The sequence below is a fragment of the Thunnus albacares genome, chromosome 14 (assembly GCF_914725855.1).
Source record: "Thunnus albacares chromosome 14, fThuAlb1.1, whole genome shotgun sequence".
Taxonomy (NCBI): Eukaryota; Metazoa; Chordata; class Actinopteri; order Scombriformes; family Scombridae; genus Thunnus; species Thunnus albacares.
The window spans coordinates 18,193,814-18,764,670 of record NC_058119.1 but is presented as its reverse complement, the minus strand read 5'-3'; the positions used below and the strand labels follow the sequence as shown (position 1 = coordinate 18,764,670).

Here is a 570,857-nt window from a genome sequence, read left to right as displayed (position 1 = left end):
TGATGATTTGAGTGAATTTTATTCTGATTAAATGCAAAAACCATTGGACTTGAATTAAGTTTTGAAAGTCAACATTTGTGAGAGTGGAGCTGGACTTGTGATTCTGATGCTCCAAATTACATGCTGAGTTTCATTTTACTTTGTTTTATAATGTCTCCAAATGACTTAATTTTATTTAGATGAGGTCCCATTGCTAGCAGCATGTACCACTTTGTAACTGATGAAATTGTTTTCTTTCATATCTAAGTACTAGTGGATTTAGAACTGGCCCTGACAGGTCAGACGAACCTTTGATTGCTGAAGAGGAGTTGGAGTCGGTAGTTAAGAAGAGAGAGCGAGAGAGCTGCAAACAGCTGTTTCTACATGCCTCCCCCTGCTGATTTTGAGTGATTTTTGTGAGTGCTCTGATTAATAAATGTATTCTTTGATTTTCAAACAGTCGCCTTATGTTGTTGTTATTTAGCCTTCCTGAGGCTATTGCATGGTTAAATCAGCCCCCCTTCATCCTGGTGCCAGACCTGAGTAGTAGTAGAAGTAGTAGAAGTAGCAGTCAGGGGTGGACTTACTTAGGCAAGATGGCTCTTTCATTATTACATTGTTGGTATCTGCAGTGGGAAGTGGTACTTGTGAAATATGGATTGTTGCGTAGTGGTCTGAAAAGTTTGGGAACTTCTGCTATAGATTAATTTCAGCCAAGGAACCAGCAGTTTGCAGCAATATCACAATGACAATATTTTTTATTTAAACCAAGACTGGTTCACATATTTGTTACTATTGCTTGACATATAATACAGAGCTCATTGTGTTGCCAAAAGTCAGATAGTCCAGCAGCAGAGCTTTTAAAAATGGCTCCTGTTAATAACACATGTAACAGTATGCAGCAAGTGAGTAACATGCATATCTATCTTCATCATGGTTTGGATTGTTTTATTGTTGAGGAGGAGACAAGGTGACAAGGAGGGGAGGTTGTGTGTGTGTTTATGCATGTCAGTATGTTATGTTGCTTTTGTATGTATTGTTTGTGTTTGTGAGATAAAGGTAGTTTTGAATTGTGAATGAAACCTGAAGGAGAGAGAGAAGGATCTTAACAGAGTGATTGTGTTCAATCAGCCTCAAACAGCAGACTGGGAATGCTTGTATGTGTCTGCGTGTGTGTCACCTTCAACTCTATCGAGTGCTGCCCTCAATAGGAATCAAACTCACAACCTTGGGATTTAAAAGAGACCAAGGTTGTCAAGGCATCATCTTAAACCACACATGGGTGTACTACTATCTGAAGGCGAAAGATGGCTGTTTTTTCAGGAAAAATTGTTTCACCTCTTTACGATGGCTTCTATGACTCATATGTCTAACAGGGTACAGCAAAGACTGTAACGTATTCAAATAAATTAAGACTGTTTCTAAACAACTTTATTTGAAGAGAGAAGGTGACAAGGAGGGGTGTGTGCATGTTTGTGCATGCCACTATGTAAGTATGTCTTTGTATTTACTGTACTGTATATTTTTGGTGGGTGTGAGACTGAAGCCATTGAAGGTTTGAATGTACTCACAGTTAAGTCAGTTAAGACTCACTCTAACTGTCTTAACTGTGAGTACATTCAAACCGTCAACGGCTTCAGGTTTCATGCTTCAGTCTCACACACACCAAGCAGATATAACTCAATCAGCTGACTGGAACCAGCTGTGTGTCTCTGTGTGTGTACGTTTCCTTAAAATGAGCAGTGTTGCCAGGAGCGGGGATCAAACCCACAAGCTTGTAATCTTGTAGAAATGATGACCATGAGAGCAATGCTTAATCCACCGGGCCAGCGGACTAGCCACAGCATGTGAAGAAAAAGTTTCCATTTTGTTGAAGAGAGGCTGATTTGCTTAAAACTAAGGCTTTTAGATCAGAGATTTGTACATCATTAGTAGGCACGAAGTTGTTCTAGGTGTTCCTGGAGTTTTGACCTCTTTATATCATTAGTGGCGGCAGGATTAGCGGAGCATATAAATGAATAATATGTGTACACAGTAGTTGAAGGAAGAGAGAATATGTAAATTTAAGAAACAGTAGGGCCCACCTGCAGTTTGTGTTGCAGTCAATGAGAGCTTGGCAGCGCTCTCCTTATCAAATAAGGTTTAGATCTCAAAAACTATAACTCCTATGGAAAATATATATTACATTTTGAGAGAGTGAGTTTAAACTGCAGGAGTGTCATGTCCCACCTACAAAGTGCCGTACAGAAGTAAAACTAAATTCTTTCTATCCTATTGTGATATATTTAATGCCTCTACCAAAATGGCCTGTGTCGAACATGAACAAATATTATAAATATGCACACTTACTTATTTCTTTATTAAATTTATGAAAGAGTCAAGGCAAATATTTGTAAAACATTCATTCAGAATTTAATTTATTCAGCAACAAAAACTTTCCAATCATAGGTTCAGATATACAAATTCTGAGTGTTCCAAATAGAAAGACATAACATAACATAACTTTAAAAAAAAACCTTTTTGCTGCACTTCCCAGAGGAGCAAAAAGTGAGCAATGGACATAAATGGAAACTAAATCCAGCTCTCTTTGGATTTTGAGAAACCAAGCAATCTCACTTTTTGATCAAAGATCTCCGAAATAGATGCACAATAGACCACAGACCGGTGTTTGAGAGGATTTTGTTTAAAAGAATCCCCTCTAAGAAGATATATTCCCTGGAATTTGGTGTAATAAAAGTGAAATTAATCTTTGTCCTTTTGCTGGGAACGCCCTGCAGCCCTCTCAAGGACCCTTGCAGTTTCCAGATCCCAGTTTGGGAACCGTTCTTCTAAACAACTCGATAAAAACATTACAAAATGGATAAAATTAGAGATGTCACCAGATACCATAGATAACAAATCAATACCAGCATTTAGAACATGATACTAATACCAGCATTTTTAGTTATCAGCAGTATCAACACCTCACTCAATATGTCAGTGTTTTTATTCAAATAGGGCCAGACTGCGTTTATTTAAATGCTGAAACTCTTAAAGTTTCAGTCATACCTACAAGATTGCAAACCGAAGTGAGAGCACATACAGCACACAGCTGTATTTGTTGTTACAGCAGGACATTTCATACAGTCCCTCTACTTTGAAATGACCACTTTTTGGGCTGCTTTGCTTTCTACTTCAATATTTAATTCATTCTAATGCAGCCTGTGTGTTTAAATAATGAAACACACAAAGTTTCTTTTCAATTTTTAATGTTTATAAAAAGTTTTTTAAGTAAAGGAGCATGTCCAGAATGGGAATTTTAGTTTTGTCCATGTTATCAATTTACTGATGACTTAGTTTGAGAAATTTTCTATTGCACTTCTGATTTGGCTGTGAGATTTGCTGATTTTGGGTGTGTAAGATGTGATGAATTTGAGTGAATGACATGGCGTTTTCAGTCCGCACTCCTGTCAGCTGTAACTTAACATGACTCTGATACGTGCTGCCTCTCAGCAGGCTTCTGGAAAGCTGACCAATCAAAACAGAGTGGGCTCATCGGGAGTGGGGCCAAAGAGACAGGAGCTAAAACGGACTGTTATAGACGGACAGAGACAGATGCTTAACTGATTTACAGTGTTTCTTCGGTGTGGAACAGTAAATATGACCTGTCATTGTTTTAATCTTTGAGGATGTACCTTCTCTTTTCCCTCCAACTTCGATTATGCCTCCTTAAGTAAATCTGAGGCTGCGTTTCATTAGTCATTCAACACGCCCTCGTTGACTTCCCCTCGGCACTTGCCCTCGGGGAATCCCTGCTGCCAAGATAAGTGTCATTCCATTTCTCTGGAAAATTCAAGTGAACTTCGTGAGATTGACCCTTTGGGGGTTGGGGGAGCCAGTCATCAACGATAGTCACTCAGCACTGCAGATCATACACTGTGCATTTCAGTTTCTCATCATTTCCGCTATGATGTCAACGCTTCTGATTTACAGTATTTAAAACAGATGTTTGTGATTATAACAAACAGAAAGAACATCTGAGCAAACAATCTACAAGTGTAAGTATCAATATCCAGATAATCAGAGGACCCATGTTACTGAATTATGCTGTTTAGCACACCATTTCACATTATAGTAATGTTAGTAGGCCACCCCATAGTGATTGTTTATCTTATCATGGTACAGTACTGTATTTAAGGGCTGACTACAAGGGCAAGTGGATTACATTTAAATCCCCTGCTCCTCCCTTGCCCACTTTCCCTCTGCTCTCGAAGTGGCCTCCATGTTACGTAACACAAAGGACAACTACTACTACAAATGAAACACAGCGTAAGCTCCTGCTCTAGGTCTATGCTGATTCTTGGCTGGACCACAGCAGGCCAGCACTTTAAATGCGAAACTTTGTCCCTGACTGACTGACCGACTGAGTGACTGAATGATGAAGTTACACCATTGGTCAGAAGGCCGACCAACTTCATCAACCTTGGGTGAGTGTCGTTACTTTCTATATTGGTCATTTCAATTTTTTTTGACCTAGTCTTGTTCTTATTCATTGTGTTTAACAGGTATCAACAGGCAACAGGTATCAATTAGTCAACAGGCATCAACACGTTCTAGAGCTGGTTACCGTTTGCCACAGGCCTTTTTCACAGCAGATATTTTGACTTGTCACAGCAGAAAAAACACAGGTGTTACTGATAACATTAACGATGACTCAGTTCAATTCAAGTGTCCCAGTAAGTCATAACCGTGTGACTGTGAGCCACCATCATTTGATTATTTATACCTGTATTTTTCCTGCTGTGACATGTCAGAAATATCCATAAAACACATGTATCTTGTAGCATATTTTAAGATTGAATGATGTAACATTTACAGCTTTTCCAACTAGATTACACTGATGAAAACAATCATTAATTCAGTACTCTGAATTTGTTGATTTTCAGCTGTGAGCATGCATTTGAAGCTAATATGAGGCTTCAGCAGCCAAAATTAGTCAAATCAAGTAGATATCTCAAAGTTAGTCTGTTAAGAGCCTGTGAAGATATCCATTGTTTAACTAACTCAGATGACTGAAGCCTCACATTATCTTCAGATAAACTTTAAAATACTTGTTTTGCTCAAAATAAGGACTGTGGATTTTGTCCCTCATCACTTACATTGTGAGCACATTTGAAAGGGATCTTCTTATCAGTCAGTATGAACAGGAGGAATGATTACAGTGAGCAAAAACTGTTTCAGTGTTCTTATGGGCATCTGGCTATTGTTTTTAGGGAAGAAAAATTGTGGGCCTGTCCTTTAATGTGCCCTTGAGCAAGGCACTGGACATCAGACTGCTGGCAGTGAAGCTGCTCAGTGGACAGTAGATAATGATTTTTTCTCCTCTGCACCCAGGTGTGAACATGATGAAACTGTGAAACTGGGTGTGAAGTGGGATGATGCAAGAAAAAAGCACAGGCACTCAGTGGACTCTCACATAATCCTAACTCCTAAAATACACTCGCTCACACCTATGTGCACAATCAAATGTCTTACATGTACACAATCCAATGTCTTACGTCCTTCATAAAATGAAGGAATGTCAAAAGACGTCTTATCGGTTTCTTCCACCTTTGAAAATCCTGTAGAGGATTTCCATCAATATCACATGAAGAGGCTAATCAGCCATACCTGACTACCTTTCTCTCACCAGAGCATCAGTGCTTCAGCCCTGAGGATCCTGAGACTCTGTCGTCATCTGAGAGAACAATCACATTGTAAATGCACATAATCAAAGAGCTAAACATGGTGATTCTCCTCCACCGCTGCTCTTCAATCTCCGTTCTTTGATTTCCTTTCCTCAGTAAGTGCATGTTGACAGTGACAGAGGGAAAATGTCACCTGTAATCTTAATGGTGTTAAATGTAATGGGTTGTCTGCCCATCAAGTGAGACACAGTTAAAGTAATAACCTTGAAAATTTTCATTTAAATAAAACATCTGTTAAGTCACTATCTGTCACCGAATGATGTCACACAATGGCGATTGAGCCTATCGCCCACTGATGAAAGCTCTTGCATTTGCAGTATTACGAGTATTACCAACTGGGTGTCGGTGGCGACATTCCCAGGAAAAATAATAAGCGGCTCACAGTTAGTGACGTGTTTTCCATCACCCAGCAGTGGTTGGTCCGCCAGAGAGGGTATACAGAGCTAACGCAACACACTTGATCTTCAAATCACTTGTGTGTAAAGCAGCATATTGAAGTCACACAGGTAACACTGTTTGGATCCCTGGAAAGTAAGATCAAAAACACACCTGTAATTACTGCTTATCGCCATAGGTGCTGCCAAAGAGAGCAAAACGGAGATGTTCGAGATTGTTACTTTAAGGGATGTAATTTTCTCAAATGACAGTGAGTAGGTCTAATGACACAACTGCAGAAAAAGTGTTTACATGAGTAACTCTGACAACATAATGAGACAGTAATTCTATTTAAACTGAAACTGAATTTGTCCCCAAGACAAGGGATGTGGAGACAGTTCATTACATCACATACAGTTTTGAGGATGAAGCTAAATGAGTTTTATTTCACAGTATCACAGTGCTGCTTTGCATTGCATTTCTGCAGAAGTAAAATCAAAGTAATTCTGAATATTTCTCACATTCTGTGTTGCTCTTGACGTGCAAGGACAATGCTTGAATAAAAGCACATATGACATCATATAATAGCACTCAAAATAAGAAGTCATGAAATGCATATGAGCTTCTGGGGCCAAAAAATTAATTTAATCTGTTTTGTGAAAATGACTTGTGAATTATTCAGAGATGAACATTTCTTGCTTGAGGTGTCAGTTCAAAGTAAGGATGCACAATCTTTATTCAGCACATGTGCAACATTGCAACATTTTATCCATATCAGACATAGGCTGATGTTTTGTGTGTATACACATGTGGATATATTTGGTATACTGTGGCATACAAGAAGGGCATTTTCGCATTGCGCTCTTTTGATTTATATTTTCTATCTATGCAATTTTCTATGTAAATATTTGGGAATGATTGTAAATATATATAATTATTATAATCACCTGCAGGGATTTGATTGTGGGGTTCAGTCTGGAGCTGGGAGGGCTGAGTCAGATCATCAGGGAAATTCATCTCACCTGGTCAGTCTGCCTCTTACAATCCTTCTCTCTCCTGGATCCCATCCCTTGGGTTCAATTGTATTTGGTTTCTGTAAATCCACCATACAGCCTTTTTATGTTTCATTATTGTGATAAAAGCAGCCTGAAGATACAGCTAATGTGCCCTCATGAACCCCAAGTGACAAAGGAAAAACATTATTTATAATTTTGTAGACATGAATTGATGCTATATTAATGCTATATTTTAATCTGTATTGTATAAACACAACCCAATGAAATACCTCAGTGACAGCATGTCTGCATGGAGCAATCAGAGGTTTGGATGTTGACCTGTTATAGTTATGATCTGTGTTTTAGTGCCCTCTTGTGATTTCATCCCAGAACATCAACATACAAACACCACTCTGTACAAAATCAACTTCAAATCATTTTATTGCCATTTTTGTTTTGTTTTTTTAACACTTCAACTGCTGTTAGTTCACTTTCCCAGATCCATTTACTGCACAATAGTCATTGTAGTAATATGTAACCCTCTCATTTGAAGCCTTCTCTTAGATTATATGAAATCTAATGTTACAACTTTCTGTGCTTCTTTCTGGCTAAAAATGTGGGGAAATAGACAAGAAAAATGGGACAGTAGATGTTTCATCATATGAGAACAAATCTCAAATCACAATATCATGACTACATTATATTCAAGCCTGCCTGTTGATCCATAAATGAAGTGAAAACTTTATCAGAGGTGTACAGTTATGAATCTGTAGATTGTAACAGTGCATTTTGAGTAAAATGGCTTTCCAACACTGCTGAAGTATTTTAGAAACACAACATTAGTTTATTATCATCACTCTGACTAATTCACTTGATTCGTCACACATTCTTTCAAAAGCAAATAAATATCACAAACAAAACCCACACACTCACTCATATAATGCCACAGACAAATAATTCACCTGTGTAAGAGTTCTCCCACTGTAGATATTTTTTTGTCGGTAATCCCTGCTTTAGTTCTTTCTCTGGTTTCTTCTGTGCTTGTGCTACTTCAGGTGTCACTCCAGAGGAAGGCCTTGTTTTCCAGCACACTGGCCAGTTTATGGTTGAAGGGCTGATGAAATTCCCTGAGGAGATCTCTGGTGGCAGGAAGCATAGGACCAAGGTTCCTGTCTGCTGCACGCCGGGTGTTAGACATTGGCCGTTTGGTCAGTGCTGCCTCCACCTGCTCCGACAAAGGACCTGCAAAGATTATCGGACACATCTGAAACCTTGCAAACAATACCAGAGTGAAAGTTTAAGGAAGAAATAAACAAATAAATACATAACCAAGAAGATATAAGCTCATTTTTTTAAAATTCTGATGTTAAAATTTATTAGCTTAACTTAAATGTGCAGCATGTCACTGTACAGCTTTTTTGTTACATACCTACACTCAGATAATCAAAAACTTTTTTGATTGTCACTTTCAGGTTGGCTGCGTAGTCCTCCAGTCGAAGAACTAGAATCTGCTCCCTGTGGAAAACTGTCAGCCAGTCCAGTAAGAAGACGATGTACATCCCCAGATTTAGCCGCACCTGTGGGGACGCATCCAGATAAGTCAACATCATACATGTGGTGAGATTGTTTTTTTTGTCAAAATTCTGTTTTCAAGGTCAAGAGTGAACTTTCAATCTCAAATTTTTAGCAAATGTGGACAAGAAATCCTTAAAGTGTTCAGAAAAACTGAAATGTGAACATTTACAATATCACCAAATTATTATTTTATTGTTGACATGTGCATTGAAAAGACAAAAACCAAAAATGAACTGATCCTACTAACTAGTATTGTCTGTTTATCTGAACCCTGATAGAATTTATTCATCTGTATCATAGACCTCCATTGTTGTCCAGCAACAAAAAGCTCATCAATGATCGATCACACAGCTGCACCGGATGATATGTTCCTTCCATCAAATTTGAGTATGAAAGTAGTTGCCAGTAAATGCACCATTTACTACTTGAGTAAAGTTTGCTGAAAAATACGGTGCACAGTTTTAAGAAAAAACTGAGCATTTTTAAAAATGAAAGTATATTTTCCTGATCTGTTTTTAAATATTTACATCTTGAGTCGAAGCTTAGCTATAGAATATAGCAAGCCTTATCCTTTAAACTATCCTTTTCCATTTCCAGTTAAAGACAACAAATATTGCTACCTGGTTATATTAAAATTATTCAACAGCAGTTAGCAGCAAGTGTAAGCTATAAGAGAGCTCTGGAAATCAATACTTTGATATCTTTCAAAATGACACAAGACAACTAACAGCTTCAAACACACCAAATTATTTGAGTCCAAATTGCTGAAGCATCAGTTAATGAAAATATATGAAGAAATTACACTCAACTCTTTTTTCTTTTTTTCAGTGAAGTGTTCTGGTGTTAGAGCTTCATACATACAAAACTAAAACTAATAAATACAGACAAGTAAAATGTTTGCACACCATGGCTTGTAAAGAAAATATGAATTAATGATGTTGTGGGCTAAGACCTCAGTGCACAGATCAAAAAAACTGTTAAAATGGTAAAGGAAATATGTTTCAAAAATCATGACAACATGCTGTTTTGTCATAAATTGAAGCTAAGAAACAGGGGATATGATGAACATAGTAAATGGAGTGAACAGATACTTCTGTCATGCAACCTAAACTTTAAAGTCTTCTTCACGGGGTAAATGTCTCCCCCATTTGGTGAACAGTGAAATTACAGTAAGAGTGAGACAGTTCAGTGTTTAATCCAGCTGCACTGACACTGATAGTCCTCAAGAGAGCGCCACAGTGCAACTCTACCCACTGAAACCATTCACAAGCAGCATGAAACAACATTTTACATATTTTAACAACCCATCCAAACTCATCCATAACACAAGAATCATGTAAACAAAATCTAAGGGTAGTTTTTTCTGAATGTTTTTGTTCCAACAGTTTCAAGCCGAGCTGATTGCTGCTTTTACTGAAGTAAATCTCCCAGGATAACAGTGCTGTCACCTACATGTTGTGATTAGGGGCGACCAACCGACAGAGCTCATAAATCAACGTATTCCTGCAGGAGCGCTGTCTGATAGGATATATGCTGAAGGGTCTGAAGTGAGTTTCAGCAGCTAGTTGATAATATTTTGGACTTCAGTGTAGTAACATCCATTTAAAGATGAATCTGAGGACAGGTGGAAATCCTCAAAGCATAAAGTGAGTGTTTATTGATAGGTATAAATATATATACTTATAAAAGCTGTAATTAGTCTCATGTAAAATGATATTCAAACAGTTAAAAGTGAGAACATCATTTCAGCTGACCGGCATTGCGTTGGAGAGGTTGGTGTTGTAGACGCAGGAACGAAGAGATCTCTCCGAAAGGCAGGACTGAAACAACTGTATGGACTCTATGACCTTTTGATGGAAGTCCTCTGCTGACTTGTTGGCCATTTTGAAGTACAGGTAGTCAGAGTAAAGCCTGGGAACAGAGTGAAACAGAGTTGTAAGCCAGTTGGAACTGCAAAATGACATTCTGCTGGATATACAAGAAGGTTTAAAACAATTATGTTCTGCAACAATGATAAATTACAGGAAAACTGTTTAGGAGCAATTCAAACATGGAAATTATTTTTAATGAGCACCACAGAAAAGTGTCCATCATCTATACAGGCAGCTGTGTGGTTGGATTTCTCTACATTACCTCTCTACTGGATCTCTAAGCATGATGATGATTTTGGCACTTGGCTGGACTGTGTGGATAAAGTCCTGGGTCAGGAACGGGGGTTCTGTCTCTTCCAGGTCTCCATTGATATAGCTCCAGGCTTGATTGTCCCACATAGTGGATGCACTGGCTTCACCTGTCAAGACAGTCTTAGCATCACCTTGGGCATCAACAGTTCATTTTAAAATGGAGCGAGTGGAGCAGAAACACAGACATCATGTGGCAAAGTTGAGCTGAATTTCAGGCCAAAATAAGCATGAAATGTTAACAGTTTTCTTATCTGGGAACATTATGTCTCCCTAATCTACTCTCGAACAGATTCGTGATAGTCCAGCTGCAACTCTTTAGATTTTGAAAATTAACTGTATAATTTATTATGAACGCTCATGCAAAATCCAAATAAGGATCAGCAACCAAAGCCAAGCGAGCAGAACATTCTTATCAGCACATTTTCATGAGAAGATGAAACCACTTTACAAAACCATGTTAATAAGGATTGTGCTTTAAAAGATTAATACTTGTTCACTCCAAAAATGTAATTTATTTAATTCCATGTTTTGATAAGTAGCGATTATATTCTTCTGTCTCTCAGAGCCAGGTGAACAAGGTTTGAGTCATCTGATTTATAATCACAGATGCATAGAGAGCAATTAAAGGTGATTGTGACAGCACCCTGCAGTGTATGAGATACTGTGAACACTATCAAATACACTGGGTTTTCCCTGTCAGACTACAGAATACCTAGAATAATGTGAGCGGTATTTCCCTTTGGCTCTCCATATGATCACTGTTGTGCTACTGAGGTCAGAGCCATTTGTGGGGAATCCACTGAAACTGAGCCAGGACTGACAATAAAGGCAAGGCAGACGAACGAAACCTGTAATTTGAATCATGGTCAGGATCCAATTGTTTGGCTGCTCAAAGGTCCTCAGAAAACACCGCATGAAAACTCTAAAGGCAGCAAATTCTTCCATTTGATGCACAATGGCCGCTAACAATACCAAATCATACCCAAACACTTTCGCATGTGTTCACCTGTTATGAACTGGAGTGTGCTGTGGTCTCCAGATGAATTTCCACTGATTCTTCCTTGGATGTTGTGTGCTGCCAAGTCAAACAGATCCAGGTAGTCTTCCACAGGAAAACTTTCCTGGAAGCCATCTTTGAAACGGATATAACCTGCACCACACAGTATGCCAAAATAACACTCATTATATGCTCATTTATAGACTACTTCACCATAAAATTCATTTAACAGATTGTATAACCTTTGAACCTGGTTGAAAAAATTGAGAATTTGTAAAAACCTCTGTTTCTGGAGTATGATCAAAAGATAATTGCCGAATGAATTTATAATGTATTATTAACTAAGACATATATGTGAGTATATATACTGTTACTACGCAGCACTGTCTGCAGGCAGCTCACAGTAAAAACCTTCCAGGGAAGGGAATTAATGAAGCCTTTTATTAATGAAGCAGCTGCAGAAGGCCTTCACTAACAGTGGTGGTAGTGTACTGTAGCTTTAGTTTGTTTTTTAGCTTGCAGACCAGCAGTATTTCTATATTTGGGCATTTATGTACTGCTGAATTAGAATTTATTATCATAAAATAGTCTCTATATGGATGAGTAAGGATCCAGCAAACCCTGCAACCCTGAGAAGGATAAGCCGGATAGCTAATTAGCTAATGGATGGGTGGATTTTTGTAGAATTGTAAATTCTGAATTATAATTTTATGTTTCAAATGTGTGTGTGTGTGTGTGTGTGTGTGTGTGTGTGTGTGTGTGTGTGTGTGTGTGTGTGTAAAAACAAATACTTTAAGGAAAAAAAGAATATCCTGTGAAGACAATAAAATCAGAACCATAAGAGAAGAAATATGGACACAACTATAAAATCAGTGGACAGCTGACATGAAAAGGTTTAAATGATAAGTTATGTTTGCTGATCTCACATTTACAAACCCTAGAAGAAAAATTTCAATGAGACATAATAACAAATACTTGACCTTGAAACCTTTGCAGCACTGTAGTGAGTCATTTCATTGCAAAAGAAATATGATGAGAACAGGCTGCTTGAGTCTGTTTTTTTATGTTATTAGATGCTGAAATAAAATAGGACCTGATTTTAATCAGTTGTGAAGTCTGTGTAGAAGTAACGGGTTAATCAAGTCAGAACTCCACTACTGTGTATTGTTAATTATACACAATACTACTACGGCTGAAGCCTACATTGTCTAATAATCTATTATTATCCATCACCTGGCCTCCACAAACTTTATCCAAAATCGTCAAAACACTTTTTAGAATAACCATCCATCCTCTGATGATTTACCAAAGCGTTTCCTGGTCCACCAATGGGGCTCCTTCATGGTGTTGAACTTGACCTCTGGGTGCAGCAGCAGTCTGTGAAATAAGTCCGTTGTGCCACACTTTGGTTGACCGATGATGTAGAAGTACGGCAGGCAGCGCAGACGAAACCATTTGCCGTCTCTGTGGATTAAATACTGGTGGAAGTTGGTCCTCAGGTGGTCGCACACAGTCTTGAAGCTCTTTGAGCGCACAGTGAAGAGGTTCCTCTTGTACAGATCAGTGCTGAGTTTACTGGTGAACTCTTCATACCAGCAGGGGCTCTTGATGCCAGGCAGGAACTGGCGAGGAATTGCAGTGAACAGCTGTGGTGAGAGACACAAGAAAAAATTAGCCAAAAAACTGAAATACCTTACAATAATTAAAGCCGTTTAGTAGCCTAAACCCTGAGTTTTGAAGGTCATTATTTTTATATCCCAAAATGTATCTTTTGATGACCTGTGGCTTGACAGACAGGTGGCCAATTTTATATTCATATAAGCCAATTATTATAACTTCTTATTACATAAAAAGTGTCAAAACACTACTTAAAACCCACATTACATGATTTTGCAGCTTCAGAATTGATACATCATCACCTGTTTGTCCTCTTTGTACAGCTGTTAGTTGCATTATGTTAGAAAAAGATATTCATATATCCAACACTGACACTGACTCACTTGTGTCGCCACCTCCGTAATTGTGTTTTACAGCGTAACCGCCAGATTTGATGAGGCTTTGGCCATCAACACTGTAAAATTATGCAGTGTAACGTGGGAAAATATGACGAGGACATAAACCAAACACAGGAGAGCTACTTTAGCGCATAGAAACAGAAGCAGCAGGCCCTTAGCAACACTTATCAAGACGTGTAACCTGATATTTACTTAAAAAAACAACAAACTTTGGCTCTAGAAATGTTAAGTTAAATCAAGACGTCTGACAGTCTCAACAAACACCGGTGATTATGAGCTTCACCAAACAGTCATTATAGTAACTGAGGGCATATGGTGAGGTGTTTGTTATTTGTCAGTCTCCTACAATTCACTTGTGTCTACAAAAAAATAAAGTGATTATAAAGTGTAGCCTGAAATATCATTTGTCAACATATTTTTCATTCATTGTCATTACTGGGTGAAAACACTGTGTCATCGTCGCACCCTGGAAATAATAATAATAAGAAGAAAAGCAGTCTTTATGTTAGTTGGTCTAATATGTAGTTGTGAGTTTGACTAATAGGTTTGATAAAAGAGTGGGTGAAATTTAACAACTCAAAAAGGAGCATGAGATCATTTCAGTTAAGTAAAAACATGAAAATCACCATTCTGATTTGCAAGGGTTTCAGTTAACAAGATGTGCAACAAACCACAGACTTACATGGGAGTCGGTTCCAATGATGTCCTTTTCATCAGGGACCTTCCTGGATGTATATTCTAGCTTGGAGCCGATTATCTTCACCAGCAGTTTCATGTGTATTAAATTCTTTTCAGAAGAAACATCAGCTGCCGCTGTGCTGGTCGGGATGACCACAGGTCTGAGCTGATAGGGCGGGGGGGTGAACAGAAGTCCTTTCATGTCCCATGTCAGGATATAAGAAGCCACGATGAGGAATGTCAACGTCAAGCCCAGAAGGAAGCTCACCACTTTGACTTTTGAGAAGCTTCGCAGGTTAGTCAGTGACAACAGAGGAGCCCACTTGACATCCGGATTTTCAGGCAGGTTTGTCTGCCTGAAGTCAAAAAACGTCCTGACGGGCCTTTTCCCATAGATTTCAGCCATGGGCAAGCTGTGGAGGCTGTAGGTGGGGTCTGTTTGGGTGTTGCTCCCATATTTGCAGTCTGATAGTGGCATACTGTCATGGAGGCAGAGTCAGCATGTAGAAAAAGAAGCTGATAAGTGATTCTCTTAAAAAAGTTCAAGCTTCACCTGCAGGAGGCTGTGTCCACTCATCATGGTTTTTAATCTGCAGGTCATCATTCGTCTTCATTTCTTACACGCTCCCGAGTCTTTCAGCAAGGCCTCCTGTAAAATCGGAAACAGTTGTTAAAACAAAGCGCATGGCTATTTTATGAGTTCCGTTTTCTTTTTGCCAAAAGTGCAGCAGTGTATTTCCTTTGAAGTATTTTAGTCATCTCCCATGATTCCAAGAAAGATGGACTGAACATGTTTAATATTAGGGTATTTGAGGGAGCTTTATTCGTCCTCTGAGGCATCAGTGTGTGAATTTCAAACTATACTTCTTTCTTTAGCAGAGAGTCACCTCTAAATTGTTTGAGGTCAGCTGCAGAGTGTGTGTGGTCTGCTGGATGGAGATCCTTTGCTTTAGGTTGAAGGCTATATAGCACATGCAAAGACAAGCCCTACGGAGAGACCTTCAAGGTCAGAATAATAGTTACTCTGTAATTCAAAACTAAAAACACACGATTATTCTCTGTGAGCTAAGAGCCTGCTAAGAGCTCTATTTTGTTAACCTGAAAACATTATTCTCCAAGATCAAGGTTTTACACAGAGACCAATGTTAGGTATTGATACAGGTGGACAAGCAGTGTGCACACATTTTGTTTTCTTTTTCCTGCCACCTGACTAAAAATAAAGCAGGCATTATTATTTCTGGGGTCGTTTGCTAATAAATTACAGACATCGAAGTGTCAAATGTTTTTAAAACACTTCCCTGACACTTCATAAACTAGTAGCATATTTCTTTTTCTTTTGTTGCAGTTTGTAATACTTGATCCCACTGGACCAGGAAATGAAATCCACCAGTTGGAGTTTCACTGATTTTACAATGTTTTTTCTTACTGAGCAACAAGGGCCTGTTAAAGTGCAGCCACAAAAACATTATGTGACTCAATATATTCACAGTTACATCATTAAAGGTGCAAAACCAGAGTATATTGAAATGCCACCCCAGTCCTCTCATGATACGTTACTTAATTTTGAAATAGAGTTCCATGAAACTAATTAAACTAATGGCAGTAATGCTATTTGATCAATGTAAGAAAATGAGAGAAACTCACATCAGCTCACCACCATTTACTTATTGCAAAGACAGAGCAGCCACCCACAGAAGTGATTAGTATGCTCCCATCACAACTGTAGGATTAGCTACTTGCTGTAGCTTGTACTGAAAGCAAATTTACAAATTCTCTGTCATTGCTGTGAACGAAAAACGAGCCTTAAAGGAAATGTCTTAAAACAATAGGCAGGTGCCCAAATGAACATTGAAGCAGGCTTTTCTTGCTGTAATCATTTCTCCTGTTTATACTGACCAATAGAAGATCCCCTCCAATGTAAGTTACGGGGGACAAAATCCACAGTTTTGACAGACAATGTATTTAAAAGTTTATCCGAAGATAATATGAGGCTTCAGCCATCTGAGTTAGACAAATAAAGTTGATATCTTCCACAGTCACAGTCTTTTTAGACGGACATTGTTTTCCTGTTCAGTTGCAGTGGAGGTATAGTAACAAAAAGAGGTAAATTGGCAATAAAGACAGTAACCTTGAAAAATATCTACTTGACTAATGCGGATGCCTGAAGCATCATATTATCTTCAAATAAACTTTTAAATACATTTTTCCACAGAAGAAGGACTGTGGATTTTGTCGCCCATCACTTATATTGAAAGTGCCTTACGACAGGATCTCTTAATGGCCAGTTTTCCTGAGGGTTTCCTGAACTAATAAAGCTTAAAGATCCCCTCCAGACATCTTGTAAGATATACAAAAAATACTCTGCTTGAATGATAATGTGTGTCTAATATGGTTTTTCCACATGATGTCTCCTACTTCACAGAAAAGTCCATTCTCAGTGTTTGCACACTGGAGGTTTCAAGTTACATACTGGACCACAACTGGCTCCAAACCAGTTGTGTGATGTCACAAACCGTGCTCGTAGGTAAATGATTTGAATTCAAATTTAAGGTTAGCACAGAGAAACTTTCCGCCTTGAGCAGATGAATGTCAAAAGAGCTTTCAAGTGTCAAACTCTGCACACAAATCATTCTGCACAGTGAAGCTCAAATATCCAAATGAAGGAACAAGAAGAAAAACAAATTTGAAAGACATATCTCCATTTTATGGAAGGGGGACTTTAACCAAGTCTTCTGTATCTCTGGAGGAGAAAAAATTAACCCGATGATGTCATCAGGCAGCATTAGGCAGGGAGAGTCTAGTACAATACACTGTGAAAGACAAAATTGCATTATGGGAAGCGTAGGATCCAGTGTTTTTGGAGCTTGACCCACACTGGGGACTAAAAGTCAGGATATTTTGGCCTCTGCTGCTTCGATTCTCATTTTAATGTGTCTGTTGTGAGGCCCCTGACTTTATGGAGGTGTACTTGTAAATCACTGGAGTATCCCCTTTAAGACATTTTTTAGGATAAACAACTAACAGCTGCACTCAGTGCTTGCTTGTAACTTCTGTACAACATGTTATTTTTTATACTCACAGCCTTACCGTCATCCGTTTCAATGTTGCAACAATGCTATAAATTGGGACATACCCTCATGCAAAGTCTGCATGAGTGCCAACATGCTGAAGGTGTGAACAAAGGACTTGAAAAGTCCACAAAGAAGCCCTCACACACTTGCAGATTTCATAATGGGACCGCTCTGAACCCTCACAGACTTATTAGGAATGCTTGCCGATGTCTGCGAGGCCACGTAGGCAGACACTGGGATTGAGCAAAGAACTTATTTTTGATCCCTCTGGAAGTGTTGCGTGCCTCATTTAATGAAATATCAGTAGGTAAAGGTGGGTTCTTTAAAACGCCACTGACACCCCTCCCTAAATGCAACTCGAGTTATTAGTGAATGGTGCTGCTTCTGATACAAATCCTTCATATCAAATTCATATTTTTCCATATTTTGGTGTTGTTTTGATGACTTTTAATGATGTGTAAAGCCCTTTCTAGTCCTTCCTTTGTATATCTTTTTGTTGCATATTCTGTTATTAATCCAGGTAGTTGTTATCCTCTGTGTTCTCTGTAACTATTAAACGCACAATATGTAATTTCAGCCGCTAGGGGTCTCTCAATCAAAACAATAACAAAAGACGGAGTGTGATGAAAGTGTGAAGTAGAAAGGGATCATGGGAGTTGTTGTCTTAGTTGTTAAATAACCAGCTTCACCGGGATAGGATTACTCCAGTGTTAATCATTCGGGATGTTTTTACTGGGAGCCGAATTACCCGCAGAGGTCTCCTCCTCTCCAAAACAAACGGACTCGGAGATTACAGGTAAACACACTGAATGAAGCTGTTTTACCTAAAAAAAAATCAGTGTTTCTCCGTCAATGTACAGTGACAACCGGACGTCCGGTATGGGCTGTTAGCTGAGCTGCTGCTAACACTTGTTCGGTTTATTTCTCTTATAACTTTAGATCCAGACGTTCGGCCGGTTTCTCCCGGGAGCAGAATTATCCGCAGAGATCTCCTCTCCAAAAACAAACATACATGCAGATTAAAATTGTTAAAAGTACTAATTAAAGCTGTTTCACCTAAAAAAAATCAATATTTCTCCGATGATGTTTGGTGACCACCGGACTTCCTGGAGGGGCTGTTAGCCGAGCTGCTGCTAACGTTTGCCCAGTTTATTTCTCTGATAACTTAAGATCCAGACGTCCAATGACTAAAATCCTTCTTCCAGTTAAAAGATATAGTTAAAAGTGACCTAAATTTATCATGAAAATGTGTCTTAAAACTGAATTAAAGTCAATTTATAACAGTTTGTGGAACAACCACAACGCCGATGTATTATCTTGTATATGTGTAAGCTACTCTTTGGTAGACGCCATTGTAGTGGACAAACACAGCGCCGCTGTATGCATCTTGTGCGTGTTTACTCTTTGGTAGAGGAGGTATGACGCCATTGACATGCGACCAAATGAAACGGTCCGTGACTTTGATTAAATTACAGATTTCTCTGGGTTTGAAAATTGTTGGAAACATTTGGGATAATGTGAGTACACAACTCAACAAAATATATAACATAGGTCTAGTTGTTTTTAGACATTTTAATTCAGAATAATTACATATTATACCTTTAATCTGTTATTACCATAAAATATTAATGCCTGGGTAGAGCAAAAATTCAGAAGTGTGAGAGAAGAGAGAGATTTTAAAATGTGATAGAGAATAAAAAGGGTAGTGAGAGTTGAGGGTAAAGCACTGTGTAGAGAAGTGAAGCAGCAAAGATGAGAAAAACGGTGTCAGAAAGAGCAGAAAAGACAGCCTTTAGACCTCTGTGGTCTAAAAATCGATCTGTGGCAGGAAGCGAGCAGCAGGTGGGATTGACTGAGGTGAAATCACACCATCAAAATCCGGCTGACTCAAAATAAAAACCTGCATTCATCATTGCATCAGAGGCCTCTGCTGTTCTGAGTGCACAAAATGTCAAGTGAGAATGGGATGTTTCTCATGTTATTGGGAGAAGTGTGTTGGGTTGTTTACAGTGTGAATATGCCAGATATCTGAAATCTTGCAGGATTGGAAAGCCATGATGTAATTTCATCCAGCAGCTCACACAGTACAGTTGCTATAAGCTAAATACATCTAAAATATACACACTGCATATTATCATCTAACTTGGTGTGCTGAGTTTATTTCTTCTCCTATGGAGCCACTGTATTGGCAATATCTTTCTCCCCTGTATCATCCATATTCTGTATTATTACATATTGTCCAGGATTACAATACTAGTAGTTGAGACAATTGAAAGAAATTGTTCAGTCACAGATGTCTGGAATTTGCAGAAATGTGTAAGTAGGATTCAGCACTCAATAATGTGAGATGATCAATAAAAGAGAGTTTGTCTGTAAATGTAAGAAGGATACCTGTGAAAGAGCAGTGTGCAACCTGTGGAATATTTAATTTATTTGGGTTCATTCACAACATGTAGCAGTTTATACTCCATAGCATACAAAATCCACATCCCTGCTATCATGCAAAAATGTATTTTAAAGTTTTTCTGTAACTAATATGAAGCCTCAGCTGTCCAAATTAGTCAAATCAAGTGGACATCTTTCAACTTTCAAGTCTTTTTAGTGCCAAGTTCCCACTTTTTTTTATTATCCTTCAACCACAGCTCAAAACCAAAACACTGTCTGTTGAGACACAAATAGGGAATTTTAAACTAATAAGATTACCAGCTCAGACAGCTGAAGCCTCATATTAGCTTCAGATAAACGTTTAAATTAATTTTTGCACAAAAAAAAAAGACTAGATTTTGCCCCCCATCACTTGACAGCACATTCGGGGATCTTTTAATGGTCAGAACAGGAGGAAAACCTGAGCAAAAACAAAACCTGTTTCAATGTTCATATAGGCCCCCAACTGTTGTGTTTAGACTGACTTGAAATCCAGACTTGGATCCCCAGAGAATTCATGCTATTAATGCTAATGTTTTGGTGGCCCTTGACTTTTCTGTTAATATCACTGTAAGACCTCACATTTGTATACTAGAAATGTCGAAATTAAACGAGCAGCTGGTGATGGAATTTAAACAGCACAACTATGCTCCCACAGGACACTTTTAAGTGTTCCTCTTGCTCCATCCCCGGTTTAAAATGTCAACTTTGCAGAAAATATCCTATGAAGTAATGTGTGGATTACCATGACATGTGCTGAATCCACTCAGGCTGAGTGGATAAAACCATTTGATGTATTGACCCATGGCGTTTCTTCTAATGCGACTCATTAGGTAAAGGATGCAAGAGCTAATTTCTTACATTTCATTGAGATTAATATAAACTCAAGTTTCTGTTCCAGATAATTAATAGGCTAGTAAACCTCACTCCTCTCCTGTTCCTATCAAATGATAACTGTGATTACTTTATTAAATGTTTTCATTGTATCTCTCACATATATATAATTAAGCCCACTTGACAAAGGCCTGGGTGATAGAGTTTAACACTAGCAGACAAAACCTCTTCTTTACATTTCTGCATGGATAACACAATTTAAATAACTGAGAGTTTGCTATAAGTTCATTCATTCAAATTCATTAAAGACACTATGAATAGATTATTTTTATTTTTGTGTCATATCACTACAACGGTTCATCCTACAAGAGAAATGCAATTATACCACATATAAAGAGTCATAGGCCACTATGTGTTGAATGTGTGTGTTTATCAGTATATCCTGATATATTTTTGAAACCAGGGAAGACAAAGCTGAACATTTTCCTATTCTACACATAGTGGCTTTAATCATGTCTTAAGTATACAGAAATGCAATATATATAAGGCCACTGTCAAGAACTGTATATGAGAAAATTAATTGGGTTTTTTTTTAAGATGATGTGTCTTTACACTCAGTTTACTGTCCAGGTGCAGTGCACTCAGGTAATTGTGATTTGATTTGTCTCAAGCTTACTGAATCACCAAAAAAGTTTCAGTTAATTGAAAATTCTGCTGAACAATATGAATTACAACATGTCCAGCTGTGATACAGGTTCATATCAGTACTTTGTGGCTGTTACATGGCCAAACCATGAAGCTCATTATTTTTAATTAGCCCCAGCTGCACCAATTCCACAGCTGTGTGTCACACTTGCAATTCAACCTTTTACACTGCTGATAAACATTAACAATTACTACTGTCAAGCGACAGTCTATGTCCTTCTGTCTCCCTCTAGTCCTACCACCTTCAGATAGAAGTGACAGTATATTTCACCTTGATTACATTTACTATGACATTTCTGATGGGCTTTTATGGATGCATCGGCTTGATTTGTTCACTGAAATTCTGTTTTGGGTGCATAAATTGGGTGCAGGTTATGCCATTACATGCAAGCATAAACTCCCCTTACACACACACACATTCATGCACACTTGATGCACTCAAACACATGCTCATTACAAACAGCCCCCCTGTCTTGCACCCTCTCATTTATCCCCCTTCATCTAGCCTTCATGACAAAATTATGCCAATCAGCCTCAACCCATTCTGTGCTACGAAGATACAAACTGAACAGCAAATGAAAATCGTCAACCCCACGGAGCTCTTCCAGGGACAAAATACTGCATGCTGCACGCAGATGCACAGCTCTGTTTAGCATCAACATTATGAAACAGAGCTTTTACAAATGTGAAAATCCGCTGTGACCATAAAATCAGTTATAAAGAGGGGAGACAATCAGTTCCAAGAGGCAGCACTCCGTGCACACAGATTCTCGCCTCTCCTGAAACATGTTTTAATCATGTCTTCATGTTTATAACTGTGTAAACACATTCTGACCTTGTACAGTACACACTGTGACTGGGACTTGGCTGAATCCCAGCGTTGGGAGATGGGAGGCACTAGAGAAATCAATGCCACAAAAGGAAATAAGACAGCGTCCCTGCTGATGGGGAAGTCAAACAATGACAGATGGGATACCAAACTGCAGTAATATCAAAACTTTGTGGATGAAAATGAAATCAAGTCAATTTCAAGGACAGAAAACAACAATTACTTCTAGATGAGTATTTTTTTTTTTTTAATTTCTTAGTCAGATTATGGACGAAATCTTGGCAGGAAATCTAAAAGCTCCCTCAGAGCACAAATTTCTCAGGAAGCAGGCTTCATCCGTCTCATTATGCCGGACTAGTCCTCCCTTTCCTTTAGACTTTCCACTAAGACAGAAGACGAGCGAGTTGATTTTCTATTGCTGAAGAATGATGTTTGCCTTCACAGGAATCTGACTCCTTAATCTCTTCAATAAACAATAGTACAGTCTAAACAAACCTGACATGTACTAAGAAAAGAACTAGAAATATTAAACCTCTTGTTTAACAATGGTGTCTGTCTTGATCAGGCAAGTCACCGCAGTCCACCTTGACATCTGGGGAACAGATGTGTCCCCCAACATGCATGTAAGTGTATATATTTGCATGTGTATGTTTTTCTAATAGCAACAGGTTGTTTTCTTTAGCAGCGCTTTAAAACCGATGTGACATTTATAACAAGCAGAGAACATCTGAAACATTTCTCCTACTGTTAAATTAGTGTAAGGGTGAAGGAGTGTGCAAGCCCTGAAGACAAAGAGGATGAGCTGGGTTCAGCCTGGGTGGTAATAACCAGATAAAAGGGTAATTCCAGTTTATTACAAGTTACAAATTTTGGACATTGCTTTGACTAGTTATACTACATTTTCTTCACCAAAATGAACTTAAAACCTTTAGGAACACAAACATGGTGACATCGCTAGACAATGAAGTCTGATAGGGTGAGAAACAAGTGCTCTGACAATTATACAGGTTGTAAACAAGCCAGCAGTTTAGCCAGATCATGTTAACCACTTTACTTAGAGGTAAAGTGAGTGCACACTAAACATATGAAATGTAGTAAAGGGGACATAACTGCTTCAACCTGCTCTGAACGCTCCGCTTCCCATCGACTAGATGTCAGTTCATTCATGTATGCCCACAAACGGCCATCTGTTCCATACCCTTTGTTGCTAAGGTTGTTCCATGAGTTATTTGCGTTGTCCACTCGCATATTTTGGATCAGATTCAGGCTCGAACATATACGAATGTGTTTGAGAAGTTTATATTTCAAGTAAAGAACAGGAAAAAGAAGCAGGATCTGATTTCTATTGTTTGTTGACGTAGCCTCAGGAGCTGGCAGAAGCCTGCTGAAGGGCAGCTTGTTGAAGCTAACCAATCAGAAGAAAGTGGGCTAAAACAGCCTGTTTCAGACAGAGGCTGAACTGAGGAGCTGCATAAGGAGCCAGTATAGATGAATAAGGAGTTTTTTGAACTGTGAATCATGCAAAGATATTCCAGTATAGCCCCAGAATAAAAATACAGACCTGGACAGACCTAAAGTACTTCTGCTGACTTCCCACACATATGAATAGCATAAAAATACTGCACTTCTATGGCTGTTTGGGACATTTTTATTGGATCAAATTGTAATAGGCCTTTTATGGCAAGTGTTAGTGTTACTTATCAAAAAGCATGCCTTGTTTTACAGTTATTTACAGAGGGCGTCAGGTGACTGGCAATTCCAGTTCAATTCCTACAATTCCAGTTGCATAGCACTGCCTCTGAGGATGTGATTAACTATGATGGATGTTTACAACAGACCGTTTGGGTCATAATTTATCCATCTGCCTACATTCTCTCTTCCAAGTAAGTTTTGTAAGATCATCTGACCACTTGTGTCTCTTGCCTCATCTGATGGATCTATTGAGTCAAATGTTTGCTCTCAGCTCTCAATAAATAACCTTGGTGAACGCAATGTTATATTAAGTGATAGAAATAAAACTATAAATTAAAGAGACACATTTTAATAAACATGCATTATAATTTATTGTGCCCTGGGCCCTTCAAATTACAATATGTTATACAAATATGATTAATAATATTTCATTAAATTCTTCTTTTTGTTATGACTAAAACATGATGAAACTCCCTGAGCAAACAGCAGGGCTGCTGTGAGCTTTCAACTGCCAGAACCAAATGCTGATAACAAAAGATGTTTTGAACAAAAGTGTTTTGAATATAGATTATTCAAAGTGTGATTTAACTTATTGGGTTTTTTTATAACACACAGATTCCAGTCTAAAGTGACAACAAAACAGTACAAATTCTTTATTTTTACTAAAAGACAATGAATAATGGGAAAACCCAGCCAGTTGAAGCTGGGCAGAGTAATTCTCCTGCTTGAGCACGTTATTCCTATTGATTAATCTAATCAATAGGCAGAAAGTGGCAAAAGCTCAGCTGGGGATTTGGTTAGCAACTAACGCTTGCTGTTGTCCTTGAACCTGACGCATGTATCTTGTTGAGTTGCAACCGGGAGAACATTTGGCTGACAATTATGTTGATGAAAAACGCTTGAAGAAAGAACCTGTCAGCGCCGTTCAACTGCCACTGCTTTTGCTTTTGCTTGTGTGTGTGTGTGTGTGTGTGTGAGACGACCTACTACTGTTGATCCTGTTTGCATGCGCAGCCATATGACATGTAGCGGCTTGATCATACTTTGGATTTCTTCATTACTCTGGTGAGCCAAAAGCTGCTCACACACTCCATACATATTTATAAAGAGTAAGAGGTAAAGCTAATAGGTTCACCTGTGAAAAAAGTCACTTAAATTTTTAAGCCTTTATAATTAGACTGTAATCTTTATGCGTCATGAACATTATTTTATTTTATGAATCACTCCTGTGCCTACATTTTACTTGGAGCACTGCCTGATCCCACATTATAATGTTTTTATACATTAGGGAAAATATTTACCTTGGCTGGTGAATCAGACAAGATCTCATTCAGAGTTACAGCATGTATGCAGCTAAGTGTTGTTTGCACTTGTAGCATTTTATGAATGTTCGCTGTTGATTTTAAGCAATTTGGAAGTAAATTCTTTTAGTTTTCAGCAACATTAAATTAAATAAAAACTTTCAGTGTTTGAATATGAAAGTTAGTGGGGTAGTGTTTTGGGTAAAGTATTATAAGCTGTTATCTCTATAGAATAACTTTACTCTCTAATGTATTATGACTCATACTGACCTGAGCACATGTGCTACAGTGTAATTTAACATAATATTTACCATATATTTATGACTATGTTCATTACGTGTGTCAGGGTTGACAATACCAGACGTGACACATGTAGTCTCAGGAAGTGAACAGTTCCCTTTTCTCTTATGATGATTTAGGCTACGTCAATCAAACGACTCAACTTTAAAAGGAGAAGTTATGCCAGAATCCTCCTTTAAATCAACTGCGACGAGGGAGAAAGCGAAACAAAATCCCAGAGAAAAACACCATCCATCAGACAAATTGCTCAACAGAAAAGAAGGTGTGTGCAGAACAACAGAAGAGTGACAGATGCGGATAAAAATTTGACTGTGCATCATCAGTTTTCATGTTAGAAATAATGCAGAGCTGATCTTGCATTACTGAGGCTTGTTGTCATTTCAGGTTAAAAACTACCGACTCTTGAAATAGAAACTCTGAGCTGTTGCCAAAACACTTTAGTATCACGCTATCCTCCCACATTCTTAATGCTCTATGTTACAGAATCCTTTTCTTCCATTTGTGGTGGACCCCCAGAGTCCAGTCTAAACAATCTGATATGGTACAACTCTCTCGCTCTCCTTCTCCCCTCTCCCTCTCTCATACTTTTAGCATTACCTAACCCTTCCAACGGCGGCCCTTGCCAAAAGAAGCATGGCTTTGACATCTCAGCAGCTCCAGACATTTGTTCCGCTAACTCGGGGGGAGCAACCTAAAGCCTTCTTGCCTGGCAGACCAGACAGACTGCAGGGCAGGGTGCAGCAGCCGGAGCGAGGTTTGGCCTGGGTGTGTGCGAAGTTATAGGGTGTGGAGAGGTGCTATAACTTACAAAGTGACACTGTATCTATCTCATCCTTCTCTCACTCTCAGGTCTTTCTCCCTCCAATTAACAATAAAATACAACTGCAGTGATTCGGAAGCTGCACTGTGAGATCCACAGAGGCGGGTTTGTCCAAAGGTCATCTGCCTACCTGTCAGGACCTCCGCACTGCACTCTGAGCAGTGCTGTAGCCCCTTAGTCTAGAATTGGGAAAGCAGGGGAGGGAAGTGAACTAAAATGTCAAACAGAGACAGTGGATGCACAAACATCTCACACATCAGCGCATCTCACCCCAGACTTCCAGCCAAACAAGCTGGAAAAAGAATACACAAGTGACTTCATGGTTTGTTTGCAGTGATACATGAGAAAAACCATTTAGGTGTAATGGAAGGAATTAGCCTAAAAGTAAAATCTAAACAGACAATGTTCCAATTTGTTATGTTACAATAAACAGAATAATAATCAGTAGATCAGTGCATGATGTTGGCGAGCACGTTTACAAATGTTTACAGCAGTTTATCTTTGCCTCATAACACAGCCCTGCTTGTGGTTAAGCCTCTGGTCAACCAAGAGTCTTTTACCCCCCAGAGGAATGAAATATTCTGCAGCTGAAATTTTAACCTAGAGGAGGTCAATTTCCAGCATTAGTACAAAGTCTTAAACACACTGTATCACTTTTGGGGACTTTCAGGCTCATTTCTGACCACTTATCAAAGAATTTGCATGCAGTTTTTTGATAATATCTTTGTTTTTTCCTACTATTTCAGTCAAGCTCAGGCTGTTATTCAGTGTGCTGTCTATTCATTGCTGATTTTTAATGAGGTGATTTTATTACAAGAAATACTTAAAATCAGGATTAAGAGCTTTTAAATAAAGAAAAACATAATTTAGCTAAGGAATAATCTCTAATCACACCGGAAATGTAACAAAAATCCTTTCTCAATCTTCTTTGCAATCAATAACCTTGTTGAACAAAGATACTCACAGTGGCGTCTCTCGTGTAGCCGCTCACGACCCATGTTGACCACCAATCAAGGCAATCCAAACGACTTGACAGGTGTCTGTATGAAACGCAAATGAAATAAATGATGAGAGCTTGTATCCCGAGCACGGACGACAATGTTCATGTTGACAAACGCCGGCTGGGTATTTGACACGGAAATGCGAGACTTTCCGGAGTCTCCATCGGACTGAGCTCCCCTGAGCGCACCAGAGAGTGGAGAGGAGAGAGGGGAGGTGCGCATGTGGAGCGGCGCAGCAGAACCAATCATATCTACATTTCAACCTCCAAACGCGTTTATTGATTAGGTTTGACGTGCCGTTATGATGAATGGCACGTCACAAAGCAATAGTTTCAGGGTACACATCCCAAGGGATTCTCCTCACCGTGTGGAGGATTAGAAATAGAAAATGCTTCAACGTCAGTTCATTAAAAGTTGTCCTAATTAGGGAAATGCTGGAACACATTTGATGGAAGAATTAATAAAACCAACAGTCCGTACATACAGTAGTCCCTGAATCACAATCTGTGGTATGAGATGCATTTACTGTATGTACCAGGGTGGGTCATGCAGTCAAGGGGGAGGGGGCACAATTTCACAATGAATATGTTAATGTTCACACCACACCAAGTTGTTAGAAGTAATTATGCTGAATGACATTTATTACCACCATATTGCGTTTAATAGCAATATTCAACAAAAAAAATTTAGTGAAAAGGGTAACATTAGCTGGTTAACAAGCCAGAACTGTTGATTATTTAAAGTTAAAGATCCCCTCCAGACATGTATTAAGACTCTGCTTGGAACAAGGTTGTGTTTCTCATATGGTTTTTCCACAGTAAAAGTTATAACTACCAAATATTTTTCATTTCAGAAGTTTAACTGCTGGACACAAGATGTCTCCTACTTTACTGTCAAGTCCGTTTTCAGTGTATTAGCACATAGAGGCTTCAAGTTTCAACATCACACTTGTGTAAGATAAATATCAGACCAGGACGTGGCCTTCAAACTAGTTGTGATGTCACAAATGCTTGTAGGCCTACCTTTAAAATCAGATTTTTAATGTGAAACTTTCCACTTTCAGCAGATGGATGTAAAAAAAAAAAAAAAACAGCCTTCAAGTGTCAAACTCTGCACAGTGAAGCTCAAACATCCAACTGTAGAAACAAGAAGAAAAACAGTTTTTGAATGGAGAGGGGACTTTAAGTAAAGAAAGCTCACAAGACACTGTTTTTACTTACACTATTTAACTCTTGTCACTCACTTTTTCTGTATGTCCATCCCCTGTTTTGTAAGATGAATTTCAGCACTGCAAATTTGTTTTGAGAAAAACAATAACTGAGCTTCTAATAAAACAAAATGACAACAAGCAAACACTCATGTTAATTACTTGTGAAACCACTGATGCTCAAATCATACTGTTTCATGGTGTGGGCACAGATTTGTTATTCATAACTCACACTGCAGTTGATACAACCACAATTTACAACAATTCAACACCATAGAGATCAATTCAATTCAACACTTAAGAGATCCAGAGAACCCCTCTGTTATATATACTGTAGGTATTATGGCACATATTGATTTTTATTGTTGGACAAGCCCTGATGATTAAAGCTACTTTTCATCTCTGAAGTTATAAAACCAAATTTCAATGCACAAAGGCCCAGTGTCCTCATGCAGCCCCACAGAAATCAGTAACATACCATAACATGCACACCATTTGCTCTAAATGGCCCGTTTTATTTAATTTGGCTGCATCACAGTGGATTCATTTTCACAGACAGACCGGACTTTTTGTATACATATAGTAGCACACCAGCCTTGAAATAATCCACCGTATTATTGTTTAATATGTTTGGGTGCTCACCACTTCTAAACTTTGAAACAAAGATCAAACGGTATTGAAGCCAAACACTGCCGTGAGAGATTTGAAAAGTAGAGGCTTTGTAGCTTAGATGTATCATTACACCTGCTTTTTTGTGTTATCTAATTCTTGAGGACAATCTGTTCTCATAGTTTACTGATAAAATGGTGATATTTTTGTACGCAATATTGTGAAACAGGGACATGTCTTGGTTGTGCAATACTTATACCATATTTATTGTTTTCCGGAGCAGCTGTCATGTGGTCATGACAGGGGATTACCCCCAATCTTAGAGTGAGATCATAATGTTCTTCTTGACAAATAGACTTTTTTTTCCTCTTCATTAGTTTACTCAATCGGTATGAGTGGGAGTCTGTGTGGATGTTTCACAATTGCACATTAGGCCTAATGATGAAACTATGCACTCTGTTGAAATTAAACAAAACTGCAGGTTCACACATTTATCACTTCGTGCATAAAATAGTCACCACATTTATTCATTTTTTTTAAAAAAGCTGTGGGAATGTTTTGCTGTTTATACTTTGTCATGTCAAAATTCGGAGGGAAAAATATGGAAAGATTCCCTTAAATTCATCAGAAATGTTCCAGATATAGGCTATCTCAGGAGTTAGAGCTTTTGCAATGAATTATTTTGGTGCTGTAATTATCCCTCAACCTGCCTCATCTATTTTTACCTGTTGGTGATGTCAAAGTGTGACATCACACTGTCAGCATTTGTCATTAAATTAAAAAAAACAAAAACAAAACACTACCAAGCAACAAAACATGTCCAAAAATTCAAAGAGCATTGCCAGTTGCAGTTTTTAACCAGCATTGAAGAGTCTGACAATGTGACAGATGCCTTGAAAACTGTAAGAACAGTGTGGTGATGAATGAAATCATTTCACTGTACACAAGATAGAGTATTCTCAAAGAGCTGACACTGATGTGTTTCCTCCTCTTTACAGGAAGGAAATTAATTCTGTTGTCGAGAGCCAACTCCCTCGCCATTTGTCATGACATCTGTTTCTTGCAGGGAATAAACAAAAAAACAAAAAAAACTGAGAGGAATGTTGAAATGAAATGAAATGTTGAGGGCTGCCATGATGTTCATCTCTGGAGCTCCCACCGGTTGCAACTTTAAAGAGGTGAGATGGTTCATTTCTGACAAGTGAAAGAGCCTGCCCTGGGAAACTGACGCTGCTCTCTGAAGATAAAGTCTAATTTGAATAAATTGCCTCCCCTTCAGAGCATATCCATATGCATGAGACTGCAAGTCTAATTGCTGTTAATTCCTGTTAAATTGATTGTGATTTATTCCCATTTCACAGAGATGCACAAGCTGTGTGTGTATGAATGGAGTCTAACAGATAGATTTCCCCACAGAGAAATTAGTTTTGATCAATTTAAATGTATCAGATGTGGTTTACCTATGTTCATGTTTATTCATATTCATACACGCCATTTAATTATGTTATTGCTTTTTCACATATCGACAATATTGGGGGTTTTTTCAGCTACACAAGGAATGACAATGGTCCACCACTTTGGTCCAGATTCAAATATTTCAACAACTATTGGGCTGATTGTCATGAAATGACATGGTGCCCAGAGGATGAATCCTAATGACTTCTCTTAACTTTTCATATATTGGCACCATCAGGTCAAATTTTTAATTTGTCCTGTATTTTTGTTGATGACCAAATACCTGCAAAATTAACTATTATTATTAATTATCTTGCATCAGCCTCAATTGTACTTTGTGTTTAGTGCTAATAAGCAAATGTTAGCATGCTGCCACACTAAATTAAGATGGTGACCATGTTAAACATTACACCTGCTAAACATCCAACAAAACCCCATAATTAAATAACCACATTCAGTCAGTCGAACCATGCACTCCATAACGACCCATAGGAACGTTTTCTAGTATGCAATTAATCGATGCTTTCCAAAACTGTTACGAATCACTGTTAAATAATTTAATTTTGTTAATAATTATGTGTTATGGTGTGACAATGCTTTGATTAAGATCTGATTAGGTTTAGGCACAAAAACCACTTGGTTAGGGTTAAGGAAAGATCATGGTTTGGGCTAAAAAGGTTATTTGAAACATGGTGTGTGTTAAAGTTACCTCTTCCTTAAAGTTAGGCAACCTTTTTCGTCATGGAAACAGTAAACACCACGACAATTGTAGTTAGAGTTTTTAAAAGACTGTCCTGACTTACAGTTGGAAACATGACACTCACAGTTGGAAACAGGAGGCAAACAGTCTCCTGCAGCTAAGTCCACTTTTTGCCATCTATCTATCTATCTAGCCCACCCAACCCGCCACAACTGAGTATGGGTCATAATTACTACGGCCAGTAGATGGCGTTTGTCACTCAAACGTAACCATAGGTTGTTTTTGCTGGCTGAATTTTCAACCTATACTGTCGTTTTTCTTTTGAGGACGAGCTGAAACATCACTATGTTAGCAATGTCATTATGAGCATGGTAGCATGCTGACGTTCGCATTTAGCGCTATAGCACCACCATAGACAACTATTATAAAAGACACATCTATATACAGTTGACAGGAAACCTCCAACTGCTAATAAGATCAATGATCACACTTTGTATAATTAATTTTTAATCCATGAAGGTTTTTATTTGTAAAATTTCCCTAATGCCTAAAAAAGCAAAAAAGCAAACCAGGAAGCTAGAAACACGTTTGCTCGATGTGTTTTCCTATAATACATCCATGCACTTAACATTAGAAAATCATCCATGAAACTCACCTTTTAAAATGAATCCTGACTCTTATGCTTTTAGTGTTTACCCTTGGATGTTCATTTAAACTATTCTGTGTTTTTTATGCATGTAGTATTGGGTTAATATTGATGTTTTACCCTTTTGTAAGCACCATTTTATGCAGTTGTTTTTCTGTTTTAGTATCATTAATAGAGGCATCTGAGAATTTCTTTTCTAAAAGGAACTTATAATTAATTTTTCTTGCTTACTTTACCCCAGGCTCTGTGGCTCCCTCATCGAAAACTATGCCTGTGTGAGGTATATTTGAAGACATGCATTCTCATACATTATGGATTCTATGAGATCACCCCCCAAACACACAACACGGGACCGCAAGCTTCTGTCTGTCGTCTCTGGAAAGTTGACACTTTCTTCAAAGGCCTGAAAGTCATAGAAGTATTCCACAAGGTAAAAAGTCTTCTTTATACTGTTATTGGAGATCCTTGAAGCAAAGCAATGCTCATTAAGAAAAAAGCTGAAATTCCCTTCACTGTACGCTGCTACTGCCTCCACCTCTGCCTTTCTCACCATCAAGTTTCTGGGTGAAAATATAAATCAGCTCACCTTGGAGTGCATCCAGTGTAGAAATGTCAGGATTTCATCAGTAAATTGATAGGTCTCCTAACTTTTGATTGAGAAACTGTGCTTTTCTCAATCTGTACACGAGACCTCGGAGACAGACAGTCTGTCGCATCTCTTTTCCAAATCTAACATCAGCAACAGAGTTCATTAGCCCATTACCCTGCCATTAGTTCACTCTGCAACCGTTGCGAGATAATGTACTCTAATGACTGTGTTGGAGCAGTATGTGTGTGTGTGTGTGTGCGAGGAAGGACGAACTCTTTTCCAGTACTGTGGTCTTTGACTTTGAGACAGACTGTAATTAACAGCGCTCTCTCCTCTTCCATGTTATTAGCACAGCTGACCTTTGAATGCATCAGATCAGTGAAACAACACATCTGGTAAAGCTGCAGTGTTTTGTGAGAGGAGAGATAAAGAGACTATTAAACGGAGGCAGGACTCTTGACTAGTGGTGCACCGTTTTCAGCTTAGAGAAGGTACATCAATACACAGATACAGCTTGAGCATTCATTTTTAGGATTCTCAACATTTTTCCTCACTGATTATATAAGACATCATACAAAATGTATCACAGAAGTACAGCTTGTTTTTCTTTTTTTACAGTGGATTCACCGGAGGATTTAACTAATGATGTCTCTGTCAGTGGCCCAAGATGATCAAACGGTTTTAAGCTAAAGGGCTTCGTGTTATCAGAATCAAGAATAGTCTCCTCCAAGAGTGATGGGAAACACACTCATTCTCACCCCTCATTTTACTCATGATTAAATCACATTACACTCATTTCCTTTCCCTAAAGCCTTTTCTTTGGAAAATCTGTTTTCATCCACTGCTTCACTCCTGTGCCAGTGGTCTTGTAATCACATCAGCGTGTCTATGTTGGCTCGTGAGCAAAAATTAGAACACATGAAGTCAAAAGATTTAAGAGGGAGGAGAGTTTTCAACATGGAAAGATGGACTAGACGAGCTTAATCGGTAGAGATTTATCCAAGACATCGCTCATACACTGGCATGCCATTTCCGGACTTCTTGAGTAAAAACCCTTCCTGGGAAGTTACCCAAATACTTCCCTAAGAGTCAGATTAGGTCTGCTAAATCATACTTGCTCTTACTGTAGCTCAGCTGGGCAACTTTAATTGTTTTGCCACTTTAAATTTTCCACTTTTTCACAAGGATTTTTTTTCACCGTTGCAGGACACGTCTATATAGAAACAGCTTTATCAAAACCACATTGTTCATCATAGAAGGAAGGAATCAATGACGGAGGGCAAAGCCAGACTGAACGAGAGAAATATTGACTTTCTCTGAAAATCTGAACACACTGTATTCCCTCAGGCAAATGCAAAGACAAAACCCATTCAAAATAGAATCATTCACACCAAATGGAAACTCTGATTTAATTATGAATATGGAAAAGAGGATACTTACTTACATTTAACACCCTTGGATTACATTTTTTCCTAATGGCTGGTAACAGCTGGAGAAGACAGCTAAAATGATGACAGACGGTAGGCAAACAGAAGGGAACATTTGGATTGTCAAGCTCTTGGCATTCTCCTCCTTCTCAGGCACAGTAGCTGTCTGACGTCTGGGTAATTTTGTGTTTTAGCTCAGAGGATTTAGACAGAGGTTTGCAGAGGGAAACAGCTGGTGTTAGTCATAATGTAAATATTCTGCATGTAGCACAAAACAATGATGCAAAGATGTTCAACAAGTCTTGTTCTCGGTAATGGCGCTGTTGAAGTTTTTATGACTTCCACTTCCTGTCATTGAGCTGACCCAGAGATGAGGTGGTACAGTACAGATCACGTATGAATTCCCAAACAGGGAAGCCTTGAACCTCTGAGGACTCGCTGCCCTTAACCTGACTTTCACTTTCTACAGCTGATTAAAAGACCATTACAAGTTGGCCCCTTCTGCCGGCTGACTGCCGCCTGGTACTGAAGAAATCAGTTTTATCTCCTCTTGCCTTGGCTGGAGTTCCTGCTGCGCTGGAGGATGCAGTAAAACAAAGCATCTAAGAGAGACGTCAAGTAAAACTCTAATGATTCAAGCAAACGCAGGATGTCTGATAAGTCTCCAGGACCTGCTTTTGCTTTCATTTTACCCTCTTTCTATTTTTTTTTTCTACTCACTGCAAGGCAATAATGTTCCCAACAGATTAACAGATTCACACATACAAAAACACATATGCTTCAAAAAGTACTTAATTTCACCATATAACCCTGTCATTTATAAAGCTGGTGAAGTTGGCAAGACATGTAATAAAATTTACAAGAGCTAGAGCTCATAGAGAATTGGCTCCAGTTAAAAATTAATAGGAGCGGTCTTCTGAAGGGCACTTGCATGGTTATTTCTCCATTCAAACACACAGTTCAGATATTAAAGATAAAGTGTTCAGAGAGATATTTTAATATTTTAAACTACACCAGATTTTTTTTTGTTGAATTGGTTTACCCACTGTTTTCTAACATACATAGAACAATGAAAGCATTGCTGTAGTTACATCTAAAAAGGATGACAATACTGAACTATACAGCCCACATACTTTACTTAGAACACTCAACTTTAATGCAACGTTCAGAGAAAAAAAGCAGAGGTTTGAATATGCAGCAGTAGCGTGTTGTGTGTAGGTGCAAATATCAGGCCTGTTGCCACTTTGGTTTATAAATAAACTGACTTGGTAAATTCCCACCACTGCTTCAGTAGCTGCTCAGGATATAGACAGATACATATCAATATTTAACGATAAAATGTGGTTTTGCTTCATTATTCAGAATGCACTGTTTTTATATAGTTTGTGTGTGTGTGTGTGTTGTTTATTGGACATTAGAAACCTTAAGTGAGAGGGATATAAATATATTTTGACACAAAAAAAAGTCCTACTATTAACGTGGCTCTGTCAGTGAGGGCAAACATTGAAGATGATACCTCAGCCATGGCTGAAGGATTGATTGGTCATAACATTATATGTGTATTTTTTCACATCATATGCACTGGGTGAAGAACTGCTGAAAAGGAAGGTTACCATGTTGGGGACAGTGAGAAAAAACAAGCCAGAGCTTCCCTCTGCACAGCAAGGTCACATCCTCAATGTTTGCCTTCACTAACACAACCGCTGTGGTTTCCTATTGCCCCAAGAAAGGGAAAAATATCCTGCTGATGAGAACCATGCACAAAGATGCTGTCCTGAGCACCAGAGAAGACAGAAAACCCCAAATGGTCTTAGACTACGAGACAAAGGGAGGGGTTGATAACCTGGACAAGGTCACAGCCACATACAGCTGCTCATGCATGACTGCCCGTTGGCCCCTTGTCATTTTCTTCTTCTTTGTGAAATAAACAAGGACTGGAACGATGGAAAACTGAGTGGAAGGAGGATTTTCCTGGAGCATCTGGGTTATGGGCTGATGAAGCCTCATATCGAGACAAGACGGTGCCTTCCAAGAGCATCAACAGCTGCTGCAACTGTTGTGAAGGACATCCAAACGGAGACACACACCCCAACTCCCCCCGTGGTTCAAACTACAGACAGGAAACGTGGCAGGTCCCAGGTCTATCCCAACAGAAATGACTCCGAGACCAGCAACACCTGTGTGAAATGCAGGAAATATGTCTGCATGGAGCACACACACACTCTCTGCACATCATGTGCACAGTAGAGGCTAGACTGTACCTTCTGGTATTTCTGTGGCCTGTGGGAAAAATAATATGCTGCTCATATTCTGTCTATGCTGTTTGTATTCTGTCAAACTCATTTTGGTGACTACATAACTTTGTTTTTTACTCACACATACATATTTGCTTATATAGCACTTACAGTAGCATAGAACCCCTGACACAATGCTCAAATTTACTTTTTATAGGTGTTTTTTTTGTAAATAAAGAACTGTTATGTGATGATCTGATGATGACGATGTTCTATTTTACAAATAAAATCCCTCTAAATGTTTGAAATTGTGTTTGTTTTTCCTGGGGCATAAAATTGGAAAGATCTTTCTTTCCAATTTGAGGTCAGTCAGTGAGATTTTATAGTGAGTCACATATTTTTCCATAGTCCCATGGAGTCCCGACCCCAAGGATAGAAGAATTTAGTAAATTTAAGATAACAGGAGGATAAATCAGGAAAAAAGCCTTTATTAATGTAGCTCAGTCAAGGACTGAGTCCTAAATCATGTATAGTATGAGTGTATAATCATAAATTAAATACAGTTGTGCTCATAAGTTTACATACCCTGGTAGAATTTGTGAAATATTGGCCATTTTTTGGAAAATATGACTGATCATGCTTTTGTTTTATTCAGGGATAGTGGTCAGGTGAAGCCATTTATTTTCACATCATTATGTTTGCGCTTTTTAAATCATAAGATAACTGAAATCACCAAAATGGCCCTGATCAAAAGTTTACATATTCGTGAATGTTTGGCCTGATAATAAACACACAAGTTGACGCACACAGGTTTAAATGCTATGAAGGGTATGTTTCAACACCTTTGACTTGTTTGATTGTAATAAGTGTCTGTGTATAAATAGTCGATGAGTTTCTTAGCTCTTGAGAGACCCTGCACATTTCATCCAGGGCTGCTCTGACTGTACTGGATACTGAGCCATGGCGAAAGCAAAAGAACTGTCAAGGACCTGCGAGAAAAGGGAGTTGAACTTTATAAATCAGGAAAAGGATATAAAAAGAGATCCTAAGATTTGAAAATGTCAATCAGTAGTGTTAAAGCTCAGATAAAGAAGTGGAAAATTAAGGGTTCTGTTGATACCAAGCCACGGTCAGGTAGAACAACAAAGATTTCAGCCACAAGTGCCAGGAAAATTGCATTCAGATTGCAAAGAAAAACCCACATGCAACTTCAGCTGAAAGTTGCATTTGGCTGTTTCAAGATGCACAATAAGGAGGAACTTGAACAAAAATGGGCTGTGTGGTCAAGTTGCCAGAAAAAAGCCGTTACTGTGCCAATGCCACAAAACAGCCCGCTTACAATATGCCAAACAGCACCTAGACAAGCCTCAAAACTTCTGGAACAAAGTTATTTGGAGTAATGAGACCAAAATTTAGTTTTATGGTCACAACTATAGACACTATGAATGGTACACATCTTGCAGATTCTGCCAAGGTATGTAAACTTATGAGCAGAACTGTATTAGGATTGATAAAAATGTCATGTGTGTTAATTCACTAAATTACAAGAGACTGACCATTGTTAGATATCACTGTATCAGTATGAAACTCTATCTGGAAACCTCTTTCTGTCTCTCTTCCCATATCTCTTTACACCCCACACCCTCCCCTCCCATCTGACCTGTGAACCTTGGTGGAAATAACGCCGGTCCCTGTGGACCACCACAGCTGAAGATAGCACACACACACATATACCAGGAAATCCTCAGTTCCATTTTATTTATTCAAGCCTCCTACTCGTTTCACTGCGAAAAAGATAAGTACAGCGAACAGGGACTGTAGATGGAATTTTCTTCCCCATACCAATGCCCACACACACACAGGCATGAAAGCGCTGTTACTATTAACATCTGACCTTGTCCCAGAGCATTCTCCAACATGAATTTTAAACACAAGCCCTCTTCGCCCAGACCTAAATAACCCCCCTCAGATACCTTGCAAAATTATTCATCATATTGTCATATAACAGTTGCCTCAAGCCAAAATATGGGATGGGTTTCTCATGCCAGATTACCCGGAGTATTGATCAAAACCGTCAAATTCTTGGGCTGCATGCCAAGCCTTGTTGGAATGAAAAATTTCACTGAACCAAAGCTAAATGGAGGGATATCACATTTTCATTATTGTGTGTGACTCGTGCAAAAGTATGCATATGTGAAAGAGGAAGTGAGAAAAGTATGAGACAGAAAAAGCAAATAAAAAATTGCAGCTACATTAACACCGGCACACCTCAGCGACAGGTTGACATTGACCAGGTTTTGACAGCAATGAGAAAATTCCATTTAATTGAAGGATGCTTGTCAGCCCTCTAACCGTCAAACTGATGTCAGGAGAAAATTGCCTACCAGCCATTCTCAGTCTGCTCTCCTGTCTCTTCCCCCAGCACATTCACTCTCTGCAGATACAGACAGAGGCCTCTTATTCAACCAGTGTACTGTGGATCAAAGTAGCGAAAGCACAACACACCCTTGAAAGATGTCAACTAATGACACTGGTTTGACAGTGGGTTTGAAGCTCCTTTATCCCGGTTCTCTGCTGCAGGACTGTGCTGATCATCCCGGCTAACCTATAGCTGTTATACCAAATCTTTCTTTATTTTCTCCTGTTCTGCTGGCTGCCATCTCTCAGCTCAGTGGGTGATACGTCACATCAGTCATGCACACCTGCTACACACAAAACTGATATAAATGAAGTGTAACAGAAGATTGTATCCACCAGATCTATACACCAATACTGTGCTAAATTAGAAGGAGGTCTGCAATTAAACCCCGGCTGCGTTGTCATATATTTTTCTAATTTCTCTCTCTCTGTGAATAATATACACTCACAGAGCAATTTATTAGGAACACCTGTGCAATCAAATGCCAATTTTGTCTATTCCATTTCCATATATGAGGGGGCCAAAATATTAGGAACACTTTTCAATATAATGCACTCTAGTACACCACCCACTACGACCTCAGTAATAAACATAACGTAGATTTATCACCTTTCTGACAATGTTGACAAAAACTGAAAATATATAATTTTTGTAAAAGTAGAATTTATGGCAGAGCCGTTGTATTGGATTGCATTAGATTGCAAAGGAATTCCTGATAAAGTGCTCGGTGAGTGTATGTGCATATCTGAAAATGTTCATGGCACCCAGGAAGACATCCACTTCTTCTGGTCCTCTACAAATGTGACATTTCTACATCATATACCGTGTTTCATTCTCTTACTGTTACCAAGGAACACGTGAACACCCCATAAATTTATTGGTGTCTGCATCTCATTTAAGATTATGCAGGCAGACAGCCAAGAAATAGCGACACGGTGTGGTCGTAGTATATAAGTGAAGGATTGGATCAGTGACAGTGTATAATTAGAGGTGAGAGAAGTAACATTACAGATTTGTCATTAACAAAAGTTGGATTATTACTGATACTGATTACTGATAAAATATTAATCTGCGAAGGGGACTATAGCTGCAGCAGATAAATGTAAAATATTTCCCTCTGAGATGGATGGAGTATAAGTATATAGTAGCATGTATTTTATGTATAATATATTTTTGGAAAAAGTTCAGCCCTGTTGCTCAGGAGATGGCAGCATACGGGTAATTTTCACCGGGCCCTTTAACAAGTACACAATCTAACACTATTACAAGCCTATTACTGCCGTCACTTTTACGCCAAATTAATGTTAAGAGGGATACAAAACGTCCCTCAATCCATCCTCGTTCGGAATGCTTTACTTTGTATTACAAGAGCCACACACAGATGTTTTATGTTTTTTTAATTAACTTACACTGATAATGTTGTACAAATGGCAACAGACGTGAGCTGTGCAAGCCTTTTGAGAGGTAAGAACACAGCTGGGTATTGGATGGTTGCAATATGCCACAGTTTGTGTTACAGAGATGTAAGGGAGCACACTGATGCAGAAAATGATACGTATGGGCTGTCAAATACACATTGTGAGAGCAGGTGTTGCAGCAAACACAACGACAGACAATCAGTGCATAGTGGTGAATTATTCTGACAAAGTTATGAGTACTTTTTGAAATAATTGTTGGGCTTGATCACAGATCACTAAGTTGGCCTTTTGTTATGATGTTCAAGTCTTGGTAAAGGCCCATGGTGAAAGATTAAAGACCTTCCTCCTTTCAAAGAAGCCAGTTTGGCAAAGTGGTGATGGGACATGAAAGAGATAACTTGTACAAACAGATGCCTTTCTCTGCTCAGTTTGTAGAACATGATACCTTATCAATGCAACAGTTACAAGCTCTCTGGCCAGTAAAAGTTCAGCTGAGGATAGTTATTTCTTCCCTGCAAAGATTCGCCTTAAATGTTTCACCAGCTGCAACATTTCAGTCCTGGCTTCTTTTATAGGTGTGGATTAAAATAAGTCGGCTGGACGAATCCACTGGACATGAAGGGATGCAGGAGCCCTCCAGTGGATGAAAGCGGAACAGCACCGGCCGTGTGGAAGATCACATTCCCAGAGCTGAAGTTGGGGAAAGTTTGGTGGAAGCTGGCGGGGTTCGACCCACATGTGGCCGGATTGGGACTGACGTTGACCAGGGAATTGGAGCCGGGCTGCAAGGTGCTGTCCGCCCCGGGGTTCTGCTTTTTCCACTTGGTCCTCCTATTCTGGAACCAAATTTTCACCTGGGTTTCGGTCAGACTCAAGGACAGGGCCAGGTTCAGTCTCTCGCACACAGACAAGTACCGAGTTGCGCGGAACTTGTTCTCCAGAGCAACCAGTTGCTCGTAGGTGAACGCTGTTCTGGCGCGTCGTGGCTTGGCGCAGGCCTGGTCCGGGCGCCGCCGCTTGTGCGGTGACGGGTCCTGCAGGGTGACCGCTGACTCCTCTGCTGTGTCGTCCTGATCCCCGGTGAGACACCGCTCTGGTTCAGCCGCTGGGGAGAGCAGGAGGGGGTCAGCGACAACTGCGTGATGTTTGGCGCCTGTGGAGTTTTCATCTCCTGCGTCCTCTCCTATAAATAAAACAGAGAAGAGTGAGTTCACATCCTGAACTCTGCAGCAAATCCAACAACTAACGGATAGTGCGAAGAATTACCAGATTCCAGTCATATTAATATTTCACTTTCAGTCAAAAATTAAGTCGTTAGGGTACGTGTCAACTATTTAAGGGTGAAACTGTAGGCCCCATCCGTCCTCGATTCATGTTGAAGTGGAAACAGCTTTTTGAGGATTGAAATATATTCAGTGCTTTGATTTAAAAGATGACAGCAACATTGGGCATCAAGGCCTCCCTGGTCGTGCATAAAAAAAGTGATTTTCAAGGTTATTTACAGCATCAAACCATGGTTTTCAATAAGTACTACTGGTTTTGTAACCATTTTCAAGAATGTTTACAATAAAAGACATGTGCCTTGTTGGTGTCTCTGTGATCTGAGTAACGGGCCTAAAAAAGGGGGGCTGGCTAAGGGGGTTAAATTGGCCGTGGTGCTGAATGGACAGCTCCGGACAAGACAGAAAAGTCACGTGTCAAATCCCAGAGCTGAAAGCCCTCACCTGCTTAAGAAATTTATCTTCACTGTGCAATGATGTTCCTCTTTGTCCTGTTTGAATTGCGTTTTAAATACCAAACACAGAAGGCCCAAAGTTGACATCTGTTAAGTGTATGATTTGGATCCGGAGGTCGTTGGAGCGGAACGAAGCTTAGATTCAGAGAAGGGGGAGCCTTGGTCACTAATCCTTAAATAATTTATAAACCACATAGCGCCTCAAATGTCATGTTGCGGAAAGAAATCCCGTCTAAATCCAGCTCCGCCACCTCAGCCATGACGTGCTAATGGAGTTTCATATTTGCGGGCGGATCGATAAATGTCATCTATTTAAAGGGAAGTTTTAATCGAACGATATTTAGGATCAGACATGGATGGGGTGTGAAGTTTGTACCTGCAAGGTGCTGGAGGGAGATATGCAGGATGCAGTAATGGGATATCGATCAAAGCGCGCAGAGGCATCCTCAATGGGACGATTTAAACAATTATCTAGCCTGCCTGTCCCAATGCCAATCACACGCTGGGGCTCTGGGAGCAAGCCTTTGTGGCTTCCTTGAAAGGAAACGCAGCCTTGGAAATTAAGGGAAGGTCATACAGAGATGACAATAAATCTGATAGAAAATATCTCACTATCTCACATGCTATTTAGTCTAAACCCAGAGCCTTAAGTGTTTATCGTAAGATTTCACATTAAATTTAATATTCACTTCATTGAGGCACTTTTTTAAAAAATGCCTACAAATGGTGCAATGGATTTGCATTTGTCTAAAATTCTGCATATTGGAAGATAATCTGCATATGCAAAAAAAAAAAAACAAACTCAAAAAACAAACGCAAAACAGCATCAAAGATTCGGTCTATACGTTGAATAATATTATAAAAATGTCTGTTTTCTCTACCTGCTTCCGTGCGCTCAACTCTGAAGTCTCCGCCTGCAGTGGTGTCCGACTGCAAACTTGTTCCCTCTGCATTTGGCACAAGAAACTTCTCCTCGGCGATGGAAAGTTCGTTTACCCTTTTGCTGTTGAATTTGTTCGGATCCAAAATGTCGATTATAGAAAAGGAAATCTTGTGACTAGACGTCATTGTCACTCCACAGTCCTTGGGGTCCAGCATCCTTTATACTAAAAAAAACATTAAAGATGGAAAAGCGATGATGTGCGTAATTACGCGCGTGGAAAGGAACTTTTCATAGTTTAGCCCACTTCTTGTCTTCAAGCTTCATCAAACCGGATTAGTGCTGATGATCCCTCGGAGTGTGGACTTCGCTCCTCTGCTTCTGTCTGTCAGTCTTGCAGCGTGAATGAGATGACCGGAGCGCGGTCTTTAAAGCGTCTGTCCCCCAGTCCCTCAACTAGACACGTGACACAAACACTATTAGTGTTTCACACGACCTCCTAATGGGCTCAAAGCATTCGTCGATAATCACCCATATCATTAAATTCAATAATCCGCGACGTGAAAGTAAATTGGGCACAGATGGCACTTGAGCCATATCAGAGATCGCCCTGTCTCCCAAAATTGGACTCAGTTAGAGGCGATACTGTCAGGACGGTGGATTCTGAGGAAGAGAAAAACTTTCTATTAGTCGAAACCAAATGGTTTCTGCTTCTAAACTACCGGCTATAGGAATATTGTAGCATCACAATCCCTATAAATTCAAATGATAACTTTCAAATAAAAATGTAAAAATATAAACGCATTGAAAATGTAGTTTGTAACAGTATCAACACTGGAGGTGTTAAGCACAGATGGTAGCAGTGGTGAGTTGCAATTACTGAAAGAGAAACTCAAACGCCTTGATATGTACTGTTGATATAATATTTACTACACAGATGCTTATTATTTCCAGATGTTATTGTGGTATTTTGTGCCACTTTAAACGCAGCTGTAGTGAAAATTAATAATTGCATTACACACTTCTGAGGTCAACTAATGGTTAGTCTCCCTTCATCCTTCTTGTTTTGCTTATTTGTATTTGCAGGTGACTTCTCTTGTTTATTTTGCTGTTTTTCATAAAACATTCTTGTTAATAATATCTCCAGTATAATTTGCATTGTATTGCAGTACCTACAGCTCATTGTATACTGTAAGCATATATATTTTGGACAAACTAAAATGATCCATTCATTCAAAGCTATATTGCAGGTACACAATGAATACAGCTGATTGTTTTCTCACCTAAGGTGATAGATTTATATTCACAATCAGTTGGCTCACTAGTCTTCGGTATTAGTATTCAATATAAAGTGACATGGGGTTGTTTAAAGCTTGATGCCTGGTGATGGCTAAGATGGTGAAACCAGCACAGGATCAATATTCTCAGCAGGTGTCCAATACAGATAAAACCTGATGGCTACAGACAGTCATTTTGGATACTGGAAGGCCAAACCAGTAACTACAACAGCACAGGAAGGCTCATTCAAAGCTTTCATTAACTCTTCAGCTCTTGAATGACCCAAATTATTTGAGCATTTAGTTGATGCTTTTCCTATAATGTCTTCCACATTTGTAATTAGTATTTTTGCAGAATTAGATGTGGTTCAAAAAATTGTGTCAGAAAACCTTTTTTTCTTTTGCCAGGTGTAGTTTGGTATTAAAGTTTTGCTCCATATGTTTATGCATTAACATATTTTACTATCTAAGCCCTGTGAGGTCTACATTGTCAGTACATGAGACAGACAGGAGGCAGAAGGGCCATTTCTGTGTCTGCAGCTCTGTCCGGTGTTAGCGACATCTGATCAAGTTTACACACTGTTTAAGATCTCTCCAATTCCTCCCTACACAATTTCCTGTGTTATACGGTTCAGGGTGATTACTCTGCTACATGGAGGTTTCATTACTACCCAGTCATAGTCTGGTGGACTGGCATGCTCTGTAGCAGTTACATAGTCAAACATTTGTTAAAGTGACCCCTACAGGGTGTCTGCTTGTCGACATTTGCATGTGTATGGCACTTGCACGGCCATTACTGTAGTCCCTCCATATGAATAGAGCCCACTGCACACTGGAGGTTTACAACTTCCTACGAGAAAGCCCGATGGCTGGACATCTGTTTGTGTGGGTCAGCGGGACAAAGGGGACGAGCCCCGAGGACAAAGAGGCCCTCAGGTAGACTTCAGAGAGCGGGAACGGCAGCTGGCTCAGCTCTGAGTCTGTACGGGCCAGAGCAAGACTTCAGAGAGGAGGAGCGGTCCCTGTCAAACACGGCAGGGAGCCCAAGAGACACACTTCCATACAAGACCCCCCTCCAGGGTCAATAAAGTCATCACTTCACAGGGAGGCTGCCCCCAGTCTGCTAAACGTCAGATAATTTGTCTAATGGCAGGAGTGGCATTATGAGCTGCAGTTCTACTCACAGACTGCAGTGTCTATTGTTTTCTCTAAAGTCCTCCACTGTCTCCCCAACTCTCTTGTAAAATGGGACTCAAACAAAGGATCAGCAAGTGTCTGGTGAAACATTAAGGGAGGCTGTTAGATCCTCTGTACCAGATTCCTAAACTTTCTAACTTCTGTGGTTTCTAAGATACAGTAACATTACTGAAGAACATATTTAGCATTTTTGCATGTTTTGGTCTATATGTTGTATACTTTTCATTACATTTTGCCTCTTTTAAAAAAGCATACCAAGCTAGATTGATTTTGTGACTTTTTTTTTTAACTCATCTAGTGAAATATCACAACATCTACGTGATGGATTGGCACAAACTTTTTTTCAACATTCATGGTTGCCTGCATGGTTCCTAATGACTTTGGTGACCCTTTGACTTTTCCTCTAGCGGCACCATGAGGTTCACATTTGTAGTGTTTAGTGAAATGTCTCAACAACTATTGAATGGATTGCCATGGAATTTGATACAGACATTCATGCCCCTCTCAGGATGACTTGTAATAACTTTGGTAACCCCTTAAATTTTATCGTCATCATTAGGTCATAATTTTAATTTGTCCAATACTTTGATTTATGACCAAATACCTGCTAAGCTAATGATGTTCACAGCAGTTGCTCTGTACTTTTTGTTAGGAGCTAATAAGTAAATATTAGCATGCTAAGATGCTAAAGTAAGATGATGAACATGGTAAACATTATACTTTCTAAACATCAACATGTTAGCATTGTCATTGTGAGCATGTACTCTACAACTAGCTGGGCTGTGTTGTCTTGTTTTCATTAATCTCACATCATCATTTTGTGGTAATGTGTTTGAAAGCAGGCATTATTTTGAACTCTTCCATGTGCATTCAAGTGCTCTTGTTTTTTACGCATTAAACCACCAAATTCACATCTTGTTTGCTTATTATTCATAATCTGGGTTTAATTTTCTGACCCTATAGCTTATTTCTGGCAGCTGATTAGCAGAGCTTGGATGTCAGCAGTAATACACACACAACTTGGTCTACAAATGGCAAAACCTCCAGTTTGGTCATCTGAGTGCTGCAACTTTAAGTGTCTGACATACTCAGATGTAACACCACTTCTGTATTTGTGGTTTAATCGGACCATTTAGTGTCTGTTGCCCTAGAGTACTGAGTTCTGCTACTACCTACAATTCCACTTTATCTGCACTTAGAGGCAGTTGGCATTGATGTGTGCCGGTGCTGATCAATACAGTACAATCTTCCTTAACGGGCATAAAGCTTCATTCATTTTGCCAAATCTCCTGCCTGCACTGCATGCCTACGGATTTTGCTGCCAGGCCTCCTTTTCAGTTAGACCTCTATGTTTGTTTGACTCTCTCTGACAACAAGGTCAGTGGCATTGCCCAGTAATTGTCCTAACGGTCTGTATACCTGTTGGGTGGAGGCGAGTAATGAGAGTTTTTCATTACGGGCGGGACGGGTGAGTGCGCCTGGCAGATGCTGACAGGCAGCAGATGTGTAAAGTTGGGGGTGATTTGTAAAGGGGTCAACTGCATCACAGAGGAGATGGAGGGCGATGTGGGGTGGGGGTAAATTATGCTGAGGGACACTGTCAGTCATACCGCGCCCCTGTCACAGCAAGGTAAAGGTCAGTTCAAACACTGATGTTGTCAAATGACAACCAGCATAGTGTGGTCGTGTTGGCAAAGTGAGCAAACTTTCTACCTCATACTGACTGGAGATGTTTAGTTCAAAGGTTAGAGTATTTCCCTAAGCTTTCAATCTGTTTTCATGTGAAAATGTTATTTGTATGTGATTGTTTTGATATTTGATAATGTTTGGAGTTTAGACAAACGTAAATGTACCTCTTAAAAATTTTAAATAGAGTCTTGTGTTATTGCAAACAAAGATCTGAGGAGAAGTGGAGGGTAAAGTCGTTTTCTGTTTCCATGCTGTGTTGAGTCTGTGCAAAAGGAAAACAGTGATTTGTACTGGACCCTGTCTCATTAATGACATTTCCTCAGGCATTCACGCAATTGCAACATGGAATAAAAAATCCATGATAGTTGTGGGTGACAGACCAGCGACCAGAGCATTTAAACTTCTTCAGCTCAGGCTGACTGTTAACTGTGTAACAGCAGAGAGAAATGATGTGATACAAATAAAATACATATAGATAGTTAAATACTAACATTGAGGATTACAAAACAATCAGCTAACATTTTATCTTCTCTGGGCACAAGTTCTGGGTACAAAGCTAAGTTTCTTTGGCCTAATGCCCTGACTAGACCTTCATATTGTTTAGTCTGTAAATTAGGCTACACAGGTATTTTGGCCGACCTGTTCTCTCCACACAAAAACTGCAATTGCAGCCACAGGGAGGTGAGTGTTGTGGGAACTAGAGTAGAGTGAACATAATGTGAGGGACCAAGAGAAAACAAACAGCAAGAGCTGCAGCTGCCTGTTTTTGCACAGGGCTGAGGCCTGCTAGTAATGGCTATGTGGTCTCTGGCATCTGCGCAGAGCGCACTGTCACTCAACGTGAGCATTGATTAGCCATTGTTCTGAGAAGGTCACATCATAATTCATTAACAATAATTAGTCCCGCAGTGCCACCTGCACTCCTTCTCTCGATTGCCCTGTTAAATTACGAGCAACCATCACGGTTCACGCGTGGAACAATGAAGATGTATCCGCAACGTAAAGGCAAGAGCTATTAGTTACATTATTTAAATGGACCCGTTTAAACCTGGGGAGCTGTCTTTATGAAGGGCAATTAGGCACTAACTGTAATTGATAATTTGTGCTAATTACAATTATATAAATAGTGGGTGTAGGATTAATCATCATTGCGGATGAGCGGGGAGCAGCCATGGTGCAGGCTGGGAAGGTGTGATGGAAGGCAAAGGATTACACCCCATTCATCTCCATCTAGTGTAGAAACAGATTGTGTTTGTCCCTTTATATTTCTCCATTGACCGTTATCTCTTTTTTGTTTCTATGCCCTTGCCAAATAGTCCATGGTGTTCTGAAACTGTGATGCTGTAGTTAGAATGAGAGCGCAGTGGCTCAGTAATGGTCGATGTTACTGGGAGGACTGGTGGCTTTTCAAGCTTCACCAGCCTAAAATGATGACATTGGACTTCAGCAAAGGCGCTTCTTCTGAGCAACATTTAATATAGCGTTGAATTTTTCATTTCATTTTTTATCATCGTCAGTTTCTTCCTTTTAAGTTCAGTTTTTGGTTCATTTTCAGAGTAGGTTTGGTACTTTTAGTTTCTAAACATGTTCATTTCTTGGTATTTTCTAAAGATGATTTTCATAATGAATAGGTGTTTTTATACAGCTGTAATATTTCCTTTACTGATGCTATGGTATGTTATACTGCACACATGAAATTTACCTCATGATGATCCCAAACAGGGATTTAGTCAAGTATTTTAAAAATGGTGTGGCTTTTACATTTGATAAGAGGAAGAGATGATCTTAGGATTATCTAACACATTTTTCAGTGATTGCAGTTTTGTTAGTGTTAAGTCAACATATCCACAAATACCCAATCCAAAAATATTTTAAAACTGCATTTAAATAACTTACAACTACTGAACATATAATTACAATTTTACACTTCTGCAGTTCTCTTTGTTTTTGGGCTCAGTCAGTAAGATGCATTCAGTTTATCATGCTGTTCACAGAGCACCAGGTCCCATTGTAGATTAAATTTTAGCCGCTCACCTCTAATTAGATAAAGGTCACCTCATCTGACCTTTGAACTTGGTGTCTTGCCACGGGGATGAAGATGTGCATTCTAGTCCAACACATAGGTTTGCTTGCTTTATGCTGCATGATGACAACATTATTTGACACAATAAGATCTAACGTATTCTCGAAAGGCATTCAGGGATAAAGACAGTCAGGCTGCATCCTGTCTTATTAGTATGCAAAGGTTACATTTAACCAACATACAATTGATCGCAATCACCACATTAAGAGAGGATACCGTTTCATGCCACCCATGCATGCAAGTGTCTGCAATCTGCACTAACAAGTCAACGTACACATCAGTTGCAGCGTCTTTGGTCTTTGAAGAGACAACAGTCTGATTTAAATACAAATAAAGCGCTGTTTTAGCTTAGCAAACAAATGAATGGAAATGATCAGACCGGCCTCTCTGGTAGGTATGCACTGTAGGCATGTTGACTCAGATGTGCCCTTATTAGGCTTTATTGCTTTATTCACCAGGGATTTGAATTAATCATTGGTGTCTGTGTGTGTGTGTGTGTGTGTGAGAGAAGGACAAAAACAGGAAGTCGCTGCTTTATTCGACCCTCTCTTACGCATATTCCAGCCTGCTCTGCTGCATGTGTGATTAATATACAAGGCCATGGTTTTGGTAAATGTGGAGAAACTAAGTGACGGGGAAAAAAATATTTTTTATGATAATGAAGAACAGCAAAAACACTATTCACCATCCATCAGGCCAGGAATCAACCCAAAACTCCTTTCTGCTAAGCCCAGAAGTGCTTACATTACCATGTTCTCTCTCTTATTTATCTCTCCTCTACTCTTAGTATTATGTAGTTGTTTGGTATTATAAGTAAATGGCATTAAATAGCAGAATTTCCAACCATTATGCAAAGTGCAATAAAATATCAGTTTAACTTATGATTGTCTGGGAAAGTTAATGACATTCTTCTTTCTCAGGTCAATATAAAATTTAGCACAGGCTAATGTTCTTGCTCGTAGTTCTGTCAAATGTAATACAAACATGATTCCCCAGTTCCTGTCTTTCACGTCGCGGTCTTTAAATGGGGGCCCTGCACTGTGAGGCCCCCACACTGGTGGCAGGCGGTTGGTGGTAATTGCTACAGTGAGAGCTGGATCAGTGGAGCTGCTCTAATCAATAAAGTCTTCATCAGCCATTTCCCCTGATGATTCTCCCTCATTTCTCCCTTAATTGTTCTTTTTCATCAAACAAGGTCTGTGCCGTGAGCGTGTGTGTGTGTGTGTGTGTCTTTGTGTGTTTTTTGTGCTCCCAGGAGTTTGTGCTCCGGTCCTCCCTCTCAATGGACTGCAGCTAACAGATTGCTAATGGAAGTTGGCCTGAAAACAGCGGAGGGAACCTTTGCCTCTTAACTAGACTGTGACCTCCATGGGAGGAGGATTACTGTTGATCCAGGCTCACGCTTCCCCAGAGCAGCTTCACTTCTGACACCGAGCTTGACCACTGACTCAAATAAAGACCTAAATATGTCGAGATGACAGCACAGCTGTGTTAACCCAGTGCAGGAAACAGGAATGTGGAATCAGCCACGAACAGAGGATTCAATTGATTGAGATCTGACATGCTCTTTATATAATATGTTTTAATAAATATACAGTTGTTAAACACTGGTAATCAGCCCCTTTTTAAAATAAGCAACACTTGATTCTGTTTAACCTCTTAAAATGCATTTTTTTAAAGAGTGGATTTGCCCAAATTACAAAGAAACACATTTTCTTGGTTACCCCAAGTGGAATCTTGCAATGCAGATACTTTTGGTTTTATTTGCCCAGTTTATGAGATATTAACATCTGACATTTCTAATACCACCCTAAAATAATTGAGATATGTGGAATTTTGTTTGCCTCTCTCCAAAACCAGGGTCTGTTACTCACTCTCAACAGATTTTATTGAGATTGTTTCTTTGGTATAAAGTAGTTGCACTGAAAATTTTCGACAGTGAGGTAGGTGCATTCTTCAGAGTAATGGGGACATGTTCTGGGGAGGCATGTTGCTGCTGAATTATTGGTGGCAGAAAAACAGAAAACATTTTATAATTTGGATGAACTAACCCTTTAAGGAAGCAGTTAACCCAGGTGAGATATAAGTCAAACCTGCTGACGCCTAAACTAGAGACGGATAGACACATTTCATATGAATATATTCTTAAAGCAGAATCAAATCATTTGGGTTTTATTATTTTTTTTGAGACATTTTTGTTTCCTTTGTTTTTGATTCTAATAGATGATGTTTTTTTCTTGCCTTAGTATTGCCAAGTAGGACTTACTTTATTTGCAAATTCAAATCTTAAGCATCTGAACATGTTAGCCAGCGTTTATAGTCGTCCTCTACTGCCCCGTAACCTTCATCCTCAGACCGTTTTGGCCCATGACTACCAAAGAATCGGAAATGATTGGGTTATAATTGTTTTCCTTTAGCACTTATTGCCCTTCTGTGCTAGTAAAACGGTGTGGGTCCTCTTCGTTCCCCAGGGGGAGGGGTCGCTAGCTTTCATAGGGCTCCCTCCTGGCTGTCTGGCTCTGCAGGCATCACCGCTCATGTGGAGCATCCAGCAGTCAAGGGACTGACTCTGGTAAATACAGTTCATAGCAGTGACAAAGGATCCAGTGACAATCACCAAACTACATATTTTTACAGCTATGACTCTCATTTTCATTTTTTTCTGCCTGATTTTTGTCTCCTCTTCTAAATATTTTTTAACACTGACTATCCACATCTGTATTTTTTACTATGTAAAGACTGTAGTAATAGTAGCTGTCAAGCTATCAAAGGAGGTTAAAGAGATAACAGGTTTTCAGAAGTAGATGCACATTAAGAATTCTTCACTAAATACTCAAAATTACCTCTTGTGAATCACCAACAATTCTGAGGAACTATTGATCAGCTGCCGTAGGGGCTGTGGGTCATTAACTGCTCTTAATAAGATATGACTAGACGTTCCCTGAAATTAAAACAGACTGCCATCACTTTAACCTTATTGATTTCACACTTGCAGCACAGAATAGGCAATAAGGAACTGCCTAAATACCTTTTGAGCTCACTGCACTGTATATGTCTTCCTGTGAAAGTGATTTGAGTGTCATGACACAGATTGTTTGACATCAGCATCACATTTTTGTCATCAGCATCACATTTTTGTCATCAGCATCACATTTGTTCCCCCACAAATGCACAAAAGCCATCAACCACAGAGAGAGAAGAGTCCTTTGTATAATGAAGTTGATCAAGATCCGTTGCCTACAGAATCTCAAGTTAAAGATACACCTACAATACAAGTGGATATTACTATCTAAATGTTTAATTGTTTTCGTGTGGGATATTTTCTTATTGTATATTATTATATACTGTGTGTAAAAAATAATTACCATATAAACTACACTGGCCTTATTTGAGTTTCTCTTTTAATTATTGTTTAAAAAGTAATTTGCAGCAGGAAAACATCTAATTTTGCCATTAGAGCCACACATAGTGAGAGGATTAATGCTGAGGTGGCACTCTGCCATAACAATAAATACCAGCTTGATGAATCTGTCCCTTCCTCAGTGGCTCTTTGTATTATATATTATGATTTACAGAACCTTTAGGGTTGTTGACTTACAGGGCTTTATTGAGAAAATTAGATTTGAGTTGTCTAACAGCCGGGCCACTCATCTCCTCAGTAAACTGCCGTAGATTGTGCCGCCGTGGGTTTTATCGACATATCCCATTACTGAAGTCTTCACGTTTTACGACCATTTTCATAAATTCTGTCTGGGACAATCTCTGCTCTCTGTGGGGCTGATGGAAAGATCATCTCGGTGCTGTCGTTTGACGCTTCAGCACTCTCTCGCATACACGTTTATACACACACACACACACACCAACATATAGATATATATATATATTTATATACCATGAGCTGTGTGGCTCACTCTCTCTCCTCTATCTCATGATCAGAGATGCCCCTCTGCTCAGTGATGGAAATGATTCAGACTCTCCCAGACGTCAAAGGGAGAGGACGTAGAGTGTTGAATGAGTTTACAGATGATGAGAGTCTTAGTTCAGGTCAATCTGTATTTACAGCTCAATCACTTAACAGAGCGAGACTCTCTATTAGACCTCTATCTATCTGGCTGGGTGACAGTTAGCAGCAAATAGAGCAGTATGAGGGACAAGGAGGGTAACTGATAAGACCTCTGGGATGCAGAGAGCAATCTCAAGGGGGAGTTGCTCCATTTTCCTCCCATCCCCGCTCCACTATTAGTCCATTTATGGCAAACATTACGTTATTGATCAATTAAAGGGCCACATCCCTAATTAAAAAGAATGGGTGGTGCAGCTGAAGTAGCTGTTACATCACGCTTTCACCAGTAGTTCCCAGTTCAGTGTCTGGGGTGAATGATTTTATTTTGGTTTGCATGAATAAAAACAACTATTTGTCTCATAACAAAACATAACAGAACGCTGAATCATACTTCTGGGCATGTTATGAAGTGTTGATTTCATCCAAGCCCTATTAAACTCAGTGCAGCATGAAAAGGACAACTTAACACATTTATGAATATACACATGAGAATCACAAATAACACATTAGATCCAATTTTGTCATCCGAATTACAAAAACACATATTTTTTCATTTGCCTTGAGTGGTATCCATGCAGATGGTTTCGATTTTATTGGGTCAGGTTTTAAGATATCTATCTCTGAGATTTCTGCCCCCACCTCAGTAAAATAGGGTTGAATGTTGAATTTCATTCCTAGTGCTCACAACAGTGAAAAATTGCATTTTTAAAAATTCAACATATTGGAGTGGAGACACAGTAGAGGCCGTCTAACCAGATGACCTCTACTGGTGGGGCTCTAAAGCTACTATCAACCACTAGGCCATCTTTTTTTAGATGATCAATGATTTGCAGCCTGAAGGACTTTTGAGATTCATATTGTGTAAACTAAAAAATAATTTTGCAGAGTCCCTGAGCATTGAGTCAAAAATGACAGCATATACAGACATTACAGATTGTAATGGTTAAAGTGACTGCTGCACAATCTGAAATGTACTATGGCATTTTTATATATGTGGTGTCATATCATCATATCATTTGGTTAGACGTTGAATTCATTCTTGAGTGCTTGATTTGGCCCAGGGGAGAGTAACATCATCACCTCCTGTGAGTTCTTTAATGTTAAATAATTTGTTTTTGACTTTAACTTATCATTGCATTTCTCATGACCATCGGCAGCAGTGTTCTGGGGATTAAAAAACTGTGTAAGATAGCTTGCAGGTGGAGAATAATGTTGGAAAATCACAAGTTCTGACTTTATATCCTTCAGATTTTAGTGTCAGTCTTTTAATTCCATGATTTTATCCACTGTGATTTTGATGTTCTTCGTATTCCAAACACTTCTCTCAAAATCTGTTTATCTCATTGCCTTAAAAAACTCATCTACCTCCTGTTATTTAACTCTCACACGTTAGAGTGGGTTACAGTTCATGAGCTTTTCTGTGTCAGAAGAGGGAGCTGTGATCTCACTCTGGACGTTACTCAAAGGAGTTTCTCTGCAGATCTGCATGAGTTCTGTGATAATAAAATAACAGAGAGAATTGACTGGTAAATAATAAATTATCTAAATTATAATAAATAAATTATATATTTTATATATCTATCAAATCTGCAGCATCAATAAAACATACCAAACAAAAAAAACACCCCCATTAAGACTTACACCAAAACTCTCTCACTCTAAAACTACTGAAAAGTGAGAAAATTCAGACATATAACAACTCAGATCAAGCTGTGCGGAGTATTTATATAATGTAAGTCTGCTGGACTGAACATTGAACTGATCACTTCTGCACATATAAAAGTAAAATGGTGCCATCTGCTGGCTCTGCACTGTAATGAGGTGTAGAGTGTATTGGCCTGAGTGTTTTCCCACAAATTACATGATTTTTATGATGGACTTTATTATTTTGGTCAGTGGAGTTTGCCTTTACATGTTCAGTGTTACTCATGCTCATAAAACTGTCCGAGCCTAAATATTGCTTAAACATGTGGTGACCTGTATACATGTGTGTGTGTGTGTGTGTGTGTGTGACTGCATGTTTGTGTGTGTGTGTGTGCGCGCGCGCGTGTGTGTGTATGTGTGCGTGTGTATGTAGGTGTATGTGTGGCACAGGGAGGCTTCTCTGAATGCCTTTAAGTATGAGTGTCATTGGCAGCACAGTTTGTTCCTTGGAGTCAACGAAAGGTGTTGTGCAACAGTCTGTGAAATGATTAGTGGCCCTGACAAGGACTATTAGAAGATGAGCCTCTGATAGAAAGGTCAGGACGGGGTTATCAAAGGATATAAACACACACACACACACACACACACACATATACAGTATACCCTGTCATCTGTGTTTGTTAAACATTAGCAGTGTTATTCTGGGTCATTTCAGTTAGTAGCTGAAGGAAGGTTAACTGCCATATTGTTGTCTAAGCTGTGTGCACACAAACACACACACACACACACACACACACAGCTGCCATGCTGAAGTCAGAGCTGTGCAGCTCTCCACCCTGCTTCATCTATCTACTCCCCCAAAGGCACTGCTCAGGTTCAAAGCCATGGGGAGTGTTTGACTGCGTATCTCTGACAGCTGCCTTTCGGCCAGGGTGTTGAATAATCATCTCTGGGCTTATTGGTTTGGTTATGGCTCCTCAAATTTCCTGTCCTTCTGCCAGATAGGCATCGCCCGTAGATGCCTTTTTTTTACTGGAGCACAGTGCAATAGAGACATTTCGGGAAGTGTTACTACATTAGCTGTAAATGTATTGTGTTTCCGTGTGTGCATTAACATTGCACTTGAATGCAATTTATAAAGTGTTTTTCCTTTGTTCAGGGCCAGATGTAAAAGCATTGGTTCAGTGCACAAATAGTTACCCAAACCTGTTTATGCCTTTCTGTATTTTCCCAACACTTCTCTGCTCCCTCAATTACCGTCAGTGTGAGTACAAACCCTGCAGGGGCAGCCCGGCTGATTAGCTGACATTATTTTAACAAGTCAGGAATTCAAAAGCAACCTACTTATTCAGTATTAGTTTTCCCGACATGCAGAAACTATTAGCCAGTATTAGTACCATTTCATAGCCTTTCAAGTGAATGCTGTAACCACTTTACTTCTCCAGGATTTGAAAGTAAATCTTGGAGAATTAATAGGGAATTCTTAACATAGAAATCTGCTTTTCCATATCCGTGTTGGCTTGAACTCTGTCTTTTTGAGGCTTCAGTTGTCCAAATGCACCAAATTAAGTCAATATCTTTTAAAGTTACTGTCTTTTTAGTGCCAAATTCCTTCTTTTTGTTACAATCCTTCCACTGAAACAGAAAAATACCGTCCATCGAGATTCAAAGAGGGAATTCTTTTACTAAAAAGACTGTAACTTTGCAAACTTTTAAATACATTTTTGCTCGAAATGAGAACTGTGGATTTTGTCTCAATCACTCCATCAGTTATTTGGAGGGAATCTTCTAATGGTCACTATGAACAGGAGGAATGATTACAGCAAGTAAAACCGGTTTCAATATTCATATGGGTACCTGACTGTTGTCTTAAGACAGACTTGAAAAATTGTGAACGTATCTTTTAAATCCAAAAATTGGAGGAGAACGTAACACTCACAAAACTCCCATGTGGATCTTACATGTGGCTTACTGGGAAAACTGTTTTCACCCATTAACTTTTATATTACATTTCATTGTTTAGAGTGGCACCAAGAGAGTCCATCTGTCTGCGGATGTTTCCCAGACTCATTTACAAGAAGTTGCACAAGACAAAGCAACTCAGCAGGTTTTCTTATCTCAGAGGAGCTCACATGGAGTTCAGCTTTATCAAGCGTTTGGGAGAAGGGAATGCTCATCAAGATGGCCACCCTGACATGTTTTGGGTCATCTCAGTGGTAAAGGAAAAACTGCAGCATTGATATGACACTCACAGCATACCTGTTGGTGGAAAAATACAATAACTTTTAAAACAGAAATACATGCAGCCTTAGTGAGATGCATGACAACTCATTCCTGCAATTAAACATTATATAAGAGTGAATTATAGCCTGATTAATCATTTCCAGTAATGATTGATTAATCATCTTTCACCATAACCTGGAGTTGACCTTGTGGTATATAAATATTAACAAACCGGCAGAGTTAATTTAATACTTTTACAGTGTTGAACTTTTGCCTCAGAGCCACATCAGCTCTGTGAGAGTGCAAACACTCAACACATCTGAACACCAAATAAAATGTCACTGAAACTCATTAAACATACTCAGTCATCCCTGGGAATATTTGTAAGTGTTGATTTAACTTTACGCCCATGTATATAGTGTAAACTTAGACCAGGAGAGTTCAGTTAAATACAGAAGATTCTTCTGTGATGCATGTGTGTAATTTTTGAGTGTTTTTGCTGCTGGAAAAAGAGGAATAGAAGTATAAAAATACTACTGAGAATATAGTCTTGTGTTTATATTCTGCTGTTCTCTGGATGATACACATCAGCAAAGCACCACACATGTCATTACTAGGAAAACACACAAATCAGCAAACTCACGGTAAACTCTAAACATTCACGGGACTCTACACCCTCACCCTGCTACCTCGCTCTCACATGCACAAAGATTTATTTTTTTTCCATTCCTTTGATTTAGAAGATGAGCATAATTAAAATAGATTTTTTATGAGAAACCCTAGCTCTAGAAGAGTATGCTGTGTCCTCCTCCTTATCCCATCCCCAGATAAGTGCCGGCTTCCTGTATTGTTGTGCCAGCCTTCCAGGCGAGCAGCCACAGGGTCCCAGACAGCTCTGCCAATTAGACTGCACACACGCAACCACATGGACAGAGTGAGGAATGTTAAAAAGAGACAGAAAGTAAAAACATTAATGTTTTGTTTCTGTTTTCTGCCACTGCCATCATCATCTTCTTGTTCCTTTTCATCACAAGACTTTTTCCACATTCGCTTGCCATGATATCTGGGAATACATGTAATCGCTGAATAAAATGCACAAAATCAGTAAACAGAAGAGACTCAAAAGGTAGGTTTGTCTCACTTCCCTGAGTGAATAAGTTTGGATTTGGGTGGTATGTTTTCTGTGCCTTTCTAAAATTTTTATTCTGCCTGAATTGTTTTGTGTTTTGTTTGGCGGCTGCCCAGCTCTTTCTGCAGTAATCAGATCAGAATCTCTTTGTCAATAAAAAGGAAAAAGTTGCCCGTCTTCATGTCCTGTCATCAGCTGCCTATTATGAAAGGGCTTGTCTTGGTGATAAAGACAGCCCTGTGGCTGTAGTGAACGCAGACAGACACAAAAACAGTGGCAGAACTAGATTCTGTCAGTTATGGGAGCCTGCCAGAAGGGGAGTATGTACAAACACACAACTGCTAGGAAAACACTCACAGTGTGATGCAGTCACACTTATACTGTAACAGGATCTAAGTAACAATACTGTCACAACACACAAATTAACACAGTAAACATTCACAGAGGCAAAGACATAATCTCTCACGCACATTTGTACACAAACTTATCCACTGTACACAAGTACAATGCATGTCATGTGTCGTCTCTGTCGTCAGCGTTTGTTTTGTTGTACTAGCGGAGGCCGAGATGTCTCCACAGGGAATTTGTCAGGGCTTGAGTTCAGTGTCACTGTCTACTGCTGTCAAAGCATGAAAAGGAGACTTTAACAAACTCCACTTCCCTCGACGTTATGCATCACTTTTCAACATTACGTCAGTGCCAAGCTTGATTTTCTTCATCCCTTAAAGCACTCTTATCTTTGACAGGGTTACACCGAGGTGGCACCCTTTGTATCGTTCTGTTCTCATAACATAACTCATCCCTCTGACCCCTCAAGCTCTGGCCCATAAAGCTCTGGCCCCTCCCTTCACCCCTCCTCCCACAGCAGACCTTGACTCATGCACCCCAGGGGCCACCCAATGTGAAAAGGCAGACACCCCATCCCCACATCTACTCGCCCATGACCCCCTAAGACCACAACAGGAACCACATTCTTTCCTTTGTGGCTGGTCTTTCATCCTTCTCCACCGCTGAGGCACTAGAAATAACCTGCAAGGAGTATTGTGTGGCAAAAATGGACCCTTTTGTTTGTGCCGTGCCACGACGTGCTGATAAAGTAAACACACCAAGCTCCATCTTTCTCACTGTCTTTCGTCTCCAAATGCCTCTGTCTATGTGTATTAATGCCCTTTTTGTGTATGTGTGGAAGTGAAAGGTGAAGCAGACATAATGCACTGTGTCATCAAGGAAATGAAGTTTAACAAATCATGATATAGCTAATGTGTCCATAGGTATGAGTATGTTTAAGGAGTGTAAGTCAGTGCGTCTTTCTCTTGTGAGCACAAGACACTCAGATAATTGTGTGCATTGAACTAGAGCTGGGCCATATGGACAAAATCAAATATCACAATATTTTTAACTAATTACCTTGATATCTATATTGCAGCACTATTGTAGGGATGACTGTTGGTGCTTTCAAAAAATATTCACACAATGAGATTTTTGATAAATAATCATCAGTAAAGTGGATATAATGACTAAGTGGGTAAAAGCAAATAATAGAACAGCTACAACAGTCTGGTAAGTTCAGAAAATTACATCACTTTACTGTGATGCAGCCTTTAAAACCAGGAAAAGACAACATTTATGCCTTCTCACAATATTACGATACCCAAAAAGACTATATCCAGTCTAACATCACAATAACGATATCAATATATCGCCCAGCTTTACACCGAACACACCTAGTTTCATGTATGGATATGCATGGATATACACCCTGTTGACCCAGAGGCAGCAAAGCAGGAGCAACAGCAACAAACAGACAGAGAGAGACAGGATCTGACAGGACAAGACAGTATGAGGTGTGGTGTGTTTATCTTTTAGTTAGGCTTCCTTCATTACACACGCACTTCCTGCATTACAGATAACCCCTTGGAATTGTGGTAAACATCGGCCTATTTTTGCAGTTTGTATTCATGCTCATGTGTGAGAATGTGCCCCTTGTGCTCGTTCATGAAAGTTTTGAGTGCAAATACTGAACGGGTGAGTAAGAGAAGAGGGATGGTGACCTTCCCTATTGAAAGAGCAGATTAGCTTCGCTGTCATTTGTACTCAACCCAGTAAACGAGGCCAAAAGTGATCCAGGGTCACATGACTTACAAACAAAGTCACTCAGATATATAAACTAACCAAAATATTCCCAGACAGAACAGTCCATCGGCAAAAAAAAGTTGGAAAAAGACTAATACAGTAAGAAAGTGATGATCCAAATATTTTTACTGGCCATTACATTTTCTCAGTAACTTATTTAACCATCAGAGAAAGCCAGACATCTTAATTTTGTCTCTCATGATCAAATATAAGCGTAACTGGGTTATACTAACAGAGTTATGATGCTTGCATGTGTTTAACCGGGTTAGAGTGTATGAGTTAGAAAGATGTCTCTGTATGCTCTTACTGAACTAAACCATTAATGGAAAAAATAAAGACAGGAGGGCGGGGGAGGCCTGCAGCCGGACAGATGGAAGACAGAAACCTTACACCAATCTGTGGGTGAGGAGGGAAGCACTTGTGTAAAAGTTTAAAGTAGAAGGACTGGTCTGATCAATAGTGGTTCAACATGTTTACTTTCAACTCCCACTCATCAGTGCTGTATTTATGAGAAAAACAAATTTAGGATGGCTTTGATATGATCTTTGGCTGGCTACTGACAGTTAAAGTTAGCATTATGCAAGGAAACCTCCCTTCATGATTTCACAAAAGAAGAAAAAATGATGTTTGCTTTGCATCTCAGATCACTCCCTCACTCATAAACCCACAATTTCCATGTCAGCGCTGCATGCTTATCCCTGTCTGACACTCTCCGTTGGACAAACACCTTCAGTAATCCAAAGGGCTTCGCGCCAGTAAACTCGGTGGTGTTCAGGTAATTCCAAGCAAAACATACAGTGCAGTGTTAGCGGCAGGCCTGCGAGGAAACTTACAGTCATCTACAAAAACAAGCTGTGTCACAAGCCTGGAGTCAATCCAATCGTGAAATGTAAGATAGAAACTAACAAACATAAACACAGAAATTCCAGGGTTTTTTTTTTTTATTTCAAAATCTGTTAATGTGTCATCAAGGTCACTTTTTTTCATGTATTTGCTTCAATTCTTAATCATCTGTGCAATTTGCCATGTTAACTTTACAGCTGAACTAATCAATTTTCACAATGAGTCAAAACTGTCGAAAATTATCACCCAATTCTGAGGCTCCCCACAGCTCTATGGAGCGTTTTAGCATCTTTCAGCTTATTGTTTTGGTTTACTTAGTTCACTCTTACTGCTTACAGCAACCTTGTTTCCAGCTGCAGCAGGCAGCTGTTCATTGTGAAAGCTCTGATAAATCCACTACATGCTACCTGCCCAGAACTAAACGGCAAACAGACCAAATTAGCGACTAACTGGTGAAAAAAGTGTAGTATTTAGCAGCTAAAGAGACAGATATTTCACCCAAGAGTGGATGGAAACCAAAACAGTTAGTGTTGTACTCATATTTACCGGGTGGCCAGAAACACGACTCAACATGAATGCTAACGCTGTTCTATGTCTGCTGGATGTGTTAATTAGTCTGCTAACACATTAGTCATATCAACTTCATATGATGATAGTATGTTAATGTCAACGCTGTCTCTTAGAAATTACATTGATACAAACAAATTGCAAAAGCAAATACATGTTGCAGGAAATATAATGTCGCCTGAATTACATTTTACATCAATATAATGAGAAAATATTTTAACTTATTTGACAGGTCACAAAAATGTTTATACATTCAACTACAATGTTCGGTGACAATGTATTTCATTTTTTCCGGCCAAAATGTCTGATCTTGCAGTGCAACATCCACTGGGAGTAACTAAAGCATTATTAAACTTGTTTATTGTTATGTTTAGGCACTAGCAGCACTTGCTTAAGATTAGAGAAAGATGGTCTTGGTTTAATACAGAAAAAATGTCCACAATAACTTGAAGCACAACATGTTTGATAGCGTTTAAATGAAACCACAATCTTTCACAAACCAAAGTTCTTTTTGTGTTGCCTGAACTTGACCACACACTCAAAAAAACATTGCTTGTGAACATAATCCAGGCAAAGATTACATTTGCCAACACAATGGGAAACCAATTTTGTAATAGATTAACGTAATTTCTGGGACACAGTGTTGCAGCGTTGGTTAATATTGCGTTTACAGCTCTTTGTACTGCCCCTATCTGACCAAAAAGTCTATTCATGTAGGTTTAAAATTGTTTGCATTCCTTCATTAAAGTAAATACACTCAAAGAATTGAGACACATCACATCACCGCCCATGGTAGTTATTTTTACCATCTGTATCTGTACATCAACCTATGAAGCTATGACAGTTCACATCCTTACAGGATCACCTGCCACAACAACAGTTTCAATGATTGGCCGCCCTCCAAATTGTGACGCATGTGAGGGATCTGTGCCTCACGTCCTGAACATGAAACCTTCTGAATAGGAGGAAGCTTTTCGTAAATATTTAGATACAGCTAAATTACAGATAGGCCTATGTAAAGATCAGAAAGCAGATCAGCCATGTTTATAGGGTAATCTCTCTAAACAGAAAGTGTGCATGCTGTTGTTGAACCTCCAGTGCGTTATGCCTTTATGTCACTGCGGCTGCAGTTTTTTAAGTGGTGAGACCATGGGGAGAGCAAAGCAGAGACGGGCCATATGACAAAGATTTGAAAGCACTCTGTGGTCAGGTTTGGCAGCTGGAAACACCACTATAGCTTCCATGGTATGCACCAGGGGGAGATAAAATGGAGTGAAGAAAATGAAAGAAAAGAAGGAAATTGCTTTAAATGAAACCTCCCTTTTTTCTGCAGGGAGGCTTTCCGAGCCGCTGCGTCTACCCAGAGCTAGATAGCTCTATATGGGCTTAGATTGGTGAATATATGTTTGCCATTCTTCCCCAGTGGAGGATATTAGAGAACAGGAAGGCAAAATCTGATAATGTCACTCCACAGAGGTCAAGCAGGGCATCTGGGATTGCAAAGAAAAATGGGGAAACTCAATTATGGCACATTTTATGTGAAAAGTGAACCTATCCTCCAAACAAACACAAGTCCCCCTTTGATGCTGAAAAAGATTGCATTTGTCTGGGTATCACCGCTCAACAGATACTTTACACATGAGGTTTTACTTAATGAACACTCAGAACTTCCTTATTTTGATGAGAGAAAGAAGTTAGTGGGAACCAGAGAGAGAGAGAGAGAGGGAGGTAATACTGACTAATGCCGAAAACAGAAACTGGAGCTCAAAGCTCATAAAGCTCCTTCCTCCTACTCTCCTGACACCCAATCAATCCTTCCCTGACGTCCTGCTCTCTGCACAGGTCCACCCATAAACGTAGGCCTTTTCACATGATACCATTTTGTTCTGCTCTTGTTACATAACAGTTCGTTATAACACTGGGCCTGAATGTCATAAGCTGTCATTAGCTGACAAGAACATTCATTGTTAACAGTGCACACATGTGCTTACGTCAGTGTGATTTAATTTTAGTGTGATTTATTGGTATAGAAGTATTCATCAGACATTCATGTACAGCTACTATAATTTAGCTGTCACCTCATGAATATTCGTAGAGATTTATTTGACCTTAACATTAACAAGCCTGCGAGCTGCAATTACAGTTTATAACATCTGAAAGCACAAAGCCAGAGATTTAATATGGTCATGCATTTGTCCATGAAATATGTACATACTTCACATTGTCACTGACAATTATCCACAACATACCACAAATTTATGGATTTATTTTCTACCTTCCGGGCTGGGATTATTATTCATTTCATGCCAGCACTGTATGAAAATCACCTAGATTTACCCTCCCTTAAGGTACGTAAACCATCATAAAAAATCTGTCTCCTTTATTTTTTTTGTCATAAATTATTGTCACCTGGCAAGGAAGATGCAAGCAGGGACCATTTTAAAATCTTTCTATCATTAGTGCATTGATGGGAAACCGTAGTGGTTGACAAGAGTCGACAGCTCAAAGTTCTTATTACATGAAACTATTAATGATCTATTAACCTTTAAATGGTGCCAATGTTTGTCCTCTCATGTCTCTTGAATCTGATGTTCCAACGACACACACCAAATAAAATGCTGTATGTCAGACTTTAAAGGAGACATATCATACTCATTTTCAGGTCCATATTTTTAATCTGGGGCTCTATTGGAGGTTAAAAAACTCCTTATTTATCTCATACAAGTCTGTTATCCATCCTCTATCTGAAGCCGTTTTAGCTCTCCTCTCTTTTTAAGGCCCACCTCCCCATGAGCCCACTCTGTTCCAATTGGCCAGCGACTCAGGAGGCTACTTTAACAAATAGTAGTAGTATGATTTTACTTCTTGTCCTCTTTCTTTCCTCAAATTGGAAACTTCTCAAAACCATCCGTACATGTTCAAGCCTGAATCCAATCCAAAATATGCATAGGACAACCTTAGCAACAACCATAGCAATAACCACAGCAATAACCATAGCAACAAAGTCTACAGAACGTCCGTTTGCGTGTATATGCAAACAAAACTGACATCATCATGAGGAGGAAGTAGAGGTAACTTTGCAAACAAAGCGCTTAGAGTAGGCTGAAGCCTGGGCTTTTAACTTGCAAGCAGCATTTTTACACACACTCACCTCATGTTTCGGAACTTTCACCATGTTTAACATAGATGTCTGATATCATAACAGTATGAAAATAGCAGAAAGTAAAAACATGTTATGTCCCCTTTAAATACATCACCACCGAGGAAGGCTTTTAAAAATAGTCCACTGATGCAGTAACTTAAAAAAAAAAATAAGGCAGGCTAAAATATAAGTTTCAAGTCCCAGTTTCATACATGTTTCATATAACTGAAAATGTTAGCTACCTAGACAGTATGAAATTAATGTAAAGTTTTATTTGTAAACTGGTCATCAGTAATGTAAAGTGAGTGATTATCATCATGGGTTTTACTTTTTTAAATTATGAAGAGTGTAGTGTATCCTCCTGCAGCATAAAACAGAACATTTTGAGGTATGGAAGCAAAATCCAGGTAAAAATCCAATCTAGTAATGAGCATTATATAAAGTGATATATAAAGTATAAAGTCATATAAAGTATGAGTATAACAAGTATGAACATGAAAAAAGGATCCATTACATAATCAAATCAGAAGTCTTTGTCCTGCAGCTTAACACAAAGTTTAAATTGATGCGTGTCACAGCTTTGCCATGAGCTTCATAGAAAGTCCTCTCAGTGCCAGTGTGTCTGGGAGCCAGCTTTCGTTGCCTGCATGTGTTTTTTGTCTCCGTGTCTGGCAGTGGTACCAATAAATGAGCTGGTGACTTGTATCTCACGCCTCGTGCCAAGATATGTTTGCCTGCTGACTGTTTCTTCTCTACTCCTCCATTTCGCCCTTGTTTTCTTCTTTCATGTCTTTGTTTGTTTACATTCACAGTGGATGGAAATCACAGAGTCAGGAAGATGCAGCCAGGAACAACTCTGTTCTCTCCTTTTCTTCGTCCTTTCCTTCCCCTTTTCTCTGTTCTGAAATGCAGGCAGTCAGGCATGCTTGGGGTTTCCAAACTAGCGTCTGTGCTGGGGGTCCCTGGAGAGTAACTCCGCCATAATAGCCGGGTGGAGTGGGCTGGCGAGCGCAGGGGAGGGAAAATGAATAGCATGCTATGGGGCTTTCCAAACCCTAACTCCTTACAAGGCCTTTGTAGACAACATTGTGCTGCATTTACCCGTATTTACCCCAGATGACAAACCATCCAGCATGTGATGAAGGACAAAGGTTAAAAGATATGGCTTTCTCACACTGATGATGAATACAGCTTTGTAACACTGTAAATTTGCAGAAGAGAAGTTGTTTTTTAAATCTTGGCTGTTCGTGTTACATTGCTGCATTCTTGGTTCAATCTTTGACTCAACTCTCCCCTGTATTTCACAACTCGACCTCTTCTCTTCCTAATTCCTCTTTTCTCAGAGAGAGAAGTGTGCTGAGAGCGTGCACACATACATTCGTACACGCAGAAATGATGGAGTACATGTGGTATGTGTGCATGTCCACTGCCTGTGCATGTTTGCATGGGTGTGTGCTGCACACCATAGTACTCTGCGGTTTCTCATGTGAGTAGACCACGATACGGCCGTAAATCTTAAAAGGAAGCTGATAAATTGGAGCACCGGTGACAGTTCGGCTTCCTCCCCTCGCAGCGGATTTTGCTCCCTAACCTTGGGAAAGAACTTGCCACATGCTCCGAAGAAGAGGGATCACACAACTCAGTGATGGAGCGCAGAGAAAGAGAAGAAAAAGAAGAGGAGACCCCCCGTTTCCCCTCCCTCCTCCGACCCTCCTCCCATCCCTTCATCTCCCTGATTATGAGTGTATGTCAAAGGAAGGGAGGAGTGATAAAAAAAAGAGCCAGAACAGGAGGAAACGTTCAAATCTCAGACAGGCGTGAAGTGCATAAACTCAACTCACTCAGTACGATACACAAACACTGAATGACTCCTACACGGCAACCGCATTGTTTGATCACTGGAAGGCATACACAGACTGTACACAAACAGTACAGAAGCAGAGCCACACTTGGAAAGCACACACTGTGCAAACATGGGAAGAGGCCTTTCTCTTTTGTCACAGACATGCAAACCTACAGGGACGCAGAAATAACAGACACTAGCCCTGTCTTTGCTTACCCATACAGGTCTATTGTCCTCTCTCTATCCCATTTACTCATATCTCTATGATGGCACATTGTACATTATAAAGGCACCCACTGTTTGCACTTGATCACCCTGTAGAACTTTAACACAATGGTCAACTTAGCTTTGCTTTTCTGTGTTCGACATTGAGACTGAGGATGTAAAGGGAAGTGAAAACATGAGAAGCCAGACACAACAGTTGAGTCTTTACAAAAAAACGTAAGGCCTTCCACAAAAAAAAAAAAAAAAAAAACCCACTGCAGATAGATGAATGTATACAGTAAGCCTCTATCTGTCTCTCTCTTTGTCAGTTACAGGTGTAACCTTACCCGTTTTTCTAAAGAAGAGATTTAGAAAAAAAACCTGTTAAACCTTGAATGCTTTGCTTGGCTGGGAAAAGTATTCACATGTAAAGCAAGATGAGCGCAACGCACGATGTACTACTTCTACAGAGATAATGGCAAGCTGCTGATGCTTTACCAAGGATTTTCTAAGCACTCTAATTTTCTCTCTTCCCAGCTAGATCAAACAAGACTATCTGTGCCTATCCTTGACACAGACCCACACCAAAGCAGCAACACTGGCTCACACAGATTAGTAATCTGTCAGTACTCGGTGGGAACCTGAAACACTGAAACCAGCCGCATCAAGAATATCTTCTCCCACAGGATTTGATGGCATTCCAAGATCCTGTTTGTTCCACCTCCCTGCAGATTCTGGGTGGAAAAAAGAAAACATTTATCAAACTGAATCCACTTGTTATGTAGTTGCAGTTCCTTAACGAGCACTTCTCCGAATAAAATGAGGGAGTTGTTATGATTGTGTAACAGGAAAAAATGAGTTTTAGGTGGTTCGAATCAAAAAATAATTCCAAATATTTAATTAACTGCAGGATGTGGTGGAGAGAAATTGCTTATGGTAGTTTCCACCTGCTTGTTCAAAATGCAGAGCCAAGAATTTCATCCTCAGGTAATAAACATGATTATAATTTCATAATTACTCTGTGGCTGCCAGTTTATCTTAGATCTAATTTTAAAAAATGTTCAAGTACATTTTGTTTTAATCCCATTTGAGCAAGTGTAAAGTATTCAAGTGCAAAACTGCCATAGTGTGTGTCTGCTTCTTTAGATGTTAGACTTTTGAGGAACAAGCTACAGCATCTCTTTATTCAAGCATATGCAGTTGTTTCTACAGTTGCATAAACTGCCCACACAGTCGAGTGTCCTCAAGCTGTGTTTGTTGGTCAGCCAGAAACCTACCAACCGCTTTATCCGGGGACTTAATTTGAACATAATTAGCATTTTCATGTTCATTTGTTATCTGCCCAGCAGCTAATGTCTGTGGTGATAACATCTGTGACTGCTGCCTACTCGTCTGCCCGTGTTTACACATGTGTGACCATGGCAGGCGCCTTTCCTGTGTGCACCCACAGGACCCAACTTGAGGGTGGTGGGAGAAGATCTGATGGACGTCAGACTTATTATTCTCAATCTGATTGTAATCTGATGTAATCTAAACACACTTCTATAGCTGCTGTCTATAGGTTACCTGCTGCAAGTTTATTTCAAGTCATTTACACAAAAACTGAGGCAGCCTTTGTGTCCTGTGTGTGTGTTGCACTGCATGTGTGCAGTTTAATGAACCCACTTTGTACAGAGCTGATGTTGTGTTTGTGTGTTTTCTCATTCATTTATTAATATACTGTACATGCAAACAGTGTTAAGAGTCATTTTTTATGTACTGTTTTGAGGAACAAGAAAATAGATGATATAGATACAGATGCGTGAATGCTACTCTGAGCTGTAGAAACAGTGTTAAATTATGCAAATCATTGATGCTGGTTAGTCATGCTGCAGGAAGGGCTATTGATTTACACATTTTATATTAAACTTATACATGCCTAGAACACCCTCTTTATATCAAAGGGAAATTCCTGTATTCATCATTTTATTCTGTATCCTGTATTCATTAATATGAGATTGTGAGCCAACCTGACTCATACTCTCATATTTGGGTCATGATAACATCTTACTCAGCATTTACATTGTAGAGATCTAGAGCAAAGATGAAGTGAGTTGGGACAAGGACTGTGAGCCTGCTAGCCTGGTTGCAGACTTCTGAATCATCACCTACATCTCAGCGATTTCCTATATTTTTCTTTATTGTCAATAAATCTCATGTGCATATCCAAACCAACAATGAATTACTCTACTTACAAGTACTGTGTGCACAGGGTTGCAAACTTTCTCACTATCAGATAAGGGTGACATGAAAGGTGACATGCCATGGCAGTGTGGGTATGGTGTGTGTGGAAAAAAAATAATTTAGTCTATAGCTTTACCAAAACTGTATTATTATATAAGCGTATGTGAATAAACCTCAAAATAAATGATCAAAGAAATCACAATTTGGACCTTTACAGTAAAAAAAAATGCAAAAGCAGAAAAGAAGGGCATGACTCACCAAGTCTACTTTTTCCATGGATATTTTTTGTTGCTCTTGACCGATTCAAGGAGTTCTTTGTCCTTTTGCACAACCAGAGAGAACATGACATGACAAGTCACAGTTCATGGATATTAGAAGTCCATTTCTGATCAGCTCTGAGCTGCATCTGTTTCTTGAGTCAGACCATTTAATGGTCATCAGAGAGAAAATCCTCTCTACAAAGGCATTTGAGCCTCGCACATTGAGGACAAATGAGACAATCCTGGACATGCTGATCAAGTTGGCTTCCCTTATGTTTTGGAAAACTGCCACCCACTTCTCACTTAATGGATTTTGTAGTATCATATCCAGCTTTCTGTATTTCCTCCCAGCTAGCACAAAACTCTTCATAGAGTTGGTCCATATTGACTGTCTCTGTCATTTTGAGGGTAGCCACAACCTGCTCCAAGTCAGTGAAGGAAAGCTCCTCATAGAGGCCAATCGGTTTCAAATTCTTCTGGTGAGAAATCAAACCACTTGTCAATGTATGCAATGACCGAATCAACTTTACAAAGTCCTGTTGTTGCTTGGACCTTTGTGCTGACACTTGTTTGTCCATCAGCTGCTTGGTCTGGTATCAAAAAAAGCTGTCCTGTTTCCGCTGAAGCATCGTCATTATGAACTTTCGAACTTCCTTGTAAACATCTGCGATGCAGAGCTTTGTTTCCTCCAGCTTTTTTATGAGTTGGTCAAAAACACACCCCACATTGTGGAAAAAACACAGATGAATCTCAACAGCTCCAGTTTTTTCTTCATCCTCAAAAATCCTCTGCCACAGGACAGGTCTCTCCAAGGGACAAAGTATGAAGTAAGAACTAGCCAGCTTTGCAGGAGATGATCAACAGCTGGATGAAGAGAGAGCCATCGTGTGCAAACATGATGCAGAATTTCACGCCACTCAGTGTCAAAAAAGACAAAAAATGCATCCAGTTCCTCTCCTCAGGAGGCAGATACTGAGAAGTGGCTGTAGATCTTTAAAACAATTGACTCAATATCCACCGACTGCTGATCGCAGTCGTGCTTGCACATGTTTTGAGCTATGTGAGCCGGGCAATTAGCATTCAGAGTGCGATTGTTGGCACTGCTCAATAACTGGTAAACGGAGTGGTGTTTTCCAAATTTGACATTGGGATAATCTGCTGGATAGGCTGTGATGTGTCTAATATCCAGTTTATACTTTTCAGCGCTTGATGTTTCCCATTTGCAGTTTCATCACTGACTTCATAAAAGTCAAGTAACTTGCACTGTACTCCATCAGTAACAGAGAAATAGAAACACACTGGAAACATTTTTCTTTTTCCCTTGTTTGCGGTATCAGTGGCAACTGAGAAATACACCTTCAGTCGTGGACAGATCATCCAAAATATCCCACACAGTCTTTGGTCCTAAAACATTCATTGTAATCATCTCAGCTTTCATTCTTCCCTAGTGCATCTTCTTCACAACATTTAAGTGTTTATGAAACAAAGCACTGTTAGTAGTGTGGCTTCCTTGTGCATTTCTGTGGAAGCATGCTGAGTGAGGTCATTCTCACCTCCATGGCCAATTGAGAATTCCTGACAGCATAAACCCACGTCTTTTTCCCATTGTTTGTTGTAGCTGCGGTTTCTTTTTTGCAGGTTTAACCATATTTGCACATGCCAAACCAACCGAACAACACCAGACAGTATGAAAGTTTTTTTTGTTTTTTTTTGCAGGAATTGACGAATTTAAGCTATTCGTACAATTGATGTGCATGAGGGGGCCTGTGATTGGATTTTTTTTATTCTGTTGTCTGTCTACTGTTGTTTTATCAGATTTAGGATTTGTAGGAGTGCCTTCTACTGGTGATTACAGCAATATCATCGACCTGGAGAGCTGGAGAGACCCCACAGAGCCCCCGTAGTTTGACACTGCAGTTCCAGACCACTGTTTTAGACGTACACATGCGCAGAGAACCTGTCTTGTGAAGGTGTTGATGGTGCACAGTATTTTTGTCTGATGTTTTTATTTGCAGCCATATCGCTAATGAGACCACCAATTCTGTTTGGCTTCTTCATTGCTGTGATTGTAATGTATTAGAAGCTCTTTACAAGAATTATGTACAGCCCCGGGAGAATCGCAAACTCCTGTAATTTTTTCAAAGGCAATTGTGTAATCCGACTTTAATAGCAATTAGTTTCTTTTATTACACAAGTTGAACATTTTTCCACACAAACATCAATACTTTTTGTAGGTGTTTAAGGTCGACATTTCAGGCAATGCGTTCCACCTCTTTTTGCTCCCCACATGGACTGTTTACCTTCATACAACCAAAGCATGTTCCTGTAGAAATCCCTGTCTACATTTCAAGTGCCATCCCTGCTCACACGTGATTGGTCAATAATACTTGGACTACAAACGGAAACCAGAACGCCTCCTTGCCTACAGATTCTGCATTCATATAGATATCTGTCTATAGAGATTAATAAATGCCAAATGCCTGATAACTGTAGTCACTGACAAATAGTAGCTGTAATGTTAAAATATAATTTTAGAGTGCTGCATTTCAAAATATCTTATTAATTTGTCACTATTTTACACAGATTTTACTGTTTGCTGTACCACCATTTTCATCTGTCTCCATTTTTCATCAATTGGTTAAACTCATGCATGCATACATCTTAAACTGTGGGTCTGGAACTGCAGCATCTAGAAGTGCAGGGGTGGGGGCTCTGTGGCTCTGCAGATCAATGTTTCTCGATTACAGAGTAGCAGTCAATATATAGGACAAACCAATTTAGCCAAATATATGGGACATCCCAGATAATACGGGACAGTTGACAACCCTATGTGTGCTTATCTGATATCATAAATGATTTACACTGTTGCACTGAAGATTACAGTCATGTTAGTTTGTTTAGAAATGGTTTGAAAGACTATTGGCAGCGTTTATGTTTTCATTCTCCAGAAAGTAGTTCCATGTAAGCAGCTAACTTGTTTTGCTACATGTCACACCCTCCTGACTTTGTGCTACATTGTAAATTTCTTGTTGAACTTAGTACAAAGTCAAGAGGTTGTGATACGTATCACAACAAGCTAGATTTTTCAGAGATTTTTAAGCGGGATTAAAAGTGGGGACATCATCTTCCTACATAGCTAGCTAGCTACATATATGAAAAGTTGTGAAAGAAAAACAGCAAAGAGCATGGATGAAGTAATCACCACTACATAGTGTGTTAAGTGAACTTACAGAAATACCAACTTTTGAATCAACATATTTCTTTGATCTACATGGAAAAAGTTAATTGCATCCAAGCAACCACTACCACAGCCTCCATGTCAACTGAAAATGGCATCAGTGTGATGGAGATATCACTCGCTTATGATTGGTTAGGGCAAAACAACACTTAACAACCCCACCTCCTGAAAAGAAATCAACTAACATGAACACAATGTTGAAAAAAGCTGAATGAAGCGAAACAAAATGACAATTTAGTCTAATGATCAGGCTCCGACTGCCTCCTACAGCTTTCCAAAACATGTCCATTAAACAAAAATCATCCCTAAAACTTGTCTTTGAGTGTTGTCTTTGTGTGTAATCTAAACTAAACACAGAAAGTAGACTCCTGGAAATCCATGTAGTTGCTGTAGCTAACTGCATAGCGAAGTAAATCCTCTTCCAGGTCCACCTACCAGCTAATAACTACCTGACATAATGGACGTGAGAGAGTAAGAGGTCAACAAATACCTGTTACAGATGGCTGGATAAATGGGTCATGAGCAAAGACACCATAATAGTACGAATTCAATTGTGCTCAACTCCTATGTTGTCCATAAATATCATAAAAGCAAGAACTAAATTTAAGATCATGGACTTGGTCTGAATATAACATAAAATGCATATGTGAAAGCTTAGAGAGTGTGCATACTGTAAAATACTGGCAATCTGGGAAATCCATTTTGACGTGGATCTGTGTCACCATAAAAAGATTTCATGAGCCTCCACTGGGATCCAACACGACTCTAATGGTCACTAAAAACTGTTGCTCAATCTTCTCTCTTGCTTTACTGTTTCCTAAGTATATCCCGAGTGTTACACTGTGCTTAGTGAGAGACGTCTGCAGAGGAGGTCATCTGCTCTGTTTGAAGTCTCTCTGAGGAAGATAGATTGTGAAATGGTATCTGGGAATAAGAGCGGAGACTCCAAGTACAAGTTCATACTAGGTTTCAGAGACATGTGGCAACACAAATTGAAGGGTAAGGCATTGGGCAACCTATCTATAAAGACAATGCAACTGTTGAAAGCGCATATGCAAGTCTAAAACATACAAAATTATACTTTGCACCATTAGATCTTCATTACCACCATCTTTCTTTTCTTTGACGCTGCCATAGGCAACTATTTGTGATTTATTGTATTTTTGTCATTCGACTCAACTTCAGAGTTCCTAATGGAGCAGCTGCAAGTTGTAAAGGTCAAAGATTTTCTGTGACTTATTGTCTTTGAGGCAGGATTTAAAATGTGATAACAGTGAGGTGTCTATCCTGTCTGCAGCCTTTTATGACAAGCATTTTCTTAGAAAATTGTTCTGTCTGTTTGTCCACTAAAAATGGTTGCAGACAACTAAAACTCTGGTGTTTGTATTGACACACCAGAGGCTCAAGCTTAAACTTTTGAAATAAATCAAGGTATTATCTTACAAATACATGTAAAAAAAAAAAAAGTAAAATCAAACTAAATGATGTTGTCAAACCAGGGGTCATTTCACATCCATTATCGCAGGTGGTAGTCACACCAATTCAGCCTCGATTAGCCATGACCAGGCAAGACTCTTGAAATGACAACCCCCCACCCCCCTCCCACTACTTTTATTCCCAAGGTCAAAGGTAAGCAGGCAGCTGTGCTGGCTGTGTTCTCACTCCTGAAGTTGTTTCTAATAGCTGCCCCTGAGCAATCGCTGATTTCAGTTTGATTACATCTCAAGAGTCCTGACTCAACCGTGTCTCCTTTAGTCACACGCATCGCAAGCTGTAGCACTAAAGCAAATATTTGCAATTGAAAGTGACAAGGCAGCAGCCTCAGAGGACCTGAAGCCAGATTATAAATCAAGCCTTTTCTACATCAGTGCACTGTGGCTCTGCATATCAGTCTTGATGAAATGATACATATCCCTTTTGCATAATCCAGGGATTTAGCTCTGTGCACTGTGTATTGCAGTTTTATGGATAGGGTTCTGTGATGGATGTGTAAGAGCAATTAGGTAATTATCTTCTGATGACAGTCACACCAGCACCATATTTATCACAGAACAGCTTTTCATTTGTTTTATATTTTTCTTTCATTTCATTTTATTTTTGTTCATTATTTTCTGCAGACATTCACTGACCTGTATTTCAAGTGCATGTCTGATGTTTTGCTATGATTCATGAGAAGCAGCCAGTCTGGATTCAGACCAGGAGGAAGGTGCTCAAGGCAGCACTAGTCGACCCAGATGTGATGGATGGATGTGGACCAGCCACTGCAACAACACGTCTATTTCAGTCTCCCATTGTTTGGCACTCAGTCATCGCTGTGTATGTAGCAAGTCAACAGCCAGTCTCCTGTGTGTACTACCCTTTAGCTCACAAAAGAAAAAGGAATCATAGAAAAAAAGGGCATGTGTTTCCTCTCTCTCAGCACGTGTCCTTCCACTGAGTAAAACTGCCCTGCTCCCACTTTCCTCTCTTTCATATTCTTTAATACACACTGTTGCAGCACGCACATCCACACACACACACACACACACACACACACACACACACACACACACACACACACACACACACACACACACACACACACACACACACACAGATAGAATGGGACATGTTTGGGTGGCATGGCAACACATTTCCAAAATGGAATAAATGCTTGGTCCTGTGGCACTCCTTTTCCTGGTAATAAGAGAGCACTTAATAGGGCTGGCAGCATCAGTCCTTTGAGAAACACTCGATTTGAATGAGTTGCTGTGAATACCACAAAGCACATCAACACCAAACAATGTTGCCATCTGCTCCTCATAAACTGAGCGGGATTTACGAGCAGTGGTGCAACGTGAAGTCTGGGTTTCCAGGGTTTATCTCGGTCAAGTAAACAACACGTACTGTTCAGGTGATGCCAGTCAGTTGCTCATCACTGCTAACAGTCACTATTTGAACTGACAGCTGCGAGGAAAAGACTGCTCTCTCTCTTTTACGTCATAAGTACAGTAGTTAATGATGTTGGTGTACAATATCATCCAAATAAAACCCCCCTCAAATGTTTATGGCAGTTAGAGGAGACAAAATAGATGATTATAACTTATCCTTACTCACTCCATTATACAAACATATTAAGTCTAACTGTGTATTGTTTTTGAGCCTCATAGAATTGCAACTCATTATGGGATTTCATGTCTAATTACTGGAAGAATAGGTCTATCACACATTGAGAGTAGTGGCTTTAACATATGTGACTTGTTTATGTGAAGTCAAAATTATCTTTAAAAAAAAAGCCAGGCCAGGGATTTCCAGATACTCTTGGGTGGCTGGCATATAACAAAATCAGTAATTACAGCGTATTTTAAAGATGTAAATCACACGGAGATGCAGAGGTGGAGGGGAGGGCAGAGCATTCATGGAAACCATGGTGACAAAGTGTTGGGTTGCACTCTGTCACCTTTGAGTGGAGAACTAGTCAATCAGTGACATGTGACACTGTCGGCCACCTGTCTGACTACGATAGGTGTCTGCTAACACACGTAAGCACTTACAAGCATACATGTAGACCCACATAAACCCAGCTGTCCTGGACAGGAAGATTAATTTGACCAACCTAAAGCACAAGATGTACCCTCCATGAACAACGAGAGCGCTTCTGAGCATTTTTGTCTCGTTACTCCTGATAAAAGAAGCAACGCCTGCTTGAGAGCAACCTTCATATGTTTATCACTTTCCTTTCTGTTGTTTTATTTAATTGCTTTATTTTATTGTTGATTTATTCATAACTTTCTGTGCTAATTTCTCTCTCTATCACAGCTTACATGCTTTATGTTCTCATACACATGTACTTATATTGAAATAGTTGTAATTTCTTATACTTTATAAAACTTAAACATAAACTCCCTGATAGGGATGGGTGATACCACAAGGATCACTGATATTGATACAGATACCAATATTTTTTATTATCAAAAGCAGCTAATGTACTATGATGTAGCTGAGAGTGTCAGGATTTCTGAGGTGAATGCATCATTCATAACATACTCTTTTGAACATATTTTCATCACCACTGAATGTTGTCCTAGACATGAATTTCCATGTAATGTTACCCACATGTTAAAACACAAAAAATGTGTGAATTCTTTGAGCTAACTAGGTGATCATTGTGCAGTAGTGCATGCACAAAGAAGAGTGTAGATCAAAGTGATCTGAGTTTTTGGTATCTTAACAACAGTGGTATCATTACTTAAATATAACCTCTGTATTGCTAGTAATGATACTGAAGGTATTGATCCACCCACACCCACTTCCTGACCTGTGCAGCATGATATCCGTCTTACTCATATAAGAAGCATATTATAGTTACTACATTACACTAGTGTAGTTATCTTGTTTTATGTTGTTTATGTTGTACTTTGGCCCCTTTCCTTGCTGTTTTTAAGCTCACTTACATTCCATACGATGTCTTGTCTTCCCTGTCGTAATCCATATTTCACAAGCTCAAAAAGAAACAAAATTCCTCTGAAGCTCACATGAGAGCATAAGTCACACTCAGCTGCACATAAACACTAGATAACGCCTTAAAAAGTGGACAAAATAAGTGACGTCACTATTCCGACCTCTGAAGTCCTCAAAGAATAGTTCAAGTGATTTCGCTGACATTGTGAAACACAGCTTTCTTTGAAAATGCAGCCAATGTTTTCTCACAAGTAATCGAGGCCTTGCAGTCCAGGGCGCTGTAAATTTGTGTAACATGGCCTTTCCTGTCTGCCTCTCTCCAGTGTCTACATTTGCCAGCCGCAACTACAATGCTCCCTATTTATAGCAGTTTTACCTCAGATATTAACTCTCTCCCCCGCTTAGCCTGCCACTTCCTGCCAAAGAGGAAATATGTGTGTGTGTTTGTGTATGTGTGTGGTTTACTGACCTTTGGGAGCAGCTAGTAACTACACTACTGTACTGTTGATGGCAACAGGACTTTATTTCCAGCCTTTTGTGTCAAGTTAAAGAAGTGAAATGAGAGCAGACAGTCTCTCACCAGCTTAAGACCACATTTTACTATCCTGTTCCTGTCCTTACTTCTTTTCATTGACTCGTCAGTATTCTTGCAGCGTCTAGAAAGAAGTAACAAAGTGGCTAAAAATACAGTTTTCCAGGTGACAGGTCTTCTGCTTACATGAGCGTGGCACACTCAGTATCTATTTCAGGGCCTTTGAATGAGAGTGTGTTTGTATGTGTCTGGGTGTGTGTTTGTGTAAGCCAACACCTCAGGGTTGAGATGTCGCAGTACACCCTCCTTCAAGGCCATGCTCGAAGGAAAAGCTGCAACTGGCTGGAACATCCTGTTTTGGATGTAAACAGTGTGTTGCAGGCTTTCCTCCCCGTGTTGGAAAAACAATCTGTCCTGACGTTTTATTTCGGCGATCAGCCTTCCCGGAGGCCGATGATAATGAGGACACAAGCCTTTCAATGCTAAAGAGAGAGAGAGCGCTATAGAAATAGGTCTTATAAAAAAAAAAAAAAAGGTGGCAGGTGCTTTGAGTTCGTTTCAGCTGCTTGGACAGACATAAGAGAGACATGATAGGAAATCCCAGGGAGGAACAAACTTGCCCGGTCGACGTGTCTGTCTGTCTGCCTCACAGGTCCTGGGACAATTTCTCCTGACATCACCTCCTTTGGTCACTGCTAGGGTTACTGACCAGGGATATTCCATGTCTAGACTTCCTGCCATTTTGTTTGGGGGTGTTGGGCAACATAAGGGCATTACACAGATGTTTACCTAACTCCCTGTATTCATCAAGGAATAGAGCATATTAAAATGCTCCATAAACAAAGGACATCAAAATGAACATTTAAACAATGAAGTGTGGATGAGTAAGCTTTAGCGAAACTGCTCTGAAATGTGATGCAGGAAGTGAGTGTGGGAGAGCGAGTGCAACTTCTGAAGAAATTCTGGAAACTTTGCAGCTTACTCAGACTTTTGATCTGTCAAAGCATAACCTGCCTTTCACAATCACCTTGTTTAAAGTACAAAGCATCTGCTGATAAATTGAAATTCAAACAAGACATACGAGTGCCAGTTGTAAATTTATTTCATGTCCATTCTGTTAGAAGAAAGGCCTTGTATTCTTGCTCCTTCACAAACAGCTCATAAAAAACAGTTACTTAGAAAAATATACATTGATATTAGAACTGAAAACTTGAGAGATTCAGTGTTTAATTCAAATATACAATTTGCATATTAAAGAAACTACAAAAAACAGCTCAGAAAAGGTGGCTTCGATTGAGGCTACTTTCTTGAAGAGAACTGAGGAGAGCAAGCAGCCAAAAGAAGGCACTGTCTTTTTTTCCCCCCCGAACTCCTCTTAAAGCTTATTGAGCCTACATTCAGCAAATTCAGAGTTTCGTGTGTGTGCACAAAAGATGAAGAGAAACGTCAAGGGTAAGTATGTGCTTCTTCCTGTTGTTTACCTCTCCCTGTTTCACCCCACTTTCTCTGAAAAACAAACTTGGGCTAAATACAGGACAGCCCAGCTACTGCTACAGTACTACAAAGCTAAGGTTAGCTGACTTTGGAAAGGTCATCAGGTTGACAGACAGTGGGGGGGCTGGGAGGTTTTCTTAAGACTAACCCTCACTTTCCCACTCCTGAGTTAAGCTGAATACCCAATGAAAAACAACTAAGGTTACTGCTTTTTGATTCAAACAGTAAGAATATTCAAGGCAAATGTGTCACTAAGAAACCAGCAATTAACAACATACTTAATCCTTTATCTTCTTTATCACTTTCTTTGTCTTTCTAACATCTTTCCCTTTCAAAGTTGATGAAACACTCCTCCACTCTTTTTCCTCAAAGCCCTTCTTAATAACCATCTTTTGATACATCACCGATATCCTTTAACTTTCGACAACAGTCAAGACACAGTCTTTTAAAATCTCCTATAAAATGTTCAGTTTCTTTCAATCTGGTCAAGATCCAGCTCACCTCCCAGCTGGAAAATGTCCCTCTGTGTCCCACAATCACCCTTCCAGAGGGTGCGTTTACCGCACACATCACCTATAGGGGACCCGGGCCGCGAGTCCACGCTACAAGTCGAGTTGCTATCCAGTTCCTCGTAGGAGGAATCCTCTTCCTCTTCATTGCCTATCACTTCCTGCCGTGACTCCAGTCGCAGATCGGACACAGCGGTGAAGTCTGAATCTGGTTGGTCGGTAGTCTCAGAGGAGGGAGGGGGCAGGCTTGATTGGCAGCCGTCGGTGGATGAGAATCCAGGGCAGCTCAAGCTCTGAAAAGTCGGAAGTTTCTATAGAGGAGACACAGGAAACAGGGGAAAAAAAGAGTTAGAGTTACATAAATTAAGTTTTGTACACCTCAGGTTCACATTCTAGGTTCACTCTAATGAGGCTGTAAAAAAGTTGGGAGGGTTTATCAGGGGGAATTCAAGCTAAGGGTTTTCCAGAATGTCAATTTGGGTTTGGGTTTCAGTTTGGGCAGCCAAAAGCTGGTCTTCCCTTTCATTGACGGCATATGAACATGTAAACACGCAAAGCACACACACAAGCCATCGAAGAATGTACATGGAATCTTAAACCTTCTGAGTTGCAAACCACAAAAAGGCATTTTGTTTCTCTCTTTGCTCGCGGCGTATTTATCACTGTGAAACACGCGTCATGACAGAGAACCCAACACTATGTAGTGGAGAACATTTCTTGTTAAGCCATTGTTATTCACAGTTGTTGCAATGTTTTGTGGTTCTGTGCTCTTGGAGGTGTCAGTGTATGTGTGATGTGCATGTGCTCGGGGTTTTTGCTCTCAACTCTTGACCTTAAAGACATTTCATTTACCAAGAAGTTGTATCCTGATTCGCTTTTAAATTCTCTTTCCAACCTGAATTCCTCTCTGCAACAAAGAAAGGCAGCCGTGCGGCGCATTGAAGGGGTTAATGATCTCTGGAGTGCCCCAGCAGCAGATGTTGGAGGCATGGAGGTGAATAGAGATGAGGTTTTCTCTATAGAGCCTCAGCTTACATGACGGACACCTCTAATGTTCCCTAGCATGTGTTAGAACATTGCTTTTCCTGTTACAATGAACTGGGAGTCTCCCTTTCTTAAGTCTCACTTTAGTAGGCTCGCTTTTTTTTTTCCTGCCCTGATTTATCATGGTCCAAAAGAAACTACAACACAAGATTTTGGCTGTCTGAGTTAATGGTTTGCTAACATTTGCTGGATTAACTTTACGTGTATTTTGCACAAACACAGGATCCTGCAACCGCTTGAGGTGATCGAGAGGTGGGAGGCCTTTGCTGTAGTTACCCCACTGGAGTGGAAAAGGGGATTCCTGAGACCTTGCTCTCTCCGTTCAACCCCCAGTATTACCCCACTACTAATTATCACAGCAGAGGAGGAGACGAAAGGAAGAGAGGAAGGAGGGGCAGAGGCAGCTTCACTGCAATATGCTTTCTATAAAATCTACTGAGGCTGAGTGGGATTAGGGTGGGCGTGGTGGAAGGTCAGGGGGGAGCGGTGTTAGATTTCTGCCCATGTACCCAGCTTTGCCTGTGGGTTTTTTTTTTTTTTTTTTTTTTTTTTTTTTACTTGAGCATACCCCCACCCAGATGGAATACATCTATACACACACAGACACACAATCCATATACTCAGCACTCATGCTGTCATGTCTCACATGACCCACTGCCATAACCAGGAGTTGGGTAGGTTACTTTCTTTAGTAATTTACAGACTAAACTAATGAACTTAAATTTAAAGTTGTAATCCTTAAAGAGGTACTCCAGCGATTCAGTATTGCACTTCCATAAAGTCAGGGGACTCTCAATAAACAGATTTTTGAAAGAATGTTCAAAATCGAAGCAAAACAGGCTAAGCTATCCTTACTTTTAATCATTAGTATGAGTCAAGTGGATCCTACATTTCCCATAATGCAACTGGATAGCATTTTAAACCCTCCTTGTTCAAAGTGGGACTCCTGCCTGTTGTTTTGCCTGCTTCCAGACTGAGATTTGGTGTCGTTATTTTCCTTATTTGTTGTAAGTTTCACTCCTGACAGTTGGATTTGGGGGTTTCTTAGTCGGAGTGTGTTTGGCTCGTTTGAGGAACTTGGCGTCATCGTGGAGGGATTTTCCTCACTTGGAGCGGTGACAGCGAGGCTTTAACTGGCAGAATAATCAATAAAAGAAACAGTCCTGTGTGAGGAGTGTATGTGGCTCATACAGAAGTAGCCCAAACCAGACCCCACAATGTCCGTCAGAAAGAAAGCCACTTTCACCTCACATATTATTTATTTTTCACAACTAAGCACACGCTTCTTAACCTTTTTCAGTCTAAACTAAATATAAATGAAATTCATGATGAAATGATATGAAACATTTTATTATTGATGACCATTATCAAAGTCAAACTCTATGTAGAAAGATAGAGCTGGCAGTAGCAGCGTGTGTATGGACACCGCACGTGTGAGACACAGTAGTTCAGTCACGCACCCACGCTGCTCAGGTAGAGGTAGGCTGTGTGGCACAGCCTGCCTTCTTACTGCCCACTCCTTTCAAATCCCACATCGCCTGTCTGAAACAAAGGCTTTCTGTAAAAGATTGATGACATCATCAGGGTTACTTTGAGAAAACTCCTCCGGAGCCACAGAGGACAATCTATAGCTGTTTTCACAGATACTCCTCATGGCAACTGAACTTCATGTGCAGAATTGGTGGAGTGCTCCTTTTAGTTTTAAGTTCTGGTTGATTTGGTTAGTACGCTTCAATAATAGAGATCAAAGATATCTGTTCAAAAAGACACATGTAAAGACACTGGAGGAAGCAAACACGCCCTGAATGGCTACTACGCCAGAAATGCAACAGAAAAAAAGACAACTTTATGTTTACTATACAGCCAATTAACCCGAGGACTGACAGGATTCATGTTGTCACATTGTTTTAAAAAAAAGAAGACGATCAACAATGTCGTCTGACACGATGATATTTAACTCATGATTGAATGTTGTTTTGTCAACATTAACATTTTTTGTTTACACATCACATCCAGTACGTGAGATTTTATGGGAAAGGCAGACTGCTACTAACAATGAAACAAAGAGGCAATGACAGAATGCAAATTCATAGAAGGGCTGTTGCTGAAAAAATGCTGGCAATAATATGATAAATGGGGTATGATAGAATCAAAAGTTGTAACATGAGATCCATCACTGCTTTTTCTTTTTTTAATTTTTGTTCACACACTAAAAGCCATAAAATAAAACACCATTTTATACACATTACCAATAAGCTGCTACACATTATGAATTGTTCCCAACCATGATCAACACAATCAGAACTTCCACTGTAAAAGCCTTATCTACATTACAGTATCGAGAGGCAGCTTCTGTGGGAGAAGCACAAGCACAAACCAAGAGGTTAGGCAAATATCCGCCTGATAATTAAGGCAAACAACTAACAACACCCGGCTAACTACTATGGCAGAGGTCCTGCTGTGCACTTGACTAGAAACACACAAAAAGCACAGAGAGAGAGGTGAACACAATCAAAAAAAAACAACAACACACAAGCAGTTACTTAACTATACAGTCTATTTACAGATACAAAAAATAAGTATATTTCTTTGGATTAGCTTCAAGCTGAAATGAGGTCAGTTAAACAACATCCAGAGACACACTGCTCTGAGGAAGACAGGCAAACAGACTTCCAACAGTAAAACAAAGGAGAGGGCAGAGGTGCAAGCAAAGAAAAGAACATTTAACTCATTCCTGACAACCAGACTGCATACTTGCACACCTCTGCATCAATTATCTTTGTTGCTGTCTGTCTGTGTGTCAACCAACACCTCTGCTTTGGTTTTTTTGTATTTGTCTGGTAGTCGCTGTACCGCAGAAAGAAAGCATGGCAGATTTCGCAAATGGCTGGAAATAAGATTAAAAAAAGATAGATATGTTAAACTAGAGCGAAGGCTTAACATGCAGAGGTAAAATGGGTGACTGCACAAAGTTGTTTGGTGATGTCTTAACGCAAAGAACCTCTTGGACAAGTCACAGCATGTCATTATACACAGCGAGCATGGCACTCAAGACGCCCACCTAGCTAGGTGTTCCTACAAGCCTGTGGGGCTTGCCGCTCAGCTATGATCACCATGCCTGCCATCCCAGGAATGGAGTGAGATGGAGAGAGGAGGGGAAGAGCAGAGCAGCTCGAACATAAGCCAGCAAGAAGATATTAATAGAGGAGAGTTTGTCTGCCAGCTTCCCTACAGAAATAATACCCCCTTTCTTCCCCCTGCTATTTCTCCCCTGAATGCACAGGCACCCGCGCACATACACACATTCAAACTTTCGCTCAACACGCCTCCTTTTACCACTTCTGTTGCTAACACAGCTAAGCTAAAAATAGCCATAGTCGTTTTTCTTTAAGCCCAATCTGAAGTTGTCAAGTGGGGCAATAAAAGCAACACAGACATAAAACAATCTAAATGCCACTGACTGGGCAGTTTCCTCAAAAGTGTGAGCTGCGTCAACAATCATTCATTAAGTGACCTAGAATAAAGAGATAACATTCCCCGACTGACAGCTCTCCACACCCACTATTTCTTGGAAAAAACAATGAAGGGCCAAGGTGGGAGGGCAACCAGGGATAAAAACAAGGCAACAGACAGAGGAGTGAACTGACATACACAGCCGACAGGGAGGATATCCAAAGAATTTTGGGGGTGGTCGAACGTAAATCCCTACGGTAGTCGAGCTATAACCGATTAGCATGACATGCATCCCCAGAATTCACACCCGCCTTCATTGACATGGCTGAAGAATCTAAAGGCCAAATTACACCATGTTCCACTGACAACACACACCGGGGACTTGTTACATGTTGAACCTCCACAACCCCCGAAACTCCTTCAGATTGTACAACAGTCTGTTGCATGAGGATAGTCATCAAATTAAAAGATTGAACATCTACATACTCTGATGACAGACGCTCCTCCGGGTACAGATGATTGGCATTGGGCAATCTGCAAATCTGCTGTGACGAAAAACATACTTTTGTTTTTCATTACTTGGACTTTAGACCGTATTACTCATCCACACGCCTATAAAATGGAGACAGTGTGTTGATTAGTGTGTGTAGGTGTGAAAAGAAGTAATAACTGTTGATTTACACTTAAGGCAGGGCTGAGTGAGAATCCTTTTCAGTGTTGAGATCCACCCACCTCCTGGGAGGCAGTGTGTATGTGTGTGTGTGTGAGTGTGTGTGTAGCCAGAGAAAAAGAGAAAGAGGGTCATTTAAATCACACAGACTCTCAGTGGTCAGTACACCCATGAAGCTTCTGCACAAGAACAAGCTGAAGTAAAACCCAAGTCAAGTACCAGAAATGTGATGTGATTCTGACATCTTTAACTGCGGGTACAATCCCTCCCACAAATCACAGAAAGTAACAAATTCCCAAAAGAGGCAGTAAAATCTCACGTGTTCCTAACCCTGACGATAATTTTCATGTTCTTTCTTCACTAGAACAGGCACAGGTTGTAACCAGCCCAATGATTCTACATTATCACTTCCTTTTCCAGACAGCTTGCCAGCTACTAGTTTTCCCAAGGCTCTCGACAAGACAAACCACATCATTAAACTATAAGACAGCTATGTGAATCTTCACTAGGTGCTTCTGGGCATTTCGGGTTATTTAATTTAGCGTAAAATAGTACAACTCTGCTTGTTTAGTTTCCTGGGAACCTGAACTGGTTAAATGACAAAAAGACATACATCAAGCTAAGTCTGAGGAACATTAACAGTGATGACACAGGAGATTAGGAAAAAGAGAAGTGAGAGAGTTCATGTGTTCTAAATAATACTGTATGTATTATGTTGCTGCTTTCTTTCCACACTCCGGGCACAAAAGAGAGAGAGAAAAATCAACATGGTTACAGTTGATCTGAAATGACCCATCTAACCTGCACGACCTGACTCCTTTCAACACTGCTAAGCACATGAAATCATGCACGTCGGTTCAAAAACAAAAAAAAAAAAAAAAAAAAAAATGTTGAACTGAAAAAAAAAAAAAAGATGAGAAACGATGGCTCTGCTTTTTAATCCCTGAGAAATCTAAGAAAGAATGGCCTCCAATCTGCTGCCGAGGTGCATTCCTGCACCCAGAGGTAACGTAAGACTGACTGTGTGTGTCTGTGTATGTGTTTGTGTATCTGTGAGAATATATGCGATCCAACGTGCTTGATTTTCCCTTCTTAGCAGCTGGCATGACTAGAGGAAACATGCTCACTAGGCTCCATTACCAAAGCCTTGTTGATCCAACTCTGGCTAGGTCCTGAGGGTGACTTGCTGGGAACACAAACCTTTGGGAAAAGGAAGGGAGGGTACAGGGATAAATTGATGGTACTTTCTATTAAGAGAACAGGAAATGGACAATGTTTCCGTGAAGATTTTAGCGTATTGTAAGAGGATACAGGACGTGGTCTATTATCCGAATTCTGACTCATGACATCGTGTTTGAGCACAAGTTCAGCTTTGGTATCAGTGGCTGCAATTAGTGGTGAGACCGATGGCAGCTTCTATGCAGAATTTCAAGATCATTCAAACATATAAAAGGCAGCAGGACGTGATGAGTGAATCAAATCAAGATCTCTCTGGTCTCCGTTAAAACATCAGAGCACTGCCAAGCATCAAAACAGTAAGTCATTGAAATACTTCTTCAGTTCTATTTTGGGTTTGTCCAGGGGTCATTTATAAGCTCCAGCTGATCCACTGCTTCCCTTGACCTTACATAAGACAGGCTCTTATCGTGGAGCAAGCGATCCAAATATGCATCCAAATATCCCCACTATTAATCACCTTTGGTTGCTCTAACTGTCTGGTAGTAGATAGAGGGAACAAGAAAGGGATGAAGCATCACAGCGAATGAAAAAAGAGTCGAAGAGAGGAAGCAAATGAACGATGAGGGGGTCCAACCTTTGGATGGGCTGTTTACCCAACATAGTGAATGAAATGATAACCGGAGCCGGGCTTGCTAGAGCGTGGTGCTAGGCAGCGTGACCGAACATGAGGAATGCTCCTTTAGCAAGCACCACTCCCTGAGCTGCAGGGAGGGAGGCCTGAGATCACTTAGCCCTGTAGCCTCGGACCGATGACCCAGAAAACTTAATTCAGCTTGATTTAATCCAGTCCCTGATCAGACTCAGAGACAGACAGGCCAAGTTATGTTTGGAGATCTCTTGAACTTCCCCTTGGTCCAAGAACAAAAAGGCATTTGTCTGTGTGGTAAGTGTGTTTGGTCCAGGATTTAACTAAATGCAATCAAGGGCATTTTGCAGCATTAAAGCAAGATTAGGAATAAGATGATGCTGATTTATGCTTAATCAGCAGACAAAAGTGATACTAAACTCTGAAATTTGCCAAATTATAGCAACGCGTATTGAAATGAATATATGTGTGTGTGTGTGTGTGTGTGTGTGTGTGTATGCTTATCTGTCTCAACATGTGTTCTACATTTTCAACTAACCTGAGTCATCTTTGCCAGGTCCAGGGAGGGCCGCGGTTCCTGGGCATCCTCTGGTCTCCTGCGCTTCATACCGATCTTTTTGTCGTTTAGAACACAGGGCTGGGACCTGCTCCGAGACAGACACCTCATGCCCCCGGCTTTCTGGCCAGCTCGTCTCCCCAATTCCGGGGTGGAGTCTGGAGAGCTGGCCTCTGAGGCCTCCTCCCTCTGGAGCTCAGGCAGACTGATCTGCTCATGGGAGAGGGAGAGAGGTCTGAGGAAGTGGTGATGGCGGGAGTGGTGATGTTGCACAGAAGGAGAGGTAGGGGAGACTGGAGAGGCAGTGAATTGAGGGTGGAGAGGCAGTCGCTGGTTGAAGAACGGCAGGTCCAGGGCTCCATCTGTGGGGATGCTGGAGCGTGAGGGCAAACTGAAGCTGGAGCTACGCTGCATGGTGGGGAAATGGCCGCCAGAAAAACCCCCTCCCCCTCGGAGGCTCCCTCCGCTGTGGCACCGTCGTTTCTCCACTGTTGTCCACACTCGGGAGCCTTGGGGCCTCCAAGATGAGCGGAAACCACTGAATTCATCAGAGAGCGACAGGGAGCGACACTGGCGTTTGCTGGGGGGCGCCGTGGGAGCTTGGCTGGTGGCTGTAGTGGTGAAATGTGCAGTGGTGGACATGGTGTGCAAGTGGGAGTTAGTCATGCTGCCGTCACAGAGGCTGAGATCTCTTATCAGACTGGTGATTGCTGTGGCGCTGCCGGGCTCCTTGGCCCAGAGCCGGCTCCCCGGCTCAGGCATCACATCCCACAAGCTCTCTAGACTGGCACCACCAGACTGGCAGGGAGCTCTCTGCTGAATGGCACAGCTTCGCCCCAGGTCCAGCCACCTATCTGCCTCTGCAAGATTCAAAACACATACCCACTCTCATTGACTTCTATATCAGATGTCTTTATATGTCTCTATCTGTGCAACAAGTAATAATAAGCAAAACATGCATTATGTTAACAGGATTATAATTAACATAATGCCTTCTCTAAAGAACAACAATCATGTGGATGGAAGCTGTATTTAACCATACAGACACAAAGACACAAACAAACAGAAACAAGCCTCAGGCAAGAGGTAATGACTGCTATAAGGACAAGATGTTTGGAGGAGAAAAGGAAGATTATTGTCTGCTAACTGCAGCAGGGAGGTATTTAACTAAGACGAAACTGTACACTTTTGGGTCATTTAGGGAAGTTACACGCAGTTAAGCAAAAAAACAAACAGGAAATCATTTGCTTTTTTGCATCTTTTAAAAAAATAATCAGTCGTCTGGCTTGAAATGACAAGATTAAGCCTGAGAGGAGATAACACTGAAGCTGCTCATGTGTAACTGTACTGAAAGCTGAAAAACAAAAAACACAGCTGACATGGCAATGAAAAGAAATCACCTTGTGCAGGCATAGTGGAATTTAAAAACTGGCATTCAATTCTCAATGACTTTTAAGACGTCAATGTTTTGTACAACTGAAGAACTTGGAAGCGATCATTATGATATACTATGGTTCAGTGGCAGATAGCATGACTCCACAAGATCACTATGTCTGATAACATTTTTTTTCTACAACAGAACAGCTAGAAGACATGCAGAGCTCAATCAATTCAAAGCTTATTAACATACCCTTAGCATTTGAAATCGAGTATCTGTCTCATGACAGACAAAAAGCTAAAATTGAAATTCAGCATGACTGACAAAATCCAATTGTTCTTCAGTCCAACACCTGTGATCTACAGTTTTTTTTAAAAAAAGGTATCCAACAGGCAAACAAGCAAACATGGGTATATTTCCATCCACATTCCTAACCATTTGAAACCTGAACCTGCAAGAATGCTGATTCCAAAAAACATGAGCTATTACAGTATGATAAGAATCAGCCAGTGAAACAGTTGGAAAAATCACTCCCATTAGTCAAGTGTTTAGCAGGATATGCTTTGGAAAGCAGTATGCCGTGCCAGCCATCTCACCATCTGCACAAAGGAGTCTATCACACAGTTGTGGGTGATAATACACCTACTGTAAAAGTGCCATAGTGGCTCGAGCTGCTAAGCCAAGTGGTGAAGTTGAGAATCTATTGACGCTTTTGGCAAAAAAGACCCCACTAGCGATCCAAATCCTGTCCTTTTGGATTCTTGTCTGTAATTTTGGCATGCTCTCTTACAGACTGGTGGATGGAAATCATTGTTTTGGGTGGATAAACAATGTGCGGGGGCTACAGTGACGACCTGACAGGAATGTTACGAAAACAACTTGACAAAGGGAGAAAGAGATGAACTTCAAAAGGCCATCCTTTGAAAGCAAGAGACAAAGTGCTGATTGAACTAACAAGGCATCCTAGACAATGTTAACATCAACATTAACAGTGGAAACAGTAAAGCCACACTCCTCCCTGTGACGTCACAACATCCCCCCCCCCAAAAAAGAAAAAAAAGAGGACAGTGAGTAATAGCAGGGGCTTGTATTTACAGAAGCATGTCTTTTAACACAAGGGGTAATTACTGCGACACTAACAGAGCCAAAGGGAAATTGTTGACATGCGCAACAGCATATTCAATTACAGTTACCTCCCATGAGAGTGCTGTGCAACGTTGTGTGGAGGCAGGTGCACCCTGATCATGAGAGGGGGATGAGTGACAGGCAGAGAAAGGGAGAAGTGAGATACCGACATGTGACAGATGGGTTGACAATGAGACAGTTATAGTAGTGGGGGGTCGCTGACCTTGATAGTTCAACTTATCAAAGGATTAAACACATTTTGCTATTGTATTTGTGAAATTATGTTTTAACCTCAACCACCTCACTGTCCAGATGTTGAATGTATGCAGAGGACCGATCAAACATACATAAAAAAAAGATAACTCACCCACAGTTCCACAGGAGAGGAGGGTAGTTCCTCTACTCATGGTGTGGAGCTCACGCTGTAGTGAGGCAAACAAAGGAGCCGACAGTTAGGACACGCAAAATAAAACAAAAAATGAGGAACAAAAGTCCAACATGTTTGTTGTCAAGTCCACAATTTCAATCTCAATTTCATCATGTGCATGTTTAGTATCCCTGTAGGACCGCAACGTACACAGCCAGTGGTGGAAAATAACCACATTTACTACATGTACTGTGCTTAAGTACAGTTCTAAGTACTTGCATTTGAGTTGAGTATTTCCACTTTATAAATCCACCACGCTATAGTTACCAGTTACTTTGTAGATTTAAATTTTAAAACCAATAATGAACGTATAAAATAGATAGATACAGATACAACTTTGAAATGTTTAATTAAAGCTGCTGTAATTAATATTTTGTATATTAACATTGGACCAGGTGTCACTCGTAGACATACCCATAGAAAATGATCACCCAAGTCCTTCAGCTATAAGGAGCTTTACAGCGTCTTTCAGCTCATTGTTTTGGTTTTATGTCACACGACTTTACTGTTCTGGTTCACTCTCACCGCTCTCATCAATGATGTTTTCAGGCACTCCAACCGGCCATTTTCAGTGGAAAAAAGTTCTAAACCCACTGTAGGCTATGCCAAAACCGCAACCAGACAAAGTTAGTTACTAGATGGTGAACATAGCAAAGCATTTAGCAGCTTAAGAGCCAGGAGTTGGTGGAGAGCAAAACAGAGCTCAAAGGAGAGTGAATATTGGACACAGCTAGTAAGTGTCATCAGGTGGACAAAAAACACGACTTCGAATGAATGTTAATGTTGCTCCGTATCTGCTGGATGTATAAATAGACAACTGTGCTATAGGTATTACAGTTTTACTTAAACTTAACTACTTCTTTTATCACCACACCTGTTTTACATTCTACCTTTTATTAAGAACAAAGGTTCTTTAGGGAATATAAAACACTTTCTACAACACACGCCTATCTTCTAATCAAACACCTACCCTCTCTCACAGTTCATTTCTTACAACAGGGTGGTGACTGTCTGCACAAAGGACAAAAGGAAAACGTCATGATACGTTGCTCTGACTCACATTGAGGTTATTGCTACAACAAAAAAAAATGTTTGCTGAGATACAAGATATCCATTGCAAAATAAAGGCTATTATGTTGCAAGATGATGAAATGAAACCAATTAGTACAACCTCATTTACACATGGTTGACTAAGGGGTGAAATGATAATATTGAACTAGGTAAAGGTAAGACCAAAGCTGTCCAAAACCTTTAAACACTGACTGACACAGATTCCAGGCAAACTCTACAATGGTGTACAAGTGATGACAAGACATGGACCTAATTTTATGCCTTCAAGGTCAATAAAAAGAGAAAAAGTTAGGAGCATAAAGGGAAAAACATTTGCAAGGTTTGTTGGCCTGCATGATAAAAAAGCTTGATGGTTCCTGGACTTGTGAGGTTGAGGGAGTGTTTGGATTTTATAGAGACAAAATGTAGAGGTAGGGTGATAACAGTGGGAAGAGTGAAAGCTTTGATGAGATTAAAGATTTTACGCAATCCTTCTGCTCTGTTGTGCTGTGTGAGATTTTAGTGCTGAGATAAACATTAAAATGGACTCAGAAATGATTGGTGAGATAAGTAACACCAAGGTGTATTTGAACAAGAAAAGGAGTGACAGGAGTGACCTCCCAGATATGCAGCATACTACCACGTTGCATGTCATTAAAAATTGCTTGCTGCTACAAGTAGGAGCTGGGGGTGAAATTAAGTGTTAAAGAAACACTAACATTTTTGGAAACAAAGTCAAATAAGAGGGTGTATCAATTTCATCCGGGTCCAGCACAGAGATACAGATGGGTGACAAACTAAAGGAAAATCCAACATAAAGTGTCTTATAGTAAGGTGATGGACCACAAGCTGCATGAGCTGCTTTAGTGCTTTTTTGGCATAGATTGAACAAGTCTCTCCAACTCTAATGGAGAGGTGAAAACCATTCTTCCAAAAGATATCCCCACTTTTGTGTTTTGATGATTGTAGTGGAAAGCACTGTATAACATGTTGATTCAAGACCTCCACAGGTGTTCAAGGCCATGTCATCATTTTCATCCTCAAACCATTTCGTAACCCCTTGCACCCTCTATGTAAGCGTCTGCATTTGTTCCATTTCTCCACTCAATTTGTCTGTAGGTCCTTAGTATGTTCAGCTTATCTTGGTACAAAGACTAGAAGCAGGAGAAAACATCTTATGCCTACCATACACTAGAAGTCTTTGAAAAGACTTTGAAAAGACTTAAATCTGACACTCCCTCACATCTAAAGTCGATGTGTCATAATTTCGCAAAGACTGGGGATCTTGCAGGGTCAATATTTGCAAGACTACAGCTAGATTCCTTTTGGGATTATTTCCCATCCTGCTCCTGGTGGAAATTTACAAGAAGAAAAATTGTTTGAACAACGGAGCAGAAACAGAAGCAGCTTTTGGCCACAGCTGCCCTTGTGTGTGCAATAGTTTGTTTCGAAAAATCAGCCTAAAAGAAAAAGAGAAGACACTACAGAATGTGGACACGACCCTGGTTGAGAGAATGGGGACAGCAAGGATGCGCCTCCCTGGAGTCCCCGCCATGTTCACTATCTACCAGGTTTGCTGCTAGCCGTTTGATGCTGGAGAGAACGCACCTATTGGTTGTTGACAATGTTCACCTCATTGAACTTCACTATTTGCATGAGCTGAGACTAAAAACTTTGAATAATATTAAACATGTTTGATTTTATCAGAATGTCAATATAAAAAAAAGACTGACTTAAGACAGCTTGGACTGAGTTTTATGACCACCTTACACCAAATGATCAAGATGACGGGAGCGTGCCACAACTCTAGCACAACTCATGATTTTATTCCATGATTTTCTGCCAAAAGAAATATCTTCCAAGTAGGCTACTCCAAAACTGTTAAATTTAACATTTTTACATTACCAAATAACCACACAGGACAACACTTCTGAGGTGCTAATGTTATGCGCAGTGGGTCCAGTGGTTAGCGAAATGCAATGTGTAAGCTAACTCCCTCTTAAACTACAATATTTTTTTCTGTAAAAATGTTAAATACACAAAATACAAGCTGTAAAGCATGATTAAGGGTTGGTACAATGTGTCATTTTTAGGATTTTGCCTGAGCTAAGTTAGGCTAGCCGTATCCCTTTGCTTTCAACCTTTCTGCTAAGCTAGGCTAAACACATCCGGGAACTATTGGCACTGAACCCACAAAGATTAAGCTGATATGAATCTTTTTATCTGACTGTGGGTAAAACAGCTATTAAAATGAACAAATTAATTTCCCTGTAATATTACTGACAACTTCAGACAGCTAAAGATAATAGTAAGATAAAATAGTAATAATACTATCGTGTCAGGCTACTAGACTGTGGTCTGGTGTGCTTACTCTCATTGTGCAAGTGAGTATACGTAACAGGTGGCATCTGTGGCACGTGGTCAAGCACTAATTTAATATAATCACTGATCTATTTATTTCGGTGACTAACATGTGAAACACTGCACATCCTTAACTGGAACAATACAACCTTGCTTTGTGTGAAACTCAAAAAGGGTGACTATATCTCACCAGCCGTCTCTCGATGTTATTGGACCTTACATCATTGACACCCTTCTTCTTTTCCAGTGTTTTCGAGAAGATGATCACCATGGTAACACGCAGCTCTGCTCCAGTCTGTTCAGGTGCAAGAGAAGGCCACGGGCAGCCATCTTAGATAAGGGTGGAGGGCAGATAGTGCATTTGGGCGAAACAGATGACCGGTTGGTGACCTCCCATCTGCGGAGCAGTCCTCAAGTGCTGATGATGGTGGTGGTGGATTTGGGAGAGAGTCTCTCACACTTCAGCTGATCCCTGTGTTGGCAGAAAGAGAGGGGAAAAATACATAAATACTCATTTGAATACTGACACTCAATATTCTTCTGAAGTTTATATTTAGAGCACCATGGTATCTCATCACAACAGAACACCACTATACAGATATTTTCCACACTGCATCCACACATACAAAAGTTGGAGGAGAAAAGATTCCAGCTTGTGGGTGTGTCTGGCTCTCAGACAAGATGGGCAAAGAGATGGGCCTAAACGCAGCCCAGGTTTGAGTATAGCCTAAAGGAGCAGCAGGCAAATAGCTGCCAGTGGGCCAAGTCCAACCCTCAAACAAAAACATTTGTTTGCACAAGTTTTCACTTTGAGAGTTTACATTAAAGTTTTTAACATTATTTTCAAGGAATCTACTGAAGACAACAATCTAAATAAAAAGTCTAGTTAAAATCCCAGTTCATATGACTTTTTAATCATATAAAAAAAGTCTATGCGAGTCATGCAAAATGCAGCCACTGTGCCTTGTTCTGCACCAGGCTGTCTCAACAGCATACGGTGCTGGAATGAAGTGCAATTAAGTTTTCAGATGAATAACACAGATAAATAATGTAAACCACTTCATTTGAATGAAACAAATACACGCTTCAAATTCCATGGCTTCAGCATATTTGACCAAAAAAGCTCACAAACAGGTGGCAGTCAAACGGTTTGCTGACATTTTTTTCTAAAGCTAAAACAGGAATACTTTCATTCAATCACATATGAAGCAGGCCGCTGTTTATAGTGTGTTGATAACCAACCTATTGCATATCTAGTCTTGTAGTTAAATACTTGACCCACATACTGTATATGACTCATTTTTTTGCCAGATGAGTATTTTGTTAAGCAGCTGCTGTTAGTCCCCACAAATGATGGCTTGAATTGAAAGAAATAAAACATATTGAAAACCATACAGGCTTGCACTTATTGGCCCCTATAAACAATTCTGAAAAAAACAGCCTATGGTTGAATCTAATTTGCTGCTCCCTGGCCTAAAGCAATGGTTCACACTTGAGGTCGAGCAGCCCCAGGGATAATTTATTTTACTGGAAAAAGATTTCACTGCTGATATAGTTGAAAAAAAAAAAAAAAAGAGTACTGACTTGCATTTTTCTCTTCAGCGTTTAAACACCCTGACACAGTAACTTAACCACACAGTTCTCCATATAGCTGCACGCCTATAAAGCTACTGTCTTTGCAAACAAAACACACTGCCATATGCTAAACTGCTTCCTTGTTAACATAATCCACATAGGACATATGGGAATCTAAACACGGTGGAACAGACAGACACATTTTGCTAATCCTGGAAAAGACATCATTCATACATCACATGACTACAGATGTGGTTAACAAACATGAATAGAAAAGGAACATATATGAACCCGCGGTTGCTTCATCGACTGCCTGCACCCGCAGATGGTAAAAAAACAGACAGTAGCTTCTACAGTAAATACAAACTCTTAAAACGCTTGGAGGGAGTTATATTTAAGGCAGCTGGTGCATATGCTTTGTTTTGTGACAAACATGCCCCGTCGTGTCTGCTCTACCCAGCCTTTTCAGCACACGGGAAAGAGCTAGGTGAATCGTGGGCAGGTTCGGTTATGCTTTCTTTATCCTTCATCTGGGGAAAGCAAAGCAGGAATAGCTGCAGTGACCTTGGGGTTGAGCTTCTCTCCTTCATTAGCCAACCACCAAACACACTGACAGCATCCAATTAGAGAGTAGCAGCATGGTTCAGATCCCCCAATCAACTGTTGGCTAATGACAGCTTTCTGCTGTGGAGCAACACATGAGGCTAATGGATCTTCCAGGCCTATTATGTTATCCTGCCTGTGTAACATGTGGTTCTATGTTAAGTAAGGGTTGTTGCACTTATATAACATGCTTTATAGAGGAGGGTGCAAGTGTGCACTGGGTATTAATGGAGTTTTGTGGGACAATAACTTGTGCATGTGGGTCAAGACAGAAAAGGGGCACATCATAAAAGAAAAATATGGGCAGCAATTTGACAAAGCAATTTTATACCGGCCTGGTCATGTCTTGTTAACTCTCTATGTCATCTCTATCCTTTCCCTTTTCTCCAGCCCCATGACTACATGACAACTATAAATGTTTCGTGTAGGCCAGCCCCAAACCAACTGCTAGCATATGACTCCCATTATCTCCATTTATGCCGGAGAGTCAGTGGAGCACAACTGGGCCTCCACAGGCAAGAGGCGCTGGTACTGGTGTTGGAGTCAGAGGAGAAGGGAATGTTCTTCTTGATCAGTTTTGCAGATGACTTTACTGATTAGGACTGACACTGAGTAATGGGCGAGGCAAGTAACAGGGTGTGTGTGTGTGTGTTAGACAGAGTAGGAGTTGAGGAGCATGACGGTCATGTGTAAAAGTGTGCTGTTTGACTGATGTAGTTAGGAAGTGTGACGTGTTCAGCGAGGGCCAGAACAGCAACTCGACAGTGTGAATTAGAGTGTGCATGTGTACTTGTGTCTGTACATGTGTGTCTGTATATGCTAACCTGCACTGGGTGTGTGTGTGTGTATGTGTGCGGTGACTGGCAAGTGGGGTCATGGGAGAGGGCAAACCGAGTGCGAATTCAACCCCCGAGCCTTGCTTACTTAATGAACCGACTCCACATGATGGGGAAACCAGAGCTTAATGGAGAGAACTGTAGAGCACTTGTGTGGAACGTCTACTGATCGGATCAGATATTTATTGCTCGGAGTGAGTCTCCTTGATCACTACATCTCACTGTTTGCACTTTTATTGTTTGACTTGCCGTCAGAAAATCCAGAAATTGATCAGTTAGCAGAACAAATGTCTCACCTACAAGACTGAGTACCCAGACTATGATCATGGATAGTAAAGTCAAATTGTGTGACTGATTCCAATTGTGCTTTACATTTCTAATGTTATTTAATTATTTGGTGTTTGGGGAACTCCACTGATTCTGCATATGTGAAAAAAGTTGTACAAGGTCTTTTATGGCTCCACAGGGAGCTGCAAGAAGTCTGATAAATTGCTTAAAGTGATGTCACTTGTGGCAATGTTGCTTTGAAACACAAGCTTGAAAATGAAAAATAAGTCTGGGGGTGTGGAGTTAGGAAGAAGTGAGGTTACCAGATCTCTGTAGCCTGATCCTCCTCTCTGCTTGAGGCTAGCGGCTCGAGGCTACATTAGCCGCTAATAGTATAACACGTCTGGATCTCAAACCAAACTGTCAGCGGCTGATGTGCATTGTGGGTAATGAAGCACAAAGTTTTGACCGAGAAGATAAATGTGTTTAATAAAAACGGTGATATTTCAGGTTCTACTGCATCGATTTTAACACGACACGACAAGGAGTGTCTTAAATGATGCTTTGATGCACCTGCCTGCCAATACTTAATGTGATACACAAACATTTAAACAAGGCTTTTTAGATATTCAAGAAAGCAGCGCCTACAACTGGATGTGCTACTTCTGCCCTCATGTTAAATTACAAGATATGACATTTTCAGGACATGTTTTTCCAGTTTGAAAATACGTGTACCGCTCAGCGAGAAGTGATCACGTGCGACTTATGTATTTTTTTTTTATACATCCTACATGTAATAACGCCTGTCCCAAGCAAATGTCTACGAGCCCTGCGAAACAAGACAGAGTGACGCAAAATTTATTGTCTGGCTTCGCAGGACTATGTCAACACTGGTCTCTGTAATTCCATTGCTGTTGTATCACATTTGATCAAGACTAAACTGAAAGGAAGCTTCATCACTAAATTGGAACAATGATATTGTTTGGGGCCTTTAAAACATTCTAGGTTCATGCAGCTAAATTTGACCTCCATAGTGGACCCAAATCTAATGGTAATTCTAGTAAGATTTGTGTATGCCGGGGTGCAGACAGCAGCTCTTGGCTCACAATAGCCAATGACTCAGGAGGGCACTAGAAAGGGCAGCTAAGATAATATGGCTCTTTGCCCAGGCTGTGATTTGTACAGGCAGATGAATAGAAGCCTATTTGGGGCCCCCTGAAGTTCTGTGACGGGGTGTTTGGTGTCCATCACCAATTGGCTCTGCTTACTGCATACTTGTGCGGAGCGCGTCTGGTGTCAAGACTTTGATCGGTGGCTGCAGCTGAGAAAAACCATCTCGTTTCATACTGATAAAAACAAAACAAAACACTGCAAGAGGGAAGAAAATGAAAATCTTTGTGCATAACAGATTCTTATTTTTAAAAAGGTTACATGTAAATGATTTTCTGAGAACTAGAACAGTTTTTTACTCTGACAGGCATTGCTAAAACATATTTTATGATGCAAGAAACTGGATGTTGACATCAGTTTTACATAGTGGATATGGCCACAGGAAACAGAATTAAAAAATGAATTAATTAAAAAAGTTTTGCACAATAACGGTTTTTGTAAGCTGGGTGAATAAAAGTAAGACCCCATTATTTTGTGAAAGTCTGCGGTGTGGATTGTTAATTCAGGGTGAACACACAGCCACCCTACTCTCCTATACTGAGGCCGAGGTCGTAAAAATGGTCTTAGGGAGGTCAAGACATACCATTGAATCCTCTGGCCATCACCCTAGTACCCAGTAGCAGGGGAACACTGGCCAAAAACAACACACCATCACACCACTAGATCTTCAGAAGTGCATAAACAATGAAGTGCTCATTCAGTCAAACTTTATGCGATGTCAGTAGTCAGGTTCTGGCCTTCTTTCGCGGATTCCCCCAAACGTTTCTCTAACGACAGTGACCATGTACCTCTTAAAGTCCCTTCTTAATGAGCGATTTTAAAAAGATCATTCGATCCATTTTTACTTTTAAAATAGGAGCGGCTACCTATAACAACAACACTGCAATGAAAACAGCAACAGGAACCACAGCTTTAAGAGCTTCAATTGCCGTTTCTCAAGAATCAACCTGAAAGTCCAGTTAATACTGCCATTCTTCACACTGTTTAGTTGGCACGGAGACGCGCTAGCATAACATGCATATGCAAGCACACTTCCCTTTGCAGTACACGGGTTCTGCTTCCCTTGTGGTCACATGCTGCTGCTGAATTGGGTGTGGAGCACACTGACTTCATTACCAAATACATGAAGAGAGAAAACCCCCTGTGACATCCACAAAGAACTGTGACACCAAGTTAACTTCACATATAAAGCCTTATTGGCAATGCCTGCTTTAAAAAAAGAAATAGCTCAGTAAAGCAGTGCAACAAATCCCACCATGATTTCATGCTAACATTTATACTAGCCCCCACCGTTTCCTTATATGTAATGGGTTTAAGATAACCTTAAATATCTTTCATTGTTACATTTACCGTCCAAGAGCAGAAAACTGCTGTGCAATAAGTAGAGTCAAATTATCCAGTCATACCACCAAGTACTGAAGTGAAATCAGTTTAGTAAGTTTTGTCACAGGTCCATTTTCTCTCTGACTTACTTCATAAAACAGTTGCTAAGTAGTACTAGGAATTTGATGGGTAGCCATAGCAACCAAACACAAAACAGAGGATAACAGTGACAACTGGTTATGTGAATAAGGCAGACATCACCCAGCCAGTAAAGAATAACTGGACAACTCATCATTTCTTTATCAGTGAATGTGCTTGTTATAAAAAGCGGGACTATTGAAAACAAGGTCAGTTTACTAAGTTGCTGCACGGTGACATGCATGCAACCTGCAAACACAATACGGCTCCTCTACGCAGTCTGAAACTTATTTGGGGTCGACCCCCGTGTCTCAGACCAGGACTTAGTTAACTGAAATCTTAAGAAGCTTGACAGGCGTAGGATCAGGTGTTTCAGTTTGAGTAAAGGAAGGTATGGGGCCTCTTGCCCCCAAGAGTGACCCTCACATGCCATGACTCTCCATACATCAGGTACCCCACTAATTACACTACCCCCTCCTATCAATCCTTGCCTTTCCGTCTGTGGTTTCTTCCATTATCCATGAGTGCCTGTTCTGTTCTGTGCACACTAACCACAGCCCTAATCCATCAGGGATACATTACATGGGAGCCTCCAGCACTGGCCAGCAATCCCCTGCAATTGCTCAGCTCTATAAGGGGGGACCACTCCTATGTTGTGTAAGCAAGTGATGTTGTACAGATTGTCACTGGCAATCAACAAGCAATAAAGAGATATCGTGGCAGTTATGTAACACCACGTTCACGTTGTGGAGGTGTACTATGGGTGAGAGAGAGTTAAGAGTGTGTATGGGTGGGAGAATGTCAGAAAGAAAACTGAGCAGCATTCCATCGCTCCATTCATTCATTCATGAGGGGGCTCAGCTCACCATATGGACCCTTTGACTGCTCAGCATCGTGTGTAATAGGGGTATAAAAAAAAAGATGCATGGTGATGCATTGATTTGAGAAAGTAAACTGAATCAGGAAAAGTGTACCATCAGTGTTAACTTGTGCTTAAGTGTAAGGTTTGAATAGGTTTTATTATTTAAGACTGATCAGATTAGTTGTTTTTTTTATGTTTTACATTTATACTCAGAATAATGTAATTTAATCAAATTCTATCAAATTGAATTGTGAGCAGCGTGTGTGATTTGATCAACTCTGCTGAAAGACTAAAGCACATTTTATCAGTGTGTGGTAATAAGGTCCATATTCTGGAGAACAAGAAAGTAGAAACAGCAGGACTGTTTTTTGTATCCATCTTGCTGCAAGTTGAAATATTGTCTATTATGTCACTTATTAAACATTGGCTTCAGCTTCAATATTCCAATACTTCTTAGATGTCGATGTGTTCGCTGCCTGATCTTTGGCAATAAATTGGCTGATCTACTGCCAGTAAGCTAATCTATTGCAAATCTTGTTGCCTGCTGGTTTTCAGTCTTGCGCTGTTGTTTGGGATGACCTGCAGGTGTATGTAAAACATGCTGACAAACTCAAACCCAGCTACAGCAAATTGGAATATACCACAGAGGCCTACAGTCGGGACTTATGACACATGATGTCACCATGATAATTGGCCTACTTTGTGCAAGCAGGATTGTCCGGATACACTGGCTCTGTCCTCAAGCCTAGGCTTGCACAGAAAAAGCCACCTTTGGAGGATGTAACACATTAAGTGTCAGGTTTGTATGAGGAAAATCCATTGTGGTTAACTGTAAGAAGTGCTATACCTTGCAGGCAAAGCAGAATGCCCAAGATTTGTCACAATTGTTGACAACAGGTTCTAAAAATACATCAAATTAGGCCATCTGTTACAAACACTAACAGGAGCTTTCATTTCTCTTTTTTCTATGGCTGCATTTGGGGGGTTGCTTAAAAAGCCTTGATCTACAGAGAAGTTGTCTGCACAACGCATGATTCAGACAGGAGCTATGTAATGGCTGACATTTAAAGAGAGGAAGCCAATCCAGAGCAACTGAGGAAAATAAACGGAAGAATGCAAACCACTGTCATTCATAACAGAAGACAAAACATTAGCTCATCTTGACTATAGGTTTTCCAGATGAGTAGAGGGCATGCACACGCACAACCCTTTTGCATGCGACACTTTAATACCATCAGACACTGGATATTATATAAAAAAAATTAAACTAACTCTGACTAACAAATCTATGCAAATGAGGTGCTTTCTCTTTTTTCAGATGGAGATAAGACTAAGACCCCCAGGGTAGGAGTCGCTCATTTGAGAGTCAAAAAGCAACACCAGGGACAACTTCTTTTTTGAAGTCCTCACTATCACTACATAGAAACACCACAGTGAGACATGTTGATGGGAGCATTCCTATTGCATCCCAGAATGCTTTTCATCTCTAAGTAGAGTCTGGTGCCTGTCTTGGGGGGTTGGGGGAGTGCTTCTCTGGTGTATGTGAGAATGCCTCTTTTCTTTTCTTTTCAGCTGCAGGTCTTTGGCTCTGTGGGCGTCGAGACGCCAGACTTACAAATCTATCATGTTAATGAGGAAGGAATATACACAATGAGAAATAAAAGCACTGAAACAAATATACTAACAAAGTGAAATACCCATGGTATTTGTTTTCCACTCCCTGAAGCCAAGTGGTATGAGTTTCAGTGTTTCTGTAGCAGCAGTAGTTATGACTGCAGGTCACAGAGAAGAAAGGGAAGCTTCTGAAATGAATAGAGAGTAGCATGGAGGCACAGACAGGCATGGCTAACAATCCTTTTCTGGTAGTTTTTGCATAATGCCTCGGGCCAGAGAACGAGTGAAAGAAAGAGAGCCACAGTATTAGAGGAATAGAAAGACAAATGACACAATAACAGCAAAAAAAACAGGAAAAAGGTTAGACTGAAATACACAGAAAAACAAAAAAAAATGAGAGAAACTGACAGGGGGGGGGGGGGGAAGTGGCAGCATGTGCGTCAGTGTGTGGACTGAGCGAGAGTTGTACACACAGACAGAGAATGGACCAGTGGCTTGCTCAGCACACAGGCACACAGCTGCCCTCTGACAGAATGGAGCTCTAATAGGGCCTTTTGCCTGGAACACAAAGACGTTGCAAATGCGTGCGTCTTAAGCACACACTGGAGCACAGAGCGAAACCCACCAGCCTTAATTACTTCCATAAATTATGGCTATACTATGTCCAAAACAAGTTTACAGGCTAACAATGCCAACTACAACTTCAGTGCATCAAGTTGTGCCTCACTAAAACGTTTAAAACCATAAAGTGATTACCAGCAACTGAGGTAAAGCAGAAAGTGATGAGAATATGTGGTTTTCTTCTTCCTCTTTTGTCAGATATAGAGCTGATTATCAAACCTCTTTTAGTAGTGCAGATCAAATATATCAAAAAAAATCTGAGTGCTTGTTTATTTGTTCAGTAATCAGATATTTCCCGACATAAATCATCATTTAGATCATTTTTGAGTGTATTTCCTCAAAGTTTTTGTCTGGCTAGTTCGTCCCAAGACAGCATTTAACACAGATGCATTTAAACTTTGGCTCATTTTGCAGAATAAAGTAATCAACATGTTTGTATTCTTCAAGGAAAGATATCAAAGAAGTACTTTTGTACTTGTAAAACTGAACTGAAACTTGGGTACCATATTGGCACCACTATAGAAACATTTCAACCTCGTCCTTGTCAGATAAAATGAAAAGGTACGATAAAAGCAATAGTGGTTTATTTTAGAAATCAAAGCAAGGTTTAGTCATCATAATCTTCCCATATGAAAAATGCTCAGAACAAGTTTCCTCTGAAGCTAACCAGTATTTGTGAAGCACCCTTATCAACATCCCCTTTGTAATTAGACACTAGAGCTGACACGCGATTAAATCTTTGCCTTGACTCTCCGCTTCATTTCAAACCTGAACTTCAACTGCACCTTACATTTATGAGAGCGTTTATATTCTGAGCAGGATTCTTGAGAAAGCTACTGACATTTCCTGTTTTAGGCCATCTCAGTGAGTCAAGGACAGCAAAGTGTTACGGTGCCAATGAGAAACATTTCCAGGTATTTTCCAATTAGGGTACCCTGATACCAAACCAGTTCTTCATGGTATTCTGTTTATGGTGTCCACAAAGATAACCCGGCTGTCGTGCAATATTAGAAAAGGACAAAACGTTAGTGCCAACTGTGACTTCCTAACCCACAATAGGAAAGGAAACAACAATGACAAATAACCAGTTTTAGTGCACTGCTGTCACTGAGTTTTTTGGCTTTCATTCTGAACTAACAGGGCAATAAAGTAGTTGCAAAATGAGCTCGACCTCTGACCTGTAATTAAGACACATAGCCACCAATGCATCCACAAGTTAATAGATATTTTAAGAAGAGAATTGACTTTATTTACTTAATAATAAAATTGTTTTTCGTATTTAAGCTCTTATATGTTATTTCTTATTGGTGTGCTCACTTTCATAAGTGTGTAACAACATATAAATTTACTATAAGTGGTCACATACACAGTCATAACAACAGACTATAACAAAGCGTATATTTTGATTTGACTCAAAGGATGCTGTCTTATATCTTTGCACTGAAAACAGAGGAAGAACAAAGTGATTCATAGTTTCAACCTCTTCAGCAAAAAAGACAAAAAACAAAAAAAACACACCCACTGATAAACTACTCTCAGAAAAACAGATAATTTAGTAATTACAGATCACTATCTTAAGAGGAAACAAAAACCTAAATGTGTGGTAGAGATTGGTGAGAGATATGCACCCAGGCGTTATTACTCAGAGCATTCAGACCTATCTCATTCTCTTCTCATAGGTTGTGGTGAGAAACTGTGTCAATGCGAGCTGCAAATTAACCAAGCTGCCTCTCCAGCTATAGGTATTATATTTGACAGCAGCTTGATTATTACCACACGGCTGATAGATGGAGGGGAGTTTTTTGTGTCTGTGTGAGTGTGTGTGCAACCCTCTAGTCTTTTAGTGGAGCAACAGGTTGGCCTGGCAGATTCAGATACTGGTGCTCACTTGTAAATCCCACAGCAGCTGATTTAGTCCTGCAAACTAATCTGAAGTTACTAACGTGACATCCACAAAAGCTGCAGCTCTTTATGGCAATTCTGTTTTTTTTTTTTCTTATGGGAGCAGGGCATGAATGAAAAAGCAAATGCAATTTTTCAACAAAAAAATAGACAACTTCTATTTTCTGATTTGTGGCCCCCAAAGTAACTAACTAACAATGTTGTCATGTAATGTTTCAATATCAGACGAAACCCCAGCATGAGCAGACAGAAAGTCAACTTCGGAGCGGTGTTAAGAAGAAGCAGATGATGATGCATGCCCTAACGCAGTAAGAAATATCAACTACCTGGCCAGCAGAGGCTCTTTCGAAGTTAGGTCATCTTCAACAAAGAGGAGAGAGGAGAAATCACAGAAGTTTCTCGCAGTTGCAGCCGCCAGTTCAGCGTCGCCAGCGCCAGACTGAGCAGGACTGCGAGCAGCTGAGAGCTCGCTGCTGCTTTCAGCCTTCAGCGTTTGATTGTAACAATATCCGCTCGCAGATAAACCACGTCGACGGGGGGAGGAGAGGAGAAAGGTGAGCGACTGGCAAACTTGTTGATCGACAGGAATGCAAGGTTAATATAGAACACGATACAAATGCTGTGATTAATAGTTTAAAAACTACAAAACTCCGAAATGTGTGACTACACAACGGTTGAAGATTTATTTACAGCGAACACCCCCACCCCCGCCGAGTTGGTACGTCCCTCTACGATCGTCCACCCTCAGGCATTTACAATACTCATGTGCTACTTTGTATTACGATGCTTTTCATTGACGTTAATGAAGCAAATAGGTGTTGACTTCACGGCAGTGTTGAAAGAAGTACTTTTAAAAGATCCTTTTAACTTAAGTAAAAGTACCAATACAGCAATGTAAAAATGAATACATTACAATTTTACAATGTAAAAAATACAAGTAAAAGTCCTGCATGAAAAATCCTACATAACAGCAAAAAGTATTTAAAGCATTAAAGTTAAAGCAGTGATTTAGTAGTTTGGTCCCTATGACTGATATATTATATATGACTTCATTAGATTATTAACACTGACGCATCAGTGTGTAGGCAGCATGTTACTGTTGTAGCTGCTGGAGGTGGAGCTAGTTTGAACTACTTTATATACAGTTTAGTCCATTTGTTCCCAAGCTAGGGGTTGGGCCCCTTCAAAGGGTCACCGGATAAATCTGAGGGGTCTTGAGATGATTAATGGAAGGAAAGAAGAAAAAACAAAGTTCTGATACACAAAACTGTTTTCAGTTTTTGACTTTCTCTCTAACTTTCTTTTCTCTTCTCATGAAATGTGACTACACGCTGCTTCTTGTTAGACATCAAATAGCTTGGGAACCACTGGTTTAATCTGGTTTAAACAATATGTTGTATTTTAAAAGCTTGTTATATTATCCGTCAAATAAATGTAGTGGAGTAGAAAGTACAATATTTCCCTCTGAAATGTAATGGAGTGGAAGTATGAAGTAGCATCAAATGGAAATACTCAAGTACAAGAACCTCAAAATTGTACTTAAGTACAGTACTTAAGTAAATGTACTTAGTTACTTTCTACCACTGCTCCATAGTACTACAATGAAAGCAGAATTTACACTTATTAATCAACAAAGTTGCTTTTATGCTTCTTTGTCATTCACGTCAATGTTGTATTTGTAATTAGGCTAAAACAATACCCCACATATCTACAGGAAACAACTGGTTTAAAAAAAAAACTGTGATTACCATTCACATTTATATATTTCCCTGTAATGTAGCTGTGGTAACCATTACTCAAAAGGCGGAGTGTGAAAAGGTCTGAAATGCCTTGAAAGAGGAATCTTCCCCACTTCCACATTGGCTCTCCTGCCATGGAAAACTTCACTTCTACATGGTGCAGTAATTCAATCAATCCACGAAAATCCTATTAAGAGACTTTCAAACATGTTTCCAGGGAGATGGAGTGAAAAAACATAAATATTTGCAGTATCACACTTGAGAGGTTAAAATGAAAGCATGGTATTCATGCTGGTAGGGCAGCCAGTGGGCTATGGCATCAAGTCTAAAACCTTATAGGTTAACATTATGAGTGGAATAAAAGTGTAGCTTCGAACAAGTGCCAACCCAGAAGCCGTGAAAGTGCTGACTGTGGTAAACATACTGTACAGCTCAGTTGAAACCAGCAAGAGCCAAAGTTTTATGATTTATTTTACTTTATGGTGGACGATAATGAAATACTTTCAAAGATGACAGAAAGAAAGTCTTCCAACTTCCCGTTTTTGAAATAACGGAGTGTCAGGAGGATATTGCCGTAACCATAATTACTTTATTCTTGTAAATTATTCATGGTGTTTTAAGAAACTTCACTTAATAGTATTTTTTCCTGAATAATAATTTCATTCATGAATCCACTGTTGGGAATGATGTTGCATGGAAAAACTGACCACACAACTCATGACTTAACTTAGGCATTCAGAAATGTACCAAAGTCTGTCTCTTAGCAATAGTACCTACGCGTGGGAAATGAGTAGGCTACACTAAATTCATGAAGTTAATAAATCAAAATCTAACGACACTGTTCCACTGTCAAATACTCAACAAGCTACCTAAAAGATGTCTCAAACACAATAGGAAAAGTGTTGACACAGGTAAAGGAGACAACAATTAATTGAGCTTGAGATGAATGGAGGCTTTCTCACTTCATGGGAAAGTCTCTGTGAGAGTTGTGCCTACGTTTGTAGGCATAATACGCACATCCAGGCAGGATATCCAGAGCCTTGTAAAATTCCAGGCAGTAATTCTTGTAAAGCTTTCATGTGTTTACTCAACAGCATGCCTCAACATCGATGGCTCCCATTGGGCCACTGGCCCAGCTTCCAATTAGGATCCAGAGTTTGGCAGATTAATGAAGCCATTGCAAGAGGAAATGGCAGACAAGCTTCTCTCCTCACAGAAGCCGTGGCCTCTTGTTTATTCATTATGTCCGAAGTTCTTAATCATGGTTTTCAGGACCCCAAGCGCTGCTGGTTTCCAGTTTAGCCAATTAGGTAGAGGCTATTTTTCATGTGACATGAAAGATAGATGGAATTAACTACTTAATAAGACAGCACAGTGGTTCTAAAACCTGTGGGTCAGGACTTTGAACACGGTCCTTGCAAAGTAATTTGGAGGGGACATTATATGATTTATGGAACAGGGAAAAACATATTCAGAGATAAAGAACACATTTTGGCTTCCGGGCATGATAATTAGTTAAATCAAACATCCCTGTCTTGTTAAATTATTGGCACAAATAGCCTCAGCTGAGTAATATTATGGTCAAAAAGTGCCAGCGGGTGCATGAAGGTGAAGAGTTCACAAATGAAAGGATGCCACAAGACATGGGAACCTTCTTTTACGTCAAAACAGCATTTCTTCAAGGGCCAGAGAGCTAATGTTAATCAGAGCTAAGAGGTTTCATGTGAAAACATTTCATATGATCAAATATCAATTAATCTGACATTTCTCTATTACTAGTTTACATCATGCAATTTTAAAACACAGGCTGTGACATCAATAATATTCTGTGAATAGGACAGATGATGGCTTTGTTTTATAATCCACTTAAAAGACAGGAGTTATCAGATATTCCTGTGTATGCATCGAAGCTGTTTAGGAAAAAAGAAAAAAAGTAATTTGATAAAAAAATTCCTTTTTTTGGAATAGTAATAATAATCATGAGATATTGGCAATACACTCCACCATGAAAGCACCATTTGAACATATGTAAACAACCTTGAAGCTGAAATTGAATTAAATAATTTTGTTAATTGTCTGCATAAATGTATTACATTACAAAAAAGAGGAGCCTATAACACTGTAGATCATTGTAAAGATAATACAACAGCAACGATACAAAAACAGATTAATTTATTTCAAAAGAACTGTCCCACTCAATTGCACTGTATGTCTGCTTTGTCATACACTGTTTTTTTAAAAAGGAATAGTAAATAATCAGTTCCTGTATGATCATGTCATGATGTACTGGTACAGGTTCTGTGATTTCCTGTGATAAACACAAGGCTGCAGAGTTGATGGGACAAAAAACAACAAATTTCCTCCTACGCTGCTGCTTTGAAAATCAGTGTACTCTCTTGAAGATGAGCGCTGTCACACTGTTGCCAATCTTGCCTCCGAATTGGAAACTGGGTGTAGGCAACTCCTGTACAAATTCAAATCCTGTGAGGCAACGCAGAGAAAAAACGTACAGGTTAAGAAATGTGCATTATGCAAACTTACCAAGCAATTTACATTCTGTTGACAAACTTATAAAACATCAACACACTGTCTTAAACACAAACACGCCTGAGAGTCTTTTCTTGCTGACTATGGCTACAGAGGGGTTAGGAAGAGAACTGTGAGTCAAGAACTATCCGTCCACCATCTGTGGTGCATCCTGGGGCCTAGTAAAGACAGGCTGTCAGTGTGACAGATGAGATATCATGGCCCTTTGGCCCCCTGCAGGCTCTCCAGAGTGACTACACTGAGAAGAGTGACAGCCAATGGAAGCTTGCCGAAATTCTGACTTTACAAGGCTGTTGTTGCCTGCAGCTTAACAACCTGCCAGGAGACTGCTGTAGTCGTGGAACTGTGTCTGTGTTTTGACTGAGTGTCAGTCAACAAACCTCCCAAATAAAAAGATGTTACGTGTCAGAGAGGCACGACTATAAATTACACTGGTGTACACCTAAAGGATTATATTTTTACCCCAGCTTTTTAAGCCATTTAAAACACAGCAAAAATGCACTTAACATTACAAACCATGCCATGTATTTTTAGATTTTGAATGTTTTCCCCTCCAGGTAGCCATTTAATCACGTTGGTCCTATAGAAAATCAACACGCTAATCAACCACAGAAAACATTTGTGAATATTACTTAAAGGACCAGTGTGCAGGATTTAGTGCCATCTAGTGGTGAGGTTACAGATTGCAACCAACTGATAACACCTCCCTATCCAAACGTGTAGGAAAACCTACGGTGGCTGTGAAACTGGCGAAAAATGCAAAAGACCCTCTCTAGAGCCAGTGTTTGGTTTGTCCATTCTGGGCTACTGTAAAAACACAGGAGCCTCTGTGGAAGAGGACCTGCTCTCTATGTCGATATAAGGGACTCATTCTAAGGTAACGAAAACACAACGATTCTTATTTTCAGGTGATTAAACACTACTTAAAACGTACTTATGAATATTAAATTCCATTTCTGCCAAGTCTGTTCCATTAGATGCCACTAAATTCTACACACTGCACCTTTAATTGTGAAAGGTAATTTTGTCTAATGCATACATTTATCTAAAAAGTTTACATGTTTTCTTTTGAGTTTATATGAACATGAGAAAACCTCTACAACTGCATTAATACAGAACTAATTGCCACTGTGAGTGACTGTTCCATACAATACGAATGGACGCATCAAAACACTCAACGCATTTATTTAAAAACATATTGCTGCTTTAAAAAGCAATTAACAAAATTATTTCTTATATCAGAAATTACCGGAGTGTGTTTCTTTTAACATTTCATAAAAAAATAAAATATAGACTAGAAATGATTTAATCAAGGCACAATCAAAACAAAGAAAGGAATGAATTGACATAATTGGAGTGACCAATCAAGATATGTTGAAAATAATGTGCTTTGGAGTTGTTTGGGAGAACTGTGCACTCCAAGAAGCAAGCCCTACACAGCTCTCTCATAAAAGCATTTAACAGGATTTAACAAAAATTGATCAAAATAAATGATCAGACCTACAATCATTAATTTCAGCATTTCCCCTCACCTTCACTGAATCGATCTAGCAGCTGCTCTTTTGTCCAGTTACAGGAAGTAATAGCAAAGAGTCCTTGGTCCTTAAGAGCATCTTTAAGAGCTTGTACGTAGAGTTTTTTGACCTCTGTGGTGTTGTCTGGGTTTAGGCTTATTGCATCAAAAGTTCCTTTGTCGATGCAGACATCAAAACCCTTTATTTCCCCTTGACAGTTTAAGAAATCCACCTCCTGAAATGAAGAAAAGTTGACAAATTAAGATTAACAACACCCCTACAGCAAATGTACATTATGGAAACTACTATTTAGTCTGACTTTTTAGATGTGGGGTATGCGATATCATTACCGGCAGAAGAAATCTTTCAGCATCAACCAAGATTAAATGTGTAATACCTCACTGGATCACTTAAAACTAAATTAAAACTGCTGACATGACCGCGCTTAATTCTCCAGAGGTTGCTGACCTACCATACGACCAGTGAAAAGAGCCCTTTATCTGGACGAGGGGCATAACACCAGATCTCTGGGGTGAGCTGAAGAGCCACATACTCACAAACCATGGGTCACAAAATTTGAGATTTATGAGTGATTCACTGGAGACAGAAATGTCCATATATTGTTGTAACTGACAGAGTTCAATTTGAGTGTGAGCCTATAAAAACAGGGAAAAAAAACTTGGAGGATGTTAAAGGAAGAATGTATGAAGGTGAAGTGTCAAAGCAGCAGTAGACAGTGACTAATGTAAACGGAGACGAGGCTTGACAGATTTGAGAGTAAGAATGACCTTTGAGGCAACACGCTTTTTTAATCACGTGGCTGAAACTCTGCACACTCCTTCAGACTCCATGCAGGGCTGCACATGCACAAACACAAGCACATTCACACAAGTTATTTTGGCATTCTGCAGTATTAGCAATATGGACAAGATGCCAACATACCATTTCTCTCTCTCTCTCACACACGCAGCCATATAACCACTGTGCTACCCCAGTCCAGCTAAGGTCAATATTGACTTCAATGGCAGGCTCTCTACCCAAGCAAAGCACACACCGTCATAGCTGTGTGATGCACAGAAACTATATGCAACTGTATTATGCACACAGGAGAGGAAAACTCACTCATCATGACAGCCCTTATAGACCAGCCAGCATTTAAACCCTGTTTTTCTTGCATGTACTTGTTAGCAGATGTGTTAAATCCTGTCAATTCATTTGGGGTTTGAGGTGGTTTAAATCTGAATGGTGGGCAGACTTCCACCACTCTCAGGGACTTCTTCTTATCCAACCCTCCCACACGGTAAACACAGGAGAGTTTCCTCTAACCTTCCCAGGCCCAGGCATGGGCATAGGCCCACTGTATGCTGAAAGCTATATTGTATCATTGGCATTTAGGAATGAAGGTTATTAATTTTGCATCAATGGATGATTTGTACATAACCTGAGAACCACCAGATCCACTGAAATAATATGTTGCAGCATTTAAGTTATTTCATTTTTGCACAAAATGTTGATTCATGAATGATAAGCTAGCCCTAGAAATATTCACACAGTGTAGCAGTGTATCAGTTAAAAGTGTCAATGCCACTTTAACACCTGTGTGTACACATAAACGCTTTCATATCGCAGTTAGAAAGTATGTCTGGTGTCAATTCACATCTCACAACTGTAAGTCACTTTTTCACAATAATTATAATAACCATGCAAAGAATATAGACCATTTGGCTGGTAAATGTGTTTTGATATTTTGTGAAATAAAGGTTATAAATGTGAACGTTACCTGTAATACTTTTGTTATAATGACAAACAGGACTCACCTTTACAGTCACATCCGTCAAGTCCTCCGCCTGCAGGACGTTTTTGGACAATTCTACAGATGCTGGAGAATAATCTATCCCCGTCAGATTCCTGTAACCGTGTTTCGCCTAAACACAAAAAACACAGCAGAATAAAGCTTATCAACTGTTGTGGAGATGTGTTTTAAAAGTTTGTTAACAGGGTCGTTACAGTGAACCTAGCTTTAATCTACAAACGATCCATTAAAGGTTTAGATTACCTAAATCACAATTTTCTCTACCCTATTACTACCATAGTCATATCTAGTCATGCAGATAGAATTTGGCAAGGTCTTGAGATAGCTGAGGATTCTGCCGCGATCCCAATACAACAGAGATAAAAGGCATTCAGATTGTGGCTTTCCAAACTCTGACAAAAAAAATTTGCCAACGACAATATTCCAGTTACCCTTGGTAATCCACAGCTGTTACTATATTTTTGTTGTAATTTGGGTGAGCATTCACATGCAGTACCCTTGAAATAAAAATCATAATAGTGTCAAATGTATTTTTACTCTGTTCACACCAGTTCAACTAAAAAAGCTCCATTTCCAGTGCCAATGTCAAGAATGGCAGCATTTTCTGGGATGTTAGCTCTGTCCATCCATCGCAGAATGCGGCTCATGCTTTCCTCGCCAAACCTTACAAGAAGATGGAAATACACAGAGTTTAGTGACAAGACCAGCTATTACAGGAAACCAAAAATACTGTATTAAGCAAGTCTATGGTTAGGAACCATAACATTTTGGTATGGGAAATAACCTTGCCAGGGACACTAAGGTTATAACAACTGGTAGAAATATTGATTTAAAGGGCAGGTTCACAATTTTTCAAGTCTGTCTAAAAACAACAGTCAGGTGCCCAAATGAACATTGAAATAGGTTTTTCTTGCTGTAATCGTTCCTCCTGTTCATACTGGCCATTAGAAGATCCCTTTGTAATGCATTTACAATGTAAGTGAGGGGGGCAAAATCCACAAGGTTGCTTCTGTGCAAAAATTTATTTTTTAAGTTTATCTGATGCTAATTTGAAGCTTCAGCCATCCAAATTAGTCAAATTAAGAGGATGTCTTTCAATGTTACAGTCTTTGTGGTGCAAAAGTTCCTCTTTTTGTTACTATACTTCCACTGCAGCTCAACAAGGAAACACAAAGAGGGAATTTTATGATAAAAAAAAAGTAAATGTGGCAGATATCCACCTGATATGACTGATTCAGACTGCTGGAGCCCCATATAAGCTTCAGATAAACTTTTAAATTTTTGCACAAATTGACTGTGTGGACACACTGTGGATTTTGTCCCCCATCAATTACATTGAAAACACATTTGAAGGGGATCTTTTAATAGCCAGTATGAACAGCAGGAATGATTACAACGAGGAAAACCTCTTTCAGTGTTCATATGAGCACCTGACTGTTGTTTTAAGAAACACTTGAAAAATTGTGAACCTTTCCTTTAATTTCAACATTAACCATGCTTCTAAAGAATGTGTGTCAATACTCTGTATGATTACCAAATCTCACCAACGTCCCCGATGTCTTTGAATGTCTCAAGTTCTTTTTGGTATGCATCTTCCCAACTGCACAAAAGGATGGACATTGACAATTTGTTACAAAAATACTATGGGCACAGATGACAAACTGCTGACAAAACATGACAAAGCTTTTTTTTTTTAATTAAACATATAGTCCAATAAGTAGTCTTAATTGAGTTTATTTAAATTGTTAAAGAGGGCCTATTATGGTTTTTCTTATTTTCGTTCATATATATAATGTCACAATGTCGGATGTTCATGTTAAAAGTGACCAAAGTGTCAAATAATAAGGCAAACATATGTGAGCAAAAAGCACCGGCTTCAGACTGCTCTGAACGCTCGGCCTCCAATGTATTTTTCTATTTTCAGCCGACGCCGACGTCGGCTTGTGACAGATTTCTTCACAGTAAGCGAGTTCACTGCTCCGCTTCACTAACATTATGACTTTTTTCCATTGTTTTGGGGGTAGTCACGCCAAGCCAGGACTTGAGTCGTGCTGGCACGCTATGAGTGTTTTTCCATTACACAGCACAGCAAAGTAAAATAAGTTGATTACTTGTTGGAGGTATGCTGGTTGTCTGCAGCTCTTCATCAAACATCATTGTCACTATGGCTGTTTCTGCTTGTACTATTCCTCCCTGCATTATTTTTAACTGATCCGCTGAACAAAGAGCTCCAAATATCTACAGATGTTGTTGTGTCACCACTAACTCTGTGAGGAACACATTTAATTTCCTGTAAATTCTGCACAATAAAGTCTCCTGTTATTTTGTCATTTAAAAACTTTTAATATGAAGCAGTAAAGCAAGAAATGTTGGATTTGCATCAGTGGTAAGTTAACACAACTCTGATACGGTTGCCCCTTGGCAGTTTTCCAGAAAGCTGGCCAATCAGAACAGAGTGGGCTCATCAGGAGGGGGCCTTAAAGAGACAGGAGCTTATAAAACTGCCTGTTAGAGACAGAGGCTGAACTGAGGGGCTGCATAAAGGGCCTACATAAGATAAATAATAAATAAAGTTATTTTTAACAGTGAATCATGCAAAGCTTCTCTAGTGGAGTCCAAAAATAAAAATATAGAGCTGTAAATGAACATAATAGGTCCCCTTTAATATAAAATCAAACGTATGTTTTTCCTGCATGTTCCCATGACAACAGCAAATATCACCAGTTTAGTTTAATGGTTAACAGCTAATGTACACAGATAACAAATTACAACTCTATATTTTTTTCTAAACAGACAACGGACACACATTTATCCTCTTATTTGTCCAACAACACTTCTAGTTAACATCTCAACTTTATTCATCCTCTAAACACCACATACTGCCTGGACGTGTTATTTCTGTCGAAATTGAACATTTATTACGGTACCGTTTGGTGGATAAAATGCCCAAATGAGTGGTGGCTCCTATCGATTTGGAAAAGGTCCTAAAAACTTATTGTTAAAGTGCTGAAACGTGATATCAGTTAGCTTTGTTGTTGTCTGCTGTAGCTGCGGAAACTGAGGAGAATAGCCAACCGCCATACATTTACGTAACTAAGCAACAGATCACAACACCTACTATTCTTTTGTTCCGAGTTTTGAAGGTCCAAAATCACTATCTGAGCATCTGTCTTCTTCTGGATCCGAGGTGTTCCCACAACCATGTGTGCTTTCTGTGGCTTCTTCCATGCTGGAGAGGACGCTGTCAGGGCTTCTTCTTCTTCTTCTGGTTAAGCAGACTAGACGCTGCACTGGCGTATTGCTGCCCTCTACTGTTTGTTGTTGGCCCAGGTCTTTATATTTTGTTGTATATTGTATTGTATTTATTGGGACAATGTACAGTTTTAAACATAAATGTTAACATTTGATGCACTGCACCAGAGTTAGCTTTAAAGCTAATTTTCATCTGCAGTCCCTTACAATTAAAACATATATCAGCACGATAACAAACAGTATAAAGCAAAAAACACACAGGACACATTATACAAAATACAAAGCTACACACAATAGCACATCACATACACCCACAAATCACATACACCCACAAATTCACATACACCCACAACATTGTACAGAAATTCCAGCTGTTCCTCCATTTTACTCCAGTTATCCAGGTTGAGTAAGGTGCACAGAGTAAAAACAGCTCCCAGGTCTTTGAACAGCTTCCTCTTTTGATGGGAGTAATTCTTACTCTGGATAAGGATGTGCATTACCGTATCCAAGCCTCCACACCATGGATGTATTATAATATATAATATTCATACTATGCATCCATGCCCCACACTCACATTTGCCATCCAGGTGTTTTCCAGTCAGAGCCAGCCCATTCCTAAACCCACAATGCCCAAGCCTTAGTCTGGATTACAACCCTTTCTTTTGCAGGCAAAATTGTTTTTTGCTCTTTCCACAGTTTTCTGGATTGCAAAGTAAGACCTCCCCTTCTTTTCTCCTTCACATTTATTTTTTTAATACAAATATATTATATCTATAATGGTTGATTTACAGTGGAAAATGAAAGAAGTATCCTTCAAGATTTTACATTGAATTCACCCTATAAAAGAAGTGCTGGAAAGATATAGACCATGCCTGTGATTTTTGCAATTCCGAAAATTATTTCATTTGCTTTTTCACTGTGATTATTCAAAACTATTTTAGGTAAATATGCAAAACCTTATAAATAGAAAAATGACACTCTTTGTAATGTAATTTGTAATTTGTAATCCACTCTATCATCGTGAGCAGCATTCTTTGCCATGTTATCTGCAGCTTCCTCATTGCCTTCTACATCCATGTGAGCTGGTACCCAAACAAAACCCACCTCACATCCTGCTTTGTGAATTCTGTACAATGTTTGATAAATCTCTGTCAGTATATCAGGTCTGGACTTGAATTTTGTTTCCTTTATTGTAGTTAAAGCTGCTGGTGAATCACTGCTGGTTTATTATCCTCGACCCACCAAAGTGCCCATAATATTGCCAGCTTCTCTGCTGTGAATACCGACACCTGATCTGAAATTCTATGTCCCTTTTCAATTCTTAACCCAGAAAATATGATCTCCATTCATGTTGCAGATGGGTCATATACATATACAGACAGGTATATCTAAATAATAACAGGGCTTAAAGATGTAAAGATAATTAACTGTTTTAGGGCTGTATATTGACACCTATCTTCCTTAATTCAAGTCCTTCCTTGACTACATCCCCTGATTTCTTTCTCTTGTTATTATTCATTATGCATAGATTAACTTCAGGTCCTGGGATTAGCCATTATGGTACAACCGACCAACAGACTGCAGGGCACACATTAATATTAATAAGAACATATTCCTCCGCCTTAGATTTTAGTTTATAGGGCTGTCAGGTCGGTGCCTACATTTCCCATAAGACATTGCGTCTGAGGAGCGTGTTTTGCAACCGCGGGGGGCATCGGGATTGATGATAGGGATGTTTCCATCATGGCGGCATCTATTTCAGGTTACACTTTTAGTTCTGTGTGTTATCACAGCGCCAACAGCAACTCAGATCATGTAAGTATCCAAAATATTGTTGACAAGCTACGATGCAGTGGCTGCTAAAATGCGCGTAGCTCGTTGGCGTGTCCGACCGTTGACTAAACGCCTTTAGTTTGTGTTGTTTTCCAGTGTCATCATAGCTAGTATTGGTCCCGTCTATTTACCGGCGGGTGTGATTTCTTTTTTTAAATGGCTTATGCAGTTATATGAACGACAAGACTTACGTAGTAGGCAATCTCGTGTGTTATAGCTGCACAAGAATGAAATAGTAAGTCTTAATAGTAGCTAATAAGAGCCATATATATGAATTAATACCATATTATAATGGGAAAGGCTGTTGGGGAAAGTTTGAGGTCCAGGAAATACTCAGCAGTCAGCCACTTAGCATGTTAGCTAAGCTACCGAGTCAAGTGACTTCCGTGTGTTTTGTGCTGCTAATATCTTCAGTCACCTCGACCTGCTATTTAATAGTCGTTATGAATGTAATCAGGAATAAGAAGTTAACACATTTAATTTCTTAATCAGGCAACGTAAATGTTAACCCCCTTTTGTTTTTTTTGTGGGTTTCCGCACAGCTAATGTTAGCAGCGTTTAGCGTCAAGTCAGAACTGTCTTAGCAAAGTGACTGCAAAAATGTTTTTTTTCTTTTATTTAGATATTTGCTAGCTCTTTGTAGAAGCAAAGTTAACGTCAGCGCTGTTTTCTTCTTGTCAGTCAGAGACTTGAGACTTCAAGCAGGTGTAGAGTCGCTACTTTCAAGTTTGCCTGCATTCCTGTCATACGCGGAATGAGCAAGTCAGCCCATGTTGTTTTACAAAAGATTTACCAGCTGCTGTCAGTTAAATAATGTTTTGTAAGATAAGATAAGACTTTATTGTCTCAGAGGGAAGTGTGCCGTGGCTTTGACACACGATGATGCTGCTGCTGTATACATCTCATAAATACCGTGATAGAAGGTACAATAATCACATGAAACTACTCAGGATGAAAACCAAAAAATATCAATAAATACTCCAAATTCTGAGATCCTCAATAAAAGATAAAACACTGAAGGATCTCATTTACTGCACTAGCCTCTGACGTTGTGATTTATTGCACATTCACTATACAGAAGAGTACACAAAAAACAACGATCAACCGTTTCTACTGATGGCCACTGGGGTGTTTGTTTAGGGCTTTAGTGGACTGAGGGATGAAAGAGTGTTTGTGTCTGTTTAGCCTGCACTGAAGAATTCTGTAACGCCTGCCTGAGAGGAGGAGCTGGTATTCACATCGAAGGATTTGAGTGGGGTCAGAAATAATGTTTCTGGCCTGAGAGATGACGTTTTCCTCATATATAAAATAAACAACATTATTTACTACCAGAGCTGAAAGCTGATTTATTATTTTTATGTTACTTGAATGAACATGCAGACATTCAGTCAAATTCTGATACTCCTATTGTTGTTGTATGTGCACTGGTTCAAGGTCCAAGGTTGTTACTGTCATATACACAGAATAACATGGCAGTCAATTGCGCAATGAAATTCTTGAGATGAGACAACACCAGCATCTACAATCAAACAGTAGTAAACATAAAGTAGAAAGCAAAGTGCAATAGTGTGAAGAAAAAGAAAAGAGTACAGATATTACAATAGAGTTATACATAAAATATAAATGGCAATGAATACAGACTATAATCCTGGGTATGTACAGTAGCCTGCAGGTTGTATTGCACTTGAAGTGATTGCACAGAGATGAAACAGCAGCTTGAAGATGATCAAGGTGGCAAGGGTAATCTGAATCATATTCAGAACATTTATATGAAAAGATTATCTATCTGTGTAGCCATAATTCTGTATTGCATCCGGGCTCCAACAAATGATCATTTTCAGTATTGGCTAATCTGTATGTTTATTCTTGATTGTTTAGTCTTTCAAATATCCAAAACTAGTGAAAAATGTCCATCATGGTTTCCCAGAGCCCAAGATGATGTCTTCAATTGCTTATTCACATGATCCAACTGTTCAAAACGTAAACATATTCACTTTATAATGGTATCATTCTTAAAAAGAAAAACAGTAAATCCTCTCAGTTGAGAAGCTGGAACCTGAAGACGTTTAGCATTTTTGCTTGAGAAATGCAATAAATTGAGTATTGAAACAGTTGTTGGTTAATTTTACATCAGTCAGCTATCTAATGGATCATTACTTTGTTTCAGCTCTGCATTAGTGTTCTAACTACAGCCTTAAAATGTGTTTGCACAGGAGGGCTTCCTATTAGGAGACGTAAGGCAAGAAGAGACCGTCAGCATCAGTGACACACAGATTAGCAGTGCAGAACTGCTCCAGGTAGTAGGTAAGGCCTGACTTCGATAACACAAAACACCTATGGTATTCTGTAAAGTAATAAGTAGCTACAGATTAATGTCTGTCTTATGATGGCAGCCTTAAGAGACAGTTAGAGACTTAAGAAGATGGCATGATCACTTCTTTATAGGCCTTTTGTCACAGAAGACATTTTGATATATCACAGTAGAAAAAGCATGGGTGTGAATAATTAAATTAATTAGGCTGAATTTAATTTAGCTACTTCAGTTTTAGGGTCCTGTCATCATTAATTAAATTCGTAGCTCATTGTTAATGAAATTCATAACACCTGTGCTTTTCCTGCTATGACAAGATAAAAATTCTGCTGTGAAAAATTCCAATGTTTAGTCCTTCTGCTCCTTTTGTAAAAAAAGACACGGTTTGTTTGTACAACACATGATTCTGTTAAAGCCCCTCTACACCCATGGGCTGTCCACACAGGTGTTTTCACTTGTTTTGCTTGTTTAGCGCTCTTCTCAAGACTGTGTAGGTGTGTACAAACTGAGCTTGATTGACATCTCCCTAAGGCTCCTATTAGTTTTGTTGCATCTATTTGGGACAGCCTTTAGCATTCTTGTAAGTACATACATTTTGATGACATCATTGCACTGCCCCGCCTTAACTTGAGAAGTTTAATCAGCCACAAAGTTAAAACACCTGTGTAGGTGTGCAGGGGCTTTAATGTCTGCTTTATAGACTGTAAACTCACTATTCACAATGAGTAGATTAACATTTCTTGTTGAAGATGTTCTGTCAAATAAACAGCACAATGACATTGTCATAATTACATATTAGTTACAGTTGTTGCAAAGCACACACCTTACAGTATGTCACATTTTTGCTTTGAGTTCTGACCCTATACAATCAAACACTGTCAACATAACAAACTGTAGAAAGCAGACTGATGACAACTGGGGATATTAAAAGTGTAACTAGAGTGGAGCCCCTGAATCTGCATCAAATTTTAACCTGCCAATGTTACTTGCAAATATATTTAAAACATTTACAAGTTAATTGTAACTTATTTTTCGATTGCTTGATATTATTGAGTCCTGAATTACTTTTCTATCCCTTCAGTCCTGTAAAGAGAAGCTTATGTTGATGCATATGATTGTGAAATGTAACTGTGAATGAAAACAGGCAACAAGCAGCTTTTTTTTCTGAGCACTTAGTGTGTGCAGATTAGTTAATGGTTGGAGTTAAAGTCTACTCTCTGTGGGATTTTGTGTTGTAAACTAAGACAACTGAAACTAAAAGTCAGTGTAATAGTGTTGAAGGCCAAATCAATATTTTTAGCCATATACAGCAAGTCTCAGGTATGAAATAGGCATTTTTGTGTTTGTGTAACCGCTTTGTGTACAGACATTACTAATGTAAACAACTTTAACAGCATCGAAAAGCAATATTATCTCAGATTTATTGGTTGTGCAGTGTTAGTCTGTAGGTTGCATTTCTGTGTTCAGAATTTAGGTAGTGGGGCTCCACTGTGGTTTACTAAAGCAATAAGCCACAAGAGGCTGTGGTTTAACAACGCCCCTTAGCTGTTCTAAAATCACTGTAAACCACAAGGCTTATTGCTTTTATAAAACTGTTACTACATATACCTGGCAAGGTTTCATAAAATAAACACACAGCAACAAAAAATGCAATAATTCATTGATAACAAATAATCATTCTTCTGCCAAGCAATGTGGTTGTTCAGCAACATTAAGCAGAATAGTTGCCAATCAACACACAGACACAGTGGAAAGCATTCCTGTCCAGCAAACGGACCACAACGTCTGTTTAATGGTCCTGGCTTCGTTTCTTGACTTTTCCAGTTTTTCAGTTTCACTCTCATTCATTTCAGCGTGTCTCTTTTCTTTATCTTCCTCTTCTGTCCTGTCCATCTCTTTACACCACTCATCTTCGCTTGGCCTACCCAATAAATTACAATTCACAACAAAATCTGACATTTTGAAACAATTTGTAGCCTAATTGGCACAGTAATATGTAATACAGTCACAGGTGTGTGTTTATAGAGTGTTTTACAGTGGCTTACAATGCGGCTCAGCCAATTTATAATCAAGGACCGGAGCTATTGTTTTATTAACTTGAATCATGCTTTGAAAGAGCTGATTTTATATATTTTTATATATATAATGCTATGTAACTGAAACCATTGTCATTTGTCTCCAACAGAAATCCATAACCATGATCCTTGTGCACAGTTGTTTAGGTAAGATATGAGCTTTTTATTCTCAGATAATCAGTTATCATTATCATCACTGTTATTATTGTGGAGATAAAAAAAGGGTCAGTAGACCAACAGTTTTTGCCATGATTGTTTCATTTGGGAAAATCTGATATTAACTTTTGTTGTAACACAATAAAGTTGAAGTGGGTTGCTATTTTACAAGAGCTATCGTTGCTGTTAATATTGAGCTGTGAAGAAAGTAATTGTAGATTCTTGTGGCAACTATATGAGCATTTATTATGATATTAGTGTTTGATGGCAAAATACTCCCATCAAATTGAAATTATGTTATTTCAGATGAGTCCATAATACATTTGTACTAACAGTACTTCCATATGTTGTTGTGCTTTATCCCAGTAAATAAAAATGTACTGAGTGGTATCTGTTACTCAAAAATTCACTTTTAATGTCAGTTTTAAATGGATACATCAATTAACTTGCATCCATTGTAGCACAGGCTGAACCAGTTTGACAGTGGACAGTAGATGGCCCCATCTGACAAGATTGGGTAACAGGAGCAAACTAAAAGCAGAGGAGGAGCAGCAAGATGGATCAGTTTAACTGCCTCTTTTTTTTCCCCTCTCACCAGCTTTTATGACTACGCAGGCAAAGTCAATGAAGAAAATCTCAACAGCATTCTTAAAGATAGGCGGAAAGTGAGTAATTTTTAATTTTTTTTTCTTTTGGTTATTTCAACACACTTTGTGGCTGATGTCCTGTAAAAATGTTTTATATTTTTATTTTAGATTTTATTGTCAACTAATAAGTGATTTGCAAAATAAATGTGTGATTGACCAGTTTATCTTAAAATATAAATGTTTAACCTTGTGGATTTCAACAGTTTGGGCTTCAAATATAACAGTATACAACAAAATGTATCATTGTATTGAAATGAATCCTGTTATACTGTATAGATACTGTGTATAGTGTTCTGTTCGCTCATGTCCTTGTTTGATTGGTGATTTCTGGTCCTAAGTGGGGTTGGATTAGTAAGACTTTCTTGGATTAAACACATTATAAATGACTTGTTTCTTCCGTCATGTAGAATGTCATTGGTTGGTACCGGTTCCGGAGGAACACGCAGCAGCAGATGTCGTTCAGGGAACAGATCATCCACAAACAGCTGACTCAGCTGCTCGGTGTGCCCGACCTCGTCTTCCTTCTTTTCAGCTTCATCTCCACAGCCAACAGCTCCACACACGCACTGGAGTACGTGCTCTTCAGACCGAACCGCAGGTATTGATGGCACGCACAGGCAGATGCACATTGAACAGCATGAGCAAACACATACACAAACAGACACACGCAGTTAATTTATCCAATAAGTAAAGAAGCTCTGTGCTGCTCTGCTTCTCATGAACAGGATTGTCATGCTGGTGGACTGTTTGACCCTCCAGACTTTAACTGTGTTCCTGCAGCAGCAGTTACTTTGAAAGCCAAATGTATAAACATAATGAATGCATGATGCATTTTAATAATGCAGTAAGCTTCTTTTTAAAGCGCATAAGTGATGTGATTCTTTTATTTTTCATGGCCTTATGCATCCTGTCAAACTACTGTCTGATCAGTAACTGTGTACTGATGTTTGGACTTTTGAATTACATTAAGACTACCTTGTCAATATCTGTCTATATCTAGATTCCTTTATGAATCTGTTATAAATATGGATGGACTTATGTGAAGAGAGTTAAAACAGATGAAGATAATGCATATTTGTGTTACTGAGTTTAAAGAAATGGTGTGAAAGATACATTATCAACACATCACAAAGTCAGCAAATGTTGAAATAATAACTACAGGTAGATAATTTTCTTTCTTTGGTCATTTCAGTTTCATAACTCACCAGAATCTCATTAAATAAAAAGTACATAACAAAGGGGATTTGTAAAAGCAAAAATAGTTTGTATTAGTGTTAGCATTATGGTTTAGTATTCATTGTGCTAACTGGTCATCTCCACTCAGTAGGTACAACCAGAGAATCACCCTCACAATCCCAAACCTTGGCAACACAAGCCAGCAGGAATACAAAGTCTCCTCAGTGCCCAACACCTCACTCAATTACGCCAAGGTCATCAAAGAGCATGGGTAAGGTTTGGACTCTCAGCTTTTCTTTGCTATGTCACCGCTAACTCCCATTTTTGGGAGACAGACACGTGTCTCCTCTGATATGTGTACAATTGCAGCAGCCACCTGTTTTCACCTGACCGCATACTAGAGCTTCACCTTGAGGGCATAACATGTGCAACTGTGCTACCATGGCACCCAGGACCCCCAGCATATGTGTGTGTGTGTGTGTGTGTGTGTGTGTATGTCCTAGTTGTAGTTTACACTTGACATTGTGTATAAGTAGTATCAACATACATATATTTGTGGGTGACTGACTGCAGTGGAAAGCTGGTGTGTGACAGCTTGCACATACTTCTCGTATTTCTGTGTTTTTGTTTCTAAACTTAGACCCAGTGTGTCTTAGATGAGCTAAATGCTGTCTGATAGTGTTGTCTGAACTGCAGGGATTTAGCCTGGCCTTTTTATTACCTCCTGATATGATCACTCTATTTTCACCTCAGCTTATTTAGCTGCTATCTTTCTGTGACTGACGGTGGAATTTGGAAGTATAGTTTCAAGATAGCAGACAGCTCTAGTGCGTTTGTAATGTATGATCCTGATGAGAAACAGGGTGAGTTTCTACTGTGATGTTATTTATTATGTCTTGAATGATGTAATGGAGGTATATTTTGCTAAATATCTCTCCAGGGCTGAATTCTTTGACAAAGATGGTGTGATGAAGGATATCCGAACAATATTTCAAGTCTACAGCGCACTACAAGATAAAGTCCAGGTGAGTCGGATCACAATTTTGTAATGGATTTCACAAAGAAATTGTTCGCACACTCAGTAAATCAAAGATAATTTGTTTCAACTTATTTTAAACCTTTTGTTTGTCACGTCTTTGTCTCGGTTGCAGGCCGTGTGTGGGGAGGTAGAACAAAGTGAACGTGTGAAGGAGAAAATTCAAGAGGATGTGAACAAACTCAAACAACAAATTGCTCTCAGGAAAAGCAAGACAGCAGAAGAGGAGAGAAGTACGTATCTGTTTGGGGTTCAATAAAGTGGAATTCTCACTTTAAAATTAAAATGTGTGCTGGTTAAAAATATTTTAATGTATACTGGCTCAAGATCAAAAGCAAACAGCAAAAACAAGAAATATTAAGCTAAGCATGCATAGCATTTCATTTCTCCTGAGTTTGTGAGTTGCTCCCTTTCCCCCAGGCCTTTCTTAAATATTTCATCAGTCTACCAGTTAAACTTGATTTGCTCTGATTTTATGTGCTAACATTTTGCAAAAAAAAAAAAAAAAATCACATTCTTAACCCCGCAACAGTAACCTTTAACCTTGTTACTAGTTGCGTCCTTCTCTCTTTTTTTCCACAGGGCTCCGTGAAGCCCAGAATCCAGACTCTCACTCCAATCCAGAGGAGAACACAGAGCCTTCTGAGACTTCCCTTCTGTCCAGGATAGCTTTCCACACACCCTCTGCACCGGAGCGGCCCAGTACCTCACCTAACCCACCTTCTTATGCTGACCTCTTGTCCCAGGATGACTCTCTGCTCTCCTCCTCCTCGCCCCCTACCAGTGCTGCTCTACTGCCCCGGCCCCAAGCCGTGGGCTCACCAGGACACCCCACCCCGGGCCTGCTGGGGATGGGACTGGGTCTCGGGATGGGTCTGGGCCCCGGTGCCAGCTCTAAACCGGTCACCACTCCCAGCACCCCATACCTTGGCAACGGTGACGGATCAAGCTCTGACTCATTAGACAGACAAGCTGCAGGGCAGGAGGATGACGAAGATGATGAGGACGAGGATGAGGATGAGGACAGTAGCGAATATGAGAATTTAGTGAGCGAAGCCACTCATCTACCGATGGTCTCTGGCAGCGTTTTAGCTCATGGCCGGCCAGCTGCTCTCAGTCCTGACGGGGACGCTCGTGGCTCACAGACCACATAGAAACATGCCACAGGGTGTGAACGGGACACATATAAGTGACGCACCTTGAGAGGTGGGCATCTCAAGCAATCAAAGATAGACAAATATAGACTAAAGAAGTGCCAGTCCTGAAAGTGAAAGGCATGCGCAGGTGGTGTCCCGCTGTGTGTATTTCTTCTTGTCTTAGTCTGATCTCCATTTTAAGGGGAAACCTTGTCGGGCTTTGCAGGCTTAACAGGTGTGTCTCACTGGGGGGAAAAGTTGTCTGTTTTCATTCTTTATTTTTTGGAATGGGGGCTGTCTGGGTACTTCAGTATGGAACGTGTCCGGTTTCAGGGTCAGAAGTGGATATTACAATGCAATTTCTGCCAACTGGTTGGCCAGCCCACTCCCTAAAAGACAGGCCCAGCTCCGCTCATTCTTTATCATTTTGCTTCACATTTGCATCACCAACTCTGAGCACCCACTCTTGCATTACCTCTTGCACTATTGTTTTTTTTTTTTGCCTTCTTTTTAACAAACCATCTAAAATTTGAAAAAAAAAAGCAAAGGCAGAATATTCTTCAGCCTTCAAACATTTTTTAAAAAGAAGTAGGCAAATGGTTGTTAACTTTATTTTTTAATTTGAAGAAAGAGAGATATATATGTAACTAGAATTTCTTTAAAATGCACAATTGTCATATTTGATTTTGGATTTGTCCATTATTACATGTTCATTTCCATGTTAGCAACCCAGTCTTTAATGAATCATGCAGTTGCCTATTTAAATGATGAGGAATAGATCAAGCTAAATTTACTCAGCCACTTCTATTATGGGTGCTTTATATATACATATATATATATATTATTTTTTTTGTCAGATTAACAGTTAATCTAATTTGATTGACATGAATGTCAATGTCTCGTTCTTCTTGGATAACACTGAAATTGTATGCGCTTTGCTGCACTTAACAAAATTTAAGATTTCTTTATTATTGTGCTATACCAATGCTGTCATGTTGTGCCACTTGAGTAGTCCTCTTTGACCACCCTGAGCTGAACTCGGCTCAGCTTTTGTGCGTTGTACGAGGTTCACAGGGCAAACACAATGTACTGTAGCTTTACTAACCAGATGCTTAAGGTTCCCTTCTGCTGCTGCAACACAGAGAGCTACCACTAAAAAAAAAAACTGCATCTGTCTGTTCTTCATATAAAAACCTGGCTGCTACTTCCACTTCACTCTGCTGGTTGTCTCCAATACTACTGACCGTGATCATATAACCACTTCAAGCTCACTTCTCACTGACTTGTTCTCTATTAAAGTCATCATGGAAGGCTGATACCCCCCTGTAGTGTGTGAATTGTAACCTTGGGAACAGAGAGCGTGAGATCACCTTCCTGTGTTGGCGTAGTTGACGGCAGACCTCATGTATTCTGACCTGGTTGGGTTAACGTTACATGTATGGACCTGGATAATGTGATGAAAACATTATGACCTTGCTTCAGTATACAGTGCCTTCCACTCAGGGCAGTTTCTATCTGCACACAGAACACATTCACAGATCTATCGTGAGAGGTAACATGATAACAAACTGTATTGTGTTTGCAATAATCAACTTTTTTTTTTTTTTTTTTCCCTCCCCGACCTGCAGTTATTTGCCTCCTTTTTCCATTATGTGGTGTTTTGTCTACCTGAAACGATCTTAACTGCTTCCTGAAGCTGTTTTCCCTTTTTACTTTAACTGGCGGCTTCTAAGTGGACCTGTATCTCATGATTGCAACTGTGACTTTGCTTGTTTTATTATTTGAAACTGGAATTATAACTGTTAAGACAGAGGGAATCTGCTCGGTGATTGATATGCCCATCAAGGCAAAGTTAGTATGCTGAGTGTGACTAATGGGCCATTTGAAGACAACTGAGTAACAAGGTGTGGATGGATTGGGCGCTGTATGTGGAACCGGTCAATCGTAGACACTGTTATATTTAGCATGGGCAGACATTTGTACTGCACATGGCAGGTGTTTTAATGTGGTGATCAGCAGGTCATTTGCAAATGAAGACATTTTATGGCGGTGAAATGTTGGGAGAAGCATTGCCTCGTGAACAAGCTCCACTTTATTTACACAGCCTGTTTGTATGTCATGTTTTTTGCCTTAGGGTCATTTCATTTGCCCTGATGTGTAATGCCAATGCATCACTTTGTCGGGAACTGGCACTCAAAATGTTACTTTATAATCACCCAGAGTAACTCAATCACACAATGTTAAGAAGTGACAAAATCAGTTTGTTAGGAGTGTGGTTTCCTTTGAGTACTGGAATATAATGAGGAAATAAATAATGAATGTATAGTAGATAAGGGAGGGGGGGGTAGCATTTAAACAGCACTTACTGTATAAGCTTGTCTCAGTTTTGTGGTGGTATAGAGCAGCAGTTCTCAGTGTAAGTCCTCTTTCGTAATCCTGGTCCTCAGGCTCTTAGATGATTGCTGTTTCTGTCTCTTTTTTTGGTCATATCAGGTAGTTTACACTTCATCCCCAGGTGAAACCCTGATTCGATGACCAAATTGAAAACCAACAGGGCTCTGGAGGACCGCTGGTATAAAGCATGAGAGGACTAACATTGTTAGGATCCTATACCTTTCAAGTTCTGACATAATACAAATAATACAGTCATGTACTCTTACTATATGGGGTGACCCTTCCCTTCCTTCCCCGAGTGGGCCATTGCAACATCAACACCTCCCTGAAGCACAAAGTCCAGTGCACAGCTTACATCTTCTCTGCTTTCATCTGGATTTGTGTACTTGACGAAAGTAGACGAAGGACTTGTTAGGACGAGCACAGAAAATATGGTTCTCAAACTGGGGGGGGATAATAAATGAGACATGCATATGTGATATAATGTTCCTTGTTGTTTTCTTATTGTGGTAAATTGAGTACCGCTTTGAAATATGCCAATAATTTTTGCATGCTTTCATACAGGGTGCATTCTTGTTCGACTTTTTTTTTTTTTAAGGAGAGGAAAATGTGTTTTTATGGGTTAATTACACGGCATAAAACCTGTAAAATGACTACAATTACTACAAATCCTTGCACGGACTTGTACAAAAACCAATAACCATACATTTATTTTGTATGTTTTATTTTTTATGCGCAAAACCTACTGGCGCTTGTGTAAATGACATCACTTTGGAGTGGGACGGCAGTTGCACCCATGCATACATTTTCACCGATAAACAAACGAGGATAAAATATAATTATGGTGCAAATTAAATTTCAACTTCAGCTTTTGGAGTGCATAGATGCCCGTGAATAATAATAATAATAATAATAACAATAATAATAATAATTTACCGTTGAGAACTGTTGCTTAAGGCTGTCATGCATTACTGCAGACTGCTTGCTGCAGTATTTTTACGATGACATCACCCTCTTATCCCTTTTGAGGAGATACCACGTGGTTGATTGCCAGTGATGCACACAAATAAGGGATGCACGAATTAAAAACAAACATGTTTTTACTTTAACTAGCTGGGCATCCTCGACCAAAAGATAATAAATCATTTTAGACGGAGCTGCCGTTACTATTAATGTGTCATTTAGAGTCTGTTTTGCTTTGACGGAGCCTTTTAACAGTTGGAATGAGAGACGTAGAATCTGATTGGTCGATGTGAGGGGATACACAAAAATCAACCAATCACATTGGTTGGCAGACTCAGGTGGTAAATCCTGCTCCTGCCTCTGACTGTAACACGGCCCAGAGCTCTCTGCGCTCCCTCGTAGTGTATTTTATAGCCCTGCCTCGGTTGCTTCCCTTCCCCTGTGCCGCCATTAAAGCCGCTCAGCTCGGCGTTTGGAAATCGGGAAGAGGATAAAAATGATTTAAAGCGGCACCGCGGACAGCCGAGGGACGGGACTAGGGGGAGGGGGGGTTCTCGCTTTCTGGTAGTACATATGGACCTTCAACTTCCAACTAAAAGGCGCCCCAAAGAAGTAAATATGCGGCTAGTGTCGGCAAAGTAGGAGCTCCGTTTGTTTTGGTTGCAGTGGGGGAAACTGAGGAGTGTAAACACGGCAGAGCAAAGGTAAGAGGTTTTAACGGCTACCAACCGTCATTTAGAGTTTGGTAAAGGACCTCTCCAACGGTTACAAACAGTAAGAGGAGCAAAACATAATCCTATAATGTTAGCGAGCAGCCAGCTAGCTTGGCTGTAAATTTCTGGCTGGCAACCGATTATACGTATAGCCTAGTTGTCATGTAAGATAACAAACAGCTAGTTCGCTCCGTGTGTCTGTTAAGACGCGTTATAGATAGTAGTTTGTTTTATAAAGAAGAAGTGATGTGAGCTGTAAATGCATGACATGACACTTGTCGAGCTCTCATTTGATCTAAACTCAGCTTGTTTGCTTCTTTTCGTTTATTTTAAATGATTTTCTTGTCACAAGTTAAATTGGTTGACTTTAAAAAGCGGGCGAGTTTTTTTTTTTTTTGTTAGTTTTACATGCATCTCTGCAGGGCATCGTGTCAAATGTGTTGAATTTCTCACGGTGTGTTGGTAAACTTGGAGGCGTGGTGTAAACACAGCACAATCAATTTCGTCTCTGAGCTGCCACCGTGAGATAAGCTGATGTTAACTTGTATGTTAGCTGCTGTTAATCATGTTCAGACTGACATATCACGGACACATGTGGTTTGGATAATTTAGTTTCATATGTAGGTAATAGGCTTTGGGGCGAATTCAATTTCAGGGCATCAGTAAAGTGTCTTAACCAGTCACGCGCCTCCCTGCTGGGTGTCTGGTTTCATCTGTCCTTGTCTCTTGTTACCCTGCTCGGTTGTAGGGCACATTTGCCCGGTGTATATAACTTACTGTAGCCTATGTGTTTATAGCCAGTGCCGGGTTTTAATAGAAGCGCGGAGGTTTAGTGTTGCACTCAAAGGCTGCACTTTGCTTTGTGGGACTGTAAACATAACAGCCTTTGATTTTTTTTGCTACAAATTGCTGCCAGATCAAGAGCAAACAGCACTGTGGCAAGAACTGGCAAGTGTTTGAGAGTAAATGACCCAAAGGCTGAGTGGCACAGGTGGCTGTATTGAAACGTACTTTGTTTGGGTTGACTGTAACGGTGCATTATTGGAGAGATTTACCTCTAAAAATCTGGTGCATTAAGTGCAATATCTGTTGTTTGTTAGAATGCAGAAACATTTCATGAAGTGTACACTTTGCATTATCTTTTGACCTTTCACAAGTGAGTGTTAGTTTGTCTCTTTTCATCGTAGAGTAGTCAAGTTCAATATGTTTACTTGGCATGACATCAAGGTGTTTTAGTAAATGCCCTGTCTTTTTTTTCTTTGTACCCCAGTGTACTGCTTGCTGTGTGATCTCCTTGAGAGTGGATCTGCCGAGCTGAGAGCCTCTCTGAACGGCAGGAAGCCTCCCTCAGTGGCGGTGCGACGATGACCGAGCTGGTTGCCAAGTGGGCCTGTGAATACTGCACATACGAGAACTGGCCGTCAGCCATCAAGTGCACCATGTGCCGCGCTCAGAGGCCCAGTGGGGGTGCCATCATTACTGAGGAGCCCTTCAAGAGCAGCCCTGCTCTGGATGCCAGTCTTCACCAGTGGGACCCTGCAGGCCTAAGCAACAGCCCATCCCAGGGGGGCTCCAGCTTACTTATTTGTCCAGACTCCAGTGCCCGACCCCGTGTCCGCATTGCTGATGTACCTGAGACAAGTAGCAAGTGGTCCTGCCACATGTGCACCTACCTGAACTGGCCTCGCGCCATCCGTTGCACGCAGTGCCTGTGCCAGAGGCAACAGGCTCAACAACAGCAGCATGTGCAACATGCAACCCATCAAGGACATCATACCCAGCAGCCACGCAGCCCTACAGAGTCACCCCAAACCTCAGGCTCTGGATGCCGCCCTGCTCCGTCAACCACCACTACAGACCCCTGTGAGGAATATAATGACCGTAACAGGCTCAACACTCATTCACAGCACTGGACCTGCACTGCCTGCACTTACGAGAACTGGTCCAAGGCACTCAAATGTGTCGTGTGCGACCACCCCAGGCCGAACAGCTTGCTAGCTGAACCCATCGAACTAGCATCAGAGCCTGAGAGCCAACAACCTTCTTCAAAACTTAACGAACAGGACAGGGACAACAGGAGGGGCGTTGTTGGGCATGTGGTTGGGCAAGGGGTAGTGGGTGTTGTAGGTGGGATGGGGGGTTGTAGCAGCAGCCAGAGGAGGTCTCCCCCGACCTTGAAACGGGAGTCAGAGGTGAACATGGACTTTCAGAGGATCGAAGTGGCATCAGGGGCTGGGATTGGGGGCAAAGAGGAGCTGGAGGTGGATTTCAAAAAACTGAAGCAGATTAAGAACAGGATGAGAAGGACTGATTGGCTGTTCCTCAATGCCTGTGTTGGTGAGTTTCCAGAATATATGATCTTATTGAAGTATGTTCAACCATCCCCTAATGTATTTTCTTGTTAGGAGATCGGCAATGAGTCAACTAAATGATGTAAGACAGGGGAACACTGTGAAATGGGTGACTGTGAAATGGGATTTCCCAGAATTTGTGTGAATGACTTATCTGCTTTTACGATCTGCAAGGTAATTATTTGCTATCCTGTTCACAAAGCCCAGTCCAGATGATTCTGATTTGCGTCCTACTGATGCTGATGTACTGTAAATGCTTAGAAATCCTCTGCAGTCAGCTTGTGTAAAACTTCCCTACACAAGCAGCAAGTGTCCTGCCACCCACACTGTAGACCGGTGAATGTGGAGTGGGAGGGAGGATGAACATTTTAAGAACTAGCGATTGGTTTTTTTCCCCCTCTCTCACACCGCTATCTCACTCTTTCTCCTGCCTTCGCCATGGCTACGTAGAGTTTGTTCTGCATGCCCACTCAGCCTCCCGTTCTTCTTCCATATCTGTCTCTTGGAGAAACAACTCGCTTGTGTTACTCTGGCAGCACACATTTGACATCCACTCATGTGTTTGATATCACAGAGTTGTGCAGTTTTTTCAAGATGTTACATTCCTCAAAGAAAAGGAATCATCAGGTCTGAAGGTCGGAAAATAGACCCCTTTAGTTAGTGTGCTTCTGGTCTTATACTGGGTCTCTTACTGCATGTAAGATGGTGAATTCCCTCATGTCTGAGTGGCTTGTCCCCTTGGGGCCAAGTATTATCTGGTCAGAATGTCTGATGTGAGTGTGTGTGATTCCTTTTAACATATCCAAATATTAGATCTCTTTATCTGTCGGGAAATGTCCGTTTTTTTCCACCCTGTCCCTTGAAGTAAAATTAAATCCAAGCCCAAAATCAGTCTCTATTGGATACCCAGTTGATTACATGTACTTTAGAAATTTGTGCCCCAAATTCTGTTATAAAGTGCTCTCAAATAATCCCGCAATTGAGCAAAACTACTCTTGTTCCTGAGATGACAGACATAAACATACATGACTTATTCACACATGCGTGTTTGTAAACAGTGGCCCCCAGTTTTCTGGAAGATGGCCTTGCTTCCTAAGGGACCAGCTGCAGTAAAAATAGCGTGACAAATACAGCCGAAGTCAAAAATAAATGTCTTGGGCAACAGAAATGACCTTCGCCCCGGTAGTGTAGATGACCCAACACTAACTCAACTGATGTTGCTTACATGTATGATGTTTGTGTGGACATTTGCATGTTGAACCAAGCATCTCTCCTCAAACTAGTGACAATACATTACATTCTTATCTTGATTATTAGCCAAAAACAGATTTGTGATTGTTCAGTTGTTTTCAGAGAAGTGGATTTTAAGATTTTGCTTTTGAAGGCCAACACTGACATAACATGTGCAAATTATCCTCCCTGTTGTGGAAAGGTTTCTTTCACAAACGTTGGAATTAGGAGAGAGTGGTTTAATGTTATGGCGTCATCATTCCTGAAACCCGATGCTTGGGACTTGTAAGTTTGATGAGCCACAAGAAGCCCTTTTGCCTGGTCACTGAGGGGACTTTTTCTCTTTGTGTCCACTTGTTTGTGTTGGTCCAGGTTTATTGGTCTATTGTCTCCTAGTTAAAAAGACTTTTCATGACCAGGCTAAGGTGTGCTGAAAATGGCCTTTCCAGAGAGATACAGCAACCTGTAAAGAAAGACTGTGGCACTACTGAATGAATGTAATCAGCAAATAACAATGTTGCACGAATTAGCACGAATAATTAATTTTACCCAGGTTGATTACCTCATGTTAGCATCTCCGGAAAAAAAGAGAAAATATCCTATTATGGAGAACATATTAATTGTTGTCAACACATCCAAAAATAGTGGTTTTATTATGCCTCCAGGCTGGGGACAGCCATGGCTGGAGGCGTTATGTTTTCGGGTTGTACATTTGTCAGTATATGCGTAGGTATGTCCCATTCTCTCGTGAACACGATATCTCAGAAACGCCTTGAAAGAATTTCTTCAAATTTGGCACAAACGTCCACTTGGACTCAAGGATGAACTGATTGGATTTTGGTGGTCAAAAGTCAAGGTCACTGTGACCTCACGTCCATCCCATTCTCGTGAATGCGATATCTCAGGAACTCCTGAAGGGAATTTCATTACATCTTGCACAAATGTCCACTTGGACTCAAGGATGAATTGATTTTAGTGGTCAAAGGTCATGGTCACAGTGACATCACAAAACACATTTTTGGCTATAGCTCAAGAATTCATTTGCTAATTATGAATAAGTTTCACACAAATGTCTAATAAGATGAAATGATGAAGTGGTGACATTTTATATCCAAAAGGTCAAAGTTCATCTTCACTGTGACATCATAATGTTCTGCAAAAACACTTTCCTGGCCGTTATTCAACGCCATAACTCAGGAACAGAAGGGAAGATTGTGATCTTATTTCACATTGGTCGGATACTGAATAGATGACACTAATGTTGGGTGCCCACCGTTAAACTGTGGAGATTTTAAAGATCTTCTGTGCTGCTGGGTTGAAGATGTATCTGACGCATCCACGTTATAGAATTTGTAGCTTCTTTGCAGCAACATCCATATCTGAAGCATCATCTGCTGTCATGGCTACAACCTTGTGTTCTATGAGAATCATTTTTATTGGCCAAGTATGTGAACACATACAAGGACAATACACTTAATGCCTTCTATTAAAATCCCTCAAAGTCTTCACTACTAATATTATATGAGTCTGGACAGACATGGATATAAACTGTAAATTGACTGATTGGCAGAGGCATACAACCACAAGGCGGTATTTCTAGTTAAGATATCAATAGACTGGATCAAGTCATATTTCCAGTCCAAATTTCAGTGGTGTATGTGTCCTTTCATTCTCCTAACTAACTCATATACTTATCATATGTGGTTGATAGATTGGGAAATGGCTAGGATAACATAGATAGCCAGATTGTCACTTGCACACTGAATACCTACATGCAGTTCAAAGCCTCCAGTCCTGACATAAGAATGTGAGAGGAAACAGGAGCATGGTCAAAGGAAACCCGTGTGAACACAAGGGGAATGTGCAAACTCCTAACAAACCTGTGTCCTACTTTCTGTGAGGTGACAGTACTAACTGGGGGTAGCCGATAAGGGGAAAGAATATCTTAATCATTTTAATGTTTACAATATATAGCTCTATATATAAATACATTCTAATACAGTCACTTAAATTGGACCTTTCTCAGTCAGAAGAGTCATTATTTAAACTCAACAGCCTTTAACAGGAATCATATTTCAAGTAAGGACAGTTTTCTCAAAGAGGTCTGTTTAAACTGGATCACTACAATTGAAAGTATACAGTTAACAAAAATTATTCTCACACAGTAGATAAAAAATATAAAATGCAAGTATACACCACAAGTATGTATAAAATATTTAGTGCAAGAACTAAAAAAAAATCAGTATTCACTAAGGTCTGTTTGCCCAAAATACTGTAAGCATGAGGCATTGTGTTAGAATATGATCACATATGTAGCAATACAGCAAACCTGGTCTCAATAAATTGTCTCATGATATTGGAAAAAAAAACTATAAAATGTTGTATATACATGTATGGCTCCCTTAACTTCTCAGAAGTTTTTCTCTTTTATGACTTAGTGGTCTGTCTTGGTTGATAAAATCTGAGATGGTGTTGAGAAATGCAAGATGGAAAATTGTCAAAACAGTTTGGGAGCTCCAGCGGCAACGTGAACACATCTCCTTGAAGGAAAAGTCGGTAATGTAGTCTCTTAGTCTGTGTTGGGCCTGGTTGCTGTTCCCTCTCTTTACTGCAGCTGACAGCCTTGTTGAAGCAGATCTCCCTCTGCCTGCGGAGTAAAGTCAGATTTATATATTAATACCAGCAGGATGTCTGGCGTAATCTCAGGCTACTATAGACCTCTTCTATGGCAGACATGCTGATATAATATTGCAGGAAAAGCACAGGTGTAACTAAAGCCCCTTTTAGACATGCACCCCTTTACATTAATCTGATGGAAATTTAACATGTCGGTCTCATGTCTAATGGCATTAACCGTGGATCAGGAAGAAATCTCAGTAAGACAGCACACATAACACCAAAGCCCTACACTGCGTTTAAATGCAACCATTATAAACGTTATGGGTGACTCCTGTTCTTTTCTTCCTATTATATTTTAAAATATCGGCAGGGGAAAATACCATAGTCTTCTTTTTTTTTATTCATTCGTGTTCCTGTAAATGGGGAAATCAGTAAAGATCATTTGGCATAAGAGAGCTCCTAAAAAAAGCTGTCTGTCAAACGGGGATTTGGACTGGGTTCACTGAATGTACATCCATCTTACAAGTAATGAGGTGTCAGATTCAGCGCTCAGGCTTATTTTTCTTGAATCTGTAATCAGTTCAGCCAATAAGGTAAAATAATTCCACTCTTTTACAAGTTTCCTTGTCAGTATCTTGACAATCACTTCAAATATTTAAAAAAGAAATGGCTCCAAAGACTAACAGCGAACACATTTTCAGTCTCAGGAGAGCAGCTCCTTGTAAGACGAGCTTCGCTAACTTGTAGTGCTATATATCACAATATTATTAGTCTTTGGAGCTGTTTCTAAACAAACTACTGTTCCTATACTCTTTGGGGAGAAGGAACATGTCACCCAGTGCAGCGGTGTGGCTCACTGACATGTTTTTAATAGTTTTTGGACAACAGAGGTCTACAGCACGGAGGAAAAAGATATATCAGGCTTTGGATACACACACAATACTTTTAAGAAAGATCAGTTCATGGTTGGTTTGGCTCTACACATGAGATTTGTTGACAATAAGAACAAGACAAGGTCAAAACCTAGTATATGGCTGCACTGTGTATGGTTAATGTGCGAAATTGTGACTAGTTTGTTGCAGGGATAGTCAGTGGTAGTGTCTGTTGTGTGAATTCCTGGATATTAGATGTTCATCTGCAATTTTCTGTAGTGGTCCCAGTTATATCTGTTAAAGCGTACTGAAGTAGTATATCACATGACATATATATGAAAATGCAGTTGCAAAAACAATACTTTCCACTCATATCTTGGGATGTGTGATTTGAAAGAGATCTTAATTTAATTTTGATTATAACTTTTCTAATTATCTGCTATCTCCCTGCTTTCATCTGTTTCTATCTGTGGATGTCTGTAAACATATGGTCTCATCTATATGTTTACGTAGGATTAGCATGCTAGGCTAACAGTCTGTCAGCAGTGTGACATTACATCTGCGCCATGATGTCTTTCAGAGCACACAGACAATGTAAACACACATGTCACCTTTCCAGCACAGTGCTGTTAAACCGGAAACATTGCAATTACACCTTATTTTTAGACAGTCAATGGGCTACACACAGCATGGCACAGCTATGCTAATGATGCTAGCCATGCAAACTAGCTGCTAACCACTGTGCAGGCTGGTAAAATGGATCCATCATGTCTCTTTGTATCAGCGGGTTGGTGCTGCTGTCAGCATTGGAGCCTCCGTGTGAGACGCTTTGGTCGGTAAATGTGTGTTTTTTAAAACTTATTTCGGGACTGTAAACGCACCCTGAGGATGTAATAGAAACTGTTTGCGCCAATTCATTTTGAAAGAGCAACGGCCAATAAGGAAACTCCAACACTGGTCCAGCTGCACCAATGGTGTAACTTCATCACTCAGTCAGTCAGTCAGTGATGGACAGACATTCAGGTTTATAGGGCTGGTCCGTGGCCGTTCCAGTTAAAAAAATAGAAAATTGCCAACCTATCCTTTAAGAGAGGAGAAGATGGGGATGTAGTTGGGAGCAAGAGGTAGTAAGCACTTGTTTCTGTAAGACAGTTTTAAATAATAACTGGAGTGACCATGCTAAATTTGAAAGTTTTGGGCTACTGCTGAAAATTAGTTCTAGTCAATCACAGGTGGTTGTTCTTTTTCCTGTGATAGAAATCTATCAGATAACCCACGTTATTGAAAGAAAACAGCATGCACTCTGGAGGAAATAGACCAGCATCACTTAGCCTAATCTATCCTCCCTCATCAGTCTGTCTGTCTTTTACGTGTACACCTGTTTGTGTATTTGCACCTTTTGTGTTCTCTAAAGGATCTGTGAGTACAGTACTGACTGCAGGGCTACAGGCACACCCACACTAATGGAGTGTTCTGTGGAAAGTAGTTGTGATCCCTCTCTATCACACTGCGCTGCCATTGTGTAGTTTCTCTCTTCATCTCTCTCACAGCGCTAGCCAGCTCCACATGGCACAGCGAGTCCTTCCACCCACTCCATGTCTCTCTCGCTCTCTGTCTCACTCACACACAGATTATGCAGCTGAGCATTGTGTGTGGTCCTTTGACGTGAGAACAAAAGCTCAACAGTGTTTTAATACTGTCAAATGTGCGAGAGAATGCTACACAGGCTTTTAGTGTATATGCTAGAAATGGAAAGAGAGATTTTGTGAAGCCGTGTAGCATTGAAATCAAGTTACACTTTGTTCATTTGGTTTTATTTTATTCTGTCATAACAACACACATGTCTAAATAATTTATTGTCCTACAACAGCTGATAACTTTTCTTTTATCTCGCTAGTTTGATCCTCATGTTGAGCTGAGCACACAGCCATCCACATTTCATTGTTAGTCGACCTTTATCAGTGTGTGCTATTGCTTTGGTTTAGGGGCTGGACTAAAAATATCCACATCCTCTAACCTCCCAGGACAGTTCACACACACACACACACATATCACCTCACCTTTTTTAACTCCTTCTGATATTTACAACACAAAACGGACCCAAAATAATGTTGAACACTGAATGTGAATGAGTTCATAGACAGGTAGTGTGTCTAAAAGGAAGGTTTAGTGATAGATTGTCTTTCTACTTGTGCCTGTGAAACATAATAACTTCAAAGCAAAATAGGCTGTACTGTGTTTTTCTTGTTTCTCCTAATGTTTGACTACCTTAGTAAGTTGGTCAGCAGTTGTTTGCCAGCTGGTGGTTGACATAAATGGCTTTGGTCATTTAGTAATGTTTGCACTTTGTGCCCCCAAAAAAGTCGAGTAAACACCTGCATCTGTTTGATCCAACACATTCTTCAGCCCTCATGCTAACATCTAAACCCAAAGATTAGAAGGCGGAAAAACTGACAGATTACTTTGTGGCCCCCTATTGTTTTTTTTCCCCTTGACTTCAAAGTCAGTGAAGTCTTGAAGCTGTTACAGCTGCCACAGAGATAAAGCACATTCTCATCTCTAATATTTTATAGTTTTTTTGTTCTGAGCACAGAATGTCCTCTGCACAAGGTTGTACTCCGGATAAGTAATTTTTGTATCTGTTGTGCTCAGTCATGACATGGTTTTTAACCACAGTGATCAGCATGTCAGCAGTGTATTGTATTATCATTTAAGCTACATCATAACAAAAAGTAAGTTTTGATTTCAAGTGCTGGTTTAAGAGCTTATGATGTATGACGAACTTGTGTTGACTTCAAATTGAACACAAAATGTTAATTGGTTCTACTATGCTGAATGTCTGTTATCTTGTGAATGAAAATTTAATTTGTTAAAGTTGTTTATTAATGTGACTTTTCCCTCTCTTTCTCTGAAAGGTGTGGTGGAAGGCGACCTGGCAGCTGTGGAGGCCTACAAGTCATCAGGAGGTGACATCGCGAGGCAGTTAACATCAGACGAGGTGCACCTATTGAATCGTCCCTCTGCGTTTGATGACGGCTTCACGCTTGTTCACCTCGCCATCCGCTTCCAGAGACAGGACATGCTGGCTGTGTTGCTCACTGAGGTCAGTGGAGACGACCGATAGATTGTTATATTTTCTCTCAGCATATAATGGACAGGAATCACCTGTCTGAGGTATGAGTCCTTCTGAAGTCTGATCCAGTTTACACTCACATGGATCTGCCATGTCGCTCAGAAAAAACATGTAGGTAAATCACAACTAACACTTAAAGGTTAAAAAGTTATGTTTACATTCACTGCTAGTCACCAAAATTCATTGCGTGTATCTTTGTGATCTAAATGTGTTGAATCCATTTCCCTCCTCATGAAATATTTGGAAAACAGTTTTTTTTAATTATTTTAATTCCTGCATTGTTTACATCCATGTTTACTGGCTTGCAGTCTTCTTGTTCTCTGCCTCTGTTGGTGCATTGCTGTGTTTTTCGGCACATTGCAGCCACCTGTAGATCAGTGGTATAGCGTGAAACGATTGTTAAGACTGTGTATCGTGTCACCCGCAAAACCACAAAATGAGGACCCACTCATAAAAAACTCAACAAAAACTGCCCCATAGTGCTACTAGAGGTCAAAAACTCCACAGGGAACCTTAAACACAACATCACATCTAGCTGTTCCTGTTCCCGTTTCACCTGCTGTTATTCCACAATAATAACAGTAATAATAATTTACTGGAAGACATAAATTATCTGAGACTTAACATGCAACTTCAAACAAAGCATACAATGAAAAAGGCTGTAGCTTGAAAATCCCAACATCAAGAATAAAAGCAAAATCAGTGGCTCTAAGCTCCTGACAACAGAATTAAATCATAGTAATTTTATTTAAGAATATGAGCGTGTCTACATGGACCGGTGTGAGTCATATGTGAACTCTGGATAAAAATTAGGAAACCAAAAACTGGATAATAGCAACCAGAGGATCTCTTGTGGATATTACACTTTGATTTACTGTATAATTGCAGCTGTACTTGGTTTTGTGAATAGAGAGGCCGGGTGCACAGAGCATATAATAATATTACATCCTGGTCTATAATGCACCTTTCCTGTATTAGTAATTATTTTGTAATGTTAGTGATTTTTATATCCAGTATTGTGTTCCCTCCCTGACGTGTCTGCGAAACAAGAAGGCTCACTATTATCGTATGCGTGTCAGCAGTGTGCTCGTGCCTGAGGTTGTTTGCAGCTCCCTTCCCGTCAGCGCTGTGATCCCAGATTATCTGTATACACACCTCTCCTCCCACACTCAGTCACTGTCCCAGTTTCTTTTCGGAGCGGGTCAGTGAGACACTGGCTCATGCCCCGAAAATGGTTCAAAGCTGACAACTGCTTTAACATCTCACACACGTTTTTCTTTCCTCCTCTTGTCCCGAAGGAAACTTAGACTGGATTAGTGGAAGTAAATTTGGCTCGAATCACAGAGTCACTTACGTAGAAACACAAAAAAGCAATAGCTTTTGTAAGTATTAATCTATGCCACATTGTTCTCAAAACTCAAAACCTTTCCCTCAGATGTCAGTCATGGTTGTGAGGGATTACTTTTCTGATGGCTTCTCAAAAAGTGTTGTTAACTTGCAACACATACCTCATCTGTGTGTTCTGATTTTGAGTCTTCCTCTCCCAATTTCTCTCTCTGTTGAAATCTGTGCCTTTTTTTAGCAATTTTACAGCCTCAGTTTCACTTCCAGGAAACATCCCTCAGGCTAAATAAATCCCCATGATGCCCAATCTGCATTATCCCCATGAATTTCTATAGGTGCTCTTCATACAGTTGCCCCACTTTCTTACATGCAGTGATCCATCCTTTACCTCTGCTTCCACTGTCTTTTTTATGTAATGTTTTAGACATAGTGATTTCTTCACAGCTGAGTTCTTGAGCTTTATTTTTTGTGAATAAAACTTCAAATAATTTCTTAGACAGTGTTGCCAGATTGGGTGGTTTTCCACCTAATTGGGCTACTTTTTATTTAGTTGGGCGGGTAAAAATTTATCTTCGGCTGGTTGTGATAATCTTGACAGTTTCCACAGACAAAAAGATCCCTCCTCTCTGATCCGAATGGATTGAGAGTGACAGTGCACCAAGTTCAGAAGGCTCATGCTGCATTCATGTAAAATTGGAGTCGTCATAATAATTAATTATTAAGTTCACAATATGTAAAAAGCATTCCCGAGTTGCAGTTACAACTGGGAAAATCAGATTTTTCTGAAAGCACAATATATTTGACTTGGCACTTAATAATACAAAAGTGCCTGAAAACCAAAAATATGGACTCCTCACATCAGCCAAAAAGTCAATATAATCAAACCCAAATTGAATTGATATGGTGATATATTGTCAATGCACAGCGTGTTAATCCTCACACGACCAACTTTGTGATCATACAACCGTAACTCACAAGTTGTCAACATGGGAATCCATCCAATCGCTACCATCCATCCCAACTGACAGCATCAGCTCGACACACAATGACTGAGAACTATACCAACATATAAACCTTTCCTAAAAGAAACTTAATAACCGGGCCACTTTTTATTTTTTTTGTGTGTGTGTGGTTACCTGTGTAATACAACCCTCTGCAATTGTTAGAAATGTCCTTGCTCAATCCTAAGCCTCTGTCTCGCCTCTGCCTCTGCTTCCTTCCCTTTGTCCTCCTCCTCTCTGCAGGTGTCCCAACAGGCAGCCAAGTGTATTCCGGCCATGGTGTGTCCTGAGCTAACAGAGCAGATCCGTCGTGAGGTTGCGGCCTCTCTTCACCAGCGCAAGGGAGACTTCACCTGTTATTTCCTCACCGACTTGGTGACCTTCACTCTGCCTGCAGGTCAGCACCTCCTCACCAAACAAACAAGACAAAAAAATAACCTCTTTGGTTGAGATAAAGGGTTTAAAACAACAGGCTGTGCATTTATGAAATCATAACTATCATACAGTGAATTCCAAATGCTGAGTGTACTGTCTGTATTTTGTATTTAAGGGGAACTTGAACTCTGTAGCTGAAAAATTGTGTCTAGCAATCCCGTTCGACTTGCCAAGTGTGTGATAGAATGCTTGTTTTGTTTACTTGTGGTGTATGAAATTGCTTGTTGTTGGGATGCTAAGGGAACATAATGCTACAGTTGTCTGTTTCCAACTGCCAGAAGACGGAGGCCACCTCTGGCTCACTGTTTGAGTATTGTTCTTGTATACTGAGTATGCCAGCCCGCCAACTACACGTCTCTTGTTCATAATAAAGCTATATTTGGCATTTTTTTGCCAACAGCAAAGTTGCATGTATTTCAATGTTGTTTCTGTTGAATTTCACTGTATGGAATAGCTACTATGAATTAGTCTGTTGCTGGTAGCTAAGCTAAGGATTTTTGACCTTGGCTTCTGGCCACTATGGAAAGCCATTCTGTTCAGTTCCACAAAGTCAATGCATTCATTTATTTTAGCTAAAGAATAAGCTACTGTGTTGACAAGAGCTCTGAGCATGCAGAGAAAGCCAGTGGCTATTGTGGAAAGAACAAAACATGGTGGCTTGAGTTGAAATGAGCCACGGCAGAAACATTTTCTAGTTGGCCTTTTCAGTCATTCCAGTGTTCTAGTTAGTTTAAGTAGAGATTAATGCGCTCATTAAATAAAATGAGATTCCTAGTAAGCTCTTTTGATTTCTGTCATTAATTATTTTTGGTTCTTTTGTTTCAGACATCGAGGACTTGCCCCCAGCCGTTCAGGAAAAACTGTTTGATGAGGTGCTGGACCGAGATGTACAAAAAGGTGAAGCGTTTACTTTCTCAATTTCATGACTTAGTATTGCACTGACAGATTGCATGCTTTGCTTACATATAAATGCAATTGCTTTGAGAGAAAGAGAAACCAGATCCAAGATGACTTTGATGGTCTGGCGCCTTGGCAAACAGAGGGAGCCCCCTCACATACTCTGTACTATAATGGGAAGGATGCCGAATACTGGCAGTGTTATATTACTTATTTTCCTTCTTGCCAACACGGTGTTGTGCCTGCCTGATTGTCACCCTGCCAGGCAGTCTGTCTTTATCGTGTGCACCAGTTGCGTCTGCCCTAATCAGCCTAATTGAGTTTTAGGGATTTCTCTGATCCCTACTGAATGATCGTACTTCCCCTCAGCCCACACAAACATAAACACACTTGTGAAAGGCATCGCTCTTCTGCAACACTTCATTATCTGCTCTAGGCATATGTTTGGTCGTGTGTCCGATCAGCCTAATATTTTTTGTACACATTTATGACTGTATGCTTAAGGACCTCTTGTACTTGCAGTGTACTTGAAAAACCTATCTGCAATGCATTTTATACTGCCATTGACTGCTGACTGCTCACTTCTCTTAACTGGCCTTTGGCCTTTGTCGTTGCTCAAAAACTGAACCATAGAAAAGTTTGGTCTCATCTTGAACTGGAGCATCTGCAGATAAATTCCATACCTGATATGTTATGATCCACTAAATTTACGCACGACACGAGATGAGTAAATTGCTGTTTTTGTTAGCTTTGCTGCCATGTTGACTCTAAGGGAGCCAGGAGGGACAATTGAGAGAGATTTAACTCTTCTTTGTTTGGGAGGGGAGAGGGAGGTAGGGAGGGGTTTTATTTTGTATGGTGTGTTACCACAAAAATGTTCTAAGAAAATAACAATGTTTAAATTGAGAAGTTTGGACTTATCGTTCTGTTTATTGTTTCCTTATTACGTTTATACAGTTAGGTGAACCCAGGAGGATGCTCGGTTAAAATACCATTACACTAGTCTACTGTATGCATCTTAAAGGAAACTGAGACTATACATGCCCCCAGACACACCTGGTGGAGATCTGCACTTTACTGAGTGCACTCTTCTAGTTTTTTATGTGTCCTGCTAAGTTGTATACCCTATAATCAGACCAATATGTCCAAGATTAGGCAAAGAAGTGTAAAGAGGAGCCCTTAGGTTACCTTCAGGATCCTCTCTGGGTGTGCTTGCTTGCATTTTAGTGATCACTTTTGGCAAAATAAATAATTTTTGGAATGTCCATGTGAACAGAAAACAGTCTTCTTTTTCAGGTTGAGGGATTAAGAGAAGACCAATTAAGACAGGTTTAAACCTGATTATCTGGCTTGTAAACCCCTCACTGAATTTCTTATGGGTGCATGGTGTGTGTATGCATTTGTAGGACAAAACCCAGGACAGAATGGGGTGGGGGTTTTGTGTATAGGGTGGGGGTTGTTTTTTTTTGTTTGTTTTTTCTTATTATTATGTGTCTTGACTGTCTTTTTGTTGTTTGTTCTGTCATGAGCACACTGAGGCAAATTCATAACAACTAAGTTGTGCCAATCAAGTATTGAATCTTGAATATTGAGTCAGAACAAGTATCAGTGTAGCAATGTAGTGTAATAAAAGGAAAGATCATTGCCAGAAGCTGTGTGTAGTCGTGTCCAGAATAATCCTACTCTGATTTAAACTGAACAAAACCATATTGGTCGTGTCATGTTGTTGTTGGCGTCATAAACTAAAAAGCACAACTACTAAATAAATTTAGTTTCCACAGCTAAACAAAAGGCCATTTGTAAAGTTAAAACACATGTGCACACTCAGAAAAGACTGTGCTTTCCCTCTATAGCGCTTGTTGTCACACCGCAGTGCCAGTCCACATGCTCCACTCACCCCCTCACATCCCCCTACTGATTATGGTCCATAATCAGAAGAAATCTTATTACGGACCACGTACACAGGTGTCATCAGTAACAGTGCAAGCAGTCATTTTCTGCTGAACGGCACTGAAAACTGCAAGGTCAAAGCATTCAGTCATCACAGACTGTCACTAAAATTCAAAAACATGTCTTGTTTGGTGTCTGGCTGTGAGTGGCTGGATGCATAATGCAATAAAAATGTTAAAACTGTTTTGTCTTTCCAACTGTAAACACCAACGTAGCTTGAAGACACTAGACATCACAAGGCAAAGTAGTGAGCTAAGCATGATATTTTTGTAATTCACCAAAAAAGCAACAACTATTGAAGCCTTCACATTCTGTTATAAATATTTTGATTTCACAGCACTTGAATAGTTCTGTTTATTTCGCTTGAGAGGTTTCAGTATTCTTTGTTTTTCTCTGCGCCCTTCTCACTGGTTAGAAGTGGGTGGAGCTTATTTGGAAATCTGTGATGTCACATATCTCCATGCACCAATCAAGATTTAACAACATCTGACGCCAGTTGTGGCTGTTTGCTTACATTATCAGTCCTGATTAAGCAGAGATTTTAGTGTTAAACTATTAATAACTACAGATGTTTTTTTCCAAATTTTAAATGTGATTTTTGCTCATTTTGTCACAACTTTTTAATGTTACAGAAAAATACATAGATTTGCCTTATCTGATTTTCATAGCCTTACTTCTCACTGTTTGTGGTGTACATGCAGTCCCATGGAGACACTGTTATGCCACATCTATTTTGACAGGTGTGAGTAGCCATTACCACCCTCCTAAACACTCCTTTCAAATGCCTTTCAAATGCCATCACCTGTCTTGCAACTTGGAGAAAAAAAAACAGTATAGTCTTCTCACAACCCTCACTGTTGCATTTCTTAGGACAACATGTTCTCTTTGACATCAAGTAGTTAGTGCCACTGAAACACGAAGGTTACGCAGAGAGACACAGGACTCAAATTTCCCTCCTCTCTTGTTCAGAACTTGAGGAGGAGTCTCCCATCATTAACTGGTCCCTGGAGCTCGGGACGAGGTTGGACAGCCGGCTGTATGCCCTGTGGAACCGGACGGCCGGGGACTGTCTGCTGGACTCTGTGCTGCAGGCTACATGGGGCATTTACGACAAGGACTCGGTGCTGCGCAAGACCCTCCACGACAGCCTGCACGACTGCTCTCACTGGTGAGGCCTGCGGACTCGGGACTAGGATTACAAGATTACAGTTTTATACCGATATAAAACACAGCCCCTTGACATTAAAACAAGCTGATTGGTATCTAGCTTCAGGCGTATTTAAAGGTGTTTAGCTGAATGACATTAGATCAACGGTACACAAATATTGTGTAATTTCAGCATGTGTTGTTGAGTCTAGCGGGCCTGCATGCTGCTGTTAAGGAGGATGATTTTAATGTATTTAATTTGAGCAAATAGGGTGAATATACTCAATGTATATTTGCACATAGAGCAGATTAAATGACTTGAACAGGTGTGTTTTTACAATAAATATATGACTATTGCTGCATTAGGCTCCTATAATAAAACATCCATGTCTCATCCGTGTTTATCCATACACTTTAGGCATTTAGCTGACACTGTCTTACACGGAAATGTTTTCTAAAAGTGAGCTGGTGAAGTTTAATGTCAAGCTCAAGGACACATAAACAGCTGAAAATTGACTTTCAACAGTCCCACATCGTGTTTGCTCAACATTGCATGACTATGTTAGAATTTGGGACATGTGGTTTAGAGGTTGGGATATGGTGCCAGATGCCAAAGTTGGATTTGCAGACTCATACATAGATCTGACTCTTTGATTTGGAAATGAGAGGTTTTGACTAGAGCTTTAGGCTAGTTTGAGAAGGCAAAAATTTTTTAGAGGAGCTTAACAAACTCTTCCTGTAGTTTAAAATTGGGAACACTGAAACAAATGAAGGCCAGAGGCTGATTCTACTAGTACATAACAGTCTGGTTTGATATCTATTCCCAAGAAACTGTGGCTTTTTCAGTGAGAAAATGACAAAATAAATTTACCCTTCCTGCTTTTCTTTGACAGTCATTAGTAAAGAGGCAGACATGAAACAAGATCAGAGAGGTATGACATGCAAAAAAAAAGGTCCCTGGTTAGAATTGAACCAGGGATGTTGCAATTATGTGGCATGCGTAGTAACCTTTCGGCTACTGAGGTGCCCCAGAAAATTACTATTTAGATGCAATGAGTAATTGCCATTCAACCGAAAACCGCATCAGAGATGGAGGAAAGCAGAGAATAGCAGCCACACGTCTTCCTGCACAGCAAGGTCAAATAATGTCATAAACAAATCTCTTTGTGTGTGTGTGTGTGTGTGTATGGTCTGCAGGTTTTACACACGCTGGAAGGAGTGGGAGTCGTGGTATTCCCAAAGTTTCGGCCTGCACTTTTCACTGCGGGAGGAACAGTGGCAGGAAGACTGGGCTTTCATTCTCTCGCTGGCAAGTCAGGTATGTGCACATGCACACATAAACACACACACACACACACATTAATATGGAGGGCAGGAGCTTGTTGTCAACACTGTAATGTGCTTAAAATGTGACACACTAATGATGTCTGAATTATGCAAGAAGCTTTACTCCTCTTATCACAGTATGCTTAATCTGTAATGCTCTTTGAAAGTGCATCCTGTCTGTCATCAGCATTTCTCTGCTTCTCTCTGCTCGGTGTGACCTCACAGACTAAGTATTTGGGCGGGTTGTTATTATATCTGTCATTGTATCTGGGCGTGAAAGCACAGTAATTGTGTGTGTTTTTAATGGTTTGAGACTTGAAGTATGCTGGGTTTACTTGGCAGAGGAAGTGTATTTACAGTACTCAAAAATTCTTGCTTTGTAGTTTCACTGGCCGCAGATTTCTAACTGCTTTTCCCCCTTTGTGTTGTGTTTTCTTTTACAGCCGGGATCCAGCTTGGAACAGACCCACATTTTCGTTCTTGCACACATACTTCGTAGGCCAATCATCGTCTACGGAGTGAAGTATTACAAAAGTTTCCGTGGGGAGACACTCGGGTACACCCGTTTTCAAGGTGAGCAGTTTTTGTCCGGTGTTGTTCTGGTCAAATATCATTAAAAGTCAAGTTTAGCTCCGTTCTAGTGGGCGTAGAAGGACTAGACTTCCTTTGTGAAATAGCTGCAGCCTACATGTGTCTGCATAGCTCACATAGCTGACATAACTGCCCCTCTGATCTGTCAGTAAATTAATATTAACGACATGTATCAGTCTAGCGTCTGTCATTTGACTCAAAATAACATAAACAACATAACCAAACTGCTGAAGGAGCTCATTCAGGAGTGTATTGTGGTGCAGGGAAACGTTCAACACACATCCAGATACATTTGAACACATGTAACCCATCAGAACCCCCCCCCCCCCCCCGAGTCAAACAATCCCGTGAGCGTGGAGAGTGGGGTCCACCTTGGCGAGCAGTAAAAACAGTCTGGCTTTAATTTGCCTGTTGACTAATGCTGTACAGGGGATGATGAAAGTGCTCTGTAAGGGCCGGCTGCTTGTGGTAAAGCCTTCCTGATGGAACAGTGATTTACTGTTGCCAGGAGCCAGTGTAAAACACAGAGAGAGAGACATGCATATGGGCGCCTATAGGGAGGGGAGGGGAGCTCAGTTAAAGCGGTGACCAAGTGAACCCAGTAAAAACACGGTGGTTACTGGGACAAAGAGTAGCTAAACAGAGGCGGCTCAGAAGTGGTGTCAGTTACAGTGGTGTTCATAAAGTGTGAGAGCTGCTTTGTGTATTACAGAACAGAAGAAACACGAGACACTAAACCAGTATCTCACTCTGTAGGTATCGTTGACAACGTGTTACGACATTTCCAGCGCAGGAATGTAACTAAGTACATTTACCGTACTGCACTGAAGATTTCTCCATGACATTTGAGAGGAAAATGTTGTATATTTTACTCCACTTATTTGACAGCTATAGTTCTTATTTATTTTTCACATGCTTCTTTCATGTTTACACATCAGTAATAATAATAATCCTACAATATGATTTATATTCTGCCACATAAAAAGTACTTTTCCTTTTGATAGTATAAGTAGATTTTGTCTAATACTTCTATACTTTTACCTATGTAAGATTTTGAATGCAGGACTTTTACCTGTGTTTTTACATTATGGTGTTGCTATGTTTACTAAAGTAAACGATACAAATACTTCCTCCATCACCGGACATTTCTTCTATTCTTTTATTCCAAATATTTTTATTGAGCCAAAGAAGCTTGCACATACAGTATATTGTTGTATCAGTGCTCATTTTCATTTATATGAAAGAATTATAAAATGATATTTACATATTTTCACAGATATGAAACAGATGACATGAAGGGTATAAGATTGTATTTTGAGATTTGGAACAGTATCAAAAATAAAGAAATTAAAAAGAGAAAGGATAAAAATAAAAGAAATGAATAAGTTGAAAAAAAATAGACAAAGATAAAATAAATGTGTATGTACTAAACGAAAGAGACATAAAACAAATCTAAATCTAAGAATAGGAATATAACTCACATAAGGCAGTCTAGGTCTTTCCCACCTGTATCTTCCCCCTTAGTCTTCTTAATATTCCCAAACTGCTCCTGTTTCCCTGTCCTCTACCCTTCTCTCACTCATTTACTCATTAAATCAAATATGAAACAGTGTATTATATTATGGGAGTCTGCCCTTTTATGACATATCTTATCCTTTTCCAGTGTAATGTTCTGATTAGATCACATAGCCACATTTTGGAGGAAGGAACCATTGTTTCTTTCCATGACATAAGTAGTCCAAGTAGTATTTGATTTTGCTGTGATGAAGCAAAGAGAAGAATTGTTGTTCGGTTGTGGTGAGTCTCCTTAATGCCTCAGATACGCCCAGAATAATCAATTCAGCTCTGGTTCTAATGGAATATTGATGATTTCTGAGATGTTGTTGAAGAAACATCAAAAAGATGTAACTTTGAGGCAGAATACAAAGCTATTAAAAGGGTTGCTTCTGAGGAATGACATTTATCATACATGGGTGGATATATGCTGTGTATTTTACCTCGGAGTAATGGAGTTTATGTAATATTTTAAATTGTATAAGAGGGTGTCTGGCGTTATTTGAACATTTATGTATGTGTTTGAGACTTTCTTCCCACATGTCATCCGGTATTTGAAAACCTATTTCTGATTTCCCAACTGGTTTTAAAACTTTCAGGAGATGGAGATGTTATTGATATCAGGGTGTCATATAGGTAGGAGATGAAATTGTCTTGATATGATGACGTTTTAAGACGATTGTCTATTTTTGATTGTCTTTCAATTTCAAACCCTGTTAAATCTTTTCATATGTAATCTCTAATTTGTAAATATCTGAAAAAGTTGCTGTTTGTGAGATTAAATTTCCTTTGTAGTTGTGTGAATTTGGCAAATGTATCCTCAATATATAATGTAGATATTTCTCACTATGGATTCCTGAGTCACTGCATGTGCAGAAGATTTGATCTAAATTGGACGGGATGAATGTGGGATTTTTTGTGATGGGTAGAGCAAATAGGTTTAAGACTGAAATTACAGGTTTAAGACAGAAATGGGATTTAATTTGTTTGGTTATGTATGATAGGATTATAATAGTAGATTTATTCATCAATCAGAGTGGGAGCTAGGAGTATAGCACCTACGGAATAGGGATAACAATCTTCTTCTATTTTTAACCAGTCAGGTGGAGAGATGGAAGTATTTCACCAGAAAGCAAAGGACTTAATGGCAGAAACTCAGTAGTATAGCAGGAAATAAGATGAAATGTTTTCTACTTATCCTATGAGTTCACTTATTTTAGGAAGATCACATTTAGTAAGAAATTCATTCATAACTGAAGATTCTGTGGTGCTCTTCGATATGTATAAGCTAGAATAAACCCCATCATTTACGTCTCTGGTCTTTGTCAATGTGGTTCCATCGTTACTCTTAATCTTATGTATCATTCAGTAATTCTCTATTTTCCTAAATTGTCGTACTAGTAGGTGTGTACTTCTCTCTGAATTCCAAGTATTATTATTTTCCTCTCTTGCAGCTTTGAATGATATCACACAGTGCCTCAAAAAGGCTTTAAAGGCCTCCCATAAAGTGAAAGGAGTGGTCTCTGGTGTATCATCTGTTTCAAAATAGGTTAATTTGGGCCTTGAAATATTCCCAGAACTCATTTTCAACTAACAATTGTGGGTTTAACCTCCAGGTCCCACATGGTGTAGTTAATATCTTCTAAGGGGGCTGTGGTCTCAAACCTCAACCCTTCGCAACAAATTTTACATTTAACATTTGTTGTGAAGGGTATCAATTTTGCATCCACTAAGAAATAATCAATTCCACTATATGAATTATGTACTGAGGAGTAGAATGAACAATCTCTGCTGGAAGGTTTCATAGTCCACCATACATCTGAAATATTTGTATTTTTTAAGTTAAATTCAGTTATTTCTTGGGATTCTTTTGGTAGAGGATCTGTCGAGATATGGATCTAGTGTAGTGATAAAATCCCCTTTTATCAAGTTTGTTTGAGATATATCTGGTTTTAATGCAAAGGTGTTTTTGTTTTTTTAATTAAGGGTTTCTATATTTGGGGTATATAAATTTACTAGGGTCATAGTAGTATTATGTATTTCTCCTACTACAACAAGGTATCGTCCCTCCTTGTCAACAATTGTTTCTTTTTGTGGGTGAAAGATATTCATTCTCCTATTAGACTGCTATAGCTCTTGTTTATGTGGAAAAAGTTGAGTGATATATTTCCTTTATCCATCTTGTTCTGAGCCTGTTGTGGGAGTCATTTTTCAAGTGTGTTTCCTGTAGAAACATCATGACTTTAATGATTTCAAATGGGCCAGAACTTTGCCTCTTTTGACTGGACTATTAATTCCACTTGTATTCCAACTCATGAATGTTAAACCTCTCTTTCCATCTCGAGATCGATCACTTGCACTGTTTTGCATCTGTATTGTTTGCCGTATAGAATATTTTCACTGTTCTGAACCAAATCAGTTTCTGAGTGAGTGAACCTGCCAACCCAACCTCCCCCTCCCCCGACAGACCTCCCAGTTCCTGCGTTTAAAAATAATAACAATAAAATTAACAGCAATAACAAAAGTAATATCTCTCAGTACTATAATATGTCCTGTGTGAGCTCACTATGGGAAGAAACAAAATAAAACTGACTTTAAGTAGCTTTTTTATTATATTCTTTCATTTTTCCCTCAGACCTATCCAATCAAATCAAATTCATAAGAAGGTTCTTCTTGTTTGTTTTTTTTTCTCTTGACAATTTTGGCCCAAATTTTCCTTTCTATCTTTCATTCACTTCATGTGACGATGAAAGAACATGTGCATAAGAAACAAAATCTAAATGAAGGGAAAAAACAAAAAGATTAATATTAAGTTATTATGTAAATAAGTTTTGTCCAAAAGGGAGCTAACAACAGTATCACCTTTTTCCCTTCAAAAGCTTCAAAAACACCCGCAGTTATAAATAGTGTCAGTAATGTATCATATAGTATTACAGCCTGTTCTCTCTGTGAGTTTGTTTTATTACACGTAACTGGAAAGAGTAAAAATTTTTGAAAACAGGAGAGAACGCTGAATCTATTCAGAGAAAAGTGCTAATTAATAAATGAATGAGATATTTTTTTGTGTGTATTATTCATGCAGTACTTATAACTGTTGAAATCATTTTCATTGAGTTGGACATGCAACTGTGAGGCCAAATATCTGTGAAGAATATTTACATTTTACATTTTTTTAGATGTAAACTATGGTTAAAAAAGTGGTCAGTCACACTTTATATGACTAGTTTCCTATTTGTTAAATAGATATATACCTCTACTTCTACACAATACATGAAAACTGGTTTTAAACAGCAGTAACGCTCAAACAGTATGTTGTACAGCAAAGATGATACATATTCTTACATGGCTGAACATCTACAAAGGGCGTTTCTGCTCTGCTTTGTTTATATTTTCTATATAAAGACGTTCTGTAATCTTCTGGTGTCTCTCTGCAGGTGTGTACTTGCCCCTTCTGTGGGAGCAGAGTTTCTGCTGGAAGAGTCCCATCGCTCTCGGCTACACGCGGGGCCACTTCTCAGCGCTGGTGGCCATGGAGAACGACGGCTTCGACAATCGCGGCGCAGGCGCCAACCTCAACACAGACGATGACGTCACAGTCACGTTCCTGCCGCTGGTCGACAGCGAGAGGAAGCTGCTTCACATTCACTTCCTCTCAGCACAGGAAGTAAGAACCTCCCGCCCTCCGCCCCACTATGTCAATAGATTTGTCTTTTTTAAATTTTGCTGTTCATTGATGTGTTTATTGTTATAATAATGAAACAGACGCCAGTTTTAAAAATACTGTCCTGACTTTAGACTGGTTACGTGGCTCCCTCTGATGGTCGTTTATTTCCCCCCCCCTCTGTCCTTCAGATGGGTAATGAAGAGCAACAAGAGAAGCTGCTGCGGGAGTGGTTGGACTGCTGTGTGACGGAGGGCGGGGTCCTGGTGGCTCTTCAGAAGAGCTCCCGCCGCCGCAACCACCCGCTTGTCACCCAGATGGTGGAGAAGTGGCTGGACGGCTACCGGCAGATCCGCCCCTGCGCCTCTTTGTCTGACGGCGAAGAGGAGGAAGACGACGACGACGAGTGACAAAACTGAAGCGGGGGGCGGAAGGCGGTCTTACAGGTGGCCTCCACACACCCCCCCCTTTCTCTCTCTCTCTCTCCTACAGTTTTCCTTTGTTTTTGTTTTTGTTTTTCCTTTCCTGACACGGACAAACTGTGAAAGCCTTCAGGAGAGGACGGGGAACCACGAGCCCCCACCCACCTTCCACCTCTGGACAGAAAGACATTTTGCAACCCTCCGAGCACACGCAGGCACTCTTACATACACTTAAAAACCACATTCAACACTTAACTCAGACGAAACCTGAGACTGACGTACTCCACTGCTGCAAAACAACAGATCTGGGGAGACAATAAAGGTTTACGAATGCAAACTACCTTTTGACTTGTTTTGATTTTCAAATGTAAAGGAAAAAAGGAATCTTTATCCATAGATGTAAATGCATGTGGTTGTTTAAAAAAAATAAGAGTATAAGGAAATACAGTATACCAGCATTGATTCAAATCAACACTTTATATCTGTTCAGTATGGGCACTGACAAAAAGCACATTTCCAAATTGATCTTTTTGATGTTTTTTCCAGTTGTAAAGGAGTTAGCATTTTGTTTTTGAATGGGCAGGGACAAAGCCAATATCATTATCTTTAGAAAGCCAGAGATTGTGTAATAACAAATGACTTTAATCCTTATTACTAAGCACTGCACATTTATTAAAACATTTCTATATAAATATCATTGCTTGAATTAAAGGTCATATATGAAGCTCTTGAAAAGGGAGATGTTCCCTTTTACAAGTTAAATCTACACTCACTACGGTTTAGCACACAAACATTTATGTTGGATCTTTGGTTTACCTTTTTTCAGACTGATTGAACTGAGAACTTGTGTGTGTGTGTGTGTGTGTGTGTGTGTTTTTCTCTGAACTTACTCTACATATTTATTGTTTGGAAACTTATTTGAGCTAATAAGAGCTTTCTGTATATTTTTTCTCTCCTTTTTTTGTGGTTTTTGTTAATTATTCTCTCAATCTTGATGAAGACATGTTGCACAGAAACACTGTTGCTGTGAGGAAAGAACCAACCATGACCATCAGTGGAAAAGTTTACTTATGTTGTTGCGTGCGATTTAGTACCTCATCTGGATGCCTAAAACCTGGTGCTTTTTTTGGGCAGTGAGACACATTCAAAGTCATGACATGAACCGCGAGCTACACTTGTCTCATTGTTATTTCCCGCTTCCTTTTGTCCCTTTTATTCCTTATAGCATACGTTGTTAAGGTCACCCTCACGGTACACGTCAATTCACCTCCTCTGTAACGCCTCTTTGTTGTCATTCTGTGAAACCCATCTTTAATTTTTTTGATTAAGGTCGTTGTGAGAGACTGCAACATTATAAAACCAAAGCTGACTGAAAAAAAAAAGAAGAAAAAAACACAAGTTGTTGTTACTTTTTTTTTTTTTTGCCGTGAATGTTTGCATTTTTGTTTTTTTTTTCCTTGCCATTGCGTACTGTAACCCCTTTCGTGTTTCATTCAAGTCATACACGTTTTGAGCATCACCCTGTATGTTGCTTTGTATTTATGCAATAGTTGCAGTTGTGACTATGATGGTTTGTGGATTTAGGCCTGACTTCACTATACAGAGTGTAACGCAAAGAACAGGCAAAATAAGGAAAAAAAAATAAAGGAAAACCTTTTTGAATGTCCAACTAAACTGTTTCCTGTCTGATATTCCTCAGCTGCCAACAATGCTTCATGTACCAAAGATAATTCTGCGATTTTACAAGTTTTGCACTACACTTGTGTCTTTTAATATGACTGTTACCTTCACAGGAAGAGACTTTATACAGTATATAAAGTTCCTGAAGCAGAAGTTTCTAACTTCACAATGTGCTCCTCGATTTCTAGCACCCTCTGGTGGATATAAATATACTTAATATACACTTGTTATAGAAGCAGGTCAATTGAAGGTCATAAATCATTAACAAACAAATCTGGGCAAAACTTCATTGTAACCCCATTATTTAGTATTTACAAGCAGTATGTAAATAATAATTTATATATTGTAGTTGCAAGCAGACAGGACATTTTTAAATGTCTAATAATGTATTTGTTCATTGTAACTTCTATAAAGTGTCCGTAACTGGTGTATAAATGATATCAGTATATAGCTACCGTCATATTTATTGATATTTTATTCACATGAGTAAATCTTTGATGTGTTATAAAGCATTGATCAACTGTTTAAACCCACGAACAGATCATCTCACAGGCGGATTTTAAAACGGTTTTTAAATGTTTTCAGAACTCATGAGGACGTTGCGTATTGAAGTAGTTTGAAGGGCTGCAACCAGAAATTATTTTCAATATTGATTTTCCTAAATGATTTTTTTTCCCCAGTAATCATTTAATTGTTTGGAATGAAGAAGAATGTCAGGAAATAGTGAAAATCACAGTTTCCCGGAATCCAGACTGATGTGTTCAACTTACTTTTTTGTTCAACCAACTGACAGAAGCCAAATATTCAGTTATCATAAAGAAAACCAGCAAATATTCATGTTAGAATATGCAGTGAGGTGACGTTTTGGCATTTTTTGCTTAAAAAAATGGCTAATCGGTTGTCAAAATAGTTTCAATAAAGATTAAATTTCTGTTGATTGACAAATTGGTTATCTCACTGATCATCATATTGAGCTTAAAAAGTCATGTTGTAAAGTTTAAGGCTGAGACATAAAAATAGTCAGTAACATTGTTAGTATAAAAATATTGGTCACAGGCACTTTATACCATCAATATATAAACTGTATCTACAGCTTTATACTACTTATAAATGCTAAATAGTGGGGTTTAAGTGTTACCCATATGGACATATACAAATCACACAATAGAGATGTCTTTACTATTAATAACAGAGGTCGTTCAGAGGACTTTATAATAGGGAAACAAATAATATTCCTGTTGCTCACCATAAACAAATGATCAAGTCACAATGACTATATGTGATTAGTTTAAACTTAATAGTCAATTACAGTTACTTCATACATTAATTAGCAGTTTTTATGAGATCATATAAGATTAAAGCATGATACAATACATCCGTCTAGTGTTGATAGCTTGTAAACGTGGCATAAAGATCGTCGGGTCACGGAGCATCATGTAGATGTTTGCATCTGACAACTGGTTTGATAAAAGAAAAACGCAACTTCACTTCTTATAAATGCTAAATATTAGCATAGAGCATGTACTTAACATTAATGACCAGGGTCTCTTGGAGGATTTTTAACCCCTTTAAATGACTGAAGTGTCCAGGAAAGAAAAAAAAAACGCCACAAACTTTCCACAGAGCCTATCATCAATCAGAACAGTATGTTTTATTTATTGTTTCCAGCTGCACTGTATGCTATATGTTCACCTTGTACAAGAAACAAATACAAACACTCACACTAAAAACCAAACAGCCTTCTCTTGCTAACGTCACAGGGCTAAAGGGATGGACGATGCCTCAGAGAGCCGCAGCTGGCTTTCATTTAGAGCAGAAAAACAAAGAAGAAACTAAAAGGAGGAGAGGGCGGGTCCGTCACATAAGACTATGATTATAAGAACATTTAACAAGGCAATACAAATCTAACAGGACTGAAAACCTTGAACATCAAAAAACGAACATTTGATATATAAAAAAAAAAAAAAAAAAAAAAAAAAAAATACCACAATGGAGAAATAGGTGGAGACGTGAAAAGCAATAATCCAGACTTGTTGTTTTTTTTTCTCTTTTCTGTTCAGATTTGGACAAATATGATGGTTAATCAATTTTTTTTTTTTTTTTTCCTGAGTCAGTGACAGATTTCCTGTTTTTGTTTTTCCAAACACTCTCTGTCCTCGCTAGCTGGTGCTGCAATGTACTGTAGGTCCTTTGGATGCAAACAGATAATATTTGGGACACTGTTTATCACAATAACCAAATATTTCAGGTACCTCAGTTCAGTAGAGTTGGAAAAACAGCAATATTTAATTGAGGTGACAAACACTCAACTTACAATATCTAACTATGAATGGCAGTCTTTTTTTCCATTTTTCTTTTCTTTTTTTTTCTCTTTTTTTTGGTTTAAAAGGGTCTTTTTTTTTTTTTTTTTTTTTTTTTCTTTTACCTCATAAGCCGAAATATTCTTCCAGGAGCTGGCATTTACCGCCTGACATCTTTCCTCTACATTCAGGGGCCACCGGCCTCGACGATTGAGAGCTGAGCAAAGATGGAGTCCAGATTTCCGAACAAGACGGCGGATGTTGCTGTTGTCATCAGCTGACTTTTTCCCGTCTGCTAAACATACGTGTTAACTGTAAATCCATTCACTTTCACACACTGAAGAACAGAAAAAAAAAAACAGATATCATTCACTTGCAACAGAAACACAGAATATAAGATAAACAGAAGAAGTAAAAAAAGAAAAAAACAAAACAAAACAAAACAAAAAAAAAACACGAGACATGTTTGTGCTGAAATGGGTGAAGTTGAGGAGGGAAAAGGAGGCTTGATTGGTCATTAATGACGTCATTGTCCTATCAAGCGCTTCCTTTAAATCAGGGAGGGTGGATCATATTTCCATCCTGCACGTGGTAATGTCAACGTGTCCCAGAAGCCAGGAGGAATCTCCCTAAAATATACTCAAAAATAAAACATAAAAGTATCACTTAAATCAACGAGAAACAAAAACAGATATGGAGGGAGGATCAGATGTTCTGCGCCTAAGTTTGACAGTCAGTCCCATCTCTGCGTGGCAGCTCGTGTGTGTGTTTAACATCCACTGTCCTCGCTCGGGCTTTAGTGGTTTCACACAAAAAGAAAAGAGTGTGAAACGTTACCCGGCAGGTAGTCTGCTGGTAGGTTCAGACGGCTGAAGTCAAGCGTAGAGTCGGATGGTTGAGTTGCTGGGTTTTTATAGTTTTAACGTCGGTTTTTAGCCCCCTGCTCGGCTACAGCAGCAGTCCTATGGCTCGGTCATGTGCTCTCTCATGGGGTCGCCATGTTTGGAGGGTTGGTTGGGGGAGGTGGCCTGTGACGGATGGGTACCAGGGGGCAGGGTGTGGGCGATGGGCACTCCCCCGGGCACCAACCCCTCCATAGGCCCGGGAATCCCGCCGGGGGCAACGCCCACCACACCAGGAGGGAACCTGCAGATCGGACAAGAGGTGATCAGCATGCGTGATGAAGAGCAAAAGATAAAACTATTTATTATTTACCTGAAAGTAACAACTACTGGAAAAACTCTGCTGCTGCCCAGTAGTACCATCACTCACCAACAACACATCTTTTTCTACTACAAAGCTGAAACGAATATGTGTTGCTCCTGATTATAATCTCTAAGCTAAGATTTTATTTAGAAAAACAGAATCAGCACATAAAATCTGAAAAGTTGTTGTTAACTTCAAATGAATTACATCCAGTAGATATAATAAAGTACTTTTGGGAATAAACATTAAAGAAATACTGAGCAGAATCACCTCTGCAAAACAAAACATTTTAAAATTGCGAAAGGATAATAAACACGACAAGGAGCACTGCAGGGGGGCAATACATGAGATACTACGGGGTTCTAGTCTGGTGTAGGAGAGGATTTTAAAGGGTTAGTTCACCCAAACACATATTTCCTCACTTTTGGTCCTATTTGTTCAGGTTTTAAGATGTATATCTCTTCAATTTCTGCTGCCAATACAATGGAAGTGAATGGAAATGCATTTTAAAAATTTAACAGAAACACGTCTTTACAGAAATGTGTTTTATATCACTAGACTCAGGTACTGTTAGGGCGACGTAAGTGATGTTTTTTTAAGAATGTGGGTGAACTAGGGCCCCTTTAATATTGGGAAGCTGAAAGGGTAAAAGTGTGGAAGGAAACTCGTAACGCAAATAAAACATCTTCTTTAGAAAGGTTAAGACTCCTCTTGACAAACCACGATGTGAGACGCCACCAAATACATATCTGACTCTCTTTCTTTCCCGCAGTGACATATTTCATGTCCTCTCCCTGACTTTCACTGACGAAGCTCCACATCTTAAACCTTTAAGCTTTCTGTCTTCACCTGTCACTCTAGGAGTACAGTTGGTGCAAAAATACAACTGTTGCACTATTTAGATCTTTGCATCATTTGTTGTTTGTAAATCTGATGAAAGAAGAACAGCGTTATATAAATACTCTACTCTTGAATTCCAGTGTGTCACACGTGACTGTAAATGTACAAACATTTCAGTTTCTGTCTCAGGGTGGAGGTGCTTGAGGGGTTGTTGTGGGAATCGATGGGATGCTGGGTTGGTACAGTACAGATGAGTTAGAGTGTGAAGCAGAGAGAGGCTATACAGTGGATTTCAATGGGTTTTGTTTTTTTATTAATGGTGTTATTCATTTGCTCTGACCTGTGGGCCAGCAGTAGTAGTATTCATTCATTTACCTGGTTGAGAATTAGGTATATAATTTGTCCTGCATTCCCCCCGTTGCTATGGCCTGTACCATCGTTTGGTTCACTCGGCTGTGTGAGAGAAGCAGTTCAGTCTGGTTGAGACAATATAGAGACTGAGAGATGAAGAGCCTAAGCTAAAGGGATACATTCATCTGGGCTATGTATAAGTACACCACTAAAACTAGAACCCAGCCAAATATTTAGGGAAAAAATAGTCAGAATATCAGATAAACATACACATGAACATGTAGACAAACTACCCTTTCCCCCGTGTGTTAAGCCTCATCTACTGCAGGTGTTGAGATGGCACAGGCGATCTCTGTGTGATGTCAGTAGCCTGCTGGTTTTTCCCATAAATCCACCTCCCTACCTGTAGGCGGCACCATTGATCTCAGGGTGAACTTGAGGCTGCTGCTGCTCCATCATTCCCCAGGGCGCCGTGGTGACGAAGAACTCTTTGTTGACACAGTTTCGGAGGCTGTCGGGAATACGACCTGCGTAGGGGGAAAGATTGAACACCGGTGAGCTGAGTAACCGAACCGTGCGAGCGCGTGGGGTTCGCATGCACTCACGGATGTGTGCGTACCGGTGATGGCTCTGCGTATTTCTGTGGCGGCGGCCTCTCGCATTTCCAGCGACGCCTGCTCGCTGTACCAGGCGGTGTGGGGTGTGCAGATCAAATTGGGGGCGTCTTTCAGAGGACCTTGGGAAAAACTGCAAGCAGAAAAATGAAAGAAGGAAAAGACATGAAGAGATGAATGAGGAAGGAAACACCATCTGTCTTCTTCAGTTATCTGATGGCGTGAAGGTGAGATCATAGCCAACCTGAAAGGCTCAGACTCGTGCACGTCCAAAGCGGCTCCACGTATCCTTCCTTCTTTCAGGGCCTGAGCCAAAGCTTTCTCATCCACAAGTCCTCCCCGCGCTGAGTTGACCAGGAAAGCACCTTGACGCATCTACAAACACACACACATCAGTTTTTTAAATAAAATTCTTAAGTGTTCAACATATCAGCATGTGTGGCTTTTATACAGATTATACACCAAAGAGGTGCTGTCAACGGCTCCAAGCTGCGTAGGAAGACTTTTTTTTTTTTTTTTTAACCCATATCCATCTAAACAAATGCTTTACAGATAAAGACAGACAGGATAACAAAAGGCTTTGCAAAGGAAGATGACATTTTATTGACACTAATCCCTTCATGTTCACAGCAGCTTTTATTCAGGGTATAAGAGAAACTAGCATATAAGCGATGATGCAGATGAACATGTCAGGATTTTCTTTGAGAAGCTAACAAAGCATATAGTGGAAACATATTCACTTGTGGAGCACTTGTACATGGTTCAAATCATTATGAGACCACTGAATTTACTGTAGCACAACCTGCAGTTCAATAAATGCCCTCCAGGTGGCAGCAGGGATTAGCAAAAGACTCAGTGCAAGGATGTACAAGTGTTTGAAAAACCTTAACAGTGCTTGTTCTTGTATTAATCATGTTAGGGGACAAAAATCTGTTCACACAACCACATTAGAAAGCTAAAAAAAATTTAAAGTTAAGATTTGGGGGTTAAGGGAAGTCTCCAGGGAATGGATGTAAGTCATGCAAATTGCTCTTAAATGACAAAAACTTCCTCTCAAGTTGGACACTCACTTTCTTAGTAAGCAGTCCCATGAACTCGACATGGTGCTGTTTAGTCTCGGGAGCATGATGTGACTAGCTTAGCTACTGATTCACCCGGGCTGGTTAACTCACATGCCTGGCCTGGCAGCCCACTCAGCTGGCAAATGTGACTTGGCCGGTCAGTAGCATTCCTTGGCTCGTCATAGCTGCTTTGTAGGCAACTCACAATAGTAGCGGTGTGCTGCTCAGAATGAGCAAGTGCACAAATATATCATGAGTGTTGAAAATAGTATGTTGGATTATAGCCTAGTAGACCTTACATTTGAAGAGAAATACATATTTTTATAGCACCTAAGTGCTGTGAAAAGAAGTTTACTGGTTTATATAAAACATTACTGTGCTCTATTTGGTTCAAATTTATTTATTTTTCTATTTTACTGAAAGAAAAAGTACACAATTAACGTTTTTTCCAACCTCAAAATCACTATGTTAGGCTTATTTTCTGTCAAGAACATGCACAAGAACACAATTTGCACACACTGTAATACAAAAAGACCACCATTCACCCCCCTCCTGCCCCCGTTATTCTGGAGCCATAAGGATTATTTCTTTGGGTGTGCATGTTCCGAGCACCTTTACACTTATTAAAAGGTTGTTTAAACAGCCTGTAATTGCGAGTTGCCTACAAAGGAGCGCTGGCAGCTGAGGAATGCCACTGGCCGGCCAAGTCAGCTGCCAGTCTGCCGGGTGAAAGCTGTGCTACCAACCTTGGGGAATCTTAGTGAGGAGAATGTGCAACCTGCTTTGGAGGGTAATGAGAAAAAAGCTCCTGCCAACTCTGGTTTATGAGTTCTTTATGAGTTGTAGGTTTTGTGTCAGACTCTCAAACCATAAATTGTGTTTAATAGTGACAGTAAAATCTGGCTTATATAAAAGGGATATATTCTACCTGTTTGATGGTGAAGTCGTTGATGAGGTGGTGGTTGTGTTCGTTCAGGTTGCAGTGCAGGGAGACGCAGTCGCTCTGGTAGAGCAAGTCCTGGAGCGTGTAGACTCGCTGGACGCCCAACGAGCGCTCCAAGCCGTCCTGGAGGTAGGGGTCGTAGAAGATCGTGTTGAAGCCGAACGCCTTGGCCCGCATCGCCACCGCCTGGCCTGAGCGACCTGATGGAGGCAGGAGATGGAAGGACAGCTCAGATTCTAGTAGCTAAGCTTCAATACTCTTCAGCAAATGCAGCATCCCTTAACAGTGCTTGAGCACCAAATGCATGTGCACGAGTACTAGAGCTTAAAGGATTAATTAATCCTATTAGTAGTGTGACAGAAAATAAATCACTTTTTTGTATTGGCAAGATTCTTATTATTGATTATTTAATGAGCAAAACTACCCAAATTTGCTGGTTCTAGACATTCATGATTCCCAGAGGATGAATCCTAGTGACTTTGTAGATCCTGATTTTTTCTTCTAGTGCCACCAGTTTTCACTTATCCAGTGAAATATCTCAACATCTACTTGATGGACTGGCTCTAAATTCGCTCTAATGATTTTGGTGATCCTCTAACTTTCCCTCTAGCGCCACCATGAGGTTGACATTTATGGTTCAGAGTGAAATGTCTCAACAACTATTGGATGGATGGCCATGAAACCTGGTCCACACATTGAGTCTGACTCCATAGCATTTGTCTGAATCTCTGCTGAGCGACAGAACAGCCAATCGTGATTGTTGATCCTGCCCCAAGAGGTTGATTGACAAGTCAGTGTCACCCTGAAATAAATGAAATTAAAGAGGGCTTCGCAGGAGAAAAAAGCACAGTGCAATAAATTAAAATCAAGCCTGAAAATAGACCTCAGAGTCAATTAAAACATATATAACAGTTTTGAAATAGAGTTTTTAAATAAACAGATATTTATTTATTTCAGCGGTATTTGATTTATTTGAATATTTATTTCATCGCCTCAATTTAATTTAGGGAGAGATATTTAGATTATTTAATTTGATACTTATTTATGTATTTATTAATTTATCAATTAATTAATTCATTAATTTAAATTGTCTATTTTATTAATATAGCTATGACCTATCTAGTCTTTGATATTATTTTTGTAGAAACAAAACAATAAAGAGGTCAAGTTTGGACATTAATTCAAAACTTCTGCCTCAAGCACAAACACTCCCACATATGTTGGCGTATGCTCTCATGAACTCAGTGCAGATGTTGAAGTTTCAAATGACTGAAAACGTGGCATGACTTCCATTGATAAAACGCCCTCCCAAACAAGGAACTCACCAAATCCGATGAGGCCGAGCGTCTCTCCTCGGATCCTGGCCGCCCCTGACGCCACTTCCCGGATCTGCTCCACGCTCTGGACCCGCGTGCCCTCCCGGAGAGCCTGGTAGAGCCAGGTGTTTCGCCGGTACAGGTTGAGAATATGACAAAGTGTTGAGTCCGCCGTTTCCTCTACAGCCGCTGAGGGGATATTACACACCGCGATGCCTGGGAAAGGTAAGACGGGAGAGAAAAACGGAGAACCGAAACTCAAAAAATTACTATGAGATATTTTCCTGTCAAAAACATTTGAATGACTAGAAACATAACTGCATCCCAGACTTAATAGTTGGTTATGATTACTGTAGCTGTTTTGACAATAAATTCATCCGTAGTTTTTTAATCTCACAAAATAATTGACTTTCTACAAAAACATAAATACACTGTAGCTAAAACATAACTGTGAAGCATAAGAGGATAATTACAGCGGCTACTTTTGCCCATTATGAGAATAACATAACACACATAAAAAATCCATGTCTGAGTACTGAAATGTATTACAACAAATGACAATAATTAGGATATCACACTGAATCCTGCTCTCATACCAAACATATGCCAAAGGGTCCAAATGGGAATCTGAGAGAGAGTTTCATATCAGTTGGAGCATCTGCTCTGCATACACAATCAGTCACATGACATATTTTGTTTACTCTACAGTATGTGATAATTCCTGTTACATGTGTTATTTATGTTCAGTCAATATAGCGAGCAGAGTTTGGTTTGGCCTCCATCCAAGTGTGCACTATACTTATCCATAATGCATTATTTCTGGTTTTGTTGATTTATTTTTCGTTTTTTTCTCATGTGATAGTGAATAAATGAGCCATATGGGCAAGATACAACCCTCCATGTTCATTATTCTCAGCATATGTCTGCTATTTCTGCCTCTGAAAGCTTTATATATACATATATATAATCTTCCTCTATTGTCAGCATCTGTCCCCTTGGTCTTACCGAGCTCCCCGGCAGCCTTTATGTCGATGTTGTCGTAGCCGCTGCCGATGCGGATGATGATGCGCAGCGCCTTGAACTTCTCCAGGTCCTCTCTGGTCAGGGTGATGGTGTGGTACATCATGGCTCCTACCGCCTCATTCAGAACCTGAGGGACGTTAGAGAAGAGGAGGCATCATCATTGCTGTCATATTACATCAGAATTCCCTCAACAATCGTTATAAAGCCTGGAAGAAATCATTTGCATTCGTGCTGTGATTACAATGTCATTATTGTTCTTAATCAATATCATCCCTGCATTTATATTCAGATTGATTTACCACAACATTCTGTATGAGCAACTTGTTGTGGCCACATACGACTGCTCTCACCACCTCCCTCTTTTTTTCTGGAGCTAAGTTAATGTACGCTATCCTTCATCTAAATGCAAATGGATTGTTTATGTGTGCTCTAAAATACGAGTGCTTGTCTGCGTGTTTATAACGAGCGTTTGCCAAAGCTGGTATTTGTCACAACCCATTCATTCAGACTGAATGCAAACAGGGTTAGAGTAGACGCAGGCAGGATCATAAAGTAGACTGACAGCTGCTAAGATACCCAGAAAGCATAGCAAGTAGCTGCTGCAAGCCACGACTGTTAAATAACAGGTTTAAATTCACAACCTCCTAACTGAATTAACCTAACCGAGCCGACAGATTAGCATAGTCATGAATTTCCATACAATTTTTTTTTTTTTTTTTTTTTTTTTTTTTTGGAGGTAGCTGTAGTGGGAGCTGGATGCTAAATTCAAGGTTAAAGCTCTTCTCGTGCATTAATCTCATTACTTGTAGACCGGCAGCAGGTTGGCTGGAGACGACGCAGAAAAAAAATGACACAGAATCAAAAAAATAAGCTGAGTAGGTTAATATGAAGTGGAAAAAGTGAGCAACTGGCTTTTGTATCAATGTTAATTAGTTAAAGCACATTTCTGCAGTTTGAGTTGGCATGCCACTGTGCATGTGCACCTTCGCACTGTTATTGCACAGAGCTGTAACTACAGCAAGAAAAGCATGAATCTTGCAGAGCGAAAGAACACTAAACACTGGAAATAGTCATTCTGCACTCGGGTAATGGCACCTTTACAAAGCGTTAAAGAAATACCTGAGCTTAGATATTTCTTTGCGGCTTTTCTTTTAAGGAGTTACATTAATTATTTTGCCGAGAAACAGTTGCAGAGCCTAATGTAAAAACCTATTGTTTCTGTTTGTGTATCGATTAAACATATGAGACACAGTGTGTTCATTAATGCGCTTTAGAGGTGCTGCTATGTGTGTTTCTAAGCTCTAGACAGACCCAGGCTAGCTGTTTCCCTCTACTTTCAGTCTTTATGCTAAGCTAAGCCAATTGCCTGCTGGCTCTAGCTTCACACTCAGTCTACAGATAAATCTTTTCATCCAACTCTTGGTGAAAAAGCAAATTTCCCAAAGATTATGCATAAATGCAATTCAATAAATTATTTAATCAACTTTAATAAAACACAACCACGATGTTTGTCACACTCCTGTTTCTTCCCGTTCCTCTGTGTATTTTGCACCTCTCATTATATGATCACAGGCTACTCGGCTTCAGGGGACTTTTTTTTTTTTTTTTGAAGTTGGGAGCTCCAGTGTGCCGTGAATTTCTGTGTCTCTAAGTGCAACGAAAATAAGACTTGAGTATATTGATCAATATCAGAGTTCTCAAAGGTTTTGGTGATAACAGTTATTTTAGCGAATATGTTACAGATGGAGAGACATGTGAGCAAATCAATGTGGACATGAAACCTCAGATACAGTAACTCCAGGACCATCAATTTATATATTTTATTACTTGTAAATGTCAGATTATTCAAAGATTTACATCGTATTGTATGACAGAGTATTCGAAGTTTGCTGAATTTCTCTTGAGACTTTCTTTTGTCCTGACTGATGTAGTATAAAGTTCATTTGCATATTGTGTAAAATGAAAATATATACTTTTCTTTAATACAAATTGCATCTTTTATCCCAAGTACAATCTTTCCACAAAGCCTTCAGAATGACTGACAGAGTGCCCCTACCCTCGCTGATATTGTGTGATACTTAAAATTAGGATCAATTTTTAAACAGAAAACATTAAAACAGAAACAGAAAACAATAACATGACGTCATTAGGAACAAACTGATTGAAAAAGTCATGAAAACTGGACTCATAGAATAAAGCACCTGTGAGACATGACAAACATACCTCTGGGGTCTGCAGGGACCCCAGTCGCTAGGATTAAAGTTAATCATTTAAGTCATTTTTAATGTAAAAATGCTAAACATCCCTCAGTTCCAATGTGTCATTTGTGAGGGTTTCCTGTTTCTCTTAGTCTTATTATTTTATATTTTTGGACCGTTTTCTCAAACAAAACAGCAAATTTGATGACGTAACATTTCACCATTTTCCACTGTTTTCTGGCATTTAACAAACCAAACAATTAATTGATGAATAGAGAAAACAATCGGCAGAGTGATCGCGAATAATCTCTAGCTGCAGCCCTAATAAAAAACAGTGATCACTGATACAGTGGTGTAAAAGACACCTGAAAGTCACACTGACACCACTTCAAAACATCTTCAGCATCTTTCCAAGGACACTACTGTATCAGTTAATAGACCGTGAGTGCTTGCTAATGCGTTTCTTTTCATGTGCACTCAACAGGGGCCACACTAAATTTGCTCAGGCCACCACTGGCTCACAGTTGCACTTTAAGAACACAAGTACTGCAGTTTACACTGATTCCTTAAGTGACAGGTTCCTTAATCGCTGCATCTGCTCACTTACAGGCAATGCACGCACAAAGACAACAGTTTGTTGTGTGTGTGTGTTTGTTTATGTACTTGTGAGTGTGTGTGTGTGTGTGTAGAGTACTTTACTACTGAAACTTTTAGTGCGGTTGTCCGTGAGTGTGTGTATTGAGTGCCCCATCTGTACCCGCTGCTGTGCAGTTATAGCTGTGGGAACGCTGCCAACATCTATACTCCCAGATGGGTCCTATGTGTGTGTGTGTGTGTGTGTGTGTGTGTGTACAGATATCACATGGTGTTTGTGTGTATATAAACCAGTGGAGCAAGGAAAAGACTGGAGTAATGTAAAGAAAAAAAAACAAAATTAAATATTTATTCTGTTTTTCCTCCATTGAACGTCTAAACTCATATCATTAGGTTGACACATTTAGTATAAAGTGGCGTTTTCACTGACACTGATATAACATGAACGACTAACATGAACCCCTCCTGTTCTCCGAGTATAAAGACATTCAACCTTCCAGTTTGGATTGTAAAACTGCTGCCGACTCGCTCCAGTGTATAGACAGTAAAACAAGACAAATGTTTCACCCACTCTGGCTCAGAACAATTATATTGCATTTCTATTACCAGCCTCCTCCTCCTCCTCCTCCTCCTCCTCCTCCTCCTTCTTATTTAACAAAGCAGCACTTCAGCACCCAGTGGGATTAGAGTCGGTGATGAAACCATTATAGTTGAACTGGGAGAGTGGAGCAAGCCAGTGGGCTGAAATATTATTAAAACGTTACAGAGGAGTAGACACAGAAGGAGGAACGAGATGATTGTTCTGCTCCGAATTCAAGAATCACAAAGTTTAGATTATATCAGTGTCACGCAGTGAGGCTGCAGATGCTACCACTACTACTACTACTACTACTACTACTACTACTACTACTACTACTACTACTACTACTACTACTGCTACTACTACTACTACTACAACTAATACGACTGCTACTAGAGTTAGAACAAGCTGCACAGTCTGATGATGTTGCTACAAAGCAAAACATCATGTGGTCTGACCTGTTCTGACACTTTTTCCAAACATATGTGACATTTACTTGTTCCGGCTTTAAACTTCCTGTTTCCACATATAACAATGAAAAACGGACATATATTAAGAATACAGGTCTTTGTCTGACTTTCGAAAAACCAGCGTTTTTGATCAGTGTAAGCTAATATTGATGAGAATACGCGATTTTTCCACCATGGAAGCAGATATGTGTTTTTCTTGTGAGAAGCTACAGAAACTGTTTTTACACCAGAAAGATTGAAAACAGGAGAAATATGAAGAAAATAGGTTTTTGTTTGACTTTTCTGAAACACTTCCCGAAACCCGTTTTTGATCACTGTGAGCTGTATTGATGAGAAAACGCTATTTTTCCAAAATGGAAATGGAAAGGTGTTTTTCTTGGGAGAAAGTCCCAGAACACAGTTTTTACAGCAGAGAGACTGAAAACGAGGGAAATATGTAAAAAAAAAAAAAAAAAAAAAAACCCAGGTTTTTTCTATCTTTCCTGAAATATGTTCAAAAATGACAGTTTTTCATCATTTTGAGCTGGATTTGATGAGAAAACTCTATTTTACCACCATAGAAAGGTTATATTTTCTGGTGATAAGCTTGCAGAAAACCGTTTTTACGGTAGAAAAACACCTGAAAACCAACATATGTTAAGAATACAGGTTTTTGTCTGACTGTTTTTGATCATTGTGAGCTGCTATTAATGATAATACGCAATTTTTCCACCATGGATAAGAAAACACTATTTAAAGACGTCAGAGGTTTAAAACGGTCAACATGTAACGGACCACATAACCTAGATACAGTATAAACTATGTGGAGGAAGGGTCATCTCTGAGAAAAACAGGAAAGTATTGCATAAAATGGGCATAAAACATTATTTTAGTAAATTGTTAATATTTTTTACTCTCTCTGTACTTTTACTGTATTTATACTTTAAAGTGCACTTGATAACATTTTAGTATTTATTTTATTTCACTCCAACATATGCATTTACTTAGTTTTAGGTCTTTTGAGAAATCACACAAAAGTGCTGCATGAATAACAATTAGGGCTGTGGGATATGACTAAAAGCTCTGGAAACAAGCTGGTAAGTGAACCTTGAGTTTAATATTTTGCAGATATGTGTTCTCATGGCCAAGAATTAATCTTCATGTTGAATAATATTCACAGTATTATAACCATATATGACTGTAGCAGCAATCTTAGGAAAGATGATATGATTCAATGTGAATGCTTGTTATTCCTCCAACACATCATTGTTTTGATTCTTCTTCTTTCTTTTTATTCCAGCTGAGTGGTTCAGCAAATTTGAAAGTTTTCCATAAAGACTCCACAAGCAGCAAATCAAAAACAACTGACAAAAGTAATTTACATTAACAAAAGTCAATAAGAACTAGTTTATAAATAAGGAGACTTCATGGAACAGCACAGTCCCTCGACTATGGGTTTAAAAGATCAGTGCTACAGGTTGGTCCCATCATAAGATCTAAAATAAAATGTGGGTACCAGTAAGAATTGTAGCTGCTGTGTTTTCTAAGAATTACGGATGAAAAAGGAGCATGTGAAGAGTTATTTTTCTACCTTCTCGTGTATCTCCTGCGTGGACTGGGCATCACAGAAAGCCACGGTAGCCAGATCTTTGAGGATGGGCATCTCCACGGTGCAGTCGCGCCCATCCAGCAGCGCCACCAGGGGGCGCGGGTGCATAGGCCCATTCATAATCTGGGGCCGAATACCTGCAGAGAGACAGAGGGAGGAGAGAGAGAGAGAGAGAGGGAGTTAATTATTTATGTCTGTCACACACAGTCAAGAGAGCTGCAGAAAAAAAGCAGTAAAATGTAGGAAATACATCCAACAGCAGACCCGGGGTTGTGTGTGAATGAGTGGCACACGCACGCACACACACCTGAGAGGGATCAATACTCTTAAACTGGACTGAGCTACTCTTCACTTTAAACCACTATCATCCTCCCTTACCTGGCAACACTGGTCGATATCACACACAAACACACACACACATGCGCACACACACACACACACACACACGTACACAATGCTGGTGATACGACTACCCCCCTCTCTCGCTGTTATCCACACTGTTACCAGGCAACAGGTCCTTTCACCCCATGAGGTCATCACCTCCATTATCCTATCACCGCACAGAAACCGGCCGGTCTTCAATGTGTGTGCTCCCATGTGTGCATGTGTGTGTGTGTGTGTGTGTGTGTGCATCTTCAGTACGCCCTTTACACACTTTAATAGGACCTGCCTCATTCCCACACTAAGGTAAAATCAGCTGATCAATAATTAGATTTAAACTTTTGATCATCTCTGGTTTTCTGAGTTTTGTGATACGGTTACTCTTCAGGGACAAAAGTGACAAAAACTGCTGGAAACTAAAAAATGAGCCGGTATTGATTAATGTATCGACTAAACGACTGATTCAGTTCTGCCAATTAACTCTCCTCCCCTCACATCAAGGTAATGTACTCTTTAGGTGATAAGAAAATTGTGTAATACTGACAGTGTCAGACCCAAATTCCTCTAAAAAGAGGAGGAAAAAAAAAAAAAGAGGGAAAAGAAAAAGGAGAAAGGGGGGGGGGGGCGTCCACACACCACCACTCTCCGGCTCCCTGCTGCCTGTTGTCATGGTGATTAGAGGATTTGGGCAGGATTCTGAAATATTTTATTTAGTGGCATCTGCGCTGCTGGAGAGGACATCCAAGCCTGCTCGCTCCATGTCTGTCTCTCTCAACTCCTCCAGTTTTGGGAAGCAAGGACAGTGATGTGACCTATACGACGACAACACGCTAGCATATGTACTTTAAACACATCAGATGCATATTATGGGGACAAAAAAAAAAAAAACAAGAAGTGCATGTAAAATGTTGGAAAATTCTGTATCAGTAAGCTCTGTTCTGCAGAGTTAATTAAAAAGGTTTCACTGATTACTGATCCAAATTTTAATACGATGGCCTCATGAAATTGTGTTTTGTCTGTGTGTGTGTGTGTGTGTGTGTGTGTGTGTGTGTGTGAGCTGTTCTACAATTTGAAACCTATTTTCTCAATTAGCTTCTTAGTAGAAGTGACGGGTTTCTACATGAGCTCAAACATTCAGCACACTGTTGGTTTCACATGAGAGATTTCTGTATTTTTGACTTTTTACTGGTTTGAAATGGCCTGGCTTAGTTGGTGATGTCACTGATGACAATTGTTGGGTTAACCACACCCTCACTTGGGGGTCAATTGTTGATAAATAAGTTATGAATTTATACAAATACTTCATAAAATAGAAAAATACTTAAAGTTTTCAAGGGCTTTAAGTTCCATGACAGAGAAAGTATCTTTAAGATTTACATCCAATTTTGTCTGAAAAACAAATTCACTATAACAAACTGTTTCCACCTTTTTATCAGTTATATAATAAAATTATTTTTCTAAGTCGATAAATAGGCCGAAGATGAACTTAAACTGGTGCTCTGTGTAAACTCAAAGGCTACTTTTAGCAAGACAAACTTCTAGAAAAGACTCTGCAGAGATTCACCTCTGTTGTACATATTCGGAAGGTATAGTGCTTAAGAGTGATCCTGAAAAAGCAAAGACTGTAAATAATGCAGAGTTTGACTCCTTTATGCACATGCCAAAAACACACAAATCTGCACACTCGCTCACGACATAAGGAATGACAGATCTCCCTTACCTGCGTTAGACCCATCAGAGAGAAATGGAAAGGGGGGGGATTAATTAAAAAGAGAATTATAATATCAAGAACAGCTTAGCGGTGTGTCATTAACATCATAGCTTTGACAAACTGACACACAACCTGTATTATTCCAGCCTTAATTCATCATCATCTCTCTGTCTCTGTTTCTATCAAACCACAGAAGAAGCTGAACCACATTCAGACGTCTCAGAGGACGCCAGCGAGAACTGAAGCGTGTTACACAAAATCTCTACGAGTGGAGGTGATGGAGAAGAGTTCATCACACAGGGGATTAAAGATGAAGGTGCAGGGAAGTCTGGGACTGAAAAAAAACCTGAGATGGAACAACCTGTTTGTATCATCACTATTTCCTAGATTTAACATTTGAAACAGGCAGCTTGTAGATCAACTGTAAGACATTATTGATCTCTTTTAAATCTGTGGATGAGCCTTTAAAGGTGCACTCCAGTGTTTTTACAGGTGAAGTTTACTCATCACTCAGCCTAAGAAAACAGTTATATCAAGTCCTCTGTGGCTCCGGGGGAGCTTTCTAAAGTTAGAAAACAAATAGAAGAGGTGATTTAGGAGGCAAGGAGGGCCTGATGAAAGAAGCTACTGAGTTGGATTATGGGAAATGTAGGATTCAGTGCTTTGGAGGCCTATACTAGAGACTAAAAGTCAGGATATCTCGCTCTCTACTGCTTTGATTTTGACCGTTCTTTTTTTAATCTGTACCCCATCTTTGCGAAAGTGTGATACTAAATTGCGTGCGGATCATTCTTGTTTGATCCACATTCAAGCTAAAAAAAACCAACAAATGACAGGACTTTGGTTTTGTTCTTTGGCTCTTAGATTTTGAAAGATAAAAAAAAGAAAACACCGCCTTTGAGGACTTTAAGCCAGCAGATTGATTATATCTGTTACATTAACACTTGAAACTCATTTTTACAGACGTGTTTTGAAGCGATGAGATGTTCTGTTAGTTATTACTGACCTTAATTTCCTGTTGATTTCATACTGTTGCTTTGCTTTCATGTTTTACTCACATCGCTCTTCACTCTTTTGTGTTGATTTTATGAAGGTTTTGAGGTTTTTACGACTGCTTTGTGAGCCACTTTATAAAATGGTTTGAAGATAAAGAGATGATTTTTTTTATTACCTTTTTATTATATTACGGTCATTAACAATATTATTATTGTGCGGCGCTCCTCATAAAAGCAGTACTTCATAAAAACCTGAATGGCATATCAAATAGAGAACGATGAGAAAAGAAGAAAGGTGCAGAAGAAGAAAAGGTTAAAAAGGAATAATGTGGAAGAAGTGACCTCGATCTTACTGTTCCTTTTCTCAGAGTATAAGCTGAGAGCATGCATTATTCTCACTGTAGGGACTCATTGTGTGTGTGTGTGTGTGTGTGTGTGTGGCATCTCCGGCGCCAAACACACCTGTGGCCCCGCAGCTCTCCCTTCGCCTCCTCATGCAGAGTTCATTATCGTAGACGAAGACGAAAATACTTTTATCATCTAAAACAGACACACACGAGGAAACGCACACTCGCTCTAACATACGCCGCCTCGTGTGAGCGCAGACAAACACAGACACACACTGAATCTGTTTCCTGTACTGTATACACACATAAACAAGAAGCAGCTGGTGGAAAAAAAAAAAAAAAAAAGCAGTGTCACTAGTGGAAGTAGGTCAAAAAATACTGTTGATTAATTATTTCCTGGTGGCTAATAGGCTTTCTCCAGCCTAATAAGGCAGAACATGGCACCACACTAAATACATGATGAATCTGCGGATAATTAACTCCTAACGAGGCTGTTAATGCGGGTCTTAATGACTTGGATACCTGGTCAGTGATTTTAAGAAGCTCATTGATTTTCAGACAGAAAGAACACTTTAAAGAAAGAAAATGAATCACCTGAAACTGAAAGTGTGTTTATCTGTTTTGTGTACTTGATTGTAATTAAGTGAATGATCAGGAATTAAAAAAAAAAAATCCACACTCGTACCGTGCATTCACAGTATAGTAGAGTTGTTGACTCTGTTATGCCCTCTTGCCGTCTGTCACGTCAGACGTAATGAGTTTTCGAGGCTCTAGTCTCTGGTCTCGCGCTGTCAGACATACACTACATTACATTTCCTCCAGCTAGCACCGGAAAAAAAGAGTCGAGCAGAACCCGTCATCATTTAAGTTCTTAATCAAATCCAATCAAAATCGCTGTTGACGAGCTTTAACAGCTCTGAGCTCAGCAGTGCTTCTGATAAACAGCGTCTGGAGGGAAACGTTATTTAGAAATAGGGCTGAGTTGACGGCAAATGGGGATCTCGAGCAGCTGCACTCGTCTTCTGTTTGTGCTCCTTGATTCAATTTAAAAACAGTCCGCAGAGCTCGCAATTCAAAAGTGAAATGATCGAAAATGTAGCCAGAAATCAGTCCCAGTTGTGGCAAATATAAGGCTGCTAATGCCTCATTGATCTGGGATCTTGGGAATCGGAGGGACTTTCTCAGATTTTAGGCTCTGTAATTGAACCCAAACTCCCAGCGGCCCTCTGTGGAGCCCTATGAGTGCTATTACTCAGATGGAAGATGGAAGGAAGCTGCCCCACTTATACACTCTTAATGGCATTTACAATGATATACTATCAGACCTCCCATGTGGTATGAATATGTAAGGTTGCCATCTCTTATATTTACATTTTTTTTTTGTCGTGTTTTTTATATTAGTTTTTTTCTCGTTATTGTCATATTTACTGCAATCACATTTTGTCATCAACCTCTCCTTTGACCTCCTATGACCTGCCATCATGAGAACATTATTGTACATTGTATTGGTTTCTGACAAAGATGCAAAGACTTTTACAAAAAGAGATAAAAAATAAATGAGTTATATGGTTGCAATTAATATCACGGTAATAACAAGATGTTTCTTTACTGATAGATATACGGTATATGGCAAATCTATAAAGAATCACATGGCTGCAACTATTATTTTCATTGTTGATTAATCTGTCGATTATTCTCTCAATTAATCGATTAGTTGTTTGGTCCATAAAATGTCAGAAAATGGTGAAAAATGTCAGTCAGTGTTTCCCAAAGTCCGAGGTGACGTCCTCAAACATCTCGTTTTACCTGCAACCCAAAGATATTCAGTTTACTGTCACAGAGGACTAAAGAAACCAGAAAATATTCACATTTGAGAAGCTGTCCTCAGGGAATCTGGACATTGTTTTCTTCAAAAATGACTCAAAACAATGAATCAATTATCAAAATAGTTGTTGATTAATTTAACAGTTGGCAACTAATCAATGAATCCATTAATCGTCGCAGCTCTCATGCAATTAACAATGTTCTACTGTTTGTTTCATTTTTGTGTGTATGTGTGTGTCAGATTTCAAACTCATTTTATTATTTTGTAATTATGATTTGTTTGGAAACACTAAGCAGAATTTTGTGAAATGGTTTCATTCTGATATCACTGAAAGTACGGAGATAACACACCAGCAAATATAACAAAACGCCTCTCCTACGCAGAAAAATCCTGGAGGATCATGGAATATTTTTTGACTTGATCATTTAATAAACGGTATGAAAAAATGATGTGGTAATGATCTCAATCTCTGCCATTTACCACATTTTGTTTAAGGTCACTAAGTACAGCCACATAATAACCTTCAGAAGTGATATTTAAGAATATTACATTGTCTTACTTGGCCACTACAGGCTACTGTAAACTAAACGCTGGTCACCACAAGGGCATTATTGGTGCTTGTGGAATATTATAGGGATATTACAGGGACTCTGAATTAGGCTGCAGCTGCAGAAGGCTGTAATAACAGTCATCTGTTGATGTTAAATATAGGCAGTAACATAACCAGAAATGGTTACCTTATGTCTGATGATTTTAGATGATTCACTGTATACAAGACAATCAAGCACATTTTTACAATATCTAATGATTACAAGAAGACGGTTTGGGTCGTTAAGATCATAAATTGGTTATTTCATGATCATTATATCGAGATAATGAAATAATTATTCCCTCATCACAAGAAAACAAACCATTACTGCCTTCATTGCATTCAGATGGCAAGTTATGGATTTTTAAACAGGCGAAGGAGCCCAAAGGGGGGAATGTATGAGAACAGAAAGTAATATTCAGCCAATCAGAGGCTTATCCCAATCATTGTCGAGTTCACCCTAGGATGACTCCTTCCATCCCCCGCTGATCGCACAGCAACTCGTCTCAAACATTTTGTCGGCCAGAGGTCCAGCTACTAAAGAATGAAAGATAGCATCTGGTTCTTTTTCCTTAACTTAACTCATGTCATGCCACTCTCTCTCTCTCTGTTTATATCCACCTCTCTCTCTCTCTCTCTCTCTCTTTCTCTCTGTGCCTCTCTCTCTCCCTCCTCAGCTGGGTCGGCATCAGTCTGGGGAGTTTGGGACAGCAGCTTGCCAGCCGCCCCACCCAGCTGCCAGACCCAGAACCTGGACTACAGGAAGCAAAATCAAAGCCAGAACTCTCCAGATCCAAACACAGCGTCCCACCCCAAAGCCAACAAAACACCAGACTCCCTGTTAAGAGCGACAAAAATACACCACAGGGCCGTTTTTCAAGTGCTTATTTGCTGTTAAGTAAACTTATGTGAGCAGCAGAAACAGCATGACTAAAGATGGTTTACATTAGGCGGTAGGTTATTTTGGCTGGTAGTCTTTCGGACAGAAATGCAAATTGCTTGTGCCAACTTCCTGTTATTGTACCCCAAGTATTTATCGTAGCACAACAGCCAGCATTGTCTGTAAGCCAGCGAGTAATAAAGAAACAAAGCCAACAGCTTGACAAACTAAATCTAAACCGTGTTCAGTGTGACAGCAGATAGTCTTATCCAGTGGAGGTCTGCAGGGGTCATGTATTGTTACATCCCTCAAGGGGAGCTTGAATGGACTAAGGTTGATATCATCCTTTAGCCAACGCTAATCACAAACTGGATGATTCTCCAGGAAGTATGAAAACTTTTGGCAGAGCTGGCAAGAGCGTTCTCACAACCACAAATGGATTACAGATGTTCCAAACTAAAAAGCCTTTTTGGAGTCTGACAACAGAAATAGAAGTGATCTTTTTAAAATGTTAGAAAAAACAAGCAGCGCTCATAGAAATATGTCTCTCCTTAGTGAATACGATCTGGTGTCTAATTCTCTCATTTGGAAGGGCTGATCTTGGAAAAGCAGCTCAGAAAGCTGTCGCTGCCAGACGCTGGTGAGTCAGAGTTTTCGGAGGGAGAAGGATCATTTCCTAAATAGAGCGCAAACAATCAATGAAAGAAAATAAACCTGCGTTTCTCCCCCTGGGGTTTTGGAATCCAATCTTCAAATTGGTATTTAATAACATTGCACTACATCAGTTATCTTTATTTCTCAAACTCTGTTTTTCTGACAGATCATGTGCTCTGGTTTTGTGGTTTCATGGATTTCCAACTTGCCTCGGTTGGTTTACAAAGACGATTTCATTTGGAGGTTAATGTACTCCCTGCAGATTTACTTGTGGCTTGTTTGTGAGGCCGTCACACACTTTGAAAGGTAACCGGTCCCGCTTTGGGGCTACGGAGTCGTATTAACTTACCTGCACTATTGTGATTTCCTGAAAAATTACTCTGTGTACTCTGCCATCTCAAATCTCTGATAACAGCTTTCTGAGACCATTCAGCGTCCTCGCCTACAGAAGAGTGACACACTTAAGAGAGTCTCTTTTATTTCCTGATGTCATTTTCAAAATTACAGGTGACTCCTTCTAGCAAACCCTCACCGCCCACAAGCTCGTTTCTTTTTCACCCTCCTGTTGCCCTTCCTCGTTCTACTTCCCGTTTCCTCCCCCCCTTCACTCGTGTGTGAAAGGTGATGAAATGCTCCTAAATTACCCAGACTGGTGTGATAGATGCCATGGACGCTCCCACATCGGTCGCACCATCAGTGGAACAATAAAACTGCAAAAACAAAAGGAAGTGAGGAAGATTTTCCATGGCACAATGATGTCAAGGCCACCTCGGCGGTCGCTGAGTTCACAGCGAGCTTTCAGTGAAAACTACTCTGCAGTTGACGCGGAGCCAGAGCGGGCTCAACGGGCTTAGGACCAACAGCTGGTTCTGGTTACCTAGCAACTCCCAAGCTGGGGGCCTCAGTGACGGGATAGTCCTAGAGTGAGAGGAGGGGGGGGGGGGCGAGCCAATAGCCCGTTCTTTGTGGCAAGTGCAGCAAAGCTTGATATTTCGGGGATATCGGATCTTGCCCCCGAATGGCCGCTCGCCACAGGCCACCCAAACACGGACAGAGAAATCTGAAGAGCAGCATCCGAGCATAAGCCGCACTGTCCGTGTTTCTCTTCTGCATTTTCCAGGGACACAAACATGCTAACTGTGGGCCAACACGGCTTAGTATTGCGCGCACACACACACACACACACACACACACACAGAGTTTGGCTGCACTTAGCTTCACACACACCCACAGACGATAACCATTAATGAGCGATTATCAGGGATGTTGCAGATTTTTGTGAAATAAAATGTTCAAGGGCATCCACGGCTCTCTATGCCAACGCTCCTTTTTACTCTACTTCTGTTTTTCTCAATGCCGCTCGTAAAGAATCATCATAAGATAGCACGTCCACCTGCACGCTACCAACAACACAAGAGTCTCCTTCAGTTCTGTAACTGTGTGTACATGTTAACAAGAATACGGCGCCTGTGTTCTTGGGAGTGTCTGCTTTCTTGAGTGTGTTTACGATCCTCTGGCATCTGTAGAAAAAAGAAGGGAGGTGTAATCTTTTCTTTGGCAGACTCGCCTCCTTCCAGGCCCCCACTGGACCCTATCAGAGCCCGGCTACACCACCACCACCCTGGGCCTGTCTCTTGTTCCACTATGTGGACACACAAAGACCTTGTTTGTCCTCCCCTCTGCCTCCCACCTCCAAACTTATCACCACCCAAACGCCCAGCCAAGAGGGGTGAGGGAGGGGAGGAGATAGAAGGGTTGAGAGAGAGAGACCAAATTACATGTAAAAGTGCAAGAAGAGAGAGAGAGAGAGAGAGAGGGGAAAAGAAAGAAAGAAGAGGAAAACAGATGCTGACAAAAAGGATATCGCAGGTGGGTGTTAGCCGCAAATACACAAGACAAAGTAAGAGAGAAAATGAGCATCCATCCATCACTCTCCTCTTTAAATGTTTGTCTTTTATGCTTCACTAGTGAGGCCTCAAAACAATCGGGCTCCTGAGACAAAAGCAGCTGTCAGTGTAGATGAACAGCGGTCAGTGCACTCCACACGCACACACACACACACACATACACACACATCGCTGGAGAGGGAGATAAGATATCAAAGCTCTGTTACTTCCACACAGGCAAGCAGTGACAAAAACCACACACCGTGGATGCAAAAAAAAAAAAAAAATCAAGAAGTATGGAACACATCAATGTTCACAGAAAAAAAAAAAAAGATGTTGAATTTTTAAATGAAGCGGATCAGCTTAAACCGATTTTCGGCAGGATTTCACATCCGCACGCAGCTAAAAGTTGTGTTTCCTGCTGCAAGAAGACGCAACACTGACTACAGTGAGTTGATGTCAAATGCGGTATTTTTGCAGTTTTGACAGCTCTGCTTATAAGTGAAGAGAAAAATGAAGTGAAGATGTAAATTAACATCTGATTATGATCGTGAGTCAGAGCCCCGCTACGACTGAGTGTTATTTGCGCTAAAATTATACCTTAAATTCAATTCTCACTCAGATGTTACTGATTGTCTTGATTATTTTCATGTTTTCAAGCATCAAATTGAGTAAAGATGAAGCCACGAAATAATGAGCGCCGAATATATCTTCCAAACCACAGTACATGTCCGAACACACGCGCCGACACAGGCCGCATTCACACACACAGGAACACACCATTAACGCCCTCACGTCGAGCTACTCGTGCGCCCGTTCTTCTGTGACCTTTGACCTTACGAGTGACCGCTAATGACAACCCTTCTAATCTCTAACCTCTTCTTACTGTTGTGCAGAGTTTTCTGCGGTTTCAAACCAAAGGAAACACTGACACACTCGCATGGGTGCTTGCCCTCCTGTGCGCACACACACACACACATGCACACACATACACATTAGAGCGCACACACACACTGTTTTCATGACACACTTCATTGCAAAAACATAAGAGGCTCATTAGCCTTAAAGCCAAATCCACCTCCCTCCCCCCCTCCTCCTCCTCCCCCCCCCCCCCATCGCCTCTCGCCATCACATACACAGCTTTTTATTATTACCCTGGATGACTACATGCACACATAAGTAAAGAAGGGACAACATGAAACATGCTCCTTGCCTGGGAAATGCTGTCTCCACATCCTTCAAATCAGGAGCTGCACATGGCAGAGGAAATGTGGTGGAGAGGCACAGAAAAAAAAAAAAAAAAGAAAAAAAAAAAAAAAAAAAGAAAAAGTGGGCGTTGGGGGGATTCTCACACAGTATGCCCTGGGGTTATCCTCTCCTCTCCTCTCTATCTCCTCCAGCCTCCCTCCCCCCCTCTCTCTCTGTCTTCCTTCGCTGTCTTCTCTCGCTCTCCCACAGCTTGTTTCCAAATTTGTCCTCCTTCGTCACCTCACTCCCAGAAGCTCCATTTCTTTTTCTCAGACGACTGGTACTCTTGAAGAGAAGGGGGGGTGAAAAAAAAAAAAATGGAGGGTGGCACGGGGGGGTGGGGGGGTGGGTGGGGGGGGGGCGGCAGTGGGTGAAGGAGGGGAGGATGGGTGAGCGAGAACTACGACCGTCACCCCCCCCTGGCCCGCCGTACGGTAAAAGCGGTGCCTGAAACTCCTTTAATCTCCAAAAGAGTGTGTGGTGGTGGGGGGGTGAGGGGTGATGGGGGGGGGGGGAGAGAGAGGGAGAAAAAAAAAAGCTGGATCTCTATTCGTCTTCAGCCAGCAATCAGCACTTCTCTGCGCTCTCTCCTCTCTCTTTCCGCCTCTTCAGCCAGATCACTTGTATCTTTTCTCCTCAGCCTCCTCTTCCCTGCTCCGTCTCCCTCTTCTCTCCCTTCACGGCAGGTTTGGGCTTTTCATTCAGACGTCAGGCTCACTCCGTCAGCCTTTTGTTGCGATCCATAGAAAGACACAGAGAGAGAGAGAGAGAGAGAGAGGGAGAGAGAGAGAGAGAGAGAGAGAGAGAAAAGGGGTGGGGGGAAGAAAAATGGAAAAGACCAAAAAATGACAGAGGAAACAAATCGGTGCCACAGCTAAGCGGGAGGAATGAAAGAGGGAGGTAAATAAAAGAGAAATGAGGAGAAAAAAAATCCTTGAAGAGCACCACAGAGAGAGGTGCAGCGCTCCTGGCACACGTATGACTCTCTCTCCCATTCTCTCCGACCTTCCCCTTCGCTCAACATATTTTCCTCCACTCTTTTTTTTTTTTTTTTTTTTCCTCCACTCCCTCCTTCCTTCCCTCCCTCCCTCCCTGCCTTTCTGTTTTATTATTTGTGATCTGGCCTTCACGGTCCTTTAAGAGTGCCAGCCCCTCCCCCCTCCCCCCCAACCCACCAACCCCCCACACTCTCTCAGTCCCACTCCCTCTTGCTCACAAACTCTCCTTCACAATCTCACTCTGCGATTTTTTTTTTTTTTTTTTTTATCCAGCTCTCTCTTCGCTCTTTAACATGAGCGCAAACAGACCGACTTTGTCGCTCAACAAGCCGTTAAGTGCCTCATTTCTCGGCTACGGTGCGATAATGTTGTCAGCTCGGCGGTTACATCGGTGATTGTCATGCTTGCACAAAAGGACCAAGACGTGCATACATGCAAACACAGCAGACACAGGTGATGACTGTTGACACTAGGGAGAAGCTGAGGTGAGCGATCACATGGAAATGCGACCACAAAATCTGTCGGTTGTAGCACAAACATCTGTGAACACTCTTTTTTTTTTGATAGAAAATCTGGCAGTGTGAAATTCCCATATGTAAAAATATCTGAGCGACCACACACACACACACACACACACCTGCCACCGGTGGCGTAGGCAGAAATTGTATTTTGGGTGGGCCGATACAAAAGTGGGTGGGCCGTTTTTTTTCCCCCCAAGAAAAATGGACTTATGAAAAGTTAGAAGAAGAAACAAGAAAAACAAACTGAGAAATGAGTGACCAGTTTACTTTACGACGTTCTGCATCACAAAGGCAATAACAGCAAAACACTGCTGATCCAACATGCTCAACCACCACAGCATCAGACTATAAAGCCTTTCCACAACAGTATGGTTTCTTTTAAAGCCTACGCAGCCTAAAATACAGTATATTTGCCAGTAAGACTGAAGAACCCATAGCCACTGACTATTAAACACCCGCTCCCCAAAAAAAATGTTTGAGTTTATTAAATACTTGCAGCGATCCCAGTGAAGCAGTAACGATAAGTGCGTCTCCCCGTTGACAGAGTCCTGACCAGAGCTGTCTAAAAATTTAGTTCAGAAGCTAAAAGTTTCATTCTGTTTTCTCTGGAGAGTTGCAAAAACACAAATGGACCTATAGGTTGGCAGCCACCTGGAGGCTGCAGCTCCCTGAGTACCCCTACTTCCCGTCGCTATGGGTGACCCCCGCATCAGGCTGACTGGGAGGAGGCGCCACTCCACCAGGGACCTTGTTTTGGGCTGATGAGTCTGGTGGACTCAGTCGATGGGAGGCGGTGGAGTTTCTTCTTCCTCAACTTTTTTTCAAATAACACTTTAAAAACTTTGTTTAGCCTTTGTTGAAGCGTTTACGTTACATCACCTGAAAAGCAGCTGGTTGGCTGAAGGCAGCTTGTGAAGGTCATTCAGAAGACTTCCTACAACTTATATCAGCAATTCTGTTTTAATCAAATTCACACACGCATCAAGTCAAGTTTATATTAATTTATTTCCTTATATATATTTTTTATTGTTACAAAATGTATTTTGATCAGACTTGGGTGGGCCGGTGAGTACTGTGGCTCGGTCAGCGCCGCCCAGGCCCATTACTGGCTACACGCCTGCCTGCAACTGAGCTCTCAGGGGGAAGTGTGTTTCTCTTTCATCAGAGTGACGTTTGTGTGTGTTTGGATGTAGACAAACAGTAAAGTCCTTCGAGTGAACTTACGGTAACGCTTAGGTAAATCCTCTAATTGATCCTGAGACGTAAACACAAGCGCAGGAGTAACAGATTAACATGTTTACTACTAGATCGGTCCGAGAGGGCGGCTCAACGCCGAGCTACTTTGTCTCTGACAGATGCCTTAAAAGGATTTTGATGATGAAGGTTAAGAAGTCCAGACGTCCGGGTCATACGTGGCCATAACAACAACATACATGTATTCTGAAAATGTTCCAACCAGTTTCTTTAATTTTTAGCATTAGAGTGTGACAGATATATAAATAACATAACTGTTTTATGCTGTATGTTGACACCTATCTTTCCTGATTCAAGTTTAAAAGACTCCTCCAGACATGTTTAAGACATAAAAATACTCTGCTTGGAAAACTAATTTGTCTTCAAGGGATGCTTTAATATATTGTATTTAATCAAATATGTTAATTTGTTCTGTTGTAACACATCCTGCCTCAACATATCTGTCTCAACTTTGAGGGATCTTTGCTAAAAATATATTTGTGTTATATATTAACTCATGCTCTCTCTTACTTATCAATATTGGTATCAGCGTTAAAAATTGAATATCAGTTGAGTTTTAATTAGTATTAAACAAGGACACGCTGCATCCTGCAAAGCTCAGCAGAGCAGAGAGGAGGCGAGTGAATGATCCCGGCTCGGTGCGTGAACATAAATGAACGAGCGAGTGAATAAATTAGTGAATTAGTGGCAAAGTGTTAAGCAGATTAATTGATTAGTTGATCAACAGGAATGAGTCGAGAACGCTTTTAAATAATCCGTTAATCATTCAGAGTCAGATCCGAAGCACATATGACAAACATTTACTGGTTCTAGCTTCTCAAATCAAAGGAATTGCTCCTTTTTTTTCTGTTTTGTATTCTTGTAAATTGTATATTTTTTTGGTTTTGGTGAGACAAAACAAGACTGAATGTGTCATACTGAGCTCTGGGATCTCATGACTGACATTTTTTCACTATTTTCTGACATTTTACAGACTGTACAGATGTATTAAATGAATTGAATGAAGTTCTACTCGTTCTACTTTTGATGTTTTTAACAAAAAGAGAATAAAAACAACACGTTTTATAGTATGAAGTCGTATTGTTCCGACTGTGCATGTTACAGTGTGCTGCGTGTATTTACTGGGAACTCGACAGGAGTGTAGAGAGTTTAAAGGGCTCCATTGAGGAGGTTTGATTACAACATGTAACCAGAGCCCACAAACCAGGCCTGGAGTAAAACAGCCTCATTCATGAAAAGAGAGCGCTGGAGGGAGAAGGGCCTACTGTATAATTTGACCTCTAAAAATCCACCATCCCATCTGCCTCCTGTGATCTACATGGCGTGCCAGTTGCCAAATGATTGAAGCACAAATGAGATTCTAGGGAAAAGGATGAGAAGAGAAGAGGGGCAGTGAAAAAAAAAAAAAAAAGAAAGAGAGATGGCACAGCTGCAGGTGGACAACAGATGTTGAGGTTTTTTTTTGTTTTGTGTGTGTGTGTGTGTGTGTGTGTTTTTTTTTTATTTTCCAGAGAGGCGATCTCAGCACATAAATTCTTGTTCTCCCATTCATACCCCGTCTGTGCATCCCTCCACCTCTCCAACGCCATCGCTCTCCTCCTCCACCTTTTTTTTTTTTTTTTTCTTTCTCTGTGACTTGAGCCAACTGGCCTGATTAGAGAGAGACAGAAATGTAAAGAGGATGTGAGAGAGAATAGGGTCTTAATGGTGGGGGGGGCGTTGCTTATTACACCCCTCATGTATGCTGCAGACTTAAGACAAATAGAGTGTGAACAGACATCCATGAGAAATAAAACAGTGAATAAATACATGGACAGATACGCACACAATACACTTGCATGACTGATTTAACCATAAGACACTGATTTAACCACCAAATAACTGCACTGACTCTACAGTCGCTTGCTCATAAATGTGTTTTTCAAGATGAAATTAGTATAAAATATTGTTTCAGATAAATAAATAAAAAAATCCAGTGGTATCTGCTCAAACACACACAAATCCTCCTCCCTGTGTGAGCCCTAAAAAACACTGTGAAACACAATCCCATTTACAGCCCCGTGTGATCCTGAACACGGCCGACATGCCTACTGAGAAACGAATAATATTTTTCCTCGGGTGCAAATGAGATTCATCTGCACCTCTAAACATATCTCCCCCCTCGCTTTTGTTAAAACACAGCCAAGCAAAGTGTCAAGTTCTGCAACGCCTCGTCTCACACACACACACACGTTGTATACAGAGAACATGGTCAGCCCCTGCCTCGTCTTCACTCCGGTTTAACACCCATGAAGATTTCATTTTCTCAAAATGAATAATTCAGGGTGACTCCCCTGACTGGCACCTCGACAAGAGGGGAGGAGAGGAGAGAAGGAGTCAGGGTTTTCATTTCACAGTTTTTTTTTTTTTGTTTTCTTCTTTTTATGAATGTTTGACCTCTTCTATCTGTCCTTCCTTCGCTTCTGCTCCCACAACCAGCAGTTAATCACTTCAAGTCTCCCTCAAAAGGATGCGGCAAACTGGCCAGAAAGAGCTTTCTGCCTTCATGGTCAGACTTTGCCTTTCAAGTACAAGTTTTCTATTGAAGACGTCTGTACGGTATATTATCTGTATCCTGGAGACGGTGTTACATCTGCGAACAAATGGACTCGCGGCAAAATAGATACGGTTTGCCAGACAGGTCTCGTTCACTCTCAGAGGCAATGTGATATTAATGTTGTGTTTTTTAGTCTCTAATGATATGTCAGGAGAAAGTGTCAGGCTGGGGGTTATACTGTTAAACATACACTAAACTACACTTGATCTGCAACTAAAGTCAGTTCATTAATTTATTAAGTTAGTTGATGAGCAGAAAATGAGCGGACCGTCTTTTAAGTAATTTAGCCAAAAACATTTTGTGGTTTCAGTTTCTAAGATGTGATGTTTTGCTGCTTTTATCTCTTGAATATCACTGAAATCTTTGGATTTGTTGGTCACAGCCAATTTCAAATATTTTGATAATCATTTTGAGTAATTTTTTAAAGAAAAATTATCCAAATTCTCTGATTCCAGCTTCTGATTCTTTTAATTTTGTCTTCTGTGATAGTAAATTCAATATCTTTCGTTGTGGACTGTTGGTCAGGACAGAAGAAGACATTTGAGGATTGTTACCTTGGGATTTGGGAAACAGTGATCAACATTTTTCACCGTTTTATTTTTTTTAAACAGTTACCTGCTTACATCCGGCCCTAAATGACACACAGAAAAAAAAAACACTGTCACAGCGATGGTTCAGGCAAAAATCTTCCTCGTGTCCTTTGCTTCCTAATAGATGGCACGACAGAGTTTCCATTTATATAATGTCCAATTTCTCCTCCACCCATTTCTAAGACTCTATCGCTGCCTCTAAAGCGGGCAATCTTTCCCCAATCTAATCTAAAGCAGCCCTCTGTGCATTTAACTCCATTCTTTGGTCTTTCTCACTCAATCGTCTCCTCTGTTCTGCTGTCTTTGGTTCGGTTCAATCACTTCCCATCTTCACTTTCCTCGTTTCCCTCATTTTCCTGCAGACGGGCTCTATAACCCACAACCCACAGTCATGAATGAATGTGCTGAGCTGGGTATGACGTTTGTTTAGAAACATATTTCTCTCATTACCTCTAACTTCTTTTCCCCCTCGGTCTCTTAAGTTAGGAGAGTGTCATAGCTGAATCATTTCCTACAAAGATTAATTTTCTATGAAAGGGAGACGGGGTGGGGGCAGAGAAAGACAAAGGCAGACTGGTATCAATTTAAACACAGAGAACAAGCAGGGGAGAAGGAGGTGAGGGGAAAATGAGAACTCTATGTTTGTATCGATGTAATCCTGGCAGAGGGAGAGAAACTCTGAGACCACAGACTTTACTCATTCATTAGGTGAAAAGGAAATCACTGCCTGATATTAAGAGGAACATCTGGTGGAAAGAGGAACTCTGCTCTGTGCCTTAACAGACGCCACTGTCAGTGCCACCTGCCAACAGCAGTTCACATACACACACACACACACACACACACACACACACACACACACCCTCCTACATACAGGCTGCATAGAGCTGCGGAGTGGGAGGAGATGCTGGTAATAATATCCTCAATGTTCCTCAACATAGAAACATGAGAGTCTTCAGGATAATTAAACAATACTACATGTTTTATTATGGCCATCAACTTTAATTATATCAGTTTTTGCTTTTGAGAAATCATATTCTAACTACCAATTGGGTATCGCGGATGGCTCTGAATACTACAGTACCCATGAGACACCATCGCTGTGGAGTAGGAGCCAGACAGAGGCGTGAATCAGTGCTGTAGCAAATAAAAAATGCTTCCTCATTACAATTGTGAACAAAAACTCTGAATTAAACTTGCTGAATTAATTCAGAATTGACCCAGAAAGTGAAAAAGTTGTTGATTTAAACTACTGGTGTTGCATGTTTCTAAAAAGCATAATTCTTTGGCTTAGTTATTGGATGTTTCTTACCAAAATGCACCTCGGGAGACCATTTTATGTGCAGAAGCTTGTATCTATAGAGTTCTTTTTTTAATTAAAGAACCACATGTTCTAGCACAGTTGCAAATCTTTTGTGCTAATGTTTCAACCATAAGAGTCCATCCAATCCATGGAAGTACTCCCGCTGCCATTCACCTGCAATTGCCTATGCAGAAAACTAACTTTTACTTCCAGGAAGGTTGAAAAAATGGCATTTCACAGATTGAAACAGCAGAGGCTTTAGGTGTTCAAAGGCACAATTAAAATAATGTGTATGACTATCCCTCTTTGAGCTGAAAACATCCCAATTTAATCCAATGGTTGATGTTACTTAAGGTCACGGAACTGGTGAGCCACAAAAAAATATATATTTATAATATAGATATATATATACACACACATATATATATGACCAGCAGCATAATGAAAACAACCTTTGACTGTCAGCCCAGATTAAGGGCAAAGTTTGACCCTCACAGTCTCGATGCAACATTTGACAGCTAGCCTCATCTCCCTGGTGAGTCCAAGGTTGACGGACAGCTGTCACCGCCCTGTTTCCCCTCCCCCACCCTGCAACCAGCAATCATCATCTAACCGTAGTAGGACCGTGTCTCCTACCCACCCTCTCTCTCTCTCCTCCTTAATCCCTCACTCAGTGTAACAACTGCCTGTAGCTTTGACCTGGACCCCGTTAATACATAATCTGCCATCTCTAGAACTAATATGCCATAACCTTCCCCCATCATCACGCTAGGCCCGAGCAAGAGTGGAAAATTGCGGCTAGTGTGTCACGCAGCGCAGAACTGACCTGTGCTGGCATCAGGTCGCCTGGCCAGAGTCCACGGACGGGAGCAAACACACTCCGTGAGGTGGAAGTGAAGAAGTGGAAATCCCACTCTGCCATAGACAGTGATTATGCCAGTGTGGGGGATGGAGAGTGAGCCCTCGTTAGTCATATATAGGCGGGGTCTTGCTGAAGGGTATTCCACAAAGCATCATATATTGAAGTAGGCGGGGGCATGCCATCTGTATTTACACATGGGCTATTAATTCAGAGAGGAACTCTTTCTGGTTGTGAGTGCAACTCACTGGTGTAACTAATCAATTGTGTGAGGTTGTCAGAATATCAGGAGTCATAAGCTGATAACTAATTGGATTTTAAGGAATGCAAAATGTGTTATTGCTGTACAATATAATTTGTCTACCTGACAAAAATATTAAATTTTAGCTTAGAGGCTGAATCATATTATGTTGGGTCTAAAATGCATATGTTTCCTTTTAAAAAATAGGAAAGAAAAACCTCCTAATTATTACTTATCCCGCATGAAAAGAAGTGATTGAATATGATTAATGATACTTTCTTCTAGATGCATTAGCTCAGCCAGCCATTTTGTTCAAAAAAAAAGAAAAAAAGTAAGGGGTAAATTTGCAGTGTTTTCTGACTATGGACCGACCCTTTAACCAGAAGCAAATCTGCCAACGAATATCACCAAAAACCCCACGTTGCCTAGCAACATACAATTTAGGAATATGCTTTCAGAGCAGCTTTGCGGCTGTGTCCATTAACAGATGAAATTACTAAAGCAACAAATGTCAGCCACATGCAAATGAGGTCCACTCTGCTCACTCTGTGTGTACTAACAATGCGATGTACTGTATGTATGTGGCAGACTTGAAGAAATCCTTTCCAAAGCATGTGTCCGTCTGGGCTAAGAGCAGCAGGAAAAGCCATGGGGTTCATTAAATATATGTTCTTATAGACCTGAAAATCCCACGGACAACAAGAAAACCTGCCCAGTTAAATCATTTGTTCTCAGTTTGCCTTGGCCCCAATTAAAGTCAATTTCAACCTACTGGCTATGTACAGTAGCTCTCACAGAAAAGCCAGGAGGCTGAACTGTACAGAATGAGAGTATCTGTGGATTAGTGCAGCAGTGGAAATGGAGGATCTGAAGGATTAAACATCCCCTCTCTCTTCTCATTACAACCTGCACAGAGAAAATGACACAATCACACATCGGCCATCAGCACTGTAATTCGATTTTATCTGTGCAGTGATGCCGCTAGTCAGCCTCTAATGAGCGGGTGTTGATGGAGAAATCAGCTTTTTGTCCGGAATGTCTGAAATATACTTTTATCTGGCCGTGGATGTGAAAAGAAGATTAATTCAGCATAAAAACTGCTACATGAAATAAAGCCTTAATCTGATATGGTTGTTTAAATAAACTTGATTACACAATAAGGATGTAAAATATCAAGGAGGTTTGGTCATTGATTGAACATATAAATATATAACTGTCACTGAAATATATTTTCTTGACATTTCACATAATTCCACTCCTCCATAGACCAGTTCAAATATAAAGTCTGATCCCTGTGAGCAAATCTGTTCAAGAGGAACTACACATAGCTAATTGCTATTCCACGCAGGTCAGTAGTGCACCTTGACAGAAGCAGTACTGAAGGAAGGCTGTGCAGCCCTAGTGGCTGTAAAGCCTTTCCTACTCTGATGCACCCTTATTATCATAATGCAATAAGACATCCACAACAACAGGGGCTTGGGGGCTGCAGGGAGATGGTGCGTGGCAGAGCAGAGAGGGACTTCATCAAAAACAGCTGCAGTTACAAAATACCACATCTACAAGAGCTACATATGGCTGATGCTGCAATCACCATTACACAACTTTCTGCTGTATAATTGTGGAAGATTATATGATTTTAAAAAGCGGCATGTGCTGTTGCTTTTGGTCCAATTACTTACCAAGGGCATCGCATACAGCTGTTAAGAGCTAAATGAGAAAAAAAAAATTTTTGCAAAGAGACTGTAGCAAACGTAATAACACATATTGTACAGAGATGCACGCCAAAGCAGAAGCAAATTAGCACATAGGCATCCTTGGACACCTAATGTTCCCAGACAGTTAAAACTACTGCACATAATACAGTATCTGAGTTTCCTGGTCAGAAAAGTCTTAATGTGAACTGTTCACACATGAATGCAGCGACTGACAGACTGTAACATGAAGACAGTGCACACTTGTTAAAATTTAAAAAGGTATCAGAAAGGGTGCTGACAGCTGTTCCACCCAAATCCTCTATATTGCGCCTCGTCAATGCCATTTTCTGTTGTATTTAATGGAGCGATATGTCATTCTGACAAAAGAACTGCATGAGATTACTGAAATAATAAAGGAGTTCACATAAAGTAGGAATCCTGACAAATCTGGCTCTCGCAGAGATAAGCAGACAAGAAAGCAGGGAATGTAAGTATCATTTTAGGATCACGGCAAATGCAGAAACCAAAAGTAGGACAGCGGATAGATTGCCAGAATGTCTATGCAAAAGTTATCTTTTTACAGCATTAATTCATAATCCTGACAACAGTTCTGAGATAGAGATAGGCAGCAACATTTAGATTTCATGCCACTGGCTTAGATAAGAAGAAAATAGATATCATTTATCTGTTGTTGATGTAATGAGACCAAACACAGGACAGCAAACAAATGAAAACACTGACCAGAAAGATAAAATGATTCAAAAAATGTTCTATTAACATTCTCATTGTGTTTGGATTTTCTTAAGGTCAAGCATCACACACCAGTAATCGCACTCTGCTAAATTGATATCACACAGCCCTCAGTTGAATAATGGCTGCACAAACCAGAATACACAGCACTCCACTTATTTGACAGAGATGGTATTCACATACCGATGATTCATCACGATGGGAGAATGAAAATAGATTTATAGTACTTACTTTTTAAGAGAAATGACTGCAACCTAATACTCAAGTTGCTGCTATCACCGTACTGAATGGCTCTCAGAAATGCCAAACAAATACTGAAAACATGATTCTTAACAATGCGGCAATCATGCTTTGTGGAGCTTTTCAAAGCAGTGAGAGCAATGAGAAATGGTGTTGAACATAAACTATGCAAAAAATGCAGGACTCTTACAAAGATAAGACATTTCCTTATCTTTCAAAAACATGTGAAACAGCCAGGGGAAAGCAAGACCTAACTGCATCAAGAAATCAGACAAATAGCAGACGATACGGATGGAAGGAGAAAAAAAAAAGGATTTACTTGTATCTGGAGAAGCCATAGTGGACACGATGACTGGTGGACCTGTGCGTCGACTTAGCTTCTGGTTAGCAACTAGGGCACCTTGGCCTTGAACAGGTGCTCCAACAGGAACAAGGGAATTGTCTGGTGCAGGTCCCCCACCCTTACGCATCAGCTGAGGACTGGGATGAGGGCTGTGCATGGGTGATAATGGCAGTAAGTTCCTGTCCCTCTTCATCAGCTCCATGGGCACTGTGTAATTGGTAGAGTATGCTTTCGGTACCTGCTGTGGTGGCTGCGGTAAAGCTGGCATGGACACAGGCATCTGCTGTGGCATACCTGGCATGGAGTGAATAGACCCGGGTATGACAGGCATTGACCCGGTCATCTGATGTGGCATCATCTGCATACCCTGCATGGGTATCCCCGGCATTGTCATCCCAGAGGAGTAAGCAGACATGGGTCTTGATTGAACAGGCATCATGGCTCCTGCATATGGCCCTGGAGAGCGAGGTGGTTGGCCTGGGTAGCCTCCAGAGGCTTCCAGGAGGTGCTGAGAGGGGGCACTGCTTGGCCTCCTACCCATTACATCTCCTATCCTTGGTGAAATGGTCTGCATGGCCCCAGGGGTCTGTGGGGGCATCAGTTGGGGGTCCACAGTCAAAGCCTGTGGAGGGTGCGGTTGATGGTGGTGCTGCTGGTGGTGGTAGATGTCCGAGCGATGGCTAAAGCTATTAGACCGGCCTCGCATGGGTGTCTGAGGCTGGGAAGGGGGTGGCAGAGAATCAACCGGCCGCTTGCAGTTGTGGACCAAGCGAGACAGTACACGAGCCTGGCCAAGGTTTGGGGCAACCGTGCGAACATCATTCTCCTCCATGACAGCCAACATGCTAGTGGAGTCAAACCCCTGCTGGATAAGTGAGGAGATAGTGCTCTCTGAGAGGCCATCATTTCGCAGCAGGGCAAGGAACTCTGGATCAACTGTCTTCTTGGGGTCCACGGGTAAAGGCGTCTGTGGGGCAGTAGGAGGGGCAGCAGGAAGAGGGGCAGGAAGTGGAGTGACTGGGGGAGGAGGGGCCGGAGATGGGGCTGCCTGTACAGGGGCAGGTGCAATAGGGGCAACTGCTGAGGTCTGCGCTGGGACAGGTGGAGGAGGAAGTTGACCCGCAATAGCAAGAGTTGGGTCAGGGACGGGCATTGTGGATGGAGGCGGCAGGGATTGCTGCTGTTGCAGATGCTGCTGCAACTGTTCCTGTTGAAGTTGCTGCTGCTGTTGGAGTTGTTGTTGTTGTTGTAACTGTTGCTGCTGTATTTGTTGTTGCTGAAGTTGCTGTTGCTGTAATTGTTGCTGTTGGAGTTGTTGCTGTTGTATTTGTTGCTGTTGTATTTGTTGCTGTTGTAATTGTTGTTGCTGTATTTGTTGCTGTTGTTGTAATTGCTGCTGTTGTTGGATGGTGTAGGGTGAGGCTGTCTCTTGCCTCATAATCATACCCTGACTGGCAGGATCTACCACTAGACAGGTAGCAGCCTGTTGCTGCGGATCCAATGGGCGACCATTAACATCAGAATAGACCGTTTGACCTGTCAGAGGTGGAGGCTCGCTGGCATACCGAGGAGACGCATGCTCCATGCCATAGTGAGCAGGAGATGGGTCTCGGGACGGTATGCGCTGTTGGCCATCTGGCATCATCTTGGCAGCAGTTACAACACCAGGTTCCCTATAAGCCCGATTCAACTCATGAGCAGTTGGAGGCGGGGGAGGAGGAGGTAGAGGCGATGAAGGGGCTTGAGGTCCTGCTCTCCCTCCTTGACCTTGCTCCCACGCAGCCCGAGCCCCAGGTGCCATCCCAAAATGAGAGCTTGACCTACTGAGTGGATGAGGGTGAGGCGGCGCAGGCTGGTGGTCTGGCCGGTAAAAGCCCTCAGGTGGTCGAGGAGTCATGGCCGGGTCATGGGAATAATAATCCTGATGTGGAATGGAACCTCTGTGAGCCATGGATGCTCGTTCGTAGTGGTTAAGATCTGGCACAGAACCCTTCCTGAGCCCCCGTGGGTCGTGTCGCTCTGCGTAAACCTGTCCGTACAGAGAGTCTTGGTAAGAATACGGGTCCCGTTTCAAATCCAGGTCAGGGGGGCGCACCCCTGGTGGAGGCTCGTACCACCCTCCTCCCTCTCCGTATGACAGAGAGCTCCGCCGGCCCGCTACTCTTGCCTGCTGCTCGTAAACACTCTCAGTCTTGTCCCACTGACCCTCATTCCCCCCTAATGTGTCCCAACTGTGGGAGCGTCCGAGACTCAACTGTTTGTTAGTGACAAGCATTGGCAAAAAAGAAAAAAAAAAAACAGACGGCGTTAACAGAGGAAAACAAACACAAAACAGGAAAAATATTCCACTTGTAGCAGTGTTTGTGAATGTTCTCTTTCAAGTCCTCGTGTACAGCATCAAAAAACGGAACAGAGAGAGTGGAGAGCAAGCAGAAAAGAAGATGAAGCAGGGTCTACCGTTTCACCTGATATCAGGTTGTAATATTGTAAGTCCGTACTATCAGGTGACTCCCCCTTTGGCTGGCAGTCCTTGAATAATTAATCTCTGGTCATGCTGGCTTGTTGTGCGCGAGGAAAGAGAACACCACACACAAACACATCACCCCAAACCACACAAACACTGTACACAGCAGAGGTAGCAAAACTACTCCATGGAAGACAAGGTAACAGGGTGCATGCTTGAGATGGCCACCAAACATTAAAAAAAAAAAAAAAAGAAAGAAAAAAAAAGAAAGGACGAGATAGGTTGGGTTAGAGGTTGGGATGGGCAGGGGCTTGTACTAATCCAATAGGGTTTATCTCTCCCTTCTCTGGGACATTTTACTCACTCTGCCGATTGCTATGAGGGATTATATCTAAATAAAGCCTGTTTAATTCCACTTCCCACTGTGACGTCATGTGAACCAGATAAAAGCATATCTGGTGATGCTGCTGCTGATGATGATAATGATGGTGATGATGATGCCAATGATTAAGAGTCCAGCCCCGAAACCCTCACCCTCCGCCTGAAGAGTCACCTACCTGAGGCTGCTGATGTGGTGTCGTCAACAGGTTTCAGTGTTTGCCAGATTCACCGCGCGGGGAGGGGAGGCCAAGCAAGGCGTGCAGCTTCATTGAATACAACTGAAATACAGTTCTCTCAGCTAAGTCCCATGTGCTGTCAGTAAACATCAAATCCACTCTGATTGGACACTAATCCTCCAGGCCCCATGCTAGCGGCAGAGCCACCACGCAACTGCTGCCCAACTTGCTCTAAAATGTCCTTGATGCCTTGATGCAGCGCTCGCTATCATTGCCCGAGTCTCCTTGATTTGAGATCAGTCAGACCTGCTGTCTATATATTAACTGGATGACATTGAAATTAAGAGGGACAGGCTGCAAGGAGACTGAAGAAAGCATGACTAAAGAAACCTGCAATGTTTGTCCTATTTGCCACATTATAGTATAGATTTACTTTATCACCATTACTGTCTGACTTACACAGTAAAAAGATAACTTTGTAAATGTATTTGGTCATTTACATTCCTACGTGTTTTCTAACCATATGCATCTTTGTGTTAGCAAATTACAGCACCTTCCCCCTCATTCCCAAAGCTCCTCTGATCTCCTTCACTTAGAGAGGCTCTGTAATCTGGATTTGGCCCTTCACATAGAAAAGTAAAACACTGGGGGAGTGCGGTGTGTGTGTGTGTGTGCGTGTGTGGACGGGGGGGGGGAGGGTTCTTTTTGTAACCACAGTTAATCCAAAGCACCTACAACCTTTGCCTTGCAAAAACACCATGCTTATCGAGCTGAAACACAACAGGAGCTCATTCCACTTCATTCAAATATGCCATTGTGTGAAAAGCCATTAGCCATCCTGCTGCAGCATTTTCTACATTACACCTTGGCCATGAGCCATGAGCCATGTATGAAGACATAATTAATGGTATATTTTTATCATTTCAATTAACCATGCCAATGTTCAATATATGACTGAGGGGTGTACCTGCCTACCTACCTAGCTGCCTGCGTGACTCATGTCACTGTAGCTGAAACCTGATCTCTTCTGCAGAGGATCCCTGTTTATTAATGCATGAAAACAGATGTAAGGTGAGGAAGTGTCCATTTCCATCCAGATCTAATCTCAGGACTAACCATAACGAGGAGTAGCGATACATATTTTAGACTGTGACGAAAGTTTCTGTTAACATCAGCGTATTGGGAAAAGTTCCCACATATCTTGTGCAAGCATGTCAGTTGTGGCACTAATATCTTGTTTAATCACAGTTGTTTAATTAGAGTAGGAAGAGATCAGAGAGGAAGCGGGAGTACTCTACTGTTTGCATAAAATGACAGGAAAAAGCTGACGACAGTGGCTCCAAAACCAATTGTGGAGATGACTGAGAACTTTTTTTTTTTTTTGGTAAGGTCAGAGGAACATTATTCAGCCTGATGTAAAAGGAAATTAAAATGGGAAGGAGAGGAGGACAAGCTGTCACAGAGATTTAAACCCAATTGTAAAGATGAATTATTAAATCAAAGCTGTAAGTTGGGGGGAAAAAATTACATTTGAAACCCATTTTGATTTTATTAAAACAGTCGGGGTTTTGCTTTTTATAAAGTCAATCAAGTTTTATAGTCATTTCAAGTATGAGTGTCATTCATCACCTAAAGGCACACTCTTCCAGTCTTATTTTGAACTTATGCGACATAGAAACTAACAATTAATGATATTATCATTCATTTTAAGTCAGACTTCATGTATATCATTCTCTATCTAAAAGCTTCTCTACATATATTGTTGCAAGGTCTCTTTTTGAGGCTTGACAGAAGCTGCTTAGATTTAGGAGGAAATGTTCAGAGCTTTTTGCCAATGCACACACAAACTACATATGCACATCCATGTCAAGGGCGACAGCCTATAGAGTATATGTGATCCCCTGGTTTCCTTCCCCAACTTCATCCACTCCTCTCATTGCTTCTTCTAGCCCAGCTCTCGAGAGGCTCTGGCTCTCAGTACAGCAGATCACACATCCCCATAAAGTCAACCTCAAACAGAGAGACGGGGGCAGAGGTGTGTACTCAGGGTTTGCAGATCTAATCCTGACAGGAAAGTAAATCACAGAGTTCTGTTTGTCTCAAACTGAACAATGTTTGACTTTCAAATTCTAATGTCCCTCCATTTGCCATACTTGCAAGACTGTGCACACAAATGCCAGATTCACTGTAACAGAGGGATTTAGGAATTAAGCTGGGGATTTTAGAACAAATATAATACCACCCCAGCAGAAGCTTATAAAGACCTTACATTGAAAAAGACTTGACTTGTGAAAAATTAAACGACTAAAACATATAGAACGTCTAGTAAATGAACCTTTAGAAAGGATGTGCAATAATGTACTGCTTTTAACTTCTAATAGATTTCAGAAAATGCTACTGATTACTACAGCCTCGTATAGTGTACTTCAATCTCTAAGTGCAAGAAAAAAATTGCATTAAGCAGCAAGTAACAAGATGTAAAAGTGTCGCTAATCTGTCACACAGGATGCTTGCCATTGTTTAATAAAAACTTCACATCTACCTGTCAGCCCTCTTAGTCCATACATCCACATTAATAATGCAGCTAAACCAGCAGGAGAACCAAGGAGAACCAGAGGTGCTTCACTTTATGCGTATGTGAGCGAGCATGCATGTGTGCACTCATTGGTGCATGTCCTAACTGTGTGCATGCTTATATTTACCAAATGTTGGAACAGAAAAGTTCACATGCGACGAGCCCATCTGGAAATTTACTGTCACTCACATTCAATCCTCCCATCTATCCACCCACTCGCACACACACACACACATATACGTTTCGCTTGCACGATCCTGGATCCCCACTCAGCCTTTTGACCCTGTTCTGCTCGTCTTCTGACGTGTAGCAGAAACAGCGGCGGCCGCGGTGCTTCGTTAATGTCCCTTTTCATCCATGCACGCAAACCGCCGCTAAAGCCTTAGCCTTGGCCTGACATGCATACATGAATAAAAATGACACACTAACTCAAAGTGAATATTGCACTGCAGGAGAAATAAAAACAACTGTCTCCTATACTGTGACACGTCACGTACCAAAGGCATGATTTGAATGTTAAACACAAATTGACTTATGCATGAGCGTGGGGCAGGAGGCACTAACTGGAAATGGGATTACAATGCCAGTACGACTGCAAAGAATAATGCTGTCAGATGAATTGTAATGCACACTTAACAGACATTATGTACGCGGCTGCCTTGTATGTGATTCCAGTGGGATTATTTGTCTCTGAAAGCATCTCCATAGGGAATAAATGGACTGTAAAATGGAGGTCGATGGCAATGAAGCTGGTACTTATCTAAATGACAATCATATACTTGGTTTGTGTAACATTATGAATTGACACGCTTTTTTTTTTTTCAGTTGCCGGGCATACATCCAGCAGCGAAATCCCACAAACTCTCCAGAATGTCGGCTATGAGACCCGTCTACCCATAACCCATCTCCTTTGGGTGCATCCCTTCACCCTACCTCCCCATAACCATCCTTCATTCGGTCTCCAGCCAGATCCAGAGAAGCCACAGGTCATTATAATACTTAGTGTTGTAGCTGAGGAGGTCATTTTGAAATGAGATTTTTCCAGAAACTCATCTCTGAGTTTCAACAACTGCTAAGATGCCAGCTCAAACAAAAGGCAAAAGACACTACTGTAGGCACAAGAAGAAGAAAAACATACCATAAAAAAAAGGCTGTCTCGTGATGATAGCACAATCGTACATGTCACTTTGCGACAAATGATAATAAAAATTTCCCTCCAAAGACAATATTGTGTACCCTTTTCTATCTGCTCCCCCCCCCCCCCCCCCCCCCCCTCAGTTCTCCATGCCCCTCCCTGTCGCTCCACAAAGCCCATAAAGGGGTCGTGGGTTTTGGTGAGGAGCCTGGAACAAGCCCGAGGGGGGGGGTCAGACCCAGAGGCCGCTCCGATGACTTCATACCAGAGTTGGATGCCAGAGAGTGTGGGGAGGGCTGGGGGGGCGGGGGGTGGGGGGATGAAAGTAGAGAGGTGGATGCAGCAGAGCCCTCAGTCTGTACTGAAAAGCTCAGGATACGAAGCCCCCCCCCCCCGCACCCCTTCAGGGGAGGATGACATCAGGACACCCCCCCCTCTCCCTTTTCCTCCACAGCCTCCTGGTTGTCCTCCCTGTTTAATATGAAGCGTTTTGTTACAGAGAAGCTTGCAGGTCTGTTAAATGTGAGAATATGAATAATTCACAGGCTAAATTTTATGGTATTTTAGCTTGACTGGCTGCATTATTTACTGTTCACTTTTTAAACATCCCCGTCTGTTGTACACATGACAAAACAAGATGCATTATCAAGCATTAACATATTTATTCAACTGCCAACTAAAACACTTGGAGTCGCAATGACAAATTCCACTACCCCACCTTGTGGTGTTTGTGTCCAAGCACAGATTTACAACTTGTAAATCAACGTTCAGGAACATGCTGTCACCGCGACCTAGTTCAGGTCGCAGCGATGCTCACGTCCTATCCCTGCCCGGATCAGTCAGTTAGCTCTGGCTAAACGGCAATGGCAACGACTTGCGCTGCTGCCCAAGCCAATGCATGCTGGGTACACAGATGGAGCGGACAGAAGGAGACACAGAGAGAGAGGGAGAGTGAAAGAGAAAGGGGGAATGAGAGAGTAGGGGAACTGATGCTCACAACAGATGTTTGCCACAGTTCCCTTATTGCAGTTACACTCTTCTTGGCACTTTATCAAACCCACAACAGAAGGAACAGTTGTATCACATACATTTTGAAAGCTGATATCTACACTAAACAATGTTGTTAGGCTTGATAGAGAAATAAGTGTAGTGATTTGTACAAATCAATTAAAGCTGATGATGTGTTTTCCATTCAAACAACATCTTTGTGTTTTTTTGGCAAGAGCTGAAACAATTAGTTGATTAATTAAATCAATTGACATAAAATAATTTTTAGGTTTTATAGTAGAGCAAATCCAATTAGCCTGAAAGAAACCTTATTATCATAAAAACATGAATAAACTTTTAAGGCTGCAATTACATTCTGAGAAGCTGAAACCAGTAGATGTTTTGTTTAAAAAATGACTAAAATGATTATACCATTATCAAAATAGTTGAATTAATTGACTAATGGTTGCTGCTCTATACACTTTTATAAGGTAAAACATTAACCTTTAGGGAAAAAGAGCAAAGGTGCCGTTTCACAAATACCACATATTTAGTAAGAGTGGCTGTCATCTACTATCTAAATTCAGACTTGACATGTCACGATGTGACTCATCGCCTCGGCTAAACAATTTTCTGGGAAATATTATATTATTATATTATCAATCAACTATCAAAAATAATTTATAAAGCAAATAAGACAAACATTCTTTGTTTCCAGCTTTTCAAATGTGAAGATTGGCTGCTATATCTGTCTTATGCAAACAAAACATGAAACTGTGATGAGTATTTTTCCCCTTTTTCTGACATTTTGTAGACAAAACAATTAATAGATTAAAAAAAAATAACTGACACACACACAAGAGTCGTAGCCCTGGTTTTGACCTTGGCATGCCTGACTTGAAAACCCACAAAAATTCAACATGAAAGCAAAAAGGAAAGTGAATCACATCAGAGCATCAGACATCCTCAGTGGTAAAACATTCACCGTTCCGGTAAAATCTACATTCCTGCACTGTGACTACTTTTGATGAGAGTAAACAGCCACACTTGTTCAGCCATTTCAAATTCGATTTAGGCCACAGGCGCGGCTCAGTTAGCCACTCATCACAATGAGTAAAGATCTAATCAATGCACTCCGCTGTGAAACAAGTATTGGATTGACACAATTATCCTCTGAAGATAAATTGAGATCAGGGAGGCTTCTCTCTCTCTCTCGCCGTCTCTTTTCGGTACAACCCACGACAGCGACACAATCACAATTACTCCATAACATTCTTGTTTTTGTCAATACACATTATATGAACTTTGATTTCTATTTCACGCCTCAGTCCCAGCACTCTGTTTATAGATAATAGTGGGTGGCTTTGACATTATGGTGCAGAACACCCCATGCCTCTGGTTTTGAAATACCCTTTTTATATGGTTGAGCAGATTTAACGCTACCGTGAAAACTGAGTGATTCACCACCCTCTGATCTTTTAACTTCCTCGATGTGAATCACTGTCTTCTACACATCTTTTTTTAAGAGCAGTGGTGGTAACTAACTATACCAGAAAAAAAAAAAAAAAAATCCCCCTTCGTCTTTGGTAGAATTATTTCATTGTCGACGAGCGGAGGAGATACGGACACTGCTCAAGCTGTCTGTGGGACGACGGGGGCAGATCAGAAAATGTTATTGTATGACATTTAGCATATTGCCTCCTTAGTCAACACTCAGTCATTCTTCTTGTGTGAAAAGAGGGGAAAAAGTGTTTCCAAGCGAGCGGGGTTGGTGGTTTGGAGAGGTTTGTGATGCCACATGTGGCTCTCATTCTGAGGGTGGAAACAGACAGCATCGTTGCTTCATTTAGTAATCTGTTATATTGTGTTTCTAAATCTTGATTGGATTTTCCTTAGAAATGAAGAAAGTATGTTGATACTCGATACTCTTTTGAGTTTTAGTATGGAATAATTGCATGTTACTAAGGAAACCCTATGGTTTCTCTTATTGAAACTGGAACTTTGAGGTCCAGAAGTAAAACAACCTAATTCAAATTCACATTGACGTTTGTGAAAACGCAAAACCTTCATCAGCGGTATGCCGTGCTCACTCTTTTTAACTGGACAGGAATGATAAAAAGCTATGTAAAATCATTGTTAATTCAATATTTCTGTTTCCAGCTGTCCTTAACAAACACCATTCCCCATGAGCCCCAGACCGTCTGAGGTTAAACATCACTAGTTTGCCAGACTGAGACCAATCGAGTGACGGGTTTTGAGAATGGAGAGAGGGACAAACAGCGTTGGCCGATGTCTGACGGCAGTCCAAAGTGTTTCTAGCTGTTCTGAACGGTCAGGCGGGTTGAAAAGCCTGCAAGTCATAGAGAAGGGAGACAATTATGTACACCCTTTTTGGACAGTCTCTCCTTAAACTTATTCACGGTGTTGCACTTGTTTGCACAGACAAAAACTGACAACTGTAGTTATATGAAGAATTTAAAAAAAGAGAAGTTAAAATCCTACATCCTTTCTTTGTCTGTGAAGTGGGTGTTGCTTGTCAGATTGTCGAAAAGATAGAAAACCTGTCGGACAAAGCCACTCCAATTCCAACGTCGGAAAGGTGTGGCGGAGGCGTATCGGATGCTGCCATCCAACAAGCACTTTGTTTGAAGCATGACCCCTTTATAATTATGTATATTTTAGGTCAAACTTCATGGGAGCTGGGAGATGAAGAGCAGGAAGCAAGTAGCGGCTATACACATTACAAAAACAGGAACACGAATGACTAATTTTTCACTATACAGCATAGTAGATGTATTACTGGTATATGAGCGAAGGGTGAGTAAGACTCTGGACATGCATACACTCACAAAATAAACATTCTGACATTCATTGGCTCCCGTTAGCGGTTAAGTTGAGGAATAAGTGAGGAGAAAAAAAACCGAAAGGAAAATCTCTTGCTTTGTCTTTCTCTCGTTCTTAAACACACACATAAATGCACATATGCACACAAATCAATCCCACTGCCCACTATAATCAATCCCAGGCCTCTGAGGAGTGCTTCACTTTATTACAAATTCCCTACTTCATCTCTCCAGCAAATCTGGAAACATCGAACTCGAGCCTCATTCAGCCATCAACCCAACCTCCACTTCACCACACACACACACACACACACACTTTCCTCAACCCCCCCACCCCTCAACTCTCTCTCTCTCTCCTCGACAGCCTTCAAAGTAGAAGTTTCGAGCCTCGGCTGGTCCCAAGGCTCCGTTTTGACACACACACTTATACAAATGATCCCACCGGCTTTTCACTGAATTTGTAGCAGCCGCCTGAAAAGCTTAAATACCGGTGGAAACTTCATTTCCATATAACAGTGGAGTGAATCTTTTTTTTTTTTTTTTTTTTTGTGATTACAACATAAACCTGCGGAACTAATACGCACACACTCGAAACTTGCAGTCACGCATACACAAAGACACAAGCATCCCTTAAAATAAATAATCAGTTTCCTGTGACATGCAAATGTGGAGCCAGCATCTCAAATCCACACAGTGCTGTGCATAAAACTACAGAAGATGAGAAAGAAACGAGAGGATACAGAGAAGAAGAGTAAAGGAGTCTGTCTCACCCTCGCAGATCCTGTCCAGTCGCTGGCGTTTCACTTTGTGTTTGTCGGCCAGAGCCATCCTGTCTCAGTTTGAAATGCTCTCTCTCCTCTCTTGACTTTCTATCCACCTCTCCACCTTAAAATCTCAAATTCTCCAATCCTCTGGGTGTTAGCTGGCTGATGTTTTACACCTGGAATGAAAAAAAAGCAGAGACACAGAGGCAAAAAAAAACATTTTTAGCAAGTTGATTTGGTTTTATTTCATTTTATTTGTGAGGGACTATGTGCAATTTTAAACACAGAGGCTGCATAAATTTGCAAGTTTTTGTGCCGCAGTCCCTTGGCAGATCATCATTAAAACACACAATTTAGTACATGACACGTAATACTAAATTATGCACAGCTGGACATCACTTACAACATGAAAACAAGAACAGTATGTTATGCCAATTAAAAACAAGTCGGTGTGCAAAATGAAAAAAAAAAAAACAATAAAATGAACAGTTAGTGGTTACAGTGTTGGGTAACTTTTAGCTAAATTTTGTGTTTTGCTTTAAATCTACTAAGAAGTCGACTGACTTGTGGCTTTAACAGAAAATATCTCAACTCCATGCTCATGTAGAGGCTGAATACGTTTGCGGTTCTTCAGTCTTAACTATTATTAACTCTTGTTGCACGAGTTAACACATATTCGTCGTGACTTCCTGACTTCTTGAGAAGTGCATCACAAGACACACAGGAATTGTTATCTGACAGCAATCTTGCACAGTTGTCTCTGTCCCAAAACCTTGGCAGAGTCATAGAAACTGCCTTGCAAAATTAGAAATTTGCCTTGCAGAGAGTCGACTCTCCACAAGAGGGACCCTCATCTCAGAGAGCACCATTTATTATTTGATTAAATGGAGAAATGTCACTTCTGGAACCAAAGTCCCCAAACTGAGTGGAGCGCAGAGAAAAAAAAAAAAAAAAAAAAGAAGCAGACAAACACAGACTGAGTGAGTAAATGAGGCGTTTTACCAATCATTTTGTTCAGTGACTGATGCTCCTCTAAAGAGCAATCTTCTAATTGGTTCCTGCTGAAGCCTGAGGGACGCGGCACAGTTTTTGGGGGAAAGGCAGGCAGACAGAGATAGACAGTGGAAGGCACAATGCGCACACACATTAAAAAAAAAAAGACACGGCAGATGACACACAGAAATGTAGGCTTGCGCGTACATGCGCACAAACACACACACACACACACACACTGCAAGGGCAGCAAGTCACACAGAGGAATGTGGGTCAGTTAGTCAGCAGACAGGAGGAGGTTGTATCAGCAGAATAAAGACATAAAATGGGTGTTGGTGGGAGGGAGAGGAAAGTACTAGAAAAACATCATGTAACAGGATGAGTACAGTGTGATACCATCCTCCTCCTACATTTAACTGTATCTCTCTCTCTCAGCACTTTCACATTCATAACCCTACTGCTGTTTCTTTCCACATTCGCCTCTGGGCCCAATCCTAGAGTGCTGCACTTTGAGAATGGCTCTCACTTGACTATTAATATCATGATCTATTGATATTTACTCTGTAACAGCAATTATAACTGTTATGTTTAGTGGGGCAGGCTGAGTATAATGGCTGAATGATGAATTTTTATTTGGCCAGCTGTTGGGGCATTTTCCCAGCTGTAAGGGGCAGAAGGGGGAGGTGTTGCACCGCTTCTAAGTGAATTTAAAAGCGACAACTACTGCAGGTGCTGAATTTCTCCTGCGAGTCAACACGAGCTTTTGAGCCCCTGTCTTTCTCTGACACTGACAAATACACTACATGTCTTTCTTTAACCAAACACATTCGCTTCGCCAGTCAGCTGTGCTTCAGCTTTCCTCCTCCACAAGGTAAGCTTCCTGCCAAAGAGCTGAGGACCCACATGTGGGAGTCAGAGGAGAAGTAATTGAGCAAGAGGGAAAGCAGGAAACAGTCAGTCAGAGGCGGGGGAGTCACACCGCCTTGGCTATGAATAGACGCGAGAAGACACGCATGGGCATCTCCGACTCGGTGCTGCAGAGCGGCAACACTATAGGTCATGGTGCATCTGGCCATTTAGTTACTATGAACTCTCCTGATATAGACCTCACTTCACTCACAACTGACTCAATGAACAGATGAAGGCTGATCTGGTGCACAGCTGCCTGCAAACACAAATAATTCTAATAAAAAGTGTATAATAATGTGATATACAGTGTAAATGCAATAAATAATGGAACGAAGGGAATAAAATGATCAACATTTGTTTGAAAATTGAATCTAAGATGGGTTCATTTAGCTCTGTAGTCATTTTAAAGTGGTTTTATTGTAATGTAATATCTTGAATTACATTATAAATTAGGCCTAGGCAATAATTCAATATCAAAATGTATCTTTTTAACACTTAGTGGAACTGTAATGTGTTATACATGTTGTCTGTTGTGCATAACAGTGGAATCATTTGATGATTTATATTTGATTTTACATATTATATATAAAAACTGTGCTCTTATATATATTAGGATGATGATTTCAACCCCATCACTGAGCCCTATAGTGAAGTGTTAATATTATTTTGTCCACCTATTATAATTTTGGTCTACATGTTTTGTGTGGATTGATTCACTGAATATATTGATAGATTTTCCCTCAGTGCACGAGATATTAAAAAAATACATTATGTTTTTTGATAAACAGAACCTTAACTATGCATTAATTGTGCTATTTGGGTTTAAAACTTACTGTAGGTGTAATGTTAATAAGTTCATGTACCCATCAAACCTACAAATTCACTCAGAATTCAGCGCTATCGTCCACTGGACACCTGGAAATGTTTCAAACTCATAACTTTTCTTCTGTCTTCAGTGGTGGTCTCAACTGAGAATGGTCTGCTCAGCAGTTTGAGGGCTACATTATACCAAGGACCCAAAGCTGTGGTATACATGACCTCATTTCCATAAATTAATTCCAGAGACTTGACTCATGTAAGAAGGAGATCCACTTCACTTCCAGAGAAAAAAAAAAAAAAGTCTACTCCACTAAGTGGGTTGAAAAGTCAACAACAACTTTAAGCAGAGCTCTCAGCCAGAGGAGTGCCAGAGAGGAAGTACAGTTATCCTGCAGGCCTTACCACCATCGCTGCTGGATTGTTTCTTGGCTAAGTGCTGTTATGTAACTTAACAATAAGGGGGATTGACCCGAGAGAAAATACGTGCTCAGAGCTTCAGTGGAGGAAGAGAAACAGAGAGGAGAAAGTCACACACTCAAAATACAAATGCAAACTACAGGAATACACAACTCCAGGGATTGTCTGGCTCGACGTCCAGAGGGCAGGCGCTCTGTTCGACGCACACTGTGCTGCAGTGTTACTTAAGGCTGTGTAGTTGTGTTCGCAGGTTTTCCCGACAAGACAATGTTACCAAGTCTGATCGTGACCAATCTAACTGTTGTCTGATCTGACGAGTGATGCAAACCTCACAATACTCTCGGCAAGAAAAGTCCTTGCAGTAGCAGGATTTTGACCTTGTGGACTGAGAGGAACATTTAATGTAACATTATATTAAAGCCTCACTGTATGGGGGCATTAGTGTGATTTATCGCAAAGACATTCTAACATTCAGTACACTCCATTTCTGCAATACAGCAGTCCGCAAATGTTATTTTGCGATTACATCTTGCCTTTCTACTTGGGTGCATTTCATGCACTGTTCAACTTGATGTGACCGCAACCTGCAGCATGCCACAATGCGTGTCAATGTGTAAATACTACCTGTACTGCATGTTCAACTGTTTGTCCTACATTATTCTTTTCAGTAAATGCAACACCTTGATGTTCCTCCACTCAGACAGCACTTGAGATCTTAGTGTTTGTATTCTCAACGTTATTATCTGCGTTAGTGTCACCAAATCTAATTCCTGTGCATTTTCTTTAAAGTATAAAGTGACAATAAATCAGCATCAATTGTGACTGTAACAAAAAGATTATGTCATCACCTAAAACACACTCTATTTGCTCAAATTAACATCTGCTATCAGACTTCGCCTTTATTGGCAAAAGTAAACCACAACACTGTCTCTTTACCGGCAGTGAGAGAGAAAGCTCAACTTCACAGTGACTGACTGAGCACTTGAAGCTACAGCCAAAACACCAACATCTCCATGCATTACTAACCACTAAAGAGACATAATTTATGTCCGAGGAGTGTGACAGTTATTTCTATAATATAAGCATGATTTCTGTGTAATGAAGCCCTTTAAAACTCCTAGTAATTCACACTTTTGTCACACAGTTGCCCTGTTTGGGCTGCAGAAGCATGAAGTTGCCCAGTTAAGCTTTGACTTAGGTGTTAATTTCAACAAATAATTCAAATGCCACTCACATGATGGACCTCAAGAATAAAGCTCCTTTTGTTCTTGCTAACAGTGGGTACATTAGCAGCACAGAGTTGAGGGGTGTTCAAAGTTAAGAGTTTTGTAACACTTGTGAAATGTGACGGATGTACACCCGAGCAGCAGTTCAGACCTCGTGTAGTAGATAGACTGTGTCTCACTTTACAGCTCTGGAGACACAAACAGAAGTAAAATTTGCATCAAAATACCACAATAAAGTCAAAGTGCTGCACCAGACGTTACTTTGCATTGTTGCAGCTGTTGCATCACTCTGAGTGGTTATGAATTTATACAGTGCTTCTCCACCCTCTGCATCAAGACCTTTCACAAGCAAAAAAGAGACATTTTTAAACATTCCTTTCTTTCAGCTCTTTATGTTACATCCCTATCACTTGCGCTCATTCTTCTCTACTGCTTTTGTGAAGAAAAGAAGATGAAAGCCAGGCAGCCCAAGATATCTTGTTTAGGTTGGTAGACACAAAGGGGAGGTGAAGGAAAGTGAAAGAGAGTGAGGTTTTGTTTTGTTTCTTTTTTGACACAGGCCATCTCTGAGAGGGGCTCTCTTACCACATTGAGAAACCTGTGGGTTTGGCTAAAGGTGAAAAAGCACAGAGTGAAGTAAAGTTACAGCTTTGACTTTATCATAACACGTGTTCTACTGAAATATCTGGGGAGGCGTTTACTACTAGGAGGAGTTTTCATCTTCAAAGAAAAAAAACTCTTGCTCTTTCTTCTTTTTTTTTTTTTTTTTTTAGATCATCAACCAAGCTCTCAGCCCTTGACCTCAGTGAACTAGTTTAACTATGTGAACTTAATGACCACCAGCTCACACACACAAAGGGGACTGAGCCACAAAAGTATGGGTTTGTAGTCAAACAATTAAGCCAGAGGGAAACTTGGTGTCCTTTAGATAAACTGGAAATAACCTTTTTACACTTGTGAAGTTTGCAAATCTTTAGCATTTCTGATATACACTTCAGATATTACACATATTTTTCTTCAAAACATAGGATGAGAAAGATCTATGCTCCTCAGCAAGTTGCTCCCATCATCCGGCACTTTTTGAACCAAATTTCCTGCATTTCTACACCACCTAACTTCTTGGATTAAGTCAAGAAACAGCCACCTACACTAGTCTATATTAGTTAGATTGAGGGTGCTATGAAAACCAAGACTGCATCAAGAACAGTATATAATTGGGTGAATCAGGACAGGAAATGATTATTAGAGGAGTGGCTTTTTTTATAATTAAAATGTTTTTCATCCCATCCAAACCCGCTCCACCTGAGAAACAGCCTTAGCTAACCTGGTGTTCTGAGCTCAGAGTTGCACTGATTTGAGCCAGTTGTGGTGAAGCAGGGTCTCTTATTTGGCGTGAGATTTGTCGGCAACCCTGTAAAATGTAAAATTCTGTTATATTACTAGATTTCAGCATTGTGGTACTTAGATTCATGATTTTGCATAGGCATACTAATCTAAAAACCTATTATTGGGAATCACGAGAAAGTTTCAGAGTGACAGAGACACAGAGCGTCCCTGTAACCATAGTAACTTACTCTCACTCCTGTCTGCGTGCGCACAGCGCTAGAGGAGAGAGATGCTGTGCTGCTCCCAGAAGAGCCTCTGATTGAAATTACTCTGAGCAGCATGGATGGGAATAAATTACAATATAATAGATTTTTATGTATTTCTTTCCCCCGATGGTCTGAATAATTTGCTGCTGCACGGTGCTGCTGTTGCGCTGTGCTGCTCTGTCTTATCTGTCTGTGTCCTCTTTTCACGCCACAATGTTATCGGTTATGAATTAGTTTTTCACCGCGTGAGAAAATGGACGTGTGGCATGAGAGCGTGTGAAATTGCGTGAGTCTCACATTCAATGCGTGAGAGTTGGCAGCCCTGCCGTTAAATATGAAACTGCAGCCAGTAGCCAGCTGGCTTAGCACAATGACTAGAAACAGGGGAAAACAGCTAGCCTTGCTCTGTCCAAAAGTAACAAAATTTGCCAACCAGCACCAACCAAAGCTCATTTGTTAACATGTCATATCTCGAAATAGTCCAGCATATAATCCTGATAAAACCATAACTTGTCGTTTTTACACTTCAGTATGGAACAAACAAGCTAAGCTAACCAGCTGCTAACCGTAGCTCAATATTTAGAGGATAGGCATAAGAGTGGTATTGATATTCTCGTCTAAATCTCGGCAAAACAGCTGGAATGAATATGCTTTAGGAAACCAGGCCTATTTGTGAGAAATGCCATCTGAATGGACGTGAACTGCAGTCAAATCTCATTAATGCATCATCGGCCAGGGATACCAGTCAACATTTTGAGGAAGAATTGTGCAGCAGCTACATAAAGTGACTGCTTAAGAGTCTATGATTTATGTCCCTGAAAGTGCAAGATAGCAGAAAAGAAGAGGCAGAGAGGGGAAGGTGGTTAAGGTTTCTCTTCTCTCATTAATCGGATACTTGGGGCTCCGAGGGGCACGTAAAGCTGTCACTCAGACCACTGATTTACACCTTCCTCCTCCCTGCCAGCCTCTTTCTTCCTCCAAACCTCACTGTCTAAATACACCAGTTACTGACAATTCCAGCTCTCATCTTTCTACCTCTCCATCATCCTCACAATCCCCCAAGTCTGTCAGTCCATCTGTGTCTCTCCATGTATCCTTTTCGCTCCTTTTGTATGTCCTGTCAGCCTCTGGCAGATAGCGTCCTTTTCATTCCCCATTTCTCCTTTGCACTGCCTTCTCTCTGAACCATTTTCCCATCCTCCCCCTTCCCTCTCTCTCTCCATCTTTCTCTCCTCTCAACTCTAAATGAAATGAGGCTGCAGCAGTACTAACTGCTGACTTGGGCTATTGCACAATTTTGTAATAATGCCTATTCGTTTAAGTCACCCAGGAAACGCATAATGGTGACATTATTGTGCACGGCAGCATGTTAGCCTAACCCATTGAAGCTTTCGGCGTGGCCTGCATTCCTTCTCTCTCCAGCTCCTTACATCTAATGAACTAAAATAAAGTCTGGCATAAAATCTCCACTGGGATAATTGGCAATTTATTTTTTCAACAACACCGCTACACAACACAGACCGCTGAAGACTTGGAGCAACAGAGTCCATATTTGAATTAAATAAAAAACACTGTAAACATGTATCTAAATATTATGCTGGTATTTTTCTCCTTTACCTGATAGACTAGATAATAAAAACCTATTTACTCACAGAGTACACATGCATGTAATAGGACATGTGTACACAGACACACACACACATGCAATTGCACCAAAAACCTATAGGGCTTTAGTTGACAGGCTGTCTTTTTCACTTTCCTGTTGACGTTCAACATGATGCGAATTGAAGAATTTGATTTCTTAAGAGATAAAAAAAAAAACCCCATTAAGACTAACATAGCATTACAATATTCTAGAAACTCAGGGTGCTTCACACCTAACCTGTTTTATTTAAACAACTCTGGTGAATTTGTATAATAGGTTAAACCTGCATTAACTGACTTTTTGGCCGCTTGGTGTGTTGAGGGTGGAAACAAGTTGTAAACACAACATGATATATAACCTTTTAGGCTAATGTGTTAAACTAGTTAGCAAACAGTTGCTTAATTACACATCCAGCAGTTACACAGCAACATCGTCATTCATTTAGAGTCGTGTTTCTGTTCACCTGATGAATGTAAGTCCAATATTCACTCGCTTTTGGCTCTGTTTTTCTACCAACTCCTGTGGGGATATATGTGGCTCTTTGGCTGCCAGAGGCTTCACTACCTAGTCGCTAACTGTGTTTGTTGCTGTTTGGTGCTAAGCAGGTAGTATACAGTGGGTTTTTAGAGCTTTTTCTCTGAAAACAGCTGCCTGCAATGGCCAAAAACTACACTATGAGGGTGCTGAGAGTGAACCAAAACGGTAAAGTTACGGACTGGATAGCTGAAATTTGCAATAAAGCTCCGTAAAGTCAAGAAGAGCTGCAGAGTTGGGTTATAATTCTCTGTAAGTTTATCACTACTAGCAATGTGCCTTTGACATTAAACATTGTTATTTGATACATTGTTATTATGAAGAATATTGATTATAGCTGCTTTAATTCATGGCAAGTTAATTCATGTTGGTCAAATTTCATGCCAGTAATAGTTCAGACCACAAATTTGAACTTCATGGTGGCGCCAGAGGAAAAGTCAGCAGATCAGCAAAGTCAATAAGATACATCGTCTGGCAACCATGAATGTCTGTACAAAATTTTGGGCCACTTCATCTAATAAATGTTAAGACATTTCACTGGATGAAAACGCTTGTCATTATTCATACAATGACGTTAAATCGATTAATAATGCTCACAATCTGTTATTTCTTTGTGAGCTCTGTGACATGTTGCAGCTCTGGGTGGAACACATATCAGACCAGTAATAAAAAAAGGCAACAATGCATCTTTTTTTTCTCCTTTGGTTCAGTTCAAATGAAGGGAACTGCAGGTGTAAAAATGACTACATATGACATGGACTCCCCCCCCCCTCCCCCGCCTTTCTACACCTAAAATGACCTGAAATACCCCGGTACGAGTGGACTTTTTTTAATTTAATGAACAACACCAGAGATAACAGAGGCCCTGAGGTTAACGCCACCATTTCCTTCACAGGAAAAACAATTTCTCAACCTGCACAAACCAATTTCATGTGTGTACCAACTTTTGTTCATGAATTAAAAAACAAGTCTTGCCAGTGGTACATTGTAATGCACAGTCTGTGTGAAACTAATCAGCCGGTGTCTTCACCATCTCACCTTGTCTTTCGCAGCTCTTTAGCACCTTTCCACTCCTCAGCTAAGAGCTTATTAACACAAGGCCACAGCTTAAAAAAACAACCTCAAAATCATTTAGCACAAGTCTAAACACTCAAAATATTTAACCATATCTTACACCTCAGCTAAAATGGTTTTAAGTGAAATGCTTAAAATCATTCAGCTTTGACACGATAGAAATCCCGAGGAAAGCGCAAAGACTAGTGACAAAAATACAAATATATTTTAAGGCTGTGGAATAATTATGCATCAGTGAGATGGCCCTTTAAATCCTTCCTTTAAAAAAAATGAAATGAAAAAATTAATGTTTTGGAACAGGGCTAATCTCTTAAAAACTCCTTCAACCAACAGCTGATTGAAGACTGAAGATGCTACAGTCCCATTTCAGGAGTAAATTAAGGATTCTCAGAGAAACACTGAGCATGACTAACGAGGAGAGATTATAAAAAAAATGACTGCCTCTGGGTGTAAAGAGCAAAGTGAGGGTTCACGAAAGTAAACACATGAGGAAAAGGAAAATAGATAACGACAAATACCTTCTTTTCCAAGTCATCACCGTCACCAGTTTGCTTCTACAGCAAAATCTATTTGAATATTGCATATCAGGAACAGGATTACTGAGAAAATTTAGTCTCCACATAATACATAATTGTAAATCATTTTCATGAAATCCCCCTTAGAATATTTCTAGTCTAATTAGATACACTTAGTACATTTTTGTGTGTTGAGGTTGGCAAGTGCCAGTAATAATTGTTGAACTCGATGATCTGTCTTTTCCTACCAATTAACCGCTGAGCACCTGATGCATATGCAACAACTGTAAAAGCAATTAAACTGCAAATTAACTGTAGAGATGTGTTCACGGTGTGAGTGCTAACGTTCGTATTTTGAATGAGTATTGGTTGACAATATTTCATTTCTAGAGGAGGTAAAACATGATAGGGAAATGTAATCATCATAATAAGAGAGCTTCACAAACCCTTTTTCATATAAAGTGGCCATTCAGTTCACCATAAAAGTCTGTTTTAGATTCATTTTCACAGCACAGCAATAGATTTTTTTTTTTTTTTATCTGCTAATCATGTATGCTCAGTTCAGAGAGAGAATGTACAGTATATTTGTGTTGCACTTGTAATGAAAATATGGATAAAGATTATCTTAAACCAGGCTGGCATTCAATACTTACTGGAGAATTTCACATAAAAAGTATGAACATACAGGACTATAAAAGACAACATATAGACTGTCTAAGAGATGTATAACTGCAACAAACAAAACCATTCACAGTAAATTAATCAGCAACAATTTTGATATTCGATTAAGTCATTTTCTAAGAAAAAAATGGAACTTTTCAGTCCAGTTGTATTGGAAGTACATTGCATTTTTGATATTTGGGCAGATAGGACCTTCTTCAGAACCTCCTGTGTTTACATTTTTGCTCCCACCGCAGACACATCTGACCAATGAGAGGAGTGAATGTTTTAACATGGCTTGTAGCGATGCATTTTGGTTTGCTTGGATTTTTCCCTGTGTGAAAAGAAACAGAACTAAGTTTACCAACTCATCAACTGACCATTGGACCAGAGCAAACCAACTATAGGTTTGAAAATGCCCTTAGTCTTCTGTCATGGTAAACTGAATATGTTTGGATTATGGACTGTTAGTCCTTTGAAGATGTCATCTTCATCTGTCATCAAATGACGGATCAATTAATCAATAATTGACAGATTAATTGATAAGGAAAATAATTGTTAGCTGCAACCCTGAAAGACTTTCCTCTTGGATTATGAGATGTTTGCAGATGCTCTATTCTGTACCTTATACAAATGTATGCAAATTGCATTCTGGGGTGTAACAGCACATGTATTAGTTCAGGATCCGTTTATTACACTGTTTCTTTTGGTTTGCTTCATCCTACTAACCAAAAACTTGACAGTATTTTTTAATTTAAAACACTTTTTGTCTTGGCGGGTGTGGAATAAATTCAGAAGTGTGAGGTCCAACTGGAGAGCTGTAACAATTAGGGCTGGGTACAATTTTAATTTTTTCAATACTGGTGCCAAAACTACAATTGAGTTTCAGTACTGATACCAAGATGGCAATTTTTTTGCAATACTTCAGTTTGAGGAATATAAATGCGTTTTAATCCTTTTTTCTTTCATTTGACAAAACATGCCAAACTTCTCAATGCATCGGTGCTCAACGTTGGCTTAACACAAGCGACCAAACACAAACTTTCCCTCAATGAAAAACAGCCTGAAGTCAACATATTATGGTTTTGATCAGTAAATATTTGATCAAAGAATAAGTAAACTCCACCAAGAACTGTTTAAAGCATTTCATGAAAACTTTTGATTACTTGACATCCTGCAACACTGGAGAGTTTGAGGTTCAGCCCTTTTGGCAGTATATCTGTGATTGACTGAACTAAACTGTGCAAGACATATTAGCTAGCTTAACCTCAAATTCAGCTGTCCACTGGGAGACATTTCTTAGACATGAGAATGACATGAAACCCTCTCACTTACAAGGCTGTGAGCTGAACATCATGGAGTATTTTATCAAGGTCCAGGGACTTCAATCTGTGGGGATCTTTGTTCTGAATGAAAAAATCCAGCTGAACCAGGCACAGTAGCAATCTGCCCGACACCACACAGCGTAAACATCTCGTCAGGTCCTTAACAGCAAACTACATAGGTAAGTAGACTGTAAGTTAGTTGAGTAAATGGGGTTAAGGAAAGGCCAAGCTTGCCCCAGAGGCTGACTCGCCAGGAGCTGAACGCCTCTGACCTAGATTAATACCAACCACAGGAGCGCCAGGACTATTAAACACACCCCAGTTTCCTGTATCCTGCCTTTCTGTCTGTGTGTGAAATGATTCCATCTGTCAGTCTCAGCTGGGCTGTGAGAACACCACTGAATGCTCCGGCCCACACACACACACACACACACACACACACACACACACACACACACACACAGAAGGACACCAAACAACACAGACGTGTCGGCCGAGGACTGAGGCCAAGGTGGGTGTCTGACTGCCTCCTGCCTCCAGAGAGGGAGGTCTGAGAAACTCTGCCCAGCATGAAAGGCTCGAGGATGGGGAGCAAGACGCGAGATAGCGGCTGTGGTCGTGTCGGTACAGGCGCACAGCAAACCGTCACACAGAGCAGTGTTTGCAAGGATTTATAATTTTAGCCATGAAAACTAACTACACAGTACATTGTGTTAACCTCTATTCGATGATGTTCAAGTTTTGTCTCTCTACTTCAAACTATGATGAGTACCGTGCTTGTGGCCGTCTCATTTCAGCCAGAATTAATAGCTTGCTTTAAGGCCAATTTATCATTGCATGCATATATGTGTGTGTGTGTCTCTGTCTATGCCTGTGTGCAGGTATGAGTGTGTTTGCTTGTATCAGGCAGGCTTATTACACTGGCATGCCCTGACCAAGGACAGTGGTTGGTATTCAATAGATATCAAACAGCCAGCTAAGAAGAGCCATAACACCTCTCAGAAAACCCTCAAAAACTATGTTCTGTGTTTTATTTGAAATATTTCAGTCATTCAAACTTCCCCTAGAGTTGACGATACCCTGAAAACATCAGTTCATGTTTATCATTATTTCACCTTGCTGTGCACTGAGAAATGAAAACACTTTTCTTATGGCACTTCTGGAAATTTAAAAAAAACAAAAAACAAAAAAAACATATGCACAGGAAAAATGGTGAGAAAGCACATGAGGTGGTGGAAAATTAACAATACCAGCATAAAGTGACTGGTGCATGGTGCATGAATTTCACAACAAAAAATGGATCTTTCCAGCAGGTCTGCATTGACTGCATGTCTGAACGGGATAATGGGACTTCTAACTTTCTTCGTGTTCAAATTTGGCTATGCTGCTATTTAAACAGCGAGTTGGCTGCAGATAAAACATGGTCCTCATGCATCAGCAAAATCCCTCACAAGCCAATACCAATGTACTGCTTTGTTATCATCCTAATGCACTGCCCTGTATCCTGATGGCACAAGAACTGGAAAAATGTTCACCTTAAGTCAAAAGATGTTAGAAGCTAGATAAATAAAAAGCAATGTGCACTTTTATTCTGGCAATAAAATCCTGTTCAGTAAATGTTAGAATTAATTATAGAGATATATTTCTGCTTAGATGTGTCGTATGGAGAATAAAAGATGTTGAAAAATTGCAGTGTACATGTGTATAATGCCTTAAAACAGCATTTGCTAGAGCTGTTTGAAAACCTCAGGGACACCTATTTCTAACCTCACACCAACTCCCGAGGGGAGTATTCACAGAGGACTGAGTAGGAGGGACTGAGAGTCTGTGGCTTCTCTCTGGCTCAGTGAAACATTAACCCACAGTAAATCCTTTTTGTTCAGGATCAGGAATCAAACATCTCCGTATGGGTGAAAATCAAACATGTCTTTGTGTGAACAAGCTGACAAGTTGAAAAGCTAACCATCCCACTGAGCCTCTCAGCAGCCGAGAATCAAAGAATCAGCCCCAGGCTCACCAAACATCGGTAATATCCATATTCATAATGGAGATAGCTAAGGTGATAAGACTCCATTGCTCAGCTCCGCCACTCACTTAGATAGATAATATGCCATTTTTCACTACAGATGAGTGATGAGAAGCAGGGTGACAGCTCACCCTATTTAGCTCTCTGTAAAGCAACAAGTCGATGGTGTGTATGTGCATGTGTATAAGTAACCATGCTGATGTCCCCTCCTCATTTAAATCAATGTGAGGTGCAGCCTCTCACAACCTCGCTTGGTATCTCACTATGGGAAGCATTTTCTAGCATGATCAATCATGGATGCTCCAATACCACCATGTCTGTTGGGAGACAGACCAATCATCTTTAGTTGCACATGCCAACCCGTCCACCCTTTACAAACACCTGTGGTGCACACACACGGCATTCTCGCTTTCTTCCCTGTGAAGATCATTTGAGCTCATCAGCTGTCCTGACGTCCGGATTTTGACTTAACTGTTCTCCAACGCTGCTGTCAAGGTAGTCACTGAGCATGAATATCTGTTGTCAGGATATGGATTTCATTTCATTAAGAAATGTTAATTTATTGTTAGTTGAGGTGGGTGTTGGCGGACTTCTACCTGATTCTAAGTGCTTACGGAACAAGCAAGCACATCGGGGTGATGTGTCCGTTACTGCTGCAAGTCGTCAAGGTTTTAGCTAGCTATAGCAATCACTGTATCCTCTAAGGGGAACGCTGGCGGCAGTTAGGTTAAAGACGTTGAGTCCAGCCCATGCCCAGTCACATGTGGGTTAACCATCTTGGGGAGGGAGCAATATAAATTATATTATCATCAGCAAATGAAACAAATTTTACACTTTACAAATATCATTTATGTGCAATATAGACAGTTTTCGGCCTAGCATTGAATCTTGTGGAACCCCAGAAGTAACCTTCAACAAATCTGATTTGACAATATTTATTCATATACATTGATATCTATCATCACGGTAACTTCTTAGCCATGAGTATGCTATTCCTCTAATACCATATCTCTCCAGTGTGATTAATAAGCCATGATCTCCTACCAGTTCCATCACTGCCATTGAGATGGACCTATCTGCTCTAAAGCCACACTGATGGTCACTTAATAAATTGTATTTTTCTATGAAATTATCACGTCTTTACAAAAATAGTTTTTCTAAAATTTTTGAGAAGTGGGAAAGCAGAAAAATTGGTCTATAATTGGAGAATAGATGTCTATCTCCACCTTTCTAAAGAAGAATGACTTGCTGATTTCATTTTGCAGGGAAATATATGTGTTTGGAAGGATTGACTGCAGATAGGTTTCAATGGTTTCACTATACATTCTATTATATTTTTTTAACTAACGACATATCAGTGGACTTTTAATTCTTAAATTTTTTTAACAATGTCAAGTATTTCCTTTTCATTGACACCCCTAATAAATATGGAATAAGAGTTTTTCTGAACAATATCTTCATCTACACCATCCTTCTTTCTCGGCTCCACAATCTAATTTGCTAAACTGTATCCAACATTTACAAAATAATCATTAAATTCATTGGCACTTTCTTTTGTTTTATTTATAACTGTTGTTATCTTTTACAAAGTAATTTGATTGCCAGTTTTTCCAGCACCCTTTTTAATTATGTTGTTGAGCACACTCCATGTTGCTTTAGTGTTACTCCAACTCCAATAATTTGTGATAATGCTCCTTATTAGATCTCATAATACTTAATTCATTTTTACATATCTTGTTTTATGCTTTTTCTGTTCTATGTTTAAAAAAATCTCCTATATAATACATTTTTCTTTTTACATGCATTCTCTATACTCTTGGTAATCCATGGCTTGTTCACATATTTGTGCTTCCTCATGAGTTTTCTTAATGGACAGTTTTTTTCATAAAGCACAATTAATGTGGACAGAAAATCCTCATCGACTTTGTTAGGATCATCATTAGCATAAACCTTGTTTCAGTTTTGTTTCCTTAGGTCCACCTTGAGGGCAGTGATGGCTTCTGGTGTTGTGTGTCGAATGAGTTTACAAGTATTAGACCTATTTTCATTTTTTTTTATCTTATAAAATTCTGAAAAATTGCTAAATCAAGAAGGTGGTCACTTATGTCATTTATGGGTAGTCCACCTACTATTTTGCTTTCAATTGTATTTGTGAATATGTTGTCTGTCGATGTAGAAGTATCTGTTGTTATCCCACTTGGTTTTATAACCACAGGAAGTACACTGTTGATGTACATTGTATTAATAAAGTCTGTTGTCCTTTTGTGTCCATTTGGGTTTAACAAGTCAATATTAAAATCACCAAATACAATTTGCACCTTTTTGTCATTCAATTTGTCCAACGTACCAGCTAATATATCCTTGAATGTATCAAGGCAGGCTCCTGGTGTTCTACATACACAGCTAATGATTATATTTTTAGATTTTTCTACATCAATCTCTATAGTCAAACATTCCAAAATATTTTCTATAGTGTCTGACATACATTTAGCCATGCTGCACCTTAAAGCAGTATCAATATACAGGGCAACTCCTCCTTCTTTTATATTGATCATATTAATCGTAAACAATTCATATCCTTCCAGTTCCACATGATAAACTTTCTCATTATTAAGCCAAGTCTCAGATACAGGGATTACACTAAACTTATTGAATTGACACAAATAATGCTTGACTTTAGAGGCGTTTCTATAGAGGCTTCTACTGTTGAAGTGTATTATTGATAAAGCAACAAACCTTCCATTTTCACATCACTGTTGAATTGTTCATCCGTGGAGTACTCACAATTGTTGTTGATGTTATTGTACAACTGTACAAGTGGTTTTCTGGGTCAATATCATTTTCAATCTCATACAATTGGTGCTCTGTGTAGTCAAAAGTTTTAAAGATCAAACTGGGAACGACCAGTCCTCATCAAGATCTGTTATTTATTTTTATAATAGTCCATGCAAATACTCCCCCACACAATCCAAACCATTGACCTCAAAATTTGCAGTCATCAATATCTCAAAACAGAAATATTCCATGGTGTCAGCACAAACAGCCAAGAGTTTATAGTTCCTTATCTGTATTTGTCTAAATCTTTGAGTTCTCTTATCGAAACTATTTTGGATTCTTCAGGTACTCCATTTATCATCACTTTGCAGTTTCTTGTCCACGTTGCTTGTATCTTATTTTGTTTCCTTTGAATGCATGCATGTCTAGCAATGTTGGCATTCTTTTTTTCTAAGATGTTCATTCAAGTACACCCCTGTCCCCTTCAGCTTCTTTGCTTGCCTCAGTAGCTCAGTCTTGTGCTTTCAATTCACAAACCAAGCTATTACGGCAGGCTTTGTTTTGATATCCTTTCGGGGAAGGGTATGGCAAGCCACAACGTTGTTACTCAGTTGTTTGACTTCATCCATCAGATCAAGTAGCATAGCTTGTTTAGCCACTTTCCTAAACTCATCAGACATGAAGTTCAGAGATTTTCTGATCTCCTCCAACTCTTCTTCAATTGCATTACCGGCCTTCTTTGGTGGCATTTTCATCTTTGTTTGTTAGATTAGCTGCACTCCACAGGTCGCCACCATTTTGCTCCGTCACACATCTCCTGAACCTCCCAAGTGTGTAAAGGCAGCTCTGAATCCTATACGAGCCACAGGTCTCAGAGTATTGGCATTTTTGGATGATTTTCTCCTCTGCACTCCCAGCAGAGAGAAAGCGGCGAGAGACACTCATGCGCTGTTGAGCAGCCTCTCCGGCTTGGGCTTCAGTGTCAATCACGCAAAGAGCGTCTTGTTTCCCACTCAGAATACAGAGTATTTGTGCCTCAAAATAAATTGTTTCTTTTCAAGCTTTTCTGTCACAAGATGGAGTGGAGAAATTTCGCCAGCACCTCGCTCTGTTTCACTGATGGTACTCAGTCTCGTAAGGAGCCTGCCTCTGCCTGATGGGGCTGATGGACTCAGTAATTTCTGTCGTTCCTCAGGGGTTGTTAAGGATGCAGGGTTTCCAATGCTGGATACCCTCTCTACGTCTGGACATATGACATCATCTCAGTTGAACAGTGAGTGTTTCCCCAGAATGTCTCCTGGCTCTCCATCATTGGATAGACCCGATGGTGTTCACCACCAGCATCCCCTTGGGAATGGTAGCGATGAGGAAAACAGTTACAACCGATGCTTCATTGACAGGGTGGGGAGCTGTGTTTGAGGGGAGGTCTATGAACGGGACCTGGCCCTGAGGCTCCTTCATGCTCATATAAATTACCTGGAGTTATTGGCAGTTATCCTGGCTCTCAAACATTTTTTGTTACTCCTCAGGAATGTTTTGGTCAGGACAGACAATATGACAGCGGTGGCTTATATAAACCAGCAGGGGGGCACTCCGTAACATTACATAGACTTGCACAGAGTCTCATAATGTGAAGCAGTGAGCACCTGCTGTCATTACGTGTGAGGTACACCCCTTATGTATTGATCAGTGGGGTGGATTTGCTCTCTAGAGGAAATCCTATAGCAAGTGGAGGCTCTACCGCAAAGTGCTTCGCCTGGTGTGGGAGAGATTTGGCCGAGCATCCATAGATCTCTTCACATCGCACAAAAACGCAGAGTGTCCTCTGTTCTTTTCGTTAAGAAACAGAGACGCACCGCTAGGAACAGCTCATCCATGGCAAAACATGCTGTGAATGCATTCCCCCCGATCAGCCTCATTGCTCCAATAGAGTGAGCAAGAAGCTATCTTTGATTGTGATAGCCCCATATTGGCCCAGCAGAATGTGGATGGCGGAGCTAGTGCGACTCCTTCATAGCCAGCCATGGCTGCATTGTATGATGGTAAATGGCGCGTATTTGAGAGATGGTGTAAGGCTCATCATCATCATTTCGTTTCAGAGTTTTGTCCTGGATGTATTATGCTTCCTGCAGAATTTACTGGACAATTGTAAAGCTTTTTCCACCATTTAAGTTTATTTGGCCACGATTTCAGCCTGCCATGCGGGTTTTGAGAATGAGCTGAATGAGCAGCATTCTCTGATAAGGAGGTTTATGAGGAGAGCGACTGCAGCCTGCGTTTAGTTCCTTCATGGGATTTGCTAACTGTTTTGGAGGCACTCTCAGGGTTGCCTTTCAAGCCCTTGGAGTGTGCTGACTTAAAGTTGTTCTTTCTCAAAACTATGCTGTTGCTGGCACTGACGTCAGCCAAATGTTGTGCCCTAACCCTGCTTTTGTGCCTAAGGTTAGCGAGTCTTCTTAAAGCTGCCCCACACTGGAGCTGCTTGCCTTTCACCCACCACCTTTTGCAGAGGAGAGTGAGAGGTGCCTTAATTCACTCTTCCCCGTAAGAGCCTTATGTATCTATTTCGACAGGACTAAGGGATTTAGGAAGAGTAACCAACTTTTTGTATCTTGGGCCCCTTCTAACATAGGGAAGGCTCTGACTGGCCAGTGCCTGTCACACTGTGTGGTGGAGGCTATAATTCTGGCTTATGAGAGTCATGGACTGCAGCCCCTAAGAGCCAGCAGGCTCATTCCACCAGGGCTATGGCCACTTCATGGGCCCTGTTCAGGGGCATTTCTCTAGGTAACATCTGTGCCGCTGCTAGTGGGGCATCCACACACACATTTATTCGGTTTTACCGCCTCGAGATGATTGGTCTGTCTCCCTACAGACGTGGTGGTATTGGAGCTTCCATGATTAGTCACGCCAGAAGGCGCTTCCCATAGTGAGATACCTCGCTCGGTTTTCAGAGGAGCGGGGTTACCCTGGTAACCAAAAGTTTCATGGACATCTGCCAGATTTCCCTGTTTGGACTTGTGCCAGTACTTATGCAAGTAAAGAGCCTGTTAGATGCATGGGAAGTATGGTATGTAGACAGTTTTAACTGGGACTAGGGACAAGGATGAACTTACAACATTTAAAAATAAAGTTTGGGTTCTCTTATCATCCTGACTGTCTAAGATTTAGGACCCTTAACACATGTCACCTTACCTCTCCAAACCCATATTTCTTCCATCAAATATTGATGATTGTTTTTAGCAGCATAAAAGGCTCACAAACAACACAAATTACTATCTAATGATACCATCAAATATCCTGTTTCATATGATGTAAATGCTATGCAGTCCAAGCAGGACTATGAGGCCAAATACTCCACAAGCAGGTCAAAGTCCACACGGGATCCATGGCACTTGTGGTTGACTACTGCTAACAAAACAGCTCCTAATAAACCAAGGACCTGACGCTCCACTACAGGGCTGCCCAGCCAGAACCCCAGGGGCCCTGTCTAAGACTAGCGGCTCCACTCTGCCACACAGCATCTGCAAGCTTGTAAAACAAGCTGTTAAACTTTATCTGCATCATAACCATTGTGATAATACAGCACAGATGCCAGAATTTCAAAAATAGATTTCCCTGAGGGCTTTTTTTTTTGGAGGGGTATATAAGCCAACTCTTTGTTCTTATGTGTTGAGATAATCTCCATGCTGCCATGAAGAAAGAATGTGATAATTTATAAAAAAAGAAACCCTCAGACTCAACATAATCAGTTAATAAAATGAGCTGATGCACCTTTCACAGCTATTAGAAGTAGCACTCAGACAATGTGCCCGCATACTGAAAGTGTACATACTGCACTCCAGATTGAAACATCCTATTAGCCCGCACATTCACAGAGCCATTAGCATTTAAATATGCAGGAGCTGTGCTCCTTTCAAAATGCCATTTTTACTCTGCTGCAAGGAGAGTTCTCCAGTTGTCATAAACAACTTTTTTTTTTTTTTTTTTTTTATTCAAGGACCTTTTCAAATGTCAGGGCCAATCAAACACAACACGACAGGTCTCTGGGTGAAAAAAAAAAACAGCTCAGAGGGCAGAGAAGAAAAGCGGACTTATCATGCATATTCATGTGGTTGGAAGGTTCAGTGTCTGCTGTCTCTGAGAATTGTGAGCAGTGGCAAAACAGTTTGTGTGCTAAGAGACAGCTGAAAAAAAAGTAAGCCTTTAACTCTTTTCTCCCTCTCACCATGTCCAAATGTCAATGTCACAGACCCACAATGGCCAAAGCTCTGTGTGCCCACGAGTGATTCCCAAAACACCAACTCCAACTCTTTTTCCCTCTTTTTCTCCTCGTCAGCAGAATCAGGCAGAAAAGTTTTCTCTGTGAAGTGGTGCTCAGCAGAATGGCAAACAACAGAGCCATCCCTCCACTGGCCAGGGCCCACTTCAGCATTTTAGACATCTCTTTCAGTTTACAGCTTCCCTAACATCAGCAGGATGGATCCTCCTGACACAAGTCTATGTCAGCTGGACTGGAATAGGGGCTCTGCCGAGACACAATGGGAACCTTCCTCCTCCTCCTCGTGCCACCTCCCTCCTGAGACGCTGAGACAGGAGAGAGCGGGTAGGAAGGAAGGAAAAAAAAAAAGAAAAAAAAAAAAGAGGAAATAAAACACAATACATGTGCCTGCACTTTCAGCCTGTGGGCATGTATGTGTATAATCCTCTTCAGGAAACTTTGCCAGCTTGGACAGAGAAAGCTGCACGGCCACACTGGTATCTTTCTCTCTATCTGTTTCTGTCTGTCTTTCTCCCTTCACTTCCTGCCTCTCTTCATTAGTCTCTGTCTCTTCTCTCTGGTTGCAGCAAGGCACACTCATCCAGGAGGACATTATTAGCTGTCAGCATTAACAACCAGCGTAGCAGCAAAAGCAGCAGCAGCAGCGGCGGCGGCGGCGGCAGACCTGGTTTCATAACAATGCTCACAGAAAGCCTCTTCTCTGCCCCAGCGAGAGGAGCAGGCAGTCAGGACGGCCTGCTGCGTGCAGATGGTGCTTTGTCTCTGCTAGTTCCTGCAAAAGTGACACGCAGACACGGATGCAAGCACACATGTACATGCACACATAGTTGGAAGACGGTGCCACTATTCATTCCTAATCCTCTGTGGTTTGCATGAAAGTTAATGGCAGGTGTCTAAAGCCCTGGCTATGCCAAGCGAAGGAGGGGAGGTGGGAGGGAAAAAAGTGTGTGTGTTTGCCAGCAGGAAACACACACACACACACACACACACACACTTCTCCACGTGGAAAAGACAGTGCATTACATTCCTATTATATCTTCATCTCTTAACTATGCCCTTACATCCATCCTCATCCTCCCCCTCCCTACTCCATCCGTCCCTGGCATAATGTCGATGCATGCAGTTGAGAGCAATTAGGACTTCTTTAGAGGAAAATGGCCGGTCATTAAGGAGGAGCAGGGACTCCACAGTGTGATGGTTTACGCCAGGTGGGAGGCTATTAGACAGCCAAGTGGTGTGAGCAAACTCCCATCGTCATAAATACAAGGAACAGTAAACATCCTCCACTGTCGCCCCCACTGCCGCCAAGAGCATTCCTCCAATCATAATGAGGTAATAATTTAAAGAAAATCTCATTTATGAATCCACAACATACTAAACTCACACTCAGTATGCTGTAGGCTACAGTCATTAACATTACTAGTCTTTTTCACATGAGACATTTTGACTTATAGTAAGAAAAGCACAGGTGTTACTAATAACATTAACCATGGCTCCGTTTCATTCAAGTGTCCCAGTAAGACAGTGGCAGTGAGCCAACATGCACAAAACCTGAAACTGAAGAAATAAATTGTATTATTTACACCTGTGCTTTTCCTACTGTGACATGTCAAAATGTCTTCTGTGTAAAAGGCCAATTCTAATTAAGTATGTACAAATAGCACAGTTTTTTTGGTACGTTTTCAGCTAAGAGAATTAGTCCTTTGATAAATTAGTCGATCAACAGAATTTTGGTAATCAACTGAACATTTGAAACATTTGCTGGTTTCAGCTTCTCAAATGTTTGCCACTTTTTACTTTTCACTCTTACTCTTTTGTATCATTTTAAATCAAATTCTTTTTGGTTTTGGACTGTCAGACGGACAAAACAAGCAATTTGACGGCACCAACTTGTGCTCTTGAAACTTCTGATTGTCATTTTTAACTATTTTCTGTCATCTTTTCGCTTAAAAGAGCGATTAAATAGAAAAAATACTGTATGAATGATATAATCAATAACAAAAATAATTAGTATTCGCATCCTTTAAATGACATGTCACAAAAAAAAAATGTAAGTTTTAACTCAAAGAGAAAAATCTTTCAAGAAATTTAGATCAAAGCTTGATCTTAATTTTCTCCTCAAGCGGCAAGACACTTACATTGAAACACTCAAGCAGGACAACGTTGCTGCAATCGTGAATGAAATGATGTTAATGAAAATACCTGCAACAGTTGATCAGTTTTTCACTTTGAGATTTGATTTTTTTCAAATTTGGCAACAAGATGTGGGTTTAATTCTGCAGTGTTATGTTTGATTGTCTCAATCAAAAAAAACCTTTAAAAACAGCTTTCAAACACAGCGGCGTACTATAATTCACATGTTTACTAGCCACTATAAAATGATAATTAAATGCATTATTTTGGATCAGCAAACTTTACACAAAAAAAACAAACTTGGATGCCAATGTGGCAGGAGCAAGCTACAGCTGTGAGAGTATGAAAAATGACTTAAGCTGCACTTAAGAGCAAACCACTGAGGATGAACCTATTTCTCCATACTGTTTATATCATATCCACGGTTGACAAGAGTGCATGCACCCACACACACACACACACACACACACACACACACACACACACACACGCGAAGAGAATAAGATCATCCAGTATGTTTTAAGCACACATGCCTTGTCAGTGAAGAGAATCAAACACCTGCTGCTGTCTGCTGCAGTCCACTTCCACCCCCCCTCCAAAACTATCCCTCACAATCACAAACAAAAATGAGCGACTCAGAAGCAACTGAGACACATCAGAGCACGTTATAACGAGCCAGAAACAGGTGCTGAAAATTTGTAGAGTGTGCCAATTACACTAAACACACAGTGCATTTTAAAATGTATGTTCTTTTGAGACCCAACCGGTACCAGGCAGCATGAGAAACAACACAACAGTTGCTCAAAGAATGATAGATGTACAACTGTTGCCTAATCGTTGTAATGCGTCTGAAGCACACAAGTTCTCAATTTGCAAAGTGCACTACTTCACAGCGAAATCTTCAACATCAAAGCCTTAATCCAATCTGAGAATCAAGTTTTAAGATCTGTGTAACTTGAAACAAAGAACAATGTTTTCAAGGAAAAAAAAAAAACCTTCATGAAACTATGAAACTTTTAAAAGCTAAACTGGCTAATTGGCTATAGTTGAATAAATGATTTTTTTCTTCAGAAAACCCTCAAATGAAAGACAAACAAAGAAATCCTCCATAAAATATTAATTGCAGCCACATCAATATACCTGTGGTACGAATCCTCTTTGCTCTGTGATTTTGCAAACCAGTATGACTGAGTGACATTAAGCTGTACGTTTTCGGCCCCTTGCAGATGGCACAGTGTAATTTCACACCCATTACCTCTTCTCCACAATGCATAGCACAATCACATGACAGTAAAATCCTCTCAAACCAACTCCTATGGGAACTTTTAAGAGCCGTTAGTGGCCTAGCCATTATGGGAATTCTCAGTAGAGTTCACAAGAGCAGCGTCCAAATTGCTGTGTTAAATGGAGTATTAGGCTCTGAGAATATGATTAACCAATTGTAATTGCTTTGCTTCGGTGACTTCAAAACAGGCAGTCATTGCGTGATTCAGATTTTTTTTCTGTTGCTGTGTGCCTCCAGCTATTCCTCTTTATGAAGCAATCGTCATCAACGACAACAACAACAACAAAAAAAAAAAGATGGACACGTCAAGAATGCAAGAAAGTATTTTAGATCAATTCTTAGAGAGAGCACAGATTGTGTGTTCAAAGACAACCAAGTGCCAAATGAGCGGGTGGTGAGCGGAGTGAGAGACAGCACCTGTGCTTTCAAAACACCATCATCTCTTCTTGCATCGGTGCACTTGCTTCCCCAGCTTGCCTCTCTGCTATCCAGCGTGTTATAACACAGCAGAAACACACAAACGCGCCCCTGCACAAGCATGTTGTACAGAAGATCAGCCATGTACAACAGAGCTCTCTACAAGCACAAATCATGTTCGTAATCACAGCGCACTGACTCCACTGTTCACCAGGGAATATCTGTTGAGGCAAATAAGACTCCTGATTTCCAATACAAACACACGCGCGGGCACACACACGCGCGTGCGTGCGCGCATCAACACTGATAGCTACCATCAAGCACAAGACGTGCGCAGGATATCATAAATATTAAAGCGTTGGTTTTGCATTTTCTTGGCATTTTCCCTTTTCCAGTGATAAATCAAAAGGCCTGATAGGAGCTGCCATGTACATTGTGAAGCTGCTTGTGATGTGTTTGCCTTGGGAGGCCAGCTTTCATATCTGAACACATACGGGCCACAAAGATGTGAGAAGAAGTTCAACCTCCAGCGGAGTTGAAGACGGCAGATGAGGAGGGGAGGGATAGGGAGAGGAGAGCAGGAAGGTTGATGTCACATGTGGGACTGAGGGAGACTGTTGAAGGAGGGGGGGCGGGGGGGGGGTAGTGGTGGTGGTGAGAAATCGCTAACCCAACCGTGACAAACTAAGAACATTGACTAATATCTTTTAGGGGTAAAGCAGCCCTCATGAGATGATCAGATGTTCTAATAGACGTTTCAAATGCAAACATTAGCCTCTTGAAGGGTGCGGGCCACAGCCTGCATATCATTAACAAAGGCCTTTACTCTGCGGGCAAGCTCCACACTAAGTTCCCCTGCCTGTTGTGACAATGCCCACGGGGGAGAGCAGATGTCCGTTGCCAGCAGCACATCTGCATATAGCCTCAATCCCCACCCCTTCACTGGCCAGACAATGGAGCCGCCCTCCTCCTCCTCCTCCTTCTCCACTTGAATCTTTCTTCCACTGGAGCCTCCAAATGCAGTAAAAAAAAAAAAAAAAAAAAAAGAAGAAGAAGAAGAGGGAGAGTGGAGAGAGTTGCCTTTTGAAAAGCAGTGCCCACTCTGCCTGTAAAAACTGTGAAATGGAAGGATTAATCTCTTTTTTTTTAATGTTTAGGTCCTCATATGGATGCCTGATTGGCTCACTAATTAAGCACTCATTAATTAGTTGGCTACTGACAAGTGAAGTTCCAGCTAGATTTGTTTAGTTACATACACGCCTGCAAGAAATGTGGCACAAAAACACACTTGTACCAAACTTTTGATCAAACTCTTCTGGTGCATGTTGGCATTCTTCTTCTTCTATGATTTAAAATGTTAAAAGAAGCCAATAAATATTTAAGAAAATAACACTCAGTATTAATTGAGCTTAATTGGATCTTCAGTATGTTCACTATTACACATTACAGCCTAATTGCCCAACTAATTAGGGTCTTAATAAAGCCTATCCCCACATCATATTATGTAGTGGAGTATCGGCTAATGTCTTCCTCACACTACACTACTCCCACCCTCCCTTGTCCCTCCTTGCTGATGGCGCAGGGACACATGGACAGCGATGCGAGTATAGCTTTCAAAACTACACCCCGGTGGAGCACACACTGAAATATTTTACACCACCTTTGCAATAATCTTGAATCCTACCTCGACTGGATGTTTACTGAGAGTTCAAGCGTCGGCTTTGGGGGCTCCAGAAATAGCATCGCAGGCTACGCATTTCAAATTCGCTTGTTATCTCGGATTTAGATAATGATCCACCTTTAGATGACACAAAAACTTAATCCTGAACGCAACGGGACAATCTCCGGCGCTGTGAAACGGTGCCCGGTGTCGGTTTTTAACGGGGGAAGTAGCCTCGGCTCTCGGTGTGCCTCGGTTTTCCTGCTGTTTACTTATACGCTTCATAAACACTCCTATTCTTTTCCTCCTGCCAGAACTGAGAGGTGTGTATCAGTTTGCTTTTCCTTTTTTTTTTCTCTCTCGCTTTTTGAGTGAGGCGGAGCCTTTGCCCACTTCTCCCTCGCACGCACACACACACACAGACACACACACACACACACACACACACACACACACACAGCACATAGAAAATGAGAGACACTTCTAGCCGTTGATGGGGTTGGGACAGTTGTTATGGCGATCTGTGTTTAGATTTGACCGTTTTTTTTACCCTGTATTTGAAGTCTTGGTCAATCCGGCGTAATTATATGTTTTAAAAAATACTTATGCTGTCGAAAAAAAAGGATGGGTTTTAAAAAAAACATCTTAATACAATACTCCCATGTGTAAACTGAAAGTTAATTAGTATTATAAGCTATGTGTAAATCCATATAAGTTTGTGTAAACCTCTTCCTTAGTTCTTATCTAGTTTCAAACTAGTGATTTACTGAATGAAGTTTCACCTTTACAACTTGTGGACTGTTTTAGGGGCCAAATACTAGCCATACTCGGTTTAACTGCCTGCTTTGATGTATTAATTTTGTTTTTATTTATATATTGTATGCATACATGAAGAAATATGTGCTCCAGTATCAATAGTATTCAAGCATGAAAATGTCTGATTAGCTAACATTATGCTAGGTGGTCATTTGGCTAACGTAATTAGCGTAATGTTTTGTAATTTGAGGTGTATTGTGTTATTTTTCTGGACTGTTCATTTAAAAACAAAATGTATAACAGCATTTTGAAGTATCATGTCAAATGTTTCCACCTTATTTCTTCTTTTTTTCTCTTCAATCTAAAGGGGTCATATTAGCAAGCTAGCGTTAGTTTTATCAGTTGATTTGGATAGACAGTTACACTTGGCAGTTACTAGGAATAAATATTAAGCAACAACTAATCTCTGTGTAAGAGATATTTTGTATCATGCAAACCATTTTAATTTAGAAATGCGTAAATCTCCACATAGTAAAAACATACATTACAGCAAACATGAACTTACAAACAGCTGACCTGCGACCATCTCAAGTGGGAATTTGCCTTCTACATTTGAAACTTACCCATTATGGGTAATTTAAAAACTGATTTCAGTAATTTTAGACTGAATATATTTAAATTTTACTACCTTTACCCAGGGTCCAAAATTAACACCTGCCAAGCGCCAAATGCGGGTAGATTTTCCGTTTGGCAAGTAAATCTCGGAAGGCTATCCGCCACACTGGCGGGTAAATGTTTGTACCAAAATAGTCATGTAATAATACAGTGTAGACACACGCACCATACGTGTGAGTCAAATTCTCGGCCTGAATTATTGTTTCAGTCCACCCCTGATAGCTATTATGTGGAGACATTTACAAGGAGTAAGCCAACCTTTAAAAGGAAAGTGCACCAACGAAAAGGAAGACGAAGCATATTTTGGCCGGTAAAAATATGCTGGGGTGGTTGATTTTTTCACCTACCAGTCCCCTTGGCAGGTGAGTCAAAAAGTTAATTTCGGCACTCCCTTTACAAATAAATAAATAAATGGTTACAGGAATGATTTATATTTCCCATTCCCAACCAGATTTTCTGGCAGTGCGGGGAGGACTTTGTAACAGTACTTAGAACTTCATGTAGGGAAATAAGACTGAAAATATAATTGAATAATTAATTGAATAAATATGATGGGGAACAGACTTTCTTTTTGCTGCCTCCATACTTTGCTGTGGGGGATAGGGAGGGCTAAAGTTCTGGCTGCGGCCCTGGCTGTAATTATTACTAATGTTATCCCTTCCTAATACTTCTAAACTACAACTACGGCTACAAAATCCACAGACTCCGAGAAAAAAAAAGTGTAATAAAATTTAGATGGCCGTGCTTTGGGATAGAGATAGATATTTCATAGTTCAGCTGCATGTTCACTTAAATCTTCCTCTGCATGCCACTGGTGCAGATAGCAGCCACTGCAGCTGTGCCTTGATGTCATGCTTAAAACATGCAATCTAGTGTATATTATCCATTTTTTTTCGGTTCCAGTCTCAGCAGTAGAGTGGTTGCGGTCCCTCCATTCATTCACACAGTGGCGCCGGCCATATAACAGCACAGATGGCGGAGAGCATCTTTGGATTTCCTGGTCACTTCAGTCTCTACATACTTTTTTCAGCACTTCCAGCAAATCTGAGTCTTTGAATGGAGCTTCCCAGAAAGACCAGAATTAGGAATTAATAGAAAATCACTGCAAGAAATAGATGAATCATTTACATAACATCTTTTCTGTGTCTTGCTGTAGCCTCAGTATCCTGTGTGTGTGTGGTCCCAGGCCTGGGGGGCTCTTGGCCCTGTCCTGAGAGCATCTTTCCCTGTGGTCATTTTGTCTCCAGCAAAATGTAACTACTGGGCATGAACCCAAACACTCCAAAGACCAACACCAGCCAACAGGGGACACCAACAGAAGCATATGTTTGCAATGGCAGGAGAGAAGATGGATGACTGGAAGAGGAAGAGACAGAGGAGACTATTTGAATCACGGCTGTGAGCTTGTGTTTGTCTAAAATTGATTTAGATGAAGGCATCACTTTTTCGCAAATAAATTACAAAGGCCCTTTAAATATTACCAAACCAATATGTCAGAATCTAACGATGAATGACCAAGTTAATGATGTAGTACAGTAAGTGCATTATTTAATGATATAAAGTGACATGTATAATGAAGTATGTAATGTACATATGCTGAAATTCATTAGCCGTATGTGGCAGAATTATCTATTATTCCTCTCTTGTTGTCGTTTTGAATATGAAAGTTGTTTCAAAATCTGCTTTATTGTTGTAGATTTAATCTTACAAAAGGCTGTGTTTGCTAATTATACGCTTACCTTCTGGGTCGCTTAGTAAAGCACCTTACTGTGGAAACAAATATGCACAGGCTTTATTTGTCTCCGCTGTTTGTCATTGGTATCTTTTTTTGCTTTGAAATGTGCAATCATGTAATATGTTCCATGTTTTTATTATACTCTAAAGCCATTTGCATAAGAATCTGGTTCTGCTAAATCAATACAGCCCTGTAGATTATTAAAACATTCACCACATTATGGTCTGATATTATGATTTGCTTTTGTTTATACAGTAGTTGTTAGAGGATGACAGTCGACACACACACACACACCTCTAATCTGTTCACTGTACAGTGGGTATTTGAGAGGATCAGTAGTGTGCTACTGCATATTTCTGCAGAGACATTATTTCTTCCCTCAATTCCTCCTGGCAGAGATCTGAGTGTTTGACCTTTTTAAAATGCAAAGCGATTCTTCTACTCCAGAGAGTGAACAGGAGGCTCATGATTGTGCTACTAAATTTGAGGGACTTAATGCAGTAACTCACAGAGAGAGAGAGCTGTTCTGCACCTGCTGAAGTCTTGACTTGGTTACGGGGATACAATAACACCTCCAAGGGTTATGTTAATCTTTAAAGACGGGTTATTCTTATGCTGCACCACTCTTTACCTCATTTGAATGAATATTTCACAGCAACCTTGAATCAGTCTCTCATGCTTAAATCATCTTATTGCATAGTGTTTCCTTTTTGCTTGTTCCTGCATGTGTACTATTATATGTACTGTAACACTTAGGTCTATTTCTTTACATCAAAATAAACTGCCATTCACACATCAATCCATCCATCTTTAATGCCATTATATAATCTGTCACATTCAAAATAATCTAGTATAAATAACAACCAAGCTACCTCTGCAAGGACCTCATTTATGATTTTAAATTAACATTTCACATAATTTCACATCTTTCCTCCTTCTTGAGAAAGGAAAGTGCAGCTAATTTAACTCCAACGTCACCATGGAGCACTTATGATTAGCAGCAGCTAAGAGGTGGATATCATGTTAAATTGAGAATTTAACAACTTATGACACACTCTACATATGGGATATTGTAATGAGCAGCTCATGGGGGTGTAATTTACATTTGATAATAATGTCAGATTCTCAAAGAATGTGCCATTGTTCTGTTTGTACCTCCTCCACTGTAAGTGCACCTACAGCAGCGCCAGTCTTTGCCTTTGTGAAAGCCTGCACTCACATCTAATTATGTTCCACCACATTAAGACCTCTGACACATTGGTAGCAGCCTTAAAAAGACACTGGGATACCTTCATTTCCTTGTATTCATGCCTCCAATATAATGCAAATGAGGCAGATTTACCCCCTTTGCTGGAGAATAAGTGAGAAAACAGTTAATTAGACTTGTTGTGAGGTCTCTGGATGTTTTTGCTTCCTCCTACAGCAGTAAATGGAAAACTGAATGTTTAAGTGAGGTGTTCAAGCAGTTTCCAATGCTGATAACATAAACTGTTGATATCATATGTAACTGATCACTTAACAACAGCAGCTATTCTGTGAGTAGATGAAATACCAATCGAAGGAAACAAATTGATTAATCTAAACAATCTGAGGTGTCACTTCTAATTTGAAAACCGTGTCAAATGAGTAGCTTCGCTCTATTGACATAGTTTTCATCAGATTCCTGAGAGACAATGTAAAGATGATGACACGGAGGATGTGTGGTCCAGCTCCTCATCTGTAAATTGGAATAGATTTATCGATTTTACCTATTGAAACTAAAATGCTGTGATGCTGAGGTTATGAAGGAGCAGACTGGATGAAACTAAGAGGTGGCGCTTCTTACTGTAAGTAGTGATGAAATAGTTGGTAACATCATACAAATGTGGCAAACCAAAATGGAGCTGCACTGTTTGAGCTAAGAAGTGTGTTTCTCATTGTTTCTCTGAATTTTTTACCTTTACTTTAAATATATAATCAAACATAAGATCAGGAAACCAAGCAACTGATTCTGCTTGAAAATTACAGTTTTTAGCAGGAATTTCACAGACTAGACACAGGATATACATGAAACTAATCATCTTTTTTACTCTTGTTTAGCACAGTTTGCTACTTGACAGCTTCAACAACTACTGTTACAAACCGACAGTCTGGGATAACACTTTCTTTACACAAACTGTGCATGATAAATTCATCCTCCCTTGTATAAACTCTCGGGTGGGATACTTGAACAGACTGCAGCTTGTAGGTCTTTGTTTACAACAAGCCTAATGTAATTATACTCACCACCTACACACAAATTAGCATGCAAACTGTGTCGGAGGTTTGAAAAATACATGGAGCGATGTGATTTAGTGCAAGGATAGGTCTGATCTTCTGAGGCAGTGTTTCTGCAGAGCTGCTCAATGCCACAATGCCAGGCTGGCGGACCTCACAGCTGCAACATGGGGAAGCAGGCCTGGGCAAGATTGCAGCTAACAAGCTCCAAATTACTCCATACGTACAGTGCAATGACACACAAATACACACCCACAGAGCTTGGAAGCTGAGGTTTAGCAGGGGAGCTCTTATCTCCACTGAACAAACTCCTCGAGTGATGGGAATGTTCTCAGGATGTTATCTTGTCCTCTGTGGAAACAAGATAGCCAGCCACCTTTATCACCACCCTCAGACTCTGGAGGGCCCCAGACCATTACTGGAACAAGGACCACTAGCCTGCCGCAGGGGACACTAACCAACTGCCTGAATAAAGAGACTGTCAGGGAATTGGAAGTGCTGTAACTGGACTGTCAGTAGATGGGAAGTAGCCTTGCAGTCAGGTAGTTCAGCCTAGCCTAAAGGGAGTCCACTCTGTGTCTTGAACACTGTTTTGGACTTGCAGTGATGTTGTTATTTGGGAAGGATGCTGAATATTTGAACAAGATGAAATGTTAGACATAAGGAGAAGTCATACTGTGAGCCGGGAGAAGAGAGGGGGGAAAAAAAATCAAAAGAAATCGGGGCAGCTAGACATTAGTTATGCTATAATTGGCAAAAGAATAAACAGAAATAAAAATCTTTGAGATATGTGACTTAACTGCAGTATCGCCATGGCAACTCTCTTTTCAAGTCACATCTTTAATGAATAGGTAATGGACAAAATGCAAAATGCACAACTTCATAACGTCAGGACAGATGCCAAAACTGACATGAGAGGAGAAAAAAAAGGTAGATTTTGTTTGACAAAAAGTGATTTTGCTGTTCACTCAATAGAAAATGTCAAAACAGCACAGCAGCCTTTTTGAAAAGAAAACACACACACAGGCGCGCGCGATGTACCATAGCAACACAAATCTTCCTTCTCGCTGTTATTTTGACTGTCTGGCAAATCCACCTCTTGTTTTCAAAGCTTTTTTTTTCCTCTAACAGGTGCAAAACCTCTCAGCTCGACACATCAAAGAGACACATGCACCTGCGAATAAATCACAGCAAATGGTAAAAATCCAGACTAGGGCCTCCTAACACCAAAGAGGTAGGATTCAAAGTGTCTGATTTAATATTCATGAAGTGCACAGCTTTGGCGGTTGAATGCTTGTTTACTGAGATGTGTCTTTTGTCCTTGGGAGAAGGTTTGATATTCCAGCAAGCAACTGTATTATATACCTCTACATGATATAAATAACACACATACAGTACACACACACACACACACACACACACAAATACAAACTACTGTAATGATTGACACTCTATTTCAGTGCATTCTCCTAAGAGCTCTCACTCCCATGTGAAGCATTAAAAGCCTCACCAGCATTCTGAAACAGCTAATGAGAGTTTCTGATTATTAAGTTTTGGTGGCTTCTGTGCGGAGGAGTTGTTCAAGTTGTGGCAAGTCCAACGGAAAGTCTGCAAACTGCACCCACGGGGACAGAAGTGGCAGACAACCAGTCGAGACCAGACAGAACCAACTGTCACACATAAGCACAGGTGTTTTTCCATTAATAAACAACTACAACACCACTGCACCTCTTTAAAAGGTGTTTTTAGATTAATTAAGGCATGATCTGACCACCATATGTTTCTGTCTCAGCGACAGGGCGAAGATAGGGTTAAAATAGACCTTATTTTTTTCAGCTGTGCACCAGTTTTCTATTATTATTTTATCAAAGGTATAGGGATATCAAATCCCTTGCCCTGCAGCTTGGTGTCAGTCGTGCACCTGCATCCAAGGATCAGTTTTTTGGCAGCAATGTGTGAGATAATCTCAAAGTGAAATCACAAAGGGCAGCGGTTCCAGATGGATGTCTCGCAGCTTTCTTTCTTGCTATATAAGAACTGCGAGATCGCTACTTCACCTTTTAAAAGTGAAACAAACTCCTGCAAGGTCGGCACTGTATGGGGATCAGCTAATTACTATAGCTGAAAGAAAGCTTGTGAGAAAAACCCATTTCCCCGGTGGGTACTTAGAAGAAAGAAAGCAGCTGGTCACTCTGGAGAAAACATCAGCTATTGGAGAGAGTGGTTGGGGATACTCTTCACTTAAGTGCTTTTCCTCTGAGCAGTGTTCCCCGTCATTCGCTCCCACGCCTCCTCCTCTCTTGTATGGGCGGCACACACATATCCATCCCTTTCATCCCCGGGGGTGAAACAAACCCATGCATTATGACTCAAATCAAGCTTAATTTATTTCACATGCTCAAATTTAATGTCTTCCTGTTGATATGCCTTGAATAAAAATAGCTGAATTCTTTTTCTAATTATTTTCACCCAGATTTTCTTTCACAGAGCATGCACATTACACAGGGGTTTTGGTTATTACATTTCTCACACAACTTTGCTGATGAACAACTCAGTGGATCTTCAGGTCAACTGATAACGCATGTAGAGCTGCTGCTCTCTGCTGGCAAAACTGTGAACTACCAGCAGGCTCCATAGTGATTCTATAGTGGCTCCTGGTGTAAATAAAAAGTATATTTCATGACTATCCATAATTGTGTTATATTTCTTATATCTTATCATACCACAGAAAAGTTCCATGTAGGAAAAACCTGTGTACTCATGATTAACTACGGAAGCTGAGAATGGCCGTGCTTGCAGTTATTTTTTTAATGATATCTCAAGATCATGAGTTAGTTATTTTGTTATCTCAAGACAACAAACTGTGTTATCTCGATATTGAGATAATCAACCCGTTATCATGAGAAAACAAAAGGTCTGACCTTGACCTTTCTACTGTTTCGTACGGAAGCCAAGAATGGCCGTGCTTACAATTACTTTTTTAATGTCGTTATCCTGAGATCACGAGTTAATTTATTTCATTATCTTGAGAAAACAAAAAGCAGATTTCTTGAGATAATGAGATCAATTTATCACAAGATTTATCATGACTTTATTCTCATTTGTTCATTCCTGTCTCCTCTCCATGTCTCACTCAACTATTTAGATTGAGCACAAGAAGGCCTCAAGTGGCTCTTAAAGACATGGGTTCAAATCTGTCATATGTTGGTTTTTACTCCCTCTCTCCACCCCACTTCCCCTTCTCTCAGTCTAATAGAGTCTAATAAAATGAAAATGCTTGGTATTATTTAGTATTTCTCCTATATGAAACATCCCATCATATTATGACCAGCAGTTTATCAACCTGACATTCGGCCATGACACAGATGCCATTAATAAAGCTGCTGTTCATTTGTGATGAATTAACTATAGCTGTGTTTAGCATCAAATCAAAGTTAACAAACAAATTATAAAGGAGTATTTTTCCTTCCAAAGGTTCCTTCAGGAAAAGGGTTCTTTAAATAACCATTTGCCTTCATAAGAAACAATAAGAGGAAATAAATAAATAAGAGGAAATTACCTTTTGTTTTCTCGTGATAATGGGTTGATTATCTTGTTATCTTGAGATAACAAAGCTTGTTTTCTCGAGATAACAAAACAATTAACTTGTGATCTTGAAATAACTGCATTAAAAAAAATAATTGCAAGCATGGCCGTTCTCAGCTTCTGTAGTTTGGACTCCCAGGCTGAGAGGTCATATTTTCTTGGATGTCCAAAACTGTGCATTCTATATTTTCAAGCCATATACATACATGGATATGCTGTGTCTACTTGACAACAGAGGTGATAATGCCTGAATGAGTCGTCCATTTCATGTGAACAATAATTCAAAACCTCAGGATATTAAATAAATGAACATAACCTTAACCTTTCACTGCATAGTATACTCCATGGTTCAGTTTACACCACTAATAATTTAGATGATTTTGTCATATTAGCAATAATAAACATAATGAAAATATAACAATGCATATTATTTTGTCATGGAGACACACATTAGTCTAAGTTTTTGTTAGTATCAGAGATTCTGCTGTGTAGTGCCACCGCAGAGTGCATCTCTTCAAACTTCTTCCATGAGTGCTTTTTTGTGACAGCAGTTTTGCAATAACTATTACGAGTGCACAATTATAGATGTAGCATTGGTTCAACATAATGGACAATGCGTGGAGGTTTAACATGCATTGATTATCTCATTATCTCGAGATAACAAAGCTTGTTTTCTTGAGATAATAGAATATTTAACTTGTGATCTTGAGATAATGCATTTAAAAAAATAATTGCGAGCACTGCCATTCTCAGCTTCCATAATTAACTTACTAAATGTGCTATCTTCATACCAACACTGTGCTTAATGTACTAATGATGTAGAATAAGTACAACTGACTACACTGAGTGCCTTTGACCATGCTGTTTTGAGAGACCTACTTAACATACAGTTTTGTGCAAAAGTTATAGGTCCTTTAGATGTTTAGATTCTTATCCATTATACAATACCATCAGGGAGGCGTCTGATCAGTCTCAGAATTATTCTGCAGCATGAAAATGATCCCAAACTTACAGCCAGAGTCATAAAGAAGTATTTTCAATGACAAGAAGAACAAGGAGTCCTGCAACAGATTATATGGCCCCCGCAGAGCCCTGATCTCAACATCATGGAGTCAGTCTGGGGTTACATAAACAGACAGAAGCAACTGATACGCCTAAATCCACAGAAGAACTGTGGCGACTTCTCCAAGATGCAGGAATAACTGACCTGCCGAGTAACTTGAAAAACTGTGTATAGCTGTACTGAGGAGAACTGGTGCTATTTTAAAGGCAAAGTGTGGTCACACCAAATATTAATTTGATTTAAGTTTCTTCTGTTTACTGAACTTTGGATGAAGTTAATTTATAAATAAAAACTATTCATGGCATTATTTTTGAAAGCATCCTCACTTTACTTTCAGTGCCTAAAACATTAGCACAGTAATGTATATTTTAATAACATACCTGAAAGAGTATTTGAGTAAAGTTAAATTTAAAGGATGTGCAGATTAATGACAGAAAGGTATGATAAAAACAATCAAATACAACTTAATGTTATCTCAAAATAGCATGTAGCACATAATCGTACACATAGTGCACTTAAACGTAGTCAAGTATATCTTACATTACATTAAGTGGACTGTTGATAGTCATAAGGTTCCCTAATTTCTTTGTCCAGAATACAATGTTTAAAATACTCCACAGAGTTCCCAAAACAAGAGAAAATGCTTTGGATTTTTCTAATTAAATTCTTTATTTGACAGCTGGACCTTCACAAAAGTTCATCTGACCCTCTCTTTAAGCTATGTTCTCTCAATGACGCCACCTAATGCTTTAACGTAGGAGTATTGGAAGATGCTGGGCAGTTGGTAGCTGCCAGCACTTCCAGGGTCTCCGAGAGGTGAGAGTCGTGTCGTCCGAACCACATGAACTGCTCCCCTGCCTGTGCCAAAGCTGCCTCTTCAGACTTTCTCTTGTGGTTGCGTGGGAACCGTCTGGTGTTGGTTGGAACATTAACAGCCTGCTCCACCATGAAGTCAGTCCGGTAGGCCGCGAGGTCCGTCCTGGTGTCTTCAGCACTGCCGTCAGCTCCATCATGGCAGAGGCAGAAGTGGGAGTTGTGCTGTCTGTAGTCATCAAGACACTTTCTGCGTCCCACACCCTAAGAAGTACCAACATGAGAAGATACTGTTACAAGGAGTAATGTGGAAGATGTGAACTTTTCAATGTGCTGTCAGACTTGTCTTCATACTCACTTGAGTGAAAACTGTGATATTGTCTTTAAAGGCACGCTTGTTGTCATGGTCTGAGAATGGATACTCTCTGGACTTCTGTAAAGAAACCCATGGTAGAATTGTATAAAATGAGCAGGTTGTTTCTTTCTTGTGCTTTGATAGGATGCAATTAAATATTTTAAAAGCTTTCAAAGTCATTTGTGACGACTATAATGTGAAAAACAGAAAATGGAAAACTAACAGACATCCCAAGCTTTACATTATCTACACACACACACACACCTGCTGAGTTTTCCATTTAGGATAGCGCTCAAAGTTTAAAGCCTGAGGCAGTGATGATTTAACCTGAGTCAGCATGAGCCCAGTGCTTGTACAAGTCTCTCGATTCCTTGTCTCATTTCTTGGTAAATCTGGATGAGCAAACTGAAAAGAAAATTTAAGGAAAACTACATTACATGGTCAGATTTAAATGTAAAGATTTTTATTTGTATGTGATCAAATAAAGAATTTCTTACCCATTTGCAATCATTGCTCATTGAAAAATAACGCTTTCCTCCTTTAACCATTTTAAGAAAGTTTGAAATTTTGGTCCAGTGAGTTCTCTGAGTAGTTTCACCAATACACCACACACAGAGAGAGACAGGCTAACTTAACAACTAATGCAAACACTGGTGACTATGGTAACATGCTGCAAACAAACAACCTGAAATGTGATCTCAATTTGCCATGGAGACTTGGAACTGGAATTCTGACAGTAAAAGAAAAAAAAAAAAAACTTTAAATATTTGTGAATTATGCAAACCATACAAATAAATCACAAAAAACAAAGTAATCGTTTAATATTAATTTACAACCAATAAATTATCTAAATGTACAATTGTCCTTTTTTTGTTGTTCATGTTAAGACTTGTTAACTAAAAAAATAAATAAATAAGACAGTTTTTGTTCAGATCTGAAGCCAAAGTGGCGTTAAATTGATGAGGCTCCCCAGTGTTGTCATGTGTTTGAAAATTACAATGAGCACAGATTTGTTTGCAGTCAGTAAAGGTGATATCTGATGGATGACACAGTGACAGAGAGGCTACTCAATTAAAAATAAACCACAACAGAATAAATCCCTCAGAGAGCACAAAATTAGCATATAAGTGACTTTATTTTCCACAACACTTGATATAGAAAAAAAACAACACAATTACATATCTTCATCTGGGACAGAGTACATGCAGGTTTTTCCATTTTAATAAGAAATGTTCATGATTCAAAAGTTTATTTTAAAACATGTTAAAAAAGTAATCTTTAAAAGGTCCCAGATTAATACATTTTCAGTTTCCTTTACAAAAGACTACAGCATAGGAATTAAAAATGCTTCATGTTATTTTTTTTGCAAAGAAACACAGTTAAAAGGTGGAATTAACACATAATCATAACTAATACTGAGCCCTGACTGTTTATATGAAATGTACCGACTTTAAAATTCTTTAGTGAGAGGTGTCAGTCAGGACAATGTCCAGATGTGATAAGTTAACTGCAGCGTAATTTGACATTTCTTGTGTAAAGGATGACTTTAATTAAAGCAGTAAACGTAAATTAGGCACTGTAACAAAATCTAAATTAAACAATATATTTGAAGAATATAGTGAATCTTTAAATTTTTTAAATTATAAAAAAAAAACCCAGAGACAAATATGAATAAAAAACAATTTGTCCTAAGAGTCATTCCTTGGTCATTGTTCTGGTGTCACAGGTGGGCAATTAAGTTTTTAAACTTCAAGCGAGGGGAAATGGACTGAGAGGTAATCGTACTGTGAATTGTCGTCTCTGGGATCCCATAAAGTTATTAGACTTTTTCCACAGCTGGGACATGATTGTGTTCTGCGTGTCCCTAGTGGATATCTGTTGTACTATTGATCCCTTTGAAAAAGTAGAACATGACAACAAAGATGAACTAAATGTTTTAAGTTACATACAACATATGTACATCTTCAGTGGGTACCATCTATTCCTTCTATGAAATATTAATTTGAGGTACTTGACAATCAGGTTGAAGCAGCAATAAATGGCTGCCTCCTCATGTGATTAAATGTGAGTTCATAGTCCAGTACCAGTTCCAGTGTATATGGTTTTAGTCTTAAATATTATGTTATAATGACCAGACTGAGGGGGTCGAACCTGAAGGCTGAACCTTGGTATACGGTGCAGTTGATGATCACTTATGCGATTGGCTTCAAGATGTCTTCTGGTATTATTTTCTGCATGCTGAGTTCTTTTATGAAGGCTAAACAGGCTTTGTTGATCATATTATTTCATTATCACATTAAGAAGATGTTTTTGTCTTGATCTCATCAACTACACCTTCTTAATGAAGAAGGCCATGAGGACCGTCTTGATGAAGACTCTTGGTGTCTTGTTGACCTTACTGTCAAGCCTATGAGGATCCATGTTTGCAGCATTGAAGTTCAATAATGGTATCAAATGAAGATGCAGCCATTTGTTTGCACCCACAGTACTCCATTATGCTTTAATATTTAGAAGACTGGTGACGTTTTTGTTGCACCACTCAAAGAGCTGGTCTCTATGGGATCATAACCTTGTGCCATCTCCTTGTGGAGGTGCTTCTTCAACTGTTTGGCTAAACGTTGCCACCTGAAAAAAAGGAGTCATCACTGACAGTTTACAATCTCCAAAATGTGGTGCTTGTGGGTGATTAAAGCAAGTGCATTTTTGAGCTCAATAGGTGATTCAGAGATCACACGTTCACGTCTCTTACCTTTCCTGAGTGTCATTGTACTTGTTCAGTCTGTCTGCCTCCTCCCTCTTCTCCTCCATCCATCGTTGCAAGAGTTCTTCTTTCTCTTTCCAAGCTTGTGCTGCTGCTTCTTTTAGTTCTTTCTGCTCCACATGCAGAGCTGCCAGCTCTTTGCATTGACACTCTATGGTGAACTCATATTCGGAAAGGGTCGCCTTCAGGGTTTTACTCCCTTTAGCCAGAGTAAGTGCCTCTTGGTGGTGACGGGAAACACTGAAACAGACGAGAAATTTAATGATTTATCGTAATTTTGATCACCTTCTGGTGTTACTTCAAACTACTTCATACATTCATCCACCACACACCTTATAGAGTTTGGATTTTAGGTCACAAGGCACTGCTATCTAATAGGTAGATACTGTAAACTGTGACCCAACAACACATAGGCCTACAAGCTAATATTTATTTGTGATTCAGGATTATACTCAGTTTTGTTATGAGAGTGTACTCTGATGGTTTTAGCTCAAAACTAGAGATTACCGTGACTGCCAGTATTGCAGTTCAGCCTCTTTCAAATACAGGACAGTGGTCAAGTCGGAGACAGTCTGAGACAGCTGTGGAGACAAACAGTAGAGGATGGATTGATTGAGGATTGCACTAGATCAAAGGTCACTCTTGCACACATACACACCACTATGTCCTAATTAACACAGCAAGAATATTTTGACAAGAGATACAGTGTTGTTTGAGGTTAAATATTTGTGGTACTGTGTAAACTCTTGTATTGTTTTTTATAACCTGCAATCTCTCCTACAATATGGTGGGAGGCTGATACAAGTTATTTTGTGTCTATTAGTGGATTTCTCACCTTTTCTGCCAGATGTTCACTTTCTCTTAGCTGGAGTTGAAGGAGGCTTGTGTTTTTCCCAGCTTCAACTCCACCTCGCTCTAAACTGAAGTAAAAGGCAGTGTATAGTTTTATGATGCAAAAACCAAGCATTGAACACAGCTTTAAATGTGAAGTGAAATTCTGCTTTTCTGACCTCTTAGTCTGGACATCTTCTAAAATTTGTTTGCGAATTTCAAAACGCTCTTCCAACTGAGACACTGAAAGAAAACAGATTTGTCAGATGCCCTTGGGGTTAGTCAGAGGAGATGCATCATCGTTGCAAAACAGAAAACATTAATCTTACAGCTTGTGAAGACGCCAGCGTATGGGACTTTCTCTCTTTGGTCTCTGTGTTGCAGTTGACCGCGCACGTGATTCTTCCAGCTTCCCATTTTAATACGCACAAATTGTCCCAGCTTCACGGTCCCCAAAAAGTTGATCCTATGTTTTCCAAACACTGTCTTGTTTTTTTTTTGTTTGTTTGTTTTCCTTTGGCGTGGTCGAAGACGGGAGTTGATTGTTAAGGCGTATCAGCAGGAATTAACTGACCGCAGCAAAGTTTCACAGCTCCTCCCTGTTCAGTCAGTCAGCTGCCTGGCATTCCCCTGCAGGAACCCTCCCCTCATATATAATATAATATCATTTAATATAATACAATATACACGGTAGAGAGTAATTTAGTTGCCTATATTTAGTCAAGTAATTAGGTACTTTTAGTATTCTTTTATTTCTTTAGTATTCACTTTTTTGACGAAGTTGATTTGACAGATTAAAATTTCACATGCTGGACATATGGTCACTCATAAACTATTATGATTGTTATATCCAAACAATATCCCGTATAGTAGTTATGCCTAGTTAAAATTAATTTCACTTTAACTTCATTAACTTAACTTTAACTGAGCTGCTACAATCTGCTGCAAAAGGCTGCTTACAAAGTATGAGTATGTATGAGTAATCCTCTCCAATAATCCAACAATGCATCCAGTAATATATGACACTCTCACAATGAATTTTACTATCTTATGAGTAATTTTATTTAGGATAATTTAAGCACTTTTTACTGCTAATTCTTATAAATAAAATTAGTATTAATGCAGTCTTTTTACTTGGAGGTATTACTAGTTTGATTTTTAAAAAATATCTGAATATAATATAATATAATATAATATAATATAATATAATATAATATAATATAATATAATATAATATAATATAATATAATATAATATATGTGGTGGGGAGTAGTTAAGTACATGCTCATGTACTGTACTAAAGTACAATTAGGTACTTTTACTTTATTTGAGTATTCACTTTTCCACAAAATTGATTTGTCACATAGAAATTTCTTATACAAGACATTTGGTCATCTCATGAAGTATTATCAGTTGTTAGATTAAACAACTCAAACAATAGCCCATATATAGTAGCTAAAATTAAGTTAAGTTAAGTTAAATTAAATTTAACTTGAACTATTTTAACTTAACTGAACTGCTACAGTATTAATATGCTGCTTACAAAGTTATGAGTAATCCACTGCAATAAAACATCCAGTACTATATAACACTATTTTATGAGTACTTTTACTTTGGATACTCTGAATTCTTACACATCTGTTCTTTAGTTTTAGTTTACTTGCAACAGAGTATTCTTTTTTCACTCATTGTCGTTCATCATATCATATCATATAATACCACATAAAATAATATCCTATAATCCAAATGAAATAGCTGAGTTTAACTAAGCACAAACAACACATATATCAATAGGTATTAGTCACTGAAGGAAAAAGTTTTACCAAGCCCCAGAACAAAATATAAATGGCACAAAACATTGATATTTTGATGCCATTAGGCTTCAAAATACATTAATAGGTAACATATTAAACTGAACAATTTAAACTATAGTGGACACAAAACAGTTGATACAAACATCTCAGAAAAAACTACACACACAGAACAGCAGAATGTGCTCAACTTTTCTAGAAAAAAGGACGTGTCTAGATGGTAACCCTAGATTCGCTGAGATCTCGCGAGATATACACGTGTTGTGCCATCGTTGTACGCGTTATACAAAACAATTATGTTTTATGATGTGACAACGCCGTGGTGAAGGTCTAGTTAGGTTTAGACACAAAAAACACTTGGTGAGGGTTAGGGAAAGACCATAATTTGGGTTACAATGATCACTCTCGCGAGATCTTTCGCTAATCTAGGGTTACCATCAAGACACAACCTAGAAAAAAGGACCTGTCAGCTCTGAAAGTACTTCCGGTTCATAATTTTTTTTTCTCAGTAAATCGCTTTAGCTGAAATATTTTGTTGTAACTTTTGCTAATATTCTATGATATAATGATATATGTGTGTTTGTAAAGGCTGTCGTATACATTTTTCTAAAATGTGTAGTTATTTCGAGCGCCTAAATAAGAAAGAAGACGAGCTTTGGACGTTGTTTTACCCTGACAACAGGAAGTTGTTGTTGGCTCACTGCTCGCACTAACGTGTGCCCTGACAACAACAGACAGGCTGACTGCTGATCAGGCTTATTTAATTAAACATGTAAGGACTACATGTTATTAAGACTGACAAAGTAACGGCAGCCGCTCATGTGAGTGTCGTTCAACTTTAACCGATAACCATGTTGTGTAACTACACTTTTTTGTGTGAAGGAGCTAGCGTGCTAAGCTAGCCAACTAGAGACACTTCTAACTTTATCGGCATAAATTGACGTATCTCGCTTGCTAACTTGGTGTATATATTGCCAGGTTGTCTAGTCGTTAAGAGGTCACCCATGTCTGCTGGATTGTAACAGTCGTGTGTCCAGTATGAGCGCATCAGCTGCGGACAGAGAGCCTGGGATCCCCTTGGATAATGCAAAGGAGGAAATCAGTGAGCCCATCTGCACAGGAGAGAGCAGCAAGCATGTAAGTAGACAGAAGATGGATTGATAGATGGACTTAATTGATCCCAAATTGGGAAATTCTTGTGTTACAGCAGCAGGTTATCCAGACGTTGCACGGGAACTTTCAATATACATATCAACACTAGAAGAGAGAAATGTATATCTATAGGAAAAGAAACACAACATACACTATAAATATAAACATAGGACAACATACTACATACATTAGACAAGTGTGCAAAGTTGTGGAAGTTTTAGACATGCAATGAGGTAGAGTAGGAGTATGAAGATGTGCAAATTAACCATGAGCAAAGTTATTGAAAGAGCAAAACAGTGTAGTTTGGTTGAGACAGAAACTATAAAGCTGTTAAACAGAGGTGAGGTGTTGTGGAGAGTAATTGCTTTGGGCAGGAAAGATTTCCTGTATCTGTCCTTGTGACAGTGAAGCTGAACTAGGCTGTTACAGAAAGTGCTCCACTGTCTGTCCAGTAGGCGGTGGAGAGGGTGGTCAATATTATCCATAATAGATAACAGTTTGTTCAGCGTCCTCCTGTCCACCACAACTTCAGAGGTGTCTGGTTTGCAGCCAATTATGGAGCCGGCCTTCTTACTCAGTTTGTCTGTTGGTGTCACCGTCTCCAATACTGCTCCCCCAGCAGACTACAGTGAATTACAGTGCATTGGCAACAACAGACTGGTGGAAGATTTCCAACATCTTGTTGCACGCATTAAAGGATCTCAGCTTCCTCAGGAAATGGAGTCTGCTCATCCCCTTCCTATATACGGCCTCGATGTTGGTCTTCCAGTTCAGTCTGCTCTCAATGTGGACACCCAGGTACTTGTAGTCCTCCACCTGGTCACCATCCTCTCCCAGAGTACACAGGGGTTGTATAGACGTCCTCTTCCTTCTGAAGTCGATCACCATCTCCCTGGTCTTGGTCATGTTCAGGAGCAGAGGGTTTCATCCAGACCATTCCACAAAATCGTCTACCGGTGCTCTGTACTCCTCCTCCCGCCCGTCACTTATACACCCAACCATTACAGAGTTGTCAGAGAAGTTCTGCAAGTGGCATGACCTGGAGTTGTATTGAAAGTCTGAGGTCTACAAAGTGAAAAGGAAGGGAGACAGTGCAGTCCCCTATGGAGCATCTGTACAGAGACAGAGCACTGCCCGGTCAGACAAACCCCAAACTGCAGTCTGCCTGTCAGGTTGTCGGTGATCCAGGAGATGGTGGACATGTCTACCTTCATCTCTTGCAGCTTCTCTCTCAGTAGCAGTGGCTGGATGGTGTTGAATGCACTGGAGAAATCAAAGAATGTGATTCTCACAGTGCAACCAGTTCCATCCAGGTGCAAGTGAGCTTGCTGCAGCAGGCAGATGATGGCATCATCCACTCTCATATGAGGTTGGTAGGCAAACTGCAGAGGGTTCAGTGATGATTTCATCTGTGGTCTAAGGTGGGCCAAGACCAGCCTCTCACCTTCACCCGCCTTCATCACATGAGATGTGAGGGCAACTGGTCGATAGTCGCTGAAGCCAGATGGTGTTGTCTTCTTGGAAACAGGAACCAGGCAGGATGTCCTCCACAGCACTGGTATCTTCTCCTGGTAAAGGCTCAGGTTGAAGAGGTGTCGCAGAATAGCAGATAGCTAGCTGGCGCAGGTCCTCAGAACCCTGGGGCTGATACCGTCAGGGCCCGCAGCTTTGCCTCTCTGGAGTCTCTCCAGCTGTCTCCTAACCTGGCCAGGTTTGGGACCAAGGAGCTCATCAAGGAAGATTAAGGGGGGAAGGGTTAAAGCATTGTGGGCATTGTGGAGGTCTGGGTGTGCGGTGGTTTCGTGGAGGAGACAGCTGAGGGCTGTGAACTTAAGTCTTTTTAATGTCAAAGTCCCTCTTTTTGTAACTATGTTTCCACCACAGCTCAACAGGGAAACACTGTCAGAGGAAACACAGGGGGAATTTTATGCTAAAAAAATTGTAAATGTGGCAGATATCCACTTGATATGACTCAGACTGCTCAATGCTGAAGCCTCATATAAGCTCCAGATAAACTTTTAAAGAGGACATTGTAGAAAGGGAGCTTTCCATTTCTTTTTTGATTATGAAGCAGGTCTAGGTGCTATATAAATAGCCTACTGTACTGCGAAAGTATCAAAATGCTCAGTCCACTGAGAAATGTACACAGCCCATATTCAGAAACTGTGCCTTTAAACAAGCTGTTTGGACTTCTGTAACGTTGTGATGTTTCAACTATACTCTCAGTGTTTCCCCCACCATTGCTTATGGGACTCCCCGCCCCTCCTGAAAGAAACAAAATATGTTAATTTATGGTATTTACCTCATTTATGTGCCCTCGTTTCTTTTCAGCTCAGTGTGAGAGTCTACTGCGTTTTGCTGTTATTTATGGTCTCACTAGTTTCTCTACTCTGCTCTCTGTGTTTCACCGACCGTTACCTGTGGCTGGCTTGGGCGTGCGTCACATCAAATAGACCATGAAAATGAAAATATTAAACTGGGAAAGGGGCATAATATGACCTCTTTAAATGCATTTTTGTGGATTTTGGCCTCCATCACTTACATTGAAAACACATTTCAAGCGGATCTTTTAATAGCCAGTATGAACAGGAGGAATAATAACAGTAGAAAAACCTCTTTCAGTGTCCACATGGGTACCTGACTGTTGTTTTAAGACAGACTTGAAAAATTGGAAACCTATACTTTAAATATGACCCTCAATCAATACTTCCTGGTTATACTCACTAATTTGGCACTTTGTTTTGTTATTTTGTAGGACTCGGCCTTATGTTCAGGCAACAGTGAAATAAAGAGCCGTGCTGTGGTCAAATACTCTGCCGCCCCACCTCCGACCAGCTATGCTTTGCTGCAGGAGAAGACAGACCTGAAGCTGCCTCCTGCCAACTGGCTGAGAGAAAACCCCCAGCTGGGCAGTGCTGGCACCACAGTGTTAGGGTCCAGCAGCAAAAGCAAGCCTTTTTCCAGGTACAACAAAGTTTGTAAATTACTGTTACAGCTACTGGTTCATATAGCTCTCGTGAAACTGTCAGCAAAATATGTTGATCTCTGTAGGGAAGTTCAGTTTTTTAGTTCTTTAGCCACCCTTCCTGACCCATGGTGGTGGGCCCAAATTCAAAACATAATGGTCTAAAAGTATCCTTCACATATTGTATAAATTTGATGACATCTAGTATGATATGTATTACCAAAATATAATCTGCAAAACCATATTTACCGATAATACCAACCAGTGATTGTAATTGAAAGACTGTTGGTCGGGATAAAAAAAGACATATGAAAACGTCACCTTGGGCTAACTGTTGATATGAACCTGTGGAGTAGTGTTTAAAATTATTTAAACCTGAAGGCATTGTGCTCTCGGCTCTGCTTAATTGCTGGAAACCTGTCGGGCAGATGGCCTCTGTTGTTGGTTGGAAGAGAATTAATAAAGACTGATTAGTACTTAACTGGTGTTAGGAACAGTGTGTAATGTCAAACCACAGGCATCCTGCCCTGTTTCATTGATATTACAGAACTACATGTGTCACAGAATTATGTATAATACAGTAGCATATGTACATATAAGATGCATTTATATTGGAGTTTTCAGCAGGTACATCACAGATACTGATTCATCAGCAGAAATCATTTCTTTGCCAGTGAATATTAATAAACCAGTTTGACCCTAATCCATGTCATAAAATCAAATACTCTTCAATGATTAAGTGCCTTTTCTTCTTTTTTAGTTTTGGGATGGCCTATGACTTCATTGATTGCATTGGGGATGATGTTGACGTGGTATCAGACTCAGAGGTTTGTGCATCTGTTGCAAGGCAAACATTTCAACAATCTTTGTTTCTGAAACATGCACAACATTACCACTGTATTCTGTCCCATTCAGAACATCAAGAAGCTTTTGAAAATTCCTTACAGCAAGTCCCATGTCAGTATGGCTGTTCACCGCGTGGGTCGGACACTGCTTTTGGATGAGCTGGACATTCAGGAGCTCTTCATGAGATCCTCTCAGGTACAACAGGATTTTTTTGAGACTTTTTCAAACCAAGGACAGTTCTAGATATTCCTTTATGAGGGAACTGTGCTATGATTCAAGTATGAGGTATAATTGGGTGTATGCTTTCCGCTGTGTGTGTGTGTTATAGACGGGAGATTGGACGTGGCTAAAAGAGTTTTACCAGCGGCTCATAGATCAGAAGTGGCAGAGGAAAAAGAAGAGTAAAGAGCACTGGTATCAGAAAGCAATTCTGTCAAAGTTCCTCTACTACAGGTGAGTTCTTGGTAGCACTCAAATGATCAAAAACACATTTACTTCATTTTAAGGTGCATCTTTTTCAGTCTTATTCCATTACAACTTCTGTGTTTCCCGCAGTATAAATGGTGATGGGGCTGCAGAGCCTGTACCAGACGACCTGAACGAAGGAGAGAAGGAGAATGAGGCAGAAGAGTTCAGCTCTTCATGGCCCACCGCCTTCACCAGCACACCCTCTGACACAGAAGAGTCAGCTGCTACTAAACAGGTAGCTTAGCTATCAGACAGGACAGGCACACCTGAGAAGGAATTAAGAGGGAATTGTTGCTTTTGTCTCGGCTAGGAATGAATCATTTTTGTCATATTCTCAGCTTTTTTTAAAATTAAAACACTGATCTTTGTGCAGGATGTGCAGGAAAGTGTTTCTGTGGACAGTCAGTTTGCTTTGGGCCAGGTGACATCTGTACCCAAAGAACAAAACCTCCCAACACTCTTCAACGAAGGGGAGAACAGTCAGGTAACATAAACTTTTACCCTGCCAAAATGGACTACAGTTGGTAGCTTATGTCTAATGTTATATTTAAATACACTGATATACTTTGATGTCACTTTTGTTGACAGGGTTTAAGAAACGACTTTGTGCGAAACATCATGTGGACATTTGAGGATATCCACATGTTGGTTGGGTCCAACATGCCTATTTTCGGAGGTGGTCGCTATCCTGCCGTCAGTCTTAGACTCAGGTTGGAGTTTTAAACCATTTTCTCCCATCCAGGGTCTGACATTAACACCCACTAAGTGGAAAATGATGCTATTGCAATGGCTTGGGCAATGGTAGGGGAACATACAGTATTTGTATAGAATGTTCACAGTGTTTATAAGTGGTAAAAAAAAGTAGCAGGTAAGTTTTTATTTTAGTTTATCTGACCTCAGGAGGTGGACGGGAAAGTTCATTCCGAATTCCACATTGGTTCCACTACATTATTCTTGTTTAATCTAACGTAGAGTTCCCTGATTTTCTTTCTTTCTTTGTGTGTTTTTCAGGGACAACAATAAACCAATCAACATCCTGACAGGTATCGACTACTGGCTCGACAATCTGATGTGCAATGTTCCAGAACTTGTCATGTGCTTTCACGTCAATGGCATTGTTCAGGTAAATTACTGTTTGCTTTTGGCCAGTATTGCATTAAGAATCATGCTCTATTAAATGTTTGCCTATAAATCATTTTCATAAACTCATTTTCATCCTTAGTGTGTTCAACATGTAGTGATTTCCTTCATTGCAGAAATACGAGATGATAAAAACAGAGGACATTCCTCATCTGGAGAACTCCACTTTCTCCACAAGGGTGGTGAAAGATATCGCACAAAACATCCTTTCCTTCCTCAAGTCCAACTGCACCAAAGAGGGTCACACCTACTGGCTTTTTAAAGGTGGGAGATGAGTGAGCATGAATTCTTAAAAGTCTCAGACTTGTTAACTTACATGAGCGCCATGTTCGTCATCAAGTCTTCTCATGTTTGTTTGTTTGTTTTTTATTGAATCCTCAGCTAGCGGAAGTGACTTTGTGAAGCTTTATGATCTCACCACTCTGTGTGAGGAGGCTGAAGAAGAGAAATGTCAGAATCCTTTCACACTTCCTGTGGCTGTGCTACTTTATAAGTAGGTATCTGGGAGACAGATGCAGAGGACAGCAGTTAAAGGATTTCTGTAGTTGGGAAAACTGTGGGAAAGGCATTAAATTTGATTCCAAGGCTGAAATAAATTTAGAAAAATGTCTTCATATCCAAAAAAGCTTGGGACATGTCATTGAAATTTTATTTAATATTTTACAATATGTATTTTTTTATTTGCTAACAATATTTGTTGTCAGTTTAAGTAAAAATAGTAGAAGGCCTTAAGAGTCAAATTAACTATTTAAACATAATTATGTTTTTGAATTAAATAATTATGAAAATAATGAAATGTTAAGAGATTCAGTTGGCCTTTTTCAGCTCTGCCTTTTTTGTATAAAATATAGTTTGTAAATGATTTATGGTCAAATCGGACATAATTAGCAATAAAAATGGTGAAAAACTGTAATAACTTCCCGTCCGTTTTCTGTTTTGTGATGCAGAGTGGCCAGCAACTTGATGCTGAAGGCGAGGCAAAACAGAAAGCACTATGGCACGATCAGAACTCTGCTCTTAAACTGTGTCAAACTTCTGGATCAGGAGAGGCATCCTCAGGTAAGCAGAAACTGCAAATTTCAGCCACATTTCAATGTCACACAGTTAGATAGAGGTGGGAAAGACTTGGAAAGAGAGGAAGACATGTGCCTTTCAGAGATGTGGACTAGATTCAAACCCACACACACCCTGAAATTTAAAGGACGACCTACCAGAATTCTTCATTGGTAGTGATTCAGTGCATCAAGGACCCAATTAGTCATCATAGGTCCTGTTAGTTCAGTCTTTGATGTTCACATTGTGCTCAGGCTAAATGTTTGCAAATGTTTCCATATAGGAGTAGTATTTATATCCTATATTCAGACAGCGGGGGGATCTGAGAATGCCATAGTTTAGATTTGATTGAATCTGACTCCGGTCCTGATCTCCTCCGTCTCCTGTCTGTTCAGATCATCGCCTCGGCCGCTTACATGCTGTCAGAGCTGTTCCAGCTCGATGAACCTCTGGAAGAAGATGGAGGGGAGTCGCTCCGGGCCGGTGGCTCAGAGGACAGCTACAGCGACGAAGACAGGGAGGAAGAGGAGGAGGAGGAGGAGCTGACAGAGGACAGCGATGATAACGGTTCCTACAGTAACTGCTCCACCCCACAGGATGACAGTAAAGCTGTGGCTGTGATCCGCTCCGTAGGGGAGCTGTCTGTCCCTGAGAAGTACAAATCCACTCACCTGATCAGAGTGAGTGACTCTGTAAATGTTTTTCCTGCCTTCTCGTCTAGACAGACGGAAGGGGAAAGAGTGGAGTATACAGATAAATATGTTGCGTGTAAACATAAAAAGAAAATCTTCCCTTTTTTCGTCCCTGCAGCCAAGTTGTGCTTTCCCCATTTCTCAAGACAAGGAGGAAAGATGCAGACACGTACTGAGCTACGTACTAAAGGCGAGTGTCTGCATGATATTTATGTTTTGTGTACATATAATGCTAATAATGCGATGTCTTCCGATAAATTTGTCATATAAAGTATTAATAAATGGCTGTAATAAACTGCACAGGGGCTGAAGGCGGTGGATGGCAGCATTAAGAAGGAGAGTGATCTCCCAGCTGCAGATCCTAACACACCCATTCCTCTTAAATATGAGGACAGAAATGAAGTCGGCGGCTGCGCTGCTGAGAAAGGCATCTCTCTTCTCCTTGAACGAGGTCAGTCCTCCTTTTATACTGTAGGATGTTTGATATATTGTAATATTGCGCAGTAAAACATGATGTTTTTCATATCAAATACACAAATTGGTGCCCAGATGACTTCGCTATCAGGTCATTCCTCATCTTATTTACAAACTCTCATTTGTCTCTCTCAGTTGGGCCTTTGCAGGCAGATCAGAAGCACCCGACACGGTCAGGGATGATACCCGGCTCGTGGCAGCACCGTATGAAGCTGCAGCTCTTTCTCAAGGCCTCCAAGGCCTACTTCGTCCTGTCTGATGCAGCCACGAACTTGCTGAAGTACGGCCGAGCCTTACGCTACATCAAGTTATCTCTGCAGTGCTACGGTAAGGTTATTTACTTCTTCAATACACCAGAAACATTTGGAAATGTAGCTATAGTTGTTGTTTTTCAGTATTTTCATGATTCATTTGTGTAACTGTGGTTGACATTTGGCTTTATTGTTGTGGGAATTTTTAGTTGTTCCACAAGCCTAAATTTTCATAGTGTTTTATCAGAGTCAGAATCTGTTTACTAGCCAAGCATGTAAACATACAAAGAACATCTTGGCATTTGCGCCGACAAACGCAATGTAGAAGAATAAATGGCTGTGAATAAACTGTTATTTATTCATGAATCAAATCAGAATTTATCAGAATGGAACAAACTGTGATTTTATAAAAACATCAAATTGCACCTGAAACTGTTTCAAAACTTCTATTAAACACCAACCTTTGGCCACTTAAATATTCATTTGAAATGAATGCATAATCAAAAAATCCTAATTCATCCTGCTACTAAACCGTTACATCAACATTTTTGTGGTACAATATAATACCTGAACATTTTGTTTCTTCCTTTGTTTTCTCAGATGCCTATTGTTCAGTCAGCGGCACACTGCACCCGCAGGTGCTGCTGTTTCATAGCCAGTGCCTGTCTTTGTGTGGGGACATCCAGCTGATGTTGGCCCAGAATGCCAACAACAGAGCAGCTTACCTAGAGGAATACAGCTACCAAACCAAAGAGGACCAAGAGATCCTGCATAGCCTGCACAGAGAGAGCAGCTGCCAGGGTCAGTCACTGAGGAGAGACAAAGCAGTCATACAAATCTTGAATATATGCCGGTATATATGAATATATACCGGCTGACTCTCTTGCCTAATGTATTGAAATTAAGGGTTTTGGTAAACACTTAAAGGCCTGATCCATACTTGGTGTACAGTGCTGTTTTATCCATTTAAGTTTCTCCTATAATTTCTTGTATAATTTGAGGTTGTTATGTTCAATTGTTGATCACTTCTGTCCTTTTAATCTCTCTAGCCTTCAACATGGCTACAGACCTGGCTATGGACCCGGAGTACCAGCTGTTTGTTAGCTGTAAGTGCTATGAGGCGGTGTATGAACTGCTAGTCTCTGAAGCTTTGAAAGATGATTCCTCAGATCAGCTGGCTCAGGTGCTCAAAAGGCTGGGAAACATCCGCAACGAGATGGGAGTCTTTTATATGAACCAAGCTGCAGCCATGCAGACTGAGAAAGAAGGTATGTTGAATAAATGGACAGTAGTTTGAACAGTGTGGTTGTACGGAATATAGTTCAATATAGTTATTTTCTTTAACTTATAGATGCACCCTTCTGAATATGTGCAATCTAACAGATTTATGCACTTTATATAATTCGATTTCTGTGCACCTGGATCAGACAAAATAATAAAAAGAGACTTAATAAAATTGTATTACTCCATTTTGCTTATATAATTGTTTTACCTGCCTTTCTGTCTTTGTTACTGCTTCCAACTGGCGTTCTCCCTCTACCCCTCTAGTGAAGAAATCAGTGTCCATAGCAGAGCAGGAGATGTGGAAAAAGAGTTTTGCTTTCTTTGAGAAAGGCATGAAGGACTTTGAAGCCATCAGGGACAACACAAACACAGCGTTGCTGCTGTGTAACACTGGCAGGCTGATGAGAATCTGTGCTCAGGCTCACTGCGCCGTCTCTGCCGACCAGAGCAGAGGGGAGTTTTCGCCTGAAGAAGCGCTCTACTATAATAAGGTGCCGCTTCACACTGGATCAATGCCAAATTATTTGTTTCCTTTGCAGTCTTAATGATCTCTACCTTTTTTATCCTAAATCAAGACCCTTCCCTACCATGCTCTTATTTAATACATCGTTTTACCCCAGGCCATAGACTACTACCTGCGGGCGATGAAGTCACTGGCAAGCAGAGAGAACCACCCAGCAGTGTGGGACAGTGTAAACTGGGAGTTGTCCACTACCTATTTCACCCTGGCTACACTTCTGCAGGACTACGCCCCGCTGTCCAGGAAGGCCCAGGAGCAGGTTGGATTGAACACTTTTGTTTCACATAAAACTGAACAAATATTCTAAAATTAAGTTTTTACCCATTTTGATAACCTTTGGATTTATTTCCCAGTGACTGGCATATTTTCATGCCGTGTAGCAACCTTCATATCCTGAAAAAGTCCACATATTGAGAAAATCTGAAGATCACCGATGATATGCATACTTCATCCAAAATGCAATCATAGTGAATACATATGGGTGCACTATCAGCCATCTCCCTGTGTGTTTTTCCCCAGATTGAACGGGAGGTGACTGAGGCTATGATGAAATCCCTGAAGTACTGTGATCTGCAGACGGAATCAGCTCGCCAGCCCCTCTACCAGTACAGAGCCGCCACCATCCACCACCGCCTGGCCTCTATGTACCACAGCTGCTTTCGCAACCAGGTGGGGAAACATGTAAAACTACACAATGATTAAAAGAAAATCAATATCTTTATTCTGGATATCTGTTTGTTTTTGATGTTAATAAATCAGAAATGTCTTAGCTCATCCTTTAGTCATTGACTTTTTCATTTGTGTCAAAAGACAAATGTGTTTACTTTCTGTGAGGGAAAAAGAACAAGGAACAGTGGTGATTGGATGTCTGTATTTCATGCTTCAGTGATACAATATACACTGAAGGATGTCTGTGTTTCTGGCTCTAATTGTGTGACAGGTGGGGGATGAACACTTGAGGAAGCAGCATCGGAGCCTGGCAGAGCTTCACTACAGCAAGGCTGTTTGTTTATTCCTCAGCCTCAAAGATGCACCCTGCGAGCTGCTCCGCACGCTGCTGGAGAGGGTGGCCTTTGCTGAGTTTACCATGGCTGGTGAGTAGCCATTCAATGTGACGAATGATGTCAGTTGGTTTTGTCAGAACAGAGGGATTGAATTGGAGAACATTTCCATCCACAGCCTCTAGTAATGTTTCATTCTGTGTTTCCACAGGTCAGAGCAGCAACGCCGCTAAGCTGAAGAGCCTGACTGGAGCTCTAGAGGTCATGACGGAGACTCGCTTTGCTTTCCAACTCATTCATAAAGAGCTGCTGGAGGAGCAGATGGAGGTACATTTTAGAGTAGCAGTCAGGACATGTTCTCCCATGCTTACTCAGCTTTACAAAGCTTTGTTTTGTTACCTTTTCTTGATCACACACCATAACCTCCACCATCTCTTCCTTTCACCTAATGATCTGTAGCTGAGTGAAGCGGACCCCGCTGAATCTGAAGGGTCTCCTGATGTGGCCACTTGTCCCAACTCAGGACTGAACCTCCAGGAGGTGATGAAGTTAATTGGCGTGTTTGAGCCAAGTTTCTCCTTCCTGCTGCTGCAGCTGATCAAGCTGATGACGACCATGAAACGTAAACCAAGGTGAGCAAGATTCTAAATCCCTTACGGTGCATATGCATCTAAAATCCTTTAAACTCTCACAACTCAGCAACTCATCTGTTTTCATTATAGCAATAAGGACGAGGAGCTGCTGAAAACCTATAAGAACGTGTACTCCAAGCTGCTGCGTGCCGAGAAAAACGCACTACTCCTCAGCCGCGTCGAGCTCTACGTGGAGCTTCTGCAGCAGCTGACGCCACAAGCTGGGGGTGACAACACCGGTACGCCATCATGACATAAACATAAACAAGGAAGACCCTCAAGACTTTGACTCTGCTTTCTTCACCTCCAAACCCATCCTGAGGAAGACTTGGAATACTTGACCTAACCGTCTTCTCAAAAAAAATACTCCAAAAGAAAACAAATATTTATAGACACCATTATTAACATGCTCAGGCAACACTGTCCAACTCTGAATGACAGCTTCAAAGCTAATTTCACCTCCTGCGCCTTTAAAACGAATTCATCTTTTTTCTAACATTTGCATCACAGGTTTTGAATTGTACATTTTTGTGAAAAGAGTTGTAAATTCAGAAGATATTCTTTAATTTTCTTATCGCTTAAGCAGTGTTTGGTCATGTTTAGAGCTCCTACATGTAGGATTTGTTGACGACTATACCAAACATCACCTGGATTGTCTCATGTCTTACGAACAAAAACCTATGCCATGAGAAAAACTTCAGACGCTATAATAACATATAACTTCTACAAACAGGAGTTTAAAAGGAGATAAATCATTTAGTCTGTCTAGATGATTTAATTTTAATATAATTGGTGTTTTTGATATTCAGTAATACCAATAATGCTGTGAATAAAATGGATTGAAGTGCGATTGAAGGCTGACAAGTTGACATAAGCTCAAACACGTCATTTGCTTTTCAAAAACAACTGTGTGCAATAGTTTGGCAACATTCAATGCAAACTCTGAGGCTAGTTTGTGCACATTTCTGTGTGTAAATGTGAGTTTGTATCAGCATGGTTTGCTGTGACATGAAAATAAAGTTTTTCTAAATTTTACGCACTAAATTTATTTCTACAGCAGTTTTTTTTAAATGTAGTGTGACCTTCTTTTCTTTTCTAAGGTGATTTTGGATTAGGATGGCTTGATAGATACTTGGCAAAAAGATGCAAAAGCAGCAGAAGAGCTCAGTTCGAGAACAGTAACCAGACATTTTTACAGTCATGTTGGGCATTTTACTGCTGTTAAGGTGGACATTTTTAACGTCACATCAGCCATTTTACTGCTGTTAAACCGGACATTTTTACCGTCACTTCAGGCATTTTACTGCTGTTAAAGTGGACGGTTTTACCATCATGTCGGGACATTTTAACCGGACATTTTAATGGCGTTAAACTGGACATTTTTACCGTCACGTCTGGACATTTTTCCTCCATTTTACTGATCACTTTAACCCAAACCATGATCTTTTCCTAACCCTAACCAAGTGTTTTTCTTTTGCCTGAGCTGACCCATTTTAACCAAAACCGTGATCTAAACCTAACCAAATGCGTTAAATGACACACAAAAAGCTTAAAATGCGTAGACATGACATACGAAATGTCCTTAAAGTGGTATGCGATATATACGCCATCCCATAAGATCATGTCGATCTCCAAGATGTGGAAAGGAACTAAGTACATTTACTCAGGTACTCTGTTTAAGTACAATTTTGAAGTACTACTGGAATATTTGCATTTTATGCTACTTTAGAGTTCTCCACTACTGTACATTTATTTTACCTCTATAGTTAGATTTTAAATTAAAAAAAAGACATGATAAGCTTTTAAAATTCAATGTATTGTAGATTAAAACAGTGACTCCCATCCGATTTTGCTTGTGACCCTCCTCATCTCAGTTTTCAAATGTCTGAGTTGTTACAGTAGCAGAGCCACCAGATGGTTTCATTCAAATAACTGTTCAATGCCCCAAAGAGTAAAATTATCCAATATTTCACAAAAAAGCAAAGACTAGTAAAAAAAAAAATCCCCAAAATTAATACAAATTTCTGTAGTAGAAATTGTTTTTTTTCTTAACTCTCCCATTAATCATCTCCCAACCCCTTCAGATTTATCTTGTGATCCACTGGAGGGGGCCCAAACCCTAGGTTGGGAACCACTGGACTACACTGTGTATAAAGCAGTTAAAACTAGCTGCATCTCAACCAGCTACAGTAGTAAAATGCTACTCATGGATTGGTACTTTTACAGTATTAACAACCTAATAATGTAACACATAGTAATATATCAGTCACAGGGACCAAGTACTGACACTTAAAGTGCATTTTGCTTAAAATACTCCTGTACTTTTACTTAAGGAAACTTTTGAATACACAGCTGTTTACTTGTGATTGGGTACTTTTACATTGTGTTGGTACCTATGTAAAGGATCTGAGTACTTCCACCACAGGTTTCTCTTTAAGCATCACAAAAGGAGGTAAAAAGACAGATCTAATTACCAATACTGTTACTGTTCCACTCAATAAGAACGAAACATGATCACTGTGATGTTTTGCTAACTGATCCCTTTTTAGTTTGAGAGGAGATATTTTAATCAGAGCTTGCACCAGCACCCTGCATGGTAGCTTGTCATCACCGTTGGTGTGTGAGTGTGTATAAATGGGTGAGTGAGCAGCAGAAACATTATAAAGTGCTTTGGATAAAAGCGCTATTTAAGCAGCCATTTACCATTTAAAAGACAGTTCAGGGGGAAGAAAAATATTTTAAGTGGGTTTTGCAACACTCTACCCTGTGGGTTCTGGCAGTGGTGCTCCATTCAGTCTGGGTCGCTGAAAAGGGGACACAGTGTTTGGTAATGCAGCATCAGTGAACTGGGTCACCCCACTGTTCCTGAACTGTACACACACACCAGATGGAGCTGCAGGCGGGCCCAAACCGTCTCTGTACCTCATTAATCAGGCTGGACCCTCGGTGCTGCGGGTGACTGACTGCTGGACAGTGACTGAGGGTAAGACGTGAAAAGGAGGAGCCACAGAGTTATTAAAAACTTAAGCAGAGGATATATATCTGATTGCAAACCTCACAGGGGTGGGAAACTAAATGAATCTTGGCTATTTCAGATTTGTTGAAAAGGATGATTGGGTACAAATATAACAATGAGACACAGACACAGCAACTGTAGTTTTTCATTCATATATTAGTTTACTTTGTATAACTATTCAAAGACATACAAAACACGATATAGTGACAAAAACAAGATGAAGGGCACAGATGAAAGGAAATAACTACTGAAAAAACACTTTCAGTTAAGTGATAAATTATACAACTATCCAGACAATGTGTTTCTGTACAATGTAGTGCAATAACTCCTAATTTCATCACCACCACTGGGAACTGTGGAACAGTCACTGTATGACGCAGCGGTCATAAGTCTGATCTTCTTGGGGTTCCTCTTTGGAGGTCGGAGGTTTCTTCTCTTGGCAGTGAGGCGCTGAGCTGTTCAATATGTTCTGGAGGATGTCTTTGCTCTCACTAGGCGGTAGATTGTAGAAGAAATACTGTGGTGCCATCTGAATGAACCTAACAGAAGAAGGGAACAATGTTGTTGGTAAAATAATGTGTTACACAGGCTCAACTTGTTCCAAATTTAGGCACTTTTGTTGGAGACAAGACTGACAGTACATCTGCTCCTCACATTATTTGAAGTGCAATCACTCAGATTCATATATTTCAGGATGTGAAACCTAAGAGAGCATGACAAAGGCTGCAGAGCTTTCTTTTCCTCCTTTTTAAGCTGCAGCTCCACATTCCCAGGCATCTGTGCAATCCATAATCCCCTCTCTAACCAGCTGATACTAGAGAAAAGGATTATGATAGCACCCTCCACAACCAACATGACTAGTCTCTGCTGAACTGGGGCTTTACATCTGGTCCACACGGGAAAGGGAATGTGTCTGTCTGATTACTTTTAAGCCTCTTCAAATGTAAAGATACAAGGGTGGTGCTATAAAAGTCACAAGAGACTGCAGTCTGGTTAACAAAGACTGTATATGGTCAGTTATGTGAATCGTACAACTGTAAGATATACAAAGAACGAAATGTTAAGACTGAGACTCACTCCTCTGGCGTTATGTGGGTGATGGTGCGGAGGCAGTTGTCCTCAGAGAAGGAGTGCTCATGGAACAGCACCCACTCTGGCAGGCGCAGTTTGGGGCTCTTGGCACCGTAACCAGACAGAGGATGGATCTGTGCCACATGCTTGTGGGTCAAAATGAAGTAGTTCCCTGATCCGTCCACATCCCGCGCCACCTGAGGGAAACCATAGCCAGACACAGTCAGACAGATTTTCTCAAAGGAATTTGAGTCACTGCCTAAGAATACTTTTTAAACAGGACTTCCAAATGCGAAACGCATCTGTATAATTATACTTTTTATTTTGGCTTGAATGTGTACAATTTTAAAAAAGCCAAAACATAAGAAGTTGTACTTAAAGTGGCAAAAAATATAAATACTGAAAGGAGTTGAAGCAGTTGAAATGAAAGATGAAATGCTACTAGAAGTGTAAGTGATGAATTGACCTAGAGGTCCTTATAGCACTGAAGGGTCGGAGTAAATTGTGTATGAACAGTGTTCATATATTACACCCTTATATATGCACGATATATATGTACATATATTGTTTTTCTGTATGGGAAAAATAAAAGATAAAAGCAGTTGAACTGTCAAGTTTGAGATAAAAGTCATTGAAATTTGAAAGTGGAGAGCGGAAAACAGTTCAAGTGTGAGTACTGTAAACAGTTTAAATGTGGAAGCACTGATAGTTAAAAGGTGGACGAAAATGAAGTGTAAGATCTGAACATAGTCGAACTGTCGGTTGATGTATAAAAATCAGTTAATTTCAGTGTTTTGCATCGTCGGTGGTACGGCACAGCTACACAATTATGGCAAAATAATAATTCTGGTTATTTTGCTGAGTGTGGCTGTGCTGGATTATTAGTCATGAAAAAGCAAAATGATTGTTTCTGCATACATCTAATCACCTACATGAATGAACAGAATTACATTAATATTTCATTAAGCCCATATTCTATGATCATTAATTGTGGAAACTAAAATCACAGTATAATTACAAAAGATTAGAGCGCACTCAACCTTGCTGCATTAGTTCCAGTCGGTGTTTTAATGGCCTTTAGGAGTCTTTTGGAGGAGTGTTGGAGTTTCAAGCTTACTTCTTGTTCGTTGTTGATGTTGTGAATTATATTGTTTTTGATGAGTGGTATAATAAAGTTTTGTTTTCTGACCTGCATGAAGAAACCTGCCAGCAGGGCTCTCTTAATGTTGATGGTGTTGGTTCGGGAACCGAAGGCGGGCACCGACACGGGCAGCTCGATCCTCTTCAGAGTGTCACTCAACTCAGTACGAAGAGCGTCAGCCATCAGCAGAGCAGTGTGGTTTAGGTAGAAATCCTGACACCACTTCTCCACATTACAGTCTAAAGAGGGAGGAAGAGCGAGTCAAAGAGAGGATTACAGAAAGGTAGAATCACTGATGAAGACACAGAGCTGTATGTGCCAAAATACAAATGCTATAATATTGCTTTAGTTTTTTTTTTTACTGTCCTTATTCAGTGTTCAACACAGGCACATCATTGTTGTCCAGGTGCTAAACTAAACTCAAAAAACCTCTAACTGTTAATTAGATTGAGGAATCGATTTCTCCCTTTGATTGCTCTGTACCTGACGAAGGGCGGCTCAAAACATTGCACTTTTCTACTGTGATTAATCACAAAATTTCAAGGGAGAAGTTAATAGTCAGTCAGTCCTTGAGAGGCAGTAATCATGATTACTATCGTTATTGAAATAACTAATAAGATCCTCACATCATCATGTCATCCTGTCACTCTATTGTCTGCTATATTATAAAGACAAACAATCACTACAAACAATTAAAAACATTGTTGAGTTTTTTAGTCATTAAATTATATTTTTTCTTTTTTTTTAGATTGTATTATTATTATTATAAATATTATAATTACTATTCTCATTATGATTTGTTGTGGCGTTGTTTAAGGCTAGTTCATTTTGCCAACAGTTTGGATGATATTTCTCCATTCACTGATCTCCATAGTATCTGTGTGTGTGTATGGATGTGTGTGTGTGCTCTCTAAACTCACATGGGTCCTGCTGGCACTGTTTAAACGCCTTGTAAATATTGATAAGGGTGAAGTGGTCTCCCTCTGGGTGCTGGAACTTCATGTGGCACTGAGCCGCCTCTGGCTTCAAGTCCACTGAGGGAATCATGAGGCAAGTTGGAGCTGTGAGAAAAAAAATCCACAAAAAGAATGTGGATGTTGAGAACTTTGTTTGTATCTTAAATTGTATATTACATTTTCAGTGATCTTCTAGCTTCACAAAGGCAGACCTTAATAGTTCATTATATAGTACTATGTAACAGTCATTACAGTAAAAGAGGCCGATGTTAATCTGCATTAAGAGACCAGGTCTCTGCTGTCGCTACAATTAGATGTGCAACATTATGTTTTAGTAACAGTGTGGGTGAATTATTAGATAAATAACTATAGACATTAATCTACCTACTGTACCTGTTAGCATGGCAGCAATGATGACCACCTCGCTGACACAGTCGAACTCACAGGACGCTAGCAATGTTTTGGCCATTTGGGGCTCCAAGGGGAACTCAGACATGATGATGCCCATCTCAGACAGGTTGCCATCATTATCCAGAGCCGCCAGGTAGTCCAGTTCCTCTAGAGCCTGCATCAGGCCTTCAGGATCTGGATTGGAAAGGTTTTTAGGTTATATACTTTGTTTTTTTCTAAAATTAAACCTTGGTGAAAAAACTGTGAAAACTGGAAACCAAATCAACAGTGAAACGTATTTCTAGTGGCTGCTTTTTGACTGTCTAGTGCTTAAACTGTCAATGTACATGATTCATTACATATAAATACACTTTGACTTAAACTGTTAGGGATTACTTTTCTGTTTTGTATGCTGTCTAAACTCTAATCCGAAATGCTGACCCACTGAGACAATCCCCTACAATATACTGGCACCCTGCTGGGCACGCTCCGAGTAAAAAGGCAGCAGCAGATTAGGATTTTATAATCCTCACCAACATCTGCCATGCATCACTATGCAAAATGAAAAGTCTTTCATGGTACAAATGAGATTTTCTATTCTGTCTCTGTCACAAACATGTTTTCGATGAACATCACAGTGAGACAAAGAGATGCGGACACAAAATCCACCTTAGAGGCTCTCTATTATCATCCACACTCCCACACACCAACACCAGTATTCTCTAATCAACTAATGGGAGACTCAGTGTGTGTGTGTGCGTGTGTGTGTGTGTTTGTGTTAGTGGGGGTGAATAAATCCGGGGGGAACAAAAGCACACGGAAGCAGGTCAGCTCTAAAAAGGATGCTCGCAGAACAGGAGCTGTCAGTTCAGCTGAGGCACGGCTCGCTGCCCTCCAATAAAACAAGTTCCTGTCTGTTGGAACAAAACAAGAGCGGACTGACTGAACCCAAAATTCATGCCATTATCACCACGGACATGTGAATTTTAGAGAGCAGCGGGGGCTCAGCCAACACACACCATGCCATGAAAATGTTCTCTTTTTTGTCACTTTATGTAAATCTCACCTGGCCTGTCGATGAAGTCACAGTGACCCAGTCCTGCAATCTCCATCCTCTTCAAAAAGAGCACGGTGGAAGTGGTGTCAGACTCTGCAATGTGCGGGCGTATCTCGACAGGAAGCTGTCTGTCCTCAGGATACAGACAGAAACACTTGCCTACAGGAAAGAAAGGTAATTTTAGACAGGACAGCAGCGAGGAATAGTCAAAAGTTGTTTTTTTTGTCAGTTGTTTAACTTCTCACCTGTTGGACCTGCCAGCTGTTTGCGACTCTTGGCTTGGCCTGCACTGATTGGCTGAATGATGACTGAATTTGTCCTGATCCTGGGGTTGTAAACCTGCAACATCACAGTGCGTTGATCTGGATTATGTATAATGACATTTAATAAAATATTCACTCAGATCTAAAATAGTGGTGTCCAGATTCAAGATTCATTTTCAAAACCACTAAAATTTTAATTTTTAATTACACTGTAACATTAAATTTTATAAAAGTATTATATACGAGACTGCACAATTAAACACACTGCAGTTTTCTGTCTTCTTCTGTGCAAAAATGTGTTTAAAAGTTTATTTGAAGCTAATATGAAGCTTCAGACAAATCAAGTCAATAACTTTCAAAGTTACTGTGTTTTACTGCCATATTCCCTCTTTTTGTTACGATCCTTCTGCTGCAACAGTACAGGAAAACACTCCATTGAGACACAAAGACTGTAACTGTGGAAGATATCAACTTCATTTGTCTAACTCAGACAGCTGAAACCCCATATTTTCTTCAGATAAACTTTGAAATACAGTTTTTCTCAAAACGAGGACTGTCAATTTTGTCCCCCATCACTTACATTGCAAATGCATTATGAAGGGATCTTCTAATGGTCAGTATGAACAGGAGAAATGATTATGGCAAGAAAAGCCTATTTCAATGTTTATTTGGACACCTGACTATTGTTTTAAGACTTATTATGAAACTATACTCTAAACACATTTTTATTGCAAATATGAAAGATGAACTTACATATCTTTTCTCCAGTCCTGCATCGATGACAAAGCTTATTGAGCTGACAGCCCAGAAGAAGTCTTCATTTGGGCTGGATGTGAGGAATACTCTCCTGGTGCGGCCCGTCTCCTCCTCCCCCATGATTGGTAGAGTCCCAGGCTGGCCGGGGTGTACAGCGACAGGCAGGAGCTCTCCCAGATCAGGGGGTAAGCTGTGGCCCTCATGACGCAGGATGTCAATGGCCAGATCTATCTCCTGGTAGAGGTAAACAGAGAGTCAGAGGAAGACATATTCTCAGACTGCTGAATCCATCCTGTTCTGCTTTTCTTTTTTTTTTTACCTGTGTCGTCACCAGAAACACCACCACGTCCCCTCCCTCTTCAGAGCGGTGGATCTCCAGCACCAGACGGAGCGCGGCACAGAAATAGCTGTCACCTGTGCTGCTGTGCACCACCTCCCCTGCGGCCGGGCTCTCCAGGTGTATGAGAGGCACCGTGGACCCGGTAAAGTGGACCAGCTGCTTGGGGCCGGGATCAACTGCGGTGAGGAGGACCACACGGAGCTCCGGCCTCTGTAGGGCAATGTCCTTCAGCAGACCTTGGAGTACATCAGTAGCCACGGTCCTCTGGTGGGCCTGGTCCACCACCACCACACCGTAGCGCTCCAGCAAAGGGTCTGACATCATCTCCCTCAAGAGCATGTCATCCGTACAGTACCTGTCGTGGGTGATAAAATGCCATTAACAGAGAGCAAATACATGCACAGGGGCACTTGAAACACACTGTATCTTACCAAACTCATAATAAGCTGACATAAATCCTCAGGTTTCATTGATTGTAAGCCTCTAGGCTCAAAGACTGGAACAGGAAATCCATTCAGCATACTTCAGAATGGCATTTTAATGAAAGGCACTTTGTCTACGCTTCTGTTTTGCCCCTATTAGTGTAATTTACTCTGATAATTAGTCTGGGGAGTAGATCCTTTCGTACTCGCCGGCTGCCTGTTTATCTTATCTCCCTCTCCTCAATGTGCTGAGTTCCTTTGTTGCCGAGCTGACTTATGAGGGACTCACATGAGGGAGTGTGACATATGGGCAGACGGGGAGCCGGGCAGCTGTGGCGGTGAAAAGAGGCCCCTCAAGCCTTTTGTTCACCTCTCTCTTCAGTATAACAGAAGGCGGGGTGATTTAGCTGTGTGAGTGTTCTGACCATGTTTTATTGTTTCTCGGATACACTTGAGATAGACTCGATATGTTTTTGTTGGTATAAAATGCAGTTTTTCCAGACCTGAGAACTGTGTCATGAGCGCAGCATGTTTCCAGAGGGATGCTGTATCCGACTTCGTGGCCAATGTTGACATCCATCTCATCAGCCACTCTCAAGGCGAGATCTACAGCCTGCTGCGCATGAATCTGGGTACAAACCACCGTACCATGCTGGAACCGGACTGACAGGCAGAATTCGGCACACCACTCGGGAATCTGTTTCAAAAAGAAGTGTGAGAGAAGTTGTTTACATCACACATGCTTCCCCAGTATTGTTAATTTTAAGATGGTTTGATTATGTCCCTGTAACAAAGCTGAATCTGCTGTTGCAATATTTTCCATGGCAATGCAATCACAAGTGTCAAATACCCGCCAGTACTCACTTGAGAGCTCCTTCCAGTTTTGGCAGAGCCACTGACAATAACAAACTGTCCTTTGGCCAAAGTGTCCATGAATTCAGACTTTGCTTTCCACACTGGCAGATCTTTCCTTTCTTTCAACAGTTTGTAAAATCTGGAGGAATAAGGCAGCCCGTCAAACTGATTAAGCTCCAAAATGTCATCGTATTCTTTGTCTCCTTGACTCAACGCGTCTGTGTCTGAACAACAGGGTGATTTCCCATCAAAGAAGTCCTCTCCAGATAAACTGGTAATGTCCTGCGCCATCACAAGCGAGCTCCCAGTCTGTCCGGCATAAACTTCATTTACAGATCCACAGGAATGAAGTTTGGAAATCTCCAGCTCCCAGTAAACTGTTGGACAGCACACAGACCGCCTCTGCAAGTGAAGCCAAATGAAAGGCTCACCAGGCGGTCAGCCCAGTGTTGTCATGTGGCCACTAATCCCATAGAAGTGCAGTCATCAACAGATGACACGCACACACACACACACACGCGCGCACACACACACTGGTGTGAGAACAGAGATAGATGGGCAGAGACACAGAGGGGTCTGGTGTTTATGATGAGAACTGGCTCGCATGCAAAGGCCACAAGCTGTACACAGTGTAAAATGCATTTATTTATCAACTTTTGTTTAATCTTGTGATTTAGAAACTAATTATCTCAGTGGTTGACAAACTGAGATAATTTATTTCTACATCTAAGAACCAACAGTTGTTCCAGAAAATAGACCTGCTGTTCTCACACTGCAGCCTCACAGTGTTACTCTAGGTACAACAACCTACAGTTTCCAGTTGTACAATCATATCTAACAAAACAAAACAAAGGAAAAACATTTCCGTTTGTAACAATACTTAAAAACAGGGCCCTGTGAATAAAGGAACATGCAACTTTTACTTTTAATCTTCTTCTTCCACTTGCATACCTGAAAACCTGTTTACTAATAAACTGGGACCTTTGTGTTTCATATAAAAAAACAGTAAATATAAAATGAGAAGAGGAACCTAAAAGCACTTAACATTTGTAACTTGCTCATTTGGGCCCTCTGTTGACAGTGGGCCCCTCAGCAGTTGATTAGTTCACCTCCATGCCACTGACTGATCTGTTGACATGCTAAGGTAGACTAATGCTAACTTTATTGTGTCTTGTGATTGCTTGCAATTGATTCTTTTAATCCCATATCACTTCACTACCAGTGGCTCATAACTTTTACAAATTTTACAGTTTCTGTTTTATTCACTTTTACATGAAGTACATTTATTCACTAAGTACAGCAATTGTTAATAGGACGGCACAATTAACTGCTTCACCTCCCATTCTCAACTTTGTATAAAAGAAATCACTCACTTCAGTTTTATTTATGTTGCCTTTAAACCACCTACAGCACCTACAACTACCTGCATCACTACAGTATTGAGCTTGCTTGGGGAGATGAAAGCATGGAAGTCCAATTAGAGCAGGCTGGAGGTCATTCACAGCAAACTAGCAGTTTTTAGATTATTATACACATTGATATGGATTGTATTATTTTCTTTTAGTTCGTGCTCTTGACTTCACTCTTTTTTGCTTTGTTTCCCATCAGTGGTGTAAGGAAAGGAGATTGATCACTGATCAGGACTCAAGGGCAACTTCACCCTGATGTCTGAAGGAGCACATTAAGGCAAGATAAAGATAAAACTGGAGAGTGGGTAGCACTTCAGTGTTTGTAATAACCAGTGTTGTCCAACAGGTGGCAGTGCTGAACAACTGTGATAAACTGAGCAGCTGAGCACACATGTCCCAGTAAGAATGAGATATTATGATTGGTGTGGCAACGTCATACTTGAAAAAATGAAACATATTTCTGCTGAGCTGCTTGTTTGACTTATTGCAGTATGAGTCTAGAGCAATTAAAATGGTTAACACATCTGGAGCTGTCATTTTCACACTGAATCAGCGTTCACTAGGTGTCACTTGAAATAAACAACAAAGATTGTGCAACTAATTTGCCCTCATGAGTGTTGCACATTGTGAACATTTGATATTAACATGTACCAACCAGAGTTGACATAATTCCCGTAGAGACTAATTTGATAGTTGTTCATCGGATTATCATTCAGGTTTGCAGTTTTAAATAAGAATATTTCCAATTCCTTGTCCTTGTTTGTCATAGTGACTTTTTGGTTGCACTGTTATGGAGTGGGGTGTGTTTACCAGGCTGAGGATGGAAGCTTTCATCCTTACTAACCAAATTTTTGGTGGAGTTTGACTTTAACATTTACTTGTGGTTTTCAAAAGTGGTTTTAAAATATGTTTTTAATTAATTCAAAGTGTGAATGAAATCAAAACCACTTGTTGTAAACAGTCGTAAAGGAACTTTTATTTGGCTTTGCGATTATATCAATAAAATCTCTTAACCTCAAACATTTGTCTCTGGCCTACAAGTTATAGGTTGAAATTTCAAAATGATTTTGTAATCCCCCGATGTAAATGGGGCCTCAAAGCAGTTCTTATATCACTGTGCTCGTAAAAAAAGAACAAAAAGAGAAGCGATATGATAACTGACATACAATATTTACACTTTACAATGGCTTTTGAACATGTTACAGTTATGCAAATAAACACAGTACATTTAGGATTTACAAATGGCATAAACATTTAACGACTAATCGACACAGCACTAACAAATATTTTCCAGCGGAGAGCAGTTACTCTGACTGTCGAACACATCTGAACACTTCCAAATCAAGAAAAAGTGTGACTTTCACACTTATGTACACATATGCGACACAGAAATGCCTGGCATTACTGATTTCAATCATTCTGCAGATGTGAGAAAACATGCGCTGTGTTTGGATATACTGCAAAAACAAAATGCATCATCCAAAGCTTGATTGTGAACACTGACACAGTCAACGACAGGAAAAAAACAAACAAACAAACAAACAAAAAAAACGGCGCTGTAAAATTTGAACAGTTGAATCCCTCCTTGTATAACAAGTCAACAACAAATAACATCAAGGAAAGTGCCTAACTCAAAGTGCAACGCCAAGCTCCGAATCTCATGAATGATGCAATGAATGCATGAATAATCTCAGAGTTCAAGAATAACAGCCATACAAAATCCAAAAGGAATGTTATGAAGGCAAAAAAAAAAAAAAAAGGACGGTACAGATCCGGTAAAACATCTTGTTGGACACGGTTGAGGAGGAGCTTGGAAAGCTCACGACGCTGAAGTCATCCTGCTTGGCTCACAAACTCGAGGACCAAGCGAGCGTTAATGTAAAACATACAAACATCAGAGTTAATGTTGAATTATTTGGTGTTGGTGTAATTCTCTGGAACACAATCAGTCTGTCAAATCTGTTCAGTTTCTGCAGCGTCTGCCAGAATCAAGAGAAACATGATGAGCATCCAACAAATGCCCCGAGCAGTGTTCAATGTGTGAAAAGTATTAATCGTGTTTGCTCTGTACTGCGAAGGTGAACTTATAAGGGAATGAAGGAGCGTGACTGTAAGACTGAAGAATGAGCCGATCGGATTGATCCCGCATTAAAAAAATGTAGTCCGAGGCTTTAATATGAGTTCAACTATTTCAGTTTTTAAAATGATGAAACAGTTGTAGCTCCACAACGTGTTTTCTGACTTTCAGAGAAGAAAAGATTTTTATTGATTTTTACTGTATAGCACCGTGGAGGTGTGAATAGAGAAGATATATCTGGAGTTTAATACATCATAAAAATGTGGGAAATAGGGACTGAGGTGGCCTTGCAGTCAGTTTTCTGCCAGCATAGTGAAAAGGGGATGAAGGTCAGGGGTAGCGTACATGTGCCTACTGCCCCCACGGGATGTAAGGAATATTGTAATATATGTTCACTTTGGGTCATTTTGGGTGGGTGGGGGCGGGATTTGGAGGGTTATGTGTGCATGTTTTCTTACTTGTCTTTGTCTTTTGCCTTTTCTTTCCCTTTCTTTCTCTTTTACTACATGTTCATTGCACTTGGGATGATATTAAAACGATATAATGCACAGGCCTGAAAGATTATAAAAAATCTCCCTATGGCAAAGATACTGAAAGTGGTTACATGGAATATAAATGGTTCTCATAACCCGGTAAAACATAGGAGATGTCTGGCATATTTAAAAGGGAAAAATGTGGATGTAGCCTTTCTACAAGAAACCCATTTCACAGAATTAGAAACAATGTGGAAAAGAGACTGGGTAGGAAACATAGTGCATAGTTCTTATTCAAGAAAAAGAAATGGTGTGGTTATTTTATTTAAGAAGCATTTGAATATTGATCTTTTGAAACTATGCAAGGATCACCAGGGATGAGTTATTTGTGTCAAAACCATATTATACGGAGTTAGAATGAATCTTTGTAATATCTGTTCTTCTAATGTTGAGGATCCTGTTTTTGTACATAAATTAAATTTTCAAATATTCAAGCATAGAGGTTAGAAAGACCATCTTCAAATTAAATGACAGTAAATCCTCGGGGTTAGATGGTTTGCTCATAGAATATTATGAATCTTTCAATGACATACTAGCCCAAAGATTAACAGATGTGGTTATAGAAGCATTTCAAATAAAAAAGACTACATGAGTCCTTCAGGGAGGCCCTGATAACTCTTATCCCCAAAAAGGATAGAGACTTAATGGATCCTTTTAATTATCATATTATCGTATTTCATTGAGTAATGCTGATGGAAAGGTGCTATCAAAGACCCCAGCTGCCAGATTACAGAGAGTTCTTCCAAGTATTAGTCATCATGCCCAAGTGGGCTTTATGAAGAATAGGAGCTCAACCGACAGAATTTGGCTCCTTCTGTATGTTATTTGGCTTAACAGGTCAACATCCTGCCCTGTCGCTGCGCTTTCTCTGGACGCAGAGAAGGCAGCCAAGCAGGGATGTCCGATGTCATCCCTCTTATTTCTTTTAGCTTTAGAACCATTAGTTATATCTATAAAAATGCAGAGAGAGGGAGCCAGGAGCATGAGCTTTTTTTATATGCCGATGATATTTTGTTGCTGCTAAGGGACCCTATTTCCTCAATTTCTCCTCTCATGGAAAGAGTACAGAAGTTCTCTAAGATATCAAGATACAGGGTCAACTGGCATAAATCAGAAGCAATGCCTATATCTGCAAACATTCAGGTGTGCAGGACATCAGTCTTATTTTTGACCACTCCAGGAAGGTATGGCATATGACACACATAATGATGAAGGGATCTCTCTATATGTAGGGACATGTTTCTGTACGGAATAATCCTGAGAGCTGTTTGGGAAAAAAGTCTATTTATTGGGAAAAAACGGTAAAAGAGGGAGTGCGTACTTTTGGAGATCTTCACATGGATGAATAATATCTTTCATTTGATGAGATGTGTGCTCTGTATACTTTGAATTGTAAGGATGTTTGGAGATAAATGCAAATCAAAAGCTGTGTAACCAAAGTGTATACTGTTGAGATGCACAAAGGAACAATTGTGATTGAGGAGCTTTTTTCCAGCTTCAGTATTTTATAAAATGTTATGAAAAGTGAATAGTGTTATTTGTGACAGTTTGGGAATTGTATGGCAAAATGTCTCGAAATGTGAAATAGATAGGGAGACATGGTCGCATATTGTATCAAATAGTGGGGGGAATATAAAGCTAAGGGTAGAGGTAACCTATTTTAAGGTTTTGAACAGAGTTTACAACACACCCATCAAATTACACTGGATGAGGCTGAGCCAGGATAAGATGTGCTGGAGGTGTAGAGGAGGCTTGCTTCTTTACACACTGTGGGACTATCCCGTCATACAGCCAGTGAGGGGCAGGGAGATTTAAAATTGTATGCATGAGAATTGTTTCAATGCTCAGATTAGTCCTCAAATACTGGACGAGCTCTGAAAGACCTTCTTTAATAAAGAAGACAGTTTTATTAAACAACTCAAGATACAAGAATAATGAATTGATATTTGTATTTGTTCCTTTGTGCATTTTAAATTTGTGCATCCTTGTGTTATATTGGCCATTATGTATATTTCTTACAATGTACACTGTACGTATAGAGTATACAAGCATAACGTACTGTATGTATGAGTGCATGTGCCGTATGTACAGTGTGTATAAGTGTATGTATGTGTCAGTATATGGTTATGCATATGATATGTACATATACTTTCTCTTCTTTCCCCGGTGCTATTTTTCGGAAGGTAACACAAATATCGCATGTTATATCATCCAAGTGTATATTTATTTTTGTTATTGTCAAGGTTGTTAAGTATCATGTTACTTTTTCTTGTCACTTTAGCGTTGTATGAAATTATTATTTTTTTCCCCTTATGTGCGTTATTATGTTTTGTTTGTTACTGTGTATTATATTGTTGGTTGTTTAAAAATATATATATATATATATATATATATATTAAAAAAAAGTGAATAAGTGAATGTCACTGCTCTGTGGGCCACAAACTAATGCTGTCGACTTGCTGAGTTGTGCTCCGTTTCCCTTTATCGTCAAAACAAACTTTTTTGCGCGTCAATTATTCAAGCAACTTCACAGGTTATAAAAAACATCATATATTTCAGCATTTTGTTTGAGAAAAAAGTATAAAAGTCACCAAAGAAAAAATGCAAAAGAAATATCCTAAACAACACCATGTTCCTTTTAGTTTCTCCAAACTCTTCCTCAGGGAAAATCACTCTTTCTTGGAGTGCTCTGTGCACAATCCCGAAGTTAAATATCGTAGTTAAATAGATAAATAGTTTATTGGTACCTGAGCAAGGACAACAAAGCACCTTTTAGAGGCGTAGCACTGAGATGTGATGTTAGCCCCCTTTCGCTAGAAACGCTGCGACACTTCCAATTGTCCGAAAGGTCTTACAGGGTCTCAGTAATTAGTGCAAATCAAGAAAGTCTCCGCTTAGTGGTAGGAGATCTACTCGTCCATGACGTCGAGAGCTCAGCAATCCTTGTGAGTCTTTGGTGGTCTGTAGGGCAACACCGGCACAGGTCTGAAATGTAAAAAGAGGCACGAATACATGATGTCATTAAGACAGCAACGATTAAATTTTGATCTTCTACTTGTCTTAAATACAAATTCACATTATAAGATGCTGTCACATTAACATAAAAGATGCAGCAGTGCAACATTAAATGCACACACAGAGATTAATTCCACATCTTATTAAGAGAAGTGTAATATATGAGATATATGAGAGATATGAATGAAAAGTGCCGTTGAAGTTGAGCTTTTTCTCACGTCTGATCCCTCGCAGTGTGAGGCGAAGACAGTATATATAGTAATAGTACTCTACACTCTACATATAGCATTTGAGCAAATAGGAATTTGCTGTGCATGCCTCTCACACACACGATGATTATTAATTAATAACTGTAAGAGAACAGAAACCACTCCTTTTCCTTGCTATCATTACCTTCCCGCAGTGCCACTACTCGCTCTCGTGCACTGGGTGCCAATTATCGTGCAAGTGTTAAAGCTTTTTCTGTAAGGTTCTTGTCACATCTAATTAAAGTTGTAACTAACATTTATATAACAGACACCTACTGTATGTCTGAATGACTTTAGATAGATGGAGCATATGATTCCTGTCACGTTGTACTGACCTGCTGGGTAATGGGATGGTGGGTGGAGTGGGGATAGGTATGGGCAGGGGTCCATTTACAGGGATGTGGATCCCTGCTGGTGTTGCACTGTGACCCAGCCGAGTGCTCCTCCCTAGCGGGTCGGCAGGAAGAGGTTTCTGGGGTGGACTGGGTTTCTCGAAATCCTGAAGAAGAGAAGAGATGCATGAGAATAGTATTAAGTTCATCAGATCTGTGTGTATATGTGTACGTATATGTACTAATAAAAAAAAGATTTAGTTCAAGGTTTAGTATCTTGAGGAATTACAGCATTTTTTTTTCAAATTAATCAATTTTCAAATGCAGATTAGCTTCACTGAAAGCTTTAAAACTGTACTTAGTCTTGAAGCGATGTCGAAATATCCCATTCCTTAGCTGGCATTAATTTGAAAAACACCACAAAGCACATTATCCTTATCTTGAGACACAGTGTGTAGAAACCAAATCCATGAAACCTGAATAATATGTGGCATGCGACCTTCTATCTCCCTTTAAATATGGATTATCTGTAGAGCAGCTATCTGCAGACAAAAGCAGACACGTTTCACTAGAGGGCACTGTGTTATCAGCAGCTTCTCTGAATTCCCACAGTTAACATGAGATGAATCCCAAACCTCCTCCTCGTCCACCACCACCTCTGTGGCGGTGCTGTGTGAGTGTGGAAGGTTATCGGAATGAGGTGCCATCATGTGTTACTAATCTACAGCGAGGAGGCGAGGCAGTGATAAACATCTGCTACCAGCAGCCAGGCTACCGTCACGCACACACACATATATATATATATATATATATATATATGTGCACAGTACAACCCCCCATCCGCCCACGCCATGCCACAACACACACACACACACACCCACCCCGCCCCACACACACACACACACACACACTCAGAGGAATACACAGTGATGGGACAAACTTAAAGTAATATGCACACAGCAAAAAAAAAAAGAATTCTACATCATGCATGAGAAGGTTTAGAAAATTCATGAATACAGCCAAGATGTGACTGAGTTTGTCTCATCAACATACAGAGTTATAAACCAGTGAGTGTTCATTGCTGTGTGACCCAGAGGACTCCAGTGCAGCCGAGTTCACGTCAGGAAGACTTTGCATGAATGTGATTTTTACCTGAGTGACCTAACTAAGAGTGATTATTATGATTATTACTATATTACAGTATGTATGTGCTGTTCCCATGCATGTAGATGCAGAGAAGGGGTTTCTGGCACAACTTCACCTACTTCCAAGGTGCACTGAGAAGGGAAAGTCTAAAGTCTAAGTCTAAAGAGGTCAAAACTCTAGCAACACTTGTACTATATAGAACGACTTTATTGTTTGACCAACGCGTTTTGGCTTGTGGCCTTCATCAGGGTCGTCATAAAACACATTACAAACAACATTTCTGTTCCCATGCATGCACTATATGAAAGCACCCCTGTCCACATACTTTTGTGTACTTTTGGTCTGGGGGTGTTTTTCATGTTTTGGGTGTTAGGCACCTTAATTCGAATTTCCAAGTGGTAACTACCACAGCTACCACAGACGTTTTCTTCGGCCCAAGGTAGTGGGGCGTGTTTCCACAGCGTGAAAGGAAACACCTCGCACTCCTTATTTGGAATACCCTGCCTCAAAATGTAAAAAATGACACTGACCATAAGCAGCAAGTCTGGGCTTCAAACAAGCGTCAATGCAAACCAATAGGTGATGTCACACGTCAATACGTCTATCTTTATATAGTCTATGTTTCAATTAAATGTTAATGCTGCAGCATAGATGATATTTTAGACACGCTTCCAACTTTGCGGCAACAGTTAAGGGAATGCCCTTTCCTGTTTCAACATGATAATGCCCCCCTGCACAAAGCCAGGTCCACAGAGAAATGTTTTTCCCAGCTTGGTGCAGAAGAACATGACTGCCCTGCACAGAGGCTCTGACCTCAACCCCAACTAATACCTTCGAGATGACTTGGAACAATGACCGTGAGCCAGGCATTATCCAACCTCATTGATGCTCTTGTGGCACAATGGGAGCAAATCCCTGCAGCTAGATACAAGGAGCACCTGCACACTGAATCAGAGCTCCCTTTACTTTTATTTGCGATGTTTTGATCAACTATAGGTCTTCCTCAGGCAAAAACTCTGCAGCTAGGCTCCAAAGTTTTGTGAAAAAAGAGAAAATGAAACGTTCAAGAATCACATATGGGTGGAATGTTTGGATGTCCAAATACTTTTGGCCATGTAGTGTATGGGAGCAATGTCTTAGAGATCCCATGAAATCAGTGACATCAAAAATGAGCAATTATTTGAGCTATAATAACATATGTTGACCATATTTGAAGAACACATGATTTCCAATGTATCACAAGTCACACTTGTATATTGTACCACCTATACTCCACAGTGAATTACAGATAATCAGTAAGAAGTAACTGAAACAACATCAATTCAAACAATTCATACAAGCAAAAAGATGCCATATAATATTCATTAGCTGAGGAGCACTGTAGTAGCTTCTTAACTGAGAACAAAATGTTTTTAAAAACTTAAAATTTGCCAAATTCTCCGCCTGCAACAGCCCAGAGCTACTCAGATGAAGTTAAAAACAAGAGATGCCCCACAGAGGTTGAAACGTTATGATGCTTTAATCAGATTGAGCTCCGTTAGCAGCACAGCAGGTTGGATTCTACATCACAATCCCATGTGGATATTGTTCTTACTTGTTGAGAGTTTTGGGGTAATAAAACATACACAGTGGGGGATTCCTGTGATCCCATTAGAGGAATCTGTGTGAAAATTAACTGAAACTAACTGTATTTCACTGACTTCCACACACAGCGCACCACCCACTGTGATCTTAACTTCTGACAAACTCCTACATGTGTAAGTTATGGCAAGTTTAGTTTAAAAGAAGAGTAATAACTCTTCCTCCAGAAACACAGAAAATCAGGCTCATTTTCCAGGGAGTGTACAAGAGAAAACAAAGATGTAAACGCATAGATGCATCCACTCAAACGCAAGAATAATCCAGGACCCATGTGCATTCTAATGCCGCTCTTGGCAGAAAACCTCACACTGTAACTGGAGTCTTGCTGGTGTTCACATGTCTTAATTCAAAATGAAGGATTGCACTGTCCTCTGTGGCTTGAGAAAGATCTATGAGCCTTGGGCTTACAAGCACCTTTCAAAACTCACCAGAGGAACTGAAAAATGCGTGGTCGTCTGGCCAAAAACAAAGCTATTTTTCTAAGTTCCTGAAAAGATGACATTTTGGGAGAGGCATGGTTTTCCCTCAACAGTGTGATGAGACTGCAGTCTGCTTTTGCTGAGAACCTGCACTGGGTTAGAGCTTATTTGCTTCACATTTATTTGACTCTACAGGTATCTGATATGTATTTTTCCCTTCAGCCGGCCAAGATAATAACAAGCAGCTTTGTTTGTGAGAATTCTCAGCTCGCACGCTGTTTTCTCTTCACGTATTGCTTCATTGTAATAAATGCAGAATTGGCTTTATTCCCCTGGAAACACCTCGGCGTTAATAGTGTGCAGTCCACACAAAGGCACAGATAGCCTGCGAAAAAGTCATAAAAGAAGACATATTGGTATAGACAGCAGGAGAGCCTGTGTCAAGTATTACAATACCCTTGTAATACACTTTCAATTTAAGGATTGATGCCCTGTACGTCCTTGTTGGCCTGTTATTAAATCTCAACAGAACCTTCTATCCTGTCTCTAACCTACATGTGCCATCTATACTTGCTCCATCTGTTTCATTACAGCGAAATGAGCTAGTAGATATTAGCAGGTAGCAGGGTTTCATTGTTTTGGCAGGCTTGTGAGCAGCCTATTTATAAAGCAAACACTGGCCTTTCAAGCTAAAGTGCATCTTTAGTTGGCGCACATTCATAGCTGTATTGGTGATATGCTGCACTGCTTGATGTGGACACTACAAAACCATCTACAGCTGCTTGTGTTGCTAGTTGTTCCTGCTGCTCACCTGAGTGATTAACCTTGGGAGATAGAAAAATTTGATCTGCACACGCTTCTCCCTTAAGTCCTTCACGCTCTGGTTTCACATCTGGGATTATGTTATGCTCTTTATCCAGCAAAGACAAAGCGTCATATCACAAAGCTAATGTCTTCCCCCCCTTTTTTTTTTTTAAAGCGGCACACATCTGCCAATTTCCTCATGCACCCCGCTGCGGCTCACACAGACAACAATCCTCACTACGCTGGTACACAATCGAATCAGGATTTGGATCAACTGCCAGAGCAGACAGATGGATTTACTATCTCCACTGCATCCAATACTGCTGGTGCAGCAGAATCCGGCGCCTTAATCAGGAGTTGGGTCACAGGGAAGGAGACGGATTGAAATTTGCAGTCGATATGTGGGCAAGCAGGCTGACCGCAGTGCAGAAATGCAGCGAATTCCTGTATCCAACACTTTGCTATAACCTTTAAAAAGATGATACAGGTGGCTGTACAAGTTTTAGACCATTAGCTACAGTTTGCATAAATTGTACACTTCCATAAACCATTTTTAAACAGTACCTGAGTTTTTTAGATTGATTTCCTACCTTTCATTCCATGCCATTGGTTTTAGCTTATTACAGTATGAAATTCATAAGACTTTTGCTAGACATAGGTAATCCATCACAGTGAGCACTTCTCCTGCTTTATTATCGTTGAAGTTACATTACTACCAAGAGGTAATGCAGAGTGAGCAGGAAATTATTTGAAAACTATTCTTCATTGCTGTTTTCAAGAATAGTAGGATGTTTGAGAAATGAATAAAATCACATTATTTTACAATGTTTGTGCTTGTTGTATGTCTCATACTTTGGGTTGGATTTCTTGACAACATACAGTAGTTCATGATTGCAGTGTTTTTAGCGGCTCACTCAAATCTCAAAGGTCCTGAAATGCACCACCAAGAAAGTGTTTTCCAAAGAGTTACTCACAGCGTCATTAACATGCAATGAGAATGTAACTTGACAAGAACAGTTTCAAGTTTCAAGTCTCTGCAGGTTTATTTTCCTACTTTTTTCAAATAAAATGAAACGAATGGTTGCATTGGATATAGAAGATCAATGTAGAAACCTAAGGTATGGTTTAGAAAACGGTCAGGAGTAATGTACAGTAAAGTGTGCACAACGTGAATTTACAACATGCAAAACTGTAAGAATGGTCCATTAAAGCTGTGATCTACAATTTATGACACAGTAAAAGCTACAAATTTGAGTGAAAACAGAATGTGTGGTAAAAATAAAAGCATTCATTGACATTTATGGAAACAAACCTGGTCTATTCTGTATGACGACTGCTGGCGTGGCAGACTGAGGAAAGGTGGCACTCTGGGTGGCGAGACGGCGGTGTGGGCAGGCAGGACTCTGTGGTGGACTGGAAGAGGGGGCAGGGTGGGCTGGCCCACACTCAGGGACACCGGCATGGGCTGGCTGATGTGCAGGGGCTGGTAGAGGGGTAGTCTGCGCAGGCTGTGAGAGTGGAAGTTGTGGGGGGGAAGAAGAGGCTCCGCGCTCAGGAGAGACGGCTGGAAAGAGGAGAGAAAATTATTTTCAGCAGTTCCATCAGTTATGCGTTACAGTACGCCACCGCTACTCTTTTTAAAAGCATGGGTGTTACTAATAACATTAACAATGGCTCAAGTCAATCCAGTTGACCCAGTGAGCTATGTCAGTGTGACAGTGAGCCAGTATGAACAATACCAGTCCCCTGAAACTGAAACACCAAAATGGAACTTAGCAATCATTAATTTTAATCATTTACATCTTTTCCTACTTACTTTTCCTACTGTGACTTGTAAAAATGTGTTAGTTATTTTAACAATTCGGTTAGTTTATTGACAAAAATACAAGACGGCCAGCTATTTTGATGATGTTTAAGACATTTATGAAGCAAAAGTGCCAAATACTCTGGTTCCAGCTTCTCAAGTCTGAGGAATTTCTGCTTTTCCCTGTTTTGTATGATTGTAAATAGAATAGTTTTTGGTTGTAGACTTCAGATAGTCATATAAAACAAGTTGAACTGGAGGTTTTCATAGATCCACTTGTTTTCTAGTAGAGACCTGAGCCAGGACCCCATCAGAATGAACATCGTTTTTCTGTTGTGGGTCTCGGGTTTGTGTGTCAATACGTGTAACGCCTGCGTGGACTCCCTATTCGCTCTGATCATGTACTGCTTCATAATCATCACAGGCAGGAGAACATTTTGTTTTCTGAGGGTGAACTGTGAAGTACAGAAAAAAAATACATGTATTGCTTTTCGATTGATGAGTGCTGCTCATTAATTCAGTGCTAGTCTTCTCTGTTTTAGTGTCTTTGGACTGATTTTGATCATGATTTCCTCTGGTCTATTTGAAGCGGGTTTTACTTCGTCTTACTTACTGGATCAAGATGGGTTCAGGTAAGTTTTTCACTGGTTCAAAATTTTGGATCTGTAAACACCTCTAATTTGAAGATGTCATATATATACCACATTATGACAACTTATAGACTAAACAATGAATAGATTAACTGAAAAAATAATCACCAGATTGATCAATAATGAAAATAATCAAAGTAATAAGTAGCAGCCATAGTCTTGTGAGATGATTATTGAAAAGCTATAACCATAGTCATATAGTCATAAGGCATAAAAAGTAAAACTCCACTTCAGTCATGAAGCTCTCATTAGTGTGAAATATTTGATGTCAGAGTAAGTCGTAAAACCGGAAAACAACATTATTAGATATGATAATAGAGTAATAGAATATATAAGCTATTTTCTTCCCGAACTCAAATCAATCTACTCAAAAATCTTTTTTTATCACAAACAAATAAAAGGGGCTCAAATAACATCATCCTGAGACTCATTTAAATGGTGCAATCTCTCAATTAAAGTTTCTTTCTCAACAATAGCAACTTAATTAATATTTCTCCGAGGGAGATATAGTGAGGCTGAATCAATTACTCGGCTTGCCGTCATCTTGTTTTGTTAACAAGACTGGAAGCATGACGAATCTAAACCGAGGCTTAGTTGCAGGTTAGTGAGGGGATCTAACAGAGTATGATTACAAAAGAAATCCAATCAAATGGGCCATGACAGAAATGAGCACACAAACACATGTATACAGTAAACATATAGGTGTATATGAACAAACGGGAACAGTATACAATAGTACAGCAAGCTGTTTGATAGATGAAGTAACAGCTAGTGACTCACCTTATAAATGTTGGCTCCGGAGGGTTTGGGTGGAGGCTTGCGCTGTGGTGTGGGTCTGTACATGGACTGAGTCCTGATGGGGCTGATTGGCCTGTTGGCCTCCACAGATCTATAAACACAACAACAGTATTTTAAAGCCCACTCCTTAATAAACATTTCAGTTATATTTAGACTAAAAGTTTTGAGTTTTACTGTAGATGAAAAGTATTTTTTATGTTTCTCAGATGATCATGTATTTCCACTCATTGTTTTCCCATTTGGTTCAAAAATATTACTTATATAAACAAGAACAGAAAAAACTGTATAGGTTGCTACATAATGAAAGTTCTTGAACTTTGAAATAGCAGTTTGACAAAATAGTCTTAACTTAATGGCCACTAATGTCCACTTTACAGCACTACAAGACAGAGAAAATGCCATCTCAAAAATTAGTATCTTTAAGTGTTGTCAACTGTGAGTCATTTAATTTGAGTGAGTAAGGAGTTTTTTTTTTCTGCAGGCCCATAGTTTCCAAATAATTTAATTTTGTTTATTATTGGAAACGTAATTTTCCATGTTGAATTGTATGCTTGCCTGTATTCTTACTTTTTTATTCATAGAGCATAGTACAGAAGACAAAGTTCTGTCTTTGCAATGTAATGTAAGAAGACTTGGTCTTTTTATTTCACCACTGCAACTGTATTCTGGTGTCTTGTGCATCCATGTGGGACGGGCACTTGTATGTGCATGACTGACTAACTAACTAACCTGCTGTGCACTGATTAAAAGGCTCTGATTACGCTAGAAATTCATCTGAATTAATTAACTTAAACATTAATTTCAACACAACCTATATTTTCCCTATGATTACTACCAAATTACATTCTCCTTTCCAGGAATTTCTTGGACATCGGTGCTTGGGTAACTTTTTTTATTCACATGTGGATCATGAATTCTACCTATAAGATAAGCAGCACATTTGGCTGTTAAGAAATCGTTGCGCTCTGGTTATTTCTGAACATATCAAACTCATTAACAGGGAAAGAAAAAACAGTTTTCTACACAAGAACAAGGATTTATTTTATTTGCCAAACGTTATGTAGAGCCATACCCAAGAGCACCCAAGCTAAAAAATTGATTAAATGTATTAAAAAATTAATGAAGGATGTTAGAGCCAAATTGTAAGGTATTACTTGAAAATGTTTCAAATGGTTTATAGCATTAAAATAACATAACAATGTTACTTTATCTGATGTTATTTTAGCAAAATTCCCCAAGTCTAAGCAGCCTCACAACATGTCGCTGTGCCACAATCAAACCCCACTGCTTCTCTGTTTTTATTTTGTAGCAAGACACGTCACCTGAGTTTCTCCAAGGTGCTCTTCTTATTGGTGAAGAAGAGGCGCAGCAGAGTCTTCCTCTTCAGAAAGATGATTACAGTGGCTACCAGAAGGCTGACCAGGGTAAGCAGGATTGCCACAGTAATGACCACGCTGTCGGCTGATGCCACATATGACAACACGCACATTAATACACAAACACGCACATCTACAGCACAGAACAATGACAGGACATAATGCAAAGACCGTTACAGCTAGGCCACGGTCAGCAACACAGTTTGAGATTCACATTTCACTGCTCATTTCTGCTTTTCACACTGAGGACTAAAATTCATTTTCTTCCTCTTTCGAAACTATAGACTGTGCAGTATAATGTATTGCCAGGTGGTAGGGGAGTTTTGCTGTTCTAGGAAAGTTTTACTTGAGTCCAAACCACACATCAATCCGGTACTGGCTCTGCAAGAAAGAGATGTACAAGGTGCAGCTGGTGCAGCTTTGTGTTGCTGGTTATTTCTGAGTTACTGCTGTTGTCTGTCTGTCTAGATGAGTGAGGAGGGAAATTAAACCGTCCACACTACCTGCCAGTCTCATTGGCCCGCTGTCAATGCTTCCTCCAAAGCCTGCTTTCTCACAGAACGGAGGCGCCCAGTGTGCTTCACAGTGGCAGTTCTTCTTGTTGTTGCACACCTGCAAATAAGGAAGTTTTGCTATAAATTACATCAAACACTAATAATGCTACACTCGCTCTTTTCCTTTCTCCTGCATCAAATAATATCAAAAGACATTTGTATTCTTCCCAGACATAAATGACATATTGTCCAAACATGATGAACCGAATTGGTTTACTTTTATAAATAAACCACTCTCATTCGGTTAGTCTTAAGTGCTTTCAATATAAGAGGACACTGGCTGTTCATGTGTGTTGTGTGTGCACTAACAGTCATAATAGATAAAACATGTGCATGAGAGAGTCCATCCCATAAAGCCTCAGGTTTCCAGTGCAAGAGTTTGATCCAGGAGGATTCCCTGGCGAGGTAACGCAGTCCAGCTGTCAGTCGGAGGGAGGGTGGAGAGAGGTGCAGAGGAGTCGTGCAGCTGTGGGGGATTTACATTTAGCACAGACGTACAGTCGAGTGCCTTCCCTGCCTCCAGGCTACGGACACTCCTTCGTGTCGGGTGACGGGGTTAAGAGGCACTTGGGGGCTCAGAGGGAGGTATGATTTGGGGGGGCTTTATGTATTTGTGACACAATATGAGCAATACAATCATAATTTTGTCACAAGTAAAGAGTACTATCATCTATCTCTTATGTCGAATTAACGCAAAAAAAAGGACACACAACATAATAATGTCAAATGTGAGTAGGTACCTAGTATTTTAAAATCATGCTGAGCTGAAGATACAAACTAAAAACAATTATGCTCATTTGCAAAAGCAATGTCTAATGACATCTAATATTAAACACACACTGACCAGTGACAAGATATAAGAAAAAGTTGAAAGAATCTATAGTTTCAGGATCAAAGCTTTGTTTTCTCACTGTATATAATCTCTATAATTGACAATGAAGATCAGAGACCACTGTAAGCTAATCTATCCCCTGGTGAGTGTTTGATTCACGGAACAGAACAACAAAGTAAATAAAACATAAAAGCACCCCGTTTCACCCACCCCTCACGTTTCTTGGCAGTAAGTATTGCTTTTAGACTGCAACCGAACTACCGTTGTGGTCTCCCCCTGGTGCACTGTATCTTCTCTCGCTGTATAGTCAAAAGATGATGGACAACATATTAAGTGGACCATAAATGATGCTGTTAAATGGGATTGATTTAACCTCAGAGGAACAATGAAGATTGATTGTACAGAAAAGGAGCAGCTGCCATAACTCATAGGCTGCACTGTAAATACGCTGTTGCTCTGCTATTGTGTCCAATTATAGGGCAGTGAGACCGTATCCAATTTGTTCAGCTGGTCAAAAAGTGACTAAATAGATTAATACAGAGTCCTCACAGGGCTGTTACACTGCTACACAGGTTATAGTCCATAATTTAACACAAAATATTGAGCTAATAGGAACTTTGCACTCACCCCACGTCCATTGCACTTTCCAGAACACTCATGCACACCGAAAACACTGACGTTCTGGCACTGCCGATTCAGGCACACCTATGAAGAGAAAATCATCATTGAGCACTTTTAAGAGGCAAAAAATGGAGAGCCAATGAAGATGAACATAAGAACTACGACTAAAAGAAAAAGATGTGAATGGATTGCAGTTCTACAGCACATTTGGATCGAATCTTGTCTTGACTCCCATAAAGTAGCAGGTGCATGACTGATGCCTGCTGCATGTTCTCATAATCTTTTAGTGGAGTGTAGTTCTGTTTACATGTCTGTTACCACACACTAGCTATTTTAATTATGAATTTAATAAAAATACAAATAGTAAAAGAAGTACAGTTTTATTAAGAACTGAACTGGCGAAAAAATTGAACAGTTTCTACACTCCAGTAGCTGCACCACACATATTATACACACCCATTATTGCAGTTCAGGAGGTGTCCTCCAGAACAAACAAAAAACGTCAGCTTGGAAAAAGCCAGGTGCTGCTTTTATGTAGAAAATAATGCCTGCTTTAGACAAAAGCAGTTCTGAGCTCTCATCTTCCTCAAATTGCCAGTGTGGTGAGTCATGTGCTGCCAACTTAATTACCTGATTGGCATGGAAAATAAAAACCCCTTTTTTTCTTGTGACAAAGACTCACCCTCAGGCCAACAAAATTTCCAGATAATGTGTGGAGCTCACATATGCTTTCAGACTGAAACCACTGTGCACATAGAGTTCAAAGGGGTACAAAGGCCTTGTAGCACCAAGGTCAAGTCCCTTGAAGCCAAAAGGGCTTATGAGAACTTCTACGAGTATGAGAGTCTACTGTTTGGTTCCCCATTCTATATGAGACATATTGAGGCAAATTTTCAAGTTAAATCCACAGCTGCAGGCGTTTTTTTTTTTAAATGCAACCTTCTAGTTGTCAAAACTAATGAGGATCTGCGATCTGATTTGTCAAATCTTGTCTAATATCATCACTATTTCCAGAACTGGTAGGAAAGCATAGATGAGGCAGGTTGACCATGGATTGTCTGGTGTGTCCTGCTCAAGTGTATTTTTTCTTTTTCTCCAACAAGAGGTAGTGTGTGAAAAACATCTTGCTTGGTGGCATAAAAAGACTAGAGAGGCCCAAGGGCACAGCAAAGAAAAGCAACGCTTGACAGTTTGCATTACCAAGACTCTTTGCATCGAAGTTGACACCCAAGGTTGTACTGGTGCAACAGAGCTGCTTTAAAAAATAATGTTTATCTGTTTACTTATTGATATGAAGTAGCAGAGGAAGTTGGTGACACTTCCCATATGAGATCCATATCATATTCCTTTGCAACCAGGTTTCCATTAATGTAGGCTGTGAACAGACTTTGAAATTTCATCTGAAGAGACTTGTAAGGAGACACGTGCTCCAGCCTGTACTGTAGCAAGTGGTGTCTTGCTTGGCAGGAAAAAGGCCCAGATGTCACTGGTGTGGTTGAAGTTTTGAAGGCGGTACAAAGTGGTAGAAAAGTTGAGACGCACACGTAATAAAATTACTGGTTGCCACAGGGACACTAAGCAGATGTGCGTATATGGATCACTGGATCGGCCTCGGAGCTAACCCTTGAACCATGCATAATGCTATGGGAGTTGGTCCAAGAAGTGGGAACGGGAGGCAACCATTGCTGCCTCTCCTTCTGAGCTTTACTCACAGACTAGCTGCTCTCATTGGTTAGAGTATCCTTATCCACACTGAGCAAGCCAGTGTCAGCCAGTGCTGTTAAGATTTTCTCCTACAGGCTAAAGATCAAATCTGAAATCTGACAAAACACAGAAGCAACAATGTCAACTACGGCACTCAAGATTTAACCTTTTCTTTAGGAAGGATAACCTCAGTCTCTGCCTCAGCTATGAATACTTCATATTGAACTACAGTATCTGCTCAAGGCCCACCAGCTCTACTATTACAGTGCCAGAACAACATACTGTCACTCTTGTCAGCCTTTTGGGGCCCAAGGCTGCATCCTGTGGATAAATGGCTATAAACAACTAGCCAACAGCTACGTCAAAAAAGGTACAGAAAGAAAATATTCATGAATATTGACCCCAGGCTTGTACGGTGGCGTATTGCTGCCACCATGCCAAAAAAATATTTGTTCATCTTTTTGTTATAATTAAAAACTTCTTTCATTCGTCTGGTAGAGAACACTGCACAAACTGGTACTGAGCCCAAGACACCAAATCCACTCATAATTACACATAGGTGCATGGAAGAATAGGAAAGCGGCTACGTTTAAACATCCTGCCACATAGATCAGTCATGTTCTAGGCCAGTGGTTCTCAAAGTGGGGTCCAGGGACCCCCAGGGATCCTTGAAAGGGTTCCAGGGGGTCCTCAGCAAAAAGGGGAATGATTTATTTTCAAAATAATTCTATCCATAAGTAACACAATGAAATATTGTATGACTATTTTGGTCATGGGTTTCAAACACTTTCTGTAACAAAAAATCTAAAAGCAAAAATCGTATCAGATGGGGGTCCGTGGTCTAATTTGTGTCAGTTTAGGGGACCTTGATGTGAAAAAGTCTGAGAATCACTGCTCTAGGCTACAGCGTGAAATAAGCATGAAATGACAGTTAATCAAACCACATAAACCAGTAATTTTCCTACTTGATGCAGGCTACAATATCATCTTTTTAGGCAATGACTGGATCTTTTTCCTGTTTTAACAACATTTTGTGAAATAACGAAAAGGTTTTGCGATATAACAAAATAAAGTGGTAGGTTGTTATTACAAGCAAAATCAAAAAATAATTAAATATCTAGTAATAAAGAGAAAAGTATGGCATTAAAACATGAAACCATCTTATTACAACATGAAAAGGATCATCTTAAAACAAGAAAAGTTTCTCATTATAACAAGAAACTGAGCAAATGTGTTTTCGTCGTGGTGGCAGCAATATGCTGCCGTAGGCTTGTACATTTCTGATATACTGTACATAATTTTTGTCACATGTGATTGTTGGTTTATGAACAGCAGGCCTACTGTTGAATCATAAGATTAGGTTTTAGGAGGAACTAAATAAAACCTTGCATTCTGTGTTTTTACAATTAAATGATTGACGCACCATGCCGTCTCCACACTTTGTACCAGCCAGAACCAGTCCAGGGTCAGGCATGTCATCACCCAGGTAAACATGTGTTCCCCGACACAGAATACGCCCTCCTTCTTGAAGCGGGATGTTGGTCTCAATGGAGACCGCGTTTGTTCCGATCACTGGCCGGTTGGCTCCTCCCTGGCACTGAATTTTACCACACTTTGCATCCCTGCACACAACACACACACGTAAGGAAACAAAGATATAGAAATGCATGCACACAAATATGAAAACATACAGTAAAACATTTAATTAACAAAGTCTTAAACATAAAGGCCTGTCAATCACAGGCAAGACTGAAAAAGATAAGTAACCGTAAAGACAGATGAAAGACTGCCGAGAGAAAGCTGCAGTGCTTCAGTCCTCCGGTCATTAAAGCAATTACATCAATTAACAAAGAGCTTGATTACCGAATTCACCCAAAGGGAGAAGATCTTTAGAACAATTAGCCGACAAGAATAGCATGAAATGATCCATGAATACTTTCGTAGACCATAATTAGCTGCTATCTTTCTCAAATTACATTCTTCACCCATGTAAACTTTTGTTTGAGGATCACATGTCTGATTGTCATGACGTAATGATGATTGCTAATGACACCACTTAAGCTAATCAGTTCTGTTTTGCACAGTAATTTCTCCGAACCTCTACCGTACCAGTGCAGCTGCAGAGTCTTACCTCGAATCACATTTGGCAAAGGAGCCTTTGGAATCCTTCCCACAATTCCCGTACGGATCCCCTGCAGAGTTGACTCGCTGAAAGCAGATACCAGGGGCAGGCTTGGCTCCTACGCACAAAGACAAACAAGGAAAATACAAAATTCAAACATTATTGAAATGAAGAGCGTGATTCCCTTCCTGGTTCACAGTTCAATTTACTAGCAGCCACTAAAATTACCTGGTCCCCACAGGGTGATGCATTGCTGCTCATGATTCTGACAGATGCCATTGTAGCAGTAGCCCTCCACGTTGTGGCAGGCATGTCCATCATGCAGATAGACGTTGGCCGGGCAGTGAGGGTTGGCACCAGTACAGAACTCCGGCAGGTCGCAGGAGTTACTGGACTCTCGACACAGGGTACCAGCTGGTTTGAGCTGTAAAAGAAAACATGTGAGACCTTTTTAAACATGGAATCTTCAACATTTTTTAATGGCTTTTGGGCTTTGTTAACGCTCCGTTATAACTCTATTCAAACATGATAGGACTGTTACAAACAGAGCTGCAAAGCTTGCATGATGTTTGCCACCTGGTGTGAAAGAGGCAATGAAGGCCAGTGTTAGAGAAACAGGCTATGGGCTACATCAGTAATGGATTTTAAAATTGATTTTTCAGGTGAAGGCTCAATTAATGACCCCCGCTTCCCACTAATGGGTCCTGTAATAATTTTTTTCATCATTCTGCTGCACCCAGGTAGTTAAAATAGATTTTGGAGACTTCAGAGAAGTTTTTAGGTTCATTCTAATATAATTTCTATTTGCTCATGATGTGTGTAAAGAAGGGTTTTGCTGAACATTCATATTGGGGGCACTGGGCATGGATGAAAGTTGAAAATTTTAATTATTGTGATGATTATTGTGGTTTTCTGATAGTTTTATTTTACTTTTTTTGCCCTGCACTGTGATGGTAAAACAAGAAGAAAAATATGTGAGAACACATTTTTATATACTGATGTGATGTGAGAAGAATCTCTTTGACAACTTAAAATTGCCTCTTTCATACCATTTTGTGGCTATTTTCTTCTCTCTATGCATAAAATTCAAATTAAATGACAAAGTGATCACAGGTCTCTTAAGAAGATGATGCACATTTAATACAGTATTTCTTGAATATTTAACCTCGTGCTGCTGTGGCCTTTACATTAATGTGAAACCAATCATTTTAGATGTGAGCTGTGTTAGAAGTGCAACACTACAAGGTGAGACTTAAAAGTAAAAGAGGCTATACAACACATGTAAAGGTAGTGAAATATTGTAGAATACTGATGTGTCATGCCATGCTTTGTGTAAAGCAAAGGAAATGACTCATTTGACTTAAATTGGAGTTCTGTGCAGATACATGTTTAAGGACACAATGAGCAGACTCAGAGCTTTTAATCATCTTCAACAATCGTTCCTTTTCAAAAAAAGGGACACACATCTGAGATAGGAAAAACATTTACTTGTCAAAGCAAAAACCACTAATAACTCAGTGGAAGCGAACTTTATACAATCCAACTTATCTAAGAACTTTCCCTCAATTGAAACCTGCCTGCCTATTATTGAAATATACAAAGTCTGACTGTACTGACCTGAGATATTAAATGATATATGAGGACACACTATTGTGAGCCTCTTAATAACCTTCCACATAGAATTAACAGGGTGTCAAAAAGTTTTGGGCTTTGCACTTCAAGTTTGGAAATAAAAAGCTTCCATCTCTTCAGAGTAAAGCTTTGTAATGTTCATCCAAGTAGCAGAGAAAAATACAATTTCCAAACTTTTTCAGCTATGAGAATGGAAGAAGGGCTTTTAAATTGGGGAATGATGGCCAAGAGTGTGTGAAGAGAGAAGTCAGACTTAGGTCTACATCTTAAAGTCTTACCCTGCAGTCTTCACAGCACTGTCCGTGGGCGCACACAGCGTCTCCCTTGAGCGTGCACGTGGTGGCGTTGCAGCATGGGTTCATACATTCCTAGGAGAAGTGAAAGGAAAACAAGATAGTTAACAACATGTGGACCTGATCTCCGCTCTTGAGACCCTTTCTCAAGCTGTCCCTGTCAGATCAAGACCTCCAGGTCAGGAGAGCACACTTCCTGTCCGGGGATTCCCGCCCTACTCAATCTGACCTAAAGACCCTTGGAGCTGCATTAACAGAGGCTCATATGTTCTGGATTTGGGGAATTCTTGTGTACAGAGCAGTGTGTTTAACATGGAGGTCAACAAAGTGAGGCAGAAGAGCAAAAGATATGAATCGGGCACAGCAGCTGGGAGGGTGTGTGTTCAGATCTTCAACTCTGATTAGATGTGGACAGTAGAAAGATGTGGCTGAGCTGTTGGGGTGTTGCGGGCAGGAGCAGGAGTGGGACTTGAAAGCCCTTAAGAGGCAAAGATCGCAGCACTTCACCACAATGACACGATCAGCTGGCTGCTGGCAGCTGAGGAGAAGTTGGAAGGGAAGTAATGCTAAAAGTCTTCAGGGAGGTGTTGTGATGTTGATCTTTTATTGGATGCCAAAACACATCAGCTTTGTTTTCCATGTAGTGTCACGCATTGCACTATTGCGCAGAAAACAACTGCCTATATCATTTTTCTTTCTCTCTTCGTGGGCGTTTCGCTGGTGGGGCTGTAAGGTAATGACAAGACGTGTTGAAGGCTGAGAACTGAAGGCAGCCGGATTGTTGGACGTCTAATTTTCAGTTGATGTGTGGTTTTATGAGTCTGGCTGTTTACCTCTTGGCCCTGACATAAGCCTATTGTTTAGAGGGGAGAGAAAAGGTTGCTTTCATCTCTCTGTCTAAGTGGGCTGGCAGATCAAACGAACAGGCACTCTGTGGTGACATCATGGAGGTTATGGAAGGGCAAGCTGGCAGAGATGGAGTTGGCAAATGTAAACTATGCAGACGGTTCGTTGGTGGTCATACACAATGGCTCCACAAAAATACTATCTACAGTTGCCTCTAAATGATTGACTACATAGTTATAACACCACTTCACGAAATAATCAAACACATTAGTGAGTCAGTCGGGTTTAAACAGTTAGTGCACCCAATCCTGTTTCAATGGATAATCCACAGAAATGTCCTCAAGGCATCTAAATTCAGATAAAGAAATGAGGAAAGATGAGTTATGTGTCAAATGAAGAACTGAAACAATCAGTGGAAAATAAGTGGAAAAATGGAAATTTGAACATTTCCAATGGCATGACAACTGGCTAAACTACATCTGCTGATGACGACCATCATCAAAAGCTCCAGAACAACTACTAAAGGGACCTCAATGTCATTTCAGACATTTTTTTAATCTTGTTGGTTGGATTAAATAATTAATTTTGAGGACCTTGATCACCATGGGGAAACTATGAAAGGCATTTTTCACTATTTTCTGACATTCTATACATGTAACGATTCATTGAAAAAAACCCCAACAAAAACAATGACAGATTAATCAGCTAAGATTAAACATGAAGAAAATAAAAACTCAATGACATCATTTGAGTTTGTTCTCCAGGAAACCCATCGACCTTTAAGTGATATATTTCATCATCATTTGGTTTTACACTCTGTGAGACACACAGCTGCCTTGGCTGACACTGAGTGATTCTCACTTCACATGTGATTCTCACTTCACTTCCCAAGGTGCCCTGCAGTGTGTGTGAAGCGAGGACCAAAGTGTACAGTTTGTGGGTGGACACATGCATCAGAGCGTGCCCGGTCGTTTGGGTGGCACAGCCTAAGAAAGCATGTTTTTACCTCGGCTCGGTCATACTTTTGTTTGTTTCCTTTGTCACATCATTGGACAGTGGTTTGATTAATGGGCCTTCAACAAGGAAATGACATCACTGTGGCAGCCTGTCAGAGCACTGTTTAGCACATGCAGGAGACTGAGGGAAGGTGTGATGTAAATAAAACACTTATATCAGAGGCCTCGGGTGGTTTGCTGCGCTTTTAGGCTCTTTTTTCACAGCGGATTTCAGTGCTTTTAAGCTACAATAACAACGTCAATGTCAAGAGAAAGTTTAACTTGAAGTTTGTTGTGGTTTGTTAGGGGAGTCTGAGCGAGCTGTTGAGTCTCTCAGTGGTTCTGGATGATTGCTTACAGGACAGTTACCATTGTTTTCTTTGGGCAATGGGCTTTGTGAGGGGAATATCAAGTTACAAAAGTGCATGATACACAAAAAATATTTTGGCTGTTTGGCCTTTTTTTCATGATTCATGTTCCAGTCATGTAGCTTAGCCCAGTCCGTATCTGTGGGAATTTAACATATTGAAAGAAGGGAGGCAGTTTACTGTCAGTGAAAATTAGATAAACTTGTTGAACTTAGGAGAAAGGACCACCCATGGAGTTTGTGTGAATCACATTAACTACGAGTTCCAAATTAATTTCCTGAACAGCTTTTGTGTTTTAACGTTTGTTTATCCAGCATCCAACATCTTTTTTTTTCTCATTGTTTCACATCCACATGGTTCCACATGGAAGCACCTTTCTCTTGGCCTTACCTCTGGCTCCCCGCAGTCACACTCTTCTCCTTCCTCCACGTAGCCATTGCCACACTTCTGTCCACCGTAGAGCACCTTGACCTCCGGCATGTTGTAGAGACACATGCCCACGCCTTTCTCCAGACTGGCGGCAAGGTCCTTCTTACTGCATGTACTGAACACTGTTGGGAATGGATACCTACAAGAAGAATGAAAGTTGCCTGTTAGGAAGGAATGAAGAGACTTGATATTAAAAAGTTCCACAAATTTGCACAAGGAAGAAAAAAAAAAATCCTGCTTCATGTATACTTTTACTGTTCAGAAACCAAAATGATTTCAAGTGGAATCATTCTGCCGAGCTGCCTAAGCTCTGAGTCAGGACACAGACAGAGCTCTGACTGGCTGCCTTTGTTAAATCTGCTCATTCAAGAGGCCTTTTCACACAAATTTAATGGTCTACTGATATTGTATGAGCTCCAATTCAATACTGAAGATTTTCAATCCAACTCAATATATAAGCGGGCCATCACATGTCCAGAGAACCATTTTCTCGGGCAGCTACATTTTCATGGGGCATATCCTGGCAAGTGTGGGCCAATTGAAGTAACTGACTGAACGTAGGAGTGTGGGGACGGGTATGTTGGATGTGAACGATGTGTCTGTGAGTGTGAGCATGTGTGTGTATGTGAAATTAGATAAAATAGCAAGCCCGAAACCACATAATTTCAACCGCATTAATTTCACTCCCTGGTATTGCTTACCTGAAGTGCTGACTAATGTCTAATTTAGTAAGGAAAGAAATTGGATTTCGTATTGAAAATGAGAAAATGTTATGACTTTAAAGATGAAACTGTGTGATATGCCAATAACAGCTGTGAAGCCCGGGGGAATGGTCCTCCTGCTAGAGTGAGCTTTTGTGAGTCGACAAACCAAGACCAGAAATAAATAGGAAAAGAGAGAGACGAATCGTGGAAAACTAAAATAATATGTGAACAAGCAGGGGGGAGAATACAGCGCTGTTATTCTGATGGGGTCACAAATGGCTCAAAAGTAAGGCTTGGAAGAAGAGTTGGAAAATCTTCTAAGGAAGGAGATGAAATGCTGGAACAGACAGAAAAATGGCAGAAATCTTGCCGCTTAACCTCTCAGGCTTGTGTCCGACTATGCCACAGGACATACAGTGTTACAACACTGTGTATGACCAAGCCTGGGTCTCACGGCATGTGCCAGCAAGCAAACAAGAGCAGCATCACAAAAGGACTGACACAGAAAAGCAGGCTTTGGTGTATCAAATAAGCATCTCAGAGCTCACACAGTCACAGCAGAGAATCGGAAAGAGGACGTGGACGATGTGAGGTGGCAGTGAGCGACGGATAGCAGAGGGGATTGGCAGACATGACACTGCTGGCAGTAGATACTTGAAAAGCCTGACTTCAGATAGAAACATGTCATACACGCACTTATGCAGCGATAGACTGACTGGGGTCTTCAAAAGCAACAGGGCGTGGAGACTGTCTGCAAAGCTTGCGGCTTGACAGGACAGATTTGTGAAAATTCAACATTACACATAATATGTTTGTGGAGGCTGGCGTTGGACAGATGTGGTAGGGTGGAAGGGGTGGGGGTGTGTGATGCTTTGCCTCTGCCTGAGGGGGATTTGGCTACTACTACATGGATATTTCACTGCTGTTAGCTGACTATAGTGAAGCTCCTCCTGAGGGGAGCGGAGATAACAGTGGAAGCATTCAATGGGAAATAAATCTGTTTTTTCTTGATTTACCGAGAACATAGAACACAGACAAACATCCTCTTCTAAAAGCCACCCTCGGGTGCAATCGCTGCATCCACATAACTCAGACTGTCCACCTTTGAGTGTTGGCCGCTTTCATCTCTCACTGACCAAAAGACAATCCACTTGTCTCCGTTTGCTCTATCTGCTCCCACAATCCCTCTTGTTAGAATCTTTTTACCACGCACACACAGTCAGAAAAGGAGCTTGGCTTCCTGAGCAAGGGGACCCATGCACCAATTCAAGCATAGACAGACATGTTCCAGGATCTGTATGAGGGGGTTTGGAATGTGCATGAGGGGTAAAGGGGGCTAAACACAGTCTGTTTTTAATAAACTAGCATTAATGGTGAAAGTTGGGATGGTTGTCAGTTGCAGATTTTTTCACTGAGGAAAATCAGGTTTCTTTGGACCAAATTAGACCCACATGGAAAGTATTAACAAGATCCAGTGGATACATGTTTGTTAAAAACAACATGAATTCAGGTCTGAGCACCATCATCATGTATACAGCCGTGCTTTGTTTGAGGCAAAGGCAGAAGAGACTGTATATCTTCAGGGGTTACTCCCTTTTGCAGACTATTGACTGATTTATCTTCTATCTTCAGTCTTTGAGCATGAACCAAAAACACACTTCATCGTCTCTGGCCAGTTTACAAAGTTAAGATTATGCTGACCAAACACATGTCCACTATCACCACCAGTATGTTGTACAGCTCTCTCACTAGTTTGATTTTAAGTAAGAAAGATATACACTAAAAATGTCAGCCAAAGTTGACAGAGACTACTGATTGGACTTTGAATCACTGAAATGACATTTAAAAGCCAATTAAACACAACTCTCTTCAAGTGAGAAATTAAGATGTGATCTGTCATTTATGCTTGACTATTTAAAGATGAGTGCACACTGAGTAGGAATGGTGGGAGCCAAGAAACCATGTCAAACGATGTACATTTAACTGATGTTCAATGTGGCCAATGATTGCATATGAACACGGCTTTGATAATTGAGCTGACATCCCTCCAAGTAACAGGTGCCCTCTTCCATGCTGGTAACAGATGTGGTGTCAACTTGATGGGGTGCCCAAGGATGCAGCAAGAATATCTTATTTCTCTGTCACCCACTGCCTGGTGCAGCTTTTAATGACAGCAAGCAGATACAGGAAAGAGTGTACTGTCCAGACACAAATTAGCACAAACACTATATCAGGGACAAAATCTGAGGAGGTTCTTTCCAAGAGTTGTTGTGCCATTAGCTGAATGTCTGTGACTGTTAGCGGGAGGAAGAAAATTAATCTATATGAACAGGAAAAACGCTGAATTACTATTCACTTTGTATGTGATGCAGACGTTGACTGTAGAGGTCTGCAGAAAGTTTCAGTGCAATGAGCAAAGCAATCGTGGCTTTTTTCTGAACTCACACTGTATACATTGTCATACTGTAAATCAAATGTAATGCTTTGTGTACTATTCTAACCATGGCTAGATTTAAAGAAATGCAGTATTTAAAGGCAATACCTCTGAGGAAACAAAAAAGCTGACACCATGAGGTAAAGAGGTCAATGTTTTCAATAAACCCATAGAAAGACACACCCTAAATAAGCATTAATAATGTACGAGCAGCTCAAATGTACAGATTTCAATTTGGAATAGACCCACGTCGAAGGTGCTTATTATCACAGCTGAGACCACACTGCTGCTCTGCTGTCCAGGAAATTAGCCGTGCAGAAAGTGTAGGTTTCCCTGGATATTATTAGCTTAAAGCCCTGCACCCTCTCCAGGTGTAGTTTGCTGGGGCGGAACAAATTTGGCTGCACACAACAGTTACAGAAAATCTAATTAGCCAGCCGCTTTTCTGGCTGTTGGTAATATTTGAAAGACAAATATGTCATTCACGTTGAGAATAACACACTGTTAAAGATTATAATCTCATTAATTTCAGACAGTCTCATACAGAGATACTGAAAATATGTGGCGCTAACTCACTAATAGTAGACTCAGTTCCTGTAAAAGCCATAATCACAGAGAACTATGAAAATATTAATGTTTTCTGTTCTGCTCTTTTATTTCGGATTCATTCAGTAATGTTTAAAGTGGCAACAAAAACAGGTATTTACCCCCTCCTATTTTGTCAAGTGATGTGATCTTGATTTGATTCTGTTGATTTTCAGAGAGGACGGATTTGTTTCCACCAAATTTTCACCAATACACGCTTCACTAGGTTTAACCATCTCTCATCTATGCTGCCTGTACATTCAAGATGACCGTAATGCCAGCATCTCATAAAGAACAGGAGATATAATTTGGCACTGGAAAACTTTAAAGGGGATGTCAAAGACGCCAGAAATGTGTGGAGCAGTTGATTAAAAAAGACACAAAAACAAAACCTGGGAAATTCAAGAAATAATGTAAAATTGAAGACGGAAAAAAAATCAACACATAAAATACACAGCCTCACAGCAAGCTGCCACCAACACTCCCACTACACTACTGTAGAACAGAGACTGGCCTTTTACCTTCTCTGTCAGAACATACCATCTGCTAAGGTAAGCACAGGGTGAGCTAGACCAATGCAAAGCTTTCAAAGAATACACAGTATCAAGCATAGCAATGAACTTCAGTAACTGCTGACAGTAACAATTTATCTACAGGCCACATTTGTGCACATACAAGTGCATCAACATCTACTGCAGATGAGTTTTATCCTTCCTTCCTCCAATTGACTGTGCTCAGAGGACTTTTTAGAGGACCTAATGATGCAAACCTGTTTTCACTATCACTGAAAGGCCTTCTCTGAATACATTGGGACATGTCACAGTAGGAAAAGCATAAGTGCAATTAACAAATCAATAATGGCTGAATTAGCTGCTTCAGTTTCGTTATTGTGCATGTTTGCTCACTGTCACAATGTCAAGGGACAGCTTAACATTAAGAAACATTATAAGTAAAGCCTGTGCTTTTCCTACTATCTATCAAAATGTCTGCTGTGACAAAGGTCAATTGTGCAGATGATCCACACCGACATCAAAAACAGAACAGCAATAACAAAGAAAACAAGATATATCTCCACAGTAGGAATGACCCATTTTAACAGAACACAAACAAAACTACAAATACAACTGAAACACATGACTGAAATGAATGTTTTAAGAATAGAAAAAGGTGGTGATGTGGGGTGATGTGATAGGGTCAAGTGAAATAGAAAGGAAGCAACCTTTTCATAATGATTCAAAATGATCTTGTAGCATTCAGATAAGCCCTTACTGCGATGTGGATACAGGCTTTAGTGCACCAAGCAGCTTTTCCTGAATATACAATCATACTGTATGTGCACTACAGATGATTCCTGTCAGTTTGATTAACTCAACACATGAGGCGAAGCCGGTGGGTTCAGAGGAGGAGGAAACGTCAGTCTGGATGGAGAGTGAAATTGGTCCGTAGACAGTAGAGGCATTGGTCACATGAGGGCTATTCTATTTGTAGGCTCTCTGACTGACATCAAGCTGCCTCTATTGCACTCTCAGCTGCACCACAGACTGACAGGCATTTAGTCCTAGTTAAGCAGGAGAGACATGTCTGACCTTTCAGCAAATGTTAGGCTGCAACACTGGCAGGGGCCTGTGGTGATTAAATATCAGGGAAAAAGGCAAAACACAAGCTAAATTTACTGCAAACATTTACTCACACTAGATTTTTCCCATCTCTACACACCAGAATATCTTCATATAATGACCTTTTTTTTACCTTCTCAACTCACTTGCACTCTGTCATTCTGACAAGAAAATAACACAAATCACGAGCTCCCTCATATTGTTTTGACAAAGACTTCACCTCTTGGCCTTAAAGTCCAGGCATAGCTCCTTGCTGTGTTTCTCCTTTCTGCCCAGTTACAGGTACAGACAAAGGAAAGTACTTTTTAAGTAGCTTTCTCCACACGTTCATATGATGCAATACTTAGCTCAACTTCTAAAAGACTTTCCCCAGAAGTCTTTTAGAAGTTGTGAGGAGGAGGGGGGGGGGGTGTCCATGTAAAGTCTGTTTCTCTCATCTGTCCCTCATCTTCCACTTGTTGTGACACAAATCTTTCATGGCAAGACTTTATGCCTCATACGCCTTTCAAAATCATCCATGTGTCCTCTTGGATTTTACTGTAGCTTTTGATGTCATTGACCACAGTATTCTTATTGCAAAGCTCAAATAATAATAATAAGCTTTATTTATATAGCACTTTTCTTAACAATGTTACAAAGTGCTTCACATGAAGATAAAATACAATGAATGTTTTAAGAAGATATTTAAAAGCAGTGATAGATTTAGCAAACCTAATCTCAGCAGGTAAGTCGTTCCAGAGTTTAGGGGCCTGGACTGAAAAATCTTGATAGCTGTTAGTCACCGGTTGGGCTCTGAGAACAACCAGAAAGCCACTATCAGCCGATCTAAGAGGGCGCCCAGGCACATAAGGGGTTAGTAGATCTTTGATGCGAAAATGAACGGGAAGCCAATGCAGGGAGGCCATAATTGGAGTTATATGATCTTGTTTTCTTGAACTAGTGATAATCCTAGCACCAGAATTTTGAACCAACTGAAGACGATAGAGGGAAGCCTGTAGACAAGAAAAAATAAAGGTATGGACCACCCTGTGTAAATCCTCAAAGGATAAGAAGGATTTAATCTTTGAAATTAACGTAAATTGAAAGAAACATGACTGAACAACCTTCTTTACTTGGTCATCAAAACAAAGGCCAGAATCAAACAAAACACCCAAATTTCATGCACTTGGCTTAATGTTATGTTGACAGGGCTCCAAGATTGCAGGCTACCCGATTGAAAGAAATGAGTGTGGCAAACAAGATAATTTCCATTTTGTCGTCATTAAGTTTGAGGAAATTTTGAGAAGTGCAGCAACTGATAACAGAAAGGTAGGCGTTAAGTTGGGTTAGGCTGCTATGATTTGTGGATTGTAACAGGACGTATAACTGGGTGTTGTCAGCATAACAATGGTTCTGTACATTATTCTTATTAATGACCTGACCCAAGGGCAGAATATAAATGGAGAACAGCAATGGCCCCAAGATTGACCCTTGAGGAACACCGTGAGTGAACTAGGAAACAAAAGATGGGACATTTCCAACAACAACAGAAAACGTTCTATTGGACATATAGGATCGTAATAGATGAGAGCTGACCCCTTTTAGACCAACCAAAGTTTCAAGACACTGCAGAAGGATAGAGTGGTCTACTGTATCAAATGCCACATTCAGGTCTAACAGGACCAGAATGGAGCTTTCACCTTTATCTGCAGCAAGGAGTAAGTCATTTGTCACCATAACTAAGGCCGTCTCAGTACTGTGTAGACCTCTAAAACCAGATTGATAGTTATTGAGAAAGCTGTTAACACTCATTTAAGCAATCAATTGAGAGGCAATCTTTCTTTCTCCAACACCTTAGATAAGAAAGATACTTATGAAATAGGTCACATACATAAATAGGTTAACATGGGCTGCACAATTGCATGTTTAAAACAAGAAGGAAAAATACCAGTGGCTAAAGAGCAATTTATAATTGATAAGATGCAGGGGCTGACAGCGGGCAATAAGTCTTTTAAAAGTTTAGAGGGAATAATATCAAGCTGGGAAGAGGATTAAATATGAGAGACAGTGGTTTCTAGGACTGAGAGGGAAATTGGCTGAAATTGAGTCAGCAATGCACAGTTTGAGAGGAGGACAGATAGGACACGCATGTCTGAAATGATTTGAGTCCTAATATTCTGCACCTTTTTAACAAAATAAGTCTGAAATTCCTCTGCTAATTCAGTTCAGTATTAGAGGTGGAGGAACTGCTCACAACAATAAGACTTTGGAGTTATGGGAATTATTGGAAATCAAACTGGAAATTTAGGCTGATTTTGCCTCTTTAACAGCAGTCTGATAGCTGACCATGTGACTTCTTTGGATGTCAAGGGGGACTTGTAACCTATTAGCCTTCCTTATGACTTCAGCTTTTCTGCATTTTCTCTTGAGGGCTTGAGTGTGCTCATTGAGGCATGGAGAAGGATTATGCTTTTTCTTTCTGATTTTGAGAGGAGCAGTATGATTAAGGATAGAGAGGGAGATATTATTGAAAGAATTATTCAGGGCATCAGGGCACTGTTGCTGCATAAAAGAGCTTGAGGTTAAGGTATTTGAGAAAGTTTCAAAGATTTAATGGCATGTGACAGGACAGTGGCACGAGGCTTACCAGTGGAAGGAGATAATGGAACAGTAAAAATAATGGCTTTATGATCTGAGACATAAAAGTCAACAAGGTTCACATTTATGGGGCGAAAACCAGTAGTGAGGACCAGATCTAAGGTATGGCCTTTAGAATGTGTGGCACCTAATAATTTGGTTTAAACTAAAAGACTCAATAAGATACAGTAAATCACGGGAATAGTTAGAAGGGCAACATACATGGATATTGGAGTCACCAGGGATGAGTACTCTTCAGAGGTCTGTATAAAAGTATACAAAGCAGAGGAACTGGACCAGAAATATTTTTAAAAAAACTTAAGACTTCAAAAGAGTTTAAAAAACCAAAAGACAGAAAAGAGCACTTACAACTATTTCTATGGATGACAACAGTGCAACCACCCCGACCCAAATGCCAGGTGGAGATGAAAATGGGAAAAGCAGGGATAGCCTCAATTAAGGGGACAGCATCATTAGGAGTGAGCCAGGTCTCAGCAGCCACACAAAAGCCCAGGCAATTAGCAGTTATAAAATGATTGCAGATAAAGGACTTATTGGAAAGGGATCAGACATTCTACAGGCCACATTTTAGAGGGGCAGATGACAGAACAGGGAATTGGGGAGCTGGCAAACAGTTAATACAGTACAGTTATCTCTTATTCAGACCACCCCTAGACTGGCGAGTTGAAGCAGAAAAACTGGATCTGGAGTTCCAAATAACAGGGATATGAGAAACTGGAGGCCAACAGGGGGAGCTATCATACAAGACGGTGGGTGGAACAGCCTGGTTTCTAGCCTCAGAATGATTCTTATTTATTACGATATTGGACCAGTAGGGAGTTTGTGACAGGTTTACTGGTGTATGATGACATTCACACAGCTGGGCTAATCAGAGTGTTGTGAAGAATATTGGCAGACAGCATGCGAGAATCCAGTTGGTTTGGATGTAAACCCTCCCTTTTAAAAAGTGTAGCGTGCTCCCAGAACAGATTAAAATTGTCAATAAAACCGATGCTCGGCACCCTGCAGTGAAGTTGGAGCAGGAATGGAGCTGAAGGAGTCTGGTGAAGCGTCCCACTCCGCAGCCCAGAGTGGGAATAGGGTAAAGATGAACATGTGTTTCACATTGAGTTCAGGGAGCTTAGAAAGTCTGATGAAATCTTCTTTGAGCATTTCAGATTGTTGCTGGGGAGTATCATTAGTGCCGACGTGTATGACAATCTTTTTAATATGTGAGTATTGTGAGAGCAGGTGGGGGATTTGGATCATTAAATCTGATACTGTAGCACCTAGGAGGGAAAAAGTCTTTGCCTGCTTGAGTTTTATTTTCTGATAATGGAGACACCGATTATCAGCATCTTGAATGGGGAGTGCTGTGCTCCCCGATTCTGTGAAGGAGCTGCACCCCCGGAGATGGACAGTGGGCCATGCTTTGGGTGCGATAGAGAATGTGCTGCACCAGCTTGTGGCTCAGGGCAGCAAAGAGCAGGCTAAGGAGCTGCACCCCACCCCCAGTGGATGGCCCGAGAGTAGCCTGGTGTCAGGTGTAGAGGCGACGGGGAGAAGCCCATTGCCGGCCCGGGGCACCGATGCACAGTTGGCATGGGCTGCCTGGGTGCAAGGGACTGAAGACCAGGCATGAGGGTTGCCGGTAAACGGGACGAACAGGCCAATGGGGGGAAATCTTTTAAATCCAGGAGTTTTTAATATTTTTTTGAGTGGAATCTCCTGAGATGGATGAGAGTGATAAGACCGCTTGCCACTGTGTTTACCCTCGCCAACGACAGACCAACTCCCTGCAAGCCCATGACAGGGAGTAGAACTGGCCGAGGCTTTGGGTTTAGCTCCCAGGAGGATCCAGGGATCTTCAGGCTGGCTAGGTGCAGCCTCCGGAGCTCCAGTGGTGATGGAGCAGGACCATGGAATAGTGGTGTCTTTATCTGGTACTGGAACTGAGCAGTTGGGGGAACAGGTCCCGCTGGTCCTGTCCCGGATATCGCAGCCAGAGGAGCCCAGGACAGCAAGAAATTTAGCTTGAGCAGTAATGACAGCTGAGAATTCAAGGATGAGCTTGTCCTTCTGACTGAGTTCAGCCTCCAGATGAGTGATGTTGTCCTTCAACTTGGAGAAGGTAAGATGGCAAGAATCACACACAGCCATCATGTTAGCAGTTAGTGTTCCACTTACTCTCAGTCACTTGAGTGGAGAGAAAGGCCAGTCTAGAGTGTTATAAGTAGTTAAAAGTTAGCCACCAGGAATAAAAAACAGCCTAGCCAAACAAGCGTTAAAAGGCTGATCAGTTGCCAAAGTCAGAGCGGCCAGTCAACATACACTCCAATAGTTAAATTCTCCATCCAGTGAAATATGTGTATTAAAAATGACTAAACAGACTGAATAAAAGTAAGTGCAAATAATAATAAAATAAATTAGTTTTAAACTTAGACACAGTAAAATCTTATGGTTTTTCACTCTTAGCTCTTGCTTGGATGAAGAATTACTTTGGGCAAAACACAGTGAGTATTTTTCAATGGCAGTTTTTCTGACAGCAAAAAAAATATCTTGTGGTGATCCACAAGGGATTAATTAATTACCATCATTTATTAATTACCATCATTTACCATATGTTGTTAAAAACGCCAATGTAGTTGTGTTTGCTGATGACTCAACTTTGTTCTCTGTGTCACCAACTTAAGTGGAGCTGAGAGAAAATCTACACATTGAGTTGCATAGTATTACCGAATGGGTGAGAATGAACAAATTAGTACTAAACATTGCCAAAATTAAATGCATTGTATTTGTTTATTAAATGTATTGTATTTGCTGCTGAGAAACATTAAAAAAAAAACTTTTCACAGAACAGAGCAACCAGATTAACTCTTCATTGTTTATTCTGTGCTGATGTGTGTGAGATGCATGAATGATTATTGTGGCTAACTGTGGAGGCTAAATTAAAATCTTGTCTTTTGTTATTCATGCAAAATGATATTTGGAATAATACAACACACTTCTTTTGTAAAAAAAAAAAAAATCATATGCTGGTTTTTGTCATGGGTATAATCCACATCAAGTGAGCACTGGTCATCTGGTGGTGCCAAGTCAACAAACAAACTGTATGATGAAGACTGTTCTTCATAGAGCTTCTGTTTGGAATATGTTCCCTATCAACATCAGACAGACCAAAAGGAGATTTTTGTTTAAAAAGTTACTAAAACAAAAATTGGTGGATCTCATACAATGTCATTGCGGTTTTTGCCGTTTCGGAACCTTTGATTGTTTTTATTTTCTTTTTGTTGTCATGTATTTGTGACAATTTTGTTTTTGTTTTCATTATAGGTTACTATTGTTTATTGTTTCTTATGTAGAGTCATTTCACTTATTTTCTAATATTTATATTTGGCTTGTTTTGCCTTTTTTATTTTATTGATACAGTGTGATTTTAATTATTGTTTGTTTTTATTGTTGTTTTTGTATGAACCCCAGGAAGACTAGCGACCACTTTGTGGCAGCTAATGGGGATCCAAATAAAGAATAAAGAGTAAAGAATGTGTACCGAAATATTTCCTTCATTGTCATCTTTCTCCTGTGTTTCTCCCGCTCTCACCTCTCTCCCTCTTTGTGTTTCTCTTCCTACTTTACCACTGAGGGAGATAAAAGACAAATAAAACCACTGCTTCCTCGCTCTGCCTGTCTATCCAGGCATAAAGCACCTCTCTGCGGATCTCTCCCTGTGTGCCCTGGCCCTGATTGCAGCTGGCAGCGTCACTGATAATCACGTCATTTAGATGCAGCCTGTCCTCTCCTCCATTAGCATGTCTAAGCCGAGAGTATCCAAAACACACAGTCAAACGAGCTACACTGCTTTACAACGTTGTGTTTAACATTCTGGAGGCATGTGGGCTGAGGGTCAAAGCAGGTTGCTAATATACAAAAAAGGAAGCAGATCTGTGATGGGGGAAATGAGTTCTATATTGGTTGCTGAAATTGTTGGTTTTGTCAACAGGAAACTGAATTCCAGCTGATAGTTCAGGAAATTCAATTTGGGAGATAACCAGCTAAGTCAAGCTTGAATTTGGGTAAGTTCATAATTTTAATCTTTCAAGCTGGCTGAGAAACTGGCAAAATGTTTTCCATGACAAATTTGCTCCATGGCCCGTAGTCTGACGCAGCAAAACAGATATTATCTAGACAATAACATTGTCCAGACAATATAGATGATCTCTCACCCTTAACATCAAACATTAAAACAAAAAAAGTCCAGAGCTGTATTAACTGTTTGTTTTTTTACCATTTGGTATCAGGTGATGTCAGATTGTGAACACAAAAGTGAGTTTGATGGGTTGATATAGTGAACATGTCAGCACACAAAGGTCTTTTTTAGGGGCAAAATTGAAAACTGTGGAACTGGGATGACGGGGGTTTTCAAATGCCCTTGTAAAATAAACAGTTGAACAAAGACTTAATACGTTTTATCTCTTGTTTATATGCGTTTTTTGGTCTTACAGCATTTTGAATGGCCTTGTTGTTAAAAGGTGCTTTACAAATAAACTTACTTTTGTGGGTTTCACCTTTATGAGCGACTGCTCATAGTCATTTGACCCACTGTTTAAGGAATAACTTCACATTCTGGAAAATATACTTATTTGCTTTAAGCATTTGCTTCCATATCTGTATTCTAAATATGAAGCTAGAGCCAGCAGATGGTTAGCTCAGCTTAGCATAAAGACTGTAAATATACGCAGTATATCAACTATTCCTCTGGTATAAAAATATTGGTAAGGGCAGCTTTATGAACCGACAGAGTATATAAGGTAAATAAAAACTGAATCTGATTAGCAGAGCATATTGAAGGGCTGTTATATTGGACTGCACTAGATTGTACATTACAGGTGTATCCAATAAACTGGTTACACAGTGTAGGACTTGTCGACTTATTGTATTATCTCTCATCTTCTAGTTTTTTATATTCAGCTCACCACACCATCATAGAAATCAATGAACTCCAATAAATTCTATATTCACTGAGCACCAACATCCAGACTGGAGCACAGTAATTAATGGTCAATGCACAATGAAAAATATTAATAATTAAATAGGAAAATACTGATACTTAGAGTCGATGTATCAAACAAAATTGTCAGGCAAAATGTCACCAGGATGTACAGATTTAACCTGCACCCTTTACAAAGCAAACAGAGGAGCGAGTTTCAGAATAAAAGGTCACTGATCACCTTTCTCAACTATTAATATGTCTAATCTCATAATTATGTAGCAGAGAGTGAAGAAAAGGAGCAACTGTGCTTTATTAACCTATTCTGTTATAAAAAATGTAATAACGCCGTGACTCATTCTAACCCATTTAGATCAGAGAGTCTTTTTCTTAAACTCGCTGCATGACATCATTTGATATCTTTGGCCGATGACGAGCTAAAGCAAAGTCATGTCAGTACACTGAGTGCATATTTCAAATCTTTACTGCATAAAGCCAGCGGTGCATTATGCATTTTTTTCTCTGAAACAAATGTTATCGTATGAGAGCAGCAGGATGAGCTCACTGTTGCCAGTGTCTGCACAAACAAGCACAGTTTTTGACAACTCTTCCTCCCTCCCTTTTCTACTTGTACAGTGGAAGGTAATTCAAGTTTTTTTTTGTGACAATTCTTGTAGTGCAGTGCCCGTTAAAAACATGTCTGTTTGGCCATTTCTTCCCCTCTGGTATTTTTGCTTCAACACAAAGAAAAATGAATACTGTTAATGTGAGGTGTGAATGAGTATACACGCCAACAACATGAAAGAAACTAAAATTCTATTGTACAATCTTTTCTCATTTCAAGTATAATGAGATGATGATTTAAGAAAATGTGAATCCTAAAATAAGGTGGATCGATCATATTGGGCTCTTAGATGGTTTATTTTCTGTGGCTTCAGTTCAGATCATTTGAGTGGGTATATATGCCCAAAAAGATCTGTGCTTACATGAGACATACTGGTTTTGAACTGCTGTTAGAAAGTAGACTAAGAGTCAGTTCATTCTTGATTAAAAGCTGTTTTCTGTTTTCGCTGTCTCATGTTCTCTTTTTAGAGCATGCCATGTGAAAAACCTTTTCTCTGACTCTGATCGCCAACTGTGCTCATGCTTATAGTTTTATTATTATTGAGTGCAAAAAAATCAGAAACATAAATATTTTTGGTGAAAAAACCTCAGGGACTTGAAGGTTTAATGAACATTCAAACTCAATATTTTCAGTAGTCTTTTTGTTATTTAATTAATACGCACATCATCATCAAATTTTATCCTAAGAATATCCACTCACGCTAACCCAAATTCATTTCAGATTCAGAGAAATGCTCCACTTCAGCAGCAGAGGATAGTCACCACTTCATCACCCCGCTCTTTCCTTACTCCTGGACATAACTGAATTAAATGTTTGCATAATTGAAAAAAAGCTTTAGAGCTGCAACAATTAGTTGATTAATCAATTAGTCAATCATCAGAAAACTATTCTGATAATTAACGTTTCAGTTTTTCAAGCAATTTTTCAAGCAAAAATGCCAAACACATGATGGTTTCAGCCTCTTAAATGTGAAGATTTGCCTTTTTTCTTCATATTCATATATTACAGTTAATTGAATATCTCAACATTTTAGACTGTTAGTCAGACAAAACAATCAAATTGAGGACATCACCGTGGCCTCTCACAAATTGTCACTATTTTTTATATTTTAAACATTTACTAAACAATCAAAAAAATCTTTAGTTGCAACCCTAACTAGCCTTTTACCTATCTTAAATGTCAATGTTAAATGACAATAGCCCCAACAAGGGCCAGCAAACATTCACAGAGACTCCTCAAAGACTCGAATGTAGCACTGCTTTAAACACAAATGCTCAGTTTCTCATATCTTAGTTAATGTCATTCTGAATAGATCACAGTATCACAAGCAACTGTATTTACTTGTTTTTACATTTAGATGCAGTCCACTTTTCTGTTTGTCCACCTAATTAACAGTTTCCTCTCTTTGGTCACTGTGACTTTTATCCATGCAGCTACATTTCCTTCCTTAGAACACACTAAGCTGCAATGAAGGAGTTGGGCTTACAAATATTAGAAATGTCTTGGCAGTCAGTCTGGTTCATTATTCATCGATGGGCATCAGGCATGGACAACTATAGTTTAAAGTACTTCACACGATCCATCTGACCAGCAGAAAATTGGCAAAACTCTTGTCAGGAGGAGATGAGAATTGTTTAAGATGCGGACATGAACTGTGCACCCACAGCCAAATGTTATGGTCTTGTCTGCAGCTGGAGGATTTTTAGACAGGGATTAAATGTGTGTGGCACAGTTATTGATCCCAAACCTTTTGACAGACATATTCAGGGCAGTTCAGGAGGACTTAAAGATCACAGCTAACAAAGCTATAGTTGTAGCTTCCTCTACACTGCTCGCCTGACGACTGCAACACCATCTCATCAAAGCTGGCTGGAGGATGTAACGGCACCGCTCAAACTCGAACAGCTTAAACATACCACTCCAGGCTCAACCGGAACATTTTATAAGACCTGGCGATCTTTCCTGCTGTAATTTCAAAACTGGACAAAGCCCCATTTACTGTGTATGATATAACCCCCCCTTAATATCATGTATGTGTAGGCCAGGGTTGATGTTAGTGTGTATGGGTAGGTCTGTGTATGCAGTTGAAAACTCAATAAAAATAATAATAGTAACTGTGTCTTTCAGCCTTTTGTCTCTCTCTTCCTCCCAGTGCTGTGGAATCTGTCCCGAGCACATTCACCCGTGGCTTAGGAAACTCTCCATCAGACAAACCAGACGGGCATCGGACTGAGGGTGAAATCTGGTATTATGCTCTGGGTTTGCCTTATCTGCTCGCTGTTTACTAACAGTCACAGAGTCCATCACTTGCAGCTGCACTGTTATCTCAGCGACCCAGGCAACACGAGTAGAATGCTAGAGCAGCTGCTTTAGTCTCAGGCCAACGTGTGTGTGTGCGTGCATGTGGGACCCTCCCTCATACAACAACAATTAACAATGGAGCATCATGTACAGCTGTAAATGGTCCAACCTGTGCAACTAGTGTAGTTTAATTAATCTTTTTTGACTGTTCAGGTGCAAAAGAAGTCGCTAATTTATTCAGAAAAGTTAAGCTGATAAACATTTTAATCCCATAGCTGTGAGAAATAAGGATTTAAAGCGTAAAAACTCTGAAGCTCTAAACCAATGCACCCAAACCGGAGAGGAACAGCCTCGAGTCCCCATTATAAACTCTTTTCTTAGGTGAAGATTTTAAATCTAAAGCCAGTTTTGCCAGTTCTATCCTTGGCAAAAAATGCTGTAAATAAATAATGAATGGAGCACATATTGAAAAGTGAATGTATGCAAAAAACAAGCATCAAACCAGTCTAAAAGTACAATACATACAGCTTAATAAATCACTACCAACAAGTGACAGTGTGGTGCAGTAGACATTAAGTTTCCTACAGTTGTTTGTGTTCTTAAATTTTCATCATAAAATCATTATGATCTCTTCATTAATACTTTTTTTTGTATGAAAAGATCATGGGAGTCTCACCCTGTGGATGGAGTCATGATACAGCCTCCACGATCAACGGTCATCCTGCAGCCACAACCTCGCTCTGGGGTGTCGTGGTTCATGCCAAAATTATGTCCCAGCTCATGGGCCAAAGTCACAGCTGCACCCAGTGGGTTCTCAGAATGATCCTATGATGGGAAAACGACATGGTAATATTATAAAAACAGAACATGAAAGAGCATTCATTATGTATAATCTGTCAAATTACTTGAGCAAGCTTTGAGTAAAAACCAAGCCAAACTGGAGTGCACAGTCACTCACGAAAGAGGAGAAGAAAGAGAAGAAAGGAAATGGAAAGTTCACAGAAGACCGTTTTTAAGCTGCAGACTCCCAAAACAGTTGCAGTAACTGTCCGATCTGCCCCCCTCATCCTTCCTTTATTACTCATTCTCCTCATGGAGGCCTGAATTCATCTGCCATCCCATTACCCCTGCGGAACCAATCATAGCTCCATAAACCTGCCGCTGTATGACTTGCTACTGCATTGATAAGCACAACAACTGCCCTTCACAAGGAAGACAGAGACGGAGAATGAGGAGAGAAAGATGTAAAGGTTTGTTTTGTTGATAGACAGGGCTCAGAGGGAGACAGAAGGAGACTGGGAAGGAGAGACACAGAGATAGGGGAAGGTTGGAGGATGACTGGTCAATGTAGTGTATACTTTATGTAAGCCAAAGTGAGACTGGTAAAGGGACAAACACGCCCATGCACCAAATCTTACATATATAGACACAGATAGAAACAGCGAGCCGTGCACACTTGGGCTAACGTTAGCTACTATAAGTCTAACTTCACCCCAAGGTCTGAGCCTAAGTCTACCCACTGAATAATTTTGGAAAATTCTAAAAAGGGAGCAAAGGACTGAGAGGAGGAAGAGGAGGGAGGGGGGTGGGGATGTGTGAGGGCAGGAGTTGCTCAGTGACATCCTCTGGTCAGAGAAAAATTATGATACTACTACTACTACTACTACTACTACTACTACTAATAATAATAATAATAATAATAATAATAACATTTAAACAAGCCAGAAGTCATTTTAAAATAAACCTGTCTGTGTTTAACTTGGTTTTAGCTTCGGCAGCAAACAGCAACTAACAACAGCATGGACCTGCTGGAGGAACTCTCTCCGTCTATGACTGTTGAACAGGTTCAGTAATGGTGGATCTCTGCTTACACCGCAATTTAATGTTTTAAAACAAGGTTTTACCAGCTGATAACTGCAGAAACAGACAGCCGGAGAGTTAAAGAGGTTCAGGACGAAAGAGGATTTTGGCTGTTTTTGTGGCTGCCAGCAGCTTCTCCTCCCGCGGACAGTCACAAATGGAGAGATTTCCTCCAGCAGGTCAGTGCTGCTGTTCACTGCTGAAGCTAAAACTGTCTTGATCAGCATACATTTGAAAATGAGCAGTTTCACAGACTCACAGTCAAGGTTGGGGGAGGTGGGCGTTAATATTCTACTATTTATATAAATTTTGTGATGTAGAGAACTCCCAAAAGAGCCTGCCCACTTCTCCTCTGTATATGTTACTGTGGTCTTTGGATGTTCTTTGCCATGTATATAAGAAAATCACATACTTCCTTTGAAAGGCAAGGTCATATGTCAAAGTTGAGGGCAAGCTGAGCTATTTTCTGCTCTGATTACAGAGCAGCATCGCAGGGAGCTGCACCCCCAATTAGAAAGAAGGATGGGAAAACTTTTCCCTGCTTCTGTCATGTTTACCAGTGTCGTGTGTGTTTGTACATGTATGCGTGTGTGTTTGTGTGTGTGTAATTCATAGCTGCACAAAAAGTGTTATATCAGAGTCAGCAGAAATGGATGAAACTCTTGGAAGCCACAATCATTACTTTGAGGTATCTATCAGCCATTGTTGTGTTGCTGAGAATTTGATAGTGTTGGTTGCAACCAACAAATAGTCTGATGGTTTTTGTGATATCATTTCCAGCCATGTGAGAAAATAACCCATCTCCCAGACAAGAGTGCCATATAAAAAGTGGATATTGTTAGCTAACCATCTCCACATAAAGACCCTGTGAAGTTACTTGAAAAAGTAACATCGTAATGTGCAAACTGAAAGAATATGGGGACCAAATAAAGGATTAGAGACTGATTAACATACAGCAGTGTACGGTTTGAGAAATGGTTCATCTCATGTGGCCGCCCTCTAACTGGTTACATGGCCCTTTAATCACGATCCAAGCCATCTGCCATCTGTAAGTAACGGGGAAGACAAACATCTGGAGTAGCCTCACCGCAGCCATGGCCAGCAGAAAACATATCTATTAATGGGGATACACATCTGGGCGGGGGCCTAATGGCATTGGGCTGATAACCACTTTGTGATTTGGCATGGGTGTCAAGTGCGAGAGCGGGGCAGGGGAAAACCAACAGGCAGCTAATTTATGATGTGTAATAATTTTGTGTACCAGGGGTGATGTGCAGTTGTGTGTAAAAAAAATGCATTCGGATTCAAATGTGTGCTCTGTAAGAGCCGGCATAAACTATTTATCACATCTCATAAAAATGTAAATGTGGTTTTGTTTAAACGCTGTGGCCTGTGATTTACCCCTCTGCCCCACCAGGCCTTTTAGAGATGTCATAAGAAAGCCTGATTGAATGACTGCAAGGCTTACAAGGTCCTTACAAGGGTGTGCGTATCTGCAGTGCAAGGCCTTTGAGAGTATATTATTACTTATTCCTTTGTGTACGTGGGTGTTTGCGGTAATGGCGAGGGCAGGAAGGTTGTGGGAGCGCCAGCACAAATATCATTATATTTAAAAGCATGACTTCCCTGCCAGACCTGTCTATAAAGGCTCTTCCAGCAAACAACACCTTTTTGTGTAAATCAAGTCTGGATACTGTTAACAGACGCAATCTGAACAATGTCCACACTGATACAATCGGGCTACACAGAGGAAGAGGAATGAGGAGGGAGAAGGTTTTCTACTCACCATGACAATGCCTCCAGACTGTTCAACTGTACACATGCTCATAATGGGCGCCATGCCAATGGTGGTGCCCTGGAAGTAAACCCCGCTACAAAGGACAGAAGTAGACAGAAGCAGTGTGAAGAGGAGATAAAAATATTAAAGAAAGAAGGAAAGGAATTTAAACACTCATTAGATTTTGGATTCATTTCCTACCAGGTTAAGATGAAGTCTATTCTTGTTGTTTAGAAGTGCAATACAAAATACAGAACATATAAAAAAATAGTATTTTCTACAAGTACCTATAGTTATCAAATAAGGCAGGTGAGGAGAGGTCACGTTGTGCAAACTCAACAAAAGACCAATGCAATGAAAAATACAGTTATGTATAGAGCCATAACTTGATGGAATAGTTTGTTATACTTCATTTTTCAAAAATGTAGTAAAAAAGGTTTAAATAAACAACTACAGTGGTTATTTTTAAAGACAGTCCTATAACATAAAAAAACAAAATTAGTTTCTTTGCAGTGTGGATGTGCAAATGAATTGAGATGTATTATTATTTCATGTTTTACCGTCAATATCATATGTTTGGTTTGATGTGATTGTATTAGGTTGGGTGTCATGGTGATATGGCAACTGTTTTATTTACTGTATGTGGTGTTAAGTGTAAACATTTGTTCATTATACTGTATGGTAATGGGGATGAAAGTACATTTTTTTGTTCATTTCAACATGTTTCAACTTACACATGTAAAATGACTTGTACAGTCCTTAAAGATTCAGTCTAATGTACCAATATGTGCATTTGTTTATTCATTTCTGTGGTCAGTTTCTTCTGTTACATAAGTTAAATTCCCACCTTATGAGCTGAGCGTTGTCGTGAGGTTTCTGGGGCAGCAGTTTGACTTTCCTCCAGTCAAGGAACTCATGCAGGGTGGTGAAGGGATCCTGAGTGATGGGACATTTATCTGAGTCACTCCACACCTCCAGACCCACCAACGCCACCCGGATGTTCAGGGCCCTGTAGAACTGGAGGAGAGGCCAGATGCATGTTGACAAGCTGAGAGAATCAGTGTGAATATAAAGGCCAAGAGGCTTATGGAGGTTAGATAACATGACTGATCAACTGACCTTGAAACAGATGTGTGAGACACCACTGCAGCCTTCTACCTTTGGTTACTCAATTCACTGAATTATGTCATATTTTGTTATGGTGGCCCTGAATCCTCTCTTTTTGTGTTTTCCACATGATCAGAGCACCTGTTTACCATATCTCTATTCACGCTTCCTTCAGTAAATCCATCTGCCTACGGTATCTGTAAGTGATAGAGCTGCAGCTCCGGCATAGGTTTTGGACAGCCTAATAGCAGCTGTTTTAGTAGGACATTAATATATCACACAGTCCATCCCATTAATCTCTGCTGCCAGCAATATTTCTATTTTAAAAAAGTGATTTATCCCTCCTGTGCAAAGGGGAGAGGATGCTTTACCTTGTCTACGTAATTGGCTATCTCTGCCAGTCTCTGTTTCACCTTCTCCACGTCCTTCCCCTGTTTCTGAAACTGAAAACAAAATTACACATTATCAGTGGTAGAAATTGGAACATTTACACCCGCAAGTAGTTATGCTGCGCGAAGACATAAATGATACTGCACTTGCCATCATTTTCAGAACTAAAAAGCATGAAGCAACACAGACAGCCTGCAAAGTTGTTATTTTGTGTGAATGAGAAACCTAAAATATTCAATGCCAATACGTTTTCCTGTGTGTTGGGCAGGTTGTCAAGCTGTGACCATCTGGATCTAGAAAAATCTCCTAGTGTTAGGGAGACGAATGGCACGGCCGCAGGGAGCAGGTATATTGGCAGATCTGACAGCCTGCAAACCTTTGGATCCAAATTGCAGCAAAGTCAGATCCTCTATTTCCACCCTACTGTGTATCCACCTGCGTTGGAGCTGCACTTCTCTGGCTGCACTTCGAATCTAAGCCTGACAACATTATCTTTTTTCTTTTTTTTTTTTTTCATTTCCTTTCTTTCCATTCAGGTCGCAGAGGGCTGCCAGTAGGAAACCCCACAATGAGCTTGTCAGTGCTCACGAAGACTCCTCTGTATCCACGCGGCTTTTTCCTGTTTCCTGTCTGCTCTCTCCGCCGGGGAATCGTACAGCACTTCCTGTCAAAACGGAGCCGCTGCCACCAGACCACACTGCTTGTTGCACACTGACCTAATTCTGCAGCTCCAGAGGGACCTGCTCTACTGTTACTACAGCTTATCCTGCGTTTTTCCCCCTTTTATATCATGAGGGGTTGTTGTGTTTTCAGTGTGTTGTTTCTCTTGTTCAGACACTGTGCTTGTGAACAGAAGCAAGGCAGGTGCATTACCTCTCTGTTATCTGCAACGATGATCAGCTCGACGTATTTGGTTGTCTTCTGTGTGTGCCTTTTATGCTAAGGAAAAAACAGAGGGGCCGCATGTTAGAAATGCTTTGAGATTTACTAAAATAAATGATTTTCCATTTGTCTTCCTAAACATCTAGCTGCTTTGTCTTTAAAACACTGGCAAATATCATGGAAACAGAACTGATGTACTATTGCTTCCTGTGGGGCATTAAAAGCCTTAAGATGAACCTTTTCAAGGCTGCAATACCTAAAAAACCTTGAGAGACATAGTTTGGAATATACACTTGATTGTTTCTAGATGAGACAACAGCAAGCAGCTTGTTAGCTTTCCAAAGATAACTAAATCTGCCTCCATATATCTCATTTGTTTAATCAGTACAAAAATAGAAGTTATGTACAGAACTATTTCTTGGCTGGAAGCAGTGACTTCCTAGAGTCACATAATCCCCCGTAAAAACCACAACTTGTCGTTTTTATACATAGGCTTTTGTATGGATTAAGCAAACGAGAATAAATGTGTTAATTAGGGAGCTTCAGAGGTGCTGGTACACAGATTTTCCAGTCTTTACGCTAAGCTAAGTTAACAGCTGCTGCTGTAGCTACATAATTACTGTACAGATATGAGATCAGTATTGATCTTTTCACCTAACTTTTGGCAAGAAAGCAAATGAATGAGTTTTCAAAAATGTGAAAGCTGTGCAATGTCTTCTCATTTCACTATAAACATTGTAAAACTTGGAAAAGCAGGAGATGACCATCAAGGTAGATTTGATGCTCTAGTGAAAACTCCAAAGTCCAAATATTACTCAGGGGTCATTAAGTGCTGTATGTTGGTAAGTTTCTCTTCCTGATTCAAATGGAGTTTTTTAATACTTGGGAAAAGGGGCAGATGGATGCCGCACCTGCTCTGTACAAATTATCAGCCAAACCTTCTGCATGGGCCCTCGAATTTGGGCTCTGAGCACAGATAAAATGAGTGTCAAGCCCAAGGCAACACCCTCAGGGAACTTATCCAAACTGGCATGCTTGCCAGTTTGCTGATCTTTGGTCAAATGCCCATTTATCATCCATCAAATGAATGTTAGTCTTACCCTTCAGAAACTGTTTGACAATTAAATACTACAAAAAATAGCTCATACAGATGACAGTTTAGCTTTGAACTATGATGTCTATTGGCTCTGATGGAACCTTTGTGATAAAAACAACGTAATACCAATCTTACCCTCGTGTGGAAGGACTGGAAGGGGCTTTTTATGTGGTTTTCAGGGGCAATGGAGGACATGTTGAAACCATGGCCGCAGGCTCCGGGGGTCATTCTGAGTTCTTCCACTCGGTAGATGAAGTGGGCCCCGGTGTCATGGCCAGACATGGGCTCAATGATGAATGTTTTGTTTTCAAGTGCGATGAAGCCTCTGTAGAGACAGCAGAGCAAGTCTGAAAACAAACCTTCAAAGCATAACCAATCTCTCAAATGCAGAATTTGATTGAATGTGGCTCTCTCTAATGGAATATGTGACAACTGAGGTGGCCCTTTTTCCCAAACAAACGCACCTTTACTAAGTTAAATGGAGCTATAAAACATTTTTTTTATCTTGGCATCACAGAGAGTTTCTAAACACCAGCCATGGGTTGAAATACTTCATGGTTTTATGCACAAAAGCCCTTTCCCATTCACAAATGAGTTCAATATTATCTTATTATCACCCCTCTTTATGTGTACTTTTTTTTTTTATTAAAATGGCCACATCTTAATATGTACTCCTATTTCAGATCAAGAATATTTACCACACATGACTAACAACTTTAATTCTCTTTATCATTAGCTTTTATTGCATTGTTAAAAGGTCGTCATGGCAAACTAAACATTTTCTGTTTCCAGAAATTGTTTCCTTACTGTTTAATTAAACAGGAGATGACATTGTGTATCTACAGGCTTTTTGCAATCTCACATCTTCCAATCTTCCAATTGTGGTCGGTCATTAGCAACAGCTAGCTGCTATTACTGCCAAAATGAGTGCAGATATTAACTGGAAGCCTCTGTGGACAAAGACAATCAGGTGTGACATTTTCTCCTGTTCCTGCGAGTCACACACCAGCTTACTGACAGCACGCTTAAGGGGCTTAAGAGCGATGGGTTGCTGTGCAGAATGACTTAAGTAAATATAAACATTGCAGTGGCAAATAGCACTTAAAGGGCAGCGTTGAGATGCTGCTTGAATATAAAACGTTGGTTATGTTTCTTACCGCAGGCCTGAGCAGACGCTGAGGGTGACATCAGAGTTTGGATGGGCCTGCACTTCCCCATGGTAGTAGCAGTTATTCTAAAAGAGATAAATTGTTCATATAAAAAGCCTTTACATACTGTAGATGAAAACATTTTATGCAAACAAGGCTACTCCCACTGGATAATGTAATTAAAAATGTATTACATTTTTAAAGAAGGAAAGCTGCTTGTCATATTTCCTGCGGCAAGGGCGTTTACCTGACATCAAAAGAGCAAAAGAGGACAATATACAGTGGAACTGTTTGATTCTGTCCTATGTTATGTCCATTTAAATATACATGCTATGTACTGTAAAGTCTTTTTCCATACAAACAGCCCATTTAAAATAAATGTAACCTTCAGAGTTCAAGAGAGGCAGGAAAACTGACACGTTTGGGAGGTGACAGTAATTTGGTAATCCGTTTTTAGTTCATTATTCCACCAGAATGGTCTAGTAGAAGGGAAAGAAGACAGTTGGGGCTCCTCAGACACACTGGGTACATCCAAGTCTCTTAACTGCATCCACGTTTCCCTCACTTGTGTCTTTTCCTTGTGTCTTAGTCCCTCCCACTGTAGATGCATGGAGAAACCAAAGGAGGAGAAAGGAAACGAGGAAATATGTTTTTAGAGAGATGAGACGTCCTTTCCTCTGAAGCGTCACGTGAAGCAACGTGTTTCTGATGACAATGGCAGCTGAACACAGCTGGAACAGCTGTCAGTCGGCTTTAACAGCTGTAGTGACTTTTGATGGAGTTTGTGTCTGCACACATGTGCACTGTGCAAATACTAATAAAAGTGCACAGTTATCACTGCCAGAGCAGCAGTGTTTTCTCTCTGTACCCTGTTACCTATTTAATAAACACCTGCACATAAATAAAAACCTGCATTATGTATTTATACTGCGTCCCGTGCCCTGCTCTGTATTTATACTGTGTACTCTGTCCTGCTCTGTATTTATACTGTGTACTGTGTCCTGCTCTGTATTTATACTGTGTACTATGTCCTGCTTAGAGGCACATCAACCATTTCTACTGGCAGAATGCTTTTATATTATTTATTAATTATTTGTGTCTGTATTTATTGATATTCTGATTGTGAATTCATTATTTAATAACTTAGAATATGATTAGAGTGTCTTTTGAACCCTGGAAATTATTTATTTGGCTAAAGGTTTCAGGGAAAATTGAAATTATGCTACTCATATCAAACCCGACACTCAGGGATTTTCAGCCTCACATGTGACCGAAAAGATATGACGACAAATTATGTAAAATATAAATGTGTTTAAAATTTTTGCTGACAGACAAGACTCTCCATGAGTTTAATTTTATCCAAATAACAGTTAATGTGGGAAATAACAGATCATGAAGAGAAAAATCTGACAATTAACACAGATGTTTAACTAGATGGTGAATCAGAAAACAAATAAAATATAAAACTTGGGAGTGATACACTTGAGTTTGATCTGTTATCTGTCTCCACTTCAGCATGAAACTGCAGCGATGTGTCCGTGATCAGTCCGATTGGCTGCAGCATCCAATCATTAACTGATGTCCAATAAGGGGGCGTGTGGGCCGGTAAAAGACTTCTGTGAAGGCTACCCTCGTGTATCCTCGCTCATGGCTTCTCAGAGAAGCCATGAGCTTCTCCTTGCTCCTCGGAGCAGAAATAAGAGATTTGGGACAGCCTTCAAAATGGCGGACCGGAACAGCGTCCGGTTCAAGCGAGGATTGAGGAGTGAGGAAATATCAAATAAGAGACTTGGGATGTACCCAGTGAAAACACTGTTGAGCACAAGAACAGAGGAGGAAGTGCCTCTTGTTAAGAGGGAATACAGACCTCCATTTACTGTCTAGCAGCCCTCCAGTCCTCTTAAATCAACTGTCATTAGTCACACTATGCTGACCATTTCTCATTTCCAATATTGGATAGCAGGAGGAAATACATGGGGTGATACTTTACCAACCACTTCAGTTTGCCTCGTGCAAGACAAGTTACTGAGCCAGGTGATAATGGAATCGAGATTCATTACATTAAGTATAAAAATAGAGCAGCAACAAAGGCTCTGTACTTAGGCTATGCTTGACCTAGATTAGTTCACCTTTCACAAAAGAAAACATCAGGCAGCAAAAGTGATTGTCTTCCTCGGTTATCCTCATCCTGTCTGACTTTAACAGTACTTAAATGGTTTCAGAATGAAATGTTTTGTCATAAGCTCAATTTTGGGAGATTTCTTGAGGCTACAGAAAGCAAGCAGAACAGAGATGGGATACATCTTGGTTACCCCTTAACATCTGGTATTAAACCTTTTATTTCCCCATGAGTAGCTTTAAGGTTGGAAAAATCTTATTTCACTCCACTGTCTGAAAATGTCATGTAGTATACTGTATCTACTCTGTATAGGCTTCTTCCAACTCTTGCTAAAGCTATAAGATTTTTACACTGAGAGGAATGTTTTTATCTCCCTCAAATTCAACCTGACACTAGCATCTTTAGAAACTTTGGGGTCTCCAGCAGAATTTAAAAGAAACTTCTGGGAAGTTTAAACAATGTCTGGCTGCACAGCACGAGTTGTCTAATGACTGACCCACTGCAAAACTGCTGCTTGTTAAGAAGTAAAATTATCTCTTGATTTATCTTAGGCGGCAGATTTGTGCAGTGGAGGAGAAACAGCAACAAAATCTAAAAACCTAATCTTTTTCACAGATTATTTTGTCTTATCAGATAATTAATAGAACGGCAAAGTTTATTTACAGAACACGTCTTTCCACAGATTATTGCTTAATGTCTGGTTCAGTGGCATCAGGTACTCAAAGTCAGCAGCTGAGTGAGGCTTATCTAAGACAATACAGCTTGTCTATTTGACAACCTGATGCAATGCTTGTAACATCCTCACACTCAAAATTAAAGGTGAGCGAGAGAGAGTGGAGAACACTGTTTGCATAACTTTGCGGGAAATAGACTTGTCAATCACTGCCGCATTACCAAACATTTCTTCTCCAAGTGGTAAGCGACCTGTCAAACTGTCCTCACCACCGTTCAATTAAACAGTGATTTCAATCCAACTTAACTGCAAAAGGGCAAGAGACTATGTTAAAAAGAGAGTGAAAGCGTTTCAAAGTCACAGATGACAGGTTTCTGCAACACCACAGAAATGTTATCCCTCGTCTAGAACGGCTACCTGTTGTCATGCAATGAAACCTTCTTTCCACCTAACCTGAAGTAAAAAATACCTTCATCGCAGGATGAAGATTCAACTCTGCCTCGAGTTTCTTTTGTGCGTCACATTAATTGATTTCAACCATTCAAGTGCCGCAGCGAGTGGCCTTGATAAGCACTCGAATTTTAAAATGAACAGTCAATTTTTCTTCATTTTCTAAAGAGTACTTTAGCAGGCACTTTGCTTTACCAAGCTAGTGCACGCATGGAATAAAACAAGTAGTTAAGAATAGATCAGCTGTTAAAAGGGGATTCTATAATGAAATCCTGATGGCAATGTTGGCTGGAAATCAGCCTGCATAAAACACAGCTTATCAACAAGTAGGCCACAGGATAAATGTCCTGTTCAGCAACAGCCAGAGGCTTTCAAATACACTCTGGGTCATAATGTAGTGATGAAATAAATAATAAAAACAACAATTAAACGCTGTCTATTTTCAGTTTTTAACTAGTTCATAAGATACAGTGTAGTTCATCATCTATTGAACTGAAGATTTAAAAAAAGAAGCATCTGTCTTTTGAACAATTTTAAAGGGTCAGTTTTTACAGCTTGACTGTGGAGCAGCACTGCAAGTCAACTCGACCATAAATGTCAAAAGCACTCAAGTGCTACCATACCGTAAAGTTGTGAGCACCGGTGACTGCACTTCCATCCTCCCGGTAATGTGTCTCAGTGTAATGGCTTGCAAAAAGACCCCTAAAAAGGAACAGAAAAGGAAACAGACACATCAAACACCCAGGTGTTTTTTCCAATACTGTGAATCTAAATTGATAAAAAAGCTGTGTTTTAAGAGTACCGAGATAAGTCAACCCTTTGTTGACTCTTTATGTAGATTGGATGTTACTTGTAAGGATTTGGGGGATAATGTGGTTGAAATGCTTAGCATTCTGGAGCTACGTTTTCTGTGAATTTATTAGGTGGTTCGTAAGTGTCCTTGAATCCCCTGGCATTCAGCACGACTGAGTAGAATCCCTGCTGAGGTAATTACTTTGTGCATGTGTGTTTTTCTGCGTATGTGTGTGTGCACGTGTCAGTAGACATATTCTAAACTGTGTGTCTGTGTGTGTGTTTTTCTCCTAAGGCCATGAGCAGATGGACACAGTGAGCCCCACCTCAAGCACTGGCAAAGGAGCAGTAGGAACACCCATCTTTTGCAGCTGCATAATCACACTGACACCAGGCAGGATGATCTCAGGATGTGTGTGAGTGTGCGTGCGTGCGTGTGCGTGTGTGTGAAAGAGACAGTGAGGAACAGGGTACTAACAAGTGAAGCAGTAGTAGTGGCAAGTGAAAAATGCAGAAAAGTGACAATTATTGTTACAGCTCATGCAACATGGTTTAAAATTCATAACGAAAAATACAAAATCTCACTGCACTGTGGACTTGGCATTCATGTTTCCAGAGGTGAATATAAAGCAAAATAGTCACTTTATCTCTGTATGCTACGCACACAACTGCCATATCAAAACAAAAAGTTCCAGAAAACTATCAAAAAATTGGCTTGACTTGACTTTTTTTTTTCTGCACAGAATATGGGATTCTTAAAGACAGAAGAGGAGATGGAGAGGATTTAGAAACTGGAACGCCACATTTGTCCAAATCTCAGTGGGAATCATTCATATCATACACTGCTGTGCCAGCCCACACAGCTTGCATGTGCTCTACCCAAAAACCAGAATAAGATTGGAGCGGATTAAGCCAATAATGTTCTACTTTTTTCAATCTTCAGGGAGCATTCTGTGTTTTATTTGGGCATTTTTTTTTCCGCTTTAATTTTATTGATGATTACAACATTTATAATCATATAAAACCAACAGATAAAAATGCAAACAAACAAACAAACCTAAAAACAAAACAATACAAACAGGTTTTTTGTTTAGGAGTTACATTTTTAGTAGTCCATCCATTCTCATGGTTTCATCAACTAAATCAGTTGCCTTTCCGTAGTCTTCGTTGCTGTTTCGGGTCCTGAATAATGTTCATATTTTCCACTTTTCTTCCAGCTGTGCTTCTCGTAATCTCAAACGATGTTTCAGTTTTCACATTATGTAAATTTCCTCCACTATCTCCATCCATTGTTCCTGAGTAGGGGGATCCACTTTACCCCATTTCCTTGTGAGCTTTTTTACTAGCTTTTAACAATATTTTGATCAGATACCTATCCCTCAATTGTACATTTTCTTCAGGAAAATTACACAGGTAGAGTACAATGTCGATCATAGGGATATCATATCCTAGTATCCTAAAATCTTGTATAGCATTTTCCACAACATTAATATTTTGTGGCATTTCCAAAATGTATGTGAGTGATCTGCATGTAATACTCCACATTCTCTCCAGCATGGTAGATTTATGTTTAAATGTTCACTTTTGACCTTGGGTGTAATAAAAAAATGGATAAAGTTTTTCTCTCCATATCCATGAATTGGTGGATGTTTGATGTATTGTCCACATGTTTTGCCAATCATCATCTGAAATTTTATGTTGAACTCTGATTCCCATTTTTCTTTTATATATCTAGTTGAAAACTTATTTGTCATCAACTTTTGATATACTGCAGATATAATTCTAATTTTTGTTTCTTTGTATTAACTGATTATAATTTGGATCACAGCATTCACTTCCACAGAGGGGTCTATTTTGATTTCCTTCTTATAGTCGTCCCTTAGTTGTAGGTACCTATAGAATTCATACTTAACCAAATTATATTTATCCGTCATATTCAGGAAACTCTTCCGCTCCTCATCCTTCTCTAAAGTGCACCATGCTGTGATTCCCTATTTGAATCCTTTATCATACTGTTTAAAATTACTTTAAAATGCTACCCATTTTAGCAAATGCGTATTTTTCTTTATCCAGTATTTTTTGTTATTATCAACCATAATTCCAGAGTAAACAATGTCATTGAATCCATACGATTTTTTCATTTTCTTGTATGCTTCTTTATCTCCAATAATATTCTGTATTGGATATTCTCCAAACTCTTTTTCCATTTCTTTCCACTTTGCTGTGTAATCTGGTTTGCACCAACATACAATATATCTTCACTGGGCAGCATAAAAGTATTCTTTCATTTTTGGGAGACCCATACCACCTCTATCTTTTGGTAGCTGGAGAGTTTCATACCTAACTCTAGGTTTTTGCCTCCCCAGATAAAACTTGATATTATCCTGTCCCAGGTCACAAATTCAGTTTGAGGGACCTCTACAGGTAAGGACTAGAATAAATAAAGAATCCTAGCTAGCGCATTCATTTTGATGGTCTCAATTCTCAAGTTAAAATCAAGTGGTAGAGTAGACCATCTCTCAATGTCATTTATCTTGTTAGAGTTTACTTTGTACAGTTTAGATAGTCCTTTAGTGATGGTAATCCCCAGATATTTCATTTTCTTTAGATTCCAATTAAAATTAGATGATTCCTGAATCAATTTTGATGGATTATAGTTAAATGTTAGTATCTGTGTTTTGGATTTGATATCACGAGAGGTGTCCATATGTTTCTTGGAGCTTCATCAGTACAGGAAATGATTTATTCGGTTGTTCAAGGAACGCTATGGCATCATCAGCAAAGAGCCCTATTTTATGTTACATGTCATTTATCATAACTCCCTTAAGTTCTTCGTTTTGACAAACTGCTTGTCTGTCAGGTTTCCATTTATTTTAATTCTAGCAGTGGGCTGTTGATATAGTGTCTTTATGCTTTGTATTTGAATCGTTCTAACCCTTTATATAACAATTTCCAGTTTACACAATTGAATGCTTTTTCTGCATCAATGCTTATTAATACACTACTTGGTTTTTTTCTTATGTGTTTGATCTACAACATGTAAAGTTCTCCTGATATCCTGTGTTTGATGTCCTCTAACAAATCCTTGTTGTATATATTATATAGTCTAAATTTAGTATTGAAATTGGTCTATAATTCCCACAGTATTCCTTATCCCTTCCTTGTTTTGGGATGACTGACATTATTGCTTCAGTCCATGATGGTGGTATTTTATTATTTTGAAGTGTCTGATTAAAAGAGGCCAGGAGTAGTGGTGCCAGCTCATCTTTGAACATCTTATACCACTCTGCGGGGTATCCATCACTACCTGGAGATTTATTATTTTTTAGTGTATGCATCTTGCTCATTATTCCAGTGTTCATTATTCAATATTCCCACACTGAGTCTCTATACTGTATGTTGTTTTCTGTTTTTAGGCATATTTTTAAATAGAGTGGATTATGGTCCGACACATCTGCCCCTCCAATCTTACATTCCTTCACTCTGTGAATCACCTACATTCATAAAAAGATAGTCTAGACTTGAATGGACTTTATGAGCAGCTGAATAATGTGTAAAATCTTTTTCCAAAGGATGTAGGTTTCTCGAAATATCTATCATCTCCGTCTCTTCAAGTGACATATTTATGAATCTTGTTAACTGCACTGTAGTTACTTTGAAACTCGTATCAATACTGTGATTCAAAACAACATTTAAAACTCCCAAAAAATGAAGGTTCCCTCTGATTCTACAGCTATGACGTCAAACAGGGACTTCAAAAAATATGTATAGCTTTCTGGGGGTGCATATACATTTGTCAGTGTTACTGGTTCATTTTGTATTCTTCCTTTTAGTATAATATACCTTCCTTCTTTATGTTTGAATTCCTTTTCATAATCAAATTGAGTTGTGTTTGACATTAATGTTACAACTCCTCTTCTGCGTCCCTCTTTATGTGAACTGTAGTATAAATTCCTGTAGCTATACCTTTTTAATTTTCCATGTTCTAACTGGGATAAATGGGTCTCTTGGAGGAACATGATCTTTGCCTTTTCCTTTTTCAATTTTGTCATAACTCTTTCTCTTGTCATTGGTGTGTTTAGACCATTCACATTCAGCGACATTACCTCGCTATTGTTAACCATCACTATGTTTTGCTACCTCTTGAAAATGTGCTCCAGAACAGTTCTTGACCTCTCTCAGTCGGTTCTTAATATATTATATAAACTAAAGAAGTCTGAAAGATTTCTAATATTCCCACTGTGGATCCATTTTTCTGTATCATTATTTTAATCTGATATGTGGACCAAGTTCCATTCAATGCTTAACAAATATTCTTTGTTGAAAAGTCTGCCTGGTTAAATCTTTTCATCATCATCCCTTCTCCTCTACCTAATCATGTTGTTTTGGTCTTTAATCATACCTGTATTTTTCCTGATCCACAGTGTTACCTCTTTCCTTAAGCAAAACATTTTTAAGATCTCAACTGATAGTCTTATAGATTTTCTCTTGCTCGGTACACTGTATGCCTTCTACATTCTTTCCCCTTCATATTAATATATTAATATATTAATATATTCTGTGTATAATTAATATTTTATTGTATAACACATATTTTGCTTACGTTTATGTACTGTTTGAGACACAATAGTTCTATAATTCGAATCCAAAATGGTGCAAACTCAAACACACAGATGAATTAAAGATTATTATCATGAATTATATCATTATGATGATTAATTGATATTTTAATAAATGGCAGAGTGTGTTGCTGTAAAATGATTGCTAGTCCATTCTAAATGTTAACATTTTATCTGGTTTTATTGGCAAGTATTCCAGCACCTGTACTCACACCTCTAATACGTTTATCTCATCTTTTGCAGTTTGATCAGTGTTACAAAGCTACTTGCAGCCTCCTAGTGATGGTGAGCAATAGGCTACTTGCTCAATGCTGGCACAAGCTGATCTGTATCATTGTCATTTATTCAATGTGATATGTGGTAATTCTCTTTATTCTCCTTTTTAGGATATTGAATGTGGCAGTGCATAGAATACAGTTCAATTTTAGGCAGACTGATGGGCATTGGGTAGATGGGTTGTTATTACTATCCATGTCCAAGCACAGGCTACCTGTGTATATTTAATACATGGAGTAAGCTACTAAATCACACAAATACAAAAGTCATGCTAAACAGCTAAATCCAAGGCCAGTGTCATGTGTGCTCATGCAGAGAACTAGCAACAGAAAGAGATTTTTTTTAACACATAAATGGACATCCCTTAGCTGTATTTGATATAAAATGAGTTGGACTAACTCAATTAAATTATATTGCATGGATGTACTTAGTTTGAGTTGTAGCTACACATATTCATTGGATGGAAATCCTGCCCACAATTTAATTGAGTTCATCCAATGACTTATTTTTTGAGTGTACATGTATTTTGTGGGTTTATTTTACTGACTTGAGGGTGTTAGTTAACTATGCTCCTGCTCCTACTCTCTCTGCCATCTTTCCGGAAGTCCCCCTTATCTGGACATTTAAAGTTAATTTTTTTATGACCTGTTTAAAAAAGGATCTATCCTCCGTGGCCCAGGCCTGACCACATTTAACTTCATTAAATGCTTATTATCGCTTTAATGTGCCTTATCATGCCATTAGTGAGCTCTAAACCAAATCTGATAAGCCAGCAGCCAGTAATCACTTTAAAGAGCGAGATATGTCTCATTAAAGATGGATGACACATCAGAGGGTGGTATAATGAAAAACCACAAAATATGCATCTTCATACTTACCTTGCAAAAGCAGCATTTAGAAAGTGACATTGATAAACAGCCACTTTCCAATAAAACCGACTCAACATATGATGTTGTTACTGACAAGGAGGCAAATTGAAACTGCTGCAATAGAGGATGCAGTTGAGACGGGATTTGTGTCATGTGAGTGGTAATTCCCAGCAAATGCTCCTGTTCTGTATTTTGGAGGCATGTTTGGGAAAGCCAGCTTAGGGCAGAGTGGCCCCTGGTACTAAGACACATTCTGTATTAAAGCCGCGGGTTTTACATGATGGAATCTGCCTGTAATCAAGTCCTTGGCAAGAGTACACAGAGTTTATAGGCCATGAATGTTTACTGTGAGCTTGAAGAGCGTTTCCTCTGCCCTCGCCGGTTACCCTTTGGCTCTGTGGTGTGGGACTGAGTATCTTATGCGTCTGAAAATGATCCTGCTGATGACCAGATGACCCATTTCCCATTTCTCTTCTTCTTTAATGTTCCCCTTTCTGCCTTTTTACTGCCCCAATACAGAGAAATAAATCTAGGCTGTTAGATTGACTACACCCAATTAAAAACAGGATTTTATTTCTACTGTGGGAATTGTGATTTCAAAAAGACAGAGAATGTCATTATCTCTGCACCTATGACATTACAGTTGTGTAAGGGAGCACTTTGTCTCTGAATACAAGAATACTTACATGTGCTTGTACCTCCTCTCTTGGCAACAACAGCCTACATCAATCCCTATTTTTGTACAAAAAGGAACATGCAGCCAATCAAATGCGATCTATATGGAGAGTAGCAGATGATAATTGGTCTGCAAATGGCCACAGTTCTCACCAGAAGCCCAGTGTGAATTCCTCGAATGCTGCTTTGAATTGAATTCCAGTATGTTGGCCTGAAAGACGGGTGTGGAATTTATGAATGGAACAGAAATGCAGAGCCTCTGATTGAAGTTGCAAAATGACTTTCTTTTTTAATAAACATCTGCCATCACCCCGCATGAGGAGGATGAAGGTCTCAGCCTCAAATTGTCAATTTATTCCACAACTTCTATTGTAGATTATATGGTAGAATGCTTTATGAGGTGTCCTGTGAACTGATTATTAACAATTTATACTTTACTGACTGAAAAATGTAGTGTTTTTCTCTTTCAAAGATGTTATGTATAGCTCCTGCAATTGCTAGAGTCAATCACCATTGATTCAACGCTCCTAAGTGTGTGCTGCGATTCATTAGACGCACTCTAACATCTAATTAACGATGCACTAACAATCACCCAGGTTAATTGTGATGAATGAGGGGCTCCTTAATAGCACTTTGGGGAGGCAGAAAATACTGTTATTTGTCTTAAAAAATAATCTTCCATCTCTTTTATTAAGGATCTTACAAACTGCTCTTCAGAATTAATCAAATTTCTCATAAAATTAATTTACTGCATGAATTACTTATGAAAGCCAGATGAATAGCTTTCAAGACTTTACTTTTGAGGCTTCTACGTTGTCTACACTTGCATTGTTTTATTAAAATAATTAGGAGTGCTTGGAAAAGGTGTGTAAGTAGCTCTAAATGAAAAGACACCCACGCAAAGATCATCTGTTGCAAGAACAGAATAAGTGTTTTTGCAGTACATGGTCTTTGTGATTTGTCCTCAGCCTTTCAACCTTTGATCCCCAATGTTTCATGTGCTCCTGTTCCCTTCCCATGTCTTGACATATATAAGTGGATTGCAGACATATAACCTACACATCAATCTATGAATGAATGGCTGAAGAGAGATATGGCGACCACAATGCAGAGACCATACAGACAAGGACACAGCTGAAAAACTCATTACAGAGGACCATACAAAATCTGTCTTCCATTTTCTGCCGCATGAAAAAAACCGACAGATATGACTTTCTGTCATATCTGAAATTATAGCAGATAGAGCTGTTGTTGTTGCTGCACCAAACATGTGTTTTTATGAGTTTTATTTGAGGAGAACAAATCACCTCTAGCAGACACAGACTCGCTACTACAGTGTAATTGATGAAACTGAAACTGGATGTGTCACAAGTTGTTTACATGAATCAGTGTTTTTAATATTATCCTTTTCTCGGGCACAGAGAGTACAATGTTCTGTGCAAATTTAAAGCACTGAACCTCATTTACATATATGTGACTCCATGCCTCATGTAATAATTCACCATTACACTAAGCCCCTTGAGCATGAAACCATTTGAGAGAAATGTGGCTGCTCTTGCAGTCTCTGTACTTCCTTTGAAGACTGCTAACTTCAGTGATTTCTTTTAATCCCCTCTCCCCCACGAGCCTAACCCTAAGCCTTCCTATAGCTGCTACTTATGGTACTGTATGCCTAACTTGAAAAAGAGCAGACAACTACAGAGGGAGAGAGATGAAGAAGAGAGGATGGACTAAAGAGGTGTGGTTGACAACTCTAATTCTATTTCCACATACGGCTGTGTTCCAAATTGATTTACATACAGCTCAGTGTCCCTTCAGCTTAGGCTTGGCTGTGGCAGTGCACTGGAGTGTACAAAGCCAGAAAAGCCAGAAAAAAACTAGGGAGAGACAGAGATGAGGGTGGGAGGAGCAGAGGGAGCAAAACAGTAAAATCCCCTGAACTGCAGAATTAAAAGAGTGCCTTCCTTCACTCCCCTTCTCTCGTTTTGTTAAAGATTACTCGTCTACACTTGTTCCTCTCTTGGTAGCAACCACACATAACTGTATGTTGTGATAGTCGATTTGTTCATTCATGCCTTTCAAGGTTAGAAAGTCAACTTTAAAGCTGTTATCATTTTGGCAGTAGCCTTTCCTGAATGTTTTTTGTCCTTAAATTCTTCAATTACATCTCGAAAATGATTTAGTGGAAACTTGTCAATTAAAGACGCATCAAGATTAATAAGTAGCATGCACAAAATCATCCAGCACGCAAAAGTAAAAAAGTCTCTGAGGCTGTTATTGGAAAAAGCAGTGCTTTGAGCTAGTGTTAACATGCAAACATTTGCAAATTGGCATTACAAAGTACAGATTGGTGTAGCTGATGGAAAGTATTGGATAAATTCAAAGTTTGACCCGATGATAGCCTTATAGAAAAAGTTAAGTTATAACCAAAAATCAACCTCATGGTGGCGCTAGATACAAGATCAGGAGACAACCAAAGTCCATATGAAACATTTGTCTTGGAACCACAAATGGTTCCACCAAATTGTGTGCTAATCCATTAAGTGGATGTGGATATATTTCACTTGACAAATAAACATTTTGACAGGAAAAGTCAGGGGATCACCAAAGTCATTATGATGATGAATGGCTGTACAAAATTTCATGGCAATCCATCCAATATTTGTGATGATATTTCAGTCTAGACTAAAGTGGCAGACGGACTGACCATCTGACCAACTGACTGACTGATTGACCGGCTTCGCCATTGCTGGAGCCATGCTGCTAGCGAGGCTAAAAGGGCACATTAATCAGAGAGCAGACTAAAATCTTCCAGTATGAACACTCTAGCAGGCAGCAGACCAATATCAAACAAGCACGCTGATGGGCCAAGCCTATTTCAATATTGACTGACCAAAGCAAAGATAGCTCCTTAATGAGTCGGCATCCGTCTTTGCTTAGTAAGAATTCCCAAAGAGAGTCGGCCGTTCACTTTAAGTCATTCTGCAGTGAGTTCACAAAGGCCCAGATGACGCCACTTTTCCTGAAATAACGTTCTGATCACAGGGGAAAGAAAGATAGAAAACCAAATCCTGAGACAATAAATAGTCATTTCTACCAAGTTGTTTTCAGAGGTTAAAGATCCAGAATGGCCTCGCAGATACAAAATGTACCAATGACTCAGATAGAGTGGTTGGACCTGCAACATACAAGCTTCAGTGATGAGGGAGAGTTCTGTAACTTGCTTCCACTTTATTGTTGACATTCATTTCAGATCCAAATGAAAACCTGCATTTAGGCCATTCAATCACCAAGAGGGTAAACTCAATTCAAACCGCATTCTCTGTCTGTCTCTCTCACCTCAGGCCTCACAGCTCTGTGTGTGATGTGGTGCCCAAGGCTAGTGAAGTCATCACATCAGTAAAGCAAACCGCAGAGGGAGAAACAAGGCTCTCTGCATTAAAAAGCAGAGGTGAATGATGATTCATTGTATAGTGGTACAGCTAGTGAAGGTTTTCTGTATCTCTCTCTACGCACCATCTAAAAATAACAAAATCGCAGGCATTCGTGAGAAAACGCAAACGCCTGTATGAACCTCGCAGATAATATATTCAAATGACATTTTCCTGTTTGAGCTACATCACTGACCATATGATCTTTCTCATAACTGCTTGACTTGTTACCAATGACTGTAGGCCCCTTTAAAAGATAATATACGGGGGTTGACAGAGAGTTATAAAAGGAAATGATAGTAAGTGACAGTGAGGTCACGTGATTTTTCTCCTTGGGGGATAGGAGGCTGCTGATGGTCAGTGACAGAGGAGATAGAAAGCATCCTTCTAAAAGGAGACATTTTGATAACGTTGATGTACTGCAGGTACCTATATTGGATTGTACCACTCTCCTGATCACTTTATAGCACTTGAAAAAGCGCACAGTGAAAGACAGACTGTATAAAACAAATGCCTGAAGATAAATTTGGGTTTTCCATAGCGTGGGATTGTGCATAAATTGTCGGACGTTTTTCTAGCATGTAGAAGAATACATAGATTACTGGAGTCAATTTCTTTCCACTGGATATGCCTTCTCCCTCTGGCGTATCTTCTTTACATCTCCAAAGTGTTTTATATTCTTTATTGCACACCAATGGTAACCTTATCTTTTATGTTTCCAGATTTTTCTTTTTTTACCACCCAGGGGTTTTTACTGGTGCCGCTTTTTACTAGCATAGAGTCTTAAAAAGTCTTCAAGAATTGATAGCAGAATGTGAGTAAAAATGCAAGGCTGCAGGTGCAAAACGCGCATTAAAAGTACTATAATGTCAAGCCCCAAACGGTCTTTTATACTTTTAATAAAAGTACACGTCAGGTTGGGTGTAAAACATTGCAATTTGTACTGAAGCTCTACCACAACATGGCAAGCAGCTGTGAGGTTAAGCAGAGCTGTTAAAGAATGAACCGTTGCATAGCTGCTGGCCTAAACGTCAGGAATATTTAACACAATAAAATGAATCCCACACTAAACATATTTTTCCTCGTAACTGTATAAAGAGCATGATGTCATATTCCCCCTGCACCCTTTAAAGGGAATGGTTTGTCGAATCAGTGGAAGGGAAAATGCGCTCATCTACTGTAAGAGCTAACCCTGTATATGAATCCAGGCCAATTGTCTAAATTCTCTCTGGGTCAGCTGCTATAACTCAGGCCCCAACATGTCCATTTTGTGCAAAAATGGCCGCTGGCATTTGTATCCTCTGCACATATTGCACCACTGATGCTGTTTGTTGTAATTAATGCTCCAAGCTTTCAGAGCTAAACATTAGACTGTTGTGAATGTGAAATGTTTGGCTGAAGGAGTAAAGGTATGAATACTTTATTACCCTAACAAAGGAGCACTGAGTATTTCTGGGTGCTGGATGATGATGGTACTAACTCGAAATGCCTGGAGGCAACATCACCACCCCTGACGAGCAGTGAACCATAAACTCTTTATATGGTGAGCTGTTAGAAAAACATGCTCTTGATAGCAGAGCACTGAATATATTCTTGATAAATCTGCTGTGGTAACTGATCCAAACAGTTACAAGTTGAAGAAGAGATATTAAAAACATCTCTTTAATATATGGACTAATTAAACTCCCATGAAAAAGACATGAAAAGTTTTTTACAGCTCTGGCAAAATTCTCTTGTACTGACAAATTACTAATTTAATTTTTAAATAATAATCATTTAAGCACAAGCTGCCTGCTCCCACATTATTTTCCTTGAGGGAAAAAAGGTGTGTAGTTTTAGTCCTTAATATTACATCATCACTTCTCTATTGCAATAGCTTCTTGTTGAAACATTATCTGCAGTTAATCTGGGTCATTTTCTGAAAGAAGTGATAGCAAGGAGGTATTACTTTTTCAGAAAGAAATCAAGGTTTACAGCTCATTGACCTCAATCAATAGCCATCAATACACATCTCACAGAGCTTCCTGTAAACATTGTACTTCAAGTACTGGAGAGATAGCACCTGTAACCATCAGTGTTTTTCCCTCTTTCCTTTAAAAATGCTAATGCCAATAGAAAACCTGGCACATCGCGCCTCAATAATCATCCAATGATAAATCTTCTAAGATTAATCACTACAAACAAAATACTGAAAAAAATATCATATGGTAAATTGCTTCTTTTGCGCCTTTTGCCCCCAGGTTGATTATTTGCATGCATGCCAAACAAAATACAAAAGGCCCGTTAACCTCCTCAAGATCACAAACTAATATCCTTCTACTGTAGCTGATATATGGATAACAAGTGTGTGCAGTGGCATCAAATCTTCATTAAAAGTTTGTGAGAAAGAAGTATTCTAAACAACCTCTGGAAATAGTTTTTGTATGCCTGCCCGGTATTGGGGTGAACTGTTTTTTTCATTTTTGCTGCTTCAGTATTCCCATCCATAACAAGCTACACACTGGAACTAATGAGTGACTAGGGATCTTCAAGGGAGGTGGCCTATTATTATTCATTGAAAAAGAGTAAACAAATGCATAAATGTTAATGTCAGAGGGTTCCTATCTGTCCAATTAATCTATGGTGGCTCCCCTGGGCAGCCTCATTGTTCAGCCATACTTTTTTGTCTTCAGGGGAAATATGCAATTAAGAGCTGAGCAGATGTTTTTGTCTTTCATTTTTCTTCTCTTTCCTTTTATTTTTATCTTCCTCTGTCACTGCTTTCCTCCTGCAAAAAACATGAAATAACCGGTGCATATCAATAAAATCTCCTGTACTCCCACAGTCCTTCCATCCATATGTTTGTTAATTTTAGAAATCCTAAAATCTGACAACTTTAAATTTGCAGTGTGAGGAGCACTTGTGCTGTTAAATATAACACGCCGTCGCTCCACTGACTGCACACATCCCAGACCATCAGCTAATCAGTCTCAGAGCCCATGAAGCATTCTTCCCCTCCTCTTAAAAAACTTCTCACGTCATTAAACCCACACTTTACACTTTCATGGATGCTGCGCTGATTCTCCAATAAGATAATAGCATACAATCTGTCATTCTCCACCCCATTACCTTGCAAACATGGTGGAGATGGAAACTTTCACTTGGCGATGATGTATCATTTTAACATAAGGATCAGGGTGAGCAATCTGTCACTGATGCTGATGCAGTGTAACGTGAGTCATCATGGCTGCTGGGTATTGAGCGGGAGATGTCAATTATTGGACGAGCTACGGGTGGTAAAACAACAAAGTGCTTTTAAGTTAATCAGTGCCCTGAGTTTGGGATCCAGCTGTAAGACACTTGACATTTTTCTGATAGCAATGGCCAGTGTGAGCAGCCTAGAGTGTATATGTGTACACAATACATTTATTCACCCATTGACCACTGGATACAACAGCTGAAAAACCAGTGCTCTCTCAATAAGGTCCATAAAGGGATTACAAAAAATGGCACTGATCTTCAAAGAGTTTGCGCTTCAACAATGTGTGCCACACAGATACATGATATCTTGGAGATGTGAGGTAATAATAACCTGAAAGGACAGTTCATGTTTACTACAACTTGGGTATTATTTTTATAAGTTTGTCCCAAACAGCAACTACCATGGCTTGAGGCTGAAGCCACCGACAGCCGCTAGATGCTGGCTCCAAAAAAACAAGAATCATTATGGTCTCTATCGCTAAATGTGGGCCCTCTAATAAGCATGCTGATGGCAATTTTGGAAATTATGGGTCCATTAATAAGATGTGAAGATTTTATAAAAGGCTTTAATTTAAACAGTCTGTTTTAGGCACCCATCACAGTTTATAGACTGATTCCTGATTCAACTTTGAGCTATTGTATTTGTCATAGTTTTCCTGTGTAATGAGGAATTATTACAACATTTTGGATTTTGGGTTTTACCTTCAAATACAGTAGTTTAGATAATCTGGCTAAACTGTTGGCTTGTTCACAACCTGTCTGATCATCTGACTGCTCATATTTTTTTGTCCCGTCCCAGATCTCAGCATTTACTTTGGTGAGCACAGCTGATACAAATGGTGACTAAAACTATAAAAAAGACCCCAGTTATAATCATCCTGAATTATCCATTAAACACTACATTTACCAGTTGAACCATATGACACACTTCCCATAATTATAAATATAACCCATAAATGTTTACAATTTTCTTGTAGATTTCCTGTTTCTGTTACAAAAGAACATATTTATCACTTACAGTATACATCTATCTGCTTCTCACCAGATTTATTTCTACAACAAATCTGCCCGCAACTGTATGTTTCTGTATTATTTTCCATAGACAAAAGTTCCCACAGGCTCCTGTGTTTATACACACAGCCCATGGATTTATTGTGCTGCTGTCCCGGTGTTGTCAAGTTCAACGTGGAGGCTGCAAAGCAAAAACTTCCCCTCTATCAGTGATGTCATGTGATGCACTTCCTCTCTACCTTGTTTTCCAAGGCACATCTGGATTTATTGTGAACACACACTTCCTCTTGTGTGCCTGTGCCTGTACAGAACTATATCATGTGTGTGTATGCAAACGCTCCTGACCTTTCGAACTGTTCACTGACAAAGCTATTTGTCATATTTTGCTGAAACCAGCAAAACAGTATGTGACCTGCCCGAGACCTGAGAGGCTGCAATGTATGTTATAGATGCAGGGTGATGTGTGTTTATGATGTTAGTTGGAACATATATGTAATGTTAGAGGAACAGACTGTCATTTGAACGGATCTGGAACATACAAGATAATGCCAATCTAAAGTGTTGCAGGAGCAGCAGCATCAGCAGCTCAATAATCTCTAATAATAATCTGTATTTTATATCGCTTGTATGTCCTGATGGCATAGCTGTGTTTCTGTTATATACATTTTGCAGGAGCGGCCGACTGCTGCAAAATTATTGCCGCTGCTGCTTCATTGTTTTATGAAATGTTATGAGGTCCTGATTACACGACTCTGTGGAGCTGTCTTCTTCATTGAACTCAAACGAACAGTCGTCTGCTCTCTCTCCACTTTGAGGATAAGCAACTGGAACACGTCAACGACGTCAATAACTTGTGAACTCATGACAACCAAATAAACAACAGCACGAGTACAGCATTTTCTTCTCAGGCAGAGTTACAAACAAGGCAGAGGATAAATTGTCGGAGAACAAAAAAAAAGGTAGATTTAACCAGCTAACATTAAGTTAGATAGATTTTAAAGTTTAAACAAACATTCAAAATGCATTCTCTATTGATGTTCATGGCTAACTAATTATTATTAATATTGATAATATATCATGAAATAATGTTCCAAGTTTGCAAACTCAGTGAATCATAATACCTGTATTGTTACTTCAATAAACGTTGATAAAATAACTGCCAACAATGTTTATATAAGCTATGTATTAAAATATTCCTGATTGCAGTTTGTTAAACAATTTCTCCAAGAAGTGAAAGATGCTTGATGTTGATGAGGAAGATAGTCAGATAATGTTACCTTAGCTGGGGAGGGGCGCAAGGTTCTTAGCTATGCCCCAAAATCTGGAAGGGAAAGAAATGCCTTCTAGTTCTAAAATATGTAAAGTTAGTGGTGGCTATAATAATATTTTATTGTTCTTACTGGTTGCGTGATCAAATATTTGTGATGTGAGAGAATTATCTAATGTTACTCATTCTCAAATATAACCTTATTGACAAGTAGACAGGCAGGAGTAGAGGAGGTGAGTGGAGCAGGAGAGCAGAGTGAAGCAGGAGAGCAGAGTGGAGTAGGAGAGCAGAGTGGAACAAGAGAGCAGAGTGGAGTAGGAGAGCAGAGTTAAGTAAGAGAGCAGAGTGGAGTAGGGGAGCAGAGTGAAGCAGGAGAGCAGAGTGGAGCAGGAGAGCAGAGTGGAGTAGGAGAGCAGAGTGGAACAAGAGAGCAGAGTGGAGTAGGAGAGCAGAGTTAAGTAAGAGAGCAGATTGAAGCAAGAGAGCAGAGTGGAGTAGGAGAGCAGAGTTAAGTAAGAGAGCAGATTGAAGCAGGAGAGCAGAGTTAAGTAAGAGAGCAGAGTGAAGCAGGAGAGCAGAGTGGAGTAGGAGAGCAGAGTGAAGCAGGAGAGCAGAGTGAAGCAGGAGAGCAGAGTGGAGCAGGAGAGCAGAGTGAAGCAAGGGAGCAGAGTGAAGCAGGAGAGCAGACTGAAGCAAGAGAGCAGAGTTAAGTAAGAGAGCAGATTGAAGCATAAGAGTAGTGGAGCAGGAGAGCAGAGTGAAGGAGGAGAGCAGAGTGGAGCAGGAGAGCAGAGTGAAGCAAGGGAGCAGATTGAAGCAAGAGAGCAGATTGAAGCAAGAGAGCAGAGTGAAGCAGGAGAGCAGATTGAAGCAAGAGAGCTGATTGAAGCAAGAGAGCAGATTGAAGCAAGAGAGCAGAGTGAAGCAGGAGAGCAGATTGAAGCAAGAGAGCAGAGTTAAGTAAGAGAGCAGATTGAAGCAAGAGAGCAGAGTGAAGCAGGAGAGCAGAGTGAAGCAAGGGAGCAGAGTTAAGTAAGAGAGCAAAGCGAAGCAGGAGAGCAGAGTGAAGCATAAGAGTAGTGGAGCAGGAGAGTAGGCTGGAGCAGGAGAGCAGACTGGAGCAGGAGAGAGGGCAGAAAGAGATGAGAGTGGAGGAGGAGAGGAGAGAGGAGAGAGGAGAGAAAACGAAGACTCAGGTACAACGAAAGGAAACATTGCATAGTGAGCAATATTGCTGGCATTAACCACATCAGATAAACACCAGTGAGAGTGTGAAACAGATGCTGAGCTGTGCTGTCTAACACAGAATAGTCCTTATTTCTCATGGGTCCACTACAAAGGACCCATTCTCTGTGCCTTGCTGAAATATAAAGGAGGAGGTGAATCACACGCAAAGCAATTTCTACTTTGAAAAAGATTTCTCATTAAAGCTTTTATATCAAGCTTTTATGGCAATAGGGTTCTGGGAGGGTACGTATGAAACACGATTATGAAACAGTCTACTGCAGGCTGATTCCCTGGTGCAGGAAATATAATCTGATGACAAATTGTACACTAATGGCTACATCCTGTCATAGACAAATGCATGTAAGTGCATTATAATGTACAGTTCACAGATGCATTTTATTATCTTGAGAAATCTATCTGTGTGCAGCAAGGTAATGTAATCACTCATGTACCATGCTCTCCAGGATGTGTTTCATGCTGATGCAGATAAATGATGCCCGGGATAAATACGGATATTATGTACCATCAACATCTGCAGCCCCACTCCAACATATCAAAAACTCCAACACAGATAATAGATTTTCTGTTCACCAACACCAACGCAATAGTTCATTCCACTAATACCATACAGAGTATATGTCTAATTTAAAATAAAAAAGAGCTTCTGCCTTTTTAAGGAGTTGGAGAACAAGGCTGCATATGCATCACCTCTGAGCTCTCATTTGGAGGCTCTCATTCTCTGTAAAGTGCTCAAAAACAAAACAGAAAACACTTGGCTCACAGAATCCTAATTGTTCTGCTAGCTGGCACCCTTGACAGGTGACCCCACCCTCTGTACAGTATACGTAAGGTTAAAAGCAGTTAAAATTGGGCAATGTTCCACTCAATGTTCCCTTGCATGAATGAGAAATGAAAATACACACACACACACACACAGATACACATACACCATACACAACCATATTTGCTAAGTGCTCATCCTCTCTACTGCTGCAGGCCCCTAAAAATAAGTCTGTAGCAGTGAACAAATAGATGATGCCATATGCTGACATACTGCATTAGTGTAAAACACAAAAGAGTCTTATTTGACTGTTTCATCGAGAGCACAATTCCAGTAACAACTGGAACACATACAATTCTTGACATTATCTGTTGTACTCCAACTACACAGTTTGAGGGAGTGGTATAGTAATTAACCTTAAACAAGGTTAAACAAGTCAGTTTAAGTTACATAATCACATGAGTATGTGAATAACGTCATCCAGACACTTTACTACAGGCCAGAAGTATCTGATTTGCTTTATGGTTAAAATAACTTACTCTATTGCTCAGTCAAAAAAAACAGTCTAAATACTGATCCTCCCCTGAGATCTCTGGGTCTGGAAAATCAATCACACTTTTAGGTACGAGGGAGGCAAAGAGAGAAAGTGAACCTAAGATAGGGAAAGACTTACAGTGAAAAAAATACAGAGACTATGAGAGAGACTTTGAGCTAGCTTGGCTCCAATGCTTGGCTTTGATCCCACCGGTCAAAAGACTACCACTCTAATCTTTTCCCTGAGCAACACCTAAGACTTTTCTCTCTCTCTCTTTATTTTTTTTTCTCTTATTGTCCTTCAAGACTGGGCAACTTTCCCCAAGGGCGCTCTGCTTTATCCACAAACTCTTTAGCCAACTAATTAAAGATGGCAGGAGGCAAAATGCGATTACTATGTGCTCTAAGCTTTACAAAAACTACAACTGCAATGTCATCAGGGAAAAAGAGGCGAAAGTCACAATCAGATCAATACTAAAACGGACAAGCTGTGTGTTTTGGGATACTTGTCATTGCATACATGCACACAGTGTGAAAGAGGAGCTGACTGCCAAAGTATTTTGTTGCTCAGCGTGACACTGACAAAATGCCAGCGGCAGGTAAAGGACTTCTAGCCACTGTACTCAACCATAGTTTTGCCACTGTGTGAAACTCTTGCATTATTGGTGGGGGTGTGTTGTTTCAGGTGCCAGCGATGATTTGAAACACTAAAACACTGCACCATGGTTTTCAATACTATGAGGGAGGATTTTATAACTGTGGAAAGTAATCACAGCAGCATTTCATCCTCTTTTGCGACAATTGCTGTGTAAAATGAAGAAATTAGCTGTTCTCTACCAGGAATGGGCACTTAGCTTCCACGAATTTGATTGGCCAATGCAGTGTCCTCCCAAATGTATGTTTTTCTTGCATTGCATTCAGTCAGCAAAAATATAACATACAGTAGAAATCGATTTTCTCTGATTTCACAATGTGAAATCAGAGTATAATTGGCATACACAATGATGCAAAGTGCAGCGAAACAGCTGATAGGAACCCCTTGGTTGTAGGTGATGGTGTTTAACCTTGTAATGGTGTATGAATTGATTGCGACAGGCAGAACAAAATGCCTTGGCATCCAAAGTAAAGTCACACAGAGACTTGGCACTGAAGTCTAAGTACACATGTGTTGGCACCAAACAGCAGCCTGAGGTCCAACATTCCCCACTGGTGGCTTTGACAGGGTCTCAGGTTGCATGGTGACAGAGGAGCTGCTCGGTGAAAACACAAGCATGCATGTGGAGAGCGTGGGAGGAAGGGATAGAAAGATACAGCAAATAGAAAAGGGGAGGGTGCGGGGGGGTAGAAAACCTGAATGTAGACAGAGAAACAGTGGGACATGGAACAGGAAGAAAGCATCACTAAAACTTGATCACAGACATGCGGGAACACAGTAAGTGGGAGTGATGGAGGAGAGGCAGAAGAGGAAGAAGTGAACTGCCAAAGTGTACAAAGGGAAGTTTGCTTCTGCTGAACATCAACCATCCATCGAGTTCCTGACCTTAATCAGGTTATTAGGTCAGCACAGGTTTATTTAGACTGAATGGAAACCAATCATTACTGAGTAGTTACACATACATCAAAGTTGACAGCCAACCAAGCTAGTCACCAATTCTTTTCCACATAAATAGCACAGCAGAAAGACAGAGCCATGTACAGTTCAACTTATCTCATACTCTTGACAGATCCAATTAAAGTGCAAAGGAAACCTGGGATCTGTCTTTATCTGGCCTGAGCCTCTCCTCATTGAACGGACTGTGTAATAATATACCTCCTCTGCGGTACCACACATTGAGAGATCTTGGCATTGTCAGCTGTTATTGAAATGGAGTGCATCTTTTTTTCCCATAGAAAACACACGGAGGATGTTGCTATGGGGATTTTTTGTCAAAAATATAATGATGTTGTTTAGATGTGGCCATGTGTTTCAAAAGGGCTCTTTCCTCTTTTCTTTCCTGCCACAGAAGAATGAAAGGAAATGTTCTCATTGGGAAACGCGTGGTCTTCTGCAGAGAGCTGCTTAGAGTATGAACAAATCCAGCATATTGTGCTTCAAGGAGAAAAAAGGGTATTTTAATAAAAACAGCTGAATAAGACTGAAGTGACTGACAATGACAATATATCTTGTGCGCTCTAAAGTAAACGACATTCAGAAAAGTGCTTCACAAACAGTTCAGTTGTTCACATTATGTAGCACTTTAATGTAGTGTATGTATTCTCTAATGAAAATGATGGGTGTCAATTCCCATTACTTTTTGGTACTGACCAAAATGTTCACACACTGAACCTTTTTTTAAAAAAAAAAAAATTAAATAGTTCCTGATTTAAATCAAAACCATTATCAGTTTTAGACAATTTTTTTTAATGTTTTGATGTTTTTAGACGTAGATGTAACATTGAGTTTGAGGACTCTTTTGTTAAAGCAGGATGAAGGACACAGAACCTTGGAAAGAAGAAATAACATATTCTTCCTTTTATAAATGAAAAACTGAACTAATAATACACTCTTTTTTGCTGTTACAGCTTTACTTGGTCTGGTATGACCAATAGCTTGTGGTGGCTAATGTTAGCTACTGTTATCAAACTTAAAGTAAATATTGCCGTAAAACTGAAATTACTGAGTTTTTGAAAAACTGTTCACTTCTCTGAGATTTACCGTAATCCCATAATTGTCACTTGTGACCACAGTGGCTGATGTTTATCAAAAGTGACACAGTATCTCTATAAATGAAAAAAAGTGTTTTATTGAAAAAAAATGTTCTCAAAGTAAGGTATCAAAAAAATTTTTGGAATCAATACTGAAACCCAAGTATCTTATCGGCACAAATATTAAAAAATCCTAAACAATACCACACCTTAGAAACCAGAAATTATGACACTAACTGTAGAAAACTTTACTAAGTGGGCCCTGCTGTATTTCACTACCTCTCTCTCTCTCTCTCTCTCTCTCTCTCTCTCTCACACACACACACACACACACACACACACACACACACACACAAGCACCTTGGTCCCCCAGACAGAGCTATTGAAGTCTTTAATCAAGACTAATGTGGAATGTCCCATACGACCACCATTAATCATTTGAAGCTGGCCAACTGTGCCATTGATCAATGCTATACATCAAAGCACCCGCTGCTGGCACAAGTCTGCATGTCTGTCCAGCACTGTTTGCACTGTACAACACGTCAAGCCTTAAATATTGTATATGACATAGCCGTTCCCATTGCTCTGAAGGAAAAAAAAAAACATGACAAGGTAAGCTACTTCCCAATGTGGAGCCAAAATTGAGACAGAATGAAAAAGGACAAACATTTACCGTGAACTGACTTTTTTGGCACAGACATCTGCAAACATCCTGAATTGAGCTTTGCTCTTCTTTTGACAACTTTGATAATGACACCCCTGGTGATACCTGCTAAAAGTGAGCCCAAGTCTGTGAAATACATGAACAACTCATTTGCCTGTAGTATTTTTTTCATTCACACAGTTTGATCCTAGCTGAGGCATCTGTGCAATGAACACTACATTTACAAGATGTACAAAAACACAGAGACTCTGACTTTCTGGAAATACATTCAGTTTTGCTGCATGCTACCTATGGAGCAAGTCCCCTCACACACACACTCACACACACACACACACACTCGCACAAGACCCCCACTGATTTCTCTCCTCAGTAGATCCATACTTGTCTCGCTGTAGCCAAGTTTTCCTGGGACAGGGCCAAGCGGCTAACAAACAGCAGTTTATTAATTGGATCTGGTAGCGTGTTTATATTGGTGAGGACCAAGATCATTTCACACTGGCCTTGGAACAGGTGTGCTCTGTAGCGGTGCCAAATGAGTAAACTGCACAGGCTCAGCAGATTCAAGCAAAAATGGATGAGCCTTCCCAGAAAACCTGCCATAACTCAGCACAAAGAGGCACCACTTACCAATCCTATGAGTTCTCCGCATTCAGATCTATTCACTTCCAGTACACCAACTTTAATGGCTGTTTGTACTTTTTCCCGTTATTCCTCAACTTTTTACCTCTAAGCCTTCAGTGTTAGGAATGCTTATATCACATCGTCTTTAAAGTTAAATAACTTCCACACACTATATGTCCCCTGTATGTTCCTCACCTGCTTGTTTCAATGATTATTAAAAGCAATATCATGCTTATTTAGATGTTATTTTGGGCCATTACATCAGACAGATAATGTATTACACATAATTACATATGTGTTCCCTCTAAATTCATGTTCATATTTGAAGGTCTGAACATTCACTGGCTGCTCAAAATACCTTTGTAATAATGATTTGCCAGTAGGATGGGTTCTGTTTAAAATATTCTAACCCCATAAGATTTTGCTGTTGCTAAAAAGGAGCTATGCATTATTGCAAGAACATTGCATGTTCAAGCCCAGTATGAGAGCCAATCAAGGCATTTTTTGATCATCAAGGCATCATTTGAGCTCTGTTAAAACTCATTCCTAACGAGCAGCCCTGCAGCATTAAACATAAACGACAGATTGGCAAGAAAAAATAAATAGCAGCCTTGAGGAATATCTAATGAAGGTATCCACCCTGACTGCGTGCGTCAGCGAGTGAAGTCAGGAGGGCAGCTTTGGGTAAAAAAAGACATTTATGTACCACACCTCTCAAGTGCTGCCATTATAGAAACTTTTAAACTGGCAAACTTTAAACTCCCACATTTTGTTATGCAGCTACACTGGATTGGTTAAAATAACCTTTAAGTGTGCAATGTGCGGATGTTTTATGTAGGAAGACAGACATGCATATTGGAGCAAGACAAATGCCGGATATAAAATATTACTGTAAATTATTAAGAAAAACTTCCAGGTGTCCGCACACCCTTAACATTCTCCTTTCATGTGTCCGCATCTCTCTGTCCGCTCCAGACAAAGCAGACACATGTAGAGGTCAGAGACCACCTGCTCTGAGTTGGCTGAACTGATGAGGCAATATCAGAGGACACATCTGGCCTGACAGGGAACAGGCCGGATGGGAATGGCAGCATGCTCCCGGGCCTCAGGCTGGTGACGGATGACTCACAGCTGATGCTGGGATCACTAGAGGTCACATTTAGAACGGGGATTGGGAAGGGTCAGTCAGGACAGTGTGTTTTTTACATTTTTTTTTTTTTTTAGGTTACTTGAATTTTGTTGGCAGAGTACCTTATTATGTTGTGGGTGAGGTGATATGAGACAAGAGGAGGGGGGTTTAATAAGTTAAATGTTCATCGGCTCACATAATAGTCTGTTTAAATCTTTCTAAATGTAGTTTTACAGGTGTTGACTATTATATGACAGATGGAAAAGAGAATGAATATGTGAATAAATCTTAGCAGTGGTTGTACATTTTCCAAACTTCCACTTTTTCCGCAGTTTGAAAATCTCAGCGGTCCGATCTGTGTTTGTAGTAGAGTTACCAGTGATGGGGTCTGAACAGTTGTAGACCAAGTCAATCAATCTAGTGTCAATATCTGTATTCCAAAGCAGCGGTATAAAATATTATGTCTCCACTGAATGAGAAACATTGGCAGAAACAAGACCTGAGTCAGCGATGCCATCATTCTTGCGAGATTGTAAATTTCCCCGGACATGTAACCTGGCCTGTACGCACTCTTTCTTTTCTGGCTGTACAGCAATCTTTCCTCTCTATATGGAACAGTTTGTGCGTGAGTATGTGTGTGTATCTACATATTTATGAACTCCACATGATCCCCACCCCTTGTTTCACAGTGCACGGTGTTATTTTCCGCAGTCTGGAAGGGAGTGGATTGATGAGAGGAGTGGAGAGGGAAAGCAAAGGAGGGGAAGACAAGCATATCCTCAGAACTCTCTTCTGCCTTATTCTTTATCAGCTTTCATCTCTCGGCCCTTCAGAGAAACTGAACCATAAAAGAATCCAATCACTAGGGGACATAATATTTTCTCCCTCCTTGAATACACTATATCACAGCCCAGACCCATACAACTTCTCCTCCTCTTGCATATATACAGTAACTCTAGTATGCCATAGCTGGGAGCGTGGGTTTATCTTTCGGCTCTCTGTGTGTGATTAACATAATAAATATCTAGTTTTTTTCCTAGTGCCCACAGTGAGTATGAAATTCAAATGAATCAGATGAAAACTCACTCGTTTTTCTCCAGCACCAGGATCAGCTGTTCACCTTCAGCACGTACCAGCAACTGGAGTGACGCAGGATAACTCTGAAACACAAAAAGATGACAGGAGTGTTCAGGTGGTGCCTGGATCTCACCCATCCTGCCTGTGGGTCAGCATTTGTGTGAAGCTTCGCCTTACTTTGACACACAGGCTCGATACAAAGCAGGATGTGGCAAGGCACAATAGTAGTAGAGGAACAGGAAGAGAGCTGCCACATCCTACACTTCCCAAGTCTGTGTATGACACAAAAGTAGGTAAACTGGACTCTAGCTTTTACTGATGCACAACTTAAAAGTTCTCTATCCACATCTCCATACTGCTGGTTTCTGTTAAAAATAAATTGGTACAGAAGAACATACGTTTAATATTTGTCAGCCAGGGTTAGGGTTAATATAGTAAGACTTGACCTTGGTTCAAAGACTTAAACGCACAGTATGTAATATCTGCCGCTATGGGTCTTTCAATCAAAACAACAAAATAATCTATAATAACAAAAGACGAAGTTTGATGACGTCTTGAAGTCGTGTGGGATCATGGGAGTTGTTGTTTTCATTGGTAAACAACCACCATTGAAAACAGATCTGACGTGACTCAGACAGAAGAAGAAGAAGAAAGGCGAAATCATGTTCACGGACGAGGTAATGTACTAAAGCTATATTCACATCATATCATTTCATTCTAATGAAATAGCTGCAAGTGATGTTAGCTAACGTTAAGTTAACTTACCATTATATACACATATGTTACTGTACACATTAGCTTGATGGCTGGCATGAGCCACTTGTAATAGTAGCACATCGTAGTAAGCTAGATCTATATTGAAATTCCTCACTCTCTGATGTATCATCTGGTCTTTTCCGTGCTTCCCCGGAAGTTGTAGCAAGTAGAGGGAGTGGAAGGAATATGACGCCAGGGTTTCCACCAGTGTATTGCAAGCCTGTTGGCACGGGTTGACCCCCCGTTGGGTTTAAGCATTGGGGATTTAAAAAATATATATATTTAAGATGTAGCGTAGCTCCTTTAAGGAATAGCTCAGTGTGTAGCGGGTGAGAGAGAGAGAGAGAGAGAGAGAGCGAGCGTGTGTGTGATGGTGAGGCTGCAGCTATCGGAGCAACCCGTCTACCATCCAAGAGCAGGCTGAACAGGCAGAGAGCGGGAGAGTTTCTGCCGAAAAGAAGCACCGAGACCAAGGGAGACATGAGAGCAGCTGCTCGCTTCCAGCTATGTGTGTTGACAGCAGAGAGCAGGAGAGAGGACAGACATCTCATTCTGCTACTCTGTGCCCCAGCCCTCCCCACCAGGCCTAACCATTTTTCTGGTGGAAAAATAGTTGACACCATTGACAAGCGACCAAATGAAACGGACCATGACCTTAATTAAAATTACAGCTTTGTCTGGGTTTGAACATTGTTGGAAACATTTGGGATAATTTAATTACTCAACAAAATATATGACATGGGTCTAGTTGTTTTTAGACATTTTAATGCGGAGAAGTTACACATTATGTCCTTAATATTACAGTGTAGGAACGACTGTGATGACTCTGATGTGAGTGTTTCAGTATGACTGATTTATGGCAGAATGAACCAAGGAAATGAAGATGATGGAGATTTTTCTCACAATGTCAAATGTCATTTTTGAGATTTACTCCTTAATAGAATCTCAAAATGGCAATTTCCCGACAAATAGCTCTAAGATGACTTGATGCTTTTCAGGGAATTGTTTGTTATCAGACTGAAACAAAGTGTATTAACACCCTAAAGCCCATGGTGTCATTAGACCATTCTTACAACATGAGCACAAAAAAAGAAAAAGTTAAGAAAGTTAAGAAAAATGATTGATATGTCCGTACTAGCACAGAGGAATATAAAATATTAGATGTGCACAGTGAGGAATAGACATTTATCATCAGTTTATATTTCAGACCAGGCCTCTTTCACTGTGACATTTCTTAGGTCTGCTGACCAATGCCTTCAGGCCAATACAGTTTCTTTTCCAGGCGATCCTCAGCTCTCTGAGAGTCAGTGTGTGTGTGTGTGTGTGTGTGTGATGTCACGTCACCCATCCAGCAAAGACTGTAAGTAATGACTCTGCAATACTTTACGACTGCTTGATAACCTTCCACTGGCACGAGGACCAGTTAAATAAATCTGTTATCCTGAGAGGTTTAATTCTTAGTGCAGTCTCTGATAAAACAATCACTAGCTGCCCTGGCGGTCAGTTTAATTTGAGAAAGGGTCAGTTTGTAGATGGCTTACTGTAAAACCACTATATCTTCTTAACAAAAAAGCTTTATGTCAGGTGAAAAAAGGGTACATAATTAATTCTTTAACTTAATTATGCTTTAAAGCTTTAAGATGTATTTTCCCTCCTGTCTGTCATTTGACATGTTTGCTGATAGACAATTAAAGTAATTAACATCACTGCCCTTCTTTTTTGACTGACTTTGAGCAAGGAGCATATAACTGGCTGGAAAAAACAAGTCTTTCAGATGGTAACTTCCCTGCACCAGGAAAAATGTTTGATTGCTCAGGGAGTTCTCAACACCTACGCATTTCCCTCCTCTGGAAAAGTTTCCTGAAGTTGTGGTGGGGGATGCCGAATCTCAAACAGCTTCTTTTCCAGCTGTAGTAAGTGGGACACGCTGGTTTTCCCCGAGAACACAAGCGTGAGACCAGAGTGCACTAATTTAACTGTGCACATGCGCTGTATTGTATGTACATCTAGTTTATGGTGCAGAAAAGACATGCTCACTCGCTCGCTACTGTGAATCTTTCTCACAGCGTCAGGTTTGAGCACCGCTGACTTGTAGAATTGCCGAAAGGCTGACGAGTTGCTGGAATAATTTCACAATATGTATCGCCTACAGGGCAAACTTGCATAGAACAAACAAAAGAGGACATATTCAAAACAAAGGAGAGAAACCACAACAGGGAACCGACACAGGATAAACAGAGCTAAGGAGGGGACTTTCTACTGAAGAAAATCAAGCAACAGGGGAGTGAAGTATATACTGTGGTTATGTCAAACAAAAAGCCAGACATCTGTACTTGGCTGAGCTCTTAGAAGCACACTGGCATCAGCTAGGCTGCAGTCTGAGCCAGGTTATAAGCATTGAGCTAGTTCTGCTAAATGGCCTTGTGAGTATTTACCCCAGACGTGAGCTGGCTGAGAGGTCTGCGCTCCATGCCCTTCAGCAGCAGAGGTACAGTTGTCCCATATCGCTCTGGTTTAGCCGCATCCTCTCGCTGTTCAGTCTTGTCTGGACTACTTCCTGTAAAAAAAGATCATCAGAACAAATTACCTTGACTCGAATAAAGAAATTTTTACATCACATTACAAACATCACAGTGGATTTTGTTTTACAGGCAGGCAGGCAGCGGGGTCAGCAACATGGGTCAAAACTGCTTTGTAATATCCTCAATAATTCAAGCACAGCAATAATGTTTCAATTCTGCAACAAAGGCAAGAGAGCCTCGGACACACTGTGCTGCACTATTAAAGATTGTGGACTGCGCTGCCGAGAAAGAGGAAAAACTCATTCTTGTTCCTACGGGGAGATGCACTGTCCCCAAAAGGGCCTCTGCAATAGGACCACAGCCACGAACCAAGCATCAATAATACATGCTCTCACAGTTTATGAGGAACTCAGCCTTTACTATATCTCCAGACAGGAATTGAGTTAAAAAAAAAAACACTGGCAGGATGAAACTGTCCTTCCCACTACTTATTTTCTTTTCCTCTTTCACTTAATATACTATAGTAGGTCAGAAACTGGCATTGCAGTGTGCTGCTTTTCCTCCTCCTCTCCACTTTCTCTCTTAAACATAGCATCTTACTCCTTTTAACTTTTACCAAAGTAAAATTTGTACAGTTAGAAGCCAATTATGCTAATTAGCTTTTAAAAGACTGCTCATTTGGGAGGCAAACAGTATGGGGATGTATATATAGCATAGGATGAAATATAATAAACCACACCGGTGGCTTCAAGCAGAATGTGGGAATCATAGTCACTATTCCCTCTGCTCTCTGGGCGTCTCTCCCAGCTCTCCTCCCTCTTCTCCCACAGACAACTGAGGCTGTCCCTAATGCTCCCACAGCCTAACTTGAGCATGCCTGTATTATAGCAGGCCCAGCAGGCTTCCTGTGAAGCCCAATAAATGTTACAAGCCCACAGAGGAGATGCGGAGATGGAGTAAAGAGGGAGTGTTAGAGGGGAGGGGAGAGGTTATTTGAGGTTTCACACTCCTGCTATCACCAAAGGAAGACTCGAAGAGCACGCTGCGTCTCTATTTACTGTACTTCTAAGGTCTAGGCCTGTTCCTTAATCCCCTGAGATGAGAACATAAAGCATTTGTGTGACTGAATGTGCATGCGTAACGTCACGCGGGGTACAACAAGAGTTCAGTAGTACACTGTGCAGAAATTCAGTCTGACATACTTTTGTTTACTCTTCCTCTCCTCCCGGCGGTTGATGTCTTCACTTTCAGCTGCTCTGGTCTCTTAAAAGTCTGATGTTGCTCGTCTTTGAAGACAAAATTCAGCGACGACTCCTGCGCCAACACAACTGCAATTCTTTCAACTTCAAACTGTCTGCGGCGGCAGTTGCCCTGTGCTCTCAGTGTGGCCCAGAGTCTCCGTTTATCCACAGTGCATAATAAGCTAACAAGGGCATAAAAGGGACCTCCTATATTTAATGGGGTATTTGAACATGTGCCGACAGTAGTTTGTTGGTTTTAGTGGTGCATGAAAACCACGTTAGACAGACGAAGCAGCATGAATGAGACCACAGGCTGTGGCTAGAGTGCCATTAAAAAGGAGCTATAAAAGGAAAGTCAGACTTGTTAATAAAAGACTTCAGCACTTCTACTGGTGTCTCACACAATTCATTTTGATCTCTCAGATGCTGAATGAGTTTGTGTTAACTAAACAATACCAAAGCAGGGGAGGAAACTAAAGGCCGTCCGACCACATCTGAAGGCAAAAGTGTTTATAGCTGTTCTGAATGGCTACACTTTAAAGCGGGGCCAAAGGCCTGCCGTCATGGAGAGGGGAGAGACACAATTCATTTAGACACTTTTGAATAATCTCTCTTTGAGGGCTTCATGGTGTTGCCCTTTGTTCGCACGGAGAGTGACAGAAGTAGTTGTGTGCAGAATTAAAAAGGAGAAACAAGTATAAATCCTGCTTACTTTCTCACTTCCGTACACCTGGCAAATCACTGCATGACGTGGGTGTACTTATTAGATTGTCAGTTACAAAAAATGTTGGATGCAGCCTCCCCACTTCAGGAATTTCAGATGCTGTTCCACAATCCAACAAGCATTTCTTTTGGAAACATACTGATGTGTCAAATAATGTCTATGAGTACTGTGTGTGAGAGAGAGAGCTGCATGCTGTACAGTATGTGAGTTTGTCTACATTTTTGTGTCCACCAGGCCCCAGTGTTAGTGTGGATAAAGATTAAAGTGTGTATGCAACATCCGTCATTGCTCCCCAGAAAGAAGCCTTTCCTTCAAACAGAAAAGAAATATGACATTCATGATCATCCTCATGGGCTTCATTCTCTTTGGGAACCTTTGAAATTCCAACTAAAACTGGGTTAATCCCATATGTTTTCTGGAAAGTATCCTGATTGCTAAGTCAACCACAGTTGAATCCCCACATTGGACACAAGGGAGAATGAGCTGCGGGTCACACATCTAAAAAACAAAAAGTCTGTTTGGCAGCCAAAAACATCTTTCCCCTACTCTCTCTTTACATAGCCTCACAAACCAGAACTGTTTTAAAGCTAACTCCATGTTGGTGATCTAACAAAGATGATATTTTTCTGCCATTTGAGCAATCCACTCCGAGCATGAGTTGTATTACTAATTAACTGGTAGGTAACATGAATTCAAACAGGGTCTGATGTCCACTTTGCTCAGCAGGGAAGTGACGCAGCCAACAATATAAACAAAATGAGCCACAATTACTTCTGTGAAAAGGAGGGCGCTGCTGGACTCAGGACAAAATCCTCCTCATTACGATACATTTAGTATGCTACCTGCTGCATCAGTGAGATTCCCTGATGACTCTCACATTTACTTGCATATGTACTTTTTGGAGGAGAAGGGTGTACTGTATGTATGAGGGGATTCAAAGCAAGGCAGCTATACATGCATAAATAATAGTTGGAAAATGCATATGTGCAGCATCATCTGCGCTTTAATCTATGGCAGAAACGGGATACACTGCTTTTCATTTATATTGTATCCATCCAATCAACAGTGTTACCATGGAGTCCTTCTCTTGAGATGAACAAGAGAATAAACAATGTAAGGAAGGTCAAAATAGGGGGATGAAGGACAAGTGCAAATCTATAGGCAAGGTGTTTAGGGACTACAAGAGAGAGCGAAGGTCACAGTGGGACTTCAGAAATCTGCGGTCTGATAAGTCTGAAGTAACATTTGCATAAAAACTATGTGCAACATACTGTGTATTTGATGGAAAGGGAAAATTAGTATTGCCTACATGTTTTTATTTTTTTTTTTATTATCTCACCACAATCTCACAATATCATGTGATAGAAAGCTCCACAACAGCTACTAAAGTAACTCTGTTTTATCAACTGCCTTTTCCAAGGTCAAGAACACATTTTTCAGCTCAACATGGAGGAGTACTTAAAGTTATCAGGAAAAAAAATTTATCAATCCTATGACAACTGGAAAAAACCCCAAGCCTTAAAACAACTCCTAAATGGACCTTGTGGTGAGGTTATTTTGTCAGCATTACAAATGATGTAAAACATAGCTGACACTTTTGAAAATGTACAAACAGGGGAATCAGGTGAGGAGCAGAGAAAAACAGGAGACAACAGGAGGAATAGTCAAGGCTGTTTAGTAGTGCTGATGCTTTCTAAAGCTTACTACAAGGCTTCTATTTAATACTGTCAATATCAGATCTTTTATGTTGCTCATAGCTGCTCTCAACCACACAGGCTTGGTGTCAACAGCTTTCAAATCAGTTCCAATATAAAAAAGGGGAAACACAACAGGGCCCCAGAGACGTGACTTTTCAGTTCATTGTAAACAGAATTTTAATAACAGCGGATCAGAGGTTAAGAACTATAATTATGGATTTGATAATGGCAAAGATTTAATGTTCAATATCTGCACAGCAGCTGCTGCAAAACCAGGCCTCCAAGCCTCCAATCAAGCCCCTGTGATGCGTGTGTGAAAGCCCTCAAAAGGTGACTCAGCCAACAGTGACTCACTGCAAAAGACTCTTTTAGCTAAGAAAGGGAAGATGAAGGTACCGCCATTATACATGAGGACAAATGTCATGAAAATAAAGGTTATTTTACGAAAACGCTGACAAGCACAGGTGAGTTCTGAGTTTAATTGTTGCAACTGGATTCGATGGAAATCTGGATGTAACCCAGAACCATTTCCGGGATTGCCTACTGTATTGATCTTACATATTGATCACAAAATGGAAACATATTGAGCCAGGGTGAAACCACTGCATGGACATGAGATAGGTGTTTTCATCAATGCGGACAGGTTCGTTATTTCTTTTGTACTTTTTCCATACACTACAGTTCTGCAATGCACTCTACCTTTGTAAAGCTTATAATGACATTTCTGTTGAGACAGTTGCCAGAGAGGTATCGATTCAACTATCCCTAATTAAAATCAATGCAAATTGAACATTACAGGTTATAAGCTTTACAAAATTATTACCGGGATATTGTTTAACATTCTAATGCGTGTATTTGCTTTCTTGCAGCGCGTTTAATGAGAAGAGCAGCACCACTCTCATATCTGTCCATTCAATATGGAGCAGGAGCCAGCAGCCAGTTAGCTCAACTTATACACGGAGACTGAAAACAGGTGGAAACAGTAACCTCATGGTGACAACAAAACTGCAGGAAGTCACTGCACCCAGCCAAGAAACAGTCCTGCACATAACCCCCCCCCCCTGTAAAACACTTCATTTTTGTACAGATTAAACGAACAAGAAATATTGAGCTTTAGAGGTGCTGGTAGGCAGTGTTTGTTTCTTTTTCCAGTCTTTAGGCTAAGATAACTGTCTCCTGCTTGTGGTCTTCATATTAAATGGACAAATATGAGAGTAGTATTGATCTTCTCATCTAACTCTCTGCAAGAAAACAAATAAGCGAATTTCCCATAATGTCAAACTATTCCTCTGAGTAAATCCAAAGCTTTGACATTTATTTGCTTGCGTGTGTAAGGACAAAATAAACCCTTGAGCTAAGTAAACGCTTGACTGATGCAAGCTCTCTAAATGAAATTACCAGCAATTAATAGTTGTCAAAAAGGGTCACTGGTGAGGGTCATTGGTCATTAAGAAGTATGCTACACCAATACAAATATAAAATATCTACAATCACGCGACTGATATGCACATCACACACGGTCACAAAGGTTGCACATGGAATACTGTAAGTATCTGAGAGAATGAGCAATAAGAGGAAAGAACGTACAAGAAAAGTGCTGCTCGAGTGCTCTGATTCAATGAAGACCTTAGTGCCTGTGGTGTTTTCTTACTTCTGCTTCAGATGCTCCGAGGTCTACAATCTTTTACACGAGAAACCCGAGGATTAAAGATGCTAAAATGTTTTCATCTTTTAGGTCAAAGTGGAAGAAAGAACGCTCTACAAACACCTTACACCATAGCGAGAGTCTACACCCAATTACTGATTCTGTACGAAAACACCACTGACCTAAATACGGCAACGGATGCTTACACCTACATTGTGCCCTCGGATATACTGTTAAGGGCCCTTAAAGAGAATGGCGAATGAGGCGGCTCTGATAGTAGAGCTCATGATTTTCTTAATATAGCTGTTCCTGGAAGTAAAAAAAAAAGGCATCTAACTACACCGTCAATATCATTTAGACAGCGACACCTGAGAGGTTGCCCTGACATTTATTTAATTAGTAAGAAGTCTGAGTCACTCAAAGAAGTGAGATATCAATATAATGCTAAGAACTGTCTGCCATATAATAGGTTGTTCAGTCTTGTCACAGTGTGAAACAAGAGAACTAAAATAAAGCCTGGGTTTCCTTTCATAACAAACACTCTTCCTTCCAACACATCAAAGAGAGCATTTTACAATTCATGTTAAAATCCCTCTTATAAATAGTGAAAAAAAAAAACAATGCTGACACAGTTCATCTTCAACATGATGTTCCTAGACTAATAAAAGACATGCAAAAAGTAGACAGCATTGTTTAAAAAAGGAGTACAGCTGTAGCTCTCTGAAGTGCCAGCTACTTTGCTGCATATGAATTGATGTTTTTTCGCTTGAAGCAACTTAAAAGAAAAGACTTTCAACTAATAAAATAAGTCATCCAGTGAAATACACGTACAGGCTTTTTGGCTCCATAGAGAATAAATGTACAAATGTATTTTTCATGTCTGTGTTTCATCTTGAGCAGCATAATGAACTGTAGCTCACACTATGTTGGTTCATGTTCTCCAGCAATAGATATAAATTACAGTATATTCAACATGACACTGGTCAGAGCTGTAATTTCCAGGCACTAGCAATCAATGTTCAAAGACAGACTCCGAGTGCTCTCTCAGAGTCTGTCTTTTGTTTATTTTAATGTTATTATATTTTCAGTAGATTTATTTAGCGATTATGTTAGAAAGACAAAATTATGAAATTAGGTTTTTGCCTCAACCCTGGTTCAGCTTTCTATTTTTATCTGGAAGAAACCAGTTGCAGTTAATCATGTTACTATATTCACTGTATGTAGTTTTTTTTCATGTATATTTTTCAGGCAATTTCAGTAATTCTGCTTTCACTGCAAAAATTTTTTACATGAGAGACTCAAGTGGATGGATAACTGTGGTGGGACTTTGATGTTTACTTGATTATTTATTTGAATCCCTATAAGCTGTTGCTACTGTATATCAGTTACTCCTTCTGACGTCCACATGGAAAAAAAATACTAGATACTACAACAATTTCATGTAACTATGTAAATCAAAAGTAAATACAAGTGTTTATTACAGAAACATTAGAAAGTGTCAAAAAAGAACAATATTGTTCTCAAGTTACACTCCTGATCCAAAACTGATATTCGAGTAATGTAGTTTTTTATAGGAGAGTAAACGCTTGTCTGTCCAAAGCTTTTACTTTTGATTTTACTTCTAGCAGTACAGAGAAATTTCTATGCTGTAAAAATTCTTAAAGATTCCCTCCAGACATGTTTTAAAATGTGTATAAAATACTCTACTTGGAATAATAATTTGTGTCTGATATGGTTTTTCCACAAAAAAAGTTCAATAGTCTTGTTAAAATCCTTCAAAATGTCATCTACTCCTTCTCCCTCATTACAAATTCCAAAATCTATATATATGCAAATATTGTTCATTTTAGAAACTTAACTACTGGACACGAGATGTCACCTGCTTCATTGTAAAGTCCATTCTCCGTGTATGTGCACAAAGTTTCCACATCACACTTGTGTAACTTGAATATTGGTCCAGGATTGGCTTACAAACTATTTGTGATGTCACAAATCCTGCTCATAGGCCCACTCCTTTTCAGATTTTTAATTAGCACAGAAACTTTCCACTTTGAGCAGATGGATGTGAAAAACAGCCTTCAAATGTCAAACTCTGCGCATACATCATTCTGCACAGTGAAGCTCAAAACATCCAACTGAATGAACAAGAAAAACACACTTTTGAGTGGATCAATATTTTTATATTAACAAATGATCAAATGTGTGAGTGGTTTCACTCATAGTGATGAACCCACGGTTAATTATCTCCTGCAGCTCTATGGAGCTTCACACCGTCTTTCAGCTCATTATTTTGTATTTACAGCCGTACCTTTACTGTACTGATTCACTCTCAACACTCTCATCAGTGTCGTTTCAGCAAAAAAAGCTCTGATGAACCCACTCCACACTATCTGCCCAGCACCAAATGGATAACAGACAAAGTTAGCAATTGCAAGAAGAACACAATTGAGCATTTCGCAGCTAAATTTTCCCTCAGGAGTTGGTGGATAGTAAAACAAAGCTAAAAGGAGAGTGAATATTGGAGCTATATTACATTCATTAGGCAACCAAAAACACAACTCAAAATGAATGCATACTGTATATTTCTCTATATCTGTTGGTTATGTAAATAGGCAACTGTTACCCATATCAACTGATTTGGCAATACCTGTGGTTACTGGTGGAGACAGCAAGTACATTTTAATAATATTGGTCCCATTTTTGTCTAAATGGCATGAATTACTAAATGAAATACATATTGACCACTGGGGGAAGCAACCACACCTTGTGTAGCTACTCTGTCAGTGGACAGAATAAGATCTATTTGCAGGGCAGCTAAACAAACTGTGTGCTGAGAAATTCATTACGTCACTTTGTTTTAATAAATAAGCCAGTCAACAGAGTCGCCTGACATGGTAATACTTAATTCATGATTGAACATGTTCTTCTGCATTACGTTAAGTGTCCAAACGTTTGTCTTCTGTATCACATTCATGCATTCATTGCAGGAAAGGTGGCCAGAAACAAAGAAAACTACTATATAGAGATGCAATTACAGAATGCAAATACACATATAGCCACAAAAATACATTGTTAAATAATGCATTATAACCCTCTGGTTCCTCTACCACCAGCCTCTTGTGTGGAAGGCAGGACAGGTTTCTTTGGATGTGATAAGCTCTCCAAAACAAAATCACATAGATAAAGAAAGAAACCAGGGAGGTGTAAGATTTGCCTTCCACTGAGGAACAACATTATGTTCTTCTTATTCACAGTGGGAGAAACCAAGGAACCCAGTTAGGCTGAGAGAAAGAGAGAAAATAGGTCCGACAGGCACAAATACAAACAAAGAGTCCCAATGCCCTTTGCAGGATTTGAGAATTTGAGTATTCCCTCATTGCTTCATTTTTCAACAATCCTCTCTTCTATCAACTCTCTCATCGCTCACTTTCCTCAGTGATGACACACTGTAGTAATTAGCAGTGAAGTTGAGGAGGTGATAATTCTGGATGTGTGACCCCCCCCAGATCCATTACAAACAGAGCAGTCCATTACTGGCTTGACAGAGTAAGCTACGAGGTCAGCAGCTCACAGTGAAATAATGGTAATAGGATACTCCTCAGGATGGGCTAGTGAGATTTGCCTTTATGTCCCAGTTCCATCCTGTGGGAGCAACAGTGGAAAAGCCAATTCCCATCTTGTCTTGCACAGATTTGGGCATTATGTCTCAGCGCTATGGGGATTTCAGCTTGGAGGATTTGTGGATTAACAGGAACTTATCACGCATGCTAGGTCACCTAATAGTCATTTGAGGGGTAAGACAAACTCCCACTAATATGGATTTTTTATTTATGTCATCATATTCATCCAAAAGATACTGTATACACTTATATTCACCTCCAAAAACAACAAACAATAAAACGGTTCATATTTGTCAGGATTTTGAGAAGCATGCAAATGTATGTGCACATACATCCACCTCCATGACACACACACACACACTTATACACAAGTATCAAGAGGTCCCAAGTTGCTGGAGGCAAAGCACAACCAACCTCTACCTTTCAGGTCTTAACTTTGTATAATACTCTCTCAAAACAGCCTCTATTCCCTCCATCAAAAGCTTCCATAATATAAAGGCAGGCAGTCCAAGAGCATGGCATGACCCCACTCAACAACAGCTAACAGCAAATACTCTGACACAGAGGTGTGATGACCTTTCTGATATGAAATTATTGATGTAGGTCAATCCTGGTGGTCCAGCCCACTGTGCAACCGCGTGAGTCTCAAACCCGAATCATGTTGTTGCATCAGTCCACTTTCTTGTTCTGTACTCGCTCTCATCCAAGCAAAACTTAGTATTTTTTCAGATGGACACTCTGTCAAAGAAAAAGAAACAAACAAGAAACTACTGTTCTAAAGAATTCATGTTTTCACCAACCCCTTTGTGTAAGCCAAAATATTCCCCAATATTTCTACTACACCTCTAACCTGTCATTCATTTCAAATGTGAGAATCGACGTCGGTATGTGTGCACCTCTCGCAAACCCTATATCTGTCGTCACTCTGTATTCTAGTGTAAATACCAACAACTAGCTGTTCACAGATAAGTTGTGACAGCAGCGTCTCCGTGTTCCCTTTCTTTCTTCGCTCCACAAAAAAATAATAACACATTTTTCTTCATTTTAGAAAAAAAAACAAACTGTGTCCCAAAACAAAATACCTGAGCTTCACAGGAATTATAGCACATTCAATCAATTTGGTAAATGAAAAAGAAAGGTTTGTGAATGCTTTTGCACCTGTCTCTATGTCTCTTTTGCTTCTCTCACAGCTGATGCAGATCTGGGGGAAATGCACCCAACCTCGTCCATCACACCTATGACTGTGTGAGTGACTCTGTGAGTGCTGTTTCTCTGGGCTCTGCAGGTGTGTGTGTGTGTGTGTGTGTGTGTGTGTGGGGGGGGGGGGGGGGGGGGGGGGGGGGGGGGGTCTGCAGATCTGTTGTTGTCTAAAACACAGATTTCTCACAGTTTCACAAATCTCACATCTTTCTTTTCACTCTCCCTCATTTCCACTGTCTCGTTCATTTCACTCATGACATCTGGAAATGCTCAGAGCATTATTCCATGTGTGCATGTTAGTTTCTCACATTATTACACAGCAGTACGCGTCTCCAAGTCGTGCATGCCGCCAGTTTATTCATCAGCTAATGTTGTTGTCTCCTAACATCGGTTTATCTATTATATCTTGGGCAAAGAGGCACGTGGTGAGCAGGAGGAAGCTAAATCACACTGATGGCTATAATGACCAATGATGCTTAACAGAGGGAGACGTTCCTAACTGTGTCTGTCATTCCCTCGTGGCCAACAAATCAATGCCAGCCTGTCCTCAAAATGTCAAGCGACAGCCACCCCAAGGCTTTGAAAGACCGACCAGGGTGAGATTATTTCCTAAATGGCTTTAGCAGAAAGGGGTTGTTTTAACCAAATGGCAGCCATACGTCAGTGTTCCACCACAGACTGGAGGATAGGTGTGAGTTACATCCCAGGAAACTGTGCTGAAAGGTGGGCTATGCTTCTCAGAGAGAGAAGGGAGTGAATTTCTATGTTTCAGGCCACTCAGGGCAGTTTCATTCTCCTCTCTGCCAATTTGTTTAGACAACACGGACATTCTAATCTCTCTAATTAATTCTGTCTGATGCCGCGGTCTGACCAGATGATATCCACAAATCTAATCCAGGTCATTTGGTTCTCTCCCTAATTATTTATTGAGTTTCCTCTGCCTAGAAAAGGAGATCAGACCCTCAGAAAAGCAGTTGATATTCAGAGGAGAGACAAAGAGAGCCCGACAGAGACAGAGAGCCACAGACAGAGCGATTCATCAAAGATCAGTAAACACAGCCTGTTTGATTATTGCCCTTATGAGACTTCTTTTATTTTTGCTGCAAAAGTTCAGAAGGCAGTTGAGCTCTGAAGGGTGATAACGCTTGATTTAAAAACTCACAAATGGCTTCTCAAATGTAGTCCAGTCATAGATATAAACAACTTTTTTGAAAGCTAATGAGCAGACGGCCGATTCAACTATAATCAACTGATCACCTGACTTTTAACTTTGCAGATTCTTTTATAGAATGTTTTTCCAAAATTTAATATTTATACAGAGGTAGTTATTTTGGCTTGAAACAAGAAATGTGTTATTATTCTAGGAAGATGCATCCAGTGTTCTTTCTGATGTAAAATGACAGGTGTCAATCTTTCAGGTTGTGGACAATATGAGACATTTATGTGGACAAACCAAATAACTTGAATGCTACAGTGCTGTAAATTCCATAAAAAAATACATTTTCTACAGTGTTTCTCAAAAATTAAACCTATGCTTATTGGGGCATTGTGTGCGTTTGTTTATGTACTCAATAATTAGGATTTTATTTTGATCTCATAGTAAACTTGAATTAATACAGTGCTTTCACTTGTTGAATATTTACATTAAAATACTCAATAGCAAAACCAGGATACACTCAACAGGACACTTTCAAAATCCCTCCAGAGAAAGTCCTTATTATCTGATGCATCACTTCAGCAAATGCTACCACAACACAATTTTTGAACTCTGTCCAGGTGGCCGATTGCAGCTGAATGCTGGCAAGCAGAAAGGTGTTCTGGCAAGGGAGGAGTGAGTGTCAGTCGGCTCTGCTCCATATATGGCTGTTGATTTGGCTGAGTTTCGGGGGGATAGACTTGGGCTGATTTGGGCTGAGAATCTGTTTCAGTTAGCAGCCCTCGGGCTAGCTTTGGGCCAGCCTAGTGTCAGCCCATGGTATTGACCCAAGTTTGGCATTCATCACAAATCTGGCTCCAGTCTGGCAACCAGTTGGGCTGGATTTAGGCCACTGTTGGGCCAAACCATTGTGGCCTGTGTACCTACCAATCAGTTTACTGCAACCTGGACTCTGTACACTAAAACACTTTAACACTATGATTCAGTCCCATCTTGCACTCCCAGGCACCTTGTGGTCCCTTCTGTTCTACTAATGTGTAAATGCTTTTCATCTTTCACCTACAATTCTTTATTACTTGAAAATTAGGATCCCTTGCATTGTTCAACAATAAGGCTTGCCCGATTCCCCAGGGCAAGTAAAATGCCACATCGGGCTAGTAAATCTAGCAACTCACTTGCCCAATCAGGCAAGTGGTAAAAAAAAAGTTAAATAAATGAATAAAAAGTGTTTCAATGGTTTTTTTCAATCATCGTCGTATCATAAATTACGTTCTTGTTCTCCGGCAGACAGCATAGCCCCCTCCCCTTGCATGCATCGGAGAATAGTGGCACGCGTCATTGGCCAATCAAGAATTGAGTAGGCTAGTATTGTGATGCGTGAAACAAACTTGCCTCAGGATTATGTGAGCACAGTCAAATAGAGGAGTCAGTGGTGCATCTAAGTTTTCACTGCCATAAATACTCTTGGAACAAGAAACATTAAAAAGGGAAATCAGGAAGCTTGGAGTGGAAGAAATGAGTCCAAAAAATGTATTTGCCATCGGGTGAGGGAGTCTATTCCATAATTTAAAAGAAACTGGGCTGATCAAAACAATTTAGTGTTCAGTGAAATATAGGAGATGGGTCATACCATTTTTGATATGCAAGAATGTTTGTTTCTTCGCATCTATGACACTCTGTGTCCTTGTTTTGCTCCATTTACTTAAATAAAGATTAAACATGACAATTAACTTTAGTCTTTGTTGTTATTGGATAACCGCTAATAAATAAAACTATTTGTACAGGAGCAAGTAAAAACTGACTCTGGGCAAGTAGATTTCTGATCCACTTGCCCGACTGGGCGAGTGAAAAAAAACATTAATGTTGAACCCTGCCTTGTTGTATCTTGATCATTCTCCATTCTGGAGCCAACATGAAGAAAGCTCTCCCAAAATACTATCAACATATCACTTTTCCCACCAGAGGAGAGCAGACTCTGGATCACTTTTACACCCCATTCAGAGACTGCTTTAAACCCCTTCCCCGCCCTGCTTTTGGAAAGGCAGACCACTGCTCCATCCTACTGTTGGTACTGTACTCTGCTGTACACGGAGGAGGACCAAGTGGTGATCCTGAAAAGCAGCAGCCTGAAGCCTGCCTACACTAACTCTTGAGTAAGGGAAAGATGTAAACTAAAAATATAAAGTTAAAGCTCAAAGTAAGCGCTCTACAGACATTAAAGTGTCATTGATGAATATCTTATCTAGTAAAATCTCTGGGGTAACTGGTAACACCAGTGTTGTCACAAGTTTATCAGCAGGGAAAATTCCTCACCGTGGCATCCCCTTTCTGCCACCTTGGACCCTTACCCACCTGGACAAAGGGAATACATATGTGAGAACGATATGACCATCAGAGAGAGGTGAAGACACTAACCAGCTGGTGTCAGGACAACAAACTCTCTCTCAACGTCAATAAAACTAAAGAGATGATTGTGAACTACAGGAGACAGCAGTGGGACGGACACCTCCCCATCCACATTGGTGATGCTGAGGTCAAAAAGGTCAGCAGCTTCAAATTCCTTGCTGTGCACATCCCCGAGGACCTCTCCTGGTCACTACACACAAACGCCATGGTCCAGAAAGCTCGCCAGCAGCTCTATTTCCTGAGGAGATTGAGGAAGTTTATTTGGCTTTTTCCCCTATCTTTATTCAAGAGCATGGTCTTTCAATTTGAGAGCATGATTTATTAATTTCATGTTCATTTTTTGTAATTCTTTCCCTCAACATCAGTCCTTGCACTTAAATAGCCCCTGCTCGCACTTAGATTTGCTCCGTTTCTGCTCAAACTGTATGCTCGGACTGAAGTAGCCTATTATATATTTCAATATTATTGTTTATTGCGTATTGTTTTTGTTGGGTGTGCTATTGGATTTTATGCTGATGTTGCTGCATCTGCCATCTGTGTGTGTGTGTGTGTGTGTGTGTGTGTGTGTGGTTTATGTGACCACCGTGCCAGGCTATGCTCAAGTGTCGTTTTTAACATTACTGAGCATGTTGGTGCCGGTGTACCTCTATCCATATGCTTGATTAATGATGCTGTTGCATCTGTCAGCTGTGTGTGTGTGTGAATATGTGGCCACTGTGCCAGGCTATATGCGATGCTGTTAATGTTCGTCTCGGTGCCTGTAACATTGCCTCTGATGATGTATAAGGCTTGTATAATTAAACTGTGGTGCATTCAGGCAAGTATAGTTGTAATGGCCTATTTTGGTTAATTTATGCGTTTCAGAACCTAATAGTAGCCTATGATTGGTCTTGGATGGGCTAGGCCCACCTAGTTTTCTCTGTGTCGACCCACACTGTGATTTCTGCCTACACTACTGGCCGGTACTCTCCATATCAGGTTCTCTGAGTAATTCATAATGGCCATAAATAAACTGCATTACCCAGGGGGCAATATGTGATGCTCACCTGTTCCCACCTACCCACTTTTCTCTTTTGGCATACACTAAAGCTAGTGTACATAGTTAATTATTTTTTAGTCTTATAATTGAAATGGTTGTTCCCCTGATTAAATACATTTATGTTGTGAACATCAGCAATCTTTTACTTACTGTACAAATTCAGAATGTAGCCTAATACTTAATGATTTGCTGATACCAGCCGATACACAGGCCAACATGTGAATAGGGGGAGAACTGGCACTTATTTTTCTTCCACCTCAAGCTCTGGGTGCATACTGCCCTATTTCAATACTCACACTACCCCTTAAAACTATTTTTACTCCCTGCATTCATATATCAGCTAACCCTCTGAGTGAGAGCTTTAATGACCCCCCACTCTGAGATGATGTGTGCAGTAAACATCTCCTGAACGGCATCTTTCTACTTGTCTGCTAGTGTGGATAATTTTCAGGGGAGCTTTGCAATAAACTGTATAATGATGCATCCCCGATTCCTCGGGCTTCATGTTGTTGTTTGCACCGAATCAGTAACAATGCACAGCCCTGTGTGTGCATTTTTTAAAGAAAATGTGTGGCCTACCTTTCCAGTTAACATTTGCTTGGTGAATGCATTCAAGACATGATCCAAACCTCTATTTTTGCCATAGTGTGAATATTTTTATCTTCTCATGACTTGTGTGCATTCTGTGCCTTATGCACTGATGCGACACTGTGATGATGACATCTTGGTAGCACACTTTACAAAGGTAATGGACTGTATTTAAGTCACCTGTGATTGAGCGATATCTTTTTTACTATTATTTTTTATCCTTTTTCTATAATTGAAGCTTACTGGATCCCGAGTTGCTGACTTGTCAAGTCCATATAAACAAGTCTGACAGTTTTGACCCTGTGCTTTTCAGAGGGTAAACCTGCGAAGAGGATTTTTTTTCTATCTTTATCTTGCTACTACGGACCCAGCCACACGTACACATTAAAAAACAAACAAGCATTTGAATCTTGGCACGTGCTCTGTCCCATACACACAGCACCCTGTTATCAATGACTTATTCATTCAGCAGATTAAATATAGCATCTGAGTAACAACATCCTGTTTAGTTTATATTTACAACCTAAAGATGAGGCTATATCCTGCTTGGATGTTAAACTCATCTGTCCATCCTACAGCAGTCTGACTTCCTTTTATTGTTCCATCTGAGCAGCAAGATGGATCTAAAATAACAAACTCTTGTCTGCCCCTCTGTCTGCCACAAATGTGAAATGCATAGCATGACAATGAATAGAGCTTTATGTAAAGAGAAATGACAAAAATGGTGTGAAACATGGATATTTTAAGTTTCCCATCAAGTAGATCCATGAAAAAAGAGGGTGATTATTCCTTTAACATATTGAACAACCCTACAAAGCTGCTTGCACTGTCAAGAGTGTGTTTCCCAATGAGACATAAAAGAAATCCAGCCCAAACACAAGTTCATGTTCAGATGATCAAACTGTGGCTCAATATCAGCAGAAATACAGACGATTAATGACTTATGTCTTAACAGTTATGTTGCCTTTACTTACCCTCCTTGTAAACCTTGTTGTCAGCATTTTCTGTTGCCGTGGACAGGCACCAGATGCGGAGAGCGAAGATGAGAAAAGCAAAGTTCTTCCGCCGCCGCCAGCTTCTCATGATGCCCGGGCTCGGTGGGGTGAAACCGGGGAAAGCGCTCCGGTCGGGACTGCGTTATTAATGCAGCAAGACTAAACACTCCACACAGGTGACAGGGTAGAGAAACGGGTCAGAGCAATCAACAGTGGTAAAAGGGGGGAGAAAAAAAAATCTTCACCTAACAGACTCCCAACGAGATGCGGCAGGCTGTCACTCCAAGACAGAAGCTGTCAAAAAGTTTTCCGTACTACACCAGACGTTTGTCGCGCAAAGGTCTGGGGAAAGACGTGCAAATACATGTGTTAGCTGAATGTTTTTGTGTGGACGTGTTGCTCATGTGAGAGGGACATTGCAGGGAGCGATAGAAAAGACAGAATGAGAGGAGATGTGTGAGAGTAGAGAAGCGGACTTTCCATCCAGTCGTACCAGAGCAGCCACACACTGCCATGTGCACTACAGACTCTGCCGGGTCCTAGCGCCAGATAAATTCAACCCAATCTGTTGTCAAATGCGATCTTTCTTACCCGTCCCATTTACACTTACCCCGGGTAAGGTCAACTGTTTCATTTAGAAAAAGCCCATGTCCAAATACACACCAAGAATCATTAAGGATGTCTCTGATAATTCAAAAAGAAAGGTAAAATATTCTGCCACATTGCGATTTGCCACAGCTAGCGCAGTGGACATCCATGGACACCCAAGAGCAGATAGTCATGGTCAAATTTTGTATTAAATGTCATTCAGGGCAAACAGAAAACACCTGATGGATAACAAAAATACATTGAAAATACTCAGCTGCTGGATAACACTTGGAAAAAAAACATATATGCCCAATATTTTGACTTTTTTCCTATGGTTGCTTAGGAACGATGTGTAACCTAGCAACCCATGAAGTGCTGAGGTCACAGCTGGGGCAACATCTCTACTCCTTCTGGGCACAGCTAGCTTACAGTATTTTTTTTATGTTTGGTTGCGTTTGTAGCTGGTTAGTTGTTGGCTAGCCGGCTCATATCCACAGACTTCACGGATGGCTGTGTAACCAGAAAGGCCATTTACGAGGGTAATTCTCATGGGAGAGTTGCTCTCCTGCCATGTAGGTTGGTTCCAGATGATGAACACAGACTGACAGTTTGCATATGAGGAGAAGAACTCCTGCCAGTCATGTGTCTGTCACATTTCTATCTCTGCATAATTTGGACTCTGTGCTTTGAGGCCCCTACTGTACCAATGTTTATTAAAAGAACAGAACAGGGAGTACAGGACAAATTATAAACCACAAACCTTTCTTTAGTACAGTTTATCGATCAACATTTCCTCTTCTTCTACTTGTGGCACCTCTTAACTGTTTAGAGCTAGATTTGCATTAGCAGTACCGTGGTAAAAACACAACCGATGTGGTCTGACTATATAGTATTTCTTTTGTTACAGACACTATATAAATGAACTGTATTAATTGAGGGCCCATCATGACGGCCAATCTTTTCTAGACTTCACAAAACTACTGATATGACAATCAACAAGTATACAATGGATGAGACTTCTAATTTCGACATTTATTTATCTATTTTCTATATAACAAATTGGCAAACATATGGATAATAACTGTGATCTATATCTCCCTGTTTCAGTCCACAATGTCTCTCTGGCTCAGTCTCTGCAGCTCTTTGGTGTGCTAAACTGTGTTGTTTTTGATCTACTGTGGACCCCTAGATGAAGATGAGCGACTCCTCCCCTAGCTCCCTCTTCTTTAGATATGATGGATGCAGCCTCAGAAACACAACCAATGGGCTACAAAAAATAAATATATAAATACATAAAAGTAAAACCAAAAAAAAAATACATTGAAAAGGGCAGAGCCCCTATGTGGTTCACTAGTCTGACTATGGTCTTGACATCTTTGCATGTATGCTGATGGGATTAACAAACTGACATTTCAAAAAAATAATCATAAGCTTGTAACCTGTTGAGCCACGAGTTCCCAACATTTTTCTCCGCTGTATGACAATATCACACATTGATATTTCTGCTTGTTAAACCACTTTCTTGAAACTACAGTATATATTTAATGAAATATTCAAACCCAAGGTGCTTTTTATTGTGTCTGCATTGATGTATCAAATGGAAATCAAATTCTAGATGAACTGTGGATCATTCACTACGCATTTAATCTTGACATCTGTGGAAACTTAAGGATCTGGACTAGGATTTCATATAAATCTATTTATGTTAACATTTATCCCTGCAAAATTTGCATTTGTAATGACTGAGGTTGTAAATGCAGAGATGAAATTAACTGTCCTCATTCAATTTAAATATGAGCATAGAAAAAGCCACCCCTCTTGTCAAAGTACCCCTGGGATGACAGTCTCTTGCTCACTATCTCTGTGTCCACACACACACACACACACACACACACACACACACACACACACGCACAATCATAGACCCAGACGAACAGACGAACTGTCATCACCATCTGGCCCCATCTGTGTTTTGCCGAGGCTACCTGGTCTGGTTTAGTCTAATCTTTTTTAGTGTGTGTTCGTACGCTGCAGGCAAAAAAGTCGCAGATGTCTGTGTGCAGGCGTCAGTTCAATCCACATCTCCACTGAGGCTGCAAACTGCAAATAAATTGAAAACATGCATTGCTTTGCCTTAGGTGACTCTGAATGAGTTATGTCCTTAAAATCCCACTATGTCATAATGTCTTCCTCATCATAATTTTAATTCTGAAGAGTTTTATTAAAATGTGAACCTGAAAAAACACATTTATTATTTGCTTATCAGCCTCAACCGTTGAATTGGTTCTGTTTTGTCTGTGTTTTTGAATGACCACCTGTTTTTTTGTTGCCTGTTGCTCACCCTTAAGATTTGTCAGTGAGACCAATTTTAAGGTCTACATTTGATAAGTACTGTAGATTTCCACTGGGAAGAGTATTTGTATTGATGTTACAGTCACCATCCTAGAACAGAGAGCCACTGCCAGAAAGAGATGGCCGTGAGGCTAGATGATGAGATAGTATGGGTGCCAGGGAAATGTCAGATGATTAAACACTTATAATCAGTGGCTCTGCTTGAATGTACACAATTAGCCATGTAAGCTCAGCCACTGTTCTCCTTTGTAAGCCAGACATATCAGTGTTTCCCTCGGGGCATCAGAGTCAGTCAAGGCCATTCGGAAGCCTGTGGAGGGGCCTCAGAGCACATAGTCCACATTATACGGAGATAGCAATGTGACATACAGACACATGATGCCTCAGAGAGAGTGAGGTTGACTGGCAGGAGCCCGTCTCCTTGTGTACAACTGCCTGTCAGTCTGTGCTCATCGTCTGGAACCAGTTTGTAGGCAGTAGAGCAGTTCTCCCATGTGGATTACTCTCATAAACGGCCTTTCTGGTAACACGGGCATCAGTGACATCAGTAGATATTAATGTGTGTACTGTTTACTACATGATGTTGCCTGCTATGGGCCATAATTGACCATACTGGACGACACAACCTTGAGATTACGTGGCAATTGGTCCATCATTTTAATATTAGGGAAAAATGACATACAGTAGCAGAATAAAATTCAAGCATTATTCAGTGCTTAACCTAGCATATTGTTGGGGATTTAAACCACTGTCAGTATTACTCAATGTATACTGTGTGTTTGTCTGAGACCCGTGGTATATATCCTCATGCTGTTCTCTCCTCATCCCAGCAGGCTCTGTTTAAATGCCGCAGGGATGTCAGTCACCTTTACAGGCTGTATGTGGACTGCGGTTCCAGGCTGTGCTCAGAAGTCTCCTCTCTTATTACAATGTCATCTCTGGTTTGGAGCACTGTGACAAAGGCCCCTTTCACAGGCGCTGCATGTCTCCTGAGTTCGATTAGCTTGGAATTCCACTGTTCCGGATGGGAGGTTCCAGAGGCCTCGAGGCAGACGTGAAGCCAATGACGACACTTGGTTCTCCCGTCTCTATTTTATAAACGCCTACTGTAGCGATGACAGAGTCAAGGTGCTTTGCTCAAAGCACTGAGACTCAATTTCCTGGAAAATGACACCGCTCCAACACAGGAATGACCTTGGAATACTTTTATTTCATTCATGAGATACAAAATGATATTGCAGAAAAGAAATAAAGTCATTGGGTCAGTACAGAGGAAAGAAAGAAGCAAAATTGTATGATTTATCTGTATCACATTTATCAGTGGGTGACGGGAGGAAAACAGATTTCAACGTTTTAATTTTTCAACCGCCATACCCCTCTCATTTTTTAAATTATGAATGTGTGGGTGGTAGGTGAGAGGGTTTGGCTTTGTCAATGTCTGCAAACAACAACAATTAACTTAAAAGCATGCTCTGAGCATCACATACAATTTTATGTCATCTGTCAATACTTTGGTCAGCAAAATATGAAATTAGGTGTCTTCTGTCACCCGATAACTGTGGTTTTTGCAGACGCATGTCAGTCAAAAATCTAATTTCTGTGTCATCATATTGTTACATTCTTTTGCACTGTAAAGCAAACAGGTTGCAAAGATAAAACAGGATATTGAACAGCGAGGGACCCTCAATTTAAGGAATACATATATTAAGCACAGGTATTTAAAAAAAATTTGCATAGAAGATTAACTGAATTAAATACAAAGTCATTATTAATATACATATAGAGGGTAGAGAGAGTGCGAGGGAAGTAATCAGTGAATGATCCACATTCATCTCATTTATCTTTGCAGGATCTGGTCTAGGAGTCTCTGCAAAAAACAAGAAAAACAACAATGAAAAAAGAGATCAAACACAATCTATCTGCACTCAGACCTCCCTTCCCTCAATCTCTTAAGAGCAGCTCTGCATCACACAGAAGCGACTCCTGCTGCTAAATTGGCTTTCACTTCCATCAGCCTCACCAGGTGGCCAAGCCCAGGTACGGGGAATAATTCTAGCTTGCTATCTGACCAAACACCCTGCTATGCAATCACCGTCTTCTTACAGTACTACCCAACAGCTGGAATCTCATTTTAGCCAGTGTTCAAAACCACCCACCCCTCTATCTAGCACTATCAGACTACTGTGAGTCTCCTCTGGGCTCCACCTCTCTGTGTGTGTTCTGGAGACTTTCACACAGAAATAAGGACTCAAAAGCACACAGTAACTCAGTGTTTATCGGGGAAAACACACTCTTTTTCTCCCAATCTCAATCTGGTTGAGCCTGGCTAATGGCTTCATTTGAGAGGTGGCAAGGTCACACTGGCATGTTAGCAATTGCGCCTGCTCCATTTCCCCAAGACATAGAATATTCTCTTATAGAGCCATTTGACGTCATGCAATGCTCTATGGTTGTGGTCTGTGTAAGTAAACCATGACTCACTGTTCCCTTGCAAATGAAAATTGTTCAAGGCCTGAAGCAAAACATTTTGCACAAGATAAATTTATCATGATGTCGCAGTTTACATAAACTTCAGCAAACGAGAGAGAAGCCAATCATCTGTACATCTTTTTTAAAATAACATCTTGGTAAAAAAAAACACTCATACTCTCTCTCTCACACACACACACACACACAATCTGTAGCTTTGATTGTGTAATTATCTATAAGAGATTGGAGACATCTTTTCACATTTTTCACATCTCACCTGACTGACAGCGGCTTCATTGTTGTGGTTAGGTTATAGTGGGAGAGCAAGTGAAGGCTCACCTATAAGTGAAGCTGAATGCATCTGTCTGACGCTGCATGTCCTAAATATATCACTCATTTGATACATGTCCCTCACTGTTGGAGGACGTGGATACTGCCTGTTAAAGCAGCTCCTATGAATCCTATCATCAGGGTCTAGGAGTAATATTTATATAAGATTAACTGTGCAAGCTTTGGTTTCTACAGCACTGAACACCAAATCCCACAGTAGTAAAAAGACTTAAATAATCTAGGATAAGTAGAATAAGAAAGGCTGTGATACAGTAAAAGTTTTGATTTTGGCATGAATCCAGATCTAGTTTTAAAGTAAAACATCAGACACTGAAAACTGATAGGCGCCACATAAAACACAAGGAAAATGAATAACTCCAAAAGCTGAATGCACATTTGTTTGATAGTCATGTGTGATAAATGAAGAAGAAGGTTTGGCTTTAGCAGTCAAACAGGGACCTCTGCTGGACAATAATCAAACCATCTTTTAGTCCATCCCTATCCATGGACACTGCTTACTGTACACAGACTCCCCTTTGAATTGCACTTGTTGTAGATGTAATTCAATAATATCTTTTGTATTTAAAAAAAAAAACACAGGACTGGGGAAACCTTAACAACTCAGAATAATTAAAATATGGACTAACTTGGTTTATTCACAGATATGTTAACATAGTGTTACCATAAAATATACTCTGCAAGCACACATTTTTAATATTTCCCACAATGACAAGATGACACAGCATAGTTTGTGTGAGATGACCGTAATTGAGTTTCATTTTGGAAGTTTGGGAGTTTTCTGTTGAAATAAAGTTAGTCCATTTGCCATTTACCAATATATGATCTTGTGTAAATATGTGCTATAAACAAGCAGTTCAAACCCAGTTGACAGTTTTCATGCAATCAATGTTTTGAACAGATGTTTGTACCAATAATAAATGTCCCAACTCTACCTTTTTAAAGACCTCGGCTCGCAATCTGTTGGTTTGTGATACAGCCCTCTTTTTCTCCTCCTCCTTTTTCTTTGTCACCTCCGGCAGCTTGTTGTAAATCCTACAGACACAAAAAAGGCAAACTCATACAGGGCAGGGGAATATGGTATCAGAAGTCTGAGGGTGGCTGAGCCATGCCAACGGATTGGCATACTAGAGACAAGGAATTATCTAGTGAGTCCACAGCTGGCAAAAACCTGGATCCACTGATAAACAGTTCTCACACAGACTCCCTTTTCACTCCCACAACTACAGCCAATTTGTTAAGAGATCCTCCAAGTCAGATAGTGTCGCTTTTGAAAAAAATTACAATGGGTAGCCATCATCTGATCAGGTGTGCCTTTCCAGATAAGGAAACAAAAGAGAAAGAGATAAGGTATACGGAGAGTAGCACATATCTCCTGTCAACACATTTGGGCATCAAACATCTAATGTACTGTACCCATACAGTAGTGTATGTGCGTGTGTGAATGTGCATCGTTTTGGTGCTTGATCCTGCATTAATGGCAGATGTGACAAACAAGCTTGATGGATTGTGTTGAATAAAAAAAAATAAAACAAAGAGCGAGGCGAGACAGAGTGACATCATCTGACATGGGTTTGGTCTGTAGAACTCACCGTCTGGACCTCAGCTGCATCTCTCTGCCTGATATAGACCTCTCTCTAGGCTTGAAAAGGTTATCTAGGACACACACGCACAAACGCACACACACACACAAAGATGCACACGTACCACACACACACACACACACACACACACACATACATACACACACACACATACACACACACAGGAATTACAAATAAGAATTAATATGTAAATGAATCTTGAATATGTAAATGAACACTGAGGGCTGTGTGTGATCTCTCTTTTTCAGAGGTACTTGAACATTTAACACACACACATGCACACACACACACACACACACACACACATACATACATGGACACATTTTGCGCATACACTATACATAGCCATATTAGCCATATCTAGTCCTATTAAGACTGACTATTCTGTCTGTCACAGATTTAACTGAAATGAATTACCAGACTGCTGCTGCTCAGGTCAACAGCGCCAAGACTCTTTGTTCATAATTAGACTTTTGACTTCAGTCAGAGATGAGTAAGAGCTATTCAAGGGTAATTCCATGACTTCTCTATGACCTTCCAAAAACTAAGTTGGAGGGCTTCCATTACCTGCAGTATTATGCCTCTCTACTTTATTAATGTTTTACTTAAGGGTTGAGCAGTCAGGTGTCCAGTACAGTGGGACTTGCTGCAAAGAAAAATTGCTGTAAACAACCTGCAGTGATGAATGTGTGAAAGAAGAGTACATGCTGCTATAATCAGAATGCATTTAAGAAAATCTGATTTTACCCAACCTATGTAGAGAATTAATCGAATTCCCTGTGTGGAATACACTTTTCAAAATCCATTTTTTCCTCCCCAAAGCAGGCGGGAGAGACTCAAACAGTTTTGTTGAAACTGCTGAGAAAAATGTTGGATGTGGTGTGTGCTCACTTGAATTTAATTGAAGGCTTGTCTACCTGAGTTTACTTTGTATCGTAAGTCTGACAGCTTCTGTATAAATGAAAGATAAACAAAACAATTTCTCTGACAGAATGTTTATTCTGAATATATAGCAGCATTTCTTTCATGGTATAGATTATAATTTCTATGCAGCAATATCACAACAATTTAGAAAATACTGTGTTAGATACCCAATAATGCAGAAGCGTGGATGTGGATATCTTATGTTACTTGGTTATATATCTTTCTCATAATCAGCATATAGCCATTTTCATTGTGTTTATGTTCTTCATTTAGGTGTGTTTTTTTATTAGTTCTACTTGTGAATTTATGTGTGATTCATTCTTATATAGCAAACCAATTTCCTTTGACATAGTTTGCTAAGTTGAGTGAAGTAGAAAAGAAAACATCTAAGCGATCACTGTATTCTACAAGCTTGTGGTCTCAGTGTGTGTGTATATTCCCTGCATACAGAACTTTTGAGAAAAAATGCTTTAACTGATCTGCAATACTAGATAATGGCCAGCAGAGAGCAAAGTTGGATAAATGCCACTGCACTATAAGGAGAATATGTAAAATCCTTCTTTTTATAGACTAGTTGTGGATGTTGCGGTTAAATGTAATTATTTATAAAAGCATCAGTTCTTACAAAAGTGAACTTGATTCAATAACCACAGGTTCCCTATTTATTTATTTTTTCCCCCAAAGCTCACAGAGGTGATGTAACAATGGATGAGGGCTTGCTTTGGACTGATTCCTGGAAGACTATCTGATCGGAAAGCGCTGAGCTGTGAGTTTCTTGCTGTCGTCACCAAAGCAGATGCCACACTTCCACCTCTACAACTCTCTACAGCTGGTGGCGTTCTGCCATCATCATGGCGCCCAGCAGAACCGAAAACTTCTTATTGGTAGTGTATTGGGCAGAGATGAAATTACTTCATCTACTTCTGTTTTTTCAGGTCTCAGGCAGAGATATTCAGCTGTACTTACCACTAAGAGGATCTGGTGTGGTGCAGTTCCTCTTTTGTTTGCCTTGATCTTCCCTGAGGCCCTGCACCAGGTCTGGGTTGGAGTCCTGCAGGGCTCGCCTTCTCCTTGCCCTCTGCTCCAGTCTCCTCACCCGACCCTGGGATCGGCTGATGAAGTCTGGCCTGAAGAGCTCCAAAGCCTCCTGGGGTGAAGAGGGGAGTATATATAGTAAGCTGCTTGTTTGTGGGAAGAATGCAGTACAACTCATTGACACTAATCCTGTTGAAAGAGAAAAATAAAATCTTCATTGGGTAAGAATCTATTCTGAAAATATCCTTAATCTATTCTTTAACCTTGGAGAATCCTCCTCACAGCCTTGTAATAGCTAGGAGGTGTAGGCAACATGGTAATATTATTCTCAGCTTTAGTGGGGATAAAGGTAAGAGAGCTTTACTCACAGGGGGAATCTGAATCCTTTAGAAAGCCTCACAAACCTCACCCGATCAAACCTGTTAAATTAACTGGGTAGAAAGAAAACTGAAATAAAATAAAAAGGCGGAAGACAGAAGAAAAAAAAAAAATTCTCCCTCTATTTGGCAGAGGCTGTGTCAAACACCAACTAAAGCAGAAAATCACTCCAAGTGTAAAAATCACCCCTCAAGAGATGCTGCTACTGCTGTGATAGTGTTTATTCCAACAGTAAACACATTAAGATTCTCTGTGTGGGAAACCTTAATTGAAATAGTCTAATATGTGATCCCTAAGGTTTTAAAGGTAGGCTGCATGGCACATACACTGCATTTTTCCACATCTGATCATAAACATTGTGAGGTTGCTTTGCACATAATACTAAAGTATCTTTCATGGTATTTTCTTGACTGCATAAATAACGTTTATGTTGTCAGTCTTTTACTTTGTGGCAGTATTATTTGTTGTGTTTGCATCCTTAGTGGCTCCACAGATTCCTTTGCTAGTTCGTAACTTTGACAGATCAAAAGCAGCACAAAAAGTAGAAACTTGGAACTCAATTCGCCTCTGGGGGGGCTTACATTATTATTATTTTTTTTTTTTTGCTTGAAGCTGCATAAATTAATCTCAGTGGTATAGCTGAAATAGTCTCCAAAACATTCTCAATAGGAATAATGAACTGCTTAATTTGGTGATACTGTATTGTAGCCTTATACACATACATGTATACTATAAAACAGGTCAGTACTAACAGTGTACTAACATTGTTAGTACAAGTTCAGCCCACTGGAAATTTTCTGGAGCTTTCAGTGATAACTGGCCTATCTCCATGGCAGCTGAGCAAACACGCATAAGATGTGGCTAAAAACCACAGAAATTTCCATACAATGGACTTTGTGCAAAAATTGTTGTTCCCAAGGTCAATAATGAACCATCAAGTTCATGTATTGCTAAGCATCCATGTTCTTGTTGTAGATTTCCAAAAATACAAGTAATTATTTAAAAGTAAAAAAGGTAACAGAAATGTGGCTCCTACTTTGAGACTGAGAGTCTTAGATGTGCCTTTGAGAGAGTCAGGCTTCAGTCGCGAATGATAATAGCAAGTCTTTTCATCCAAAGCGGAGACTTTTTTAGGCTCTGTGGAAAAGCCATGTTCTTGTCGTTCCTCTGTATTGTCACTCCCTGCTCGCTTGCCCCATGCCCTGGAGTCCACTTGAGAGACACAGAGAGAAGAGAAATGAGTGTGAAATTTAATTTGGCAAGTCACATCATTTTTTTTTTTTTTAAAAGGAGAAAGTGCCAGAACAGTTTCACAGGGAGACATAATTTGAAATAGATGTATTTTTTGTTTGTTATTTAGTTTGTTACCATTTGGCGCTGTATAAAAGACATACAGATGTAATCCAGTGGACCGTATTCCTCCCCTTTCACATTGAGTTATAGCACAATTTTCATGATGTTCTCGAGTTCCATCTAAGCTTTTATGATCTACCGAAGCAGGAAAATGAACAAACCTCAAAATGACCCTAACACACTCCCACATACACACACTATCCCCACAACTCATGGGGAGAAAAAACCCAGAGGGAACATGAGTGTGGCCTATGAATAATGTAAAAGATGACAGTGCATCCATCCTGCACCCGTAACCCCATTCCTCTACCTTTGGTGGAATAGTATATCTCCACTGAATACCCAGCCATGACCATGTGGCATGTAGGTAAAGCATCATCACATGCTCCGGGAAGCACACTCAAAAATGTAATGTAGCCGGTCTTACCCTTTAGGTATCGGAATAAATGAAGTGCCAAGTGAAAAGAAAAAAGTTTAAACAAAACACAGGGGACAAAACAACTATGGGATGGTGCAGAAAATAAATGTAATGAGTGGAGAGAGTTGTTTAATAATTAACAAGTGTTGTGTTGCAGTTGTTTTTAGTGAGAGAGCCCATATAGCAGAAGACTGCAAACTGCTTTACGCAGTGACATCATTTTCTGTGTCCCTTTGGCTGTAACATCCACTGCCATTTGATATACTGTACACTCTGTATGGAGTCTTCTGGCCATGCTGCAATATCAATATCAAATCATTATGCCTGACAGAGCAAGGCTAGCTGTTTCCAGTGTTTATGTTAAGATAAGTGAATCTAAGACAACAGCTCCTGGCTGGAGCTTTGTATTTAGCGTACATCAACTCTTGGCAAAAAGAAGTTTAACTCTGAGTATGTCAAACTATTCCTTGAAGATGGCACAATTGACTTGTAGAAGACCAAACATGCAATATAACATGCAAAGATCTCATTTGTGCTGATCAACATACTAACTCTGATGCCTTACTGGGACTATTCACCAACAATTAAACAGTAAGCTCCTCAGTGGCACAAGCAACATTATATAATGTGACTCTCATTTAACCTTGATCTAATTCTAATTTATGTACCAGGAAGATTTTTTTTTAAATCATGCAAATACAGTCTATCTTCAGGTTTTGAAACACGACTGTTAATATATACAGTAGCAGTTGCTTATTTTAGATTTCATATAGAAATGTTTGAAGACAGAGGAGGATAAATGAAAGTGTTTGTTCTTTATTTAAATCTGCAGTTGAACTGAGTGTGTGCATGTAGCAACTGGGATTTATTTTAAACTGTCACTGTACTGTACTGTTGGGGAACTGTGGTGGGTGTGGGTCTATTAACAATGCATGAGGTATAAATCAAAAGGGGAGAGGCAGAGTGAAAAAAATGAGACTTTCCACCCTCTAAGACCACCTTGGCACCACATTCAGCTTGCTGTTACGCCTTGGAAATGTGATTTTATCCACAATAGCTTTAGAATATATACGAACCACTGAAAGGAATATACAGATCAATTGGTATGGGTACTTTAGATTTTCACTTCTGAAGCAAGGTGATGAAATTCATACCTGGACCAATATTGAAAGTGCGCTGCCTGTGCCTGAAATTGCTCTGCGTAGGGAAGGCTGCCTCATTTGCATTCCCCTTCTGCCTGCAAGCCTTTGTGTTTGAGGGGTTTGGCCCTCTGAATGACAATAATCCCAAAGTAGTGTTGTGGCGCTGCATGTCTGAATCATCAGCCTCGCTGTTAACACCATGAGTGGATGCTGTTTGCTCAACCTTTCGCCCGAACTGCTTTGATAGAGGGCATCTGCAGTGACCCAAACCACTCTCTTGGCCATTGCGTTTGTTACTGCTCAACATTGCCGTTCTGGGTCTCCCGTAACCCTCTTTTGTTTTGGCTGGTTTGCTGTCTGTAGAGGATTTGTGGTGAGATGAGACACCTAGGCGAACAGACAAGGTGGACTTGTACAGAGTGGGTTGAGCTGCTCCTCTTCCATCTAGTTCCGCGAGGGAAATGGAAAGTGACCTGTCCAAAAACACAACAGAGCTAGTAGACCTTAGAGGCACCTCATGATGGATGCAGGACCAGTAGGAGGGCTGTGGGGACATTTGCATTAATGAGCCACCTATCACGTCTTGCTTTCTGTCCCCCTCTGTGTAGCTCAGTCTCCGTTGTACAAGCTGTACCTTCCTCTTTCCTGGATCTCTCATTGCCAATCCATCAGATGGTGAGTAGGCATGTCTGAACTCATTTGGCGTTACAATAGTAGGATTATGTCTGCACACATCCGATTGGGAGTTTGAGACTCTCATCGTGCATGTGGGTATAGATAAGGTTCTTCCTCCAAAAGTTTTGGTATTAATAACTCCACAGGCTGTGTTGGACAAGATGGATAAACAGGGTCCTTGGAGATGAAAAGTGATGGCGGGACCTTCCAGGCTGCGGTGGTGATGGAAGAAAATGCTGTCTTTGGACTCCTTCCCACTACATCTGGGACACTTGCAGTCCTGAACAGGTTGAAAACTCCACTGTAAAATCCACTATCCGCAGTCTGAGAGTAGGCAGGCTGTGTTATTGCTCCAGGAGACACACTCTCCTTCTCCTCTTGCCCCCGCCACACACCCCATGACAGGACATTCCTGTGCAGTGAAGCAGGGTTATCCTTACTTGAGGCCTATGAAAAGACAGAAAAAGACAAAGTGTCATATCTGAGTTGTGCTCAAAGTGTACAATTGATTCCTCTGCAAATGCAAAGATTCTTTAATCCAAATATGAAAGACTGCAAATACAAAGATATTAGCTGCTGTGATATGATTGGAGGGGTTATTATCTGCTCTCCTGCTTGAGTTGTTTCTTGATCTTTTGCTGTTGCCATGACAATATGTAACTTGATGGGCAGCACTTGGGGACAAATTATCCATGACATTTAAAATGAACATTCCAGATTTGTCAGCTGAATAAGAAAAACATTACCAGTCTCTGCTTCAGACCATTTTTTAACTTCAGTCAAGAAAAATCAAACAAACTTTGAATGCACAGTAGATACTTGAATTATACCTGTTTTCCTGCTGCTTTTGAACACAGCATACCTTGCTGGTTAAAAATGTTCTTTTCTCTCTGTTTGAAGGGCAAACAGCTTGTGGCTTCTGACAATAAAATATCTTCCTCAAATAGCTCGTGTGTTGGCTCACACTCCCAAGACCCCAGTATCAGGAGATTTTATACAAATATAATTTGGTTAAATGAGTAATTTGTCTCTTGCTTGCATTTTATTGTAAACTGGAGTAATGGAAATATTAAGCTATTAGCTAAATAGAGAGCAAACATCATAATTAATGGAGGAAATAATATTTTGTTGCAGTGTTTTTATATGCACTTTAACTGATGGCAATGACGATGAAATAGATCTATATCTTTAACAATATAATAATAATTTGTTTAACGAGAATTTTGATATAGACCATCCATCCATCCATCCTTCCATCCATCCATCCATCCATCCATCCATCCATCCCTATACCCATTATCCATCCTGCTAATCTTTTACAGGGTCACAGGAAGCTGGAGGCTATACCAACTGAACCACTGGATGAGAGGCTGGATACACTCAAGACAAATAGTCTACAGCTGACACAGAGAATAGACAGAATTCACACTCACATTCACACTCACATTGAGTTTCCAATCAACCTAACCTGTCTTTGGACTGTGGGAGGAAACCGGGGCAAAAAAGTAAAATTCAAATCTATCTTTCACCGTATGTCTTCTTCCTTCAGGACAAACCATTTGCATCTTCAGGTAAAAAATACTACACAGTCACTGATCACAGAGTGCAGCAGTGTATCCATCCAGTATTTGCAGAAACAGTGTTTAGTAACTTTCCAGGTCATAAGACCTTGGGTAAACAGATAAGTACACCCAGAGCTGTTTACCTCATTGATGTTAGGTGTCAATAAGCTTGGGAATCTCCAACTGTGGAAACCCACTGACATCGACCGGCTCTTTTCTACTTTTTCATCTGTCAGTTCACAACAGAAAAAGAAATATGCTGAACATTAGAGAACTGCGGCTTCTGAGTTTAACTAGGCAGCACACACCATGCATGACATAAAAGGAAAGTCCACTTCAAAGGCCTGCTACTGAAACAATTATCAGACTTACCTACTCATCACAAAAGCACAGCTATCTTGTCACTGAAAATAGCCTTTCTGCTAACACTTCATTATTGCATTATTCACTTCACTTTATCATTCTATCATTTATTCCATGCTTAGAGCCATGTTCATTCTCACCTTCCAGCAGTCAAACTGATGAAAGAATAATCTCTCTCTCTCTGGCTTTCTGCTCCTTAGCTCAGCTGATGATGACTCTCCTAACATGGTTATCTGCCTTGCTTGCCTGGCACTTTTCGGATAATTCCTTAACACCAAACAATAGCTTAAATGTTCAGGCCTATTGTTTCAGGAAGCATAGGAAGGGGGCTTATCTGCTCACTTTATTTACCACTCAGTATAATTCAGTTTTCTAATCATGATAGACCAAGTGCCTTGCTTTCAGTTCAGCTGTTACACAACCCAGTGCAGTTATTACAGCCAGTAAGAAACAAAGATTATAACAAACATGATGTACTTTTAAATAAGCTTGTCAAGCATGCTGAGAATTCATTCTATGTTATACAATGTCACAATAAGACCTTGCAAATTGAAGCCACATTGTTGCCCTGTTAGGATGTTTGCATGAACGGTATAGTGCCTATAGTACAAGGAAAAGTAATTGTGTTTACCTCGTGTGCTCTACTTTGAGGTGAGTCACATGGGATGGGAATGCGGGCTTGAACAACACTGAGACAGAAATTTATACATTCTCAGTTTCACCCCGTTTTTCCTTTGATTTATTTTTGCCTAGCCAGCAAGTGTAATTGGAGGAACAACATTTTTATAATGTTGCACTCTACAAAAGAGGGTTGGATTGGGGTGTGTTTGTGAGAGAGAGAGGGACTGCGAGCACGTACCCTGAAGGACGTACAGCTTAAAATGTGTAATAAACAAAATAACAAGAATGAACATTAAAGCAACAGAAGAGTCTTTATGATGATGTGAGAACTAAAGACAGATATTTTTATATGTCAAACAGCTGTGTGCAGGAAAATTCAAATCAATATTGGATATTGGTAAATGTGCATGGTGGTAAAAGAACAACCTAAGTGAGAAAGTGAAACATAATGAATGCAGATGCTTCCATGAATAACAAACTGTGTCCTTCTTAGTCACCAAATCTCTCCAGGGAGATTTTGGACCAACATGATACATGTCACTCTACTCTAGCATCATCAAAACACCCAATGATGAAATATATCTTGGAATTTATGCCAACGAATAGTGAAACTCTTGTGGGAAGTCATGATTGCCCAACACTGTACTTGTTATACTTGTTATATATAGCATGTTGGTTGTTCCTTAAATTCTTCCCTCATCTGTTTATACTGTATATATGGGAATAGTATCACTCACTCCACCCTTCTCTAGCAATTCTCCTTCTCAAAAAAAAAAAAAAGTGTAAGTGATGGTGACAAAATTATAAAAGAGCGCATATGCAAACAATAAAATTATTAAAGGATAAGTCTGTTGATATTTTAAATATTTCTTATATTCAACAAAAATCCCATGAAAAGACCAAAACCAGCAATGAATTTATCATACAAAGAAGTGTTGCTGGTGTCGCCGTTGCCTGGTATATTTTATACCTCAGTGTCATAGACCTCCACTATTCAGAAACTATTAAAAACACATAAATGAGATTCTTCTTTGCACTAGGTGACATGTTACTTCATTACGATGAATGTGGGCACTGTAGTTTATTGAGTCAATACCACACCCTACTGCCAAAAACTAAAGTGCCCAGAAATTTTAAAAGATTACTTTTAAAAAAATTAAATAGACTATATATTTGTGTCCCCTTTTTAAAAAGATTTAGGTCTTCAGTAGGAATGAATGGGCTTGGGGCTCAGAGCCATAGACAGGGTAGGGAAGTCAAAAAGCATTAGAAGACGAATGCATTGTTTTTGGTGTTGTCATGGGATTTGTCGGCATAAAACTTTAACAGAAGACCCTGTGCACCTGCAACCAATAGGTCTATGAGAAACAGCAAAAATATGCACGACATGTATTTGACAAAAATAGAAACAGAGTGTGTGTGAGAAAGATAGAGTGACAGAGAGTGAGCAGGGTTTGTACTTGGCTGATGTGACCGTATGCTTATTGTTGCATGCGTGGAAACCAGTGATTGAGTAAACCTTTGTTCACCTGACAGTGCCAGGAACAGAGAGGGAGGCTATGGGACCTACAGTTGGTTAGGAAGCAGACAGGCTGTGCAGAGCTGAGGGTGTATGAGAGATAAACCCATCAGCACAGCCAGTCTTAAAATGAGGCTCATTGATGGAGCACTTAGACAAAATGCTGGTGTTCAGATGTGTTATACATGCTGGTGTTACAGTAGCTGCTGTTATTTTTTTGTCATTTACTAGCCCTGTCATCCCGGCCTTTTACTTTGTATCTCATTTGTCTGCACACACTGTCTATTGTACAACCCCCATCCACCCTATGTGGGTCACTGGAATGTGATCACATGGGCCATAATCTGGTTTAATTCACAGTGGGGAAACATACCAGTGGCCTCAAGAGTTATTTTTTTATTACCACCTGCCACGGCAAGAACAAATGATGAAAGAATGACAGATTAGCAACTATGTAAATTATGAATTATCTACTAATGCTGACCGGTCTGCATGTTTGGTTTAATTATACTAGGACTGAACATATTATCTAAAATAACTGGTATATAGTGCCATAAATGCAGCATTTGTTGCCCTAACATTAGCCTGGTGGTAAGACCTTTAGTGAGTTGAAGTAAGCTTAAAGAGGTTGCTAAAATTCTTAAAGAATCACCTAATCTTTTCCAGGTTTACATCCTTAAGCAACTGCTGGGGCCCAAACTAACGTTTTAAACTGAAATTGACCATGCAACCCTTAATGTACATATTGTGGAGCCTTCTTACCTGAATGAAGCAGAGTGTCAAGGCCAAGATGTCAACTGTTGCTCCTCTTTGGAACAGATATAGCCACCTCTCTCAACATTGGCCACAGTGTGACTCACTCCTGCACTCAGCCAAGAGTATAACAGATTCTTGCAGTCACCAGGTAGCCCAGAGTGCTCTGTGGTCTTTTCTCAATCCCCCTGTGGAAAGTCCTCTCAGCTGACAGAGGATCAAGGAGCAAAGCACAACTCATCAACTGAGTCAATATGTTTATACAAATGACCCTGTGAGCTTACGTTAGCCGCCTGAGAGTTAATGCGCGAATGAAAGAGAAGGCGAGTCTGTGTCCTTGGAGGAATTTTTAACAGTGACGGCTCTGGTGGACACGCTTCAGTGGATCTTGATATTTCTCAGTTAATTCATTCGCTACACGAACCTCTGGTTTAGTTATGCTGGTTTAAAAAACACCCATCAGGGATCTCTGGAGCTTCCAGCAGTACCTCAGGCCTTATCCATATGAGCTGAGTCCTCCAGGAAGGCAGCTCAGTATGGCTGTCTACCCTTCCTCTCTCCTCCTCCATCCCCGCAGGGCCGAGGCTCAGGTAGCAGAACAGGTGACTGGCTCTCAGGTTTCAGGACTTGCATAATAGGTCCCTACTGCACAAGTTATTAATCGAGTCTGAGGCTTCTCAACAGCTCCTCAAGTTGCCTTACTGATGAAAAAAAAAATAGATAAAATAAAAATAAGACTGTATGCTCCCGCTTTTACACTTTTTCCAGTGCTTATTCAAACCAATACTTTCCAAAAACGGTTTCCCAATGCTTCTTAGAAAAGACACATATATCTTCTCGAAATAGGTAGACCAGAATGTGGACAAAAGAACGGAGAGAGTAAAGACAAAACTATAAATAAATGTGGAGATACGGTAGAGCACTGCATGTGCTGAATATTCAAGTTATTGTTTCTCCCCTTTATGAAAGCCAGCTAAAGTAGGCTAGCATTAAAAATCACAGTACAGTAAGTTTACTTTCCCAATGATGAATTACCCTGTTACTCAACTACAACAGTAGAAACAACGAGGAATATTTCATTTTTGTCACTTGTGGTTATGCTGAATGCTGAATAAAGTGAGGTATTGTTAAAATACTTGTATCTCCAGCTATTCTGAGGCATATATTATAAATGTGAGTATACAAAGAAATAATTTTAGTGGCTCTATAGATGGCATTATTGTCAATTGGTTGGTTGGTTGATTCAGACATGTTCAGGATGAATTGTAGTGTGCGAACATGCTAAATGGTGAACATGGTAAACATTATTTTTTATCATCATTTATCCATTAAATGATGAATCGTTTAAGCATTAATGTGATATTATATTATAAGGCAATTTATTTTGGTCGCACTCTGCATTGACCCATTTAGATTTTACATTATTATATTATCAGTTGCTATGGCAAAGGTATATGTAATTGTGGCGAAAACTGACTTACTCATCAACTCGGTCATCTGGTAATTGCTTGAAAGCTTCATAGATTTTCTTGATAATCCATCAAGTTGTTATTTAAGGACAACTACATGGCCATTCTTGCAGTTGTACTTTGCTTCTGAGCTGAGCCAAGTCTTTTTTAAGTAATCTGTACCCACTTCCAACCTCAACCTTTTAAACCCTTTTATTCTCTTTTTTGAAATTTTGCTGTGAGTGGGTGCACCTGACAAGATCTCTTGAAATAACCACAGAAGTTGCTGTTTCACTCTCATATTCAAGCTTTTTGGAAGTACCGGAGAAAAAGTGTAAATAAGGTTCTCACCATGCCGCAGGGAGCCGAGTCTGAGCTAATCCTTTTAAAATTCTCATGTTGTACAGTATGTCCACCCTAAGTCTTCCAGCAATGTCACTTTTCATTTGATTGCCACTGTTTCAAGTTTCATGGGGTTTGTGCAATCAATAGTGTGCTCTAAAGCTATACTGTGCTCATTAGACAAAATCTAAGCAATTTTTCTTTCCTCCTACCCTAGAGGAGCCAATTTGCCTACACTGGAAACAACATGGGTATACTGTACCAAAGCTCTCTTCAGTTATTTCCACTTCTTCTGTTAAGTTAGTTTTTAACAATAGCATGGTTGGATTTATCATTCATAGCTGGTCTGGTTTAAGGCCACTGCTTACAAGACTTTCAATAATGCAAATCTGGATTATAAGGTATATATGTACAAAAGAAACTCCAGCTTCATCCAGTCACAGGTCCGTTTCTAATCACTGGAATGTGGCCTCTATTCTTGCCTCAAGTATTTTTCTACAAGGTGGACAAAAGCTTCTCTTTTCTCTTAAAGTATACCAATGTGTTCAGATGATAAAAGTTGGCCAGAAATGACAACTGTATTGTTATAGATGTGGTGTTGAGAATATTTACAGCGATTCTCTGGCTTTTAAAATATTCATAATCATTTCATTTTTTCAATATTTTCCACAAAATTACTGTTTTATAGGAATTAAACAAAAATAGCATTTTTTTCAAGCATTATGGGAAATCATCCATGGTCCATAGATCCATTTTGCATTTCAATTTATTCTATTATATCAAATGAAAGTTGGTAAAATTTTGCATTTTCATTTGACAAATGGCAGGATTCTCTCAGGCTTTTTTTTGGAAACCTTGTCAAGGTCATGATTCATAAAAAGCAGTGGGTAGATGATAATAACCAAGAGGCTTAACAGCACTAGCAAGATATGTTAAGTCAAAGTTTCTAGTTTATTTAATTTAAACAACTTGGGGTTTGCACTTCTATGTCTTTTGAAAATATAGGTGGCATCATGGTCTTCTCCTCAGGCAGAGGACTTGAGGGTGAGTACATGTAGGTTTCACCTTAGTTTCTGTATCACAGATACAGAAGATGCCTATTGTAACGGAAAAATATTGGAAAAAGCAGTCAAAAGCTTGGATTCAAGCGGACAATAATGTCTTGTTTCTTGAAGAGAGATTTTCCAATTTAGCCCCTTTATAAATCCAGACGTCCAGTTTCTGGCTTTTGTGTGGTACACAGGTTGTCATTAATAATGTCTAAATTTAAATAAATATTTTACAAGTATTAAACTTTGTCTAACAAGAAATCTGTGGCACAATTCTACACTTTTGTGTAGATTTTCTGATTAAAGTGAAGAGGAAACAGCTGGATTGTAATAAACGATTTCACAATGGTTTGTCTGATTTAACAATTATACTGACATAAACAGCAGAGGCAACAGAGTGGTGCAATATGTGGCATGACTGTGTGTCATGTGGAGTGTCTGGGATCAGGAGGATATTAGTATACATCTGATTCACTGAGAGCAATTGTTGGAGACCAGGGTTTGCATTAGTGAACATTTTGTAGACACATTCAACATCTTGAGACATGGTAGATAATATCTCCTCAATGATAGAAAATATAACTCAGGTGCCATTATGGTTCTCTCTTAACATTTGTTGTCTTGTCGCAAATTAGTTTGCAAACATAGCTCGCCTAAAAAAAGCAATGTTGCTTGTATAGTCTTACACATTGATAGAAGTAGACGATGCATGTCATACTATATCTTTTTACTTAACAATTGTAGTGTTGTCAGGGCCTGGTATTGAAAAAAATGGTCTGAGTCTTTTGTTTTTAGCACCTTCACTTTTAATTTCTCTGTGAAACATTGGGGCCCCATCAGGAGGATGTCATCATTTGATTGTTCTTGCAAACTTTTACAGTAAGAAGACAGGATTTAATAAGTTACTGAAAAAAAGTGGAATTTGAATGGTATTAAACGCATAGCTGTCACACACTGCTATGAAAACCTGCAGTATCCCAGGAGCTTTGTGATTATGCTGTCATCTCTGAATGAGAATCCTCTTTGATGGCTCCGGTTAGTGTTTGACAGACTAAACCAGAAGTACAAACGTTATCCTACAAGTGCTGTTCAGTGGACATAACTCACTGTGTGTGTTTTTTGAGTTTGTGCATTCTTCAGAAAGAGACAATTAGAGAGATTGAATAATTTTACAGTTTGTTTATTCTGTTCATGAATCATATTTGATTCTTTGTGTACTGACAAAACTTGGCTACAGGTACATATGAAACACAAACATAAACACAAAGAAGCACACTGCATGAAACACAGGACACAGAGTACATGCATACTTATACATGAAAACTTTTACACTTTCTTCAGCGATGCAGTGAGCTAAATACACCTTCACTTAAGGCTGAAGACAGGAGTTGGACAGCGATTATGAAACAGTTAAAACAGTACCGGACAAATCACAATGATAGTGATTACAAATTACAAAAAAGATGCGATACTATAAACAAGAGTTAGACCAAAGATCGGAGACTGTTTTCCCAAGAAAAACTACAAATCAGCTGTTTCAGCAAATGCCATAAAACTATAATGACAAAATCCATGATGGAGGAGGTTGGGGTGGATGATGGGTAAACCAAATGTTAAACTGTAACATGGGAGACAGCTGTTTGTTTTCTGTTTCTCATCGTCAGTCAGTGTTGGTTTCTTTTAACTGACGAAGGTCCCCTAACCTCACCAAGGTAGTCATTTTAACCTGAACCATTGTTTCCCTCACATAGTGTTGTCACACAAAACATATTCTCCATCCACATCAGCATAAAACCTTATCGGTTGTTCCTTGACCCATGGCTATCTTTTCACCAGATATCATTGACTAAGAAAAAAACAAACAGACTGAAAACATCACCAGTACTCTTACTTAATAAAGAAGCTACAGACACACAGCCACATTGCACTGTTGACACTTGAATTTAAAAGACGAGTGTGTCTATTGTGTGTCACTCTGGTGTGGAGCAATAGATAACCACTGTGAATCATATTATAAGATTATCTACTATTTTTCAAGTGCACTGCTGCTGAATAAATTGTCACCAAAACAAAACAAAACAAAAACACGATAACGCTTAACTTCAAATCCCCTCATTTAGCATTTATAAGCAGTATAAAGCATTTTGTATAAAGTAGTAAAGCAGATATGATGACACTTTTAAGTATTTATGCACAGTATTTGTCCTCCAAGGAAGACATATTATATATTGTTAAAGCTGTGTTTTACTATATTATCATTCTGTTTATACACCAGCCTCCACTTATGGGTGCCAACAAGAGGAGTTATAGTTGTTATGAATACATTGATAAACACTTATATCTGCTTAGAACTGCATAGTGTCTTATAAACCATTCATTAAATGTTTGTATACTGCTTATAAATGCAAAATAGGAGGACTTAAAGTAAACCATTCTTAAATGTACCAATAATGAGAGACAGTACATTGGTCCTTCTGTATGACATACTGCAGGAATCCTATAGTACTTGAGAAGCCATCTGTGTATGGATTGACTATTTTAGCCCAAGAGACAATTGGGAACCCTGTGGTGAAACAGTTGCTTTGCTGAAATCAACATTCTGTTTGGCTCTCTGTCTCCCTCTAGCAAAATATTGATTAGATCGAGAGTGTCTTTGCAGTCTGTACCTCCCAACCCCCTTGCTGCCATTTGCCATCATTCCCCTGGATCTTGGTGTGTTTGTGTTTGTTTGTGCACGTATGTGCATGAAGTGGGTTAACCCTACCTCTGCTTACTTGACTCTGTGAGTGTATTTGCTAGAACAGCAACTGCATGAGTGGGTTAGACTCTGTTGTAGTAATATGGCTGAACACATTTCAACATGATGAATCAACAGGATGAAACACTGACAATAGATAAACAGTCAGTTTATTCACACCAGTCAAGGTGCATACACTAGATTGTGCTGTGACAGGATACAACCAAACTTTTTATAATACTCTTTATTCACATTATCCTTACCAATCTTATGAATTCAATAGTAATGCTTAGTCACAGAAATCAATTGAAATTCCATCATGCTCCACACAGTATGTAGATCCATCTTATGAAAAGAAAAAAATGAGAAGAAGAAGTAGGATACAACATTTTGAATGCATTCCATTTGTATGAAGCAATCTTAAATGGTGCAAAGCAGTGAGAGAGAGAATTTTTTAAATAAGTGCTGGCGCTGTCGGTGGCTGCAGGATAAGAGAAGAGCCAGGAACTCTTTCTCAAGCAGTGAGTCTATGGCGTCTGAGAATGGGTTGCAAGATTAATACTCAGATACCTGCTATCAGCATATCTGCTTAGCACATTTTTACACATTGCCTTACTTCTCCAACTTTAAAATAAAACCTGATGTGGGGCTACACCTGTATAAATGTCATTCATTTGCTCTCCATTGCACGACAGTCTTGACAAAACAACAGGTATACTGGAAAGCAGAGCATGGAGGAGTTTCTTAGAGTGACAAGCAGGTAAAGATACAGCTTGAAGCTTCGCTGACCTGACAACACCAGCAGAGACAAGCTTATAAACTTTCACAGAGAGAAACAAACAAGGAGTAAAATACGCTTGGCACTTTTTTTTTTTGGCACAAAAAAAAGATGGCTTTTACATTACAGGGAGGCCAATATTGAAATGACAGCTTCCTACCAAAGAGTCAGAATCAATACAGCTACATTTCAGACAGCTCATTGATTTAAATCAGTAACTCATTACACATGTACAAGCTATTGTAGAAAAAAATGGTTCAGTCAGTTATTGACTGTATTGTCACTTTCTGTACAGTCCATCGCATTTATAAGTACCTTGTATTGCTTTCACAGTTTTGCATCCTGCATGATGTTACAGCTATTTGTATACATCAGCACTGTAGACTCAGGAAAAATCAACCATTTGAATTATATACAGTATTTCTATTCTATTCTATTCTATTCTATTCTATTCTATTCTATTCTATTCTACTCCAACAGCTCATTAACTAGTGCTACATTTACAGTGATTGCTTTAACTCAGAAGATTAGACATGCTACACCTCCTCATCTCTCCGGTGAGGTTGAGCGGCTGTGGTTAACACAGATAAGAAGCGTGACACTGTGAGTGGCTGACAGGATTGGCTGTCGTGCCAGCTCAAATCAGAGTGCATATACTGCATGTGTGTTTGAATTGGTTAGATGGAGGCTGCTTGTTACACTCCTCACCTGTGACAGTCATGCCTACAGCATGCAAGAGGGCGACTCTCAGTCTGTGCACACACAGTCACGAATGCGTCGACACTGGTAGTGCTCTGGTTTGTTACCAGTGCATTGCCTACTTGAAGATGAATTTTAAAAACTTTATGCCAGATAACTAAGTAACAGATCCTTATATAGTAGTAAGTAGAAGTGGTATCTGTATAGCAGTAATACAGTGACTCTCCACTTTTGTTTTGCCAACACTTGTTTTAAGTAAATGTTGGTTTCACATACAATATTGTCAGATGTAACTTTGAGATGTACCATCTGTCTTTGCATGTTGTTATGTTCTGTTATGCAGCCTGTATTATTTGCATCATTAATTTCAAATGTCTCATGATGAAAAAAACAAAACAAAAAACTGCTGGCGTCTTGCATGCAGAGCTCCTTGTTATTCCCTGAAACAGACTGGGAACAATCATGAAATATGAAATAAATCTAATGCTGGAAGTACAATATTGTTGCTTTGCTCATTGATGACATTTTTATGTTTTGTTCAGCAGTCAGTGCCAGGCCGCTCTTCCAAAACAATCTCAATACTCAAAAGGAGTGAGTGCAAACCCCTGCCAAGGCTGCACAATATTCTAGATTTGTTGTTGTAAGAATGACAACTGTAGAGTGAGAGATATACAAAAAATGTTAAAAAAGTGGGTGTTATTATTATAAAGAAATAATTTACAAATTCCTACATCCACACCATAAAAACTAATCTTTTGTATTTCCATGGCCAACGTTTTTTAGATATCCCACTAACTAACAAACTGACAAACAAATGGGACTGAAAACATAACCTCGGTGGCAGAAGTAATCACACTGAAGGTATAAGGGAGTCACGAAAGCTCATAATCAGTTTGTCAGCCTTAATAAGACCTTGCTCCCACTGAGAGGAAGTAATCTACTGGAAACTGATTTGACTGATGAACCTCCAAATAAACCCTCCAAGCCAGTGAATCCATCATATTATACAGTACATTATCCTGGTGCTCAGAGAGGTTACAGAACCTGTCTGCCATAATGCTGGCAGTTTAGTCAATGATGATATCGCACTTTATATTATTTATGATACTAATAATGATACTGGCAACAGGTAGTGGTGAAATTAGGAATATGTATGTTACAGTGAGCTCTGCACGAATTACTTCTTTGCTAGACCTTTTATTTTAATGACAAAGAAAAATGACTAATGGTGCGTTCAGTAGAATGTGAGGCAAAAATTTGCTTTGCGTTTGCATTCTGAGGCAGCTTGTGTTTATCAGTCCCAAACGCCCACCGCACCAATAATTGAACATTAACTGTAAGCTGGCTAGCAATGGAGGTCTTGGTGTTATGCATGTATAATGTTGACCATGTTTACAATCTTAATTTAGCATATGAGCATGCTAACATTTGCTAATTAACACTGGCACTAAACTCAAGGTGAAGCTGATGGAATGTCACTAGTTTTGCGGGTTTTTAGTCATAAACCAAAGTATGGGACAAACTGACATTTTATCTAACGTTCACTCTAGATGAAAAGTCAGGGGATCACCACAGTTATTACCTTACAATTAATCCTGAGGGAAACATAAATGTGTGTATCAAATTTCATGGCAATCCAACCAATAATTGTTGAGAGATTTTTTTCACTAATATCCAAAAAATTAAACCTGCTGCTGGCGTTGGAAGAAAAGTCAGGGGATCACCAAAGTCATTAAGATTCATTCTCTGGAAAAATTTCATGAAATCCATCCAATGCTTAGATTAGACTAGAATATTCATATTTCAGTCTAGACCGACCGACCGACCAACAACCCGACATTGCAATCCATACAACCATGCCACTAGTATGGATAAAAGTCTATTATTGTATGTTTTATGTTGTATGTATTACATGATGTATATCATTTGGCTATTAGACAACTGCCTTCCTGTAAAGGTCAGTCAAAAGTGGTATCATTTATATTATTTTTCTTCCCAAATTCAATGTTATAACTAATTTCAAACTAGTGTTTTAATACCAAATAACATCTACATTCATGCAAGACAGGAAAACATTGAGTCTTGATCTCAACAAGATAAAAGATGGACTTGGAGAGTTACGATTGAGTAGAGGGCCAGATGACATTATGATGTTCAGCATATCATTGCAGTAATTGCTTCCCCCACTCCCCTTGATTACTTAAACCATTAAAAAACACATATTGCATCTTGTGGCTATGATGGGAATCTGCTAATCATCATTGCATCACCCCTATAATGTAGGGCAGACTGACAGAGGTTTCACAAATTAAAAGATAGCTGAATGTGCAGTGTGAAATGATAAACATGCAGTAAAGGGACCATCTGCCCATATGGTTGGCAATTACACTGCAGTTCCAGCTCTACAATGGTGATTGAGTGAGAGAGAGCAATAGGAAGATACACTGTGTCTGACACGTCAGTGTCCCCTGTGGTCAATATGTTTTTACAGGTTGATCCACCGTAGGTAGAGCGTTTCTCTGTCATGCAAAACTTTGAGGCATGGAAAATTTGTTTACTTGACAAACTAACTCATTTGGTGGCCCTCTCAGTGCCTCACATCGATTCCTAACATGATTGTCTGCTGCTGTGCACTGAGAGTGTAATGATTTCAATGTACTGTAGGAGTATGGTAAGGCCTATTGTTTATGAACGCCCTCGGAAGACACAGGGATTTTAGTGAATGAGACTCATTAGAATGAAAGTGTCATGTGGCAAATCGTGACAATTGTTTTGCACTGGGAACAGTTGCCCCTGTCCTGGCAGTGTTACACAGGACGGCCATCTGCAGCCCACATGTCAGAGAGAGGCAGCCAAAATGGTGGCAGATAATTGGTGAGGGAGAAGGGCTGGAGCAGGAACCAGGGTCAAAACCAACTGAAATCAATTTGCAAGAGCTGGACTAACAAAACAGTCACAAACACATTTGTGTTCATGCACGCACACCCACAAATGAAGAGTATTTAAGCACATTACCATTTACATGTCATCATGTATTCTATAAGGGAGAACCTTTTAGATAAATTCACTGACTGTGAAGGTCTCTGAGTTATTCATGGCCTGAGGGGGCCATCATTCTTATACATTTCACTGCACCATTTGCTTCCTTTTAACATCAGTCATGTGAGGTAATGACAAAAGTCAATATGTAAAAAGAAGCGAAGAAGCATGACTGTAGCAAGACTGTTGACTCACGCAGTCTTTATGTACATTTGCAATAAAGTGCTGTGTACAATGCCTGTGTATTTATGTAAGCATTTGCATGACGTGTTTATTTTGTGCTGGGTCAGAATAAAAAGTTCATGGTGATATTTCTGGATTCGAGCAGTCAATCTTTTGGTTGACATTTTTCAAGCACTATACATTTGTTTTTGAGGGAATACTCGCCAGCATTGTATTGTGAAATGACAACAGTCTCCCAAAAATATCTGGAAACAAGCACACACGCAGGCGTACACACCAAAAGCTATCAGATACTGAATGACAGACAATCTGTCAAAACCTGCATACGTCTCATTTGTCAGGGAATTAAAACGGGAAGACAGCTGAGGAATCTCAGACAGCAATCTACTCCTCAGACAATATGCTTCCACTACTTGTATGAGCCAAATGACTATTTACAGCCTGCTGTCAGCGCAGGACGTATGAATAAATTCATGGGAATGCTTTGGACTGCATGAGCCACAACAATCAACTTGCATGTCCTCCATGCATGAATTTGAGGTTATTGTTTCACAGATGTATTCGCATCTGCAACTGATCCAATTGCAAGTAAAAACATAACTTGCCTTAGTAGGTGTCTATGGTTGTCTAGATAATTCATTTTTTGTCTAAACTGGAAATCAGCTGTTATTTTTAAAATGTGTGTCAACCTGGAAAATCTTTGATTACACTTCCCTCACCTTGTCATTAGAATTGTTTAATGCTACCTATTTGGCAGCATAGCAAGCCTGAAGTTGAAAAGACAGACTACAGTGTCTGGTCCAGTGCATCTCTAGGCTTCATGTCAAAGTTGTCAGAACTGGCTTCCAGGGACCAATGCTGATGGTTGCTAATAGGCCAAACCATGATCCCAGACAACAAGCTTTCATAATCCAATTGCTCAGGGCTGTTGTTTCCTCAAAAGACAAACTAAGGTTCAGCTTGCCTATCAAATGACACCTATAATTTAACATGCATTTGTGGCTCAAAGGTCAGAGAATATTAAAAAAACAAAGACTACTAAATGTGTCCTCTATATTCAATTGCCATTCTTCACATATTCCTTGTGTCACTGAATTAGTTTAAAAAAATGTTTTTTTTCTTTCTTTTGTTTCCTGCTCATCTGCATCAGGAATGAAGCATAGCGTTAGTTTTGGCACAAGTTGTGCTTGTATTAGCTGATTGGCCTCAGCTGTTTCAGTCTTGCTTCACAATCACTAGCTCATTCACAGCTGTGTGGCAGTAACATCCAATCATATTCATGCATGTGTTCAGCAGAGCCATTAGACACTATTACTCTTCTGCAACTCCCTCTACCACCCCAACCTCTTCCTTATGTGTTATAATGTTGGCATTGTTGAACTAAACTATAATGTTCATGCATGTGTTTATTAAGTGGGATTAATTCTCTCTGCAGAATCCTTATTGCTGCTTGGATTTTTTGAGAGCTCTCTCAAAATCAAACTGTCTAACCATTTGCTATGTATAGTTTCTCTGCTAAAATACATTGAGATTAAATGGACAGAGTGTTTCCTGGATGGACAGATAGACTGTCCATCCAGGAAGCTTTCCTGTGTTTTTCTTGCATTCATGCACAGAATCTTACTTTCTTTCATATATCTGCCTGTTAATAGACAAATAGCACAATTCAGCACAAAAGCAGGACAAGTATAGTTCACAAACAGATGCAACCTTTTGCTTTGTTGAGTGCATTGTAATGAAGAAATTGGTATCCAAAACTTAAGCAACTGAACCAAAACTATCTGGATGGACAGATAGTTCTCCAGATGAGAGTTAACATAACCTTGATTGTGTTTTCTTTTAACTCATTATGATCTAAGGTGCCCTCTAAAAAAACATTCTAAAACCTAAGGCATTGATTGAAAACAACCTCCTAAAGCCTGAGGGTGTTCTGAAAACATGGAGGCTAGGAGGCTATGGTGGGCTAAGAACCCTGAAAAAAAACAAACAAAAAAATGCATCCCAACATGCATTTCGCCTTCCTCACATGTGTTTCTTTGAATTATGATGCATTTCATTGGTCACGTGTCTTGAAAATGATGACATTATCTAAAATGCCCTCACGTCACATCCATTTCTAAAGCACACAAATGTCACACCCAGATGTTGCATCTGGTCTTAAAGGGATATAGATGAATCCTGGGACTGATTTGTGTGTTCCACCATCTACTGGCGCCACCATTACTGCGATGGCAAGTCATAAGCCTCTTTCATACATAGTTCTCGGTACATTAGTGGGATAACCTTTCAGGCACATGCAGCAACATTCAGGAACATTACTGTCTTGCACCTTTTCACACGTGCCATGGCAATGCCGGAATAGACAGTCCAGCAGATGGCGGTAATGCAGCACTTATGGATGCCAACCGCCATAAAACTCAACAGAAGAAGAAGAAGATAGGCAAAGCCAGATGTATGTGTACCAAGCGGCAACCTCTGGGGCTGTAAAATGAAGCCAATGCGGAAGTGCCAAAATTGGTTTGCTCGCTCCACATGAAAGCATCTTTCATCAGATGGATGTAACCCTTTATGTGTTTGTCCCTGCAATGTTACTGCTTTCATTCACAACACAGTTGTACCGGCATTTTCCCCCGAAATGTTCCTAGGTCTTGAAGTGGGAGATTGGGGGTACATATTTCCCTGAATATCGATCCCTGCTCCCATTCACATATGACCCCATGCAGGAAATGTTCCTGAACATTTCAGGGATAGACTGCATGTGTGAAAGGGGCTATAGTGACTCATTGTCTGCTGCTGCCTGCAGTAGCATGGGTAGTTGGATTGACAATGTTATGCAGTGGTCCCCAGTTACTGATGAAAATACCTTATATGAATGGCTATCTTAACATTATTCCAATTTTACTACTGTAATTTATAATTGTAAATGTATTTGTACTGTAATTTTATGTTACTGTACTAGCTAGCTAGCATAATCAATCAAGAGTTGCATTTAATCATTACAGACCAGTTAAATTAGTAAAAATTAAAAAATATGAATTCATGTTGTTTTATAGGTATTCAAGATTATTTCATTAATCCCCTGGAATGTGATGAGAAAATACAAAAACAAAATGCCAACTACAGGTCACTCATAGAGGGTCAAAATTACCTGAGCTCCAGATGGGTTGGCCAAATATTGCACACTTTACAAGATGATGAACATATCATTCTTAAAGGACCTGTCCTATACTCACAGTCCATTAACAACAATCGTAATGTTGAATGAACTCTGCAGAAGATATATGGCAAAGTTGTAGGTGTGAACTGTGACTGTATGGCCAAGAGAGGGAAGTGCTGCAGTCATACAGCAGGACTACTTTACAAGGTGAAAGATGCTGTGACCCAAGGCTTCACAGGCACATCCTGCACTGACAAAGTGTGTCCCTGGAACCAATCCAGTGGGGAAAATGTGGTGCCAGACACAGCTGAGAACACTCAAGGGCCAAACCACGGACCTAGGAAAAGTACAGAAGTAACAGCAAAAGTTACAGCTACAGCATTTGAGACAGATGCAGATGTCATTTGACACTTTTCATCCCCTGAGATGGCTGGCTTAGCCATGATACCCAGAAACATTTTACATTCTGTGTTGCCTGCAAGCCACAGAAGAATGCAAATATTAATGAACTACTCAATGAACAATGTGCTGAACACAAATATAAATATTGCAAAGTAGTTTTGAAAAGATAAGTCAAATGTGGGAAAGATGAAAGAGAGAAAATAGAAGCAAAAACAAAGGGCCAGAATTGTCCATTTTGGCGAGACCAAAGAAAAATTAGAATAACCAGTAGCAAGGCATCTGAAGTGCCAAAAAAGCAGACCCAAGGCACTCGGTGGAAAGAAGACTGAACTGCAAATTTATTGGAAGCACAGCCCCTAGATACAGTCAAACATCTGAGCCTTTGGCTAGAAAAATGTTTTGTGGAGACCACAGGGCAAACAGTGAAGACTAAAGGTCTAATTGTTCATGAGAAAGGAAACTGGCTCGGTGCCAGCCTTGATGGAATCAGATGCAGATACCACCCTTGAGAGTAAGTGTCCTACACTGAAGAAGCTTGAGGCAAACAATGGCAGACTGCTAAAAATGATTGAATCAAGCAAATATGATGTAAAACATATAAATGGAAGATATGTTCTCATGGAAACTGGTCCAAGTAGTGATGCATTGTGCAAACAAAACAAATTGTTAGTGGATGGTATGGACCCCAAATGAACACATTATCATTGATGTGCCATTTGCCACCTGAAGAAGGGTAACTTTGAGCTTCTGCTACCAGCAATAGCTACCAGAATAACATGGAGTAATCAAAGTTCATGGACTCAAGTAGTTCTCTTTTGACTTTAATGAGGATCAACTTAAATATCAAAATTTAAATTCTTTAATTTCCTTTATTCTTTAAATCTAAATTTTCACTTATAAAAGTGAAATGGTGAACTCTCAGGTGAGTTTCTGAAATGACAAATTAACTGTGAGCACAATAGCTTGTCATTTTACATTCATATGTAGCAGACTTATTAGTTTGACAACCTTAGTTCTACTGTACTGAGTATTTTTTAAAACCCCAATACCCCAAGCATATATGCATTTTATGCAAACATTAACATCACTGCTTTATTGCATTCTCAGAGTAACCTTTCACTTTTTATGCCTTATGTTGAACAAAGCTGTAACAAAGTTGCTTAGTTAAACATCATCTGTTAGTTCTTCATTGTGCTTTTCCAAGAATAATCAAAGCTACAGTGGAAAAATAATTAAAACATAAATGATTTTTGGAGTAATATGCACATCTTTTCTCTTAAGGACTTATGGAGTACACAGTCATAGTCACCACCAAAATATTATTAGTTTTTTCTCAGTGTCCTGCAATGTCCCATAAATATTCATCTCTTTCTTGCTCATCTATGTCTTCACTTTCATCCACCCCAGGTGCTTCTTCTTCCTCTGTTTCCTTCTGAATTAACTGAGGTTGCAAGTCACATAACCCTGCACAAATACTTACAATGTCATCAACATTTTTTTACCCTACCAGGGATTACATTACTCAAAATTTAAAAACCTTTCAATCCTGTAATTGCACACTCAACATGGATCCTGACATTTGTCAAGTAACATGTTTCTGTAACTTCTCAGAGTTCTTTACAGTCGTGTATAAATGCTGGAAGAGCCAGAGTCACACCGAGAGGCAATACATCTGTGATGGTGAATCCATGATCCGCTAAAATTTGATCACCAGGAATCAGGTGGTCAGCAAGACCACTGTTCTTTTTGATAAAAGCATCACTGGCTCTTCCACTGAACAATTTTGATACAAACATCACATAACCATTGGGGGCTATACAATATAGGACTTTGTAGGTGTTATGATGTTTGTAGTTGCTGTATGTTTGTGATCATTTCTTTAAGTTCTGTCATCTTTGTACAAATATTTCTGTACAGTCTATGTTGCCTGGGGATAATGAAACTGAAACTCTGAGGCCTTATTGTTTTTAGAGTATCTCTGGGCAACCAAGCAATCTCCTTTTCCCTCAAAAACTTTGCAAGTATTGGTCTCCAGAGTGCAAAGATCTCACAGGCTGTGCTCCAGCTTATTCCAAACCGTTTTCCTAAGTCTGTGAACATTAAACCAAGGCGGAGCTTCATTAGAACAAGTAACAGTGTGATGATCCTTGGCTGTGGGAGAAAAGCCATGAGGGCGCACAAAAGTTGCCACCAGGGGGTAGGGGTTCTACCAAATGACTTTATCCCCTGAGGAAAGACAGAAAAACTGAAAGAAAAAAAAGGCACTTACATTTTTCAAACAGGATAATACAACATACTTAAACCAAAAACAACCATATGAAACTGACAATTTGAAAAGCATTTTAATTAGAATCTCTTGCTAAATTATAAATGTCATGGGGGCAATGAATAAAACCTATGGTAACTCTAGGAAAAATGGAATCAAACTTACATGATGTTCATATCCCATATGCAATACTGGGTATGGGTGTTCTTTTGTTGGAAATGTATTCCACACACCTTGAGAGTGGTAAAAAACAATACTAATTAGAATATTGTCCATTACATTACTGTAAATTGTGTTTCATGTCATAGAAATTGCTTTGCACCAATCAATTTAAAATCCACACTTGAATATGCTACCTAAATATTCTTGATATCACAATATGAAATGGAAAAATAACCATTAGTTCCAAATGAGCAAAGAAATAACATTACGCTTTTGCAAAGATTGTTGATTTTCTAAATTAAGTCAGTAAATTGATGACAAACTTCGGCAAAAATGTAGACATTATTGTAAAGTGTATAGTCTCAGACAGGGCAGTCTTCATGAAGCAAAGGCATCTGTATTTCGCATTCAGTTTTTTCCAAAGATAGTTTTACCACTATTGTTGGAGCAGCCGAGAATTGCATAGGTCCTTCCTGAACTCCTAGACATTGTTGTCAAAAGTAAGATAGCATAAAAAATAAAGGTAAAAGTAAAAAAATGTATACTTCTTAGGACAGCTTACGGTACTTCCCCAGATTCATGTATACATACAAATGTTGCATCCAATCTTAATGAGTTGAGGTCATTTACAGATAATCGAAAACTCTTTGTGTGGAAACTTCAGCTGCGTTTTGGATGAGCTCTGTTTATGATGCAGAAGATACTGTATGTACATTTTTAATAATAATAATAATAATAATAATAATAATAATAATAATAATAATAAGAAGAAGAAGAAGAAGAAGAAGAAGAAGAAGAATGATAAGAAGAAGAGGAAGAAGAAGAACAATTTATATAGCACTTTTTGAAACGCACAGTTACAAAGTGCTTCACATTCAGGATATGATACATAAATATAGAAATACATGCAAATACAAATATACATATATACCTACATACATATATATACATATGCCTGATACATAGACAAGAAATAAGCACACAACCAAGATAATCAAAACTAAAGGCAAACAGAGAGTAATTATAAAAATGCTAACCTATAGAAATTAGCCATTTAAAACAAACTGCTGATTCAGCAGATTTGATGGGATGGGGAAGGCTGTTCCAAAGTTTTGGAGCAACAAGCATAAAAGCACGGTCACCTCTGGATTTAAAATATGGGGAACAGATAAATTTTTGAAAGTCAGCCAAAAATCTTGTTTTGAAATGTTTACTTTATCACAGCCAGACACCATTAGATAGAATACTTTTGAGGCATATAGTGGAATGCAATCAATGCTACACTGTGACTTCTGGATGTATTAATCATATACTGTAAGCACATCAGGGAGTTTATTCAAGGGTAACTATTAAGATTGCATTTATCATTATCTCTAACTGTCCTTATTTGTTATATATGAAAGTCCAACTTGTACCCATACAGCCTCTAAAGAAATATTCTGCCTTTCTTATTTCCTTTGAAGCATTTGATTTTGGACTTTCTGTTTATTTATGTACAAGCATGAGATTTTGGCCCTTTGGGCCACAATATCAAACATATTGGTTGGGCACATTTTTTTTGCCATCAACAACTATCTTTATGGAGTTTTTTGGGTGGATATGTAACCTGTCTTCATGTCTGTTAAATTCAACTACAGTATAAATCACACAATTAATGACAATTACACAGTAATTATGAAGTACCACTTCATATGTCATGTTTTTTTCCTCCTTTTTTGGCTGGACTGGCCATAGACCAGCCCTATAACCAGCCCGAACCCCGAACACTGACTGACTGACAGATCGAGTGACTCATTGAGTGATGAAGTTACACCATTGGTTGGTTGGCCCAGTGTTGGAGTTTCCCCATTGGCCACGTTGCTCTTTCAAAATGAATTGGAGTGAACAGTTTCTATTACATCCTGTGGGGGCGTTTACAGTGGAGCCCCTGAGCGCAGTCCTGAAATAAGTTTTAAAAACACACATTTACCGACAAGCATCTCATAAGACACTGACCGGAGCACCAACCCACAGATACAAAGAGATGCAACGGGTCCATTTTACCAGCCTTCATGGTGGCTAGCAGCTAGTTAGCATGGCTAGCATCATTAGCATAGCTGTGCTGTGCTGTGTGTTGCCCACAGACTGTATAAAAATAAGGTATAGGTGTGGTGTTTCTGGTTTAACAGCAGCGTGCTGGGCAGGTGACAGGTGCACTTATGGTGTTTGTGTGCTCTGAAAGACGACACGGTGCAGATATAATCCCACAGCTGACGGACTGTTAGTTTAGCATGGTAATCCCGTGTAAAGCATAAGAATTATAGAAAAAAAATGCCCAGGCACTGCCAATGGCACTGTCAAGAGGAATATCTAAACAAACACACTTAATCTTTTCACCAGCACTTGCCTTAGTGTCCCCCTGAACAATATTATACTGATTACCGATTTGAAAATGTGCAGTGGTTCCAGGCCTAAATGGGATAGCGTGACTCTCAAGATCTAAGAACTAACATGAGAGTGCATGTCTCTCTCATACCCAATGTCAGCCTCTCTACTGTTTATTGAAGATTTTAAGTTTTTAATGATCACTTTTAAGGCATATATGGTATTAGCTATTGACTATACTACTGACTTTCTAACCCCATATGAGCCTGAATGCAGCCTAAGATCCTCTGCTGGGTGTGATAGTGATCTGAGGTTGAGGCTAAAAACTTGAGACTGGGCCTGTGCAATCCGTGCCCCTTGACTTTGGACTGAAATTATGCAACGTAGATTTTTATCTTATGTCCTCTTCTGTTTTTTTTTAAGACACATCAATTTAGGCTGTAGTTTTAGCACATTCATTTGTTAAAGGTGAAGTTTTCTTGTAAACAACCAAAATGTTTAAATTCAGTATTCAGTATGTTCCTTCCTCATAAAACATTTGCAAAAGAGATTTTTCGTAAAGGGCTGGTCCATTGTTTTTTGTTATTTTGAGGTTTTTATATCATTCTGTAGCTTCCCAGTAGTGTTACATATGCATTCAAATCCCAAAATTCAAATTTTGGTCAAAGCATCAAAATGCCATTTTCTCAAGCCCTTCTAAAAACTTTTTCCCACATAACCTGACGTAGGTTTCTGCATGATGACATTGCGACATATAAGCCGATATTAACACCCTAACCCGCCTAGCCAGTAGCCCCAGAGACGGACTGAGCACTCACTGTTGCTGCTGCCCTGCTAAATGCGCTAACAGACACACAGACACACACAGACAGAGCACTCACTGTTGCTGCTCAAAGTTTAAAAAATAAACTCTGAGCTCTCCTCACACAGCTCCAGATTAGAGCAGAGTCCTGTATGACTCGCAGGTGTTATTTGTCCTGAAGCTCCAGCTCTGCTCCTGGTTCTCTCCTCCAGAGCTCCCGGCACTCAGCAATCCCTCATCCGGTGCATTTATGAACATCTCACACACTCAGACTCAGCGCTGCGACATCGCTCGTAGTATATTTGGACAATTTTTCATGCTCCAACATACAGCCAGCGAGTATCTTTGGAAGACTCAGCAGCTCTCTAACTCATGTCACTGCTTTTTGCTAACGGTTGAGTGGATGTTTCCATTTATTTGAACAACCTGGGAAAAAAATGATGTTGCCCTTTAAAACTTTGAGTCCTTTGAGCATTTACATCCATGTTTACTAGCTTGCAGTCTTCTTCCCTGCCTTTGTTGGTGCATTGCTGCATTTCTTGGCTCGTCATTGCCAACTGTAAATCAGTGGAATAATGTGAAACCACTGGCAGGAACATGTATCATGTGATCCACCAGTGTCTGCACGCGCATGTGCAACCTTGTCCAAAAAAACTGCTCCATAGCATTGCCAGATAGGAAAAACTTTACAGGGTACTTTGGTAATTTTTCATTCACTCACTCTCATCATTTTTATTCAGGATTTATATCTTTCTGCAAAACTCTTTCCAAATTTCCAAATTTCAATCACTATGAAAATAAAGTTTTATTGTATTGTATTATTGTTGTTGGTCCTCTCCTTTGGCTTTAAATTAAAAATTCTGCTTTTCTTAACACCTGAGTGGAATTGTTTTAGCAGTTATTCCCGAAGGGCTAAAATATGTAACTAAGTTATTGCGGCTTTCATCTGTAGAGTGGAGTATCCAAAAAGTGATATACAGAAGCTTAGATTTGATACTTGGAAATAAATAGTGTGACAGCATGCAGACAAAACGTACAAGCATACTAATAAAAACAAGTGTTGTGAACATTTTAAGAAATAAGACAGAATGGGAGCCTACAAAGCTGTTACCAATGCTTATCATGTTCTCACCATGACCATAATCATTAATTATTTACTTGCATCAAATCTTACTCAAATCTCTAATTTTCCACTGGTATCATAATTGTGCACTCTTCTCTAAATATTGAAAGACAATTACACCATTTTTATTTTACTGTTTGTGTACTGGGTCACTTTAACAATCAGTCCCATTAAACAGCTTCAGTCTTCATCAATGGTTATCCCACATTGACTTGTCACAGAAGCAGGAACGGCGCTTAGCAGAATTCACACTGTGACTGACTGTTTCCAGCACTTCCCTCAGCTCTGGGCTCTGACAGTTCAGTTGAAATATGGATGTAGTTCAAAAGGGACAGCAAGGTGAAGCATCTGTCTATCCCAGCATCAGATCTGTACTAATAAAGGCAGAGACAGAAGGGGATCCTGCTGGAGTGCTGAATGCATACCAGACATCTTCACCAGCCCTTCCTCTAGCTTTGACTAATGACACACTCTTGGCTGTGTCTGCAGCAAGTGGGGGTTGAAAGGGATGGTTTAGTGTAGGCTGTGCCTGTGTGTATGCATGCTCATGTGTGCTTCTGTGTGTCTTGCACATATATGTAGTGAAGTGTAGAAATTCATATTACAAAGACAGATGACAAGAATTACAATTGCATGTGTTCTTTATCCAAGATGTTTAGTCTTTGTTTTCTTTCTCTGTTGACATGTCCCATATGTTAGAGGCATGACCAGCAGCAGAATGGATTGTGTGCTTGTCTTTTGTGACATCTTCCGGAGATGCACTAGCTACAGTGGATTACACAAGAGACTGATAAATTGGCTGTCATAATTTGTTATACCTCTCATTGTTCAGTAGAGTCATACTTTCCACAATTCAGACAGAAAGATACTACATGCATTATAACGTTCTTATGAAGGTCCTGCAACAAAATTATCTAAGCTCACAGATATAAGTTAAATAATGCAACAACATACTTAATATTTAATGAATGGTTGGCCTAGAGTCTTAAACTATTTTAAAAGAGTTTATTTAAAAAGTATACATTATTGATACAGTACATAACTGAAAACAAGATGCATAAAGGCTTATTTTTCATATGTAAGTATGAAAGACGATGGTGTCTCACAGACCCAAGTATGCAGTGAGCAGTTGAAAACTTGCTAGCTGCCCCCCCCCCCCTGCTTTTTTGTGATAGTTCAGATTCTTTTGCACACTTCACTGAGAATTTGATACAGATCAGTATCTCCCCATTCATTCAGGAGGAACATACTCCCAGTAAAGTGCATGTTCTTGCAACACGGAGGCAGTTGACCAGTCAAAGTGGAGGATCTGTTACACTCGCATGGAGCAGCAGATACCACTGTAGGGGAGAACGGGGTAAATAGAGCCGGTAGGTATAATGAGCCATCCAAATTTAAGGAAAAGCCAACATAAAGTGTCTTAGTAAGCATCAATACACATGTTACATGTTCCTAACAGATACCATCAAAGGTGAAGTGTGGGACTCATTGTAACTTTAGAGGGAATGTCCAGGGAGGAAAAGTCAGATAAGGATTTGGCCTTCAACTCTTAATTCTCAACAGAGACCGAAAGAAACTCCCTAGAGATATGGTGTATTAATTAAAAATAACTGTTAGGGTGATGAATATAGGATGATTGTGATGCATGTGGCTGTATATGTATAAGTACCAACACTGAACTTCATTCAGTATCTCTTCAACCTAGCAAACTGGGAGATTTGGACTTGCAAATATGTATTCTGGATATTGCAATAAAACTTGCATTCTGTGAATTCATCTTAAATTTCCACTACAGTCATCCTGGAAGAAACAACTCCCATCAAGGTAGAAATGTTTGATCACAGGATAAAGGTGATCACTCAGAACAACTTTGTATTGATTCACAGTGACCCTTCCTCTAAGGGGACAAGTGGACCAAAACCATGCCAGCAAAATGTCCCCCAAAGCATAACAGAGCCACCAGATCCCTTCACTGTAGGGGTCAAGCATTCAGACCTAGACCAGTTTTTCCTTTAATTTGTCACTTGTCTGTATACACAAAAGCACATTTACACACACATTCTTTCTGTGGCAAACACACAAAGATCACAGTTTAATCTTTACTGAAAGTGCTCTTTGGATACACAACAACCTGAGATATATATAGTTACTATTATTTGAAACAAATACACTTTCATTTTGCAGTAAAATCATCAAATGTAAAAAGTGGCTCATGTTACCCCGTTCTCCCTTATGGGTAAGAATCTCAACTATCACTTCAAGGTGTTTATGTTATTGTTCTGTTTATCAGTCATGCTGTTGCATCAATGAACACCTGCAGGGAAGAGAGGGTAAATAACCACACATCCTTGCTGTTGGCTGAACCCGGAACAGAATTGATACTGTGTACATCGTCGTGGACAAACAGCTCATCTCCTGCCAAGCCACCAGCTCATTGGGTGCTTGTGATGAACTGTTTAAATCCCACTACGTGTTCAACCTGTCTTCAAAATACTACAGAAGTTGGTGGAAGAAGTGTCATGCAGAGCCCAGAGGTCTGGTGTGACAATGGATCAGGTCTTTACAAAGAAAATACAAAAACTACTTACACTTCAATTATTGCTAAACTCCAAGGAAGTGCTGTGGTAAATAGTGTTGTTTCGACAATTGTTAGTGAGTTGGAAGAACTTGCTACTGGACTGCACTTCCAAATTAAGCATGAAATACTGTCTGCTGTGCCTAAAGATGATCCTGTAAGATCTACTAGAAGAAGGTCTTGGGAATTTTGAAAACCCACTTGTTAGCTTTAATACTGAAACTAAAAGAATGAAATATTTAAATAAGAAATGTGGGGTTGTGGAACCAGTAGAAATAATGTTAGGAGTTTGATTTGATATGAGGCGAAATAAACAAACAGGTACTTATGATCAAGTCCCAGTGAAAGACAATTTTGTTTACATTCCGATTTTGGAAACAATAAAATTTATGTGTTGCAATTCTTTGTGAACTGCTTGGGGAACCTTATATATAAAAAACCGACAGATATGAAGACTTTTGCGACGGAAGTTGTTTTAAGGCTCATCCACTGTTCTCTTTACAACAGACTTCTTTACAAATTCAGATGTACTATGATGACTTTAAACATGCTAACCCACTGGGTTCAAAATGTGGTGTTCACAAAATAGGTCCTCTCTATTTTGTCCCCAGAAATCTGCCACCAAAGTTGTACTCTGCTGTGATGAACGTTCATTTGGTTGCACTGTTTCATACTGAAGATGTGAAAAAATATGGCTTTGATCCTATTCTACAGCCTCTGATTAATGACATCAAAACACTGGAGAGTCATGGCCTTGATTTGCTTTTCTCCAGTGAAAAAGTCGATGGCACTACAGTATAGTATGTCAGATAACTGGGGAAAACATAGGGATGCATGCGATTCTGGGTTTTACAGAGTCTTATAGTGGATGTTATTTCTGTCGTTTGTGTTTGATTGAAAAAAATGGTGCCCGGATTGTTTACAGTGTGGATGAACCCAAGATAATCTTGCGTGGAAAAGAGCTTTTTGAAACATGTCGCAATGAAATGCAGTCAGACCCGCAGAAGTTATGCGTGTTTGGTTTAAAGCAGAATTCAACTCTTAACAGCCTAGAGTTCTTTTATTTTTGCCACAATCTTTCTTTGGACATAATGCACGACATTCTTGAGGGGGTGGCTCACTATGAGACAAAGTTACTGTTGGAGTATCTCTCAGAAAATGTTTAGTCAAAATCTGATCTGTTCTCTAGAATTTATGCTTTTGACTATGGGTACTTAGAGAGCAAAAATCATCCTACAAGGATTAACTTGGACAATAATGGCAATAATACAAGGCTCAATTCCATTCAGACTCTTTGTCTTGTTAGAAACATTCCTTTGCATTTTGGTGACATTGTGCCTGAAGGAAACCAAAACTGTATTTTGCTGCTGCTTTTATTGCAGATAATCAACAACATATTTTTCTCCATCTCTTACACTAGGCATAACTGTACATTTAAAGCATTTAACAATGGAACATCATGACTTGTTAAAACAGTTGTATCCAGATAGAAACCTGATCCTAAAACATCACTTTATGATACACTACCTGGCTTGTATAAGAAAAATAGGACCCCTAATACATATGTGGAGCATGAGATTTGAGGCAAAAGACAGGGTTTTCAAAAACACCCTTAAAAACTTCAAGAACATCCCTAAATCTCTTGCGAAAAATATCAAATGTCAATAGGATATTGCTGGGAGAATCATCTTTAAACCATATTATGTATGAACCCTTGAAATCATTTAATGTGGACAATGAGAACAATAGTGATATGTTTGGCCGAGCCCTGCATGCTGCTGTACTGAACAACATTTTCTCTACTAACTGGTTTAAAATCAGTGGGACAGAGTGCAGGGCAGGACTAATCTTTTGCAGTGAGATTGAACATGAAATGCCTGTGTTTTGCAGAACAGAAAAGATACTGTTAATCATCAGTGTTATCTATTTCCTAGTGAACAAGCTTGTGGTTGACCACTTCAGTGAACATTTTCCTGCCTACCAAGTACTTGAAAGTGATGAAAAAGGTGTTATCAAAGCAGAGTCTTGTAATTCATAAGGCCTTTGACTTACAAAGTGCTTATGGTGGAGATGAGAGCGTATATATTGAACCTTTATTCTCTTTGTAAATGTTAAGTTGTGCCCAATCCCCAAGGTGCTTGGAAGATTTAAAGAAAAAAGATGATTTGTTTTAATGATTTATTATACTTGTTCACTGTTAAGTCTTGTGGGTCAATGCATTTAAATGTATGTAAACACAGACAGTAAAGAGATTTACAGCATGATAGTGTTCATACTGTTTTTCTGAAGCCTTACAGGTGAGTCTAGAAGCATTTCCAGATTTGATAAAAACATTTTCATGTTGGGAATGCAGTGCATACATTGGCCATATATATATATATATATATATATATATATATGTATATATATATATATATATATATATATATATATATATATATACACACACACACACACACACACACACACACACACACACACATATATATATATATATATATATATGTATATATATATATATATATATATATATATATATATATATATATATATATATATATATATATATATATATATATATATATATATATATATATACCCACTACTTTATATAGTGTATAGTGTATACATATGTCAGAGTTCATGATATCTAAAGGCTTTGCCTGGACCAAACCTTATTATGACCCAGTTTAGCCCCAATTAGGTGCTCCACTACAGGCTGAGACGTCTTAGCTTTAAATCTCAGGTTGTGAAAGTTCTCATAGGCTTTCTCAAAATACAAAGATCCTGAAACTTAGCTAATTATTACAGCAGCTTTGGAGTTTGATGGGTTGAAAAAAAAAAGTTGTGTTTGTCCAAAGAAGCATCAGTCAGGTTTTTGTTAATGAGCCCCAGTGCCCCAAGTATGTACAGCACTGGCATCTACCCACTTAGACATCAAAAGGGTTAAAGCCAAGTGGAGCAGTGTGTAGGAGTGAGTTACTGTGAAATTGGTTTTGTTATTAGACCAACTGTGGGTACATAAAAACAGGAATTAAGGAAAATTTGAAAAGTTCCCCTGAGGGTAAGACTGACAGACTAAAGCAGACTTGTCGTTGACATGTGGCTGGTGCATCATTTTACACATTTCATAGGGAACATTCAGATGAGTCCTTAACCTTAGTTTCATTTCCAACTTTGCCTGCAGCCATGATAACTTTGCATGAGGAATTATTTTGAATGATTTGCAAATAAGGCAATTTGCAAAGCTTGAGGAATGTGAGCATAATCCACAAAGAATGATTCATATTAAAATGCAGCTTGTGATTAATTGTAAAATTAACACCATTTCAAAGAGAAAAAAGGAAATATTTCAATACGAGAAATACTCTTCTTGAATCTTATTGAAGAAACATTTCATAGATGCAAAATTTACAATCATGCTACTAATGGTGATGCAATTATTGAGTGTCTGTCATATATGGAACAGTGAATGAGGAAGCAAGGACACAGCATTACACACGGCATTACATTTTATTAAACTCACTGGAAGAATAAAGGAGTTTTATGAACTGAACTAAAAGTGTTTTATTATACACTCAAATTCTAAAAATCCAGTGTAAATATACTATATATTAATACTTGGAATGGTAAACATTGTCATACCCCGGCTGGATAGCTGAGTTATCTTCCTGTTTTATTTTGATGCTCACCTCTTGTCTCGTTTCAGATCCTTCACTTCCTGCCCTTGTGTGTCTCCCTCTTGTGTGATTACCTGCCCTGCCCTGATGTGTTGCACCTGTGTCTCATTGTCTCCCCTCCCCCAGAGTATATAGTCTCAGTGTTCCCTTCCTTCTGTGCCAGTTTGTCTTGCTCCTGTGTGACTTTTTTTTTTCCTTGTGAACCTTATAGTTTCCTGACCTGTTTTTGCCTTCGACCTTGCCTTTAGCCTACTGATTTGGATAATCTTGTTTTGCTGACTGTTCACCTGTGTACTGACCCAGCTGTGATTAAAGGATTGATTTTTGAACTTGCCAACTGAGTTTGTCTGCATTTGAGTCCAAGCCGTGGTTCAGAACCTGACAAACATGGAATGAGTAGTCCATGAACTGTACCCTATACATAAACACAGATGGTGAGAAACGAGTTGTATAGCAGGGATTACTTCTGAAAATTGTAATGGTAGAGCATGTTAAATATGTTTTACTACTTGGTAGTTTCATTCTTATTCTGTACATATCAAAAGGAAAACTCAGGGGAGCACAAATAAAGGAAGCACCATTGTTTTGCCTCTTGACAATGTGGAAGAGAAAGAAAATGTGTTGGGGAAATCCAAGAGAGGAGGGACTTGTGACTGAAACAGTGTACAAATCTACAAGATGAACTCTAAATACGTCATCCCTCTAGAAGTGTAACACCACAACACTGTCTTGATTTCAGGTCCCTTTTTTTTATCCATCTCTCTCCTTGCAGAGTAAATTCACTGTCCCTTTGCACCCCCAGTGTCTGATGACTTGGTAAGTGGTCTTGAAATTAATTTGAGCACCACAGCTTTCACCCTTCTCTCCTTCCTGCTGGTTTCTCCTGCCGCTTTGGAGGGTTAAATGGTTTTAGCGATTGCTGGCAAAGGCAGTTAAGCATGCTGTCAATGAGCGCAGAAACTGAAGGCTCACATAAGACGTGGAGGGGAGGTGATTGCTCTGTAATGTTGCTGTAATGCAGCTGTTTGACAAAGCAACTCAGATACTGTGTGGGTCTTCACTCCAGACTTGATCAAATCCCAGAGAAAGTACTCACGACCTCCAACTGACAGAGGACAAAGCAGCCTCTACAAAGCAGCCACATGTATGAAACAGGTTTACCCATTGGAAAGAAATCCAGCAGTATTTTTGTATGCATGATAAGATAAGTTGTGCATGCATAATGTGTAAAACTCATTTGAAAGCAGCAGAGTAACATTATTAGAGAGAAAATGTACATAGTATCTGGAGGAATGAAAGAGAATGTTACATTGATGAAGCCACTAGCAAATTCATTCTCTCTTTTCTTGACAGGATGCCTCTCATCATTTTGTACTTGCACAGATATTTTCTCAAAGTTTCTCAAAGGCTCACACTTGGTACACAGCCTCAGTCAACATTACAAATTTCTTTTGGCATGTCTGTGTACCCTACCGTGCCTTGACTGTGGAGCTACTGCAAAAGCATTTGAGTCCATATAATACATCCATTTCAAACAGAGGAGGCACAAAATGAGCAAAAGAAGAAGATGGAAGAGGCTGTTGGATTGAAACAAATTGAACCTGTAAAATGCATTAAGGTATACTCACTAAGTACTACATTTTTCCAAATGTATCGGAATTTTAATCTTTATCTGCATTAGTTGAGACATCGTCTAAAAAAATACTCAGATGCCGTTTCAGATACTGTTTCGTTTTCCCATCCGTATTACTGACATCCATTTGCCCTCATACCACAGTTTTTTTCGTTGTGACTAAGACTTGACACTGTCTGAGACAATCTTCTCAAGCTAAAACCCTCTTTCATGTCAGTTGTCAACCAACGATGCAACACTCAGTAAAACAGAATACATTTAGGTTTGATTTTTAGAAGCGCTCCATCATCAGCTAATGAGCTGGAAGGACGGTTTCTGGCTTCTTTGAGGTATCTGTGTTAAGTTTGCAAAATTTAGTCTCTGTCTGGTCCTTTAACTACAGGTCTACAATTTACTGTAAACTTTTTGAACCCTAATGATGACATAGATCTGGATAGTAGCAGATAACCTACCTGTAATTCATGTAAATGAAATTGGTATGCCAAATAGTTTGTTGCATAGTCAGTGAGAATATTTTGGCCCAAGCGTGGTGGGGTGACAGGAATGATTAAAAATATATTCTGATATTACACATTTTAGATTCATAATATTTTCCAGCTGCAAGGAATCAACATAGGAAGTTTTTTCCCCCGTAATTCATTACTGTATGTTGAGTGAGTTTGCAACAGACAGAAATTGTGTGTATTATTGAATCTTTTGATATTTGTCCCAAAAGCTGACTCACATAAAATTATCACTACTGCAAGGGTTGATATAAACAGGATATCTCACTGGTTCATTTAGCAGAGTGTGTGGCAGCACAATCTTTATATTTTCTGTTATTCGGCCGAAGCAGTTTTCAGTTTATTTCATCAACTGCCAAAAATTAGAAGACATTGTCTGTATATTGTTGTATACAGAAGAAAAAGGGGAATTGGAAGAATGACAACATGACTGGAACTGCCCTATCCTTTCAGCTGACATGATAGTGCAAGAAATCTGATTGGCTCTCTGATGTTGGGAGTATGCATAAAAAGGGAAGTGACAAAGGTAATGAAAGCAGGCTCAAAATTTTGCGTGAGCAACACAGCACAAAGCAGAGCATATGGAGACCAACAGCAGAGAAACACTACAGGCAGACTCCAATGCATTTGATTTATCTGAGGAGCTTGGATTCCTCCTTAAAGAGCCACTGGTAAGTTTTATTGTCACTTTGTCTCATATAATACACATTTCCTCTCACTATAGTGTTAATCTTTTGGCAATATTTCAATTAACACAGATCTGAACCAAGGTTGGCAAGGGTCATGATAATAACAGTAACACATGTACTGTACAGACAGAGACATTTTTGTTGACCATTGAAGACTTTTCCCTCTATCTATTGGCTTTATTAAGTATTTGGTCAACAGCACACTTTTCCTCTGGGTTGAGACAGATAATTCTGCTTGTCTTTGAGTTATGAAGGTTATTGATCCCATGAAAACCTGTCTCTTCAAGTTTCTATTGAACCACTCACATGACGAGGCTTACTATCCAGCAGTGTACACAAGAGAGTATATTACATTTCAAATGCCTGATTTGGATATTCTTGTTACACAAAATCCTTTATGGCTTAGGGGACATCCTGCTGACATAACTTATCTACAACCTTTGCGAAGAATAGATTTCTAAACATTGTAAAACATGACAGCTTACTTCTGCATCCACGTTTCAAATTACCCATTGAAGTTAAGTATTACATGGCATTAAACATGGCCTACTCGTCTGTTTATGATATCCCATCTAGGTGTCCCTTGTTTTCTGCTTGGCTAATTCTTGGTTTTCCACGGCTCCCTCTTTTAAATTGTTTTCTTTCTTTGATTGATAGCACCAGTCATTCCCTGACACGCAGGTCAGGCACCATGGCAAACATGAACTGATGATGTTACTGATTACACTCAACATGAAAATCCTCCATGCAAAAATACAATCAAAAATCAATGAGCAAATCATTTTATTCTTATTATTGTCTAGACGAACCTTCCAGACTATTATCGAGTGTGGCTGGACCTGGCGAATAATCTCACATATCTGATAGAGTCCCGTAAACTACGGGACATGGTTCACAAGGTGAGAATGAGCAATGTATCCCTGATGCAAATACTCAGTGCAATCAGAATTGAGAAACAGTGCACGTAAATGTGGACATACAGTTTCATTTGTGGAAGCCTTGATGATGTTCACTGTTCCTGGAAACAGAAGTATTAAAACAAAACAAAATTTTGTTCCCAATCTTTTACAATCCAGATGCCTGTCTTGAGTCCAGATCTCTTGACTAACCATAGGGAGCTCAGGCTGGCTCACCTAGCGCTGGGATTCATCAGCATGGGATACGTGTGGCAGGAAGGACAACATGCACCTGCTCAGGTAAAACACTACAGTTCAATGGAATGAGGACAAAAAATGTGGTATTTCAGTCAATGGTGTACTGTGATGCTGTATGTAGGTGCAGGAGTGCTTTGAGCTAAATGCTATAATGTCAGTATGCTAACATGCTTATGTTAAATAGGTATAATGTTTTACTATTTTCACCATCTTATTTTAGCATGATAGCATGCTAACATTTACTAATTAGCACTAAACACAAAGCACAGCTGAGGCTAATGGGGATGTCACTACAGGTATTTAGTCATAAACCAAAGTATTGGAAAAATGTAAATTTTGGCCTGATGGTGGCCCTACATGAAATGTTTAGGGATCACCAAAGTGATTAGTTCATTCTGAGGGGAATGAATGTCTGTGCCAAATTTCAAGGCTATCCATCCAATATTTGTTGAGATGTAACACTGCAAATGTCAGAGTGTTCATAGAGGAAAAGTCAGGGGATGACAAAAGTGGGATACATCATTTGGGAACCTTGAATGTCTGTATGTTGTGCCAATCTGTCTGGTCAATGTTGAGGTATTTCACAGGATAAATGAAAACTTTGATGTGCTAGTGGCACTAAAGGAAAAGTCAGGGGATCACCAAAGTCATTAGGAATAATTTTCTGGGCACAATGGATATCTGTACCAAAATCCAAAGCAATCCATTTAATTGTCACTAACATATTACACTAAAAGGCAAAAATGGGGGCAGGTAGAGGAAAGGTTACAAATGTTATTAGGATCGATCCACCAGGGACCATGAATGTCTGTAGAAAATTTTATGTCAATCCATCTCATAGTTGTCAAGATATTTCGATCTGGACCAAAGTGGTGAAGTGACCATTTGACCTACAGTATGTCTCTGGAGCCAGGCCACTTGTGTTGCTAAAAATTTCAGAAAATTACTGTGAGGCAGCACTGCTGAACTAAACTAAAGCTTCACTTTTGCTCTTGTTTGACAGATTCTCCCAAAAGCTCTGGCCTGGCCTTATTGGCTGGTATCTCGCAGACTGGGCCTTCCACCCATCCTGACTTATGCAGACTCAGTTTTAGCCAACTGGAAGTTGAAGGATCCCACAGGGTGAGTGATGTTGTTTTTAACATCTTGACTTAATGTCCATAGTCCACGGACTGACTTAATTATAACATTTCAAAACTTTATGTCCAAACTTCAGTCACTCACATAGAAAAATAGCAAGGTATTTCTTTCTTTGGATAACACTTGTTACTCTTATCTTTCATTTTCATTTTCATTGTAGGGATATGGAAATTGGGTAAGTAGAAAACAAAGAGAGGACATTGACTCTGTTTTAAGTTTCTCAAATGCTTTTTCATATGACTTCCTTAGTGTGACACACATGTGATGTTTTACTCATATTATATTCAAAACACCATTTTCAAAAACAGGAACATGGAATTGATCTTTTCCTTCCCTGGTGGTGAGAGTTGTAAAGGATTTTTCATTGTGTCATTGTTGGTGGAGATGGCTGCTAGTTCCGGCATTATGGTTAGTATTAACTGCTGTTCTTCCTATTTCTTTGTGTCAACTCTTTCTGAACCCCAGCCTGATGTTCTCCATCTGTACACATACTGCCTTTGTCTCTTTCAGTTCTTTTATTCTAATTGCCTTAGTGATGGATTTTTTAACTTTCATCTCTAACCAGGGGGCTCTGGAAGTGATGCATGCTATGAAAATCTCTGACCTCATTGGCGTACAGAAAGGTCTGGGCAAAGTAACTCAGTCTCTGAAGAAGATGAAGGAAACTTTAAAACTCATGCACAGTAAGTTTGCATTAAACCTAGCCCAGTTTGAATTTAATTAATGTACATGCTGTGTCTTTTATGAAGGCAGGGGAATTCAATGTAATAAGAATAATGAAATTTGTGCTCTTTCAAGATCATGTGGACCCAACTGCGTTTCATGGAACATTGAGAATTTTTGTCTCAGGGTGAGTTTGAGAGCGATTACAATGTTCTACATAGTTATAAATGCTTTTAATATTTAGTTCATGATCTGGTGCAGATTTATCCTACTACTACAAAGCAGCAACATTTAGCTCTATCCCTCTGTTGTTCCTTACTTAGATGCTTCACGGTATGTTTAACAAGGAAACATCTATAAAAAGGTTGTTTATAATACAGGGTGTGAACTGTTTTAGGTGGCGAGACAACCCCATGCTTCCAAAGGGGCTGTTGTATGAAGGTGTGAGCAATGAGCCAATTTTGTTATCAGGCGGAAGTGCAGCCCAGAGTTCAGCCATTCAGTGCTTTGATGCTTTGCTGTGCATTCAGCATGAGGATGAGACAGGTAAAGATGCATTTCCTCCAACCTTTGACCCCCTCAGATGCCTCTCATGAATGAATCACGCTGTTTGTGCAGTCAGTTGATAGTGCTGACAAAAAACGTTTCCAGGAAAGGTTGTTATTTGCTTTCTTTCGAAGTCTTATTTTCTGTTCTTTTCATTGATTCGCCCTATCTAGGAGCCTTCCTGACACGCATGAGGGATTACATGCCTCCTGCCCACCGTCAGCTGATAGAAACTCTTTTTGTCTGTCCATCTCTGCGAGACTTCATCCTGTCCTGCTCCAGCTCTGATATCTGCCAGGCTTACAACTCCTGTGTCTCAGCTCTGGTGGATTTACGGAACTACCACCTCAATATCGTGACCAAGTACATCATTGTGCCTGGTAACCATGCACGCGCCATGGGTTGCCCGCTCAGAGGTGTGGGCAACATGCTTAACACCACAGGCACCGGAGGATCCAGCCTCATGGTCTTCCTCAAGAGCGTTCGCAATACCACACAAAAAGCACTGATCACAGAAACCATCTTTATCGAGAGAAACTGAAATATAATTTATCGTATATTTAATAATATACACAATATCCAACACTTTGTTATGTATTTATGAAAGGCTCACACAAAAAAGTCTTGACAAGTAGCACCACTATTATGCTAATCAGAAAAATGTATTTGTCATTATTACAATTAAAGTATTAGTAAATTAACTGTCAGCTGTATACCTTAATAGTGTATGGTAAATGTTTATGGCACTTGTTATGGCCCTTAGACAAATGTAGCATTGAAGAGCAACTTAACACCAGCTGATAATATTGTTTTTGCTGACGTCCAGTTGTTCAACTTCTCATTTTGCTGTAGTTATGTAGAACTGTGTGTCATTACATTGTGACATCACTGTTTTTTTTGTTAATATTTTTACTTGAGAACTCAATACTGCAATACTTTGTACTTTACTTTTACATAATACTTTATACAGTATAATCATGCAGTATGATTGTAAAAACGTTCGCAGACCATGCTGCAGAGACGGACTATGTTTAGTGTTGCATTTTGTGTATTAAAGAGGTACTGCATACTTAAACCTGTTTTTGAGCTGTGAACTAAATTAGATGACAGTACTGTGATGAAACACATCATTGCTGGTGTAAATATTGACACTGACACTAAATTTATAAATGCTGGCATTTCATGGGTTGAAAATGGCTTAATCTGTCATCTGCTGTTTAAAGTCAGCCCTGAAAAGGCTTGGCCAGTATTGACGTGGAGTAGACCATTTAGGAGTTCTCTACATCATGAAATTTATATAAATAGTAGAATGTTAATGTCCACCTCCCCCAGCTCCCCCCCATTGAGTGTGAGTCTGTGAAACTGCGCTGCCTGCCCGCTCTCATTTTCAAATATATGCTGATCGAGACAGTTTTAGCTTCAGCAGCTAACAGCAGCACTGACCTGCTGGAGGAAATCTCTCCGTCTGTGACTGTCTTCAATAGGAAATGCTGCTGGCAGCCACAAAAACAGCAGAAATCCTCTTTGCATTTCGTCCTGTAGCTCTCTGGCTGTTAGCTCCTGCAGTTATCAGCTGGTAAAATCTTGTTTTAAATTTTTAAATTGTGATGTAACCGGAGCTCCACTTTACTGAACATGTCTGTTGCAGAGCAGCAGCGGATTGCAGCTCGATAGTATCTATAGTCACAGACGAAGAGATTTCCTCGTGCAGGTCAGTGCTGCTGTTAGCTCCTGAAGCTAAAACTGTCTTCACGTGAAAATAAACCAAGTTAAATACAGACAGGTTTATTTAAAAATGACTTCTGGCTTGTTTAAATGTCATTGTTTGTCTTCCTTTCATTATTATTATTCTTATTATTCTTATTATCATCATTCTTCTCTGGCCAGGGGATGTCACTGAGCAACTCCTGCCCTCCTACCTCACACATCCATGCCCCTCTCAACCCCTTGCCCACTTTTTAGCATTTTTCAAAATTATGCAGTGGAGTTAGGCTCAGACCTGGGGGTGAAGTTACACTTTTACAATTTTATTTGTATTCATAACATAATGAATTACTTGCAAAACCCAAATGTATTACTACACTGATGATGATTTCAATTACATCTTATACATATTTGAATGAATATTTATATTAAAATGCATATCACTTACTGCACCAATTTCTGATTGTGTGGATTTTTTTGTCTTCTGTTTTAAAACTATTTAGAAAACACTTAAACTAAAAATGTATAATAATGAAAATAATGCCAATTAATGGAAAAAAAGGCTTTTTCCACCCAATCTGCAGCTAATAAACTAACTTGCCATTTGGAAACAGAAACTGAAAATGGGAATTTCTATATGCTTGCGAGTACGAAGCTGATAGCAGAGGAAGGAGCTAATATAGCGAGCTGTGGAATAAATAGGAAGGAAATGCTGTAGGAATCAAACGACAGAGAACAGTGGTAAAATAAAAGCAAAGGAGAAGGAATCAGCTGAAGAGAATGAAAGAGACAAGACACAGTGGGGGGTGATAAGGAGAGTGGGATAGATGTGGGATCAGGTCACTTAGTTTGATGGACTGGAACCCCCACCTCCCCGGTCTTGACATGCAGGTTGCATCTTTCCTCGCCATTGACGACTAATCACACTAGAAGAGAGAAGAAGGAGCTCAACTGCACTGCTGCTGAGCTCGGGTAATGGTCCAACTCTGCTTCACTAAAGCACAAAAAATATAAAATGTGGACTGTTTGACACAGGATGGAGACAACTCTGTGTACGTGCAGGTCTGGCTTTTAGCATTCAGTAGACATACAGTAGGAGCACAATCACCTTCAGTTGAAAATGTTTTAATTGTGATGTATAAACAGTAGAAAAATGCATAATATTGCACATAATCACTAAATTGCACTTTCTCAATGTACAGATCCTTGCATGGAAATTGGTGACCTGAAATATGTAATCTAATGATGACAGGCTAGTTTGTATCTTCCTGGCATTTCTTTGACATTTAACAGTAATCTACACAATATCTGCTGTTATAAAATTACTTTAAGAATTCAATATATACCTGCTTTGTAACAGCGTGCAAACTCAGTATCATTGCTACATCATCAATGTTTTTTTTTCTTTTTCCTTTTACTTAACCAAAGCTGGTGGCTACAAGTCTTATCAGCTGTAAGATTGCTACCATTATTCCCTTAGCACTGTATATAGCCCTTCTACTCTTACAAATTCAGTGCACAGTTGTTTGTGAGGGTTGGTAGACAGGTGTTTGGTGTTTTGAAATTGATTGCTGGAAAAAGAAGTTGTTTCATTTTACAAGGTGGGTTCCGCAGTTGCATGGCAAGATAAATCAATATTAAAAAACAACACCGCAAGTGAGCACTTTAGTTAACTGGGCATGAAACAAATTACTGCAAAATAGATTAGGTTCAAGACTTCGCATCAGAGCTTTGCTGTGACAAAATGTGTGTGACCGAGAGGCAAGGCAAACTCTTAATGGACTCAAGGAGAAATGTCAAAATAGCCTTTACTTTTTGCTGGAAATTCAGAACAAAAATGAAAACACTGTCATCATAAAAATACTATGCCTTAGACGTAGTGAAAACATTGTATGTGTTGTTAAAAATCTGACCTTACCTAGAAGACTTTCAAGAATTGTACCTGCTTCAAGAGGAGTGACCCAAACATGTATTTTTTTTTTAAAAACATTTTATCATCGGACAGTACTTTGCTAAAAAGATGCAGATATTCTAAAATATAGATTCTGGACATTGTGTCAGTGTAGCCAAAAGAAAAGGACAGGATGACTGAGGCAAAGTTGGTTTGCTAGTTGGTTGGTTGCGCAGTGAGCTGCATGGAGAGACAGAAGAAAGGACAGAGAGAGCTAAAGGGGAAGAGTTACTGAGTGAGGGAAGAGACAGGGGTTATTAATGCAGGCAGGCAGACGTTCAGTCAGACAGACAGACTGAGCAGGATGTTAACAGATAAAGAGGAAAAGGACAGAATAGACAGGGTTATGAGAACAGCACTGACATACTGTCATGTACTGTACTGTGTTTAAGTCTTTTACGTGTGTTCCTCTTAATAGTCAAATGTTTGTGCTTTGCCGGAGGTGGGGCTGATGTCCATTCAGAGATTATAGCTTCACTCATAAAAGGCCCTCCACATGGCGCCTCCTCTTGTTGCCAAGCAATATGCTCTAAGGGGAAAAAGACCAGAAGTGCATTGCATTGGAGAAATGCATAAAAAAGGTGACTACAAAGTGAGAGGTGCATTTACCCAGTATATAAATAACATCCACTTTAACGCAGCTTAAAAAATACATGTGCAAAAATGTATCCCAAAGCTCACCTAGATTTGCAGATACAAGTCGATCCTCTCCAGCAAACATGCCAGAAAAAGGTTTGGCAGAATTTAAAATGTTTTTAGTCTTTGCTGTCCCCCGGCTGACTTGACGTGCAGTCTCAACTCAGAACCCCAAATGAACTGGTTTTCTGACGCTATCCATTCCCATGGGTTGATTACTCCCTCTGAATATTCCTCCATCCATTTTTAGAATAGCAGGGGTATTAATGTGCCCAATAAAAGGCCATTTCCAAAGCCTTCATGTTTTATTCAAAGGAACCAGAGTTTCCAACGAGCATGCTTTTTGGACTCTGTCTTGGACTTGCGCTTCGGTGTGGATGTGAACACTTCGTTGGAGTAAGGCAGAGCAGGGCATTGTTGGCTGTCCAGGGGGCAAAGTCTCGTCATCAAGGGCTGTAGCTTGTCCTCCTGCAGCTTGAAGTCCAGCTCCACACTGCAGAACAAGAATAAGATGTAGAATTTTAGATTATTCAGTTCACAGTATGACACTTACAACACTTGTAATATTTCTAGGATTTAATAGTAGATTGCAGATTTCTTGCTGGTGAAACAAAGGGCATTAATCTAAAGGTTTTTAAAGTTTGATTAGTCTTTTTTGGTGACTGTAACATTTATGACTCAGTTTTTGACTTATTTTTTATGTTAGTAATCCACTGATGTCCAGATGGAGGCTGGGAGGGAGGCAAACGGTTCAACTGTACTGACAGACATCCTGGCAGCACATATCTCTTGCGGCACATATCCATATTTCAGAGACTCCTCCGAGTAATAGAGTTCCTTTGCATCATCTCTATATTTTTTATGCATGCAGTCAAAGGGCTTTTCCTGCATAGATTATATTTGTATAAAAAAAAGAGCCAGAATGTGGGTTGCTCCTGACATCAGACTTCCACATCCATCAGTGTAATCCCAGGCTGGTCATCGTCTGATTTTGTTCCGGCACCGGAGTTGAACTCTCTCTCCGATTAAATCTCCCAGGCCTGGGAGAGATGTGGGGCTTAATCCCATCCAAATGAAACCATTGAGAGGCCAAACAGACCCTGATTAACTGCCTGTATTCAAGCGTAGGATAAATGCACTATTATACACCATCTCCTTTCACTTTATTGCTATTGATTTGTAGTGTTCTGTTAATGTATTTATTCCTGGGGTATGCAATAAATTTTGAAAGCATCATAGTGAAAATAAAAGAGAATGAATCATCTACTATTTGCCTGCCAAAGTGAAACCCCTCAGCAAACCCTACCAGGTAATGAAATGTTCTGTTGTTTTTTGGTTTGAGGCATTTTGATTCAACCTTTTTTTTTTCTTTATCGCCAACAGTACTAAACACACTGCAGTGAATACTTCTACTTACATAGCTCATTCCTGACATTCTAGAGGATTAAAGTTAAAGGGAGAACTGCCAGAAGAGATGACATCTGACATGTCAAGGTCAAACATGTAGTCCTCTCCTTGTCTGCAGGCAGACAAATAGACATTAAAGTACAAAGCTTGGCCTGATGGAGTAACCGCTTTGATGGGCAGTGTAATTAGTTCGCTGAAGGATATGCTGTACTCAAAGTGACATAATGAATCCTGGAGCTGTCCTCAGCCTTAAGATAAGTGTCAGCTAAGAGCAGAGCTCTATTAAAACCTCCGTGGAGAGCTGGATAGTAGTTTGGCAGGCTGGGACTCCCAATGAATCAATACATTATATTAAATGAAGAGCAATTCAGAAATGTATAAAGATCCTGGGAACCTTATTATTGTTATTTACATGAAAAAAAGTTTTTTTTTAGCACTTTTTTGCTGTGAAGCCTCTTGTCGCACCTTTTACAACAAACAGAGGCATTTATCTTGCTGTTTCTTTATGCTCTACATCTCTTGCTCTTGTCATCATTAGTTTCATTTCTGCTTGCTTTTATCTCTATTTGTATATTTAGTTTTGTGTTAAAAAAAAATTGTGACAAATGTATCTTTTACAACTGCTACATAAAAAAATAATGTTGACTTGACAGAAAGTATAGGAAAATCACAGCAGTACAGTGCACCACAGAATAGCCTCAGAAATTATTAAGCAATTAATCACTTGGCAGATCACTGCAATTACTGTATGCTGTGGACAAATGCCCCGGTGGGAAGCCAGAGGCAGCACTGTACGATGCGGGTGGCTCTGGGGAGCAGGTGCTTCAGCAAACAAAAGCACTATATCTAAGATCATCTCTGTACACAGAGATTGAAGCAGCTGGAGACAGGGAGGGCTTTTCTAGGGCATTCACCAAAGCAGATTAATCATCTCTTTAGCTATGCAGTGTGAGTAGCTAGTGCTGTGATCAGTGGCGAGCCGTTTGTTTGTCTGTGGTCGTGGTGAGCTGAGCACCATTCAATGATTGTTGCTCCTGGGAGGGATTCTGCTGCCGTGAGATGTCTTTTTAGCTCCTCATACTCATTCATTCAATAGTGTGTACTTGCTCTCTATTCTCTGTTCTTTCTGTTACTGGCACCTTTCAACGTTAAGTCATTTCTCCTCCCTTGATTTCCCCTTTGGCCATTCATAGTTTCAAACCCTCCACTTGACAAGATGAGTAGTTAAGGCGCAGCATCCTCAGAACTGCATGACGGGGTATAGTAGATTAAATCACGAGAGAGTGACAGTTATTTCCTCCACTGACAGGTAACAGTTGAAGCAGAAACTTCCCACAGGTTATGTAAATCAGATGCAAAAATTCTTCTGCTGTCATGTACTGTATATCAGATAAAAAAAAGCCACTGGCGTTTCTCTATTACATGGCTCTCTGCTTCACAAATGCACAGAAAAACCTCAATCTCATTAATGAGAACAAAACAGAATAGGCAATTGTGACAATCGTTCACCAAAACACCCACAGCTCTGCCATCTCGACATGGGACACAAGTGCTAATGAGCTCCTTTGCGTCTCATCATACAGCAATGCCTTTTACTGAACTTAACTGTTTTTCAAAGTCATTGTTAGTTCCAAATTGGAAACACTACATTGTACACGTTGATTCAAATTCTGGTTCTTACTCAACTCAGCATGGTAGGAGAAAAAGCCTTTAATGCTTTGATCTGAACATGTTTTCTTTAAATGGGCTTAGGTTGACTCAGTGGTTGGTCATACATAAATTGCAACTGAAGCTCTTGTCTGAATTACACGTGCGTAGCAAGAAATTGTGAAGAGCTGAGGGTGGATACAGTCTCTACTCTAATACCACATTTACACCTGGTATGAAAATGTGATCTGCATCTGGGTATGCCATCTGGATAAGGGAAAATGCATGTTATTGCAAAGTATAAATGCACCCCGAACACGTTGTAATCGGAATGCCATCGGATTGGCCAGACCACATTTGAAAAGTCACCTACCACCCCCCTCTCTTCCTACCAGCTAAAGTAGTAGTAGCTAAAAGTCTTCCCTCACAAAAAGTGATACAGAAAAGAATGATGTTAGTTCATAGCAGCAGTTTCCTTGACCTGGCATGTGCCATATTTGTGTAAAAGTCTGCCAGCTCCGCCTAGCTAATTTGCATATTGCGATCTGATCCCAATGCAGGCACAATTGAGAAAAATGAGAATACATTTCAATACCAAGTGTAAATGCTGTCATTATCCAGATAATGTGTCCAGATACAGATCACATATTAATACTACGTGCAAATGGGGCCTAAATCATATATCTTTAAGTTATTTTTTTCCCCAGGTTCCTTAAATGGAAGTGAGTGCAATTTTGTTTGTGGTGTGCACAGCATTGAAAAACAACAGCTGAAAAATTAAACAGCAACCTGTTTTTACCCGCAACTCTGGATAACCCACAGCACACACTGTCCTTGATTATCCAGAGTCATTTTATTGGTTGCAAATAAAATTCCATTCCTTTCCATTGTACTGGGATGGAAGCAGAAATAGTTCCTCAGAGTCTGAACAAAAAAACAGAACTATCTGCATGTCTATATATCAGTTGAGGTAGGTGAAAAATTTGAGTGATCTGACCCCTTAAGGATTCTCTCTTTTGTTTAATCCCTGATGTGAGGAACACTTACAGTACAGTGTTATTCTCCTGATTCATCTTCCATATGTTCAGCCTTTCTCTCCCTCTCTTTATTCTTTATTTGTTGCAGAGATTCTGCAGTATACAGGGGATGGGCGGAGGCTGTCAAGGGAGAGCTGAATGCTGGATAAAACCCACTGAGTCAGATTTAGTACCTGAGCTCAGCAGCTGCTTGAGTCCTGACATACTTGAGGTGCTGGAGTGCTCTGAAATTAAGGGATGCGTCTCAGGGGCTGCTACTCTTTGTTGTGGTTGCAACATGTAGTTGCTGTCTAACTTTGAGCAATAATTGATCTTTTGGTCCCAACTTGCTGTTGTTGGCTCGTTTTAATTTACCTCACAGCACTCAGGACTGTTCAACAATGTGTCATGCGGTGTTTGTCCACCAATGTGATTACTGCTGCCCTATCCGCAATTTAACCCACTGGATCAAGGGACTACTAGAATAACAGGGATGCTACAGATGGGATTATACAACAGTTTGAGTAATGAGGTATGTGACAGTAAAATTACACCTGAGATAAAGAGCAGTGATAAACAGTAAAGACATGCTGTTATATTTTCTCAAAAAACATCATTCAGTCTTGAAAGGTTTGTGCTGAACAGCACTATTTGCAGGATTTTAGATATTTATGACATTTTTTTTGGCAGAAATAGATAGGAACAAGATAGATTGCCCTGCTTGCCAAATACAGCTCTGCTCTGTTCAGTGACTGTTAAAAACCATTGGGTGAGCTAAAATAAACAGCTATTTAATGATACAGAGCACAGATGAAATGATAATCCGCCATTTTATTAGCACTCTGCAGAGTGTATCTCCATTGTGATTTTATTACCATTCCACATGCTGTATTAGTGACAATAGACTCAAGGCGCTTTTTCCATCAGAAATTGTTCAGAGTTTAATTAAAGGTATACTATGCAGGATTTTCCTAAAAAAAACAATGTATAGACTCATACAAAAGTAATTCCTCTCAATCATCACTTACAACCCACTAGAAGTGTGTGGCGGTGTATTTATCTAGTGTAACGACCAGTTTACATCGCTGTCTCAGTCTCTCTCCTCTGCTCTGCTCAGCTCTCTGTCTCTGTGTCATGCATGTATAAAGAGCTGCAGGTCTGTGCGTCTGCTTGACCGCGGGCGGGACTGAGCTACACACACGCAGAGCAGAGAGGCCAGAGCGGACAGGATGAAGCTCTGCATTCACACAAAGTGAATGTGAGCGTGTTTATTTGTGCTTCAGAACTTGCCTGGGTCGAGACCTTTGAATCTGCCCACTCCACTGAGTCAAGTTGACTGATTCTGTTGGTCTGGCATCATGACATGAAACAGCGGTTTCTTGGTTGAAAAAGCAATCAATCCAATGAGTGCCATAGGGGGACTAACGATTAGCCAATCAGTGCCACGGGCGGAACTAACACCATTGTCAAGCTGTTGTCAAGTGTTGTCAAGCTGGAACCAAGGAGGAGTAAAACTACGCAGTGCTGATCAAATATGAATCAAGATTCTGTTACTGCATTGCCTATTTTTCATGTCAAATGTTTTCAGAAACATATTTTATTGTACTGTTTAGCTGTAACATGAAAAAGTTTGTGACCCATCCACCATGTTGAAAACAGATGAGCCAAAACCAAGCACCGCCCAACTCACAGTATGTCATCCACCATGTCACTAACAGTCAGAGTGTTTAGTGGTGATGGATCGAATCTCCCCTTCCCCACGGAAATCAATTAGAGTGGAGGCAACGTCAGACTGGAGAAGGAAACAGATTGTAACGATGACAATTCTGTCTGATATCAGGCAACTTTAGAACATAACCACCATGAAACAATCAGAAAATAACGTTTTATTTATCTGATTCAGGGCTTTGTTCTCACCAGTGTTGGTCGCTCTCTTCATTCACTCTCTAGCTTGCTCGACCACCGCTGCTCTCTCTCTCTCTCTCTCTCTCTGCTCTAGGCTTGCTGTGGTTGAGCCGAGGAGGAAGAGCCAACTTTGAACGCTGTTTACAAACACCAACCGAAAAATCCTACATAGTATACCTTTAAGCCAGGTTTCTTCTCTGACATAGAGTTGGTATGCTTTGTCTTATCAAGGCAAGATCAAGAAATGCAAACAGAGAAACTCAGTTTACGCTTTAGGACTTTTCTTTACTCATCTGAGTTTCCTGCTTCAGTCTTACAAACAATATTACCTCTAATGTCTGCCTCTCAGTTTGGTGAAACAACAAATCTACTCCCTTGCTCTACTAATTCACAGTAAGACATCATTAAAAGATAGGTCCAGAGTAAAAATCACATGACACTGATCTACAAAATTGATATTACACCTATAGGCTTATATGATCATTAATTTACATTGTTATAAATATTCTTGTTGGCTATACCCACTAAAACAAACCAATGAAAAGGCCTATTTGATAAATAGGGACACAAATCAACACACACACACACACACACACACACACACACACTGAAACACTGTGGTATTCTGGCGATGTGAGAGCACAGGAATGAACACAGAATAAAATGTTATAATTAAAAGAGCTTACAGTCTCTCTGTGTCTACACAGGAAGCATTTCAGTCACATTTTTCAGTTGTTTGTTTAATGTTTGTCTTCTGGGACAGATGTTCATCTATTTCAATCAATAGAGGTGTCTAAAACAGGCGGCACAATGGCTCACATTTAACTTGCGCTATACATGACCTGAAGTGCATTTTTACACTCCTGGTCAATTTTCTTCCAGGTGAAGAAGTGAAATGAATCACCTTGATGAACCTCAAGGTGATTCATCTTGCAACGTTCATCCTAAGGGAAACATGAATATCTGTGCCAAAACGTTCAATCCAATCCAATAATTGTTGAAACTACAAATTTCAAAGTGGCTCAAGAGGAAAATCATGGGATCGTCACATTCAGTAGGACACATGGTCTGGGAAACTATAAGTACCTGTACAAAACATTATTTTTTAAGAATTTTTTTGTTTCTTTAAAAGCAAGCAATGAATTTAAATCATCTTAAAAGTTGCAAGAGAGATGCTTAATTTAAAAATCTCAAACTTGGGGGTATGCTGACTATCAAAGAGAGATGTGATTTTAAGAGAATGTGCAATCAGCTGCAAAATCAGGTTCACTCTGCCTTTAGTTTCTGTTTTGTCCTTATTTAAAATGTTGTGCTATCCAATTCTGAAATGCAATTTCAAAAACTGTTGACAAAGCACAGATCATCAGGTGAGGCAAAGATGTAGAACTGTGTGACATCTGCATAGAAATGTATACCATGTTTGTGGATGATCAGGGCTTAATGGCTGAATGTACAGACAAAAAGAATGGGGTCCAGGACAAAACCTTGGGGCACACCACAGTAAATATTTACTCTTTAACAGAATTCCGCAAGGGAAACAAAGTAGGCTTGACCCATGAGGTAAGACCTAAACCAGTCAAGAACTGTGCCAGAGAGCCCAACCCACATTTCTAGCTTCTCAATAAGGACATCATGACTGACTGAAGGAGACAGCAGATATACTCTTGATAAGCTCTTATGTTCAAACATACACTGGAATATTTTTAAAACCTCTTTAGACTCTTTAGTCAAGCTTTTGTTTTTAAATCCAACTTTTCCACATTTCCGTTGTTTATTTTGGATTACTTTGAATTACTTGAGATACTTTCAACAGTTTGAGAGTGGACTCACTATGGTTTTATACCAGCTGACCTTATTTTTGATTTGACACTTTCACTGAGAAAAACAGGGCAAATATCCTGTCCTGGACCTCCATCCATCCATCCATTAGCTATACCCTCAACAGGTCACCAGTCAATCCCAGGATGATGACACTGTGCCCTGCTCTGGACCATTTACCCATGGACATTTGGTGAAAAAAAGACATCTCAGCTGACCCTGACATGCAGTTGTTTCACCCGAGGGGCAAGACCAAAGACTATCTCATGCTCTACTCCTGTTGCATCAAAGTCGGAGCTCTGGATTGATGAAGTTGATTGATTGTGGTAGAAATAAAAATAAAAACAAGGAGAGGAGGCTTTACCTCCACCATGTTTCTCTAAAAATAGAGCTGGGAAACAGACGTTGCACTTGAAGACCTCTGTTAGCGAGTCTTAGCATCAGCTCCTTACTGCTGCTGTTGATATCCCAGATTGTAATGTATTGATCAGTGACACCAGTAATTCCAATGATAACATCTCTGCAGCACACTGATGTAAATGCAAGACACAAGCCTTATACTGACACTGCCAGTATGAGGCTTCTGTCTAGCAATGCCATCACTTATGCCTCCTCGAAAAGTTTGTCTATGCATAAAGTATGTAATTAAACTAGAAATAGGTCTACTCGAGTCCAACAGGCTCTCAAGCCAAAAACCCCTCTTGTGGGAGATGCAATAATTAAGTGTGTAAAGAGCAAACTGCTGAAATGTGTTACCTGCCAGGTGTTGCTGACATGGCCCAGAAAATACTTGAAATTACACTGAACCACACAGGCAATGACAGGATTATCATACATGTGGGAGCTAATGAAATTCCTAATAGGGGCTCAGAACTCCTAAAAGAGACGTCATATACCTGCTGGTTATTCCTGATGAACTCTCAACCCAAGTTTTTATGTCAGGCCTAAATCCCGTCATACAAAAAGGCATGGAATGTTTACCTTGGCCGTTTATACTCAATACTGGCTAGATACGTTATGTTCTGCTCATAATATGAACTACATTGATAATTTTGGTTGGTTTTGGAAGCACAGAGACTGCTATAGAATTGATGACTTTCATTTTAACAAAAATGGATGCAAAGGCTGTGTGGAAATATAAACTCCAACATCCCTCTTCCGTTATACAAAAGAAAATCAGAGATGAAAGAAACTGGAGAAAAAAATTTGAGTCTCTCCCCCGTAGGCGGAGAAGATCAACAAGGGCACAAAAGATGCCAGGCGTGTGTTGCCACATAATCATCACCAGTCTTCTTTCTCCTGTCTTACTAGGGACTGTGTCAAGGCCCAAAATGTCTCCTCAGGAAGACAAGGGAGAAACACACATAAAAGTGACAACAAAATGAGAAAACAGCACTGTCTTTATCGGGGGAGGTGGGACTGAAAGACAGCAAGGTCAACAAAAGTTTGCTTACCCGAAGTCCCCCCTACTGTCCCACTTAGGGATATAAGATTTACACAGGGGACTGGGGCCATTAAGATGGACGTTGTCATAAACCATGGACCATTATTAGAGATTACACCTTACAACTGATGTTGTTGTTACTGATCAGAGTTGTGTTTATTTTACTGTTAGAGAATGCATTGACATTTTAAACACTTTTGCAATTAAGGTTTCATCACACCTTTTTAACAGTCAGCCTCCTCATCAACTACTTTGGCAACATCAACTACTTTGGCACATAGCGTTTGCACAAGATAAGGGCTAAAATTGATTCTGTAACTCCTCCTAAAGTCAATTAGAAAGAAATTAGAAAGTTAATTAGAAACAAATCAAGGACTCCTTGGAAAAACGAAGGGATAGCACTATTAAAGAGAAACTGAGGAAAACCAAACTGCAAATTAATTTACATGCTCTGTACAACAAAAAACTACAAGGAGAGTATACTTTTCAGATATGATCAAGGACAACCACAACAATTCTTGATTATTATTCTCAATAATAGATCAATTGCTAAGTCTTCCGCCCATGGTTTATCCAGAACTGCTATCTGTATCCAAATTTGATGAATTTGCCATTTTTTTCTGAGATAAGGTAACTATAATCAGAAGAGAAATATCCTCAAAATCAAATCCCGGCAAAGTGATTGATGACCTGGCTCAGTGCCTAGAAATATTATGTTCCTGTTTTCAACCATTCCTAGCAGACTAGTAATCTGGACACAACTAGATCAACCAACTGCAGTCCAATTTCCAACCCGTTGTTTCTCAGCAAAATCCTGGAAAAGCTAGTCAATCCATTTGACAGACTGCATAAACAAAAACATGTGATTTTAGAACTCCTAGTCTGGTTTCAGAGCAAGGCATAGCACTGATACTACTCTGGTGAAAATTATAAATGATCTCAGTCTGTGATAGGTAAAAAACTTTTTCTTTTGTCTCTGGACCTCAATGCAGACTTCAAAACTGTTGATTATGACATTCTCATTGATAGGTTGGATAAAAGGATAGGGGTCTCAGACACAGCCCTAAGCTGGTATAAGTCCTACTTATCAGATTTCAACTTTTTTTGGTCTCATTTCAAAGTTCCTCATCACAAAGAACAGATATTCCATATGGAGAGCCACAAGGCTCTGTCCCGGGCCCACTACTTTTCAGTCTTTATATGTTACCACAAGGGGTCATCATCTGGAACAAGATTATTATTTTCACTGATATGCAGATGACACCCAACTCTTTATAGCTGCTTGCCCTGATGACGTGAGCCCCCCTTACTTTGTCAAGAACTGCATCTCTGACATGAATTTATGGATGATTTGAAGAATCTCAATTTAAATCGAGATGAAACAGAGGTCCTAATTATTGGTCCCAAAGACAAAAAATGTGCCTACAATTTACTGCACTATCTCAGCACATATCTGATTTAACTTTCCAGCCACATAAAAGGAATATAACTAGAACAGCATTCTGTCATTTTAAGGATATTATCAAGGTCAGAACTTTTCTTTCAATCAGAAATGCAGAAAAGCTTGTGCTTGCTTATATTACAAGTACACTCGTCTCCCAATGTGTTGTTCACAGGTATCCGCCAAACAGACTATTCATAAATTACAGCTCATATAAAATGCTGTTGCAAGAGTTTTTAGTTCAAAGAAAAGCTCACATCACTCCTATTCTAAAATCCCTGCACTGGCTTACAGTTAGCTTTAAAGATCAAGATAAAGACAAGACAAGATAACAAGATTCTTGTACTTGTCTACAAATGTGTTTATGGTCTTGCCTCTGATTACTCAGGTGATATGATGCAAAGATATGTCCCTTGCAGAGCCTTTAGATTCACAGACTCTCAGCTGCTCACCATATCAAAAACTAAGACAAAGACTTAGATCTAGTTCTGGACCCAAACTGTGGATTTCTTTACCATTGAATCTGAGCTGAATCACTGAATCACACGGCACTTTTAAGCACCTGTTAAAAATTCACCTTTTTAACCTGGCTTTTACCTAGTATCTATTATTAATCCTCCATCACTTTTTGACCATGTGCACTACTGCTCAATTTTAAAAGATTACAGTTATTAAGAGCATGATGGTGAGAGTGGTTATGGTAATGATAATTGCTGTTGTTGTTAGTTTTATTATTATTATTTTTTAAGATGCTACCCAGTCTCAGACCTAACACTGAGGGGTGCAATATTCCTACATTACTGATTTGTTCACTCTGTAAATCTTGGAGAGAAATTTTGGTGAGATTTGCCTTTTTTTTCTTACGAACAGTGTGGGGTGACAAATGACTTGTTTGTTCTGCAGCTAGTCAAACAGGGATAGGGAGTGTTGGAGCCACTGACGGAAAATCTCTTGGTGGAGGTGGTGGTGGGGGTGGGGGCAGTAAGGTACACACTATTTTCTAGCTCAGTGAAGTCCTTGAGACTGAGACAGGGGCCCAGTTCAGTAGAAAAAAAAACATTTGGAAAATTGATGCAGGGGAGATAGGGACTCTGGGGGTATCTGTTGCTTTTTATTGGGACAGCTTGGCATGATTTGGTGAATTCTGAGCAAAGGTTGCTGATGTTCATCAGCAGCTTGTACATTTCTTTCAACATAGGCCTCTGTTTTTCAGTGAGAATCTTGCAAGGTGGGGGAAAATTTGGGTGTTTGTTGACTGTTGTCTTTCATCGCCCTCAGTCATTTTTAAGAAGGGGGTAGAGCAGGTAGAGGAGAAGGAGATCCCCTTGTTCTCCTCTTCACTACAGTCCATGGCTGCTCTCTTTTGCCTTTGTGTAGAGGAGTGAGAGTGGCTGTAACTCTGCATCACTCTGTCTCTGTTATCATTTTGTATTGACAGAGAGATATTAAAAGAAGAAAGCATCTTGTTTATATGTTTGGTTCTGTATGGAACAGGAGTGGGACATAAAAAAGTCTTTGGTCTTGTTCCTTAGTCATGCTAAGACCCATACATGTATTCCAAAGTGAACTCAGCAAACCAACCTAACTGCACAAACCTACTGTAAATGGCTTGCTTCAACTTGATGAATGCAACCTGTTTACGAGAGGGTATGTGTTCATCATATGATTATTAGCATAATCAATACCCCCAAATTAATATATAAGTCTTACATTTCCACACCATTTTTTGTGCAAGTTTAATTAACAAAAATGTCACCCAAGATTAAAAACAACTTCATACCGCCAAGCTTGGTCTGCTGTAGGAAATCAGTAGACCAAAACTGTTTTTGAGTGTCAGCAATGGTTTTATTGGACCCCAAAAAATATTACCACAGCTGTCAAAGCTGTGTCATCTGAGCAGAGACGTATCATGATGTTAGCAATAAAGAGGAAATGTTTTGACATGAAGTTAGATGCCAAAACACGTCCTCCTAAAGCAAAGCAATCCATGACTTAGACAGGAGGCAGTCAAGAGGATGTGACAGTCACAGGGATGGACGAGAGAATATATGTTATCATAGGTGATGTGACTGTCGGGTGCAGTAGAGGATGCTCTCCTGGACTGCAACCTGCATAAAGACCCTGAGACAGTTGTTGGAGTATGAAAATATTCCTAGCAACCACTGAATTGCAGAAATTGTCATAATGAAATACATTAATGTCTAAAAAAGGGTGAAAAGGATATTAATTTTACATAACATTTTATTTATTAAGTAATCTCCAAATTCATTCAGATTAAAGTGTTATAATTTTGAGGTCAAACAAGTGTTTTTCCACTTGTGGACAAAGGCCGACTATCTGTACATGACCTATACGACATGGCATACCTGGAGTACTTGGGAATTTTGTTTTTGCTCTAAATTCTAAACACAAGAAAATTGGAAAATGTCACAAGAACAAATCTGTTGGTATCAGCATAGGTGCCTGAGCAATGGAGCAAGTGGAACAAATGCATCCACATTATTCAATTTGGAGGGGCAAAGTTACAGTTTTGCTACCCCACATCTTATCTTCTTAAAAATAAACTTATAATCATACAGTCTCCGCAATCAGGTGATTATATTTAAGCAGCCTATATCAATGATCATTTTACTATTTTCAGCAACTGACAAAAACAAGTAATAACAAGACTAGATCAAAACTTAGTATATGGCTGGACTGTATATGGTCAATGTGTGAAATTGTGGCCAATTTGTTAAAGGGATAGTCAGTGGTAGTGTCTATAATGTGAATTCCTGGGTATTAAATGTTCATCTGCAATTTTCTGTAGTGGTCCCAGTAATATTTGCTGTTAAAGTGCACTGAGGTGGCAAATCACATGACATGGTTAAGTTACGTTTGAGTAAAAAAAGAGTATGAATGCAGTTGCAAGAACAATACTTTCCACTCATATCTTGGGATATGTGATTTGAAAAAGAACTTATTTTAATTCTAATTATAACTACTTTAATTACCTATCTGTTAACTCCCCTTGCTCTTTCATCTGTTTCACTCTGAGGATGTCTCTCATTTTTTCACTCTGCATTGAGTGTTTTGTCAGAGTGACGGTTATTTGGAGTGCTTAAACTGTGTGATCTGTTTCATGCCCCTATCCGTCTTTTTTCTGCCTCTGTCCCGGTTGATGATCATAGGGGCATTGGTGGAAATTGTAAAAATTAAATTGTAAATTGTAAAAGTTTTGACAGCATTTTGGGTGCAAATTCAGGAGGCTTATCTCTGCCCAGTTACTGCAGTTACAGATTAATCAAATGTACCTTCAGAGCAGCTACCCCACACTAAACTGATATAATAGCTTCATGAGTCGCATGTTTTACCTGTAAGACTTTTAGTTTTAATGCTGTTGTTGATCGACCGTGATGTGAAAACGTCAGAGAAATAAAAAGCTTGCATCCTGGTAGTAGTTCAGTTATAAAATCCAAATGCACTGTGGAGCGTCTCTCCTGCTGGCTGCTGACAGTGCTGTCAGCTGGAGAGTCGATCACACTGGGCTGTGAAAGAGGAGACGGCAGAGACGCTGGTATATGTCCGTTTAAACAGGAGTTTAGCTGATCTCTCTGCATTTAACACCACTGCTGAGAGTGTCAGAGCTTGGAGCAGGAAACACAGTCACTGCATCACGCTCTTGTCCTCTGCTTTCATCATCTCGCACCGTTTCATTTTGAAAGAGCAATGGCCAATGGGGAAACTCCAACACTCGACTGGCTGACCAATGGTGTAACTTCATCACTCACTCACTCACTCACTCAATCACTCACGGACAACTGCAATTATAGGGCTGTTCCATTGCCAGTCCAGCCAAAAAAATCACACATTTTTGGACCACCCTTAGAGTTGGTTCAGTCGAACCTGTTGCTGATCATTTGCCACAGCATGCATTGGCTGTCAATCCTCACAGGAATCTTACTTTTTACAAAGGTGAGAAACATGCCATTTACCTTAATGGCGATCACTGACTGAAAAAACAACATAGAAAAAGATAGGCTAGTGTACTTTGAATTAACCTGCTTGGCCTACTGACTCTTACTAAAAGTAGGATTGTACTATAGCCAAAATGCTGAACTGTTTTGCGAGTCAGCGTTAGCTAACTTTGCTAGCCCACCCACCTTACATTAAGGCCAGTTCAGATCAATGATTCACAACAAGACTGGATGCAACTTGCAAAAGAAGCCAAGATGTCTGATCAGAAACACTGTAAAACTGGGCTGTTCACATCAAAGGAACACGCACTGACACAGATGACTGTTTCCATAGCAACGATTATTATTATATTAAGTTGGTTAGTTGGATTTCTGTTTGTGTTTACCTGGAAAGAAAAAAGAAAGAAATGGATGACAGTGACATGCTCGCAGTGTTTGCAGTAACACTTATCAATAAACGGTGAAGGCAGTGAACAAGGAAACCAAGGATCTGGAGCTGTTTTTGGCTACTGCAGTGGCAGAGCCAGGGTGCCTACGGAAATCTATGTGCAGTTGGAAGCTGGACAGGCCTGTACTGTTTCCTGATTGGCTGAAGAGAAATAGCTACGTTCTTAGATTCTAAAACTGCACTCTGGTAGGTCTGACAATGTAGGTCTTTTGAGACACCAGGCAATGGCTTCAGACACTCTGCAACTAATCATTTCACACCACTGCAATTTTCTCTGCAACGTTCTAAAACTGTTTTTGTCTTGTTGCGAATCATTGATCTGAACTGGGCTTTAGTTTGCTGATCAGACAGGATTCGGCTGTGGAGATGAGATGTTCACGAAGGAGCTGAATCAGTGTTGGCTCTTTTGAGTCTAACGTGGCTATTAACAGGGCTGCCAACTCTCAGATATTGACCATGAGACTTACGCAGTTGACACTTTTCACACACTCTTACACCACATGTCTATTTTCTCACACGCGAAAAGAGGACACTGACAGTGCAGGGACAGACAAGACAGAGCAGCACAGTACAACAGCAGCAGTGAGCTAATCAGACCATCGGGGAGGAAGCATGAAATACAAATCTATTATATTGTAATTTATTCCCATTCATGCTGCTCAGAGTAATCTCAGTCAACGACTCTTCTGGTAGCACAGCATCTCTCTCTCTCCTTTTGCACTGTGCGCACACAGACATGAGTGAAAGTGAGTTACTATGGTTATAGGGATGCTCTGTGTCTCTGTCACTCTGAAACTTTCTTGTGACTCCCAGTAATAGGTTTTTAGTTTAGTATGCAGCATACTTTACCTTTCATTATTCTAATAATCATTTCTTGTCCTGATCCACCCAATTATACACTGTTCTTGATGCATTCTTGGTTTTCATAGCACCCTCAATTTAACTAATATAGACTAGTGTAGGTGGCTGTTTCTTGGCTTAATCCAAGAGGTTAGGTGGTGTAAAAATGCAGGAAATTTGGTTTTACATTTAAAACAAATTAAATGTTTAAATGAACATGCTGTGGCCTGAGACTTTCCCGACTATTTTGTTTTCTAAATCGGTCACAATCTGGGTCAACTTCAAAAAGTGCATTTGTCAAGGGAGAGGAGAGAGGAAGCATCTTGTAGAAAAGGTGATGTGAAGCAGAAGGTCCCTGAAGAAATACAGGACAGTTTCCATTTTCTTTGCAGTAGGATTTCTTCACACGCTGAGATCCCACCAGATGCATCTGCGTAGCATTCCGGCTCTGATTCAGTTTTGTTCCATCCTCTTCATGGCGTCCTACCCCACCAAGAGCATTTCAGAAGCAGAGCATTTTGACTGCGGTCGAACCAGCCACCTTTTAAATTCAGTCGAACTGCTACTACAGTAACTACGGCAAACTACGTCTATCAAAGCCAAATGAATGCCCTTAGGTTACAGTAATCACTGCATTAGCAGTGCAACTAAACTGCCCAATTTTTGTTGACTTACTCCGATTTTGTTGATTTTGTCATTTTCCTTGATTTTCTACTATGGGTAAGTAGGCTATGTTGTTAAATGGGTGTGTTAAATGTGTTTATTGCTGACATATGATCGGGAGTCTGCATGGGGTGTTGTATCTTGAAAATTAACTGGTTTCTGTGTCTGACTTCCTGCCCAGCTCAATCTGCTCTGTGCAGCTTGACGCGGCTTTGAGGTGGCTTCTGTCAGAAATAGACTTGGTGCGTATGTTTAGCAGAGCAGAGTGAAGAGCCGCTTCTGGGACACTTCTGAAATGCACTGCGGTGCGTCTGGTGGGATCACAAACATTGGCTAGAGATCACGAGCCACGATCAGCTCTGGCGACTGCGTCCAAGCCGGAATGTGTTGCAGACGTGCCCGGTGTTATCAAGCCGTAAGGCTACACATCCTTTGTTAAGCTGCAGTTTTAAAGAATTCTCTATTATAGTCTGCATGGTGTAAAATATATAGCACATTCAGAAAAGATACACAGTTTACATCTAAAATGTAAGATTTATAGGTTTTTAAGCTACTCTCACTCTGGCCACATGAAAACAACAGAGAATTCCCAAAGTACAAAGTGTATTTTCTGGGTTGGAAAGTATTTTCCAAACATCTGTGGGTTTCCTGTTTTAGAGAACAAGGTCAGAAGGGAGTTCAGCAGAGGCTTTTGGATTGCAGTGACAAATAACACAAGGTTACAGCTTGAGTGTATTTTCCACCTGCTTCTGAGCCATTTTTCATTTTTCAGAACATATCAGAACAGAACAATAAGACTGTAGTGTATTTTGACTAAAATACAATGAGTGTCTTTTCAAAATGACATTTAAGGAAGTCAGTGTAATGCTAATGTTAAAACAGTATATAATTAATCCAGGCTTTGTTTCTAAGTAATCTGACATGTTTTGATTTAATAAAATTCTTGGTCCTCATATGGTCAATTGTATTCACTTCCCACTGCTGTACTTATTCCATCACATTATCTCCACGAACCCTTGCAAATGATATTGTACGTGTTATTTATTTCATCATCCATTGTAGCAAAACATGATATAGTGCAGCATCCAATATATAAAGTATTGCCAGTAGCTTACTTTTTTGAGTTATTCTTTCCATAACCCTGATGCTTATTTCATAATGCCTCGCTTTTGGATTTGCTGTTACACACACAATAGTTCATTAAAATTGAATTCAACTGTTTTAGCTGTCTTGCATCAGTCAGACCATTGTTAATACAATGCACTTTATCTTTTTTACATTTGCTGTAAAGTATCATTGTACCAAACACCTCAGGTAAGCATCATACTGATTTATCATACACAAAACAGCATTAAATGCAAAATTAACGACACACCGGCAGTGAAAAGGGCCCACCTGTAAATGATGCATGCGCTGTTTCGACAAGTGTCACAATTCGCTGTGTCTTGTCCTGTTCGGTATGAGAGCCTGTGAACAGAAAGATGAAAAGATATATGTGATCCAGGGCGACAGGATTTAACTCCATATTTCAACACCTGTGGGTATCAGCTATCCGACAAATTTGTTCAGCTTGGTTTTCACCCAATGTTGTTTATTCCCAACAGTTGAAAATGCAGCAGGGGTTCTGATCCTACGGTTCTATCAGATTTAGTTAATCAAGTGTGTAGACTTTCTGATTTTACATAACGAGATTACCTCACTTTGCCATGACATATTTTGAAAATGTGCTCTGTCTCTATTCTATAGGCAATACTAGTAAGTAGCAACTAAATGCTACATGAATCAAATGTAATGAAAAATCAATATCTTTACATTCTGTGCTATATTGTACATCTTTTTTTATTTCTCATCCAACTTAATTTGCTACAGACATAATAAGCATGAAAAGAACAATCCACAAGATAAATTGCATCCCCTCTGTCTAAGTCTGGCATAAGTACATTATCTCAAGGGGATAGTGTTTGTACTGTATAAGAGCTGCAATTTGTTATGTTGAAGGACCTCCACAAAGAACCAAGCATAAGCCATCTCTTATGCCACGGCAAAGGTTTATATTAGCACATATTAAAGAGGACATATTAAATACACAACAACCTTTGTTGGTTCTATATTGCCAGTTTATCATTCATTTATCCCCATTTGAGTTTATATATGGTATAAGCATGTAGATGTTGGTATTTGTGCTGTACATCACTGCATTCAGTGGCAGGCTGCAGTATCATGGGTATGATGGGAGGGGCTGTGTTAGAGCACATGTAATTCCTTGCTGTCACGGTAGCCCTTCACCCTGATGGATCACATGTGGAGGGGTTGAACCTCAACTGTTCACCATGACATGTGAGGTGACCTCATTGGGGGAGACAGAACAGCCTCTGTGCAGATCGAAAATGCTGATGGGAGCTCAAGGTCAACAAGTTCATCCATCCTGCCCTGTTCTCAAATGAAGTCTCTTTGAACAGCTGTGAGCAAGGACAGTAACTCACTGCACAGACAAGGTCTACAGTCATGCTGTGCTGCTGCCATGGCTTTTTATCTACAGCCTTGTAATTTAAAGAGATTCACTCTAATAATCAAAGCGTATTAACCTAAATTTATAATCACTGCATGTACTCAGCACAAAAAAGGAAAAAAACAACAAAAAAAACCCTCACTTCTTTTTCCTATTCAGGGTAAAATGTTCATGACCTCAATATGGTGGCGCTGGTATTAAATCACAGCATGCCACAGAGAATGATTTCATAGAAAAAAAAAACTGCACCTATAAAAGTCGTTCTGTAAGCTGGCTGTTTGTTGGCACAGACTCACTGCTCTGTTGTTTGCCCACGTCAGCTGTCCTGGGATATGTCCTGCTCTCGTCATTCCAGTTTTACTGTCCACACCCCCTGCCTACGTGCCTGCTGTGCTCTGCCTGCCTGAGCACTGCATAGTATTTGTCGTGGAAAACTTGTACTTCAGACCAGTAGTTACTTTGATGAATAAAGGAATACTTCGACGAGCCTCAGTGGTCCTTACTTGAATACATATCTTTAATATGACACATATCTGATCAGAGAAGTTCTTGGTACAGCGTGTATACATGGACACAGTCAGATACCAAAAGCTTACAAAAATCAGATAACACACATCTTTACAGGGCAGCTCAGCTCTTGCAGGATCACGCCACCTTGGAGAGAAAAACAAGTGGGCATCTCTGGGTCAAAGTTGTCTACTATCAGTTAGGTCTGGCACTCCTCCAAGGCCCCCCTTATCTTCACCTCTGGGCGCCCAAGACAATAAAACGTACAAAGTGTGATGGACCGTGAAGGCTAGAGGCCCTCTGATTAACTATCACGTCAATGCAAAAATTAAAACATTCTTCTATGACCATAAATTTTTCCACAGTATTTTATGTTTTACTGATAACCTGTGAACAACCACTACAATCAGGTCAGGCGCCATTGTTTCACATGACGTCCTATATATTGTTTATGTAATGTATGTTATCCTGAGTTTTACATGAGATAGAGGAGATGATGTGGGGAATCACAGTCACTGATTCTGGTAATGATACCATGAGCAGCAACAGAAGAGACTTTTGTATCTGATTATTGCGTATGTAGAACACCATTATGTAACATCATAAATACAGAATAGCTTAGAGGTGGTTTTCAACATAAACAGGGTTTTATGCTATAGACTGCAGTTGTTATGAAATACGTGGTGGTGAAAAGATGTGAAGAAGTGAAACAGATGACCTTCAAATACATTGGTTTTTTTTTTTTTTGAGTAACTGACATCAAAAGTGACATCAAGTGTCACTAACATGCTTTTCACTTAATTTCTGGAAAGTTAAGGATGTGAAACAGACCACAAGCCAATGTACTATTTGGAGTTCCTGCTGTACTTTTCCAGGAATCAGTTTTGATATTTGTTACTAACTCACAGTTCACATGAGGGACAGCATGTAAAATCTGAAACCAAGACTGAAAGGAGAAGTAGGATGCTTTCTTAATAATGTTTTTTTGGAGTTAACGCCTGTGAAAAAATACCCTCTTACAAAAATGTTGTTACTCTTGTATACCTGCTGGAATAATACATTCCTTTATACTTTTGCCACTGCATATATGCTAAAAGCAGTGCTTGAAAAATGACAACATGCATTTATCCTAGGTGAGAACATGAAGGCTTTTTGGTGAATCTGAAAGTACTCCTTCAAAGAGAGCTATCTGACTGTCCAGCCCTGCAAAAAAGGAAGAGTATTTGGAAATATACTATGAAAGGCAGGCTTAGTGTCCTGTGACTGCACCTCTCTAATAACGTTGATGGAACAACACAGTGAAGGTACTATAGGAGGCACAGTTTTGTGGAGATGAAAGGCAAAGTGTTATGAGGCTGCACTAATTGGGCCTTTAAAACCAAGTTCCACAGAGCCACTCTAGGGTGCCTTGTTCTCCACTGGATATGGATAAGGCCTAAATACAATTTGCTTTGTGTTGCCATGGGTTTTAGAGATGGAGTACATTGATTACTTACAATTGCACAGCTATAAGAGTCTGGCTGTGGACATGGCTTGAGGACTTTATGAGGCTTGTTAATGCATTTTGTCTTTTTAAAAGGTATATCCCTAATGAAATATGTCACATAAAGAATTGTCGGAGGCACACCTGCTCTTGCATTAAAATTACACAGAGAGAACATGTGCCGTAGTGTATATTTGAAATGCCTCATTAGAACTTGATGGCTTGGTTATTATACCGTATCACACCACTGTAATAGCACTTTTGAATACTTAATTTTGTAGTTTAGCCCATCATTAAAAATAATTACATTGTACTTGTAAGTTAATTGCTGAAATCTGGGAACATGGTCATATAGCTTTAAGGAAATCTGATGAGGCAAGAAACACCACCAATATGGTTTTAAACAAGCCTCTAGACAACAAAAGCAAACCTTAACTGTCCATTTTAAAAAATCATCCCAGTTTATAGATTGACTACCAGGTTCAAATCTAACCTGCCATACTTGCTGTATTTTTGTGCAGTTTTCCTGTGCTATGAGGGATTATTACCAACATTTCCAGTCAATTTTGGCTTTAACTCAGAATGAAAAAAGTGCACAATAATTTGACTAAACTGTTGGCTTGTTAACAATCTGTTCAACCATCTGCTTGCCTCATCAGACTTTGTTGTAGAGAAGTCGACATGTTTCTAGATCTCAGCAATTACTTGTAATTGCTTGTACAGTGTTATTATAAGAAACAATGGTTAAAGCGAGACTATGTAACTATGTTAGCTGTGGTTGGTGGTGGCTGTTGTACAACATATTTGTTATGGTCGCCTACCTTCTTGTTCTTTTCATGTTTTATGGTGGCTGGCAAACAATGAAGTGACTCACTACCGCCACCCACTACTATGGAGTGTGTCATTGATGTCTTTTTTTGTCTTTTATGGTGGAACCTTTGTTTACACCTTGTTTCTTGGGGACACAGATATGACAGTACTCTCAACTGGTACATCCAGAAAATGGTTGTACCTGACCACAAAAGTAGGATTTAGTGGCCAAAACAAAATTAAAGGTGGGTTTGGTACATTATTTTTATTGCTCAGAATTTACTTTTTGTACATTTAGAAGTCTCATAGTTTCCCTTTGAAACTACAAAAATACAACATTAGTATTAACATGGTGGTACCCTTTAAGTTAGCTTTTTTCTGAGAGTGTGCTTGCATGTATAATGTTGGTTTGGTTGCATGGATAAAAGTCTGCACTATAAGGCTTACTCCACTCACCCCTCTCTCTGTGCTTCACCTTTCTCCAGCTCCTGAATAACTCCAAGTAGGACCTTGATGGTCTCCTGGCTCGAGCTGATGAGACTCTCCATGGCCTGCAGCTGTGCTTTGATATCCTTGTCTCCAGATAAGGGCATTATCTGCTGGCTGCTCCCTATGCCTGGGGCTCCTGTATCTCCTGGAGGAAAGCCCTTGTCCCCCCCAACTGTTTGCTGGAGTTTAGAGGAGGCTGACACATGCCTTGTCCGACACTGCCCTTGTGACTGTGCAGAGCATTTGGCACTATGGGGAAGCGTCTGTGACTGCTGTTCATTTAGCTGTGTGCCTTTCTTCCTTTTACAGCTCACAGAGGGGCTTCCTAAAGACTCCACCTGTGTCAAAGAATTCCACGCAACAGGGCCTGTGCCCTTTGACTTGTCCTGTGCAAACTCTGAGTTAGCTAGCTGACGCTTTGAAGAAGTGCCAGCATCCGTATCTTCTCTGGGTAATCCTTTGTGTTTGGTCCTCGTCCCACAAACCTGGTACTCTGGTTCACTTTTGGAGGGAGGGCTGTTCAGATGGCACTCTTCTGAGAAATGTGAGGAATCTGGACACGAGGGTCCATCCACACAGTTGGCACTGGAAAGCAAATCCTCCGTATCACTGCTGTCATCAGTATGGTGGAGCAGTGCTTTTGTCTGCCCCACAATCTTACCCTTGTACTTAGAGGACTCCCCGAGAGGTTGTCCGTCCTCTCCTCCTGCTTTTATATCACTCAGAAAGCCATTGTTTTGTCCTCTGTAATCTTCCACCAAAGCAGTATGCTTAAATGTATGTCCTTTTTTCCTCTCAAAAGGGAAAGTCTTGTATCGCTTAGTGAGGTCAGGTGATGTCTGGACACCAGTACTCTTGGTCACGTTTGGAATAGAGCGTCTGGCAGGCATGGTCATGTATTTTCTGTGTGTCACTTTACAGGAAATGGATCTGGAACGCCTTCCCCGATGTTCATTCTGAGCATCACAGATATCTTTAAAACGTACTTGTAAGGCCTTGTTTCTCTTCTTCACCTGCTGTCCAGACTGTGCATCAAGGCTGTGTGATGGGGCTGTTTCTGAATCTGATTCATCTGAATTTGAGAGAACGATGCATTTGGTGTCCTCTTTGCTCACCATATTTCCTGAAAAAGGTAAAAGAGAAAGAAATCTGACTCTGTGTTGCTCTGTCATCTAGTGGGAAGGAATTTGATCTAGGATCACATCAGTAAGATACTGTTGCAGATAATCCAATTTTTTTGTCCTTTTGGGATCATAATTTTACAATTTGGTAACACGTTATATAACAGCGTCCATTAAAGGCACAATCTACTGTATGATCCAAAATCAAAACCCAATATCCAAAACTTAAAACACAGTATTTCTCTACGTGGTGAAATGTCCCACAATTAAAACATGAGCAACAACTACACAACTTGAACAAAAATAATCATCATCATCATCTACAAGTCAAATCTGCAATTGTGAATGTGAAGAAACATATATGTAGTCAAACAAGTTATTCATCGGGACTTTTAACAGGGCCTGAACAAACTGTTGGCTAATAATGAGTTAAAACTAAAAAATAATATGAATATGCGTAAATCTTTTTATTTAACTCAATTCAGGTTTTTAGCTTATTCACTTATATAAATTAAACATGTCTTAGTACATGTGTTAAAGATGTACTACAAACACATGAAGTCATGATTTAATTGACGATGTGTTAACTGATCATAAATAAAATGCATGAAACTATTCCACTGCAATTAGTGGTAACACTTTACAATAAGGGTACAAATCATATACTTAAGTAATGACTCGTGATGATTTAATGCATGAATTAATGCAGGATGTATCTAGACTTCCTGTTGCTCACCATTAATAAATGATCAGTTCACTATGACTTTATGTGATTAGTTCACACTTAATAGATCGGAATGTTAATTCACAGTTACTTCATACATTAATTGATATGCGACCAAATTAAACATAAAACATAAACATAAAAGTTTATTTCAGGATCATGCATTTGCTCAGCCTTTCTGATTAAAATATAGTTTTATATTTCTATGAGAATAGACACTCTGTAGTCAGTTTATTGGGTATGCCTGTGGCACTTCTGTTCAGCTTAAACATGTCTGATCATTCTCCTCTAATTTGTCAATTGGTACATGATAGATGATTTTGGTTTTAGTGCATCTTTCTCTACCGTGTTACACTCCAGTGCTTTCAACAACAACACAAATACAAAACAAACAAACAAACAAATAAAAAAACAACTCATAATCCACCCACTATTTTGTAAATTTGTCAGAAATAACATTGGGTCTATTCTCAGAGAAAGGCTGAGCAAATACTAACCTGACGTGCCAGATGGTTTGTTACACAGAACCATAAGAGAAGTTGTCCTTAGAAACTGTATGGAAAAGGGCAAGCACTTTCAAAAAATACTTGGCAGGTGATTGGATGAATCATCTGTCTGTCACCGTCTATCACCGGCTATTGCTTCCTGCTGTCATCACACCTTAACTACGCCTGTAGCTGCCAGCAATTCTAGGACGCTGATTGGTCTGAACCACTGGTGTTTAGGCCACATGGCATAACTTGAAGCCTGACAAGATGGACCCTCTTGTGATCTTGCAAATTCAGCTGCCTTGTAAGATAAAGCAAATGCATGATCCTGAAATAAACTTTTATGTAAGAGGAATCCAGGTAATTTGGTCACATATCAATCAATGTATGAAGTAACTGTGAATTAACATTCCTTAACTGATGACCTATTAAGTGTGAACTAATCACATAAAGTCATAGTGACTTGATCATTTGTTAATGGTGAGCAACAGGAATTCATGATACAGCCTGCATTAATTCATGCATTAAATCATTATGAGTCATGCATTAGTTAAGTATCCTTATTATAAAGTGTTACCCAACTAGTGTTATGGAAATGTCAGAAATTTTGAATAAAAAGCCTTGGTTATAGGGCACTTGGGAATTAGCTTAAGATCTGTAAAAAATACATGAAATGAAATGAAATTTTAATTTTTCTTTCTTATTCTGGAAACAACAAATGGTCTGAAATGAGGCTTGTGAGCTAGTTCAGGCAGACATCTCCTTTTGTACTGTTACTACACAGCAGCAACAGGCAAAAACAGATTTCTAACCTTTGCAATAAGAAGATAAATTTAAACTGTTTAAATAAGTTGCTAAGTGGTTCCGCTGGTTCCCTTCTGTATTTTCATTTCCAATATTTCCTTTAGTGATATCATCAATGGGACTCTCCCAGACATTGTAATGATCATATGGGTATAGGTTAATGACCACCAGTTTTTATAATTGCCACTTTGCCCTTGAAAAATCATGTTTTTTTTCATCAGTTTGACATGGTGGACGGCTCTAAATACTACAATACCCATGAACCTCAGCTGCTATTGTTATGTAAAAAAAAGCTGATCAAAGGTGCAAAAACAGGGTGAAATAGTTGCTAAATTCATTAAAAATTGATCCAGAATCCGGAACTGAATTAGTTCCAGCTGCAGGTTGTAAATTCAGTTTTTGCACCTTGGGAGTCATAGTTAACTTCTCACCTTACGTGTTTTATGCACACAGCTTTGTACCTTTGACTTTTCATCAAAGAACCAGATATAGACGGGTGACAAATCAAAGGAAAAACTGGTACAGGTCTGAATGCTTGACCCCTACAGTGAGGGGATCTGGTGGCTCTTTTATGCTGTGGGGGGTATTTTGCTGGCATGGTTTGAGTCTACTTGTCCCCTTAGAGGGAAGGGTCACTGCTAATCAATACAAAGTTGTTCTTTGTGATCATTTTTATTCTATGATGAAACATTTCTAACCCGGTGGGAGTGTTCTCTTCCAGGATGACAGTGCCCCAATTCACAGGGCACGAGGGGTCACTGCATGGTTTGATGAGTATGAAAATGACGTGAATCATAGGCTATGACCTTTGCAGTCACCAGATCTCAACCTAATTGAACACCTATGGGAGATTTTGGACTGACGTGTTAGACAGTGTTTTGCATCACCATCATCAAAACACCAAATGAGGGAATATCTTTTGGAAGAATGATGTTCATCCCTCCGTTGGAGTTCAGAGACTTGTAGAATCAATGCCAAGGCACACAGGAGCTATTCTGGCAGCATGTGCTGGCCCAACACCTCGCTAAGACACTTTATGTTGGTTTTTCCTTTAATTTATCACCCATCTGTACTTTCTAATACAGTTACAGTTGTACAGTTGATTCAACCACGAGAGTTTCATGTCCATCCAAGATGTGGAGGTGCTCAAACTGTGAGTCCTAATATTGTTTGTAGACAAAATTAATGGAACTTTTACCTCTGCTTTACTTCACAAAGCTAAGCATCTATGGTAGCATGTAGTATATATGGTAGTATATATTGTGAGTTAATGTTGCTCTGTTCAGGTGGTGTTTGTGTGCTTGACAAGATCATTAAACTACAGGTATAAGACTGTCAACAAAGCTGCTACTTTATTGCTCTCCTGTAGATCTTGTGGCAGACCTTATTTTTCTTTTGGCTTTTGTTTTACAAATGCATTATGACACATTTATGTTAAAATGTCATGGTGAAATAAGAATACTCATGTTTCTGTATTATGAATGTTTTGGGCTCAATTGGTTTTATGGGTTATTCCTCTTAGATTATGTCGTTTTTATGGATTTACCACTGGATCACTGCAAATTCAAATATTACTGATGTCTAGCACACTTGGCTTCATAGGAAACACCTTTTGTCACACATAGGATAGTCATATTTACATTTGCCATACAGATCATATTCAGCTACTGTGTATAGAAGAGAAACATTCCAACACAAACAAATGAGTTCATGTGACAGCTCGCTTTATTATTCTTCATATCATAATAACATCTAAACTGCTGCGCTCCTACTCTCTGCTCTACACTGATGCACTCAGCCCTGCTCATTTCCAACCATATGCTCACTGTACATCCATGCATTTATGGTCATTTTCTTATCAATGCTGCATAACATTTCATAATATATATTATCTGTGAGTTGCTGCATTTAGATTTATCTGTCCTAGGTCACTTGATGGTATTTTCCCTGCAATGGTTGGAAGTGTTTTGTTAAGTAATGGCCACGGAGCGGCTGATGCTTGGAAGACTAATAGAAAGTGTGTACTATATAATATATTCCCCTTGTGGTCTGAAGTCCTTAGCAGCAGAATGAACAGCTGAACGGCAGCTGTAGCCCACACATACCAGATCCTACATAATAGATGGCATTGAGCTCCTCCATCCAAGATTCAAGATTCCTTTATTGTTACAAACCCATTATACAAGTATAAGAGAGTAAAATTCTTGGGTTTTGGCTTCTCGACATTGCAGCAACAATAGAAATAAAATAACAATAGAAATAGCAGTAAAATAGTGCTAAAATGCAATACTTTAAAAAATATAAATAATGTATGGTATGTATCCATAATAATGTATCTGTATTCACCTGTAGGCTCTCAGTTCCCCTGGATGAAATTTATTATCATCACTTCCCCAATCTCAGCTGTGCTGTGCAAAGTGATGAGACACCATATATAAACTCTGCACATACTGTGCGATTACATCATAAATCTGTGAGCTGGCTGACTGAACTGACCTTAAACTTTAAATGTTTACAGAATATTGTTTGTTAAGACTTTGTAACAACTTTTGACTTTTAAGGGCTGCAAGAAAGAAACAGTCGCTGAAGACATTTGCAACCCAACCATAAGTGATTAAATATGTTTACGAATGGCTTGAAATCATTTGAGCATATTTGTAAATGAGAAATAGTTTTCACTTCAGAGGAGTAGAAGTGTTAAAATCTCAAAAAAAGTGTTGAGCATATTTTCTAACCACTGTTTTACCACTTGGTTTAATTTAACAGTTTAATGATCAAACGATTGCTCTTAAGCATTTAAAACTTATTTGCTAATGATAAGCAAATCATTTATAGATTCTCAATAAAACCATAACTTATTGTGTTTGTAAATGTGGTACTTAAGATGAACCAGACTTGATGTGCTTCATTTACAATATATATATAGTTTAACTACTGTCATAATAATTATATACTAATGATTTACATATATTTCTCATATAATTAGTAGCAGATTTTTCATGTTTAATTTGTCATTATCAAATAGTTTAAAGCACTTTTAATGTCATTTATTACGAAGTCTTTCGAACATTTTCACATATTTCGAACCATAGCTTTTACACCGATCATGCAATAAATCACAGACTGCTTTGATCACACAAAGGAGCTAAAAATGACTTCCAGAATACAATAAAGTGCTGCTTGTTTATAGTCATTTCCCATGCAGAGTTATGAATTAAGTTCCACATGATCAAATGAGAAATATTGCATTTTCTGTCTCATCCCTGATGAAACACATTTCATAGCTAGCGCATGAAATATACAGAGCAGCACAAAGGAAATGAAATGATGTCTGATATGGTTGAAAGGAAACATCAGAAAGAGCTGGTTAATCATTTTCATATGACAAGACACCACGCGATAAATAAACTCTAATGAATCATTTATTACCACACAAATGCAAGCTGTTCATGGTGTCACAACTTCTCTGAAAGCAATCATGTTTTATCATTCAGAGACATTGTAAATCCATCAATATGATTGTTCTGTTGAGGAAATTTTTACTGAGGAGACGTTTCGATATTGTCATTTTCACTGCTTCTATTATATTTGTAAAGGGAAAGCATGGGTAGATTAAATTAATATTAATTTCTGATCTGATCTGTTCATGCAGAGTTCCAGTGACACAATAACTAAATGTGTAAAAAGTACTTAAATGAGTAGAATGAGCAACTGTGTAATATAAAAATAATACATTTTTTTTATTTTTTATTGATATTAAAACTGTATTTTTCTATGTGACTGCATTATTTTTGTGTACATGCATGCATAAGGACATTTGTATGTACAGGCGTTTGTATATCTGTATGTGTATGTGCACCTTCTTGTGGGTGTATGAGAGTTAGAGAAAGTCAAAAGTGTGTGTGAGCCTTGTAGTCACCTTTTCAAAGAGAGGCCTTTGCCAGCATCTTAAGGAGCGTGTGCACAGAACAGACAGACACAACCACACACACACACGCACACACACACACACACACACACACACACACACACACACACACACACACACACACACACACAAGAACAGACAAGGACTAATAATAAAAAGAGTGAGGCTGTATTCCTTGGGACTCCTGCCATGTGTTTCACCTTGCAAACTGTCCACTGTAACCTAACCTCAGCTCAAACTGTTGATGAAATGGAATATATTTAGAGGCAACTACATTTCATCTTCCTTCCTATTATCGTTCAAACCCCCCCCCCCCCCCCAAAAAAAACAAAAAAAAAAACGGCACACCAACAGCTTCCAGTGTCACTTCAGTCACTGCAATGCATTCATAGCCAGATGAGGGGGAAAAAAACAAGCAACTAGCTCAATCTCATTATGCAAGAACAATATGGTATGCTGTGTCATGAATTTACACACAGTTGTGTTTTGAATTTGGAGCAGCTACTAAAAGGAAGAAGGGCACCTGCACATTGTCTTTACTTGCTCAATAAAGATCCTTTAATATATACAGCGTTTCATTCAAAGACCTTTTTCAGGTATATGAGGCATATATCAGGCATATATCTGAAGAAGATCTTTGACCGAAACGCCATATATATTAAACAATCTTTATTGAGCAAGTGAAGACAGTGTGCAGGTGACCTTCTTCCTTTCAGTATGTGGCTACTCCACCAACGCACCTGTCACAAAGACTATTCAGGTGTGCAAGAGATTTTTTGATGAATTTGGAGCATCTGAGTTTTTATTGGGGGTGGTATTTGTTCTGAAACATAGCTTAGTATGCACTTTGATTTAAGTGTAACTTGTTCGTCTGAGGCGGTTCTACAGATAAAGAGAATTTATTCAAGGTTGATTCACGTGACATCATACTATTTCACACTCAGAAATGCCAATCTAACACCACTGAAAAGGTAATCACATCTGCAGGAAGTCTCCTGTAAGCGCATACAATTTCTTCTTATGCAGGCATGTAAGGCATGTAAAGCAGCTAAATGGTGATTCGCACAAAGGGAGTGAAGAAAAGCTCTTCAGCGACTTATTATTGTTGGAAGTCAGATATGCAGAGAGTGAGAGTGGGACGAAAGACCGGCTAAGGGAGAGACTGATATATTCAGATAGTTGCACGAGAAGCTCCTTGCCTTCTCGCCTTCTTTCTCCTCATCCTCCAAGCCATCCTCCTCCTCTTCTCAAAGCGAGCTATATCTCTGCTAATGACCTGAGGTCCTTCCCTGATTTGGCCTCAGCTATCCAAAGGATTATGAATAATGCATTGACTCTAAAATTGCAAAAGTAATCCTCTGAAATCTCCTTATGTACGCTGGCAGACCACGTTGTCTGTTCCAATTGCCCTTCAGTTCTTCATGCTAAAACGCTGCATGTATGAGAGAAAAAAAAACAGAAAAAAAACACCTTTAGCTACAGTACCATGATTGATTTATTATGACCACAATGTTGTAGAAATGTGGCTGTTTCAAAGGAATGTTAATGGGGGGCTGGATCTATTTTCCATGCAATAGCAGGTCTACAACATTGCTGACTCATGATTTATGCCCCATCGCAAAGCAGCGAGAGCGAGAGAGAGACGGCTTTGCTTAGATTGCCGTCAGCCTATATGAACACAATAATTACTGAAGTGCATCTGTAGGATATTTACATCGGATAACACTGTCTAGCCACTCTCATTAATGGTTAGTAATGTTATTATAGTGGAACCCCTACTCCTCAAACATAGTAACCTCCACATACTAAACCAATCATAAACATAGGATGCTCTTCAATGCTGTAGCATCATTTTAGTAATATATGCTACACAAGATTGTATTGCAAGGGAAATGCTACACTCTTTATTATAACACAGGTTGATGCTTTGCTCATCACTCCCCGTATGCATTGTTACCATGCAATGTACCCATTTTGCATGAGGAATATTTTCTTATTATTTGCATAAATTACAGAGTGTGACATTGCACCAACTATGCCTGCATAAGCACAATGTAAAGGACGAGATATCACTGCGCTGTATATGTGTCCAATCTATAAGGTTTTGTGTGTGTGTGTGTGGAGTAGTGTGCATTCCTATCCTGTGAATGTGTACAGTATAGGTTCTGCCCCTACACACTACTGTGTTGCAGTAATCCTTTCCTCAATACACAATCACAACATCGAGCTCTTATTCCAGCAACAATGTAAGCCCCTTTAGTCCAAGATTTTTATATTGTGTTTTGTCCATTTTTTTTAAAAACAATCCCAGCCAGTGATGAGAGCTCAGCGGTCGCGGGCACACAAACACACACACCATCTTATTCCAGCTGTCGTCCGGGCTATCTGTATCTATCTGGGCTGCAGGCTACACCTGTGAAAGTTTACTTTATGACATTGGTTTAAAAGATTTATCACTGAGCAGCACTTTCTGTTATAGTGGGAGGTTTAAAAAGCTCCCATCTCCTGGATGAGAGCACTGGCTGTGAAATGGATCCTTAGGAAAAGTTAGTTTGGAGAGGCCGATATACAGAAGGACATTTTTGAGATGACATGCTCTCTTGCTAGTGTGGGTCTCTTTTTTATATATATATGTATAAAATGAGAACAAAGACGGTCTCTGCCTCTAAGGCTTTAGATGGCCAGCTTACATCTATAGTGCATCACCCTGATGAATTCATTGATTAATAAGGGGCTAGGCTGTGGGCATACATGTGTACTCAGGTTGAACTGATGATTAACTGGGGTGTGATGTAGAACATAATTTATGTAAGAAGTGAACAAAGATGTTGAGATAGACAAGCCATAGTGTGTTTGGCACCTTAAGGCTGAACACTCTCCGTGTTTCTTGTAAATTTAGGTAGTCAAGGAATGACGCGTAGGAAACAGAGGGACAGAGACAGAGAGAGAGAGAGAGGGGGAGAGGCAATGACTGAGAGCAAATATAAGTGCAGCTCTGTATGTGATGCAGTACCCTTGAGCTTCCCAGATCACACATGTCATTAGTCATGATAAGTCTGAAACCACCTCTCATCAAATTCAGCCTTGAGGATCACATCACTCTCTGCATATAAATTTGTCATACGGTCTGCGCCACTTAATACAAAAGGTCTTTTCCAATAAATGATCATCATTCCGACAGTCTATTAAAGTGCAATATACAATATAATCAGATTCTGTCATCAATATTCTTCAGTGTAAAGCCCAGGCAATACACAAGTACAGCAATCTTGATAATTAGCTCCTGCCTCATCAGGTAAATACTGCACGTCTGTCAAAGGCTGCAAAGACACGCATTATAATAAGTACATTAATCAGAGACAAATTACATTTTCACTTGTAAAGAAAAACCTTTGACGTGTTCCACTGATTAGTGACTAAACCTACTTGGGTGCAGAAATGCCCCCTCCCTAATTTATCCATATCTGATACATGCAGGGATCATACACATGCAACACTACCAAAGACTTTAACAGTATTTTATGATAATTCATGCTTTCTTCTGATATCCACTTTGATTCAAATGGCATTTTAAGAGGCACACCAGCCGAATCCTCCACTCTTTTTGTAATACCTGTGAATATATGTGCAACTTCAAAAAGGAAGTATAACTCTTACCTTGAGAAACAGATCAGAGGTGCAAAGGACAAGAAAGCACAGATCCCATGTGGAACCAGTGTTCATCCATGTATTCACTGGGTGCCAGGGTACCGTCCAGCCACGGGAGCAGCTCTTACAGGCTGCGGGAGGACCGAGTGAGAGGCAGCCGGTGCAGTGACAGCTGGAGTAGTTGTGGCACATCCGGCAAAGATTCAGGTTATCAGGATGGGAGAGGGGAAAAAGCAGACAGACATTGCCTCAAAACCTCATCAGGTCCTCACTGATATCCCCCTCCTGCCTTTTACTCCGCTCTCTCCCCCTTTTCTCCCTAATACACCTCATTCAAGCATCACTGACACTCATTTGCTCTTGTCCCTGCACTCACCGGGAACAGGCACTCACACACGCAGCGGAGATCTCCATCTCGCGGTGCTGCTGCTGTTGCTGCAATCCCTGTGCATTCGTGATTGAGTGTATGTGTGTATGTGTGTGTAAGAAAGGCAGGGAGAGGGTGGGCTGGTGGGTGGATGGGTGAGTGGATGTGGCAAAGGGAGGAAGAAGGAGGAGGAGGAGGGGGAGGAGGAGGAGGAGGAAGGGGAGGAGGAGGATGAGTGGAAGGGTAGTACGCAAGCTGCTGGGGAAAGTCCAGAGTCGCTGAGCTGCATCATCGGCGAAGACCCCCTTAACTTGTCCTCCACAGGCTGGCTCCGTTGACACTGAGCTGTTATATAATCTGAAGGGCTTCAGGAGACGGCAGAGAGGGGGAGCTGTGAAATAATAATGTATTGTGCTTTTAATTGGATGTCTCCTTGCCCCCCTGTTACTTTCATACTCCTGACACATTGTTTATGAGAAGCGGTGAAGAGGGCTGAATCGAGCAAAGGAGAAAAGAAGTGGCTTTGTAGCTGCACAAAGGGGGGAACGGAAGAGGCGAAGAGCCAACAGGGCAGCGGTGTTAATGAGAATCTCAGATGAGAGAGAAAATGAAATGACGAGAGACAGTAATAGAGACAGTGAGAGACAGAGAGAGAGAGAGAGATGTACTTCACTTGTAAAAGGGGAATATTGATTTTGCAGGCGTTCTAAATTTCTTACATTTCTCTAAATTTCTTAGAGGTTCATGGCTTAATGATGGACGAAGTCCTGTTATTACAGGGAATGTACAAAAAATATGAACACCTGGAATATGAATGTTGAACGTAATACAATCCAATATGCCTTCAATTGATATTGCATTTCATAAAGGGAGTGCGGAATAACATCAAAGCCATAAAAAATAATTTAGAGCAACATGAAAACCTGACAAACAAAAAGGAAGACCTGCAACAAGTACCAAAGAGGATTCTTTTTTGTTTTTTTTTACTATATTTTGAGAACAAGATGATATTGCTGACGATATTTTATACTTTTCTTATTGTCAGCAAATCTCATGTGCAGAGCCAAACCAACAATGAATTAATCCTACTTACAAGTATTGTATGCAAAGTCTGATATATCATATTCCTCTGTGCCACAGACCTCTCTCAATGAGTCACACAGTCGCACTGGATGACACGTTTCTTCACCCCGAAGACTAGAGTCATGGTAGTTTGTTTAGAAATGGCTCCAGACACTAATGACAGCGATCATGTTTTCAGTCTCCAGAGAGTAGATTCTTGTATGGCAGATGACACTGTGCATGCGTGGGAACGTGGTTTCGTTTACAGAACTTTACCATCTTATAGGGATATGTATCACAACCTCTTGTGTGTGCAATGTAGTACAAAGTCAAGAGGATCAATTCATTGTTTGTTTGGCTCTGCACATGAGATTTGTTGACAGAAAGAAAAATATAGAAAATAGTCAGCCAAATCGTTTAAGCTTATCGTTTATTTGCAGTGAAATATTTACAGACTTTATTCTATTATACCTCTAAAAGGTTTTCAAAAATGTGTTTTCACAAAATTATGGAGAATAGTGTTAATAAAAGTTTTGATATAATTCAGTGAAAAGATATATTGGATAAAAGATCCATAACCCTTTTGGCTAGTGAAGGAAGTAAAATATTTAGCAAATCAAAGATATCTAGAGTTTTTTAAACAAGGGTTGGCTGACTCAATAAATAATCCTAAACTCTAATTAAATAAAAATGTACTGTGTCTATGTGTGCACTCACCAAATCTCAAGTTGGAAAGGTAAAGAAGTAACTCCAAGAGAGCTGTGTATTCTGTGAACTAATACTTTTAATTTTCCTGGGGAATCATACTGAGTTTCATTGTTTGGCATTCAGCTTCATAAAATTGCCCTAGAGATTGAAGGTTGTTGTAGGCTAAAATCTTGCTTGTGTGCCTTTCACAGTAGTTGATTCAAGAGTCAGTTCTAGTTTAGTCATTTACTGCAGGAAGAAGGTTATGGAGTTTCTGAAACCTTGAAAGGTGTTTCAAAGTCTGTCTATTTAACTTTATTTAACTTTGGTTACTTTGAAGTTATAGGTTGACATTAGAATGTCATAAGATGACATCTTGAAACACTCCACCACAGGACCAAAGTTTTATCATTATTTGCTTATGTAAGCAACCTGAAGCTGAAGAAGACAAAAGCTTTTTCAAATGAGTTTTTTTTCCAAAAGGCCAAGGGGGAGCAGTAGCCGGCACAGTGATCTGCTGACTGGTGTCGTATTGATTTAATTGGCTGTTTTCCTCCTAGCCCTGCCTGTTCATAAGCCTATGACGAGCTTCTGAATGTGCCCGCTGCATGCATGCTGATCCAACCCACCACAAACCACAACTCCCCTCTGTCTCAACACCAGCTTAATCTCACTGTGCTTAATGAGTGGAACAACACAGAGTTGACAAGTAGGGAACCCCCCTCCCCCCACCACTTTCCTCAATCCCTTCTCTACTACTCTGTTTATTGACCTGCCAAAAGCTGTGAGGGGAGTGTTCAGATTTATGCAAAAAAAAATCCTCACTGCTCACTGATGACTGTCAGCTTAACCATTTATTATGTTGGATTCCTGAGGACGGCTCGAGCCTCTGGGCCACTGTACATGCAGAGACTTTAAAGTGGTCATACTCCTTTGAAACAGGGAAATGTGTGTTTGAATGAAGGCTTGGGAAAGTGTGAACTGTGTGAACGGGAAAACAGCAGGTGTTGCATAAAAGATTGAAGGAGAATGCTGAGGTTCAGGCACAAATGCTATTCTATTTCTTCCAGATGATTTCTCAGTTCTTCTGTGGTCTTCTCAGTCTCAAAGGTGAGGGAAGTACGCTCTGTCAAATGCTTCTCTCAGATCCACAGTACATCCCTAGGTGAAAACGAAATGTTTGAATTAGCATATGAAACAGCTGAAGCAGTAAACATACATTTTTATCTTTTATCTAAATTATTCATGAGTATTTTCCTACTGTATGCAGCAAACACATGGGGATTGGAACAAGTAAGATCACTGGATATAGCCACAAACATGAATAAACAAGGACTTTCGCTCTATGAGAGGTTGATTCACACATCCTGTCTGCACCTACTAATGAAAGTTTTTGGTGAACGATGGAGCTTCTGGGACAAATTAGCATTGGACATGCACTTATGCTTCGGAGACGTGGAGCACAATGGCCACATTTAATGACATGACATTAGATGATGTTGCAATTTTTGTTAGCCATGCTAGCAGCGTGGCTGTAGATATGGCAATGTTGACCACTTTGGTCAAGACTGAAATATTCCAACAACTATTGGATGGACTGCCATGAAATTTGAACAGACATTCATGGTGCCCACAGGTGAAAGCCTACTGATGTTGGTGATCTTCTGACTTTTCATCTAGCGTGTCCAGCAGGACAAAGTTTTAGGTTATCCAATGAAAAATCTCCACATCTATGGGATGGATTGGCACAAAATTTGGTTCAGACATTTACAGTTCTCAGACGATGTATCCTATGGACATCAGTGATCCCTTGACTTTTCTTCCAGCTCCATATGGTTGACTTTGGTTTTGAGTGAAATATCTCAATAATTATTGAATGGATTGCCATGAAATTTGGTGCAGACATGCATGTCCTCTTCAGGATGAATTGTTACAACTTTGGTGACCCCTTAAAGGGAAACATTGGGATTTTTCAACCTGGACCCTATTTTCCCATCATTTTGTGTCTGAGTGACATAAATTTTTGAAATTGGTCCAGTATTGAGAGAGAGCACTTCAGCTAGCAGCCGTGCCCTGTCAATGTGCATCCTGAAAGTCCTAAAAAGCAACTAAAAGTGCTTGTTTTTGCCACTGATGGGCTCAGATTGTTATTGTGTGTGATAACATTAGGGAAAGCATCTCTACTGAGAAATAAAACTTTTTTCTTTAACTGTCACTTGATCCAGTCTGTTCATTATTTTGTCTAATCAAGTTTCGCTCAAGGAGAAGTCTTGCTCTGAAATCTTGCGAGAGTTTGTTGTATTGGAGTACAGAAAGCATAGCTTAGTGTTGTTTCAAAGGTTTTCAAAGATTTTCAAAGTCATGGCTGAATATTTAGCTGATTATTTAGCTGTCTTACTGCAACAACTCAATTCTTGTGAGATTTCAGCCCCAAGGATGCCCCAAAGGATGACATTGTGGCCTGTTTCACAGCTGCAAGCTGAAGCGCCCTTAGTCACTTAGACACAAAAAGATGGAAAAACAGAGTCCAGCTTTAAAAATCCTGAAGTCAATCAGGCCAATTTTTTATTTGTCCAGTACTTTTTATGGTATTTATGAGCAAATAGCAGCAAAACTAAGGACATTTCCATCATCTTCAGCTGCACTATGTGTTTAATGCTAATTAGCAAATGTTAGCATTCTAACATTATAAACTAAGATGGTTACCATGGTAAAGATTACCTGCTAAACATCTGCATGTTAACACTATCATTATTAGCATATTAGCATGTTGATGTTTAGCATATTCTTCAAAGCACCACTGTCCCTATGGACACCTTCATAGAGCTCCTAGCATGGCTATGGACTCTTAATCTTGTTTCCAGATGATAAATCTCTACTGAGCACTGAATTCGCATAGTCCAGAGTAATCATGTTATTTGAGAATTTATGGCACATGCAGTCATGCACATACACATCCTCCACCTCCTGCTCCCAAAACATACAAACACCCACACATAGACACACAAGAACCGCACGCCTTGTTGAACACAGATGGTGGTCATTCTCCAAAGTGCCATAATGTTAAATGATATAGTCCTTGTTAAGGTGATAACAGGTTTGATGCATTTGAATTTTGTCCTATTTTAGAGGTCTTTTCGCCAAACTCCCACTCCAGTTTTATTCCAACAAATAGCATTAAAAAAACAGCACTATTAATCGCTATTAATGGCTCTGGAAATTTGGCTTAACTATCTGTTAAAACTCCCACAGTAAAGCCAACGCTAATGCTATTTTACTCATTCCATTATACAACACAGGCACTTAGACATGAAAACAAACAATCAGTGTAATATAGAATTGTTACATAACCCATAATTTCCCTGCTGTCTGCAGATGATTACTGGGTAACTATTCATCACAGTGTATATGACAAATCAGTCAGTCATGATATAGTGATGGTTTCTGTATTGCTCTCACCAATACCAGTGACACAACTCAGTTATAATGTAATCCAATTCACAATATAATCCAATACATAATAATCGAAACTTGTTCTCGATGCGTCTCTGACTCCATCCAGAGATGACAGGTCTCTCTTTTGTGGCTCCTTTTGTTTGAGGAGTTTGTCGTATAATTGGTTGTCTGTAAATCTATTTGCATATGCACTGTGTGCCCAGCCCTCCTGAGACCACATTCAAACACAGCTAATCTGGCGTTAGGGACTCAGAGCAGCGTGCTCTCGTTGGATCAACAAACGAATGACAGGGAATGAGGAACAGATCTCTTCAATGTTTTACAATGTTATTTTTCAGTTTGAACAAAGGGCTAAGCTTTATTGTAACAGTTACCCTCTGAGAAGGTGTTGATGTTTGCACAGCAGTGAAAGCTGATTTGAATATTAGATTACAAGATTTACTTTCTAGACAGTTTGGGGAGTTTTTGGGGAAAATACTGATGAGAATATATTCTAGTAACAGTGGACTTGGCATTAGCAGCCAACACATTACAGGGATTGTCATTTGATTTATAGGCAACATAAAAATAGTCATTAACACAGATTAAATATTTACTTCTATTTGATCCAGTCTTAGATTTCCTTTTTTAATTGTTACTTGTCTTGTAAACACAGTGTACCAACATTTTGATTTGAAGAGGGATCTAACAGTTTATTGCCTTTGTTTGAGTTGTTTTTTGAGTTTCCAGAATACATGCCCAAAAATAATCTCTGAGAGAGGCAAACAATTAAAAAACAATCACTATATTGGCCTAAATAAAGAAATGCTTAGTTGTTGCAGTCCAATCACAGAGTCTCCATCCTTTCTGGTGATGGCTCTCAATCACACTGCATAGCATCCACTTCAATATTTTGCACATTATGCAAATAAAGGTTTAGATATTGACAAATTATTTTAAGTCTCTGCAGCAGTACTGACAACCTGCTGCCCACATAGCCTCTAGAGTAACAGTTATGGTCTCAGTGGTTGGGGGTGCGGGGGGGTGAGGGGGGGGGGGGGTGGAGGGGGGGACTGTACCTCCTCCTCCATCATTAAATACATAATGGCCCAGATTTTGTTTGCTCCCAGTCTGTGTCAACACCAACTGCAGGCTCTGGTCGACAGCACACTTCAAAGTGAGAAATGATCTCTGAGCCCCAGTGATGCTGGATGTGCTCTTTCCCGTTTCTTTTCACACGCACTACTTCAAACTGTAAGATGTTTGTTTCCATGGCAGCTCATATTGTTGCGACTAATCAGATATTTTCAGATATGCATTAGTTTTGCAGCGGTTTTATCTTATCAAAAAAAAATAGGAAAAAAAAGCCTCTCGGAATAGCGTAGAAGAACAGAACATATTATATGGAATTAGTTAAAGAAGATCTGTAAAAGAGATGAGCTTCGAACAATATTTAATAGGGTCGATGAAAAAAATGTTAATCACACATGTGTAGTTAGGACTTTGATATATCTTGGCTAATATAAGAACTCCACTCTCAGCGGGCCATCATTTGTGACTCACCAAATATGGCTTTGAAGTTTCCTCATGCGTGAAGATGTCATCTCTGCTCATCCAAATGAAATCACTGTTACTCATCAGCTTTTCCATTTGAGCTCATCTGCTATCTCAGTGGTAACTAATCCCACTGGCCATGTAGTGAACCAGACATACAGACTATGTTGTATGCTGTTGGAATATCAGGGGATTAACCCTTGACACAGCGTCTTTGAGCCATATGATTTACATTACCTGATTACCGAAGAATGCAAGATTTCATGATGTCCACATAACTCTCGGTGTCTTTAACCTTGTAGGCCACATCAGTATGAAGTGAATATTTAAATTTGATTCAGTACATCCCTCAAGGCCACACAGACATGTAGGCATTCTCCAGTCTCTCCTCTGAGCGCTGTAATCTGCTGCATACGTATAGGTAATGACTTAACTTATTGTAACCTGTAAATTTATGTACCTCTGAAACCTCAGATTTTATGCAGCTTTCATTTTAAAGGTTGAATGTGTAAGAATCGACCACCTGATCCAAACAAATAGGGGGCAGCATATCACCCACACACATGCCACCCCACCACCATTATCACTCACTGAATATAGCTTAAAGCCTACTGTTTACAATGAATCTGTGCTATGGTGTTGTCAAGATATTTGCGGAGACATTAGAGCCAATGGTGAGTTAGAAAAGAACTTCACAGAGCAGAAAGCAGTTTTACTATGGAGATAAGTTATAACACAACTCTAAGTGGCAACTAAATAGTTACACATATGCCCCCTAGGGTAGGTGTAAATCATAAAATGTCGGAACCCATTAATGGTCAAACAGCTGTTTTTCTGCCAAACAGCATCATTTTTCATTAATTGCAGGCCACTTTGCAACATAGTAATCCAGTAGACACTTAACTTATTGAAATGATATGTCAGTATTGATCCAGCTTACTACAATGTGCTACGATGCCAAATGGCCAGCTTTGACATTTGATCTGACCACATGCTTGGAGTCTACATGGTTACTTTCTCACCTGAAAAAATATTAAAACTTAATAAAGTGACATATTAACAGTCCTACAGTGAAAATTTCAGCAGCATTCAGCCTGGTTCAGCCATTACTAAGGCAGCGCTACTTCATCTTCCTCTCATATTGGACTGAGGGCAGACTGGACGCCACATTGACTCACTATTTCACCTGTTGCACAAAGTGGTATTACGAGACAGTATGGGCTGAAGCTAGCTGGTTAGCATGCTAACTTCAGTAGATATCTCTGCAACACAATAGGTCTTTGACATAACGTCAAAACAGTTATTTCTTCACATTGTGTTGATAATTTTAATTCATTTTGGAATGTTTTAAACTAAAATTTTGGCCAAATCTTACATATTATACCTCTAAAGGTGCAATATATGACATTCAGCCCACCTAGATGTTGCACTAGAGCAACAACATCTCTAACCAAAATGTGTGTGTCATTTACTCAATAACATTGTAAAAAAAAAACAAAAAACAAGAAAGCAGCCCCTGAACTGATAGCTCACTAAACTCAGATCAAATTGTCAAACTAGACAATGCTGATCAAACAGACAGAGAGAGTGTGACTTCATTCTCTGCTCAGGTTGCCATTACTCCACTATTTCTTTACATAGAAAATAATTGTTTGCTGATGTCTAGTGGGGCTGAATGTTATACCTGTAAAATAATGAGAATCCCATAATCTTTTTTCTAAATAAAATGTTTCATATTCTTTAAATATTGTCACTTGTTTCAACTATAATCTTAATCTGTGGCCAAATGCTCTTCAATTGTTTATTTTTTTGTGAAATAGCATTTAAGTACTTCTCTTCTTCTCTTGATGAGTTTTTATGTTTGATTTTATTTACAGTAGTAGAAGGTAACTAAGTACAAATTTACTCAAGCACTGTACAATTTTAAGGTACCTGTACTTTGAGTATTAACATTTTATGCTACTTAATACTTCTACCCCAATACATGTCAGAGGGAAATATTGTACTTTTTACTACACAACATTTATTTGACAGCTTTAGTCATAGTTACTTTTTAAATTGGCTTGTGAACTCTTCCATAAAAGCAAAGTCTAGTGAGAAGCCTTGTTACATTTCAGATGTCTATGAGTTGTTAGCAGCAAAAAATGATTTCTACTCTAAACATTTCATGGTTTCAAACTTATGCTATATGTCACGAGACAAAACAAAATTGCTGTTAAAAGTTCAAAAACTGAACACAGATTTGTGTATCAGAACTTTGTTTTTTCTCCTTCTCCCAAGAATCATCTCACAACCCCTCAGATTTATCTGGTGGCCCTTTGGAGGGGCCTGATCCTTAGGTTGGGAACCACTGGACTAAACTAGCTAACTGAATATAAAGTAGTTCAAACTAGCTCCACCTCCAGCAGCTACAACAGTGAAATTCCGCTTACACACTGATGCTTCAGTAACAACATAATGATGTCATATATAATAAAGTACCAGCTATATTATTATATTATATTATAGAACAAGTGCTTTTACTTTAAGTACATTTTGCTGTTAACACTTTTGTATTTTTAAGTAGGATTTTTCATGCAGGACTTTAACTTGTAATTAAGTATTTTTATTTTGCTGTGTAGGCACTTTTACTTAAGTGGTGGAATACTTCTTCCACCACTGGTTATTAATCATGAACCTTAAGGCTACTGAACCATACTGTATCAACTACAGCACCAGCTCGTCTGCTACTCACAAGCATTGAGCACCAATTATTTTGTGCAGAAATTGCACTATTAGGGAAGTTTTCTTAGTTTTTTCATTGTCTTGTGAAATGGAAAACAGCTGAAGTCAGTGAAGTGTGTGTGGGGTGGTACCGCACTCTTTCAGGCAGCTGGTGCTCATAAATAATATGGCACAAATGATTTAAAACACTCAATGTATATTCTAATCTGTGTGGATAAAGTAAAAAAAAAAAAAAAGTGATGTCTCTACAGCAATAATAATAATATTCAGCTCACCATATGGCAGTCTGTTTCAACTGGACACTTAATATGATGTGTGATGACCTGTAGCCAGCCAGCTATTAAGACATGGTGAGCATTAGGCACACACACATCGCACAACCACAACATAAACACATCTACATTCACATCACAGACTGTATATACTATTATATTATATACAGTCGGTGATTCACATGCATACACAGATCTGCAAACACACATCACCTCGAACAGAAGACTTTGCTGTTAGGACTGCAGAAGCCGAATAGAAATTCTAATCACGACGATGCATGAATATATCAGCCACTCTAGGGTTGAAATCACTCCCCCCACCACCTTTCTAACTGACTTCACCATTTCTTCCTCTCTGCATTCTTCTCTCTCCATGTACTCAGTCATAACACACTGTCCACATGTACCACATGTAGTGGAATGTTGGTTATGCTCGGAAATGCTGCTTGGATGCTACATTTGCTGGAATAGTTTTAAGACTCTGTCTGGCAGAACCACTGTTCATAGCGGCCTCATTGAATCGCAGCAGATTGCATTGAGGACTTAATAATGACAGTTCTGAATCACTCCCCAAATAATCTGTCTCAATTCATACACCCTTGAGATGAAGCTGCAGCTTGGTTATACTGGAAAAGAAGCTGTCAGATCTGTCAGGAGCAATAGTGGAAGTGCTTACTCATCACTGGGTCTCCACTGTGCTCTTGAACACCCACTGCTGATCTTTCTACAGACTGGACATACACAGCTTATTGAATGTTTTTTTCTGTGCAGAATGCCCATTGAAAAATATTTATAGTGTACAGTAGCTTAGCATGTCTTATTGCATGTGGTATGTTTGTCTTGTCTGCCAGATGCACAGTGGAAAGACAGCTTGCTGTAAATACACATCTGGGAATAACAAACACACGATAGAAAATCAGTCATTCTTAAGCTTCACCTCTCTTGCACATTCACACTTTTCTTCCAGCTGCTGTGACTCAGCAGAATCCTCACCAATGTTATTTTTGGGGGGCAAAGACCAAGGATTTTGATGGAAGGCACAATTCTGGTAAAAAGAGATCTAAAATCAAAAGGGAATATTGCTGGCAGTGGACATTCAAGGTACAGGCTGTAGGCTGAGCTAAAGATCTATCTTTAATTGGATGGAGGTAATTATAGCTGTGTGACACAGGTCACAGGCAAATTGGTTATTCTGGCATGAGGAGCAGGAGGTTTCCAATTATGTAAGCATAAAAGCAGTGTTTTTTTTCTCTGCCATTGCCTCTTTCTTCTGCCCCTACATACAGAGGTGGGTGTACTGTATATACAATTAAACATTATATACACATGACATTAGACATTCGTGCATCACAGAATATAGATCAAATAAGAGGAGGAATACAGTAAACACTGTTCAGAGGTATAAGGTTTCTCTGAATGGTGAGAAATCAATTTGGAAAAGCACTAACATCTTAGATCAGAGTCATGCTAAAAAGTGCTTCGGGTAAGCTTTGGTGTAACAGATGTAAACCTGGGAGATGTGAGCCTTAGCCTGCATACCAATGTTACCTGAGTGTTGCAGAGAGACAGTGTGAGTTGTTGAGAGCTAGCAGCAACAATGGCTTGTCTACAGAGAGTTCTGTGTTCAAACAGCAGGCAAATTGTGGGTTGTAAAATTATAGCGTCTCTGATGTCAATCCAATTTAAGTGTCACTCTTTAGACTCAAGGTGAGAGTTTGTAACATGTGGAAGACATAAATATATAGTTTAGCGGACAACCTTCCCAAAAACAAGCCGATGACACTGATTTGTTGTTCATTCCCAAACCCATGAATAAAAAATGTATGTTTCTCCGCTGAAAAACAAAATTAGCAAGATATTTTTTAACCAATGTATACCTGACGCTTCAGGGCATTTTTTTGTAAAAGACTGTGGTCGTTGTCAAAAAAAAAAAAAAAAAGTTTCTAATCTGTGAAGATGATCATTATGCATCCAGTTAGTTTCCAGCCAATTGGTTCCGCTCTCTTTTAGAAAATACTGCTTTGTTTGAAGGGAACCCTGGTTGCTTAGAAACAATGACAATGATCGCACACAGATATTTTAAATACACAATTCCAAGCAAACAAAAAAACAAAAGAACTTTAAATTATTAATAGTATGCACTTGCTTAACCAAGGGAATTGGATAACATGCTAATGAAGAGTAGTGAGTGAAACGTTGTTTGAGGAAAGAGAGATGATGTTGAGCTGCCAAAAAGGTAACGCCTCGGCTCAGCTAGTGGCTTGTATCTGTGTCAGGTGCAGTATAGCAATTGTCAGTGTTTCCTGTTAATAACCCCCTTTAACCATGCTTCTTTGCAATGTAGATAACTGTAAGTGATACTCAGTTAGTAGATTGTTTAACACTAGTATTACATCCAGGGTTTGGATGACTTCTCATAAAGATAAGGTGAGAGGAGCATAGACTAATTTTGATTCACATCATTTATCATCAAAGATGAAGCTTAATACCAATGGCTGGATTAATGCAAATATCATAAATGAAAACATGACAGGCTGTCATTATTGGTCTTTACCATGCATGTAAACACATTGGCCTCTATTTGGATAATTTCCACAGATGCTCTACCAAATAACATTGTGTTTGAGTTTAGTTTGGACTAATCCTGTGGTCAGTTACATGCAGGAAACTTCATTTGGGCATCAATATCATTTGAAATTGTCACCCCTAAAAAAAACTAATCTTCAAACAATAAAAACTAGCTCTGCAACTGTCAAATTTAGACCGTCATCATGGTCAGCTTTGAGGGTTCTTTGTTCAAACCTAAAACGACCTATAGTATATTTATAGTTTTTTCATCAGTGACCTGTTGCAGTTGTTTGAGTAATGAGGGAAGATTTCAGGGTGGAAGACTGTTTTCCAACCAACAGTCAATGTTGGTTGTAAACACAGGTATTAGTTTTAGTTGCCTAAACCTTGAGTATAGTGGTTGCAGATTTAAAAGCAACATTTATATGGGCCATTTTGGAGGTAATTGACAAAATATCTGTTTTGTAATATAGATATGTGGACGATGAAAAACAACAAGATCAGTCATACATTTATGTTCAACAGAAGCCCTCTAGTGATGGAGGAAATCAGGTGATGTTATAGGACGTCAGAGTGGATGAATGGGTCAACAAAACATTGGACTTTAACATTGGAGATAATTTTCCATTTTCAACCACAAGGCAACATTGTTTTTTACAATCATGACCACAATTGTTTCATTATAAGCTATTATTGTAACCATGATTAAGGTCCCATAACCTTAAGGACGTAGTCATTTTAACCCAAACCAGACCATGATCTGTCCCTTAACCAAAACAAACCTTAACCATAGAGTTAAAATGTATTTATTTCAATGTTTTTTTTTTCCTTTTACCACTGCTAAGGCTTATTTTCAGCTCACATCTTCTAAAAAAGGTAGCTTTTTAAACATCAAACTGAATTATAAATTCTTTAGACTATAAAAAAACAATAAAGGTTATGTGTGTTTTATCTTCACAGTGGGATGCGGGAGACAAATTTTCAACAGAAAACTTTGTTGAGGGTGGCGGTGATAAGAATCTCAGCGGGAGCCATGGGAAATGGGATGGCGCTTTTGGAGAAGCTGGCGGTAACAGTCCAAAATCCTGCAGGAGCAGGTGGGTGTGTGATTAAACATAAACCATTCAATAAGCAGACACACACACGCATCCTTCCCCACTACTCTGATCGGCTGTCAACGAACATTGTGCTTTTTGGAGAGATCTCTTCATTTATTCAGCAGATGTGGGGACTGGAGCTGCTGGAAGTCCCTCGTTGCTGCATTCACACGTGACCCATTAGGCCAGCCAAGAAATACTGCAGCTGCTCTAATTGCCTCTCGCTGTGCTTTCCTGTTTGTAGACTTCTATCTACCTGCACTCAGTCATGTTCAAGTAAATACTGCCAGAATGTGTTGCATGGGAAGAATGATAATGGATGCCATTACAGGATTATCTAAAAGTAATAATCATTCTGTAGCTGCAGCACGGATGCCCATCCGCTCATCTCATTTTTAGGCTTTTACTTTTAAGTCTATAGTCTGTTCATCCCATTGGGCTAGATTCACAGAAAAAAGCCTTTACCTTATATTAATTACAGACTGTAGTGTGTAACAGGAAACGACAGCCCTGTACGGTGGTGTCATGTCATATATCATCCCACCAGTTGTAATGCATTGTACCGCACAACAAATACACACATTCAGCTGATAATGAGCAGTGGCCCTCTATATTTGCAGCATGTTCGATGTCTGAATTAGACATAGGTTGCATTCTGTAAGTGTCCAGAATAGTGCTGGCATAAAATGAACGAACAAATCCAAAGTGGATTCCATACGTATCAGGTCTGTTCTGGTACATACTGCCTCCAGGAAGTAAAATCAAACAGAACACCAGCACTCACAGATCAATAGTCTTCTTATTTGTTGTAGGCAAAAACAAATGCATATGTGTACGCTGATGATGGCTTCTAGCCAAAATGTGTTTGTTTTTGCCTACAATAAAAAAGAGGACTATTGATCTGTGAGTGCCGATGTTCTTTTTATTTTGATTCTTACCATAAACGTGCACTTGATGCAGTGTTCAAGATTTGGAGCTGTGCACGCTGCTACTTTCATTATATCTGCCTCCAGGAAGTAGCCATATACTCGTGCTTGAAAGTTCAACACTAATAAAAACCCTTGCTTTCTCCTGCATGCGTTGTTTTATATGTCACCAGACTAGCTGCCAGCGATAAAAGACAGAAATACAAACTGAAGATACAAATATGAGTCTGTATTTTTCTTTATTTACTGTAAAAATCATACACATTTAGCATCAACACAACTGTCATAGTAAGTAATTAAAAAAAACAAATTGATTTAACAAATTGTCAGCTTTATTTAGCATACAGTCTAATATTTTAGGAGGATAATGGAGCAAAAAATGTATTTACTACTACTTGATACACACACATTTGGTTAGAGTGTCCTGCATTATAGTAGCCTGAGAGGTGCCCAAAACCCAGTCCTGGAAAACTTGAAATACTTGATACATTTAGAAGTCCAGACTCAAGTATACTGAAACAACTCAAACACTCGAACTTCCCAGTAGATTAGTTAGATAGCCCACTTTGTAAAAAATGGTGCTCATATCTGTGCCAAAAAAATCTTGACTACAACATACCAAATATAAATGCAGGGGCTATTTCAGCTGTCAATTGGCTCTCTAGTTGGAAACAAAGAGTATCTCTTTTCAGTTACACTTCCACTTGCTCCCCTCATGGCTGCATTGATGTAAATGAAACGCAGCCTTTTCATTTTGTCTGTGTTGAGTAATAGCCCACTGAGCGTGCCCTCCTAATTGTTCCTGTCAGGCTTGTAAATCACGGAAGTTTCCCCTCCTCTCCATCACACACAGCCTTTTCTTGCATAATCCTATTAGGCACAACACTATCCAATAGAGGGGAGAAATATTGCTTACAGGGCTTTTTTTTTGTGTAAAAATCCCTCAGTGGTAGTTATGCTAAAAACATTTCGACCAATTTGCAGAGTTGGAATGTTATTATTAATACATGCACATGCAACGTTTGGTTAAAAATAAGACTTGTTTAACATAAAAGTATACAATTTTAAACATCCTCCATATTCAATTTATAGTGCAAGAACATAAACCTTTAATCTTACACCAGTGCGATGGTGATATAAATTGTTCTTTGTTGGCCTTTGTCCTTGCATTGGCAACAAAAACAGCACTGTAGAGAAGCACAATTTGCTTTTAATAAGTTTTAATAAATCAGAAATTTCATCACACCCTTACCCGTGATGAACTTTGAAAAGAAAAATAAAAGAACTGCAGATGATAGGGAGATCCAATAATCACTAAAATTAAATATCTCTTTTACAGTGTGCTGCTGTTTCTGCTAGGAGACAGAATAAAGGGCTAAAAGGGTGTGAGCGTGACATCATCCCTGCCCTAAATGACCTCTCTCTGACTATTTGTGTGGAAAGTGCCGCTGCAGTCACCCTCTGTATGTGAGGCTTACTGCAGAATCACTGATGGCGAAGAAGGGGCGGGAATGTCGCAGATCACTGCATGTGATCCAAAACAATAATTAGATGGGATGAGAAGATCTATAAACAGTTAAACTATAGAGGCTGGCACCTATAGATGGGGTTTTATCATGTCACGACCCACCACTGGCTCCAGATGTTTGCTATTCCCTTGACCTATATCAAGTTAAGTTGATCCAATCCTGTCCTGATCAGCAGCCAGGAAATTAAGTTAGGCTGTGGGTGCCCCAGACAGCTTGTGGCAGGTCAGTTTTTTTTCTCCTGTTAAGAGCTCCGAACACTTAAGCTATTGACCTTTTTTTGTTTGGACAACCAGAATGGATTACCCTATCTGCCAGTCTTCATTACAGCTCCTGTTTTCTAATGCGTTTTTCTTTTAAGTTGAGGCAAGATTTAGCCTACTTTTTATTGTTATATGTGCAATGGAAGGACAGACAGACTTAAAATTCCCCTCAAGCCATCTCCTGGAGACAGGCATGTGCATGGACAGCCAAAGAGAGCCAAATGACTCCATTTCGAGTCCATTTGAGCCAATTGTGGAGAAAGCTATTGGATGCCTGTGCTGATGTACTAGCAGTGGGTTGGTATTTTAGCTGCTGGGCTAAAACGCATCACTAACTGCAAAGTTACAGAGAAACGAACACCAACCAAGACTTATTCCCAACTGCAGTGTGTTAATGGTACATTTATATAGTATTCAAAGATATACTGTATATTCTCTTTTTTCCTATTATTTTCATACACTATACTATCTAAACTAAATTCAGGAGGAACTGCATATACATTTGACATGGATTATCACTAATAGTATTTCTCACAGACACAAAGGCCCTGAGTAACAATTATTCTTAGAAGACTGAACAAAGACAAATTTCTCTGAAATGAAAATCATGAATGCTACTTAATTAGCTATTTATGTGAAAAGCTAATTACTTAGCCACATTCTTAAAGGTGAGACAGTTTTATGTTATATCGTGATTGCATGTTATATAACGAGATGATGAAAGGTGCTTAACTCATACTGTGCTACTTAATGATGTGAGAGATATTCCATATTATAATAACGTGTTTGATCCTGTGGCACAGTGGTTCTCAATGTGGGGTCTGGTGACCCCCAGCGGTCCTTGAGGGGGTTCCAGGGTGTCCCCAGCAAAAAGGAGAATAATTTATTTTCACTATAATTCCATCCATAAGTAACACAATGACAGAATATATGACTATTTTGGTCATGGGTTTCATAGACCTTCTCTAATAAAACATCTTAAAGTCAAAAACGTTAACAGATGGGGGACCCTGGGACAAAATCTAATAAAATGGGGGTCTGTGGTCTAATTTGAGTCAGTTTAGGGGTCCTTGATGTGAAAAAGTTTGTGAACCACTGCTGTAGCACATGTGCGCTGCAATACAGTAAAGTATGATGAATGTTTTCCTTAGTTTCCATTACTCAGAAGCAAAAGAATCAATCAATACATTCACTTATTATATGTAATCCCACCATTTTATTCTGATACAACTGATGTGTTGTGCGAAATTGGTTTTGACCTTTCAAGATAGCACCAAATGTTTGTCAGGTTGTCATATGAAAAATTGAATCCATTGAAACACAAAAAGGTTGGTGATCTCCCTCATAATATGCCCTCCACACAAACACAGGGAAGGTTGTACCACCAAGCTGAGTGTATTAAACTCTAAAACTAGTCTACTGCACATTTCTGTGAGTGCTTTTTTCCCGATAGACATTAATCATGCATCTTAGACTTTGATATTGTAGAGTGGCACAACCATTTCTTTTAGGGCATCCCATTTGCTATTCCATTATCATATACATTAAGACAGGGATAAATTAATCTTTTATGTAAGGTGAACTCTATTACAGTGTCACGTCATCATCTCTCTAAAGTTTCTTTCAGATGAGCAATAAGATGAGGTATTGGAGGCATGCAAGCTCCTTTGTGTGAGTCTTGGATGTTTAACAAAATTATGATTATTCTTTGATAACAGCAGCTCTTTTCACTTTGCTTTATCAATTCTGGGTAGTTTGCTGGCCAGTGAGTTGCTCCTGTGAATCTGTTCATTTGGATTGAAATGGATTGTTTTCCTTTGATGTTATACTTTTTCTGTGGTGTTATACTTTCTCTATGTATGACACCAGATGGTGATATAATAGGATGAATGCAGCCACTCAAATGTGTTTCTTGGCATCAAAATGCTAATGCAGAATTGATGATTGCCATATTGTTTTTGTCTGTACCCAAGGGCACTTGCAAGGACAATGAATCTATAGGAACTTCAGCAAAATGCCTGCATGTGGACAATGATGGATGTGTGTGCAAAACAGGACTTCTTGAATATTAATTGATAGCAACTGCTATCTGAAGACTTTCTCCTGCACAAGCATACATTGGAGAAAAACAAGAGTAAGGCTATACATGCAAACAGTGAAAAAAAGTCATTTATTCACCAATGAAACAATGCTTATGAATACTAAATGACACCCCATTGTTTTGTGAAAGAGCACTCACGCAGTACCAGACACATCATGCTATACTCATACAACAATAAAACTCTAATAAATAGCTCAATAAGGATTTTTGTGTGACTTAATTTGCCTTTCCCTGATGATGTTGGCTTCTAATCTACAACTTTAGAGCTTAAATTAAACAGTGTTTCAAAAAAGCTCTCTTGGTCTGATTTTCAATTATTCTCTAACGAAGTGAACTGTGTGGATAGCACAGGGTTAATTGTGTTTGTAAAATTGTTCAGTGCATTGTTGAAGCGACTAATGAAATCCAAGCCTATTATACTTTTCTCCATTCTTTTTTAAATTCCCTTTTTAAACTGTTCTGATCTAAAGTATGCACTGTGTTGGGTAGTTGGGTTAACATGATTAGCCATATAACTTTTTTTATGATCAAATGTTTATTGTAATTCAACAAACAACACACAACATACAAAACAAATGATCATATGGGTGCTGGAAATCTTTGAAAACACTTGAATTTTAATGTGGTTTTTTCAAGGTTTGAAAAGTGTTTGGATTTTGAATAAAGTTCTTGAAACTGCTTGAAATTGTAATTGCATTACTTCCATTATAAATCGCTATCTGACTGTATACTGTATTGTAGTTTGCTTTTTAGATAAAGAAATAAAATAAGTCGGCGAGAGAGCCTAATTGCTTTTGCCTTTTGCACAAAATGAAGGAAACTCCGCTTGAGCCTCGCTTGCCACTCTGCGCATGTGTGATCTGTCAGTCTTCTTTGATGTATGCCTTCTGGTGGAACTGACGCTAACAGATGATAACATGCCAGGAGGTTGCCGTCTCAATGAGCATTGGCTTGAAAATGAATACAAATCATGGTTGAAACAAGGACCAAATCCTCAAGCAACCCTCTGTAAAGTCTGCATAAACGACTTGCAACTTTCCACCATGGGAGAGTCTGTGCTTTTTTAAGCCCTGTAAAAGGTCAGCTGTAGTAGGGGATTTTTGATTAGGCTAACATTACTTTAAAGTTGGTTATAAGTTTGTTTATCTGGTGTTTTTGCAGGCTAATGATATAACTGAGTTGGCTTACGCTTTACAGACAGTTTGGAAATGTAAACTACAGACTCAGCTTCATTTCCCCCCTTGTTGTCCTGTCATCATCTCTTACTATGGACCATATGAAATGTCAATGCTATCACTCACTGACCATGCAGTGGATGTTTTGGTTTCACCAGTGTGTGGGTCATAGCCAGCAGAATGTATAACATTTTAAGGTGTAGCCTACTAGATTTTTTTAGTGTTTCAGGTTAGTCTACTACTCACATTCTGGTGTAGACCATCATTAGGCTCAGAAATTCATAGGCAATATTATTAAATATAATTTCAAAATATAAATGAAAATGAAATACAAATTCATCTTAATATTATTGACTCATAATGATTCATTTAGATAAATTATCAATATCAATAAAAAATATGCAGTAGGCCATTATTAAAATCAGTCTTAAGAAATTAAGTGCAATCAGTGGGGGTAAACTGATAAACACTGTTTTTGATAACTTTATCCACCTTTTTTTTTCTTTTTTTGTTTGTTTGTTATTTAGGAAAGTAGCATCAAGATCTGATCCTAAATCCAGGTCCTGCATTGGGGGATTTTTTCCCAGCAGATGAGCAATGCATGAAGCAGCATAGCTACATCCAGGTCAACTACCAGCAGTGTAGTGAAAGCCAGTACAGTGGAAGCAGCCAGTCAAGTAGCGACAGGAATTGGCCCTCTACATCCCCAGTTTCAGCCAATCCACACCAGTCAACCAACAACACCATAAGCACCATAAAACAATTTGTTAGCTCTAATCCAACACTTAAAGCAGAAATATGCTGGGCAACAAATGTTGTAACCAGCCACTATTCCTACAAATGATGTGAGAACATAGTTCACAGTTTATTTCCACATTTGGGATAGCTCCTCATTTCTCTTCCCTAATGAAGACCAAAGCCAAGAAAGAGTCTGGATATGAACTTGAGTTTGATGAAAGTCTCAATCGGGAAATAAAGAAATGCCAGCTTGACATGCACATCAGATTTTAGAATGGCAATGAAGTAAACTCAAGGTATCGGACATCTTTTTTCATCGGTTATAATACTGCAAAACAAATGTATGAGAAGGTTGAGACAGTGTGTTCGGATATTGACTTCCAAAACTTGATTCAGCTGTTTATGATTGGCCCAAATGTGAATTGGAAGCTCCTCTTCCTGAACCAGCAAAACATAGAAGAATGAACAAACAAGAAAATGCTAAATGTTGGAAGTTGTAGTTTGCATATTCTACACAATTCCTTCAGAGCAGGGTGTGCAACCACAGACTGGGAACTGGGAAATGCTCTGTCAAGCCTTAAAAGGTTATTCAAGGATGTTCCAGCCCCTAGGGAGGACGATCCAGTAGTCACTGGTTACTCTTCCTTCCCTCTTGACTTCTGTAGTCATAGATGGCTGATAAATGTGGAGGTAGCTGAGTGTGCCCTACAGATTTTGCCTTCTCTGAAAATGTACATCACTGCTGCTAAAATGAAAACTGTAACATAATCATCTACTAAGTCTTTCCAGGCTGCTCGGATGATTGTTCAAGATGACCTCTTCCTAGCAAAGCTCAACTTCTTTCTAATGGTGGCTAGGGAAATCACACCATTTTTGAGGTCATACCAGACCAACAAACCCATGCTGCTGTTTATGAGTGGGGATCTCACCAATATGCTGAGCAGTCTAATGAAGAAGTTTATCAAGCCCAGTATCATGAAAAATGCAACTACCACAGTAGAGCTTCTCCAAGTTGACTATGCTGACTTAGTCAACAACATGGATGTCACCAAACTGGGAATGGGATTTGTCACAGAGAGAGCCCTGGAGGCCCACATGAAGAAGAACTCAAGTGCTGAGAGGCTGAGGCTGAAATTCAGGCAGAACTGCAAGTTGAAGATGCTGAAGATGGTTTCCATGCTTTTTGAAAAGCTTGACTCAATATCTTCTTGTGAGAAGCCTGTCTGTTCTGGATCCAAGGGTGCTCCTCAAGATCAAAGAGGTAAGGACCCAAAAACTCACCGCTGTTCTGAAAACTGAGCTTCACCTCAAAGTCCAATGGCCTTCAAAGAGCTGTGAAAGAAAAGTAAAGAAGTCTGGAGACTGTAGAGAAATAGCTAACTGACAAACTCAAGGACTGAAAGACACTCCCTAATTGTCCCTATCCTATTTGGCCTAACCTTGGATAGGCCAAATATATTTTTTACACTATTTTGTGTTGTTTAATGCAGTTTTTTCAACTCAAGGGGATAAAGGGCACTCACATGTCAACTCAAATTACTGGTATTGTTTTGATTTTCAAGAGCATTCATTGATTGTCCAGTGTGTTATTCATGCTGAGTGTTGGAAGGCTGATCAATGTGTAATTTACCACAGTTGCAAGGTGCTGGAAAAGCTTGACAATGCACCTTTAAGATGTTTGAAAAGTGCTTGAATTTGACTTTGGAAAAGGTGTACGAACCCTGACACACACACAAACACAAAAAGGTGACTTCTGCTTTGGCTTCATTCTTTAACTTGAAATGAAGAGCACAGATGAATATAGCTCATGTGGGAAGCCAAGATTAGCGACCGTTACACATTTTTGTTTTCACCTATATTAAATCACCCTCAGAGATCAAACTTGTTTTTTTGTCACAGCTTTATCAGGTAACTGATTGCAGCTGCAATTTTAGCCTATCTCATACTTGGAGTAAAAAAAAAAAAAAATCATAATCTCATTTTACTTACAGGCCCTATACCCCCATGGTGCCCTCTCACAGGTGTTTTCACTTGTACTTGATTAGACCTCTTCTCTGGGCTGTGTGGGTGTGAGTACACCGTGCTTAATTGACATCTTCCTCACTCTTGTTGCACCTGTTAAAGTGGGATCGCTCTAATTGGTATGTTGAGTTTTGTAACCTTTCTTTCAACAAAGGCATTTTGACATGTCGCAGTAGAGAAAGCACAGATATAAATAATATAATTAATGACGGCTGAATTCCATTTAGCCGCTTCATTTTCAGGGTCCTGGTATTGTGCATGGCAGCTCACTGTCACACTGTCACGGCTTAATGGGACACTTGAAAAGAACAGAGCCATTTTTAAATGGTATTAGTAACACCTGTGCTTTTAGTCAAAATGTCTGCTGTGAAAAAGGTCTGATCCAGCAAATCGCTGCCCATGTTCACCCTGGGCAGAGGTCTAATCAGCCAGAATAACTGAAAACACCTGTGTGGGTTGGAATGGCCTATTAAGCCTGACTGTGGTGCCTGAAACACAGAAAACATTTAAAAGCTGCAGTCTGTTTATAATAATATGTTCAAGCCAAATCACAGATGATAAACCAACCATATAACACAAATACAGGTATATAATTTTGTCAAGTGATAAAATTACAATATTGGTACTGTTGGATAGGTGTGACCCCCCCCCCCCCAAAAAAAAATTATTAGGGTGGAGAAAAACTTGTTTTATCAAACCTGATAAATGCAATGTTTTCTCTCATAGGATCACAGGGAATCTGCACAAAATAGGGCAGTTCACCATAGACAAGTAATGTAATCGTTAGTTTAGAATTTGAACTAAAATCTTGAAGCTGGCTTTTCATTATGTGGCAAGAGCGGGGAGGTGTTTTTAATAGTGTCAACTACACCACCTTGGGGAATTTCACCCCAAGGAAATTCTTTAGTCTAACCACTTTGGGCCCCCACCAAAATAAGAAAAGGTCACTCAAGCCTGAAAACACTCAACTAAGACGTGATTCCCAAAAATACTAATATTAAATTGTATAAATGTGTGTGTATGTGTATATATATATATATATATATATATATATATATATATATATATATATACACACACAATAACAAATAAACAATAGAAGTAACAGCCCATATGCAGTAGGGATAAAACAGCTGACGTAGTGATGTAAAGACAGAACAGCAGTTGCTCTGGGAGTGAGGGCTGGGGTTTTGGAAAGGGCCACATACATACAAACAAAGCTGCATTAAGCAGGGGCTCGAAGCAGAGCAACTTTACTCTGGGTCTGCAGCCAGAAGACGAGCAATTGCTGGGAGGCCACAAAGAAACATGCCTGTAACACCAAACTGTGCACACACCTGCCAACAAGGAAATCAGGCTCCAGAAAGAGGCAGAAACGTTCATCTGAGGAGCGGTCACCTGCCTAGATATAGTGCTGAACGGCGCCGCCCAGTAATTAGGGCACAAATGAATCATTGAATCTAGCCTGGCGACAATTTAGTGGGCCAGAAAGAACGGAGAAAAACCTAATCTGTCACAATTATATATGACTGGAATAATGGCAAATCTGTAGTTCTATCCTGTATTTTGAGCTGGTTAATGACATAAATCTGCTCTTTTTTATGATTGTAATCTGCCAAAAGTCATACTTAAATCTGTCTTTCACAGTTGGGCAGTTTATTAAAAGTCTGAGGTTGTTCAAGGATTTACTTTGTAATCCTGAGAGTGAGAAATATGAGAGTACCACAGGGCTGTGGTTTTACACTGGCTGAGGGTGAAAACTGAAGGGTGGCTCAGCCAGGCAGCAGGCACAGCTGCAGGTTATTGATTAGCAGCCTGATAAATAGTAGTCTGATAAATAGACTCTTGGTTTCTTTCTTTTGGCCTGGTCTGCAGACACGCACACACAGCTACTGGTGAGAAGAAGAAAATGAAGCTGAGCTTTGCATTTCACGTTGTTTACTTTGTGATTTAATGAAGGAATTGTGTGTGTGTGTGTGTCTGTGTGTGTGCTATCCAGTCCCTATAGATAACTTTACCTGTTCTGAGTGCAGAGCTTCATGCTTGGCCTATTACATGTTAAATGTTTATAAGCAACACATGCAAACAACCCAAAAAAGCAGTGCAAATGGTTTTTTAATTTAGGATCAAACAAAAATATTAGTCAACCACTGAAAACAACAAAATGATTTTCTGTCTGAACAAATGACTCCTAACCCTAGGTCACACCAGTGACCACCAGGGAAAAAGATATAGTTAAAATGGGAGACTGTTCTTTATTTGGCAGTCTTGACCATTTCAAAGATGCATTTGTTATCTTTCTTTTTTAAGCTGTTTTTGCAGCAAATGAGACTCTATTTCTAACAGCACAGATTCCAATACGGCTTTTGAAAATAGCACTCCAGCAGCACAATGACTTTGCTGCTTCTTCTTGCAGGTTAGTGGCTTATAACATCAGAATTAGCCTAGCAAAGCTGATGTTACAATCTCAAAAAAACACACAATATCTAATATGACATTAAATTAGTAAAACTGGATGAAGGTGAAAGCATCTGTATCTGTATCTTACTGGTGGCGATGTTCTTTTCGTTTCTTAGCTTTTAATACAATATGCAGTGGTGAGCTTAGATGCAGACTAATTGTGATTGCCCTAATAATAAACACTATTTTGGTGTGTTTTCTAGTTTCAAACAATGGATTTTGATGTCAGGCTTTACCAGAACTATCCACCAGTTAGCTTATATAAGACAATAAGTCTTGGTAGTATCCTGGACCACTGATATGTCAAACCTATAACTTGTGTTAACAAATGGGAAGACTGAAGGAAAAGCAACTACTTGTTAAGTCTGTGAAGCACTGACACATTTCCTGGGACAAGCAGGTTGTAGCAACATGGTGTGTATGTATGGTCTCATGAAAACTTGACACTTTATAAGAAAACTTCAAAATTGTGGCAGCTGAGAGTGTTTCACTTCAGAAAAGTACCAATGTTTTACGCACTCTCCTGGCATAACAATAGGGAATCAGATTTGTCCCTTTTATCTTTGCAGTTCAAGGCTGGGTTTTTTGTCAAATGCAGACAGGCAGTAAATTGAATACTCATAGTACTGAGAACAAAGGGAGAAAGAAGACAATGGGATGTGGAAGTATGAACATCGTGCTAAAGTTTATTTTTATTCTTTCACTGTTTGTCAAGTGCATTGATATCACTGTCACTAATGCAGCAGGTGTATTTCAAAATACTGGGACACATTTCATAGAAAGAAGCTTCTGTGTTCTAGTAGGATGGTTGGACAGGTACCAGTTCAATGTCTAATTTTGTAAGATGGTCTTGCTGGAACATTTTTTTTTCTTTTGGTTGGTTGGTTACATTTCATCAGGCTCTCTTCTTTTTAGTCTTTAACTGGAAATAATCAAGCAAGAAAATGACAAACATTTAGCAAAGATGATGCATTCCAAAATTATGCTGTGGTTGCAGAAGGAGCAAAAAAACATCAACATCATTAAATGTAGCATATCACAAATTCTGATGGGTTCTTGTACTGAAAACTGAGCTTTTACACTTTTGGTTTTGCTTAGTGGCATTGTATAGAAATTTCAGATATTTGGATGTTTAAAATGACACTCCTCAAAGATGGTTGAGAGGTCTTGGCATTTTTAAAAAATCTTAATTAATGCTTTTTTTGAATTCTTGTCTGAGGAGTCCTCTGTATGGCCTTTTTCATGGTGCTCAGGGGGGAAAAAAGGCAGCAAATGTGGACAACTGAAATTGGTGCTGGTCTAGATTTAAAGATTGTGTTTACTGTTGCACGTCACTGCGATTTGGTATCTCTTAAAACGTGAGCGCTTTTGCAACTACAGACATTTTATTTTTCACAGACTGGATAAGAGAAGAAGGCAAGTGTCTTATGATTTTATGGTGAAGGTCTTTTCAGCTGCTGAATCGTTCACACTACACCACTTGGCAATTTCACACTACACAACTCTTTGGTTGTGATAATCTGTGTTTTGAAATGTCCAACAGAATATTTTTCCCCCTCCACCAGCTTTGCTTCCAAATCCTGCTCCACTGGTAGCTTGTTTAAAGAGAAGTTTTGACTATGCATTGCAAAACAGATGTGTACTGCATATATGTACTGTCACAGTTGAAGCTACGCAACCTCAGTTTCACTAGTTCATGTTGAGGTCATCTTTGTTTGTGTTTCCTTGATCCACTAGATCCATGACATGGAAAACAAATCAGAACCCACTCTTTACTGGCCAGAGTTTGTGTGTGTGTGTGTGTGTGTTTTTTTTTTTGTTTTGTTTTTGTTCTTGAATTCTCAGCACTCATATTTATCTTCTTCTGCTACTGCTGCTTCAAAGTTTAACCAACTGATGATCCATTTCTAAATATTTTAGTAGTATGATTTTTGTTTTCCAAGAATGCAGTGCTCCATTCTTTTGTGACTATTTTTACTGTTGCTGTTGCAGCTTTGGATATCCAGTCAAAGAGATCATTTGCACAGCAGTCTGATCCCTCTCCTAAGCCAGGCACACTCTCTCTGAGTCCAACAAAAGCAGAGCTTACAAGAAAGCAACACTGCAGCTCCTCTTCTTGGCTGCACGGCGCCTCACCACAGCACATGCACACACACATACACCCACACACAGACACTACACACGGTATCCAAGTGGTTAATCATCAAAAAGAGAATTTGTGTTTCTTCCTTTGCCCTTTTTAATGTGACAGTGTATAAAAACCCAATGGAGCGACATGGTTCCAATAGTGATAAATCGCAAAGCAGGTGTTCCCTGCACAGAGGTGAACATTGTCATACAAGAGTGAACACAATTCCCCAAAACATTCAAGGCACACTACTTCATAGCAGGGACTAGGTACTTTGTTGACACATTTGGTTTGACTTTTGATGCTTTTTACAGTGAAAATGGGTTCAGTGTGAGAATTCTTGCCAGTTTGACTGACAAAATTTTTTGAGACTTCTTTATCCTGTAAAGCCCAACTGAAATCACATTTAATCATCCCTCCTTGAAGAAAAAATGTCAACATGTTTTTCAACGTATTGTTAATAGATTTGTATTCATGTTTGTATAGAATGAAAATGGAAAAATATCACAAAAGCTCCATTTTGGCTCATCTGGCTTGGGCAGCATGTCAAGGGCTTGTTTGATTGGCATTAGCTGGCGGGCCACAACCATATGGAACGGAGACAGAGTAACCAAACTGAAATAGCTACAAGTCATGGGCAGACAGCGTGTTGCTAATGGGGATTTTGAAGATCAATGACCAAACTAGCATCTAATGGGTTCAAAGCGACATCTTAAGGTATGTTTACATGTGGTTTAAAGTGCTGCAGCAGAGCAGCTAATTGGCTATGTAGCCTGCTAACTGATATCAGTGGTGCACTTTTCTCCTGTGAATGTTTGTTTGGTGGCTGGTTCAACAAGCTAAGGTGCAAGACAAGACATGCTCATGTTTGTAAGTTGGATAAGATGGGTACTTTAGCTAATGTGGGTTGTTGTTCAGAGTCTGTGACTCTTTTGTTGTGTAGCAGGATGCTATCAGGCTCAGTGTGACCATCTGTTCTAAAAGGAGAGTACAGGACAAATGATTTACAGAGCAGATGTGTTTACTGTAGTAGACAAAAAAGGCAGTTTACTTTCAGTTGGACTTTAATATTGTCAAATGAAACAGAAATGCTACTGTAGATCTTTTTCTCAGTTCATAGCTACATGTCATGACCATGTTTGCCTTTTCAGTTCCCTGCGACATTTAAACCACTACCCAGTAATTTTCTCAGTACCTGTCTTATGTGAAAGGGGACATAGTCTTCCCACAGAATTACTAGGAACTGACTGACAACTCATTACTTATTTTCTGAGACAAACCATAACTGATATATGCTTTTCCCCCTAACATTCAAATCAGTTCATCACAATGTTGATTGAATGTTGTTCATGGTATAGATCAACTCCTCTCCTTTTGACAAACCAAAGGAAGGATGAGAGGAATTGTAATTAGATGGGATAGGTAATATAGTAAACAATTATAGTGAATCAAAAGCTAAGTAATACATCATAGCATTTGACAAGACTCAGAGATTGTATTACAATTCATAAATCACTCACAGTGACTTCAAGGGCTTCCCCATCAAGAACACATCCGATGAATTATACAATGTATTCCTGTGTAAATATATGAGGGATTCTGAAAGAGTCAGTCAGGCATAGCTGCAGGCACTGGTCCACACAGAGGAAGCATGTTGCTCCACTATAAAGTGCTACTAATCTGCCAACATCTGTAGCCAAGGAAATGTTATACAAGAGTCTCACCAATATAATTATTAAAAATGTTGTTTATCTTTCTCTTTGAAATACAGTATGTTCTTGGTTTATCATGAATGAAGTGGAAGGACTGGGGCCTCCTTACCCCACCAGTATCATCCAATGTTTTCTGATGAAAGCTTCCATACCCTCTTGTTCTAAGCTGAGGTAGGGCTAAGGTTTGAACTGATCACATGTTCTTACAATTAGCCCAAAGAGCAAATGGAAGACAATACACCAGAAAAAAACCTTTATTCTGCTGCCTGGTTTTTAAAGTATTATGTAATTTTGCTTCAGGACGTACATTATTACAATTATTTGATTCACTTGACCGAACTTGACAGGTAAAGAAAAGGCTTTTATATATATATATAGCATCAGTGATTTCTAACAGGGTTGTTTTTACCATGGCCAAGAAAGAAAAGCTGTTGCCATGGTATAATGAAAATTGTGAAAGTGCTAAACTAACAGATTTCTTTTAGCCACTTTTTGGGGGAGGTGAAAACACAAATTCACCTTTTACTGTAAGTTAGTAAATGTGTTACAGAGGACATATGCTTTTTGTGATTTCCTGTTATTTTTATACTGTTACGATGATGGATGTCTATGTTCAACGTGGTCAAAGGTCCAAAACTTGAGGTGAATGCATATAAAAATGCTCCCTTTAAAGTCAAAGCCTAGGCTTCATCCTGCTCTGAACGTTTCGTTTGCAATGTTACCTCTACCTCTTCCTCGTGATGACATCAGATGGATCCAGCATGCCTAAAAACAGCTGACTGTAGTCTTTGTTGCTAACATTGTTGCTAAGGTTGTTCATGGGTTGTTTGAGTGGTCCACATGCATATTTCAGATTAGATTCGGTCTCAAACATGTGTGAATGTATTTGTTTCCATTTCAAGTAAAGAACCAGAAAAATAAGTGAAATCCTTCTACTATTTGTTTATGTAGCCTGCTGAGCCACAGGATATCTGCTGAGGGGCAGCTTCGAGAGGTGAACCAATCAGAACAGAGTGGGCTAATCGGGAGGGGGGGCCTTAAAGAGACAGGAGTTAAAATGGCCTCTTTCAGACAGAGGACTGAACTGAGGGGCTGCATTAAGGGCCAGTATAAGATTAATAAGATTTTTTTTTAAATCATGCAAAGATATTCCAGTAGAGCCCCTGAATGAAAGATAGACGTGGAAATGTGCATGTTACGTCCCCTGTAAAAGCAGCGGCCTATTGAACATCCAGTAGTTTTGGAGCTATATCAACATTCAGTTGGGGTTATGTTTCTGGCCACCTAGAGAATGTATTTAACTCCGTTTTTGGTCTCTACTAACTATTGAGGGAAACATCTGGCGATTTTAGCTGCTAAATGCTCCACTGTCCTCACCAGCTAGTCACAAATGTAGTCTGTATGCCATTGGGTGCTGGGTAGGTAGCTTATTCAGTGGCCAGTATTTCTGCTGAAAACAGCTGCCTGCATCTGAAAATGACACTAAGAATAAACCAAAAAAATTGCAGGCTGTCATTGTTTTCTTTGTTTTATCTGTCTTCATCAGGACACACTGTCATGCCTTAATGACACCAGATAATGTCAAATTTACTTGAATAATCCTAGACACACTTTGTGTTTGAGCAAAGACAATAGGATTATTGCTATAATAGTGAACAATATGATTAGGTCCTGTGTAAACATGCTCCGAATTAATGAGCTTTACTCCATCATCCATCATACATGTCATTGTCATGAATGCCATTCATCTTCTCTGTACCATTTCCCTTGCTGTCTTACAGTATGCTACATGTTTAAATGAAGGTAAATGCACAAAATTATTCTTGAAATGAGACATTTATTGAAGGTAAAAGAGAAGGCGGTTCAAAACAGGGCAAAGAAAACGGAGAGTGCTCTTTCCCATCCAAAATCTGTTACTTTCCATTTAGACTGCTTCCTCTGTCTTCACTCCTCTCAGCAGGTGTCTACCTCCATAGCTACTAAAAAGTGCAGCTCTCATTGCACCTTTTAATCAATCCTGTAGACAATGACAGACTTCAAGCTGGTGGTGCAGGGTCAAAGGGCAGGAACATGGACAGCAGTTATAAAGAAACCATAAAACGTCTATGCCTGCACTTTTGTCAGGTTTCTATAAGGGGCGGGAAGGTTTGTGATAGTTAAACTTCAGCTTCAACTTTATTGTACCTGAAGAAAAAAATTGCCAGCAAGGCAAAATATAAAACACAGAGACTTCAACATCACATACATAAGAGCTTTAACACTCTGATGAAGCGATAAAAGAATTTTCCTACCCTGTTAGACCTGGTCTTTTATACTCTGAGCTTCTGGATGGAGATTTAAACTCTCTATGCAGTTGATGCAGAGGTCACTCCAAAGTGATTTGGGCCTTTGAAATTGTTCCCTCGAAGATAATGTGAGACAGATCAAGCAAATTAAACATGAATGATTTTACTGGCTAGCTTAACTATGTGATGCAGCCCATGGATTGCTCGTAACACACAGCCTAGTAGATATATATTTAGTTATATACATTTTTAGTGGTACTTTTATACTTAAATGTGCCCTGAAGGGCAGTAGGCTTCTTTTATCTAATAAATATGAGCATGACCATGTATAAGTCATGCTAAAGTAAATTTCTTAAGTATATATACCCTCTAAATAATAAAGAATAGTCAGGCAGTGGTGTGACAGGAATGAATTAACACTATGACAAGGAAAGTGGCCAGTTTTACCTTACATGTTCAAGTTCAAGTGGATCAGACTCTTCTCCTGTGTCCATTAAATGTGCGAAGAACATTTTCTGACATGGTTCGAAGCCCAGAAGAAGAGTTGGCAGCCATCATAGATGAACTTAAAAACATAGGCAAGCCAAATGTGAGATTTATTTCTAACTGCCTTTTTTTCCAAACACCATGTTTGGGTAACATAAGGGTTTAATGATTTAGGAAGCAGGTTAGAAGTGCTTGGGAAATGTTGTCAGAGTGAGCAAAAGTACTTCCAAACATTTCTTTATAGTTTACAAAGGAACATCCCAATATCAGCTCCCATTCAATAGTCTCAAAGAAGGCTGCTTTTCTTTGAAATCCTGTGGCATTGGGATAATTATCCCTTGCAGATCAGAAACATTCAAATAGTCAGGGTGATTTAGAATCAGTTTGATGCTGGTGCTCATTTTGGCTGAGGTTTCAGACAAATATGGATTCAGAAAAAAGACTCTGTAAAAACTATTAAATCTCTACACAGACATGATGTCATAATGCTGCTATTATCACTCTATGCTGTCTTCCAATGCCACATCAAACCCAGACATAGAAAGACAGAATGTGTGGGGAATTATGCAACAAGAACACAGAGACCAGTCGGTCCCAGATATGTGGTAAGGTTCTCACAGTTATCAAGTGATAAAGTAAACCCCAGAATGTCCATATAGATTTACAAGTGGGTTGAAATTAACATCTGACAAGCAAAGCCAACAATGGGATTTCAGTAGAGACTGCACGACCTACTCACTCGGGGTGCATAAATTGAACCCTTCTGCTGCTCTGCATAATCAGTGAAATCAAAATGTTTGATTTTCTATTAACAACAAAGAATCTGGAAAAACCTTGATTTAAATTACCAGTGGCACACCAGTGGTCTTATATTCTGAATATGAAAATAGGACATGTATAATGTTGAAATACTAATACTAACTAAATACGAAAATACTAATATAATGAAAAATACAAACAACAAAGCCTTGTTTGTGAAGCAAAAAATACATGGGTCAGTTGACAATGTGTTTCAAAGATTATAGATGAAGAGATCAGGCTTCCTTTTCTAATTTCAGTAAATAATTTGCTATATCCTGTTACTACGCATGGAGCGTTCAATGGTTAATGAGGGAAATAAGAAAGCAAGACTCAGTCATGGGTGTATTCAGAGCCGGCGTATGGGGTCGATACACAGCGCAGTCCCAATGGAAATGTACAGCACTACAGATCTCTGCAGCTCATAGTCAGCCCTTATTAAAATCCAGGACCAGGCAAGTCTCTGCTGAATATCATAACCCTTTATCTTTTAATGTGCTGGCTGAGCATTATGCCACATTTAGCCATTCCAGCCAAAATGTCGTCATTTGGTGTCTAATTTTAAAAAGTTATTTTATTTATTTATCCTTTTTATTTGAGGAAACCTTATCGCTGTGAAACACAGGACTGCTGAACGCTCTTTCCTCCACATTAGAAGCCATTTCATTCAATTCAAAAATATGCCTCATGATGGGAATTGTAACAGTGAATGAATAGCTAAACATTACATTCATATTCAGATGCCACCTGTGTTTTGAAATTATCTTGGCTCCTTCTGAGTGTGGAAGAGGAGTAGATTCCCCTTACAAACAGTTGGCCATTATAATTAATGCAGTTTCTTATATCTAAATACAGATGTACAAGATTAAGCATTTGTAAAATGTTTCAAGTTACAGCAGTGATGTTGTAAATGCGAGATATGGTAATGGCTTGTAGAGGCACTTCTAAGCACTCAGAACTCATCCACATCCCAGCTCAAATGAGTTACATCATCAATTACAAGACTGAATGTATTTTATTGACGAGGCTAATGAACATGACTTGCAAATGCAAACTGTCACTGTTCTGAATTACATATCGGATAGGTTTTTGGACACATACTGTACATTGTACATATACCCCTCAATTTTCTCATTGTGGGGTTGTTAGTACTTGTAAATATGTTTATCATTAACTTTAAAAGATTATCTATTTAAAAAAATGCATTATTTCTTGAAATATTAAAGAGTACATTTTACCCATATTGATGAGGTTTGATGCACTAAAGGACATCAAGGTACGCTGCTTTTAATTGCCCTGTAAAACCTTAGTACTTTAACATATCAACCTGAAATTTGGTACACTTGTGGAAAATAAGTGTGGGGCCCAGAAAAATATAAGATATAAAGAGTTTTATCACTAATATTTTAGTAGGTTCTCTGTGAAACAAAAAAATCAAATGTGTTTTTATTTTTTTCCAAAAAAAAATGTGTATTCAATGCTAATCCTATATTTTCATGCAGACCAATAAATTTAGTATTCTGTGCTTATACATGTAATGATACAAGTGTCGTCTTCAGTTTAAGCCATTATTTCTGTAACATTACGTGAGAAGTTATTAAGCAGGTAGGTAATATCAGGGTACTGCAGAAAGGGGTTAATTAAAACACAGTACATGCATTTCATGCCGGCACAAACTTACTATTAAAATCTCGATTTACACATTATCATTCAAATATGAATGATTCATTTTATTATCATTACAATTCCAGGTTCAACACTCATATAATTTACTAGTCAAACTTGCAGTAGGTTTCTCTTTTACCGATCAGGCATTACAGAGTGAAATTAACTACCACCAACTTCAAATGACATGTAAATGGTGTGAACTGTGTCAGTGCTTCACTGTAAAAGTACTCAGAAACCACTGGCTCGCCTGTGTCAATGACATCTTTAAACTGTCATCAGAGCACTCACTTCAGTATAACAACCAGAGACTCTCTCATGCCATTGTCGCAAAGGGACCATTTGGAGAGCCGCCACATTTGACAAACAACCCACAAGCCTTTGGTGACTGCAGCAAATTAATAGATTGAAGCTAATGTGAAAGACATTTGAATGTCATTGATATGGAGATTATGTTTATTCACATCAATTATGAATTGACGATATCTGGGCTGAACCTCCCCAAAGTCCAACTCCCTTTTTTTTTTTTTTTAATGTGGATCTTGGGTTAGGGAAATAAAAAGAAAATCTTAAGTGCTTTTGTTTATTTTAAAATCAAAACAAGAGCACAACCCAACCACACCAAATGCATTACTTCATATAATTATGCAGCCATATTAATATTCAATGCATGTTAGTGTTTTGTTAATTCTGTATTCCGGTGCCCATTTACTTATGTCTTTCCACATTAAAGTATAGGTTCTGATTTTATTTACTTTACATTTACTCAAATGCTGTATATATGTTATTCCTTCTCACTGTACTGGCCATAAAGAGATCCACAGTCTTCGTTTTGTGTAAAAAATACATTCTGAAGTTCAGCCAAAACTAATATGAAGCTTCAGCCATCTGTCTCATGTTTCCTTGCTAAGCTGCAGTGGAGGGATACATCTTGGTAGTTCACCTATACATGAATACAAATGTATTGACTTGATTTGACTAACTCACAATACTCTCATATTGTGAGTTGCCTCATATTAACTTTGGCTAAACCTAAAAAATGCATTTTTGCACAGAACAAAGGCTGTGGATTTTGTCCCCCATTTCTTATAGTGTAGTGGCACTACAAAGGAATCACTGCATACCTACAATATATCCCTTTGAATGTTTGCATTGTTGCATGAGAATGTATCCCATTTATAACAACTTTATCACAGCCTTTAGAAACCCAAACTTGACTGCAGTGATACTGTATGTCATCATTAGCAGGGATAATAGAGCATGCACAGTTCTGTGCCGACACATCCTCCAAATTAAATGACAAATATGTCTTTTTTAACTGCCTTTTAGATCGACAAATAGCAACAAGAATGTTCTGATCCTTTCATTTGCGCTTTCCAAATCCATAACAAATCACTGCTGACAAATAAATCAGTTTTATGATCTGGCAATGCTATATTTAAGGTTTTGTTAGGTTTAGCCACAAAAACGAGGTTTAATGAAAGATAATGTTTTGGGTTAAAAGAAGTATTGTGTAAAGGTAGGGAAACATCAAGGTTTGGGGCTAAAATTACTACTTGGTGAAGGTTAGGGGGACATTCGATGTCTTGGTTGAAATAATAATCACGTGGTTATTGCGGGATGTGGTCATGTTGAAAAGAAACCAAAGTTGACTGTCAGTTGTTTGCTTTGCTCTATAATAACATCATCTGCCCTCCTCCTTTGTTTTCGATGGAGAGTCCTGATTACTACTGACAGTAAAGGTCCATGTTATTGTTGTTTTGGGGCACATGATTCTGTTGTCTTTCTTGGAAGGACAACCCATAAAAGTAAACACATAATGCTACTGTTGTTTGTTGTAGTTTGACACCAATTTAAACTGTTGGGACTATGCAGCAAGAATACATACAGTGATTGTCCATGTGCAACATGCCACACAGTTTCAACAATGAGACCCTCAACGGTTTTATCAATACGTTTGGGTTTCTTGGAATTTCGAGTGTATTTGCAGCTTGCCTGCTAATATTGATGTCCAATATTTATATTTACAAGCAGTAAGGTTAAGATGATAGACCAAAGAAAATATCAAGAAAATATCTAGCACTACAATAGGCACCAGAAAAAAAAAGATAACAAGTAGGAACTGGGAGACTGTTGATTATCTGCTGATGTGTAAGGATAAAAGGATTTTTGAAGGCTAAACTTAATGTGCATGTAAACAGCATACTCTGAGTAAGACCCTAAGAAGGAATTTATTGTCTTGGATACAGTGAACGCAAACACAGCCAGTATAAAGCCTTGTCAGCTGAGCTCAGGTTGAAAGATGTTTATTTGAAGTCGCAATACCTGGCAGGACTTGCTAATGGAGAATAATCCCTTTAACAACTTTCCAATTCCACTGTAAATCAAAATACAGGGGGATTTTTCTCCATCACCAAGGATGTCTCCTTATATTAATAGCTCAGTCGACCCACTTGAGAATGAAAAATTCTTCAGAGGTCAGTAATGAAATGACAAGGAGCATCATAATCAATTCCAAGTCAGGCTTTTTAGACCCTCAGTCTGGCTTGAGTGCACTATGTGTGTGTTTATGTGTGTATGGTTTCTGTCTGCATTGTTTCTGTTAGTAATATTGAATTCCAGGTTTAATCTTTGTTAGCACAGAGTCACTAAAGCTTTTAGCATCTTGCCAAACAGCCAGGAAACCTAATGCCCCCAACTGTTAATGCAGCAGTCCAGTGAACAGCTCTGTACGTATCCATGTCTTTTCTACATGGCTAATTCACATAGAGTAGAGTAATCAGGCCCTGGATTCAGATGCTGCCTGATGTGACCCAGTGCTTGAATAATGTTTACTGTTTTGCATAAAGATTGAACAAATCCTACATGTGTGTGTGTGTGTGTTGGTTAGGAGGGGGGGATTCACACCTGGTAATTCCAGCACTGAGCTGAGGCATCTTCAATCCCACCGCACTGCTGTTGCCTTTTGTAGGGGGAGGTGTGTCTGACAGGAGCATTGTTGGTGCATTACTGTCCATTGATTCAAAATGATCCGTGCAGGATGAGGTGACTGGGTCTGAATACAGATTGGAGAAAGAGCAGGCAACTGGTTGCTGATTTGTTTTTGCAATGTGTCCGTTGATTGCTCTTTTGAATTACTGTTTTTTTTCCCTTGCTGTCTGCTATTGAACAAAGACGCAGCCAGCAATCTCACAGAGAACACCATGTGTTATATTACTAAATGGTACAAAATGCATACAGTAGTAGCTACAGTAGGAATCCACACACACACACACTCTTCATGATAAAGAATGGAAATGAAGGACATGTGAAATGATGTTCTCCACTATCACAGACAATCATTCATGGAGTATGAGAGTCTATTAACTGGAGGTTCACGGTGGATTTCAGACCCTCATTTTGTCCTATGGTTCTCTTCACTGTGGGTGAGCTCACTCTAATAAGAATGAAGGATGTTCATGTTATTTGATATTCTATATTTGATTTATACCACTTTTCATTTTTGTTATTTTGCATACTTGATTTGGTCTGGTTTCATATCTGCAGTGTGTTGCATCGTCCCATCTGTACTGTAGATTTTTTTGCCTGGTGTTAATTGCTCGCAAGAGAGCCTTGCTTCAATGGAAATCATTAATTTCACCCTCATAAAATTGTGTGATCAAGGTATCCCAAGGGTATGAATGAGGAGATCCCTTTACAGATTATTGTGTAGGGCTATTTCACCACTTACTGAAGCTGTGATTAGATAAATAATCCTAATATGTAATAAAGGTTGTTTTTGGTGTAGATATGTTGGTGGTTTCACAGATGAAATAGCACCTCTATGATGTACCTGGATTATCATTGATTGAATTGTTTTGATGCTGTGAAGCCTTACTGAGAACACACTGAGTAGCCTGTTTTAAGATAATTATGATTGAATGGTATTGTTTCTCGGATTAAATATTATATGGGTTTTATTATTTTCTTTATATCATTTTAGTCATGAAATGTTTTTGACACTTGTCAATGGAATCGGTGTTGTCAGTGCTGTGACATGTCTCAAATTTGCAGGGGAGGTGCTTTGTTCAAGAAAATATACCAGACAAGAAATATGTCATAAAAACTGTTATTATTAAAATTGATATTTATACAGTAACACAATTATTATTGATAATACCATTTGATTTTAATAGTACATAACTTGAATTTAGTAACAATACAAAGATGTGCAAATATGTGCTTATAGTTCATACATTCATGTATACCATTATCCTATACAAATAAATAAGTATACAAAAACAAAACGACAAAACAAAGCTATAAATATTGTTTGTCTTTCAGGGCACATATTGAGAATATTTCATATGGCAACAGTTGCCAGAAGTTATTCCAGCAGGTGAGACTAAAAGTCGAATTAACTTCTGATTTTATCCTTGGAACAACCAACAAGCTGTGAAAGATCAACTCAGACACCTGGTTTGGGGTTTATGTCCTTGGTGCAATGTCAAAGACCCAATTTTCATCAAAATACCACCTTGGCTTGCCCGACTTCTTATGCATAGAAAAACAGTCTTGTTTCACCTCACAGTACTTACAGTATGAGTCTTACTAATATTTTGGAACTTCTTTAAAAATGCTGACATAATATAGCACTGCTCAGAGTCAGACTGGCCATCGGTTGCACTGGGAGAAGTCCCAGTGGGCTGGTCCCTATGTGAGCCGTTTGAACACTATGTGGGCCGCTTGAGCAGGCCATTATACAAAAACAAGAGTTAGTGGGCTGCTTGAGCAGCCCGTTATACAAAAACAAAAGTGAAAGAGATGTGTCGGTGGCTCAGCAGCAGTCCCTCACCCCCTGGGCCAGTGTGTGTTTTGTCCCAGTCCGACCCTGGTGCTGCTTACTCAAGTCTTTGAACCACAGAAATCAAGCCTCTTCTATCTAAAAAAGATTAAATGGGAGCAGGCACGGATTGAACAATAAGAGACCTATAATTGAGCCCTGGTGGACCCCACATCCTGTACCATGTCAGCCTTTGCAGAGATAAAACTCCCATGAGATACATAAAAATGTCATCCCCTCAAGTACGATGGAAACAAAGAAAGTGCACCATGATACAACAACTCAGTTTTCTAGTGTTTAAATTAAGATGTTGTAATTAATGAATACAATAGCACAAGGAATTGTTACAGAAATGTACAGACAATTTTCTCACTGATCTTGTCGGAGAATAGACAATTGATTGCCTAATAATAGTTTATTTTTAGTGCAGATTTAACAGAGTTAAAATACTTCGCAAGGAAATGATCACTGTAAAGTATTATTATATTACACAGACAAAAACACTTAAAACATACTTTAGAAACATGCCATGCAATTTGGGCAATCACTTCTTTCTTTCTTTCTTTCTTTCTTTACAAAAGGCAGTTGATAGAAGTGCTAATGTAACATTTAGGAATTCCACATGAGTCCTGTAGTCATTCCCCTTTGATTTGTGCAATAGCTGTGATGCATGGGCAATGGTACAGGCTAAGTTTAAACAGTGGTTGCGGGTGGGGAGGCTGAGGAATCGATAGGAGTTAGTCCACTTAAGTGATGTGACCAGGGTGCATAAGGAACACATACAGTGCTTTGGGAGTCACACAATCTGGAGAAAGAGCCCTGATTGCCTCTGTCATTCATCATGTCAGTGCTGACCTCTGTCCAAGTGCGAGCTCTCTCCAGCTTTGCAGCAGTGTATCGCTATTGTAGGCGCTTAGTTAATATGAGGGTAACATTGTTTAATTTAGAACATTATGTATTATGTAAGTGTTCGTCTGTTGGAAAAGAGACTGCAGAGTCACACACCCTTGCCATGTGCAGCTTCAACACTGTAAAATATAATAGCCCCATTAAATTATGTGAACTTACTTCTTGTCTTTAACTCCACTTGTCATGGCAAGTTTTGTATATTGAACTGAAGTTTATAAGTTTTCAAAAGTTAAACTTAAAGTTATCTATTGTCTTGACTATTTATGTTTACAGCGACTTAATTGTTTAATTTTACTTCACTATGGTAGTATGTACCAAAATAATTTGCCAGCTCAAGTCAGAGTATCAGCCACACCTTAGAAGTCCCAGACAAATGAATTACATATTCATTAGAACTTTTGTGGTCTTTATAAAGTTTTCCTTTTGAACCAAGGCCAAATGGAATAAGAAGCAGTGTAACCAGAATAATTTTATTCGACATTCAGCCACAACATCACCAGAAACCTCTGCTCTGAAGCTAAACTCTGCTTGCTCAGCGGCCAAACTACATCCACAGAGCTGCCTGGAGCTCAGTGGGCCCCGGAGGAGCCTTCATGATGAGCCCTGCAGGCTAACAGGCTTGTACCCCGCCGGGAAGCCACGCAGCCTTGCACACCATCTTCAGATCCAACTGAACACATTCATTTCTGCACCAAAACTCTTCAACAAAGTAAGCATGACCACATCTTTCTGGTGATTATGAGATGTCGAACCGAAATTATTAATCCCTTTAGAGAAGTTGATTTCCCCTCATGTGTAACGTTACTTCTGTTTGTGTTAACATTTTAAACCACATACCTCAGCACTACAGTCAACCCAGTGTTCAATTCACCTAACAATTTAAATCTCTTTTATTCGTTTGTTTTATTATATCTTTATGCATTCAGATGTTTAGCTATATTAAATAAATGTCTTCATTTGCCTAAGAAGTTGTCTGCTATTTTCTTTGGAGTGAGAGACAGAGGTCAATGTTTTGAAAAGAACTTATGGTTATGAGACTGAACTAATTAATCAATTTGAGACTGTTTAATTGATTAATTAAACATTTTCCCCTCAGTGGAAGGTTGGTGCCCTATCAAATGAGGAAAATAATTGAAGTAGGTAATGCTACACTTGTGTGAAATCTTTGCTACTTGGCATGTTTTCCCTTTGCACAAGCATCGTAGTGTACTGAGAGAATAACAGTGCCTATGGATGTGCTCCATTGAATGGGCTTGTTTTGCAACCTCTACAACCTGGGTTAGGGTATTGGACAATTCAGTCCATATAAATGTACAATTTTTATGAAATTTCTTTCCATTGAATGGAGGATTTATTCAATGGATGAAAGATGAAGCTAAAAATATAAATAGAAGGCTTGACCTATACTTTTATTTTATTTCCTCTGAGGTTTTGGATGGAAAATGTATACATTTTCATTCCATTTTTCTTTTTCACTGACTTTATGGTCTTATATCAATTTATATTATGTCATTACAGCAACAGACATATTCAAGCCCATGATGTACTGAAAAAAGTTATATTTGAATAATACATGCTTAACAGTTAATGGCAAAATAAATACCTTTGAAGTTTGGAACAGCCTCTGTACCATGCACTGCTTATTTCCTTTGTTTTCAGGTGAGAAAAATGTTGTCACCTTCACCAGTGACCCTCACCAGTGTGCACCCCTGCATTAAATGTTACTAAAGTGTGTGTGACAATCATGATGTTTATTTCAACTTCTAGTAGTATTCCTAATGGGGCTGCAGGAAACAATTTTACTTTCATTTAATCTGGAGGTTATTGAATTAATTGTTTGTTCTATAAATCTCAATCACAGTTTTTCTAAAGCCTAAGGTGAAAGCCCAAAGAGATTTGGTTCACTGTCACATTGAACAAAATAATACAGCAAATCCTCTCAAATGGAGCTTAGCATAAGATGACATGACGATGGGGTCTAATCGCTAAAGACTTTTCACATTTTCATCTCATTATGCATGTTCAATGAAATTATTGTCACTTTGAAATGGAAGTCTCTCCTGATTGAATTTTGAAGCTGGAACAAGAAAGTGTTAGGCTTTTTTTATTGAAAATGAACTGGATTATTAAAACTCTATCTATCTATCTATCTATCTATCTATCTATCTATCTATCTATCTATCTATCTATCTATCTATCTATCTATCTATCTATCCGTGAAGTGGAAATGTAAGTTTTGTGCATTCTTCACTAATGGCCAAGGAACAACACTACAAAGGACGTCATGGCCATTATTGAAAGAGTTCAGGCCTCATCTGTATTCAAAAAGATTGTCTAAAAAATTCTCACACCCAAGCATAAGTTAAATATCATTTTACATTAACGAATACTTCACTTATATGAATGCTCATCTAAAAAACAGAGAAGTTGTTAAATGTGCCTTTGTAGGTTGCTTTTTCAAGTCTAGTGTGCTGTCTCAATTTATTGCTCATAGGAGTCACAATCATAAGTCTTCCACCTTAGAAAATTTCAGAACAGAGCCTTTGGCACAGCATACACTTGTGCCTGTAATAGAAGATTTTGAAACTCTGTTTCATTCGCCTCCACCGCCTATTTAAATGGGACAAAATATTCCAAACTGATGATGCTCTCAGTTGGGCATACAAGTGGGCTGCCAGAATTCTCGAGATCTGTTTAGTGGATGGCTGCATATTTTTCATTATTGAACTGTTGACAGATGGTTTCCTTGAGTATCTCAGGTGTTACCAGTACACCAAAAAAGACCCTGCAGTAAGTGTGGTTGTCAGTCCTGACCAGCCGAATGACTACATCCCCCTGGCTGCATACACCTTGTAGACAGAAAGCTTGTCATCACTTTGAGGACATCCATGATACAATAAGCTATATTAAACACATCCTTGCTAATTTTTGAAACCCTTTCATTTTACTGTTTTAAAGGACCTGTGTGCAAGATTTAGGTGGATCTTATGGATGTAATGGAATATAATATTCATGTTTTCATTAGTATTTAATCACCTGAAAATAAGAATCACTGTGTTTTTGTTACCTTAGAATGAGCCCTTTATATCTATGTAGGGAGGGAGTCCTCTTCCATGGAGCTCGCCATGTTGCACCGCCATGTTTCTATAGTAGACCAGAATAGACAAACCAAACACCAGCTCTAGAGAGCGACTTTTGTGTTTTTCAGGAGTTTTATGGCCACCGCAGGTTCTCCTGCATGGTTGTAATGCAGGGCTGAGGGCGAGGGGTGACTCAACATTAGATACTGCAAGCTTGAGTTCCCCAAGTGGTGTTTCATCAGTGGAATGGCCTGATCCTTCTCTTGTTCCTGCTTTCTCCCATGGTGTTGAACTTTAGCTGAGTGCAACAAATGACCCCAAGGGTGTTAAGAGTGAAGTACTGGACACACTACCTGATATGATATCCAAAATCACTTCCTATCCAAGTAAAGAACATTGTGTAGCAAGTGTAGCAACACAAGTGTAGCAACAGCTCTTGTAGCAAAGCTACAAGCAACACAGCTATCTTGTCTCAGATAGCCGTGTTCTGCCGAAGGATGGTATTGCTGGGTATTCAGCTTGAAATTTAAGATGGGCAATTACCATCATGACCAGAGGTTGATGGCAGCTGGATGCCCTGAAGTTCTTTTGAATAAGAGAAAGAGGGGACGGACAAACAGCAAGGCAGTCAAGAAGTCAAAGAAAGGAGAGGTCCACTACTTGCCAGATCCACCTGAAGGACAAAGTGCAGTTAAATCAGAGGAGAATCAGGAGACGATGCTTCTAGAAGTGGAGAAGCTTGATCCAGACTTGCAGCTCCTGGTTGAACTGATGACGGCAACAATCTCCCTGCAAAAAGAGAAAATCATTGGTGATGAGCCATTCATCTTTGTAGTCATGGACAGATGGCCTCCATTGTTTAATGAGAGACAGGTAGACAGTGCCAACTGAGATGTCCACTAGAGAACAAGGAATTTCTGTATTTGCTTACTTAAGCATTAATATTATCAGACAGCATGTAATCTGCATATGTCATAATAATTTTCATTTGTACTCACTATCCCACTGCTCTTTTCTGCTTTTTTTAATCCCCTCTCTCATTCCCCCACATCTGTGTGCTATTTGTTATGTCTCTGTTATGACTGCAGAGTTCAGTAGAATGATCACCACAGATCTGCTGTAGCCATTCCTTGGTGGACTAGATGCCTTGGTGCCAAGTCTCTTTGAGCTGCAGAAAGCAGTGTTCTGCAGTGTCTTCATAAGCAGGTATGTATAAAAATGAACCTGCCAGTGCATACTGAAAAAAGGATTTCTATTATAGTTTAAGTATTGCATGCACCCACTCTTGTCTCTAACTGTATGTAGGACACAAACAGGAACAGAAGAACAGCTGCCCTACTTGGTCTTCCACGTGTCTTTTCAGAGGATACAACTGAGATAATCAGGATGTGTGATGTCAGAAAATATATTTAAACATTGATGAGATACTGATGACACTGCATTCACTGGTATTCATTTTAAACGTGACTGAAGTAAACGTTTTCCATGTCCGATATCACAGAACCTTCCTTTTCACTGAAAGCTTAGTGCATCTTTCAAATCAGTTCAAAAATTTGAAAATCAATTAGTAACGGGTCATTTTTTAAAGAGCATTTATGATAATGCAGTGAGTTGATATTATACATGTTTTTTTCTTCTTTTACTCCAAATCATGAATAATAAGCTCTGCACCAAATTGGCACTGGTCAATTTGAACTCTTTCCAAAGTCATTTTAGTGTCCATATCTTGACCTCAACTGTATAGCATGTTATTTATTAGAATGACATAAAATGTAAATTAGGATTAAATCTGAAAACCCGGATGTCATCATGAAGGAAATGTATGTTGGACTCCCGATTGAACATGAAGGTGTCCTGCATGATGGTTTTCCTCTTGAAATCTTCAACATGGCTGTGGTGGTAGAGGAGACGATTGTTCTTCATGACCTCAGACATGTGCCCACTGGTTTTGCTATGCTAATGGGCACCATGTACTGCCTTAATGTGGAGAACCCTCGCGATAATGAAGTGCTCATTTGAATTCCTGCAGAGGGTCATCATGAAGATAAAACCTGACCACTGCTCAGTTATGATACATGAACTTAGAAACAAACTGCTGAGGTATCATTTATAGACTGATGACTGCACATCTCAAGCCTTAACTGGGAGGAAACTGATACTCTGCAGTTTGGAACATTGCTTCCCCAGAGAAAGTAATGTGTGGACCAAATGTTGAAAAGAATCAGAGCTGAAAAACAATATAGACTCGTTCTGAAAACAAGTTTGAATGCTGGTAAGGAGTTATAGAAACATCTCAAGCCTATGGAGGCCACTTTAGTCGCTTGACACTGTTCAAAACTGCAAACCATGTTGAATGTTGGTCAAGAGTTATATTAACACCTCAAGCATTTACTCGGAGGAAACCTTTGTCATTTTTCACTGTTGAGCATTGATTAGAGGCAGAAACTTTACACATGCTTGTTCTTGTTGCTTGCAGAAATCGGGGCAGCTGTGGCTCAGGAGATAAAGCAGGTCCTCCACTAATCGGAAGATCAGCGGTTCGATCCCCAGCTCCTCTGGTTCACATGTCGAAGTGTCCTTGGGCAAGATACTGTACCCCAAATTGCTCATGCTGAGCAGGTTGGCACCTTGTATGGCAGCCTCTGCCATCAGTGTATGAATGTGTGTGGGAATGTAGTGTAAAGAGCTTTGAGTGGTCCGAAGGCTAGAAAGCTGCTATATAAATCCAGCCCATTTACCATTTACTTGGGTAATGTTTGGCATATTCATAACACCAGTGAATGACCAAGTATTGTTCAAACCATTAAGAGGTCAAAAAGGTATGTGAACTTGTTCATATAAAGGGGACATATGAAGCTTTAGGGTAACTGATGAGCAATTCAACAAAAATGATGGCAGTGTTTTTCGTTTGAATTGTGTATTAGGAATCTTACGTTCAGTTGTATCATTTTTGTTAAGCCGTTAGTATCCCACATTTTGTCACTTTTCTTTCTTTCTCCATCTCCCCACTCTTACTCTTTCTATCCCGATATCACTCTTGCCTCTCTTTTTCTATCTAAAAAACAGTTTTAACCTGAGAGCCATCACAGAATTGAACTCCATAAACAATGCCCCCCTCTCAACATAACACCACACACCACAGCACTAAAGAACTGAAACACTGTAAAATGGGGGAAATGGGGGAATCGTGCAATAATTGTGAATGTGCAATAACATCTGTATGCTTTGCATTTACATCTCATAGGTGCAGTAGCACTTAATATAAGTACCTCATATTTATTTTTATTATCTTTTTACATTTTTTATCTGCTTTTGTCTGCTTTGTTGTTGCTTGCCTGCATGGACTGGGTGCCTATGTATGGATAAATGTGTGTGTGAACCATTTTCAGGAGCTGTACAGCAAATTTTGTTGTATGACTATGTGCAATGACAATAAAGGCATTCTATTCTATTCTATTCTATTCTATTCTATTCTATTCTATTCTATTCAATACTTCTTTCTCACTCTATCTCCCTCTCTCCCAGTTCTGTAATACATCAGGATATCGTTTTGATAACATAGATATTTAGGCTGTTTAATTCTTAAAATGCTTTCTGCTTTCCTACAAGTGGCATTGAGCTTTGTTAATGTTTTGGTCCATCTTCCAAATTTTAGCCACTTTCATCTCTTCAACATGCACCTTTCCATTGTCAGCATTAGGTAGCACTATTATTTTTAAAAATGTACCAATGTTAAAGTTTGTGTAACACTATTTTTGTTCAAATAAATTTTATATTCTTGAACAGATGAGTTGTAAATTGATTCTGTGTGAAGTTTAAGGAAATTGGAATACTCTCCATTATTAGGAATGAATCTATGAATCTATCCATTATCTATGAAACTATTTAAAAACATTAGTTGACTTAACTTGAAATGGTAATTGGTATGAATATAGTTGAAGTTATCTTTACTTGAAATTGTGAGTAAAAATAGTGTGGAATTGTTTGTCAAATGTAAATAACATATGATCATTAGTTAAACAACTTGTATAACTTAAATGTTTGAGTTGATACAAAGATTATTTTCAAGCTGGGTTTACTCACATTCTTAGGTAAGCTTTCATTTGTAAGTTTTGCCAACTTGAAATTTTTTACAGTGAAGAGATCTAAAACTGCAAACAAATTTGTAACGTTTTGATGTGTGTTTTTGTGTATGCCACTGTGGGGTGAGAGAGGGGAGCAGGATTGGTATTTGCAAAATGAGCCCCACACGTCGTCATGTCCCATTGTGCAGGTAAAAGGGCCCATTGTATTCAGACGCAAAAATGTTATGCATAATGTGATTATGGTCTCAGCAGAGATGGAATTGGAAACACATCTCATGCCATTATTAGACTCTCTGCTCAAAACGCCAAGCCGGAACTGTTTGTTCACTGCATTGCAAAGTGTTTATTGTTTTCGTCTTCCCAGCATTTTCATGCCGCTGAAGAGCTCTTGAGGGAGCAGCAGATGCTTCTTGACCCCAGCACTGCTACTCCTGTTCCTCTCTGTGCTGCCTGTCAGGATGACACCTACCTCTGCTCCTTGTTCTCTCTACTGCGGTCTGTTTACCCGACACTGACTTAATAAAGCCTCTCAACTGTATCTTCACACCTGCTCTGAAAGTCTGTGGTTGAGGCTGCTGTGCTTGAATTACCCCATATGCCCCCCCCCCCCCCCCCCCCCCCCCCCCACCATAATAGATTTACAGTGCAGTAATAAAATGGCCTAGAGAGAAATGAATCTAATTTATACACTCACAATTCAAGTGAATGAATCAGTATCATAAAGCGCACAGTGGAGCACTGATTGAAACTTAAACTTGCCAGCAGAAACAGAATTATTAAATTATACTAGTAAACTATTGACCATTCACCAAATCCCTCCCCTGAACAGCATTATCATAGCATTTATAACTAGGCACAGGAGTCTTAAGCTTTGTCATTCTCTACAGGCTGAACTTCTGTTTGGGGCTGTGGTAGGAGAGATACTCCATATATTTCTCAAAACCAAAAACCCAAGAGCAAAAGTCTAAAGAATGGATTAAACTGTGTGGTTATCTGCTTTAAAGTAAACTGCAATCATAAGCATGTCGAGCTAATGAGCTTACACCAGTAGTAACTGAGTGTTACTTCCAATGCCAAGAAACACGTTATTAACTAACTACATATATTTGCGGGATTACTGTTCATGATTAACACATACACTGTATTCCCCCAGTGTGTGGATGCTGGTTCTGGATGCTACAGAGTATAGGCTAACATTAGTCACTATGTCCCACTCTTTACTGGATTTAAGGAAGTTTACACGCTTGGCTAGCGTTTGGTCACAATAAATGCCACATTACCACCACATACTTAAAGTGGCCAGAAGGCTATCCGTTGTCAGGATTAATGTTTCATTAATCCCTGATGAAAACTGACATTGAAAATTATTTAAGTTTCATCTTTCAGGGAGTGCTACTAACCAAATGCTAATCACATTGGAGGTGATTTCCCAGAGCTGCTGACAGGGTATTATTAGACCCACAGAAGAGCAGAGGAGGGAATCTCTGCTCCTGAAACATTTGTCCATTTACCATAATGACCGACTCAGACAAACTGAGAAGTGCAAACAAACAAACAAACAACAACAACAAAAAAAGAAATGCAAACCAAAAGGCAATCAATGCAAGCTATGATTTTAGATGCAAATCATTTTTCTTTGCATTTCACATCGTAGCTCTTTGTCATATTTTCAAATGATAGCAATTTTTAGCTGTATAAGATGGATGGTTTGCAATCCCACTTTTTTGCCTTTTAATAAGAGACCAATTCATGGAGCTTAAGTTAGCTTAATTAACCAGCTAGCTACAGCTGATTAAATCTGCCAGGCGTAGCAACAGTAACTAAGGGGCTTAGTGAACGGTCAAATGTTACATAAAGAAAACAGTTTTAGGTCTCACTGATAAACCTGAATCTGAGGGCCTCAAACCTGTATGTATGCTGACAGCTGCTATTTGGTTTGGATATGGAATAAAACATGACAGCACAAATGTGTGTGCTTAAAAGTCTGATTGGTCAGTTGCCAAAACATTCAATGGTCATTATCAGCATAATTATCATGGACTTTTAAATGCAATTCAAGACAACAGAGAGGCACCCTAAAGACTTGGCAATGGACCAGTGTATAGGTTATGTATAGGAAATTGGATCTTTCCCAGAGCTGATGGTCAGCTTTATTTAATTATTTTTGACTTGATTAAAGAAAACATGCAACATTTGTCTGCGGGTTTTGTTCTGCTGACTGCAGCCAACCACATCCATTTCGTCTCCAAGAAGTCCAATCAATATTTAATCGCCTCTCTCTTTTGTGTAAGATGTCTTAAATTCATCTTGAAGCACTTGGCAATAACTTTTGTCAGTCAGTCATGATAATGCAGCCGCTCTTCACCAAGACATCCTCTTCCAAGTGGACATATTAAGTAAAGGGGCAAGAAGGGTAATTACTTGATCAAAAGGCTCTCACATTTTTGACAAGATTAAGTTTAATCAAACAAAATTTGTAAGAAGCAATAAAAATAGCGCTAACAACATTTACAGCTTACAGTCCTGCTCGCTTAATGTCACATTTTGGACAACCTGCAAAATAAAACCAAAAGTACTGTGTTCTTTTTTTTCTAAGCTTCAGAAGTCTCCTGTTTTGTTTGTGAGGCTGCTCCACTCTGCTGCTGACCAAGGCAATGACATCTAACTACAACTAGCAATCCAAGTAACAGCCTTGTGATCAATAAAGCACACATTGTAGCTGCGAAGGGGAAAGGGGGGGGGGGGGGGGGGGGGAGGTGAGGAGGGGAGGCACAGTCACCATAATGGTCACACATTTTGAAAAAAAGTATTGGCTTGCAAGGAGAACAGAAAAAGGGATGTGTGGTCGAATCTCTGAAACAGAATCATTTTCTTTCCTCCTCACAGCACTCACGCAGCACAACATTGTCTGAGTCCTCCCATGCCCATTGTTTTCACAGTAACTTTGTGACCTTCTGACCTCAAGACTTTTTCACTTGATACAATCTGAGACAAGCACTTGACTCAAGCGCTTGCCATTGTGTTTCCTAGTTTAGATACACAGAAAGTATTTGACACTGTTCAAGGATAAATTAAAGACTTCTGCTCCTGCGTGGATGGCACTTTAAAAGATAGAATTAGTATTCCCTCATTGGAGGTATTTGTATATATCACTTTAATGTTGCATTTGTGAAGCCCATAAATGAAGAGGCCTTTATTTTCATGAGCTGATAAGTGACAGCTGCATCATGCAGTGGTATAAAAAGAGATTTTTTTTTTCTCCTGGGAGACTATAGTCTTGCCTGAGCTGTGGTAAAGCCGCACTGGAAATCCCTGTTATGCTGATGAGGGTTTAAAAAAGGAATAGCTCATATAATGGGGTGATCCTGGATGACTTATCCAAATCCCTCACTCATCTTCTTTTATTGCTGTTCACTTTGTCCCCTGTGGTCGCTCAACACATGGTGGGTGAGCAACATTGGAGGATTCCTCAGTGCTGCCTGTTAATTTGATCTGCTCAGGTTATGTCTCACAGGGGTGGAGGGCCAGTGATCACGATTTTGAGTTTAATTTATACACCCAAAAACTTTGAAGATGAATAAAAAAAAAAAATCTCCCAGTAGGGTTTTCATAGCTAATGAAAGACAATAATTAATTCATTAATTTATGGTTAAACTAACTGCTGTAATGAATATTAGAAGGCCGTTGTTCCAACAGTTGGCACATCACAATCATTCTTGTGTCAATTTCTACTGCGAAACTGCGTTGTGTCTTTGCATCTATCCATCTTTGACTCACTTATTTCTGGGATCCCAATATAATATTTTTTTTATAAGTCAGATCTCTGAAGATTAAATATTAATTTTATTGATGGCAAATAGTTTTTAGATGACACACACATAGATGCTGTTAATGTTCTGAGCCTGATTGTTATGTTTATGCAATTAGACTTTTGGAGGCATTTATCAGCAGGAGATGGCGTTTCTTTGTATCTCATTATATGCTGTAATTTCATGAATTAATCAATTTTTGCAACATATGTGCCCGATCCAATTACATTGTTCTTTGCATGACCAGTGTTCAATTGTTCACCGTGACATATCTCTTACTCAACTTTTAAATTAGTTGCATGATGTTTAATGACGATTCAGCAACTAAATAGAGCATAATTGCAATACCTCGATTATATTTATGAGCACATACTGAGTAACATATGAGATGTTTCAGTTATTTGTATTTCCTAAAAAGGTATATGGAAAAGAGGAAATCGTTCAAGTCTCAATGAAACTGTTATAAATTTTCTGCCTATTCTAATATGATTGTTAGCCATGTTTGAGTACTTTTGCATTGCTGACTAAGGTTTCTACATTATTTATTTACTGTTATATATTATTGTCTGGCATGCTGAGAAACACTGTTTTTTGCATATTTGTTGCATTTATGAATTGCACATTTTCATTTGTAGTGTGACAAAGATTTACACAGAGCTGTATTGAGCTAGCTGGTTATTTGGCACTCAGTTTACATTGATTATTGCTATGTTCTAGTCAATGGATACCACCAATCCATTGTGTGATTTGTTTTGAGTAAAATGTTGACCTCAGCAACCAAGGACATCAAACAACAACATATACTGCATTGTACTATATCAGGAAAGGAGTAAAACAAAGATTTTTACACTTTCAAGTGTTAACAATGTGATGCTATGATGTTAGCACTGCTAAAATTATCTTTTTTTTTTATTCCTATTTTTTGTCACAATGTAGTTATTATGTGTAGCGTTATACTGTGTTATGACTAAAATATAGTTGCAGTGGAGATAACAAAAATGTTTTATAAGCTGTCATTGGTAACATGATAAATCACCTCATTTCTCTCAATTATTTCATTTTATGTAATTAGGTGAAAGTCAAACATCGCATCCAGTAGATGACAGCAATGGAGTAAAAGTGAAGCTGAACAAAAACCAAAAAAGATAAACAATAATTAAATAATTAAAGTTTATATTCTGGGGGATTACATCAGACTCAGAGACACTGAATGTTACTTAATGACCGCTCCACAACCTTGAATATATTCACATGGAACAATGTTATCTCTAGCCCAGAATAAAATGCAAACATTACTAATGTCTTGAGGAAGATGTCCCTTCGAGGAAGATTTAAATTTAAATGTAACCCCAAACCAGTTAGTTTAATTAATTCATCTTAATTCTGTCCTGTACAAATATCAAATGACTTTGCTCAGTTTCTTCTCCAATGTTGAGCTTGAGTTTGTGTGTGCCATGACATGCAAATGCCAGTGTGCGTGTTTGATTGCTTGTGTGTATGTGTTGTCTTATAAAAGTGGCCTTTATTTATGAGAGGTATATTTCTACAGGGGTATTTTGGAGCTGTGGTGGATCCTGGGACTTCTCACAGGAAAGATGACCAGCCACGTATATGATGATAGAGATGTTTGTGAGTAAATAAATCAGTAAAGGTCAAAACCTCCTCCGCTCCAGAACCACAGTTAGAGCTAGTCCTGAACTCCGGGGTCTCTTCAATACCAGGGCAATGTTCATCTAACCTCCCGCCCCCCTGTTTCCCACCAGCAGAGTGTCAGAACACCAAGCAGAGAGAATCTGAGTGGGAGGCAGATTCAATGGGACGCTCTCACACTGTTTTCCATTTTTCATACAGCACAGTGGCTGACTGGGAGTGCTGCTGACATATGCAGCAGGATTCTCCTCTGCTGTTACAGCTTCACTGACACATCCTCTATATGAGTCATGCAATCCCTGATAGTTACTTTATGGAGTTTAGCGTGTATGCCGGTGTTACTGTATTAGATGTGAAATCTATTCAATATTTAAAACCCTCTACAGAACACCGGGATCTGGCTGAAAAATATGTTGTGATGAATAATTTAAAGGGAACAATTTACAAAGACTAGCCACAGCAGAGGTTATGTTGCACACTCTTTGTGTTCCTCAGTGACATCCCTGTTTTATGAGGGCAGGAAAGAGACGGAGGTAGAAGCTGTGCATGAGTGCTCATCTGCCTACATATGTATTTGTGCAAGATAAATGTCTATACTGTACCATGGGACATCAAGAGCGCAAAAGTATTTGTTAGTTTGCTGTGAGGGCAATTCCTTAATGTGCCTGTATTATACAATGATGATGCAGTATTTTGTTCCCCAATAAATATTGATGAAAGCTGAAAGCAGGATGCTGCTTTGTTATCAAGACGTTTCATTTTTTTGTATTTTTTATGAAGCGGAATGATAAGACTGCTTCAGACCGGGTAATTGTTGTTTACGATGCTGTGATGATGCAGCAAAACATTTTTCAAGGTGAAATGCATATTACAAAATGTTGTTTATCACATCAGCGAAAAAAAAGTTCTTGCCAGATAGACACTGCAAACCAGTAAAATCTATATTTGTCTCGTTACAAGCCAAGATATCTCGGTTGTAAAAGTTTACTGTAAAATGAACCTGAGTGATGGAGGGAGTCATGGGTGAGTAGATTTATAAAAGAGGGAGACAGAGACTGAGTGAGAGAGACAGAGACAGGGTGAGAAAAGAGAAAGAGAGAGATTCTCTTATCTCTTTTTATGTCATTGATTTATTCACATATGGAAATGGGAGCAAAACAGTATTTCATCAGAGTGATTAAAACTCAATAGAAAGATTGAGCCCCTGTATCTTCTCCTTTGCATATTCATTCTGTTTCACATTGAAAGAATAATTACACATTGATTATCCATGTCCAACACCAAGGGCCAATCGTTACTTTGTGAGAGAGAAGAGGAGAATCTCTTGAAGCCCACTTGTGCCTGTGGACCCCGAAAGACAATTACGTCCTTATCAAAGCGAAGATGGTTTGTGATGTATTACATGTTGAAGATGGTAATCACGATTTTGTAATGAATATTCAGAGATGATTCATTCTAATGTTCACACTCTAAAAAGGACATTTCTTAACTATATCATATGTCCCTTAAGAAATAGCTAAAAGAAAAAACTGTGAACTTCCTGAGTCGAGTCAAATCAAATCATATGGACAACAAAGTAGAATAGGGAAATACATAAAACAGAAAAAGAAATCAAACTGAATCGTCTATGTAAATTAATAAAGCATCATTTAGTGTTTTGAATAGCCTGGGTATGCATTTCACCATCTGTTTGGCGAGGTGAGCTGCGCTGCAATGGGAACAGTACACTGATATAAAATGCAAACTTCTGACACTGGTCACACTTGAGGCATTTGCAATTAAAAAGTTGTTTATCACAGCTCCCAGTCATTGTATTGAAAAGCATAGCAATGAGCTGCCGAGCTTTAATCAGACTGTGGCAGTGCTAAAAATTAAACTATCCGGGTGAAAGATGATAGCCACTGCTGCTTTTTACTATTAGCTTTATGACACCCACTGAGCTCTGCTGAATAATGAAAAGGTTTATTAATTATTATGAAACAGTTCATTCCAACTCAGCTATATGAGAGACATTTCACTGTGCTTTTCAGGGTGATTATCAAAGAATTACTTATACATTGTGATCGCACAGGTGAGCAAGTGATCAGGAGAGATAGTTACAATTACAGTATATTTATAAGAGTTAATAATTGTTTAAGATGGAGCCTCTGTGTAGAAGTTAATGACTTGACTGAGTTAATTGTTATATTGGACTATGTTGTAATATGTTTAAAGGGGACCTATTATGCTCATTTCCAGCTCTATATTTTTTTATTCTGGGACTCCACAAGAGTAGCTTTGCATGATTAATGGTTCAAAAAACTCCCAATTTATCTTATACTGGCCCTTTATGCAGCCCCTCAGTTCAGCCTCTGTCTCTAACAGGCAGTTTTAGCTCTTGTCTCTTTAAGGGCCCAGCTGGGGCCAGCTTTCCAGAAGCCTGCCGAGGGGCATATCACTGCCTGATTTGCATCGCTGCCATGTGTCGTGCATGTGCAAGTATATCTGTCATCTTGGACAGCTACATACAGCAACACCACTTGGACAAACCACATTACAGTTGAGTTAACAGAAAGAAGCATGAAGAGGAAAGTGACTTAATCACTGAATTAACAGAGCAGCTGCTGGCGGTTTCTGCTCAGTATGTAAACACACCTTTTACTGTTTGTTTTACTGGCCGGAGCTGTTAGTCTGCTGCTAGTTTATCCGCTAACCTGCTGCCTGTTTCAGGTTAAACTGTAAAGACAGAAATGTTGTGTAAAGGTGTATAGAAACAGCCAGTGTGACATTATTCCATCATTATTCCATCTGTCTCAATATGCAATAGTTATATGTTTAAAATACATTATGTTACTGTATGAATACATCCTGTTGCAGTAGCAGTGGATTATATTTCTGTACGTGTACTTTGTATGTTTCTCAGTAGAAGATTTGCTAAATCTATAAAAATAAGACTGCCATTAGATAATGGTACTTTCAGCATTGGCATCACTGATTTATAAAATAAATTCTGTTAATTAGATGTAGCCTGCTATTAAATTGATAGATATTTGAACCGAGTTTGGTGTGAACAGTTTCTACTGTAAAACAACGGAAAAATGCCATAATGTTAGCAGAACCAAGCAGTGAACTTGTGCACTGTGCGTGGAGCAAAGGACCACATAAAGAAATCTGTCACAAGCCAACGTCAGCTTGGGCTGAAAGTGGAAAAAAACATTGGAAAGCATTCAGAACAGTCTGAGGCCTGAGCTTTTTGCTTACAGGGTACATATGTTTAACTCACTATTTGACACTCTGGCTAAGTTTAATATATATCTTACATTGTAACATGATTGAAAATAAAGAAAAGCATAATAGGTCCCATTTAAAGTAAAATGAAAGTGTATATATGCCCAAATTCCCACATTAGCTTTAATTAATTCAATTGCACTTGCTCCCACCTTGTTTCATCAAAATGTAATATAATATATATGTCATATAATGTAATGATTCAATTTCAAGCCTTTTATTTAAAGTTTTTTGGATTTTTTATTTGCACATCAATTTACTTTAGATGTTTGTGCAAAGCTTGCAGCTTGACTTGACTACACAGTGTGTGTAGTTTCCCTCTCCTTTCCCTCTCCTTTATCAAGGGCACTTTATCGTTTGCGATGTGTGTGTGTGTGTGTGTGTGTGTGTGTGTGTGTGTGGGAGAGCTACGCAAAAGTCAGTTGATTGCTTTCATTTTGTTTATGTCCCTCCATTTGAGGATTTCTATTTTTAGCCTTGTCGTTGCCGCCTGACTTTGTCATGACACTCAGCAGGGTTTCTATCAGCCCATATTCTTCATTACTTCTCTTCTCCCCTGCTGTTTTCACCCTTCAGATATCTCTTTTTCTTCTTACCTGGCTTGCATTGTATCCCCCACCTTCCCAAACACATCTCTCACCTGCACTCCTTCAAGCTACAACAGAATGACAATACTGAACATGCAGTCATTTGCAGCTCCAACTCCTTGCGAACCGGAAGTCAGAACATCAGCTGCCTTTTCTTTTAATTTAGAAAAATTGTCCATTTAATTTTAGAAATATAACATGTTATTTTGTTTCAGGTTGGGCTGTGATCAGCTAGTTTACTTTAACACAATATAGGGGAAAAAAGGAAATTGTTTTATTTCCACTCACATAAGGTCAAAAACAAACAAAAAAAAAGAAAATTATAAAGCAAAGCTGTTCCACAAAGTGTCTCTTGAAATAAATAAAACTCAAGAGACAGCTGATGCTCACTCATTGGGGGTTTGCAATGTGTTTCCGCTGCAAGTGTCTGTACTGTACATATGGTCAGACTTCCCACATGCTGTTAAGCATGTGTTAAAAACACGGTGCCACTTTCCCTGTGGTGTAGTAATCTTTTATGACAATATAAATGTTTGTTAAAGTTACTACAAGGAACTTTTAACTAGTTATGAAACAGTTTCATGATGCCTCTGATGCCTCTATATCAGTGGTCCCAAACCCCTGGGCTGCGGACTGGTACCGGTCCGTAGGTCATTTGGTACCGGGATGCACAGAAAGAATAAATAACTTACATTATTTCCGTTTTATTTATTATCTAAGTTGGAATGATGTTTTATTTTGAAAAATGACTGGTCCGTGGCGCAAAAAAGGTTGGGGACCTCTGCTCTATATGACCTACGTAAGCATCGAGACCATCAATGAGAAGATTATTTGGCTATTTCTTAATAGTTATTCTAAATGCCTACCACCAGGTCGAATTCCCCACAAAATCAGACAAAACGATTTCCGGAAGAGCCTATGTTTACATTACATGTAGCACGAGAGGAGGACATTTCTCTTCATTTGATAATATTAAAAGTAAAGTTAGACTTGTTGTCGGCTTCCTGACTCATTTTAAAAAAGATGGGGGAAAAAGAGAGAGAGCGCGTGAGTGAGCTGAGAGCACGTGAGAGAGAGAGAGAGAGAGAGTGCAGCAGTGGTTGAGCAAGCTAGAGAGTGAATGAAAAGAGTGAGCAGCGCTGACAAGAACAAAGGAGTGAATTATTTTCTGATTGTTTCACGGCGGTTACATTCTAAAGCGCAAATAAACACACCCACACCGTCGCACAACCATGCAGGAAGGTGCCGCGTTGCCGGATTTGGTGGTGAATGTAACCTACGTGTATGAACAGTACTAAAACAAAGTTTTATTTGCTTCAGCTCTGTCACATTACAATTATTGATCTTACATAGCCCAAACAGACAAATTACCTCATCACTATGCATCCTGCAAACAGCTGTGTTTAAAAAAGAAAAAAGTATTAAAAACAGTCTAAGTAGCTTCTTTCTTTCACTCAGTTCCAAAACAAATGCACAAGCTAGCCAAGATCTTTACGGCATGAGGCGGTGGTGCTCATGGGAAATGCAATCTTCACTCCGGGAAAACACTACTATTTTGTCCACAGGGGCCGCTAAAATCAACACAAAATGAAAGTTCCTTGTAGTAACACTAAGTCTCTTAAGCAGGCATGTTACATTAGTAGCTTGTGGCACCTTTTATAGTTGCTCATATCTGCATTTAAAACACCAAATGAATGCCTCTTGTGTGAAGAAAGAGGATACAGCTTTACATAACACAAGAGGCAAATACAAAAAATATTTTTCTTTGCTTCACCTCAAGCAGCATCTGTAACATATGCATAAATCGTTTGCAAAGTTGCAAAGATTGTTCTACCATTTTTCTAGTTGTCAGAGGAAAATGTCCTCTTAAAGAAGGTCGGAGTCACAGGGAGCACTTAGCCACACATGAGCACACACACACACACACACACACACACACACACACACACACACACACACATATACACACAAACACACACACAAACCTTTCTCTGCCATATTTAATTCATGCTGACTGAACAAACTGTCCGAATGATGCTGCACTTTGTTTATTTATGTGTCCTTTGCCAGAAAGAACAGAACTGGATGTGACAAAGTTCCAGCTCTTTCATCCACAATCAGATAATACCAGATGTTGCAGGTTATGGTTATGCACCATATCCCCAGCTGCAAGTTTTTATCTTTTCTACCTTAATGCAAATTGGTGTCTATCGTGCATTAATTATACATCAATCCTACAACAATACTGCAGCAGGTGTGATCCAGGTGCTGCTCAAAACTGATTCAACCCACAAAGTTCTGATCCTGAGCAGGAGTGCAGCAGTTGTAAAGTAAATGGCAGATCTTTGCCTATACACACAGTCATTACAAAACCCGAGAAAGCGGAAAGAAAAATAACACAAAAAAAAAGAAAAAGCAGAAAGATCTTCAGTATGGGCAAGCGTCTTCTCACAGGCCACTCAAAGTGTTACTCATGTAATGGGTTTAGGCCGTGCAGTGACAAGTTAGCTGATGGATGAGGTGATTATATCCCTCTTTCGCTTCACTCGAGGACAGTCCCCAGTTCCTAATTGGTAAGAGAACAGACGACAAGGGAAGAGACGTCTCCTTCTCTTTCTCTCCTTTCCTGCTACGTCCCTGCCTTACTACTTCCCCAGTTCCCAGTCATTTAACTAATCTTGTTTTATCCCCTTGTCGACAGGCGCAGGACTTAGGCGGTAAAATGGAGTGCAGTAGAGATAACTTGCATGGCAGGGCCACAGTAATTTAATGGGAACAGATGTTTCCCCTGCTAGAGTGACAGCAGATCCTTCTCCAGCTCCCTGAAGGGAGGAGCAGACACATTACAGATGGTTGTTGTGCCTGTGGTCATCATTACTAAGGCCCAGGTTTAGACTGGGCTCCAGTCCTGTTGAAGATATGAAAGCAGTGATGGACAGAAGAGCCCCTGGATAAAAATGACTTAAAGGGCCTTTGGCTTAAACCTTGAAGCAGAGGCAGTGGTGCAAAAGCGTGAGAGATAGAGAAAGCGAGCAAGAGAGAGAAGTGTGTAAACACAGTGTGCATGTTTTTGTGAGTGTCCTTGTGTGTGTCCATGAACTCATTGTTCTGCATTTGTACTGTATGTCTGTGTGTGTGTGTATGTGTGTGTGTGTGTGTGTGTGTGTGTGTGTGTGTGTGTGTGTGTGTGTGTGTGTGTGTGTGTGTGTGGAGGAGGGGGGGATTCCTGTATTTGTGTATGAGAGTATGTGTGGGCTTTTGAGACACAGTCTGTACAATCTCATCACTAGAGATGGCCTCCATAGACAGTGAGGCAGCAGACATTGATCGACCCAGTCACCGAACAACAAACAGAGGAAACAACAAAAAGCATTAACACTCCAATAGAGAGAGAAGTGCCTGGAATGCATTCCTCTCTGTCTTTTCTTTCTGTCTCCTCACAGTCAAAAGATGAATCCCTCTCTATAGACAACTCAAATTTAATTTGTCCCTCTTGTGTCATACAAAAAATGAGAGCACATTTCATCAAGTCTTTTCTTTTGCATCGTACTTGAACTTCTATTTGTCAGCTGTGCTCCAAAGTTCAATATCACACCACATTTTCCTTGCTGTAACACTGCCCTTCATAGTTTTTCCCCCTTCCACTATGTTGAAGTTTTCAGTGTTTTGAATGTTTAGTTAAAGCAGCAAAAAATAACTCAGTTTCATTTTCAATTTCCCTCTGAATGCTCAGTTTCTCAGCACTACAAGGCCAATGCAATGCAATTCATGTGCAATTCATGTGCAATTCAAGACTATAAGCTTGAACAAATGAAAATAAAGTGTATTTAATTACAGGGATTCTGAGACAATCATACACTAGAAAATATATGGATTAAAAGCACTCACACTGTCGTTTATTTTATAAATAGATTCTGCATACTATCACTGTACAACAGCACTTACTTACAAGTACAAAAGCAGCATTTACTGTAAATCCTGTAGCTTCTGCTGAGGATAGCAGCTCCAAATCCAACATCCACTCGATATTTGAGCTTTTTGTTTTGATAGTCCTGCCAGTTCATTCTGCACTGATATTTCCTGGTGATTGCATATCCTAACGGTTCCAGTGAAAGGTAATCCATTCAAGTAAACAATGATTTTGGCAATCACTCCCTGTGCTTCTGTCCCCACCCCTCAGCAGAAAAAAAACATTTTATAATACAATCTACCCACATTGTACTAAGGGAAACTAAGCTTTTATTGGTGTGTACTGTAAAAGCTGTATTTAGCTGTGCATCCAACATGTGTATATTTTGTCTTCAAGTTTTTTATTTCTTACAATATGTGTTATAATGACATCTTGATGCACGGTCAATTCTCTGTGTTAATGTTGACTGTGTACAGTGTCAGTAAGAGTAATAATTATGTCTTTCTGCATGATGTTGTCATGAAAGTAATGCCAAAGAAAGGCCTACTGTAGGTACAGTATATGTTGGCAGTCCATCTGTGGTGACAATTCATCTACATGTGTCTGTGTTCAAACTGACGTTTTTGTTGAAAAATCATAATCTAGTCTTAATATTCCATCAGTCTTATTGTTATTTATTCACCATATTGGACATTAAATTAAGTCATTTCAGCATATGCACAGGCATCTATAGAAAACATCTGCTGGAAAGAACCTTTTTCAGAGAACTATGAGAATGGTGCTGAAAGGCAAGCACAATGGGACCACCATAAACTTCCATTGACAACTGAAACGTCCCATGTCAAAAAAGCACTGCCATACTGATTGTACAGTATGTTCCTGCTCTGAGTTCCCCAATAGGCGAAAATGCAATTTATGTGCATATTAAATGCAAGATCACTCCTGGTTTCGGGAAAGAAAAGCTGTCATATTCGTAAGAGGATGTGCCAATTGGAAAGGTCACAACTGTCTATAGAGAACAAATGAGGCCGGTAATCGTTTTTCCTGCCAGCCTTCTACAGGCACATAAAAGACCAGGTGCTTGTCTGAATCTTGATGATCCCCTCTAAGTGAAATCATTGACGCGCATCCAGCTCAATTAAGCATCTACAATGGTAAGCATGCAATGATCACGTTCTGTAGTAGATAGTAAAAAAAAAGTCACACTGTGCGATGACATCATTTTGAGTGTAAGTTTAATTACTCTTTATTATTGGCTGTCATGTAAGTGACAACTCTGCAAGGAGTCGTAGAGTGAAGGAAACTCTGTTTCAAAACAACTTTTTCACCCATGAAAACCGGGAGCCAAAGTGTCTCTGACAGTTACTGTACCTCTGTGAGCACTCAGGAGCTGTTAAAACAGTGTGCACTGTTACACCTCAAGGTCATGTGTGGAACTGGGTGAGGAGGATTACAGAGGCTAATGGACAGCGTTCTACTTTAATAAAGAGCACTGATGAGGAGGCAGATTGGTCCCCATTGACAGATCAGCCACTCCCGTTTCAATTTTCATGGGTGCCCAGATCCATCACGAGGGGAATTTCAAAGCTGATTGCTGATCCCTGCTGACCAAATCAACCTTTGTACATCAAGTGTATGTATATAAGTATTTCCACAGCAAGCTGTTACACAGTATGAACTCAGTATGATCAATTTCAGATACACTAGAGAGTTCAGCCAGTTCCTTGATCTTGAGTCAGTATTCACACTCCTTCTCGCTAGAATTTCTAACATGTGGTGCATTCAGAAACATACGGTACTATAAATGGATTTCAGGCTGTAAATCAGGCAGGCTTACACACACACACACATATGGCTTATATGAAGAGTAATCGAAAAGCTGTTATAACTTCCTGATTAAAGAAAAGCTTCTGACGCAGCTTTTTTTGTAGTCTGCAGAGCAACCGGGAACGTGAATTGGATCGTGGTCGAGCCCATGATACTTAATCATTTTCTTATCAGTGGTTGCTGTCAGAGCCCAGCTAAGGAATGACCCCAAAAGAAAGAGGAGAAATGAAGGACAGAGGGCGCCTCATGCTAGCCTGCTGTCTCCTTTTAAGCTCAGTAACACACGTGCCTATTGACACTGGTGCTTTATTCCACCTGAAATCCCCTCCTGATACACACTCTGTGAAGGTTAATGGGGGATAAAGCATTTTGTCATAAAGCTCACAGCAGTACCTTTTCTCCTGGTCTGGCATTAGAGCCAACAGGCAGGACAGAAAGAAAAATTTATATCACTGCCAGCGGTCACTAGTGAACAACTTGTCATCATGGCCTATTTCAGAACAATATACCCGCTAGTGCCAAGCTGTGCATGCTTCAAGTACAAGGGCACATCTTAAGATGTGTGCAGGTTTGTCACTGGTCACAGAGAGGATTTTCTGTGTGATGATCCCTGGTTATTGTTAATAAATCAAATCCTTGTCTCAATGTTTTGCGTCAAACATGAAGAAAAAGCGTAGATTGTTAAATGTTGAAATGTTGAAAATGATGAAGGTCAGTGGGGTGTGTTTTTCAGGACAGAAGTCTTTTATTTGACATGAAGGTGGGAAATATTTTCCTCCCTAAAGGTCTCCTGAGCCTTGAGGAGGTGAATGTACCTGCAACATTGTGCCTCATTGTCCGTCCACTAAATAACCTTTACTAAAAGCCTCAGTGCTGTTTCACTGTGATACCAGCAGGTTTTAATATTATCTTGGAGAAATGTATTGATGAGGACCAAAGACATCAGGTACAGTATTGATACACCAATGCCTCTTGTCAATTAGGAATTGTGTTTGTATATTGCACAAAACACTATCTCCAATGATGAGAATACGATTGTCGCTACACTGATAATGACAACGATGCTCTATCACGAAGCTGTAAAAGATGTTGTTTCTTTCTTTTTAGCAGGCTGTAAGTGTTTCTAACTTCAGCTGGGTGAGCAATCCACATTCACTCGCAATGCAGTTTCGTTAATTACAGCTGAGCATGACAATTGGATCTCTTTTGACTTCAATACGGACTGAAACTAAAATAATTCAATTATATGATGAGGTAAATTAGGTAAGTGATTGGGTCATTGTTGCACACACATGAAACTTTATGAATTACTAAGCAATGCTCTGCATCAGAAAAGGTTTATGCAGTATTTATGGAGCAACACTGCCCCCAGCTGACGGGTACTATGTGCTACTTGAGCTACAAGTTCAATGGAGTAATTTTCTGTCACTGCGTAGATATTGTATAAACCCAAACAGACAGCAAAATGTGCATTTATGCTGAAACATGCAGCTTAAAATTCTAATTTTAAATTCAAGATGCAGATGATGGAGTTTTGAATCTGAAAAAACATGCCAATAATAAAGTGATGTAATCAATGAACTGGGAAATGTTGCTGTTTATCAGAAGCTATAAATTCATGTCATATGCAAGCAACTTTCAAAGAGGCAGAATTTTTCCAATCCTCTGAAGCATTAAATGTTTCAGAGTCACGACTCAGGACTACAGTTTATTTTCAGGGATAGCTGAGCTTTTTCATCTTGAATTATCATCTCTGATACCAAAAGCATGTGATTGCTGCAGTACGTGGGAAAACTTTGGCTTATTGTGACACAGTCGGGGTGAAATTGTGTGGAGTGGCTGACCCTTATAAAACAACATGACGTCATCTAATCAAATGCCATTTGCTATTCATACACTTGGTAATCAAGATTTTCTAATTATCTGATACATACAAAGTCTATTTTGACATGCATGTCACATATTTCTTTTGAAAAAAATTCTGTTAGCATAGGGCCTTTTTTTGACAGTGCCAATTCTCCAATGTGAAATTTCATTAAAAAAAAATTTTAGCATCCATCCATGGGGCTATGGGCCACATTAATCCTCTCTAAACTCTTTTTTCTGTTAATAAGTCTTGATCTAAATGTGTCGAGAGTAGTGTGTTTCCACTTCTGGGAGTTGTTAAGACACGTGTATAATAAGTTAGCATAATTCTTTCAGTGAAATCTGTGTACATTGGTAGAATCATGTAATTATGAGTGATAACTCATATAACTCATACATGATTCCTGAAAGTTCTACAGCTTGTTGTGAGGCTTAGTTTAAAAACATCATAGAGTAAAAATTAACACAGTAACATCATGAAGCATTGCAAAAACAATATATTTTGTCTGGTCTGAAGCATAGTTTCAGCAATCACATAACTGAATCTTCAAACCCATCAGTCCTCTGATGGCTAGTGCAGTGTTCAATATAGATCAGTCATACTCAGAAAACAGATGAGAAAGGGTGACCTGCTGAGGGAATAGAGCTCACTCACTTGCATTTCGTGCATCTATTTTCATGACAGAAATGTCAATATATCACAGGCTGTCATAAAATCATCAACATGTTTTGCCAAAACAATTTAAGCAGAACTGCCATCAAGCTTTTAATGTGTAAGTCCATCTGCAGTATTTTTTGTCTTTCAGTTAAATGACTACAAATCACATTTTAAAAGTATAAACAAAATTTTACTACACCTTTAAATGAGCAAATCTCATAATCACTTGAAAATTGTTTGTTCCACCTCTTGATTTTATCTGTTTGGCAACAGTCTGTGGCTCCTAATCAAAGATCGAATCACTTCATAAACTCAGTGTAGCCTCCACAAGAGGTCAGCAAAAACAGTGACCACTTATACTAAATGATTTGTTTCCATGTCTGTGGAAAGTCAATATAAACCACAGAGGAATGCCTCACTGTATAAGAAGCACATTCATAAGTCAATATTTTCAAAGTTTGATAAACAACACCAATATCTAATACTTGTTATATTCAACTCCCCAAGGCAAACACTAATTTCCTTAAATGCACAGTAGTATATAGAGCAATGAAAAGATGGAATTCTTTACCACTGTTACTGACTGAATAAACACAGAAATTAATGTTTAAAAAGCAAATAATGAAACACCTAGAACATTATATTTGTAGCTATGCTATGCATATGCCGATTTGTAGTTTTTGCTGGTAACCCTGTTGAGAGTCATCAGTGTAAGTTTTACTCATATATTTTAATATTATTCTCTAATATATGTCTTATGTTTGCCATTTGTGTTGACTGTAATGTTTAATGTATGTTTTTAAATGTGGACCCCAGGAAGACTAGCTGTGTTCTAGGGCAAAGCTAATAGGGATCCTAACAAATAAACAAATAAACTGCCTCTGATAGACTACATCAGACTTGACATGGGCCTCTGTGGCTGCACATCATGGGAACAAATAAGCTTTTACACAGCTGCCCTCCTACATAACAGCCCTCCAGTTTTTCTTGGGAGCTCATATTTCTGACTCACAAATGCAAATGCTTCTTGCTGTGCACGTAGCAGCATTTAATGTTGACAAAATCTGACTGTACACATTATCTGTGATGCAGCAGCAGAATGAAGACATCCATGCAAATTGGGTAAAATCCATATAATTTACTAAATATATATATATATATATATATATATATATATATATATATATATATATATATATATATATATATATATATATATATATATATATATATATATATATATATATATATTATGTTTAACATTATGACCTTATTTTACTTTCACGCTCTTGCTTTTTACAACTTTTGGGTAGCACATGAAGGCAGCACGACAGGTTCATCATTACCAGCAGATGGCTCTACTTAGATTCAAGGTCGAAAACCTGAGCTGTTTTTCCATTGTTTTAAAACAAGATATCCATATATTTTTGTGTTTGTGATTGTTTTCCTTAACGCATTATGACTTTTTATATACACTAAAATGAACTTGTCTATCTATATGGAGCTCATAGCCCAATAGAAAAACATTAAAATGCAGAAACAAGTCTGTTTTGTCAAAATACCACTGAACATGCAAGATTTTAACACATGGCATGAAGAAATATCATAAATTGAGATAAGGTCAATGTGAACTCGTAATATAAACCCCCTAGAGGACACAGGAATGTTACAGCTTTAAGGCTTTCTTAATATATTGAACAAACGTCACATGCGAAAATGTCAACCGTAAAAACAACCACGGGGAAGAAAAAAAGACAAGAACAAACTACGCCTTTTTTAAGAACAGGCATGCCCTTTATCGTCCAGTGATGCAGGAATGTGAAGGATGCTGAGTGTCCACCTGATACACTGCTTTGCGCCCGGGGGAGGGTCTCCAGTCTCCACTCGGCTGCCATAACACGGCTCAGCTCAGGCAGGCAGGGGGAAGCGCATCCTCAGAGAGATCTGCAGAGAACATGATCATCAAGAGAACCTGAACGCTTTCTTTTCGGCTCCGATCTGATTATTTGTCAACCTCGTGAGTGTGTGTGTGTATGCTTTTATATATATATATATCTATATGTGAGGAGGACATACCAGGAGACGCAGGCGTCGGGTCCTTGCAGCCTGGACACAAACCGTTATCATCAGCCGCTGCGCCGTGTGAGGCGAGGTCATCGCAGAGTACCACGGTAAGATGGAGAAAAAAACAAACAAACAGCGCTAAAAAAAAAAAAAAACAGTGGGGCTACTCTGCGTTATTTGTGCGTAAACTGTTTTCTGTCGGTTATTTACCCAGCCTTATTTTTGAGATCTTTTCTGACAGCCAGTGTAGCTTTGATCTACTACATAAGGCTTCCTGCATCTCTGACAAAATCACACAGCAGCATCTCGCGAAAAGCTTTTGAAACAACAAATCTCAAGAGAAGAAAACGAGCCACTGCGATTTATATAATTGTCACAGACGCTGCCATTCCTGAACTCAGTGCAAACAACATGGACTATAGTAAATATGGGTTAGTGGAGCAAATCAACACGCCCTGCGACCACCAGGATGCTCCATGTGGTTATATATTTCCCCTTTTACCAACAGTTGCATATTGTGGATGGTAAATCTGGAGAATATTTTATTTTGGGTTAGAATTCCCGATCAGATTTTTTGGGAGGGGGCGCATTGGATATGCAGCATCCTCACCGGTCTAGACAGAAAACGCAAGGGGGAGGTACACGTAGTACACATACAGTACACAGTAGAAAGGCCTGTAGGCTGCACACACAACAGTCATGGGATGCTGTAGTGTGCATCATATGGGTTGTTTGATCAGCTGAAAGCATAATAATCTGTCAGTTTCTGCAAAGGCCATATTCCGGTCAAACGTTTGATTTCAAAATAACAAGAACAATCTTCCATTCCTTCCACACATTTTCTCAAAATCTTATATTTGTGTCATTTTCATTTTGACACTTTTGATAAATACTGATCCATCAATATGGAACAAGAACAGGAGAGATATATTTTCATAGTATTTGTTTGGTACAGACTCAGACAGGCATTGCTATGATAACAATAGACAACCAGGAGATACTCTGTCATAAATGTTGCAGTATGGGAAACTAATGGAAATGTCAATTGTTCATACATGAATTATAAATGTCCCTCATTCACAATAGCCTCATTCACAATAATTTGACCTTCAGTTCCATCCCCCTGATTAAATGGCCTACTAAAAGCTGATGTTAATTTTAGAATTACCTCAGATTCCTCATCTCTGATCTGAATATTGGGCTACATACAGTAGCTCTGGGAATACATGAGCTATTGTTAGACACATGCTAATACAAAGCTTCATTTCATAATGGCTTTTCAATATCCTAAGGTGGGAATGATGCTGATGGTGTTAAATGTATCCACAATGGCCTGTTTTAAAGTGTTTTAGCATGGATGTAAGAGTTAGCTTAACACTAGGAAAACAGTTTGATATTGTATGAATAATACAAATGAGGAGCTTTGTTATGAGGAGATATTTTGACATTTAAAAACCGGATATTTGTAGGAAGACTTGAGTCATTGTTGAGTCAGCCACTTCTTTGGTAGTGTTTGCTGAAAATGATGGCCATCCGCTTGAAGACTAATTTTGTGGTTGCCATAGATGCTCTATCAGATTATAAACAATCATAAAACCAAATTCAGTTTTGCTGGTGTCATCAGGTATGAAACAGGTGTTGAACACCTGGGCTGAAAGAGATGAAAGAGCAGAGGAAGAGTGATGGGGGGAGAGTCTGTGTGACTGAAGATGTCACACAGACTGAAGACAATCGAGAGTGAGTCCAATTATGTCCTCTGAGCTGAAGTTTATTTCCCTCTTCTCTTCTCTTCTCTTCTCTTCTCTTCTCTTCTCTTCTCTTCTCTTCTCTTCTCTTCTCTTCTCTTCTCTTCTCTTCTTTTCTCTTCTATCTAATTTAAAAAAAATCTGGTATTTCATTTTGTTTAGACTTATGCCTATTCACAATCAGTGTGAATGCACCTGAAGTTTTGTAGATTTGCCAACATCTTTTCACAGAGGATGTTGTTTTGGAGAGTTTATGCTTCATACAGAACACATTTTCACAGTGAGGAAAAGCCAAAGTCTTTAATACAAACTGATTCATATTTTAACATTTCATTATCTTGCTTGCACTCTGCTAGTCACTAGTCACTTAGTCATGTGAGCTAATCAGAGGTGAATGTAGCCATATACATTTTACATTACATGCCTGGGTAATTACATTTTATAATTCACTGCTCTGAAATGTTTGACTTTTGTCACTGTTGACGTCTTTGTTGTCTAGCATAATTTGTACCAATTATCATTGAAATAAGGTGTATGGCCTTCCCAGTGCATGTGTTTATACTGACAAGAGTGAGCTGTTTGGTAAAGCAAGAGGATGAGAAAGACTTCATAACCTCATGACAAACTACAATTGTTTTTGATAGGACGACACTCTGATTGTCTCTGCAGTACTGCTGCTGATGATGATGATGATGATAAAGTGTGTTGAGTGAAATGAACTCTGCTCTCTTATAATCTTTCAGGCATTGCATTCACACATGTTAATATAGCACAGCACACCGCACTCTCACATCAGTTTTCTTCTTGTATTAAACTTCTGATTCAAGGCCAGTTCTTGTTTGTATTTCACTATTAATAGACTGCGTCTTTTTCGAGCTTAGCCTCTTGCTGAGGTCATTGTTTCACAGCTAAACCACAACTTGTAATGTTACTTGCTGTGAGAAGAGGAAGTAACATTGTCACGCTGTCAGATTGTGAGGGAAGAAAGTGACTGTTCACTTAAATGAGAGCTACTGCTCTTAAAGACAGAGCTGTTTCAGAAGACGTTCAAAATGCAGTTGCAAGAAAGCAAATCGGAACATATTTATTACAACAGCAGTTTGCTGGATCAGACTGAAGCCATGAAATTGTTTAAAACATTGTACGCACCTAACAATCTGTATATCACAACATGAATGTATCTTTAATGTGATAAATGGCTGAATAGCAGTGACACTATTTGCTTGTTCTCACAGTTTAGGCCACTTTTACTGGACTCTATAGCGAAAGGACCAAACTTGTTACCCTTGGCTGAGCTGTGGCAGAACGAGTGGTGAAGCTGTAATTGCAATGATTATTATCTCTTGTCCCTGGTTTCACCTACTGTATTCAATGCCCCAGAAGTGTCATTTTCAGAGTCCTCAAACTACTCCTCTCATCCTCTGATATAGAGGCATAGAAATAATATTTCTCAGCTATTTCCCTTGGCAATAGTCACCCATTTCAAAGCATGGGTGTTTGAGGCATAGGCACTGATGTGTTCAGTAGACCAGTCAGTTAAGGTTCAACGTTTCTGTGAGTAAAAAATATATAGCACAGTCTTCACATGAACGAGGTACAATATAGATAATATGTTTTGTAAAAGACTTTTCAGCATGATACTTATTTTTCTCATACTGTAGAAAGCAGCATTTCCACTGATGTCTGTTCAGGTAATTTTTCAGTGAGCAACCTCACTGGTAGAATCACATTTACAGGGTGGGAGAGATGAGGAACACACATGAGTGGTGGAGAAGTGTTGACCATAATAAAAGTACAAGCGTGACGGAAGGAAGTTGCACACCCCTAGCAACGATGCAAAAATAGTTTAATAAGTTATCAACATTTCAACATGACAGTCTTCTTCAGGGTATTGAGGGACATGACAATATATAGGGGATAGGACACAGGTCTGCTCTATCATGGGAAGGAGTCTCCTCAATCAAATTTACATACTGTAGGCGGAGGAGGTACCTGATTCTTCACAGTGTATTTGATAAATAGCTTAGGTTGTACAGGGTATCAAAAAACATCTCCTTATAAATATCAAAAAACAGCTATGGGTCTATCATACAGTTTTATAAAGACACACAATATTAGCAGAGACATAGCAAATACTATTCTTAGGAAAAACCAAACACCCCTGGCTCCGACTGGGTTCCTAAAGAGAATCCAATTTGCAAACATGCAGATACTCAGAGCTTTGAACTTATATACACTGTCTGTGAAATCAAATTTTCCAAACGGACTGATAAAATACAATCTCAGCTTGCTAGAGGATCATGAATGAAGGTTACTGCATGCATCTGTGCTCTCTGAAGCCCCAGTTTTCCCCATTATGTATGAAACCATGGATTCACCACGTGTGCCTCTCGGGTGGAAGTCATCAATATTGGATTTATTTTTCAGGAAGACAGCGTGTGAATAGCTAACATTAGATCCATTGAATATGTGGGCTATGTGAATAGCACCCATCAGATTTGTGCATGGATTTCAAAAGATTTTAACATGCCTATCACGATTTTAAAAATGGTAACTTTATTTCATAGCTGTGCTTTGCTACAGTAAAGCATGGCGTTGCCTGTTTTGGTATAAATTAATGATTGAACCACGCACTGCTGGGTGATGACTGCACTGCTATAAAACTTTAATGACCTGCATGTTTCCCCTCTTAGTCAATGGGCAGAGTTGCACAGAAAGGAAGTGCTTGTGCCTGCAGTAATCATATGCCGTGAGCATGTCTCCCTCTCTTTTTGGACTGAATGTGCAGAGCTGAAAGGAGAACAATACTCTGTGTGAAAAAGATGAAGATGGTTTCATAAAAAGTCTCTCAAGGGACTTTTAGGCAAGTGAAATACAGTATGAATAACTTAGCAGTTTATACATTTTTTATACCTATTATCATTTAGCTCAGGCTTTTTATCATTAATGATAATATATTACCACTGCAAAAAGCTTAGCCTTGTTCTTCGAAGCATATTATTACTTCAGTATAGCACATTACCTATATTATTTATTATTTATGTCTTTTGACAACTGCTTGGTAACTAAACTTTTCTTAAACCTACTGCATAACAACTTTGCTGTTTTATATAAGAGCCACAGTGCATAAGCAGGGAGTTCCACCTGGGAGCGGAAAAAGCCCTCAGATTGAGAGATCAGCGCTAATATTGCATTTCTGCCTGGTTACACTGTGATTCATTTTTGATTGACAGATTCAGTAATAGGATTTGTGTTTGCGGGTCAGGTCAAAGGTCACATTTCTCAGCATATAATTTTAGCTCAACCTTATATCATCAGTACATTCACCACTTCCACATGTATAATAAATGCACCGGAGAGTAACTTAAATATGCAGCTGCTTGAATCTGAGAAAGTAGCGCCACATTGAACCACGTTGGAGACATTGAACTTTAAAGGAGCACTCCAACCATTTCACATATCAATGTCAATGTACTAATTGTGGGCAGGGCAAAACAATTAATGACATCACTTGAGTAATCTCAATTTAAGCTTGGGGTCTGAAAAGCATACTGTAGGCAGGGACTTTCTAATGTAACATGTTCTCCAGTTACATCATGGGAAGTATAGGATCTAGTGTTTTTGGACCCTACCCTACTACTAGGGACTAAAAGTCAGGATCACTAAGCCTCTGCTGCTTTGACTTTATTTATTTAATCTGTCTCTTGCCAGTCCCACAACTTTATGAAAGTGCAATACTAAGTTCTGTGTTCGCAATGGCAAACATGTTTGTGTTTTAACACCAAAAACTATGCAACATTTTGGAAAAGCTGAGCACAGCCTCTCTACTGGGATGGAAAGCGTTTTTCCATACCTTGTTCATTAATTTTCCTCACCATCGTTCAGACTGAGAGGGCTCGTCCAGCTGGGTCTAGTGACTAATTCACCTCCTCTCCTCAGCTTTCTGCTCGACTGTGTTACAACGGCCAAGTGTTAACAATATGGCTTTGTGTCTCACACCTGTGGGCAGTAGGACTCTGGGAGAGTAGGAGTGAGTGGGCACAAGGGGCATGCCTTCTTTCCCAGACTCAAGGAAGGCGACAGAATAACATCACAGTAAAGTCTTTGTGTAAATAGTGAAGAATTAATTCCAACCATTTTATGCACTGGTTTTTGTCGTACAGTCACATTCATGGGCAGTTGTGTGAGTCAGAAACTCTTGGTTAATACTGTTTGTGGACACAAATCTGATAATGTTATTTGGTTTGAAAGTGATTTTTTATCATTATTTTGTTGGAATCAAATGGTCAATGTGTGTAAACTCCTCATGTCTACCACAAAGATGTTCGGAAAGATTCATTTGGGGAGAATTAGTTTTGCATGGCTGGAGATAAATAACAACAGTTGTTTCTGTAATTTGTAACAGAGGTTGCTGTCGATGAGACCATTTAACAGTACACAAACATTGGACATGTGCAGTACAAATGATTGCATGTCTACATACAGTACACATGCACACTCACCCGGTTTATTAAAGTCCTGTAGTGCAAAGTCAGGTTCTCAGACATTCTGCAGGAAGATGAAAACTCCCACTCATTTCACTTTTCTTTTGTTGAGTATTCATTTTCAATGTTTTTTTTTCTATGAGTCAGCCTCAGATAGTGAGTCAGGGAAAATCTGCCTCTACTACCATGTAACAATATGTAGACAAGCTTTTGGGTTTGGTTGAGCTTTTTAAGGCTGCTTATTTGTCTTTTGCTTCATTTTCCAGGTTTCCATGATCAGATGTGCCTTGATCCCGATCTGAAGTTCTGACACAGCTGAAAACGACCTCAGGCACTACAACCAACATCAAATCATCTCTTCAACTGGTATAGTTACTGAGACCTCAGAGAGGATGTGAGTAGGAGAAGGACTGAGGGTAGAAAACCCCCAATAAGTCCAACCAAGAAAGGAACTGGGATTGAATGGCTGCTATGGACTGACGGGTCAACTGATACCAGATTACACCGGCTTTGCTTGGAAGTGTAAGTCTTTTATTAATCCTTCTGACCACAGACACAGTCAATGCGGTTTCAGTCAGTCCAGGGAATCAATTGAAATTCAATCCATTAAAGGGAACTAATCCAATATTTACAGTGTCTCCTTTCTAGATAAGGCGATTTGTATTTGAAATCATTTCTTCAGATTGATTCTTTTGACTATAGCTATGTGGCAGACAGTGAATGGTTAAGAAGATGAGAGATACAGATACAATAGTATTCAAAGTCTTTGTAATGTAATGTTTTGATAAACGCATGACAGGTGTATTTTGAAAGGCAGCATTGTTGTAAAGCTTTCGTTACATGTGAAATACATCGAGCTACATTTGAAGATATAGCAGTGACTTACCAGACAGTGAAGGTTCAACCCTTTTACTGCCTCTGTGTACTAAGGATGTCTTCCATTATGTCTGTTATCTCTGAACCCAGAATCTAGACATTTATCTCCTCCGGCTCGACTCCTCTCCCCTCTCTTCTCATTTCATCTCCTCTCTCATCTTTCCTCTTCTCTCTACTGCCACACTTTACTGACATGTGTTTGTGCTCTAATTCCATCCTTTTCCTTGGCACTTGACAATGAAAGCGGTGGCTGCTTCTGGTATTCCTTTTTTTGCACTGTCTTTGTTCCTTCTCTCCTTGGAAACAACATCTTTTATCTTTTGGTGTACAAGACATGCCATCTATTCTGTGCCAACCACAAATGTGGATTTGTCTTTTAGGCTGTATTGATGCGTGTAGGATCTGAGACATGATTGGATGCAGCTATTTGATATATTTTGTTACTGTTTGAGATACCTCCATTATTACTTTTATTATGAAGCAAATCACTGTTCTAACATTTCAAAATATCTCTAAGTATCTGTGCATTGTATGTTCTATCTGTATTTTTCCATATTTTTTATGCCCCACCGATGTTTAGAAATTTGTTTCTAGTTGCTGTTTATACTTAGCAATATTGCTCCTATGGTTCCAGATCGACAACATTAGCTTTTAGTTCAAATCACCACTGTGCCTGAGTATAGCCTCAGTGTGGCTATAGACTTTTTTTTCATTGCACTGTACTTAGCATGGAAAAGTGTTTGAACTGTGTAGTGAATGGAAACACACAGAATATCGTACCCACATTACTTTCAAACATTATTCAGTTGTCTTTGGTTGTGGCTAGATGTGGTTCATACAGTCCCTTCACTAACTCATAATACCTCACTGTACAATATAAAACCCATGTAGGCTGAATGCACCCACAACCCTAAGCAGGATCAGCAGGTATAAAGAATGGATGCATTGAAAACCTAAAAGCAGATTTAAACAGGAACTGTAGGGATTTAGGGTTGAGTTTATTTGAATTTTTATATGAAATGACGCATCAACATAGTACATGTGCATTCATAGCATGAAAGCAACAGACGTGTTCGTGCTGGTGCCATTTGAATAGTACCAAGTGCTAATGTAAAATGTACTATTGGCAGTGTTTTTGCTTTTTTAAACCATTTTTTAAATTTGTAGATTTTACGACCACCTATAAAAATCACCATAATCATTGCCAGCTGGTTCCCATTGGCACCTCATTGCAGCACCTTTATAAAGGTGTAAATATTTTGTTATTGCCTTTTCCATGCTTTCTCTTTACACCTTTGAAAAAAAAAATATGTAAAGAAGGGTTACTGAGCAAGCTGTTCATTCAGGTTCCTGGCTGTGAAGTTGAAATAGACTGCTCACAAATACAGGGATGCAATTTATTGTGTGGTATTAAACCAGAGCACAATGACAACGCATACAGTATAATAAAAGAACATCAAAAGGAAACACAGTGGCAGATTAGACAGCACAGAGGGAGGAAGAATAAAGACCATGTATGAGTTGCACAATTTTAATATACACTATGTTAACCCTGTCTGAAAGATAGTAGAGTATGAATTCTCCTGAATGTCCTCAAAACTTTTAAGACCATCAGTGCCTGTGCTCTACAAAGTTCTATGATTTCCTAACAAGATCCACACAACAAACCTGATCAGTTTCAACCATGACAGTAGATGTCATGCTCCACTGCCCAGGAGATTATTTCTCGTGACTATTCAGCTACAAAACAGTCATTTCTGAGATTCAAATATAAGCGATGGGTGCTATCATTGTAAAATTAAACTGTTAAGTGTAGATGCCTCAGTAGTTGTCACGGTTAAAGTAGGTAATGTCACTCAATAATTCTGAGCAGCATCCTCCATCCAGAGTGGGGCAGGATGACACTAGTTGAGGACTGCAAAGAAATATGTTCTCTTATGAATGATATTGCAGGTTTTAGCAGGTCAACAGAGGTAAAATATGACAAAAATCACTTTGAATTTTTCCTGTCGTACTTAATGTGTTTGCTAAAAAGTCCAGAAAGAAAGCCATCAGTTCTTTAACCAGATAGTGGGGCCTGCCAATAGATCCATTAACATACTAATAAGTATATAAGTAAATGTTTACGAGTGCTAAAATTGATTTAAAGCTATACTTAACTTCATTGAAGACATTTTATTTTTTATGACATGCATTTGAGTAATGAGAAGCATGTTCCATACCGCATGCGTCTTATATGTAAACTGCATCATTACAATATGTATTTTTTTCTCTGTGGCATGCTCATATAACTCTATTATTTATATGGGGTGTTTAAAATAGGTCAGGAGGTCAGCATGGAGTCATAAAGATTATGCTTTATTCTACATATCCAGAATTCTGTACCAGCATTTGCTTAAGCATATTTTCTCAGCACCCATAGCAATGTTTTTGATACAACTGACGTTTAGCTTTATTGTTATTGCAAAAGAAAATCTGCCCTCTGGTCACATCTGTAAGGTTAAATCGCCTGTGTTAGTCCCCTTTTTACTTTTCTGGTTGGAAATGGATAATTCATCACATTCCCCTGCAGTTTGGTTTGAATTAATGATAAAGATGAGTGAACAGGGTGCAGGTCTGCCACAAGGAAAAAATTTCTGTGGTTGGTGTTGGTGTCTGAAGTCAATTTTCTTTGAGTCTCGTTTTCATTTTTTCATGTGAGAGCCAAGGTGAGGGAGATATATTAAAGTGAAGCGAAACAGATCCTTTTAAGGGTGTTATGATTACTGGAATTTAAGAGGTGTACAGTAATTAAGCGGTAGTTTGAAGTTTCTATGACTTCATGTTATGACCTCCATCTCATCTCTGTTCACAACCACAAAAGCAGAGCTGATCAGTGTTGAATAATGCATATTACTGCACAAAATATTAACATTACCCCCAAGGTTCAACCAGCATGTTGTACATTCTGAATCAGCATTGTATCATGCATGGGTGGGATACATTTCTTCTGCATTCCCAGCTCAAGTGAAGCAGTATAATTTAATTCACTGGAACATTTATGTGAAGCAGGTGCTGGAGAATGAAGTAATCACATTGTTGTTCATTAAGCAGACAGGAAAAGCAGAAAAGCAGACAGACAGAAAAGCAGAGCTGTGGAATGAATGATGCAATATGGCATGGATGGATGGCAACCAATTACACTGAAGCATCTTTACCTTGTATAAAATGAGGCTCTTCATATGAGGGTCAGATGATGTCATATACTGATTAAGATATATAAATTGTATAATAGTAAGTGGCAGAGGCTGTGTTGAATAATTTGTCACAATGAGTCATGATAAGTTCCATGAAGATAAATGTAGATTTTGCTGAAGGATAAAATATGTGACCACAGTCATTGCAATAATGACAATTTGATACAGCAGATACAGCAATGAAAGTCATATCCTGTTAGTGTCACCATGACTTGCCTTTTTTTTCTCCACTTAAAACTACAACATGAAACTGCAACAATTTTAAGCCCTCTAAGGCTGAACTGAAGATATAAAGACTGTATATATATTATATATACGTATATTTAAGGGTTTTTGAACTTTGATGCATTGTACTGTATGTGGGATGACACTTCAAGACCTTTTCAGGACCTGCAACTGTCACTTATTACCAAAAGCAACACAAAATCTCGTGTTCCCTTTGTTCTGAAAAAGATGTAACATTTGTAGTTAATCACTTTTGAAAAACTACATTGCACTAACCAACACTTTTGTCAAAAGTGACTTAAGATAAGTGCAGTCAAGCCCCATTAATAAACAAATAGGTGACTACACTGTCAATTACTGTTTAACTAGTCTGCACAGTATGATGTCCTGCTTTCCCAAGAAATGAGATGTCTACTATTGCTTCCTCCTCTGCTTGGCATACTTTTACAGTTGTGTTATCAATTCCCTCTGTTGGCCAGAGGCCCTCACTGCAATACATGCCAACTCAATTATATTTTTATTTTTTAGCATTTCCTCTGTCAGGAAATCACTTGCTCTAGATCAGAGTTATCACTTATTATTTAAACAGACATATTTTTACATTTCAATTCTATTCTTTCATTTCCTGGCTATATCTTGTGTATACTGCTCTGTATAGCTGCCAGGAGATGACAGATATGCCGTGGCCTATGCAGTGACCCGTATGCACAGCATGCCTTGCAGCATAGAGCTGTAGGATGGGGCTGTGTGAGTGGATGTGACTTGCCCAGTGGGGTGTGGGGAACAGGTGCTGACACTGTCAGCTTGTTAACACTGGGGAGAGAATTGCTCCTCCAACAGAGTGCGGCACATATGCAACACATAGCCTTTGGCTGTGGGATGTATGTGCAGGCATGCATACATGTAAAATGAGAAAACATGGTGTGTGTATGTTGTGTATGTGCACCCACTTATGATTCTGTAACATTGATGGGTGTAGGTTTATTAAATTTGTGTAATTAATGATATTTGGGTAAAAATAAGCATAAAACTGGACTGTGAACATTATGCAAATTAAATAAAAGGAGTTTTTTCAGCCAGTGCCACCATGATTATGCCTGTTAGTGTGCAAATGCATGTGTGTCAGCATCCTTGGTGTTGTACAGCATGAAGAGACTGTATAATGTGCAAAATCCAAAGCCCTTAATTTGTTGTCCAATAATACTTTATAATTTTCAACATCAATTTTTGTTGTGAGCACATTGTTAGCGCATTATTATGTAGTTCTGTTTCCTACAAAAGTGCTGTGAGATATATTTATATGAACCCCCCCCTAGGGTTATGTGCAAGACATTCTCTCAAACATCTCAAATTAGGCCCCTAGATGATCCATTTCTAGACGAACTAAATTGACACAATGAATTATTCCATCCAATCCTCTGGCCTTTATAACAAGAAGGGTACTCTGAACAGAGGACAAATTAGGACACTCAAATTTTCCTTCTCTCATTTACTCCATCAAAGCCATTTAGGCAGATCTACCCTGTTTGCCCAATTTATTCTGTGATTTCTTACCCTCTCATTTGAACGACTTGGGGAGAATGTGAGGAAATGGATGTGAGATTGGAGAGACTGGCTTCTACAATTTAGATAGATAATAAGATGCAAAGATAATGTGTCAGGACCGATTCACTTCTGTTGTAGTTGGGAGGAAAGTGACGTATCCTTTTCCTTTTGGAAAGACACCCTGCCACAAATAAATCACTAATAGCTTCCACCAATAAAGTAAAACGGAAGAGTGAGAATGTGGTTTAGAAATAAATTACGGTTCACTGTAGAGGAAGGGAAAGAGAGAGACAGTGTGATGGAGGGAGAAAAAGGGAAAAGCTGCAGTAAAAAGGAAAACAACACCATCTGCTCTTCTACGTAAAGCCAACAATATAACCTATATACATATGCAGATTTTAACACCACAACACTCTTTCTAAAAGCCTTTTTATCAATATCACTATTTCTTAAAAAAACATATTTGTGCCTTTTGGACACAGTACAAGTACTATTGAGGAACAGGATGTCTTATTTTCATCATGCAGGATGTTTTGTAAGGCTGCACAGTGCCGTACATCAAAGACAACACTGCAAAATGAGACGGCTTCAAACAAACACTGCATTGATCTCAACTACAGTGTCAAATCCTGAGACCACAGGGGATATGGTTACTGTCACTTATGGGTTAATGCCCCCCTTTTTGGTTTGATGTCTGAATATTAGGTTATTTGAGATGCTGCTGCTCTTTCAAGTCGGCCTGACAGGACAAGGCTGCAAGCAGATTTCCCATAAGGATTTTCACTGCTCAGCGGAGAGACACACAGACATCACTCCCAAGCCTTATCAAAGCGTTTCTGCCTCACTAGCAAGCATTTCATATTGGTTTGGCGCCTTCCAGTGGAATATGTAAGGAATTACAGGGCCTTTAACTGTTTTTTCCTGTTTGTGTGACTGTTCTGTTTTTCATCCACAGTGACAATGGTGTTGTTTCTGATTGGGATCACTATAGCCGTGAATAATTCATCTCATGAGAACCAAACTGCAGGTAATTGTTGCAACGACTTAAGAGCAATACACTGTACTTAGCAAGGATCAGATTTTAAAGGAATGGTTTGACATACCAGGAAATACAATTCTTTGCTTTCTTGCTGAGAGTTAGATGAGAAAATCAATACTGCTTTCACATCTACACACTAAATATGAAAGCTACAGCCAGGAGATGGTTAATTTAGCTTAGCATGAAGACTGGAAACAGTGGGAAACAGCTATCCTGGCTCTGTCAAAGGTAAAATAATCTTCCTACCAGCAGCACTAAAGCTCACTATTAAACATGTTATATCTTGGACTATTTCTTGGCAGGGAGCAGTGACTTCCTGATGACTTCCAGGAAGAAACGGTGTGTCATATAACCACCCGTAAAACCCAGGGTTACTACTCCATTTCCATTTCAATTGCATACTTTTACAACTAATTCCATACTTTTCCAGACTCAAATTTCCAGACTTCTCGGTAGATTTTTCGGAACATATTTGACATCTGAGGACAAATAGCTAGATGTTTATCATGTAAATAAAATGTTGAAGGGTTCATTACTTGTTGAGCTCGGTCTTGGCCTCGTGTGGGATTGGGCCAAAAACTTCATGACTCTGGGTGCGGAGGATGCTGTGACTACCTGTACTCGTTTTATTTTCCCTTAACATATTGAATGAACAATATAATATTATTGTTCACCTCATATTTTTACTCCCTTTTATAAATAAGAAGCAAAAATTAGTTGAAAAAAGTTAAATAATTGAATTTTCTCCATGGAAATGACAATGAATGCAGCCATAAAAGTATGGTTTCCTTATGCAGAAAAGATACTCCGTTCACTTTTCTGATAACTGGATCACGCATAACTCATAAATGTTCAGACAAGCTTAATATTTGGTTATTTGTGATGCTGTGTATATATGAAATTCAATGAAAGCTGCATTTTCTTTCAAACTAATTTGGTCGTGGATGTCTGGATTTGATACAGTTATAAGTCACTTGGGGCAGAGATATTTTGCAGGCTATGACATACAGGCGTAGAGGAAGCTCTGCATAGGAGTGCGCATTCAGTCACACGCCTGCTCCAAACACCGTGAAAAACACTCTGCTTGTATGATCAATTTATTTTTAGAAATTTTGAATTTTTTTATTTTAGAAAACAGAGTAGGGGCAGTAGTCTTGAAACACAAACACTTTTTCCATACTCTCTTTTATTTTTTCACCGCAGAGCTTCAAGTCCTGCTTTCAGAAATCAGCAGACAAAAACATAACACATTTAGGAGTGTCAGTAGTAGGGGACCATCTACCCGCTTCAAGTTTTTATGCTAAGCTAAGCTAAATGACTCCTGACAGACAGCTTACATTTAGCGGACAAATTTGAGAGTGGTATCGATCCTTTCATCTCACTCTTGGCAAAAAAGCAAGTGAGCATATTTCTCAAAATGTCAAACTATTCCTTCAAATGTCAAGAGTTTATTTGGATGTGTTATGGAATATAACTAATATGATTCACTGTGTCTTCCATCCAGAAAACCCCACCCATCAGGGTGCTCATGTGCTGCCCTCAACACTGGTCATATCCCTGCTTCTTATCATTGTTGTCCTGCTGACGATCTACTGTCTGAGGTGAACGAACCTGCAGTCACACATGCATTCTCAACTATTTGCCTGCCTTTGAATGCATCTCTTTGACTTCTCTTTTCTCTCCCTTCCTTTTAGCATGTGTGTGAGAGTGAGTGTGTCAGGTCAGGGCATAGGGGTGGGGCTGGTTTGGAAACAGGCGGTGAGCATTGGCTTATGGGTAAACAGCTGCACCTCAAGTAAAGACAGCAAACAAAAACAAGTAGGTCAGGTCAGGCCGCAGATTCTCATTCACTGACCAGCCAGCTCCTGCGTCCTGAAGCCGACATGAGGAGGAACAGCTTTTCCTCTCTCAGATGGTTGTTATTGGTTTTGGTATTTGGTGTTTGCCTACCTTATGTGCTTAACAGCTCTGTTATATAGATTTGGGTCAGCTCATTTTAGCTTTTTCAATACAGATTTCTGCCCTTTATGTTCTCTGACGGTTTTTGCTCTCTTTATTTCTCTCTCTGTCATTGCTATAGGTTCAAAAACCACAGGAAAGCTCTTGTTACCTCGGTGGATAAAAAGATTCCAAATGGCTTTTTGGAGGAACAAGGTACTGTTGTGTTGCACTCAATATAATTACCAGTGCATGAAAATGTAATGTAGCTGTTTGCTTTTTTTATTTCTTCATTTGATTTGTAGATCTACATGCTTTATGGACTAGGAAAATTTCACGATCTGGAGTCTAAGGTAGCTGGAAAGCTTATTGAAGGCTCTTAGCTTTCCCAGCACGTAGGGAGCCATATAAACTTTCACTTCAAGTAAAAAATATATAAATAAACGGAAAGGCCAAATTCTGAGCTAAGACAGTTTCGTGCAGGAGCAGCAGCACTATGTTTATGACTCAAGAAATCATTTCTGTCATGTACCCACAGAAGTAGGAAATCTTAATGGCCATCGGGCTTGTTTTTGCAGGTGCTATGAGAGCTTGTAATGTTCTCTTTTGGGAACCGTTAGCATTCTGACTGCCATATATTCCTTTAAACACAGGAGAGCAGACAGTGGTCCTCCTCCCCAGATCTCCCTCGCCATCCAAGAGGTACTTCCCCATCCCTATGGATTCACTGGAGGAGGAGTACCGGATACGCTCTGCCGATGATGGCAAGCTCTTCAGAGAAGAGTTTAATGTAAGCACGAGTTTATTTGGTGTGGACTATGCAGGAGTGAAGATCTTTGTCCTGCAAGTATAGAACAAATATAGAAAATTGTAATAAACTATTATGACAGCAGGCTGTGTACCAGTGGCTTTATTTTCATCTCATGAGGATTGGGGTTCTCTCTTTACAGTCGCTGCCATGTTACTACCACCACGGGTCCTTTGAGGAGGCGAGCAGAGAGCACAACAGAGAGAAAAACAGATACCCAAACATTTTACCATGTGAGTGAGGATCTATATTCTGCAGCCAACAATATTAATGTAACCTTTAGACTTGAAGTATTATTGATCTCTAAATCTTAAGGTAAGGTGGTGCGGGCCAAAATGAAAATAAGAACTTACTTTATTTACAAGCTGTTGGTGTTTTTTTTCTCTCTTCCACAGATGATCATTCAAGAGTGGTACTGAATAATCACGATGGACATCTGTATACAGACTACATAAATGCATCTTACATCGATGTGAGTCTTGATTACAATTAAGCTTTTAATGCAGATGATGCAGTAAGGCTCTTGATAAATTGCTATTAATACTATGTTCTCCTGCACAGAGCTATAAAGAGAAGAACAAATTCATTGCAGCTCAAGGTAAGTGCAGATTTCATTTCATTTCATTCCATTTCATTTCATTTTATGAGTCATTTTGTTTCCAATCATCTGTTTTTTTTAGTTTAATATTGATATTTTTAATAATATTCTTGGTTCTGCTGCAGGTCCAAAGCCTGAGACAGTAGCCGACTTCTGGCGGATGATTTGGGAACAAAAAACAGCAACTATAGTAATGCTGACAAACCTGAAAGAAAGGAAAGAGGTTTGTCTCTCCCTCTGCGCTGCATTCTTTGCATACTACTGAGTAGGGCGTGTTATAGAATTAAGCTATACTATCTATATAGCTCCGCTGCACCATTAGCGAAATCCTTTTGTATTCTCATGACCCAAAGTCATTGGTATAATTTATTTGACCCCTTTCCCAACTGAGAATCTATACAAAGTGTCACCCAGCAGATTACTTAGCATTGCATAAAATTTAGCCTCAAAGGGATGATCAATTGAGAGCTCAACATTAAGTTTGATACGGCAGAATAGAGGCATTGGGGATCAATGATGGAATAATTGTTGATAAGATCCTGAGAGGCTTCATGATAATTAGTCTGAGAATCTAGTTAATGAGTTGAAACGTCACTGTGAAGATCTTATTGACTGACAGAGAAATGCACAAAGTCCTTGTGATTGCCTTTGAATTGGATTGTGAAATACACATCGTCTAATACACATTTATACACGTGCACATAACGATATACACAATAAACGCTGTTATACAAACATTTTTAATGTATGTTGCAATGATAATAAACTGTGTTTGTTATTTGGAGGCTCAAAAAGAATAACTTCTCTTCTCTTATCAGGAAAAATGTTACCAGTATTGGCCAGAGAAAGGCTGCTGGATGTACGGCAATATCAGGGTGGCAATGGAGGACTTCACTGTGCTGGTGGACTACACTATTAGAAAATTCTGTGTTCAATATGTAAGTAAAATATGTGGATCTACATATCAGGACATTAATGATATTAATAAAGGATACATTTGTTTTAAGCCCATTGTCAGCACAAATATTAAAAGGGTGTAAACTATAGGTTTATTTAAATTTTAGAGCATGTGTGGTTTTAAACACACAGCTGGCTCAGCGTAGACCAGGGAAAATGTAATTATACCAAATATAAGCAGAGATTGTTCTGAAAAATCATTTAAGATGAATGCTGTCTCTAATTAGACATACAAATGTTCAATATCATAATATTTTAATAAAGTTCTTAATTGTTATAAAAATACATAATCATAATAGCAGTAATATTATTAAAAATTAAACATCAAACAAAGCTGCATGGAGCTGGTATTCAAAAAAAATTTTAATATATTCAATTTCCCATGGGGAAATTGGAACATTTTAGTAAACTGTAATAGGACACAAAACATAATAAATAAATGAAAAACACTTGAAATGGACCAGCATGAAAGATTTAAAACAAAAACAAAAATCGATATACGTACGAGTGTATTTAATATACACACTCTACTACTGTGCAGTGTTTTCACATCATCTCATCTTTAGAGGTTCATACACACACAGTATCTCTGTTTCCTCTGTTTTTGACTGCCGAGCTGGGCGCCATCGCAGTACCGCAAAGCCCTCAGACTGCAAAATTCACTTTGTTCCCTCTCTATTTGAAGCCAGAGAAGTGCAGATATCCTCTCTGACTCTGTGAAAAGTGTGACTGTGCTGTAGCACTGCAGAACAAGCTTGACAGACTGGTTGCTTTTACATTCAGCTCCTCTGAACACAGAGCAACCAAGTGTTCAAGAGAATGAAATTACATTCTCTTGAGAGAGCATTCATGAGATATGTGAGGCAAAGGAAAACCAGCACACGTTTACTAAATATATTTTGTGCTTTCACAAATTGCAACATGACAAAAAATACAATTCAGTTAATGTCGGGTTACCTTTCCTGCAGTTTCCAATTTTTCATCGACTGAACAAGTCAGTTGACTGATTTATCGCTGCACTGTGAATATTATTCATGCACACGTATAAACTTAGTGTGTCTGTGCTTCACAGCAGGGCAGTGATGGTCCCCGAGCTCCCCGCCTGGTCACCCAGCTCCACTTTACCAGCTGGCCAGACTTCGGGGTGCCGTTTTCGCCCATCGGCATGCTGAAATTCCTCAAGAAGGTCAAGGCTGTCAATCCATCCTATGCTGGACCTATTGTTGTGCACTGCAGGTAAAATGTGTACTATAAAAGAAGCCCGAAAAAGGCATCACCTCTATAGTCATATAAATAGACTCTAAGTTGATTTCAGAATTGCTATACATGGTGCCGCTCTGCATTTTTTTTCCACCCGAAGTCCTGATTTATTCTTGAAAAGGTGGACTCACTTTTAAAATGAGGAATTTTCTGTTGTCATGCTTCAATGGTACGACAAAGATTTCCTGGTTTTAATGGAATTAGAGGTCAAAGGCGAACTCCCTAATAATAATTTAATAATATTATGTTAAATAAGGTTAAAGTTGAATTTCTTAATTATTTGATAGAGTTATGTTTAAAAAGATTAAAGGTGAACAGTAGCTAAAATGTATAAAATAACAAAAAGAAGTTAATTGTAGATGAATGAAAGCATCAACACATATATATACATTTTTTTAGCATTCTCTAGTTATTTTGTAATAGCTAGCCTGGTATGTGCATATGTTTGTCTGGCCAATCAGTGCAAAGCCTCACCAAAGAAATCTGCAGTCGATTGTAGCAACTGCTGCAACAGGTGCTCGGGGAGAGGGACTGTTGTTCTTGAATGGGGCCCATTGAAGAGGCTTCAACACCCTGCTGTGGAATCCCAGCTTTGTGCTCCCAGAGGTGCCGTCTGCTGAAATGACCCTTGTAAATCTATTAGGAGTTTTTTTGGGCTTCAGAGGTGAAGCGCTTTTACACATGCTCATGGCCGTCAATTGACATCTATGTTAAGAAAAAAGGCGATGCATAGCAGGAATGCAAAAATATTTTTATATCTTTATATCATGTCTGTTTTATTGCATTACGCCTATGATAATCTTCCATGGTGTTCCTCTTTTGCTACAGATAATCTTTTTACCACACATCTAATGTTGGATAGAGTTCTTATTTGACACATTTTCATTTCGTAGCTACACTGTGTTGTTAAGACCTTGTGCTTTCTTCTTGTTTGTGTCTCTGCAGTGCCGGGGTGGGGAGGACTGGGACGTTCATTGTCATTGACAGCATGATCGACATGATGCACATGGAACAGAGGGTGGATGTCTTTGGCTTTGTGAGCAGAATACGAGAACAGCGCTGTCAACTCATCCAGACAGATGTAAGTGTTGACCCTCTCTGACCTGTTGTATCTTGGACTGACAGCTCAACTCAGTGCTCTAGTCGAGGGGTAAACAAGCGAGGACATCGAAAACAGCAACAACTGTCTATGATACTAAAATAGCAGGAAATATTTTTGGCAAACTAAAGCGACTACTCCTACCTCTTCCTCTTCTCCTTTCTCTCGTCTATCTTCCTCCTCAGATGCAGTACTCCTTCATCTACCAGGCTGTGTTGGAGTACTATCTGTATGGAGACACAGAGCTAGATGTGTGCTCTCTGGAGGGCCATCTGCAGAGGCTTCACAACACCAGGGCTCCCCACGACAGGCTGGGCCTGGAGGAGGAGTTCAGGGTACGAAGAAAGAAGCTCACTCTTAAACATTTCAGTCAGTAATGAATCGTCCCCATCACCCTGCGCCCTGCATGGGTATATTTTCATGGAAAACTTGCCCTGGGTGCTGCTCTTGGCAGTGGTAACATAAATAACAATGCTTTGAATCAAGTAAAACTTAATAAGGCGCCACCATCTGCCACATAGAATTTACTGTAGCTTTGTGAAAATTTCTCGTTTTCGCTGCGGAGTCCCTACACACCAAGTGAAATGAATCCCTGTTGCCTTATCTTCTTCTTATCTCCTTCTCCTCGACTGATTAGAACTGTTTATGTCCAGCTTGTGTTTTTAGTTGTTGCCATTTTTAAAATATAGTCAACATTGCTAGCTTTATTTCACCATTTTTATTAGCATTGCACCGTCCTGTACAACAAACAAACAAAGTTTTTGCTTGTGTCCATCTGCCCATGTTTCCTCCCATCAGAAGCTGACCAACGTGCGCATAATGAAGGAGAACATGAGAACTGGGAACCTTCCTGCCAACATGAAGAAGAACCGTGTGCTTCAGATCATTCCGTGTAAGGAATACTCTGATACTCCGAGCAGTTTCATAATACATCACATCCACGTAACATCAAAGTATCACAGTGATGGTGATTTATAGATGCCGTACACAGATATCAGGCAAATCAGATCATGTCTGTGTGATCAATTACATTTAAGTAGAGCTTACATCTTGACTTAAACTTGAGAGAACAGTGGGAAAAAAAGCCAGCCAGCGTACAACTTTTTACAGTGCAAACCAATATGAGCTCTGGCGTGTTTGGCCCTAATAACACAGCTAAAGTTTTACTTAGCTGATTTTTTTCCATCAGCCTTTTCAAACTTTTATTTTATTAGGAATCACTGGTGGAAAGTTTCATTTTCCTTTTTTCTTTTTGCAGATGATTTCAACCGAGTAATACTCTCAGTGAAAAGAGGACAGGAGTTCACCGACTACATCAATGCCTCCTTTATTGATGTAAGCACTCCCTCACGACCTCTTGTATAGATTTCCCATAGAAGTATATATAAAGCTCATTGTTTCCTTTACAAACAATGCAAAATATTATGTTTGCTGCACTCTCAAGTCTTGTTTACTGGATCATCTACCCTCCAGGGCTACAGGCAGAAGGACTATTTTATCGCAACCCAGGGCCCCCTGTCTCACACAGTGGAGGACTTCTGGAGGATGGTGTGGGAGTGGAGGTGTCATTCAATCGTTATGCTCACCGAACTAAAGGAGAGGGAGCAGGTACAGTGTGGTGCTCTTGCAGAAGAGAACAGTAAACAGCCTTTTTTATTCTGTTACTTCATTGTCTTCTTTTTTCCTGATATACTGTGTATGTATCTAATTGTTTTATAGTGCTTTTGTGGTGCACACTGGATGCATAAAACGAAAAATACGATATAAATCAGTCAAACATAGCCTAATTTTATTTCCATCTGACCTTTCCTACCAGGAAAAGTGTTTCCAGTATTGGCCATCAGAGGGCAGTGTAACATTTGGAGATTATACTGTGGAGCTCACTGGAGATACGCAGTGTGAAACCTTCACTCTCAAAGACATGGTGCTCACCTACAGACCAGTGCGTAATGTTTCAGTTACAACATATTGTAGCATAATTGCTTTCCTGGTATATTTGTGCTGCATTCACAGATGAAGCAGTTTAAAGTGCATAAAATATCATTATATCCACCATTTTCAGCTGCATGAAAATAACAGAGTAAGCTCTCCATCTCTTCAGGAAAAGCAGTCACAACATGTCCGACACTTCCACTTCCACGGATGGCCTGAGATCGGAATACCAGCTGAGGGAAGAGGGATGATTGACATTATTGCCTCTGTGCAGAGGCAACAGCAGCAGTCTGGAAACCGTCCCATAATTGTGCACTGCAGGTGAGAAACTTCAGATTGACAATTCTGCAGCTTTATGTGCATCCTCGGATGAAAATTATATACAGTATATCCTTTTATATCTACCCTGTATTTGCATTAGTCCACTCTTTTTTTTGCAGTACAACCCTTTTCATTTTCACTGCATCTTTGTTACCCAAACACTGGAATTTCTCAGAGTGATATTGGAAGGAATTTCAATTTTACAGACTCTGATTTCCTACAAATGTCTGTTACAATAAATTCTACATTTTGCCTCAGTAGACCTGGTGTTCTATGCCTAAACCACTTATGTGATCCCTTATAAAGACTTAGCTGTGAAAGCTTTGATCAGAACCTAGCTTCAGGTGAAGTGATTCTAAAGCAGCATGCCCCTGTGGGATTGATCCAATCCACTGATTCACAGTCAATTAAAACCTCTCAAAGTGAAATCTCCTCTGACTCCCACTATGATTAATCTGATAAGATGAGCTAACGACAGGAAATGGTGTCATCACTCTCTTCTATTCCTTCATCACCACTTGTCTAAGAGGGGCTTTTTAAAGCTTTTTCTCCGCCCCTCGGGAATGGGGCTAACCCGTTGCAATCCCCAACGTCTCTCTACGCTTCTCTTCCGAATCACTCTTGCTCCTCGTCTCTCTGTCTTTCCCTCCATCCCACCATCATTGTAAACATTGACTCAGTCAAACACTGAGCTTCCAAACTGATTAGTGTTAGCGTTTGGATTAGCCTCTCTTTAAGTGAGGATGATTATTAGCACTATTACACAAAGGTCACCTTTTCTCTTGCAAACTTTTTCATTTAAATGGAAAAAGGGTGCGCTGCTAAGATTACAAGAATTTCCTTGCAACATTGTTGTTAAAGAAATTAAGAAACTTTGAGAATTTTTAATTTCCTTGTTCTACTTCTGAGCTGCATTTATAAATTGTTCTCTATGTTCTTCCCCAACTGCAACCCTGCAACAAATCTCTCTATTTTTGAAGGCTTTCCAGTGTGTGCATTATGTGATGTGGTTGTTGATAGTGTTGTCCTTCATGTTTCAGTGCCGGTGCAGGTCGGACCGGCACCTTCATTGCCCTCAGTAACATTCTGGAGAGGGTGAAAGCTGAAGGCCTCCTGGACGTTTTTCAGACAGTCAAGAGTTTACGCATGCAGAGACCACACATGGTTCAGACTGTGGTAGGTGGAAAACAAGATAATATCAAACCTGCTGTGCAGAAACTGTCAGCTTATTCAAGTTTGTGTTGTTTGGAACCATTTCTGCACATACATGCATGTTAACACTTTTCCTTTGCTTTTCCTTCCAGGAGCAATACGACTTCTGCTACAAAGTGGTTCAGGATTTTGTTGACATTTTCTCAGACTACGCCAATTTTAAATAATATCTGTCAGATACTGTTCTGTGTACCTCTGTCAAATAAACTTATGCAATTTTTTTCTGAATGTTGTTTTCTAAAGCAACTCTTTTTACATTTTGCACTTGATTACAGATCTAAAAAAAAAATATGTTGTAACATACTGTAATATAAGTGAAAACATCTGTGCTCCAGGAGAGTCTGTCTCTTTCAAATAGTCCAATGTAAAATATAGAAATTATAATAGTTTACTTAATGGGTTGATTAGGTTCTTTAAAATGTTTTACGTTACATAAATGCAGCAAAAGAGGAAATTTCAATAATTGTATGCCATCTTTATCTATATAAATGTATATACTTTGTAGTATGTGTTGCTGACTTCCTACCTAAAATGCATCACTAATGTGTTGTAGAGTACATGCTTTCTCTTCTGTTTCTGCTTTATTTTGTTATTGACCACAATGCCTTTGGTTTATTTTAGTATTGTATTTTATGCTGCCCACTTAACATGCCTGACTGCAGTGAAGAGAATAAAGTGTGTTTGTTAAGTAGGCTGAAATGATTAATGCTTCTGCTAAAATGATATCCTGTCTGACATGTGTGAAAAATATTTATGATCTACTAGCTCAAACAAAAACATGAAATTTAAGATATATTTCATTCCGTAAGACGCCGCAAATTACCTCAATTCTGTCTATGAATAACTTAACAGCTGCTGCCTGTTGTAATTTTATTCAACTTCACCAACTTTCTTTTTTGCCTGTGGCAATATTACTTAGTAGATTGGTGCCTGACGCTGCAAAATGCAATTAGCCCACATTGAAAGCGGCAGAAAATAATGTATTATCACTTTAATCCAAACATGTCATTCGTACAGATTTTTTGCAGCTAAGCATCAAATCCTGCTTTCAAAAAAAGTTTTTGATACACACTGACAAGTTGACTTTACACATGCATGTTTGCATAAAGCAGTGCCATATTGATTAGAAAGACAGTTCTAATCATGAAATACTTGTCACCAAGTGACACAATTTTAATAGCGATAAGCCAGATGTTTATGTTTAACTCAGATATAATAGATACATTTTTAAAAGTGTATTGTTTTTAATGGTGGTCTCACGCATTGATCCCATGTTCATTATTTGTAAAAGCGCTTTTCAGAATATTATAAGGATAACAAATGTAACATAATATTAATTGTTGCAAATAAGTGAGAAATCATAAAGAGAACACTGTTGAGATGTGAATTTGAATTAAATAGTTGAAAATTGATGTAGTTGAACCTTGTTCTTCCATATGAACTGAAATGAAATATGTCTGGAACACTGAGCAGTATTGATATCAAGAACCAGTGCTCAGCCAAAATATGAAATATGCATGCACAGGCATTTTGACATATTTTGACTATGATAGTTAGTCTTAGTTTCATATTTAAACAAGGAAGCCCTGACATTTCTGCAAAATGAAAAGCATATATTTTTGCAAGGCTTTTGCTTACTTTTTGGAAAATAGAAAGCTTTGAGGTCTTAAGTTTGGGCAAGGAACTTTCTACTGTGTTTGTACGTCCATTCTTATAAAGCTGTGAGATGGGTTTATACATGACTCACTGATATGTTTATTTAGTGTACATAAATACTTGTTGTGGTTATTAATCATCACTGAGGTTTGCTGCATTGTTTGACATCATTTTACTTTGCAATCTGTAATAAGTATTTTAAGTTCCATGCTTAAAGAATAAGAAATAGGGATAATGACAGTGAGGCCTTGCAGCTGATGTAACATAAATGCACAAGCATCTTGTTTCAATGATGTTTCTGCCTTTTGAATCTGTATGGATTTGAACTACTATTTGTTTTGCTGAAAGCTGATTCCAATAAATTATAGATGGAGAGAAATGTCATATTTCATCTTAATGTTGCCTTTTTGTCTACCTCTTCGAAGATGCATTTGACACAAACATAAATATGTATTTAATATATATTTCATGCTGTTTGGGCACTTAGCGAGCTCCATTAGTAGTATTCTGTGTCCCATTAGTCAGTAAATGTGTCACACCTGCAGAGAGGGGATTATAATCCTGACAGCAGCCTTCTACAACACCTATAAAATCCCCCTCTGGCTAATGCACCACATGCTAACGAGGCAAATACAGAGGTGAGTCAGTCCACAATGAAGTTTGTTCAATGTTCATTAAGGTAGAATTATTCTCCATAATAATTACTGTTTAAAATGTTGTTTTACTATTGTTGGGTGATGCTTTATGACCCCTGGTCTACGAGCCGTGGAGCTGTGAGAGGTGACATTATTATTTTTTATCACAAATTTGGCTTCCTCTGCAGCTCTAATGGAAGCAAGCAGCAGAGTGACGGTGCAGGTGTTGTTGTTGGCGTTGGTGGTTCAGGTCACCCTCTCCCAGCACTGGTCCTATGGATGGCTACCAGGTGGAAAGAGAAGTGTGGGAGAGCTGGAGGCGACCATCAGGGTGAGTGATTTTTTTGTTTCTTTTTTTCTTTTTTTTTTATGGACAAGTCTACAGTTTCAGGAAATGTGCTGTCTTTGTGAAATTTAAAGCGATATTTAACAGAAATACTTCCATAAAATTGCTCAGTTAAGCCTGACTGCAGGTGCTTCTTCTTCTTTTTTCTTTTTTTTTACAATGCTGTAAATATTATGTTGGGTTCAGATATCATATCAGCCATGGTTTCATCTTCTAAAATCTCTATTTTATTGTACTTAGATGATGGGCACAGGAGGTGTGGTATCTCTTCCTGAAGAGGCGAGTGCCCAAACCCAAGAGAGACTTAGACCATACAATGTAGTAAGTGCTTATTATACATAATTTATTACCAATGTCTTCTTCAATTGTACATTATTAATGTACACTATACCACTGTGTGCCACTGTGTTCCAAAGCAGCAGCGACAATATACAAACTGCTCAATGGCTGTTTTTATATTTCTCTTTTTGCATGATTGAATATGTGCATGCTTAATTTAATCTTTTTGAATGTTGGCAGATGTATTGCCAGTTTGCTCACACTTGAAGACTTTGGACTCATATATATATATATAAATGATGTTGGTTAGATGAAATATTAAAGCAGCAGATCAAACTTTTAACTGAGACTTCATTTCAATCTCTTCAGATTAATGATGATTCCAGTCATTTCAACCGAAAGAAAAGGTTCCCTCATAAATGAAGAGCTCCTAAAAAAAAGAGAAGAGAAGCAGACTGTATTTGCATTATCATCAGCACTAGTGATGGATCACCCAAGTGCAGGATGCTGACTTATACAAATCATCACATTTATTGCAAAGACGTCAATTATATGTATGCCTGTAACATTTAAATTCATGTAAAATTTAAATAAAGTTTTTGAATCTGGATCAACTTATAATGTTTTATTCCATCTGATTCTCATAAAATGGGATCTCACTTTGTACATCTACTCATTAGAAGTGAAATGATGCTATTTAAATGTAAAATATTGTTTTGAAAGCCTTTAAATAGATTAAATTGCCTTTGTAAAGCAGCCACGACCGACAAGCATGACAAACTTGTGACACAACAATCTTAGCATGACAACAGCTGGTGATTAAGCCAATTTATTAGAAATCAATGACTTAATTGAATTTGTTACAGTTTTGGTTAATTCCATTTTCTGCCACACCAGTCATGTGCATATGTGATGTGGAAAATTACACCAGCTGATTTTTTGTGCTTGTACCTGACTGTTGATTAGCTCCAAAATGAAAGACACTCATCTAAATATTTTTCTGCTTGTGGTGTCCACAACAGCTTTCCGCTAATTTCGGATAACTGCAGTCATCCAAAACAGACAAAGTGTAAAACTTTCCCCCCCCACCACCCCCCTCTCTGTACAGGAAATTGGTGTGTTCATTATAAAAATTGGAATTTCATATCAGGAAAGGAAAAGAATCAGCAGGGGGCATATGTTTTAAAGAGAACTCATTTTCTGGCAAAGCCCCACAGACAGAGCACCATACTAATCGCCTGGTGCATAAGGGGCTAGGATTCATGAACTGTGCTGACACCGGGGAGGCCCTGCATTGTTAGAGCGCGGTTGTAATGCACACCAATGAACCCAAACCCGCTGGCACAACTGGGAAAAGGTGAACATTATAAAAGCACATAGAATTAAAGAGAAATTAAACCACATTCCATTGCACTTCGAGAACAATGCTCGTTCATTTGTGATACTTCACATCATTGGTTTAATATTCATGGTTGTAATTTGCATAACACAATCATTTCCTTTGATGAGGAAAGACTTAAGAATTTTTTGAGAAGTACTATACTTTACCTTCTTTGACAAAGTTACAGAAGAAAATGTTGTCCAGGGCATTTTCTCTGAAAGTCACTGGGAGACTTGCTTGAATTGATTTACTTGAGCTTATGCTTATCTTTATGGAGTTTTCAGTAATTTTGCAACATCCTCATAAAAGATAATTATGCTTTTATAACATTTCCTAAAATATGGTTTTAATTCAATTTGGTATACTTGTGTGAGAATAATTAATGTTTACAGATAAAGCATACAATCCTATAAATTCCCTTTAAATAATCCCAAAGCATTTGCCATGAAACCTAACTTTCTCTCTCCCAGTGTCCTCATCAAGGACCTGCCTAATTGCATGTATATCAGGACAACAAAACCTGCTGGTATCTGTGTTTCCAAATTTGATTTAACCTCACTTTCTCCTTCCCAGACCCCCTGGTGGATATTCACTTTGTTTACCTCAAATTAAACTTCATATTGTTTACAGCCTCCTGGTCCCTGAACATTTTATAGCATTTTAGAATTATTTCTTTATTTATTTTTTGTAATGATTGTAGAGTTGGGATTCATTTGAATGTTTCCCTCATCTGCATGAAAATTATATAATTAACTTTTGATTAACCAGCTCAGTTGAGTTTGTTCCCCCATACACACTGGTGAATAGTACCCACCGCATTTTAATGACTGTTTTCCAATTGAGTGGCGACCTTTTCATCAAAGAGCCACAACTGGGGCTAAACAACGGTAGAAAATAATCACGGTGAAGACAATGGTAGAGGCCGACAGGCTAGGATGTCATCCTTAAATATAACAACAAAGATGAAAGCAGCCTTACTGCACGTAGTGGCTATGGCGAGAAGCCAAGTGCTTATGCTGCTGGATGCCCCATTGTTAAAACTGTGGAGGTCACATCCATTGGCATATAGAGAGGGAAAGGACAGGAAGCTGAGAATGGCCCATTGTTACATGTCCTTGCTCAGAGGGAATTCCATTATGAAGGGCAATACATTTTTGATACTTTGATTTTTGTGCCATTCATTTGTTTGAAAAACAGAACATATTTGGATAATGGCTTCAGGAAAAAGGGGTCTCAGAGCACCTCCATCCAAGGCTACACCGCCGCATTAACAAACCTGCCAATCAAGCACATCCGAGCAGATGTGCATCCTCACACGGCCCACCATCAAATAAGCATTCTATCATATGCATAATATAGTTTTCATTTCATCACGGTTATGCTCTGTGCACCATGTGTGTTTCCGATGGGTCATAGGAAACTTTTATTGAAGCAAAGTGTATAATAAAGTCATTTTCCAGGTGCTTGTTGTGGCTCTTATTATGAACAGAATGATAATTTCCCCAGGAGGAATCTGGCACTGCATATCAATTGAAGTTTAGTGTGGGTCTTACTATGTTCCCGCAGGCTATAGTAGAAGGCAAAGTCATCTTCAGAGAGAGTCTAAATGTCAGGGAGGTCTTCAAACACTTTTTTCCCAGAGCCTTTCTGAAAAGGGTCTTTGGAAATGCTATGTCTTGGAATTGACATAGTGGAGGTGAGGTAAAGAGGGAGGCTGAAGTCTTAATGTAAAGCAGTTGACATGAAATTTAATTGGAAGAAATATATAAATAACTGAGAAAAGGGACGCAGAAGAAATGAAATCCTGACTGCTCTTACTGAGCCGCATTCCGAGGTAAAACTATTTGCTCTCAGTGCTGCTCAGTTACTGTTTTGTCATATCCACATGCCTCCACATGGTGACACTCTTGAGCTGTGTGTTTTGAATCCGCTCCTGGCTGTCAGTCTCTCAGCAATTCCATCACTTAAGTTGCAGAAAGTGTTATTCCCCACTAAATCTAACAAAGACTTAAATCAATCATCTCTAACTCTAAAAACTGGTAATTGTTCTGCACACTGACTGATGGAGTTTCTGTTTACGACAAAAAGTATTTTGTACAATTTTGCAGTAGTAGATGTGCATGGCCTGAAACTACGCTCACAGTGAAATGTGGAAATTCATATAAAAGCGTTTCATATGTGGAAACTCATGAATTTCTCAAGTGTTCTTAGTTTTGCATTTGCAAGACATTAATTTATTTTAATATTTTTTTCTCTTTTTTGAGTGAAGTACAGCAATCTATACGGTAACATGTACAGTACAGTCATAGATTGGCCTTCCTTCTCCTTCTTGGCTGGCAGGGAACCTTCCTGTTGTGATCCGACTTCTCTCCTTTGATCAAAGAACAGTGTTAAAGCACTGGGAGAAGGAGGAGGTATGAAATATGAATGAATACAGCTGTGTTTTGATGGATATGTCTCAAAGTATCCCAGTAAGAGACTGCTAAAGGCCAGGAAATCTGTTTGTGTTGTGGAAATAGGCTCTTCCTCGCTTGTTTCTTTACCAGCTTCATCTTGGGTAGCTTTTCACTTCATATTTTAGAGATCCTTTGTTAGGATAGAGATCAACCCCTTATCCATGCATTTGTAGGAAACTGTTCTAAGAGGGCCTAGTTCATAAAATATATCATTAATGACACCATTTCCTTTGTTTGGTCTTGAAACCACCTTTTGAACAAGACGAGCACCAGCCATGAGAGGAGGATATTTATTATTTTTCTGGGGTAGACCCAAAGTTCTCACAGATGGAATGAGATCTTATATGAGGTGATGGAGGCTTTGTCACTAGTTATGTCTGTGATTCCATTTCCTTTTCTAAAACCCCATCGGGGAGCTGTGACTCATTTTGAAGTTGGAAGTTGATACTGTGGTGTAAAACTAACGTTCCCATCTGAATTAAGAAACTATCAGAGCTCACACAAAGCTCAGATTTTTAGAGTTAGATGAACTCATCTCTCACATTACACTTCTTTAATAAACAAAGATAATAAAAAGATATGCTCGTAAAAACATAGATATTAAGATAGATTATAAAATGAATAATGGTGCCTATAGATGTCTTTAACACCACACCGCAGCTCCACTGTTTTATTAACAATCATTTAAAGACTCTCTTCAGTCATTTAAGACTATATTAACTAAGATCCATCCTTTTGACCTGTGGCAGGACAGTGGACTCTGGACTACTGGAGGTTCAAAACTTTCTGCCCAGGCTTTATTAGCCTCACTAATAGCTGGGTTCCCCAAATGCCAGGGTCCACCTCTGCTGGGAGTAAGGGCTCAGATCCTGTCAGAGAGGGGTCGCACTAACCAACTGTAATCTTCAGGGTACTCCACTCCCGCTGACCTACATCTAACACCGGTTCCATCCCCCCCGCTTACCCCCAACCGCTATCCTTTCCCTCCCCAATCTGGTCTACCCATCCCACCTCAGTTATGCCACCCTTGGCTCTCCCTCCCACGTCTTACCACCCTTGTGTGATAGTATCCCCCCACCCAAATTCACCCCATACCCGTTCCAGCCTAGTCCGGCTGGCCACAGCGAGGAGTACGCCTTATCCTGTGGTAACAGCAATTAGCAGTGTAAGGCAAGCTGTGGAGAAGACTGGATCCCTGTCCACGTTTCAACCCCAGATCACGAGTCTCCAGCACGACTTCAAGGCAAACCATGCAATTAGCTACAATAATGATAATGTGTTGTAGGGGAACAAAGAGAGGGTAAAACAGACTACTGGCGTGAGGGAGAGTGGGGTGCTAATAGTAGGGGGGTTATTTGAATGCCCTGGTGCAGATAGGAGACCAAATCAGACTGATTATCAAACGTATGATGAATTACATTTTTCCTCTAATTATCCATGCCTTTTATGTGTAAACCAACTGAGTGAATTTTGCATTCTAGACATCTACGGTCAGTGGTCTTTGGGCATCACACTGGGGTTACATCTTTTATTTCCTCTAAGAAACATACAAGGAGTTACTCATGTGGCTAAGCTGATGGGAAGAGGAGAGAGATGTACTGACAATTTTCTTAGTTGACTTAATTAGATACTTTCAGAAATATTTGGCAGCAGTACAGGAGTGGAAAAAGGGGGAAGTATGTGGTTTGATGTTTGACTATCGCAGATGTGTTGACACAGAGTCAAAACATGCTGGAAACAAACCACAAAACCCAGACCACAAATAACAGCATTTCAAGTCAAGGTTGTGAGTAGATACAGTCGGGAAGCAGACTCGCTGCCTTGGTTGGAACACAAAAGTGCAGCGCCTATTCTCTCCGCTGTGAGCAGAGACCATTCCTACAGTCTCACATCCAGAGGTTTATAGAGGATATTTTGCTGGGTGTTGTGCAAAACGAACCGTGTCCCCAGAGCAGCAGCAACTTCACCTTGGCGGAGTAATGCTGTGATATTCTGTTTATTCTTCACTCACTTCATTTTACTCAGAGGAAATCCTCTGGAGATGGCTTATCTTGGAGCTGGAACAGGTGCACTCTAATTTACTCCTATTGCTTGGGGAGCCCAGGGGCCCCTGTAGAGAAGAAAGTAGCGATGTAGCACACTCCACTGTATAGCACAAACAGCCAGAGAAAGAGCATTTAATCGAAAGAGAAGAAAACTGTGAGCTTTGAGTGCAGCCGTATCATTTGGATGCAGAAAGTCTCGCTTTTTTTTTTCTGGTTTTCCTGAGGAAAAAGGACCCGTCATTTCATTTAACTTTCATTTGTTCAACACTGTTTACTTTGCTTGAAACTGTCATGCTACACTTGGCAAAGCACCAGATGACGTGGGGGACCTGTTGTATTACCTCTGCATAATAAAACATTTCCTCACCAGCCATTCCTGAAATATCTGCAGCATTTACGGCTTAAAAAATGGTTTATGGTATCTCTGATATGTGCCACTTAAGTTAAAGTATACATAAATGCTCATGCTATGGCCTATTTGCTTTGGTAATGCTACTCATTTTCAGCCAGGAAAAAAGTTTGTTTCATCTTTCACCCTCATCCCTGAATTCACTGCAAGAGAGCTAAGCTTTCAACTTTGAATTTACTCTCCAATTCCTTTTCTTTAGAGAACTATGGTTTTGAAGAGTGGAGCTGGTATGTTATTTGTTCGGTATATTATAAGTCTGAATTCAGTCAGTATTTTTGTTTTGTGTTGTTCGTCTCTTGGGAATTATGCAATCAAAGCAGATGCCTCAAGCAGTCTAGAAAGCGCCCCTTGTGAATAAGAGAAAATCTTGTACACAGCATTTTTTGTATGTGTATATGAGGAAGGGGGGCATGACAACAAAGCAAATATATGGCATTGTTCTCTGTATACTATACCCGCATGCTGCACCTTTTTTTAAAAGAGAATATAACCATCACACCTGTATTCATTTTTAAAAAATGTCAGACCATTTGACTCTATTCAAATGACAACTCTACACCACTGATGAAGTGCATAACTACAGTACATGCGTTACTTTGACTGATGCAATGGAGGTTCAACAGTCAATACACTGGATCTCTATTATGGAAAAATAGGGTTTGAAGACTGTGTTGCTGGGAGAATTTCAAAATGTATAAACAGACATTTCTCATTCAGGAAAACTAAAAAAAAAAAAAATACAAAAAAAATACAAACAATCAACAGAGAGACAAAGGTTTTGGCAGGAAAAGGAGTAAACACAAAGAAGAAAGAGCAATACAAGGACAACAAGAGAAAAATCATATACACTTTTAATGAGTGTGCCTGCCCCAAGCTTCTGTTTTTAATCACCTTTCCGTGTGACATAATTTGCTGCAAGATTGTATATGCTTGAGGGACTTTCAGTTCTTGTCAACTCAAGAGCATTTGAACCAATCAATACCTGTCTATCCTGTGGCACACTCATAGTTGGCCATTAGGAAAGAGCTGCTTAAAGTAAGCTCAGCCAATACCATTAGCCTTAGCCTAAGGGCAGTTCCATGCCTTAGTCAGGGTAGGCACCTGCCCCCGTCACCCCCACCTCACCCCCTTAACCCCCCTCACCCCTCCCCCTACCATTAAGAACCTCCCCTGAGACATCATTTGGACACATCGGCCAAAGAGCACTTCTTTATTCCCTCTCTTTTCTTTCCCTGGCTCCACCAAAAATCAATACATCTCCCCTTTTTCTTATTTTCACAATTTTGCCTCAATATTATTCTCTCCTCCGCCAGAAACCAATGGACTATCCTTTTTTTGTCTTTTCATCTACAATTTCCTGTGACTAATGTCTCCACACCTCATGTTTCGGAGGGAGAGAATTGGAAAATAATTAAATTATCTTGTCATGGTGATATCAAACAGAGGTCCCACGGTGCACTGAAATATTTTAAAAACATTGTGGTCATTCCGCGTTTAGTTGCTCTCATTTTGACCCTATAGATTTCTACTTTTTTTTCTTCTGTTGCACATTGTCATCTTCTTTGTTGCTTTGCAAACTCAGCAAATTTTCTAGTTGTGCTTAAACCTACCCATTTGTTTTTGACACTCAATAAGGGAGACATCAAAGCTCAAATATCTTCGCAGTAATGAGTGAACTCCTTCTGTGTCAGTTTTTTTGCTCAGGCCATATCATAATACCAAACCCTAGAGAACCCAGCAGCATGTACAGAAATGCTTCCTGAATGCTTCTAATTTTATTGCAAGGCAATGACTCCTCACAGCACAAAGTTTCAGAACAAGTGGTACAATATAATGTCCTTAGAAGGGCCTCAGTCAGTCAGTTATTGCCCTCCCAACCCTTTATTTCCAATAGAAACAGCAAAAGTGGGTACTGCCCTAAATCTTGGCCAGTGCTGTTTACGATAATAACTCTGAAGAGTGATAGCTGGTTCCGCAGCACTGGCGATTTCTGTGGCCGCCTATATCGATCGGGGGTCCTAATGAGCAGCAGCGGAGCTGTGGCTAATGGTGTTGTGTCTGGTGTCCGTGGTAAACGCCCACGTTGAGATTATCATTCCCAGGGGGGACTGAGAAAGGTTTTGCCAGCCCAAGCCCTCAGGGTGCGAGCGACACACTTCAGGGGTCAAGGTAAACTATCAAATGAACAGCCAGGCCTTTCCCTCCCTTGCTTTAAGGACTATACCATACCACACTACTACTATAAAGCTTAAATCTCCATACTAACAATGTAGCACAAAGAACACTGCACATACTTTGACTTTTTCTTATTTTAGTGCATACACAAAAGTGAACTCACCACATGTTGCAACCTTACTTTATCACTTTGGCTCTTTGTCTAATTTCTCTACAGTAGTTGTAAAAAGCTATTACCAGAGCATTGATGGAGACTTCACCAAACTGCCTAACTGTTATTAAGAGACTTCAAATGAGACCTGGCTTGACAGACTGATAATGGCTTATTTGACTTCAGAGATCGCCCTGGCACAAACACTCTTGCCCCCTTCACGTACCCATGACAGTCATTGTCCTTTGCTATGCATGGCCATTCTGGCAGTCTTGAGTGACATCCAACAAGTTCAGCAGATTCAGAATGTAAGTGCACACCAGACAGTACATAGTTTCTTCAAAGAAGGAACTGAAACAGTCCCCTTGTAATGAAGGGATTTGTTGCTCCCTTCATAAAGCTTGCTCTGAAATGAAACCTGCTGTCAACTCACATGTGGAATGGGAAACTCTTAAAGCTATGTGGACAATTAAGTCTTGACAAAACCACAGCAAAAAATGTATCTTTATTACCTCGACCACATCTCCGTTTTAACAGACAATTCCTCCATGGATTGTGCTTGATGGTATTCAGCTCAGGGTGTGCGCGGAGCATTAGTAGGGCACATTCTAATGAAGTCAACCCAACGCACAGCACCTCTCAGAGTCATGCCCTGTTTGGAGTCACACTTCCATGTCCTGGCAAATGCTGAGCATGTAAAACAGAACTGTCAATTATTCAACATGAACAGGAGGATGTATGGAGTGACATGGGGGGTGGACAGGGGCCGACTAAGCCTCGGGCATATAGGGGGTACCACTTTGATGTGAGTGTGTGGGCCTGCAGAGTTGAGCAAGGTGCACTGGGTAATCTGCTAGAACACCCCCACCCCACCACTCCTTCGTTTTTCTTTCACCTCCCTCCCAATGCTGAGCCTCTCTGCACCCTTTATGTCCTGCTCCGTATCCCCCTCTGACACACACTCGCTCTCTCTCGCTTCATCTCTGCTTCACACATACATAAACATACCCACATACAGATGCACACACACGCACATCCAGCACGCGCACATGTGTATACACACACAATGACATGAAAGCAGGGCTCCTTTGTCCGTTAACCAAACAAGAGCAGGCAGCACATGTTACAGATAATAAAGTTGTGAATGGCTGATTTTGGAGAAAGAGCGTTGTTGCAGTGTCACAGGAATGGCATTACTCATTTATACAATGAATACTAAAAGTTCCTCTCTCTAGAGTCTCCTCTCGTAGTCATACAATAGCAAGCTTAATTACATTAAGTTCTGAGAAGAGGGAAGTTAATGGATGACATTTTGCTACACCATGAGTGCTCCTTCCAATAACAATAGAAACCCAAATAAGACCTAATTAATATGCATAGCAGAGCCAATGAACTTAATTGTCAAGTTGCTTTTATCAACCTGTCAAAGGATTGACAATTAAAACAGCCTCCGTTAAAACTTTAATGAGAAGCAAGTAGGAGAGAGGGATGATGAGGGAACAAAAAGACGCAAGCTTCATCCGTCATGAAAGACGCTACAAGACAACTACCCATTATTATTTCCTATCATGATAAAACTATGCAAATCATATTATGCATTTTTAAATAATGAGTCAATGAGTAATATTTAATTTATTACCTATACTCTTAGAATGAATATTTAACGCTGTTTTTAAGTTGATGAATTCATTAGATAATTTAGTGTTGAGCTGTAACAGCAACTTCTTTTTTTTTTTTTTTTTTTTTTTTTTTGCAATTCAAAATGTCCTTCAGTTTCTGTCCTGAAATCCAGCTCAAGTGTGTGTCAGTTTTTCAAGTTCAACAAGTTAACTTCCTAAAGTCTTCTGTCAAGGAAGCCAGAGCGCCTCATCGTTTTCGATTGAGCATGAGCAGAGCTGAGGTCCGTACCTGGACCTGAACTGAGGAAAAGCCAGCATTTTGACTTGAGTTTTTATCCCTACATTGACACCAGCATGTCTATGTTTCAGAGGGGAGTTAAAACTGCTGACTCACTCCCAGTGCGCTGGTTGTTGTTCTCCCTTACAGATGTGACCGTTAATAGGCCTGCATCCATAATCATTAGTGTGTCTCAGTGCACAGGTACCCGATGGGCCCCGTGCGACTGCCATTTGGTCTCGGTTCACTGTGCTTGCCTGCAGATGTGAGCGAGACACACACCTGCTCAGGGGCTCTCAAACAGACCGGCGCCATCCGTCACAGCTCACGCTACACTCGCTCTGTCGGAACAAGGCCTTGGTTCCGGTCCAATGGCCCTCAGACTGTAGGTCAGCGGCCGTCTCTCGTGATGAACCCACCCTACCATGAATCATATCCTCTCGTCCCTTTATACCCACTCCACTCCATCCAACCCCAACCCTCATTGCCCCTGTTCATGGTTCGCTCTTCCCTCAAACAAGCACTCAAGCGCACTGAGGTAGCTCAGGTGAGCCAGGTAAAGACAGCACCTTAAAGAGAGACACAAACTAATGATCATGTTTTCCCACATCATACACTCCCTCTGCCCATAAGCCACAGTGCACTCAATAAAAAAAAGAAAAAAAAAAGAAAAAAAAAAAACTTTTGTGTGTGGGTCTTTCACGGGCATCAGGCCACGCTTCACACTACATTTGTTGATGTGTGCATGCATGTGCACGTCTCATGCCAGCCCGCCTCCCATCAAGTCCTAATGAGGCCAGCTGGCTCTGTGCTCGGACCAAACCAAACTGGAGAGACGGCACAGTCCTGGCTCTCTCCGCCTTGTACACCCCACCTCCCCGCAGCCTCCCGCCCACCCTCCCTCTCCTCCAGATATCTTGGAGAACCATGGACGGCTGAGCACACACGGCAGATTTGGAAATGGCCAGTGTGTTTGTTAAAATCTACTATGTCTCCTAGATCCCTTGGCCAGGGCCTGAATTAGAAAGTCCACGGCTACAGCCCTAGACCTGCCTCCCTGGTTGCTTACTACTACAGTGTTACATCTACAACTGGAGCAGGGATGTTGAGGTCTGCTGTAGAACAGCGGAAAGGAGGAGATATACCCTGAGGCACAGTCAAGGGAATAGTGTTCCTGACTATGGAAACAGAAACACAGCCAATGTTACATATATCTACAGTAACTACAATAAAAAGTCAGACAGATAAAACAGATCTTAGACAACATGTCATATTGTACTTTTCTAAAAAGCAAAAAAAATCCCAAACAACAACACACATCAGTAGCCACATTTCCATTTTAGTGTCCATTATCCCCGAGCGGCTGTCTTTTTTTATTTTTATTATCAGGAAGATAATTTCTTATTAGACTGGAGCAGTTAATTTCACTGCAGACCAATTAGAGCCATTTCACATTATTAACAAGCATTATTGTTGATAAGGGCCAAAGAGGTCTGCAGAGAGACTTGTATTGTCCAGGCTGTTACTTGGCATACAGTAATGTCCATGTGGGTGAGTAATTCCAGCTCCCTTGCAATGTCTCCTTGACAACTAACAATAATATACCTCCTCTTAGTAACACAAGAAATCATGCACAACATTCATATATGCACACTCTGAGCACACAAACATATGTGTCCATTAGTACACACACATATACATATGTGGTGTGTTCACACATACATAATGTACCCACACATGCATAAGCATGTGTACACCAACATCAATTTGTATACAAATGCACGTAAACAATACACAAACATAGTCACTGTCCCTTTCATCCAATAAGCAACCAGATATCGTTCACTGTAGTCTGGAGACAGGAGCATGTGAGTTTTTTGCCCAGGAAGAGAGACTGGACCAGGGGGAACACCTTAACAGGTAGCCCTGGGGTGCTTACCAGAGTTCGGGCAGCTAGGGGGAGAGAGTGGCTCTGGGAAGCCGTACCACCACTATCCTTTCTGTCCACTGATTATGAAGCAGGTCCCAGACGGGTGCCTTTAGGAACCCCCCAGGCTACTCACAGCCTCCCTCTCCTCTGTTACAGGATCTGTCGCTGGGGAATTTGACTGAAGTGTGAAGAGGGGTGTATGTGGGAGACGTGCTGAGAATTCTAAATAGGTACGTGCTGATTTCATTTGTTGTCTCTTTGTTAAGTTTTGTTCTGGTTACAGATTTGATGAAAAAAATTAGTTTTCATTGTCCACCTGGGATTTATTTCAGATCATTTCAATTTTGACTTATGTATTTCCCAGACAACTCAGTTTGTCTCAGTTGTTGAAATAGTCAAAGTCCAAACCAAAAATGCCCTGCTTTGTATGTGCTACAAGATATGACAGGAAAAGGTCTCAACACTTGGGCTCAACTATAACCCTGTCTTGAGTTATGATGACGTCCCAAGTTTGCAAAAGCCCTCTGGCTTCAACTATCTCTGACATGGTGTGCATGTGCATGTGTGTGTTTGTGTGTGTGTAAAACTCCTTGCAAAGTCCAAAAAAGGAAAGAAAAAAATCATAACTAATGAGCCCATTTAGCGCCCAGCACCTGACTTTGGCCCGTGATCTCCAGGAGACATTAGAGGCAATTTGCCATCGACTTCAGGGCTCGTGTCCCAAACGTTATCAATGAGCTTGTCAGGTAGAGACCTAACCTCCCTTTGTTTCCTCCTCCACCCCCCTCTCTGCTCCGGTCCCCCATCCTGCTCCCCGGGCCCCCGAAGAGGAACCAGCGGCATGATGTCACACACCTGTTTGGCTGGAGGCTGCGGCCCGGCGATGCTCGCAGCCGTGGGTGTCGCGTTGGCACCCCTCGCTCCCCCCTTGTCGCTGCCTGCTACGCCCCGTGGATGTGTCAAAATGGCAGATGATGGTTGGGGTGTGTGCAGCTGCTTGGGAAGAGGAGTGCCAAGGGCGCTCATTTCCTGCGGTGAGTTTTAATTTGCTCTACCCGCGTCTTCTGAAGAACCCTGCCCCCCCCAACACCCACACACACACATTCATCTACTCCTATAAACACAGATCTTACCTCTCCATACACACACTTGCAATAAACACACACACATATACAAATCTGCCACCACCCAAGGGGGCAAAAGCCTCACATGCCCAAATAGAGGTGAGTGGAGTGGGAGGTGGGGAGGGATGCAGGATGATGGCAGACTTAGTTTTTGGAAACACACTTTTCTAAAAACTTGAATAAAACTCCAAACAAAAAAAACGTGTGCTCAGATGATCTAACTCATGCATGTACAAATCACTTCTCAGAGGCATTCAGCTGGGTAAAATGAGACAAGTCACAAAACCTGCTGATAGAATATGCGGCTAGCATTGCTACGGTATGCGAGGGGTCTATGTCTCTTGACATCTGCTATGCAGTTGTCACTGGTAACTTAAATCCCCATTGATCAGACAGCTAGAGTGAATTTGTGTTGCTGTTTTTTTTCTAACTCCCACTTTGCGAACAAACCCATTTTCACACGGGGCACACGCATATACCTGACAGTTACACCCAAACAAGCCTTGCTGTTTACTCGAGAACAAACACATAGACGCCAACCAGCAAATCTATTCTCAATACACACATCACCCCAGACGTAAAGAGATTCAATTTTCGCCTACCGGGAGTGTTTCCATTTTTTTACGCAACAATTTTTTTCTTACCCTCCTGTGTCAAGACAGCTGCCTTTGATGTTAGCATCTAATATACAGGGCTAAAAAACTATAGTTTGCTGTGAGCTGACAGATAAAACAGTGCAAGACGCCATTACCCTGCAAAGCGGAATAATGAGGAGACCTGAACACACAGAAGACAGGAGCCCAGTTGAATTACCGTGGTCTCTCATCCAAGGTGGGAGCTTTTTGACAGCTTTCCAGGCAGCACAACACATTACCATACTGACGCTGCTCTGTAGTGCCAAAGAAAAGCTTTGATGAAAACATAACTGGGAAACTGGGAAATCTTTATATGTGTGTGAGTGCGTTTGTGTGTGAGAATGCGCGTGCATGCATGTGTGTGCCTCTGTATGTGTTTGCGTGTGCACATGCATGTTGCGTGCGTGCGCGTTCATGTGAGTGTGTACGGGTGTGTGCCTTCGATAAGTGTGTTTGTGCATGAGTGCGTGTCTGTAAGTGCTTGTGTGTGTGTGTGTAACAACAAAGACAGGACAACAATGGGGAACCAAACAGTGTCAAGCTGCAACTTTATGTTCTCTAATTACTAAGTGGATACTGTATTCTTGAGTGTGCTCCTATTGGCTGAGATACAAGGGCTTATTTTATGATTTATATTCATGTTGATGATTCAGTTGAATTATCAAAGTATCAAACCCAACCGACAATATGTCTAAAAGAAATTCTTCAAGTGGAGAGTAATGCTGCCAAATTTATTCTGCCATTTCATTAATGTGGTTAGCTAGTTAGTTATCCATATTCTAACAGAGTAGGCTTGATGTTAGATCTTTGGCAAGGACACCCTGTACTGAGTTTTGGCACGGTACTGTGCCGCAGTATGCTGCTGACTCTGGGTCTTAACGACAGGCTAAACGAAGCGGGCGTTACGGCCCCCTGGATAGGTCATTACTCGTCCGTGGCCAAGAGCTAAACTGGAGCAGGGCTTTTTAAAGAGGGGAGCAGGTGTGTTTCACCATAGGGGCTGGAGCCGGCCCAAGACCAAACAGCCTTAACGGTCTTTATCTCCTTCATAATGAGGCCACGCTCTCCACACACCCGAACTCTGCCCACATGGGCTAATGCTGGAGGTATGGAGACCCAACCCTCCCCCCGGTTAAATGGTGACACTTTCAAAATGACCCATGCCCCAAGCAATGGAGGAACAGTGGCATGTCATGAATGTCTATAGACAAAATTTGGTTCCATTCACTATGCTTTTCTTAAGAATTTTACCCAGATAATTATCAAACAGTGGGTCCTAAAATGGAATTAAATACCTTCGAGTATACAGGCGACGAGATAACCATTTCTTGTTTAAAGGTAAAATGTTTAAATAACTCTGTGCACTGAATAAGGGTTCCTCAGCGTGTGTGTGTGCGGGTGGGTGGTTGTGTGTGTGCGTTTGTATGTGTGAGTGGCTGCGTACGTGAGTGTGTCTGAGTGGTATTGTCCCTCTCCTCTTTCACCTGTCTGAGTAGGTTCTCTAGTACGGTCCCTGCGCTCCCCACAGTCTTCTCAGCCCTGTCAACCGAGTTGAACTTGATCAACATCAAACGGCATAGCATTCAAAAGTATTAGTGTTCTCTGTTGATGGGCCCTCTTGCTATCACAAATCAGTCCCTGAGCTACTTCATTATTTATCTCTAATTCATCAGTGTTGTCTCCTCGCACACGGGCAGTAATGCACACACATATACTGATTGTGAACACACACACACACACACAGGACACACATTGCACATCAGCACATTAATCTCTGCTTACCAGAGCTTTTGTTTTTGTGATATCCCACGTCATGACAGTTTAGCTAAAAAATAAAAAAGCAACTTTTTTTTCCGCTCCTTTTTTTTTTAATATTCTACCTTTTCCCCAGGTCAGTGCAAAGCAAAAAAAATACATTGCAGAGGAGTAATTAGGCTCATGCTTGTACCTTCAAAATGCTGATTATTGCATGGACCCGACAGGCCTTGTGTTTTACTCCGAGCATTCTGGGGATGTGAGTCCGAAAGTAGCCCCATGGTGCTGTGACCTCTGACCTAGCGTGGGCGATCCCACCAGATGTGGAGTGTGTGCTGGGACAGTGGCGAGGGGCAGCTCGGTCTCACGCGGGGAGGCCCTGTCTCCCCAAACTGCCACAGAGAGCATGGCCAGAGGGGTTCTGTCAGCACCGTTATCAATCATACTCCCTCCCTGTCTCTCTCTCTCTCTCTCTCCCACTTTTCCTTTCTCTCACTCTCTCTTTCACACTGTTTCCTTTTTGCACTATCTCTCACTTTGCCTCATTCTCTCTCATTCCCTGTTCTACTCTCTGCTTTTGTTTTTCTCTCACTTTACCTTTTTTGCTCTCTCAGATATCCTCTTTTCCACTTAATCCCAGCTCTTTCATTTTCAGTCACATACTGTAGACGCCTTCAGCTCTCCCCCACCCTCCCTTCCTACCTCCCTCCCTCCCTCACATATACACACTTTAACCTTCCGAGTGTGACTTTTTTTTCTTTCTTTCACTCTCAAATCTGTTTCACCCCTCCCTTTCTTCAGTCTTAGCACAAACTTTTAGTCTAAAAATGTTTTTTACTTGTCCTTTAGATTGACAAAGCAGATGCTATGGAAGGACACGATGCGTTTTTCCAACTCCAAAAGGAATACATAGACCGTGATTTATCATACCAAGGGAATCTGATTAAAGCGATGAGGAAATGGAAAAGTGGACAAAAGAGCAAATAAAAAGGGCAAAAATCGACATCACCAAAAAATATTTATATAGAGGACACCAAGAGGAAACATTGGCAAAGATTAAGTTTGAAAATAACTTCTTTTTCCTTTTTTCTTTTTTTTTTGAATGAATAGTGATGCAGTGTAATGGGAGCTGGAAGCAGGGGTCATGGTTTGAGGAATAGATGCCAGTTGTCCCTGCCATCCGGTGTGAGGTGTTCTCTGACACATGGCACTTTGAAGGCCCCGGTCCCTCCTATCGCTGCGATCCTTTACATCTGCAATCAGGGCAAATGGGTTACAGCCAGCACAACAGACAACAACTAAATAAACAACATACCTGGGGTGGATCCCCTCCAATTCCGGACTGCCAGTCTGGCTTTGGTGCATTTTTAAAACATCACTAGGTAATTGAACTCGAACGTTCACACTGACACATTTGCATGGGGTAAAGGGGGGTTGGTGTAAGCAATGGAGCAGCTGGTACGCACCAGTACGACTCCGGCTCAACCAGTCCTTCTGACTTCATATGTAGCACTTAATTGGTTCCCAAGGCAAGAATGAAATATTTAGCTCGCACGTCCTTTAAAATGCGATTGATTTTGATCTGACAGCTGTGCCTGTCCCGCGCGAGGGAGTGAGAGAGAGAGAGAGAGAGAAGAGGGTGAGGGCTGTCTGGGCTCGTTGCCTGAGAATAGCGCGACAACACCCACTCAACCGCACACAAACACCAGTATATGGCCACTGAATGTAAAGGATCACTCATGGATGCCATATGCTTTCAACTAAAGCCTCTTTTTAAACCCCCCTATTTAACCTGAAAGATACAACAAGCTTTAAGCTTTGGACTGTCATGAGTGAAAGCTGTTTTTTATCTAAAGAAGTTCAACAATGCACAAATGCAGTGTATAATATGTGCAGTCTCATACACAGAACATTAACAGAAATTTTATTTAATGTCATGGTTTGAGTCCAAATGATTAGGCATTAGAGAGCATGCAAAATAAAAGTGAAATGCAAATTTTAAATAGCACTTCAACGGACTTGATCACACCAGCATGAACCTCGCCTATGTAGGTGCAGATTCTACTCAAAAGTAATTCTCAAACCAAAGTGAGGCAGATATCCAATCAAATTGGATTAATGTCGCTAATTATATGACAGAAATGAGCAGTGCAAGGCAATGGTGTGGTCACGCCATAACATGATAGAAATGCATTAAATGGAAACCTGCACGGGATCCATGGCTGGGAACCTCCCCCCTGTCAAATTGACTAAGCTGCAAATTACGTACAAACGGATATATCCTTTATATAACAGCAGTGATTTTCTCCACTTTATCCTACCTGTCAAGCTCAGAACATCACAGGCTAATTCTTTATTAAGTGAAAGGGCATCGGGGACCAGATGATCCAATTTAAGTACATTGGGCAGAATAGAAGACTAATTAAAACCCATATTTTTACATTATTAATTTTGGAACTTCACTTTTAATGAATGTGAAATGACAGGCCTTCCATTTATACACACATACTCTTTGGGCTGCTCAACATGGGAATAAGAGTTACGGGTATACTGCAGGGGCTAAGGAGAATTTTTAAGCATCCATGACAGACTTAATATCAAAGTTCAGACAAAGGTGTGTACAGCTAACTTCTGCATCGTAAACACGGCTGTTAATTGAGTATATAGGTTTAGAGCGTTTGGTTTATTTGGAGCTGATGTGAGGCCTGAGACAAAAAGTAATCAGGACGTCTGTAGCCGGGGGTGCAACCTTGTCACTTAGCCCTCATTCTTCCTCTCAGTACCTGGAGAAAGAAAGAAAGAAAGAGAGAGTGAGGCACCTACATGCTGTTTAATGATGTGCCCCATTTCCAGTCACCTCTGCTCAAAAGCTCTCAGCTTTTTTAGCAACGTCACCTTTAATTGTCCATCATGCCCTCTAATCAGACCATTGAGAACATGACCCCATTTTAGTGCTAACTTTAATTATCTTAGTGACTTGCAATGAAAAAGCTGCTCCCAACTAAGGCTTTCTGCATGTTCTCCATCAGAGTAATGGTGAGATGTCAAAGGAGTTTTGTACCATACGCAGGGATAAAAAATAAACTATTTCCGATGCATGATTTTACAACTTCAAAAAAATCTGAAATGAATGGGTAGCTGATGTGTGGAAAAAATTGAACTGTATGGAAAACGGGGAAGGTGGGTCTTGTGTTTACCCTTTGTAAAAAAGCGATTCTCTCAATGCACTCTTCATTCCCCACAGGCTAACACATCCTCACATCCACAAATAGGCACAAGTCAGAGGGCAGCGAGTTTGTAAAATTGAGTCAAATATACAAAACAGCGATTTTTAATGGCGTTTCTTTTTTCACATCAAGTGACCCCTGCATGGAAACCGATCTTTTTTTTTTTTTTTTCCTCCGGTTTCAGGAAACTCTTGGAAGGCAAAAGCAACATCCTGAGTTGGTGAGGAGACAGGAGAGGTGCTGACATGCCGACAGGCAGGGGATCCTGGGAAAAGCCACAGACAGGAAGAGCCTGACTGACTTTGACCCCTGAGGTCAAGGCTGGGGGCTCGGCAACTGAAAGATGTTTCCAAGCCACACTCAGACTATCATAGAGTTATACAGGAAATAGCTTAGAAATACTGTATGCTGTGAAATGTGGGAGATCTTTTTATTGCTTGCTCTTTTGTTTTGCTCTCTGTGACATAAAATGCATTTTGGCCCTGAGCTATATTTGACTTATTTGTTTGAGGGTTACTGTATGTAATTGAGTTGAGCTCAAGTCCACGTCCCATCTCTACAATGTGAAAAACAGTATTATTTTTTCACTCCTTGAATATACTGTGACCAATAGAATTATAGATGATGGGAAATGCGAAGATCTGTGTAACAGAATTTAGACTGAGACAAAAGCAGAGCGTTACTCTCCTGCTCTAATTTCTGACATGTGTTTTGAATAGAGTGAAGTTTCTCTACTTTTGTAGGCTTTGTGTGGCGGGTCTCCAAAGGCCCTTTACAGTTAAACCAAATTGGGTGAAAGGAGATTGTCCTTTTCCCCAGTCTTGCAGAAGGCCTCATAAATCAAGGCATCCATCGTTTGTCACACCTCTGTCTCTGCAGCTCGTGGCTCAGGCCCACCGCGTACCAACTCTGAGTTTTTACGGCACAAATGTATCCATCAACCCCACCGAGTGGCCGCCAGCCGCCAAGCCGCCTCAGCGATCGATGGGTGCGATGTACCCTCCCTCTCGGCCTGTGTGCAGCTCTCTCTGCGTGGGAAGGGGTAAGAGGAACCTCATTTTAGCTGGTTTTAGCCTCGGGCCACTACTGTGATTTTACCCCATGCTCCTGGCCTGACGTCATTAAAGATGCATGATGATGGATACCATGAAGTCAACCTCTCCAAGGGGGTTTTGAGGTGGAAAAAAAAATCTTGCTTGTTTTTCAGATCACACTAAGAATAAATCAAGACTGTTTAAATGTAGAGGTTGCAACTGGATGCATGTGACTAATCTTTCAATGCACATCAGAGGAGAGAGTAGTCAGGTATTTAATAGTGAGGAGGCATGTTTTGACCAGTTGGTGGTGCTCCTGTCACAGTGAATTCACAAGCTTGGCTCTCTCTGTGATTCAGATAAATACACTCATGGCTGTTACCAAACTGGGCTGAAGAAACAGAAGACAATGATGCAAATTTAGATTTCATATCAAGACATGCTTGAGAAATTGTTTCTTTTTCTCCTCTTTTGCGATTGAAACTTGTATTTGCTGTTACTAATTTTAGACTCTTTCGCTCCCACTTTTCATAATCTGATCCCCATCTTCTCCTCCCACTACATGTACATGTTTATAAGATGATGGAGGATATTCATGAGGCCCTACTACACCACATTCTGAAAAATTAAGAAAAAGTGAATCCATATTCATACGCATGTTCAGTTATTTTAATCTTGGAATTTCAATATAGCATTAAAACGTTGTTAATATTTGTCCATATGCGCCGTAGATACTAGAATACTAGTAACCTTGAATTTGCTACTTGAGGTGTGAAAGTTCAATACAACAAAATGTGGTGTGAGTGTGTACGTTTATGGCCACTGAGTATGTGTGGTGTCTTGTGAAGAATCAGTGTGTCTCCAAAGGGAATGACA

At 39.7% G+C, this 570,857-nt stretch overlaps 16 protein-coding genes and 4 long non-coding RNA genes across 39 annotated transcripts; 10 read left to right on the top strand and 10 right to left on the bottom strand.

Annotated features, from left to right (window-relative positions):
- Positions 1 to 5,126: 5,126 nt before the first annotated feature.
- LOC122997235 (carbohydrate sulfotransferase 15-like) lies at positions 5,127 to 27,938 on the bottom strand. Of its 3 annotated transcripts, XR_006407183.1 has the most exons (10): positions 27,464 to 27,938; positions 14,528 to 15,172; positions 13,137 to 13,476; positions 11,840 to 11,983; positions 10,784 to 10,940; positions 10,405 to 10,561; positions 8,505 to 8,652; positions 8,038 to 8,317; positions 7,366 to 7,414; positions 5,127 to 7,173 (listed from the first exon to the last, which is right to left on the bottom strand). XR_006407183.1 is itself a non-coding variant. In XM_044373270.1 (9 exons), the coding sequence occupies exons 3-9, from the start codon at positions 14,999 to 15,001 to the stop codon at positions 8,127 to 8,129; spliced, it is 1,611 nt and encodes a 536-aa protein (XP_044229205.1). In that variant the 5' UTR covers position 15,002; positions 15,077 to 15,172; positions 27,464 to 27,938; the 3' UTR covers positions 7,499 to 8,126. The 3 variants fall into 3 exon arrangements, 2 of the variants coding, with proteins under 2 accessions (XP_044229205.1, XP_044229204.1); XM_044373270.1 differs by lacking the exons at positions 5,127 to 7,173; positions 7,366 to 7,414 and having other exon boundaries at positions 7,499 to 8,317; positions 14,528 to 15,002; positions 15,077 to 15,172; XM_044373269.1 differs by lacking the exons at positions 5,127 to 7,173; positions 7,366 to 7,414 and having other exon boundaries at positions 7,499 to 8,317.
- LOC122997237 lies at positions 24,548 to 26,445 on the top strand. Of its 2 annotated transcripts, XR_006407185.1 has the most exons (3): positions 24,548 to 25,143; positions 25,799 to 25,941; positions 26,271 to 26,445. It is a non-coding gene; the product is annotated as an uncharacterized LOC122997237 (long non-coding RNA). The 2 variants fall into 2 exon arrangements; XR_006407184.1 differs by having other exon boundaries at positions 24,548 to 25,941.
- Positions 27,939 to 28,608: 670 nt separating the features above from the next.
- On the top strand, positions 28,609 to 36,627 carry LOC122996500. Its single transcript, XR_006407006.1, has 4 exons — positions 28,609 to 30,494; positions 32,359 to 32,547; positions 33,056 to 33,197; positions 33,325 to 36,627. It is a non-coding gene; the product is annotated as an uncharacterized LOC122996500 (long non-coding RNA).
- A 3,539-nt stretch (positions 36,628 to 40,166) lies between these two features.
- Positions 40,167 to 44,093, bottom strand: nkx1.2la (NK1 transcription factor related 2-like,a). Its single transcript, XM_044373040.1, has 2 exons — positions 42,821 to 44,093; positions 40,167 to 41,387 (listed from the first exon to the last, which is right to left on the bottom strand). The coding sequence occupies exons 1-2, from the start codon at positions 43,035 to 43,037 to the stop codon at positions 40,774 to 40,776; spliced, it is 831 nt and encodes a 276-aa protein (XP_044228975.1). The 5' UTR covers positions 43,038 to 44,093; the 3' UTR covers positions 40,167 to 40,773.
- Positions 44,094 to 78,633: 34,540 nt separating this feature from the next.
- Positions 78,634 to 104,847, bottom strand: LOC122996973 (protein FAM53B-like). Of its 2 annotated transcripts, XM_044372818.1 has the most exons (6): positions 104,679 to 104,847; positions 93,632 to 93,913; positions 89,971 to 90,025; positions 89,672 to 89,716; positions 87,083 to 87,960; positions 78,634 to 79,863 (listed from the first exon to the last, which is right to left on the bottom strand). In XM_044372818.1, exons 2-6 carry the CDS (start codon positions 93,710 to 93,712, stop codon positions 79,510 to 79,512), a joined length of 1,413 nt encoding a protein of 470 aa, XP_044228753.1. In that variant the 5' UTR covers positions 93,713 to 93,913; positions 104,679 to 104,847; the 3' UTR covers positions 78,634 to 79,509. The 2 variants fall into 2 exon arrangements, with proteins under 2 accessions (XP_044228753.1, XP_044228754.1); XM_044372819.1 differs by lacking the exon at positions 89,672 to 89,716.
- Positions 104,848 to 108,248: 3,401 nt separating this feature from the next.
- Positions 108,249 to 115,247, bottom strand: eef1akmt2 (EEF1A lysine methyltransferase 2). 2 transcript variants are annotated; one of them, XM_044373642.1, is made up of 6 exons: positions 115,084 to 115,247; positions 113,500 to 113,565; positions 112,514 to 112,628; positions 111,970 to 112,077; positions 110,171 to 110,387; positions 108,249 to 108,572 (listed from the first exon to the last, which is right to left on the bottom strand). In XM_044373642.1, exons 1-6 carry the CDS (start codon positions 115,191 to 115,193, stop codon positions 108,475 to 108,477), a joined length of 714 nt encoding a protein of 237 aa, XP_044229577.1. In that variant the 5' UTR covers positions 115,194 to 115,247; the 3' UTR covers positions 108,249 to 108,474. The 2 variants fall into 2 exon arrangements, with proteins under 2 accessions (XP_044229577.1, XP_044229580.1); XM_044373645.1 differs by having other exon boundaries at positions 113,510 to 113,565; positions 115,084 to 115,211.
- Positions 115,248 to 116,913: 1,666 nt separating this feature from the next.
- On the top strand, positions 116,914 to 128,461 carry abraxas2 (abraxas 2, BRISC complex subunit). Of its 2 annotated transcripts, none has more exons than XM_044373135.1 (9): positions 116,914 to 117,033; positions 119,265 to 119,355; positions 121,548 to 121,584; positions 122,192 to 122,258; positions 122,648 to 122,838; positions 123,568 to 123,687; positions 124,357 to 124,441; positions 124,568 to 124,685; positions 125,035 to 128,461. In XM_044373135.1, the coding sequence occupies exons 1-9, from the start codon at positions 116,962 to 116,964 to the stop codon at positions 125,604 to 125,606; spliced, it is 1,353 nt and encodes a 450-aa protein (XP_044229070.1). In that variant the 5' UTR covers positions 116,914 to 116,961; the 3' UTR covers positions 125,607 to 128,461. The 2 variants fall into 2 exon arrangements, with proteins under 2 accessions (XP_044229070.1, XP_044229069.1); XM_044373134.1 differs by having other exon boundaries at positions 116,915 to 117,033; positions 123,565 to 123,687.
- Positions 128,462 to 129,268: 807 nt separating this feature from the next.
- On the top strand, positions 129,269 to 155,864 carry zranb1b (zinc finger, RAN-binding domain containing 1b). 3 transcript variants are annotated; one of them, XM_044372702.1, is made up of 10 exons: positions 129,269 to 129,649; positions 130,929 to 131,995; positions 139,646 to 139,833; positions 142,452 to 142,605; positions 143,469 to 143,540; positions 146,460 to 146,658; positions 147,834 to 147,954; positions 148,406 to 148,535; positions 153,542 to 153,771; positions 153,960 to 155,864. In XM_044372702.1, exons 2-10 carry the CDS (start codon positions 131,023 to 131,025, stop codon positions 154,176 to 154,178), a joined length of 2,286 nt encoding a protein of 761 aa, XP_044228637.1. In that variant the 5' UTR covers positions 129,269 to 129,649; positions 130,929 to 131,022; the 3' UTR covers positions 154,179 to 155,864. The 3 variants fall into 3 exon arrangements, with proteins under 3 accessions (XP_044228637.1, XP_044228639.1, XP_044228638.1); XM_044372704.1 differs by lacking the exon at positions 129,269 to 129,649 and adding an exon at positions 129,698 to 129,719; XM_044372703.1 differs by lacking the exon at positions 129,269 to 129,649 and adding an exon at positions 130,389 to 130,814.
- A 1,638-nt stretch (positions 155,865 to 157,502) lies between these two features.
- ctbp2a (C-terminal binding protein 2a) lies at positions 157,503 to 232,216 on the bottom strand. Of its 6 annotated transcripts, none has more exons than XM_044372824.1 (10): positions 231,916 to 232,216; positions 204,191 to 204,360; positions 170,937 to 171,091; positions 165,507 to 165,651; positions 164,511 to 164,717; positions 163,171 to 163,385; positions 161,426 to 161,556; positions 161,187 to 161,314; positions 160,971 to 161,094; positions 157,503 to 159,316 (listed from the first exon to the last, which is right to left on the bottom strand). In XM_044372824.1, exons 2-10 carry the CDS (start codon positions 204,246 to 204,248, stop codon positions 159,133 to 159,135), a joined length of 1,347 nt encoding a protein of 448 aa, XP_044228759.1. In that variant the 5' UTR covers positions 204,249 to 204,360; positions 231,916 to 232,216; the 3' UTR covers positions 157,503 to 159,132. The 6 variants fall into 6 exon arrangements, with proteins under 6 accessions (XP_044228759.1, XP_044228758.1, XP_044228757.1 ...); XM_044372823.1 differs by lacking the exon at positions 231,916 to 232,216 and adding an exon at positions 231,793 to 231,890; XM_044372822.1 differs by lacking the exon at positions 231,916 to 232,216 and adding an exon at positions 230,496 to 230,782.
- Positions 230,706 to 233,857, top strand: LOC122996976. Its single transcript, XR_006407126.1, has 2 exons — positions 230,706 to 230,794; positions 233,059 to 233,857. It is a non-coding gene; the product is annotated as an uncharacterized LOC122996976 (long non-coding RNA).
- A 7,335-nt stretch (positions 233,858 to 241,192) lies between these two features.
- On the bottom strand, positions 241,193 to 242,388 carry tex36 (testis expressed 36). The gene is made up of 4 exons (XM_044373345.1): positions 242,207 to 242,388; positions 241,974 to 242,114; positions 241,713 to 241,787; positions 241,193 to 241,618 (listed from the first exon to the last, which is right to left on the bottom strand). The coding sequence occupies exons 1-4, from the start codon at positions 242,255 to 242,257 to the stop codon at positions 241,283 to 241,285; spliced, it is 603 nt and encodes a 200-aa protein (XP_044229280.1). The 5' UTR covers positions 242,258 to 242,388; the 3' UTR covers positions 241,193 to 241,282.
- Positions 242,389 to 242,825: 437 nt separating this feature from the next.
- si:ch1073-143l10.2 (uncharacterized protein LOC565165 homolog) lies at positions 242,826 to 245,927 on the bottom strand. Of its 2 annotated transcripts, none has more exons than XM_044372945.1 (6): positions 245,631 to 245,927; positions 245,481 to 245,544; positions 245,306 to 245,390; positions 244,978 to 245,051; positions 244,459 to 244,710; positions 242,826 to 244,334 (listed from the first exon to the last, which is right to left on the bottom strand). In XM_044372945.1, exons 1-6 carry the CDS (start codon positions 245,716 to 245,718, stop codon positions 244,217 to 244,219), a joined length of 681 nt encoding a protein of 226 aa, XP_044228880.1. In that variant the 5' UTR covers positions 245,719 to 245,927; the 3' UTR covers positions 242,826 to 244,216. The 2 variants fall into 2 exon arrangements, with proteins under 2 accessions (XP_044228880.1, XP_044228881.1); XM_044372946.1 differs by having other exon boundaries at positions 245,306 to 245,385; positions 245,631 to 245,722.
- Positions 245,928 to 247,607: 1,680 nt separating this feature from the next.
- Positions 247,608 to 260,625, top strand: edrf1 (erythroid differentiation regulatory factor 1). Of its 3 annotated transcripts, none has more exons than XM_044373309.1 (26): positions 247,608 to 247,884; positions 248,091 to 248,249; positions 251,020 to 251,228; positions 251,990 to 252,056; positions 252,145 to 252,270; positions 252,404 to 252,528; positions 252,631 to 252,778; positions 252,917 to 253,027; positions 253,132 to 253,253; positions 253,555 to 253,666; positions 253,800 to 253,947; positions 254,065 to 254,176; positions 254,631 to 254,742; positions 255,132 to 255,416; positions 255,547 to 255,618; positions 255,732 to 255,879; positions 256,038 to 256,229; positions 256,754 to 256,954; positions 257,203 to 257,421; positions 257,702 to 257,928; positions 258,058 to 258,216; positions 258,477 to 258,626; positions 258,898 to 259,051; positions 259,170 to 259,285; positions 259,418 to 259,590; positions 259,681 to 260,625. In XM_044373309.1, exons 2-26 carry the CDS (start codon positions 248,151 to 248,153, stop codon positions 259,841 to 259,843), a joined length of 3,750 nt encoding a protein of 1,249 aa, XP_044229244.1. In that variant the 5' UTR covers positions 247,608 to 247,884; positions 248,091 to 248,150; the 3' UTR covers positions 259,844 to 260,625. The 3 variants fall into 3 exon arrangements, with proteins under 3 accessions (XP_044229244.1, XP_044229243.1, XP_044229245.1); XM_044373308.1 differs by having other exon boundaries at positions 247,608 to 247,933; XM_044373310.1 differs by lacking the exon at positions 247,608 to 247,884 and having other exon boundaries at positions 247,940 to 248,249.
- A 2,132-nt stretch (positions 260,626 to 262,757) lies between these two features.
- dhx32b (DEAH (Asp-Glu-Ala-His) box polypeptide 32b) lies at positions 262,758 to 272,193 on the bottom strand. Its single transcript, XM_044373060.1, has 11 exons — positions 269,867 to 272,193; positions 269,506 to 269,699; positions 268,560 to 268,935; positions 268,238 to 268,474; positions 267,467 to 267,560; positions 267,231 to 267,380; positions 266,168 to 266,359; positions 265,739 to 265,879; positions 264,867 to 265,057; positions 263,684 to 263,874; positions 262,758 to 263,145 (listed from the first exon to the last, which is right to left on the bottom strand). Exons 1-11 carry the CDS (start codon positions 270,146 to 270,148, stop codon positions 262,971 to 262,973), a joined length of 2,223 nt encoding a protein of 740 aa, XP_044228995.1. The 5' UTR covers positions 270,149 to 272,193; the 3' UTR covers positions 262,758 to 262,970.
- A 4,258-nt stretch (positions 272,194 to 276,451) lies between these two features.
- adam12b (ADAM metallopeptidase domain 12b) lies at positions 276,452 to 369,459 on the bottom strand. 3 transcript variants are annotated; one of them, XM_044373057.1, is made up of 23 exons: positions 368,342 to 369,459; positions 351,965 to 352,086; positions 348,783 to 348,856; positions 324,499 to 324,577; positions 320,643 to 320,719; positions 319,621 to 319,810; positions 318,381 to 318,446; positions 317,489 to 317,560; positions 316,858 to 317,027; positions 316,020 to 316,104; positions 313,050 to 313,198; positions 296,467 to 296,644; positions 293,853 to 293,942; positions 292,171 to 292,366; positions 291,952 to 292,060; positions 291,244 to 291,442; positions 288,123 to 288,200; positions 286,613 to 286,721; positions 286,056 to 286,242; positions 284,716 to 284,824; positions 282,794 to 283,045; positions 277,475 to 277,638; positions 276,452 to 276,861 (listed from the first exon to the last, which is right to left on the bottom strand). In XM_044373057.1, exons 1-23 carry the CDS (start codon positions 368,448 to 368,450, stop codon positions 276,810 to 276,812), a joined length of 2,916 nt encoding a protein of 971 aa, XP_044228992.1. In that variant the 5' UTR covers positions 368,451 to 369,459; the 3' UTR covers positions 276,452 to 276,809. The 3 variants fall into 3 exon arrangements, with proteins under 3 accessions (XP_044228992.1, XP_044228993.1, XP_044228994.1); XM_044373058.1 differs by having other exon boundaries at positions 286,056 to 286,194; XM_044373059.1 differs by lacking the exons at positions 320,643 to 320,719; positions 324,499 to 324,577; positions 348,783 to 348,856; positions 351,965 to 352,086; positions 368,342 to 369,459 and adding an exon at positions 320,293 to 320,378.
- Positions 369,460 to 415,915: 46,456 nt separating this feature from the next.
- Positions 415,916 to 420,494, top strand: LOC122997616 (indoleamine 2,3-dioxygenase 2-like). Its single transcript, XM_044373883.1, has 10 exons — positions 415,916 to 416,079; positions 416,901 to 416,996; positions 417,174 to 417,293; positions 418,255 to 418,373; positions 418,552 to 418,566; positions 418,700 to 418,799; positions 418,957 to 419,074; positions 419,190 to 419,241; positions 419,452 to 419,600; positions 419,774 to 420,494. The coding sequence occupies exons 1-10, from the start codon at positions 415,990 to 415,992 to the stop codon at positions 420,139 to 420,141; spliced, it is 1,227 nt and encodes a 408-aa protein (XP_044229818.1). The 5' UTR covers positions 415,916 to 415,989; the 3' UTR covers positions 420,142 to 420,494.
- A 1,361-nt stretch (positions 420,495 to 421,855) lies between these two features.
- insyn2ab (inhibitory synaptic factor 2Ab) lies at positions 421,856 to 447,841 on the bottom strand. Of its 2 annotated transcripts, XR_006407244.1 has the most exons (4): positions 446,242 to 447,841; positions 441,872 to 441,943; positions 423,937 to 424,384; positions 421,856 to 423,784 (listed from the first exon to the last, which is right to left on the bottom strand). XR_006407244.1 is itself a non-coding variant. In XM_044373882.1 (3 exons), the coding sequence occupies exons 1-3, from the start codon at positions 447,444 to 447,446 to the stop codon at positions 424,201 to 424,203; spliced, it is 1,461 nt and encodes a 486-aa protein (XP_044229817.1). In that variant the 5' UTR covers positions 447,447 to 447,841; the 3' UTR covers positions 421,856 to 424,200. The 2 variants fall into 2 exon arrangements, 1 of the variants encoding a protein (XP_044229817.1); XM_044373882.1 differs by having other exon boundaries at positions 421,856 to 424,384.
- A 21,367-nt stretch (positions 447,842 to 469,208) lies between these two features.
- On the top strand, positions 469,209 to 477,905 carry LOC122997267. Its single transcript, XR_006407193.1, has 3 exons — positions 469,209 to 469,324; positions 470,617 to 470,753; positions 477,272 to 477,905. It is a non-coding gene; the product is annotated as an uncharacterized LOC122997267 (long non-coding RNA).
- A 45,686-nt stretch (positions 477,906 to 523,591) lies between these two features.
- Positions 523,592 to 547,538, top strand: LOC122997528 (receptor-type tyrosine-protein phosphatase epsilon-like). The gene is made up of 21 exons (XM_044373722.1): positions 523,592 to 523,679; positions 530,068 to 530,323; positions 536,639 to 536,710; positions 538,227 to 538,323; positions 538,803 to 538,876; positions 539,314 to 539,450; positions 539,611 to 539,701; positions 539,864 to 539,940; positions 540,030 to 540,066; positions 540,192 to 540,289; positions 540,885 to 541,004; positions 542,096 to 542,259; positions 543,229 to 543,364; positions 543,568 to 543,717; positions 544,181 to 544,274; positions 544,641 to 544,717; positions 544,856 to 544,990; positions 545,199 to 545,324; positions 545,484 to 545,635; positions 546,676 to 546,811; positions 546,940 to 547,538. Exons 3-21 carry the CDS (start codon positions 536,644 to 536,646, stop codon positions 547,012 to 547,014), a joined length of 2,043 nt encoding a protein of 680 aa, XP_044229657.1. The 5' UTR covers positions 523,592 to 523,679; positions 530,068 to 530,323; positions 536,639 to 536,643; the 3' UTR covers positions 547,015 to 547,538.
- Positions 547,539 to 549,299: 1,761 nt separating this feature from the next.
- gnrh3 (gonadotropin-releasing hormone 3) lies at positions 549,300 to 550,310 on the top strand. Its single transcript, XM_044373176.1, has 3 exons — positions 549,300 to 549,469; positions 549,725 to 549,805; positions 550,133 to 550,310. Exons 1-3 carry the CDS (start codon positions 549,332 to 549,334, stop codon positions 550,184 to 550,186), a joined length of 273 nt encoding a protein of 90 aa, XP_044229111.1. The 5' UTR covers positions 549,300 to 549,331; the 3' UTR covers positions 550,187 to 550,310.
- The last annotated feature ends 20,547 nt before the right edge of the window (positions 550,311 to 570,857 follow it).

What these genes read in the sequence shown, in the direction of transcription:
- LOC122997616 (XM_044373883.1), top strand. Translation starts at nt 415,990, where the DNA reads ATGGAGACCAACAGCAGAGAAACACTACAGGCAGACTCCAATGCATTT. An exon ending in TCCTCCTTAAAGAGCCACTG is followed by an intron (nt 416,080 to 416,900) that starts GTAAGTTTTATT and finishes ATTATTGTCTAG; the next exon opens with ACGAACCTTCCAGACTATTA. An exon ending in CTGCTAGTTCCGGCATTATG is followed by an intron (nt 418,800 to 418,956) that starts GTTAGTATTAAC and finishes ATCTCTAACCAG; the next exon opens with GGGGCTCTGGAAGTGATGCA.
- edrf1 (XM_044373309.1), top strand. Translation starts at nt 248,151, where the DNA reads ATGAGCGCATCAGCTGCGGACAGAGAGCCTGGGATCCCCTTGGATAAT. An exon ending in CACCTACTGGCTTTTTAAAG is followed by an intron (nt 253,948 to 254,064) that starts GTGGGAGATGAG and finishes TTGAATCCTCAG; the next exon opens with CTAGCGGAAGTGACTTTGTG. An exon ending in CCAGGAAGGCCCAGGAGCAG is followed by an intron (nt 258,217 to 258,476) that starts GTTGGATTGAAC and finishes GTTTTTCCCCAG; the next exon opens with ATTGAACGGGAGGTGACTGA.
- gnrh3 (XM_044373176.1), top strand. Translation starts at nt 549,332, where the DNA reads ATGGAAGCAAGCAGCAGAGTGACGGTGCAGGTGTTGTTGTTGGCGTTG. An exon ending in AGCTGGAGGCGACCATCAGG is followed by an intron (nt 549,470 to 549,724) that starts GTGAGTGATTTT and finishes TATTGTACTTAG; the next exon opens with ATGATGGGCACAGGAGGTGT. An exon ending in GACTTAGACCATACAATGTA is followed by an intron (nt 549,806 to 550,132) that starts GTAAGTGCTTAT and finishes CAATCTCTTCAG; the next exon opens with ATTAATGATGATTCCAGTCA.
- LOC122997528 (XM_044373722.1), top strand. Translation starts at nt 536,644, where the DNA reads ATGGTGTTGTTTCTGATTGGGATCACTATAGCCGTGAATAATTCATCT. An exon ending in TGGCTTTTTGGAGGAACAAG is followed by an intron (nt 538,877 to 539,313) that starts GTACTGTTGTGT and finishes CTTTAAACACAG; the next exon opens with GAGAGCAGACAGTGGTCCTC. An exon ending in ACCTGAAAGAAAGGAAAGAG is followed by an intron (nt 540,290 to 540,884) that starts GTTTGTCTCTCC and finishes TTCTCTTATCAG; the next exon opens with GAAAAATGTTACCAGTATTG.
- dhx32b (XM_044373060.1), bottom strand. Translation starts at nt 270,148, where the DNA reads ATGGCGCAGGACATTACCAGTTTATCTGGAGAGGACTTCTTTGATGGG. An exon ending in AAACTGGAAGGAGCTCTCAA is followed by an intron (nt 269,700 to 269,866) that starts GTGAGTACTGGC and finishes TTTTTGAAACAG; the next exon opens with ATTCCCGAGTGGTGTGCCGA. An exon ending in CATTGCTGCCATGCTAACAG is followed by an intron (nt 265,880 to 266,167) that starts GTACAGTAGGTA and finishes TTTTTCTCACAG; the next exon opens with CTCCAACTTGCCTCATGATT.
- zranb1b (XM_044372702.1), top strand. Translation starts at nt 131,023, where the DNA reads ATGACCGAGCTGGTTGCCAAGTGGGCCTGTGAATACTGCACATACGAG. An exon ending in GACCTTCACTCTGCCTGCAG is followed by an intron (nt 142,606 to 143,468) that starts GTCAGCACCTCC and finishes CTTTTGTTTCAG; the next exon opens with ACATCGAGGACTTGCCCCCA. An exon ending in GGACCGAGATGTACAAAAAG is followed by an intron (nt 143,541 to 146,459) that starts GTGAAGCGTTTA and finishes TCTCTTGTTCAG; the next exon opens with AACTTGAGGAGGAGTCTCCC.
- si:ch1073-143l10.2 (XM_044372945.1), bottom strand. Translation starts at nt 245,718, where the DNA reads ATGGGAAGCTGGAAGAATCACGTGCGCGGTCAACTGCAACACAGAGAC. An exon ending in CGCTGGCGTCTTCACAAGCT is followed by an intron (nt 245,545 to 245,630) that starts GTAAGATTAATG and finishes GTTTTCTTTCAG; the next exon opens with TGTCTCAGTTGGAAGAGCGT. An exon ending in TACAATGACACTCAGGAAAG is followed by an intron (nt 244,335 to 244,458) that starts GTAAGAGACGTG and finishes CCTTTTTTTCAG; the next exon opens with GTGGCAACGTTTAGCCAAAC.
- tex36 (XM_044373345.1), bottom strand. Translation starts at nt 242,257, where the DNA reads ATGGTTAAAGGAGGAAAGCGTTATTTTTCAATGAGCAATGATTGCAAA. An exon ending in CTAAATGGAAAACTCAGCAG is followed by an intron (nt 241,788 to 241,973) that starts GTGTGTGTGTGT and finishes GTTTCTTTACAG; the next exon opens with AAGTCCAGAGAGTATCCATT. An exon ending in ATATCACAGTTTTCACTCAA is followed by an intron (nt 241,619 to 241,712) that starts GTGAGTATGAAG and finishes GGTACTTCTTAG; the next exon opens with GGTGTGGGACGCAGAAAGTG.
- eef1akmt2 (XM_044373642.1), bottom strand. Translation starts at nt 115,193, where the DNA reads ATGGAAGAAGCCACAGAAAGCACACATGGTTGTGGGAACACCTCGGAT. An exon ending in AAACTCGGAACAAAAGAATA is followed by an intron (nt 113,566 to 115,083) that starts GTAGGTGTTGTG and finishes CCTTTTGTGCAG; the next exon opens with TTGGGAAGATGCATACCAAA. An exon ending in GGGGACGTTGGTGAGATTTG is followed by an intron (nt 112,629 to 113,499) that starts GTAATCATACAG and finishes TCTTCTTGTAAG; the next exon opens with GTTTGGCGAGGAAAGCATGA.
- adam12b (XM_044373057.1), bottom strand. Translation starts at nt 368,450, where the DNA reads ATGAGAAGCTGGCGGCGGCGGAAGAACTTTGCTTTTCTCATCTTCGCT. An exon ending in CAACAAGGTTTACAAGGAGG is followed by an intron (nt 352,087 to 368,341) that starts GTAAGTAAAGGC and finishes CTTTTTTTACAG; the next exon opens with GAAGTAGTCCAGACAAGACT. An exon ending in CAAAGTGTGGAGACGGCATG is followed by an intron (nt 288,201 to 291,243) that starts GTGCGTCAATCA and finishes TTCTCTTCATAG; the next exon opens with GTGTGCCTGAATCGGCAGTG.
- abraxas2 (XM_044373134.1), top strand. Translation starts at nt 116,962, where the DNA reads ATGGCGGCATCTATTTCAGGTTACACTTTTAGTTCTGTGTGTTATCAC. An exon ending in AGAACTGCTCCAGGTAGTAG is followed by an intron (nt 119,356 to 121,547) that starts GTAAGGCCTGAC and finishes TGTCTCCAACAG; the next exon opens with AAATCCATAACCATGATCCT. An exon ending in TTCTTAAAGATAGGCGGAAA is followed by an intron (nt 122,259 to 122,647) that starts GTGAGTAATTTT and finishes TCCGTCATGTAG; the next exon opens with AATGTCATTGGTTGGTACCG.
- nkx1.2la (XM_044373040.1), bottom strand. Translation starts at nt 43,037, where the DNA reads ATGCTGGACCCCAAGGACTGTGGAGTGACAATGACGTCTAGTCACAAG. An exon ending in AGTTGAGCGCACGGAAGCAG is followed by an intron (nt 41,388 to 42,820) that starts GTAGAGAAAACA and finishes TTTTATTTATAG; the next exon opens with GAGAGGACGCAGGAGATGAA.
- insyn2ab (XM_044373882.1), bottom strand. Translation starts at nt 447,446, where the DNA reads ATGACAGAGCAACACAGAGTCAGATTTCTTTCTCTTTTACCTTTTTCA. An exon ending in GGTGAAGCACAGAGAGAGGG is followed by an intron (nt 441,944 to 446,241) that starts GTGAGTGGAGTA and finishes TTCTGTTCACAG; the next exon opens with GCTCTCATACCGAACAGGAC. An exon ending in AGCGCATGCATCATTTACAG is followed by an intron (nt 424,385 to 441,871) that starts GTGGGCCCTTTT and finishes CTTGTTCTGCAG; the next exon opens with TGTGGAGCTGGACTTCAAGC.
- ctbp2a (XM_044372820.1), bottom strand. Translation starts at nt 195,134, where the DNA reads ATGCTTGTCACTAACAAACAGTTGAGTCTCGGACGCTCCCACAGTTGG. An exon ending in TATGGCTTCTCCAGATACAA is followed by an intron (nt 171,092 to 192,835) that starts GTAAATCCTTTT and finishes GTCTCTCTGCAG; the next exon opens with GTATTCGGCCCCAGATTATG. An exon ending in AAAGGCTGCCGGGGAGCTCG is followed by an intron (nt 164,718 to 165,506) that starts GTAAGACCAAGG and finishes TACCTTTCCCAG; the next exon opens with GCATCGCGGTGTGTAATATC.
- LOC122997235 (XM_044373269.1), bottom strand. Translation starts at nt 15,001, where the DNA reads ATGCCACTATCAGACTGCAAATATGGGAGCAACACCCAAACAGACCCC. An exon ending in CACACTCCAGTTCATAACAG is followed by an intron (nt 10,941 to 11,839) that starts GTGAACACATGC and finishes CTGTCTTGACAG; the next exon opens with GTGAAGCCAGTGCATCCACT. An exon ending in CTTAGAGATCCAGTAGAGAG is followed by an intron (nt 10,562 to 10,783) that starts GTAATGTAGAGA and finishes CTCTGTTCCCAG; the next exon opens with GCTTTACTCTGACTACCTGT.
- LOC122996973 (XM_044372818.1), bottom strand. Translation starts at nt 93,712, where the DNA reads ATGGTGATCATCTTCTCGAAAACACTGGAAAAGAAGAAGGGTGTCAAT. An exon ending in CCTCTCCTGTGGAACTGTGG is followed by an intron (nt 89,717 to 89,970) that starts GTGAGTTATCTT and finishes TCTCATGATCAG; the next exon opens with GGTGCACCTGCCTCCACACA. An exon ending in ACCTGGCAAAGATGACTCAG is followed by an intron (nt 79,864 to 87,082) that starts GTTAGTTGAAAA and finishes TCTCCTCTATAG; the next exon opens with AAACTTCCGACTTTTCAGAG.